Raw genomic sequence first — 576,716 nt, 5'->3', positions numbered from 1 at the left:
GTCGCGTCAGCAAACTAAATATAATAATTTTGTCTGCCAAAACTAATAAACAAATACTTAATGTACTTATGAAAAGTTTAAACAGTGTGTAATGGAAAGAATGACGAGTGGAACTCTTTTCTGCTTCGCGTTATGCTTGCTCTCCGACTCCTGCTGTTTGGCCGCAGTTTCATTTAATTCTCTTCTAAACGTTTCGGAGCGTGTTTCTGCTTTCCATTTAAGGTACGGCACACAAACTTCCATTTAATGCTCAGAAAGTGGACGCAGAAGTTGAACGCACCGCGTTTCTGCTATTTAAATTCAGTGCGTTCGCTGTTTCGCCCAACGTCTGTTTTTGTGCTTAAGGAAACGGGAGCGAGCTTGTTTTTAGCATTATACAGTAAACACGTTGCCGAAATAAAGATGCAGATTAGGAATCAGATTTCATGTCGAGAGTGCTGTGTTAACTACGGTACTCTATGGGCAAGCAGGTATAATATCTCACACAAAGGTCTAGAAAATTACTTTCAATACAATTCACAAATGAATTAATAGATGGAAATCAGCGAGTATTTACAAAATAGACAGAATTTATGGTTAACATGGTTTATATGCAGTTAAATAATAAGAAATGAAAGAAATTGTTCTTTCTGGATTAAACATTGTTAGACGCTTTGTTAGACGCTGACCTCAGGAAGAAATAAAACGAACTAGAACTAAACTTCGAGTAATAGCGCCAGTGAGAAAAAAGACAGGAGCAGCTTGGGGAAGGAAACATGCGCCTAAGTCTCGAGAAACTCGAAAAGTTTTCGTTGCACTTCCCATGAGAGTCACATAAAAATAAACACGCTTCGACGATTCTTCAACAAAAAGCGTTGATTCCTACGCAACTGGAGCCGTACTCAGAGTCACTAAGCAACTTGTGTGTTTGTGTGTGTGTGTGTGTGTGTGTGTGTGTGGACTGTGTTTTGTATGCGCGTGACTGTGCATATATGTCTGTGCGTATATGTGTGAGAAGTAACAACTTTTGGGAAACGTTTTGCATTATTTTATTAAAGAGTTTACACTTTTTGCTACTCGACACGACAAAAGTCATAAGATACTTCCTAATGTCGTGTCGGACCCCCTTTTATCCAGCGTAGTGAACCAACTCTACGTGGCATGGACTCAACAAGTCGTTAGACGTCTCCTGTAGAAATACTGAGCCATGCTTCCTCTATAGCCGTCCACAACTGCGAAAGTCTTGAAGGTGCAGGATTTTTTTGTACGAACTGACCTCTCGATTATGTCCCAAAAATGTTCGATTGGATTCATGTCTGGTGATCTGGCTGGCCAAATCATTCACTCGAATTCTCCACAATGTTCTTCAAATCAAGCGCGAACAATTGTGGCCTGGTGACACGGCGTATAGTCATCCATTACAATTCCATCGTTGACTGGGAACATAAATCCATGAGTAGCTGCGTACGATCTCCAGGTAGCTTAACATGACCATTTTCAGTCAATGATCGGTTCAGTTGAATCAGAGGACCCAGTCCAATCCATGCAAACACAGCTCACTCCGTTATGGAGCCACCACCGGCTTGAACTGTGTCTTGTTGACAACTTGGGTCCATAGCTTCGTGGGCTCTGCGCCAAACTCGAAACCTATCATCAGCTCTTACAAACTAAAATCGAGACTCATCTGATCAGGCCACGGTTTTCCAGTCGTCTAGGGTCCAACCGATATGGTCACGAGCCCAGGAGAGGCGCTGCAGGCGATGTACTGTTAGCACAGGCACTCGCTTGAATCGACTCCTGCCATAGCCCATTAACGCCACATTTCACCCAACTGTTCTAATGGGTACGTTCGTCGCACTTCCCACATTGACTTCTGCGGTTATTTAACACAGTGTTGCTTGTCTGTCACCACTAACAATTCTATGCAAACGCTGCTGCCTTCGGTCGTTAAGCGAAGGTTATCGACGACCCCGTGGTGAGAGGTAATGCCTAAAATTTTGTATTCCCGGCACGTTCTTGGCACTGCGAATTTCGGAATATTGAATTGCCTGACGATTTCCGAAACGGAATGTCTCATGCGTCTAGCTCCAACTACCTTTCTGCGTTCGAAAACTGTTAATTCCCGTTGTGCGGCCACAATCACACGGGAAGACTTTTCAGGTGAATGACCTGCCTACAAATGACAGCTCCACCAATACACTGCCCTTTTATACATTGTGTACTATACTACGGCTATCTGTATACGTGAACATCGCTATCCCATGACCTGTCACCTCAGTTAACAATATGCGAGCTAGTCGCTGGAAAATCTGCAAATCTAAAAACGACGCAATATACTATTAAAAATATCTGTCATTTCTTTTAATCCTAACGAATCGACTATCGCGAACAACAAAGGTTTGTACTGAAGATTATATGGTTAGATCGAATAAGTAATCAGCAGATACTATATCGAATTGAGGGAAAAAGAAATTTATGGCATAATTTAATTAAAAGAAGGAATTAGTTGACAGAACTCAGCGTGAGTCATCAAGAACTAATCAATTTGGTAATAGAGGGAAGTGTGGGCCGTGGAAACTGTCGAGGAAAATCTGGGCACGAACACAGTGAACAGGTTCTGAAAGATGTAGGGTGCAGTAGTTACTCACAGATTAATAGACTTCTGCAGGATAGTGGTTAGTGTTGCTGAACAACGATGTGAAAATTCGAGGCTCGGTTTATGTTACACTCGGAGTTTTCTTATGCTATGAAATGTTCTGTAATCGAGTCCATTCAGCATTTTAAAACCTACTGAAAAGTGACATGAGAAATAAACGGCGGAAATCGAAAGGCTTGTGCGAGGAAACAGAACAGTGGACAGCTTTCGGCAGGTACGAGTTAACACCCCCCCCCCCCCCCACACACACACACACACACACATACACATAGAGAGAGAGAGAGAGAGAGAGCGGCACTAACCCATACTTCCTTCATCTGGCACTACTAAATGATGAGTGCTAGTTACTGTCCGGGCGTATCGTCTTACTCTTCTGCAGCAGCCTACTAAATGAGAGTCTAAAATCAGTTATTTGTTATTGTTGTTGTTGTTGTGGTCTTCAGTCCTGAGACTGGTTTGATGCAGCTCTCCATGCTACTCTATCCTGTGCAAGCTTCTTCATCTCCCAGTACTTACTGCAACTTCATCCTTCTGAATTTGCTTAGTGTATTCATCTTTTGGTCTCTACGATTTTTACCCTCCACGCTGCCCTCCAATACTAAATTGGTGATCCCTTGTGGCACAAACTTCTCTTCTCCCCAATCCTATTCAGTACCTCCTCATTAGTTATATGATCTACCCATCTAATCTTCAGCATTCTTGTGTAGCACCACATTTCGAAAACTTCTATTCTCTTCTTGTCCAAACTATTTATCGTCCATGTTTCACTTCCATAGATGGCTACACTCCATACAAATACTTTTAGAAACGACTTCCTGACACTTAAATCTATACTCGATGTTAACAAATTTCTCTTCTTCAGAAACGCTTTCCTTGCTATTGCCAGTCTACATTTTATATCCTCTCTACTTCGACCATCATCAGTTCTTTTGCTCCCCAAATAGCAAAACTCCTTTACTGCTTTAAGTGTCTCATTTCCTAATCTTATTCCCTCAGCATCACCCGACTTAATTCGACTATATTCCATTATCCTCGTTTTGCTTTTGTTGATGTTCATCTTATATCCTCCTTTCAAGACACTGTCCATTCCGTTCAACTACTCTTCCAAGTCCTTTGCTGTCTCTGACAGAATTACAATGTCTTCGGCGAACCTCAAAGTTTTTATTTCTTCTCCATGGATTTTAATACCTACTCCAAATTTTTCTTTTGTTTCCTTTACTGCTTGCTCAATATACAGATTGAATAACATTGGGGAGACGCTACAACCCAGTCTCAGTCCCTTCCCAACCACTGCTTCCCTTTCATGTCCCTCGACTCTTATAACTGCCATCTGCTTTCTGTACAAATTGTAAATAGCCTTTCGCTCCCTGTATTTTACCCCTGCCACCTTCAGAATTTGAAAGAGAGTATTTCAGTCAACGTTGTCAAAAGCTTTCTGTAAGTCTGCAAATGCTAGAAACGTAGGTCTGCCTTTTCTTAATCTAGCTTGTAAAATAAGTCGTAGGGTCAGTATTGCCTCACGTGTCCCCATATTTCTATATTTCTACGGAATCCAATCTGATCTTCCCCGAGGTCGGCTTCTACCAGTTTTTCCATTCGTCTGTAAAGAATTCGGGTTAGTATTTTGCAGCCGTGACTTATTAAACTGATAGTTCGGTCATTTTCACATCTGTCAACGCCTGTTTTCTATGGGATTGGAATTATTATATTCTTCTTGAAGTTGAGGGTACTTCGCCTACCTCATACATTTTGCTCACCAGATGGTAGAGTTTTGTCGGGACGTCTCCCAAGGCTGTCAGTAGTTCTAATGGAATGTTGTCTACTCCCGGGGCCTTCTTCCGACTTAGGTCTTTCAGTGCTCTGCCATACTCTTCACGCAGTATCGTATCTCCCATTTCATTTTCATCTACATCCTCTTCCATTTCCATAATATTGTCCTCAAGTACATCACCCTTGTATAGACCCTCTATATACTCCTTCCACCTTTCTGCTTTCCCTTCTTTGCTTAGTACTGGGTTTCCATCTGAGCTCTCGATATTAATACAAGTTGTTCTCTTTTCTCCAAAGGTCTCTTTAATTTTCCTGTAGGCAGTATCTATCTTACTTAAGACGATTCAAAAACATGTAAATGTAATTAACCTAGTGCTTGAACCACCTCAGTTTGGCAGTTTCCTTGAAAAATCGGTCTTTTAAATTAGTTTTATGTCAAGACATATGAAGGTAAAAGTTGGAATGCACATGTATTTCAGTATAAAAACGTTCTGAACAAATTTCTGTAGAGTTAGGTTAAGTGTTTTACAAAGTATCGATGTTTTTCCCACATTTCACATCCGCTGAAATTTGAAGGTACAGCGTTGAAATTGTAATACTAAACTTTACTATAGCATAAAAACATGGTCATGACGGGAAAAAAAACAGTCAGCCGCCTGCCACAAATCAGGCCGCGTCCGCAGCAAAATGTTGCGCAACCTTTTCAACGCGTCCAAATAGAAAGCCTGGTTAACTGTCTGATCGTGCGAAACAAACTCTGATTGGAGGATTACTCTCACATCGAGAAAGGAAATCAGCATTTAAACTTCAAGTCTTCCACTGGCATGATTGTTGCCTTGATTCAGCATCGTAAGCATAAGACCAAGTTATGACACCTGTAATAATTTCTCAAAACAAGTTTTGATCATTTCAGGACTCTTCTTTCAAAGCACAGCATGCTTCCAGGCAATGTTGTTTTTGTTCAGCAGTCAGCAATTGTTGCAAAATTTTGGCAGCCACCCTTTTTATTCCCAATTCTGTCACAGTCCGTTTCACTGAATTCCAAGTCACTCCAGACAGCTTTATTTCTTCAATGGTCCGTCACCGATCTTCGTTGATGATTGCACGAATGTTTTCAACGTTTTCATGTGCTCGGTCTCTCCAAGTACAACCAGAACGATGTTTGTCTTCAACTGACATGTTACCATTTTTAACGGGAAAACCACTCAAACATTTAAGTTTTCCAAAACAGCATCGCTCATGTACGCCGTTTTTAACATTTCAAGAGTTTCTGTTCCAGTTTTTCCAAGAAAAAGCAGAATTTTACCGTCGCACGCCGTTCACGAAAAATCAGCCATTGCAAATACGATAATCATACGAAACAGTTGTATCAATATAAGTTCTGCGGAAACTAGTCCTCACCTTCAACGACGGCGCTTGGCTTATTGATTCTGGAATATTCCCTCTATGCGCTCCTAACGGCAAAACGCGATACTACATAAGCTTTTACCACCAAAAAATTAGTTCGGTTTCTTTTGTGTATCCTGTTCTATGTCCGAGACTTCCACGGCATTCTTGATTACATTTTTTCCGGCTTTAAAGCTGTGTCAATACCACGGGATTTCAGACAGCTGCTACTGCAGTAGACAGTAGGATCAAATCACAGGCGGACAGTAATTTGCCGCATTTCGACGATGCTGTGACAGCTGTCGAAAGCTCTAGCAAACTAGTAGAGTAGACGTGTCTCTAATGTTTTCATATATCTGCTAGGACAGCAGGAAAATAATTTTCTCTTGACAAGACAATCACAGCGGATAAGCACAAAAAGCTGCTCGGCGAACTTCGCCCAATAATATAAAAAAGGGTGACTGTTTGAGGAAACACATGTGACCCGTTAGATAATGCAAAAACTGAAGAATTTATAATAGAGCGTCTCTGTACTTAAAGTTGATTCGTGACAGTCAATGTCCTCTGGTCTCACAGCATTGAGATTGTATATTAAAGGTGGCACTACTAGGTCATAAAAAACGAAACAACGTTTATGGATGTTTTTGTTACTTCTTGATAGAATCATTCCATATTTAACGTTTAATAACAAGTATAATGTTTTTGTTCTACTGATTTTCGTTTATTTCAAACTAGTTTTCGGCTTATTAGGCCATCTTCAAAAAACAGCTGACTGTCGCTTGAACGGGCCACTAGTTCTTAGGTAACCAAATATTGTAGACAAAGAGAGAATCGTTTTTATAGAATTTTATGCATTAAATTGTTTCTTAACGTTGAAATTACACTTCAAAAATGGAGAATGTTAAGCACAATAAATAATTAATCTACACAGTATCACATGTTAAATGGCTATGATGCTATATCTTGACCCTGGGTGAGAAACTGTTAAACAGAGCACTCTTCATTTATTTTGTGCAACAAACATGTATAACGTTGTAAATGACATTTTTGTATGCAAACATAAGTTGCTAGTGCTCATTTGGATAGTTCTCTACCAATATCATGACCTCACAAACTAGGACAATGTTACCTATAACACTGTAAGTTTATATATTTTAATTGTTGTGTATAAGTGCTGTCCATTGTCTAAAGTTTAGTTTACAATGTTAGAAAACATATTTTATGCACAACATAAATGAGGACTGCTCAGATTAATAATATCACAGCCAATATCAAAATTTGGTACTGTTTTCTTTTAGCCTGTAATACTGTACAGATTAATTATTTATCGTGCTTAACATTGCCCGTTGAGTAAAGTGTAATTCCAACATTAAGAAACAAGTTTGCTGCACAATACCCTATGTAAGTGGTTTTATCTTTGCCTATAGTATTTGATTACCTAAGAACTGGTGTCCGTTTCAGACGCCAGTCAGTTGTTTCCGGAAGATGGCATAACAAGCCGTAAATTAGTTTAAAAAGTAAGAAAAACGAAACAACAGACTGTTTGGAGAAGGAGAGAGAAGCTACGATCGGACTCTGTTCCGAGATCGATATCACCCATCATATGACATAGTATGAAAACATAGGAATTTTAATTAGGATGGCGATGAAATATTTGGATCGCATGCGTTTTAAATAGTAATCAATGTCTTTACTAGTAATCACTGTGCCACTTCGCTTGGTAACGGTTGAGTCGCATGCACGACGAAAAAGGGATTAAATAATAAGTACCAGTATCTTCGTAAAGGCCATCGTCTTTTAATTACAATTAATAGTAACGTGATTATTTTAAAATGATGAACAGTCTTTTCTCGTTTTCAGACAGCTGGTACAAATTTGAGGTAAAAAGGTGAGACGAGCAGCCCTGCATAGTGTCGTTCGGAATTTCAGCTGCTTCATTTGAAAATTTCACATGTAGAACACCCCTTACAAAGGCACTGCCTAAGTCACTCCTGATGTGATTATGAATTGACAATACAGCTAAAATGTGTAGCACCACACGCACGCACACACACACACACACACACACACACACACACACATACACACATTGTGTTTCTTATTATCAATGTTAAAAAAACTCCGAGGCGAAGTAGATGACGCTGAGACAAGTAATTTAAGAAACATGTGGCGCAAATGTCGGGTAATACCCCAAAAGTGGAAAATATTGAACATGTAACTTCGCCAGATGACGTACGAAGCCGCTAGTGCGGCGGTTGAGGCTATCAGTCTGTCACATCTGACTATGCCAACCCTTGTGGCCTACTCACGTCGATGTGGCTCCCTGCCTATGTGCCCGAATTAACGGCGTAGACATCGGGTTAGAGTTTCGCGTCTGGCAGGCAGTATTTGTTTCATTGCGTTAGAGAGCTGTATGTTTACATTGATGTAAGGCTTAATATTATATTTACCGGTCTCGCGGTCTCCGTTGTTTTATTGCGAAGTACAGTACAACAAAAACCTACCGAATTGCGTCATAAGTAAACGAGTATACGCTTGCGAATTTCGCCGTTACCAGCAAATTATCTACATTTTCTTTACTGAACAATGTCTATGAATAAGCAAAGAAGGGACAAAATGGTTCAAATGGCTCTGAGCACTATGGGACTTAACTTCTGAGACCATCAGTCCCCTAGAACTTAGAACTACTTAAATCTAACTAACCTAAGGACATCACGCATATCCATGCCCGAGGCAGGATTCGAACCTGCGAACGTAGCGGTCGCGCGGTTCCAGACTGTAGCGCCTAGAACCGCCCGGCCATGCCGGCCGGCAAAGAAGGGACAAAAGGAAAGAAACACAAAATAAGAACGGCTTTTGATTGGTTACGGCGAGGACGGCAGTTTTGTAACTCCTACGGTTACAACAGATCACATTTTATAAAACACGTTCGAAAATTTCACCGCTGGGCAGCGACGAGTAGCACTACCCACTATCGGCGAGTGTAGGATCGACAAGCCCAGCCGCTGCATGTGCGGCGAGGTACGTCATCTGGTGACGTCACATGTTCAATGTTTGTCATCCACTTCATAGGTACCTCTAGACATTTGCCGCCCCATGTGTCGTGTATTAAATTAATTGTCGCAGCAGCGCCTACGTCACTTCGGGTGTTTTAAACATTAATAAGAATCACTCCGTATATATACATTGTTAAATGCTAACAAGGGAAACTCCCTGTAGCACCACCCAAGTAGATTTAATGGTACGAGGGCCCAGTGGACAGCCTGCCAAAAACTGAACACAGATCAGACACGAAAACAGGAAGAAGCTGAACTGAACTATGAACAAAAAGAAAAATAGAAACAGTGAACGGTCCAAGAAGAAAAATAACAAAAAAGAGCTGCTTGAAATACCAGCGGCGTCAAGGGTATAAGTATACGCTTGAATTTCAAGCAGGTGAACCATATCCAAAACCCACTCCTACCATTCTTTTTTCCGGAACATTATGTACTGTCCGTCCAGCTGCTGAAATATGTTAAGTGTTATTAGCAGTTGTCACTAGCTGTAGCATGCTAGTTAGTTACAAATCTATAGCAACTATAAACTTTTTGATTTAGACAGCATTTAATTTGCCTCAAATTCACCCATTCCCCATAGTTGGGAAAAGTGGTAGTTGCATGAAGAGGGGTCGGCAAATTTCGATGCCGGTGTAAGACGATATCTTACATACCGACATGGTTCAAAATGGAAGATGGTCTGCCGAAAAATAAGGCCTCTGAATTATTCATTTTGTTCTCAGTATCGGATGAGGTGTTATATGGCACGAATATTATTCTGCCGACTTTCCCGCTTCGTTCACGCAAGTTGCAAAAATCGAAATTTGTGATAAGGTTCAAATGGTTCAAATGGCTCTGAGCACTATGTGACTTAACTTCTGAGGTCATCAGTCGCCTAGAACTTAGAACTAATTAAACCTAACTAACCTAAGGACATCACACACATCCATGCCCGAGGCAGGATTTGAACCTGCGACCGTAGCGGTCGGTCCCTTCCAGACTGTAGCGCCTAGAACCGCACGGCCACTCCGGCCGGCTTGTGGTAGGGACTATGGGACGAAACTGCTGAGGTGACCAGTCCCTTGCTTATGCACTACGTAATCTAACTTAGACTAACTTATGCTACGGACAACAAACACACGCATGCCCGGGGGAGGCCTCGAACCTCCGACGGGGAGAGCTGCGCCAACCGTGACAAGACGCCTAAGACCGCACGGATAGCCCGCGCGTCTAACGCAAGTTCCAACTCTCCGCAGCTAGAGTACTCCAAATTGCAGCGTGTAACATGGCAGTGTTTAATGTAAGTACGTCAGTGCGTGAGATACAGCGCGCTGAAACCGAGTTGGTAACCGCAGTAAAAGTGCGTCCAGTGCAGATCCGCCGAAGAATGAAAGCTATGTAAGGTGATGATTGCATAGAGTCTGTGATGTGCGATGTTGGGTTGTTGGTGCTTATAATGATGGAAACAGTGTGTCTAACCTCAACTTGACCCCATCCGATTTTGATACGTTTCCAAAACTCAAAGAAGGCTTTCGATTACTTCACGTTCATAGTGATGAACCGTGCAAGCAGAGATGTTGTTGCTCCGTCAACAAAGTCAACCATTCTGCAGTGACGGTATCAACAAACTAGTCTCTCGTTGGGAGACGTGCGTTCGTCGCTACGGTGATATGTTGTGAAATAAATATGGAGACACTCAGGATAAAGACGCAGAATGTTAATATAATTTGTTTTATTTAAAAAGCTTGAAGAGTTTTCACATAAGAAATTCGGAGTCTTTGCTTTTCAGCACGCCCTGGTACCTTGGTCTTCAAGATCACCTGATCTCTGCATTTTTCTGTCTGGGGTCATCTCATAAGTGAAGCGTATACCACTTGATACGGTTGGAGAAAAGTGAACCGTACTTTGTCAAGTTTTAGGTGATGATAACAAACGATACGGCATTATGTGACAGAATTCGTAACTCACTGCAGAGACACTACACCTACTTTAACAGGTACAAGTATACAGTAAAGTACAACGAGTAGGTACTGAAGTAGTATCATACTTATTGCTAAGGAAGATGTCCGACGTGCTATCCGCGGTCTGCACCGCGACATCGAAGAAGTCAGAAACACCTCGGCAACATTGAATCTGGAAGAGATCTGGGCACCGTCATCTGCCTAAAGCCTCCTCATTTTAGGTCTATCCAAAAGAGATCTCTGTGTGTCGTGTACGACAGTGCTAATTGGTGTGAGCCTCTCATTTCGCTGGCATATACCAGACAATGACTACGCCTAGTACGAAGGACAGGGTCCGCATAAGGTAGAGCGTCACATGTCTCTGTGTGTGTGTGTGTGTGTGTGTGTGTCTGAGGCCTGGCGCGTCTACTGCGGATCCAATATTCTTTATATATATGAAGATCGTATCTGTTCATGTCCGAAAGAACAGATACCATCGGTGACCATGCAGCTCGTTAGAATAAAATTACAATGTCCGAAATAACAGGTACCATCTTCATATATGTATATATATATATATATATATATATATATATATAGTTGAGGCTCACCGGCCATTTGACCATCTTCTTCTGTGATCGGTAGTAAAGCCGCTAGTAATGAGTATAATGGGCAGGGGCACTGTGGGACAATAAGTTGCGAATATAGGTCTCACGGGAGGCGTGCCAGAGATACGACGCCGGCACGGTAGCTCAGCGTGTTCGGTCTGTAATAACAAAACTGAGTGAATGGAACGAGTGTCATCGGACGTCCGCCACGAACAAATTCAACGAACAGTATAGAGCAAAAAGAGATTTATGAAAAGTTAACAAAAGATGGTAGAGCACTTCTGTTTACTGTTTGGTATCATTTAATTTGTATATTTAGCTGCTATGAACCTCTATAAGATGCAACAAGTTTGCAACCCCTTCCGATGTAATATTCACTGAATGTGAATAAAGACCGCTCGCTTTAATTAAGCCGTAGGTGAAATTTGACGCCTGTTATATGGGGACTTTGTGCACCTCTGCAGCTGATCGGTCAGCGTGGCTGACTGCCATGCGGAGGAAAACGGTTCAATTCTCGATACTGCCAGTGACTTTCCCTGGATGGTATTACAGCTACGGGATGCGCTTAGTCTCTCGAAGCCATGTTAGTAGCTACTTGGCCGATTAGTAGAGGCGACAGGTCAAGAAAAGTGAGAACGGCCGGGAGATCAGTGTGCTGACCCCACGTCCCTCCACACAGCATCCTGTGGCTCCACTGGCTGAGCACGATACGGCGGTCGGTCGGTAACGATAGACCCGCCAGGGCCTGGGGACCAAGTTTACGTTTAAGTTTATATGGGGTCATTAACGAAAAGTTTACGTAAAATTGTACTGGCTACGACAATATTTTGCCAACGGCCTTGCCGCAGTGGTAACACCGGTTCCCGTCAGATAACCGAAGTTAAGCGATATCGGGCTGGGCTAGCACTTGGATGGGTGACCATCCGGTCTGCCGAGCGCTGTTGGCAGGCGGGGTGCACTCTGCCCTTGTGAGGGAAACTGAGCAGCTACTTGATTGAGAAGTAACGGCTCCGGTCTCGTAAACTGACATTCGGCCGGGAGAGCGGTGTGCTGACCACATGCCCCTCCATATCCGCATCCAGTGACGCCTGTGGGCTGAAGATGACATCGAGTATAGATCTAAAGGGCAGAAAGTCGTTTCTGAAAGCATTTGTATAGAATGTAGCCATCTATGGAGCTGGAACGTGGACGATAAATAGTGCAGACAAGAAGAGAATAGAAGCTTTCGAAATGAGCTGCTACAGAAGAATGCTGAAGATAAGGTGGGTAGATCACATAACTAATGGGGAGGTATTGAATAGAATTGGGAAGAAGAGAAATTTGTGGCACAACTTGACCAGGAGAAGGGATCGGTTGGTAGGGCATATTCTGAGGCATCAAGGGATCACCAATTTAGTATTGGAGGGCAGCGTGGAGGGTAAAAATCGTAGAGGGAGACCAAGAGATGAATACACTAAACAGACTCAGTAGGATGTAGGTGGCAGTAGGTACTGGGAGATGAAGAAACTTGCATAGGATGCATTAGCATGGAGAGCTGCATCAAACCAGTTTCTGGATTGAAGACCACAACAACAACAACAACAACAACATGTGGTCTCCGTTACAGATGAACCACAGATAGCTACAATTCTGCCAGTAAACGGAAGTCGACCATTCGGGTGCCCTTCCACAATCCTCACATTCTCGTTTCATTTCATATCGCTTCGCAGCATTGCACCCAGATATCTCAGCAAACCCGCAATTTTGTATCCGAAAATTACGGGTTTTTCCCACTCATCCCCATTAACTTACATTTTTCTACATTAAGAGCCAGCTGCCATTCATCATACCACCACAAATTTTGTCTAGGTCATCTCGTATCAATCTACAGTCACTTATCTTCGACACCTTCCTGTACACCACAACATTATCAGCGAACAACAGCATACTGCAGCCCACAATGTCTGCCAGATCTTTTATTTAGTTACCCTCGTCTCAGATGAACACTCTTCGTCGAGTACAACGTACTGGGTTCTATTACTTAAAAAGTCTTCTAGCCAGTTACATATCTAGGAGGCTGTTTTGTATGTATGTACCTTCATTAACAGTCTGCAGTGTGGTGCCGTATTGAAAGCTCTTTGGAAATCTAGAAATATGGAATTTGCCTCTAGCCCTCCATCTGTAGTTCAGTGTACATCATGTGAGAAAAGAGCAAGCTGGGTTTCGCACGAACTGTGTTTTCTAATGCCCTGTTGTTTCGTGAATCTGAGCTTTTCTGTTCAAATGGCTCTAAGCACTATGAGGCTTAACATCTGAGGTCATCAGTCGTCTAGACTTAGAACTACTTAAACCTAACTAACCTAAGGAAATCACACACATCCATGCCCGAAGCAGGATTCGAACCTGCGACCGTAGCAGCCGCGTGGTTCCGGACTGAAGCGCCTAGAAGCGCTCGGCCACAGCGGCCGGCGAGGTTTTCGGTCTCTAGGAAGGATATTATATTCGAAGTCAGAATATGCTCTAAAATTCTGCAGCAAACCGATGTAGGATATTGGTCTGTAATTTTACAGGTCCGTACTTTTACCATTTTCGTACACAGGACTCCCCTCAGCTTTTATTCAGTCGCCTGGCATGTTCACGTAGTTCACTGCCGTCATGATGCCTTCGATTACCACCACATATCCCACGGAAGCCCAACTCAGAGTACCCCATAGCATAATTCTGCCCGCACGCGCATCTGCGGCGCAGTGTATGTTTCGCGCAGCCATCCGTTTGGATGATTACGTGTATGGACCCAACCGACGACCTGGTGTAAAAATAAGTGGGATTCATTCGACAGGCGACACGTTTACCTTGATGCACAGCAAAAATTCGGTGATGGTGTGCCCACTGCAGTCATCTGCGTTCGTAACTGACGACATCGTAGGGGTCATCGTAGGGGTCCTGTGATGTGGAGCTCCAAGTTAAGCAATGGCTTTGAACGGTGTGCTTCGAAACACTTTGACCTGCACCCAGCATTGTACTGTATCGGATCTGCCACAGATCGCTGCCTGTCCTGGATTACACAGAGGTTGATCCCGTGACCTCTGCGTTTTGTGATGAGACGTGGTCGTCCAACATCATACGGCCTACTCGTTATTTCCCTATCCTTCAACCGCTGTCCACAGATGCTCGCGACCTGAGTACTCCGACAGGCGACCAGCTTCGCCGTTTCAGAGATTCTCGTTTTCAACTGCAGCTCCACAACTGTGTTCCCCCTGTCAGAACCGCTTATATCAGTAGATTTCCGCATTTGCGGTCCCTGTCTTCGCTATAATGACTGCCCATTCGTGTCTCTTCCGATTACATTCTTTCCTTATTGCGTCAATTGCCCGTAATACCACTATGAGGCATTCAACCTTGCGGTAGACGGTGGCGATAATGTTTTTGCTCATCAATGTACCAGGTGTTCAAAAAGTCAGTATAAATTTGAAAACTGAATAAATCACGGAACAGTGTAGATAGAGAGGTACAAATTGACACACATGCTTGGAATGACGTGGGGTTTTATTAGAACCAAAAAAATACAAAATTTCAAAAAATGTCCGACAGATGGCGCTTCATCTGATCAGAACAGCAATAATTAGCATAACAAAGTAAGACAAAGCAAAGATGATGTTCTTTAGAGGAAATGCCCAATATGTCCACCATCATTCCCCAACAATAGCTGTAGTCGAGGAATAATGTTGTGAACAGCACTGTAAAGCATGTGCGGAGTTACGGTGAGGCATTGGAGTCGGATGTTGTCTTTCAGCATCCCTAGAGATGTCGGTCGATCACGATACACTTGCGACTTCAGGTAACCCCAAAGCCAATAATCGCATGGACTGAGGTCTGGGGACCTGGGAGGTCAAGCATGATGAAAGTGGCGGCTGAGCACACGATCATCACCAAACGACGCTCGCAAGAGTTCTTTCACGCATCTAGTGCTACTTTTTTTTGTTCTAATAAAAACCCACGTCATTCCAAGCATGTGTGTCAATTTTTACCTCTCTATCTACATTATTCCGTGGTTTATTAAGTTTTCAAATTGATACTGACTTTTCGATCACTCGGTAAATTTCATACAGGCTGTCCATATTTACAGTTCCAGATTTAATACTCGGTAGAAAGAGAACCACTGCTCAGTATTATGTCAAATTTGAACAGCATATTATTAACGCAGGGGGAAACAATATGGAACAAAAAATTTAATGAAAATTTAAACAATAGATGGTGCTGCAAGCTTTAGAATTCGCATAGCAACAGACACACGGTGCACAGCTGTTCCTCAGTTTTCGTCCGAGACCCCAACATGTCTGTCCCCATGAAGGACCGCGCGTTGCTAGTAAAGCTGTTTTACAAGAACGGCGATTGCGCCAGTAGACCGCAGAGGTTTCTGACACTCAGAGGTATGAAAAAGGCAATAGTCCTATGTCTACTAAGGGTCTGGAGAAAATGGTTACAAAATTCGAAAAGACAGATTTTTTTCAAGTGCAATGTGGCATAGGGACAAAAGCAGTTGATCCGACGTCTGTTGAAGATGTGGCCACAGCACCGCAGGCGGGGTCGAGCGGTGGTGTGCAAATATTCAGCGCACGGGGAATTGCCCGAACGTTGGACATTCCTGCGAGCACGGCGCTCAAAACCCTACTAAACATGCTGCATTGCTATCCATACAAAATAATGCATGTTATTGGGTTGCTTCCTGCTGACCTGCCAGCAAGACAAACGTGTGCTCCGGAGTTTCTTGCTTGCGTAGAAGTGGACAAAGAATGGCCGTGGATCATTCTGTGGCCAGACGAAGCCCATTTCTACATCCAGGGACATGTCAATATGCAATATCGCATAATTTGGCCAACGGTAAATCCGCTCGCACATCAACCGTTACCACTTCGTTCTGCAAAGGTGACTGTGTGGTGCTGGTTGGAGGCATTGTTTATCGTAGGGCCGTATTTTTTTCGAGGAGATGACTCCTGCGGATCCTGTTACCTTTACCGTCTCTGGTAAATCCTATGAGGGTTTTTTGCCCGAAGACGTCATTCCAACCCTCCAATACCTTGGACGTGTGGGTAGGGTCATTTTTACGCAATATGTCGCTTCACTGCCTATTGCACAGCCAGTGAAGTGGATGCTCTTGAAGCGTTTCGGTAATGCTAGAATTATCAGTCGTTTATTCCCTACAGCCTGGCCGTCCAGATCATCTGATCTTAAACCGTGCGACGAGTTATCTGAAATGTGTTCAATGCTCCAATTACGAATGTAGCTGAACTGGAGGCACGGATTACGCAACGCTTTCTGAACGGACTGCCGAGGCACTCCGATTTGCTGTGGAACATGCTGTTTCTCTATTTCAGCTTGTGGCAGGAAACGGTGGACAACGTATAGAACGTGTCACACGCCAGTCTCGCGACAATTAGAAACTGATGACTGGTGTCATATTCCTTTTTATGGGGTTTTGGCTTCAGACAATTTTTTCCATCAATTGTGGCACGACCCTGCAGTGGTGTATGGGCTTACGTAACAAACAGTGCCAGAACTGTTGACTTCCGAACTTGTGCACACTGAACAGTACTGATCTGTAATGTGCAACTCAAATCATATCCGCCGTACTACGAGTCATCTGTTATTTGTAGCCCACTCCATTCACATTAAAAAGCTTACTGCGCCATATAATCGTAAAATTTCCGTTGTTTGACGTTTTTCCCTTCATCAAAAATAAACTGTTAAAATTTAACGTCATTCTGAACGGCGGTTCTTTCCCTACAGCTTTTTGAAACTGGAACTTCAGTTACGATCACCCAGTAGTATACTTTCACACATGTAGGTTTTCACTATTAATTATGATACGCTCAGTATAGACACAGTATTTCCAGGTGTATCACTTATAAAGAAATTAGAGTAATATGTATTTCGTCTAGTTAATAGGCTGCAGCTCTTAAATAACTCTGAGAACTACTCGGGCAATCCGCGTTTTGTTCAATTTTTTAATTTTAGTTGTAGTTCGTATTGCGAGAGTGCTTTCCCTCCGGAGAAGTTAAGCCAATTTCAGCTTACTGTGCGCTGCTGAATAGAGACCCGCTGTGGAGGCAGACGGCAGAAGTAGGTCAGCATTCCCGCCGTCGGAGACGATCGCCCTTTGTAAAACGACCAGCGTGTTCTCGCGTATCTCCAGAGCTAAGGGGCGTCCTGTAAAGAAATACCTGTACTCCTCCTCCACCTTTGTGAACGACCGAAGCAAACACTAAACACGAAAGGTAATATTATTCCATATAAACATAAACATCATTTAGTCCTCAATTTGTCATATTTTAATCTAAAAATAACTTCATGCACATACGTGTCTGCAGAGAGACATTAAATGTTAACCATGTGACAAACACACTCCGTATCACCAGCACTGTTCAAAGTAGCCAAAAAGTATTCAGATCCTCGAACTGGGAAAACACAGAAGTAATTTGCGTTAATGGTTCATATCTCAACCACGTTCGTTTTGCTGACGAGACCCGCAGTTCAAATGTTCAAATGGGTGTGAATCTTATGGGACTTAACTGCTAAGGGCATCAGTTCCTAACCTGACACACCACTTAACCTAAATTATCCTAAGGACAAACACACACACCCATGCCCGAGGGAGGACTCGAACCTCCGCCGCACAGTTACCCTGCAGTATATAAATTCAACAAATAATGGAAAAAGTTAATGAAACTACTTCGAAAGTTTCAAAATAATCTACACCTACAACAATATTCCGAAAGCCAGCTTACGCCGGGTGGCGGATGGTGCTTTGTGTACCAAACTCGCCCCTTTCCCCATCCAGTCACGAATGATTTGCGGTGGGGGGCTGTAGATAATTTCATGGGCATTTCTTTAGCATTTGGATGTCTCGAAAGCGTAAGCGCCTCTTTATGTATCATCAGAGACGATGTGTCGCCTGGAGGCTTACTTGGACCATCTGTGCTTTTCAAGGTGAGCGGGAGATGACGAGCACAACGCGGACCAAACTGGGTGCTGAGTGGTCGCAAAGGATGTTCACCGGTGAGGATAGTGACGAAAAATAAGAAGACGCCACCTGCAAGAGTCGCTGCAAAACTGAATGTCGCACACGCCAGTCGTGTCAGCACCAAAACAACACGAAGGAATCTCGAATAGCAGAGACAGCTGGAATTCCAAAACCACTCATCAGTGAGGCAAACGCGCGCAACAGGAAAACATGTGCCGCAGCCATGAAACATGGGCTATGGACGGTCACCTGGTTGGATCGGATTAGTCTTGTTGCACATTGTTTCCAACTTTACTTCCAAGAGTAAAACATGCAGGGGTTCAGTAATGATTTGGGCAGCCATATTGTGAATTCCATAGGCTCTTGGTTTCTCCGCAAGGTCGCATTATTGCCAATAATTACGTGACTATTTTGTTCTTTGTTCCCCAGTCTCACTATTATTAAACCTTTATGGAGCACTTTGACGAGAAGGGTGCCTGGTTGCATTGCACTCTCATCATCATCACCTGCATTTGTCACTGTTTTGGAGGAACTATGATCTAAGGTTCTCTTGAAAATCATACTGAACCATTATTTATCCAATCCAAGACAGATAGAAACTGTTTTGAATGCCAGCAGGTTTTCTACACCTTGTTAGGCGTAGTGATGTGTTGTGTTTTTGGTGTTTCAATATTTTTCCACGGCCCTGTTGATGTAGGTATAGAAGTTACTGCCTAATGGAGTATATACGATTCCTTTTTCGACCTCTGGAGCCGAAGATACACATCGAATGCCATCTTCAGTTAACTGTCCACTGTTTCAACCAAATCCATTGACTCCCTGAAATGAAAAGTCTCAGGATATTAGTTAAACATAGGCCCTATGTAGTCAATATTATCACAACTCCAGATGTCGCGGAATCAGCGTATTGCATTGCCAGTTTCACTAAACTTCTATGAGTCGACATGGCACAAGTCTTCTCCATCTTACTCATCGTAATAGAACCAAATGTGGGGCTGCATGAAAAATGTAACAAGCTTCTGACTAAACCTCAACTCTGCCCCTCCAGCATCCCCTTCGCTGTCGCTAAGATGGTCCGAAAGGGCAACTTCCCAATCTAAACTTCTTGGTTCGTCGTTAAGGGTTCCGTCTTCGACGAATTGAGCAAGTCAATAACGCACTGGTCCACCTCTGGCCCTTATGCAACAAGCAGTTATTCGACTTGGTATTGGTTGAAATAGCTGTTGGCTGTGCTCCTGAGGGATATCGTGTCAAATTAGGCCAATTACATCGTCAAAATCCCGAGCTGGCTGGAGGCTCCTGCACATAATGCTCCAAAAGTCCTCAGTTGGGATTAGATCCGGCGTCCTTGCTGGCCAAGGTAGGGCTTGGTAAGCAAGAAGACAAGCAGCAGAAACTCTCGTCTTGTGTTTGTGGGGGAGGGGAGGGGGATTATCTCGCTGAAATGTAAGCTCAGGATAGCTTGCAGTGAAGGACAACAAAACGGGGCGTAGAGTATCGTCGACGTACCGTTGCACTCTAAGGGTACCGCAGGTGACAACCAAAGGGGTATAGTACGTTTATGAAAGGTTAGCACCAAAAATTAGTCCCATCTCTGCGAGTGTTCTGTCTGTTTAAGCACCGGTCCACACCCTGAGCAAAGCTCCACGTCAGACTCTCCACGTCAGATTCCCGGATTCCTCTAACTCTGAGGTGATTCAGAAAGTCGTTCAACGTTTGACCTTACAGCCTACCGACACTGCAGTTCCTGAACGATTGGCTTTTAAAATAGTAGTGAATATTTTCATTGGTTGCGCCGTCTTTACGACTTATTACACTCCATTGTTTTGGCTTCACACAGCACGTTATTTTTCTCCCTTCACTCATATAAAAGTTGAAATTAACGCCATGGACATCCCTCCTATATTTATGGTAAGCTAGAAGCTTTCACAATAGCATACAGCGAGCAAAGGACTCCTACACAAAATCAACTGTATACGCATTAGGAAAAATCACTTTGTGGGTGATAGTAGAATACAGATGCTTCTTTCTAAACCAATTCCTTACAAATGGATGAATTGAGTTCCAAGCATTAAAAAAATTCGGCTGCAAATGCGAACGAGGCGGGATGGTCCTGTGCTTAAACAGACAGAACACTTGCACCGGCCGGCCGCTGTGGCCGATTGGTTTTAGGCGCTTCAGTCCGGAACCGCGCTGCTGCTACGGTCTCAGGATCGAATCCTGCCTCGGGCATGGATGTGTGTGATGCCATTACGTTAGTTAAGTTTAAATAGTTCTAAGTCTAGTGCACTGATGACCTCAGATGTTAAGTCCCATAGTGCTTAGAGCCATTTGAACCATTTGAACACTTGCACCTCGCAGAGATAGGGATAATTTGTTGTGATAATCTTCCATATAAGTACTATACCACATTGGTTGTTACCAGCGGCACTCTTAGAGTGGAACGGTACATCGACGATACTCTACGCCCCGTTTTGTTATCCTTCATGGCAAACCAAAGTCCCATAGTGCTTAGAGCCATTTGAACCATTTGAACACTTGCACCTCGCAGAGATAGGGATAATTTGTTGTGATAATCTTCCATATAAGTACTATACCACATTGGTTGTTACCAGCGGCACTCTTAGAGTGGAACGGTACATCGACGATACTCTACGCCCCGTTTTGTTATCCTTCATGGCAAACCATCCTGGGCTTACATTTCAGCGAGATAATGCCCCGCCCCCTACCCACAAGCCGAGAGTTTCTACTCTTTGTGTTCTCACTTGTCAAGCCCTACCTTGGCCAGCAAAGTCGTCGGATCTATCCCCAACTGGGGATGTTTGGAGCACTGTAGGCAGTGTGCTCCAGCCAGCTCGGGATTTTGACGATGTAACGGGCCGCGTTTGAAGCGATATCCCTCAAGAGGACAGTCAACAGCTCTCTCAACCAATACGAAGTCGAATAACTGCTTCTTGATTTTGGGCCAGAGGTGATGAACGCGTTATTTACTTGCCCTATTTGTTAATCTCTTTCTTCCGAATAAGTCATCAATTGTTTCTGAAATTGTAATAATTTGTTTGTCGGTACATTTACGTCACACCCACCGCTTTCCGTCCAATTCCTTCGTGCTGCATCGGTGCGCCGGCCGATGTGGCCGAGCGGTTCTAGGCGCTTCAGTCTGGAACCGCGCGACCGCTACGGTCGCAGGTTTGAATCCTTCCTCGGGCTTGGATGTGTGTGATGTCCTTAGCTTAATTAGGTTTAAGTAATTCTAAGTTATTGGAGACTGATGACCTCGTATGTTAAGTCTCATAGTGCTCAGAGCCATTTGAACCATTTTGCGTCGGTGCTTCTTTTTAGTGTATTTTATGATACGTCAATAAAAATTAATGAGATACGAAATTATCAGTCAATGAAGCATCTAAATAATATTAAAAGTTGTTGAGACGACGTAACATTTATGTGATAAACTATGTGTAGGAAATTGCTATTCTCGTCAGATTGTAATACAATGTGTTGTCACAAACGTAGCCTCGCGCCAGTCGACGGTTTCCAGAGTGCTGTTACAGATGTACTCTCCTCAGCTGCAGCACGTGGCAGTTCATTTGGCAGAGTCCCACACGCCCTGGTATCCAGCGACATGACAGCGGACTACGCGCATACTCTGGCTGCCACGGTGAGTGGGCCCGTGCCGATGCGCCTCCCGTCAGACAGACGAGCCAAGTCTGCGACGTACAACATAAGCGGCTTAAGACCGGCGGCCGGTTTTTGACGCGGCGACAGCTGCGTTTGAGGCGGCTGTCGATAGCAGCGGGGATTGCAGCCTCGCCGGCTGACAATGGGGCGTGGCCACTCGCCGAGTTAATTACGGTGCGTCGCGCTCGCAGGCTGGCGAACCAGCCGCGCGATGCGCTAGTTTTTCCCGGCGCTCTCTGCCCTGCCACGCTGCCGCCAGGGAAGGTCGATCAGAGTTCACTTCCCATTGTTTCATCGGTCTGTTCACTCAGTAGCAGAGGCAATACATTTAAAATTACACTGAGGTGATGAAAGTTGTGGAATAGCGATATGCACATATACAGATGGCTGTAGTATCACGTGTAACGTGTCAGGCAAATTCAACACCTTCCCTGAAAACCCTGACATTATAGCAAATCCGGCAATATGTCACATAGCTCCGAATAAATCCTGACATTAAATTAACCAAAGTAATACAACCAACGAGTGAGCAAATGGAATATCACAGACTAACACAAGAACGCCTAAGTGCATGTCATACCTTCCCACCATGAAACAGTCGCAGTTCCGAGGGGAGAAACGAGAACAGAAGCAGAGAGCAGAGCCGTGTAGGCTAGAAGACCCTACGATAAGGGACAGACACACACGTCGCCAGCTAACCACCAGGACCACCCCCCAGCCCATTTGAAAGCTAGAGCCCTCCAGAAGAACAGTATAGATCTTACGATAACACTAAAAGGGCCACACCACCGCAAGTTTTAGCGTGAGACTTTTTCGCGTCTCTGTTACGTTGCAAACTTTAAAAACATTGCCCCACCACGAAAAGTATAACGTTTCTCATTGGATAGACAGAAATTTTGTAGGCGGAGCTTAAGGTTAACATTGAGACGCTGATTGGTCAGTTAAAAACACAGCCAGATACCTTTTTCTTAAACCAACTTCGGTAAACAGTAGTAAGGATAAGTTCGAGAGAGTTGCTATGAAGACAGCGTGGTGTGTGGAACTGCGCCGCCTGCCGGCCCTGACGCTGCCTAACCACCGACAAGGTAATAAACAAACGCGATGCTGCATAACAGCGCATGAGGCTTCACTCAGAACTGCAGAAGTCTCATCTGTTACATTCCCTTTTTACGTAATACTAGTGTCGATCGTCAGTTAAACTTTGTGGTATTCACATTTGCTACTTGAATTTAAAATCTGAAACACGATGATTTTTCTGTTATATAATTATTGAGAAGCCACATCAGCCACTGTAATTTACGACAAGTTAAATAAGTAATTAAAGATAATTGAGGGTCACTGTAGACCATTTTAATAGTTTTCTCTTTTATGAAACTTAATTTAAACCTAGATTATAGATGTGATACGGCATAGGTCATCCTTCAAACCAATAGAGAACTTGGAAATCCATTCAGGGAATATTCGTTCACATTTTTGTTGAACGTAGTTGGTTTTTATCTTCCTGTATTAAAATATTTCCTTTTATCAATAGTACAATTTATAAACAATGTTTTGTGAGTAGAATAAAAATTCCAGTGGTAAACTTAACTGCTTTTTCGACGTTATTTTACCAGCTAACTAAAAATAGGAAAGCCTTGAACCCCTTCCACTAAATTTGGTTAGTATTAAGATTCTTTTACAGGGAGTGCAGTGGAGCTGACACTGAAATCATTAAGTATTTGATTATATCATCGCTAGTCTCACTGAACTCTTCTGAACTCTACATGTCATGTGTGGTCTGGCGTCTCCTTACCAGCAACAGGTCCCAGATGCAAACTAGTCAATTCCCTAAAAAACATGCTCAGAGCGTCATTGCGCGAAAGTGGTAGGGAGACGCGACTTAGAACAAACAGACACCACGCAGAATGTTAGATACGTACACAAGGTACAAAAGGGAAGAGCGTTTCTGGAGCTGTCATCTGTACTCAGGTGATTTACGTGAAAAGGTTCCAACGTTATAATGGCCGAACAACGGGAATTAACGGACTTTCAACGTGAAATGCTAGTTGGAGCTAGAAGCATGGCCTATTCCTTTTCGGAAATCCTCAGGGTATTTAATATTGCCAGATCCGCAGTGTCAAGAGGGTGTCGAGAATACCAAATTCAGGCAATTCCTCTCACCACGGGCAACGCAAAGGCCAACGACAATCACTTGAGGGGAGGTTTACTATATTTGGTTCAAAAAATCGATTTTTTTAATTGCATTGTTGAATACATAAAAGTGTTTAGAATCCACCCCTGAAACGGTTTTTCCGAATGCGGAACGGAAGCGTTTGTTATTCGTTGCTGAACAAAAAAATGCACCTGCCTGAAATCGGCCTTTTCACGCACCAGTTTTTTTCTTTCGGAGGACGAGTTATTATACCGGTGCTTGGGAGGAAACACAAAATTCAAACGAAAGTTTGAACGCGTGTGTTTGGTAGTTAGCCTCCAAGCATTTGAATTCTGGTGCGAAGACTGTGGAGATTAGGCTTTCCTGGCAGTGAGCAGCTTTAACGTAGGGTATTCAGCAATTCTGAAGACCATGACAACGATGGACATCACCCTGGGACTCTGTTCGACGCAGTTCGCCAAGCATTCGGACGACCACCGGATTCAATCGCTTGTCACCGGCCGTACGAGCGGCTCTGGAGCAGCGCAGGATGGCCCAGATCGAGCAGAACGCCCTCCATGAGGAAGAGGAAGGACTAGTTTATGGACCAGGAATGGGAGACTGAACGTAAATTGCATAATATTGCATTTATATGTAGTCAAAACTTCAAACGCGTTTTTCTCGAATTGTTTTTTCTTATTGCGCGGTATGGTAACTTCAACTCTACTGAACCGATTGGCATGATTCCTTGTTTCCGACGAAACTAACTAAATTGTCTAGAAATTGTACCACTTTTATCAGCGCAGGATGGCCCAGATCGAGCTGAACGCCCTCCATGAGGAAGAGGAAGGACTAGTTTATGGACCAGGAATAGGAGACTGAACGTAAATTGCATAATATTGCATTTATATGTAGTCAAAACTGCAAACGCGTTTTTCTCGAATTGTTTTTTCTTATCGCGCGGTATGGTAACTTCAACTCTACTGAACCGATTCGCATGATTCCTTGTTTCCGACGAAATTAACTAAATTGTCTAGAAATTGTACCACTTTTTACTTGGCCGACGAAGTCGAGAATTCGATGAAAAAAATCCTGTTTTTTTTCATTGGTCCAAATGCTCCAAATAACTTGAGAGAGGTACAACTCCTAAAGAATCTTATATACTTGGCTAACGTCAACTCAGTTTTGATTTCAGACGAGCCGGCTGCCCTGTGACATACCGCTCGTGAGGTCTACATTGAAATTTTGTTTCGTTCCGACGGCAATTTCGCCTTTGCTCTTCGACATTTCCACTTTGTAGAGGAAATATCAATAAAAATTTCGACCAAATTTGACAGTGATATCTATAACACATCCCGAGAAAAAATTCTCAAAGAACATGATTTTTTCTGGCCAAAGATAGTAAACCTCCTCTTAACGACAGAGAGCACCGGCATTCGGGGAGAATTGTCAGTGCTTTCAGACAAGCAACACTGCGATAAATAGCCGCAGAAATCAATGTGGGACGTACAACGAACGTATCCGTTAGGACAGTGCTGCGAAATTTGGCGTTAATGTGCTATGGCAACAGACGACCGACTCGTGTAGCTTAGCTAACAGCAGGACATCGCCTGCAGCTCCTCTCCAGGGCTCTTGACCGTATCGATTGGACCCTTACCATTTCAGTTGGTAAGAGCTGATGGTAGGGTTTGACTGTGGCGCAGACCAGACGAAGCCATCGATTCAAGTTGTCGAAAAAGCACTGTGCAAGCTCGTGGTGGCTCCACAATGGTGTGGGCTGTGATTGCATGGGACAGACTGGGTCCTCTGGTCCAACTGAACTGATCATTGACTGGAAATGGTTATGTTACGCTAATTGGAGACCACTGCAGCCAAATAACGACGGAATATTTATGGATGACAACGCGCCATGTCACCAGGCAGCAGTTGTTCACGATTGGTTTGAAGGACATTCTGGACAGTTCGAGCAAATGATTTCGCCACCCACATCGCACGACATGAATCTCATCAAATATTTATGGGAATTAATCGAGAAATCAATTCATGCACAAAATTCTGCACTAGCACCACTTTCATAATTATGGGCGGGTATAGAGGCAGCACGGCCCAATATTTCTGCAAGAGAATCGCATCGGCTTATTGAGTCCATGCCATGTCGAGTCGCTGCATTACGTCTGGAAAAAGGAGGTTCGACACGATATCTGGAGGTAGCCCATTAATTTTGCCACATCACTGCACATCGCAATGAAACATTCATTATACGAGGGTAAGTTCAAAAGTGCTCCAAACTGCGCATGCAAGACCTTTATGGTGACGTGGTCAAGTTGAAATTCATGTCATTTGTGAGATTTTAGGCGTGGTGGTCGTATATGTGTTTGCTGGTTCGCGTCGCTGTTTCATATTTCAGTTTTAAAATGGAAGCTGAAAACAAGTCAAGTTGGATTACGCGTAGTTACCAGCATTCCTACATCAAAATCGAATCCCTACGTGGGAAGAACACAACCCATGTTTACAACGCTTTCAGAAAGGTGTGTGGGAATGGTGTGGTGGATCATAACACAGTATCACAGTAGTCTGCTCGTTTCCGTGAAGGTCCAGTAACCACTGAGGACAACCCAAGAAGTGGAAGGCCATCTACTGCAACAGACTACACCTCTCCGGTTATTGTTAATGACTTTTGAGAGAGGATTGACGAAAACCATGTGAGGAAATTGTATATGAGACCAGAGTGTCTTTCATTTCAGTTTATAGAATGATAACTGAGAAATTAAATGTGAAAAGAGCTGCTACCAGATGGGTTCCGCATGATCTGAGTGAAGAGCAAAAAGCATGTATCAAAAGAATCACAGCAGAACTGCTTCAGCGTTGCCGAACAGCAGAAGAACAGCTTCTGAAAGGAATGAAAAAATGAAATAAGCGTATGGCATCGTTGGCCGAGAGGCCCAATCCAGGGAAGTTTCGCCGCCAAGTGCAAGTCTTATTTCAGTCGACGCGACATTGTGCGACTTGCGCTCCGGTGAATGTGGATGAAATGATGATGAGGACAACACAACACCCAGTCCCCGAGCGGAGAAAATCTCCAAGCCGGCCGGGAATCGAACCCGTGCAGGCTTGCATGGGAGGCGAGCACCTTACCACCCAGCAAAGCAGGTGGACCCTGAAAGGAATTGTTGCACTTGATGAAATCTCAATGCGAGATTCTGCTCCAGAACTGAAGTCTCAGTCATCACAGCAGAAAACCTCCGACTCTTCACACCCGAAAACTTCCACCGGCCACAATCAAAGCGGAAATCGATGATGGTATTTGCGTGTGACATGAATGGAGTCATAGCTAAAAATACACTATATGATCAAAAGTATCCGGACACCCCCAAAAACAAACTTTTACATATTAGGTGCATTGTGCTGCCATCTACTGCCAGGTACTCCATATCAGCGACCTCAATAGTCATTAGATTTCGTGAGAGAGCGGAATGGGGCGCACCGCGGAACTCACTGACTTCGAACGTGGTCAGGTGATTGGATGTCACTTGTGTCATACGTCTGTACGCGAGCTTTCCACCCTCCTAAACATCCCTAGGTCCACTGCTTCCGATGTTATATTGAAGTGGAAACGTGAATGGACGCGTACAGCACAAAAGCGTACAGGCTGATCTCGTCTGTTGACTGACAGAGACCGCCGACAGTTGAAGAGGGTCGTAATGTGTAATATGCAGACGTATCCAGACCATCATACAGGAATTCCAAACTGCATCAGGATCCAATGCAAGTACTTTGGCAGTTAGGCGGGAGGTGAGAAAAACTAGGATTTCATGGTCGAGCGGCTGCTCATAAGCCACACATCACGCCGGTAAATGACAAACGACGTCTCACTTTGTGTAAGGAGTGTAAAAATTGGACGAGTGAACAGTGGAAAAACGTTTGTGGAGTGACGAATCATGGTACACAATGTGGCGATCAGGTGGCAGGGCGTGAGTATGGCGAATGCCCGGTGAACGTCATCTGCCAGCTCGTGTAGTGCCAACAGTTAAATTCGGAGAAGGTGGTGTTATAGTGTGGTGGTGTTTTTCACGGAAAGGGCTTGCACCCCTTGTTGTCTTGCGTGGCATATCACAGCACAGGCTTACATTGATGTTTTAAGCACCTTCTTGCTTCCCGCTGTTGCAGAGCAATTCGGGGATGGCGATTCCATCTTTCAACACGATCGAGCACCTGTTCATAATGCACGGTCTGTGGCGGAGTGATTACACGACAATAAAATCCCTGTAATGGACAGGCCTGCACGTAGTCCTGACCTGGGATGTTTTGGAACGCCGACTTCGTGCCAGGCCTCACCGACCGACAGCGATACCTCTCCTCAGTGCAGCACTCCATGAAGAATGGTCTGCCATTCCCCAAGAAACCTTCCAGCACCTGATTGAACGTATACATGCGAGAGTGGAAGCTGTAACCAAGGCTAATGGTGGGCCAACACCATATTGAATTCCAGCGTTACCGATGGAGGGCGCCACGTACGTGTAGCTAAGTCATTTTCAGCCAGGTGTCCAAATACTTTTGATCACATAGTGTAATGTCCTAGGAGAAGTTTGTAAGAGGAGAGTACAACAAACTATTTCTGCAAAATGTTTTGCGCACGAAAATTCGTCAAAGAAGGCCTGACGTGCTTGTAGCTGGTGTCCTCATTTTGCACGTTACTGCAAGACCTGATATTGCACTACCAGTGAGAGAAATGCTCGAAAAGTATGTATGGGAAATACTTCCTTACCCACCATACAATCCTAATACGAGCCCATATGACTATGATTTGTTTGCCGAATTGAAGGGGTAACTCCGTGGAAAACGTTTTGAAACAACTATGCTTTCAGTGAGGTGACCCGAGAAATCACACAGTTCAATAATGAAAATGCGTTATCGGGATTACAAACTTACCAAAACGTTGGGGAGCTGTCATAAGAAATCATGGAGATTATATAGAAGATATGTAAAAGTATTTTGTAAAATAAATTATCTTCAGTTCTATTTTACAGTGTGCAGAACTTTTGAAATGACCCTAGTACATGCCACACCGGTGATAACTCAGAAACGAACAGTCAGAAGAAACGGTACACCACGCAGTTGAATACACATGTTGGTCACGCTGTAATGACGTTGGCGACATATGGCCATGCTCATTGTCAAACAGTGGCTGATGATCCTATCACCTCCGACCGGCAACGGCGTGGCAGCACTGCACTTGTCAAGCAGGTCTTGGGCTTTTCTGTGCATACACATACAGGGTGTTTCAAAAATGACCGGTATATTTGAAACGGCAATAAAAACTAAACGAGCAGCGATAGAAATACACCGTTTGTTGCAATATGCTTGGGACAACAGTACATTTTCAGGCAGACAAACTTTCGAAATTACAGTAGTTACAATTGTCAACAACAGATGGCGCTGCGGTCTGGGAAACTCTATAGTACGATATTTTCCACATATCCACCATGCGTAGCAATAATATGGCGTAGTCTCTGAATGAAATTACCCGAAACCTTTGACAACGTGTCTGGCGGAATGGCTTCACATGCAGATGAGATGTACTGCTTCAGCTGTTCAATTGGTTCTGGATTCTGGCGGTACACCTGGTCTTTCAAGTGTCCCCACAGAAAGAAGTCACAGGGGTTCATGTCTGGCGAATAGGGAGGCCAATCCACGCCGCCTCCTGTATGTTTCGGATAGCCCAAAGCAATCACACGATCATCGAAATATTCATTCAGGAAATTAAAGACGTCGGCCGTGCGATGTGGCCGGGCACCATCTTGCATAAACCACGAGGTGTTCGCAGTGTCGTCTAAGGCAGTTTGTACCGCCACAAATTCACGAAGAATGTCCAGATAGCGTGATGCAGTAATCGTTTCGGATCTCAAAAATGGGCCAATGATTCCTTTGGAAGAAATGGCGGCCCAGACCAGTACTTTTTGAGGATGCAGGGACGATGGGACTGCAACATGGGGCTTTTCGGTTCCCCATATGCGCCAGTTCTGTTTATTGACGAAGCCGTCCAGGTAAAAATAAGCTTCGTCAGTAAACCAAATGCTGCCCACATGCATATCGCCGTCATCAATCCTGTGCACTATATCGTTAGCGAATGTCTCTCGTGCAGCAATGGTAGCGGCGCTGAGGGGTTGCCGCATTTGAATTTTGTATGGATAGAGGTGTAAACTCTGGCGCACGAGACGATACGTGGACGTTGGCGTCATTTGGACCGCAGCTGCAACACGGCGAACGGAAACCCGAGGCCGCTGTTGGATCACCTGCTGCACTAGCTGCGCGTTGCCCTCTGTGGTTGCCGTACGCGGTCGCCCTACCTTTCTAGCATGTTCATCAGTCACGTTCCCAGTCCGTTGAAATTTTTCAAACAGATCCTTTATTGTATCGCTTTTCGGTCCTTTGGTTACATTAAACCTCCGTTGAAAACTTCATCTTGTTGCAACAACACTGTGTTCTAGGCGGTGGAATTCCAACACCAGAAAAATCCTCTGTTCTAAGGAATAAACCATGTTGTCTACAGCACACTTGCACGTTGTGAACAGCACACGCTTACAGCAGAAAGACGACGTACAGAATGGCGCACCCACAGACTGCGTTGTCTTCTATATCTTTCACATCACTTGCAGCGCCATCTGTTGTTGAAAATTGTAACTACTGTAATTTCGAAAGTTTGTCCGCCTGAAAATGTACTGTTGTCCCAAGCATATTGCAACAAACGGTGTATTTCTATCGCTGCTCGTTTAGTTTTTATTGCCGTTTCAAATATACCGGTCATTTTTGAAACAACCTGTGTAAACATCTAATCTCGTGAAGTACTGTAGGGATTTTGATTCAGTTTTCACTGCTGGGTAGAATGGTTCACGAGGAATATTTTCGTGCATATACTACGAACTGTGAATGAAAGGTACCAAGCAGATTCCATATTTCTAGATTACCGAAAAATACTTGACAAGGTACCCCGCTGCAGACTGCTAACGAAGGGACGAGCATATGGAATAGTTTTCCAGATATGTGAGAGGCTCTAAGATGGCGAGTGTTCATCAGACGCAAGAGTATCATCAGACTTCTACGAAAATATGGTTCATCTATAAGGGATACCGCATATACAGTGTGTTCAGAAATTCCCGTTACAAACTCCTAGCACTTGTAGAGGGAAGCGAGTATACAATATTTTGAACAGGAAACCATGTTCGGTAACGCATTGTTTCCGTTCAACGACAGTTCAGACGTTTAACAGTCCACTTCTGCTTGAAGAATTGAATTAGGTTTGACGCTGTAAATTATCAGGTAACAGCACGAAATGGAGCATAACGAAACATTCATTTATCACAGTTTATGCAGAGACACTTGTAGAGACAGAGGAAGATCAGCTGGCACGACTTCTGGTGGGATGGAGAAAGTGTACTAAAACATGCTTCGCAGATACAATGTCCGTAACAACGTTGGTGGTCGCCACAAGGAGCCGTTGTTGTAATGCATCAGTACTTATCTGTACATACACTATTCTGGGTCCCTTTTCTTTTGGAATAATGTAAATACGTAATGTTTAAGTGTTAATACAAACAAATGTGCTTACGTGATAAATGGATGTTTCGTTATGATTCGTTTGGAATTGTTGCCTAATAATTGTACTGAGTCACGTCTAATTCAATTCCGCAAACAGAAGTGGATGAGTTAAATATCTGAACTGAAACCGTCGTAGAACGGAAACGGTACGCTTCCGGACATGGGTCCCTATTCGAAATGTGCCCACTCCCCTCTACAAGTCCTAGAAGTTTGTAACGGAAATTTTCGAACACCGTGTAGAACGCTAGTGCGACCTATTCCTGAGAACTGCTCGAGTGTTAGGGATCTGCATCATGTCGGATTAAGGGAAGATATCGAAGCAGTTGAGAGGCGGGCTGCTAGATTTGCTACCGGCAGGTTCGACTAGCACGCAAGTATTAAGTATTGAGGAGATGTTTCGGAAACTCAAATTGGAGTGACGGTGACGTTTTTTTCGGGGAACAGTATTGAGAAAATTTAGAGAGCCAGCATTTCAAGTTGACAGCAAGACAATTTTACTGTCACCAACATACATTTTCCGTAAGCACTACGAAGATACGGGAAATTAGGGATCATACGGACGCATATAGATAGTCGTTTTTCTCTCGCTTTCATTTTCTCAGAAGGTGCTCATCTGTTCATTTGATTCCAGCTGTTTTTCTGCTTATTTTATCTTTCTGTAAACCTCTGAATTTCTGGATTTCTATCCTGAATTTGTCTGTGTTGAGTTAAATCACGTGTTCGGTCCTTTTTTGACTTGCAACTTCGACCATTTACTTTGTTTTCGTGTTTTGGAAGAACGCATGGATTTTCTTTGTTACTTTGTCTTCCCTCATTCTCTCTAGATGTCCTCACAGTGGCTCCAGACGTCCATAATGTGTAGTACCTCTTTTCCTTATCTCGTCTGTTATTTGAGGACTGAATGAGTACTTTTCTTTATTTGATATCAAAACCTAGTTGCCATCTGTAATCTTACCCTCCCACACATTACTATAAATTCTCTGTCTCTGTACAAGTTTTGAAAAGCTTCGAGGGGCGTAAGATATACAAAAGAAAAACTTTTTACTTATCTTCATTTTCTCTGCTTGTTGTTGTCTTCAATCCTTGCGGCTGAAATTTTGATTTATAGCTTTGTGTGCTCCTGATGACTAAATAACTGATGAAGATTTGCCTATGTTATTCTTGAATTTTATTCTTTGTAACATTTTTCAATATCACACCGTCTTTACAATTTCCATTTCTATCACACCACACAACAAATCAAAGGCATGCCCGCTACTACTACTTTCTGCAATACTCACAATATTCCAAAGAGTTTACAAAGCAAAAGAGTTTGCAAACTTTCTTGACAAAAGAGGAATCATCACCAAGTTATTTCATTATTTTATATATGAATGCAGAAACAAATTTAACGAATAGCGTCGGACAGTGCAATTAATAATATTAATTTTAAATATGCCAGATCTTCCGTAATTTCAAATATTTCTAAGAGAAGAACAACCTCAACCGTACATACTGAGTGTAACAAATTAATTTCGCCTTACACATTTCAGTGTGAAATGTAATACATCGCTTACAAAATCAAATGAAATTCTTTCAGTGAAACAGCTGAGAATGTTCATCTATACCAGGTTCGAGATTAATCCTGGTACCAGCTACTTCTATAAAAAAGGTTATGTTAGAAATGGGTGTCGCTTTACATATTTCTTTATTCTTGATTGGACCGAATATTTTTCGCAAAGTTCTTTCTTCTGTCTTTTCCACACTTTCTAATCCAATTTTACATCGAGATAAAAGTAGTGTTTCTGCCCCAGAGAAGCCTGTTATTTTACAACTGTATTATAATGCCTTAAATTTAACGTCTTTAGAAAACATTTTTCTATTTTACACATTTCTCACTTTCGTGTCCGATCTTTTCGTATTTTCATTTCTGATACTTACAGCTTTTTGTCACTTATTGTGTTTATATTTTCACCCAAATATTTAAAGTGGTTATTTTCTCATTGTTCCCATACTAGATTTCTAAAATTCTTGGTGAGTTACTCGCCTTGATCATGTATTCTGTCTTTTCAGATGACATCTGTAGATCTGTCATTTCAGCTATTTTCTTCAGAAGTTCTAATCTTTTCTATGCATTCCCTAAAGTTCCGTCTATTATTACGACATTGCCTGCAAGGGCCAACCGATTTATTGCTCCTTTCGCTCTTCCCAACTTTATGTTGCTATTAAGCTTTTATTTTTCTGCATCAGCCATTCTGTTATCACTTTTTCCACCACACAACTTAATAACAGTGGTAACAAACTGCCTCCTTGTGTAACTCCTGATGTAATTTGGAAGGCAGTAGAAGTTGTTGGAAGAAATTTAACTTCAGATATTACTTTTGTAAGACGTTGTTTAGTTACTTCCAAAGTTTTCCTACCTACTGTTAATTCCTTCAAGCTTTATTTCAATTTATTTTATTTAATAAACGTCACAAATTTATGATGAGAGCATTGGCTCTTGAAAAGCGTAATTGAATTGTATCAAGAACTATTATAATGATTGAATTGAAATAATTATTAGTGATAAAGTATGACAACCGCAACCTCACATCTGATAAATAAATAATACTAAAGAATACATAATAAAGTAGGGTGTCGACTTGGAGGATGTCAAAATGTTAAACCAGAGTAAAAGACCCAAGAAGAGGTGTACGAGTTTTGCTGTCAAAGAAGTAAAATTGATAAGTAAGGAAGATGCGAAAAGGATACAGCAAACACAGTAACAAGGATTTCAAAGGCCAAAGGGCGCTCTGCAAAAAGAAATGACTCTTCCTGACACTCAAAGACATGAACCTATAGACCAAAAAAGGATTCATGAAATACTAGGTTCGGAGAACAGATCTGTCTAGCTATGATGCATGTATATGCTTGTGAAATTTGGTGTTTCAGGAGACTTTTGATAAAAGCTGATACAACGCCGCCCTTTGGGGCAAGGGCTGCCATGCACACCATCATTACGCCCGCGGGCGGCAGCGGATAGCGATGATTGCCCGCCAGGCGGCCGTATTGCACATATTCCGCTCACGCGCCTCCTTGGCCTCTAGGGGCTCGGCCAGTGGAGCGCAACATACCTGCATACGGTGTGTCGAGCTGCACCACTGCCCGCACATCAGCCGCTCGCACACCCGTCTCGTGATCGCCCGACTGCTTCTGGCCGACACTTATGCTGGAACAGCCTAGGTTAAGGAATGTAGATATGCTCCAGCAAGTCAACGAGTCTAATAAAGAACATAACGAAATTATGAGAGCGAACGATTGAGTATACAAAGCGACAAAAGGCATTGGTAAAATCTGTTATGGAAAGGATGGCGGGAGGAAGGATTCGTGGGAGTGGGTCTAGATCTCAGTGCAGAGGGCACATCGTAGATGACGTCGTGTGCAGAAGCTACCCTGAAATGAAGACAGGAGTTGGCAAGCGAAAGGGATAAAGAGTTGGATCAAACCAACCTGAGGTTTGACTGTCGAAACAGCGACGTATCGTTGGTTATTAGTTTCTCCATGTTTGGAGAGTGCTGCTGATCCGCAGCTGTGTACTGAGCTGATAAATAAACTCCCCAGTTAGTAAAACGTTCTTTACCTTACTCCACGACTGACTTCAATTCTTATATTGAAGCCATTTTCTAGTAGAATCCGAAACTGACATTTTAAACGCGATCAATCATTGTGCATAATAATCCAATGAATACTTAAATAATTTATATTATAGGAATGAAGGCGTTCTAACACGAAAAAGATTTTATATTAACCATGTAAGTATAAGGGAAAAAACTGGCCAGGAGTGAGTAGGAGCCCGCATCTCGTGGTCGTGCGGTAGCGTTCTCGCTGCCCACGCCCGGGTTCCCGGGTTCGATTCCCGGCGGGGTCAGGGATTTTCTCTGCCTCATGATGGCTGGGTGTTGTGTGCTGTCCTTAGGTTAGTTAGGTTTAAGTAGTTCTAAGTTCTAGGGGACTGATGACCATAGATGTTAAGTCCCATAGTGCTCAGAGCCATTTGAACCATTTTTAGTGAGTAGGACTCGCGCTCTTCGTGTTTCGTACCAACTTAATTATGTGTATAGACAGTTCATCCGTCCCAGAAATCAAGAATATCGACGATTTTTACTTGTTATCGGAGCAACTACTGCCAAGATATCGGTCTCGGGAATTCAAAGACTTTCGAGAACGTTTTAATTTTAAGTAAGAAATTGCATATCAAACAACAAAAAGAATTATTTTTCGCGTGATATAATTACAAATCAACAATTTTCCAATTTTATTTCCTTTACTTGGACTGTAAGATATCGATTCTTGCCATATTTCGTGATTCTAGGTCAACGGGAAGAACTCTATAGACTTTAATGAGTGAATTTGCCAACATCAAAATATGTCACATGAATGGCCGTATCTTACGACTACACTGACAGAAGTTTAACGTTTTTACAACACCAAGGAACCATTGGCCTTTGCATGTGACATACTTTTAAACTTGATATGTCGATCCGTTCCTGAGAAAAAAGTGTTTTTAACAATCAGACAGACAGACCGAATAAGGTACGAAACCCAAAAAAAGAAAAATATAGCTTACATTGTACTGTGCAAAATCGAAATCAAATGATTAAGAAAGAAAAATCGGGTAGATAAAAGTAATGTACCCAGTGGTATACTGAGAAAAGTAGGCGTGTTATGATTACAAAAAAAAATTACATTTTGATAAATCAAAGGTATTGGTATGCTTTAGCATTAAAAGGGATTATACTTAGTCATATCAGAAATTTCAAGTTGAATAGTTTACCATGACGAACTGAAAGTAGTTGTTTAGATTTAATGACATTCTAAAATAGCTCCAGTGGCAAGGTAGATGTTAGAACGTGAGAAACTGTAGAGGCCCATGGCGAATCAGGAATGCCATGTGGACTGCTTACAGGATGAGAAAATATTTACTAACACTTTATCGCATCTTTGAAATTACGGAGTGCCTTTGAACGAAGCTATCGCTAACAGGGCGACATATATCCGGGTTATATGGTGTTTTCTTCGTTTGCGCTGTTCTTCCAGAGTCTTTTTTATGGCTTTTTGAGCTACGTATCATTTTCTATTTTTTCATACATCTCTCTTTTAATGTATGGAGAATTACGAGGTCGTTTTCGATGTAATGTACTGCTGACTATCTTGTATGAAGTGGGCTGCGAAGGCGGATTTACATCCCACGTTTTTCTTTCTTAGTTATGTGTCTTCTTCGTGTTTTAAAAGGCCCTCCCATTTGTCCGATATTCATTATGTGCAACATTTGTTTGCACGTACAATGTCAGTTTCAGATTCCACTAGGAAATGGCTTCAGTATAAAAGTCGGAACTAGAGTAGAATAAAACATCTTTTTAGCCACTGGAGAGATTCTTCACCAAATCAATGCAATGTGCAGAGTCATAATTACAGATCATACATGTGTACGCAGATTGTCCTAGACAATATTTTCGGTATTTTGTAGTCTCCTCTAGCTATGAAGTATCCCAACAATAGCGCATAGAACAAGGAAGGCGATTAGACTGCTTTCACACGAGCACAAGTGGTGATAGCGACAGGAATCTATTCAGCAAACCACATCAATGGTTATTGTTTACTAACAAAAATACAGGGATGAGATATCTTCTTCCACATACCACTCTTAGTTAGTGGTCGCGGCTAGAAATGTTGAACTGGAAGTGGTTGATTTCGAATTATTAGATAAGATAAGTAAATAAAAAGTTGAGTGGACGGGCGCAGCCCCGAATCCTCCCAAACCAGGTAAGTAAGCAGGTAAGAGGACTGAATCCTCCCAAACTGACACATTGTATGTTGTATTGTAGACAATAATATAATTATCTCTACCATGTTCCTTACCTCTTTTCCCTACTCCTCCCATGTTTTAAACAAAAAATATTCATTCTCTTATGCACGCTTTCCGCGTGACCTTGAGCAGGACTTAGTCGCTGGCGCTGTGCTGGCTGGACTTTATCTCAATAATATAAATGTTAAAACTTTTAAACACGCTCATAATACACGCTAAAATTTTTTACATCATCTAATATTACTTCATATGCTTTCCTTTGCCTGCTTGCAGTATTCATAAGGTTTAGAACTGCTACCTGGCCGGCCGCTGTGGCCGAGCGTTTCTAGGCGCTTCAGTCTGGAACCGCGTGAACTGTGACCGCTACGGTCGCAGGTTCGAATCCTGCCTCGGGCATGGATGTGTGTCATGTCCATAGGTTAGTTAGGTTTAAGTAGTTCTAAGTTCTAGGGGACTGATGACCTCAGATGTTAAATCCCATAGTGCTCAGAGCCATTTGAACCATTTGAACTGCTACCTGCTTCAAACGGGAGGCTTCGGTCCCATCATTTTCCAGACCCTTGCGGGCTTGGGAGGATTCGGTACCATTTTTCTGACCGCTGGAGGATTCGGGCCTGCGCCCGAAGTGGACACTGGATATATCCTGTTAACCAATTTCATGACCATCAAAGAACCGTTTCACTTTTTATCAATAACTGGAAGATGATTCGTATGCTTTCTGATTTTTTCGAATGCCTACAGCATGTGAAATAGGCCCACAGCGCAAGCTTACTGTGTTTTTTTCTCATTTTCATTCCGACACAGGAGGATACGCGTATGTGTCAGCGTAAAATGTTATTACCTTCTACAGGTCGCTTGAATTTTCGATGCTTTTCACTTCGGTATTTTGGTTTTTATCTCTCATTATCAATTCTTGCGAATCCACTATTCATTAATTTTTATGTGTATTTCACTTTACTACGGAACGGTTTTTCCAAAACTATCCCATATCATAATTAATATTACACTAGCCAAATTAGCGTATCAGATTGTTTCAAATTACTAGCGACACATGAAAATGCGAATGAAAACCAAACAGACAACAATGGTTGCAAATCTAGTACGTACTTCTCAGCTTCTTTCGGTGAAAGATGCATGTAATGTATTTCTGTAAATCGGGCAAGTTGGCAGACTGTGGGAAAGTGAAGGATGCAGGCGTCGAAAAGCAAGTCTGTAGTAAAAACTTTCCTAACTGAAATGCCAGCTCCTGCACCACGTTCCAGTAAGAGCCCTGAAGGTAGCATTCGCCAGGCTGCAAACTTCCACTGTCAGAAGTTGAGTAAAGAATGCTTTCGAAAAAGGTACGAATCTGCAAGCGGATCGGAAACGCAATGCACTCAGAGCGAGAAGATTCTGTTAGCCTCAAAGGAGGTAAGCAGATGTTAAACACTATATTTTGTGAGGCGTCCCTAATTTTTTTCGCAGTTCGGAGGAAGGCACATGAGTGCATGCATGTAGACCCTATCATTGGCTGAAACGTGAAACCACTCTCCATTCTGGGAGAGAAATTCTGCTTTCCACCCCATTCTAAGAGAGAAATGTGTTTTACTGATTCATCGCGGCCGATTCTTGAGGAGAAAGGAAACTGTTGTTAGTGGCCGAGCGGTTCTAGGCGTTATAGTCTGGAACCGCGCGACCGCTACGGTCGCAGATTGGAATCCTGCCTCGGGCGTGGATGTTTGTGATGCCCTTAGGTTAGTTAGGTTTAAGTAGTTCTAAGTTCTAGGGGACTGATGACCTCAGCAGTTAAGTCCCATACTGCTCAGAGCCATTTTCTTAAACTGTTGTTAGTATTATAAACTTTTCATCGGTTGCAACTCAGAAGGTCTACAGCACTTGGCTGGACAGAATCCAGTGCTGGGAGAACCAGGAAGATTTTTGAGCAGGATGGGAGACACTTCATCTCAGATCTTCATTGGGTGAGCATTTCTTCTTAGACCTGAAGAGAGATTACACGTAGTCTCAGATCTCCAGAGAACTTCATCTTAGAGCTTCAAAGAGGACTTTACCCTAGAGCTGAACATAGGCTCCAGTGCTGAACTTAAATCTCTCAGCTATCACTGCAGCCATCCTCTGCACTGAGTTTCGTAGCACTAGTAAGCATAAGGCGCATTTGCATGAGTTATGATGAGGGAAACCAGATGTGCTCTATTTTGAGTTGTTGTTGTTGTTGTTGTTGTGGTCTTCAGTCCAAAGAACGATTTAATGCAATTCTCCATGCTACTCTATCCTGTACAAGCCTTTTCATCTATGATGAGGGAAACCAGATGTGCTCTATTTTGAGTTGTTGTTGTTGTTGTGGTCTTCAGTGCAAAGAACGATTTAATGCAATTCTCCATGCTACTCTATCCAGTACAAGCCTTTTCATCTCCGAGTAACTAACTACTGCAACTACATGCTTCTGAATCTGCTTAGTGTGTTCATCTCTTGGTCTCCCTTTACGATTTTTTACCCTCCACGCTTCTCTCCAGTACTAAATTGGTGATTTCTTGATGCCTCAGAATGTGTCCTGCCTACCGATCCCTTCTTCTAGTCAAGTTGTGCCACAAATTCCTCTTCTCCACAATTCTATTCTTTCCCCCCCCCCCCCCCCCCCATTATTTACGCGATCTACCCATCTAACATTCAGCATTCTTCTGTAGCACCATACTTCAAAAGCTTCTATTCTCCTCTTGTCTTAACTGTTTATCGTCCATGTTTCACTTCCATACATGGCTACACTCCACACAAATACCTTCAGAAAAGTCTTCCTGACACTTAAATCTATACTCGATGTTAACAAATTTCTCTTCCTCAGAAACGCTTTCCTTGCCATCGCCAGTCTACATTTTATATCTTCTCTACTTCGACCACCCTCAGCTATTTTGCTCCACAAATAGCAAAACTCATCCACTACTTCAAGTGTCTCGTTTCCTAATCTAATTCCCTCAGAATCACCTGATTTAATTCGACTACGTTCCATTATCCGCTTTTTGGCTTTGTTGGTGTTCATCTTATGTCCTCCTTTCACGACACTGCCCATTCCGTTCAGTTGTTCTTCCAAGTGCTTTGCTGTCTCTGACAGGTTTACAATGCCATCAGCAAGTCTCAAGGTTTTTATTGCTTCTCCCTGGACTTTAATTCCTACTCTAAATTTTTCTTTTGTTTCCTTTACTGCTTGCTCAATATACAGATTAATAACATCGGGGATAGGCTACAATCCTGTCTCACTCCCTTCTCAACCATTGCTTTCCTCTCGTGCCCCTCGACTCTTACAACTGCCTTCTGGTTTCTATACAAATTGTAAATAGCCCTTCGCTCCCTATATCTTACTCCTGGCACTATCAGAATTTGGAAGAGAGTATTCCGGTCAACATCGTCAAAATCATTCTCTGAGTCTACAAATGCTATTAACGTAGGTTTGCCTTCCCTTAACCCAGCTTCTAAGATTATCCGTACGGTCAGTATTCCCTCCCGTGTTCCTCCATTTCTACGGAATCTAAACAGATCTTTCCCGGCGTCGGCTTTTATCAGTTTCTCCATTCCTCTGTAAAGAAGTCGTGTTAGTATTTTGCAACTGTGACTTATTAAACTTATGGTTCGGTAATTTTCGCACCTGTCAGCAGCTGCTTTCTTTGGGATTGGAATTATTACATTCTTCTTGAAGTCTGAGGGTATTTCGCCTGTCTCATACATCCTGCTCACCAGATGGTAGAGTTTTGTCAAGACTGGCTCTCCCAAGGTCATCAGTAGTTCTAACGGAATGTTTTCTACTCCCGGGGCCTTGTTTCTACTTTAAGTCTTTCTTCACGAAGTATCATATCTCCCATCTCATCTTCATTTACGTCCTCTCCCATTTCCATGACATTGGCCTCACGTACATCACCCTTGTATAGACCCTCAATATGCTAACAGTATTTTTATAATTTTTACTTTTTGGACCTTCTACTGAATGGACTACAACTGAATGAAACAGTTTTCGTCCCATACGCGTTTCGCCTTTATTGTGTGCAAGGCATCTTCAGTGGCCTGGAATATATACATATTTTTACTACTTAGTTCACATTTTGGCCAATGTATCAACAGGTTATAAACAGTTCTGGTGGTTGGTTTTTCCTATTATGGAGCAATATTTCGAACTGTACTTACAGGTTGCGTGGACAATTTTCTACATATTACGGTTCTGTTCCATTTTTCGAGCCGTTCCTCTTCTTATAAATGCCACTTGCGGTTTTTTTTCACATTTCACACCACTAGGAACTAAACACTTGTTTTGATGCACTGTTTTCGTTTGTGTTGCCGACTGTCGTATGTTATTACCAAAGATCGAATGTTTCTGCCAACTTTCGAGTGTACCTTTTGAAGTAACTGTGATCTGTTTGTGTATGCATTTGTGTGTGTGAGTATGTGTATTTGTATGTGTGTGTTTTGATGTGATATAACTTTTTTTGGACTTATTGTGTGTGTGTGTGTGTGTGTGTGTGTGTGTATATGTGTTTGTGTCCAGAAGGCGAAGGGGCTGAGATTTATTTTTTTTCTGCTTGTGTGAGCGGGACGATTTTTATATTATCACTTCTTTTATTAAGTGTAGAAGGCATCATGTACTCATGTGTGTTTGTTCATTTATCACATGTTTGTTTTCAGCGATGGTTTTCTGAATGTGGAAGTTTTCTCGAATTTGTATGAGATGTTTGTCATGGTTGCTTATTATCATTATTTTCATTTCTTGTTCCATGTTTGTAGAATGGTGGTTATGGTGTTTTAAATGGAACGGATTGTTTCATAGTTCCAGCACCTGGTATGTTCTTTGTATGGTGTTTCAAGATTCCTGCGTATCATGCCTATGTATACTGCATCAAAACTTTGACATTCAATTTATACACTCCTGGAAATGGAAAAAAGAACACATTGACACCGATGTGTCAGACCCACCATACTTGCTCCGGACACTGCGAGAGGGCTGTACAAGCAATGATCACACGCACGGCACAGCGGACACACCAGGAACCGCGGTGTTGGCCGTCGAATGGCGCTAGCTGCGCAGCATTTGTGCACCGCCGCCGTCAGTGTCAGCCAGTTTGCCGTGGCATACGGAGCTCCATCGCAGTCTTTAACACTGGTAGCATGCCGCGACAGCGTGGACGTGAACCGTATGTGCAGCTGACGGACTTTGAGCGAGGGCGTATAGTGGGCATGCGGGAGGCCGGGTGGACGTACCGCCGAATTGCTCAACACGTGGGGCGTGAGGTCTCCACAGTACATCGATGTTGTCGCCAGTGGTCGGCGGAAGGTGCACGTGCCCGTCGACCTGGGACCGGACCGCAGCGACGCACGGATGCACGCCAAGACCGTAGGATCCTACGCAGTGCCGTAGGGGACCGCACCGCCACTTCCCAGCAAATTAGGGACACTGTTGCTCCTGGGGTATCGGCGAGGACCATTCGCAACCGTCTCCATGAAGCTGGGCTACGGTCCCGCACACCGTTAGGCCGTCTTCCGCTCACGCCCCAACATCGTGCAGCCCGCCTCCAGTGGTGTCGCGACAGGCGTGAATGGAGGGACGAATGGAGACATGTCGTCTTCAGCGATGAGAGTCGCTTCTGCCTTGGTGCCAATGATGGTCGTATGCGTGTTTGGCGCCGTGCAGGTGAGCGCCACAATCAGGACAGCATACGACCGAGGCACACAGGGCCAACACCCGGCATCATGGTGTGGGGAGCGATCTCCTACACTGGCCGTACACCACTGGTGATTGTCGAGCGGACACTGAACAGTGCACGGTACATCCAAATCGTCATTGAACCCATCGTTCTACCATTCCTAGACCGGCAAGGGAACTTGCTGTTCCAACAGGACAATGCACGTCCGCACGTATCCCGTGCCACCCAACGTGCTCTAGAAGGTGTAAGTCAACTACCCTGGCCAGCAAGATCTCCGGATCTGTCCCCCATTGAGCATGTTTGGGACTGGATGAAGCGTCGTCTCACGCGGTCTGCACGTCCAGCACGAACGCTGGTCCAACTGAGGCGCCAGGTGGAAATGGCATGGCAAGCCGTTCCACAGGACTACATCCAGCATCTCTACGATCGTCTCCATGGGAGAATAGCAGCCTGCATTGCTGCGAAAGGTGGATATACACTGTACTAGTGCCGACATTGTGCATGCTCTGTTGCCTGTGTCTATGTGCCTGTGGTTCTGTCAGTGTGATCATGTGATGTATCTGACCCCAGGAATGTGTCAATAAAGTTTCCCCTTCCTGGGACAATGAATTCACGGTGTTCTTATTTCAATTTCCAGGAGTGTATATTCCTGGTTACTGGGATTTATCCGTGTTGGTAGCTGGTTGGCTAAAGTATGATTGGAGGGTTTGCCTAGTCTTGTATGCATTTTGGAAGTCCTTTCTTTTTAGGATGTTTGCAATTCTGTGTGTTAATTTGTGTGCGTAAGTCGTAGTGTACCATCTGTTTCTTTTCTGTGTGGTGTTGTCTTTGTGTGTGTTTGTTGAGTGTGTTTATAAATTTGCAGCTTGTGAGTTCTCCCGGATTCTTGGTGGTTCAGTTCTGAAGACTTGCAGAATACACAGCAGGCGCTAAAGCTACTTAGGCTATATCTTTTCGGTCAACCACTAACATTCCTCGGCAGCCATCGTATCGGCACATACACTTGTACTGCTGTAGTAGGTGTGGGCTTCGTGTCTACCTTGGCTTAAATAATGCCTTCAATATGCTGTTCGTATTAGCTCATCCGCTTTCCTATTTTTTATTTATTATTAAACTTAGTCCTGCATTACCCTATTTGATTTTGTATTTATAACCTTGTATTCACCTGACTAAAAGTTTTGTTCCTCCTGCCACAGAATTTCACTAATTCCCACTATATGTAACTTTAACCTATCCATTTCCCTTTTTAGATTTTCTAGCCTTCCTGCCCGATTAAGGGATCTGACATTCCAAGCTCCGATCCGTAGAACGCCAGTTTTGTTTCTCCTAATAACGACGTCTCCCTGAGTAGTCCCAGCCCGGAGATCCGAATGGGGGACTTTATTACCTCCGGAATATTTTACCCAAGAGGACGCCATCATCATTTAACCATACAGAAAAGCTGCGCGCCCACGGGAAAAATTACGGCTGCAGTTTCCCCTTGCTTTCGGCCGTTCGCAGAACTATCACAGCAATGCTGATTGGTAGATGTTACAAGTCAGTTCAGTCAATCATCCAGACTGTTGCCCCAGCAACTACTTCAAAGGCTGCTGCCCCTCTTCAGCAACCACGCGTTTTTCTGGCCTCTCAACAGACACCCCTCCACTGTGGTTGCACCTACGGTACGGCTACCTGCATCACCGAGGCACTCAAGCCCCCGCCACCAGCCGGCCGCTGTAGACGAATGGTTTTAGGCGCTTCAGTCCGGAACCACGCGGCTGCTACGATCGCAGGTTCGAATCCTGCCTCGGGCCTGGATGTGTATGATGTCCTTAGGTTAGTTAGGTTTACGTAGTTCTGAGTCTAGGGGACTGATGACCTCAGATGTTAAGTCCCATAGTGCTTACAGCCATTTTTTGAACCTCCCCACCAACGGCACGTCCATAGTTCATGGGGACGGTCTTGAGTTAGAGTCTTTCTTTTCTAAATTAATTCACACAGTCGGTTAGTTAAACTCAACATGTGGCAAGTGTGCTAATGCTTACATGTACTCTTCTGGAAGTCTTTCTGTTAGTCTGTGGACTAATTCCGCAATCACTGTGGGTTTACGTAGACGTAGCTAACTGTATCATTCCATTTCCAATTTTACTCTCCTGCGCCAAGGTCTTACTTTGTTCCTTTTACAATTCATTTGAAGCTTTGTTAATTTTATTATTATATGTGTTACCTACTGGATGACTGAATTCAGTGATTGGAAACAAGTTAATGTATCTTAGTAGTAAACAGGATTTCATTGCGACCTTTGATTCCATTTCGTAGTGCGATGAAACTCCTCTCTCATTATACCTATGTGAGCTACGGTACCCATATTTCATGTTAATTTAGCCACCCTTGTTTAATTGCAGATTTTTTTTCCGTTGTGAGACTGTTTTCTTAAGTTTCTAGTGCGGAGCAGCCTGTTCACCGTATAAGTCGCCAGGTTCAGATCTTGTTAGCATCACAAAAGAATGCGTGGCTCATAATTTCAAAAGCAACGACGTTATTGGCACAATAACGCATCCAGCAAGGTCGGTATATATCAGTTAAAACATGCAGTGCTGCTTGCAGATAATTTTTCCATAAGCAGTTGTATCGTACAGGGGCAACTGTCTATTTTAGTAAAGACATACAGGGACTCAACAGGACTCACTGTAAGTAGGCTGTTTAGGTTCTTATATTGGTAACGCCGCCGCCACGTAGCGCTCTCTGTATGAAAATCACTGGCTGTGCTGTGTGCAGTCTGTGGCTAGTTTGCATTGTTATCTGCCATTGTAGTGTTGGGCAGCGGCAGCTGGATGTGAACAGCGCGTAGCGTTGCGCAGTTGGAGGTGAGCCGCCAGCAGTGGTGGATGTGGGGAGAGAGATGGCGGAGTTTTGTAGTTTGTCATGAACTGCTATATATATTATGACTATTAAGGTAAATACATTGTTTGTTCTCTATTAATATCTTTCATTTGCTAAATATCCCTATCAGTAGTTAGTGCCTTCCGTAGTTTGAATCTTTTATGTAGTTGGCAGTAGTGGCGCTCGCTGTATTGCAGTAGTTCGAGTAATAAAGATTTTTGTGAGGTAAGTGATTTGGCTCCTTGTGCTTGCCAAACACATGGTACACAAAGTAAGCGTGTACCCCCCTGAGGATAAATGTAATTATATCCTCAAGTGTTACAGATTACAGCAATGGAATGAAATGTATCACGGAAAACTTTCTTTGTAATTCAAAAATCTTGAAAAATAAATGGTTTAAGTACAAAATTGATCACTCAAATGCGTGTCCTGTAGCGCTAAATGTGCGTCTTGCTGTAAGATAATTCTGTGGAAGTGTCGTAGTTATCGTCCTCTGTAAGCAAAGTTCTGCTGAAGTCAATGTACTCATCATAAACGAAAGTGAAATGCTTTGCGAATAGATATCGTAGTTATTATGTTTATTGGCGTGATGAAGAAAGTACTGTACAGTAACGTATTGTTGTGCCACGAAAAAGGCTGTCTCATTGTTGCTATACCACAAAAGTTACTACTAAAACATGTTTTACTTATGAAACGTCCCCTTAGAAAAATTTATACAAGACTGCGCTTAAACTGACACACAATATTTTTAGCGCAACGCAATCTGACTATCAAAGATCCCTGCAAAAGAATGGCCCTGAGTAACATTAAACTATACCTTTCAGAAATCACTTACCTCACAAAAATCTTTATTACTCGAACTACTGCAATACAGCGAGCGCCACTACTGCCAGCTAAATAAAAGATTCAAACTACGGAAGGCACTAACTACTGATAGGGATAGTTAGCAAATGAAAGATATTAATAGAGAACAAACAATGTATTTACCTTAATAGTCATAATATATATAGCAGTTCATGACAAATTACAAAACTCCGCCATCTCTCTCCCCACATCCACCACTGCTGGCGGCTCACCTCCAACTGTGCAACGCTAAGCGCTGTTCACATCCTGCTGCCGCTGCCCAACACTACAATGGCAGACAACAATGCAAACTAGCCACAGACTGCACACAGCACAGCCAGTGATTTTCATACAGAGAGCGCTACGTGGCGGCGGCGTTACCAATATAAGAACCTAAACAGCCTACTTACATAGCCCCCATGCTCCCCACAAAAAATTTTACAAATTGTTTTGGGCACTGGACAATACATATTTGTTAAAATTTTTCATAATCGTAATTACAATAACAAAGAAATTAAATGCACACACTTGTTGATACAATGTTGGTCAAAAGCTAAAATTTCCTCACAGTCCATAAAGATAGTCCTGATCATTCATCATAATAGTAATTACAGTTTTTTTTCACAAAGTCTCATTAGTAAAAGAAATTGCACACAGAAGTAGTGGATTTCCATGCAGTCTTGAAGAAGTAGTGTTGTCCTTCCAACGGAAAGACAGTGCTGACTCTTGACATGCTGACAGGTAATGGGCCACAACAGAGCAAACCCACAGCAGAGTCAGTCGAAGTTTTGAAGAATATTGGTAGGTAGGTCATCACAGAGTAGACCCACTGTAGTCCTGGTAGAGATTACGGTATTGGTGGGCCACCAGAGGTGCAGACCCACTGTAGTCCTTGTAGAAATTGTGGACAGGCCCACTGTAGTCCTGGTAGAGATTGTGGTATTGGTGGGCCATCAGAGATGCAGACCCACTGTAGTCCTTGTAGAGATGGCCAGAAGCCATCTGCTGTGACTGTGCAGGTGCACAATCACCATTGAAGAGTCTTGCGGATAATATAGGAAGTCCATAAACCACCACTTGTGGACTCACAAAGTTTTTGGAATTGTCCTTAGAACCAGCAATGCTGTTATCCAGTCCCTTGCTGAATTATTAACACACGTGCAAACACTAACAGTCCCAACTTCTCACATTTTGTGCATTACTGTGACCAACAGAAATGTGTGCAGTGAAATGAATGCTTACAAGTTACTTAATTTGATTAACTGGTGTCAATTACAATATTATAACATGAGAATACAATTACAAAGGTACAAAATACATCATTAAAGAACATAACAATACAGATAACATTTCTAGTACAGGATTTACAAAAGAATCGAAATAACATATACATCAGTGTTACAGGAATTATGACATGAGTACATACATAAAAGATCAGAATAACTTTTGAAACATCACCTTCACATATGAGCAACAAAACAGAATAAATAATGTCTCAACATCTTTACAAATTAAATAACATAGTATTAGAAAAATTCTACAACATAGCTCTCATCAGCTAAACACATAAAGACAGGAAAAACACAAATACACAAGGGTACACAGACATATAGAGGGATGACACAAAAGGAAAGGACAGGGTTTGTTTTACTGCAGTATTTTGCATGGAGATCTCCTTTTGTTCGTCATTATTCCCAAAAGTACTATCTAAGCCTGCTTTCTGTATTCTGTTCACATCCTCTTTCAAAATAGTTTTTCTCCACTGTACACTTTTTTTTTGGCCAAACCATTTTCTTATATCTTCTCAATGCATTTCTTCCAATTCATCATAGTTAGTTTCTTATATAGTCTACCCCCTCTTAAACTAACTTAAAACTACTGAGCTCAGATGCTAAACTAAGGGATGAGGCAATGCAGCAGCACAAAACAATTAACACGAACATCAAGTAAAAAAAATTCAAATTGGCAGCAGCAGTAAATCTAAATTAACAGAGAAAATGCAACATTACAACTAATATGAGCCAATGTGCAGCAACAAGAAAAATAAATCAGTAGTAAAACTAGCTTAACAGAGTAATACAAAGTGAAATTTAGTAGCACTATGCCTGGCAAACAGCAGCAGCAACTTATATCTAAACATGACATAGCTCAAGCAAAAAAAACATTACACTAAAGACAATCATGCAGACAAGGGAAATGTATATTCACATCTTAATGTCTATGTAATTAAAGTGGTGCACCACAACTATTTCTACAAAAGAAATTACCAAGTACTTGAAAAGAAAATGATATATGCAGTTACTGTTATTAGTCCCTTCTTATTGTTCTTTCCGTTCCAAGAGCTCCTTTTTCGAAGAATGTGGGTCATAAAATAATTATTTAATAGATCTGTTGACAGAAAGTGTTCACATTAGCAAATGCATTTAATTTTATTTTATGAAACCAATGCTGCAAGACAGCTGGAAACCAGATATCAAATGAAATAAGCAACTATGTACAAAGTAAAGCATAAGAACATCATTCAGTAGTCATGAGGCATTTCATAATCTCTCAACTAGAGAGACAGTAGTCATAATCAGGTGTATAGACATAAAAATATTTCTCGTCATTTCATTAGGCATTTCAGTAAATATCATAAATTAAGAGCTCCACAGTGTAATCATATGTTTTCAAGTTGGACCATGTCGTTTTTGCGATGCTTTCTACAAAGGAACGTCAATAGCAAGGATAATGCCCTCCCTTTTTTTTCTCCACCTGTACCTCTGAAAGGGGCACACGCTAATGGCTTTTTTCCAGGCGACTGTCTCCCAGCTGGGTGCCCACGACGCATTAGACGCATTACGTGCAGGTGGTCACTTAACTTTGTTACGGAAATATTTACGACACCAGTTTCCGCTACAGTGACAGTCTCATATGAAAATTTCACAGGTCGAAAATTTACGTTACAAATGTGTAGAAACAAAATCCTATGAATATAACAGTGTGCAAAAAATTTTTCGTCGGCATTGTAATACATTCACACATGTACACACATTTCATAATTCTAAAGTATGATTCTTGGTTTTCAACATTCTCTTCCACAAATCAGAGTCCCTAATCACTACTCATTATTCCTTGCTTTATAACACGTATACATATTCGTAGACACTTCTTCAATATTTCATCATAATAAATACGTAGCATAATCAAATTCCTCATACAGCATCAGCTTATTGATCATAAACATATCTCAGCAGCATAATACACATCGTCGTCGTAATAATATCATAAAACCTCAGTCAACTCTCAAAAATGTTGTAGCTTTTTGCAATAATTTCAAAACCTAAAAAAATTCTCTGCTCATGTCAAAAGTGTCATCTGCCTCAAATGCACTTTTAAAATCATGATCCCATACCAAATACATCATTCAAAGCTCTCATAGTATCACAATGGTTCCGAAAAATATGAGTGTTTCACAAAGTACAGACAAAATACAATTTCATAAGTGTGAAGTTATCCAACTGTGTAATTACGTAAACATCTGTCACTGATGTAGTAAAAAAATGTTTATCTCTCAGTTAAATGATCAGATAGCTGTGTAATTTATGTATTAGAGAAATATGGTACCGATGTGTAAAGTTGTATAAGCAAATACCATAGTAGCTAGGGCTCCTTGTGCTTGCCAAACACATGGTACACAAAGCAAGCGTGTACCCCCCCTGATTGTACTTCAAATATCTTTAAAAAATAAATGTTTTAAGTACAAAATTAATCACTCAAATACGTGTAATGTAGCGCTAAATGTGCATCTTGTTGTAAGATAATCTCTGTGGAAGTGTCGTAGTTATTTTCCTCCGAAAGCTAAGTTCTGCAGAAGTCAATGTACTTACCTCATCATAAACGAAAGTGAAAATCTTTGCGTATAGATATCGTAGTTATTACGTACCTGACCGTAATCAAGAAAGTACTATAATGTAACGTATTGTTGTGCTATGGAAAAGGCTGTCTCATTGTAGCTATACCACAAAAGTTGCTACTAAAACATGTTTTACTTTCCAGAAGAATTCAGAAAAACTGTGCAGATATGAAACAGAAACACCGCAAAATCAACATTGTAAATTGTCACTCATTAGTAGCGTCGTGATAAAATCGTGTAGCTGTCACACAAACTAACCACTGTGTCATCTGGTATCTCTCAGAAAGTACTTTAATTCAGAATGTATTTTCAAGTAAACCAAAATGTTGCATTAAAATCTCATTAGCAGTACCAGTATATGTTCTAAGTATGTAAGCCTGATAGTCGTTACGTAATCGTGCAACTAACAAGCAAGAATGTACACACACAATAACACTGTGACCTCTGTTCACTATAACAATGCATTCGTAATTTCTGTTTAAATAAGTTCTCTTGGTTCTTGACTGGATACTTAACTTCCAACATTGTTGCATTTTAACAGATTCTAAGTCTGACAATGCATACTAGCGATGTATAGTGAAAAGTCATATGGCAAAGACAAAGTTAAAAAGCAGATTCTCTCTCAATAAACGGTTTTACATGTGAAATGTGGTGCAATCCAGTCCAACAGGACTCACTATTAAACAATAATCGTTGAAAGACTACTGGACATTTAATATGCATTTAATTTTTATAGGATGTTGTTTCAGTTGAATGAATATCATGCATCAGGAAACGGGGATAGATATAAAAATACACCTTTAACTTTGCCTTACTTGGACAACTTAAAAAGGAAAGGAACTCTAAAAATAATGAAAATTATATTTTGATTCTGTTTATGGTGATAGGCCTGCAAATTACATTCACGACATGCAGTACATTCCATGTAGCTCATAATGACTTCGTTGAGGGAAGCGTACTTCCAGCTGGTAAACTCATTTATTCGTGAATGGTGGGACATACGGTATTACTTCTCACATTAAAAATAATTTGTAAGTGTTTGCTAATTTTCTCATGCAGCAGTGAATGGCCTACAGCGGACAAAAAGGAAAACCTCCAGTGTGTAAATTTTACAATGAAAATGTTAGATTTATGTACGATTCGTCATTTAATTACGAAACATAACAATTATGACGAATGGAGAAATGATAATCAGCTCGTCATGAAGTTACGAAATTTTGAAATGTGTTTGAATTCCTAAGGAACCAAACGGCTGAGGCCATCGGTTCCTAGACTTACACACTACTTAAAATAACTCAAACTAACTTATGCTAATATTTACACACAAACACCCATGCCCGAGGGAGGACTCGAACCTCCGGCGGGAGGGGCCGCGCAATCCGTGACATGGCGCCTCTAACTACGCAGCCACTCCGCACAGCATGCAGTTACGATGTAAGACTATAATACGTACGAAATTAAAGTTTTTTTAACTGAATAGTTTTTAAAAATAAGTCATTCAAAATTAAAAAATGCAGTGTTCAGTTCTTCATACAAAAACTAAGATACTAGGACCTGCTAAAAAGTAGTGCCTCCGAATTTTTTATGTGAAAACTCTTGAAGATTTTCTAATGAAATAAACGTTATTAACTTTCTATAGTTTTATTCTGCATATTTACATATTTATTTCTCAACATAGTTACGCTGGCGACGAACACATTTCTCCCAATGAGAGAACAGTGTGTTGATATGGTCACTGTAAACTGTTTGACTTTATTAACGGATCCACAAGCCTACCTCTACTTGCACCGCTTCATCATTATCAGTGTGAAGTCCTTGAAGATGTTCTTTAATTTTTTGAAGCAGATGAAAATCAAATGGCACCAAGTCGGTACTGTATGGAGGATGATCGATGACAGAGTTGCAGACGTCGCGGCGCTCGTGTGTGGTCAGGCACTGTCATACTGAAGAAGAGGGGTCTCGATTACAGCATGCTGTTTCTCAAAAAATTGTTCAAATGGCTCTGAGCTCTATGGGACTTAATTTCTCAGGTCATCAGTCCCCTAGAACTTAGAACTACTTAAACCTAACTAACCTAAGGACAGCACACACATCCATGCCCGAGGCAGAATTCGAACCTGCGACCGTAGCAGTCGCGCGGCTCCAGACTGTAACGCCTAGAACTGCTCGGCCACCTCGGCCGGCGCTGTTTCTCACTCACCGACGTAGTTACACTACACACCACCATCTTACATGCTACAATTTGGTGCCCTCTAGTGGTAGAGGACTGCAAATATTTAGACATGAGGAATAAAGATGCAAAACGTTTATAACGTTTGATTTATTTAAAAGCTTTCAGAGTTTTCACATAAAAAATTCGGAGTCGTTACTTTTCAGTACGCCCTCGTATGTTGTGAAATACTAACTTCATAAATGTATGTATTGTAGCAACATTATTTTATGCAACTTCATGCAGAACACGCTGCTGAGCATTAAAATCGGAGTGCCGTAAGATGCCACGCGGGAAACGTCAAAATAGTACGAAGTTTACTGCATGCTTGGATGTGCAAATGATCAGCATTTCAGCGCAACCTCACAAATTAGGTGAAAGTAGCGTCATATACATAATGTGTATGAGGGTAGATTATTGAGCGAGTTGTTCATCCATAAATCGCTTTAGAATGTTGGTTGTTTGAGAGAAGATTGTGTTACACTTTGTCGTAGAAGGACATATCGGAATTCGACAGTGGCAGGGTCGTGGCTTATCGAGTGTGTGGTTTACCAGGACCCCAAGACTCTCACGTTAATGTGGAGTAGGTGGCTTCAGGAGGGCCATACTCATCGCCAATCAGGATCTCAGCAGTCCTGCGCAGCTATCGCCCGAGAGGACAGATACAGTTTGCTTGGCTGTGCAGGATCATATAGCCACATCACGCCCACTGAGTCAGGAAATGGTCTTGTTTGCAACAACACAGTGCGATGATGCTTGGAGCATCATGCAGTGTCAGCTCGGCGACTGTTGCTGCAGGGTCTGTTGACGCACCAGCAGCGAGAGGCATGCCTCAGAGATGCACCCAATGACAGCACCGGACATAGTGACACCATGTCGTCTGTTTTGACAATTCTCAGTTCTGCGTAAAGCATCACGGAGAAGGGCTTCATGTGTGGAAGCTCATAAGAGATCTGTTGCACAGCAGGATAATTTTATTGGGCAGGCTTAAAATTTTGTTAAAGTTCCAATAGGCGAACTCGGAACAGAGCAAGTTAGCACTGGGTTGGTGTGCCAATCGTTATGTCAACATGGCATACCGCCGATGCAATAGACCTGGGAACATGTCAGACCGAAAATCAATCACCACTGTGCTACTAACAGGGCACGGCGAGCTAAAACTATGTAACTTCACCGGCGAAACGCCCCTCACCAGAAAAAACTGAGTTCAGCGACCCAGAATTATTGTTGAAATCACCAAGCGAGGGAAGCAGTGGTGACAGGTCCCATAAATGATGACAAATGGGCAAATACAACCGGAGATGTAGACTCGAATTGTTAAATAGGCTATTATATCTCAAGAAAACATTCTGCCCTGCTGTATGCTGTCTGTGTCGCTAGGACGAGCGAGAATGATAATCTGTTGACTTTCAGTGAAACCACAAAACGCTGGTCGATAATGCCCCGGCTACTACTTTCTTGCTGACTTCAAAACCGAGAGGCAGCCAACCTGATGCAATCCACAGGCATGGTCTACCACTGCTGCCTACTGAGACATCATGGTGAAGAAGACTGGTGAGGCCGGCCGGAGTGGCCGTGTGGTTCTAGGCGCTACAGTCTGGAACCGCGAGACTGCTACGGTCGCAGGTTCGAATACTGCCCCGGGCATGGATGTGTGTGATGTCCTTAGGTTAGTTAGGTTTAAGTAGTTCTAAGTTCTAGGGGACTGATGACCTCAGATGTTAAGTCCCATAGTGCTCAGACCCATTCGAACCATTTTTGAAGACTGGTGAGCAGCTAGCCCTCCTCCACCACTGGGTCATCACAGATTATCTGCAAGCCGTCAACTCACTGATCGGGATAGGTGCGTCCATCCCCTGCCCCCTCCCCCACACGCCTGACTTCCGAGTGTCTGCTGCAGTCTTGGTCGATCTATGATGGGTGACCAGGGCCTAGCCTTCACGACAACTGGCATCCTGAACCACAGTCTGCAGTCTCCACTTGAGCGCCCAATGGGCTGTTGAGAGCGCTGAGGTGGTAGTCGCACTGTCATCACAGAAGTCTGAGCAGGCCTCGCTTTCCTCGCCCCACTACCATCTCCAGTACTGCACGCAGCTATGGCACTGACCTTCAGAGGCGAGGTGAGGACCCGCTGATGAGGTACCAGTGTTCCTCTGCGGCACTTGTGCCTTCGCCTGGTCGCTGCCTGCGGCTCTGAAGACAGTTATACCTTTGTAAGCTCTACTCGGCCAGTAAACCGTATTACAGATAACGCTGTTTCGCTGGCATCTCTGGGCATCCCCTGAACCATTCACCCTCTCTAGTCACTCGACCTCCCGCTCATATTGTGGTCCCATCCCCAGGTCGCTACAGAACTAATGCCGTTAGATTAAATTTAGACAGCAGCCGTCACATACCTGACAGGCTAACGCCAGTGGCTCCGCCCTGTCTTCGACGTCTCTGTTACTTTTCTATCAAGACAATAACGTAAGATTACATGTCACGAGTGGTATTCTGACCTACCTCAACGCAGAGGGCGTTCCACTGCTGCACTGGCCAGCACATTCTGCAAGTCTCTCACACACTGAAAATACTTTGTCATGAGTTACCAACAGACTCGCATGCCACCACTCACCTCCAATTAAGATTGTCGACCTCTTTCATAGAGTAGCGTAGCAAACCTGTGTCTCTCATCCAAGCTCAGTTCGACTCTCCGCACAGCTACAGTGGTGGAAATATTTATTGCATCACCATGCATTACTTCGTCTTTTTGTCTTTTACAGCAGTTTGCTTCAGGTTATACCAGTCTCATTGTTGCTGAACTTTCTTGACATATTCTTGCCTTGATAATCTGACTTCTTCACGCATGTTTTCCAACAATATACAACTCTTTGTTGTTGTCGTTTGGTTTTACAATGAAACCACCGTTTATACTGCCATTTAGAGTCAGACTTGGCAGTGAGAAGATGGGCAGGTCAGTTGAATTAACGACAGAAAAGAAAGCTGCTACACTCGCTTATTCGTCTGTTGATCTCAGCACCAGAGAGATGGCCTCTAAGACAGGATTTAATCAGTCTACGGTATCGAGGTTACTGAAAAAACACAGGGAAAAAGGAAAAGTTGATCGTGAGAAAGGAAGAGGTCAGAAAAGGGCGTCTACTGCCAAACAGGACAGGGTATTGAAAAGACTTTCGCTTAACGATCGTCGCCTGTCGTCAACTGAACTAAAGCGAGCCTGGAAAGAAATGTGCGATATCTCAGTAACCAGTAGAACTGTAAGAAATAGACTACTGGAGGCTGGATTCTCAGCCCGTTGTCCTAGAAGGAAGCCTTTATTGACCAAGATAAGGCGACAACAGCGACTACAATGGGAAAAGGCACATGCACAACAGCGACTACAATGGGAAAAAGGCACATGCAACATGGACACCAGAGATGTGGAACAAAGTAATCTTTTCAGATGAGTCCAAATTTAATCTGCATGGCTCGGATGGAAAAATGTTCGTGCATCGAAGAAAAGGAAGAATTTTTGCCATGATGCATAACACATTCAGTCAAACGCCCACAAGGACAGATGGTCTGGGGGTGCGTTTCCAGTCACAGAGTAGGCTGTCTGGACTTCATCAATGGCACTGTCAACGCAGATATCTACATAAGCATCCCTGAAAGGAAGCTTATGCCAACCATTAGAGACCAGTTTGGAGACGTTTCCAAATGTATTTTTCAGGATGACTCCACTCCTTGCCTTAGAGCTTTGAAGGTGAGTCCTATGAATAATATTTGTACCAAACACGAAGAAGATTACTTTCTTGGTTAATTATCACATATTTCTACTTTTCAGGCAAAATCTTTCCTTCGACAAAATGTGGTTCGAGTATTAAAGTGACCTGGAAACAACCATGATCTCAATCCTATTGAGAACTGTTGGAAGGTTATGGGAAATGCTATCACCAAAAAGAAGCCACGGAATAAACGGGAACTGTTGGAGATCCTTGTGCCTGTGTGGTTTCATGAGAGAGTGAGGAGCACATTAAAAAGTTAATTCTTCCATTGCCTTCATGATTCCAAGCGGTGATGAAGGCGCGTGGTGGAGCAACAAAGTATTAAATGCAACAGTGTGTTCATATGAGGCAATACAAACACTAAAATCCATCAGTGTTATGTTGCAACATTAGTATGCAGAGTTTCCTTCAACATTAGTATTAATATTTCAGAATAGCTGACATATCCACTGACACTCATTTTTCAAGAAAGTGTTACATTATAAGAAACAACCATTTTTTTCATAGAAACAAAAATTAAAAATAAAAACAAATCGACAAAATTTATTGTGTATATTCATTTCTGATAGAAATCAAGAGAAATCAGCAAATTTAGCTCAGTTATTCAATGATTGTAACAAAAATGGTTAATTGTAAGAGGTGACACAATGAATATTTCCACCATTGTTGGTTGAAGCCATGGTAGCAGTCAGAGGAGGCAGCCAATATAACCCAAATCATCTACGGATTTAATTATGCGCAAAATAACCGTAACTTCGTTACTTTCTAACCTTCTTGGTGTTTCAGTTCTAAAGACCTGCAGCATTCACAGCATGCACTAAAGCTTCCTAGACTATATCGTTTCGGTCAATCACTAACATTGCTCGGCAGCCATCGTGTCGAAATTGGCCCATATAGACTACCTCAATGTACTTTCAGTAGCCGTCCAAACAAACCGCTCTCGCACAAAAGCGGACTAGGGGCGTAACGCCCCATTGATGGCAGATTCATTACGGAGATAGCACAAGCGTAGTGAATACGAGAGAGAAAGGAAATAGTGAGTTGCTTGCTTTGCTACAAAGTCAGCACGAACATAGGGAAAGCGAGTGAGGCAGGAAACAGTACGCTGCATGTTAAGAGGATAGTCCTCTTTGTAAATTTCAAAAAATCTATTGTTTTGTTTTCGGCTTAAATATTCTCTGGGATGTCTACTTTATTGTCGTGTTCATTCCAGGTTGGTCAGAAACTCTGTTATCTAGTTGTAAGGCTATTTGTGAAAACCGAACCAATCACAGTGGGAAAAAATAGTCGACATGTAATTTAAAAGGCGGCCTAACAGGCATTATGGAAATGATGAACGCACTCGAACTTGAGATCAGACTAGCCTGTTATATTCACTGCAAAAAAGTGGACTAAAAGCGTAACGAGTGAGCAGTGCAGTAGATGACAGGAACTGCCAAAGAGGCTGGCCGCACCACCATTGCCAAGAAAAGATGGAGGGGGATATCCTATTCGAACTGGAAGGAATGCTGTATGGTCCAGGTATCACTGACTAGAGGCGTGTTTAACTGCAAAATATACACCGAAGAGCCAAAGAATCTCGGATACCTGCTTAAGTTGCAAAAGTGCCGCAACACGACGTGGCATGGACTCGACTAATGTCTGAAGTAGTGCTGGTGGTAACTGACAGTGAATCTTGCAGGGCTGTCCATATGTCCGTAAGAGTACGATGGAGTCACGATCTCTTTTGAACAGCACGTTGTAAGGCACCCCAACTGATCATGTCTGGTGAGTTTGAGGGCCAGCGGAAGTGTTCCTGGAGCCACTCTGTAGCAATTCAGGACGTGTAGCGTGCTCCATTGTCCTACTGGAATTGCCCAAGTCCGTCGGAATGCACAATGGACATGAATGAATGCAGGTGATCAGACAGGATGCTTATGTACTGTCATCTGTCACAGTTGTATCTAGGGGTCCAGTATCACTCCAGCTGCACATGCCTCACATCATTACAGAACCTCCACCAGCTTGGACAGTCCCCTGCTGACATGCAGGGTCCATGGATTCATGACATTGTCTACATACCCGTACACATCCATCCGCTCGATACAATTTTAAACATGACCCGTCCGACCAGGCAACATGTTTCCAGTCATCAACAGTCCAATGTCGGTGTTGACGGGGCCGGCCGCTATGGCCGAGCAGTTCTAGGCGCTTCAGTCCGCTACGGTCGCAGGTTCGAATCCTGCCTCGGGCATGGATGTGTGTGATGCACTTAGGTTAGTTAGGTTTACGTAGTTCTAAATCTATGGGACTGATGACGTCAGATGTTAAATCCCAGAGTACTTAGAGCCATTTGAACCATTTTTCGGTGTTGACGGGCCCAGGCAAGACGCAAGGCTTTTGTCGTAAAGTAATCAAGGCTATACGAGTGGGTCTTCAGCTCCGAAAGCCCATATCGATGATATTTCGTTGAATGGTTCGCACGCTAACACTTGTTGATGGCCCAACGTTGAAATCTGCAGCAATTTTCGGAAGGGTTGCACTTCTGTCACGTAGAACGATTTTCCTCAGCCGTCGTTGGCCTTGTGCTTGCAGGATCTTTCTCAGGCCGCAGCGATGTGGGAGATTTGATGTTTTACCGGATTCCTGATATTCGCGGTCCACTAGTGAAATAATCGTAGGGGAAAATCAGCACTTCATCGCTACCTCGGGGACGCTGTGTCCCATAGCTCGTACGCCGACTATTACACCACGTTCAATCTCACTTAAATCTTGATAACCTGCCATTGTAGCAGCAGTAACCGATCAAACAACTGCGCCAGACACTTGTTGTCTTATGTAGGCGTTACCGACCGCAGCACCTTATTCTGCCTGTATACATATCTCATACTGAATGCGCATGCCTATACCAGTTTCTTTGTCGATTCAGTGTATAACTCAAAACTTTAAACGGGTTTTTCCCGAAACAGTAATTTTTTTAAAGCACGTTTCACTCCTTCTCCTGAGAGGAGAAGGCGGGCTGTTTTAAGGCTTATCTCAGTACCCTTCATCAGCCAGAGGTTTACATCTCTATATTATTCATTTTACATAACTTATATTTTTGAATACATACTTCACATAATATTGTTTTTTTTTAGGTTCACTAACATATAAATAAGTGATTGGTAACATTATAAAATAAAATAATTGAAATATAAATAAAAATAAATAAGTGATTGGTAACATTATAAATTAAAATAATTGAAATATAAATAAAAATAAAAAAGTGATTTACCATTAAGTAATGGTTTACATTGTTTAGGGTGCTTATATGAGGGATTAGGGTGGTTGCGATTTTTATCATAGTTTTAGTACTATAAGAGTGGTGCGTGTTTTTTTTCCTTTTTGTTCTGCTTACTTGTGCAGGAGTGTTATGTGTTGTGGTGTCGTGTTTGTTGTGATGTCTGTACTTTTGTGTCTTTACTTATTTCTAGGTTACAGGTTCTCCTATCCTGTTACTACAGTACTCGGAGTTGGGTACTACAATATTTTCCTTAGTCTACGATTCTATGATTGTTCTTGTTCTCTTTTGTTGTGTTTTATGTGCGTTAATGTTGTGTTTTTCTGTATGATACTTGTGTGTTTTGTGTGGTGTGGAGCCGTTGCAGTGTTTTGGATGTGGATTTTGGTGCGTTATACTTCATGTCATGGGCTTTTGCTATGGTCTTTCGTCTAGGTGAGGTGGGGTTGTTTCAAGATGAGTCAGTTGTGTAATTGTTGGTGCTAGGTCGGGGAATATTCTGGAGGTGTTTTGAGCTACTGTACGCGCTGAGTATATGTATTTCAATTTTGGTCGTCGTGTCTTTGGTGATTTGTTTGTCGGTATGTCTTCCATGTTTGGTCTTTTGTGGAGGATGTGGGACCCATATCTTGCTCTGAGTTTGACGAGTCTTGTCTGGAGCGGTGTCATGTCTGTGATCTCGTATACTTCGTTGCTTAGGGTGCGAGGCGATAGTTTTGCGATGCTGCGCAATAGTCGTCGCTCTGTTGCGTATATTTTTTTCGCTACTGTCTTGTGTATACCGCCTAGTGGCGCTGAGGCGTATTCGTAAATAGGTCTGATGTATGGTTTGTACGTGTGTATGGCTGTCCTGATGGAACATCCATACAGTCGGCCTTGGACATGTCTGATGAGGTTTTGTCTTTGTCTTGTTTTGTTTAGCAGGTGCTGAAGATGAGTCTTATAGTTTAAGTGTTTGTCAAGGAATACCCCGAGGTATCTTGCGGAGTCTGTGAGTTGTAGGGGTTGGTTCCAAAGTCTGAGGGTGATGTCGGTACGTTTTTGCTGCCGTTTTCGAGTCAGGTTTCGGTGCTGGAATAGCACTGTTTGTGTTTTTGTGGGGTTTGGTCTCATCCTCCATTTTGTCATCCAGTCTTCGAGTTTGGTCAAGTATCTTGGGCTTTTCGTTGTATGATGTCTGTCCGGAGACCTGTGCACCAGTAAGCGGTATCGTCCGCATATAGAGCCAATTTTTCGTTGGCGCCTCTTGGGGTCGGTACGTCATGCATGTACAGCGCGTACAGTAGCGGTGATAATATAGCTCCTTTTGGGACGCCTGCCTCTGGGGTGAATGGTTCTGATGCTGCGTCATTTACGTGGGCTCTGGAAATCCTTCCGGTGATCCGGATGCGTATGATGCGCACTAGTTTGGGTGGGATGCATAGTTTAATTAGCTTGTAAAGCAATCCGTTGTGCCATAATCGTTCGAAGGCACGTTCGATGTCTAAAAATATGGCTAGTGTGCAATGAGATCTGTTGAATCATTTGGTGATGTCACTAGTAAGTTTGAGGAGAGGATCGGAGCTGGAGTGGTGCTTTCGGAATCCGGAATGCTGAAAATATATTGAAAAATACTTATAAAAATTATTTTTTACAGTTCATTAGGCGACCTTCGGGAATTCCCCCCAACGCCCAATGTTCCGGCAGCAAGGGCTTCTTCCATCTAGTGTAGTGGTTACAGGGAGCGTCCGATGTGAATTCAAAAATGATTTCTTAAAGACAAAAGTGGAATACGAGGGTAATCCCAAAAGTTAGGTCTCCTATTTGTTATTAAGTTCATAGACCTGTTTATTTCTACAATGGTTTACATCAGTTTACAGCTTGAACATTTAGCTATTTTTAGACATAATCACCCCTTCTGTCGATGCATTTTTGTAGACGCTGTGGCAGTTTTTGTATGCTCATGTCATACCAGCTCGCCGCCATGCTGTTCAGAAAGTTATATTCTTTCACCTCTTCGTCGGAGCTGAATCGCTTTCCGGCCAAATGTTCTTTTAACCTAGGGAACAGGTGATAGTCATTGCGATGCAAGACAGTGAAGAAATGCGAGGGAAGCATCAACTCGTTGCCGCATGTGGTCCGCAGTTAACATGCGTGTCACCCCTCTTGCGCACACCTTCCGGTAGTTCAATGTTTCCATTAAAATTCTGTGAGCGGTGCTTCGGGAAACCTCAGGAACCAACGTGCAGACATCATCCAGGGAGATCCGCCGATCATCACGCATGTTTTGCTCAACCTTCAGCACTGTCTCCTCAGAAACTGACGGTCTCCCTCTCCTTTGGTCGTCGTGAATTTCGGTCCGACCAGCTGCAAACTCTCCACACCACTTGCGAACATTTTTGACATCCATGCACGACTCACCATACACTTCCGTCAATTGGCGATGGATTTCAATCGGCGCAGTGCCCTTTGCGTTCAAACACCGAGTAACTGCCGCAATTCGCACTTGGCGGTAACATCCAATGGGAGCTCCATTCCAAACGGCGGCCAAGCCAAGACTGAGCGCCACAGCGCGGCGTGCGCATGTTTACACACAGCGCGTGAAGCACCCTTCATAACAGTATGACCAACTGCCACACAGAATTCTGTACTTATAAAAAAATAAGAGATCTTACTTTTGGCATTACCCTCGTAACTATACCGTTAGATTTAGCCATATTTTTCATTTTATTTCAAAAAATCACGAAAATTACCTATTTTTCATGCGCTCTAAGTGGGCTGTCCCCTTAAGTGAAAGTGATTCATGGAAACTGCTGAGGCCCATATCTGGATTGCCGTCGATTTGAATTTTGCTCCTCCTGAGTCTAATGCTTTATTACTGTGCCTCCTCGGTATGTATAAAATTACTTCACTCAAAGAACTGATGCCAACATTTTCTCAGAAAACCCCGTTAACGCTTCTTCAGTAGCGCTACAGCCCTTGGTGAGCCTTGGCTTCTTCAACGACCTTCCTCCACACTTCTCGGTTATTTGCTGCTCTTTTCTTCCCCGAACTCCCATACTGGTGAGACCCATTATTACGTCGTCAATCCATTTTCTTCTAGGTCTCCCTTTTCGCCTAGCTAAATGGATCACATCTTTTATTATTTTCTTTGGAATTCTATTCTCTGCCATTCTCTCCAAGTGTCCTAGCCATCGTACTCGCTGTGATTTCACAAATTTTACTATGTACCTACCTTGTATTAACTCATGTAATTCGGCATTTTAGCGAATTCTCCAGCCTTCTTCCTTTCTCATTGGCCCATGATGCGTAAAATAACGGAAAGTTCGTCTTTCTCTGCCTTTTTAGAAAGGAAGTCTGAAACGGTCAAGCTGCATTACTGTATGTACCAGAAGGAAAGTTGTCTTCAACTGGGTGTTAGGTACCACGTTTGCTGATGTATTTATAAACAATAACATAAAAAGGGATTTTTATCAGTGTCTAACATCATGTGGAAACTCAGTTATGTCTGTCAATAACAATACATTAGGTCCTAAGATACTGTGCTGAGGAGCTCCTCTATTACATAGGATCTCATAAAAGTTTTACTGATACTTTCGCTTTATTTGTAGCCTGCGCTACCTCTGGTTTTTTTTATATACGCTGGAATCAAGGAATAAATTCCATGGTACTTCAGAAAGTTGCATAGATCAAAAACCAGTGTGGTCAAATACACTGACAGAAAAGACACTGCAACACCGAAAAATAATTAATATAGAGAAATGGAAAAGCCTTGTGGCTAGGGCCTCCCGGCAGGTAGACCTTTCGCCTGGTACAAGTATTTCGAGTTAACGCCACTTCGGCGACTTGCATGTCGATGGGGATGAAATGATGATGATAAGAACATCACAACACCCAGTACCTGAGCGGATAAAATCTCCGACCCAACCGGGAATCGAACCCGGGTCTTTTTTTTATCGTTGTGTTTGGCCGTTGCGGACGTCATTTGACATCCGTTAAAGTTCGTTTTGTTGATCCTTCCACTCAGTTTTTTTTTAATTATTACTATTACAGGGGTCAACCGCCTCTCTGACTGAACACGCTGAGCTACCGTGCTGGCTGGGTCGTTAGGTATGACATTCCGTCGCGCTGACCACTCAGCTACCAGAGGCGGACTAATGTAGAGAAATGATATTCTGGGAATACATTTGACTATGCAACATATTTAGGAATTCAAAAATGGAAGATCACAGGTTAATGTAAGCACGAGATAAGCCATTGAAAATTTGTAATGCTGGTACATTAATAACCGTGTAACGGCCAGAATGTTGAACGCAAGCATGCAAACGTCCAGGCTGTGTTACACAGGTGTCGGATGTCAGTTTGTGGTACGCAGCTCCATGCCTGTCGCACTTGGTCGGTCAATACAGGGACGGTTAATGCTGTTTGTGGATGGCGCTGGAGCTGTCGACTGATAGTGATATCTGCTCGACTGGAGACAGACCTGGCGATCGAATAGGCCAAGGCATTATGAGGACACTCTGTAGAGCATATTGGTTTACAACAGCGCTGTGTTGGCACGTGATACCCTGTTGTAAAACACTCCCTGGAATGCTGTTCATGAATGGTAGCGTAACAGGTCGAATCACCAGATAGACATACAAATTTGCGATCAGAGTGTACCTGCCTTTATACGAAATCGCACTCCAGACCATATCTCCAAGTGCAGGTCCAGTGCGTGTTGTGTACATACAGGGTGTTTCAAAAATGACCGGTATATTTGAAACGGTAATAAAAACTAAACGAGCAGCGATAGAAATACACCGTTTGTTGCAATATGCTTGGGACAACAGTACATTTTCAGGCAGACAAACTTTCGAAATTACAGTAGTTACAATTGTCAACAACAGATGGCGCTGCGGTCTGGGAAACTCTATAGTACGATATTTTCCACATATCCACCATGCGTAGCAATAATATGGCGTAGTCTCTGAATGAAATTACCCGAAACCTTTGACAACGTGTCTGGCGGAATGGCTTCACATGCAGATGAGATGTACTGCTTCAGCTGTTCAATTGGTTCTGGATTCTGGCGGTACACCTGGTCTTTCAAGTGTCCCCATAGAAAGAAGTCACAGGGGTTCATGTCTGGCGAATAGGGAGGCCAATCCACGCCGCCTCCTGTATGTTTCGGATAGCCCAAAGCAATCACACGATCATCGAAATATTCATTCAGGAAATTAAAGACGTCGGCCGTGCGATGTGGCCGGGCACCATCTTGCATAAACCACGAGGTGTTCGCAGTGTCGTCTAAGACAGTTTGTACCGCCACAAATTCACGAATAATGTCCAGATAGCGTGATGCAGTAATCTTTTCGGATCTGAAAAATGGGCCAATGATTCCTTTGGAAGAAATGGCGGCCCAGACCAGTACTTTTTGAGGATGCAGGGACGATGGGACTGCAACATGGGGCTTTTCGGTTCCCCATATGCGCCAGTTCTGTTTATTGACGAAGCCGTCCAGGTAAAAATAAGCTTCGTAAGTAAACCAAATGCTGCCCACAATGCATATCGCCGTCATGAATCCTGTGCACTATATCGTTAGCGAATGTCTCTCATGCAGCAATGGTAGCGGCGTTGAGGGGTTGCCGCGTTTGAATTTTGCATGGATAGAGGTGTAAACTCTGGCGCATGAGACGATACGTGGACGTTGGCGTCATTTGGACCGCAGCTCCAACACGGCGAACGGAAACCCGAGGCCGCTGTTGGATCACCTGCTGCACTAGCTGCGCGTTGCCCTCTGTGGTTGCCGTACGCAGTCGCCCTGCCTTTCCAGCACGTTCATCCGTCACGTTCCCAGTCCGTTGAAATTTTTCAAACAGATACTTCATTGTATCGCTTTTCGGTCCTTTGGTTACATTAAACCTCCGTTGAAAACTTCGTCTTGTTGCAACAACACTGTGTTCTAGGCGGTGGAATTCCAACACCAGAAAAATCCTCTGTTCTAAGGAATAAACCATGTTGTCCACAGCACACTTGCACGTTGTGAACAACACACGCTTACAGCAGAAAGACGACGTACAGAATGGCGCACCCACAGACTGCGTTGTCTTCTATATCTTGCACATCACTTGCAGCGCCATCTGTTGTTGAAAATTATAACTACTGTAATTTCGAAAGTTTGTCCGCCTGAAAATGTACTGTTGTCCCAAGCATATTGCAACAAACGGTGTATTTCTATCGCTGCTCGTTTAGTTTTTATTGCCGTTTCAAATATACCGGTCATTTTTGAAACACCCTGTAGTTCCGCGTAGCCAGCGCGTACACAACTTTCCCACTAGAGCGCGCCCCGCTAAGCACAACAGCGCAGGCGCAGCGCTAGTCCGTCTCCGCACTATGAAATGGCGCTGTCTTAGAGACGGCAAATTTTGCTTCCGCCGATCCACGTATTAATATGTAACGCAGCCAATGAGATTGCTGCTAACGTAGAACCTTTTCTCCTCGCGGATCACACTCGTGCAGTGATACCTGAACGCTCGAGGTATTATAACGAGTACACAGACCTCCGATTAGTCAGTCTGCATTAGTCTGTACCAGTCTATAGTCAAGTTTTAGTCTGCGCCTAATAAGATTATCATATTCCTGTACATAGCCATGAAGAGAAATGTATAGACACTTTGTCAAGTATCAGAGATATGTGAGAATAAGATTAACGTACCAAGACCAAAGGACCTTCAGATTGTCAATTGTAAATAGCATCCAGAATCAAGTTAAGTAAGGCTTATGATTTTTATTATTTTAATAAATCTGTGTGAAAATTAATCAAGTTCTGTTTAAAGTTGGTCACCGTCAATCTGCTACTCTAAGCGTGCAAGTGGCATTTCTATGGTCTGACCTAACGGCAGAAGATAAACACGCCACGATAAGACCACGAGACATATTCCTGACACTCGCTTACTTCGCTAAAGTGACAAGTCATGTAATCTGTTGATGTGTTTACCGAAGGTCTTACAGTACGCACACCACAGTGCGTCTAGCACTTGCTGGTCTTTGTGTAACCAACACATGCCTATTACTGGCATCGAGGTAAAACCAGCTTTCACCAGGATACGCAACAGACCGTCACCTTGTCTTCCAATGAGCTCTCACTTGACACTACTGAAGTCGCAAATGGCAGTGGTTTGGGGTCAGTGCAAAGCACAGTGCGTCTGGATCGGAACTGTCTTTGAAATACCAGATTTGGAACAATTCGTTGTGTCACTATGGTGTCAACTGCTGCTCAAATTGCTGCTGCAGACGCAGTAAAATGCGCCAAAGCCATACGCCGAACACGGTGGTCTTTCCTCTCGGTAGTGCCACATGGCCTTGCGGAGCCCTTTCTTCTTGCGACCGTACATTCTCGTGACCACCTCTGCCAGCGATCATGTAATGGCTACTTTCCTATCAAGTGTTTCTGCAGTGTCGCAAAGGAACATTCAGCTTCTGTGGCAGTTTTGCACGACCCCGTTCAAACTCAGTGTGGTGTTAACAATGGCGTCTTTGTCGCCTTAAAGGCATTCTTGACTAGCTTCCACTCTCCAATTCCAATTATCACGGGTTGCTTAAGACCTATTCCTGTGGACAAACTCCATTGCCTCGCTGGCATAGCTCCTCCTGAAATCAGACGTGAGGTAGCTACGAGACAGGAGAAAAGTAAGGCCACACCGAAGGAAGCCCATCCACTACATGGTCGTCAGCCAGCACATCCTAGGCTGGAATCAAGAAAGAGCTTCTTGACAACTACTGACGCTCTCATCGAGAATCCACATGTGGCAAGGATCTCGCGATGGTGGGAGAAATGTCGGTATTTGGGAGAAAGGATGGCTCCAAAGGAAGAACTTGCCCCTGGACATTCGGAGAAGTGGTCAATATGGTGGTCTCTCAATAGATTACGATCAAACACAACGAGATGCAAGACCAGTCTGCGGACTTGGGGGTTTCTCTGTGGACTGAGTTCTTTGCCAGTGTGGCGTTGAGCAGACTAACAGCCATTTCCTTCAGTGTTCTTCATCACCAAACACCTGCACCTTATGAGAGCTACACCAAATGCACTTGAAGTGTCCAATTTTTTCCTTCTTTTGTGTAAAATTATGTCAAAACTTATACACCGGGTGATCAAAAAGTCAGTATAAATTTGAAAACTTAAAAACCACGGAATAATGTAGATAGAGAGGTATAAATTGACACACATGCTTGGAATGACATGGGGTTTTATTAGAACAAAAAAAAGTTCACAAAATGTCCGACAGATGGCGCTAACTGCTAGCGTGACGGGTGAGAGGTACGCCGATATGTTACAGAATCGCATCATCCCCAGCCTGGCTGATAAACACCTGCTGGAACGTACGATGTTTAGGCAGGATGGCACTCCACGCCATATTGCTAGACGCGTGAAAGATCTCTTGCGCGCATCGCTTTGTGATGATCATATGCTTAGCCGTCACTTTCGTCATGCTTGGCCTCCCACGTCCCCGTGCGATTATTGGCTTTGGGGTTACCTGAAGTCGCAAGTGTATCGCGATCGACCGACATCTCTAGGGATGTTGAAAGGCAACATCCGACGCCAGTGTCTCACCATAACTCCGGACATGCTTTACAGTGCTGTTCACAACATTATTCCTCGACTACAGCTATTGGTGGAGAATGATGGTGGACATATTGAACATTCCAGAATGAGATTTTCACTCTGCAGCGGAGTGTGCGCTGATATGAAACTTCCTGGCAGATTAAAACTGTGTGCCCGACCGAGACTCGAACTCGGGACCTTTGCCTTTCGCGGGCAAGTGCTCTACCATCTGAGCTACCGAAGCACGACTCACGCCCGGTCTCACAGCTTTACTTCTGCCAGTATCTCGTCTCCTACCTTCCAAACTTTACAGAAGAAGAAGAAGAAGTTTGGAAGGTAGGAGACGAGATACTGCCAGAAGTAAAGCTGTGAGACCGGGCGTGAGTCGTGCTTCGGTAGCTCAGATGGTAGAGCACTTGCCCGCGAAAGGCAAAGGTCCCGATTTCAAGTCTCGGTCGGGCACACAGTTTTAATCTGCCAGGAAGTTTCATATTGAACATTTCCTGTAAAGAACATCGTCTTTGCTTTGTCTTACTTTGTCATGCTAATTATTGGTATTCAGATGAAGCACCATCTGTAGGACATTTTTTGAACTTTTGTATTTTTTTGGTTCTAATAAAACCCCATGTCATTCCAAGCATGTGTGTCAATTTGTACCTCTCTATCTACATTATTCCGTGATTTATTCAGTTTTCAAATTCATACTGACTTTTTGATCACCCAGTATATATATACTTTTGACACGACAAATAAATAAATTCCAATCTTAAAGATAACTAACACTCACGACCGTCACTGAGTGTACTTAATGCAAGCGTTATTTGCATCCTCACTGTGGCAATGCTAGCGCCACTCTTACGCGACTGGCGCGAAGTTTTACTAGACATCATCTTTCAGATGCAGGAACACGCCTACCAATTTTCGTTTATGTCGCACAATTCCTTCTTGGTGTGGCTATTTTTTTCCGTTAGTATATTTGAATATACGTATCTAACAGATAATTGAGAACATCGGGTGCAGGTGCTACTGAGAGAAGAAGACACTGGCACAGGGGAGGAATTTGATGCCGACCGTATCAAAGCACCGCAAAAAAAGCGATGAACATCGCCACAAAGTTTGATAATTTGTAACGCTTTCCATTCCCGTCAGTGTGTGTACAGGGTGAAAAGTATTTAACCGACAAACTCTGGGAGGTTGTAGGAGACAACAAAACAAATATTTTTCCCTAATGTCATTTTTTTGTATGATGATTATTTAAACCGGTGGAGGCCTTATTACGCTCTTCAGTTGTTAGACTGCGTATTACGCTCTTCAGTTGTACGCAACTGCTGTCCACCAGTGTAGTAGTGCATTGTCTCTGTTTACTAATGGAGCGATACACCTGGAGTGGTCATTACGTAGCGCACCACAACCGACGAGCAGCACAGCGGGTTTATCAACAACAGTATCCTAGTCGCCGTACCCCGCATCATACGACCTTTGCTGCTGTGTACCAACGTCTGCGTGAGACTGGGTCATTTAGCAGATTACCTGGACAAGGACGCCGTCGCACGGTAAGAACGCCGCAATTTGAGGAAGCTGTCTTGCAGCATGTGGAGCCGGATCCTTCAATCGGCACTCATGCAATTACACGTAACATGGGAACGAATCAGACGTATGTAAGAACAGACCTTCGAGAGCAATTGGTACGTCCATTTCACTTACAGCGTGTCCACAACCTGGAAACAGTTGGTTATCCACCCAGAGCACAGTTTTCGCAGTGGTACCTGGAACAGTGTGAAATGCATCCTACATTTCCATCCTCTGTGTGTGTTTATTGATGAAGCAATGTTCGAGCGTGATGGAGTCTTCAACATGTTGGAGTGAGGATAGACCACATGCCACAATTACTAGCGCTCATCAAGTTCGGTCTTTGTTATTGTGTGAGTCGGTGTTGTTGGGAACTGTTTAATTGGGCCGTATCTGCTACCTACGCCATTAAATAGCAGGTACTATTACAATTTTCTCACCAGAGCACTGCCAGATTGCTGGAAGACGTCCCGTGCCCTACAAGACAACGTATGTGGTTCCAACATGACGGGACGCCGGCACATTTCAGTCGTCGTGTGCGTCAATTTCTGGACCGACGGTTCCCAGAAATGTGGATTGGCAGAGGTGGTCCTGTACCATGGCATGCTCGATCCCCAGATATGTCCCCTCTGGAACGTTTTGTGTGGGGAGAGATGTGCAACCTTGTTTAAGCAACTCCTGTTGCATCAGAAGAGGATCTGGTTGCCCGTATAGTAGCAGCAACAGGAACAATTCAGGATACTCCTGGGGCTTTTGCCCGTGTCAGACAGAACATTGATCCGACGGTGTAACATTTGTTTAAGTGTCAATGGAGGCATTTTTGAAAATCTACTGTAACTGAAATTGGGTTCTGTTAATGTGTTGCCTCTTGGTCATAAAAAAATGACAAAGTGTTTGTTGTTGTTGTTGTGGTCTTCAGTCCTGAGACTGCTTTAATGCAGCTCTGCATGCTACTCTATCCTGTGCAAGCTTCTTCATCTTCCAGTAACTACTGCAACCTACATCCTTCTGAATCTGCTTAATGTATTCATCTCTTGGTCTCCCTCTACGATTTTTACCCTCCACACTGCCCTCCAATACTAAATTGGTGATCCCTCGATGTCTCAGAACATGTCCTACCAACTGTTCCCTTCTTCTAGTCAAGTTTTGCCACAAACTCCTCTTCTCCCCAATTCTATTCAATACCTCCTCATTAGTTATGTGATCTACCCATCTTATCTTCAGCATTCTTCTGTGGCACCACATTTCGAAAGCTTCTATTCTCTTCTTGTCCAAACTATTTATCGTCCATGTTTCACTTCCATACATGGCTACACTCCATACAAATACTTTCAGAAACGACTTCCTGACACTTAAATATATACTCGATGTTAACAAATTTCTCTTCTTCAGAAACGCTTTCCTTGCCATTGCCAGTTTACCTTTAATGTCCTCTCTACTTCGACCACCATCAATTACTTTTCTCCCCAAATAGCAAAATTCCTTTACTACTTTAAGTGTCTCATTTCCTAATGTAATTCCCTCAGCATCACCCGACTTAATTCGACTACATTCCATTATCCTCGTTTTGCTTTTGTTGATGTTCATCTTATATCCTCCTTTCAAGACATTATGCATTCCGTTCAACTGCTCTTCCAAGTCCTTTGCTGCCTCTGACAGAATTACAATGTCATCGGCAAACCTCAAAGTTTTTATTTCTTCTCCGTGGATTTTAATACCCACTGCGAATTTTTCTTTTGTTTCCTTTACTGCTTGCTCAATATACAGATTGAATAACATTGGGGAGAGTCTACAACCCTGTCTCACTCCCTTCCCAACCGCTGCTTCCCTCTCATGCCCCTCGACTCTTATAACTGCCATCTGGCTTCTGTAAAAATTGTAAATAGCCTTTCGCTCGCTGTATTTTACCCCTGCCACCCTCAGAATTTGAAAGAGAGTATTCCAGTCAACATTGTCAAAAACTTTCTCTAAGTCTACAAATGCTAGAAACGCAGCTTTGCCTTTCGTTAATCTAGCTTCTAAGGTAAGCCGTAAGGTCAGCATTGCCTCACGTGTTCCAATATTTCTACGGAATCCAAACTGATCTTCCCCGAGGTCGGCTTCTACTAGTTTTTCCATTCGTCTGTAAAGAATTCACGTTAGTATTTTTCAGTCGTAACTTATTAAACTGATTGTTCGGTAATTTTCACATCTTTCAACACCTGCTTTCTTTGAGATTGGAATTATTATATTCTTCTTGAAGTCTGAGGGTATTTCGCCTGTCTTATACATCTTGCTCACCAGATGGTGGAGTTTTGTCAGGACTGGCTCTCCCAAGGCTGTCAGTAGTTCTAATGGAATGTTGTCTACTCCCGGAGCCTTGTTTCGACTCAGATCTTTCAGTGCTAAGTGTTTGTTGATTTAATTAATTTGCCTCCAGAGTAATCTTCCTCTATTTCGCCTGTCTCATACATCTTGCTCACCAGATGGTGGAGTTTTGTCAGGACTGGCTCTCCCAAGGCTGTCAGTAGTTCTAATGGAATGTTGTCTACTCCCGGAGCCTTGTTTCGACTCAGATCTTTCAGTGCTAAGTGTTTGTTGATTTAATTAATTTGCCTCCAGAGTAATCTTCCTCTACCGGTTTAAATACTCCTCATAGGAAAAAATGACATTATGGAAAAATATTTCTTTTGATGTTCCCTACAATCTCCCAGTATTTGTCGGTTTAAATACTTTTCACCCTGTAGACGCAGAGTTGGTCGATGGCAAAACGGCGGGAGTGGACCGCGGCGCAGTGGTCACTGCTACGGTGTGCGCAGCCTAGCGTCCGTCCGTCTGGCGGGAGGTGGTCAGTCCCAGCCGGCGGTGGCGGTCCTCCCCCTCCCCCGCGGCCTGACAGATGAGGCATGCGACCGTCCACGCGACGGTCGCAGCAGCCGGCAGCCGCGGAAGGCTGTGCTGTGGGTCGGTGCGCCATCGATCGCGCAGCCGCCCCCGCCGCCGCCGCCGCCGCCGGCGACCACGTGGCTCACGGCCGCTGTGTGCCTTGGCAAGTTCCTCGGGCGCGGGCCAAGTTTAATCACACTCTCAATTATGCAGCCTCATCGGGCATTGATGGAGCCACTTCCTATTTGTCCTGCGGGATCCCTTTTCGCCATCCCGTCCCGCCCCCGCTTTCCCGAAGCCCGAGCTTCTATCTGCTTGCCGCAGCCTTCTGTCCCCATCTCTCTCTCTCTCTCTCTCTCTCTCTCTCTCTCTCTCTGTCTTCTGCCCCCCGAGCGGACCGTACCGATTTCTCCCGTCGGCCTCCCTCGACGGAGCCCCTTTTCTCTGTCTCTGCGGTTGGGAACACCTGAAGTTTAAAGCCCTTTAAAGGAGACAGGGCCCGCGGTACGGATCTGTGCCGTTCCCCGCGAATGTCCTGCCACCTTTAACTTGCAGGCACTGTCGTGGTAGCCGGTATCTTTCAGCATTCTATCACAGTACGCGCATGACATAATAGTGACAGTTACAGCACACTGTAAAAGGCGAACAAAATACTCTCACAATCTCGCTCGCTCCTCTACGGCCGATCCTGCTGTGAAAATGTATACACTTCCATGGGGTTCGACATGGTCAAGAACGTGAACACCGATCATGATTTTTAACATAACTTTTATGTATCTTCAACATTTCGCGGCCCTGTCAGCAACTGTATAAATATTAATTTTAATTATGAACAGCCTCAGTTGCACCGTTTACCTAGAATTTACCTAGGTTTCAGTTGGGATAACGAAACCATCTTCAGAATAACAGTATCTTCTGTTTGTCCACAGTGGACATCGTCAAGCTAAAACTACAAATCCATAAATTATCGTCAAACTGTAAAACTTGTCTTGCACTGCCTCGGCTCCACTTCGCGACCGCAGTTCCAGTACAGCACTCGTGGCTGCTGCATCGCGGTCGCGAATGTGGGGCCGAGGCAGTTCAAGATAAGTTTTACAGTTTGACGATAATTTATGGATTTGTAGTTTTAGCTTGACGATGTCCACTGTGGACAAACAGTAGATACTGTTATTCAGAAGAAGGTTTCGTTATCCCAACTGAAACCTAGGTAAATTCTAGGTAAACGGTGCAAGTGAGGCTGTTCGTAATTAAAATTTATAACTTTTCTGTGTATGGAACGCGAGTTTTTAAGGTATTAGCGGTTTCGTCTGCGCTAGCAATAATCTTCAGATCCAAAATAGACAAAAAAACTGGCCAGTTGCGAGTAGGACTCGCAAACTGAAGGTTCCCTACAAACTTAATTCTATATACAGGGCTATTACAAATGATTGAAGCGATTACATAAATTCACTGTAGCTCCATTCATTGACATATGGTCACGAAACACTGCAGATACGTAGAAAAACTCATAAAGTTATCTTCGGCTGAAGCCGCACTTCAGGTTTCTGCCGACAGAGTGCTCGAGAGCGCAGTGAGACAAAATGGCGACAGGAGCCGAGAAAGCGTATGTCGTGCTTGAAATGCACTCACATCAGTCAGTCATAACAGTGCAACGACACTTCAGGACGAAGTTCAGCAAAGATCCATCAACTGCCAACTCCATTCGGCGATGGTATGCGCAGTTTAAAGCTTCTGGATGCCTCTGTAAGGGGAAATCAACGGGTCGGCCTGCAGTGAGCGAAGAAACGGTTGAACGCGTGCGGGCAAGTTTCACGCGTAGCCCGCGGAAGTCGACGAATAAAGCAAGCAGGGAGCTAAACGTACCACACCCGACGGTTTTGAAAATCTTACGGAAAAGGCTAAAGCAGAAGCCTTACCGTTTACAATTGCTACAAGCCCTGACACCCGATGACAAAGTCAAACGCTTTGGATTTTCGGCGCGGTTGCAACAGCTCATGGAAGAGGATGCGTTTAGTGCGAAACTTGTTTTCAGTGATGAAGCAACATTTTTTCTTAATGGTGAAGTGAACAGACACAATGTGCGAATCTGGGCGGTAGAGAATCCTCACGCATTCGTGCAGCAAATTCGCAATTCACCAAAAGTTAACGTGTTTTGTGCAATCTCACGGTTTAAAGTTGACGGCCCCTTTTCCTTCTGTGAAAAAAAACGTTACAGGACACGTGTATCTGGACATGCTGGAAAATTGGCTCATGCCACAACTGGAGACCCACAGCGCCGACTTCATCTTTCAACAGGATGGTGCTCCACCACACTTCCATCATGATGTTCGTCATTTCTTAAGCAGGAGATTGGAAAACCGATGGATCAGTCGTGGTGGAGATCATGATCAGCAATTCATGTCATGGCCTCCACGCTCTCCCGACTTAACCCCATGCGATTTCTTTCTGTGGGGTTATGTGAAAGATTCAGTGTTTAAACCTCCTCTACCAAGAAACGCGCCAGAACTGCGAGCTCGCATCAACGATGCTTTCTAACTCATTGATGGGGACATGCTGCGCCGAGTGTGGGGGGAACTTGATTATCGGCTTGATGTCTGCCGAATCACTAAAGGGGCACATATCGAACATTTGTGAATGCCTAAAAAAACTTTTTGAGTTTTTGTATGTGTGTGCAAAGCATTGTGAAAATATCTCAAATAATAAAGTTATTGTAGAGGTGTGAAATCGCTTCAATCATTTGTAATAACCCTGTATATAGAGTTGATCCATTTCGAGAACGAGAATTTCGACCGTTTTTCCCTGTTACTAACTAATACTGGCAAGACACAGGGTCACAACTATTTAACTACTTATAAAAATAAAACGGAAATTAGTTACAAACTACATCGTGCACACACTTTATTCAACATGTAAACGTCACTACAGATATTCTGATTTATGTTATGACGTGTTCGATATGCGAGCCATCACTCGTGATTATGTGGCGCAGACGGATAGCGAAATTCTGCACGACCCGCGGAAGCGTCGGAACGCCTATGCTCTGCCGATGAACTCCTGAATGGCTTTTTTCAGCTCAGCAATGGTTTTGGGGTTATTGCTGTACACTTTTTCTTTAATACAGCCCCACAAAAGGAGTCGCATGTGTTCATATCCGGAGAATCTGGCGGCCAATCGAGGCCCATGCCAGTGGTTTCTCGGTATCCCAGAGCCAGAATGCGGTCCCCGAAGTTCTCGTCCAGGACATCAAATACTCTCTTACTTCGATGGGGTCGAGCTCCGTCTCGTATGAACCACATATTGTCGAAATCATGTTCAGTTTGGACAATGGGCGTGAAATCGTCTTTCAAAACCTTCACGTACCGTTCGGTAGTCACCGTACCATCAAGAATATAGCACCGATTATTCCGTGACTGGACACTGCACGCCACACAGTCACCCATTGAGGGTGAAGAGACTTCCCGATCGCGAAATGCAGATTCTCAGTCACCCAAATGCGCCAATTTTGCTTATTGTCAAACCCATCGAAATGAGAATGGGCTTCGTCGGTAAACCAAACCGTACTAATTCCCATCATGTCCCGCGCCCAACCGTGTAGTTTTAATGTCCCAATGCAAACCATTCAGAAGTTGTGACGATTTCATTTCATATAGTTCAGTAATCGTCACCCTCCATCAGTCCCAGGGATTCCAATAATTGCAACATAAAGTCATGCAGAAGGCAGGCAACCATTTTCATAACAATCAGTAGTTCTCCATATAGGTTGACCTGGTCGCAATGGTAAAAGTAAATCATCAGAGAAGGAATGACTTTATTGATTATATGACGCGTTTCAGAATTTATCCATCATCAGATATCTAGGAGCGATTTCCACACGCAGGTATGGCGTTTCAAGTTTTATGTGATACAGATGTTCGGAGACTAGTCTGTAAATGTTGGTTTCACATACAACTTAAAACGCCAGAGCAATAGATTCATTCCGTGCCTGATTCTTGACTTTCACCATTGCGGTTAAGTCAGCCTGAATGCAGAACAACTGACTGATTTAATTTCATGTTTGAAGTCGGATAATAAATGACAAAAGATATATCTTTTCACGTGGTATAATTACAAACTTTCGGACTTTTTTCCATTTACTTGTACTGAGAAACCAGATTTCTTGTCAAATTTCATTATTTCACATCAACGAGAAGTGCCCGGTAAGTTCTGATGAGCGAGTTTGCGAGTATCAAAATATGTGACATAAATGGCCATACTTTTTGATTGCAGTGACTTAGAAGCCAACGTTTATTACACTACTGACCATTAAAATTGCTACACCACGAAGGTGACGTGCTACAGACGCGAAATTTAACCGACAGAGAGAAGAAGCTGTGATATGCAAATGATTAGCTTTTCATAGCATTCACACAAGGTTGGCGCCAGTGGCGACACCTTCAACTTACTGACATGAGGAAAGTTTCCAACCCATTTCTCATACACAAACAGCAGTTGACCGGCTCTGCCTGGTGAAACGTTGTTGTGATGCCTCGTGTAAGGAGGAGAAATGCGTACCATCACGTTTCCGACTTTGATAAAGGACGGATTGTAGCCTATCGCGATTGAGGTTTATCGTATCGCGACATTGCTGCTCGCGTTGGTCGAGATCCAATGACTGTTAGCAGAATATGGAATCGGTGGGTTCAGGAGGATAATATGGAACGCCGTGCTGGATCCCAACGGCCTCGTATCACTCGCAGTCGAGATGACAGGCATCTTATCCGCATGGCTGTAACGGATCGTGCAGCCACGTCTCGATCCCTGAGTCAACAGATGGGGACGTTCGCAAGACAACAACCACCTGCACGAACAGTTCGGCAACGTTTGCAGCAGCATGGACTATCAGCTCGGAGACCATGACTGCGGTTACCCTTGACGCTGCATCACAGACAGGAGCGCCTGCGATGGTGTACTCGACGACGAACCTGGGTGCACGAATGGCAGAACGTCATTTTTTCGGATGAATCCAGATTCTGTTTACAGCATCACGATGGTCGCATCCGTGTTTGTCGACATCACGATGAACGCACATTGGAAGCGTGTATTCGTCAACGCCATACTGGCGTATCATCCGGCGTGATGGTATGGGATGCCATTGGTTACACGTCTCGGTCACCTCTTGTTCGTATTGACGGCACTTTGAACAGTGGACGTTACATTTCAGATGTATTACGACCCGTGGCTCTACCCTTCATTCGATCCCTGCGAAACCCTACATTTCAGCAGGATAATGCACGACCGCATGTTGCAGGTCCTGTACGGGCTTTTCTGGATACAGAAAATGTTCGACTGCTGCCCTGGCCAGCACATTCTCCAGATCTCTCACCAATTGAAAACGTCTGATCAATGGTGGCCGAGCAACTGGCTCGTCACAATACGCCAGTCACTACTCTTGATGAACTGTGGTATCGTGTTGAAGCTGCATGGGCAGTTGTACCTGTACACGCCATCCAAGCTCTGTTTGAGTCAATGCCTAGGCGTATCAAGGCTGTTATTTCGGCCAGAGGTGGTTGTTCTGGGTACTGATTTCTCAGGATCTATGCACCCAAATTGAGTGAAAATGTAATCACATGTCAGTTCTAGTATAACATATTTGTCCAATGAATACCCGTTTATCATCTGCATTTCTTCTTGGTGTAGCAGTTTTAATGGCCAGTATTGTATATTACCAAGGGACCATACATCTTAGTACACGACCAAAATTTCAATTTAATACGTCTACCCATTCCTGTGAGAAAATGGGGTTAACAGAAGGACGAAAGTGCAGACAGTCACATGAAAAATGAAAATAAAAATTGTTTGGTATAATTACAAATTAACAGTTTTCGCATTTTTTCCTGTGGTTGTACTTCTGCAAAATTTCATGATTCTAGGCCAATGGGAGTGCCCTATAGGTTCTGATTAGTGAGTTTGCGAGTGTCAAAATATGTGACGTAAGTGACCGTACCTTTTGACTACATTGACTTAGATGTTTCAGTTTGTTCAGTCGCTAGGAGACCTCAGTATATGACATTTCGACTTGAGACGTCGACTCATTCCTGAGAAAACGGGTTTTTAGCACTCGGACAAACAGACGGACAACAAAGGGATCCTATAAGGATTCTGTTTTTACCGACTGAGGCACGGAACACTAAAAAATTTTTCATAAAAAGGTCTATCTTCTTACAATAATTAGAAAGTGAAACAAAAGGAAAGTGACAACAAATATACCATAAAATATCGCTACAGAGTGTTTGAGGTCACACTTTGTACATTGAATTACTAAGTCATAAAACTACTTTGCGTTTCGTGATGCTATTAAGGTACAAAGAGGTGTAAATTTGTTAGAAGGTACCACTGTATGCACAACTGCTTAATAAAATTTATCATATTATAATAAAGTTAAAAATATAAAAAGGAATGTTGGCAGGTCAAATTATAGTACTAAAAGAGTTCAACAACTGAAAATAATAAAATGTGGGGAAAGTGAATAAGAAGATAAAACAATAATCTAATGGGCAGGCAGTTAACTGATGATGGAAGGAGCTCCTTAGTAAATTACGAAGAAATTTAAAAAATAAAATGCGGAGTTTATAAAAACAAAGCTGCACCGACAAAAAATTCATTCCAAGTAATTAAGTTACGAAATAATTTAACAAGTGAAATGCAAAACATAGAAGGCACATAGGGTTTAATAAGATAAATTTTATTCTGTAACTGAGCGTACAGTGGTACCCTCTTGGAAATGCACGCCTCTTTGTGTCTTAAACAGCAGCATCACAAAACTCAATAGTTTTATGGCTCAATACCGGAATGTACAACATGTGACGTGCTATACTCTGTAACGATATTTTGTAGTATGCTCTTTGTCATTTTCTTTTCGTATATATATATATATATATATATATATATATATATATATATATATATATATATAATTTTTACGAAATGCAGAAAGACTGGTGCAAAGATTGTCAGCTGGCTCTAAACATAAATAAATTTTAATGTTTTTGAATGGGCGAAAAGACGCGATATCATTCGAATACGCAATCGGCAGTCACTCAGCGGAAGCCGCACAGCCCTCAAGTAGAGGGACTTAGGGTGGAACGACTGTCAAAATCTAGTCTCGTGCAAGGAAGATATCAGACTCGGATTTATTGGAAGAATACCATAACAGTGTGAACCATGAACGGAAGAGATCAGTAAAGAACGTGTTGATAAATTTTTGTGTATATCTTAGACTGTTAGCAAATTGAATTAATGTAAGAGACAGGAAAGAGTCAGTGGTCAGCTGTCACAATTGTAGTCAGCGTGAGAGTGTCAGTGAATCTATACGCAGAGTTGAATTAATTGACTGTTCCGTCGCTTCGTGGTAGAATATTTTATTCATTATGAATGAAAACAAACATAAGACTGGTGTAACAGTCTACATTAATGTAGTGCTGTGTGCGGTGTCATTAAAAACATGTATCGAGTGCTCAGAAACAGCCTGGAAAGCTTTTAAGAATGTTGCAGGGTACGTTGTACTGAAAATTAATTGTTAAGAAAAATATTCGGTACGTTGCGCAATTTCCGAATTAATTTTCAATGAAGTTAGCCAATCAGGTCTTCGTGCACGCAAATTCAAGCAGTCCACCGGGGAAGGTGCCGCAAAACGTGTTCCTCGTTTGTGAGATGTGATGGTAGTATTGATCGAATACGAGTCAAACGCTGAGCAGTCCCGTGTGCTATCAGCTACGCTATGGAAACAACTGACACTAATTGTATCTGGAGGAGCCGCTTGAATCTGCGCGCGCAACTGCCTAATTGGCTAAATTTAATGGTAACTAAACATTTCGAATTTTTTTCTTAACAATTATTTTTTAGCACAAACTTCTCTGCATCACCTTTACAAACTTTTCGGACTGTTTCTGATCACACTTTATTTATACGAAGAATCATTGTGCGTATGTATGTAAAGATGCTCCAGTCTCCACTTAAACCACAGGATCGATTTTAACTAAACTTGGTAAATATATCACTTATCATCTGGAAAGGAGTGTTATGAAGATAAGAACCATCTTCCTCGCCTAGGGGTGGGAGTGAACGTGCAAATGAGTGGGCATGGAAGCATACGTCAGGAACGCCTTGAGCAATTTTAGGAAAATTTGCTATGTATACGACTCATTATTTCTATTAAGTACTGTGGGAGTAAAATATCCCTAATATTTCCTATGAATGGGGGTTTGAATGAAGTGCAAAAATGAGCGAAATATGTTAAATGTGTGTGTTTGTGTCAAGCATATGTGACTTATGTATACGCAGGCGCAACCTTGAATTGAAAGCACCTTACTTGATAAACGGCCGTGCGACTCGTAACACGAGACAGTGTACATTGCGAGGAGCTTTACTCACTAAAGGGGCTGTTCCAAAATGGCACCCTCGCCCTCCTCCCCCCCCCCTCCCAAGCCACGACCTACATGTATTATTGGCCACGACGCTAAAATGATAGAAAGTCTGGAACATATGAAGGTGTAATGATGATATATTAATGAATACAGTCTGTCTTATTACATAAACTGTAACATAATATATCAGTCATCTGCTTCAATAATTGCATTATAAATTCTTCATATGAAATTAAGTTAAAACTAACCACTTCTAATTTCCTATTTCTATTACACTCCGTGTCAAACAAGGATAGCGAGCAGCGAAAGAAAATTGTTTCTGAACTAAGAACATATTCAGGGAAGACAGGGATAAGGTAATAACTGAATAAACACACAGACTTTCCGCGAACGAGTTAGGACGTTTCTGAGGTTTTGCAGAAGAATCAGGACCAATGGGAACAGCTAGAATTCAAACAGAAAGACGAAAGTAAACCATAACACGAAAGGATACTTTGCAACATGTAAAGATGAAAAAATTGAAACGTACTTTAACAACTGACAGATACAAATAATAAATGAAAGTATTATGGTACAGTTGCTTCTTACTTGGAAAAATAGCTGACATAGGACACCTTTGTCCGTCTCTAACGACAAACATTTTTCGCGGTGCGAAGTGGACCGTGTCCTGTCGTTCTTCTTTTCATTTACTTGACTGATAGTCTTACTAAACATGAGAGTGTGATTAGTGAAACGTGTATTGATTCCACGAGAGCCTCCCTAACTGCACAGTCAGCGTGTCCGACTGCCAGGCTGAGGACCCTCGTTCGATCCTCTGTACTGTTCCGCTTGATAGGAGGACTGGAATGGTTCCACTTAGCGCCGTGAGGGCCGCTGAAGAGCCACTGCAAGGGGAAGCTTTGAAAGCGGCCGGTGACAGGTGACAGAGCGATGTGCTAATGACGTACGTACCTGTATTACACTCGATACTATCTTACCATACCGTCACGGAGTCGACGTACTGTCACTGTTTCGTTTCAGTTTAACGGAAAATGTTAATGGACTTGACCATTCGAGTACATACGTCATATTACTCTCAGTAATTAATGTGGAACTGTCGGCAGATTTTGTTGCTGAGTCGACGATGCACAACAAGTTGATAGGGAACTGCATTTAAGATTCTTTGAAAACTGTTTAACTCAGGAGCATTCTAGAAAGACACATGTAAGACAAGTACTTTGAAGAAGGGGACAAGCCCTTATTTTTGTCGGATTCTCATTCAATGTTCATGTTGCTAAAACATCTCATCATCATTCTCTTGAGGCCTTATTCCCACTGCAATGTGGGGTCGCCTTGTTACTATTGATTTGGCAGTGTGAGGTACAGAGGATGGCCGGATGCCCTTCCTGCCACCACCCCGAACCCCCCGGGATGGAATCAGTGTACCCCAGCTGTGTGCATCTAGTGTAAGCCATGGAATAGTGGGAACGTGTTTCAGATATCTGCGAACCGTGTAACTGAGGCGGAACGTGGGGACCAGCATGGTATTCACCTAGCAGGATGTGGAAAAGCGCCTAAAAACCAGATCCAGGCTGGCCGGCACACCGGCCCTAGTCGTTAATACGCCGGACGGATACGATCCGGGGCCGCCGCTCCTACCTGAGTCCAGGAAGCAGCGCATTAGCGCTCTCGGCTACCCTGGCGGGTCGTTAATAAAACATCTGGTAAATAATATAAAGACGGGACGTGTACACGCTGTGAGGATCCTACAACCAATTTCGAAATGAAAGTCATCATAAACTTATAAGACGAGCAATAAAATAAATAAAAAGTCAGAAAGAAACAAACTCACCATGTAGGGAGTCAGGAGTATAGATGACGATTATTTATTTAAAAATAGAGAAGTGTACCAGATTAAATTACGCAACATATTTAGAAACCACAGAAAAGGAGCCAAATGGAGCAACAAATGTGAATTACCACTATGTCTGGGATTCATGACTGTCAACTTAATTTTGACAAATTTTGTACAAACAGGCCATGATTAAAAAAAGATATTGATTCTATGTCACCACACTCAAGAATATATACGTCGATGCTACTACACACCATCGGACTACTGAGAAATTCATGACTGAAAGGGAATAAGGGAAGGAGAGGTATCAACAGGGGCCTACCATTCCCATAGTTAAAGAAAATGTTCCAGATTCTCAAACTGGGAAAACGCATGCGTATCAATGGAAGAAACTACTCCCATCCCGGTTTCTTTCGATACAATTTCGCTGTTTACCCGTAATGCAGGGCTAAAATAATGTGCAATCATCATATATGAAAAAAATTTCCTTAATAAAAATTGTACCACCAATCTGTGTCCTTATTTATGTACAGTGTGGGCTTTTTCTTCACCCAGATATTGTAAAACCTAAATTATTTTTCGCTTTCAGATAACCGGTCCTCTTGTGGCAGAACGCTCATAGAAAAAATATCCAAGTCCTCTTGGAATCTTCACAAGGTGTCACGAAAACAAATGAAAAAAAAAGAGATCTCGCGCGGCGGGAATCGGTTACCTTCCGATGCAGGCAGACGACTCCAGTTTCCACCATCAAAGACAAAGTCAAAATTTTTTTCCCGAGAATCATTGATGTTGATGACTGGTTTGCTTTCGCTCCGTTGCCAGTCTGTGCGAATACCACCGTTTGAAATGCACTGTACGATGACATTCCTCTCCATCTCGTCCAGTGAGAATCGATGTTTGTGTAACTGTTGTACGATTTTCGTGAAATCTGCTCGAAGTTCATGCGTGACCACGATCGCAAGAATGACTAAAATCAGACGAACAAGGTACACCGGAATCAGAGGAATAAGCTAATGAACCAAGTAATGGCGCTCTGTTCCAGTATAGAGGAGCTGAATAGAAATTCAAAATTTATGGTTTTTTTATGATGAACTTCATCAGCACTGTAATACTACAATTTTTCGTAATATTAAGTCATTTCAATGATTCTACCTAAATATAAATGTAGATATCGTAAGGTACTGTTGGTTGGGATATCCCACGGGATGAGTTCAGCTGCCTGTCGAAAAGGGTGTTCTTCCTCCGTGCATATAGGCCCCTTTCCTAGCGAATGTGTGAGAGTTGTGTTGTATGAGTATTTGTAGAGAGTAGGTGAGTTTAATGGATGCGTGGGTACTGTAGAGTTATGTTTGTGTTGTATGATGATATCGAGAGAAGGAGAAGGAGAAACTCGGTCCCTCGAGCTTAACATCTCTAACCGAAGAACAGATTACCATCAACAGTATCACATGTCCCCATTCCATTAGAGGTTGCGGAGAGGTTTGGAATTTCATGCAGGAAATGGATGCAAAGACTTGAGATAAGAAACTCCACACCACCACCTCTTCTCCTCTAAGCGCCTAAATACTGGCAATGAAAATTTCGTCCACGTTACATTACATGGGTCACACTTCAAGTGCTGGAGGGGTGTAACATCATATTATCTAGACTTATCCCATATAACTTCTTTGGATGCTTTTACTTAATGTGATATCTGTATAACCATGCTCTTCGATGTAACATTTACATACATTTTTTAAATGATGCTGCCGCCATCTGACTGTAATAATTTTTATTTTAATGTAATACAATCCATATTTCGGCCTTAGACGATTTTCAAGTCCAAAAACGTATTTACACATCAAAACAAATGAGACTGGTACAAGATACAAGTCCTTGTCGAAAAAGGACTTGTATTTCACACCAGTATCATGTCTTTTGACATATAAATATGCTCTTGTACTTGAAAATGGTCTAAGGTCGAAATATGGATCGTACTACAATCAACTAAAAATTATTACAGTCGAACGACTGCAGCATCATTCAAAAAAATTACCATGACTGTCACTCCAGCCAAAATAAAAATTATCTATGTAAACGTTTTATTCATTATTTATGTTCATTTATGCCAATATAATTAATCTCGATGTAATTTTAAAAGTAATGTTCTGTAAAAAAATGAAATTGTTAAAACGTGACTCGTAATATTGGTTCATGCATAGGGTACGTCGGTCTGCAATCATGTAAAACATGGAGTCCCTCTCACAGAAATCCGTATGGCGAGAATGGAAAAGCTGGCTTTGGCGGTCCAGCTGCAAGTCCTCTTTGTGGCAAGTCGGTGGCCAGAAGGCAAAGTATGTGGGGAACGAGGCGAGAAGAGCAGCAAGATTATAAAATATAGCCTCGGATGTAAAAGTACTTTGGCTTATTATTCGTGGCATATATTGGTTAGCTCTGTAGTACTGTGTTTGATGAAATGAGAAAAGGGAGAGGGTGAAACCCTGTACCGGCACATAGCATTCTCCTGGCGAGTGGTACCAAGGGAACCGCCGAGCTAAACGTCCCAACCCGACGGAGAGATCACCAACACAATGACTCTTGAAACACTGTGGAGTGGCTTGGAATTGAATGCACGATATGTCTGGTGATCAGGAAGTCTATGCAACAATTCCTCCTCCCCTTTCCCTGAAAAGCAAAGGGACAGAAGAGAGTGTGTTCAACGAGACGAGATCGTTGACATAGTGAAGCTATATTTGGAGGAGGGAGGGGTTTTAACAAACTGTGATCCTCCTCCTCCCCTCACCCTTAAATGGAACGCTACATCGGCGACTAGTTGCTTACTCAAAAAAATGGTTAAAATGGCTCTGAGCACTATGGGACTCAACTTCTGAGGTCATTAGTCCCCTAGAACTTAGAACTAGTTAAACCTACCTCACACACATCCTTGCCCGAGGCAGGATTCGAACCTGCGACCGTAGGGGTCTCGCGGTTCAGAGTTGCTTACTCACTCAGCCGGAGAATTTCCGCTTTTGCGTTGTTTTCACCCACTTTCGATATGCGATAATGTAACGAAACTGGGCTGGTAGTGTGAAGTGAGCAGAGGGAGCTGTCGTTAATGATTTCTCAATAATCTTGCTAGTGGTTCCTACCAATTAAGTGCAGAGTGTCCTTCTCATGCTCGGTGCTAAGATTCTACGCATGCTTGGTACTAAATCTCTAGGCATTCATCTGCAGACATTCTGCAACTATCATTTCAAGTGCATTTTGTACTATTTTGCCCCCAATGATAAACCACTCCTCTTGAAACACTCCATCTCCAGCTGGATTTACGTTCTTGGTACCTGGAATAGCTTCATTCAACTCATCTTGCATTACTTTCACAATTTCATTACTTTCGTTATTGACTGTGTATCTTACACGTCTCCTTAAATACGCAACATGTAAAGAAATCTTCGGACGCCAGCATAAACTGTGCCATTTTCCATCTTCACAGGCGAAGCGAGATCACTTGTCGAAAAAAGACCCAATTTTGTTTTCTTCATATTCGTAATTTTCATTACATCTTCTCGTATCATCTCGAAGTGGTTTCCAAATAATTTCATTGATTGCAACATAGTCTATCATGGTCCTACTATAATTTCCTTAAGACTCTTGGCTTCTCTTTAATAGTTTCCTTGTTGCAGTTGCAATTTTCTGTTCCTTCACTTTTTTCGTGCCTGAAACGCCTTTGTGGCTTGGATACGTAACCTTGTTTGGTAATTACCCCTTTTATCTCTGTGTAATCTCCTTTTTCTATGCCGGGCGGGGTAGCCGCGCGGTCTAGGGCGTCTTGTCGCGGTCCGCACAGCTCCCCCCGTTGGAGGTTTGAGTCCTCCCTCGGGCATGGGTGCGTGTGTGTTGTCCATAGCGTAAGTTAGTTTAAGTTAATTAAGTAGTGTTTAAGCTTAGGCACCGATGACCTAAGCAATTTGGTCCCATAAGACCTTACCACTAATTTACTTTTCTTTTTTCTATAATTCTGAGCTCGTTATTTTATTTAATCTGGTGTACCTCACTATTACCATTATCATTATCGACACGTCTATCCTCCTGCCTCTGGCCTGTTTCTTTCAGCCGTGTATCTAATACTATTCTGAATCTAAGATCCCTTTAAATTTTAAAGTATCTTAGGACCTCAATGATCTCTGCAGTTTCTTTACTGTTAGATAAAACAGAAATATATGTAACGGACTCTGTAGGGACCACATGAAATGCTTATTTTTATTAATAATGTATCTCTCTCTCTCCCTGTGTGTGTGTGTGTGTGTGTGTGTGTGTGTGTGTTTATAATGAAATATAAAATTATGGACGCCATTCATTAATGAGGAGAAGGAAATGGTATTGGTATTATTCATCAATGTCGCGCGCTTCGTCTAATTCAAGGCATCTTCAGATTGGCCGTGAATTAGGCGAAACATGCGTCAATGATGAATAAATAATCGGTCATTTCAGCACCGTAACCAATACTGTTTTCTTCTCCTCACTCTACATACTGATTGCTGTATCATCACACAGTGGAATGAAAACCTTTTGCCGGCCGAAGTGGCCGTGTGGTTAAAGGCGCTGCAGTCTGGAACCGCAAGACCGCTACGGTCGCAGGTTCGAATCCTGCCTCGGGCATGGATGTTTGTGATGTCCTTAGGTTAGTTAGGTTTAACTAGTTCTAAGTTCTAGGGGACTAATGACCTCAGCAGTTGAGTCCCATAGTGCTCAGAGCCATTTTTGAAAACCTTTTGTCATTCATTAAATAAGTTTTATTGAATAAGAATTGTGCACTATGCTCTCATTGCATAACGAACCGCAGTATAAACATATCTGGCGACATTTTGAATTTACACGCCGATTGTGGGTCTATTTTCAGTGCAGACAGCAGCGCTGCAACAGTGATTTCGTTAGTTGCGTTACGTCATGAAAATTATACAGAAACCGTTTCACCCAAAATGTAAGAAAATATAAAGTACTCTCCCTCTATCAGACTAACGTCTTTAATTCCTGCATAATTCTCTTAAAGACCTACTGCATCACACACGTCAATGTTTTTGATGTGGTACTTAGATTACTTTACAGTTCTTTCTCTGATTTCTGAAACCACTCCCAGTAAGTTTTAAAGTTCGAGAGATTTATGACAGACAACCCTCTTGAATACCTTACCCCAGTTGTTGACATCCATTAGGAATATATTAACATCGTCATATATCAACTACGAACGTCACGACAACTTCTCAGAGCTGCACGCATACGAAATTTATGCCGAACCGTAAAGTGATTCGTCATCCTCCGACGAAAACTAATATTTCACTCGATGTCGTATGTGAATTGCGGTAAGCAAAATGAATCATAGTAACGACTTTCGCCATGAGCTAGCAACATCATACTACCATCTGTTTTGAGTACCCAGAGTTTTAAACTAACGCTTACCTCGAAAAGAACGCATTACTTTGTCGTTAATAAAAGGCGTCATTGCGGGAATAAAACAAGGAGCTACACGTCGGGTACACATACGAATTTTCAAGGTCGACAATTTAAAATGAGAAAGAGAAGAACTGATTTAATAAAACCAAGACTGTAAATCATTTAAACGATGTTTTACGTTCTGTTACGTGAGTCTTTCTTTTCCGCGTTTTTATCAAAAATTGCCGTTTAACTGCCAAATATGTCTTACAAACAAATCGCAAATATTGGTCGTGTTATGGACGTCTGCATATCCTACGAAAGCCTCTACGTGAGCTGACCTCTACTAAACGATATTCAGGCCGACATAACACGAAGTGTTATACAGGTTTTCTCAAAAACTTACGATACAACTTTAATGTGTTACAGCATGCAAACTAATTAAGATATTCCAACCATGTCTGGCTTATATGACACACTATCTAATGAAGTTTTTATGCCATTCAACATGTGCGACTTTGGCGGTGCGCGTAACTTCCAGCTCTATCTACAGTCGGCGCAGCGTACCCGTGTTGCATGCCAACCTTATATAGGACAGTAAAATGGGTAAAATTGTCAAAGTCTCAGAGCGAAGGTATCTCGCTGCGTTACGGCAATGTTGACACGAGGCGGCCGCAATGAAAACATTTCGCCACTGAGACTGTGTCAGAGCAAAACACAACTTCGGCGTTTGTGGGGAGCCGGGTAGTAGACTGCAGTGGGTCAGAGCAACCAAACTGGATCTTGTCTCCTTCATTATGTGACGAAAGAAAGGCTAAGGCGAATTCAACAAACGACATCAAGAGCTTTAAAGAACCAGTTCTATACTATCACAAACTCGTTAAGCAAGCACGGCAAAAGGAAAACCGCGGATGCCCTCGTCAATTCAAGCCCTGTGCGATCATGACGAATGACTTAACATTAGCTGCTACTTCGTTCTATGAATACCCCAGCAGTTAAGCTCGTAAGGCAATCAGACAGACGGATCGACGGCGTACACGACGTTCGCACTTGAATCCCTGATTGCAGCGCAGTGACGTCTGGCACAAGTTTGTTGTACATTTCCTGCATACTACAGACAACAAAATACGCTACTGGAAGAGATGGATACCTCGCCATAACCCTGACATTCCGGTGGACCGAATATGGCCTCCCTGGACTGTAGGCCAATATCGTCGAACTTCACAGCTGTACTTCAACCGTCGTACCGGTACGACTGGATGACGAAGAAGTGTGGTGAGCGAAAGGGGACACAGCACCTCCCAAAGTCGGCGTGTGTACAGGGTGACAATTATTTAACTATGTTAAATAAAGTCGTCATATCTTCTGAATGTTTTGCGTTATGACGTTCAAACTGCACCGTTGGCCGCCGGGCTTAATGAAAGTTAGTATGCGCATGTGCATGGTTTGGTTTAGCGACGAATCCCACTTTCATTTTCATGGGCTCGTCAATAAACAAAATTGGCGCATTTGGGGCGCATTTCGCGATCCAGAAGTCTCTTCACCCTCAACGTGTGACTGTGTGGTATGCAGTGTCCAGTCACGGAATAATCAGTGCGATATTCCTTAATGGCCCGGTGACTACCGAACGGTACGTGAAGGTTATTGAAGATGACTTCATCCCCATTATCCAAAGTGATCCTGATTTCGACAAGACGTGGTTTATGCAAGACGGAGCTCGACTCCATCGAAGCAGGAGAGTGTTTAATGTCCTGGAGGAGCACTTTGGGGACGGAATTCTGGCTTTAGGGTACCCAGAGGTCACTGGCATGGGCCTCGATTGGCCGCCATATTCCGCGGATCTGAACTCATGTGATTCCTTTTTGTGGGACCATATTAATGAGAAAGTGTACAACAATTACCCCAAAACTATTGCTGAGCTGAAAACAGCCGTTCAGGTGGTCATCGACAGCATCGATGTTCCGACACTTCAGCGGGGCATACAGAATTTCGCTATTTATCCGCGCCTGCAACGATGCCAAATATATCGAACATGTCAAAACCTAAATCCCAATACCTGTAGTGACGTTTACATGTTGAATAAAGTGTATCTAATTTACGTTTTTTTTCATATAGTTCAATAATTGTCACCTTGTATGAAGATAAGCTTTATTCCAAATGATTTCCTGTAAGTTCAATACAGGCAACGGCCTTAACCGCAGTGGATACACCGGTTCCCGTCAGATCATCGAAGTTAACCGCTGTCGGGTGTGGCCCGCACTTGGATGGGTGACCATCTGGGCCGCCATGCGCTGTTGCCATTTTCCTGGGTGCACTCAGCCTCGTGATGCCAATTGAGGAGGTACTCGACCGAGTAGTAGCGGCTCCGGTCAAAGAAAACCATCGTAACGACCCGGAGAGCGGTGTGCTGACCTCACGCCCCTCCTATCCACATCCTCAGCTGAGGATGACACGGCGGTCGGATGGTCCCGATGGGCCGCTTGTGACCTGAAGACGGAGTGCTAAGTTAAATGCACGCACCGGCATCACTCACTGCCGCGGCGTCGCGGTACAGCCGGTGACGGTACCATAGCAAGCAGCAAACCATCAGTGCATCAGACGGCTGGTACGAAGTATACGATATCAGTTGCCTTGAGCGGGCTTAAGGCCGCTTACGACTTCTAGCGGTTCCTTAGCGGACATTGACAGACGATGCCAACCACTTGTCAAGGCGCAACCTTTATTTTTATTGGAAATAAATAATTCTGAATCTTCTTTCAAAAAAATGGTTCAAATGGCTCTGAGCACTATGGGACTTTACATCTATGGTCATCAGTCCCCTAGAACTTAGAACTACTTAAACCTAACTAACCTAAGGACATCACAAAACACCCAGTCATCACGAGGCAGGGAAAATCCCTGACCCCGCCAGGAATCGAACCCGGGAACCCGGGCGCGGGAAGCGAGAACGCTACCGCACGACCAGGAGCTGCGGACTGAATTTTCTTTCACTGTGCCTAGTGGCGAGCACGGGTCACTACCATCCTTCCAAGGAAAGCTGGCGAGGGGCCAACTGGGAGAGTGCCATGTCCAAGAACAACACTATATACGCCCTCCTAGTATTCGCCTCTTGCACCTGCGTCTGCTGTGGCAATGGCAGCAACTATTCGATTCCTTAAATTACTGATGTGGTGACAGGCGTTTGGTAGACTCTGTCCTTGACATACACCTACATAAAGGAGTTCACCGGTGTACTGTCAGGAGACCGAGGAGGCCAGGGAATTGGACGATTTCTGGTCTGGTGGTGAGACCCGACCCATCTCGTCGTGCTCTGCGGTCTTCCATGAACCATTCGGCATACACATGCTGGCCTGCCGAAACACTTAGTCCCACACGAGAAGCATTTCCCCAGATGAATGCTTCACATTCTCTCATCCCAATAATGCGCCCTCTTTCAAACTCCCTGATTTGACGACACAATTCACGTTTTCTCAAATCACATGGATCCATTACCTTCGGTTTATAGAGACAACGAGAACCGCAGGTACATTTTACTACTAGGTAATGTTGAGTCGCAATATCGATGTTGATCTTAAGCCCACGAGCCGCCATGGTTCAAACATCATCTCTGAAGAATATACTAACGTACATGTCCTGTGAATATGAACGTCCTATCTCTAATCGTTCAAGGTGTTCTGTCCTTATGAATATGAGTGTACCACGTAACACTACCTCTTGCCTTGATAAAAGCCTCAGTTCGGCCATGGACAGATTCCACAAGTTTCTTAGGTACACCACATCCAGCTTAAGGCATTTATTGGGGTACCCTAAAGTTCACAAGACTTTCTGCAAACATGACGTCATTTTGACGTTACGCGCATTTATCGAAGACCGCAGGATCTAGTGTCAACTTTCATCTACATTCGATTCTGGGTGGTTGCGAAACACCATACTGGATTCTGTAATTTCGTATACTAACTTACGTGTTATATACCATTTCAGGGTAGTCGCTCATTAAAGATTTATAAGAACACATCATTCTTGATACGATTTGCTATAATTAAACATACCATAATGGCATATTGGTGGTTAAAGTCTTCATCAGACCTAAGTTACAGTACTAAAGGTAAGCTTTCGCTAGTTCTCCGCGGTGTGATGTTTACAAGCGGAGTGTAATATATCTATAAAGTATGTTCGCTTTCTGCTGTATCTGAAGTTTTTTCCTCCTTCACGTTTCTCAATGTTCCTGGGCTACATTACAAAGTTAACAGAATTATGCTCCGTAACATTCGATGTTATGTTAATATAAGAGTGCTCTCTCTCTCTGCCAGGAATGAACTGACATTGTCAACAATTTAGAAATAAAGCATGTACACGCAAATGCGAATAAAGGTTCAAACCCCATCGATCATCTGATAAAACGAACTACCACTCAGAGTAAAAAAAACATAGAAAAGACTGACATATTTGCAAAAGAATTAAAAGGCGACTGAGTCTCAGCGATCTATATAGTACAAAAGAAAATTTACGAGCTAGTTTTTTTACAAACCTTCTTTGTCAGACAAAAATTTCTTCAATTAAAGTACATCTTTCACGACCGATATGACTTTTTCGTAATTATGCTATAACAAATTTTACCAATACCGACCCGTTTTCGAGAGATCCTCAATGTTTTGATACAGCATTTACTCATTAGACATAAGATATATGAGGTGCTGGTTTAATTCGACTGCTGGAATGGCTACCCATCTTTTCTAATTACAGACCATGAGACATATTCGCCTCATGTATTATGAACCGAACGCTCAGGAAAGTCGATAGCTCTTTTCGTCTTCGATACATCGTGTGTCAGACTGGCGTCATGTTTGCTCGAAGTGTTATGAACATTAGTTACGCCACTCGCTGACGATGAGGTCCTGTAGAGTTACAGGTGTGCAAGGATGTTGACTGCTGATCCAAATAGTCCCAGACAAGTTCTATGGGATTAAGATAATGTGATTTAGTGGACCAGTCGAAGTGCCATAGTGTGTCTCAGTGTTCATTAAGCCAGGAACGTATGAGTACACACGCCAGTTGTCACCTTGGATGATGTGAGCGTCCATAGCATATCCATCACGAAGGTGTAGAAGAAATGGTGACATTTGGCCGCCGATAATACCGAAACAAAAATCCTGGTTCATGTTCACAGAAACCTGAAGGAGTTGGACCAAGTCGTGGTGCTAAAAACACCCACAAAATGTTGCAGGATCACCTGCAATCTGAGCTACAACCTCCACGCACAACTGCGGGCTAACCTCCGCACTGGGCCGACGGTGCATCCGATGGTTTTTTTATCGTTTGAAAAGAGGCAGAATCGCAACCTCTCGAACTTCACTACACGTCAGCTGTTGTCCAGTTTCTGTTTTGTTTGAACCAATGAAAACGTGCTGCTTTATGTGTCGCTGTAAGCAAACGCCTTTTTTTCCTTTATTCTGATTTTAACACCTTTACAAAAGGTGGGCTGTCAGCAGCATCCTACGCCGCTCTTCATCCATAGGTTGACAATGAAAAACATAAAGAAGACACAGAAAAGACTGAACAAACTGGCGAGCAAAAGACGGTAGACACAGAATACAAAAAACACGAAGCCGTTCACACTCGACGAAAAACACACTAAAAACTGTCGGCACGGCGCACAAACACTGACGACTTCGACGGCACAGGTGAACATAGGAGCGTGACGGCGAACACTAAACACAAGCACGATGGCACAGACATGAGAAACTGATGGCGATGAGATCCGGCGCGCGAATGTCCACGTAACGTGTGCGAGTCCGGGGACCTGCCAAGAGGGGAAGAAGGGGAAGGGAGAGGGGAGAGCAAAGATACCAATGGCAGAGGAGATAGTAGGAGGAGCGGAGGTAAGGGGGTAGGGGAAGGCAGGGGGAGGAGTGGGGAGAAAGGGAGGAGGGAGGGAAAGGGGAGAGAAGGGAGAGAGGGTGCCCATAGGAACAAACACAGGAAGGGGGAGAGAGGATCAAAGGAGGGGTAGATGGAGGGGAGGAGGGCATCATCAGGGAGGGGGAGCTGGCGGAAGCCACCTTGGGAGATGGTATGGAGAGTGGAGAGATGGAGAGCAGATGGGACGTGGAAATACAAGTGCGGCAGCGGACGGGGGCGGGAGAGGATAGGAGAGACCAGCGGGTGAGGAGGATCGAGTTTACGGGAGGTGTATAGGATCTGTATCCGTTCGAGGAAAAGGAGGAGGTGGGGGAACGGAATAAGGTTGTACAGGATCCACGTGGGGGAGGGGAGATAGATGCGATAGGCGAGGCAAAGAGCATGGTGTTCTAGGATCTGAAGGGATTGTAAAAGGTAGGGTGAGTGGAGATCCAGGCAGGGTGGGTGTAGCAAAGGATAGGGTGAATGAGGCATTTATAGGTATGGAGGATGTGGAGGGGTCCAGACCCCATGTACGGCCGGAAACGAGCTTGAGGAGACAGAGTCGGGAGAGTGCCTTGACTTGGATCGTCCGGAGGTGGGGGGTCCAGGAGAGGCGATGGTCAAGGGTGACACCAAGGTACTTAAGGGTGGGGGTGAGGGCGATAGGACGGCCATAGATGGTGATGTAGAAATCGAGGAGGCGGAAGGAAGGGGTGGTTTTGCCTACAATGATCGCCTGGGTTTTGGAAAGATTGACCTTAAGCAACCACTGGTCGCACCAAGCAGTGAACCGGTCAAGATGGGATTGGAGAAGGTGTTGGGAGCGCTGTAGGGTGGAGGCAAGGGCAAGGATGGAGGTGTCAATGACGTACTGGAGAAGGTGGATGGGGGGTGAGGTCGGCGGCATGTCCGCCTTATACAAAAGGTACAGAAGAGGGGAGAGGACGGAACCTTGGGGCACACCAGCAGAGGGGAAAAAGGTATAGGAATGCTTGTTCTGGATGGTGACGTAGGAAGGACGTTGGGAAAGAAAGGAGCCGATCAGATGGACGTAGTTAATAGGAAGGGTGAAGGTTTGGAGCTTGAAAAGGAGACCGGAATGCCACATGCGGTCATAGGCTCGTTCAAGGTCAAGGGAGAGGAAGATAGCAGAGTGACGGGAATTAAGCTGTTCGAAGAGGATATGAGTGAGGTGAAGGAGAAGGTCATCGGAAGAGAAGGATGGCCGAAAGCCACACTGGGTAACAGGAAGGAGGTGGTGGTGGCAGAGATGCTGGTTGATGCGTCAGGTTAGGATGGATTCCAGGACCTTGCTGAAGACCGAGGTAAGGCTGATGGGATGGTAGGAGGAGACAGCGGACGGCGGTTTACTGGGTTTAAGGAACATCAGGATACAGGAGGTTTTCCACAGGTCGGGGTAGTAGCCGGTGGACAGGACTACATTGTAGAGCCTGGTCAGGGTGGAGAGGAAAGAGGTAGGAGCTTCACGTAGGTGGCGACAGGTGACACGATCGTGACCAGGAGCGGTGTTGCGTTTCGTGTAGAGCGTAGCGATGAGATCCTGTGTAGTGATAGGGGCATTGAGTTCAGTGTGTGCAATGTTGTCCAAATACTGGAAACCAGGTGCAAGGGGAGGGACAGAGGAGTCAGTTCGATTGCGGACATCTGGGAAGAGGGAGTAATTGAACTGGCGATTGTTGGGGATGGTAAAGACATTGGAGAGGTAGGAGGCAAAGTGATTGGCCTTACTAAGGTTGTCAGGGAAGGGTTGGTTATCATGAAGGAGAGGATAGTAGGGGGGGGGGGGGTTAGAACTGGTAAGGCGGCAGAAGGCTGACCAGTACTTGGATGAGTTGATAGGAAGGGTAGCGTTTAAACGGGTGCATTTCTATCACCAGTCCCGGCGTTTCTTAGCCGCGAGCAAGTTACAGATGTGTCTCTGGAGTTGCTGGTAGCGTCGTAATGTGTCCAGGTCATGTGTGCAAAGGAATGCACAGTAGAGACGGCGGGATTCACGGAGGAGGAGGACAGCCTGTGGGGGTGGATGGCGACAGAAGGGACGTGGGCCTACATGGCCTCAGACAAGGTCTGCTGGAGAAAGGAGTCGGCATGGGTAATATCATCAGGGTGGCGGTAGGTGAAGGGGTGGCCATTGACCTGGGTGGATAGGGTATCTCGGTAGGCATTCCAGTCGGCACGGGAATAATCATGGATGTACTTCAGGGGAGGTTCATGACGGGGGTTGGGGCGGGGGCGACGACCGTCTGAAACAGTGAGGAGGACAGGAAGATGGTCACTACTAATGGGGTCCAGGACATCCACCGTTATGCAGCCAAGGAGGTTAGGGGAAGAGAGGATGACATCAGGAATGGTGTTGGATTCGGGGCGGATGTGCTGGGGAATGGGGACAAGGTCGCCTTGGAGGGAGGAGAGGAACTGATGCCACCGCCATAACTGGGTGGCGGAATGACTATGGATGCTGAGGTCGGCAACTATCATGTAAGAGGAGAAGGTACGGTCAATGTGGGAGAGGAAGTCAAAAGGAATAGGGGCGTTAAGGCGGACATAGAAGGTGGTGCAGGTGATGGTAAGGCCAGGGAAGAAGAGACTAAGGATCAGGTGTTCAGTGGGGTCGGGAAGGAGAGGTTGGAGCCGAACTGGAATCTGGCTGTGGTGACCAATGGCAACTCCACCACGCACTATCGGGAAGGGATTATCGGAGTGGTAAAGGAGGTAGGGCGAGGTGTGTATGGTGTGGTGGGGCTGAAGAAAGGTTTCATTGAGGAGGAAAGCATCCACGCGGAGGTTGGCGAGGGTGTGCATGAAGAGGTTCTTGTTGGCAGGTAGGGAACGGATGTTGTTGAACAGGATACGGTGCTGTCGCACCATGACAGGGATTTAGAAGAGGGTGTCGAGATGTGAGAAGGTAAAATGGGCCTGGTTGTGGGAGTAGGTGGCATACATTTCAAGGTGGAAGATGGAACGGGCGGTGAGGGATATCTGCTGGAGGGTATGGGGGTGCTGGAAAGGGTGGACATTTTGGAGAACGATGGTGAGGAACCTGATGATGTCGTCAGTGGTGGGGGGGGGGGACAAAGGGGATTGCCCAGAGGGGTGTGGGCGTCCAGGGGTGGTGAGTTCAGGAGTGGTGGGAATGGGTCAGGCCTTACATTTTTGGGAGTACGTGGGATGGGGGACATTACAGGTGTAACAGGATGGAGGGGACTGAAGGTTGGGCCACTACCAGAGTAAATGCGCTTGCTTACAGTGCGGGCAGGTGTGGGCCTCGCGGCACTCAGATGTTGTATGTGCATTGTAATGCAGACACCTCTGGCAGCAGAGGGACTGAGGAGGGGAACGAGAAGTGTCGACTTTGTATTGTTGGTTGAAGAGGAGGGCACCCTCCTTCAGGGTGCAGTTAATGGAGGGGGCGTCTTCCGAAAAAACACGCATAAGGCAGGTGGGGCTGGCAGAGTCGAAAATGCGGCGGACCACCCGGACCTCCAATGAGGGATGCGCCTTGAGCTCCACCAACACCTCCTCCTCCGTGATCATCGGACTAAGCTGAGTAATCATGGCGGTGAGGGTCGGCGGGCTACGCGGGGTTGGGGTTGGCGGGTAGGGGACAGGAAAGGAGCAGGGGTGAGGGAGGCATTGGGGCCAAACTGGGTGATGGGGATGCGGGAAAGGATGTCAGTATGAAGGGAGGGGCTTGGGGAGGAGATGAGAATGGAGTCTCTTCGGGGAGTGAGGAGAGAGATGGGGGCTCCAGGAAAGTGTTGGCGGAGGAGGAGTGATAGGTTCCAGGCCTCGAGGAGGGAAGGATTGGGACGAGAGGGGAGATATTTGTAGGAAGAGGGGGGGAGGAGGAGGAGGCGGAGGGAGCAGGGCTAGGCAGGGAGACATCCATGGCATCCTGGGGGGGAAGGAGGATGGGGTGGGGCCTTTTTGGAAGCAGAGGAGGCAGTGGTGCCACTAGGGCGTTTAAGGGTGTCAGAAGGGTGAGAGGAGACGTGCAAGACAGGAGCAACAGGGAGGTGGCAGGAAGTGGCAGGTCCTGGCGTGGACGCTAGAGCTGGCGCCAGAGATAGGGATAGCGATGGTGAATGCGATGGCGACGACGGAGATGACGGTGATGGTGAAGGCAGGGGTGAGAGCTGGGCATGGGCAGTGGCCCGTCGAGCCACCACCCTAGTAGGAGCTGCAGTAACAGGCTGAGGGAGCAGAGGGAAAGGATCAGAGGTGGAGGTGCGGGGGGAAGAAGCTGGGGAGGGGGCGATAAAGAGCGAGGACGAAGGGAGCGTAAGAAGAGGAGGGATGGAATGAGGGGGGCGGGGGCGACTGGGCACACCATATAATGGTGGTGGTGGCGGCGGAGGGGGAAGTATAGACTATTGCGGTGGTTGTGGTAGTGGTACTGGTGGTGGTGGCTAACATGATGACAAGTAGGAACAAAGACAGGACAGGACGAAAAGTAAGACGGACGAAGACGAGTGGGACGCCAACTGGGGCCACAGCCCCACTCCACTGGCGTAGTTGGGAGGCGACCGCTGGTAGGAACGCTGGCTGGCTGGCAGGAACGCTGGCTGGCCGGCTGGGACGCTGGCTGGCTCGCTGGCTGGCTCGCTGGCTGGCTGGAACGCTGGCTGGCAGGAACGCTGCAGTTGCTGCTGCTGGCTGGACTGCCGCTGCTGCTGCTGCTGCTGCTGGCTGGACCGCTGCTGGCTGGACCGCTGCTGGCTGGCTGGACTGCTGCTGCTGCTGCTGGCTGGACTGCTGCTGGCTGGCTGGACCGCTGCTGCTGCTGCTACTGGCTGGCTGGCTGCCTGGCTGGCTGGCTGGCCAGTACCTGCAAAACCTAACGCTTCGACTAGTGACAGAAGCCACAATCGAAGGGCGGTATTCATGCCGAAGTACCGCCGGAGATGAAAACGCCTTTAGTGTGGTATCCATTATGTTGCTCGTCGGCATCCACAAATGGGTGGAAGGTGGCCCAGAGATTTGTCGCCGTGGGAGTCTGGATAGGCAAGCAAAAGATTTTTTTTTTTTTTTGGTCGTCAGTCTACTGACTGGTTTGATGCGGCCCGCCACGAATTCCTTTCCTGTGCTAACCTCTTCATCTCAGAGTAGCACTTGCAACCTACGTCCTCAATTATTTGCTTGAGGTATTCCAATCTCTGTCTTCCTCTACAGTTTTTGCCCTCTACAGCTCCCTCTAGTACCATGGAAGTCATTCCCTCATGTCTTAGCAGATGTCCTATCATCCTGTCCCTTCTCCTTATCAGTGTTTTCCACACATTCCTTTCCTCTCCGATTCTGCGCAAAACCTCCTCATTTCTTACCTTATCAGTCCACCTAATTTTCAACATTCGTCTATAGCACCACATCTCAAATGCTTCGATTCTCTTCTGTTCCGGTTTTCCCACAGTCCATGTTTCACTACCATACAATGCTGTACTCCAGACGTACATCCTCAGAAATTTCTTCCTCAAATTAAGGCTGGTATTTGATATTAGTAGACTTCTCTTGGCTAGAAATGCCTTTTTTGCCATAGCGAATCTGCTTTTGATGTCCTCCTTGCTCCGTCCGTCATTGGTTATTTTACTGCCTAGGTAGCAGAATTCCTTAACTTCATTGACTTCGTGACCATCAATCCTGATGTTAAGTTTCTCGCTGTTCTCATTTCCACTACTTCTCATTACCTTCGTCTTCTCCGATTTACTCTCAAACCATACTGTGTACTCATTAGACTGTTCATTCCGTTCAGCAGATCATTTAATTCTTCTTCACTTTCACTCAGGATAGCAATGTCATCAGTGAATCGTATCACTGATATCCTTTCACCTTGTATTTTAATGCCACTCCTAAACCTTTCTTTTATTTCCATCATTGCTTCCTCGATGTACAGATTGAAGAGTAGGGGCGAAAGGCTACAGCCTTGTCTTACACCCTTCTTAATACGAGCACTTCGTTTTTGATCGTCCACTCTTATTATTCCCTCTTGGTTGTTGTACATATTGTATACGACCCGTCTCTCGCTATAGCTCACCCCTACTTTTTTCAGAATCTCGAACAGCTTGCACCATTTTATATTGTCGAACGCTTTTTCCAGGTCGACAAATCCTATGAAAGTGTCTTGATTTTTCTTTAGCCTTGCTTCCATTATTAGCCGTAACGTCAGAATTGCCTCTCTCGTCCCTTTACTTTTCCTAAAGCCAAACTGACCGTCACCTAGCGCATTCTCAATTTTCTTTTCCATTCTTCTGTATATTATTCTTGTAAGCAGCTTCGATGCATGAGCTGTTAAGCTGATTGTGCAATAATTCTCGCACTTGTCAGCTCTTGCCGTCTTCGGAATTGTGTGGATGATGCTTTTCCGAAAGTCAGATGGTATATCGCCAGACTCTATATTCTACACACCGACGTGAATAGTCGTTTTGTTGCCACTTCCTCCAATGATTTTAGAAATTCTGATGGAATGTTATCTATCTCTTCTGCCTTATTTGACTGTAAGTCCTCCAAAGCTCTTTTAAATTCCGATTCTGATACTGGATCCCCTATCTCTTCTAAATCGACTCCTGTTTCTTCTTCTATCACATCAGACCAATCTTCATCCTCATAGAGGCTTTCAATGTATCCTTTCCACCTATCTGCTCTCTCCTCTGCATTTAACAGTGGAATTCCCGTTGCACTCTTAATGTTACCACCGTTGCTTTTAATGTCACCAAAGGTTGTTATGACTTTCCTGTATGCTGAGTCTGTCCTTCTGACAATCATATATTTTTCGATGTCTTCACATTTTTCCTGCAGCCATTTCGTCTTAGCTTCCCTGCACTTCCTATTTATTTCATTCCTCAGCGACGTGTATTTCTGTATTCCTGATTTTCCCGGAACATGTTTGTACTTCCTCCTTTCATCAATTAACTGAAGTATTTCTTCTGTTACCCATGGTTTCTTCGCAGCTACCTTCTTTGTACCTATGTTTTCCTTCCCAAATTCTGTGATGGCCCTTTTTAGAGATGTCCATTCCTCTTCAACTGTACTGCCTACTGCGCTATTGCTTATTGCTGTATCTATAGCGTTAGAGAACTTTAAACGTATCTCGTCATTCCTTAGTACTTCCGTATCCCACTTCTTTGCGTATTGATTCTTCCTGACTAATGTCTTGAACTTCAGCCTACTCTTCATCACTACTATATTGTGATCTGAATCTATATCTGCTCCTGGGTACGCCTTACAATCCAGTATCTGATTTCGGAATCTCTGTCTGACCATGATGTAATCTAATTGAAATCTTCCCGTATCTCCCGGCCTTTTCCAAGTATACCTCCTCCTCTTGTGATTCTTGAACAGGGTATTCGCTATTACTAGCTGAAACTTGTTACAGAACTCAATTAGTCTTTCTCTTCTTTCATTCCTTGTCCCAAGCCCATATTCTCCTGTAACCTTTTCTTCTACTCCTTCCCCTACAACTGCATTCCAGTCGCCCATGACTATTAGATTTTCGTCCCCCTTTACATACTGCATTACCCTTTCAATATCCTCATACACTTTCTCTATCTGTTCATCTTCAGCTTGCGACGTCGGCATGTATACCTGAACTATCGTTGTCGGTGTTGGTCTGCTGTCGATTCTGATCAGAACAACCCGGTCACTGAACTGTTCACAGTAACACACCCTCTGCCCTACCTTCCTATTCATAACGAATACTACATCTGTTATACCATTTTCTGCTGCTGTTGATATTACCTGATACTCATCTGACCAGAAATTCTTGTCTTCCTTCCATTTCACTTCACTGACCCCTACTATATCTAGATTGAGCCTTTGCATTTCCCTTTTCAGATTTTCTAGTTTCCCTACCACGTTCAAGCTTCTGACATTCCACACCCCGACTCGTAGAACGTTATCCTTTCGTTGATTATTCAATCTTTTTCTCATGGTAACCTCCCCCTTGGCAGTCCCCTCCCGGAGATCCGAATGGGGGACTATTCTGGAACCTTTTGCCAATGGAGAGATCATCATGACACTTCTTCAATTACAGGCCACATGTCCTGTGGATACACGTTACGTGTCTTTAATGCAGTGGTTTCCATTGCCTTCTGCATCCTCATGTCGTTGATCATTGCTGATTCTTCCGCCTTTAGGGGCAATTTCCCACCCCTAGGACAAGAGAGTGCCCTGAACCTCTATCCGCTCCTCCGCCCTCTTTGACAAGGCCGTTGGCAGAATGAGGCTGACTTCTTATGCCGGAAGTCTTCGGCCGCCAATGCTGATTACTTATCAAAATTTAGGCAGTGGCGGGGATCGAACGCGGGACCGAAAACGTTTTGATTATGAATCAAAGACGCTACCCCTAGACCACGGCAAAAGATTAGTTGACACAAATGCAGTTTAAATAAATACAGGGTGTATCAAAAAGAATTACCCGAGTTAAGAAAATTATAACTATTATGCTTTTTGAGATAAGTGCGTGAGCAACATACTGTAGGAAAGAGCAAACTCACGAGTTTCACATGACTCCCGCTAGATAGCAGCATTGTGCGACCACCTCAGTTCTAGTAAAAATGTCGGAACAACAGAAGGCGTTTTGTGTTCTACGTTTGGCGCAGTGAGCGTCAGTAATAACAGTTCAGCGTGACTTTCTTACTACAGCACAGAGCACTAGACGATGTCATGACTAATTCCAGAAACAGGTTGTTTGTGTAAAGGAAAATCGCCCGGCGGTCCTCGAGTGTCTGACAAATGGCTCTGAGCACTATGCGACTTAACTTCTGAGGTCATCAGTCACCTAGAACTTAGAACTAATTAAACCTAACTAACATAAGGACATCACACACATCCATGCCAGAGGCAGGATTCGAACCTGCGTCGCTCGGCTCCAGACTGTAGCGCCTAGAACCGCACGGCCACACCGGCCGGCAGTGTCTGACACTAATGTCGAACGCATCCGCGATAGTTTCACAACGACTCCGCAGAAATCCGTTCACCATGCAACTCTACAGCTCAACATGCCCCCGATGTCCGTATGGCGTGTGTTGCGTCGATGTTTACACATGAAACCATACAAAAATCAGCTACTGCAAGCTCTTCGTGAAGGCGACAAACAACAACGTGTGGAGTTTTTTAATTTCGTTCTTTGCTAGATGAGGGATGACAGTTTTCTTCCACGTTAGTGTTTAGTGACGAGGCAACATTCCATTTAATGGAAACGTTAACCTTCATAATGTTAGAATATGGCGTACGGAACAACCACATGAAGTTGTACATCATGAGAGGAACTCTCCAGAATTTAATGTGCTTCGTGCAATCTCACGGGAACAGGTGTATAGTCCACTTTTCTTTGCCGAGAAACTGTTACAGAAAGCACATATCTCGATATGCTTGAGAACTTTCTTTTCCACAGTTGGAGACTGATTCGAACGACTCCATGTACCAACAGAATGGGGCACCGCCACACTGGCATCTGGAAGTGCGGAATTTTTAAATCAAAGGATTACTGAACAATGGATCGGACACTGGAGCAAATGACTCAGCCTTACATTACTGGCCCCCAAGGTCACCAGATCTGACTGTATGCGATTATTTCTTGTGGGGGTTCATAAAAGTCTCTGTTAATGTGCCTCCATTACCAACAACAATGAACGAACTGAGTCATCGCATAACAGCAGCTGTGGAAGCTGTAACTCAAGACATGCTCGCTGCAGTGTGGGAACAATTTGAATACCGCATTGACATATACTGTGCATCTCAAGGGGATCATATTGAACACCTATGGAAACGTATGCAAAAAAAAAACCTTTGAGTTTCCTGTTTATCAAAAAACAAAATTCATTGTATACGTTTATTAGTTTCGGAAATACAGACACGACAAATCGGATGATTTTGATACACCATGTATATTGTGCGCAACTTATTCTGAAGAACTATTATTCTGTTGACAATTTATTACAGCAGTGGCTAGCAATAAACAGAGGCCAGAGGTGTCAGTGCGTCTACATACACTGAATGTTCGCCGGTAGAGCTAACTATCAACTTGGAGTAATGGTCGGCATCGACTATCAACACGGAACTCTCAACAGAAGCACGGAAATATAATCAGGAGTAGAAGACTGCTCCCCAGGTGACTGCCATTTATAACATCGTCCTGGTTGTCTTCATTGGTAGGCGGCCTGGATGTTTTTCATTGGCAGCGATATTCACAGCGCCGCTCGCGCCGCTGCAGGAATTCGAGACACTGGTCCTTGCAGCTTCGATTAGCTACGATACTACACATAGTATACAACGTTGACTCGAAATTGGGCTCAAAAGTGACCTGCATTCACTGATAGAAGCAAACCTGTCGGCTTTTAAACAGACTATCATGGACAAGGCGTGATATTCATCTCCAGTCTCTGTCGTTAGGATCTTTCTACGATCACTGTTCTTATGCCGCTTTCTATGGCTGCGGCTGGTGCTCTTTTCCCTGCAAAGACGGCACATTAGAGAGTTGAGACACCAACAAATCGGGATTTTCATTCACGGTGCGTCGTGGGCATGTCAAACACGATAGCTCCTTACTGTCATTGTCTCCACGTCGACTCATCTTATTACTTTAATTCCATAAAACAGTTTAAAACACACACCATGTCACTGCCATGACACATCAGCGTTGGAGAGTCCTTCGCACTACGACCTCGAACGAGTTCTACACAGTTTACAGTGTTCCGAAGCGACGAGCTCGTTTTTCTATGGAGTGACTAATATTTTGTCCGGTGAGCAGATTCTATGACGTAGGGTACGCCAAACTTCGTGCCGACATGTGGCGTCTCATCTGCTCCTCCATCCTGCGAGTTTTTTGCCGTGACAATGGCAGTTCCATTGTCCGACTGATGTTGCGCAGTGGAAAGGCACTCGAGAAGTATTCTGGACGACAGCGGTTTAAAATCCCCTTTAGGTTTTCTGTGATTTTCCTAAATCGTTAAGGCGAATGCCTGGATGGTTCCTTTTAAAAGGCTCTGCCAATTTCCTTCCCTGTCCTCAGCCATTCCACGTTTATACTGTAAGTAGGCTGTTTAGGTTTTTATGTTGGTAACGCCACGTAGCGCTCTGTATGAAAATCACTGACTGCGCTGTGTGCAGGCTGTGGCTGGTTGGCATTGTTGGAATATTCGCTATTGTAGTGTTGGTCTGTTGGATTTGAAGAGTGCGTAGCGTTGTGAAGTTGGAGGTGAGCCGCCAGCAGTGGTGGATGTGGGGGAAGAGATGCCAGAATTTTGAGCAGACGATCTGAACGTGTGTCCGTCAGAAAAAGGAAATTTGTTTAATTGGATGTCACAAAATTATGTGTATATTATGACTTTTGAACGCTTTTAGGCAAATACATTGTTTGTTCTCTATCAAAATCTTTCATTTGCTAAGTATGCCTATCAGTAGTTAGTTAGTGCCTTCAGTAGTTAGAATCTTTTATTTAGCTGGCAGTATTGGCGCTCGCTGTATTGCAGTAGTGCGAGTAACGAAGAATTTTGTGAGGTAAGTGATTCATGAAAGATTTTGGTTATTGCTAGTCAGGACCATTCTTTTGTAGGGATTATTCAAAGTCAGACTGCGTTGCGCTAAAAATATTGTATGTCAGTTTAGTGATGATCAGAATAAGTAAAGATAAAACTGAGTATGTTCAGTTTTGCTCAGCTGTTTGAAAATCAAATAACGTAGAAGTTTACCAGCACAGTCATGCTTAATTTTTCAAAGGGGACGTTTCAATGTTTGCCGTCGACGGAACGTTAAACCATACTCTTCTTTCCTTTTTCAGCTTCTTAAGGATCGAACAAACCATAACCTGCCACAAACATCGCAACAACACAGCTACGAAATTTTTATCAGTTAAAACATTAGTTTCTTTTCTTTACTAGTCTCGAAACATTGCAAACGGACTCAGGATGATTCAGTAACCAATGAACCTAATGGTTTATAATACACACGTTTCGTAACAGATTCGGCAATGCGTTACATTCTTTCTCTAATCAACGGAGTCAACGTGGCAATAAACTTAAAAACAAACTGATCCAGTGCGAAGCTTAAGGCTCCTGTTCTGATTTCAGTATGCTTATGCCAATATTCTCTTCCGAAAAAGCAATACGAAATCGTTCCTGTGTGTACAGCGTTCATTTCATCATATCTTTGAAACAGTACCGCAAAAGATTTTATACAAATTATTCAGTGTCGAACTTACACTGATTCACGATGTCTTTGTCATAATTCTTACCTATTTAGTCAGGCATAGGGCTATGACAATGACTCTCAATGTTGTGTTTCTACAGACGTAGGTAGCATTAAAATTAACAAGCTCTAGTGTATTGTTGGCTGAGGAGCTGGAATCATATCAGTGGAATCAAACTGCTACAACAAACGCGAGGAACGCGTGGATTAAAAAAAAAAAATAAATAAATAAAAATTTAAAAAAAGGAAATGTTTTGAAATAGAGCACTTTGACGAACTAATGTTACACAACATCAAGCTCTCATCAAGACAGGTACGCAATATCAGAATGCGACAAATGACTCCCGAAGCTACTTCCCAACCCGTACATATTACACAGCAACGGGAAAATGAACAAGCAATACCTTCCTAGAAGTTTGTAGGCTTATCATGTACCAGCAACCTAACTTAAAGAAAATCAAAAGATTCTTCGGTATAGTCTAACAGACACCATTTGTCACAGTCTACGGAAGATGAGGGGTTTTTCCCGAAATACGAACAGACTGTGACTTTTCGAGAATGCTTTAAGCGCGAAAGAGTCCTCAGTGTCAGTCACATAATGTCATGCAAAATTTTATCATAATTAATTTGTTAAATATGGTCACAATGACAGGGTTGTTATTAGCTATAGATTTGTCTGAACGAATGGCTGATTGGCCTAAATGATTTAGAAACTTCAGGAAGTGCTCTGAACTTGTGAAATCTGGGAGTCCATCGCGGACCCTGGTGGAACGAAGTCAAGCGGGACCTAAACGAGGAGCGTTATATACAGGGTGATTCAAAAAGAATACCACAAATTTAGGAATTTAAAACTCTGCAACGACAAAAGGCAGAGCTAAGCATTATCTGTCGGCGAATTAAGGGAGCTATAAAATTTCATTTAGTTGTACATTTGTTCGCTTGAGGCGCTGTTGACTAGGCGTCAGCGTCAGTTGATGCTAAGATGGCGACCGCTCAACAGAAAGCTTTTTGTGTTATTGAGTACGGCAGAAGTGAATCGACGACAGTTGTTCAGCGTGCATTTCGAACGAAGTATGGTGTTAAACCTCCTGATAGGTGGTGTATTAAACGTTGGTATAAACAGTTTACAGAGAATGGGTGTTTGTGCAAAGGGAAAAGTTCTGGACGGCCGAGAACGAGTGATGAAAATGTAGCACGCATCCAGCAAGCATTTGTTCGCAGCCCAGGAAAATCGACTCGCAGAGCTAGCAGAGAGCTGCAAATTCCACAATCAACTGTATGGAGAGTCCTACGAAAAAGGTTAGTTATGAAACATTATCGTCAACTACCCGAGGCGATGGATCGGCCGCCAGGCAGCCCGTGACAGAGCACTTCATCACTGGCCTCCAAGAAGCCCTGATCTTACCCCCTGCGATTTTTTCTTATGGGGGTATGTTAAGGATATGGTGTTTCGGCCACCTCTCCCAGCCACCATTGATGATTTGAAACGAGAAATAACAGCAGCTATCCAAACTGTTACGCCTGATATGCTACAGAGAGTGTGGAACGAGTTGGAGTATCGGGTTGATATTGCTCGAGTGTCTGGAGGGGGCCATATTGAACATCTCTGAACTTGTTTTTGAGTGAAAAAAAAACTCTTTAAATACTCTTTGTAATGATGTATAACAGAAGGTTATATTATGTTTCTTTCATTAAATACAAATTTTTAAAGTTGTGGTATTCTTTTTGAATCACCCTGTATATTCCTGGTTTTCACAGTCGGACGATTTCACCGTCTTGTGTTACTATCCTGAAAAGAGGATATGAGGTGAACATTAACAAAAGTAAAAAAAGAATAAAGCAGCGCAGTGAATTATGTCAGGTTACAGCACTACGACACATTACCTCATACCTGTCACATTATTTATTTTTGCAATCTCCATATTACTTCCGACTTTAAAGGGATGCAGTGGAAACGCAGGCAATGTCAGGGACCTTGCATTGCGTCGCATCCCAAGACATTGTTAAGAGCGCCTCACAATCACTGTAGACTTGTTCAAAACGTTCCAATGTGTGTGAAATCTTATGAGACTTAACTGCAAAGGTCATCAGTCCCTAAGCTTACACACTACTTAACCTAAATAATCCTAAGGACAAACACACACACCCATGCCCGAGGGAGGACTCGAACCTCGGCCGGAACCAGCCGCACAGTCTATGACTGCAGCGCCGAAGACCGTTCGGCTAATCCCGCGCGGCCACTGTAGACTTGCGAGGCCGAGCAGGCTGAGAGCAGAGTTGCAAGACGGACGTAAAGTGGCTGAGTTGGCGTGCACAGTATTAAGTGCTTTGTCGATGTGGTATCCGAAGTATGGCAACGTATTGTGAATTCCCGGGCATTTATATGGGCCATCGTACGATGAAAAATCGCGAAGAAATGACAAAATGGATTGGCGGAAGAAGGATACTGTGTGACCAAAATTAATACAAATTGTTCGTTGCTGGAAGAAGAGCATATTGCTAATTATTGTTGCCACAAAATCATTGCGTCGCGTCAACTGCAGCTTCACCGCAAAGTAAGACTGTTTCAATTAGCAGTTTAGTATTGTTAAAATCTCAATATTTGAGAACATTATAGTGCTTTCTGGTAAACCAAAAATAGCATTTAGTATTAATGATACTTCCAAGTTATCAAACAACAGTAAGATAAATTTCCTATCGTCATTATTAGCGAGTTCCAGATTGTTTAAGGACATATTATTTAACATACAAGAATTTAAATGCACTAGCTACTGAAACTTAATTTTTGCTATGTCATGAAAAGAGGAACAGTAATAAGTAACTGAAGTCTTTGATTCATTTAAATTCTGTAATTATCTGAGAAGGAAGTTAAGTGCATATTAAGTGACGAAAATATTGGCAGAGTGAAGTGATATATTGTGATTAACAAAAGTGATAACAATTTATGTGATTTATAAAAATGATGTGTGGTCTTGGTTCCCGTAATTTTGGCGTTGCCAGAACTGATTGGTGCTATTTTATGAAATCATGCAGAACTTAAGTGTTGTAAAAACTGGTATGGAATATTGATTAATCGTAGGCATTCCTTCACAAAATGACTGCCTCACGTCCTGCTAGTAACCAGTATTGGTTTACACTGGTTCTCCGAATACAAGTCAGTAATTGTTATGTAACATAATTTTCAAAACAACGTATGGAAGATCAAAACTTTTGCTCAGTCATAAGCTGGCGACCATACACACTCATTCAACAGTTAATATTCCAATCAGTATCAGTTACGTAATTAATTACAAGCTCCACTAACTACGCATAAATAATTAACTTCATTACACCTGCTTTCGATCGTTGTGCAGTATAATTATCTGTGCTCACCGGCATCCTTTGGTCAAATTATTTTTTCGGAACAGACGCCGTGACTTGAAGTTAAAGAACATTAGGTCACACGTGTCATTAATATACCGAAGGGTGTTGGTCGGGTCACAAAGTGATACTAATGACAAGAGATTACGAAATGACACACTAAAAGCAGTAGATGACATTTGTTCTTAGGGCCGAAAAATAACTGACGATGGCGGAAGTGATGGGGACATAAAATTCGAACTGGCAACAGTAAGAAGAGCTCTCCTGAAATAGTAATATAAGTTGGCATCTAATATAAATGTTTTAGGAAGTATTTTCCGAAGTGTTTGTTTGCCTTATCTGGAAGCGAAAGGTAGAGCACAAACAGTACAGACAAGAAGAGAGGAAAAGTTTTTTAATGTACTGCCAATGAAAATATTGAAGATTGTATGGGAAGATGGGATAACTAATGAAGAGGTGTCGAATGGAAACGAGGAGAAAAGAGCGCTATAATACAACTTGAGCAAACGAAGGAACAGTTTGATAGTATACATCTTGGAGTTTCAGGGAATAGTTAATTTGGTAATACAGGGAAATGTGTGAGGTAAACATTGGAGAGGGGCACCACGGCTTCAGCACAGTGAACATGTTCAAGCGGATGTAGGCAACTTCAATTTCTTCAGCATATCTGTGACCCTTTTCGAAGTGTCAAAAAGACCTGTGAATATCCGTGCTACCCCTCTCCGTAGATGTTCAGTATCCCCAGTTAATCATATCTGATACACACTTGACCATATTCTAGGATGGTTCGCACGGGTGTCTTGTAAGCAATCTCGCTTGAAGACTGACGTCATTTTCCTTCTATTCTTTCAGTGGGCCGAAGTCTTTCACCTGCTTCTCCTATCACTGATCCGGCGCTGTTATTCCATTTCACATCACTATAAAGTGTTACACCCAGTTATTTGTATCAGTTGACCGATTTCAACTATGACTATTTGACATTGTAGTCTACATCTACGTCTACAAGGATACTCTGCAAATCACATTCAAGTGCCTGACAGAGGGTTCATCGAACCACCTTCACAATTCTCTATTATTCCAATCTCGTATAGCGCGCGAAAAGAATGAACACCTATATCATTCCATACGTGCTCTGATTTCCTTATTTTATCGTGGTGATAAAATAAGGGAAATAAATCCCTATGTAGATCGGTGTCAACAAAATATTTTCACACTCGGAGGAGAAAGTTGGTGACTGGAATTTCGTGAGAAGATTTCGCCGCAACGAAAAACGGCTTTCTTTTAATGATTTCCAGCCCAAATCCTGTATCATTTCTGTGACACTCTCTCCCATATTTCGCGATATTACAAAAAGTGCTGCTTTTTTAAAACTTTTTCGATGTACTCCGTCAGTTCTATCTGGCAAGGATCCCAAACCGCGCAGCAGTATTCTAAAAGAGGACAGACAAGCGTAGTGTAGGCAGTCTCATAAGTAGGTCTGTTAAAAGTGTCCTGCCAATAAAACGCAGTCTTTGGTTAGCCTTCTCCACAACATTTTCTGAGTTCCTTCCAATTTAAGTTGTTCGTAATTGTAATACCTAGGTATGTAGTTGAATTTACAGCTTTTAGATCAGACTTATTTATCGTGTAACCGAAGTTTAACGTGTTCCTTTTAGCACTCATGTGGATGACCTCACACTTATCGTTATTTAGGGTCAACTGCCACTTTTCGCACCATTCAGATACCTTTTCTAAATCGTTTTGCAGTTTGTTTTGATCTTCTGATGACTTTATTAGTCGATAAACGACAGCGTCATCTGCAAACAACCGCAGACGGCTGCTCAGATTGTCTCCAAAATCGTTTATATACATATAAGGAACAGCAAAGGTCCTATAACACTACCTTGGGGAACGCCAGAAATCACTTCTGTTTTACTCGATGACTTTCCGTCAATTACTACTAACTGTGACCTCTCTGACAGGAAACCACAAATCCAGTCACATAACTGAGACGATATTCCACAAGCACGCAATTTTATTACGAGCCGCTTGTGTGGTACAGTGTCAAAAGCCTTCTGGAAATCCAGAAATACAGAATCGATCTGAAATCCCTTGTCAATAGCACTCAACACTTCAAGTGAATAAAGAGCTATTTGTGCTTCACAGGAACGATGTTTCCTAAACCCATATTGACTGTGTGTCAATAGACCATTTCTTTCGAGGTAATTCATAATGTTCGAACACAATATATATTCTAAAATCCTGCTGCCTATCGACGTTAACGAAATGGGCCTGTAATTTAGTGGATTACTCCTGCTACCTTTCTTGAATATTGGTGTGACCTGTGCAACTTTCCAGTCTTTGGGTACCGATATTTCGTCAAGCGAACGGTTGTATATGATTGTTAAGTATGGAGCTAATGCATCAGCATACTCCGAAAGGAACCTAATTGGTATACAGTCTGGACCAGAAGACTTGCTTTTATTGAGTGATTTAGGTTGCCTCACTACTCCGAGGATATTTACTTCTACGTTACTCATATTGGCAGCTGTTCTCGATTCGAATTCTGGAATATTTACTTCGTCTTCCTTTGTGAAGGCATTTTGGATTTCGAGCTTCTATAAAAGATAGGCAATCTTGGGGATTTTGAGTCTGTTTAAATTTGGCATGTTTGTTCCGTTGTTTCTGCAACAGTATTCTAACCCCTTTTGTGTACCAAGGAGTATCAGCTCCGTCGTTTGTTAATTTATTTCATATAAATCTCTCGGTTGCTGCCGATACTATTTCTTTGAATTTAAGCCACATCAGGTCTACCCTTATATTATTAATTTGGAATGAGTGGAGATTGTCTCTCAGGAAGGCGTCAAGTGAATTTTTATCTGCTTTTTTTGAATAGGTATATTTTTCGCTTATTGTTCGAGGATTTGGGGATTACAATATTCAATCTCGCTACGACAACTCTGTGTTCACTAATCCCTGAATCGGTTTTGATGATCGTTATTAACTCAGGGTTTTTTGTTGCTAAGAGGTCAAGTGTGGTTCCACAACGGTTTACTATTCGCGTGGGCTCATGAACTAACTGCTCGAAATAATTTTCAGAGAATTGTTTCAGCACAATTTCGGATGATATTTTATGCGTACCTCCGGAATTAAACATGTATTTTCCCCAACATATCGAGGGTAAATTTAAGTCACCACCAACTATTATCGTATGATTCTGGTACGTGTTTGAAATCAAACTCAAGTTTTCTTTCAACCTATCAGCAACTGTATCATCTGAATTGGAATATCAATTAAAAATATCAAGTATCAATTAAATTATCAATTAAAAATTAACTCTATGAACGGTTGTATCGACTGTAGGATACAACCGTATAACCAAATGTAGAATTATGCCCCTCAATCATCTTTTGAAGGAGACGGCACCTTTTTGTTTTAGAAGCAATCCGAGACAGACGTTTTTCTGTTATTACGGCAGATTTATACGGCACACCCCATTATCATTTATATTTTGGTTAATGTAAGTCTCATTGCAAATTTATTGTTTATGTGTGATAATTGAATATAGTGATGTTATTTAATATTTGTTTCATTTTATGTTAAAAGTCATCCTCCGCTACACTGCGTCTTGAGATGGCGAAAGGTTCCGTGTTCTTTAAATGCACATAAAAAGTCCAGTACGAATCATTTCTTCGCTGAGTAAATGTTTTCGAAGTCCAATAAAAGAAGTTTTCATTTGAAGAGATATCCACGGTCGAGTAAAGGAATCAGAACGGACCTTACACTCAAACCCGCTGTCAAGCGCGCCAAATAGAGAAGTGAATTTAAAAACATATATTTATTTAAGAAATTGCTTCATTATTTTAATAAGTGTGGCTCAATCCCTGGCATTTATCCAGGCACATCAGAATTAATAATAAAAGAAAATTTAAAGCCGCTAGAATGTGCCGAAATCTGTTTGCTTATATCTCGATGGGCAATTAATCCACAACCTTAAGTGTGGATGCACATTTACGTTGGACCACCAAAGGAAATCTAAAATTACCGTGCAAGAAGGACATGGACAAGGACTGCAGACAGCTGACACTACGTGAGGCTATTAACTCTGTGTCCAGATGGTGCAGTGGTTACCCCCCCCCCCCCCCCTTCCGTCCGCCCCCGGTAGCTGTGTGGTCAGCGCAACAGACTGTCAATTCTCAGGGCCTGGGTTCGATTCCCGGCTGTGTCGGAGATTTTCTCCGCTCAGGGACTGGGTGTTGTGTTGTCCTAATCATCACCATTTCATCCCCACCGACGCGCAAGTCGCCGAAGTGGCGTCAAATCGAAAGACTTGCACGAGGCGAGCGGTCTACCCGACGGGAGGCCCTCGTCGCACGCCATTATTATAGTGGTTACCCCGTCTGACTAGTAAGCAGGAGATGCTGGGTTCGAGTCCCGATTCGGCACACATTTTCACATCGTCGCCGCTAACTCCGCATAAAGTCCCGAGGCAACTGGTATCATTAGTTCCTCCCCTTTCCGTTTCTTTCTGCCCCTTCGATCTTCAATTAAATAACTAACATCACAGCGTCGATATATGCTCTTTATAGGAGCTAATCCTTGCTTTCAAGATTCCTAACCGACCCCGAATAATAAGTCACTGACGCACATGTATTTGACAAGCAGCACACATATAGCATCAACAATGTGCCACCATAAAAGCAAAAGTACGAGCAAATACGGTGATATGAAGAATTCTACAGATATTGAGAAAAATGTAAACTTACAGCAGAAACTGGACGCTCACAACCAGTAATAATGAATTATGTTTTCATACGAAAATGATACAGCTTTTAGAGTTCGGGCAACAGCTGTAAAGAATGAAAGCGGTGGTTTCGTTAAATTGACGTGACTAGCGAGAAACGCAGCCTCGTATTAGCTTCCGCCGTAATCTCGGAAGAGCGCGCCGTACCGCGACTGCACAGAAGCGGGCCGGACGAAGAACGACGTGGCAGTAGGGGCAGCGAAAATAAAATATTGACCGCGAGTTGTCTGGTGTGATTGCGGTTTGATGCGGACGTTGTTATTTGTTGGCCAAGCGGAGGGCGCGCCGCGCCGGACCTCAGTGGCATCCCCCACCCCCTCCCCCCCACCTCCGCGTCCCATGCCCTCCCACCCTGCCCCACGGCACGTCTGTTAGAGAGTTGGGGGAGGCAGAGAGAGAAACGCCGGGCCAGATTTAGCGCGGACACAGGTGAACGTGACAGTATTTTCAAGAGCACCCTCAGCGGGAGGCAGTCGCAGTGTCCGGCCAAGCAAACCTACCGACGCCGCAATCTCTCTCTCTCTCTCTCACACCCACACACACACACACACATACTCACATTTTCTTGCCCATTCGTTTCACTACGTCTCCGTAATTCTGTCTCCTCATGTGCTGACTTACCCCCTTTACCCGTCCTCCCCACCCCCTTCTCACCGCGCTGCTCCTCCTGGCTTCCACACATATTTCTCTTCTTTCTCTTTCTCCGCTTCCGCCCGGCTCCCTAGCCACTGTGGCACATCCTCGGGACCTTCCGCACGTGCTCTTCCTCGCTCTGTCTACACAGACGGCCACAAAGAGATGCGGATGTAGGGAGGGATGTGGAGCAGGATGGACAGACGGAGAGTGAGAGAGAGAACAGCACGGCCCCCACCTCTCCACGGCCGGGGAGTTACAAGCACTCAGTTACATGTTAAATATTCACCGGCTCGGAAAATACAGTCGGCGTGGCGTCTGTGTCGCCGCTGGCCGACCTCTACGGATATGTACGAAGGCACGGTGCAGCACTGCGGCACAGCGGCATTGCTCTACTAGGCCAGTGTCCGCGCCTGTTCCACATTTCACGCACATACGTAGACAGTACTCGACAAACGACCGATGTTTTATAGCTGCCTAATTAATCAACGGAGTTTTCCACAACGAAGATACCTGCTATATACATGGTGAAGGGAAACTGGTATTAAACAGCTCGTTCACTTCGCCGTACAGAATTGCTAGCAGTTGGCTGAAGTAATTGTATTGGACAAGATGAATACTACACTACTGGCCATTAAAATTGCTACAACGCCAAGATGACGTGCTACAGACGCTAAATTTAACCGACAGGAAGAAGATGCTGCGATATGCAAATGATTAGCTTTTCAGAGCGTTCACACAAGTTTGGCGCCGGTGGCGACACCTAGAACGTGCTGACATGAGGAAAGTTTCCAACCGATTTCTCATACACAAACAGCAGTTGACCGGCGTTGTCTGGTGAAACGTTATTGTAATGCCTCGTGTAAGGAGGAGAAATGCGTACCATCACGTTTCCGACTTTGATAAAGGTCGGATTGTAGACTATCGCGATTGCGCTTTATCGTATCGCGACATTGCTGCTCGCGTTGGTCGAGATCCAGTGACTGTTAGCCGAATATGGAATCGGTGCGTTCAGGAGGGTAATATGGAACGCCATGCTGGGTCCCAACGATCTCGTACCACTAGCAGTCGAGATGACAGGCATCTTATCCGCATGGCTGTAACGGATCGTGCAGCCACTCATCGATCCCAGAGTCAGCAGATGGGGACGTTTGCAAGGCAACAACCATCTGCACGAACAGTTCGACGACGTTTGCAGCAGCATGGACTATCAGCTCGGAGACCATGGCTGCGCTTACCCTTGACGCTGCATCACAGAAAGAAGCGCCTGCGATGGTCTACTTAACGACGAACCTGGGTGCACGAATGGAAAAACGTCATTTTTTCGGATGCATCCAGGTTCTGTTTACAGCATCATGATGTTCGCATCCGTGTTTGGCGACATCGCGGTGAACGCACATTGGAAGCGTGTATTCGTCATCGACATACTGGCGTATCACCTGGCGTGATGGTATGGGGTGCCATTGGTTACACGTCGCGGTCACCTCTTGTTCGTATTGACGGCACTTTGAACAGTGGACGTTACGTTTCAGATGTGTTACGACCCGTGGCTCTACCCTTCATTTGATCCCTACGAAACCCTACATTTCAGCAAGATAATGTACGACCGCATGTTGCAGGTCCTGTACGAGCCTTTCTGGATACAGAAAACGTTCGACTGCTGCCCTGGGCAGCACATTCTCCAGATCTCTCACCAATTGAAAACGTTTGGTCAATGGTGGCCGAGCGACTGGCTCGTCACAATACTCTGGTCACTACTCTTGATAAACTGTGGTATCGTGTTGAAGCTGAATGGGCAGCTGTACCTGTACACGCCATCCGAGCTCTGTTTGACTCAGTGCCCAGGCGTATCAAGGCCGTTATTACGGCCAGAGGTGGTTGTTCTGGGTACTGATTTCTCAGGATCTATGCACTCAAATTGCGTGAAAATGTAATCACATGTCAGTTCTAGTATAATATATTTGTCCAATGAATATCCGTTTATCATCTTCATTTTCTCTTGATGTAGCAATTTTAATGGCCAGTAGTGTATGTGCTGGGCAGAAATCAACTCAAAATTTCACATATTTTTTGTTGCAGAGGTGTGACTCAGCTCTGCATGCTACTCTATCCTGTGCACGTCTCTCTACCCCTGAATAACTACTGCAGCCTACATTCATTTGGACTAGCTTACTTCTTCTTCTTCTTCTTCTTCTTCTTCTTGCGTTACGGCCTCTGTAGGACGACGGGTAGCCCCTTCGTGGACTGCAGTTTCCTCTTCTTCTCCCGGAACCTCTTCATTCTTTCTCTTCTTCTCGCCCGCTCTTCTTCCGAGATCTTCAGTTTCCGTTTCTCCCGTCGGCTCCAATGGTGACACTCTAAATCTCTTCCTGTATTTTTCTCTGTAATTGATCTCCGGCATATTGGTCGGTGTATATTTGTTCCTCCAATTTTCTTTTCCTTCGACCTTGATCCCCAATTCCAACCAGTCCTTCCGAAGTTCAACAACCCACTTGGTTCCTGTCTTTCCCCTTGTTCTCCCTGTTGTTTCCCACACTCTCGTCGTCATTCTGTCCATACTCATCCTAACTACATGTCCAGCAAACCTTGCCTTTTGAGTCTGATTTCCCCGGATATTGTTCTCATGTTCTTCCCTAGGTCTGCGCATCCACCTCTCTCCACCTCTTTTGGGACCTAGTATTTTTCTCAGTATTTTTCTCTCTTCTTTCTCTAGTTGTTCTGCCCCATTTCTTCCTAGTGTCATCGTCTCAGCAGCATATAATACTGCATTCCTCGCCGTTTCCTTGTAGTGGCGTATCTTTGTGGATATATTCTTTTTATTGTATATGTCTCTCGTTATGCAGAAGGCTGACATCTTCTTTATCCTCTCTGTTATCCCTCCATGCTCCTGCTCCTTCCTGTTATAAATTCTCCCAGATATTTAAATTTGTCCACCATTTGCACAGTGCCTTCCGGTGTTTCCCAGTCTGCAGTGGTATTGAATGTCTTTGTCTTGTTATAGGCGATCCTCAGTCCCGCCTTTCTGGATACCTTACTCAAGTTGTCGAGTTGTGTCTTTGCGTCTTCTTCCGTCTCACTATTGCTATGTCGTCTGCAAAGGCTAGGCAGTCCACTTGAGCCCTGTAGTCCTTTTTGTCCCTCACATGGGTCTTTGGTATTCCCATTTAGTCGTTTATTGCTCTCCACAGCCTGATCACTTCGTCCAGTGCTATATTGAACAACAATGGTGACAATCCATCTCCCTGTTTAACACCAGTCTTGATCTAGCTTACTGTATTCATCCTATATCTCTATCTATAATTTTTACTGTCCATACTTCCTTCCATTACCAACTTGATTGTTCTGTGGTGTCTCAGTATGCGCCCTACTAACAGACATTTTCTCTTAGTTGCACCACAAATTTCTTTTTTCCCTCATTTTCATTCATTGCTGTTTCATTAGGTAGTTGATCTTCTGTAACACCGCATATAAAAAGTTTCTGTCGGGCTTAGTGGCATGTAGGTAAACTACATGCCTGGAAATCGAAAGCTCGTGGGATCGACTTTTGTACGGTATTGCAATGCCTGTGTTCAGAAGTACGATGAAATATTCCCTCGGCCGTGGTCGACGACATATGGAAGTTTGGGTCTGGCCGTGAAGCTGCTCGGACAGCCTAGAAAGGCGACGGCTCACTATAAGTGAAAAATCCAGGTTCTAACCCGGGTCTGGTACGAATTTTCATGGTCATCATTCCATTATACAGCTGACGGTTTTCCATATTCGTAATTGGGAACACATTTCGTGGATAAAATTCTGGTGAGACCTCGAAATTTTTCCTTCTGCCTTTACGCTAGATATGCCAGAAACGACACGCTATTCGGATTCCACATTCAACCGAAGGTTCTCTTTCCCAGATAGGCTTACTCGGATAGATTAGAGGCGCACAAGTCGCCGAAATGATTTCCAGTCGAAAGATTTACACCAGGCGCCTAAACATCCCAGGTGACGGACGTCCAACGAATCATGTGCGATGCTACCGCTTTGTTCCACCAAAGCGCCCTTTCCTTATTTGGAATGACATTATGCTAACCATGAGGCACTCGACTGAACCGATGGCAATACCATGTGGTAGCTGTTCGAAACTTAATCCTGCAGTATGCATCCAACGACAAGACAATGCATTGAAGCTACTACAGTTATAAGTTTGTACCAAAGCGTAATACTGGAGGAATAAACAAGTCACTACCCTTACTAAAACATGCACACTAATGACGAGATGGCTGGGTGATGGGAGGCGGGAGAGGGGAGAGGGAGAGGGATGAATACCATATGTGGTACACATAAATTTGAATAGCACTGCCTAATACCATATACACTCCTCCACAATATCAACCATACACAGCACAAAATATTTAACAAATGTTATATAAAAAGACACACAGTAAATTAATGTATGGATAACCTGCATTGTGACGAACGTGTAGCGTTCATGGTAGTGGTTGGTTGTACATGGTCCCCAGGACGAATGGTCAGTATTCAGCGGTATGACCGATCTTTTGAGACTAAAACTTCCTATGGGCGTTTTTGTTGTTGTTGTTGTTGTTGTGGTCTTCAGTCCAGAGACTGGTTTGATGCAGCTCTCCATGCTACCGTATCCTGTGCAAGCCTCTTCATCTCCACATAACTAATGCAACATACATTCTTCTCAATCTGCTTACTATACAGGGTTATTACAAATGATTGAAGCGATTTCACAGCTCTACAATAACTTTATTATTTGAGATATTTTCACAATGCTTTGCAGACACATACAAAAACTCAAAAAGTTTTTTTAGGCATTCACAAATGTTCGATATGTGCCCCTTTAGTGATTCGGCAGACATCAAGCCGATAATCAAGTTCCTCCCACACTCGGCGCAGCATGTCCCCATCAATGAGTTCAAAAGCTCGCAGTTCTGACACGTTTCTTGGTAGAGGAGGTTTAAACACTGAATCTTTCACATAACCCCACAGAAAGAAATCGCATGGGGTTAAATCGGGAGAGCGTGGAGACCATGACATGAATTGCTGATCATGATCTCCACCACGACCGATCCATCGGTTTTCCAATCTCCTGTTTAAGAAATACCGAACATCATGACGGAAGTGCGGTGGGGCACCATCCTGTTGAAAGATGAAGTCGGCGCTATCGGTCTCCAGTTGTGGCATGAGACAATTTTCCGCGGGCTACGCGTGGAACTTGCCCGCACGCGTTCAACCGTTTCTTCGCTCACTGCAGGCCGACCCGTTGATTTCCCCTTACAGAGGCATCCAGAAGCTTTAAACTGCGCATACCATCGCCGAATGGAGTTAGCAGTTGGTGGATCTTTGTTGAACTTCGTCCTGAAGTGTCGTTGCACTGTTATGACTGACTGATGTGAGTGCATTTCAAGCACGACATACGCTTTCTCGGCTCCTGTCGCCATTTTGTCTCACTGCGGTCTCGAGCGCTCTGACGGCAGAAACCTGAAGTGCGGCTTCAGCCGAACAAAACTTTATGAGTTTTTCTACGTACCTGTAGTGTGTCGTGACCATATGTCAATGAATGGAGCTACAGTGAATTTATGAAATCGCTTCAATCATTTGTAATAGCCCTGTATTGATCTCTTCGTCTCCCTCTACGATTCTTACCCTCCACGCTTCTGTTCTCTTCTTGTCTAAACTGTTTATTGTCCATGTTTCAGTTCCGTACATGGCTACACTCCATACAAATACTTTCAGGAAAGACTTTCTGACACTTAAATCTATTCTCGATGTTAAAAATGTCTCTTCTTCAGATACACTTTCCTTGCCATAGGCAGTCTACATTTTATATCCTCTCTACCTATTGGCGTATCTCCACTGGTTTCCGAGACAGAGCACGTTTCATGTATACTGTTATTTATTTTCCGTATTATACAATACGGGTTGCCAGGTTTACGCATGCATACGTGTACAACTGTTAGTAAACATTGTAACACGCATTTTGCAAGGCATCAATTCAAAGACAAGTATTTTTAAAACATTCACTCCTATGCATTATAATAGACATCGCTTTGTGGCTGTTGCACAGCTCAAAAGAAATGTTCAAATGTCCCACCTTCAATTTCAATAAACTTGTGCAGTCTTGGGGGAAATAGTTGCTTTTTCTTGTCCATAATGAGGACAGTAGTGTCCATGATGCGACCAAGCAGTTCATCTCACTATGTCTCCTTCCGTTTGCACACCTCAACCTTCAACCAACCCCATGAACAAAAATCTAGTGTCGAAAGGTCTGGCGATTTGGTGGCCAATTAATCATATTACCACGATCAATCCAGCGAGTTGAGTAAGTTCGGTTGAGATGTTCTCTCACACGTCTGATAAAATCCGGTCAGTCTTCGTCATGCTGGAAGTACATTGCAATCTGCGTGGCCAAAGTAACATATTCATGGTCCTCAACAAACGAATTTTCCAAGAAATGCAAGTCATTCTATCCCGTCATTCGATCTTGTAAAATGATTGGACCCATCAACAAAGTGTGCTTTTCGTAGGAAAACAAAGTAATTATGTTTGACATGTTACAGACTTCTGCATACCTATTGTGAACGTAGGTTAGCCACAGTTCATTTCAGAAGTGAGACATTTCTTTTTTGTGGTAGCATAAATGTAACTGAGAGCACTGACAAACTATTGGTCGACACGTTTATTATTCACAAATCAGAAAAAGTTTTGCATCGCCCCACACACTTCAAAAAAAGTTTTGCATCACTCCGGTACCCAGAACTCCTGAAGATAGACGTTCACTGTGAATATTGTATCACAGACCCAGTCCTTTTGACTGTTCAGAGCTGTCACTAAAACAGCCCAAAGATGTAAACAACCAAGCATGAGCAGCGTCTATTACACGGAGGGGTTCCGACAGCCGATCAGTTCCAGTCATTCCACCAGGAAGGAAGTACACGGCTCGTGTTGTCTGTAGTTAAACAATGGCTACACGGTCAATACCGCGGTCCGATCGCGTCCGCATTGTTTCGGGCCAGGGAAGGCTCTCAACAAGGGAAGTGTGCTTCGGACATGGAGGAGATACAGAGAGACAGGAACTGTCGATGACATTCTTCGCTCAGGCTGCCCAAGGGCTATTACTGCAGTGGATGACCGCTATCTACGGATGGTGGCTCGGAGGAACCTAGACAGCAACGCCACCATGTTGAATAATGCTCTTCCTGAAGCCACAGGACGTGGTGTTACGACTCAGACTGTGCGCAATAGGCTGCATGATGCGCAACTTCACTCCCGACGTCCATGACGAAGTCCACCTTTGTAACCATTACACCATGCAGTGCGGTTCAGATGGACCCAACAACATGCCGAATGGACCGTTCAGGATTGGCATTATGTTTTCTTCACCTATGAGTGTCACATATGTCTTCGACCAGAAAATCGTCATAGACGTGTTTGGGGGCAGCCCGGTAGGGATGAATGCCTTAGACAACACGCTATCCAGTGAGTGCAGCAACGTGGAGGTTCCCTGCTGTTTTGGGGTGGCATTATATGGGGCCGATGTAGGCTGCTGATGGTCATGGAAGGCGCTGTAACGGCTGTAAGATACGTGAATGCCATCCTCCGACCGATAATACAACCCTATCGGCAGCATATTGGCGAGGCATTTGTCTTCATGGACGACAGTTCGCGCCCCCATCGCGCACATCTTGTGAATGACTTCCTTCAGAATAACGACATCGCTCGACTAGAGTGGCCAGCATGTTCTCCAGACATGAACCCTATCGAACGTGCCTGGGATAAATTGAAAAGGGCTGTTTCTGGACGACATGACCCACAACCACTCGGAGGGATCTACGTCGAATCGCCGTTGAGGAGTGCGACAAGTCGGACCAACAGTGCCTTAATGAACTTGTGGATGACGAATACAGGCATGCACCAATGTAAAAGGACGTGCCACTGGGTATTAGAGTTATCGGTGTGTGCATGAATCTGGACCTCCACCTCTTAAGGTCTCGCTGTATGGTGGTACAGCATGCAATTTGTGGTTTTCATGAGCAATTAAAAGGAGATAAATGATGTTTATGTTGATCTCTATTCCAATTTTCTGTACAGTTTCCGGAACTCTTGAAATCAAAGTGATGCAAAACTTTTTTGATGTGTGTATTTTTGTTTGGAATTTCGATGTGTACCGTTGACTAACATAAATAAAATACATATCTTTACTGTCTTCTAAAGCAAGACAAAGTATTCATTATTGAAAAAGGTCATTTTGATTTTATTTCTGCTGAAGTCATTGTTATCTAGAGTTTACGCCACAAGCTGCTGATTTCTCGTAATTATTCCTCGCAGGTGTTACATCTACTCATACATATACATGATTACTCTGCAAATCACAATTAAGTGCCCGACAGAGGATTCATCTAATCAGCTTCAAGCTATTTCTGTGCCGTTCCACTCTCGAACGGCGGGCGGGTAAACGATCACTTAAATGTTTCTGTGCAAGCTCTGATTTCCCTTTAGTCACATCCGATACCAGTAGTGAGACTATTTCTTTTTTGGAGTAGTTTCCTATGACAGTCGTTAGTTGTGTTGAGCCAGCTTAAATTACGGCCTTCAATCTAAATAATGATGAAAGCAATATATTATTGATATTACTGCACTATTTCTGTCAAAGCCATCCCGGTTAAAATAGTGTAACGCGGTCAAATATTATTTTTTCAGTCGGGATGGCTTTGTCAGAAACAACTGTATGAGAGGATAAAAAATTTCACCTGGTTTTATCGTTCCCTGAGCTTTGCATTATGCCAGAGGCCAGCAATTAATAACATAAAAGACATAGTCTAAGCTGACTTTACACCATGGCAGCCAACCTAAACCTTAAAAAAAAAGAAAAATCTGGTTTGCATCGCTTGCACTCACAAATCACAATGAACTAACCGTCTTGTATACCATACTGCGATAGTCTTCAGCGCAACACAACACTAAGACAGTATTTTTTTAAGCGGTCCCTATACTGACAATGATATTGCACAGTAATATTGTCCAATACTATTGACGTTCTCCCTAGGTGGCTCAATAATATTGTCAATTACTCACATTGTCAGTAATATTGTGCAAGAATACTGTGTTGGAGAGGTGCTTTACTTTGTTGAAATCAGAAAAATAGGTGGATGAAAAACTCGTATTGATTCTAGGAGCATCAACGATCACACAAAAAATTTCTAGAAACAACTGAGGTTGAACGAAAAAAAAAAAATCATAAGTCTTTGTGTGTGAATGGTCCAACATTTCATACATTACTGGAAATAGTTTTCCTTATACACAGGCATTTTTCTCACCCCTTCCCTCACCCTCCTGGATCAATTTCTGCAGACGCTCGTATCCCCATCAAGGAAAAAAAAATGCAATGAGAGATGCAGTTCCATCAAGTCGCACTTATCTGTTACGCTACGATGCCCTGCTACTGACAACTTTTTCTAAGACTTGAAATCTACAAGTGCAGTTTCACCTTCCAGTAATTGAGAGGTAGATATGGATACGTGACATGCAATAATGAGTGTAATAAATCATTATATTTGGGTAGTAATGTACACACAGAGGTAAATAGCTACATATACTTGCATTAATTAATTTTTTAAATATCTTCCTTCGTGATTGTTCCCTGTATTTTCTGAACAAACAATCGTACGATTCACCCAACATTCTTAACGCTCTTGCTTTTGTATTCATCTGGCCTAATACCCCACAATGCCAGAAATGTTTTATACTTTGCGATGCACTCTAACATTAATATTCTTTCGTCTTGTCTTGAACTCATTTTACACATAACAACATCGTCTGTGTAGCGCGCGGAGCCGTGCGTGGCTCGTGTTCGTGCCATATCTCATTTGACACCCTGTCTTTACTGTACCATCACCTCGTTATATTAATTTCAATTACAGGTGTCACTTAGTCGCCACATTGCCTGCCCATGAGCGGCAGCAGCGGCGCTTGTCGATATAAGCTCTGGCGTATTATCTTTGCTGACTGCTATTATTTCCCGGTTGTCATGTGTTCAGAGTTAGTTCGGATCTGCCAGTGAGTTGGGAGGCGCTGGCAGTGTAATTCGGACCTCGCAGTGTTTGCGTTGGCACGTGGCACAAGTTCAGTCGGGGCGCAGCAGCAGTGAGATCCGGACCGCCATGACTCCCGACGGTTGCCGACACACGTGAGTGGAGTGGCAACGACTTTCATTGGTCATCAGTCGGTCGTCTTGCCAGACAACATGTATTTGGTTGGGTATCGCTTATGGACTGGCTGTTATTGTACAGTCACTGCTGTTAGCATTGTCTGGTTCTTCGTGGAAGTGTTCGTGAAACTGTGTAGTTTGTGTGATTTGATTGACAAGTTATTTTAAATATTGTTGGCATACTGGTTCTGAGGAGTCGACGGTTGGTGTGGATCAGCCAGGAAATATCCGCGCGGCGCAGTGGGCCACGCCCGCTGGCGGTCTCTACGCAATGTCGGAGTGTGTGGAGGCTGTTCCGATTGCTACGATTTCCGTGTCTCACCGACCCCGGACATCAGTGTTGAGTGGTGATTTAATTACCGAAGCCAGTCTGTTCACATTGTGCCGTTGGTTTTCTTGGCTGGCTGTTGGGGGTATTCCCATGAGCAACAGTGAGTGTTCGAGTTGGCGAAAGTTTGGCCACCATCTGGTGGACTTTAACTGTATTTTACTTATTTCTAGTCCAAGTGCACGAGCGGAATTTTCTGCCTTGTGGCCTTTACCGTTCCGGTTACCTGCCCTGACCGCTGACGTAAAATTCAGGCAGTGTCCTTCCCTCACTGTGTTGTCGCTGTCCAACACGTGTGTGTAGTTTTGACAGCTCATGCATACTCGGTTGTGCGCGGCTACGTCTTTTACGTTTTGGCATTGGAGTTCCTTGTGTACTAGTCGGGTGGAAAGCAAGTCATCTTGTCGGTGGGTCCGTTGACCGTCTTTTGGTTGGGTTTCCGGCGGATCGGATATACACTCCTGGAAATTGAAATAAGAACACCGTGAATTCATTGTCCCAGGAATGGGAAACTTTATTGACACATTCCTGGGGTCAGATACATCACATGATCACACTGACAGAACCACAGGCACATAGACACAGGCAACAGAGCATGCACAATGGCGGCACTAGTACAGTGTATATCCACCTTTCGCAGCAATGCAGGCTGCTATTCTCCCATGGAGACGATCGTAGAGATGCTGGATGTAGTCCTGTGGAACGGCTTGCCATGCCATTTCCACCTGGCGCCTCAGTTGGACCAGCGTTCGTGCTGGACATGCAGACCGCGTGAGACGACGCTTCATCCAGTCCCAAACATGCTCAATGGGGGACAGATCCGGAGATCTTGCTGGCCAGGGTAGTTGACTTACACCTTCTAGAGCACGTTGGGTGGCACGGGATACATGCGGACGTGCATTGTCCTGTTGGAACAGCAAGTTCCCTTGCCGGTCTAGGAATGGTAGAACGATGGGTTCGATGACGGTTTGGATGTACCGTGCACTATTCAGTGTCCCCTCGACGAGCACCAGTGGTGTACGGTCAGTGTAGGAGATCGCTCCCCACACCATGATGCCGGGTGTTGGCCCTGTGTGCCTCGGTCGTATGCAGTCCTGATTGTGGCGTTCACCTGCACGGCGCCAAACACGCATACGACCATCATTGGCACCAAGGCAGAAGCGACTCTCATCGCTGAAGACGACACGTCTCCATTCGTCCCTCCATTCACGCCTGTCGCGACACCACTGGAGGCGGGCTGCACGATGTTGGGGCGTGAGCGGAAGACGGCCTAACGGTGTGCGGGACCGTAGCCCAGCTTCATGGAGACGGTTGCGAATGGTCCTCGCCGATACCCCAGGAGCAAAAGTGTCCCTAATTTGCTGGGAAGTGGCGGTGCGGTCCCCTACGGCACTGCGTAGGATCCTACGGTCTTGGCGTGCATCCGTGCGTCGCTGCGGTCCGGTCCCAGGTCGACGGGCACGTACACCTTCCGCCGACCACTGGCGACAACATCGATGTACTGTGGAGACCTCACGCCCCACGTGTTGAGCAATTCGGCGGTACGTCCACCCGGCCTTCCGCATGCCCACTATACGCCCTCGCTCAAAGTCCGTCAACTGCACATACGGTTCACGTCCACGCTGTCGCGGCATGCTACCAGTGTTAAAGACTGCGATGGAGCTCCGTATGCCACGGCAAACTGGCTGACACTGACGGCGGCGGTGCACAAATGCTGCGCAGCTAGCGCCATTCGACGGCCAACACCGCGGTTCCTGGTGTGTCCGCTGTGCCGTGCGTGTGATCATTGCTTGTACAGCCCTCTCGCAGTGTCCGGAGCAAGTATGGTGGGTCTGACACACCGGTGTTAATGTGTTCTTTTTTCCATTTCCAGGAGTGTAGTTGGGCCAACTACATGTCTCCCCTAAGCGAACATTAGTATTTCAAGTGCAGACCGACCCCCGGAAACTTCTGACAGCCGCTGGCTGTGCTGCCTTTTCTTATTGGTGTTTGATTGTGTATTTTAATGGCTCATAGCCAATGGTTTGAATTTGTATGCTTTTAGTTGGGTTTTAAATAATGGGCCTTCAGCCGTTTTAAAATATTTTTTTCTGAATAAAGCTTTGGGCCTTCTGCCTTTTGAAAATTTATTATAGTAGTGTTTTTAAATCATGGGCCTTCAGCCATTTTAAAATTAAAATTCCTTACTTGTCAAGTCTTAGATTGTTTGGGCCTTCAGTATCATTGAAATATTATTTAAGGATAGAGCCTTGAGCTTTCTGCCTTTTGAAAATTTATTGTAGTTGTGTTTTAAATCATGGGCCTTCAGCCATTTTAAAAATTAAAGAGGTTGTGCCCTTAAGCATTGTGTGACATATTTAGTCGATAGTTAAGCTCAGAAATTTGCGCAAATTTTGGTAAATAAGTAAAGTTATATGTGCTGGAGTATAACTGACAGCCGTTCTCTTTTGGTCCCTTTCCACAATTCCAACTACCTGTTCTGTCCTGTGGATTTAACCGGGCATTCCACGTGAGGGAGACGCGTCAATGATACTGTCAATATTCCCCACAGATGGCACAATACGTCCAGGCAGCGCATTATACATCCGAAGTGTTTGATATTCTCAATATTACTATCCTATCTTTCAGTCTCACACCTAGACGATCAGTATTATTGTGCATCCGGGAAATATTGTCAGTATTAGTGACCGTCTATGTGCCTGTCAAAGAAAGCATATGAACTTTACGTGCTAATCAGAACAGCCGTATTACTAATATATCTCTTGACTTCTGCCCTCCAAGAAATAAAGATAAATTGTTTTATTTGCAACTAATTATCTACAGGGTGAGTCATAAATGAGGAAAAATATGTTGTGAAAATTGTCACACATTAAGCTACAAACATAAATTCGTTTTCTGCATATTCCTAAGTCAATAAATGACAATGCAATTGAATAGCAAAAATCTGGAAATATGAAGTGAACTTTTGGGTGTTACTGTGCGCCGACATTGGTCAAGGGGACCGATAGGCAACAGGACACAACAAGCAAGTGTTGTGGGTAGTCTAACCGCTCACGAGAAGGCATGGCATGTGGCGTCAAGCGACGGTCTGCGTGACAATGCTAGCAATGACAGCGCCCACATCTATCTCGTACCGGTTACGCTGGCCGGTATTATGTATCGTGGCTAGTTGGCATAGGGAAAGGAACGTGAGGAGGCGCTGCACTACTGTATATGCATGTTTTATAATTTGGTTTTTGTGTCCCAAACTTAGTTTCTAGAAACGAGTACATAGATGCTGGATACAAAATACAACTGCACAGGTATGTGGCAGTTAATACAAACGAATACACTACAGCTGTACAGATCGATACTGACATAGAAACACATGACCAGAAGCTGCAGTGGTGATTTATAAGTACTGTTCGAAATGACGGCCACGATATTTGTGGCAAAGTTGAACTCTTCGCAGGTAGGATTGCTGAACACGATCCAACATATCTGTATTTTTTGCGTAATATCACAGGCCTGTTGTATTCTGCGTTGAAGGGTGTTGACATCAACAACCTCTCCTTCATAAATCACAGAATTCATATGGCCCCACAAAAAGAAATCCAATGGATTCAGGTCTGGCGATTTTGCTGGCCATGCTACACGGCCTCCACGACCGATCCATTTCGAAGGCAAGGTATTGTCCAGGTGGCGTCGCACTGTGCCGCTGAAGTGAGCGGGGGCACCATCATGCATGTACCACAGGTTTATACGAGAGGCCAAACTAACGTCTTCCAACGATTCCGGTAATGTAGCATCCGGGAAACGCAGATACCGCTCTCCTGTAAGCCTTTGTGGTAGCACATGTGGCCCTCTGAGATGGTGATCAATAATACCACACCAGATATTGACACCGCATCGTTGTTGGTACCCTTGTATCACTGTGCTGTGGTGGTTTTCTTCCGCCCACTAGTGCCGATTATGGGAATTCACTGTACCCTCCTTCGTGAAATAGGCTTCGTCGGTGAACAGTATTGTTCGTGAAAAATGCTGGTCGTAGGTCTGACGCCGTAGGATAAAGTTGCAGAAGTCCATCCTCCTCTGGTACTCTTCCGGTAATTATTTCCGTACCTTCTGCATGCGAAAGGGATGATAATGGTTTCTATGGAGTATTCGCATAACAGTAGATTGTGACATTCCGACCGCAGTGGCGAGAGACCTGGTGCTTCTTGTTCGGTTCTCCGCAACAATTTGTAATACTTTTTCTTCGTCATCCGCACTGTACGTCGACGGTCGGCCACGACTACTAAATCCTGGAGGTGCTACACATGCACCATACTCCCTCAATCGCCTCTCCACAGAGTAAAACGTTTTAGTGAATGGAAGGCGCCGGCTGGGACACGGCGAGTATCGGGCAGAATGAGCAGCGCAGAGGTGACATACACGCCGCGGATTCACTTCCGCCGTTGACCACTCTTTCCGCTTACAGGACACACATTCCCTGACATGGAACTGTACACTCAGTTACCGCCGGCAACGTGTTATTCAGAAGTTCTCATACAATTTCACATAATTACGATGGGATTTGTTCTTTCTCATATCTTTCAAACGCTGGCAGATACACATCAGCTCATTGGTGTGTCATGTGTTGTATCTATGGGTGAATGACATGTCGTGATCGTGAGGCTCGTAGGTATCTTGTTCAATCGTTAACAGGTGTTTTTGTTTTACGCACACAGTATACCGGGGGGAACGAAATTAACAACGGTGGTCACGTGTTACGCATAGCAGCATGCGGTCCTCAACATATTTTTCCTCATTTATGACTCACCCTGTATATATGGGTGTTACTTTTTACAAAATCATACATGGCCAAAAAAACTTCGCAAAAAACTAAAAAACTAATTAGGTATGTTAGAAATTAAGTTACACATTCCAATGCAAATTCTATAACGGGGTGCTGGTAAATATCAGGTAGGAAACTAACACTCCCCACAGTCGCTCAAAAACAAAGTAAAACGATAACAGCTGGGCGTAATTCTTCTATAATTTATCAAAATGTTTAGACAGAGGAATGTTCCATTTAACTCTATTGTTCTTGCGAGTGTCGGCGTTCACGGTTGTTGTCATCTTCAACAAAACATTTTCCGGTTAGTGACCGCGTCATCCTGTTGTTCACAAAACCCTCGTTTCTATTACAGCATACACATTTTACCCTGACATACTTCATCGCAGCGCAGTAGCACTTTACTCTGGGCTAATGTTTGCAGTAAGCAGTCTTGTCTTTTCCAGTAGACAGTCAGCTAATAGTGTTCTGCATTAAGGTATATAAACTATTTGTTTGGATAAAAACGGCAGCAGACCATTAATGTAGCTTTTTTCCGAAGTACCGGTAGTTGCTTTTCTCGCACTCTACGTTTTCAGATATAAAGCAATCGAGAAATGAGTTCCATAATTATTAGCGTAAGTAGATTTGTAATAGTCTTCGTTATCTGTTACTATTAGGTTACAACTAGTCATAATTTTTTGTTACTATACTTTACAGAAGTAACCTGCAGTAGCTGCTTGTATCTGTCTCTTAATGTGCAACTTGAATCCTTCAACATTGCTGAAAGTTCTAGTTCATGAAGGGACGTACAGAACATGATGTGTGAATGAATGAATGAGAGCGTGCAAAGTCTTATTCGTCATCTGTATGAGGACTGATATGGAACATAAAAATACTCCTGTATCTGTCTGATCCGAAACTGTGTCGCATCCCTTTGGAGAAGTGTTATTCTGCAAAACGGAAAAACACTGTGTATCTATAATTTTTTCCTTCCCTGATTAACTGCGTTGCGTTGTTCGTTAGTAGTCAACATGCACCTCACGTAAAATTTGGCTTATGGCGAACTGTTACCTTTACGCGTGTCTGTGCTATGAAAGCAACTGCAAAACAGGCACACACACACATATTTGTCGGACTTGCCGTTAGTTAGGATTATTAACTGAAACTGACTGCTTAGGTCTTCCTTTGGACAAGATTGCAAATGGAGAATCAATAACATTGCTTAATGCCACGCAAAGTCTCTCTCTTCTCTCCCACCCCCAAAAATAAATAACATTTCAAAGCTACCTTGACTCATATGTGCACACGTAGTAGCATCAGTATTGAGAAACGAGTTGTAACAATCATAATGTAGGTTCTACAACGTAGCTCTGACGTCTCCTAGAAAGAAATCAAAATTTTGAATAACAATGAAAATTATACATTCAACCACGCTTTCGCAGCAAACACACACATTCAGCTTCATACATGTACAACAAACAGTATGTAATAAAAATGCAATGGAATTTACGATAATGTGTACGAACTGATCGAAAGATAAGGCAACATTAATGGGCACAAACAAATAAAATTACGCAGCTTACTTGTAATGAAGTTATTAAACGGCTCAAAATATTTTAGTTTTCATTGTCTGAATTGAACATATTTTGCTTGGAACGATGAAAGTTCCATGTACGAGTACACTTTAAAAACATAGTTTCATATACTCTCAAACTTAAATATGATTCTATGTGAGGGAACTGACTAGGTCCTATCTCCCAGTATTGATTAATGTTGTGGTGGTGATATACGGCAGTGTTGTCTTGAAGCTGCAGCTAGCGTATCTAGTATTAGAAAAAATAATTTAAGACGCTTACTTACTGCGTAGGCATGCATCTGTACTAGCTTGGACATCATTAACAAACCAACGAACATACAGTGCAGTCACAACAGTATATAATAATCGGTCCAGCAAAATTTGTTCATGGCTGTTCTGCTATACAGGGTGAGTCACTAACTACTGCCCCTAGAATAATTCCGAAAGCATGAGGAGCTGAAAATTTTGTGGGACAAATGTTGCATAGGACAACTGGGCCATAATATAACGTTGGTTTTTTGTTACTAGGTGGGGTCGCGTCAGAGATATGTAGGTCGACTTTTTTTTTAAGATGGGATGCTATAGTTTGGTATTTAATATCTGATAGCGGCTATCGAGACGAAACCAGTGTAACAGTAAGGTCTTCGAAGGTCAACGAAGGTCAAAAAGGTGGCATGAACGTCCATTTGCAGAAGGTGTTCGAAGTGATGACCATTGGTATCAATGCAGTGCTGAAATCTTCTTATCGTGGGTTGAGTGTATTCCTTATCACTTCGGCACTTATCGAAGCACATGCTCTGACAATTCTCTCTCGTATATCGTGCAAATAGTAAATATTCGCCGAATAGGACGTATCCATCTAACGTGCCATTGACATGTAAACACAATTCTATGGTTTCGCAATACAACACTTATAGGATCGGTAAGACTAGTATCATCAAATCAAGCGAATGTGAATTATGAATATGCTTCTCATTTACGGAGAATGCCAACGAAATTCAGTGAGAGTTAGAGCTTATACGCTGAAAGATATCCTAAACGTACTCACCCTACACATCGTACATTTAAATATGAGTATGATAAATTGAGAACAACTGGATCTTTAACGCATCGGAAACATACCCGGCAAAGGAAAGTTACTAACGAGGAAACGGAAATTGGTACTCTTGCCACTGTAGTTCGCGTCAAATGCCAAGGGAATCTGGCATGAGCCAGAGTAGTGTTGTTCGTATTCTGCATCGCCATAAATATCATCCTTACCATATCAGTCTCCATCAGGAATTAAATGGTACGGTTTGTATGGGACGCATTGAATTCAGCCGGTGGGTTCAACTTGAGATTCAGAGGGAAAACACGTTTATTAATTTGATTTTATTTACTGACGAGGCTACATTCGCGAACCATGTAAATGTAAATTTGTGTAACGTGCATTATTGGGCAACTGAAAATCCATGTTGGCTGCGGCAAGTTGCATACCAAAAACCGTGGTCGGTGAATGTATGGTGTGGGATTCTGGAGGACAGAATTATTGGCCACTATTTCATCGAAGGAAATCTTAATGGTAGGAAGTACATCACAGTCCTGCAAGAAACATTAGCTCTGTTATTCGAAGAAATACCTTTAGGAAGAAAGAACAGAATGTGGTATCAACATGACAGGTGTCCGGCACATTTTTCGCTGATGGCTAGAAATGAGTTGCAGAGACAATTCCCAAATCGTTGGATTGGACGCGGAGGAGATGTGTCATGACCTGCTCGTTCGCTAGATTTGACGCCTCTAGGTTCCTTCTAGTGCGGATTCGTAAAAGACATTATTTATAAAGACGTTCCAACTACACCTGAAGATATGCGAGAGAGAATTATCAGAGCATGTTCTTCGATAAGTGTCGATGTGATAAAGAATACCACTCAATCCATGATAAGAAGACTGCAGCACTGCATTGATATCAATAGTTCAAAGGCCTTACTGTTGCACATCACTGGATTCGTTTCGATAGCCCCTATCAGAAAATAAGTACCAAACTATAGAATCCCATTTAAAAAAACAAATTGACCTTCATATCTCTGAAGCGACCCCACCTAGCAACAAAAAACCAACGTCATATTATGGCCCCCGTTGTCCCATCCAACATTTGTCCTACAAACTTTTCAGCTCCCATCATACTTTCGCAGTTATTCTAGGTGGCAATAGTTAGTGACTCGCCCTGTGCAGAATCGTGAAGACTCACGAACAACTACCTAAACTCTACCTCTACTCGGCACTGCTGTTACTTACGCGGAACTAAAAAATGGAATTTATAACTTACCTATTCACTCCAAAGATATAATTTACATGTATGTTGATATATATTTATCTTTTTGTTTATAGAAAATTTATGAAAATAAATTTGAAAACTGATGTTTATCTGTGATTTAGTTGTGAAATAAACAAGTTAGGATAACAACGGGTCGCGCGGGATTAGCCGAGCGTTCTCAGGCGCTGCATTCATGGACTTTGCGGCTGGTCCCGGCGGAGGTTTGAGTCCTACCTCTGGCATGGGTGTGTGTGTTTGTCCTTAGAATAATTTAGGTTAAGTAGTGTGTAAGCTTAGGGACTGATGACCTTAGCAGTTAAGTCCCATAAGATTTCACACACATTTGAACATTTTTTATAACAACGGACTGTAGATAATGTATGAGAAAATCTGAAGACGAGTAAATAAATCCACATTACATGTGTCACTATTTGATTACTGACGTAATTCACCAAGTATGGATTTCTTCTGTATACATCGTGTCTGGCTTTTCTCGCTATCAAGGCTGTCTCTCTGAACCGAAGTTGTGGCCATTCCATAATAGTTCCTCCAGAATTTTTGTAGGAGAATAAAATAATATCCTAAGTTATTTATACAATGAGTCTCATGGTAGCAGTAGTTTGCCAGTCGTATTAAATATGTCGTTGTAAAGACGCGTCATAACAAATGGGACGAAACAATAGCAAATACTTAGCGGCTGAACTCGTTAGAATTTTTAAAACTTAAACTTAAATGCATTATCAATTAAAACATCTAACTGAAGACTTGTTCAGTAACAAACAGTTTGGATTTAATAAAAAGCTATCAACTGAACAGATGATATACAGGGTTAACAAGTCCATAAACCATACTATTGGGATTTGGTTACAGCTGTACACCATATAAAGTACGATATTCAGATTAAACAGTAAAAATATTACTGAATAACAGGCAAAGTATGTTGATGGTTTTTACCTATGAAATCTGCGTGACATGAACGCCAGGCCTACTGGTGGGTGGCTGCAAGCGCACTTGTGTGGCACTTGCGCCTAGTCACGCGTAGCGCTCTCTCTCTCTAACATTCGAAAATGGCAACTCTAACCGTCCACGTTTGCCTAGTTCAAGCGCCAGCAGAACGTCAGTAGCGAGCGTGTACATCTTCACGCAGTTCTTGTTTTTCATTACTTACTGAGATATTAATTTCGGCAGTTAGACTCGAACTTAAAAAGTGTATCGTCTGGCATTACTTGTGCAATTTATTTACCGACTGGAAGTGCTTGTGTAACTTGAAATCAAAGAAGAATGCAACAGAAGGAAGCAACTGAGTTTCAGCGGCGAACCAAATCCATAGAAATGGAAATGAGCGTTTGGCGTCATTGGCCGGGAGGCCCCTTACGGGACAGGTCCGGCCGCCTTGGTGCAGGTCTTATTACATTCGACGCCACATTCGGCGACCTGCGCTCCGGGTGGGGATGAAATGATGATGAAGACAACACAACACCCAGTCCCTGAGCGGAGAAAATCCCCGACCCAGCCGGGAATCGAACCCTGGTCCGTAGGACGGCAACGCTGACCACTCAGCTATCGGCGCGGACACCAAATCCTTAATCCACAGTGTCTATAAATGTTTAAAATATCTTAATGATAGTGAAGTGTTAACGTCTAGGAAAGATTTGTGGAAGGTAGACACAATCAATAGCGATGATATCAATAAATGCAGTGATATGTTACCGAAAAAACAATCATTGTAAAAAAAAAAAAAAAAAAGAAAAAAAAAACTTGCTACCGTACATGCTATTTGTGCAGCAACTTGTGGCGTTGGTCGCATGTGTCGTGAGAGAAAATCGCCAAAGTTAAATTCTTCAAGGAAAAATAGTAAACAACACAGCTCTTAACCAAACTAAACTGCTTTGATAAAGACATTGTCAGGTGGACAATTTACGAATTTATGACAATAGGGAGTACCTAACACCAGAAAATTTGAGAAAAAAGTTGATTGGATAATAAATTTTATTGGCTCTGCTGTAGCAATTAGACACATATTACATGATATAGGATTTTAATACAAGCGTCAGAAGACGGCAGAGAATATTTACTTTAACGCAGCGATATAGTGGTCTCCAGAATTAAATTTTTGCGGACGATGGATTTTCTGCATACTTCATGTGGCATGCGACCTATGTTCTATTGGGATGAAACTTGAATTACTCGAAACCATTGACTTAAGTATATATGGCAGAATTCGAGAGAAAGTAACGACCTTTAGGGAAAGAGGTCAGTCTGATTTTTGTTTATGTGGGTTCAGTGAAGACTGATTTTCTTCAAGAAAGGAAATTAGTTCACAGCTGTTACAAAACAAAAAAGTCAGAAGATTACCATTCGGAAATGAAGACAACTAAATTTCGTTTGGATGCTAATTTTCTTGAAATTCCAGACGTTATAATACTTTTAACACTGATATGCGTTTTTGTCGGGGATTTATACATATTCACACTTCATACAAATATATAATACCTAATGTTGCCTACAACAACTTCACACACTGTAAACTGCAAATAAGGAATTGAATAGCAAAGCTTTTAAAATGTTTTTAAATTCAGATAATTTATGTATCATTGCTTCAATAACGATATGACCGATATAGCCTAAATCAATGTTTCGCCGCAAAAACGTAATTATATGATTTTGACCAAAGGAGAAACGATTACAACGAGTAAGAGAGGTGCATCGACTATGAGGTGCTTGAGACTGACGGCCTGCAGCAGTGCACTAACAGCCACCCGCCAGTACACTTGACCAGAGCAACAGTAGAAGTTGCATGTTCATCACACGTTACTAGATACCCTAAGTTAAAAAAGCGAGGCATGGTTTACTATGGAGCTTTATTTCAATTTTTGTCGTTTGTAATATGATTAGATGAATCTCCACTTTCATTGTTAGAAGACTGAAACATTGTCCTTTTTGAAGATGATATAAGTATTTGAATAAAATTGGATAGCAGTCTTATTACTAATAATGTAGGTAATGAAATACTTAGAAAAATCAACCGATCGTTAAAAGCAAAGATTGGCAAAGTTTTTCAGAAGTTAGAAATATAGCGCGTGCTTCAATGCGAGATGTTTTTAATAATTTCCACAATGAAACTCTGTCTCGGAATCTGGCAGAAACCCCAAAGAGATTCTGGTCACATATAAAGCACACCAGTGGCAAGACCCAATCAGTATCTTCACTGCGCGATAACAACGGTAAAGTCACTAATGACAGTGCCACTAAAGCAGAGTAATTAAGCACGGTTTTCCGAAACTCCTTCGCCAAAGAAGACGAAGTAAATATTCCTGAATTCCAATCAAGAACAACTGCGAAGATGAGAAACATAGAAGTAGATATCCTCGGTGTAACAAAGCAGCTTAAATCACTTAAAAAAGACTAGGCCTCCGGTCCAGATTGTGTACCAGTCAGGTTCCTCTCAGAGTATGCTGATACAATAGCCTCTTTTTTATCAGTTATATACAACAGCTCGCTCAAAGAAAGATACGTACCTAAAGACTGGAATATTTCTCAAGTCACACCAATACCCAAAAAGGGAAGTAGGAGTAATCCGCTGAATTACAGGCCCATATCACTAACGTCGATTTGCAGTAGGATTTTGGAACATATACTGTATTTGAACATCATGAAGTACCTCGAAGAAAATGTTTTATTGACACATAGTCGGCACAGATTCAGAAAATATCGTTCTTGCGAAACACAACAAGCTCTTTATACTCATGAAGTAATGAGTACTATCGACATGGGCTGTCAAATTGGTTCGATATTTTTAGAATTCCCAGAAGGCTTCCGACACCGTTCCCCACGAGTGTCTTCTAACCAAACTGCGTGCCTATGGAATATCACCACAGCTTATAACACTAGCCTCGTTATAAACCACTCTTCCCTAAATACCGATCATTAAGTCCTGTCACGGTAAAAGCCACCTATAACACCAACCTGCTGTGTCATAAGCTGATGTTACCCTCTGAGAGGATTTGTAATTTTGACCGTGCGTGTAAGTCTAACGGATGAAGGTATCGGACAGTAATTTTGAATATAGTGCAATTACTAGAAAAAGTAAACAGTCTTTAAACATTGGGGTTTAATGAAAGTAGTAAATTTCGTATACGAATGATGAAAACATGAACGGCCGCCAGCCCAATCAGGCACAACAATTTGGAAATATGTTTAGGAAAATTAAATATTAATTATTGAAGTTACTTTCAGTAATATTTCCCTTTGAATAGTACACAGGATACAAACGGATACAGGGCACTCTGAACTGTCTGTAGCAGAAGTTATCAGTTATGCACATACTAGTAAACATAGAAAGCAAAATCGTACCAAACTCACACTAATAAGAGCTACACTCAGTATCGTTACATAGATCAGTACTGACATGTTCCTGCAAGAGATGCAGAACTAAAATTGGCCAGAAGGGAGTTCTGACTTAACTAATATATAAATACTACAAATAAAAACAAAATAATACCACAATTACACTGTTCATACTCCCATTTATAGAAATGTATCAGAATTACATAGTAGCAATAATATTCCAATTATCTTTCTAATATGAGAAGAATATGGTGGGGACCCATAAACTGATATTGTATCACTAGTATTTTAGTAGCAAAATTCAATTCAACTAAGTTTAATTCTTAGCTTCACTTGGAATAGTTTATGGTTTTACTCTTTTCAAGGAAAATTATTCAACACTGATGCTCAATTAACTTCAAAATTCGTTCATGATAGTAATCAAGGCTAAATTATGTTTCAAAAAAGTTTAACTTGCGTGCTTTTTTCATCACCTATGAAGCAGGTATTTTAGACAGTAACATTTACACAGTATTGCACTGAATATATGCCTAACGATACTTTAGCAACATTCTAACTAACTTCAACCTTTGCTAATCCTTGCACATTTGACAAACATGAATAAATCACTAGTTCATTTGACACAGATACTCGGTTTTATGAACACTTAGGAGGGGATCCTACATAGGTTCATGATCAGAATAAAAGTTATGGTTCTAAACAGATTTATAGCACTTGGATTGTCATTAAAATCACTCCCACAAATTAACTGGTCCATGACCAGATACATATCTGTATACCTGAAGTTGATGGAGCTGCATGCTTAACGTCAAATAATTAACGAGTTATCTCATTTCTAAGGTAATCAGACATTTGAAGTTGTTTTATATAAGAGAGTTCGATTGTTTAGGTGGGAAGTTTACTGACATTGCACTACAACAGTTAGGTCTATTGGTTGCGTAGCATTTTAAAGAAATCGAACTTTGCGTAAAATTAGCTACATGGCCGGTTACTCCTACCCAATACAGGAAAAACACACATCAAAAAAAGTTTTTGCATCGCCTCAGTTCTGAGAGTTCCGGAACATGTACAGAAAATTGGAACAGAGATCAACATAAACATCATTTCCGTCCTTTTTATTGCTCATGAAAACTACAAATTGCATGTTGTAGCACCATGCAGCCAGACCTTCACCGGCGGTGATCCAGATTGCTGTACACACCAGTATCTCTAATACCCAGTAGCACGTCCTCTTGCATTGATGCATGCCTGTATTCGTCGTGGCATAGTATCCATAAGTTCATCAAGGCACTGTTGGTCCAAATCGTCCCAGTCCTCAACGGCGATCCAGCGTAGATCCCTCAGAGTGGTTGGTGGGTCACGTCGCCCATAAACAGCCCTTTTCAATCTGTCCCAGGCATGTTCGATAGAATTCATGTCGGAGAACATGCCGGCCACTCTAGTCGAGCGATGTCGTTTATCCTGAAGGAAGTCATTGGCAAGATGTGCACTGTGGGGGCGCGAATTGTCGTCCATGAAGATGAATGCCTCGCCAATATGCTGCAGATATGGTTGCACTATCGGTCGGAGGGTGGCATTCAGGTATCGTACAGCCGTTACGGCGCCTTCCATGACCACCAACGGTGTACGTCGGCCCCACATAATGCCACCCCAAAACAGCAGGGAAGTTCCACCTTGCTGCACTCGCTGGACAGTGTGTCTAAGGCGTTCAGCCTGACCGGGTTGCTTCCAAACACGTCTCCGACGATTGTCTGGTTGAAGGCATTTGCGACACTCATCGGTGAAGAGAAGCTGATGGCCAATCCTGAGCGGTTCATTCGGCATGTTGTTGGGCCCATCTGTACAGCGCTGCTTGGTGTCGCGATTGCAAAGATCGACCTCACCATGGACGTATGGAGTGAAGTTGCGCTTTATGCAGCCTATTGCGCACAGTTTGAGTCGTAATACGACGTCCTGTGGCACGAAAAGCATTATTCAACATGGTGGCGCCGCTGTCAGCGTTCCTCCGAGCCATAATCCGTAGGTAGCCGTCATCCACTGCAGTCGTAGCCTTGGGCGGCCTGAGCGAGGCATGTCATCGACAGTTCCTGTCTCCTTGTATCTCCTCCATGTCCGAACAACATCGCTTTGGTTCACTCCGAGACACCTGGACACTTCCCTTGTTAAGAGCCCTTCCTGGCACAAAGTAACAATGCGGACGCTATCGAACCTCGGTATTGACCGTCTGGACATAGTTGAACTACAGACAACACGAGTAGTGTACCTCCTACCTGGTGGAATGACTAGAACTGATCGGCTGTCGGACCCCCTCCGTCTAATAGGCACTGCTCATACACGGTTGTTTACATATCTGGGCAGGTTTAGTGACGTCTACGAACAGTCAAAGGGACTGTGTCTGTGATATAACACCCACAGTCAACGTCTATCTTCAGGAGTTCTGGGAACTGGGGTGATGCAAAAATTCTTTTGATGTGTGTATATAATTTCCACCACATAAATTCTGAAAACTCCTTGTTTTGTACTGCATAAGCCACTAGCATTAAACCGTTAATGTTACATGTTTATAGTACTGCAACAATGAAATTAATTAATAAGACTGTGATACAGGTAACAGTTGGGATGAATATTCACACACTGCGACAATCAGATAGTCTTACAAGCTTACGTGGCAGACTAAAAGAATGACATGTTTTACATACGGTGCGAGCGCTATGTTCAGTTGTAAGGTAACACTTTTACGTATAGATTTTCAAAAATTGTTTGATGTATGCACTTGAAAAAGGGTTGGCCCTGATGACTACAATGTTGAGCGCCCTAAAGGTACAACAACAGCAACAACAGCAATCGAGAAAGAGATGCTCAGCAACAGAAGATGCTACTGCCATCCTGTGGCGAAAGATGAGAACTATCAAGGAAACCAGTGACTCACAACACGAGTGACATCTGTGAGTGAGTGAAAAACTTAAGAAAACATTTTTGTGTAATAAAAGATTATTTTGGAAACTATAAAAGGAGAAACGATCGAGACACACTTATTCGATATTTGTGTAAATGTGCACTATGATTTGATGGAGAAGGTAAGACCTTGTACGTAACTTAAAAGAACCAAATTTACCTTTCATTATCCATACTGCAGCCTGCTGCTTTTTAAAGACCTCTTTTACAGTTCTTAAGGAGAGATCTTTTCTGGAGTCTGCTCTGAAGACGAAGCTGTTGATTATATATCGGACCATCACGAAGCAATTACGTGGGGCCGATTACGACTTTCTACACAGAGAGCAAAGTAGCTTCACGTCCTGTCTTCAAGAAACCAAAAATAAAAAAGTCAATTTCATGAACTTTGACTGCATATGTAATGTAGTGCCAGGTGGAAACTCGTATACCGTATTGTGCACCCTGGGAGAAGTGTGGCCGTCACATTAGAGAACGAGATAACACCATATGTGGCGCCTAGAGGCCAAGGGGTTCAAAGGACATGTTTATCAGAATGGAGTTAAGTGTAGAAATGGATAGTAAAAAAATCATATCTGTTGACTGGAAAAGAGATCAAAGCTCATATCTTGACAGTTGCTGCTATCTAGTGTGATGCCCCTAAACCAACTCGGGACAGTAGTTAATCGTTTGGAGCGCTATGGGTCCAAGTTGTTACTTGGATTCCTGCACTAGGAAAATAAAGGAGAAAATTGTTGTTGTTAGGTGTTGTGGACTGACAAGGCAGCCCGTCCACAGTGACGGGTAGCCGATAGAAAGGCACGCGTACACACACGCCGACTGGCGTGATTTCTGGAACGGGATAATTAGTGAATGCGATAAAGAAAAGTACGTTGCTTTGGGAATACTTAACTTTAATCCATCCTTTTGGTATACATCGTTTATGGTGAATACAAGTAAGACTCTCTCCAGATATGGTTAACTGCGCCTTGCTAGGTCGTAGCTATGGACTTAGCTGAAGGCTATTCTAACTGTCTCTCGGCAAATGAGAGGAAGGCTTCGTACGTCTAGTCGCTAGCAATGTCGTCCGTACAACTGGGGCGAGTGCTAGTCCGTCTTTCTAGACCTGCCATGTGGTGGCGCTAGGTCTGCAAGTACTGACAGTGGCGACAGTCCGACATGTACTAATGGACCGCGGCCGATTTAAGCTACCACCTAGCAAGTGTGGTATCTGGCGGTGACACCACATTAGGTAACGAGCATTAGTGTCACATGTTTTTAGTCAAATTGATGTGTGTTATTCAGTTGGTTTTTAAAGTGCATTTGATGTTTACATTAAAACTACAGTTTCTCATTGTTTTGAACCAGTTCATTGTTTTTTAAACTGAAAGAGAATTGTTTAAAACATCGATAGTTAAATGTTCTCTGCATTATGAGTGACCAGCGTAAAGATTCATCTGAGTCAGGTTAGTAACATTTCTAGAAATTTATTTATTTGCTGACTAAAAAATATTTAAAAAACTCTTCGGCTAATCTAGTTTGAATTTCTTTAGATGCTGCTTTATTTGGAGATGGGCATGACAGTGATGCAGATCCCAATTTTGTTCTCAGAAGTGATGATGAAACTACAAGTGAAAGCATGAAAGTGGTTCACCGATATTGAGAGGTTAATTTTGTTTTATAGACCTTTGATATGAAAAGTTCATAACGAAAACGTATTTTATTTTACTAGCATATTTTGTTTTATTCATAGCACTACTCTAACCTAATGTAACTCCTTGCCTAACTTTGTCCAGACTTACTTTTCTATCCTTCTATTTTCATTTGTAGCTGGAATACCAGAAGCTACAGTGGCTGGAGAAATTATCGAGGATTTACCAGACAATGCATTACCACCACCCACACAACCTGAAGGAAAACGAGTTCGGAGATCGGGATCCTGGAAGCGAGAACAAATCAAGAAGTTACGAAACTTCGGCAAGGCTTATCGTGACCGCAAATCGAACTGTCATGCATCTCTGGAGGTCTGTGACTACAACCACAACTGTCGTTTTAAATTCGATGAAAATATTCCACAAGAGCAAAAGCAAGTCATAATTGAGGCATATTGGAACCTTGCTGATTGGGAACTGCAAACAGCCTACATGCACTGTGCTGTAAAACTGTATCCTATCAAAAGGCCAAAAGAATTAGCTGTAAGTAGAAAAGAAATGTCGGTTACGTACAACCTTAATGGCTACAGAGCTTGCAGAGCTTTTTTATTTTTTTGAGAACCCTTGATGTATCAAACGAAAGTGTAGGAAATATTATTCTAAAAACGAAAGAAGACCCACCAGGTGTGGCTCTGCGAGACAAAAGAGATAAAACCGAACCTGCAAACAAAATTTCAGCAGAAAGAATGGCAGTTACTGAAGAACACATTAGAAGCTTCCCTAAGTACTCAAGTCACTACAGCAGAGCGAAAGCTGTCAAAAAAAAGTTCCTTAATCCAGACTTAAACTTAACAATTACGTACAAGCTATACAAAGAGTTATGTCAAGGAAGATAAAACGCGCCTGAAGTAGAAAGCTTCTATCGAAAAATTTTCAACACAAAGTTTAATTTGGGTTTTCATAGGGCTCAGACAGATACCTGTGTCACTTGCGACAAGTTCCAAATAAAGATTTTGCTTGCCACAGAAGAAGGAAAAAAGTTGGCGAAGAAACAAAAAGAATTACAGCTGAGAAAAGCTGAATCTAAAAGAATTAAAAGAAAAAACCACCAAAAAACAAGGCAAAAGATACAACATCAAACTGTTTTGCCTTAAAAGAATTATGCCAACGCCAGCAGTTAAAAACTGCGACAACTATGGACATATAACTTAAATGTCCATAATCTCAAAGACGGTACCGGAAATATGTACACGTGACATTCGTCCACGAGACTCAGAGGGCCATAGACACGGGTTCACAGGTAGATGCCGTGTTTCTTGACTTCCGCAAGGCGTTCGATACAGTTCCCCACAGTCGTTTAATGAACAAAGTAAGAGCATATGGACTATCAGACCAATTGTGTGATTGGACTGAGGAGTTCCTAGATAACAGGACGCAGCATGTCATTCCCAATGGAGAGAAGTCTTCCGAAGTAAGAGTAATTTCAGGTGTGCCGCAGGGGAGTGTCATAGGACCGTTGCTATTCACAATATACATAAATGACCTGGTGGATGACATCGGAAGTTCACTGAGGCTTTTTGCAGATGATGCTGTGGTGTATCGAGAGGTTGTAACAAGTTTCAGTTGTACTGAAATGCAGGAGGATCTGCAGCGAATTGACGCATGGTGCAGGGAATGGCAATTGAATCTCAATGTAGACAAGTGTAATGTGCTGAGAATACACAGAAAGATAGATCCTTTATCATTTAGCTACAAAATAGCAGGTCAGCAACTGGAAGCAGTTAATACCATAAATTATCTGGGAGTACGCATTAGGAGTGATTTAAAATGGAATGATCGTATAATGTTGATCGTCGGTAAAGCAGATGCCAGACTGAGATTCATTGGAAGAATCCTAAGGAAATGCAATCCGAAAACAAAGGAAGTAGGTTACAGTACGCTTGTTCGCCCACTGCTTGAATACTGCTCAGCAGTGTGGGATCCGTACCAGATACGGTTGATAGAAGATATAGAGAAGATCGAACGGAGAGCAGCGCGCTTCGTTACAGGATCATTTAGTAATCGCGAAAGCGTTACGGAGATGATAGATAAACTCCAGTGGAAGACTCTGCAGGAGAGACGCTCAGTAGCTCGGTACGGGCTTTTGTCAAAGTTTCGAGAACATACCTTCACCGAAGAGTCAAGCAGTATATTGCTCCCTCCTACGTATATCTCGCGAAGAGACCATGAGGATAAAATCAGAGAGATTAGAGCCCACACAGAGGCATACCGACAATCCTTCTTTCCACGAACAATACGAGACTGGAATAGAAGGGAGAACCGATAGAGGTACTCAAGGTACCCTCCGCCACACACCGTCAGGTGGCTTGCGGAGTTTGGATGTAGATGTAGATGTAGATGTAGACATGAGAGGCAAGCCAACAGGGGCTGTCAGGAAATAATGAGTTGGCTTCTAAAATACATTAAGACCCTCCATAGCTACATCAAACAGACTGAGACATTTGCTGACAATTGTGGAAGCCAGAACAAGAGCCACTTGACGTCAAAATTGGTTGGACGTAGTAAGAAACGCAGGCATGGAGACAGTCACTCGGCATTACTTTGCACTGGTCACTCGTACAATGAATGTGACCGAGACTTTGGGCACAAAGAGATCAAACAAACAAAAAAAGAGACATGTACATTCCGGACGACTGGGTGAACCTAGTAGCATCAGCAAATCGGAAGTTTATTGTAACTAAAATGAGAGATGAAGACTTTGTTGATACTGATGCCCTGTGCAATGTTTTCCCCAAAAAGTTAAAAGGCATCAAAAACATGCAAATTCTTAAATTTAAGAAGAGTACTCCAGGCATCCTACACTACAAGTATTCGGCAGGATACCTAGAGTTATACAGTCAACTTAGCCTGAAACAAAACGCCACTGGAAAACTACCTGCAAAGCTCCCAACTATACATCCAACAACAACAAGCCTAAACTAAAACCATAAAAAGTAAAAGACCTGATTGAGCTTTTGGAAATTTGTGGTAAGTCCCTGTGGGAGCAAACCGCTGAGGTCATCGGTCCCCAGGACTACACACTACTTAATCTAACTTAAACTAACTTACGCTAAGGACAATACACACACCCATGCCCGAGGGAGGATTCGAACTTCCGACGGCTGGAGCCGCGCGAACCGTGACAAGGAGCCTTAAAGCACGCGGCTACCCCGCGTGGCCCTGATTGAGCTGCTCCAGTTTGTACCACCCAGCCATCATCCCTTTTATTTGGAGTTAGCTGAGAAAAAATAGTTTTTGTTTCTTATACCTTGTATCTGATCTTTCTGGCTCTGAGCACTAGCTCTGGGCAAAAACTGCAGATGTTTCGATCTGGATGTTTCCGAGTGACAAGTAGCAAGCAGCAAGTCGGCGTGATTAAGAGGCAGAACTAAGTGACGGAGATGAAGAAGATGAAGCTATGGATAATGTTTATGGAACGTATAAGGATGAATGAAAATGAAAATTTGCATTTTGTTCCACCTTTTAGATTGTATGTTTTTTGATTTATCGTAATTTTTTGTAATACCAATTTTTAGGTCTTAAAAATTAAGTAACTTGGTGGTCGGAAAGGTAAACTCGGAAACTACTTTTCATGTGTCAGCTAAAGAATTAAATGAATTCTTCTCTGCACCTCTGAATACCCGCACGGCTGATAATTACCGTCCACAAGAATCCCCAAATAGGATAACTAACAACGAAACCTTCCATCTAAAACATGTAACAACAAATACGGCAAGAATAGCAATAATGAGAATCTCTTCTGATGCAATAGGCAACGACAGTATCGGTATAACCATGATTAAGAATGTTGCCGATATCTTCGTAACTGTCTTAACGGGCATATTTAATTATTCCCTCGTGAACGGAATATACCCCACTGCATGGAAAAGAAACATAATTCGACCCATCCCTAAGATCGAAAACCCGCAACTGCCTAGTGATTACCGACCAATTAGCATACTGCCTGCTGTTTCCAAAGCACTTGAATATATTGTTCATGACCAAATCACTGAACACTTGCATGAATTTAGCCTATACAGGGTGTTACAAAAAGGTACGGCCAAACTTTCAGGAAACATTCCTCACACACAAAGAAAGAAAATATGTTATGTGGACATGTGTCCGGAAACGCATACTTTCCAAGTTAGAGCTCATTTCATTACTTCTCTTCAAATCATATTAATCATGGAATGGAAACACACAGCAACAGAACGTACCAGCGTGACTTCAAACACTTTGTTACAGGAAATGTTCAAAATGTCCTCCGTTAGCGAGGATACATGCATCCACCCTCCGTCGCATGGAATCCCTGATGCGCTGATGCAGTCCTGGAGAATGGCGTATTGTATCACAGCAGTCCACAATACGAGCACGAAGAGTCTCTACATTTGGTACCGGGCTTGCGTAGACAAGAGCTTTCAAATGCCCCCCGTAAATGAAAGTCAAGAGGGTTGAGGTCAGGAGAGCGTGGATGCTATGGAATTGGTCCGCCTTTACCAATCCATCGAATCTGTTGTTGAGAAGCGTACGAACGCTTCGACTGAAACGTGCAGGAGCTCCATCGTGCATGAACCACATGTTGTGTCGTACTTGTAAAGGCTCATGTTCTAGCAAAAAAATGGTTCAAATGGCTCTGAGCACTATGGGACTTAACATCTGTGGTCATCAGTCCCCTAGAACTTAGAACTACTTAAACCTAACTAACCTAAGGACATCACACACATCCATGCCCGAGGCAGGATTCGAACCTGCGACCGTAGCAGTCGCGCGGTTCCGGACTGAGCGCCTAGAACCGCTAGACCACCGCGGCCGGCCATGTCCTAGTAGCACAGGTAGAGTATCCCGTATGAAATCATGATAACGTGCTCCATTGAGCGTAGGTGGAAGAAACTAAAATGAGCTCTAACATGGAAATTAAGCGTTTCTGGACACATGTCCACATAACATATTTTCTTTATTTGTGTGTGAGGAATGTTTCCTGAAAGTTTGGCCGTACCTTTTTGTAAAACCCTGTATGACAAATTGCAATCCGGTTTCTGTAGACATCACGGCACAAACACTGCTCTAATTAAAGTAACTGATGACCTGAAATATGCCATCGACAGTCGAAAGGCAACGATATTGACGCTACTGGACTTCAGAAAAGCTTTTGACACTGTTAACCTTGACATATTGCTCAGAAAAATGCAACAGCTTAATTTCTCAGATAGTGCAATGAGATGGTTTGAAAGCTACTTAAAAGACAGACAGCAATGTGTTGTCTGCGTAAATGAAAAATCTTCCTGGAAACATGTTTCCTCGGGAGTGCCACAAGGATCAGTCTTAGGACCACTTTTGTTTTCTTTATATTTCAACGATATTTCGTCGGTTCTGTCCTCCTGTAAACATCATTTCTATGCCGACGACCTCCAGCTCTACCTAAGCGTCAGACCTAAAGATGTAAACACTGCAATCGCTCAGATGAATGATGATCTGTCTTCAGTAGTGACATGGGCGAAAAACCTGGGGCTTAAACTAAATGCAAAAAAGACGCAAGTAATCTTAATAGCCCATCAGAAATTAATAAGTTCAGATTTCCGCGAACGGCTGCCTCCTATTCTGCTCGACGGTACTCCCATACCATATCAAAAAACAGTTAAGAACTTGGGTGCAGCTTTGGATGAGCATCTCAACTGGGCAGAGAATACAGTCGCAGTGTGCCGAAAGAAGTCTGCTTGTCTCTACGCTCTCAAAAAGTTTCGGAACATATTTCCACAGGACTTGAAACGCCAGCTCGTGCAAGCACTCGTTCTACCGAATCTCCACTACTGTGATGTTATTCAACAAGGCATGAGTAGTGAAAACAAAAGACGGCTAGAACTAACCATGAATGCCTGTGTGCGTTACACCTGCAACATTCGCCGATATGATCATGTTAGTGCTTCATACTCCGAGCTAGGGTGGCTGCGGCCGGACAAATTGCGTGACTACCACACTCTATATCTACTTCACCGACTCCTCGTCGCGCAAGCACCCCAGTACCTTGCTTCAGAGATTAAAAACCTGTCATGTCATCATAATCGAAACACGAGGTCACTCTTATTTGGTATCCTAACTGTGCCCACTCACAAAACAAAACCTTTTGCAAACTCCTTCTCAGTTGCCGCAGTCCGCCTCTGGAGCAAACTGCCCCTTACTTTGCGCAAAATTTAATCTCCTGCTGCTTTTAAGAAGAAGTTGAAGCATTTCCTACTATCATCCTCATAACGTTCTCCACAAAATTAATGTACAAGGCCAATCCTCTCATCTGTCACACAGCAAAGCTAGCGTCTCCTAGCTTGCTCCTGAAATGCCTACCTCTTCATCTATCTCTATTAGCCACGCAATCTTATTTTCCTTTATATTTCCTTAACTATGTTTCATCATGTCTCTCTATTCTTCTCTTCCCTTCACCATGAGTCTCCCTCATACTCCCTGCTGCTAGCACTCCTATCTAAAATCTGTCGCTTCAATAATGTCTAATTATAACAGTACTTATGATCTACGAATATAAACTCTATATGTATGTATTTTTCCAGGTGTGCCTTTCTAATTGTTTGTTTCACTTTTTGTACTAGATGTAGTTTAACATGCCTACTAAAACATATGAATGTAAAATAAGTAGAATGCCTGGTTAGATGTAAGAGAGGGCCTGATGGCCCTAATCTTGCCAGGTTAAATAAATAAATAAATAAATAAGTGCTTTTCTATTTTCATAATAATTCCATTATTGACCTACGTTCAGAAGGCAAGACATCCAAGTGCAGTGTGCAAAACATGGTGAACTTTCAGTACATTATATCAAAATTTGTTTATATATAATTAAAATAATGTTTTAATATGCTTTTATGGTGAACTATATCCTTGAGATACATGGTCATGTAAACAAAACTACCTAACTCCAAATATGACCTTCTGGAATTTTTTTGAACTGTAACTTCAATTATCTCGAAATAATGGTTTTTGTTTTTTTTTATACTTGGACGCCTTGGCTTCTAGATGCCACGTAAGTCTTTGACTTTTCTCTCTTCCATGTAGCTCAGAAAAAAAATAGTTTTTGTTTCTTATAACTCGTATCTGACCTTTCCCGTTTTCAGCACTAACCCTGTGCAAAAACTTCAGACGTTTCGATTTGGATGTTTCCGAGCGACAAGTATTACTGATAGAAACTATTTATGTCTTGAGGCAGTGAATGTCGCGGCGCTTAAGCTACTCCGACCGTACTCACCAAGTATTTGAAAAGTACATCACTTAGCGACTGACCGGAACAAAATCGCAACACCAAAGAGCTCTGCGAGATTAACGAAAGTTGGTAGGCGCGTCTCTACCTCTGAAAGATTATGTTTATTCAAATTTCACGCCAATCGCAACAGAGTGGTGCTAGGAGCGCCGCTATGAGGATGCAAATGAGGTTTGCCTTAAACATACGCTGTAACGGTCACGAGCGTTAGTTGCCTTTGAGACTGGACGTGGTGAGTTGACGTTAGTCAAGAATGCCTTTGAGGAAGCAAACCCGCCATTGTCAGCATTGAACGAGGTCGTGTAATAGGGATACGAGAAGGTGCATTTTCCTTCTGTGATACTGCACAAAGACTTGAGAAGCATGTGGCCTCTGTACATGACTGCTGGCAGCGGTAGACACGAGAATGTACGATCACAAAAGGGCCGGGCTCCGGACGGCCACTTTGCACTACCGAGAGGGAAGACCATCGTGTTCGGCGTATGTCTCTGGCGAATCGTACTGCGTCTGCAGCAGCAATCTGAGCAGCGCCTACGACCACAGTGACGCAATGAACTTCAAGGACAGCTCCGAGCAAGGCACCCAGCAGTGTGCATTCCACTGACCATACCACTGCTGTTTCAAAACTTCAGTGGTGTCAAACGAGAGCTCGTTGCAGGGCAGGGTGGAGAGCTGCAGTGTTTTCTGGTGGAAGCTGGTTCTGCCTCGCTGCCAGCAATGGCCGTGTGTTAGTTACAAGGAGGCCAGTTGAGGGCGTACAACCAATCTCTCTGCGTGATAGACACGCACGTTGGATGGAGAGGTTCACACCATGTATTTTTAAGGAATTTGCTAAATCTATAACTAAGTGATGGGATGATTCAAAGAGGATTAATTTCACATTGTAAGTTATTTAGAATATGATGTGGCAGAGTGGGGAACTGCTCATGCCAAAGAACTTATGTCCTGGATCGATTTTCAAGAAGAATTTAAAAAGAACTCTTACATTCAAGAAAAATTGTCGCTTGCATGACCTGGTGCAAGGCTGGAAACTTACATTCAGCTAACAAGATTTTACAATTGTACTTATTTGTGTATGTGACTTTATTACCTTACTGTATAGAGAGGCAATATAGCCATGTTATTTGTTTCATTTTATTTTATGTGAGGAATGGTGTTCAGAAAAATTTTAATAACATTTCTGACAGAGTAAACCATAAATGTTCTGGAGCTGAGGACAGGAATGCAATATAGTCATGCTCAAAAGATATATTTCCTAAGAAATATGCCTCAGATAAATTCACATTCTGTGTGAATTTAGTGGATTGGCACCCATTAGGTTCTGAAAGTTTACAATAAATAATTTTGGTGCCATACGGAATATTATGACCTCTGTAGGAAAATGATAGATATGTTAATGTTGATCTCGTTTTGTCACATTATGATATCATTACGTTTTAGCATTGAATAGAGTTTGGGCAGAGGGGAGTCTGTCCGTTCATTATTTAATAATAACCATTCAAGTGAAGATATTGCTATACATAATTATTATTATTATTATCAAGTGGCACCTTTTACAGCACAGAAAGTGAAGGAGTTTAGTGGTTGTCTGAGGCTGTAAGAGGAGGTAAGTGAAAATTGATTAAATGTTACCTGGCTTTGACTGTGTCAAAATGGCTGCTTGAGTGGCATGTAAAAATTAAGAGAGTAATTCTCACTGTTTTCAAGAGCTTGCAGTATTCAACTTTCCAATTTCGTGGTCAAAACATAAAATGAATAATAGTTTTCTCCAGGTCTGCTCATCATAGAAGCCCGCTGCCTCCTGCATACCAATATAAAGTGAGACGGGTAATTTTTTTTTTTCTACATTGCACTAGGAAATAACCCATTTGTACCTCTCTCACTAATGTAAATCCTTTTTTTGTACTGCAGCTAATGATTCCTTCAAGAATTATCCTCAAATTGTGGGCGTATCTGATTTTCAAAATTATTAAATTATTTTTCTCTCAGTAAGCACTCAACAAGTCACACAGAAGGAGATTTTGCGCTAGCAACCATTTACATGATGTAAATATATACATATTTTTATATACATAAATACAAAACAACAATACTATTGTTACATAAATGTTTGTTTGTTTCATGCTATATGCAACCGAGTGCATGATGAAAAGAAAACTACAGTAATAAACATATAGTTTCCAAAATTCTGAGACAGTAAATCTAGAACAAAGAAATTTGGAAAAAAAGCTGATTCTGAAATATTTTCGCAATGGCAGCTAAACAGCACTTTGGGTAAAGAACATCAGTACTAATTTGCAGTGATTGTTGAAGTTAAATGTGGGAACAGAATTGATTTTTTACAAGATCCACTGTGTGCTATGCAAAGAATTTAGTTTCTTTGCTAGTAGTTCAAAAATTTGTTATTTTAGTATAATTTTTCATTACTTAAATGTTTCACAAGATGGCAGAAACAATCTTGCAGCAGCATGCAAACATGCTTAGGATGATGCAACTGTTTTGCAAAGAAATATTTTTCAATATCAGAGGTAAGTTACAGCTAAGAGTCATCTGTGAACTGTTTATGTAGATGAATAATAAGAAATTCTGGTTACTTAATTTCAGAAATTCATACATATTGTTGTGGTTAAAATTAAGTTTGAGACAACAACCATGGAAAGTTCAGAGGAGAAGAACACTTTAGATACTGTACCCAAGGCTAATGTTGAAAATGTTCAGGGTAAAGGTACTGATGGTGTCATGGCACCAAGCAATGCAACACCGCAGCGGGTGAGCAATACTAGTTCCGAAGTAGCAAACCTACATCTGACCCTTTTGTACAACTATAACAAAAGATAGAAGCTTTACTCAAACAAAAACTTGAAAAAGTTTTGACGAAAAATTAAAAACTTGGTAAAAGATTTGATGAAAATAATCAGACTTGACAATACTTCAGCAAAATTAGATACTTTGAGTACTGATGTTAGTAATCTTACTCAGATGCTGAACACTTTGAAAACTGATGTTGTGAACCCTGTCACTGTAGTGATACACAGTGACTTAGAAGGAATAGCTAATGACATTTCAACACTGAAATCCACAGTAACAGACATGCCAGGGCAGATTAAAATAGTGACAAATGATTTTGATACAACGTGATTAGAACAAACAACACTACAGTTCACAGTTCTACAGGAAATCACACAACTAAATGACACAGCAACACAACATGAAAGTAAGTTAATGATTTCTTTATGAAACAAGGAGACTTTAATTGGTAACAGCTAGAGACAGAGCTACAGAAGGCTGTTGAGCAAATGATTACCAAAGTAAACACAGAACAGATTACATCAGTATTAAACATACAAACTGAGTTATGTCAGATACAAAGAACACTCACACTGTGATCTACAAAGTGGAAGGATCATGTGCAAACACAAATAGGAACACAACTGAAGAAATTATAAGTAGTATGCAATAACATTAAGATGCAAGTAAGGAATGATAATAGCTATACAGACAAGAGTAATAAAGAATGTCATAGTCCACTTTCTCATTCAACTGTTTGTGTGCGAGGAACAGTAACTAGCACAATCATAGTACCACAACATGCTGTTACATGAAATATGACAGCAGACATCACACTTTCATCAGATATACTAGAAAAAAGTCTTCTAAAAATTTGACAATTCCAGTTTCTCATCCCAGAAAAGAAATCTTTCCATCCAATTATTTTCATAAAAGCTTTTAGATGCATATTGCCTGCAGCTTGATGTGAACAACAAAAGGTGCAGTATGTATTAGGTTGTATATAAGGTGAGGCCACATTCTGAGCATCTGAGACAGCAGAGAGCTGTCACACATCAGCACAATTTTTGAAAATACATTTCTTGTGAAGTATTGATCATGTTGTGTGCTGTAAAGGTTGAGAAAACAAGTATTTAGTCCAGAGCCATACAACATCAGGCAGGGGTTGTTAAGAAAATATTTCAAGAAGTAAATAAATAAGACTCATTGATGATATGAACCCATGGCTCTTAGTGATGTTATACACATTTTTTAAGGAAAACTTCCATTTCAAATTAGAGAAAACTGTTACAGGTCTCAGGAACTAATCTAGAATACTTTTAGTAGGTCCTCAATTCTATTCAGCTAATAAACAATGATATGAAGGCTCATAATTACCGTAGTAACTAGAATAGGTATCATAATGGTGGGGGCAGAGGACAGGCTATGCCCACCTGACAACAGCATAATGGCAACAATCACGAACGAGCAACTGATGCGTATCCCGTGTTTGTTGACACACAGCAGGCTGTGTCGATGTCAGTGCTTAGCCTGGCCTATGGCAGTTTCCTGAATTGTAAAAGGAGACATAAGAATGATGACAGGTATCACCCTTATTATTCAAACCATGGTAATGGCAACTCGAATGACCAGAATAATAGAAGTTAAGGAGGACCAGTACAGTATGAATAGGAATTTTCAGAATCCACAGTGGCAATACCACCAGGGAAATCAGCCACAATTTAATCAGGGGAGAAACACTTACCAGCAATCAAATCTGGCCTCAAAACTGCATGTGGAGCCACAATGGGGAAATCCAAATCCAGTGGTGAATACGATCAAGGTCACCAATAAAGCACATTCAGTGGCTACGAATACATCAAACTAGGTGTGTTAGAGCAAATCCTTAACAACATTCTGTTACATAATACGCCATATACATCTTCAGATCTAATACACAAAAACAAGGAAAAGAACAAGTGAGTTATACTGATTCCAAGCATGCCTAGGGAGGAAGTATCCATTGAAGAAAAGGTAAGATAAGTATTAATATCTAATAGAAAGTGCCATGGCATGAAAGATTCATTATGACAAGCAGCTGCATAGAGTTAATCAATTCTCTGCTGGGGAAAGTGTACTGCTCAAGACCCACTGTAGGCCATCATTGTTACAAAAGATAAATAAGAAATGGCAACTGATGTATACTGGTACTTTTCACATTGTGTGACTACCATACAATAGAAGCTTATTTCTTCACAAACCCACAGAGCTAAAAGATAAAAGGTTTCTACACATCGCAACCTGTTTCATTAGGGAAACATAAAGGAAACTAACAGCAGAGACAGTGCTTGTGAAGATAAATACTTAAATAAAAAAATAGTAAGAAGGAAGTAAAGCTATAGACTGGAGTGCAAGATCAAAGAACAAATCCACAACAACACAAACATAATGGTGCTATTCTATCTTTTACACAGTACTTAACTAAAAGAAAAAAATTAGAGGAATTGTAATTGTCAGGCAAGACAGTATATTGGCCATTGTAGATTAAGTTAAGTAATAGTGGAATCCGGATTCTATGGGCACGGACCTTGCAAAGTATTTTACTACAGGTTGATCAAAATGAGTGGAAAAAGAATGAGACAAAAAACTGACATCCTTAAGGGAATGGAATAGAGGAATGGATACAAGCAGATTTTTCTTTGTCTTTGCAGAAATGTAAATAATCCATGCAACTTTCAATGCTATTATTACTCTTGACACCTGTAAGGGCTAACTGCTAGAACATATAGAAAAGTATGAATACTATTCAGCAAAGCAGTTTGATTTTACATTTATTTTTAAGGGAAATAGATGAATGCCCAGATCGAAATTTTGGAACTGGAAGGAAAAATCACTTCTAACCTACATGAGAGTAGAAGTACAAACCACTTGAGAAGAACCAGCAAGGAACTTTGTTTTGTAGTGAGAGGCAGGACCCAAATGTTTATACATTTTTAGCATACACTGGTGCTTTGACAGAAGCATAGGAACGCATGAAGAGACATAAATATATGTAGCAGCATGACAAGAGCTCAGCTTTAGGACACACTATTTTTATTTAATAGATATGATCTACACAGCAAGCAGCAGAAGACAAGTTATCATAAAGGTACGTAAAAGACACAATGAAATGAACATGAACCATGAACAGGACTGACACAACAAGATCAATGGATATGGTGAACCTAGCAGGAGAATAACAAATAATACACACATAGATCAAAAGCTATATATGTGAAGATGTCACTAATTGAGAAGGAAAAAGGAAAGAAAAATTAAATAAACTTCTCTATTCTAGATTTGTCTATTGTACATATTTGTACTTTATTAGTGTTTGTGTTAAGATTTGGAACTATCAATTGTTAATTACAGCAAAGTTGTGTTCTGGATTTTAAGAAATGAACCCCCTCCCCCCTTCCCCATCCAAAGCAAATTTGCGGTCAAAACAGCAGTTCACATCTAAAATTTGAGATGGTTCTGAGCACTTGATGGTGCTCCAAAATTTTGATGCAAAAGTAAGCAAACAATTAAGAAAAGCACATTTAGAATCAGAAAATGAGTACTGTAAGGCATGCTTTTCTGATGACCTGTATATACACATGATTCGTGTTCCAGTATGCTAGAAGCATAAGGCAGCCTCATTTAATCTGTTTGTGCTTATGCCCTGAATAATAGCGAGAGGGAGCAGTACTTCAAATAATTGTATTGTAAAAAATAAACTGAATAAATGTGTATGTGGCTGGTGATGTTCTCACACAAGTAAGGATTGTGCTCATGAGTGAGGGAAGTATGAAGGAAGATTATTATGGAGTTAAATTTAATAAATGGCTTTAAACTGAGCAATTGCATTTGAGTAGTGCAAATATACTGAAGTAAAAAGAGTGGTTTAAGGAAGTCTTGTTCACATTGTGAAGGAAAAGTTGTCCCTGACTTGCAACAGTGGACAGTAAAAGTATCTAAAGTCAGCATGGTGCAGGAGTAACTGATTTTCAAAATTATGAAATTATTATTCTCTCATTAAACAATCAAAAATGTTTCTATCTCCATCAGTAAATGAAAGTCACACAGAAGGTAATTTTACAGTACTGAGTTGTCTGCTACATGTCTTCAGATTTAGATTTCCATAGAGCTGTATCTTAATTCTTTCCCTATGTAATTTAGAACTTTTAATCATGCTTAACCATACCATACTTCATGACTGACATAGTGTTCCATTACTATGTGTCAACCAATAGAAATTAACAAACTTTAGCCAGAAATTAGACTGCAGAACATAGCTGAGTTTTTTTGTTATTCTAAGTGGAGCTGAATGTTAGTACCATCACTTTTGGAAGGGAGAACGAAGAGGATATACCGTCAACTATGAAGCGTAACAATTTTGAGCTAACATCCAGGTTGTTGAGTCATATAATAGGAGGGCATTTGTTGAAATATTAATAGGAAGGCATTTGTTAAAACATATAATAAATAGGAGGGCATTCAGAGATTCAGTAATGAGTGATTGTGTACAGGGGAGTAAAATAAATACAGTATACAAGTCGGATTAAAAACCAGGTATGAATACAGGCTATGGTACAAATAGGTTATCTCAGTATGTATGTATAGAAGGAGAAGGTGGAGTTGTACAAGTTGTTAACAGAATATTGTACCCTAATCAGTATGTATCTATCTTTGGTTTGTTGGAAAGGATAGGTGGGTCTAGAGGAAAAGGATGACTTATACCTGAGAGAAAAAGGAAGACACATATAGAGACACTACCAGTCTGGTAAAGCAGGGTGCACTCAACTCCATGGTGCCAACTGAGATTGAGAAGTTGCAGCTTAAAGATTGAAACATTGTCAGCTGCCAGGAGTGCAGTGTGCTGACCCCACGCCCCTCCATACCACATCCGATAAAGAATGACTGAGGATGACACAGCAGTTAGTCAACTATTGCATGGTCTTCAGGCCCTGATTGTGGGATAAAAAAATCACTGTGAAAAATATTTTGAAGAATCAGTCTCTGTTGCACAAATTTTCTGGTCTTTACCAGGTTTTGGCTAAATTAATCTAGCCTTCTTCAGAAGCATAAAATTACTATAATATGCCAGAGTAAGGGACAGTCAACATGAAAATTTAAACCTATAGTACTGTGGTACCATGTCAAATTAAAACTACTTACCTGAAGTCCAGCCCCGGCATCTCTTCACCACATGGTCAGCTGGCAGCAGCAACTACGTTGGCACTGACCGATGCACACGGAATTGCACTGAGCTCAGTTTCTGAAACATTGTTCTGACATGTTTTGTGTACCACTGTTTTGCAATACTCTTCTTTTTGCGCCAGTTCAGTTTAGAATCTCCATAACTGTGACACAAATTACCCATCTAATATTCAGCAGTCTTCTGTGGCCCATTCCAAGAGCCTGATTCTATTCTCTTCTTGCCTAAACTGCACCCCAGACAAACAGCTCCACAAAAGACTTAGTAATACTTAATTTTATATTAGATTTCAACAATAAATTTTTTTCCTGGACATTCTTTTCTTACTCTGTCCAGTCTGCATCTTACATCCTCTCTACTTTTGCCATCATTAGTTATTTTGCTGTCCAAATAACAAACCACTCTACTTCTTTTAGTATCTCATTAGCTAATTAAATTCCCTTGGCATTGCCTGATTTAAGTCAATTATGTTTCATTAGCCTTGTTTTATTTTTGTCCATATTCATCTCATAACCTCTTTTCAAGATGATATTCATCCCATTCAACTGTCCTTCCAAGCAATTTTCTGTCTGACAGAATTACAGTGTCACTGGCAAACTTCAAAATTCTTTTTTTTTTATGTTCTCACTGAAATTTAAGTTCCTTTCCAAATTTCTGTTTAGTTTCCTTTTACGGCCTGCTCAATGTGCAGACGGAATAACATTGGGAACAGCCAACAACCCTGTCTAGACTCCCTTCTCAACTACCACTTCCTTTCCTTGTCCTTCGAATCTTATAAATGCAATTCGGTTTCTGAACAAGTGGAAAATAATCTCTGTTCACTGTATTTTATCCGTGCTGTCTTCAGAGTTTCAAAGAGTGTGTTCCAGGTCAAAAGCTTTTTCTAAGTCTATAAATGCTATAAACAAAGGTTTACCTTTCTTTTACCTATCTTTGAAGATAAGTCATAGGGTCAGTATTGTCCAATATGTTCCTATATTTCTCCAGAACTGAAACTGAGTTTCAAAAAGTTTGGCTTCTATTAATTTTTCCAATCTTCTGTAAGTAACTCATGTCAGTATCTCGCAAGCAGGGTTTATTAAAATTATAGTTTGGTAACATTCACACCTGTCAGTACCTGACAACTTTGGAATTGGGATTATAACATTCTTTTTTAAATCTGAGGGCATTCCACCTGTCTAATATGCCTTGCACAGCAGGTGGAATACTTTTGTCATGGCTGGTTCTCCAAGGGATCTCAGTAAATTTGAGGGGATCTCTTCTGCTCTGTGAGCCATGCCTTGACTTGGGTCTTTCAGTGCTCTGCTAAATTCTTCTTGTAATATCGTATCTCCCAATTCATCTTCATCTACTTCCTCTTCACTTTGAAAAACAATATTGCCTTCATTCCCTCTGTATAACCCCTCTAAATACTCCTCCCACCTTTCAGCTTTTCCATCTTTGCTTATTATCCATTTCATAATGATTGACTTCTTACTTTGAGCTCATATTTTGTCAGATTGCATTACAAACATCAATATGTTATACCTTGCTGGAATCATGGAAATGTCTACTTTAATTTAGTGTATGAATATTACATCTTAGTTGAAATGGGGGCGAGATCCTCATCATCAGTTTTCTGCTATATTAGCAGATCCTTTGCCTCTCCATTTTTTGCAATCCATTGCTTCCTTCTTAAGGCTGCTGTATGTTGTACCGTCCAACACATGACCCAGTATATGAAATCTCTTCCTGCCTCAATTCCTTTTCTCTTCTACATACCCTTCTAAAACTATTTGTATCAGTCCGTCATTCTTTCTTAATATATGCCCATCCAATTTTGTTTTCTTCTTTTTATTATGTCTAGTAACTGTCTTTTATCTCTCACTCCTCTCAGTACCTCTTCATTTTTTTACTTTGTCCATCCAACTTATTTTTTCCATCCTCCACCATGTCCACATCTCAAAAGCTTCCAGCCTTTCTCTGTCTTTCTTACACAGTACATGTTTCAGTGCCATACAGAAGTATACTCCATACAAAACATTTTATGAGCCTTTTCCTCAGTTCTCTGTCAACTGCTGCAGAAAATTCTCCTTATCTTATAAAATACCCCTTTTGCCATTGCTATCCTTTTTTTTAATTTCTGTGCTGCACTTCCAGTCGGTGTCTATCCTGCTTCTGAGATACTTAAAACTTTGTGCCTGTTCTAATATTTCTCCAGTCCGGTTAATTTTTATGTCTTTATTTCCTCCTAGTGGCAATCCTTTTGTTTTCTTTGTTTTAATTTTCATTCCGTAGTTGTTGTTTTTTTCTGTTAGCTTCAATGGTGTCCACTAAATCATGTAATTCTTTTTCCCTGTGGCTAGAAGGACCATATCATCAGCAAACCTCAAACACCCTACACTTCTTCCTCCAATTTCTACTCCTTTGTCATCTAATGAGCATTGGTCAATCATATTTTCCAAGTAGAGGTTGAAAAGGGTAGGTGATAGACAGCATCCTTGTCTTACTCCTTTTCCTAGTCCAATCCAGTTTTTACTTTCACCTCTCACTTTAAATGAGGATTTTTGATTCAGATATAATGAGTTTACAGGTCTTCTGGTTTTCCAGTCCACTCTCTTTTCCCTCATTATAGTCGCCACCTTATACCAAGCCGCAATGTCAAATGCCTTTTCTAGATCAATGAAGCACAAATAGAGGTCTCTTTCTTTTTCAGTAAACCCTTATCCCAAGATTCATAGGAGCCCTATTGCATCTCTGGTGCCCATATCCCATCTAATATACACGGGAATATACAAGGTAATATTTAAGAGAAACCACGTTACTTCTAGCTTTTTTTAGCATAAGGATGCATAAAAATTAGGTCATAACTAGGAGACTAAATTCCTTTTCACAGTTTAAACATACAACATTGTCCTATTTACAGGTGGATTTTCATTATTTTCTAATTACTCATTTCATCACTATAATTTCAAATGCAAGAAGCTGAGATTGAGCTTACTGTTGTAGCTATTGCAACAGAGAAGACACTGGTGTTGAACTTCCGAACGTTATGTCATATGCTATGTGATCAAAAGTATCCAGACACCCCCAAAAACATACATTTTTCATACTAGGTGCATTAGGCTGCCACTTGCTGCCAGGTACTCCATATCAGCGACCTCAGTAGTCATTAGACATCTGAAGGTAGGAGAATGGGGCATCCGTGGAACTCACAGACTTCAAACGTCATCAGGTAATTGGGTGTCACTTTTGTCATACATCTCTACATGAGATATCCACACTCCTAAACATCCCTAGGTGAAGTGAAAATGTGAAGAGACACGCACAGCACAAAAGCATACAAGCTAACCTTGTTTGTTGACTGACAGAGACTGCCGACAGTTGAAGAGGGTCGTAATGTGTAATGGGCAGACATCTGTCCAGACCATCACACAGGAATTCCAAACTGCACCAGGATCCACGGCAAGTACTATAACAGTTAGGCAGGAGGTGAGAAGACTTGGATTTCGTGGTCAAGCGGCTGTTCATAAGCCATACATCACGCCGGTAATTGCCAAACGACGCCTTGATTGGTATAAGAAGTGTAAACATTGGAGGATTGAATAGTGGAAAAAAGTTATGTGGAGTGACAAATCATGGTACGCAATGTGGTGATCCGATGGCAGGGTGTGGGTATGGCGAATGTCCGGTGAACATCATCTGCCAGCATGTGTAGTGCCAACAGTAAAGTTTGGAGGCGATGGTGTTGTGGTGTGGTCATCTTTCTCATGGAGAGGGCTTGCACCCCTTGTTGTTCTGCATGGCACTATCACAGCACAGGCCTACATTGATGTTTTAAGCACCTTCCTGCTTCCCACTGTTGAAGAGCAATTCGGGGATGGCGATTGCATCTTTCAACACGATTGAGCACCTGTTCATAATGCATGGCCTGTGGCGGGGTGGTTACACGACAATAACATCCCTGCAACAGAGCATCCTGCACAGAGTCCTGATCTGAATCCTACAGAACACCTTTGGGATGTTTTGGAATGCCGACTTCGTGTCAGGCCTCACCAACCAACATTGATACCTCTCCTCAGTACAGTACTCCATGAAGAATGGGCTGCCATTCTCCAAAAAACCTTCCAGCATCTAATTGAATGTATGCCTGCAAGAGTGGAAGCCATCATCAAGGCTAAGGATGGGCCAACACCATACTGAATTCCAGCATTACTGATGGAGGGCGCCATGAACTTGTAAGTCATTTTCAGCCAGGAGTCCTAATACTTTTGATAACATACTGTATGTCTTTACTAATGAATATTCCTCATGCTTGTTACTTAAGCATTTGTAAAAGCAATTCTGTTAGTAGCTGCATTACATGTGACACTGTGGTGGAGTGCAGTTGTCACACCAGCATGCCAGCACTGTTCTATTGAGCCATAAGCACCTTTCATCATCAAAGAAAGGCAACTGCATAGTCACATTCCAGTACAGCATTGCTGCATTCAGTTCTTGTTGCAAGTAGAGGGAAATAATGTGGAAAATTGCAAATAAATGCTTGATATGCAAGGGGCTCACAATAAATGAACATTTGTTGGTTGGTTGTTTCAGGGGAGTGGACCAAACAGTGAGGTCATTGGTCCGGTCAGATTAGGGATGGATAGGGAAGGAAGTCAGCTGTACCCTCTCACAGGAACCATCCCAACATTTACCTAAAGTGATTTAAGGAAATCACGGAAAATTTAAATGAGGATGGCCGGGTGGGGGTTTAAACCATTGTCCTCTCAAACACAAGCCCAGTGTGCTAACCACTGTACCACCACGTCCTGCATGAGCATTTGTATAGCAAATTTCAATAGTAAATGGAAAAGTTGCTCAGCTCAAATAAATTTTGTAGTAAGAATGATGAAAGAAATAAAACCAACCTTAATCGCTTTTGCTGCTGGCTGTGGTTCTATTGCTATATCAGGACAATGGGCTCTTTGTGCATAACCTTTTTCAGGTTTGTTTACATGACACAATGAAGTCATTGTTGAGTGGTCAGTGTGACAGATTGCCGTCCTACAGGCCCAGGTTTGATTTCCGGCTGGGTCGGGGATTTTCTCCGCTCAGGGACTGGGTGTTGTGTTGTCTTCATCATCATTTCATCTCCATCCGGCCTGCAGTCGCCCAATGTGGCATCGAATGTAATAAGACCTGCACCAAGATGGCCGGACCTGCCCCGTAAGGAGCCTCCTGGCCGATGACCCCAAACTCTCATTTCCATGACTCAATGAATACCTCCAGACCTTTTGGGAAACAATTTCCAGAGTGGAACAACACAACCGTAAAGTACCATTTATTTTAAAATTGTTCTCATTTGCTACATGGTTCTTGATAAATGCCCAAATAAGCCCAATGGCGTTCAATTTGCAGTGTGCTACAGCCAACAACAGATATTTAATTTCCTTGTCCACTGATTGTAATATACTTCCCAAAAGTTATTCCTGCTCCCTGAAGTGTGGTCACATGTATTCTAGTAGGCCGGGTTTAGTAAATTCCTCATATGATGTGGCATTAGATGGAAGCTCTACATTACTGCTGTCCATCCATTCAATAATAAAGTCTTTTCTCTATTTTGTAGATGGATTTAGTGACACTGGATGTATCATCATGTGATATGGAGCCTGATCTAAAACAATCACAGATCTGTTTGGTTATTTTTTGAGAATGTTCTTATACCACTCTTCGTAGTGTCTGGCATTCATTTCAGAATGATAATCTGCACCTCCTTAAACATAAGCCAGCAGTTGCATGAAACCATCTTTGTTCCCAATGTGGCACATTATAATACTTTATTCCAGAACCATATGGTGTTTGAGTTCCTTCTTTCCATCTGTTCCACTTCTGAACTCTTCCTCTGTGATAATTGTATACATTTTCTGATGCTTAAGGCATTTTTTTGTTTCTGCCATCCACACTTTCTGGAATGATTTGTATTACACCAACTCTCATCAGTGTAATGAATAGTCCATCCAGTGTTGTGCATATGTCTTATTTCCTGCAGGAATTTCTCTGTTTTTTTTCCTGCTACTTGGTTATTTTCCATCATCACAGGTTTTTTGTTGACCTTTTTGTATCTGAAACCCAATTTTTGAATACAGGGAATGCCAAAGGGTTGTTTCACTCATACAGGAAAACCTTCCAGTTCAGTCTTCAACTTTTCCAACACTGCTTTTCCACATAGTAGTCGTGGATTTTTCTTCTTATGACTCCCTATGTAAACTTGTCCAATATAGAACTCTTTTTTGGTGATACAAGACATGAAGTTTCTCTTGAAATTCACTTCACTGAAATTTCATTAATATCGACACACTCATAAGCCCTCTTTAATGATTGTGATATGGAACTGCTCACACCCTGTTCTTTATCGGCTTCAAAGTCAGCACATGAACTGATCACCATAGACTTTTCACAACTCTATAAATGAAGCATGGTTTCACACAAGCACAAGACAGCTAATTATTTTACAAGCAATGTCTCACACAAATACACAAAATAAATGGGAGTCTGGGTGTTTCCCATCTGACGAGATGCCGTGATGTAAGCACTGCAGCAATGAACAATGAAGTGGAAAACCTGTTCAGAGATATGGCAACATATTGCATATGAGCACGTGGTGCGTAGAAATGCAAAAGCAAATAAAGATGTGATATTAGCACTTTATGTAGATTAATGTGCATAAAAACATAACAGCAGTGTTAGGCAACAACACAGCTTGCATTCACACTTTTCATCTTGTTAATATTAATCAGCATTAGGCGAATTACAGCAATCCGTAATATTCATACACAAAATAAAAGTAGACATTTCAACAATTCCTGCATGGTTCATCGTGCAATGTGACCAGAATATGAGCTCGAAGTCAGAGGTCAATCATTATGAAATGGGATAATAGTACTGGTTTCTATCCGAAATCTTGATTTTCATACATCTCATTCTCTTTTCTTGAAAGGCCTCTCTGATTTTCTTTCTTATAGGCAGTACCTACCTTTCCTCTAGTCATACATACTTCTACAGTCTTCTATTTTATAGCCATTTTGCTCTTTCCTCTAGTATCATTTTGGAGTATTTCCTTTGCCTGCTCCATTTTCTACGTGTTTATATTTTCTTTTTTCGTCAATTAAATTCAGTATCTCATGAAGATTTCTGATAGGCCTTGCCTTGATACGGTCCATGGTTCATGAGGGGGGACCTCAATTTTTAGACATCTATATTCTCTTTTTCTGTTTCATTTGGCAATATTTTATATTTTCCGATTTAATGATTATAATTCAATAATTTTCCTTTTTTAAATTCTCTGACCTATGATCCCAGTTAAGGAATCTAATATTCCACATTCCAACTTGTAGGACACTATTTTTGTTTTTCTTAATGGTGACATCTTCCTTGGCATTCCCCACTTGGAAATCCAAAAGGGTGATTGTTTTAGCACAAGAATAGTTCATCCAAGAGGATGTCATCATCATTAAACTACATAGTATAACTGCAGTACTTCAGGAAAAAGTTAATGGGTGTAGTTTCCCCTAGCTTTAAGTAGTTTGCAGTACTAACATAGTACGACCATAATGGATGATGGTACAAGGCCAGATCAGTCATACAAAGACACTATTGCCCCTACAACTACCAAAAGGGCTGGCAGAATGAGATTTTCACTCTGCAGCGGAGTGTGTGCTGATATGAAACTTCCTGGCAGATTAAAACTGTGTGCCCGACCGAGACTCGAACTCGGGACCTTTGCATTTCGCAGGCAAGTGCTCCACCAACTGAGCTACCGAAGCACGACTCACACCCGGTACTCACAGCTTTACTTCTGCCAGTACTTCTGAGTACCGGGCGTGAGTCGTGCTTCGGTAGCTCAGTTGGTGGAGCACTTGCCCGCGAAATGCAAAGGTACGAAGTTCGAGTCTCGGTCGAGCACACAGTTTTAATCTGCCAGGAAATTTCATACCAAAAGGGCTGCTGCCACTCTTCAGAAACCACATTAGTCTGACCTCTCCAAAGATACCTGCTTGATTGGTTGCACCTACATCATGGCCATCTGAGTCACTGAGGTATCCAAGTCATCCAACCTCAACAAGGTTCATGGTTCACAGGGCTATTAAGCTTCATACACTGGAGTGCATAATGTAAATATGCAAGTAGTAAAAAGATTACTAAACTAAATCAATGCATTTTACTATTGACAATGTGGTGTAGCATACTTTTTATATTATTTGACACCACAGTAACAATGTTGTCATAATTTTATGATCAATGAATATGATCTGATGACCGAAACAGGTAGATAATAAATGTTTATTTATCAGAAGCTCATGGTACTACTGAAACAACATTTTTAACAGCAAATTTTAGTTAAACAGTGCAAATGTATTGTTAAGTCTACAACTGAGGCATTTTGAAGTGGTGTTGTCTGTACACATTACTACTTGTTTGCATTTCCTAATGTGTTGCAGCACTTCCCTGCATTTGTTATACATTCCTTCATTTTTCCAATCAGTAATGAAGTAATTGCACTTTCTTAAGCACTGAAGATACTGATGTGAAACATGAACCACGAAGTTAGCTTCTATCATTTAAAATTGAACAGAATGAAAGTAAAAGAAAAATGTATTTGCAGTATGCAACTAAATTTGTTAATTTTAAATACATTGTAAAATTTAGATTCGGTAACACAACTTAAGTTATCGCTATTACGCATTGATAAGACAAAAGTCATGGGATAGTTCTCAATATTGTCTTGAACCTCCCTTTGCCCGGTGTAGTGCAGCAACATGGCATGGACTCAACAAATCGCTGGAAGTCCCCTGCAGAAATATTGAGCCATACTGCCTCTATAGCCATCCATTATTGTGAAAGCGTTACCATTGCAGGAATTTGTGCATGAACTGACTCTCGACTATGTCCATCAGTGTTTAATGGGACTGATTTTGGACGATCTGGATAGACAAATCATTCACTCGAATTTTTCAGAATATTCTTCAAAGTAATTGTGAACAATTGTGGCCTGATGATGTGGCAAAGTGCCATCCATAAAAATTCGATCATTGTTTGGGAACATGAAGTCCATGAATGGCTGCAAATAGTCTCCAAGTAGCCAAACATAACTATTTCCAGTCAATGATCAATTCAGTTGGACCAGAGGACCCAGTCCATTCCATGCAAAGACAGTTCACACCATTATGAAGCCACCATCAGCTTGACAGTGCACTGTTGACAAGTTGGGACCATGGATTTGTGGGGTCTGCACCACACTTGAATCCTACTGTCAGCTCTTACAAGCTCAAATTAGAACTCATCTGACCATTCCACAGTTTTACTATCATCTAGGATCCAACCAATATGGTCATGAGCCCAGGAGAGGCACTGCAGGCAATGTCATGCTGTTAGCAATGGCATTTGCATCAGTCATCTAATGTCATACCCCATTAATGACAAATATCACTGCACTGTCGTAACAGTAAGTTTGTTGTACATCCCACAGTGATTTTTGTGGTTATTTCATGCAGTGTTACATGTCTGTTAGCACTGACAATTCTACACAAACACTACTGCTCTCTGTCATTAAGTGATGGCAGTTGGCCACTGCATTGTCCATGGTGAGAGGTTGTTGTTGTTGTTGTGGTCTTCAGTCCTGAGACTGATTTGATGCAGCTTTCCATGCTACTCTATCCTGTGCAAGCTTCTTCATCTCCCAGTATCTACTGCAACCTACATCCTTCTGAATCTGCTTAGTGTATTCATCTCTTGGTCTCCCTCTACGATTTTTACCCTCCACACTGCCCTCCAATGCTAAATTTGTGATCCCTTGATGCCTCAAAACATGTCCTACCAACCGATCCCTTCTTCTAGTCAAGTTGTGCCACAAACTTCTCTTCTCCCCAATCCTATTCAATACCTCCTCATTAGTTACGTGATCTACCCACCTTATCTTCAGCATTCTTCTGTAGCACCACATTTCGAAAGTTTCTATTCTCTTCTTGTCCAAACTAGTTATCGTCCATGTTTCACTTCCATACATGGCTACACTCCATACAAATACTTTCAGAAACGACTTCCTGACACTTAAATCTATACCCGATGTTAACAAATTCCTCTTCTTGAGAAACGCTTTCCTTGCCATTGCCAGTCTACATTTTATATCCTCTCTACTTCGACCATCATCGGTTATTTTACTCCCTAAATAGCAAAACTCCTTTACTACTTTAAGTGTCTCATTTCCTAATCTAATTCCCTCAGCATCACCCGACTTAATTTGACTACATTCCATTATCCTTGTTTTGCTTTTGTTGATGTTCATCTTATATCCTCCTTTCAAGACACTGTCCATTCCGTTCAACTGCTCTTCCAAGTCCTTTGCTGTTTCTGACAGAATTACAATGTCATCGGCGAACCTCAAAGTTTTTACTTCTTCTCCATGAATTTTAATACCTACTCCGCATTTTTCTTTTGTTTCCTTTACTGCTTGCTCAATATACAGATTGAATAACATCGGGGAGAGGCTACAACCCTGTCTTACACCTTTCCCAACCACTGCTTCCCTTTCATGTGTCTCGACTCTTATAACTGCCATCTGGTTTCTGTACAAACTGTAAATAGCCTTTCGCTCCCTGTATTTTACCCCTGCCACCTTCAGAATTTGAAAGAGAGTATTCCAGTTAACATTGTCAAAAGCTTTCTCTAAGTCTACAAATGCTAGAAACGTAGGTTTGCCTTTTCTTAATCTTTCTTCTAAGATAAGTCGTAAGGTCAGTATTGCCTCACGTGTTCCAACATTTCTACGGAATCCAAACTGATCTTCCCCGAGGTCGGCTTCTACCAGTTTTTCCATTCGTCTGTAAGGAATCCGCGTTAGTATTTTGCAGCTGTGACTTATTAAACTGATAGTTCGGTAATTTTCACATCTGTCAACACCTGCTTTCTTTGGGATTGGAATTATTATATTCTTCTTGAAGTCTGAGGGTATTTCGCCTGTCTCATACATCGTGCTCACCAGATGGTAGAGTTTTGTCATGACTGGCTCTCCCGAGGCCATCAGTAGTTCAAATGGAATGTTGTCTACCCCCGGGGCCTTGTTTCGACTCAGGTCTTTCAGTGCTCTGTCAAACTCTTCACGCAGTATCTTATCTCCCATTTCGTCTTCATCTACATCCTCTTCCATTTCCATAATATTGTCCTCAAGTACATCGCCCTTGTATAAACCCTCTATATACTCCTTCCACCTTTCTGCCTTCCCTTCTTTGCTTAGAACTGGGTTGCCATCTGAGCTCTTGATATTCATACAAGTGGTTCTCTTCTCTCCAAAGGTCTCTTTAATTTTCCTGTAGGCAGTATCTATCTTACCCCTAGTGAGACAAGCCTCTACATCCTTACATTTGTCCTCTAGCCATCCCTGCTTAGCCATTTTGCACTTCCTGTCGATATCATTTTTGAGACGTTTGTATTCCCTTTTGCCTGCTTCATTTACTGCATTTTTATATTTTCTCCTTTCATCAATTAAATTCAATATTTCTTCTGTTACCCAAGGATTTCTATTAGCCCTCGTCTTTTTACCTACTTGATCCTCTGCTGCCTTCACTACTTCATCCCTCAGAGCTACCCATTCTTCTTCTACTGTATTTCTTTCCCCCATTCCTGTCAATTGTTCCCTTATGCTCTCCCTGAAACTCTCTACAACCTCTGGTTCTTTCAGTTTATCCAGGTCCCATCTCCTTAAATTCCCACCTTTTTGCAGTTTCTTCAGTTTCAATCTGCAGTTCATAACCAATAGATTGTGGTCAGAATCCACATCTGCCCCAGCAAATGTCTTACAATTTAAAACCTGGTTCCTAAATCTCTGTCTTACCATTATATAATCTATCTGATACCTTTTAGTATCTCCAGGAGTCTTCCAGGTATACAACCTTCTTTTATGATTCTTGAGAGGTAGTGCCTGAAATTTGCTGTACTCGGCACACTCTTGACACTGTGGATCTTGGAATATTGAATTCCATATTTATTTCTGAAATTAAATGTCCCATGCATCTAGCTCCAACTACCATTCTGTGTTCAAAGTCTGTTAATTCCCACTGTGTAGTCACAATCACATTGGAAACCTTTTCACATGAAACACCTCAGTATATATGACAGCTCCACCATCTGTATATATGCATAGCACCACCCCACAACTTTTGAAACCTCAGTATATTTCACACATCTGTGAGGTATTATTTTTTCTGTGAAACCAGTTGAAGTGCACATAGAACAGTTTGATTTTATTCACTTTTCAGATGAATGTTCCAACATTACACCAAAGAGGTGTAAAATGTTGCTCTTGTGGTATTCAGTCGAAAGACTGGTTTGATGCAGCTCTCCATGTTACTCTATCCTGTGCAAGCCTCTACAACTCAGAGAAACTACTGCAACATACATCATTCTGCTTAGTGTATTCATCTCTTTGTCTACCTCTATGATTTTACCCCCCCCCCCCCCCCCAATTCCCTCCAATACCAAATTGGAGATGCCTTGATGCCTCAGAACGGTATCCTACCAACTGAGCCCCTCTTCTAGAAGTTGTGCTGCAATTTCCTCTTCTTCCCAATACTATTCAGTACCTCCTCATTAGTTACATGATCTACCCACCTAATCTTCAGCATTCTTCTGTAGCATCACATTTCAAAAGCTCCTATACTATTCTTGCCTACTCTGTTTATTGTCCCTGTCCGACTACCACATGTGGCTACACTCCATACAAATACTTTCAGAAAAGACTTCCGGACGCTTACATCTACACTTGACGTAAACAAATCTCTCTTATTCAGAAATGCATTCCTTGCCATCACCAGTCTAAATTTTATATCCTCTCTACTTCGACCATCATCAGTTATTTTGTTGCCCAAATAGCAAAACTCATCTACTACTGTAAGTTTCACATTTCCTAATCTAATTCCCTCAGCATCATGCGATTAAATTTGACTGCATTCCATTATCTTTGTTTTGCTTTTGTTGATGTTCATCTTATATCCTCCTTTCAAGACACTGTCGATTCCTTTCAACTGTTCTTCCAAGCTCTTTGCTGTCTCTGGTAGAATTACAATATCATCATAAAATCTCAAGGTTGTTTTTCTTCTTTCTGGATTTTAATTCCTACTCTAAATTTTTCTTTTCTTTCCTTTACTGCTTGCTCAATATACAGATTGAATAACATCAGGAGTGGCCTACAACCCTGTCTCATTCCCTTCTCAACCACTGCTTACCGTTTGTGCCCACTCAACTCTTATAGCTGCCATCTGGTTTCTATGCAAATTGTAAGTAGCCTTTCGCTCCCTGTACTTTAACGCTGTCAACTTCAGAAGTTGAAAGAGTATTCCAGTTAACATTGTCAAAAGCTTCCACTATGTCTACAAATGCTATAAACATAGGTTTGCCTTTCCTTAACCTATCTTCCAAGGTAAGTCATACAGTCATTATTGTCTCGCGTGTTCCTACATTTCTACGGAATCCAAACTGATCTTTCCTGAAATCAGCTTCTAGCAGTTTTTCCATTCATCTGTAAAGAATTCTTGTTAGTATTTTGCAACCGCATTATTAAACTAATGGAATGGAGATTATTACATTCCTTTTGAAGTTTGAGGGTATTTTGCCTGCCTCATACATCTTGCTCACCAGATGGAGGAGTTTTGTCATGAATGGCTCTCCCAAGGCCATCAGTAGTTTTAACGGAATATTGCCTAATCCTGGGGTCTTGTTTCGACTGAGGTCTTTCAGTGCTCTGTCACATTCTTCACACACTATCATATCTCCCTTCTCATCTTCATCTATGTCTTCTTCCAGTTCCATAATACTGCCATCAAGCACATCGCCCTTGTCTAGACCTTCTATACACTCCTTCCACCTTTCTGCTTTACCTTCCTTGCTTAGGACTGATTTTCCATCTGAGCTATTGATATTCCTACAGGTGGTTCTCTCTGCCTCCAAAGGTCTCCCAGTATCTTTCCCTTTTTAGATTTTCTAATCTACCTGCCCGATTAAGGGATCTGACATTCCATGCTCCAATCTGTAGAATACCAGTTTTGTTTCTCTTGATAACGACGTCCTCCTGAGTAGTCCCCACCCAGATTTCTGAATGGGGGACTATTTTACCTCTGATAATTTTATCCAAGACGACGTCGTCATCATTTAACCATACAGTGAAGCTGCATACCCTTGGGAAAAATTATGGCCGTAGTTTCCACTTGCTTTCAGACATTCACTGTACCAGCAAACTGATGCTGTTTTGGTTAATGTTACAAGGCCAGTTCGATCAACAATCCACACTGTTGCCCCTGAAACTACTGAAAAGGCTGCTGCCCCTCTTCAGGAACCACGTTTGTCTGCCCTCTCAACAGATATCTCTCCGTTGTGGTTGCACCTACGGTACGGCTATTTGTATCGCTGAGGCATGCAAGCCTCCCCACCAATGGCAAGGTCCATACTTCGTGGGGGGTGGGGAGAGGTGTAAAATAAGCAGAAATAATTTGTGCAGTGGAGAAATATTATGAAGGCAACTCACAATTTCAGGCAGTACTGCATAATCAAAAAATAAAGGAACTGCCAGCTAAAACATTCACGACTTTTTACTGTCAGGTACAGAATTCAGTGTTGGTCTGAAGTTAGTTGACACAATAGACAATGAACTTTCAGAGCTTTCAGTGATTCTGCAGCATTTGTACATAAGAGGACTTATTTAAATAACTTTCTAAAGTTCAAAGTCAAACAATGAGGTTATGTAATGAATATTTTTCAGAAACATTTCATTTAATGGTGAAAATGAGTGTCAAAGGTAAAATGTTTTCTTTGTGAGATACCACAGCACACAGCGTGCTCAGAAACAAAACTGATGTGTCTGAAGTAATTTCACACATTACAACATTTCCACATTATGGGAGGTGCTACTCTAGGAGCCCTGATGAGAAATATTACACCCTGACTCGAACACCAAAAGTAGTTACAATCTGTATGTTGAATGGTACATTGATAAAATTAAATAAAAAATAAGTACACCACAATGCCTTCACATGTACCTATAAAATTTTTGTAGTCATTCAGAGCAAAGAATGGTAACATGTTTATCTGAGTAAAACTGGAGGGGATCTAAGTGTATCACAATTGGCTACTTGTCTAGTAAAACATCTGGAAACGAATGCTACAGGTCAAGAAAGGCATATTTTGTATTTATATTGATGTGAAGGAAAAATTAAAAATCTTATGATGCCTGTTTTCTCATTAAGTATGTCAACACCTCAGGTAATAATATGCAAATTACTGGTAATAAATTTCTTGAATCTATACAGTCCTGTCTTCTTAATGATATCACACCAATCTTCATTTACTTGATATATGTTATGTATATCTTTCAAGTCTGTATTTCACAACTAATTCTTAAGACACTCTTTTTTTTGTTTATAGTCTTTGATATTGTCCATGTATTATCATTTTAATTAGGTCAAGCACAATGATACAGAACATGCTTATAATGATCTGGAAGACCACTAACTAAAGGATTTGCAATATGGTTTTGAAACATGGCTGTGTTATAAGTAGTAGTGCTCTTTGCTCTTGTAATTTTGTTTACAAATTGTACAAAAGCAGTAATGTTAGTTATGGTTGGTTGGTTTGTTGGGGGAAGGAGACCAGACAGCGAGGTCATCGGTCCCATCAGATTAGGGAAGGATGGGGAAGGAAGTCGGCCATGCCCTTTGAAAGGAACCATCCCGGCATTTGCCTGGAGCAATTTAGGGAAATCACGGAAAACCTAAATCAGGATGGCCGGACGCGGGATTGAACCGTCGTCCTCCCGAATGCGAGTCCAGTGTCTAACCACTGCGCCACCTCGCTCGGTGTTAGTTATGAAACAATACAATAATTTAATATCTTAACTTAATATTACTTCAGTCTCTTTTGGAGTTAATAAACTTCATGAAGTATTAAGTGGATTTGTGAACAGTTCTAATTCACCACACAAAGCTTTGTATATTATGACATGATTACATGAATTCCTACTTCTTTAGAGCAATTTATATTCTTCTCAGCCTAGATGTCTTTTAAGGAGACAGTATAATTATAATTTACAATTCCAAGTACAGTGCTAAGTTTGATTTCTTTTATTTTACAATAGGCCTATTTCAGCTGAACTGCCATTATCAGGTTATCTGTAAGCAAATGGCACATAATTTTGGTACATTATTTCTAATTTTAAAGGTAATTATTAAATGGATTTCACTATTACACATTTTTACATCTTTAGAGAAAGATACACTGCAAAATCTAAGATAAGAAAATTCCTGTTTTTGGAGAGCTGTTCTGAACCACAACTACTCAACCACTGCCCCCAGCACAACTCGTGGGCATTAGTTGCAGTTGGGCCCTAATAAAACTCATCTTGCTTGACTGCATTGGGATATGATAATTAGAAAGTGGAAAGGTGATCTGAAGGGTCACATAAGCTCCCGCCTTTATCTGCAGTGTTTCTCAAAGTGCAATATATCTTTTCTCCAAATCTGTTTTAGACAGATTATGCTAAGCAATAGCCATTTACAGCAGAACTAATGAAATAATTCACATGTGTAAGCATGCTACATGGTCACATCGATAAGTTGTAGGGCTGACCGTTGCTGATACTGATGCAATATCTTTTGGTAGTCACGAAAAATGGAAGTCTGTATCAATCCTTCAGTACCCTCGAGACAGAAGTACTGGAAATTTATAGTTTCTCCATGTCAACTTCAGCTCTGATAGCTCGCAAAACCACTTACAAGAGACTCTACTTACAAGAGACTCCCACCTTTTGGAACCACACAGACTATCCTCTTAAACTCTTTTCCATCTTCTTCATGCTCATACTTAAGATGCTACTTGATTAAACCACTTTATACTACATAAAGCTGTATGAAATTGTCTAGCACCACATAGCCACAAAGTTGATACATAAGTTGGATACATGGTCATCACTCTGTGTTCAGTCAGGGCATTAATCCATTCCTGGAGATTGAAGAGTATAACACATTGATCAGCTACTCTCTCCTCTCTAACACAAGAATGATAAATTTGAAAACCAAATCAAAAACTCACTGTTCCTGATTAGTGACAGCCATTCTCATTAATGAGAATACTAGTATTTGTTTGTTGAAGTTGTATTACTCTAGTATTTCGATTTCTATTGTCACATAGTGCATGACTGTTACCAAATAATAAGAGAGACCATTTACCATTTGTATGGAGACCACTATACACAAATATTGCAAGGTGTGACAATACAGAGTAGCTGTGTGTATAAAAGTATGTGTGGTGCAAGAGTATGCAAGCCTTCAGTCCCCTAAAGCACAAATCCACCATTCAAATACCAGGCAGGACACACATCATCCTTTCATAATTTATATTCTGGAGCCTCGTGACAGTCAGACACAGCTGGAGAAAATGAAGTAAGTGCTTTTGTACGTTTCTGATGTTAAGATTTTTATAGTTTTCATTGAGTATTAAATGAATCTGAATCTACTTAAAAAGTAGATAAATTCAGTAGCATAATTGGCAGCTATCAGTTTCCAGCATCCACCTTTACCTCCATGACTTTAGTTGTGTGTGTTATTTGTAGTTTTCCTAAAAACAAAACAGCAGAAAGGGGTAAAAGTATGCAGCTGTAATAGGGTAGAAGTTCACAGTGTGCACTTTTACCCCATCAGGAAACTATTTGCGTAATTTTATCCCATCAAGAAACTATTTGTGAACCCTGGTACTCTGTACTTTGACTAGTATAGCCCATTCTAGCTTATTCAAGCATATTTTGTTCATGTTTACTTTTTTGCTGAGAAAAAAAATACCTATCAGTCATAGAGTCCTTGTTGAAAAACAACTTACTGATAAAGACTTCACCCGTGAGTTCATGAAAAAAAATAAATTCTCCCTCAGAATGGCCCTCAAAACCAGCAGGGCATGCATTAAGGGGTTTCACACGACTTAATTAAACAAACATTTTGACAATCTGGAAGCAGCCTTCAAAAAATATGGGATTCTTCCCAATCATATTTACAACATGGACAAGACACGCATTCAAACTGTCCCTAATAAGCTTCCTAAACATGTTGTTCCAATAGGGAAGAGTGAAGTGGTGAAATCAGAGGGTGCATGGCAGCGACAGTCACTGCTGTCTGTTCCATGCCGTGTGACATCATGTCCCACCGTTCTTCATTTTTGCACAGAAGTGACATAATCCCTTCGTGATAAATGGAAGCCCAGCAGGATGTGATGTGGCTATATCTGATAAAAGGATAGATGAGGCAATAAAATTTATTACATGGCTTAATTATTTCAAAAAGTCTACAAATCCTACAGTCAACATACCAATTTCATTAATTCTGGATAACCACGTCTCCCACACAAGCCTAGAGGCTATTTTGTTTGCCAAAGATAGCCACATGCACATACTAAGTTTGCCACCTCATAGCAGCCATAAGACATGGCCATCTGATCACAGCTTTTTCATGCCTTTCAAGGCATTTTATGACATGGCAGTACATTCATGGGATGTGTGTCATCCTGGGCAGGTCTTGAGCTTGTGTAACATAGCTGAACTGGTGAAAGTGGCATTTGAAAAGGCAGCTGCTGTTGAAATTGCTGCTGCAGGTTTAAGAGGCAAAGGATTTTTCTTCTCAATCAAAACAAATTTTCAGATGTCGATTTTGCACCACAACAAGTGACTGATCAACATTTTGACAATGGCTCTTATGAGTTCACTGCTCGACACTTCACAGTCATTGGTGGAAATAAAGAGGTTGAATCACCAAGGACCAAGGAAATCATTGTAGAAGACAAGGAGAATATTGGCAGGATTCATGAGGAGCAAGTACCACAGTCTACTACTTCTGAAACAGGACTTCCAACGGTTACACCCATCATCACATGTCAGTCACCTATTCAACTTTCTTCATCAAACTCTCTACATTATAATTGCCATACTAGCTTCTCTCCCAGCACATCCCCCTTTTCCGCCAATCCTACATCCACTGTACACTTGGTATCACCAGAGGAAATAAAATTCCACTTCCAAAAATTCAAATGAAACAGAAACATAGGTGTTCATCAGAGTGGTTCACTTTGAGCCCTCATAAAGCAATCTCGGAGGTGGAATTTGCTGAAAAGAAGATGTTAGATGACAAGAAGAAAAAGAAAGTCATTACTAGACGTAGTGGAAAGAAAACATTTTCTACTGTAAAAATCCTTCAAAGAAGCAAAGTTTTCTCTCATTTTAGTCAGAATCAGAGACAAAGATGTGTCTGCATAACAATATTCTGGCTTGGACATGGATTTTTCAAAGACAAAGCTGATGTAGAAGAAAATTCTGTTATAAGGACAAAAGAATTCACAGCTGTAAAAGTCCACGGACAAACAAAAACTTCATTCCGCCTTTATCCGATGAAATTACCTCAGTCACAGTTATGATGAAGCTTTTTACAAGTGTCTCCCACAAACATCAAGATTTCAGGAAACAGATCATGAAAGCTTTGTCAAAAATAAAGACATTTGTAAAAAAAATTACCACAGTCAATTTGCAAATGCTCTGGGAGATTTGCGAATACAATTAGCTTTACGTACAATCTGCCCGGCTTACCAATTTACTGAAATTGTTGTTCAAATGCAAGTTTGGATAGGCAACCTCAAATCTTTCCAGTTCCCCCATTTCTACAACATCATGTTAAAAGTATCTTAATTGTTAAATGGCTCTTTTCTGTTACTTTCCACTGTTCTACAAGAGCAGTATGTATTTTGTTTCATTGTCTATTTTCGTAATGTCAGTATTCAAAGTTAGGTGCAGTAGCTCTCGCTAGTCAAGTAGTTTCAATTTTGAAATTGCAATGCATAACATGCTGTTCCTAATTATAATAACGTTCATGTGATTTTTTTAAAGAAAATAAAGAGTTCCTAATTTGTTTCTCTATGTATTTATTTGCAACACTTTTTATTTTTTGTAGTTGGGTGTAGAAGTCACATTGCACACCCTTACCACAGGCTTACGTACCCTTACCCCACTGCATGGAGTAAGAGTAGGCATAGTTTTTTTCTGTTTTTGAAAACTTTTATTACTCCTCTAATAATTGTTGGATGGCACTGAAACTTTTATGCAATATTTCCAAGATGTCAAACTAGATGTTGCATGTGTAATTAATATAATATTGTTGCACGTTTTTGCACGTTTCTCTTAAATATTTAGTAAAACCAAGCATGCTTTTACTCCCACATACCCTATGGATTATGGATGTCCAAAAAATATTTAGGGTGTACTAGTTTGTGAATGTTATACATCAAAGTCAAAATTTTAAAATACATTACATCCACATTAAAGAGCAGAGTGTAGGGAGATAAATGAAGCAATATAAATAACTTTAATACCATAGTCCATTTTTATTGGCTTTTTGTTCTTGCTGTTTTTAAAAATGGGGATATTTTAGACCAACTATGAAATTACAAACACAAACCTATGAAATTACAAACACAAACCAAAGCTCTAATTCAACATGGTCATGGGTTTAAAAACTATTTACAAGCACAAACCATCACAGCCTTGAGTACATAAAAAGATGTGCTTCTGTTGAAGATAGCTCCTTATTCTGACCTTCAAATTAAACTAAAACAAGTTACTGGTCCAAGCTAATAAAATTAAATGTAATCAGTGCTTTTGCTATTCCAAAGGAAAAAGAGGAAACAGCCACACAGCTTTACCAGGTGTACACAAAAGAATATTAGAATTACAAGTATTTTTCATGGCTAAGAAAGCTATTGAATGTCTTTGCAAACAAGAAATTATGCTAGAGCAGTTGTGGAAATTATGACTGATTAGACTGATGTGGCTGTTATACCACTCCACTGTGTAGCAGCACAACTTGCTAAGTTGGTGATGTGTGCACAGACACCTTTTCACCTGCTTCAGTTTGCGAAATCACATTTAGTGGTTACGGTCTAGCAACCATTTACATTTACAAGAATTAAGTGATCATCCAGTTGAAAACAAATTACAGGCAACTTTGAGGCAAAACTGACTTATTTTTTAAAATTATAACACACATTTATCACAAATTTAGATTCTACAGGGTAAAACAAATACCTTTTCATTCAGAACACATTTAAAAACACTGAAATTTTAAAAGCTTACATGGAGATTAATGCAAGCACATTTGTGCACTGTGTAGCATCATTTAAATGAACAATAATGAAATGTTTCCAAGCTGATGGTCAAAATTCTGAGCATTTGACTGAATGGTGAGAAGTAAGAGGAGTGACAGGAAATAAGCACCTCAAAAGTGAGAGACATAGACATGCAGTAGGATAAGAACTCTAATGGAAATAGAAAACTGCACCATTTAGTATTTGTATCTGGGTTAGGTTAAAAATCTGTCCTTCATGGTGAAGCAGGTTGGTAGATTGGTGTGTTATTAAGAAATGAATGACTGCACCTCTTTTCAGGCAACACAGTGTTTAGGATGAGGCTTGCTACACCACCAGTGTTTATGTGACTACTGGGATAAGTACTGATTTTCTGGGATATCCTCATCTTTCCACATGTGAGATAGAGAAAAGGTTCGAATTTACTAGTATTTGAAGCACAGATAGAGTGTAACTAATGTGTATAAATACTGGTGTCAGAAAACACAAATATCTTCTGATCTCCATGCTTGGATGCAGGATCCATATCATTCTGGTCTCATAGAGTGCTTACTTTTAGATTATATTCTTCCATGGAGAACTTAATGTATAGGTTCTGAGTTGGGAGTTCACTACTGCACAGTGTTTCATGGAAACCCTCTTTGTCAAGCTGTATCCTTGAATTAAGATGTACTGTTAATCTCAAGTTCTCTTTCTAGTGGTTTGAAAAAATTATAGCTTGTAGCTGTCATCACATTTCAAACCACAAGTTGGAAAAGCCCATGTCTACGTAAAAACCATCATCTGCTGTCACACAACAAAGTCTTCATCAGCAACTTCCCCACGATGTGAGATCTTAGGGCATTTAGCCCATGGTATCTGCATATTGAACAGCTGAGAAAATATTTAAGACAACAGTTTGTGTTTTATTTGTCACTGATCTTATTCCAGAATGAACACAGCAGTATACAATTCAATAAATCTACATAAATTTAGTTTTTGCTGGATCCAAAACCAATTATCAAGTATCAAAGAAAAGAAATTAAATGAACCCTATATATGTAGAAAGCATGATTTTAATTTTAAATCTGCCTGAAAATGAAGAAATAAATACAGTTACTTCCTGTTTCTCACCAATGCCAGCATCACATATGAAGAAACAGATACTGTCATCCTATGACCCAATTTGATACAAACAACTGTATTTGTGGACAACATTTTTACAAAATGCATATTTTTCAAAATATTTCAGCATCTAGAGCTGTCTTTGTCACTCACGTACAAAGATAAAAGCATAACACAACCACGTGTGTCACAAGCAAGAATCAAACATGTCTTAAAAAAGCAGATTTTTCACGTATTTTGACCAACAGGCATCAAACCACATGACAGATGCAACAAACATAGATGTCACACCAGACTAAATCGGACAAAAAATTTACTTTTGCTGATTACTGTCTAGATACAGGACACGGCATGAACAAAAGAGAGACAATTCTCTCGCTGCCTTCACCTATTGGGAATAATGATATACACCACTTTATTACATGTTTGAGTATTTTTGGGATTGTGTCACTACACTCCCTAGGCTTATGAGATGAATAGATGTTACCCCATGTGATTTCTTTTAGCTGGATTATGTGAAAGATCTTTTTTTAGTGTCTTTCCTTTCATGGAGTCCCTCTGACTTAAGAGGTAGGATTTCTTGCAAACTGTTGCAGGTTGGAGAATAGGAAATACTGTTTTGTCTCAAACGGTTCTTGTGCACAGAAGCTGGTAATGAATTGGAGTAAATGTTCTTTAGGATACACTTGGTTCATTTACATTATGTTTCAATGAGAAAGAAAAAAAACAGATCAAAGAGAGAGAGAGAGAGAGAGAGATTTCAGCATAGTTAACTGTACCGTTTCCACTGCAGCGAGTCCTCACTCAATCATTTCAAGAGATGAAGAACAGGTTTTTTTTTTTTTTTTTTATCTCACATCATGATACTTATTCATCCATGATGAATGCAACCTTAGTATCATATAAGTATTTACATAAATTGTAGCACAACAATTCTTGAGACTAGTTTCATTACCAGGTACAAGTAACAGAACTCCAACATCACATGTGCACACTCTCTTTACAAATTTCAAAAATCACATCTTGGCCCTATAACATTTGTGCAGCAGAACCACTAAGCACAGAAAAAAAGTAGCAATCTCTTGCATCAAAATAAGTTGTCACTTTCAAAACTGTCTCTCAGAGAGGCTGTGAAAATATTTAAGTAGCACTGAAGAAGTGCTACAACAGACAACATCAGGATGACAGGTCACCAGGACGATTAGTAATAAGTGGCAATGAAACAGAGGTTTTCATGGTCGGTGGTGGAGACCGCACTGTAGGTAGTTCAATATCAGACTTTGCAAGGGCTTCTTCCTTCTTTTTCAAAAACCGCCCACCAGTGTAACCTGAAGAAGAAGAAAAAAAGTTTGTATTATACTGTTTCGTATAGCTACACACTACTACAATATTGACGCTAAATTCAACAAATTTCTGTCAGACTTGCATTCTTTTTCTAATGTTCAACACTTTCTCGATGTCACCCATCACAATAATCTGTCAATACAATTACATATATATCATACTATGGAACAAGCCCACAGCTTAAAACATTATCAGGTACAACCGAGACTTCTGAGTGCTGTTGACTAAAGAAGCTGAGGGAAGTTGGTCAATGTATGTAAATATTCAACACAAGGGGAGGGGGGGGGGGGATTACTGACACATACACATACCTCATGTTTCATAAAAGGTGTGGAGGGAAAGAAGAGTTATGCCAAGGAGAATTATTGTAAATCTCTGTTTCTTCTCGTGTGAGCACGGAGAATGAATTCTGGTCACTACTTGCAAGACTTGAGCATTTTCCAGCAGCAACTGACTTCATTGATTCATTAAATGGTTGAAATCGTGTATTTTTGTAAAGCCGAGACCACACCAAAACAATGTTGAAGAACTTTGTTGTGGGGCTGCCCTGATTCAATGCCTCATATCTGTTCAGAGACAAGGCCACAGCAAAGAGTCTTGTCGACACTACATGGGGCAGCTTTGCTCAAAATCGCTTGGGAACTAGCCTACACACTTCTGTCTGTTTCGCTTTTACTTACAGAAAAACTACAGATTTTGGTTTCAGCACACAGCGGAAGTATATTTTCTAATTACAAGACATTCTTCAGCATTTTCTGATTGCTGTAGCTGATGCCAACTACAATTTCATATGTTTGGATGTGGGGTGTTAACGAAGAATTTCAATGACATAGTCTTTAAATATACAGTGTTCCATGAAAAATAAATAATGGAACACTGAGTTTGCTTCAGCCCACCCCATTGCCAGGGAGAGAAAACTCCGTGCCGTTCAAATTTGTAGCAGACGATGCATTCCATCTGTTACACACTGACAGAATATTCAATTATCACCTAAGTCGTGCATGCCGCATTATTGAAAATATTTTTGGGACATGGCTCACAAAATTTTGGATGCTACTGAAACCTATTGCACTACATCCCAGTAAAGTGGAAAATGTGATTATTGCAAGTGCCTATTTGGTTTTTTTTTTTTTCTGATGCCATTCAAAAATAACTTGCACTCCACATGGCATTTTTAACAAGGAAGATTCTGATGGCAACTTTATACATGTACTTGGAGATTAGAACTAAAAAAATCAAAACTTCTACGGCTACAAAGTGTACCAAGGAGTCTCTAAATGAAGTGGAGGGAATCAAAAATGAATTTAGAGATTGCTTTGTATCATCTGAAGGTTCATTGCCTTACCAGGATGAAATTATTTGAAAACTATTTATATAAGTTATCTTTTCCTAATCCTTCTTCTGTATTTGTAAAAAATTAAAATGTGATTTGCAGTTCACTGTTGTGTTGTTGTTGTGGTCTTCAGTCCTGAGACTGGTTTGATGCAGCCCTCCTTGCTACTATATCCTGTGCTAGCTTCTTCATCTCCCAGTAGCTACTGCAATCTACATCCTTCTGAATCTGCTTAGTGTATTCATCTCTTGGTCTCCCTCTACGATTTTTACCATCCACACTGCCCTCCGATACTAAATTGGTGATCCCTTGATGCCTCAGAACATGTCCTACCAACTGATCCCTTCTTCTAGTCAAGTTGTGCCACAAACTCCTCTTCTCCCCAGTTCTATTCAATACCTCCTCATTAGTTATTTGATCTACCCACCTAATCTTCAGCATTCTTCTGTAGCACCACATTTTGAAAGCTTCTACTCTCTTCTTCTCCAAATTATTTATCGTACATGTTTCACTTCCATACATGGCTACACTCCACAGAAATACTTTCAGATACGACTTCCTCATGCTTAAATCTATGCTCGACATTAACAAATTTCTCTTCTTCAGAAAGGCTTTCCTTGCCATTGCCAGTCTAAATTTTATAGCCTCTCTACTTCGACCACCATCAGTTATTTTGCTCCCCAAATAGCAAAACTCCTTTACCACTATAAGTGTCTCATTTCCTAATCTAATTCCCTCAACATCACCCGACTTCATTCGACTACATTCCATTATCTTCGTTTTGCTTTTGTTGATGTTCATCTTATATCCTCCTTTCAAGACAGTGTCCATTCCGTTCAACTGCTCTTCCAAGTCCTTTGCTGGCTCCGACAGAATTACAATGTCGTAGGCGAACCTCAAAGTTTTTATTTCTTCTCCATGGATTTTAATACCTGCTCCGAATTTTTCTTTTGTTTCCTTTACTGCTTGCTCGATATACAGACTGAATAACATCAGGGAGAGGCTACAAGCCTGTCACACACCCATCCCAACCACTGCTTCCCTTTCATGTGTCTCGACTCATAACTGCCATCTGGTTTCTGTACAAATTGTAAATAGCCTTTCGCTCCCTGTATTTTAACCCTGCTACCTTTGGAATTTGAAAAGGAGTATTTCAGTCAACATTGTCAAAATCTTTCTCAAAGTCTACAAATGCTAGAAACATAGGTTTGCTTTTCCTTAATCTATCTACTAAGATGAGTTGTAGGGTCAGTATTGCCTCACGTGTTCCAATATTTCTACGGAATCCAAACTGATCTTCCCCGAGGTCGGCTTCTATCAGTTTTTCCATTTGTCTGTAAATAATTCTCGTTTAGTATTTTGCAACCTTGACTTATTAAACTAATAGTTATGTAATTTTCACATCTGTCAACACCTGCTTTCTTTGGGACTGAAATTATTAAAGTCTTGAAGTCTGAGGGTATTTCGCCTGTCTCATACATCTTGCTCACCGGATGGTAGAGTTATGTCAGGACTGACTCTCCCAAGGCTGTCAGTAGTTCTAATGGAATGTTGTCTACTCCCAGGGACTTGTTTCGACTTAGGTCCTTCACTGCTCTGTCAAACTCTTCACGCAGTATCGTATCTCCCATTTCATCTTCATCTACATCCTCTTCCATTTCTATAATATTGTCCTCAAGTACACTGCCCTTGCATAGACCCTCTATATACTCCTTCCACCTGTCTGTTTTCCCCTCTTTGCTTAGAACTGGGTTTCCATCTAAGCTCTTGATATTCATACAGGTGGTTCTCTTATCTCCAAAGGTCTCTTTTAAGTTTCCTGTACGCAGTATATATATTACCCCTAGTGAGATAAGCCTCTACATCCTTACATTTGTCCTCTAGCCATCCCTGCTCAGCCATTTTGCACTTCCTATCGATCTCATTTTTGAGACGTTTGTATTCCTTTTTGCCTGCTTCATTTACTGCATTTTTATATTTCTCCTTGCATCAATTAAATTCAATATTTCTTCTGTTACCCAAGGATTTCTACTAGCCCTCGTCTTTTTACCTACTTGATCCTCTGCTGCCTCCACTACTTCATCCCTCAAAGCTATCCATTCTCCTTCTACTGTATTTCTTTCCCCCATTCCTGTCAATTGTTCCCTTATGCTCTGCCTGAAACTCTGTACAAGCTCTGGTTTAGTCAGTTTTTCCAGGTCCCAATACAACCTTCTCTCATGATTCTTGAACCAAGTGATAGCTATGGTTAAGTTATGCTCTGTGCAGAATTCTATCAGGAGGCTTCCTCTTTCATTTCTTATCCCCAATCCATATTCACCTACTACGTTTCCTTCTCTTCCTTTTCCTACACTCGAATTCCAGTCACCCATGACTATTAAATTTTCGTCTCCCTTCACTATCTGAATAATTTCTTTTATCTCATCATACATTTCATCAATTACTTCGTCATCTGCAGAGCTAGTTGGCATATAAACTTGTACTACTGTAGTAGGTGTGGGCTTCGTGTCTATCTTGGCCACAATAATGCGTTCACTATGCTGTTTGTAGTAGCTTACCCGCAATCATATTTTTTTATTCAATATTAAACCTACTCCTGCATTACCTCTATTTGATTTTGTATTTATAACCCTGTATTCACTTGACCAGAACTCTTGCTCCTCTTGCCACCAAAGTTCACTAATTCCCACTATATCTAAGTTTAACCTATTCATTTCCCTTTTTAAATTTTCTAACCTACCTGCCCGATTAAGGGATCTGACATTCCACGCTCCGACCCGTAGAACGCCAGTTTTCTTTCTTCATCATTTAACCATACAGTAAAGCCACATGCCCTGAGGAACAATTACAGCTGTAGTTTCCCCTTGCTTTCACCGTTCACAGTACCTGCACAGCAAGGCCGTTTTGGTTACTGTTACAAGACCAGATCAGTCAATCAACCAGACTGTTGCCCCTGCAACTACTGAAAAGGCTGCTGCCTCTCTTCAGGAACCACACATTCGTCTGGCCTCTCAACAGTTACCCCTCCGTTGAGATTGTACCTACGGTACGGCTATCTATATCGCTGAGGCACGCAAGCCTCCCCACCAATGGCAAGGTCCACGGTTCGTAGGAGGGTGCAGTTAGTAAAAAGGTAAGGGATTACAAAATGAATAATTGTGTTGCGGTTCATAACAATTATTAATTTTGTAATCCCTTACCTTACATTCTTCTACATCACTGTTACAAAATCCTCTTAAATAGTTGGCATGTAGGAAAAACACAGAGGTTCATATCTGAACCATAAATATTTTTCTGGAGAAGTCCCACTTTCCTCTAATTTCTTGTGTTTTTGCCAAAAGTGGTTTTTCAAAGTGTGAATTAAATTTTAATGGCTGTCCTCACTTATCACGCTTTTTGTATTCAATACGTATGATGACCCACATGCAGCTGCTCATCTGAAGATCTTCAATTAGTTTCAAAATAGTTTCAGTAGACTACATAGTGGAAAATATAAACTATAACAATGCTAAATGATAACAATAACACTGATGACTATGTGCTAGACTGAGCCAAACTGACCCCGAACACGTCCACATTAGCAACGCTGCACAACAATTTTATTGCTACAAAGTAATTTTCTGAAAAAAATAATGAACTCAACAGAACACAACAACTGTCTAGAAACACACTCTGCAATGGGAATTTGGAACTGCTTAGGGATTCTACTTAAAAGTTTTTGTAACCAAGTTGTAAGTGATGTAAACAGGTCACGATAATATTGTTCAAATTTGTTCGCAAATTTAATTCAGTAAAAAATAGGTTTTGTCACAGTACATTTTGCCTCATAGACAATGTATTCCCAAAATTTCATTACTCTATATTAATTATTTTTTGGTGATGCGATTTTTTCCTAACAATGTAGTTTCAACCAAGTAATAAAATGTGTAGAATGTAGAGAGATAATCTCAAGCTTTGGTGCTAAAATGAGTAAGTTAATGAACACATTTACTTGGTTGAAACTACATTGATGGGAAATAATCACAACAACAAAAAATAATGTAAAGTAATGAAATTTCAGGAATACATTTGTCTAGGTAACATATTTAAGTCATTAACACTACACACGGTTGGTCAATACAAGGCCAGTTAATGCTGTTTGCGGATGACACTACAGTTGTTGTCTCTGACTATGTCCCACACATGTGCATAATTGGAGACAGATATGATGATTGAGCAGACCAAGGCAACATGTTGACACACTGTAGAGCTTGCTGGGTCACAACAGTGTCATGTGGGTGGATGTTATCCTATTGGAAAACACCCCCTAGAATACTGTTCATGAATGGCAGCGCAACAGGTCTAATCACCACATAGGCATCCAAATTTACAGTCAGGGTGTGTGGAATAATCACCATGTACGATTATTTTGTTTGGAAGGGAGGTCTGTCTTGCTTTTTCTGGCCTTCCTGATTGTCCCTAACTTAATGTAAATAATGATACATTTATCCTACAAAAGACATTGACTATATGATTATAACGCTACATCAATACTCATATTACCACTTATTGTGAAATTTATTAAATGAAATGAAAAAATGTCCATCTTGAAATAAAGTATGTCAATCTCGAAATGAATAATTAACGCATCAACATGTAATGAAGAGTCTCTGTGGAAGTTTTCCTCTTTTTATATCACACCAACCCTTGCTGGTTCCAATGTGAACAGATGAAAGAAACAAAACGCAAAATCAACTTGTATACAACAGTCTTACTACACTTACAAAGTTATACAAAACAAAAAGAGATATTATTATTGATAAGTACTATTGTGGAAGCAATAGTAATGTAAGTCTACACTAAGTGCAGTAGGACTGATTTATGCTTTAATTTATACATGGTTATTACAAACGATTTAAGCGATTTCACAGCTCTACAATAACTTTATTATTTTCACAATGCTTTGCACACACATACAAAAACTCAAAAAGTTTTTTTAGGCATTCACAAATGTTCGATATGTGCCCCTTTAGTGGTTCGGCAGACATCAAGCCGATAATCAAGTTCCTCCCACACTCGGCGCAGCATGTTCCCATCAATGAGTTCGAAAGAATCGTTGATGCGAGCTCGCAGTTCTGGCACGTTTCTTGGTAGAGGAGGTTTAAACACTGAATCTTTCACATAACCCCACAGAAAGAAATTGCATGGGGTTAAGTCGGGAGAGCGTGGAGGCCATGACATGAATTGCTGATCATGATCTCCACCACGACCGATCCATCGGTTTTCCAATCTCCTGTTTAAGAAATGCCGAACATCATGATGGAAGTGCGGTGGAGCACCATCCTGTTGAAAGATGAAGTCGGCGCTGTCAGTCTCCAGTTGTGGCATGAGCCAATTTTCTAGGATGTCCAGATACACATTTTTTTCGCAGAAGAAAAAGGGGCCGTAAACTTTAAACTGTGAGATTGCACAAAACACGTTAACTTTTGGTGAACTGCGAATTTGCTGCACGAATGCGTGAGGATTCTCTACCGCCCAGATTCGCACATTGTGTCTGTTCACTTCACCATTAAGAAAAAATGTTGCTTCATCACTGAAAACAAGTTTCGCACTGAACGCATCCTCTTCCATGAGCTGTTGCAACCGCGCTGAAAATTCAAAGCGTTTGACTTTGTCATCGGGTGTCACGGCTTGTAGCAATTGTAAACGGTAAGGCTTCCGCTTTAGCCTTTTCCGTAAGATTTTCCAAACCGTCGGCTGTGGTACGTTGAGTTCCCTGCTTGTTTTATTCGTCGACTTCCGCGGGCTACGCGTGAAACTTGCCCGCACGCATTCAACCGTTTCTTCCCTCACTGCAGGCCGACCCGTTGATTTCCCCTTACAGAGGCATCCAGAAGCTTTAAACTGCGCATACCATCGCCGAATGGAGTTAGCAGTTGGTGGATCTTTGTTGAACTTCGTCCTGAAGTGTTGTTGCACTGTTATGACTGACTGATGTGTGTGCATTTCAAGCACGACATACGCTTTCTCGGCTCCTGTCGCCATTTTGTCTCACTGCGCTCTCGAGCGCTCTGGCGGCAGAAACCTGAAATGCGGCTTCAGCCGAACAAAACTTTATGAGTTTTTCTACGTATCTATAGTGTGTCGTGACCATATGTCCATGAATGGAGCTACAGTGAATTTATGAAATTGCTTCAATCATTTGTAATAGCCCTGTATGCACATACAGCTAATGATACACCTGAAACTATTTATATAAAAAGGAAAACCATCAATTTTCGACAAAATAAGATGTCTTTTTGATTACCTTACCTGAAACTATTTGTATTGTAAGTGTCTAACCACACCAAAAAGTGATAAGAGGAACCTGCTGTCAAAGAGAGAGACAACCTGTGCTAACTGATACTGATGAATCTAATATAATGCCATCAAAGGAACATTATACTATAAAACCATTCTTGAATAATCTGAGGTGTTTGCAGTTACTGAAAATACACCTTGATATTTATGACATTTATTTGAATGAATGACCGTTCTGAAGATTATTTTATAATAATAAAACTACTCACATTCCATGAAGAGTAACTACAACTCAAATATTTCCTAGTTGAAAAAATGGCTATTGTAATTTTAAAAACATGATTTTCCTGGTAATGTGTTGTGAGTGGAAGGCGTTGCTAGGTCATGTACATGACATTTATACAATAAACGAATACTTCTTACATTTTGAAGTGATTTACCTATGCTATTACACATGAATGCTATTAGATGAATTAGCAAAATATCAGAACTGATTTAAATTAGTAAAACATTTGGTTAGCACTTTATCTAATAAACTTTGCCTCCACATACTCAACATAAATCCCCAATACTAGAACAAAACATATATATGATAGTGTTTTGCCATTTATCTGTGCTACATAATATTATAATCACCTAAAACATTTCAAATTTAATTGTATGGTATTCATAACTGTAAACCTAAATCATGCACCAATCATCGGAAAATTTATACATTTTCTGTAGTTGTGTTACGACTGAACTCTTAGTAATGGAGACAGTGTGTCATTCAAGAGAAAGGCAAAGGATATGAATGGAACTGAGGAGAAGTGAGATACCTTATGATGACACTTCATATATGTGAGTTTGATTCAGCCTGTGAATTGATGGATTGGAGAAAGGACATGCTTCAGCATTTGTGAAAAATAAATAATCATGAATAATCTATGTCATGATATGTATGTATGTTAAAACTCTTCTTTATACAAGATATCTTGTAATACAGGCACTTCGATCATTTTGTATAACGCAACTCCTATCCTACGGTATGCATACTGAGTCAAAGTCTCACCGATAATTCTTATGTTGTGTGATACTTTGGAAAGGGAGGGGGGGGGGGGGTTATGACAATAAGTAAGTATTTGATACTAGGTCATGAAGTTACGTAAATGAAAGAGCTTGTATTCTAACATTATTGAATTGAAATTAAGTCAACCTGAGATGTATCAAGATCAATTAAGATGAAATACACTTAATTTATAAAGATATCAAACAACAAACTAAAAATATGTCAAAGTCAATGTCAACAAAAGTCCAATTTACCACTCAAAAATTCATGGCAGTAATTATAGTGCACCCAATTGTAAAGTCACAGGAACAAAAACCAAACTGTATTTATAAAACTACAAATGAAAATAATTAAAACATAATTACGAATATATATTTCACATAATTTGGTCATGTTGTTGTCGTTGTGGTCTTCAGTCCTGAGACTGGTTTGATGCAGCTCTCCATGCTACCCTATCCTGTTCAAGTTTCTTCATCTCCCAGTACCTACGGCAACCTACATCCTTTTGAATCTGCTTAGTGTATTCATTTCTTGGTCTCCCTCTACGATTTTTACCCTCCATGCTGCCCTCCAATGCTAAATTTGTGATCCCTTGATGCCTCAGAACATGTCCTCTCCCTTCTTCTCGTCAAGTTGTGCCACAAACTCCTCTTCTCCCCAATTCTATTCAATACCTCCTCATTAGTTATGCGATCTACCCACCTAATCTTCAGCAGTCTTCTGTAGCACCACATTTCAAAAGCTTCTATTCTCTGCGTGTCCAAACTATTTACTATCCATGTTTCACTTCCATAGATGGCTACACTCCATACAAATACTTTCAGAAACGACTAACTGACACTTAAATCTACACTCGATGTTAACAAATTTCTCTTCTTCAGAAATGCTTTCCTTGCCATTGCCAGTCTATATTTTATATCTTCTCTACTTCGACCATCATCAGTTATTTTGCTCCCCAAATAGCAAAACCCCTTTACTACTTTATGTGTCTCATTTCCTAATCTAATTCCCTCAGCATCACCCAACTTAATTCGACTACATTCCATTATCCTCATTTTGCTTTTGTTGATGTTCATCTTATATCCTCCTTTCAAGACACTGTCCATTCTGTTCAACTACTCTTCCAAGTCCTTTGCTGTCTCTGACAAAATTACAATGTCATCAGGGAACCTCAAAGTTTTTATTTCTTCTCCATGGATTTTAATACCTACTCCAAATTTTTCTTTTGTTTCCTTTACTGCTTGCTCAATATACAGATTGAATAACATTGGGGAGAGGCTACAACCCTGCCTCACTCCCTTCCCAACCGCTGCTTCCCTTTCATGCCCCTCGACTCTTATAACTGCCATCTGGTTTCTGTACAAATTGTAAATAGCCTTTCGCTCCCTGTATTTTACCCCTGCCACCTTTAGAATTTGAAAGAGAGTATTCCAGTCAACACTGTCAAAAACTTTCTCTAAGTCTACAAATGCTAGAAACATAGGTTTGCCTTTCCTTAATCTTTCTTCTAAGATAAGTCGTAAGGTCAGTATTGCCTCACGTGTTCCAGTATTTCTACAGAATCCAAACTGATCTTCCCCGAGGTCGGCTTCTACCAGTTTTTCCATTCGTCTGTAAAGAATTCGCGTTAGTATTTTGCAGCTGTGACTTATTAAACTGATAGTTCAGTAATTTTCACATTTGTCAACACCTGCTTTCTTTGGGATTGGAATTATTATATTCTTCCTGAAGTCTGAGGGTACTTCGCCTGTCTCATACATCTTGCTCACCAGATGGTAGAGTTTTGTCAGGACTGGCTCTCCCAAGGCTGTCAGTAGTTCTAATGGAATGTTGTCTACTCCCGGGGCCTTGTTTCGGCTCAGGTCTTTCAGTGCTCTGTCAAACTCTTCACGCAGTAGCGTATCTCCCATTTCATCTTCATCTACATTCTCTTCCATTTCTATAATATTGTCCTCAAGTACATCGCCCTTGTATAGACCCTCTATATACTCCTTCCACCTTTCTGCTTTCCCTTCTTTGGTTAGGACTGGGTTTCCATCTGAGCTCTTGATATTCATACAAGTGGTTCTCTTTTCTCCAAAGGTCTCTTTAGTTTTCCTGTAGGCAGTATCTATCTTACCCCTAGTGAGATAAGCCTCTACATCCTTACATTTGTCCTCTAGCCATCCCTGCTTAGCCATTTTGCACTTCCTGTCGATCTCATTTTTCAGACGTTTGTATTCCTTTTTTTCATTTACTGCATATTTTGTTTCCTCCTTTCATCAATTAAATTCAATATTTCTTCTGTTACCCAAGGATTTCTACTAGCCCTCATCTTTTAACCTACTTGTTCCTCTGCTGCCTTCACTACTTCATCCCTCAGAGCTACCCATTCTTCTTCTACTGTACTTCTTTCCCCCACTGCTGTCAATTGTTCCCTTATGCTCTCCCTGAAACTCTGCACAATCTCTGGTTTAGTCAGTTTATCCAGGTCCCATCTTCATAAATTCCCACCTTTTTGCAGTTTTTTCAATTTTAATCTGCAGTTCATAACCAATAGATTGTGGTCAGAGTCCACATCTGCCACTGGAAATGTCTTACAATTTAAAACCTGGTTCCTAAATCTCTGTCTTACCATTATATAATCTATCTAATACCTTTTAGTATCTCCGGGATTCTTCCATGTGTACAACCTTCCTTTATGATTCTTGAAACAAGTGTTAGCTATAATTAAGTTATGCTCTGTGCAAAATTCTAACAGACGGCTTCCTCTTTCATTTCTTACCCCCAATCCATATTCACCTACTATGTTTCCTTCTCTCCCTTTTCCTACACTCGAATTCCAGTCACCCATGACTATTAAATTTTCGTCTCCCTTCACTATCTGAATAATTTATTTTATCTCATCAAACATTTCATCAATTTCTTCATCATCTGCTGAGCTAGTTGGCATATAAACTTTTACTACTGTAGTAGGCGTGGGCTTCGTGTCTATCTTGGCCACAATAATGAGTTCACTATGCTGTTTGTAGTAGCTTACCTGCACTCCTATTTTTTTTATTCATTATTAAACCTACTCCTGCATTACCCCTATTTGATTTTGTATTTATAACCCTGTATTCACCTGACCAAAAGTCTTGTTCCTCCTGCCACCGAACTTCACTAATCCCCACTATATTTAACTTTAACCTATCCATTTCCCTTTTTAAATTTTCTAACCTACCTGTTCGATTAAGGGATCTGACATTCCACGCTCCGATCCGTAGAACGCCAGTTTTCTTTCTCACGATGACAACGTCCTCTTGAGTAGTCCCCGCCCGGAGATCCAAATGGGGGACTATTTTACCTCCGGAATATTTTACCCAAGAGGACGCCATCATCATTTAATCATACAGTAAAGCTGCATGCCCTCGGGAAAAATTACGGCTGTAGTTTCCCCTTGCTTTCATCCGTTTGCAGTACCAGCACAGCACGGCCGTTTTGGTTATTGTTACAAGGCCAGATCAGTCAATCATCCAGACTGCTGCCCCTGCAACTACTGAAAAGGCTGCTGCCCCTCTTCAGGAACCACATGTTTGTCTGGCCTCTCAACAGATACCCCTCCGTTGTGGTTGCACCTACGGTACTGCCATCTGTATCGCTGAGGCACTCAAGCCTCCCCACCAGCGGCAAGGTCCATGGTTCATAGGGGAGGGGGGGGGGGGGGGGGGGGCGGCGGAATTTGGTCATTACATTGTAATATTTCAACACAGTAACTGACTCAAAAACTTTGCAATGATCTGTAAAATCAAATTCCATAATCAGTTTTGTAAAAGCACTGAAATCTTAATTCTAAACTCCAGTAAGTGTGATTGAAACAATGTACAATATCATTTTGCTATTGGTGGAAGCTACATAAGGAGCAATGGCAACCGCCTTGGTACCATCAGTCCTATGTCATGTTTCAGGTCCTAAACTCATAACAGTCTCTGTCAGTTTGCAATGCAATAAACAAGCTTGTATTTTGACTGTTTCAGTTAGGTTATCTATTAGATTAACTCCACATATACAGTGTGACAAACATTAAGTTGACCGGAACATCATTTCAGATGGAGAAAATGCAATGAAGCTGAGTTACACAGCTCAATCAAGATCACTGATTATCCCCACAGCCTACCGATGCTGCAGCTGACAGCTACTATCTAGTCCTGCATGCTCCATCAGGCAGTGATAGGTCCTTTACCCCTCCCCACCTGTACCCTGCTATCCCTTCCCCTCGTTACCTGCCCACTCCATACTGCTGCTTCCGTATGATGTGACACCATTGCATTCTGACCAGAGTGACCGAAGGCAGCAGTTACGTGTGCCTGAGGTGTGCTTGCTTGTGTGAATGTGTGTGTGTATTTTCCTTTCTGAAAAAGGCTCAATGTGTAATAGTATTTTTGTTGTGCCCGTCTGCAACTTATTGTGTCATCTTTACAGTGAACAGCAACCTATGCTTTCATTATATTGTTGATATTCCAACCTGAACTTTCCTCTGTTTGATAGTAATTCTGTTACAGCCATTACTCCAATCATATTTAGTCATTCTTTACAAGATTTTTTTTTGGCTTGTTAAACATGGTGTAGATGCAATCAACATTCCTGGGAGAGAGAGAGGATGCACAGAAATACTTTTCCTCTTGGGTGGTTTGTATTTTTTAAAAAAAAACATTATATTTCCAGGAGAAAATTAGCTACCAATATCACTGCAGATGAAAACAAAACAAACAAAAAAAATACAAAACAGTATATCCTCTCTGCGGTTCATACAATTACACAACAGCATACAAGTAGATTCATAAAAGCTCTTAACATTCAATTGTCCAAGAATAGGACAGATGATGTAGTTCATGTAAGATACCATGAAAAAACACAAGTAGAAACATAAATTACTGATGAGGCAAAATGTTATGATCACCTGCTAACCAGGGTTTTATTCCACCTTCAGAACACAATATTGCAGTGATTCTTTGCGATATACATCCCACAAGGACTTGGAGGTTTCTGGAGGTATATGGCTAACATCTAACCATCTTTTGTGGCTGCAATTAAACTACTTAACTTGTGGGGAAGAAGAAAAGTAGAGGAGCAGAGATCTCTGCCCAAACTCTTTGCCTTTACAAATGTCTGCTTGTGTCTGTGTATATGCGGATGGATATGTGTTTGTGTGCGAGTGTATACCTGTCCTTTTTTCCCCCTAAGGTAAGTCTTTCCGCTCCTGGGATTGGAATGACTCCTTATCCTCTCCCTTAAAACCCATATCCTTTTGTCTTTCCCTCTCCTTCCCTCTTTCCTGACGAGGCAACCGTTGGTTGCGAAAGCTAGAATTCTGTGTGTATGTTTGTGTTTGTTTGTGTGTCTATCGACCTGCCAGCGCTTTTGTTTGGTAAGTCTCATCATCTTTCTTTTTAGAAATATTTTTCCCACGTGGAATGTTTCCCTCTATTTTATATATATATATATATATATATATATATATATATATATATATATATATATATATATAAAAAAAACAAAGATGATGTGACTTACCAAATGAAAGTGCTGGCAGGTCGACAGACAAACAAACGAACACAAACATACACACAAAATTCAAGCTTTCGCAACAAACTGTTGCCTCATCAGGAAAGAGGGAAGGAGAGGGAAAGACAAAAGGATGTGGGTTTTAAGGGAGAGGGTAAGGAGTCATTCCAGTCCCGGGAGCGGAAAGACTTACCTTAGGGGGAAAAAAGGATGGGTATACACTCACACACACACACACACACACACACACACACACACACACACACATATCCAGACACAAGCAGACATATTTAAATATGTCTGCTTGTGTCTGTATATGTGCGCTGGCAGGTCGATAGACACACAAACAAATACAAACATACACACAATTGTGTGTATGTTTGTGTGTCTATCGACCCGCCAGCGCTTTTGTTTGGTAAGTCTCATCATATATATATATATATATATATATATATATATATATATATATATACCTAAAAACAAAGATGATGTGACTTACCAAATGAAAGTGCTGGCAGGTCGACAGACACACAAACGAACACAAACATACACACAAAATCCAAGCTTTCGCAACAAACTGTTGCCTCATCAGGAAAGAGGGAAGGAGAGGGAGAGACGAAAGGATGTGGGTTTTAAGGAAGAGGGTAAGGAGTCATTCCAGTCCCGGGAGCGGAAAGACTTACCTTAGGGGGAAAAAAGGACGGGTATACACTCGCACACACACACATATCCATCCACACATAGCCATGGATACCAGAACTATAAACTACTATCTGCCCCCCCCCCCCCCACCCCCACATACACACACTTTCCATAAAAACATACAAGATTTTTGTTTACAGGCTGGGCAGGAGGTACAATATCAAATACGTTAAACAAAGGTTCCCCTTCAATCGCACAAACTTCTCCAGTCAATTCCATAGGATAGGCAGCAGACATTACTCAAATTGTTTGTGCAATTCAATATCAGAAGGTAATTTCAATCAACTATTTTTTTCTTGTGAACAATTATGTGATAACTAAGTCAGATTGCACAAAGGGAATAAGCAAGTTGAAACAGAAATTTCAAAATATGATTACTATGATCCTTGCTTCTAAAAATACAAGAGCTTACAGAATCATCATAGGGTCCTTATGAGTTTGTAATCTGAATACATATTTTAGTGTATTCCTATGGAAAAATCAATACATCCCATAAACTGTCAGATTATACAGATATATGTATCTACTGCTTATCTTCATGTTATGAAATCTGTTGCATAGCCAGAATTTTATGTTGCAATTTCACTTCATAACACATTAGTGTATTTGTGTTAATCTTTACCCACTTTTTTACCTCAATAGTCTAAAAGAATAATATCTGTTGTCACCATGGTGTGTTGTTATGATCTTTTGCGAGCTACTATATGCTTTGTATGTCCTTTCACAAACATGAGTTAATCATCAGAGTAGCAAGGTACTGGATGCAAGCTAAATACAGCAGACACCAATTGAAAAAAAGAAATGAAACTTTATCTCAACATAATATTCAGCGCAGGTACAGGGCACCTGAAAATGAATACAGCTTTAAGTAGTTAGCGTGCAGTGATACAATCATAAGAATTACAGGGAATGTAAAACAAAGTTCAAAATTTCAATCACTATGTAAGTGCAGTGAACTGGGACCTGGTGCATGCATGGTGACGCATGAATAAAAAGTTCTGTGACTTAAGTGAAACTGGTGAATCGCATACTGAAGGCATTCTGCATCGTAGAATTAAACAACTGTTGTTCTGTCATACCAGTGAAGAGAAGATTTTGTCAGAAACTTGATCAACTACTTCCAAAAGCTAATGATACACACAGATGGCATCTCCAGTTTCAAAAAACAGGATGTTTGTACAAAGCAAAATGCACTAGTTGATCACATGTATCAGAGCAAAATGTTACAAAATTCATCTTTAGTTTGAACGCAGTTCAAGGAAACCGACACACAAAGCAAATAGGGAACTACAAATGCTACAAACAATAGTTTGCTATATTCTCAAAACGAGGCTGAAAATGAAACATATGTATTTCACATTTTACAGAAACTGAAACAGGAAGATTATGTCAACTGTACAAATTGTACGATAGCAATGCTGGAAGCCAATGAGGAAGAAATTCTTGTTATGTAGTAACCTTCCGCATAAGTGAGAAGGTTAACTGGGACAACATTTGAATATTAGATATAGAAAAGTCTTTGCGTACAACTGAACATCAGCATGACACACTATTAGTTCATACATTTCATAGATGCCAACATAAAAATTGCACAGTCCATTTTTGTTCGTTGCGCTAAGTGTTTCAGCAAATATTTACCTGGCATGCTTGAGCAATGACTGATACCACAGCTTGATGCAGATTCCAACGAAAGACAGAGAACCTCCATAATGGGGTACAGAGGTCTGCACATTGTTTAAATCAGTATTTTCCAAATCACTGGATCAGTTGTACTGGACATGATGCCCCTGGGTTTCCCTCTTGGCCGTCCAGGTGTGCAGATCTGACACCAACAGATTTCTTTTTATGGGGCTATGTGAAAGACCTAGTATATGTGCCTTCTATGCCAAAAACAATTCCAGAACTCAAAATGCGCACTTCTAACACACTTGTGTTGTTGATTCCACAAGTTCTACAGAACATACAGTGGGAAACAAGTTACTGCTTAAATGTTGTCTGTGTGGCCAAGGGGGCTCATATAGAACATCTATTAGGTAGGTTTAAGAAAACTGAACTTTTTAAATATTCTCTATAATTCTAATTGATGTATCACTATAACTTAAATAGTTATAGCCGTTTATAATCGCTATATCTATTTTGAACTGCTCTTTATTATATTTATTGCTCCAGCTTTCAGGCAAGTAACATATATAAATTTTCAAACACAAAATTAAATACAATCTTACCAATTGCACCACAACCAATAGCAGCTAATCCTCCAAATTTGAGCCCAGCAACAAGACCCACTGGTCCACCTAAACAAGTCCCAATCAATGCTCCTGCAACTGGATACATAGCTGCTTTATAGCGAGCTGCTCTTGCCAAGAACTTTGTTCCTTCTTTAACATTTTTGTCTGTAGTTTCAACATTCTTCTCAACTTCCTCCACATCTTCTCCCTGTTCCTAAAGAAAAACAATTATGATTTACTATATTATGGCTCAGCTTGTCACAAAAAGTGTTTCAAGTAATTACAAAATCAAGACAGCAACAAATTTCAGCATCTGAAAGCATCCTCCTTAAAGTTGATTTCAGTCTCCAAAAAAGTGATTAAGAATTACTGGGTAAGAAAATGCAGTTAGCTAAGCATAATTTTCATTCAAAAAGTATACACAAGGCTGCAATGGAAAAAGACTGCAGAGAGACCTGACAATGCTGCCCCCTGCTGGGAACACCAGTACCACTAAATGAACATGATTATCTAAAATACTTACACAGACTTCACCATGTACTTTTCCTTTCAGTTTTCACAAAACTCAAGCTTATTTAAATCCACCTGTGATAAAGAAAAGCTGCCAGTAACAAAATTTTAAGATCAACTGATCCATATATAGTGCATTCACAACAAGACTGAACAAAGTTTCTGAAGACTGTAGTTTGTTAACTAAATATTCTCCTCAGTTTAACAGACAAATATTTCAAAAAATTTATTTGTCCTTTTAGAGATTACTGAGACAGGCAACCACGGATCAGGAATCTTGATCATTCTTAATATAATATCTCACAGTTTTCAGAGCTGTGGCCGTATTTTCAGCCATTTGCACAACCCTCTGTTAACTGCTGGTAGTCAATAAGATTCATTCTCTTTCTGAGCAGCTAGCCATGAGTTACTGCTACATGGCAAGACTCCCTCTTCCATAAGCTGTGCAATTTGTGGTAAGAGCCTACGGGACCAAACTGCTAAGGTCATCGGTCCCTAAGCTTACACACTACTTAACCTCACTTACCAAGCTGTGCAGTTGGTGTACTTCGCAACAATGCGGTTTCATTCATAGAGCAACTGAATTATTCATTAACTGTCAGTCTTATTTTCTTGTAGCAGTATAGCTGTGGATTTGTATCTATACATGCATTAATGTGATATCCAAATAAATATGTCACGTGACAGGTATAATGTGATGTGCTTCACAATGAAGCTCGAGATTATTTACTAGGTTTATAACATTTTCAAACATGAATCTGAGAATTGGACTCTATCGTTAACATTCTGAAGACACAAGTATGGGCTGCAGGAGCGTGGTGTTGGTAAGAGAACTGTACAGTGCACTGTAAACGAAAGGGTCACAGCTGTATAAAGGTCAGGACAAATTGATTTTGTGTCACATGGAAAACATCAAAATCGCAACAAATCTGTAACGCACATGGATGGTACTGACAAGGATGTTTTAAGGTACTTCGGGTTTGCAAAGTATATAAAGAGTGACTATCTGATGTAAAAAAAAAAACTTGTTACAATTATGCTACAGGAAAGTGTCTTCAAAGGTACCACTTTGTAAATGCAAAGGCTTTTATAAGACATCAGTTTAAATATGTTAAAAGTAATGATGGAAGAAAGTTTTTAATGGAAAGAAGTGACACAGCTGCAGTACGAGCCACATTCCTGAGAAACATGGAAAAAACATGAGAAGAAGGTAGTTCAACAGTACATTACTGTAATTGAACATGGGTGAATCAGATTCATTCCAAGAAAACCTGCTGAAAACGAGCAATGGTAGTGGCAGTTTAAAAGTTCGCAGATAATTATTCTGCACGTTGGCTCCTCTTCTGGGTTTATTCCTGGGAGCAAGGTCTTATTTAGGTGTACAAAGAACAGCAGTGATTAACATTTGGAAATGAATGATGTCAATTTCAGGAAGTGCTTGCTGTACCTTGCTCCAAAATCATTGTAATGGACAATGAGCGTCATTATTCACTTGCTAAAGAGAAAACACCAAATATAAACACCAGGGAAGCCCCAAAAATAAAAATATTATGCACAGCATAAACCAAATGCATGCTAAAGTCCTGTAGCTCATTAATTTGATTCATTAAAGAATTATACATTTAAAGAAAATGTATTTTGGAATATAAGGAGTTGTCCAGCAAATGTAACGATTAAATTTAGTTAATTCCATTGTGCATTACATTTTTCTTACAATACAATCCAAATTGCACTAAAATGACAAATATTTTAACCAGTATCAATGACTTTGTCATTAGACAATTGTCTTTTATGAAAAATTATACTTCACGTCTTCACCAATCAATGTCATCTGTTCTTGTCTTATAATGTAACATGGACTACTGCACTGGGACAGCAGACGCAACATTGTCAGCACATCTCTCATGCAGATGATGGACTGAAATCACTGTTAAAAACTGTTATTCTCCTCTTAGAGTTGAATATATATAATCTGATGTACTGAAGGCAAATGAAGCAGACTGTCATCTGAAGCAACACGGTTTCTCAATGTAACTTTGTTTGACCATTATCTACCACCATACTTCCACAAACTTCATTCTCTCCATGCTCTGTCTCTGCACAGAAGTGCCTCTCTACATTATGTATACTGTACGAACAATTGGACCCTACTAGAGCATGCAAAGCTATTACGTTTCAGTCTTCAGAGCTTCCAAACAGCTCTCTATTATTTTCCACTGTGGAACTTTGTCACTGTTCTGGTGTTGGTTCCATTCTCTGGAAGTATGTTCCATTAATCCTGTGTGTGTGTGTGTGGGGGGGGGGGGGGGTTGCAGGGGAGCATGTGCACGTTGGGTCTTTTTCTTTGGCTTTCCTGAAGTCAAAATGACAGTTAATAACTCACAATTACTGAACTCTTAAAGGTCAGTTCACTAATCTTAACAAAGAAATATTTCAATACAGTTGAATTCACTGACACAAAACACCTGGAGTCAATGGCATTGAAAACATTTCAGGTGCAATAACATGACATGACATCAGTAAAAACGACAAACGAAAATTTATGCCAAATCGGGACGCGAATCCATACTCTCAGTTTATTGGGAACAGTAATAGTTGTTGTTTCCCTAAATTATTTCCAAACTCTACAAGAGTTTGTCCAAAGAGACTTGTTAGAGCTTGTATTAACCTTATGACCCTCTCAAGATCTTATGTTTGAAATATATGGAGCTTCTCATTGCACCTATTTGGTGTCAGATAATAGAGATGTCAACTTGGATGATAAATCAGAAATCCTAAAATTTCTGAGTTACCAACATATGATCCTCCTTGTACACAGCACTCACACTGCCCTGCCTCAGCTGGTCACATGGTGTTTCCGGCTGACTCTATTAAACAACTGAGCATAAAAGCTTGAAAGTGACTCTCCAGTGTTGTTAATCTTCTTTGATATAATTGATGTTTTTGAGCACTAGGTTGCAGAAACATATTCATTGGGAGCCTTAAAGCCAGCAACCATATAGTGATCAGCGTCTTGGAACCGACCCACCTATGTCTCACGGTCGTGTTTTAAATTTGTTCTTTGGCTGATGATGACTTTGTGTCATACCAATTAGCATACCACTGCCTTTACATGGTTCTGCATTCTCCTGTACATGGTTCCACAGCAATATCCAGTGGTCTGTCTGCTTGCAGCCACGCAGCTTCCATTTGCAACCATTTCCGTATGACACTATCTTGTAAGGTAGTATAACCTGAACTGCCTTACCACACTTTCTAGCTTCTCTGAAAGGCACATAACACCATTCTTTCTAATCACAATCACTCAGATGCAACCCATGCACACGACTGTCATCAGTGGCTGCTGAGTCAACAGTCTCAGAAAATCATATCCAAACAAATCGCTCCTCATGCCTTCCTGCCTCTCTTCCGCAGTTATTAGGTTAGCAGCAAGATGTGGTGGCAACACTGACTGCAAACTGAGGGGAGTGGTAGAAAGAGAAGAAGCAGTAAAAATTGAGGGAGTAGGGAAGTTGTGAACGTTCCCAGCTGGCACAGCCAGCGACAATGCATGACATCTTACTAAACAAACCACTTCATCTACTGAGACAAAAATGAGATTTTTCCAGAGTTTTCTTTTTTTTTTTAATTTCCCTGATATTTCCCCAACATGTTTGAAATTCCCTGATTTCCAGAACTAGTGGTAACCCTGACCACACACCTACAGCAGACTAATGCATAGAGCACAGAATCATGTAACAGAAAACATTAACACTAGCTTTAGAGCACTAGTTCTTCTCTAGCTAAAGTAAACACATTTACATACACAAACACTGACACAGGTATCCAACTGTACAGTCCTGTGGGCGCAGCAAGACTTTTTTAAAAGAATAAATGTAGTATGTAAAGTAAAATCTTTTACAAATTCGCTACAACATCATAAATAACATGTGTTGTTTTCCTTCTAGATGCAACTGTGAATAAATTCTTGGGTGAACCAATATTGAACAAGCAACATAATACCGAATACATCTGTCATTGTCAGAATAGGAGAAAGTGATCATAAGCAGATAATCGATTGAACAGCTATAAAAATTTTAAAAACTTTACATAAAACTTTTTGACGCTTTCAGTTTTTTCAATATATTGTCTCAATCACATTTAACATTAAAAAATTATTTACAAAGGGATGATCAGTTTTGGTAGCTTAACTACCTTTTTCAGATTGCAAATAGTATTAAAAAGGCACTCACAGTTTACAAGACATTGCACTGTTACTTTAAATCTCCAGGTGAAATGTGCAATGTACGGCCACACATTAACTATGACACAATTGAAACAAAATGCCAGTACAACACCGTAATTTTGTTTGTAAAAAAAAAAACACACACACACACACACACACACACACACACACACACACACACACACAGAGAGAGAGAGAGAGAGAGAGAGAGAGAGAGAGAGAGAGAGAGAGAGATATATATATATACACACACACATTTAAGCAGCCATGTAATTATTTCCATTACAGTCAGTAACTTGAAGACAATAGTAAAATATATATACATCAATCATCACATTGATTAATTTGTCCAAACAGCAATGATATATGTAAAATGGGTGACACATGATCCCCACCTACTCAATGTATATACAAGGTCTATTCAAAAAATTCCAGAACTTTGGCCACAAAATTTTTCTACGCTTACCTTTTAGCTATTGTGCATGGTCTCCTTTGAAATACTCTTCTCCAAAAAATTGATACACTACTCCCAACACCTTTTGTACTTTCGGAAGCAGTCATGGTACACCTCTTGCTGGATTGCATGAAATGCCTTCTGCAAATTTTCTTTTATCTCAGTTATTGTTGCAAATCTTTGTCCTTTCAATGGGGTTTCTGAATTTGGAGATAGAAAAAAGCCCACAGGGGACAGGTCTGTAGAGTATAGAGGATGAGGCAGCACAGTGATTTCATTTTTGAGCAAGTCACACACATCAACGGTTTGAACACTATGTACTCATATATCTCTCAAAAGAAAAACCACACGATACCCGTAAAATAATAGACATAACACAGTCAGTAAGAACCAACAATAACAAACATAGTTGAACCAACATTTGTTTGGCAGTCACTTAATAGTGTCGGTTTACACTATTCTTTCCTGCAGTACACCCTTCTTTCAACAGGCCTACTTTTTTCGGAGGCTATTTCTGAAATCAGTTAAGGTATTTTAAATCTGTCTTGTGACTCCAAGGAAATGTATATTTTTGTCACCAGATGTGTTTCATTTTACTGAAATAAAATAACAACACTGGTCTTAATGAAACACATGTACCATTTGGCTTGCTTCTCCATCTAAAAACAGTTCTTTACAAAAGATGTTGATGTTAGTACTTAATATATTTGCTTACACAGGGGAGAAATACAGAAGTCCATAAATTTTTGTCAACTTATGTCTTCACTTACCCTTAAGATCACAAAATTATTAGGAAATTTCACTTTGGGAAAATTGTGGCAACCACTGGTGGTTGCCTTTCCCTTATTTTATGTGCTGCTCCATCCAGCAATTTGCGTCATTGTTAAATGAATTTAGTTTGTTTTCACAGTGTTTTTCCTATCTAATTAAAATTGGGGTTAATAAGTAACTGCACAATGCAAGATAACCTACCAGTACTTTAATAAATCTGAATTCGGTCCATTCACATTGCTTATTCGAAGATTTTTATTTTCATTTGCATTTCAGATATGTTTATTTTGCAAAAATATGGATGATTTAGCTGGTATAACTCATTAACAAGCTGCAAAGTTAGTCCATCAAATAGCTGTACACGTGCAGGACTAGGAAATGTTAAGGGGAGAACAATTTTTCCTGTGACACTGGCTGTGACAATATGGATCTCACGTTAGGGGAATGGCATAAAGATTGATATAGGCCTATGCCTGGATGTTGTTCAGTTTAAGGAGATGAACTCATGTTCTGAAGGATTTATGGAGAAAAAGGCAAAAGTTTGGTCTAATTTCCAAGTGTAACTTGTGAAACTCATAACCACAGCAGAGGAAATAGTGTGTTTGCGACCGAGATAATATTGTATCATAAAAAGTATGAACATTTGTTGTGCCTTAACTGAGTTTGTAGTTTCGTAGCTGTCCGTAGTGACACTAGAAATATTGTTAAGGCTGTGGTGATGCTGACTGTGTAAAGTGTTCCAAGTCCTTATCAAGATGCATATATTTATCTTGTAAGTGAATATTCCGAGGAGGGAAATGTTTTATTTAGGAAGAATAGCAACGGTTGAGGTGCAACAACTGTTTATTGTCGTTGAACGTAGTAAGTACTCAAGTGCGCTGTTGTCTTTAGTGAGTGGGAGTCAGCATTAAAGATTTTGTGAAAAACCAGGTGAATTTGTGAAGTGAAAATAAATTCAGGCGTCCTAGGAAATGTCTTCAATATACTGAAAGCACATGAGACGTGATACTGCCTGACATTAAGAAACAGGCTAGCATGAGAAGGAGCTTTTTGCTTCCTGTGGCACTATCTTATGATCTTTCTGTTTGTCTGTCCCTGAGTGACTTAACAATTATTTGAGGGTATGACACTGAATAAGGTACGGGAGGGGGGGGGGGGGGATATAGAGGCACCTGCAGAGCAAATGTTAATAACCAATAAGTTTTTATTTCAAATAACACAAAATTGTTAATTTTCTTCGACATAATTGATGTTTTTGAGCACTAGGTTGCAGAAACATATTTAGTGGGAGCCTTAAAGCCAGCAACCTTACAGTGATTAGAAAGAATGGTGTTGTGTGTCTTTCAGAGAAGTTATAAAGTGTGGTAAAGCAGTTCAGCTTATGCTACCTGACAAGATAGTGTCATACAGAAGTGGTTGCAAATGGAAGCTGCTTGGCTGCAAGCAGACGGACCACTGGATGTTGCTGTGGAACCACGTATAGGAAAATGCAGAGCCACGCAAAGGCAGTGATACATTAATTGGTATGACACACAAGTCATCATCAGACAAAGAAAAAATATCCAAAGAGCAAATTTAAAACAAGACCGTGAGACATAGGTGGGTCAGTTCCAAGATACTAAATGGTGCTTGACATACAATACTGGCGAGTCAGTTCGATGCTGATATGCTCAGTTGTTTAATGGTGTCAGCCAGAAATGCCATGTGATCAGCTGAGGCAGGGCAGTGTGAGCACTAGTTTATAGAAGCTTTAGCAAGTCTGTTTGGACAATGAGGACACAATCATTGTGGCAATATGTTGTTGTAGATTTTCCAGTGTATGTTGCATCTTCTTCTTTTCCTATACATAAATTTCTACTGTGTCACCATTGTCTCATTACCATAAGTACATTTTTTACTGAAGTCCTAAATATTTTTGTAATCCCAAGTTTTTTTTAATTTCTTTTCCCAGGTGAAGGAACCTCAGATTCTATAGTTCAGCAGATTTCTCTGAATCACACCAGATGCTAGGGTGGGTCAGGACCCTGTCAATTTCCTCTGTCCTTCCGCAGTCTGACCTTGTGCTTCTTCTCTACTGACCTCATCATCAGTGGGACTTTAAAAACCAGTCTTTCCCCCTTGTAGAATTTGGAAGTAATTTAGGGAAACAACAACTATTACTGTTCCCAATAAACTGGGAGTATGGATTCACATCCCAATTTGGCATAAATTTTTGTTTGCCATGTCTTTACTGACGTCATGTCATGTTATTACACCTGAAATGATTTCAATGCCGTTCACTCCAGGTGTTTTGCTTCAGTGAATTCAACTGTACTGAAATATTTCTTTGTTAAGATTAGTGAACTGATCTTTAAAGAATTTGGTGATTGTGAGTTATTACCTGTCTTTTTTTGCAGCTATTGGAAACATTAAAGAAAATTTAATATGTCATTTTGACTTCAGGAAAGCCAAAGAAAAAGACCAAACGTGCACATGCTCCCCTCCAACCACTAACACACACACACACACACACACACACACACACACACACACAGGCTTAATGGAACATACTACCAGAGAATGAAACCAACACCAGAACAGTGGCAAAGCTCCACAGTGGAAAATATTAGAGATCTGCTTGGACCTTTGAAGATTGAAACATAATAGCTTTGCATGCTCTAGTAGGGTCCAATTGTTTGTACAGTCCACATCACATAGAGAGGCACTTCTGTGCAGCGCCAGAGCATGGAGAGAATGAAGTTTGTGGAAGTATGGCACCAGATAGTGGGCAAACAAAGTTACATCGAGTAACTGTGTTGCTTCAGACAACAATCTGGTTCATTTGCCTTCAGTCCATCATATTATATATTTAAATTTAAGAGAAGAGTAACAGTTTAGGCACTGATTTCAGTCCATCATCTACATGAGAGATGTGCTGACAATGTTGTGTCTGCTGTCCCAGAGCAATAGTCCGTGTTACATCATAAGGCAAGAACAGCTGACACTGCTTTGCTTTAATCATCATCTTTAGATGCAATCTTGTGCCACTGCAACATTCTGATATATATATATACTGCATGGTAAAATAATTAAAGATTCAGTTTGAAGTGAAATATGTTTTAGTGGCAACTTAAATGGGTCAAGCAAGTTTAGGAACTCTAGTGGAAAACTGATGGACTTATACGCAATGACTATACCTTGGAATACGGCAAATATGTGAGTCTGTGTTTCACTGAGGTCTTCAGAATGGTCCCCCTTTGCAATCAGTTCAAACTGCAATAGTGTTGTAAACCAGCAAGATAGAGTGCATCTATTAACTTCACAATGAACATCTCCAGGTTACAATAATTGGACAAAATCTTATCTCATGATATGTACTTGCAAATCTTTTCTTGAGCACTCTCATGTCTCAAATGTGCTCTTATCTGCTCGTTCAAACTAAGTTTTCACACATGTTTTCTCAAAAATGTATGCTTCAAACAATGTACAGACTCCACTGGCTGATGCTGACTTAGACATGATGGGCAGAGTCTGACAAAGGCCTCCACAGAGAAGCACCAGACCTCCTCTCATGTGACTGTTACTTCCTCTCAGTGTGATGTCGAGGACCCCCAAGAGCTTTCTCATGAATTATGGCACAGTTATTCCATGTGGTTAATTTGCATGTCTTGAGCATCTCTTCCTGTCCACTTGCCTTGCTTATGTTGCATGCAGGATTTTCTGTCCAGTAATGTCAAGTGGTAACTTAAGTGCAGAAGGGGCCAGCCTCCTCCTTCCATTAACACAGCTGCAAATCCTGAAGAGGGGATAGCAAGAACTATTTAACCTTGGGCTCTAATTTTAACTACAATCAATTTATTTAAAAACATTTTCCCTGTTCCCTTGGACGCATCAAGAATAATCACACCATTTTACTGTTTTCGCACTTGAGCCCCAATAATTTGGCAGGGTTTTTTCCTGGTTTTTATTTAAAGTGGTATGCTGTGAACTTAAATCTGCACTATCAGATTCTCAACATTAATTACTTTTCTGAATGTCCTCTAGGAAAAAAAGGGCAGACTTTTGCTGGTCTCTTAAACAGACATTCACAGCATGTCTTGTTTTGTTGCTATTCTGTTTGATTTTATGTTCTTTTTCCTTACATCACTTTGTTTCTTTTTAGTAAAAAATAGAAGTCCTCCACCACAGTTTCTGTCTGTATGTTCAGGCTAATTTTAAGACCTACCATTGTGATTTTGATGCAGTTTTCACTGATAGATAGAATGGTATGAGGAAGGTTTGTATATATTATTTATTATGCTAAGTAATTATGAGTGTAGTATATGTATTGTTATCTGTTCCATATATAACTGGCATTTGGAGAGACACCTTGTGGCAATGATGGGAGCTATGATCTGCTCAGTTGCAGGGGAGGCATTATCTTCTGTGAAGAAACAGCCTTCACAACTCTAGAGAACAGCAGAGCTTGACCTGAATCTGTGTTGGGCATGGTGGTCTAGTTGTCAAGTGTGTACATGATGGAAACTGATAGGTTGTAGGATCAAATGTCAAACAGATGGCAGATTTTTTTTAGTATGCCTTTTAACCTAGCATTCACCTCTCAGTGATTTGGACATGCACCAGAAACAACAAGTGGTTTGAATTCAACGTTACACTGTAGGTTCCCTTGCCCCTGTTGGATAACTGTGTAGGTTAGGAACACACAAGTCACTGAAGTGGTGTCCAACTGGAGACTTCTACAGGTATCTGAGCCACACAAAATTATTATTACCAGAGTCTATACACCTATGCACACCTTCTCTCTATATACATATTATAAAGTAAAGTGTACCTCTTGAGTTTTCCATCTGTATGCGAAGGCTATTTTCATTAACTACTGTAGGGATTTTGATATGTTTTCCACTAACACAGAACTGATTTACAAGGAAAGTTCATGTATGCCATTATAAACAAGTCGCTTGTCCATACAAGCACAGATGAAATGGGGTACTAGTTCTGATTGTCCAATGATGGGAAAGGAATTTAGTTGCGTACTTCTGAAAGGAATTCTAATGGTATTCATTGTAATCAATTCAGTGAAATCCAAATGTAAGTGGCTGGACAAGGATTTAAATGCAGCTGCACCTGGACATGAGTTCAGTGTCTTAACCATCTAACCAATTGTGCCAACTTGCTTTATCATGCAAACTGGAGGAAGCTCAATGTAAAGCACCTTTACTGACATTTTATCAACAAAATATTTTCATCCTCATAGCCCACCTTTCCCCCATCTGTCATTAGATATGTGCAACATTTGCACTTAAGAGATTTTAATGTGTAAGCCACTTCAGAACCTTGCACATTTCTTATCCTGTATAAACATTATTAACATTCATTTCTACATACACATCAATACTCTGCAAACCACTCCATCGACTGTAAAATGCATGACGGAAGGTATGTCCCAATATACTAGTTATCAGGGCTTTTTCTATTTCCTGAAGCACGCGAGGAATGACTGTCACTATGCTTCTGTGTGTGCTGTAATTAATCTAATCTCATCCTCATGATCCCTGTGGGAGTGATACACAGAGGATATGGTATATTCCTAGTCATCATTAAGGCCATTTCTTGAAACTTCCGTAGTCGACTTTCGTAGGATAGTTTACATATATCTTCAACTGTCTGGCAATTCAGTTTCTTCGACATCTCTGTGACACCCTCCCACGTGTCAAACAATTTGTGCTGCCTTTCTCTGTATACATTTAACATCCCCTGGTAATCCTATCTGGCATGGGTTCCACACACTGGAGCAAAATTCAAGAACAGGTTGCACGAGTGATTTGTGAGCTATCTCCTTTGTAGACTGTTGCATTTCCCTAGTATTCTACGAATAAACCGAAGTCTGCCACCTGTGTTACATGCAACTAAGCCTGTGTGATCATTTCATTTCATATCCTGACAAAGTGTTACACCCAGGTATTTGTATGAGTTGACTGATTTACAGCTGTGACTCACTAATATTATAGTCATAACAGCACAATTTTATATTTTGAACATTTAAGGCAAGTTACCAATTTTGCATCAGTTTTAAATATATTACCAAGATTTGACTGAATATTTGTACAGCTACTTTCAGCCAGTAGTTCATTATATCTGTGATAAGTCCACAACTATACAACATTAACGGTAAAGGTCCCAACACACTTCCCTGGGGCACACCCAAAGCTACTTCTATCTCTCTCCATGACTCTCCATTGAAGAAAATTAATCTGCTGTTTCCTCCTTACCAAAAAATTTTCAGTCCTGTCACAAATTTCGTTTGATGCCGTATATTATTGTAGTTTTGATAGTAAGCATAGATGCAGTACTGAGTCAAATGCTTTTTGGAAGGTGAGTAATACTGCATGTACCTGACTGCCTTGAGTCTAGGCTAAGTCATACGAGTTAGGTTTCACATGATCAATGTTTTCAGAACGCTTGGTTGGTATGAAGGAGGTCATTCTGTTCGAGGTACCTCATTCTGTTTGAGCTAAGAATATCTTCTAAGATTCTACAAAAAACTGATGTCAGGGATATTGGTTGGTAGTTTTGTGAATCCCTTCTGCTACCTTTCTTGTAGACAAATGTAGCATGTACTTTCTACCAACTGCTGGCATAGCTTCTTGTCTGTGGGATCTATGATGGATTATAGCATAGTTAAAAATAGAGTCAAACTTAGATGCAATGTCATTAGAGAATCTGTTATGGATTCCACTGGCCTCTGCAGCTTTGTTCAATTTTAATGATTTGAGCTGGTTCTCAAGACCACTGACATTAATATGTACTTCATTCAATTTTTAGTGGTACAAGGATGCAATTGTGACAACTCTCCTTGTTTCTTTTTGTAAAGAAATATCAAAAAATGGAGGTAAGCATTTCTGCTTTTGCTTTCTTATCCTCAGTCTGACTTTCTGTCTCAGTCATGAAGGACTGGATGCTAACTTTCGTGCCACTAACATCCTTTACAATATTTACCCTCTTTTTCTTAAGACATGTAAAAGAAATGCATTACATATTGGTTTTGTTTAGTATGATACACAATCAGATGATCTACTGTCTTAATGACTATGAACACACTAACTGTCGTCAAATATAACAGATGATGTTGAATAATGCAAGCTTTTCAGTCAACAAAAAAAAATGAAAATCCTGCACAAGGTTTACAGATTATTTTTAAAATTCCTACCTTAACTAGTTCTGAAAAGTCTTGAAACAACTCATGAATATTCTTCACTTCTGATTGAAGAGCATCATACGATGCAAGGCACTCTCTTTTCTTCTCTAATTCTTCTTCTGCAATACTGACTTCAAATTCTGCAGTACCACTGAACACATCCTGAACATTGGTCTCCTCCTCTGGTGAAGTATCAAGACTAGAAAATCTCCTTGGTGAACACGCAATAGGCGAAAGTTTTTTGTCTACAAATATGCAAAAAGAACATTATATTAGTGCTTGAATCATATGTAACAGTACATAAAGAACAGACAACTTTCACCCAGGCATACCTGTATAGTCTTCTATAGCACTCAAAGCATTTTGCCGCGCAACAGCTACAGAACGATCAAACTTCTGAATATCTTCATCTCGTACTTGTAAACGCAAAGCATCTATTTCAGACAGTAGAGCTTTCAGTTGCTTTACCAGCCTTGTAGCATTAATCTGTTCTTGATTCACTCTATCCCAGTCACCAGCCTGATGGAACTGAATAAAAAACTAGAATTAGCTGAAAGTACAAAATATTAAAAAAAGAATCAAGTTACATTCTCTTAGTGCAAATACATACTCTATAAAAGATTGTCTTGAACAGAATTAATGCAGAATGATTTCCATTTCGTTATCAAATGTATATGGGTTTGATGATGGTCAGGGGGACATTTTGCTGAAAGTTTTAAACTGGTAAATTTATTGTTAATTTATTTTTACACTGTTGTGTACATTATAAACTCCTTGTTAACAACGAAATTTTTTTGTGGGAAATGATTCTGTATACGGTTTTGGCTCAAAGAAGGCTGTGGTACTCCTAATGGTGTTTTCAAGGTAGGTATTTAACACTATAAATGGTAGTATATTAAATAAACTGTGTACAAATTATTTTGCTTATAATTTGAACTACGAAATAAAATAAGAAGTATGTATTATGGCTCTAATGGTGTCAAACTACACAAACGTTATAAAGAAGATATTTACTTGGAATGCGAGTGAGATTTTTTTTAAAAAAAAAAAAAAGATTGGATTCTTCAAAAAAAAATATCTAGCAGTTCTTAGAACTTATGATACACATTACTTACATAGAGTTTTAGCCTTCTAAAATAGTTACTGAATGATATACAGCAAATTACAATTATGTAATATATGTGACACTATATTAACAATAGGGAAACAAACATTATTAGTTATGTTTTTGTTGAAGTTCTATTGCAAAATTTGATAAAATTTGATAAGAAAAGAACATTAAACAACTATTTTCTCTCCTCAGCTAGCAAGATGTCATCAATTTCTGCTTCCACTGCAAGAATGAGAAAAATGAGGCAGCAACTTAAAGATGAAGAAATGAAAAACAACAATAATAATAAAACAACAACGATAATAATAATAAAACAACAACAATAATATTCTTATAAGAATGCAAATCCTGTTGAGAAAGCCACAGCCCATGCACAAAAAGCTCTACCATATTCACCAAGAAAGGAGGTCGATGTTGTTAAGAAACTGTTTGGAGGTATGTTGGAGATGTTTCACTCACTGGTAGTAAACGAAAAGAATTAATCACTACTTCCAACAATTTGATGGCACTAATGTCTCAATGGTACAAACGTTTTATCCAAGAGATGATGTAAATCACCAAGGATCAGGAATGAAGGCTGTAAAATCTATTCATACTCCAGATGGTTCAAAAAAGAAACTGCAAGTCAAACTTATTTATAGTCTTCTCTGAGTGAAACATGTACTATTTTTGTTTCTGAATATGGCAGAATTGTTGTGAAGAGCAGATTTGCTAAACTTAGACCTAAACATGTGCTTCTGGGTTCTGAAGTACCACATAACATATGTTGATGTAAACACCACGAAAATTTTATTTGACATTTTAAGCAAAATTGTTCCAACATTTCCTACATACTCAAACTCTTATTTAAACGCATTTTTATGTGAGTCACCTAAAGAAGACTGTTTGACTATGAAATGCAATGAATGTAATGATCGTCAGCACAATGTGATGGAGAAATGTGTTATAAATGATGAGGGATGTAACATCAACTGTTCCTGGCAGATAGGGAAAGAAGAAGGCGTCTTATCAGAGTGCAGGAGAAGGTACTGCAACTAAACTGGCACAATATACAAACATCAAAAAAAGTTTTGCATCAGCCCGGTTCCCAGAACTCCTGAAGACTGACATTGACTGTGGATATTGTATCATAGACACAGTCCATTTAACAGTTTAGAGATGTCACTTAACCAACTCAAATATGCAAACAACTATGCACGAGCAGTGCCTATTAGACAGATGGGATCCAACAGCCGATAAGTTCCAGTCATTCCACCAGGAAGGAGGTACACGGCTCGTGTTGTCTGTAGTTCAACCACGCCTAGACAGTCAGTACCACGGGTTCGATCGCGTCCACGGGAAGTGTCCACGCATCTCAGAGTGAACCAAAGTAATGTTGTTCGGGCCTGGAAGAGATACAGGGAGATAGGAACTGTCGATAAAATGCCTCGCTCAGGTCACCCATACTGCAGTGGATGACTGCTACCTACGGATTATGGCTCGGAGGAACCCTGACAGCAATGCCACCATGTTCAATAACGCTTTTCATGCAGCCACAGGACGTCGCATTACGACTCAAACTGTGCGCAATAGGCTGCATGATGTACAACTTCACTCCTGACAGCCATGATGAGGTCCATCTTTGCAACCACACCATGCAGCGCGGTACAGATGGGCCCAACAACATGCCGAATGGACCGCTCACGATTAGCATCACATTCTCTTCACCGATGTGTGTCGCATATGCCTTCCACAAAACAATCATCGGAGACGTGTTTGGAGACAACCTGGTCAGGGTGAATGCCTTCGACACACTGTCCAGCAAGTGTAGCAAGGTGGAGGTTCCCTGCTGTTTTGGGGTGGCATTGTGTGTGGCCAACATACGCCGCTGGTGGTCATGAAAGACACCATAGCAGCTGTACAATACGTGAATGCCACTCTCCGACCGATAGTGCAACTTTATCAGCAGCATATTGGTGAGGCATTCGTCTTCATGGACGACAATTCGCACCCTCATCGTGCACATCTTGTGAATGACTTCCTTCAGGATAATAACATTACTCGACTAGAGTGGCCAGCATGTTCTCCAAACATGAACCCTATCGACAATGCCTGGGATACATTGAAAAGGGCTGTTTATGGACGACGTGATTCACCATCCACTCTGAGGGATCTACACCGAAACGCTGTTAAGGTTTGGGACAATCTGGACCAACAGTGCCTTGATGAACTTGTGGATAATATGCCACGACGAATACAGGCATGCATCAATGCAACAGGATATGCTACTGGGTATTAGAAGGTACCAGTGTTTACAGCAATCTGGACCACCACCTCTGAAGGTCTCACTGTATGGTGGTACAACATGCAATGTGTGGTTCTTATGAGCAATAAAACTGGGAGAAATTATGTTTATGTTGATCTCTATTCTAATTTTCTGTACAGGTTCTGGAATTCTCGGAACCGAGGTGATGCAAAACTTTTTTTGACGTGTCTACAATTTCTTTGTTTCCATTTTTCTGGAACATTGTTTTGTGAAAAAAGAGCAAACAAAACTGTATGCCAAAGAAAGCAATGGTTTTATCTTCCATTGCTAAATCTGACACTTTTGCATGTGGATTTTTCTGAAAATTTTACTTTCTCTGTACAGAACAAAATACAGAATTCTCATTGAGCACAACCCAACCACAAGTCAGTCACAAGTCTGTTGAACGCCTTTCCATAGTGATACTGTCTGATAACTTTAGCCACACAAAGAAGACTTTGACTGCTTACAAGAAAGGCTGCTTGGAGAAATCCATTTGAGGCCAGTAAAATCAGTACTTGATCAGAGGGTCCCGGACACAGTTCATGAATAGATACATGGCAGCTAGTCACAAAGCACTTCAAAATAAATATAATTTGAAGGAAATAATGTGGAATTATTTTGCCACTTCACAAGGGAAAGGTCCTGTAGATGGCACTGGCAGTGCAGTGAAGAGGCAAGTTAGAGCTCAAATTCTGGCAAGAAAATGTCAAGTTTTTAATGCAAGACAATTTGCAGAAACAGCCAACAAAATGCCATTTAGAAAAGTGACTGAAATGTCTTAAAATGATGTAGAAAAAAAAGAAACAAAATTGTGAATTTAGAACCTGTTACTAAAAAAGCACCAATGACCAAAGGAATTAAAAAAATGCCCTTGTTCTAAAAAATACACTGAAAACTTATACCTTGTCAAAGCATAGTGATATGGAAAAATAGTTACCAGTCAGAAAAGGCAAGGATTTCCAAAAAATAGTTATTAATGTAAAATTTATCGTTCTGGAGCTACAAGAAAAGCATAGTATCTACTGTTATGCTGGAATCTGTCAGTCTTCAGTTGATACTCTAAGACCACATTTCTATAAAGTTTCTATAAAGGGTAGAGAAGAGTAGATCACACGTCACTGTCAATGATGGAGATACATCATTTGTACACAATGAGCACATTTGGTGCGTCTTTAGAGATCCTGAATGGGAATGCTGGGGCAATAGAATTTATAATAGGCTTGATGTCGAAGTTGATGCCATTTAATTTGGTTGCTGCAGGATTTGATATGTTTATAGGTCGAAATACTAAGTATTAATGTTTATTCTCTTGGTTATTTTTATTATATTGCTCGTAATAGCATATAATGCCTGCATTGCCCTTAGTTCTGTTGATTATGTGATGTGAGTGACACATATTAAACAATTTTGCACATTTCACATGGGCTGAATAAACCTTCATTTAATTCAACTGTGTTTCATGGTGACTGTGGAAGAAAAAATAACTATATATCTAATGTTATTCATGGTGGGAAATATCTGATTAGGTTCAAGAAAGATTTTTTGCTGTAAAGTGAGCGACAATTCTATTTTTAATATCTTTCACAATGACGTACGCGTAAATTAGACAAAATACCAAACCTACGTAAATTATATAAGTAATAATAAATGTCACCTGACATTTACTTTAAGTTCATTTACATTTAAGAAAACTACCCAGCCTGTAATGCGAGTGACAGTGGAATGATCCATAAACTTATTTAAGTCTCACCTTCTGAATATTCAACTTATGTTTTTTGAGTAGATCAACATGATGAGGTATTGCGACTTCGTTGAATCTGTTTAGGTGTATTTCCACTCGTTTAAATGTCTGTTTCGAAGTGACAGGCGAAGTGTCACCCATCACAAAAATGTTATTTTAATTGCTTCACTTAGTTGCAATGCAATATTTTGTTTTTCTATAGATGCACGCTCAAGAAAACATAATTAATGTCGAACAGATTGATCAATTACGAGCTTTAAGCAAACACGTACACGTAAACACGACACTAAAATGCGCAGAAAACAATGACTACTGGGCTTTTGTTGTTCAAACAAATTTTTGTTTTGTACCTGGTAACAAATGAACAATTCCGTATTTCGTCGCACAATGTCTACGGCGAAGTCAGCCAATGAGACTCGTTATGCAATCAGCCAATGAGCGTCGAAACTGTACAGCTGAGTGTTTCATCTTTGGTATCAGAGATCATCAGGTTTCTGTACCATATACGGTTGTGCTGCAGCTAAGCTGTTTGAGGAAACAGACACTTAATAATCAGTAATTAAAGTGAAATTAGTACAACCATTTGAATGTCTTGTCGAAGTGCTTAACGTCATGTTAGGAGGTGGTCTTATCAGTGCATTTTTAAGGTTACAATCAGCTATTTACTATAACAGTTTCCAGAAACATGTAGTACAGCGCATGGCTCTAAAAGATGTATCCGAATTATACATATTTATTTTCTTTTACTGTTCGCTGATGAATTATATATTTTCTTACAGGTTGTCCGTGTCCAGCGTCGCAGCGAGGACCCATTTATCAAGAAATATAACTACGCTAGCAAACCCGCTGTTCATCAAAGCTACGCCTTGTTTGTTGTAAGTATGGTATTTCATCATTTTAAAATACATATGCATCCTCATTTAAGTTTCAGAAATTCCAGGTACCTAATCTATTATTTCGACGTTCACGTATTTTCAGAGGGGTGTTCTAAGTCTACTCAAGTGTCAGAGCTTTTTACTGTAAAGTACTACAGTCAGATAACAGCAATGGAGACAAAAGCCGACGATGAAAAACCAAAATCTTATGCAGGCATACCTGAAGCATCTTTCGTTGATGATGTTAGTGCCTATATGGCGCTGGAAGAAAACAGTGGTAATGTAGATAAAGTTCTACATAAACTGGAAGAACAACACAGCAAATACAAGCTGATGGAATGCAATCTTTTAACAAAGAAGCGTCGCCTCAAGGCACAAATTCCAGATCTGGAGAATTCCCTCCAGATGATAAAGTTATTGGAACGCCAACAGGAAGCAGATTCAGAAACTATAACACAATTCCTTTTGGGAGAACAAGTTTATGTCAAAGCAAGAGTTCCACCCACAAAGCAAGTATCATTGTGGTTGGGAGCTAATGTGATGTTAGAGTATCCCCTGGAAGAGGCACGCCAGTTATTGAGCAAGAATCTCGAGGCAGCACGCTCAAACCTAAATTGTGTTAATCATGATCTAGACTTCTTGCGTGACCAGTTTACCACAACAGAAGTCAACATGGCCCGTGTTTATAATTGGGATGTGAAGCGACGGCAGGCAGCTAAAGGAGTCAGTGCATAATTTTAATGAATAGAGATTGAAGCATTTACTTTTTGCATATTGGTAACAGCTCTCCGCTTGTAACATATATTAAAAAAATTCTAATACTGTACAGATTCTTAAAGTTGGTTACAATTGTGTTTTGTCTTATTGTAGAGTTATCTGCCCAAATTTGCATTTCAAAATAGTCAATGTTTCGTTATCAAGCTGTCCACATTATTGAAATCAGTGTTACACTGTACACCCCAGACATTTGACCCTCAAATAAAGTCTTTAAGTGAAGTGTGAGAACTTCCTCAGTATTATAAAAATGTTTTAAAGTTTTTAAAATATAAAACTGCTGCTTATTCTTGTCATCTGCTACAGATAGTATGAGAAGTCTGTAACGTTTACCTTTGAAAGTTAATGTTTTGCCATTTAATTTTATTAAATAGTCTGATAGACTTAGTTTCTTGTTTTTTATCTTGAAACCATTGCGTGCATCTTTCTTGTGATATTTTGCGTAGAAAATATGTCGTGGATTTCTTCTCTCCACTAAATTATTTCATTTATTGGTAACCACAATAAAAATATATTTATAGGTACTTTACTGTGATGTCTTTTATTCTGTTATTGTTTACAATATTTCTTTTAATAGAACGTAATTTATTAATGACTGGAATGTTTTAGTATTCTTTCCATTATATGCTTTTGTCAGTGCCAGTGCATATTTGGTTTCAGCCTAAATTGCTTGGCTGTTTTAAAAGATGGCTAAAATTTTTAACTGCATAGAGAAACACCACCAAATGAATTTTACTACGTCTCGTACTGTGTTTGAAATTTTGTCTTCAGTTTTGTTCAAAGTTTTCATCTCATTCCACAACCACCCCCGCCTTGTAATATTGAGAGCAGATTTAGATATTTTCACATGTTCCTATTTGTGGTGTACTAATTAGAGAAGCATATCCCTGCTCTTATGCTCACATATCTTTTCTAGTCCCTTTCTGTTGCCACACTCCCTTTCACATTTCAGTAATTTAGATTCTCTCACTGCAGTGAAACTGTTGTATTTTGCTGTACGTAATGTCTGGCACCTTCTAACATGTTGAATGTGCGTGTTAATTAAATGTTTCCTGTATTTTTCATATTAGTGAATTTTGAAAGCTGCCAGCCTAAAGATAAAATTGATATAAATAAAATCGGAATTTACAGAATGTACCCTACAGTTTTTGTTTTCTGGAAATGTTTGTTTTTCAGTGACTACATATTTTATAATGAAAACTCTTTGTGTGAAATAGTGTTGCCAGCTCCATTATAGAGATTAAATGATTTGTAGTGTTTTGTTAATGTGGTGTAATTTTGTCTGAAAAACATTAAGTGTGTTATGCACAATATGGTCCTTTGCAAAGGACGAGGATAGGCAAAGATCCAGAATGCTTCTAAATCTGCTGTTAATTACTTTTACACTAATAGTATTTATTTGAAACTAACTTAAATTTTTGTTCATGCTGTGCTCTCCAGGTGTCTGCTTAAAAACATGACTACAAAGAGAGGCAACTGACAGAAATAATAATCACACAGTAGTCTACATATTTGTGTTGTGGAAGTCCTTATCAGTTGCACACTTGTAGTTAGACTACACATCTCGATCACTCAGGGATGTCTTTATATGTATAAAATGAAGTAAAACTAAATATGTACTGCCAAATATTTTACAAGCAGTAGGATAAAAACGAGAGTGTGTACATTGTTTGGAGTAGACAAGATAGGTTGCTGATGCGACTACTTACATAAATACTGTAAAATTTCTCTTTTTTCTACTTATTGTAAAATATTTGTTGGTACATATTTAGTTTTACATTTATTTACATCTGAAGATGATTGAGTGACCAAAACAATCTAATTAAAAATGTGTTGCAGAGATAGAGCAATAAATAATCCCTTAAATAGAAATAATATTAATTTGCATGCTTGCACCAAAATTATTATACCTAGCAAGGTTATGCAGTGGTTACCACACTGGACTTGTGCTTGAAATCCCTGTCCAGCCTCCCTGATTTAATTATCCTGTGGTGTTCTTAAATCACTTAAGACAAATGCTGGGATGGTTCATTTGCAAAGGACATCAGCGATTTTCTTCACCCTTGCCCTATCTGAGCTCATGCTCCATCTGCAATGGTCTTGTCATCAATGAGATGTTAATCTTTCTTGTTTCTATCCTACAAAGAATTAGAACAATCATCCAGGTTCAGATTTTTTGTGGTATAGCTAATTTACCTCAGACATATATTAGTAATTGGAGGACTGTCTCGTCAAATATCTCTTACATATTTTTTCTATGTGACTGAGAAATCTGGAAACATCTTGAAGCATTTCTACAAACATAGGAAGTAAAAAACTAGTAAGATAAAAGAATTGCTTAGGGTCATTCCATGTCAGTTCAACCAGGGCTCCAGCTCATAGTCTCAGATTTGACTGAAATTCAGTACACTAATTCTACCATGTGTGGGACACTCATGTACAAAGTATTAGTTTCCCCTGCCAATTAGTTCCAGAATTATGACTTATGAAAGGTCTTAATAACTTTGGAACTATTCTGCACAGTCCAATGTAATTTCTACAACCCAGTAACATCCATTTAGAGAACACACTCAATGAATCAAAACACCAACAACATATTTGAGGGAAAATAAAAAACAAGATCTGATTAAAAAATGTAATGTGTTAAAAGGTACGTATTGTAGGTGCCCTCTATGCCAAATATAATACACTCAAAAAGGGTAGAAATTTTTTTGTGGTGAGCTTAATGTGGCCTAAACACACACAGAACTCATCATGCCCATATCAGTCACAAAAACTGAGTTACATGCACATGAAAATAAAAAAATTGAAAAATTACCTGAAGAACATGGATTTTCGAAGTGTGGTGGCACAAAAGGGACTAGTGGTATCCAAGCCAAATTTCACACACTGCATAAATAGACCATAATGATATATATCTAAAAATTTCAGCATGTTATTGCAAGACATTTGTGTACAATGGAAGTTGACAGATGTATTTGGTGAAGTGGCCATTTTTCCACAACACAATTTTGTAAAAACATATCATAAACTGTTCTGCCTCTTCTTATCCTCTCCCACAACTGTTTAATCACCAAGTAACAACATATAGACAGATTAACACAACCTATCATTAATGTTTACTGCACCTTAACTGCTAAAAACTAGTAGATTGTCCTTCGATCAGAAGTTCTCCCACATTTTAGCTACTTTACTCTGTACATTGAGTGGCAAATTGTACTGTCTTCCTGACACCATGGTACGAACTGGAAATGTCATAAGAATATGTTCAAAAGGAATCCAACACCTGTCTGCCAAAAGTGACCAGTGAAATGATCTTGCTGGTGCCATGAAGTTCACAAATACATCACCTTTTGCTTCACAGCACTCTGCAATACATCCTAAGTACCATTTGTCATCATAAACAGCAATAACATAGCAACCTAATTGTATGTGGCTGCTTTTGCTTCTGAATCGTGAGACACACACACTGTGAAGAGACATGTTGTGCGTGAACCTATAGTTATAACTGGACAGTCTGCACACTGTCAGAGTCCGCTGGAGAGAAGTGATGATGGCTTCTTGTGCCTGCAACAGTTTTAACGTGTTCTAGTCTGCTTTTTAGCAACTCTTCGACTGATTTCACCTCATCATTCGTAGCATAGAATGATGTATGCCAGAGATATTTTTCTGTACCCAGGTAAATAATTGGTGTTAGAATGTGACCTTCTGTAGGGTGCTGCAGACTAGCTCATGATGCCATGCGCTTAATGGTAGCACCAATACCATCACATACATTTTTACCATGACTTCTTGTGAAAAAATTCCATTCTGCGTGAATCTGAAAATCATGGTAACGCATGCATAAATTTTTGAAATTTGTACAGTTTTTGTACTGACTAGCTGCCCCATCACTGAAGTATTTTGCAAAATGTATGTGAGGCAGCTTGTTATTCACATACGCCATGACAGTGCGAATGTGGACATGAACTGCAATGACATCATGAATTAAACAGTCACTAAAAACGCACAGATTCATGACAGGCACGTCACCTGATTCAAAGTAAATCTCAAATGGCTGGAGAGTTGCTTGACTGTTGTCCTTGGATGGCATCTTGAACTATAAATGCATAATTTTCAGAAAAGTCTAATATTACTGTAATTTCATCTTGTTTCAAATTATCCTTACAAAACTGGAGATAAGCCAATTGTGCTGTTGCTGTGTGTGGTAAGTTTGTCCATTTTTTGACAACACATTTCAACAAAATCTTCCACTGTACTTTGCTTTGTTTCAAGACGTGTGTCCATTGTTTTTAAGAAACAAGTTCGTCATCATCCATAAGTAGTTCACCATACAATTTGTTGTTCATATGTTCTGCAAGATTTGCCTTACCAGGGTACTTTTCACACCTGTGTATCATGCACTGGTAGGAACTGATGTCACACACTAGCAGATTGATTGATTTTTATTGTTGTAGAGACCTCAGATATCATCTGAGGCATTACAAAAGTCAATATTACATATTATAAATGTTACACAAATAATTACAAAAACAAGAGAAATATTACACAAATAATTATGGTACCTTCACACAAAAACAAAACAGAGAAACTTCTGGTACAAATTGATATTGCATAGTAAATTTAGCCAATTACAGACTTACTCATATATAGAAGCATATAAAAACTGATCACAAAGTGTAGTCATACCATATTCTTTGCCTCCCTTAAAAATTCATCAGTTTCATAAATGCTGAGCTCAAGAAGAAATTCTTTTACTTTCTTTGGTAGATCCCTGATATGTTGGGGTATGGCATTAAAAAATTTTATGGACTTGTATAAGAAGCACTTTTGTGTTTTTTTTTTATAATTACATCAGAAAGAAACTAGGTCCTGCTTGTTTCTTGTGTTATAATTATGTCGCATGTCATACTGTTGATAACTCGGGATAGTTTTCCTTAATATGCATTACACACTGTAGTATAAATATTGATGGCAGGGTCATAATGTGTAATTTTTTAAAGCTTGGCCTACAGTGAGCTCTGGTGTCAAGCTACATATCTGTCTTATTGCCTTCTTTTGTACTTTGAAGACGTGAGCTGCCTTGCTTTGATGTCACCACAGTATTGTAACATAGGAAATGTGACTGTGTATTAAAGCAAAATAAACCACTTTAAGTACTGGCACGTTTAGACAAAGACGCAGCTTCCTTAGAGCAAATATTCCTTTGCTTTTCTGAAATGAAGCAATAGTAATAGTTCATCATAGGAAGTCTTTCATAAGGGTTGAAAATTAAGTTTCATCTGTGCTCTTACTTGAGCTAAAAGCAAATAACTTCTAGCAATCATTAACCTTAAAAAATTTTTGAGGTATACCTAATTTACCTCAGACATATATTAGTAGTTGGGGGACTGTCTCAAATATCTGATACATGTTTTTTCTACGTGACATTTTTTCAAGAGATCTCAGTCCTCGTCTCTCAATGATCATCTTAATGATATGTTAAAACTCGGCCCATAATTTTGTTTGTGTGCATCAATTATTCTGTAGTTAATCCTATATGAGATGCTTAAAATGAAACAATGGTGTGGGGGGGGGGGGGGGGGTGTTTTTTTTGACAAACGCCTTGTTGGCCAAAAGCTAATTTCCTGTCAGTCTTTTTGTTGTGCCTTTCTGCAACTCAACATCTCCCTTTCATGGTGAGTTGCAGCTCCTCTGATTATCTTCTTATTGTTTGACTTTAAGTGCATTCCAAACTTGGTTTTGATCTCAAATGCCCTTCCTCCCACCCACTCTCTCTCTCTCTCTCTCTCTCTCTCTCTCTCTCTCTCTCTCTCTCTCTCTCTCTCTCTCTCTCTCTCTCTCCCCCCCCCCTCCCCCCCCCTCTGCCCCCCCCCTCTCCCCTCTCCCTCCAGTCCAAAAGTATTGGAATTCCACCCCTGCTTTGGTGTAGAAAATGGCACGGTACTTGCCATCACGCTCACCAGTGACCCCCTCCCCCCCTTTTCTTTTAAGTATGAAAAAGTCAACCCGCAGGTACTTTGTTTCCATTTTAAACCACAGGTTGTTGTGATCATATAGGCTGATTTTCAAGTTGGAGAAAAGTGATTTCATACCACATCTCCTAAAATGTACTGTATTGCTAAAATCAGTCTTGATGTTAATGACTGCTACATTCTTATTTTTACAAATTTGTTAGGTTTTTATGAAATCAATAGATTACCAGATCATTTAGGGGCAGCTGTTAATTTACTAATACGATATAGTCAATCCTTCGGAAGAATTGTATGGAAACGAGCTCAGCCTGTGGAAGCCTTCGCGCATGTGCCCATAGGGTGAAAGAGATTACGTGCTTCCAGCTGGTGTCGAGAATAATGTCAATTATTCTTCTTCTGCCAGATATTTAATAAACTTAGTGTTGAGCAACTGTAACACATGACATATGACATCCGTAACTGCTCATTATAAAATGTGGTTTTACGTGTAGCTGAGGTTATTTAGTACTCATATCAATTACATTATTTCTGCTCCTGTTATAAGTTGGAGGAGCACAAAAATCTCTGCTGGCACATTTATCTTCTCCAGTACCCCTCAAATATTTTTGTTCCAGCAAATAAATGACGTTACAAGCCGATGTAAAATTGACCTTCAGTGATGGTAGGAAAATCACTGAGCTATTGCTTGCCAGTAGTGTATTAACTATAATTCTCTAAAGATAACCTTATGTCTGCAGTCTGACAATTGAAAAATTTGAAGGGCTGTGCCCTGTCATTACTGTTTATGCTCATTACCCAGGTTCTTTTCAGGCAAATGACTTTTCCATTTGTAACATTCAGCTTAATGTCTTTGGAAACTTGGAACATAATCTTCAGCTGGTAATAATGATCATCCAGTGTCATGAAAAAAGGTGGTCCAGAATCTGTAAGTACCTGGAGAACATGATAATTGCAGATCAGATTTCGTGACATCTTGGCAACTGTCACCCAAGGAAGATTTTCATCTGCAACAGTCTCACCTCTGTGGATTTTTGACTTCTTTAATTTTCCTGATATCTGTAGCTGGAACTTCTTAATGGCAGTGGAGAACAACTGTGGCACTTAGGAGAGCAACCTCAATCAGAGAACAGTGATGGCCTCCATCCCATGGCTGGCTGTTCTGCAGTTCTGTAGTGTGCTTAGGACTGCCATTTTCTGTGTTATCTTTGGGCATAACAGCTATGGAACACACTTCTTTCATTACAGTAATGTATTACATGCTCAAGGCATCGACAATATTCATTACTGGCATGTACTATTCAATATGCTGTATATAATTCTTCTGGAACAGCATTCTAATTGTCGATGGAGCTTTTTGTGTCTGCAAGAATCTTTGATATTGTGTCATGATTGTGACATACGTCTGTGGTTTCCAGCTGCATCATTGTTGGTTTGCCGTATAGAGACTGGTGCCAATGATGGATGAACCTCTCTGTGACGGAGTTCTACATTCAGTGCTGCTATTTCTTGTCTGTTTTTGTGATGAACAGATATCATAAAGCCTCATCTCTCTTCTGCCACCATTTGCCATATCATGATGGTCTTCCTCGTTGCCATTGGCACCACATTTGGAAGCCTGTCGAATGTCTCTCGGCATATTGGTTTCTGGTGCATGATGTTGAGGTGCTGGCACTTCTTGATTAAGTAATCTGCTGTGTGACATCCTCCAAAAGGAGCATTCCTGTCGCTCATGCCATTCATAAGGTATGATACTTTGACAGCTTTTGTCATATTTGATCTCGCTGTGCGATATAGCATCAGAGCGCTGTGTATACCACTGTATGGTCTCCCTGGTGTTAACCTCTATTCTTCTGCTATGTAGGCCTGCTGCTGGTGTTTGCCAAATGGTTTCTTAATTTCAGCCTGAAATTTGCCCCAGCACTTGAGCTTTCCCAAATTCTCCTGAAATCACTGCTGGGCTATAACACCAGAGTAAAAGTAGTTGTTGGCAAGACTCATTCCACCTATTGTATTCAGCAATGTGGTCGAATCTATTGTAGCCATCATATTAGATCCTGGTCTCTCTTCCAAAAACTTTTCTGGATACTTGAAGTGCATCTGATTCATTGATTCTTCTATGTCCATTGACAGCTTGACGTCGTTGTTATCTTTTTGATGGTGGTGGTTGTTTTATTCTCCCAAGAATATTTGGCATTCATTGTGTTACATTTAAATATGGAAAGGGAGCCAAAAATTTCGAATGACCATTGAAACTAAAGCATGAGCTGTCACCTTATTAACCATCATATTCCAGAATCAGATTACACTTTTTGTTCTTAGAAGGGTAATTGGTGATGTGATCAGCACTGATGTCCATTTGATTTGGTGTGAGCTGCTTAGAATTTTCCCCCCTGCGGGTTCGGGGGTTAGAATAGGCCCGCGGTGTTCCTGCCTGTCGTAAGAGGCGACTAAAAGGAGTCCATTCCCCTCACGGGGGTAGTTAGCGCCTGCGTCCGGAGACGGACGGTTCCACGACCTATAATTGTGGTCTTTTTGGTTTTTCACTTCTCGTTTCTTCCTTCCTTTTGTTGGTTCCTTTCTTTGCTCTTCTCCACCTCACTGTCTTCCTTACTCTTTCCCTTGACTTCTCCTTGCCTTCTCATTGCCTTCTTCTCCTTGCCTTCTCATTGCCTTCTTCTCCTTGCCTTCTCATTGCCTTCGTCTCCTTGCCTTCTCTGGTCTCCGCCTCGGCGTTTGAGACAGTCTGTCCTCTTTCTCCCTCTCTCTCTTCTTTTTCCTCTTCTTCCTTCCTCCCTGTGCGTGCCTGAAGGCCGACCCACGCGTTCGCACGCGTAGCCGGTGACGGGGTAACGCGTAATTCCCCGCCCTGGGTAGACATGTAAGGCACGCGCGTACCCCCTGGTAAAGGCCAGGCCCGGGGAGGGGTGATTGCCTGAGCTGATACCTTCTGACCATGCCGTCTGTTTCTCGGGAGGTGTGACCTGAGGTGTAAACATTCACCTAAGGCGGGAGTGCCCTCTGAGAGGGTCCCCACAAGGAAGGAGCGCGCCATCGAAGACGCTGGCAATCATGGGGGATTCCTCCGCAATGGATTCTACTCCATCTCTCTCGACTTCTGCCCAAAAACGGAAACGTGACCAGCCACCAGTGACAAAAGTACTACCGCCTGCCCCACAGTTCCTCGTCGTTTCTCGATCTGAGGACGGAAAGGATTTTTCCTCTGTCAACCCTTTCGTTATCCAGAAGGGCGTAGATGCCATAGCCGGATCTGTCAAATCTTGTACCAGGTTGCGTAACGGTACCTTATTACTAGAAACTGAGAGTGCCTTTCAGGCACAAAAACTGCTTCGGGCCACACTCCTGTACACGTTCCCTGTCCGGGTGGAGGCCCACCGAACTTTGAATTCTTCTCGTGGTGTAGTCTATACTAGCTCCCTCGACGGATTGACTGACGAGGAGATTCAATCTTTCCTCGCTGAGCAGGGCGTGACGGCTGTCCATAGGGTCATGAAAAAGGTCAACAATGACCTTGTACCGACCCGGACACTTTTCTTGACCTTCGATAGTGTTAAGCTGCCATCGCGCATCAAGGCGGGCTACGAGGTTATTTCTGTTCGCCCCTATGTCCCGACACCTACGCGCTGCTACCAGTGTCAGCGTTTCAATCACACTCGACAGTCTTGTTCCAATGCGGCTAAATGTGTCACTTGTGGCAGGGATGCCCATGAGGGTGACTGTCCACCTCCGTCTCCTCGTTGTGTGAACTGTCAGGGTGACCATGCCGCATCCTCCCGCGACTGTCCTGTCTATAAGGAAGAACGCTGTATCCAAGAAATTCGGGTCAAAGAGAAAGTGTCCACCTCGGCTGCTCGCAAGCTATTGGCTAGTAGGAAGCCCGCGCTGCTCCCAGCGGGGAAATACAGTACTGTCCTCGCCTCTCCTCGGACTACCAGGGAGGTAGCAACCCAGACATGCGATCTGACCTTCAGCACCACGGTCGTCCGTTCGGCCAGTGCTAAGATCGCGCGGTCGACGTCTCCTCTTCCTCCCATCACCCCACAGACACCAGCCCCTTCATCAGCTTCTGCTAAGACGAAGACCCCGAAGTCAGATGCACGGGCCTTCAAGAAGGAACCATCCCGTGCAGACTTCCTACGTACCTCGACCTCCCAGCCTTCGACCGGTACTTCCACCAAACATCCTTCCAAAAAGGCTCATAGGAAGCACAGTTCTCCTTCTCTGCCACGGCGCATTTCTTCTCCTGCGCCACCCAGCGGTTGCCACCCCAGGCCGTCATCCGTTTCGCCTGGCCGCACCGCTGGTAGCCGTACATCTGGCCGTTCACCGGCGGAGGAAGCTCCCCCTCCCGGCCATCCTCCTGAGATGGCCGATGAACCTATAGACCCAATGGACGATGACTGTCCACCTACTGATAGCGGCGGCAGTGCTCGCTCGAAGCCAGGCCCTCAGCGGCCTTCAAGGTGACCCCTTCTTTCATCTTCCTTTTCTTACGATGGCACTTATTCACTGGAATATTCGCAGCATTCGCTCCAACCGAGAGGACTTGAAGTTGCTGCTCCGCTTGCACCGTCCGCTCGTCGTAGCCCTCCAGGAAACGAAGCTACGCCCATTCGATCAAATTGCCTTGGCACACTACACCTCTGTGCGTTTTGACCTACCCCCTGTGGTAGGTATCCCAGCTCATGGAGGGGTTATGTTGCTGGTCCGGGATGATATTTACTACGATCCCATCACGTTGCACACCGGCCTGCAGGCAGTTGCCATCCGCATTACTCTCCCCACTTTTACGTTTTCCTTTTGTACCGTTTACACTCCATCGTCATCTGCCGTTACCAGGGCAGACATGATGCAACTTATTGCTCAGCTACCTGCACCATTTTTGTTAACTGGAGACTTCAATGCCCACCATCCCCTTTGGGGCTCTCCAGCATCCTGCCCGAGGGGCTCCTTGTTAGCAGACCTTTTCAACCAGCTCAATCTTGTCTGCCTCAATACTGGCGCCCCTACTTTTCTTTCGTACACATCTCACACCTATTCCCATTTAGACCTCTCTATATGTACACCCCAACTTGCACACCGGTTTGAGTGGTATGCACTTTCTGATACATATTCGAGCGACCACTTCCCGTGTGTTATCCATCTCCTGCAGCATACCCCCTCTCCGTGCTCCTCTAGTTGGACCATCTCCAAGGCAGACTGGGGGCTCTTCTCTTCCAGGGCGACCTTTCAGGATCAAACCTTCACAAGCTGCGATCGTCAGGTCGCACACCTCACGGAAGTCATTCTCGCTGCTGCTGAATATTCCATCCCTCACCCTACTTCTTCTCCATGTCGCGTACCGGTCTCCTGGTGGACCGCAGCATGTAGAGACGCTTTACGTGCTCATCGACGTGCTTTACGCACATTTAAATGCCACCGTACAGTGGCGAATTGTATCAATTATAAACGATTACGTGCTCAGTGTCGCGTATTATCAAAGAAAGCCAGCTGGGCTGCTTTCACAAGCACCTTCAACAGTTTTACTCCTTCTTCTGTTGTCTGGGGTAGCCTGTGCCGGCTATCTGGCACTAAGGTCAACTCACCAGTTTCTGGCTTGAAGGTCGCGAATGACGTCCTTGTGGCCCCTGAGGCTGTCTCCAATGCCTTCGGCCGCTTTTTCGCAGAGGTTTCGAGCTCCGCTCATTACCACCCTGCCTTCCTCCCCCGCAAACAGGCAGAGGAGGCTAGGCCACCTAACTTCCGCTCCTCGAATTGTGAAAGTTATAATGCCCCATTCACCATGCGGGAACTCGAAAACGCACTTGGCCGATCACGGTCCTCCGCTCCAGGGCCTGATTCTATTCATATTCAGATGCTGAAGAACCTTTCTCCTGCGGGGAAAGGTTTTCTTCTTCGTACATACAATCGCATCTGGATTGAGGGACATGTTCCCGCATGCTGGCGCGAGTCTATTGTTGTTCCGATTCCTAAGCCGGGGAAGGACCAGCACTTGCCTTCCAGTTATCGACCTAGCTCGCTTACCAGCTGTGTCTGTGAAGTGATGGAGCGAATGGTTAACTCTCGATTGGTTTGGCTGCTCGAGTCTCGACGCCTACTTACCAATGTACAATGTGGATTTCGTAGGCGCCGCTCTGCTGTTGACCATCTGGTTACCTTGTCGACCTTCATTATGAATAACTTCTTGCGGAAGCGCCCAACCGCGGCTCTGTTCTTTGATTTGGAAAAGGCTTACGACACCTGTTGGAGGGCGGGCATTCTCCGCACCATGCATACATGGGGCCTTCGCGGTCGCCTCCCTCTTTTTATTCGTTCCTTTTTAATGGATCGACAGTTCAGGGTACGTGTGGGTTCTGTCCTGTCCGACACCTTTCGCCAGGAGAATGGGGTGCCACAGGGCTCAATTTTGAGCATCGCTCTCTTCGCCATCGCGATCAATCCAATAATGGATTGCCTCCCAGCTGATGTATCAGGCTCCCTTTTCGTGGACGATTTTACCATCTATTGCAGTGCGCAGTGTACACGTGTCCTGGAGCGCTGTCTTCAGCGTTCTCTTGACCGTCATTACTCCTGGAGTGTCGCCAATGGCTTCCGTTTTTCTGCCGAGAAGACGGTCTGTATTAACTTCTGGCGCTACAAAGAGTTTCTCCCACCGTCCTTACGACTCGGTCCCGTTGCTCTCCCAATCGTGGAGACTACCAAATTTTTAGGCCTTACATTTGACAGGAAACTTAGCTGGTCTCCACATGTGTCATATTTGGCCACCCGTTGTACCCGTTCTTTAAATGTCCTCCGTGTTCTCAGTGGTATGTCGTGGGGAGCGGATCGAACCGTCCTACTTCGTCTATATCGGTCGATCGTCCGCTCCAAGCTGGATTATGGGAGCTTCGTATACTCCTCTGCACGGCCATCCATCTTACGCCGCCTCAACTCCATACAACATCGGGGTTTACGACTTGCGATCGGAGCATTTTATACTAGTCCCGTAGAGAGTCTTCATGCTGACGCTGGCGAATTGCCACTCACCTACCTGCGCGATATACTGCTTTGTCGGTATGCCTGTCGGCTACTGTCAATGCCCGACCATCCGTCTTATCGTTCCTTTTTTGACGACTCTCTCGACCGTCAATACGGGTTGTATGTCTCTGCCCTGCTACCCCCTGGAGTTCGCTTTCGTCGCCTCCTTCAACACCTTAATTTTTCACTCCCTGCAACCTTTCGAGTGGGTGAGAGCCACACGCCACCTTGGCTCCAGGCTCAGGTCCGCGTTCACCTTGACCTCAGCTCGCTCCCAAAAGAGGTTACCCCTGGTTCGGTCTACCACTCCCGTTTTTTGGAACTTCGTTCGAAGTTCATCAACATGACTTTCATTTATACAGATGGCTCTAAGACCAATGACGGGGTCGGGTGTTCCTTTATTGTCAGGGCACAAAGTTTCAAATACCGGCTCCATGGCCATTGTTCGGTCTTCACAGCTGAGCTCTTTGCCCTCTACCAGGCTGTTCTTTACATCTGCCGCCACCGACATTCTGCTTATGTCATCTGCTCCGACTCCCTGAGCGCCATCCAGAGCCTCAGTGATCCGTACCCGGTTCACCCTTTCGTACACCGGATCCAACGCTCTCTTCAGCAGCTGGTGGATGTCGGTTCTCCGGTTAGCTTTATGTGGGTTCCTGGCCATGTCGGTATCCCTGGGAACGAAGCTGCAGATGCCGCGGCCAAGGCTGTGGTCCTCCAGCCTCGGACAGCTTCTTGTTGTGTCCCTTCGTCCGATTTTAGCAGGGTCATTTGTCGGCGCATTTTATCGCTGTGGCATGCCGATTGGGCTGCACTTACAGACAACAAGCTTCGGGCCTTAAAACCTCTTCCCGTGGCTTGGACGTCCTCCTCACGCCCTTCTCGGCGGGAGGAGGTAGTTTTGGCCCGGTTAAGAATCGGACACTGCCGGTTCAGCCATCGCCATCTGCTGACGGCTGCGCCGGCGCCGTTCTGCCCATGTGGGCACTTGCTGACGGTTCGACACATTTTAATGTCCTGTCCAGATTTTAACACACTGCGTCTAGATCTTAACCTCCCAAGTACTTTCGATGCCATTTTAGCGGATGACCCACGAGCAGCTGCTCGTGTTCTTCGTTTTATCAATTTGACAAACCTCTCTAAGGACATTTGATAATGCTGTTTTTTAATCCTATGCCTGTCAGTCTGTCTTTTATCGTGTTTTCCCTTTTAGTTGTTGTTGTCAACTTGTGCCTCGCGGTGCATTCTTAGAGTAGTCAGGGCGCTAATGACCATTGAAGTTGTGAAAAAAAAAAAAAAAAAAAAAAAAGCTTAAAATTTTAAAAATATTTTTCTTTATTTTATACTTCTTTCTCGTGTCTTTCATACATTTTTAGATTCTCATCTTTCTGCTTTCATTATTTTGCTACAACCATTTCATTCATACTTACTAAAATTAATTTCTACATTCTTTTTTTGCTTCATATGTTGTGCATCCAGTTGTCTCAGTAGTAACTGCGATATTGCCATACCATTTAAGAGCAGCCCCAGATGGTTTGAACTGCTATCATGAGAAAATGCTTCAGCCTTTAAATGGTCGTACTTTTATTTTTCATTCATTCATTCAGCACGTTGATTAGATCACATTTTGAAGTGTGTGCAATCTGAAATGAATCAGGATATGTATTAAAGAAGGAGAGAGGCTATAGTAATTAACTATTGTTAAACTGCTATAAACAACTTTTGTTTTCTGAGGCTAAATTTAACATGTACTGGGAATGCTGCTACTTCGAGAAAAAGCTGATGCTTCCTCAGTTACATTCAATATATGGTGGTTATCTCCTGCTGACAACTAAAGCTCTACATGATTGCACTAATATGTGTAATAGAGCAAGAGTCATCAATGTTTTGAAAGAATAGAGATTTGTTTGCAGTGAAAAATTTTTCTTGCCATTCACCTAACAGTATTTTCAGTTACTAAGTGTAAACAATCATTTGTAGGAGTCACTAATGAAGTATGTTTCAAATTTGTTTTCAATTTTTAGTGATTCCTCATATCTCTCTTTATCTCTCATGGAAGCTGCTTCAGGATTTTAGCATAAGAATAAAGAACCCTACCCCATTCCCCACCCTACTCTTTTGTGAACAGCATGAAATAATGTCAAAATGTTTGAAGCGACACCTGTAAGATTTGCTGGTATCTAGTTTGCACGATATTGTTGCTAGTCACTTTTACTGAATAAATACAATGATTTATGTACTTATTACCCATTATCTATGGATGGTGGTGTTCGTCATTGAGAATTATCTTCAATTGCATTTTCTGTGCTGTTATAGACTTATCTGAATAGCAGATACTTTTTTTTTTAATTGCCATTGCTGTATTAATCAATCCCACTATATTTTTTTAAAAAAATTCTGATAGTTTCTTAATGACAAGGGTAATGGGGAAATTAACATATTGTGAAGTATTTGTTAGAATACCTGCTTACTTAAACAGTTCGTTACGTGAGGCTTAAGGAAAGGCACATACAGTGCTTATTGGACATTTTCGAGCGACGGCTGCTTTGTGATTAAGTAGTCCTATGGAATTTCTATATAGCCTTATTCTAGAAAGACAACTGTAATGAAGCAACATATGAAAAACTGGCAGACTTAGTCCAATAGATAAATAATATTTAGCAGTTTTTTTTTTTTTTTTCCAATGTGCCTGTTTGTCACTCATTGCACTTTTCATATTGTCATTAAACATGTAATGAGATATATGATACGAAGTTCTTATCACTCTCTTCTTCACTTGATTGCTTCATACAGGACTATGTTTAAATTATGCTCCATTTACTAAATCAATTACGATTCTAGTGAAATTTCGTGGACTGTTACCTTTTTGGCCCCTCTTCTTTGAAGAACTTATATATGATGCTTGCAGGGCATGATACGAAAGGGCAGCCTCTGAAATTTTAAATCTGTGTCTAACGTTTAGTCTCCTAATTATTGAGACATCATCTGAGCCTTTTTAGCCTCTGATAATATCTCCAGCATCACAAGATGAAATGCTACAGACATGAGCACACCTTAGACCACGGCCTAATGCCCATTTAACAAGTATTGTGAAGGATGCAAATTCTGAGTGTAGAAGCCTGCATTATGTAACTATGACAGAGCATATTTATTAAACTTAAAGCACTGTACTTTATTTGTGATGAAGAGAAAAAAAAAAAGAAAACACACGTGCGCGCCCACACGAACACACACACACACACACATCCTCGTCCTGGGCTCTTAAGTGGCTCACCTTTCCTCTTTATCCTTTCCCCTTTCTATCCTTCTCTCCTTCTCAAGGCAGGGAACAAGTAGTTCTGGAAGCTAGAATTATGTCATCACTCTTTTATGTATGTGTCTTTCGACGTTTTACAATTTAATCATTAGTGAACTGAACTTTTGCAGTCACCACCAACACCTCAATAATCCATATTTCCTTTGAACATATTATTACCACACAAACTTGACTGAAAGCAAGGGGAAACTATAGCCATTGTATTTCCTGAGGTTATGCAGCTGTACTGTATGGTTTTTATGATTATGCCATAGTCTTCAGTAAAATATTCTGGAGGGATGGGGACTATTCAGGAGGATGGTGTCATTAAAAAAATCTTGTGTAGGGTGGTGGAGCCCTTAGTCATTTAAGGTTGTTAAGATAATTCGAAAAGTGAAATAGATGGGTTGGAAGTTAGATATAGTGGAAGTTAGTGAAGTGCGGTGGCAAGAGGAACAAGATTTCTAGTCAGGTGAGTACATGGCTGTCAACAAAATATCTAATAGGGGTTATGCTTGAGTGAATCAAATAAGAAAATATGAATGTGTTTGAATTACTTCATACAACATAGTGAACACATTATCATAGCTAACACAGGGACTAAGCCAAGACCCACCCATGCAGATTTCCTCCAAAGATGATGAGACTGAAAAAAAATGCATTAAGAATAAAAGAAATTATTCAGTACATCAAGGGAGACAAAAAAAATAGTGTTTGTGATGAATAGGCTCTTGTGGATTAGCATATTCTTCTGCCTACCACTTTAGTTTAATCATTGCAAATTTTTGGTTTAGCATCGTGACTGTCATGAGGCTGCTGCCAACCACAGCAGAGGTTTTAAGGTTCATACGTGATGCTGGCTGACACATTCTACTCTTCATTTAACACTATATGCAATGTAGTACTGAACATTAATTTGTTAATTTGCACTTCTTGATTGAGTTTATGCTGGTGTACAGGAAATCATGAACAATATCTTGTTCAGCATTATACTGGGAGAGATCTGCAGACAGGAGAAGGCTTCCAATAGATTTATATTATGTGTCAATTCTGTCTCGTAATTTCATATAATTCTAAGAAGTATTTCAAAACCAGATTTTGAACTGCAAAAAATTTCCGGGGGCAGTAGTAGGCTCTGTAATTTATTCGTTATTAACCACAGATTAAAAGTGAAGAAATTGCAGAAAGACAGGAAATTACAAAGAAAGGACATGGATAAGTTGAAAGAACCAGAGGTTATTGAGTATTTAAAAGGGAACATTATGCAACCATTGCCTCTAGCAGTGGAAAGGAATAAAATAGAAAACAAGAGGTTGGCCTAGAAAGACAAAATAGTGAAGGCAGCAGAACAACTACTAGACAAAAATACAAGACACCGTAGATATCCTTATGTAATGCACTGTATATTGAATTTAATTATTGAAAGGAGATAATACAAAAATAAAACAGTCAAAATGGAAAACAGTTGCCCAAAAAATTGACACTGGCAGAAAGAGCAAAATGTGGAAGCAGGAATGGTTCAGAAGAAATATAAAAGCCGTAGAAGCATTCGTGACTGGGACAGTTAAAGAAAATTTTGGGCTAAAGAGAGGCAGCCGTATGAATAACAAGAGCTCGAATCCAACCCAATATTAACAAAAGAAGGGAAGGCTGAAAGGGAGGAGGAATATATCGAAGGCATATACCTAGGAAAGGAACTTGAAGACAATATTATGGAAGGGGAACTAAGGTAGGTGGCTTGATAATACTAGAAAAGTTCGATAAAACAGTGAAAGATGTTTGCTGAATAATGGCATCTAGAGTAGATGACATGCACTAACAATTATTGAGATCATTGTGAAAGCCAGCCATGATAAAACTATTTGACCTGGTATGCAAGATAATTATGTAGGACAGCTGAAATGCCTTCAGATTTCAATAATAATGCAAGAATTCTATTTCTAAAGAACACAGGTGTTGACTGGTGGAAATATTACTGAAATATCAGTTTAATAAGTCATGGTTGCAAAACACTAAAATAAAATATTAACAGAAAAATGGAAAGACTGGTAGAACCTGACATTGGGGCAGATCAATATGGTTTCTGTAGAAATGTTAGTGCACTTGAGGCTATGCTCACCCCCACAACTTCTCAGAAAATGGACTGGAAAAAGGGCAAACCTATCTTTATAGAGAAAACTTTTCACAGTGTTGATGATAATACATTCTTCAAAATTCTGAAGGTGGTAGGGATAGAATACTAGATATGAAAAGTTATCTACAAGTTGTACAAAAGCATGCTGCAATAATAAGAGTAGAAGGAAGTCCAAGGGAGGCAGTAACTGAGATAAGAGTGGGATATCATTGTAGTTTCTACCCCACCCCCCCACCCACATTGTAATCCTGCCAGAGGTGGAAAGTTTGAAGACCTGTTGAACAGGATGGATATTATCTTGAAAATAGGTTATAAGATGAACCTCAACAAAAGTAAATCAAGGGTAATGGAATTCAGTCAAATCAGGTGATGTTGAGGGAATTAGATTAGGAAATGAGATACTCAAAGCAATAGATAGTTATTTGAGCTGTAAAATCACTGATAGGGCAGAAATGTAAAGCTTATAACATGTATACGTGATTTAACAAGAAATTTTTCTGAAAAAGAAAAATATAGTAAATTTAAGTGTTAGGAATATAGGGAGTGAAAATATATCTACAACTAATACAGAATCTAGACTGCAGTTGTAAGAGCAGAAAGACATGAAAGGTAAGCAGTAGTTGAGTAGGTTGTGGGACAGGGTTGTAACCTCTCTCAAAGTTATTCAATCTGCTTACTGAGCAAACAGCAGTAAAGGAACTCAATGAGAAACTTACAAAGGAAACTGAAGTTCAGGAGAAAAAAGAAGAAGAAGAAAACTTTGTGGGTTGCCATTGAGATTTTAATTCTGTCAAAGACAGCAAAGAACTTGGAAGAGCAGCTGAACAGAATGGATAGCGTCTTAAAAAGAGATTATGAGATGAACATCAACAAAAATAGAACAAGGGTACTGGAATGTAGTCGAATTAAATCAGGTGATAGCGAAAAAGTTAGATTAGGAAACAATGAAATTGTAGTAGATAAGCTTTTCCATTTGGGCAGCAAAGTAACTGATAATGGCCAAGGTAGAGAGGAAATATAATGCCGACTGCAAATATGAAGGAAATCTCTCCTGAAAAAGAGAAGTTTGGAAATATAAATTTGTTACGAAGTCTCTTCTGAAAGTATTTGAAGCATAGCTTTGTACGGATGTGAAATGTAGACAATGAACTGTTCTGACAAAAATATAGTAGAAGTATTGGATGTGTGATATCACAGAAGAATGCTGAAGATTTGATTGGTTGATCAGATAAATAATGACTGTAAGCTCTGTATGTACTGCAGGATCTACCATTAGCTGTTACAGTGGTACATTCTCTATTTAAGATAGTTGGGATTTTGGTTGACCAGTAGGATTGTGAGGACAGTCGTCACCTCTATCACTGTCTGTTGTTACTGACTGTATAGCTACTTATCAAGAGTAAGTCATATAGGCACAGTACGTATACAGTCTGATAACAGTAGCGCTTTCAACATTTTTTCGCAGAACATCTATGGTATTGAGACACTCAGTAGCCATACTCACACTTAAATTATAGATGACAGAGAGAAAAGTCAAAATACTGAATTTGGTCTTCTGATATTGTTTCATTGTGGCAGACTGTAATATGGTTCCCCCTTTCAGTCTTCACATGAATGTCAGAATGTAAGATATTGAGCTGAATGATTATGGAATAGAAAATTAACTGAAATCACTGAAGAGTGGACGGGATGCCTTTGTAGAGATTATGTGAATGACCTTGCTCTCCTTCTAGCAGCAGTTTATTGCTAGTCATCGGCGAGAGAAATTGTACCAAGCATTTTAGAAAGAGTACAGGCAATTCCCATTCATTGGAAAAATGCAATATATATATATAAAAAATAGAGGGAAACATTCCACGTGGGAAAAATATATCTAAAAACAAAGATGATGTAACTTACCAAACGAAAGCATTGGTATGTTGATAGAGAAACAAACACACACACACACACAAAATTCAAGCTTTCGCAACCCACGGTTGTTTTGCCAGGAAAGAGGGAAGGAGAGGGAAAGATGAAAGGATGTGGGTTTTAAGGAAGAGGGTAAGGAGTCATTCCAATCCCGGGAGCGGAAAGACTTACCTTGGAGGAAAAAGGGACAGGCGCGCGCGCGCACGCGACACCCCCCCCCCCTCCCCCCCCCCCCCCCCCCCCCCCCCGCCCACACACACACACACACACACACACACACACACACGTAAAGGCAAACTCTTTGCCCCCACACATATCCGCCTGCCCAATCTCCATGTTAGAGCTCATTTTAGTTTCATCAGTATGTACTGTACTTCCTCGATTCACCGCCAGTTATTATGATTTCATATGGGATACTCTACTTGTGCTGCTAGATATAACTTGGAGATTGGGCGTTTCCCGACGCATGTCCACATAACATCTTTTTTGGTGGAGGCAGTAACAAGCACACACACGGGTTTCAGGCTTTCGCGGCCCACGGTTTCTTCGTCAAGGGCGGGGGGGGCTTGGGGGAGGGGGGGGGAGTCGATCCAGTCCCGGGGGCGGGGGGGCTTGCATTGGGGGGGGGGGGGTTGCACTTGCACGCGTGTGTCCATCCACGCATGGCAGAGTGGCAGACGCAGGCGTATGTGTGTGGCGGCAAAGAGTTTGCCTTTACATGTGTCTGCTTGTGTCTGTTGTCCTGTTGTGTGCGGATGGATGTGTGTGTGTATGCATGGGTCTGTGCCTGTCCCTTTTTCCCCCCAAGGTAAGTCTTTCCGCTCCCGGGGTTGGCATGACTCCTTACCCTCTCCCTTAAAACCCACATCCTTTCGTCTTTCCCTCTCCTTCCCTCTTTCCTGGTGAAGCAACCGTGGGTTGCGAAAGCTTGAATTTTGTGTGCGTGTTTGTGTTTGTTTGTCTATCAACATACCAACGCTTTCGTATGGTAAGTTACATCATCTTTGTTTTTAGATATATTTTTCCCACGTGGAATGATTTCAATCCATTGTAGAGTTACAGAGCGTGTTTCATGGTTAAGCATTATGATGCTTTTAGTGAATTAAAATCTCCTCTATAAAAATCAATATGGATGTTGTAAACAGAGATCTTGTGAAACTGACCGTGCTCTGTTCGTCCATGAGATTCAGAGTGCTGTATACAACAGCATCCAGGTTGAATTGTGTCAATCTGTATGCCATATTCCTTGAACTCCAGAATACATTTAATAATTTCCATGTAGTTATTCACTGTACAAAATATGACCTTACCGAATATCACTGGACTCGCATTCGGGAGGACGACGGTTCAATCCCGTCTCCGGCCATCCTGATTTAGGTTTTCCGTGATTTCCCTAAATCGTTTCAGGCAAATGCCGGGATGGTTCCTTTCAAAGGGCACGGCCGATTTCCTTCCCAATCCTTCCCTAACCCGAGCTTGCGCTCCGTCTCTAATGACCTCGTTGTCGACGAGACGTTAAACACTAACCACCACCACCGAATATCAGACCAGATGGTTTACTTGATTCAGAGTTCTTAGCAGATTGAACTTAACATGTTCTTAACATGTCAAAATCAAGTGTAAAGGTAATTTAGGGAGTACCCCAAAAGGAGTGTTGTATGACCGTTACTGTTTACAGTTTATGAAAATGATCTGGTGGATAAGGTTGCAAGCTTTGTAAGATTGTTTACAGACACTATCATTGTCTATAGGAAGGTTGATACACCAGAAGACTGAACAAGAATGCTTGAAAACCTGCAGAGTGCTTCCATTTGGTGCAGGAAATGGCATTTGACTATCATTGTGCTTAAAAGTAATGTATTGTGCACAAATAAATGGGAAGGCTCATTTACATTTTATTACACTAGAAGCAATAAATCAATGCCTAAGAATAACCATCAGGAGTGAACTTAAGTGGAATGACCACATAAATATAACTGTAGGAAAAGCGGGTGACAGGCTGTGATTTATTGGAAGAATCTTAAGGAATTGTAATTTATCTACAAAATCTAGTGTCATATAAAACACTTGTTCAACTAATTTGATTGTTGCTCATCCCTCTGGGATTCTTACCAGGTTGGATTACTTAAAGAGAGAAGAAATACTGAATGAAGAGCAGCGTGTTATGCCACAGGATCGTTTAGGAAGCACGAGAGCATTATGGTGATGTTGTATAAACTCCAGCAGCAAATGTTAAAAGAGATGTGTTGTGCATTGCAGAGAGGTTAACTGTTGAAATTCCAATGTTACGTCCTCCCACAGACATCTTGTGAAATGACATTAGAGATATTAGCACTCACATGGAGGTTTACAATCAATCATTTTTCCCATGGATCATTTGCAAATGGAACAAAAAAGAAGAAGAAAAGAGGGAAATGATAGTAGGACCAGAAATACCCTCAACTACACACCATGAAGTGGCTTATGGTGTATAGATACATATGTACAAGCTTTCTTTTCATATATAGCCAATTATTATGCATACATTTTCACCATTTTACACTCTACAAACCGCATCATGTTGTACATTAAATTATACCGTGTTGTGATTCTTCAGTTTCTCCTGGCGTATTTGTTGCTCGAACAGTCCACGGGTATACTGCCAGTGGACACTATGAACTGGCAGTATACCCATAGACTGTTCGAGTATACCATGTTATTCACTCCCTGCCTGTTTCTGTAAGGAATGGCACGTGGTAAAAAAGTACACCTTCTTCTTTTTTTTTCTCGAAATTTGGTACAAAATCCGAAGAAATTCTGATTGTATGTAAAGTCCACAAGCGGCAAGACGCAGCCAATACCTTCGCTGCACAGTGCCGACGGTACTGTTACCGACGACTGTGCCACTAAAGCAGAGTTACTGAACCCAGTTTTCCGAAGTTCCTTCATCAGGGAAGATGAATGGAATATTCCAGAATTTGAAACACGAACAGCTGCTAGCATGAGTTTCTTAGAAGTAGATACCTTAGGGGTTGCGAAGCAACTCAAATCGCTTGATACGGGCAAGTCTTCAGGTCCAGATTGTATACCGATTAGGTTCCTTTCAGATTACACTGATACAATAGCTCCCTAATTAGCAATCATATACAACTGCTCACTCACCGATAGATCTGTACCTACAGAGTGGAAAATTGTGCAGATCGCACCAGTGTTTAAGAACGGTAGTAGGAGTAATCCATCGAACTACAGACCCATATCATTGACTTCGGTTTTCAGTAGGGTTTTGGAGCATATATTGTATTCAAACATTATGAATCACCTTGAAGGGAACGATCTATTGATACGTAATCAGCATGGTTTCAGAAAACATCATTCTTGTGCAACGCAGCTGCCTCTTTATTCGCTCGAAGTAATGGCCGCTATCGACAGGGGATCTCAAGTTGATTCCGTATTTCTAGATTTCCGGAAAGCTTTTGACACCGTTCCTCACAAGCGACTTCTAATCAAGCTGCGGGCCTATGGGGTATCGTCTCAGTTGTGCGACTGGATTCGTGATTTCCTGTCAGGAAGGTCACAGTTCGTAGTAATAGATGGCAAATCATCGAGTAAAATTGAAGTGATATCAGGTGTTCCCCAGGGAAGCATCCTGGGACCTCTGCTGTTCCTGATCTGTATAAATGACCTGGGTGACAATCTGAGCAGTTCTCATAGGCTGTTCACAGATGATGCTGTAATTTACTGTCTAGTAAGGTCATCCGAAGACCAGTTTCAGTTGCAAAGCGATTTAGAAAAGATTGCTGTATGGTGTGGCAGGTGGCAGTTGACGTTAAATAACGAAAAGTGTGAGGTGATCCACATAGTTCCAAAAGAAATCCGTTGGAATTCGATTACTCGATAAATAGTACAATTCTCAAGGCTGTCAATTCAACTAAGTACCTGGGTGTTAAAATTACGAACAACTTCAGTTGGAAAGACCACATAGATAATATTATGGGGAAGGCGAGCCTGTGTTTCATTGGCAAGACACTTAGAAGATGCAACAAGTCCACTAAAGAGACAGCTTACACTACACTCGTTTGTCCTCTGTTAGAATATTGCTGCGCAGTGTGGGATCCTTACCAGGTGAGATTGACGGAGGACATCAAAAGAGTGCAAAAAAGGGCAGCTCGTTTTGTATTATCATGTAATAGGGGAGAGAGTGTGGCAGATATGATACGCGAGTTGGGATGGAAGTCATAAAAGCAAAGACGTTTTTCGTCACGGCGAGATCTATTCACGAAATTTCAATCACCATCTTTCTCTTCCGAATGCGAAAATATTTTGTCGAGCCCAACCTACATAGGTAGGAATGATCATCAAAATAAAATAAGAGAAATCAGAGATTGAACAGAAAGATTTAGGTGTTCATTTTTCCCGCACGCTGTTTGGGAGTGGGAGTGGAATGGTAGAGAGATAGTATGATTGTGGTTCGATGAACCCTCTGCCAAGCACTTAAATGTGAATTGCAGAGTAATCATGTAGATGTATATAATCCCATAGGTCTCAGAGTTCTTATGATCAAGAGAGTTGATGAGCTTCTGGGAGGTACTGACATGGATGTGGAGCTATGCTAACTCCAGTGCCATGGCAGCCTGAACGAGATGTTCCCATAGATTCTTGATTGGGTTTAAATCTATAGAGGTTGGTGGCCAGGGGAGTTGAGTAAACTCATCCTGGAGCTCATCTAAACATTCACATACAATGTGAGCCGTGTGACATGTTGCAATGTCCTGCTGTTAGATGCCATTGTGCCATTGTGCCTTCCAGAATGACATGGTCACCCAAACAATACCATGAAAACATTCCTCAGACCAAGATGCTCCCTCCTCTGGCCTGAACCCTTCCAATGACTGTTGCAGGTTGTTTGCTTTCGGGTGTTTCACAGTGATGGAACACAAAATGTGATTCATCGAAGAAGGCCACCTGTCACCTCTTGGTGGATGTCCAGTTATGGCATTGGCATGCAAATTCAAGTCTGCATTGCTGATGAAAAGGAGTGAGCATTGGTGCATTAACCAGGCACCTGCAATGGAGGATCATACACAACAATGTTTGCTGAATGTTCATTGAGCATACGCTGTTGGTAGCCCCTTGGTTTATCTGGGTGGTCATTTGCATATCTGGTTCCCCATACACATCTCCACAGCTGACATGTATGCCATCATCAATGGCCCATGATCCATCACAGGTGCCTTGGTGCCAGTTGGATAGCACCATTTTTCCATATATGGTACACTCTAACCATGACAGCACACAAACAGTTTATAAACGTAGCTGTTTCAGAAATCCATCCACCCTTCCCCCAAAAGCCAATGACCAAGCACTTTTGTATGTCAGATAAATTACTGTTTCCACACTGCTAGGGCTGCTACCTGCTGTTTGTGAGTGGTGATTGATTGCAAGTTGACATCGAACATAGGCAATGGTCCCATCAATGTGACTAGACTGTGTATACTAGAGACTTGTTTTTGGCTTGTTTGTCCATCAACAGGTAACCAAATGCAATGGTTGTTCTGTTATAAAGGGATGGAAAAATCTTAACAAAATCCACATAAATCACACAATATCTCTTTCAGCCTTCTTAGCCATTTGCACTTCTTTGTATGATGCAACCCACTGTTAAGTTATTTATTTATTTATCCTGTGAATCTAGGACTGTACAGTGTATGAAAGATATTGGACCATTCATTAATTACAATACACATTCCTTGATTTTTTCTTTTTTTCCAGACATAATTTTAACAAAAGATGAAATTATACAATATTTTCTTACTGTACACATTTTATAAAAACAGTCGTCGGTGATGCTCAGACTGCCGCTGTTTAATTTTTCTTTTATAATATTTACATTTTCAAGTATTTGAATATGTGGAAGTGGTAGTATTTTATTTTTCCTAAATAGTGGCTTGCATGATGATGTTTGATCTAACCATTCCATTAATCTAATGATCTTTTTCTGCAATCTAAATGATTTCTGACTAGCTCCACAATTTCCCCAAAACACTACACCATATTTCAACATTGAATGAGCATAAGCAAAGCAAAATATATGGTCCTGAGATTATCATGTGATAAACAGTTTCTTATTACTCTGATTACAAAACATGTTTTACTCAGTTTTTTGTTCACATAGTCCACGTGTGTATCCCATTTCATATTTTGTTGAATCCATATATCGAGAAATTTTGTACTCCCTGTTTTTTTCAATTTTTTGTTCACTTATTTATAGAGGAGGATTAGCTGGTGTCCTTTTCTGGGTGGTGAAAATATCCATTGCAACAGCTTTTTCCAGATTTATAATCAAACTGTTTGCATCAAAGTACTGTACTATCTTCTCTGTGATGGCCTTAATGTCATTTTCAAAGTTTTCTTTTCTGCTTTCTGTTATTAAGACGCTGGTGTCATCTGCAAATTGATATATCTTACTGTTTTTACTTCTCTGTAAATCGTTAACATATAGCAAGAACAGAATTGGACCCAATAGGGAACCTTGTGGAACTCCATGTTTGACCACTAATAACTCTGATGAGTTTTGACTGTCCCATTTACTTCATGAGTTATCTCTATGAGCTGTTCTCTTTCATGGAGGTATGATTTAATCCAGTTATGTGCTGCTCCCCAGTTCTGAATCTTACCTAGTAATTTATCATGATTGATGGTATCAAATGCTTTTGACAACTCTAGGAATATACTTGAGGTATGTTCCTGCATATCTAGGGCCAGTAGAGTTTCACACAGAAAAGAAAAGATTGCTGTTTCAGTAGAGTGATTTCTCGTAAAACCATGTTGAGTTGCTGTGAGTATATTATATTTATTTATGAAATCTGACAGTCTTTTATAAAAGAGTTTCCCTAGAATTTTAGGAAACACACAATAAAGAAACTGGTGTATAGTTTGACACCTCTTCCTGGCTTCCTTTTTTGTGTAGTTGTTTAACTTTAGCAATTTTTAAACATGTTGGAAAGCTGCCAGTTGAGAAGGACAGGTTTACAGGATACATCAGTGGTTCAGAAATTAAGTCGACAAATTTTTTTTACAACAAAATCTGGTATGTTGTCTATTTCTCATGAATGTTTTGATTTTAGAAGCTTTATTTCTTGCTGTACTTCTTGTGTATTTGTTGTTATGAGAAATATTGTTTTTTTTTCTGCCTGTTCAATTTTGATGTTATTTGTGAGGGATGTTTATGGGTGACCTTTTGCTCAATAAGTTTTTCTGTTACATTTACAAAATAACTGTTAAATGTTTTAGCTACTTCCTTTGGTTTGCAGATAGTGTGAAAATTTTCATTCAACTGTATATTATTAGCTTTTGTTTTGTTACTTCATGTTTCTTTCTTTACAATATTCCAAACAGCCTTCATTTTATTGGATGCATTTCTTATATATCTTCCATTTTCCATCCTTTTGGCACTTTTTATTATTTTCCTCGGAACTGTTGTATAGTTTGTAAAATACCTATCAAATTCTGGTCTTGTGTGACATGTTTTCGTAACTCCGTAGAGGAATCGTTTCTCTGCACATGATTTTCTGATACCTGTAGCGATCCATTTGTTTGTGTGAGTGAGTTTTGGCCTCCTAATTTTAAGTGGAAATGCTACATCAAAATGATATTGAAGCACTCCATCTAGAGGCCACATGATCGGGACCATCTGACCGCCGTGTCATCCTCAGTTGAGGATGCGGATAGGAGGGGTGTGTGGTCACCACACCGCTCTCCCGGTCGTTATGATGGTTTTCTTTGACTGGAGCCGATACTATTCGGTTGAGTAGCTCCTCAATTGCATCACAGGGCTGAGTGCACCCCGAAAAATGGCAACAGCACATGGCAGCTGGATGGTCACCCTCCAAGTGCCGGCCACACCCGACAGCGCTTAACTTTGGTGATCTCACGGGAACTGGTGTATCCACTTGTGGTAAGGCCGTTGCTCAAAATGATATTTAATTGTATCCATAAAGCTATTAAATTTGTCAGATATATTTCCAGCACGATAAATTTGTTCCCATGATTCTTTCTTTAAATGATTTCTAAAGATTTCAATATTCTGATCATTGTAAGATCTGCTCTCATATGTACTTGTCAGTTGGCCTTCTCACATTCAGTATTGGTTTGTCCATAGTTGTCTCCAAGTGCAGTCTTTATTATCTCTGCTTTGTAATATTGTTGATTAGAGGTAATTATTATTTGGTCTATTGTGGATTTTGTAGAGCAAGTTTCTCATGTTGAGGAATGTATTGTGATTTTCAAGTTACAAAATACTAAGAGATTCAATAGTTCTGTTCTTATTTTATGGGGTTTGCTAAAGTCTGTGTTGAAATCCCTGCGTGTGAGGGTGTTTGTTTATTTTTTTACAGTTAGAATTAATGTGTTGAACAAAGTTTTTTGAGTCTCCATCAGGAGATCTGTAAAGGCATACTACAGTTATTTTATGTGATGGTAATTCTGTGGATGATATTTCAAAATCTCTTTCACTGTTTAGTGTCTTTAGTTGTTCTGTATTTTTGTAAGCTATTCCTTTTTTGACAAAGATGCAATTTCAACCACATTGAAGTTGCTTTCAAACACAAGTATAGGCTGCCAGTTCATAGTTTGTTATGTTCACTGTGTGCAATATATCCTCTCTTAACCAGTGCTCATTAAGACATAGTACAGAAACACCATTTAATTCATTTGAAAGCATTATTTCCAGTTCTATTAATTTATTGCAGAGAGACTGAAGATTCTGATTACTACAGTATATACTGCATGAGAGTTTTACAAATGATAAGTGACTATATTTGTAAATGAACAATACCCAGAGTAAGCATCTCTTTGAACCTAAGTGTCACACTGCATTTTCTATTAATAAATTTACAAAGACCAATTGAACTTTGCATAGATCATGGACTTATTCTCGAAACTACAAGATTTAAGACGAGACCACACAAGTTAATGACACGGAAATGCCCTAATGTTAAAATGGGGGGAGTGTCAAATAGATCATTTTGCAATGGATAAAAAGTACCACAAGGATATCTGTAACGTCCAAGTCCTTCATGGGGTGAACATCAATTCAAATCATTACATTTCAAAGATAAAAATTAAGTTAACCCCAAGAAAGAAAAACAAACCATCAAAATCCACTAGGAGGAGAAAGTATGACCCCAGCTATTTAATAAATAATGAGTTGTATTCAGAGAGATCCAAAACATTTCCAAGCAATGAACTGGGAACGATTACTGATAAACTGAAAAACATTGCCAAAGAGATTGCCCCTGTCAGAAGAAGAGAGAAACGTGCTTGGTGGAATGAAGAATGTGATAAAGCAATACAGAAAAGGCACAAAGCATCGCTGAATGAGCAGCAAAAGAAAACGAAAATCTCAAGAAGAGCTAACTCTTGCCAGAAGACAAATGGCCAAGGAAGTCGGAAGAATCAAAAGAGACCATCAAAAAGAAATACTAAACTTCATAGAGGAATAATTCAAAAAACAAGGGACTGTTATAGGACATTCAGAAAATATCAGTCAAAGTATACTCCACCAACACTCGTGACAGAAATAAAAATGGGAAACTAGCGCATAATAATCAAGACAATGCAAACATTCTAGCTGATCACTTCAAAGAATTACTGAATGTCGAGGAACCAAAAGAATACCTAGATTTCGAACCAAATCCAAAAAACAAAACACATCCCGAGAAGATTACACCACCAGATCTCATTGAAGTGATTGAAGCAACTACATGGCTCAAGAACTACAAAGCAGCAGGGAAGAATCAAATGGTTACAGAGTTGTGGAAGAACACAAATAAACAAACACGTCAGAACCTCCATAAGCACATAGTAGACATTTGGAATTCTGAAAAAAATGCCAAAAGATTGGAATACAGCTATAATCCACCCAATACTCAAAAATGGTGATAGATCAGATCCAAACAAATGTTGGCGGATATCACTGCTTGATGTCACATACAAGAACTTGTCTAGAATTATCTTTACAAGAATGCGGGAACAACTCAACCAAGAACTTGGAGAATATCAAGGATGATTTGATCCTGGAATAAGCTGTCCAGATCAAATTATTAGCCTTAACTGGATCATGAAACATCAAAGAGTGAGAAACAAGAGGTTGGTCACCACTTTTGTTGACTTCAAGAAAACATATGACAGTATCCGTCATGAGTCATTACTTAAAATCCTTGCAGAATTTGGATTGCACCTTAAACTCGTTAATCTTATTGGACTCATCCTTAAGAATACTAAATCAAAAGGTAAATTCAGAGGGAAACTATCTGAATCATTTGAAATCCGGACGGGACTTCGATAGGGGGTTGATCTCTCACCACTACTATTTAACTGCACACTGGAGAAAGTCATGTGAGAGTGGAATAAGAAATGCCAACCAAACATAAAGATTGGCAGAAATATCAAATTCAGTTGCCTGGCCTTTTCTGATGATCTAGCACTGCTTGCAAATAGTGTGGAAGTGGCTAAACACCAAATTGAAGAACTTGAAAAAATAGCAGCAAAGGTCTGACTACAGATCTCATTTGAAAAGACAGAAATGATGCCATCCTTCAAGGTTGAAACACAAACCATTACACTGAATGATAACAAACAGATTAAAATTGTAAATAAATTCAAATATCTTGGGGAGGTTATAAGTTGGAATTCAAATGAGAAAATGTCAGTAGAAAGCTGAAAAACTAAGCTAATACAAGTGCAATGCATCACCTGGCCAACGTACAAGAAGATGTCTCTCAATAAATGCAAAACTCAGACACTACCACTTTTCTATTAAATCTGAAGCAACCTATGCTAGTGAAACACTGTTCAGGATGAACACCAAATCAACCACAGACAAAATACAGAAGGCAGACAGAAGAATCCTTAGAACAATTATAAACAAAAAATACCAAGTAGAGGGACAGTGGTGACTATTACCTATTGAAGTTGTATACCAAGAAACTGAGTGAATAATTGACACAATACGGAAAAGGAGAGTTGCTTTTTTTTTTTTTTTTTTTTTTTTTTTTTTTTTTTTGCCACATTTCCAAACTACCAAAACCAGGCTACTGAAACAACTGTTCACTTACTTTTGGAAAAGTAAGACCAAGAACAACTGGTTCAAATACGTTCAAGATTATTTAGGTGAATTAGTCTTAACAATGTAACAAATTGAAGGCAGGGAAGAGAAGAAGATCCTGAAACACAGCGACACGAGATTTAAACTAAAGACATTTACACGCAAAAAATACACCATAACTGACTTAGAAATGGCAGCCAGGATGGAAAGGATGAAGTTTTGGGAGCAGAAGAGGAAAGCCAAATCTACAACTAGCATTAAGACTTAAATGTATATGGATTGAACAAAGTGCTCAAATTTTGGTGTAAAATATGTAAATAAATAAATATATTTACATTAGTATGTACTCCATTTTCTCTCTGTTCATTTGATTATCCTTTAAATATTCGTTGACTGAACTGGCTGGTTGATGAGGTCATTTTCAAATAATTTTAGGACTTGCAGATTGCATATTCATTACAGTGTATTCAACTGAAACTATTTCTTCTGCCATTTGAAATGTGCACTTTGGTACTTTTCTGACGTTAGCAAAATCACTTCAGGCTGTTATCAAAATTGTTGTTGTGCATAATGAGAAAGAAGCATTGTCATTATACATACAAACAAATTGTTCTATAATTGTAAGAGAATTTTTGTGAACATGAAGCGAGTTCACTTAAGTGAACCCCAAGAATTCATAATTGTGTTGGCATTCATTTTAAGGATGCTTAAGTAAAAATAGGCCACGATTTTAGGCACATTACAGCAGGTACAAGTGACGAAGCAACACATTTACAATTGAATGACAATTCTAAAAAAAAAAAAAAAAATAGTTGGTTTTTACTTTGGTGTTGACAGTGAAGCAACATTTCATCTAAGTGACTAAGATAATCGTAGCACAGTCTGTGTATCAGATATTGAGAATATTCATGCTATGCAGAGCATAAGTAAGATTCTCCTTTACTGTTATGTGTGGTCCTTTAGTTTTACAAGATAAACACTGCAGTGGAAGAAAGTTTTGAGCTTTGGATAGGTATCATTGCAGACCAAGATAAAATGCTATGCTCTTAAACACCCGCATCTGTGGACATCACACTCCAACATCTTTTTGTAGTCATGGCAACAGAAGGAATTTTTGTGTGAATATTGATAGAGTTATCTATGCTTAGAAAAAAAGTGCCAATAAACTGATGAAAAAAGAACACAGTGTGCCTTGTATAATGGCTCTGAGCACTATGGGACTTAACTTCTGAGGTCATCAGTCCTCTAGAACTTAGAACTACTTAAACCTAACTAACCTAAGGACATCACACACACACCCATACCCGAGGCAGGATTCGAACCTGCGACCGTAGCGGTCGCGCGGTTCCAGACTGTAGCGCCTACAACCGCTCAGCCACCCCAGACGGCTGTGCCTTGTATAGGACAGACTGCACTTGCAGTCCAATGAAATGTAAACAAATGTAAAATCCATCCACATAGCCCCTTCTTATTTCCTAGGAGCCAGTAAAAAGATTCCTTGGTCCATCTGCCATCAATTTAATTTTCGTTATTGTCATTATTATGTCTTCCTCTGTAGTCTGTTCCATTTCAACTAGATATGTACCCTGTTGCTCACTCAGTAACTCTCAGTTTTTCAATGCTTTTCACTTTAAAAGTTTATCTATCACTGGAGTTAAATTAAAACTTGTAAAACACATTTATAGGTGACTTGCTGCTTTAGAGATATTTGAATGTAATAAATGAAAAGCACCAGTTTGCTTTTGTTCTACAATATTATTTTTATTGCTAACCGGTTTTCGGCTTACAAGGCCATCTTCAGGCATTTACTGAGTATTATCACCAAAGAAGTTAAATGTTAGCAGACAACATTGGAAGAGAAGTAACACATCTAGTGTGAAGTAGAAACATACAGTGAGTAACATCTTTGCAATGAAATAGTAAAAACTGAACAGTACATAAATAACAATGGAGTTGACAGGAAAACCTTTAGCACAAAATAAGAATAGCATGCCTACATAACAGTTTCTATTGATAAACCAAGCTATTGAAGTAAGATAAAATTAGTACTAGGCAAGGCTGCATCAAGAGGTATGAAACATGGAGAGTGATACACAATCAATTAAAAAAGAAGAGACAGTTGTCAATAGATCCAGTTATTAGCCAGCAGTGGGGTATACAAAATCACCTGTTCTGATTGTGAAAAATTTTACATTGGTCAGTCAGGCAGAGACATATCAACTAGGCTGGCTGAACATGAACGCAGCTGGAGGTTGCAGAATTCAGACTCTGCATTTGCTGAGCATGTACTGAGTGAGGGTCACAACTACCAGCCAGTGTCCCATGTACTTCACTTAGCAAACAAAGGCCATAAACTCAACCTTCTGGAAGCCCTGGAAATTAACAAACATCTTGCTCACAGTCCAGATCTCATCCTAAATGACCAGACACAACTCAACACTTCCCCTCTCCTAAACTTCATATAATCATCTTTGTTGTTCATTACTTCCCACACTCTCTCTTCCTACATATTCCCATTTTCCTGTAGTCATTAAGTTGTTTTATTTGTTGCAGTTGTCTTTGTATTCCACATATGCTGTAGTTTCAATAGTTAAGGGTTTGCTTTTAACTTGTACTTGTATTACTGTCCATGTTTAACTCCCCTTGTAGTTGTCTCATCAAATACTGTTCATATTTTACTTTGCTCATTTATGTAATGTAAACTGGTATACAGCCACTGCTTTGATTATAATGTTAATGTTAAAATGCAGTACCACCACACTCTCAAACTGTAGGTTCCCTCAAACACCTCAATTTTCCTGCATTTATTAATTTCTGTTTATCGTATTGATATGGCTTAAGTTCCTCGTGTAATCTGTATTTACATTGACAACTGTCTCTTCTTTTTTAATTGGTTGTGTATCACTCTCCATGTTTCATACCTCTTGATGCAGCCTTGCCTAGTACTAGTTTTATCTTATTTCAATAGTTTTGTTTATCAATAGAAACTGTTATGTAGGCATGCTATTCTTATTTTGTGCTAAAGGTTTTTCTGTCAGCTCCATTGTTATTTATGTACTGTTCAGTTTTTACTATTTCATTGCAAAAATGTTACTCACTGTATGTTTCTACTTCACACTAGATGTGTTACTTCTCTTCCAATGTTGTCTGCTAACATTTAACTTCTTTGGTGATAATACTCACAAGGGAACATCCCCATCGCACCCCCCTCAGATTTAGTTATAAGTTGGCACAGTGGATAGGCCTTGAAAAACTGAACACAGATCGATCGAGAAAACAGGAAGAAGTTGTGTGGAACTATGAAAAAATAAGCAAAATATACAAACTGGGTCGTCCATGCGTAAGATAGGCAATATTAAGGGCAATGTGAGGCGAGGAGCTCCGTGGTCCCGTGGTTAGCGTGAACAGCTGCGGAACGAGAGGTCCTTGGTTCAAATCTTCCCTCGACCGAAAATTTTAACTTTTTATTTTCAGTTTATGTGAAAAACTCTTATGTTTTCATCACTTTTTTTGGAGTGATTATTACATCCACAAGAAAACCTAAATCGGGCAAGGTAGAAGAAACTTTTCACCCATTCGCCAAGTGTACTAGTTAGGTGTGTCGACAACATAGTCCTGTCATGTGGAGCACATGCCGTCACCAGTGTCGTATAGAATATATCAGACGTGTTTTCCTGTGGAGGAATCGGTTGACCTATGACCTTGCGATCAAATGTTTTCGGTTCCCATTGGAGAGGCATGTCCTTTCGTCAACTAATCACACGGTTTTGCGGTGCGGTCGCAAAACACAGACACTAAACTTATTACAGTGAACAGAGACGTCAATGAACGAACGGACAGATCATAACTTTGCGAAAATAAAGAAAGCAAAATTTTCAGTGGGGGGCAGATTTGAACCAAGGACCTCTCGTTCCGCAGCTGCTCACGCTAACCACGGGACCACGGCGCTCGTCGCCTCACATTGCCCTTAATATTGCCTATCTTACGCATGGACGACCCAGTTTGTATATTTTGCTTATTTTTTCATAGTTCCACACAACTTCTTCCTGTTTTCTCGATTGATCTGTGTTCAGTTTTTCAAGGCCTATCCATTGTGCCAACTTATAACTAAATCTGAGGGGGGTGCGATGGGGATGTTCCCTTGTCAGTAAATGCCTGAAGATGGCCTTGTAAGCCGAAAACCGGTTAGCAATAAAAATAATATTGTAGAACAAAGGCAAACTGATGCTTTTCATTTATTATTATAATGTTGTTCTACCAAGAACCGACGGAAGATTCTGTTAATATGATATTTGAATGTCTTGGAAACTATTTACTTTACAAAAATCACTCCAGGTCAACTTTATTTTTGATTCTTTTTCTCTCCATCCAGTCACTGCCTTCAACTACTCTATATAAGAATGCATTGACCAGTTTTAAGATTTATTTATCAATTTGCACTGTTATAATTCCAGTGTGTTGATTGCATATTATTTAATCTTATTAAAACTGAATTTCAGATCTACTTTCATACTGTATGTGTTAATAATCTGTTAACTTGCATTCCTTCTTTCTTTTCCTAGTTTAAGGATCTGAATACTTCCTCTAGGGCTGCTGAGAATACTTCTGTAGCTATGTAATCTCCTTGCCATACTCCTCTTTCAGTTCTGAACTTTCCACTATCCTTATGAAGTCTATTCCCACTGTCCTGATAAAGTGTAATAGAATCTATATGATTGAGAAATGCATTCTTCAGGAAAAACTAATACGTGTTGAACCAATATCCTGTCTTCCAAGGATTATTGGAACTGATCAGATTTTTTCTGTATTATTAACAACTAATAGGTAATGTTACATTCAGTGAGACAATTAAACTAGTATTTGGTGGAGAAAATATGGCAGCATCATTTCTGAAATTTTAACTGGATTTGAAAGTTTTTGATAATTTTACTTACCATACAAACTACATTACTTGACCCAAAGCTCTAAAGAAGAATTTTTATAACAGTCAGCTACATTGTCTATTTCTATAAATAATGAACAGTGCTTTCTATCCTCATATTTTTTATGTAAATTCTTTTGTCAGTTTCTCTCTTATCAGTTATAAATGTGTTTCAGATGCATAACAATCACCCTCCCATGAACCATGAACTGTTGCAGGGGCAGCAATCTGGATGGTTGACTGATCTGGCCTTGTAACATTAACCAAAACAGCCTTGCTGTGCTGGTACTGTAAATGGCTGAAAGTAAGAGGAAACTACAGCCATAATTTTTTTCTGAGGGCATGCAGCTTTACTGTATGGTTAAATAATGATGGCATCCCCTTGGGTAAAATATTCTAGAGGTAAAAGAGTCCCCCATTCAGATCTCTGGGTGGGGACTACTCAGCATGTCATCGTTATCAGGAGAAAGAAAACTTGTGTTCTACAGATCGGAGCGTAGAATTCCAGATCCCTTAATTGGGCAGATAGGTTAGAAAATTTAAAAAGGGAAATATATAGGTTAAAGCTAGATATAGTGGGAATTAGTGAAGTTTGGCGGCAGGAGGAACAAGACTTCTGGTCAGGTGAATACAGAGCTATGAGCTATAAACACAAAATCTAGTACCTTCCACCGCGGAAGTCGAACACGCGCCAGAACAAATGGATGTGGTCAGCCCATAGAGGGCTCCGCTTCCGCGGTGGCTATTCTGCGCAGCGAGGGCGCCACCACTACGCCACGTGCAGACAGCAGCCAATAGCCGCTCCCTCCGGTTTCGTGTATACGGACCTGCTCTGCCCTAGTCCAGTCAGTCTGGTACTCGCTCTGGATTGCGTTTCTATCTCGAAGGTTTCAGATGGATTATATAATGGTAAGACAGAGATTTAGGAACCAGGTTTTAGATTGTAAGACATTTCCAGGGGCAGATATGAACTCTGACCACAATCTATTGGTTATGAACTGTCAACTAAAACTGAAGAAACTGCAAAAAGCAGGGAATTTAAGGAGATGGGACCTGGATAAACTGAAAATACCAGAGAGAAATTCAGAGAGAGCATTAGGGAACGATTGACAAGAACGGGGGAAAGAAATACAGTAGAAGAAGAACGGGTAGCTTCAAGAGATGAAATATTAAATGCAGCAGAGGTTCATGTAGGTAAAAAGATGAGGGCTAGTAGAAATCCTTGAGTAACTGAAGAGATACTGAATTTCATTAATGAAAAGAGAAAATATAAAAATACAGTAAATGAAGCAGGCAAAAAGGAATACAAACGTCTCAAAAATGAGATCGACAGGAAGTGGAAAATGCCTAAGTAGGGATGGCTAGAGGACAAATGTAAGGATGTAGAGGCATATATCACTAGGGGTAAGATAGATACTGCCTACAGGAAAATTAAAAAGGACCTTTGGAGAAAAGAGAACCACTTGTATGAATATCGAAAGCTCAGATGAAAAACCAGTTCTAAGAGAAGAAGGGAAAACAGAAAGGTGGAAGGGGTGCATAGAGGGTCTATACAAGGACGATGTAGCTGAGAGCAATATTATGGAAATGGAAGAGGACGTAACTGAAGATGAAATGGGTGATATAATACTGTGTGAAGTGTTTGACAGAGCACTGAAAGACCTAAGTCAAAACAAGGCCCCGGGATTAGACAACATTCCATTATAACTACTGATAACAAAACTCTGCCATCTGGTGAGCAAGATGTATGGGACATGCGAAATACCTTCAGACATCAAGAAGAATATAATAATTCCAATCCCAAAGGAAGCAAGTGTTGACAGGTGTGAAAATTACCAAACTATCAGTTTAATAAGGCACAGTTGCAAAATACTAAAAAGAATTCTATACATACGATTGGAGAAACTGGTAGAAACCAGCCTCAAGGAAGATCCGTTTGGATTCCACAGAAATGTTGGAACACGTCAGGCAATACTGACCCTACGACTTATCTAAGAAGATAGATTAAGAAAAGACAAACCTACATTTGTAGCATTGTAGACTTAGAGAAAGCTTTTGACAGTGTTGACTGGAATACCCTCTTTCAAATTCTGAAAGTGGCAGGGATCAAATACATGGAGCAAAAGGCTACTTACAATTTGTACAGAAACCAGATGGCAGTTATAAGAGCTGAGGGGCACGAAAGGGAAGCAGTTGTGGAGAACTGAGGTTTGCTGACAACATTGCATTTCTGTCAGAGACAGCGAAGGACCTGGAAGAGCAGTTGAAAGGAATGGACAAAGTCTTGAAGGGAGGTGAACATCAGCAAAAGCAAAACCAGGATAATGGAATGTAATCAAACTAAATCAGGTGATGCTGAGGGAATTTGATTAGGAAATGAGACACTTATAGTAGTTGATGAGTTTTTCTGTTTGAGAAGCAAAATAACTGATGATGGTCGAAGCAGAGAGGATATAAAATGTAGACTGGCAATGGCAAGGAAAGTGTTTCTGAAGGAGAGAAATTTGTTAACATCAAGTATAGATTTAAGTGTCAGGAAGTCTTCTTTGAAAGTATTTGTATTGAGTGTGGCCATGTATGGAAGTGAAACATGGATGATAAATAGTTTGGACAAGAAGAAAATAGAAGATTTTGAAACGTGGTTTTACAGAAGAATGGTGAAGATTAAATGGGTAAATCACATAACTAAGGAGGTACTGAATAGAAGTGGGGAGAAGAGGAATTTGTGGCACAACTTGATTAGAAGAAGGGATTGGTTGATAGGACATGTTCTGAGACATCAAGGGATCATCAATTTAATATTGGACGGAAGTGCAGAGGGCAAAAATCATAGAAGGAGACCAAGGCATGAATACACTAAATAGATTCAGAAGGATGTAGGTTGCAGTTGTTACTCGAAGATGAAGAAGCATGAACAGGTCAGAGTAGCATGGAGAGCTCCATCAAACCAGTCTCTTGACTGAAGACCACCGCAACAACAACAACAACAACAACAATCACTTTTGTTAACTGTGCCACTTAAGTTTTTGTTTAATGCACATCACTTGTTTTACTTTGAAATCACATTAAAAATTTGGTTAATATAATTACCAAGATACTATAACTTTTTTCCAGTGGTGAACCGCTGAAAAAGAAGAAACGATTAGATCCTGCTATAATAAAGCACCGAGAAGAACGTAGAAAGAAGAAATTAGAGAAACAAATCAGAAGGTTGGAGAAACATGCTCGACAACTTAAACCAATTGATGAAGTTGAGGTTCCACTGAAATTGGTTGATCAGAAAGAGTAAGTATTAGCAGACAGATGCCTTTGACATGCACATACTTTGTATTCATGTCGCTTTCAACTCCATTATTATGTACTGTTCAGTCACAGGATGCTTAGAATTTACATTTATAAAATTCATGTTGTACTTACAAATATTATGAAATAAATGACATATGCACATATTCATATGCCAAATTATTTGACTTATTTCTGTATGAAAAATAACTAGTAAGATTATGAATTCAGTAAATATAGCTTCTGTGATATTACAAACATGTATATTCATTTGTCACAGGTTGTATGCTCGCCCACCTCCTGAATTGACTACAGAGGAAATTGACCGGAGATCTTTACTAATGAAAGATTGGGCTCGATACAAATACAAGCAATCATTGTATGATTTACAACAGATTGATCGGCAGTTATTTTCACAACAACAGGCCTTGGATGAGCTGCGTAAGGAATCAGAGGAACTGTATCAAGAAGCCATTCAGGTTAGATTGAAGCATATTATTTTGAGCCAATGTGGTTAAGTTTAAAGAACTATTTATTTTATGGGAGTACTATGGTCAAGTTTTAGCACACACTATTTTAATTTTTATTATAACATTTATTCATCTTAATCACAACTTTATATAATAATGACTGGATTTGATTGATCAGACAATTATTTTCAGATTATTAAAGCTTCATTACCGTGAGTTACTTCTCAAAAGTAGCTTAAAAACATTTTTACTTGTACTACATGTTTACTTATACTATTTTAGACAAGTTACCCATTGCAACATGTTTGTAATGACCTGAATATGATTTGATTACTAGGCCATTCAAAACCAGTCATTCTTGTATCAATCTTACGCTAGAGATGTATGCAGCAAGAATATTATCTAAAGTTGATGATGCTTCACAGACTTCTTGCCATGTCAGATTTGTATTCAGTCTCAGGCTTTTGAAGACTTCTTCTGTCATCATTGCTAGGAGAATGTAGTTGGCTATTAGCTACTTTATTTAGTTTGACAAATTATGTCATAGAGATGTCATGAAGTTACAGAACTATAGAACTTCTTACACTGCCAGGGATTATGTCTATGTCTATAACTGAAGAACATTGATACCGATACTGAAGCATTTATTGAAAAATATCATAGCAAAAAGAAGCTTCGTAAGGGATCTTTGGATTCTTGCACCAAGATGCCATGACATTTACTCCCTAATGGTATTAAAGGTTAATAAATGAGTGAATTTAGGCTGAAGTGTGCAATTCACAATTACAATCCTAAAAGTAAAAATAATTTCCATTTAGGTTTTGTGCCCCTGCCTAGGATTCAAAATAGTGTTTAGCATTCTGGTGCAAAAGCCATAGCAGTGTCATAAGAATGTTAACTCATGTCAGTAGGCTAAATGTTCTTAAACCTTGGGCTTCAAGTGGCATCAATTTATCAAGGAAACTAAGAGAGGACTTTATTTAGCTCAAAGAATGTTCATTAATTTATTCATTCATGCACTACTAGCTTGTGAGCTATCACCTTTTTCCTTGGTTTTGCTGCAGCTGAAGGTGTATGTTTTTAGACATCTCTGTGCAAGTGTGTAATGCAAGAGATTGTGTACTTCACTGAAAAAACAGTGGTAGGTCAGAAGTTCCTGGAATGTTTTCAGCTGTTACGTGTGTCTATAAGCTACAAAATAATCAACAACAGGAGACTAGTTCTCATCCTCATTTTTGTTCATCATCAATGTTTTTTTCAGTTGTACTACTTTGTCAAGTAAGTGGCAATGTCTTGTTTCTCTGCTTTTAATCTGCAATAACTGGATAGTGAACTAAATGCAATCATATCCAGCATTTCTCATTTAACTATTTAATGATTTTCAGAAATACATTCTATATCTACACGATTCATTGGCAGTAGTTCTTCTAAGCAAATCTTAAATTCATTTTAATTCTTTAATAAGTCAAAGTAACAAAATTATTTTAATCCTCTATTATTTTGACTAGTTCTGGACTTAAATTTTGAATGACACAAACTACCCTTTATATTTTAGTCTTAACTCAAGAGTTCACCCTAAAACAGGTGTTGCCACCAAACACTTCCCTTTTCCAGTGATCTACTGGAAATGGCTAGTAAATCCTCACCTGCTGATAGGAGCAGCAGAAATCAAACCTAAGCTTGATTCAGTAACTGATAGAATCAGTTGTTCTAACTCACCAGCAACCTGCTTCATAAGTATTTTCAGTTTTGGCATATTGCATAATTTTCGTTTTCAGATATATTGCTTTTGATATTATACTTCCTTGTCCCTTCTGAACTATTTACACCAATTTAATCATCTATTCTGATTAAAACAATAGCAATTACAAACATTTGCCACACTTTCAATGCATTCTTACAGTACTTACATTCTCTTCTTCTCTGTTTCTAGTGGCATCATCTGTACTTTCTTTCTGTGCTATTCTTTTAACAACATCCCATATTTCTTTTAATTTATTCTATGACCTGCCAGTTTCATATATGCACACTGCTCAAATTTCTTGTATAGCATTTATTTTAAACCTATGAAAATGGTAGGTTGCTATTCACCTTAAATATGATATGTTGAGTTACATACGGGCACAAGACTGAGCTGTTGACCAATGTGTTGTCATTTATTAGATCCCCTTTGTGTTCAAATCACTTTGATACATGCTGCGCTCCAATGTTTCCATGATGTTTCATGGTATCATAAATTATTATCTTTTTGATAAAAAGTTTTCGGAAACAATTACAAATTAATTGATAAATGTGATGAATTTAGCATGTAAGAAAAGATCACACTGTAATGAATAAGTCATGACAAGTGGGAATTTGTGCCAGACTGGGACTTGAGCCAGGCTTTCGTGCTTTTTGCGAGCAGTTGCTGTACCCATTAGAATATTTGCACCTCCATGCCTGATTCAAAATTTCATTGTCACAGATGCTTCCACCTATGATTGCTAAACATTACGACCAACAGGTTCTCCAACATTGTATGTGGAAATACCTAGGAGCACTGGAGGAAAAGAATTTGTGGATGACCATCTCTCCCTGGTTTCACTTCAAGTAATTACATCTTCATTTATTTCATCACTATTGACATACTTTTTTCACTTAATTCAATTCATAAATTCCCCAAGGGGCAGGATGAACCATGTTACTCTACTGGCTCTGTTCTCCAAGAGATGTTTTTCTCTAGTATCCCGTGGGAGAAACTCTAGTAGTAATGTACAGAAATCATTGGTGGAAATGTCTGAATCAATGAGAGTTTGAGTCAGGCTCAGATAAAGTAATAGGTAAGGGGCCTCCTTGTAAACAGCAGGAAATCATGGTCTGAGTATCAGTCTGGCACAAATTTTAAGTAGTAGTGACATATTCATTACACTGTAGGTTGATCATTTCTGTATTTTGTCAATGATATCATTCCATCATTAATTTCATCACTATCAACCTATTTTGTTGCATGTAAGAGCTGTGATATGTTGTGGTAGTATCATCTTGAGCTAGTCAAGTGCGAAAATTTGTGTAGCAGTTGGCACATCGTTAGTTACTTCTTTACATAACATGTTTTAAAGTGATGCTAAACCAGGAAGACTCCTTTTTTGTTTGACAGTTGGAACATTTTTTTATATATAAATATGAAAGTTCCTCCCTTCAGTTTATTGGGTCTACATGAATATACAGACAGTTGAAAATCTCCTGCATTAAGATTTTCTAGTGTTATATTACCTCAGCTAGGTCAAGACAACATTGAACATTCATTACTATTGCAATTCCTTGTATTAAAATATAGACAAGTGTGTCTTTTTTAGTCCTCTCAGTTTGTGGGACTGCATTTTTTATGTAATAAATCTGTAGTACAACTGTCTGGAACTCTTGCGTTTGTAATAGCGTCTCCCTCAGCACAATGATTTTTTGAAGTACAGAGAATTGATCTTTTCATGCTGGCTCTCATTGCTCAAATTTTTTTCTGTGTTCTGGCTCTTTCAGAAAATTTCTTATTCAGGTTTGCATTTATGGAAAGTAAGAGAATGCTGTTGTCATCCACAACCTGAGAGAACCAGATATAAGTTCTTCAGTAACTGCAATACTTCACAATTTTATTAAGTTATGGCCTAAATTTCAAAAAATACCTCTGCATTCATCTGTGTGTTGTTACCAGAAAGTGCTCATTTGTTCACTGTCTTTGTTACATGAAAAATGATGTGGTAGCAAATAAAGTATTATGTGACCAACCATTAGAAATAAAAAATTTACGAGATATGACAGGGAAAATCTTCAAATTAAGGCCAGTTGCTACACTAAAATTATTTTCCTTGAAGCTGAACAAAGAGAAAGTGGATATAGTGTAATTAAAAATCACTACATTATTCCTGAAACATAACAGAAAAAAATACACCCAAAATGTCATTGTAAATATCGGAACCTTATGTTTTCAAATTCCCTATGTTTGAGCCTGAATATTACTCACAATTTGCAGTTGTTGTGGTAACATCACAACAACATAGTAATTGTTGCTACACAATGAAATATACTCAAAATTTCAATCTGGATGTCCCAACTATTTATGATAGTGTTTACAGAGGCAGTGTATTTTAATATGCTGCACTTTACATTCATTGGCTAATTTGTGATGAGCTGTAAATTGATGTCTGTAAACATCAAGCTTAGAGGAAAATTGTTTTCTGTTAGTTCATTTTATATGAATTATTCTTCTGATAATGAAAATTCTAAGAAAGAAACAGCAAAGATGAAGAAAGGCAACCAGTTACCTCTAATGGAATATTGGATGATGTGACTAAATCAAAGAAAAATGAAAATATTTAGGAGTAACAGAAATGAGATTAGTGACAAATTTGCTATCGAAATTGGGGACTGTATGATAGAGGAAGTGGCACTTTAAAACTAAAGTTATAATGATGGATGAGCAGGAAGGATGTAAGAATCAGAGCAGCACATCAAAAAGAACATGTATCACCATAGGAAGTTTACTAGTATGAACATAGACCTTAATTTGAGAAAGTAATTTCTGAGAATGTATGCCTGAAGCACAGCATTGTACAGAAGTGAATCATGGACTATGGGAAAACTGAAAAATAAGAGAGCCAAAGGTTTGCATTGTTGTGTTACAGAAAATGCTGAAAATAATGTAGATGGTGAAATGAGAAATCAGGAAGGCATCTGAAGAATGGCAAATACAGAGTAGAAGAAGGATAATACTATGAAAAGGATAGACTACCAAATAGATGAGATGTTCAGTTGCAGACAGGCACAACAAAAAAGCAGCTATACATTTGAGCTTTCAGTCAAAAGGCCTTCTTTTAAAGTAGAAAGCACACACACATTCTTGCAAGCACTACTAACACTCACATGACCACTGTGTCTAGCCTCTGAGGCCAGACTGTGAGTGACTGTCCCTGCTGGGGGAAGCAATTCATGGGTGAGGGGGAGGGGGGGGACATGATGACTAAGGAGGAGGCTGGGGTAACTAGGGGAAGGGCTTTTAGGGTTGGGATGAAGGAGGGTGTATTGCTGCTTGTGGGAAGAACAGAGTAGGGCTGCTAGGTGCAGTCAGGAGGTTTGAGTTGGGGGGGGGGGGGGGGGGGAGTTGTACCTTTTACAGAAACAGATCTTGCATGCCTCGTTGCCTAGTCTCGCTGTTCATCTACAACCTCTCACATTCCCACTGTTCAGCCAAAAAGAAGGAGCATTCCTCTCATTAGTCAGTGCCACCCAAGACTGGAACAACTCAATCACATTCTCTACAAGCATTTTGACTACCTGTTGTCATGTCCAGAAATGAAGAATATCATACGCATCCTTCTTCCCAACCCTCCCACAGTGGCATTCCACTGTCAACCAAACCTATGGAATACCATTGTCTGCCCCTTGTTCATTCCTGTTCCCAGTCCATTGCCTTGTGGCATATATCCCTGCAATAGACCTAAATGTGTGACAGGTCTCATACATTCTTCCACCAATCTGGTCACAGGCATCGCTTATCCATTCAAAGGCTGGGCCACCTGTGAAAGACATCAAGTGATCTACAAACTAAGCTGTAACCACTGTGCTGCTTTCCCATGAGCATGACAACCAACAAACTGTCTTTCAGCATGAATGACCATTGACGAACTGTGGCAACAAGAAAGCTGAACCATACGGTTGCGGACACAACATGCTTCACTTCAATGACTGCTTCAAAGCATACACCATCTGGATCCTTCCTACCAACACCAGTTTTTATGAATTGCCCAGTTGGGAATTTTCTCTGCAGTGTATCATATACCACATTCCTGTAACCCCTTTGGCCTCAGCATTCACTAATCTGTATTCTCTACCCCTTTCCCTGCTCCCACTCCAGCACTACACAGCCTTTTATTCCACCTGCACACCAACTAGTCCTTTCCCCCTCTTCCACTTCTTTCATTTTTCACTCCACCTACCCTCCCTCCCCTTCGCCCTGCCTCCCCCATACCTTTCAGCTACAAATAGCAGCCCTACCTTGTTCCCTCTATTTCCCTGCAAGCTCACAAAAGCAGCACTAAACTCTTCCCCACCCCTACCCTGCTGTCCCTCCCCCTCCCCACCACAGTCTCCTCCTTGCCCCCAGCACCCACAGATCGCTTCCCCCATCAGATGCAGTTGCTTGCAGTCCACCTCCGTGGCCAGAGACAGTGATCATGCGGGCGTGGGTTGTTCTTGCATGAACGTGTCTGTGCTTTGTACTTTAGGAAAATGCCTTTTGGCTAAAAACTCAACTTTTCATTGTGCTTATCTGCAACTCAGCATCTCTTCTATATGGTGAGAAGCCATCTATCCTTTTCATAACATTGTCATTATTCCACACTGGATTTTCCATTATTTTAATAGAAGGGACAGAACAATAGAATTTGGGTTAAGAAATCAGGAATAAATTCCATGGTGCCACAGGATGAGAGGCTAAAAATGTAGAGGAAAACAGAGAATATATCCAATAAATGAAGCAGGTTGCTATGTATAAGTGCTACACAGAGCTGAAAATATTGGCATCTCCCACCAATTTGCTGCAGGTAGATGCTCCCTTTCCTCCTTGTCTATCTCTCTCTCTCTCTCTCTCTCTCTCTCTCTCTCTCTCTCTCTTTTTTTTTTAACTGAGGAACGAAAAGGTATTTATTCTCATAACTTACTGCTACCATCCCATGGCTTAGCATTTCTCTATTTCACAACCCAGTTTCCTCCATGAAACACTCCAGTTCAGCAAAATTCGTGAAAATTTCTTTTCATTGTTCTTTTTTAATGTACTTTATGTTTTTATTTAATTGTGTAGAAGGGAAACTAAAAACTATGAGTTTTATGCACTGTTTTTCAAATTTGTTGTGAAATATGCACATTTGTTGCTATTCATGCCTCCAACCACACATTTTAATTATATTTTTGTTGCAGATTGACCCAGCATTGCTTCCTTTCACTAAGAAAGGCCCAGTGCTTACTCCGCCAATTAAAGATTATGAAAGTCCTGATGGAGAGTATATTGATACATCAAAGAAATGGGGGAAAACATAAACAGTGTCATGGATTACTTGACTGATGGACATTTAGTTTGGTGCAAATGACTGCCGTGGTCAATAGAATCTGTTATTGTAACTCTGTTAGGCAGCATGTTCTTATTTTCTGAAGAATTTGGACCTGCAGTGTATTTTCCATGGGGATTTTTAAGGTTTTGTTAAGTTCATGTTATTTAATGTTGCAAAATATCTTGGTGAAACTGAAATTTATAATTTTATGAAAAATTTTAAAACTACCAATCTCATTTATAACTTTACTAAATGTGAAGACTCACTTTTGTTTGGAACAAAGAGGAACTTACCATATTATGGAAGATGCATAGTCTGTCATAAGCAGAAAATGTAGTTCTAAATTCTGTCATTCCCATTTGCATAATAAATTTCAACATGAAATTGAATTTGTGTTTTAGCTGCATTAAGGTGTGATATAGAGTAGTCAATATAATGGAACAAAGAAAATAAAAATAATGTATTTATTAAACATTAGTTATAAAATAATGCATATAAAAAATAATACAAGTTTTGTTACACAAAGTAAATGAATGATCTGCCATCTCAGGTTTGCTTATTATTTAAACAAAATGAAGTTTGCAATAATGTGTTTTGTGCTAAAGTTGAATATTTCAGTTTTTGTTACTACATTTTCTACTAAGTATAGCTATTGTTTGTAGTGCTAGTAAGTACAAAGTTCACTCTATCACAGTCTTTAAGCTATCTATGCAAGTGCATATACAGACACACAGGATTCATTTTAATTCCCAATGTTGTATAACAAGCTCCTTCAAACTTACTTATTGAAATTTGAAAATAGAATGCCATGTAATAGGCTTATATGTGGAAGCACCATAAATTGAGTGGACATGAAGCTCATTTTGGTATGCTGCTCAAGGCAATATGATCTACATACCACTGAGACTAGCTTATCCTTTATAGAAATCTACATGTGAGAATGAGATAATTCAGTATGATTTTCTACAGCCTATCTGTTAATATATTACTATTTATTTTATTGTAAAATCTTATAGCTTACTTATTCCATTACTGGTAACCCTTAAACTAATCTGGTACATCTCATAACATATTATGCACTCTCTGAAAACAATGAAAATATTTTGTAGGTAAAATGCACTGGCACAGTAGCTGTCAGATTAGTACATGTGGAAATTTGAACATTGCATTAGTAGCTAACATTTTACAAAATAAGGACAGCATTAGCAGAATATAAAAACAGTGTAGTTTATATATGGCAAATATGCACACGAAATGGTTATCACACTGTTTAAAGGTGGCAGGCAAATTTAAACTTGAAGCTAAACCACAACTCATACTTCTCATGTGTATCACCCTTCAGTGTTCCAAAACTCTCTCTCAAACACACTTAGAATTACACATTTCAAATTTGCTTTTGCTAATGCAGTTTAGATTTCTGTTCCTCCTTGTTGTATTGTACTGATTGTATTGTTAATGAAATAAATGAACTTGCATGAAAACTTTTAGTGGCAATTTCCAGATTGATAAATGTAACAGTAAAATGTCCCTTCATATTTCCCTTCCCAGTTGTTAAAGCAGATTTCAAGAAGGCATTTGTGCCTGTGCTTAGCTTTATACAGGATGTAGGTAAACGATAATTGTTTACAATGCTCCACAGTGGTGTAGGTGGAGTTGAAATGAGGAAATTGATATAGGACATTTTTGATCCATCAAGCCAGGAAACAGCCTCAAATTGGTCCGCAGTAGCCACCTAAGCCACAGGGCATGCGCATTGCTTGAAATTTTGGCAGAAATCATTCTTTAATACTAAAAACCCCATGTTCTTGCACTTATACAATGTAAGGTTGACATAGGGGTAAATTTTACCCCATAACATTGTGAATTTTAACAGCATATAATTAACAATTAAATTATTTTGATTGTTCGGCCTTCTTACTATGAAACCACTGTGCTAGTAATAGTTACATTTTGATTGAATTGTAAATGTAATTAGCTTTATTTCTTTCGTTAAACCCATGGGAAAGACAATCATATATTTTGTAAGCACATGGACAAGGGGTATAACATATTCTAGGACAATTAGGCAGAAGATCATGTGAGCCAAAAGATCATGACGTGCACACATGTTTGAGCAGAGGTGGTTCAAAAGTGGTTCAAATGGCTCTGAGCACTATGGGACTTAACACCTGAGGTCATTAGTCCTCTAGAACTTAGAACTACTTAAACCTAACTAACCTAAGGACATCACTCACATCCATGCCCGAGGTAGGATTCGAACCTGCGATTGTAGGGGTCGCGCGGTTCCAGACTGTAGCGCCTAGAACCGCTCGGCCACTCCAGCCGGCTAGCAGAGTTGGGTTTTCTAGGTTAATTTAAGGTTGTTTCTCAGATTGATAGACCACAAATGTGCTATATAATTTTGTTCGTCTCAACTTCACCTACACCACTGCGATGTGTTCGAAACAATTATCATCTATACCCTGCATGTTACAACCTAATATTTCTTTAACATATGAATGATTTTGATTATTGCCACAAACAATTTGAGACCCACGGGCCAACATGTCATCTTGAGATACTATTACAGCATTCAGACTGGTAGTTCTTTCATCATTATTACATCAAAAATTCTAAAATTAGTTTATTGCACACACAGAGCTCTTCATGAGATGCATTTCCTGTGTGGGAAAAAACACTTCAGTTGGAAGTGGCTATTCTTTAAAATTACTCACTACTTACATTAATTAAGGAAACTTTTTCCAAAATTTGATGAAAATGTCACTGAATTTCTTTTGTATTAATATTAGGAGTATCTGGTCCCACAAAAAGATATTGATACCAAGTTTTTGTACTTGTGTAGAATTATGACTGCAATCACAAAAGATAGTTGCATTAATGATGGACATGAAGAGTCTTAACCCAATGACTGTTTCTAATTTAGATTCAGCATCTATATCCATTACAATGCTACATCCTCAATACATTAAACAGAAATTGCTTGTGTGTTAAACTACCCTGCAGTGACCAGTAATAGCTATACTAAATGAGTATATAGGCTACACAGTTTTAATTCTGCAGAATACCTCTTCTGTGTCAATGCTCTGTATCTAGAAATAACAGTATCACAACAAATTCCATATTAATAATCATATTTAATATACAAACTTAGGTACATATTAGAAATTTTCTGAAATTTACATATTAAAATGTGCTCCTCTATTGATTAATACTTTTTGTGCAGTATGTGTAATACTGCACAACATATTTTGTACATTTGTTCATTGTACACTTTAGGCCAGTGACCCACTTACTCAGGACACCTGCTTATTCAGTGCAAAATGTAATCATTAACACATCAGCTGATAATTTACTTGAACCCACCTTGAAAGCTTAATACAACTGAATACAGAAAAACATAAAAACAATTACCTCAATTCTCCCATCTACCCTTACTAGGAATTTCAGCACTGGTAGCATTCATGTATCAAATGATATCTCCTTTCAAGAAATATATATGAATATAAATAATTGGTTTTATTACCACTAACTACTTCTGCTCTGAAGTTGTGTCACTGAACACTTTATAACATCCAGACCAATCTAATTCACAGATCACACTTTCAACTTGTTTCAAATTCCACTCATTGCAGCAGCAGTGTCAGTATCAGCAGAATGTGTACTCTCGTTTGCAGATAGGACAATTATCAGAGGTCTTGAGGCACAGTCGTAAGCACTCTGCGTGGAACATGTGCTGGCAGGGTGTAACACGTGCTCTGCGTGGCATAGGACTGAGGCAGACAGCACACACATCATCATGTGCAGCCAGCTCTTCTGGTAAAGCAGGCCTGAAACGCATCAGAACTGCCTGTTCAGCACGCAGCTGCCGCAGTGGACCCAGCCAGAGCTCCCGAAGTCGCAGGTGCACGTTGAAGTACAATGCAAATACGACCAACCGTACCCAGCCTGTAAAAGATGGGATGTTCAGATAACTGGGTACTCTCTCTCTCTCTCTCTCTCACACACACACACACACAAGGAAAACAATTGCAAAATGTCAGTTTGCCAAAAGAATTTATCAGGTCACAACTGGCACATTCCACTTACATCAAAGTACACAGAATGCTAGAAAGATTGTTATTCTAAAGAATAGGGGAATAATATGCTGAAATACTCAAGGGAAAAAAAAACGAATTTCATACAAATGACCCAAAATACACACATTATAATATGCACCTACAGTAGCACTGTCTTGGAAAAGGCACTTTACTTTTTTGTCCACAAAAATATAACTTATGTTAAAGTACAATCAAATGTCCACAGTTTCACATGTGCTTAAGATGTTATTTCATTTTCCAGTCATAGTACATGATAATAGTCACCTCAACTCATCTGTAAGGTGATCCTTTCCAGCTTACATCCTTAGTCACCGTAGTCACAAACATAAAATACTTAATTTTTAATTAGTTCAAGGTCTGCTAAGAAACCAAAAGTTATTGCCTGAATGATCACAGACTTGATTTTTAGGTACAACATGTTGCAGCAAAAATTTCAGTAAAAAGACAGTTTATTAAAAAGTTTTTTGATTACTTTTCTTTTCTCCGTTCTTAATAGTATTCCAGTGAAGAAGCCACATCACAGAAATACAGTTAAAAATTATATAACATAAACACAAAGATCGGTACAAGAATGCAACAAATGGTATATTTATTGAGAACACTGTAAGAGTTTTATACAGAAGTTTATTGATTCTTGCATGAAAAGGACCAACAACATGTCTGCTGCAAATTGCAGCCCAAACAGTAACTTTGGGAGAATGAAGTGGTTTCACTTCACATAAATGAGGATTTTCAGAACCCTACAATCACTAGTTTTGGTTATTGATGAATGCATTCTGGTGAAAGTGTGCATCATCTGTGAACCAGATCAAACTGATCATTGCCAGAATATGGTTCACAAAGTCGTATCTATTACACGGCAGGTGTGGCTATGATCTAGCAACTTTGGATTTTGGATGGAAACATGTAGATTGTTTCTCAGTATTGCATGCATGCTAGAACTTTCCGACCAGTTTCTGCTGCAACTCTTCTGATGGATTTCCTTTGATGTTGCTGAACAAGCCTAGGAACTAGGGCAACATTTTCAGAAGTAATTACAATTGTCCTGGGGCTTACATTCCCAATTAGATCATCAGCCATGCTGCCTGTCTGTTCAATTTGGGGAAGAGCTTGTGACGGAACTTACCTGGATTTTGTAGTCTTATTCTCAGTAGCACAAATCTTGATCATCACAAAGTTAAAAATCTACTTCATTGTGGAATGACGTTTGTTCATTGATGTACGTGGCACCATATTTTGGATGTCATTTACGCACACATTTTATTCACTTCAGAGATGAGTTATTAATAATGGTGACCAGTTTTTACACTATGAACAGTAAGTAACAAAGTCTTCAGCCAGCATGCATGATCATGTTGCTGAAGTTTTTAAATTGTGGCACAAAATGAACAGTTCACAGTTATCTAAAAACAACACAATTCTAAACTACCACAGTTCTTTAGCAATTTGTTAAAGACAGTTATACTTCGGTGATTCATTTAAGTGAGTCAATCACACAAATTACTGAATCCCACAATAGTTCATTTCACTGACAATTACAGTTCACACTTTTGGTAATTATAACACAGTTCATTTCAAATGTTCGTTAATTTAGGTTACAAAAATCTCTCTTGAGTAATTAAGTATTAAAGTTCTTTAGTTTTGTGGTTTCAAGTATGCATATTCTCATGTACAAGATACAGGTAATTGTGGTGTGAATCAAGCAGTGAGGACACATTCAACATAGATATTACTCATTAGATTTCAAACTACTGATTGATTGTTTCATGACTGGATGGTCTTATAAAGATTGTTATTTTGAAAATTACACAATGCTTTAAAATTTTGCTACATTGAAATTTGCTGTTTTTGATGAGCTATAAGAACTAACAGAATTTTGAATTTAAAAAAAATGTTGCTGGTTACTAATTTAGAAAAGTGCATGGGTACTACGGTTCTTCTGCAATGTGAATCCCCCTAATGTAGATGTATTAGTGCCATACTGCCAGTCATTGTAAATTACACTGATGTGCAAAAGTGATGGGATAGCGATATGCACATACACAGACAGTACTAGTATCATACACACAAGGCATAAAAAGGTAGCGCATTGGCAAAGGTGTCATTTGTACTCAGGCAATTTCTGTGAACAGGTTTCCAGCAGATTATGTCCTCATGATGGGAATTAATGGACTTCAAAGTGGAATGGGAGTTGGAGCTACATGCATGGGACATTCTGTTTCTGAAATCATTAGGGAAGTCAATATTCTGAGATCCACAGCATCAAGAGTATGCTAGGAATATCAAATTTCAGGCATTGCCTCTCACCATCGACAATGCAGTAGTCGACGGCCCTCACTCAATGACTGAGAGCAGTGCCATTGCATAGAGTTGTTAGTGCTAACAGACAAGCAACACTACATTAAATAACAGCTCAAATCAATGTGGGATATATGACAAATGTATCCATTATGATAGAGGAGTGAAATTTGGCAGTAATGGAGTGTGGCAGCAGACAACCAACACAAGTGCCTTTTCTAACAGCATGACATTGCCTGCAGCCCCTCTTCTGGGCTCATGACCACATCAGTTGGGCCCTAAATACTGGAAACCCATAGCGTGGTTAGATGTCTCCCAATTTCTGTTGGTAAGAGCTGACAGTAGGGTTTGAGTGTGACACAGACCCCACAAAGCTGTGGACCAAAGTTGTCAACAAGGCAGTGTGCAAGCTGGTGGTGGCTCCATGATGATGTGGGCTGTGTTTACATTGAATGGACTGGATCACCTGGTCCATCAGAACCAGTCCTTGACTCAAAATGGTAATGTTTGGCTACATGGAAACAATCTGCAGCCATTCATGGGGCCTTCACGTTCCCGAACAATGATGTAGTACTCCCAATTATTCATAATAGCTTTGAAGAACATTTTGGACAGTTAGAGTTAAAGATTTGGTCCTACAGATCACCCAACATGAATCCCATAGAACATTTATGGGACATAATGAGGAGGTCAATTCAGGCACAAAATCCTGCACCAGCAACACTTTCACAAGTGCAGATAGCTGTGGTTCAATATTTCTGCAGGGGACCTCCAGCAACTTGTTGAATCTATGCCACATCGAGCTGCTGCACTAAACCAAGCAAAAGGAGGTCCATCATGGCATTAGGAGCTATCACATGGCTTTTGTCATCTCAATGTACATGGAATTATTAATTAGTGACTTAATTAATGTTGGATGTCAAACTGTGCAGAAAAATTAAGGTAACAAAAGTAAGCAGTCGAAGTCCAGAATCTGACAGTGATTTTGATGAAATCTGCAAAGAAAAGTGGTACTAGTTCAGAACTTCAAGTTTAATTACTGTAGAAGATAATTAGTTTTAGGTAATTTAAAGTACTTTACAGGAAAGTGGGAATGATTAAGGTTCAAATGGCGTTTGTTACTTTCCTCAAATCTAAGTATTAGCTCATAGGTTTTTTTGTGCATGTAATGAACTGTAATGCTAACTACAATTAACTGTAACTTTGAATTGAAAGTGTTGTAATGAAAACTAATTGCACAAATGGTACCAGAACATGTATAACAATAATCTGAATAATGAATTGCAGTGAAATCTAGTCTAATTAAGAACTTAAAGATTTTTAAGCGAGTGCTGCATATTACTAGGGAAATACTGAAATTAGGATAAAAGTTTGTGAAAAATTTGGTTATTTTTTGGATTAGAAAAACAAAATTGGTGGGAAGAATCCACATTGCTATGCCACAAATTTCTGAATGGTTTTCACATCAGATGTTTTTGGAACATTAAGTCGTGTTTTTAAACTGCACCTTGTTGTCATAATACTGTTTTCTAACCTGTGATACTCCAGTGCCAGAAACACATCTTGTTCAATGGAATTCATGATTTCAACCTGTTTTTTTTTCAGTATACTAACCTTCTTTGACATTTTAACAGGTGAACTGATCACTCTGAGCTTCAGAGTACTATTTTTAGGCACAATGTATTGAAATTACAGTGCCGTCTGTTAGTAGAAACTACTGTGTAAGATTCTTTCACCTTTTGCAATAAACATACCGTTTGCATTTTTCTTTCAGTCTTACTTACTTTTAACATCAGGAAGCACTTTGTTGGACATCCTCTATTTTCAAGCACATAAAAGAAAGTATAGTCTATGCTATTTTGGTTTCTACTGACCGTAACAGAAATGAACTGGGATCTATAGCACGTATTTATGCTTTTCATGACCAATCATCTTAGCCATAAGGCTGTTATGAGCATACCTCCAGGCCAGTCTCTAACATCCACTGTCACTGCTTATGTGGAAAAATCAGTGACAGTTTCTGGAAATCAATGATGATGCAACAATATGAAATGCTGCCAATGAAAGCTGGTCAGAAATGCTGCAACTGCAATTCAATGAACATCTCATGACTAATGAAACTTTGTGCTGGACTGGGATTCAAACACAGATATTCTGCTTGTTGGAAGCAGTTTATAAAAATGAGTTACTTTGATTCTGTTTGGTTAATTGCAGTGAATTTAAGTCAAATGATATATATACACCAGCCCTCCACATAATCGATTCCCTAGAGATGCTACTCCCGCACACCTGGTAGGAGAACATCTAGTTACAGTATTCGGAAATCATTGGTGGAAACATCAGTGGCAAAGACAGTTAACGTCCGGTCTGTGAGCATGTTCAAAATGGATAATGGTTAAGATTACTGCTTGTGAAAAGTTAGGAAACCTGAGTTTGAGTCCTAGTCTCTCACAAATTTTTGTTTCTCACAATTTATTCATTATATTCCAGCTTCAACATTTCTGTCTTGTTTTCAATGATACAATTTCATGTCATTTTACCTTTATTCATTTCATATGCATTGATTCATTCATTTAAATTTAGTGAGTTTAATTCATTTGATATAGGAAATGCTTTTATTTAGGAATGAACAAATATCATAAATACTGAACGGTTTGTTATCACATGCTTACCGGAGAGACTTTCAAACTGATTTTCCATAATAAATCACTATATTATGTTAGTGAATTCTAAATATTAAAACAGAGCTACTATTTATCTGCCTGCCCGTGTTGGAAATCAGCTAGTATGGAAATTCCTACTTCATTTATAAACAGAGCAATGCCCTGTAATAGGATTCATGCATTCTCATGAAGACAAATGAGGAGCTTTCTTCACTTATATTATCAATGTGCTCATGTGTCATTCACTAGTCTGATGTCAAAATAGTTGCACGATGTTGTGAGAAAGATCTCAGAATAGCTGTGAACTATTAGAAATTTTCTCTTTCCATTTTGGTAATTCATCTTGTTATTGAATTGACAGATAATATGCAGCACATAGTTAAATGAAGTAAGTAGGAACATGGCTATTTTCAGAGCTTTAATTTTAATGCATATTTCTAGTTTTTTATTCATTTGAACTTATTTTTTATTGTATTTCTTCCAATGTACACTATGTTTCTTTTTCTGTTCTTCTATTCATTCAATATTGTTCCAATTGGGCATCGCACTGCTTCTGTGTTTGAGAATTTGTATTAGTGATTCACAAAACTTTATGCATACATTTATTATACCCATCTTAATCTCTTTTATGTTGTATTTCCTGTTGTATAGTCATTGCTTCTTTCAGGTCACCTTTTACCTTTGCATTTCATTTTATGGTCTCAATTTGAGCTTTAGTGAAATTTTTTTGGAGTACCGCAACTTATTTAGATAGTTTTGTTGGCTCTATTCTTTTAAAATGCTTCTGTTTTAAGGAACGAACCAATAACAAAAATACTTTTTTTTTCATAACCTAATACTTAAGAAGTATACTTCTGAATTTCCTTGTATGCTCTAATCTATACATTCCTCCTTCAGCATATTTTGGCCTAAAAGTTTCCTGGTACATTTTTCTTCTGTCTTTTGGATTTCTTCAGTGCTTGTCTTTCTCTTTAAAATGAATGTGTCAGCCACATAAATATACTGCAGTTTTATGATCATGCTTTAGTGTCCCAGTTTTGTCTATTTTTAGATGTATTTTGTGTTCTAAATATCTCTTGCAAGTATGGGATCTGTTTCTGGTTTGCACCAACATATTTTGTAACCAGTCTTTCCTATACCAGTATCTTAAATCGTTGCACCCGAATACTCAAACTGATGAGAAACACTAAATTTTGTATGACCTGGCAGATTCAGGCAACAGAGACATAGTGATATGTATTATTTATCATAAATTATAATCATCTTGATCACAAAACAAAGTAACAGCTAGATGTAACCAGTTTCTGCTGACTAGCTACCATTCTCATATCAAGCATACACTGTAATTATCAATGAAAATAATTAATTTTTGAAACTATAATGTAGTTAGATAGATAAAAAATCTATTCACCAAGTGGTGGCAGGAGAACACGTGTATAAAAGGTATTACAATTTCCAAGCTTTTAGAGTCAGTGGCTCCTTCTTTTAGCAGAAAAGTTGAAGGGGAAGGAATAGCGGTGAAGGGAAAGTACCAGTGAGGTTTAGTCTTATTAACTCATGTACAATGTTTTGCATATTACCCCACCTTCCACCTTTAAGCTCTCAGATTTTCAAAACTCTCTGACAGGTCTTCCCTGACCTGGGGTTGTGGGTGATTTTTACCAAGCTCTACCCCTTTTCCTAAACCTCACCAGTCATTTTCCTTCACCCCTCTTCCTTCCCCTTCAACCCTACTGCCAAAAGAAGGAGCCACTGGCTCCAAAAGCTTGCAAACTGTAGTATCTTTTAGGTGTGTGTTCTCCTGCTGCCACTACTTTATATACTATATTAGTAACCAAGCACAGTGTCAACCATGACAAAATCTGTATTAAGCATAACTTGTCATAGACTGTTAGTCTACAAAACATACTGGGTTTATATGCTAAAAGGCATGCGTTGACCCCCTTTTAATACTAACAAGTCACATGTAGTAACAATATTGTTGTGGTTAGTGCTGTAATTAGATACTATAATGCAAGCATAGCTATTCAGCCGAAACTGTTTATTGTCTAGTTGTTACATTACATTGCAATCAAGACCATTACAATTCATCATAAATCTCTAGATTTTTCCATATTTATTTTCTAGAATTTTGGGTCCCAAATTCTAGCTATACATATACGTACTTTGTCCTCTTGAAATGAGATTTGGAGAACTAATCTTTCTGCTGTTTCTTCAACAATTTATATTTGTTTTTGTGCTGTTTAGATGTCACAGAGAACTGAAAATTTATCCACAAAAGCTAAGCAGTCTATCCTAATATTAGTTCTTCCTAACTTTATTCGTTCACCAATTTTAAGCTTGAATTTTAGTTTTTGCCACTCTTGGATTATTTTTCCTTAGCTGCAGTTGAAAAATATGCAGAAAGCCCATCACCTCTACTCACTTATTTAAACTTTTTGATGTGCAAAAATTAGTCCCAGAACTAAAATATGCTCTAGGGAAGTTATGTCCGTATTTTGTTATTCTGTAGTTTTGTCTAGCTGTTGACAGAAAACAATAATATTTCCTTCATTCAGTGTATCTCAATCTGATCTGTACATCATTTTGCTGTCATCATTTGTTATTCCACTATTGAGCAGGTATGGTTTCCATGAGGCAAATGTCTGTAGGCCTCTACAGAAGTTTAATTTTACCTTTACGTGAAAAACATGAACTATTCAGTGAAGCTATCTTAGTCAATCTGTAACACACAGCATAGTATCAGATCACATGGATCAAATAAATAATAACTTCATCCTTATTTCTAACTGAGTGAAGTGACATGGTGGTAACTATAATGAAGGAAATTCATGTGCAGTATGTTGCTTCGTGTAGTGTAACCCTTTACATATTCATCTATATAACTGGCAAGTCAAATGTAAGGCAAAATTTTTGAACTCTTGAGATGCTGTTTTATTATGGTGTACCAAGTTCCTTAACATCCAGCTACATATGCACCAAATTTTGCACATCATTTGTGCAAGATGAAACTTCCATTGAAACAATGGAAAATCCAGGATGGAATGTAACAAAATTATGGAAAGGAAAGTTGGTGCTCACCATATAGCGGAGGCACTGAGTTGCAGACTCACAAGACTCTCACAAATAAGGCCTTCATCAAAAATAGAACACACACACACAAATGCAACTTACACACATGACTGCTGTATCAGGCAACTGAAGCCACATCCAGACTTATTGAAGTATTTACCAATCAGGTCTCTTATACAGTCTTGAATTGATAAGTGAATAAATTTGCACATTAGTTGAGTTATCTGCTTTAATTTGTAATCACCCTGATGGGAAACACTGTTTTATCTTTTGAGACTGAGTTTTAGGACACCACAAATGTGTATATTTTGCAAATGTGACACAACATAAATATAAGGATGAATTATGGTGAGAGAGGCAGTTTCCCAAGAGAAATATGGCAAGTCATGACATAAACGAAAGTCAAATAGAGAAAAAGATCCAAAATATTACAAACCGTGGCTTCCATTACGTGCATATTGCAGCATGGCAACTGCGAGTGCTGCCAGTAGTGAAATTCCTGCAGTGCCCGCACGCAGTAGCACTGGTGCCCACAGGGCTTCCAGAGACTCCAGGACATCCAGCCGCAGGAATGACAGCAATGTTGGGAACATGTCTACAAACACCTGTTGGGAAAAACATACCCACAAAGAAGCTTTATTATTCTGTATCTCCACATTTGCCCTGCAGTTACAAAGAAATCTGTCCAGTTTCATTATCCCCACAAAATTTTATTTGTCAGTCATTAGAGTGGCATCATTACACATAAAAAAGTAATTTTTGTACATAATTTTATTCATGAATAATTTGGCAGTTCATGGGAATATCTTCCACAGAAGGAGAATAGCAAACGTTTGAGGGACAATTCCTGATATTTAAGTATGTCAATAAGTGATCCAGTATACCTCTGCAAATGTATGTTTATGTCCCCTCCTTCTTAGATTTTCGATTATCATATTATTTTGATATATCATAGTAGAGAGTGCAATATCTAGAAGGCTGTTCTGCAATAAATGTACAATTATATATTGTACTGCAGGACTTCTAGGCAATGATTTACATCACATTTTATGAAATTTAGTGATTTACAACTGCAAACCAATGAATTATAATACACACCAGAGAACATGAGAAAAATGAGTGTGACTCAAGAATTGCCCATACATTGTGCAACTGAAGAGGAAAATGAGTTAGAGCAATACCACCTGATCATGTCACTGTGTGTTGGTATAATAGAAAGCTAATGATTATGCAGTTAGTATTGCATGAACTTGAAAATTTTCTCCTTTTTGTCATCGCATATTCAGATGTGGATTTTCAAAGCCTATCATTTATGTAAATCAACTAATCAAATAATATGTTTTCCAGACTGGCACTGTGTTCATATAAATGTTGAATAAAGCATTAAAATGTTGTATTATTTGTAAGCATTGCTGATATATTCACAAACCAACTCAAAGAAAAAACACTAGTCGTTCTCATTATGCCTATTCCCTATACAAAAAAATGTGTTCCACGATTCTAGCAAAAAATGCATGTTTTTGAGGTTGGAGTAATAGGAGACATGTTTATATATGGTAATAGTCTCCCATAAAGACATTTATTCAGAGAAATTTAAATAAATAAACAATTTTTCATTTGATACATGACTTACTTCTCAATGAAACTTCCATCGAAGTTTATCGAGTGTCTCTCTAATACCCTTGTGCTAATCAAATTAAAACCATAAAAACTCACAGAGGCTTCCTTTAACATCATTGGTTTGAGAGAGGCCCCACTCTGTCCTCCCTTTTCCCCTCCCACCCTTATTGCTCCACAATCTAAATCGTGGTGATAGTCTGATCTGTAGCGCAGCAGTCAAATGAGGATGAAATAAAGATTGATCTGCCACCTACCATACTGAAACCCAAGGTAACTGCAACAAGCAGTCATATAGTACCAACGTAGTGTTGAACGTGAGAGCCGAATTGTGATGTATAATATTTGCATCTAAACTTCTATAATGAAGAATGTTAACTTGTACTGACAACATCAGAGTGACATTGAAGCTTAGGTGTTACCACAAATGAAGTTAGTGAAATGATATTCATAAGAAACAATCTTCCAAAATGAATCTTTCACTCTGCAACAGAGTGCACATTGTTTTTGAGACGCCCTGCCAGTTTAGGACTGTGTGCTAGAATGGGACTCACATCTGGAATCAGGCATGGGTCACAACCTCCCCTCCCCCCCCCCCACCCTCACTGCTTTATTTCTACTCCATCTCCCACATTCCTAGCTTCACAGAGGTTCTCCGGCATACCTGGAAGATCTAGTACTCCTGGGAGGAAGGACTTTGTGGAGCATTGACCTATTTACCATTCCTAACAGAAGTTGAATGAAGTGAGGAAGTGTATGAAGTTAAGTGCTGGTGGAAGTATAGCTGTGAGGGTTGGTCATGACACATGCCTAGATACCACAATCAGTAAGAACATTACCCATGAAAGGCAAGATCCCAGTTTTGAATTTGTCGAGTTCTTATAACATTGTTATTCTTTTCAGGGGAGACACTGCACTGGGAGAACAGCTAATAACTAATCTGCTGAAAGAAATCACTGAAGAATTTGAGATTCAGTGGACAGTCCTTGTTGAACAAGTACACAGCCATCAGAAGGCCTACTGCTGGTACTTTATGGAAATGAAGAAGAATAAGAAGTGCACAGGTGCATGTTAGTGAGTGTGCCCGGGTTTTGCATCATGCTGACTTTTGCAGTGTTCCCAGGGACTTGTGCTATGTGTTTCATTGAGAAACGACAAGGGCCGGGCTAAACATCACCACACACTTACAAATACTACTCAAAGTGGGGAAGCCCTGCGTGTTGATGATGTCCTGAAAACTCCACAAAAACAGCATCAGGAAAATCTTCCAAATGTTTTGATTGTACAATTCAAAATCCATAGTTATGCATAGGTAGCTCAGATGGCAGAGCATGTTCCCGCAAATGGTGAGGGCTTCAGGTTCAGGTCCTAGTCTAGTGTACAGTTTTAATCTGTCAGCAAGTTTCAAATCTGAGATGGTTTGTGAATCCACAGGTAAAACCAGCAAACCACAGGAATAAATAAAGTTTGCTTTTGTTCTACATTGTTACTAACTGGTTTTTGGCTTACAAGACCATCTTCAGATATTTTACAAATCTAAAATTACTGATAACAAATGTGGAGTGCCTCAAGGTTCTGTCTTGGGACCCCATCTTTTCTTGATTTATGTTAATGATATACAGTATTGTTCTCCTAACTGTACAAAAATATTGTATGCAGATGACACATCAATAGTGTGTAAGCACAATGACTATGAGAGTCTGGAGGTGCTGTGCAACAGTGTAACTAATGAAATAGTCAAGTATTTTAATGAAAGCCATCTAAATGCGCTTCAAAGACTGCAGTGATGGAATTTAACACAAGGAAATAAACAGAATTTGACATGGAATTATCCATAGGAAATGACATTTTAAAAAAGGAAAAATGGACAAAGTTCTTGGGAATTACAATCCAGAACAGCCTCAAATGGGACATGCATATCGATTCCTTAGGGTATAAGCTGTTGAAGAATGTGTTTGCTATAAATATGATTACCATGATAGATGTATACATACCGGTATTGAAAGTTATATTGCTTGTGAAAGCAATAAATCCAAATTTCAACTGTGACCTGCACCAGTACGATACAAGGCAAAAGTTCAGATACTATGTAAATAGCCACAGAACAGCTTTATATTAAAAAAAATGAACTTCATGCTGGGCTGAAGCTAGCCAATGCCCTACCAAAAAGACTCACAACCCTTCCTACTAACAAATTAAAAGATCAGCTGAAAAGAATTCTAATTGAAAACCCTTTTTATTCCCTAGACGAATATTATATCTGTATGTAAAGTGCTTCATAAGTATGTCAAGCTCATAGTTTTAAGTGACCTACAACTAATATAATGTTGATAAAAACAATATTTGTAATATTGTGATTGTATACTACCAAATGTAAAATGCATCAAAATGTAAAATTTATTAATACAAACAAATCTTTAGTTTATAATTTATAAACTGACGTATTCAGAAGAATAATCTGTATGATGTCCTGAAACTGTATTATTTCTAGGGATTGTATTTGATTATTCGATGTTGAATAAACATTATTATTATTATTATTATTATTATTAAGTTCAATAAGGAAGACAGAGAAGATAGGGACTCATCAATAAAAAATAATGTACTTCCTAAACATTGTCAGAATGACTGAAAGAAACAGCAGTCACTTTATTTGCATGCTTGTGTAGCTACAGTTTGCAGATCAGTGTTTAGAGTTAGTACTTAGTGAATTATTGATAGCTAGGAGTGCATTCTTCAATTTTAAGTTGTGTAAATTATGACTTAACCAAAGTTGTGAGAGTTTGCTGCTATTACAGAATGTAAATTACGAGGGGTGTTCAATTAGTAATGCAACATTCTTTTTTTCTCAGACAATTTCGGTTGAAAAAAATATGAAATTTGTTGTGCAATACCCCGGAATATTCACACTTCAGCCACTGTAGTTTCATAATGCTCCCATAGGTGGCGGCACTAAACGTACCCTTCAAAATGGCGTTTGTAATGGAGGTACTTTCTAAGCAGAGAGCTGTCATTGAATTTCAATTGGCGCAAAACGAGACCATCATACATATTCATAAGCGCTTGTAGAATGTCCTGGGAGACCTGGCAGTGAACAAAAGCACAGTGAGTCTTTGGGCGAGGTATCTGTCCTCATCACAACAAGGTCACGCAAACCTGTCCGATCTCCCACATACCGGCCGGCTGAAAACAGCTGCGGCTCATGCAATTTTGGAACGTGGGGACACACCCATTCAAAGTGATCGACGGATCACAATGAAACACCTAACTGCAAAACTGGATGTCTCTGTTGGTTGTGTTGACACAATCCTCCACCAGTTGAAGTACTCTACAGTGTGTGCCCACTTGATAGGGACAAGAAAAACCAGGCGGTTAAAACCGATACCATTATTTTAATTTTGAATAACCTGCATTTTTTGGTATTTGTATGGTCTCGGCTATAACAGCTTTCTTTCATTTCATATTAATACCAAGATATAAAAACACACACACACACACACAAATCAATTTGTCATAGCAGCAGTGCTAAAATTTTTGGTTTTTAAATAAAACTTTCAAAAGCGAGTAAGGTTTAATTCTAAAATTGCCATTAATGGGAAAAGCGATTATTGCCTTTTTAAAAACTCTGCCAGTGAGAAACAAGCAACAATGACATGGCATGTGAATTGGCATGGCACTGCTGAGATGATGTATGTACTGTAGTGTGGCTTGGCTTGTTACACAGTACACGAGTACGTGTAGGCTGCAACACTTGCTCGCAGCTGCTGGCCTATACTGCAACTTTTCGTTGTCGTCCTAAGACATCAGTTATATTGTAGAAAGGCACCATCTCTAGGTTGGAAGTATTTTACGAAGTGCGGTAGCAATGATTTAGAATATTCCATTTGCTTTAAATGATTAAAAACGGGTGGAGACACAACAAACTAGCAACGTCACATGCTCAGTGTTTCTTGGAAGAGAAGGTAGATTTGATCGACATAAGTATAGTTTTATTGAAATAAAATAAACTTGGAATAATAACTGAACCCTTAATTTTCTGATTGCTTCATGGCGAAAAACTGATGCCATCCAAAAGTGACGATGCAGGTAAGTCATCGCCATTTAACATTTCGCTCTCGCCGTCTACTTCACCTTCGCCATCTTTGCTGGAGACATTGAGATCGATTTCTGACATAGCCCAATCTCATGGCGTACACCTTCGCCAGCAGACCGATCGGCAATAGGAAACATTGTATAGCAGGTGCCGAACTAAGCTCACCTATGACAAGAGAACAAGAGAAGACCAAGACACGCCCCCAGGCTACGCGCCGCTAACGTACCCTGGGTGGCGTGCACATAGTCCGCCGCCGCCGACTGGAGATTATGCTGAAAGACAGGGTTATGCAACCAAAAGTGTGACAGTAATATGCATGGGCGTACCCAGCGAGGGTCAGGGAGGGGGGGGGGGGTAGGGGGCAGCTGCCCCCCCTCCCCGCCTCCCCAGTAGATATTCGCAGTTTTTCACTAGTTTGCTGTTTTATTTAATAAGAAATGCTGCATGTTTTCTCGGATTGTACAAGTGAATTCTTGTATTTAAAATGTTTATTAAAAGCAGTTTTTCACTGGTTTACTGTTTTATTTAATAAGAAGTGCTGTATGTTGTCTCGAGTCCTTGTTCCCTGAGACTACTATGGCCTGCCCCCCACCCCCTAGTTCAGATCATGGGTACGCACTTGGTAATATGCTGTATTGGAATCCTGGATAGAACCAAGCTGCTTTCAGGAAACAAAAATGTGCTGCATTATTTACCGAACGTCCATTGTAATTGTGTGATTTATGTACTACCCAAATTTTCGGACTATACTTTACAGTGGCTATATTTTTCTGAATTGCAGTTTCTTAGACATTATGCTTAATCAGTGTACTATTGAATGACATAAACAAATCATTACAATATGTTACATGTTTTATTATTATCGCACAAATTATTATTATTGTTGTATATTGACAAAATTTATATATTTTATTGCTGTTATTATTATTAAATTCACGGACAATCGTGGCACGTTAAGAACTGGGGATGACGGCAAGTAAGTTACACTGGGTGTTCGTGTGGAGGGGGGCGGGAGGAGGAGGGGGGGGAGCAGAAACAGTAAGAAACTGTAAACCCACAGAACCAAAACCTAGGACCGCGGCTGGATGAGTTTAAAGCAGAATACTTTTCACTTGTTTGTCGGAGGGGCAGCCCATGTGGCTGAGATTGTGGCCTGATCGGCTGCAGAGAAAATTCCAGCCTGATGAAGGTGCTCGTTCAAACAATGGTTTCTCCACACTAAGAGGGGAAAAAGGCGAACGTAGCCGGAAACTACTGAAAGAAACATAATTCCTAACCCCTCTCTTCGACCACATACACATTCGCTTAGCCATAGCATGCGTTAAAGACTGTAGGTCTAAGTAAAATAATGAGTGCGCAGACCGTGCAAATTACGACGTTGTCGAAATTTTTCAAGTTTGTTGCTGTCGCAGCTCTTAAATGTATTGAGTGACAGATATATTCCTAAAATTTTCGGACAAAACCTTTTGAAATGGCGCTCGGTATTTCTCTGAACTGCAATTTCCCTAGAAGATGTGGTTGAGTGCTGTATGTACCAATTCTAAGCACTGATGTAAACAAATTATTATTGTTCTATTGGGACAGTTTACAGAGGTGTAAATACAGTTATTGGGGCCGTGGGACCAAGCTCTCAAAATGCCCATCCCCTCTCCACCTCATTCTCAAGTCAACGAAACTTCGCCCACACATCGTATTTCACTGCAAGTCTTGTCAGATGTTCGTTGCTTCGAGTTCTGCCTTTTAAGATTTTTGAACATTTCTGTTACGTTCGTTCTCCGTGCAAACAGTCTTGTGACTATACGATCTTCCATTTTCCTATTCAGGAAACTGTTACACTGTTTAGACCGATAGTATTTTTCACATTTTTGAAGGATATCATCTTTTCGGCGTTGATTGAATTGGAAGTTAAATTATTACAGACAACAGCGGAAAGACGATGCTCTTCAAGAAATACATTTTGGCTGTGGGCCTGTAAGTATTTTTTTTTTTTTTTTTTTTAAATCTTAGCTTGGAAAGAGAACGTTCAGACTTTGGGACAGCTGTGGGTTCTGTTAAACGGTTGTGCATGCATCACGGTAGGTCAATGTTAGTGCTGGACGGTTTCCTTGATTAGGCGGTAGTTTCCGCAGTTCTAAACAACACAGTGGTCTCTGCTGCGACCCACGCCGTTGCTTAGCAGTTGGAGACGAGACGATTAGCGAACAGCACGAATGTGTCCGTCCCTAGTCAACAAAATCTCAAGAAAACCGTGAAATGCAGTGAGTGTACAGGACAAGATAGTAATCTGAAGTTAAAGCCAACAACTGACAGCTGGGCTCTGTCATTCTGTGGCTCTCAAAAGACAAGCGTAAAATCGACTGCACCTTCCTGCGAAAGCTCAACACAAATCATCACAGGCGTATATGTGTAATGAGTATGCCTGTTTTCGACAAGACATTCACGGTAATATGATTTTGCAAACCAGTCATTTAAAGTGTTTATTACGGCTTGTCTGAAGCAGTTTGTCTTGGCGAAACCTCAATTTTATAAATCTTTTAACTACAGGAAAATCAGACTACTACAATTATCCACTTACCTACGACGTTTCCGTACCAAGCGCACATACGTATAGGCTTGTAGAGATAATGTTCGAACAGCCAGTGTCTCACTTTGATATCTTCAAACACTCGTTTTCCGTGCACATACTCGTATAAGAAATAATTCAGTTTTGTGAGAACTTATAACGAAGTATAGATGGATTTCACGCCTTACGATGTATTTTTCTCTGAAAACTAATTAACCTTTGAAATCACAAACGTATTGAAAATTTTGGGTATTAATGGAGTGAAATGTGATTTCGAATTCTTGCTTCTGCTGACAAGTAATTAAACCTTTCTTCTTTGTGTCATCGCAGTTCGTATCCTCAATCCTAGTCCAGTGCGCTCACATTTTGTAGGCTTCTCGTCTCTCTAGTACAGAATCGGTAATAGCAAGAACGTAGCCATAGTGGCGATGGGGGCGGGGGGAGGGGGGTATAGCAGTTTAATGTTAGAACTGTAGTATTTACTTGGTGGTTGCAAATATTTCACTATTCCACAACGCAGCGGAGCGATAAACATCAGAAGAAATAACACTAAATTAATATCAGTGCATCAACAATGTAGGAAAAGATAGACTGCTACTTGCTATACAGGACACGCGTTAAGTTGCAGACAGCCACAATTAAAACACACTTACATAAGGCTATCGACCACAGCCATCAGCAAAAGAGAAACATACACCATTCACACACACAAGCAAGCACACGTCATTCGCACATGTCAGCCAACTCCAGCATCTCGAGCAGGGCAGCTACAAAACGCGTCGTCTGCCACAGTTCATTGCGATACTTTGAAAGGGCAGAGCATATTGTATTTCCATCACACCCCGCGGCGACCGCTTCCAACATGGCTCCACGTGTTACATTAACAACATTTGTGAAAAGATCCGTCGTGTTTGTGTGACACCTAGTAATTTTAATCGGACTATAATGTTTCCAACTCTTCATTTTATTTAATCCTTATTCTTTTGTTTTTTCATTTCTTTCCTATGGGCGCCAGAAGGCCCCTTGTCCTCGATGGTGAGTGTTCATCGGAGGTGAGGGTATCATCTGGAGTGCCCCAGGGAAGTGTGGTAGGTCCGCTGTTGTTTTCTATCTACATAAATGATCTTTTGGATAGGGTGGATAGCAATATTAGGCTGTTTGCTGATGATGCTGTGGTGTACGGAAAGGTGTCGTCGTTGAGTGACTGTAGGATACAAGATGACTTGGACAGGATTTGTGATTGGTGTAAAGAATGGCAGCTAACTCTAAATATAGGTAAATGGAAATTAATGCAGATGAATAGGAAAAAGAATCCCGTAATGTTTGAATACTCCATTAGTAGTGTAGCGCTTGACACAGTCACGTCGATTAAATATTTGGGCGTAACATTGTAGAGCGATATGAAGTGGGACAAGCATGTAATGGCAGTTGTGGGGAAGGCGGATAGTCGTCTTCGGTTCATTGGTAGAATTTTGGGAAGATGTGGTTCATCTGTAAAGGAGACCGCTTATAAAACACTAATATGACCTATTCTTGAGTACTGCTCGAGCGTTTGGGATCCCTATCAGGTCGTTCGTGAATCGCTACTGAGGAAATTTAGAGAACCAGCATTTGAGGCTGACTGCAGTACAATTTTACTGCCGCCAACTTATATTTCGCGGAAAAACCACAAAGATAAGATAAGAGAGATTAGGGCTCGTCCGCAGCTCGTGGTCGTGCGGTAGCGTTCTCGTTTCCCGCGCCCGGGTTCCCGGGTTAGATTCCCGGCGGGGTCAGAGATTTTCTCTGCCTCGTGATGACTGGGTGTTGTGTGATATCCTTAAGTTGGTTAGGTTTAAGTAGTTCTAAGTTCTAGGGGACAGCCGGCACGGTAGCTCAGCGTGTTCGGTCAGAGAGCCGGTTGGCCTCTATAATAAAAAACTGAGTGGAAGGATCAACCACCGAACTTGAACAGGATGTCTTGCAACGACCAAACACAACGATCAATAACGAACAAAATGAAAAAAAAGGGGGACTGATGACCATAGATGTTAAGTCCCATAGTGCTCAGAGCCATTTTAACCTTTTTTTTTTTTTTTTTGATTAGGGCTCTTACAGAGTGGAACAGAGAGAGAAGATGCTAGTGGTACGAGGTACCCTCCGCCACGCACCGTATGGTGGATTGCGGAGTATGTATGTAGATGTAGATGTAGATGTAGTCGCAAACGTGTCGAGTTCGGGTGCAGAGCGAGCTTTCTGTGTGTTGGATTTCGACAATAACAAGTGTGCTGCAGCCGTTCAACGGATGTTTAGAGCCACGTACGGTAAGAAGCCACCAAAACAGAAGGCCATTTACCAGTGGCACAACAAGAATGTGGAGCGTGTACGAGAGACAGTCATCAAGAGTCCAAAGAAATCGATGCGTTGTGAATCCCGCGAACTCGGAATGGCTCCAGTGACAGTCTGGAAAGCCCTGCGACAGAAGATGTCTATGAAACTATTCAAATTGGAGCTAGTGCAGAAGCTCAATGACGACGAAAAAGACAGGCGTTTTGAGTTCACCGTTGCAACAACTGAATGAGGATGGGGATGGCATTGTTGACCACTTAGTTTTTAGCGACGAAGCCACTTTTCACACTAATGGGAAAGTGAACGTGCATAATTGTCGAATCTGGTGTATAAAGCATCCACACGAATACACTGAATTTGAGCGTGATTCCCCAAAGGTAAATGTTTTTGTGCCTTGTCACGTCGAAAACTGTACTGCCCATTCTTCTTCGCCGAGAGCACTGTCACTGGATATTCCTACTTGCAGCAGTGGCTGATGTCTTAAATGCAATCGGACTCTCCGTTCATTTTTCAGCAGGATGGGGCCCCACCGCATTTTCATCGTGAAGTTCGTGTGTACCTGAACACGGAGCTGCCGCATCGATGGATCGGCCGTGCTACAGAAGGGGACAGCTGTTTAATGAAATGGCCCCCCGATCACCAGATCTCACTTCCATCTGACATTTTTCTGTGGGGACACATTAAAGACCTGGTATATGTACCGTCTCTACCACATGATGTAGCAGAGCTCCGAGAGAGAATAAGGGAAGCGACTGCCACAGACGCCGGCTGGAGTGGCCGAGCGGTTCTAGGCGTTACAGTCTGGAATCCTGCCTCGGGCCACAGGCGACGTTGCCTTGCTGCGATGGTTATTGCAAGAATTCGATTACCGTACTGACGTTTGCCGGGTCTCTCATGGTTCACATATCGAATGTTTGAAAAAAAAAAATCAGAGTTTCTTTTCAAAGTGCAATATGTATGAGATGTGTACAATGTTTAGTTCTCGTGCAATAAATAATTTAAAATGTTCCCTGACTTTATGTACATCCTGTACATACCGCACACCACATTTGCAAATCACTTCATATTAACAGAATCACTACCCTACTGGCATAAGACGCCAGTAATGAGTAACAATAGTTTGTAGCAACTAATGAAAGCTTACCACAAAGAAAAAAAAATCAGTACAGTAGCTATAAGCATATAAGAAACGCCACCCTTTTTATTTAAACAAATTGTTTTTCGAAGTTATAATCTATGCTCAAAATTTCCAGTAAAGATTTTGCCTGTTTGAAGTTTCGAATAAACCTGCGATTTCAACCCATATATTTCGAACTATATCCCGATTGTGATATTTTCATCCTCAGGATGCCACAAACTCACTCTTTCTTGGACTTAAGTTATCAGTTTCTTTCTTTTAAGAGAATGTCGGTTAATTTGACCGAAGAAAACAAACTGATCTGAATTTCACCTACTGTCGTCCGAAGTCTGCACGTTCGGAGATAAGATCGGCTATAGTGTGACCGCGCACGTAGTGATGTACGGATTTGAAAAGATCGGCCATCTCCGGCCGATGTCGGTCGTCGGCGGAATCCACCGATATCGGAGCCACTGTGACCGCAGCCTGAGTGGGCTACACCTGCAGTATAGACTAACCGTTTTGCGTACACGTGCTCACATTTCAACACCTGACGTGCCGCCCAGCGAAAGATAAGCGTTAATGACTTGTTCTTGCCACATGTATTTAGAGGCGCTAAGCAACCTGAAAATATAATACTTTTAAGAGCTATAATAATTATCAGCAAATGAAGTAAATACTGATGTAATGCTGTCTAGTACACTGTCATCAGTCACCAATAAAAATATCTGCACTTATAATCGTTACAACCTGTATATTCGCAGTTGGAGGTCAAAGTGGATGATAGAAGTTTCTGAAAAGATCTCACTGCAACGGATAACGCCTTCGCAACTCGTATATAATGTCCGTGTCATCTCTCCCTTATTTTCCGATAATAAAAAATAAGTTGCCCTTCTTTGAACTTTTTCTATGTGCTATGTCAGCCTTATTTGGTATGGTTTCTACACCGCACAGCAACTCCGGAAAAGGACGGACAAGTGTAGTTAAGGGAGTCTCTTTAGTAGATCTCTTGCATCTTCTAAGTGTTCTGCCCATAAAACGTAGTCCTTTCTTCGCCTTCCGCACACCTTTATCCGTATGACCATCTCAAATGGCTCAAATGGCTCTGAGCACTATGCGACTTAACTTCTGAGGTCATCAGTCGCCTAGAACTTAGAACTAATTAAACCTAACTAACCTAAGGACATCACACACATCCATGACCGAGGCAGGATTCAAACCTGCGACCGTAGCGGTCGCTCGGCTCCAGACTGTAGCGCCTAGAACCGCACGGCCATTCCGACTGGCATGACCATCTCAATTCAGGTTGTTAATAATTGTAATCCGTAGTTAATTAGTTGTATTGATAACCTTTTAAATTGCTGAGATTTAACACTTAACCGAAACTGTACGGATTCCTTTTAGTACTCACGTGCATGACCTCACACGCTTTATTGCTTAGAGTCAATTGTCAATTTTTCCTCGCACCATACAGATACTTAATAATTTTGCATTTTGTTCTGATTTTGTAATGGTTTCACTAGACGGTACACGACAGCATTATCAGCAGTAAACTGAAGATGGCTGCTCTGATTGTTTTCCAAATCATTTACATAGATTAAGAACAGCAGATGGCCTACAACAGTCTTTGGGGAACGCCAAATACCACATCGAGTGAGTTGGTTAGCACACTAGACGTACATTCGGGAGTACAGCCGTTCAAGTCCGCGTGCGACCATGGTGTTTTAGATTTCCCGCGGTTCCCCTAAAAGGCTCCACGGAAATGCTGGGATGGTTCCCTTGAGAGGACGCGGCTGATTTCCTTCCCCATCCTTGTGCTCCATCTCTAGTGGCATTGATGTCGATGGGACGTTAAACATTAATCTTTCTTTCTTTCTTTCTTCCTTCCTTCCAGATATCATTTCTATTTTACTCGATGACTTCCTATCAATTACTACGAACTGTGGCCTCTCTGACAGTAAATTAAGACTCCAGTCGCACAAATGAGACGATAATTCTTGGGCACGCATTTGATTAGATGCTACATGTGAAAATCAGTGTCAAACGTAGTGTGGAAATCTAGATTAAATGAGTAAATTTGAGATCACCTGTCGATAACACTCAAAAAAATGGTTCAAATGGCTCTGAGCACTATGGGACTTAACATCTGTGGTCATCAGTCCCCTAGAACTTAGAACTACTTAAACCTAAGGACATCACACACATCCATGCCCGAGGCAGGATTCGAACCTGCGACCGTAGCGGTCACGCGGTTCCAGACTGAAGCGCCTGGAACCGCACGGCCACACCGGCCGGCGATAACACTCGTTACACCGTGCGAATGAAGAGCCAGTTCTGTCTCACAAGTACGAGATCCCCTGAATCCGCGCTATAAATAAATAGATCGTCTTCTTCAATGTCATTAATGATCTCGAGCATGGTATACGTTCCTGCGAACCGACGACGGCGTTGGATCTGTAATTCAGCGGATTGCTCCTGGTTCGTTTCTTGAGTACTGTTTTGTTCTGTGCAGCTTTTCAGCCCTCAGGTACAGTTTTACTGTCGAGTGAGCGGTTTTATGGGGCTTTTACATCTACATATTCTAAGTGGAACCAAATTGGTATGCAATCTGTACCGAAAGACTTGCCTTTATTAAGTGATATAAGTTGTTTCGCTGTGTAGATTGTATCTACTTCTAAGTAATTCATGTTGGCAGCTGTTCTTGATTCGAGTTCAAGAATACCGGTACTTATTTCGCCTTCTTTGGTGAAGGAATGTCATGTCGATTGTATCTACTTCTAAGTAATTCGTGTTGGCAGCTGTTCTTGACTCGAGTTCAAGAATACTTATTTCGCCTTCTTTGGTGAAGGAAAGTCGGAAAACTGTGGTCTGTAACTGTGATCGGTTATATTACCATCGGTATCGAGCAGTGAAGATAGTAATTTGTCTTACCGCTGTGGTACCTTACATACAAGAATCTCTCTGGATTTTCGAAGACAGAGTTTCGTTGTGAGAACTATTAAAAGCATCTCACATTGAAGTCCGCGCTAAATTTAGAGCTTCTGTAAAATTTCGCCTATCTTGGAGATTGTGTTCTTTTGAATTTGGCGTGCCTTTTTAAGTAGCTTGTGCAACAGTGTCCTGACCGTTTTGTGTGTCACGGGGGGATCAGTAGCATCTTTTATTAATTTATTTGTTGTAACTCTCTCAATCGCCGCCGACACTATTTCTGTAAATTTAAGCCAATCTGACCTACACTTAAAGAGTCAGTTTGGACGGAGTGGAAACTGTCTGTTAGGAATACGTCAGGCAAATTGTCATGTTTTTTTTTTTTTAATTTTAAAGGTATGTTATGCGTTTATGTTTGGTGGATTTAGATGTTTCGGTGCTCAGTCTCACTACAACGACCTTGTGTCTCCGTCGTGGTGTTCCTTATTTGCTCGGGATCATTTATCGCTAAGAGATCAAGTACTGCATGTTTTCGCAACCATTCACACTTCGAGTGGGCTCCTGAACTAACTGTTCAAAATAATTTCTGGAGAAAACGTTTAGATTGATTTAGGACGATGTTTTATGTCTACCAAAACTTTGAACATGTCTTTTCGCCAATATATCGAGCGCAGATTGAAGTCACCACCAGGTATAACTGTGTGAGTGGGGTAACTATTTGAAATGGGACCCAAGTTTTCTTTGAGCTGTTCAGCAACTACATCATCTGAGTGGGGGGGGGGGGGGGGGGAGGTAAGATGAACCAATTATTAATTTATTCCGATTGTCAAATATAGCCTCTACTCATACTAGCTCACACGAACTATTTATTTCAATTTCACTACGAAATAAAATGTTTCTTTTTTTGGTCATCAGTCTACTGACTGGTTTGATGCGGCCCGCCACGAATTCCTTTCCTGTGCTAACCTCTTCATCTCAGAGTAGCACTTGCAACCTACGTCCTCAATTATTTGCTTCACGTATTCCAATCTCTGTCTTCCTCTGCAGTTTTTGCCCTCTACAGCTCCCTCTAGTACCATGGAAGTCATTCCCTCATGTCTTAGCAGATGTCCCATCATCCTGTCCCTTTTCATATCAGTGTTTTCCACATATTCCTTTCCTCTCCGATTCTGCGTAGAACCTCCTCATTCCTTACCTTATCAGTCCACCTAATTTTCAACATTCGTCTATAGCACCACATCTCAAATGCTTCGATTCTCTTCTGTTCCGGTTTTCCCACAGTCCATGTTTCACTACCATACAATGCTGTACTCCAGACGTACATCCTCAGAAATTTCTTCCTCAAATTAAGGCCGGTATTTGATATTAGTAGACTTCTCTTGGCCAGAAATGCCTTTTTTGCCATGGCGAGTCTGCTTTTGATGTCCTCCTTGCTCCGTCCGTCATTGGTTATTTTACTGCCTATGTAGCAGAATTCCTTAACTTCACTGACTTCGTGACCATCAATCCTGATGTTAAGTTTCTCGCTGTCCTCATTTCTACTATTTCTCATTACCTCCGTCTTTCTCCGATTTATTCTCAAACCATACTGTGTACTCATTAGACTGTTCATTCCGTTCAGCAGATCATTTAATTCTTCTTCAATTTCACTCAGGATAGCAATGTCATCAGCGAATCGTATCATTGATATCCTTTCACCTTGTATTTTAATTCCACTCCTGAACCTTTCTTTTATTTCCATCAATGCTTCCTCGATGTACAGATTGAAGAGTAGGGGCGAAAGGCTACAGCCTTGTCTTACACCCTTCTTAATACGAGCACTTCGTTCTTGATTGTCCTCTTGGTTGTTGTACATATTTTACATGACCCGTCTCTCCCTAAAGCTTACCCCTACTTTTTTCAGAATCTCGAACAGCTCGCATCATTTTATATTGTCGAACGCTTTTTCCAAGTCGACAAATCCTATGAAATTGTCTTGATTTTTCTTTAGTCTTGCTTCCATTATTAGCCGTAACGTCAGAATTGCCTCTCTCGTCCCTTTACTTTTCCTAAAGCCAAACTGATCGTCACCTAGCGCATTCTCAATTTTCTTTTCCATTCTTCTGTATATTATTCTTGTAAGCAGCTTCGATGCATGAGCTGTTCAGCTGATTGTGCGATAATTCTCGCACTTGTCAGCTCTTGCCGTCTTCGGAATTGTGTGGATGATGCTTTTCCGAAAGTCAGATGGTATATCACCAGACTCATAAATTCTACACACCAACGTGAATAGTCGTTTTGTTGCCACTCCCCCCAATGATTTTAGAAATTCTGATGGAATGTTATCTATCCCTTCTGCCTTATTTGACCGTAAGTCCTCCAAAGCTCTTTTAAATTCCGATTCTAATACTGGATCCCCTATCTCTTCTAAATCGACTCCTGTTTCTTCTTCTATCACATCAGATAAATCTTCACCCTCATAGAGGCTTTCAATGTATCCTTTCCGCCTATCTGCTCTCTCCTCTGCATTTAACAGTGGAATTCCCGTTGCACTCTTAATGTTACCACCGTTGCTTTTAATGTCACCAAAGGTTGTTTTGACTTTCCTGTACTTTCCTGTATGCTGAGTCTGTCCTTCCGACAATCATATCTTTTTCGACATCTTCACATTTTTCCTGCAGCCATTTCGTCTTAGCTTCCCTGCACTTCCTATTTATTTCATTCCTCAGCGACGTGTATTTCTGTATTCCTGATTTTCCCGGAACATGTTTGTACTTCCTCCTTTCATCAATCAACTGAAGTATTTCTTCTGTTACCCATGGTTTCTTTGCAGCTACCTTCTTTGTACCTATGTTTTCCTTCCCAACTTCTGTGATGGCCCTTTTTAGAGATGTCCATTCCTCTTCAACTGTACTGCCTACTGCGCTGTTCCTTATTGCTGTATCTGTAGCGTTAGAGAACTTCAAACGTATCTCGTCATTCCTTAGTACTTCCGTATCCCACTTCTTTGCGTATTGATTCTTCCTGACTAATGTCTTGAACTTCAGCCTACTCTTCATCACTACTATATTGTGATGTGAGTCTATATCTGCTCCTGGGTACGCCTTACAATCCAGTATCTGATTTCGGAATCTCTGTCCGACCGTGACGTAATCCAATTGAAATCTTTCCGTATCTCCCGGCCTTTTCCACGTATACCTCCTCCTCTTGTGATTCTTGAACAGGGTATTCGCTATTACTAGCTGAAACTTGTTACAGAACTCAATTAGTCTTTCTCCTCTTTCATTCCTTGTCCCAAGCCCATATTCTCCTGTAACCTTTTCTTCTACTCCTTCCCCTACAACTGCATTCGGAGGACAAGGCCGTTGGCAGAATGAGGCTGACTTCTTATGCCGGAAGTCTTCGGCCGCCAATGCTGATTATTTATCAAAATTTGAGGCAGTGGCGGGGATCGAACCCAGGACCGAAGACGCTTTGATTATCAATCAAAGACGCTACCCCTAGACCACGGGTGCAACAACTAATGTTTCTAACAGCAACAAACAAGCCACCATCAACTATATATAATCTAAAACGTTTGTTTGCGTGGCCGTCTTCCGCAGCAGCTGTTAACATCTGTTACTATACGATATCCGTCTTGAGTTGACTGCAGTCTAATTAAAAAGAATTTAAGTAGTTTGCAGTCAGCTCAGGACAGATAACCTATAGTAACGGATATATTTAATCTATTATTTCTTAACACGGTTAGGTGCTCTGTAAAAATTTCGGTATATAAGTCCGGCTTTAGCCAGCTTTCGGTACCTTTAAGGATTTGAGCTTCATTGCTTTTTATTAGCGCTTGAAGCTCTGGTTTTTTTCCAACACAGCTACGACAATTTAGAACTACAACACCGATTGTTGCTCTGCAGGTCTGCTGCATTTCGCCACAGTCTTCTGACGTCGCTGCCTTCCTATGGATTACATCATCGTTCCCGGATACCCTCACGGAGCTACCAACGTTAACCACTAGCTCATTAATATAAAATGTAAAATTAACGGCCCTATCACACTGCCTTGAGGTGCATCTGAAATTGCCTTCACGTATGGGATTTTGTTCCGTTCAGAACGACGTGTTGTGTTCTGGCTGCAAAGAAGTCCTCAGTCCAGTCATAAATCTGATTCGATACTCCATAAGCTCGTATTTTGTCCACTAGACGCCAGTGAGGAACTGTATGGAAAACGTTTCTGAAGTCAAAGAACACGGCATCAACCTGAGCGCCACAGCTGCTCTTCCTGGAATTTGCTCTAAAACAAGAAACTAAAGTTTCTCCGGGCGTATAAAATGTTTAAACAACTTACAGAAATACAGATGGGTGCATATCCTGCCATTTTCAAGGCACAAAAACAGCGAGAGATGACTGTGGAAGGAAGTTTAAAACCGTGTACAGAGCATGTACCGAAAGATAACACGGAGAAAACGTAAACACTAGCGCCACCACAAAACCAATGATGACCAACGTCAGAAGTTACCGACAGTGAATACTAATTACCAATGGGTGAAGTAGCATTGACACTGTCGCTCTATTATTTTACCACGGAGAGGGCAGGATTCCGCGCAGAATTTAAGGAAAAGTCTCCACCTTTGTTTATGATGTCACTTGCCGATTTAATCTCAACTGTTTCGTCAATAACACTATCGCAATAAACCATAATATCCGAGTTGCTATATTCCATAGGACGTGCCATAGCAGATTTGCTCGGCTGTTGTAAGCGTGTGTGACGCTTGTGTTCAATAGACCAGTCTTCTATGGACCTGAAGGTCTGATCAACGTAAGACATGCCACAGCTGCAAGGGATACGATAGACAGGCGCCTTACGTAAACCAAGATTATCCTTAACAGACACTTAAAGGGCCGTGATCTTAATGCGCTCCGTCTTTAGGCCACAAGTGGCCCATCGGGACCATCCGACCACCGTGTCATCCTTGGCTGAGGATAGGAGGGGCGTGTGGCCAGCACAACGCTCTCCCGGTCGTTATGATGGTTTTCTTTGACCGGAGCCGCTACTATTCGGTCGAGTAGCTCCTCAGTTGGCATCTTGAGGCTGAGTGCACCCCGAAAAATGGCAACAGCGCATGGCTGCCTGGATGGTCACCCATCCAAGTGCCGGCCGCGCCCGACAGCGCTTAGCTGATCTGACGGGAACCAGTGTATCCACTGCGGCAAGGCCGTTGCCTACCGTTATCTTAGATGGTGTCTAAAACCACATTTCACTTCATGTTTCCACAGAATACGGCCATTCTTGTTGGAAATGCTACCTGCGTAAGGCCAGTATGCCGTGCACTTCGGTGCCACGTCGTTTCGACACTCACCGATTGAAAGTTGGTTGTTAGCACATCACACGTTTGATATGTCTTTCACTACGAAGTGCATTCAAGTTTTAAGGCTTCCGATTTTTTTTCTAATTAACTACTCACCCGAAATCGATGAAACTGGCGTTACGTCTCGACGTAATCGCCCTGCCGACGTACACATTTTTCACTACGCTGCCGCCATGATTCCATGGCAGCGGCGAAGGCTTCTTTAGGAGTCTGTTTTGACCACTGGAAAATCGCTGAGGCAATAGCAGCACGGCTGGTGATTGTGCGGCCACGGAGAGTGTCTTTCTTTGTTGGAAAAAGCCAAAAGTCACTAGGAGCCAGGTCAGGTGAGTAGGGAGCATGAGGAATAACTTCAAAGTTGTTATCACGAAGAAACTGTTGCGTAACGTTAGCTCGATGTGCGGGTGCGTTGTCTTGGTGAAACAGCATACGCGCAGCCCTTCCCGGACGTTTTTGTTGCAGTGCAGGAAGGAATTTGTTCTTCAAAACATTTTCGTAGGATGCACCTGTTACCGTAGTGCCCTTTGGAACGCAATGGGTAAGGATTACGCCCTCGCTGTCCCAGAACATGGACACCATCATTTTTTCAGCACTGGCGTTTACCCGAAATTTTTTTGGTGGCGGTGAATCTGTGTGTTTCCATTGAGGTGACTGGCGCTTTGTTTCTGGATTGAAAAATGGCATCCACATCTCATCCATTGTCACAACCGACGAAAAGAAAGTCCCATTCATGCTGTCGTTGTGCGTCAACATTGCTTGGCAACATGCCACACGGGCAGCCATGTGGTCGTCCGTCAGCATTCGTGGCACCCACCTGGATGACACTTTTCGCATTTTCCGGTCGTCATGCAAGATTGTGTGCACAGAACCCACAGAAAAGCCAACTCTGGAGGCGATCTGTTCAACAGTCATTCGGCGATCCCCCAAAACAATTCTCTCCACTTTCTCGATCGTGTCGTCAGACCAGCTTGTGTGAGCCCGAGGTTGTTTCGGTTTGTTGTCACACGATGTTCTGCCTTCATTAAACTGTCCCACCCATGAACGCACTTCCGACACATCCATAACTCCATGACCACATGTCTCCTTCAACTGTCGATGAATTTCAATTCGTTTCACACCACGCAAATTCAGAAAACGAATGATTGCACGCTGTTCAAGTAAGGAAAACGACGCCATTTTAAGTATTTAAAACAGTTCTCATTCTCGCCGCTGGCGGTAAAATTCCATCTGCCGTACGGTGCTGCCATCTCTGGGACGTATTGACAATGAACGCGGCCTCATTTTAAAACAATGTGCATGTTTCTATCCCTTTCCAGTCCGGAGAAAAGAAATCGGAGGCCTTAGAACTTGAATGCACCTCGTATAATAACTATTCTGACGAAAGGTGACTTCGAGGTGAGCTAACTTAGTTGTAAACATTCAGGGTCGAAGATAACATGGGGCATACTAACCAAGGTACGAAGTACACTTTCGCGCTGAGCCGGATGGTAACAGCTGTCAGCCTGAAGATACAAATAACTGTGTGTTGGTTTTCTATAAACGGAATGTGTCAAAGACCTATATAGGTCTAGTGAAGAATAGGAAACTAGGATTCAAAAAAGCAATATACTTAATATTGTGTTCGAAATATGAATGTACATGATATGTTTTCTCCATCCCGCACTCTTTTGTTTCTAAACATTGGTCTTTGCTGTTAAATCTGTTCAACACATCATCTGTGATAACTTCTGACGTCATTGGTCAAAGGAGGACTGCTTATATACCATTATTTAGTAATTATTATTATTTAGTAATCTCTAAAATTATTTAGTAATCTCAATTTCACTAGCGTTTGTCCATTGCTTAAAGGCAAATATACGACACATTAACTCATTTGTAAAGTAATCAGACGTCTGAACCTGTTTTATATGTGTGAGTTCAGTTCTTTAAGGAATTGGAGGTGGGCAGGATGACTGGTTAATAATATGTAGTACGCTGTGGTTTCACTTGTTGTTTGGACTTCGGTGTGTAATAATGGATCCAGGTTTCATCAACAGTCACAAGTCGATGAAAAAAATCTTGCGGACTGCGATTAAACAACCAGTCATTGTGCTCAAATATTGTGCCGGATACGCTTTTGGTCGACTGTGAGAAATCGCCATATCCATCTGTCACATTGATTTTTCATAGCCAATTCTCCGTGCAGCATATTATGCACCCGCTCATTTGAGATGCCTACAGCCTCAGTAGTCAAACGAATTTTTATTCGATGTCTTGCATTGCCATACCACAGGTTTTGGCAACGGGTTCATTAATACAAAAGTGAATGATATTCGCAGATAGTGCAGAGTCGGTGTGAATTACATCCAATTATGTTTTGATTTGTGCAGCACTTCGATCCTTCAAACGAAAATGTTTAACAACGGTACGAAACTCGGTGTTCTCCATTTTCAATCGCAGTCGACACACTGACTATTTGAGACTGCTGTCAACGATTAACTGTGCATTGAACAATGTTGAAAGCATTTATATGATCCTTGGAGTAATCAAGCTTAGCAACGATGAAGGTGCAACGAAAATGGTCCATTCCTTCATAGAAATTGACCAGACTTACCGAACAACCCTAGTACTGGTAGGCGGTGTGTTTCCTAGTACCCTCCGGGCAGACGAACGATAACGTCATTAGCCATTAGTTTGAGGCAGACAGTGCGGTGTTACCTTCTCGGTGGCCATGTAGTAGATCCAGGTGACGACGGTGTAGAGGACCGTGGGCTGGTAGTGCTGCAGGCCCTGCTCCAGTCCGAACACGAGCAGCATGAAGACCACCGTGATGACGAACGTGACCGCCTTGGTCCACTCGAGCACGATCTTGGTGGCGGACATGGCCAGGTGCTTGATGTTGGAGTGCTCGGCCATCGTCACGTACGGCGACCAGTCCTCCTTCTCGATGAGCTCCTTGATGTAGGAGGCGCAGTACGCCACCACGTTGTAGAACATGAGCGAGTACAGGCACGTGAGCCGCTGGCCCGGCATCAGCAGCCGGTCGCACAGCGTGAAGAACGTCAGCTGCAACACAGACGCAGGCTCAAGAGCGATCCCAGGACCTGCTACTAACCAATAGCCGTTACTTCCTCATATCAGCTATGCAAGACATATTAAGTATTATATCGTCTTGTACACTCTACTCTGCTGGCACGTCTGATAGATCTGTAGTTGGAAATGACCACTTAGGATAATCAAAATATCCACGGGTGTACTGCCGGTCTACAGTGTCCAACGGGCACAATATTTCGGCGATCGTGCATGTCGCCATCATCAGGTGAACTGACGGACTGAGCTCCTGTGAACGTGCCGGTACGGAGATCCGTACGCTATGGCTGCTCCGCGGACGGCGGAGGGAGTGCGCCGCGGCGGAGGGTATTTAAATCGGCCGCCGCCGCGACCGAACCCAGTTCCCCCTGAGAAGCCATAGCGTACGGATCTCCGTACCGGCACGTTCACAGGAGCTCAGTCCGTCAGTTCACCTGATGATGGCGACATGTATGATAGCCGAAATATTGTGCCCGTTGGACACTGTAGACCGGCAGTACAGTGGATATTTTGATTATAAAATACGCCGGGAGAAACTCACGACCACTTAGGATGTTGGCCTGTTTCTCGCGTAGATGTAGCGTAGGCGTACTAATCTGTAGAACTCCAACACTAGGCGAACAGAGATAGACGATTGAACTGAAACCGATGAATTATATCAGTTAATATAACAATTTAAAAAATGGATTTCGGCTCAACTTTTTTATCAGTACATTGGTCTCAATGGCCAGGATTGTTAGAGATTGGTACATTGTTCGTACATCCACTGATAAGCAAACCATTGTGACTACTACCTACGGCAAGATTGAATGGCACTTGCAGTGTTGCTGGCACGGATACGACAAGGAAAGTACAGGACAACTCCATAATGATGTTCCGCCGACACTATTTCTTTAAATTTAAACCAATATGATCTACACTTAAAGAGTCAGTTTGGACGAAGTGGAAACTGCGTGTTAGGAAGACGTCAGGCGAATTATAATGTTTTTAAAAAAATTTTAAAGGTATGTTATGCGTTTATGTTTGGTGGATTTAAATGTTTCGGTGCTAAGTCTCACTACAACGACCTTGTGTCTCCGTCGTGATGTTCATTATTTTCTCGGGATTATACAGAATAGAATAGATAATAGAGAAGGGCAAATGTATCAAATTGAAGTAAGTGGCCCTGGTCCAGAAACGACCAATTCGAAAGTTATAAGCGAAAATCGTTCTAATACTTCTGACAGTGGAGTACATGTGCCGGTAGTGCTATTGCTGAGATTGTGGGGTAGGCGGGTTTCAGAGGCGGAGAAAAATGTGGAGCAAACTTGAGCTATAAAATGCGTACCTTATTCGCAATGAGCACTCGTTCATTTTCGACACTGCGAAACACATCTCTTCTAGTGAACAAGTCTGGAACCGCGTGACCGCTACGCTCGCAGGTTCGAGTCCTGCCTCGGGCATGGATGTGTGTGATGTCCTTAAGTTACTTAGGTTTAAGTAGTTCTAAGTTGGCTCTGAGCACTATGGGACTTAACATCTTAGTTCATCAGTCCCCTATAGCCTAGAACTACTTAAACCTAACTAACCTAAGGACATCACACACATCCATGCCCGAGGCAGGATTCTAACCTGCGACCGTAGCAGTCCCGCGGTTCCGGACTGCAGCGCCTAGAACCGCACGGCCACCGCGGCCGACGTAGTTCTAAGTTCTAGGGGACTGATGACCTCAGATGTTAAGTCCCATAGTGCTCAGAGCCATTTGAACCATTTTTGTTTTTATTTTCGCAGTGAGTATGATGTGTTTAGGTGAAATTTGCTCCAAAACGCAGAAAATCAGGTATCCTCATGCACGCATGACATCGACGTGATATCTGTGTGATAACAAGATAGCAAAGAAAATCGCCACTGTGGATACTTCGGAAATAAGAAGCGAAGGAAAAGAAACACGTATGGCATGTTGGGTGTTCTTCCGAACGCTGTCATGCTACTTTTAGTCTCGATACTTTTCTCTTTTGTTATCTGTCAATACCCTGTAGATGGCTACCGTGATGTTCCAGCTTCTAGCTTTGTTTTCTCTGTACACCATGACGAATTTCTTACAGTGTTTAATTTTACAGCGCTCTTCACGTGAATAGGATGGCCATAGTCGTTCCCTATATTACTATTTTATTCGTCACTAAGAGATGCTGGTAGATGTATCAGGAACCCCAGATTATCCCACGTAACCACACTCCAGGAGAACACCTCCGCCCTTCAGTATCTGCTTCTACGGCGCACTATTTGATGACAGGGATGCGTCGCTTCGTGGAGTAAAAAATGTAAATGTAGTGTGGCATTGTTAGCTGGGATACCCGGTGTGTGGGTTCAGCTTTCTATCAGAAATGGTGTTCTTGCTCCACGCACACTGGCCTTTTTCCTTGCGGATATGTGTGAGTCGCGTCGCATATGTATTGTAGAGTGTAGGTGAACGTAATGGTTGTGTGCATAGTGTAGTGTTGTGTTTGTGTTGTACGATGATGATGAGAGAAGGGAGAGGGTGAGATCTGGTGCCGGTACATAGCCCACGCCTCTGGAATAACACCAAAACAGACGCTGAGCTTAACGTCCCCAACCGGTACAAGAAAGATCGGGAGAATGAGGACAGACAAAAGTTGTAGAGATTCGTGCTGCTGTAAAAAGAGCGATGCGCGAAGCATACAACCACCACCACCGTCATACCTTAGCAAAAGATCTTGCTGAAAACCAAAGAAAATTGTGGTCTTACGTAAAATCAGTAAGCGGGTCGAAGGCTTCCCCATCCAGTCACTCACTGATCAGTCTGGCCTGGCAACGGAAGACAGCAAAACGAAAGCTGAAATTTTAAATTTAGCATTTGAGAAATCTTTTATGCAGGAGGATCGTACAAACATACCGCCGTTTGAGTCTCGTACAGATTCCCGTACGGAGGACATAGTGATAGATATCCCTGGGGGTGTGAAGCAGCTGAATGGGTTGAAAATAAATAAATCGCCAGGTCCTGATGGGACTCCGATTCGGTTTTACAGAGAGTACTCTACTGCATTGGCTCCTTACTTAGCTTGCATTTATCGCGAATCTCTTGCCCAACGTACAGTCCCGAGCGACTGGAAAAATGCGCAGGTGACGCCTGTATATAAGAAGGGTAGAAGGACGGATCCTCAAAATTACAGAAAGAGGAAAGGCCGCTGGACCTGATGGGATACCAGTTCAATTTTACACAGAGTACGCGAAGGAACTTGCCCCCCTTCTTGCAGCGGTGTACCGTAGGTCTCTAGAAGAGCGTAGCGTTCCAAAGGATTGGAAAAGGGCACAGGTCATCCCCGTTTTCAAGAAGGGACGTCGAACAGATGTGCAGAACTATAGACCTATATCTCTAACGTCGATCAGTTGTAGAATTTTGGAACACGTATTGTGTTCGAGTATAATGACTTTTCTGGAGACTAGAAATCTACTCTGTAGGAATCAGCATGGGTTTCGAAAAAGACGGTCATGTGAAACCCAGCTCGCGCTATTCGTCCACGAGACTCAGAGGGCCATAGACACGGGTTCACAGGTAGATGCCGTGTTTCTTGACTTCCGCAAGGCGTTCGATACAGTTCCCCACAGTCGTTTAATGAACAAAGTAAGAGCATATGGACTATCAGACCAATTGTGTGATTGGATTGAGGAGTTCCTAGATAACAGGACGCAGCATGTTATTCTCAATGGAGAGAAGTCTTCCGAAGTAAGGGTGATTTCAGGTGTGCCGCAGGGGAGTGTCATAGGACCGTTGCTATTCACAATATACATAAATGACCTGGTGGATGACATCGGAAGTTCACAGAGGCTTTTTGCAGATGATGCTGTGGTGTATCGAGAGGTTGTAACAATGGAAAATTGTACTGAAATGCAGGAGGATCTGCAGCGAATTGACGCATGGTGCAGGGAATGACAATTGAATCTCAATGTAGACAAGTGTAATGTGCTGCGAATACATAGAAAGATAGATCCTTTATCATTTAGCTACAAAATAGCAGGTCAGCAACTGGAAGCAGTTAATACCATAAATTATCTGGGAGTACGCATTAGGAGTGATTTAAAATGGAATGATCATATAATGTTGATCGTCGGTAAAGCAGATGCCAGACTGAGATTCATTGGAAGAATCCTAAGGAAATGCAATCCGAAAACAAAGGAAGTAGGTTACAGTACGCTTGTTCGCCCACTGCTTGAATACTGCTCAGCAGTGTGGGATCCCTACCAGACAGGGTTGATAGAAGATATAGAGAAGATCCAACGGAGAGCAGCGCGCTTCGTTACAGGATCATTTAGTAATCGCGAAAGCGTTACGGGGATGATAGATAAACTCCAGTGGAAGACTCTGCAGGAGAGACGCTCAGTAGCTCGGTACGGGCTTTTGTCAAAGTTTCGAGAACATACCTTCACCGAAGAGTCAAGCAGTATATTGCTCCCTCCTACGTATATCTCGCGAAGAGACCATGAGGATAAAATCAGAGAGATTAGAGCCCACACAGAGGCATACCGACAATCCTTCTTTCCACGAACAATACGAGACTGGAATAGAAGGGAGAACCGATAGAGGTACTCAAGGTACCCTCCGCCACACACCGTCAGGTGGCTTGCGGAGTATGGATGTAGATGTAGATGTAGATATAGACATGCATGCGTTAGCGATCTCTTGCCATGTAGGGGTTTGTATTCTGGGATTTTCGACGTAACCGTACCCTGCGATCGGCGTGTACCAAAGTTACATGCTAGTCTGCATGACTGCTTTGTAATTCACACTTAAGTACTTGGGAGCATTGTTCGGCCATGGTTCACGCACTCCTGGCAACATCGTTGAATGGTGATATCGATTCTTTTCAAATGTCGACCTATTCGCTGATTACTCCAACCGTTGTCTTTGAGCACCAATACATGTTCTCTCTCAAAGACCGCTATCAAACGTGACGATTTCACGTGTGTGACTTATCATGCGCTCGATTATCAAGTCAGCGGCTGGTGCAAGGACAGAAGACGTATTAGTCACGAACGCGTCAAACAGTTCTCCATGTCGTGGCCAGAGGAGTGCACACTCTCCAGCTCATGAGATATCTCTAATACAATTAACTGTAAGCTCATTTTTAATAATAAATATTTAATTTCATTCACTTTGTGAACATGAAGACCGTCACACATTTCGCAGCAATCGAGTCAAAATCTCGTTATTGTGAGTAAATCTGTGGCACGAACAGTCGTCTTTATCTATTAATTACTGGCTTATGCAGGAAAAATGCTCTATTAGAAAAAGGCAAGTTTTAAGCTTCTTGGACCCACAAGTTGATTGCATATATTTCTAACTACGATTTATAATGGAACTATTAGGATGTATGTTTCTCTAGTTTATTAGTTGTCGTGTAATGAAATCAGTGCCAAATGATATGCCAGAAAGAATGAATATCATCCCAAAAGGAATGGTCACTGCATTTATAAAGCTTTGGGCTGGCATTCGTAACCTGGGGGTATTGTATTGTATAGAACTGGGGACCTAGAAACGACGGAGAGGCTTCGTCCGCCGTGTAGCCCTCAGTGGTTCAGAACCCTACAACAGGCTACAGCAGTCCACTCACCCCACTGCCGCCCCACACCGAATCCAGGGTTATTGGTTATTGTGCGGTTGGGTCTCCAGTGGACACGTAGCCCACATTTTTCACAGTGTCTTCGATTACTACCATAGGACCCGTGGAAGCCTAGGTGAATATCCTCCATTGCATAATAATGCCCCTACTCGCTTGCATCCATGCCGCGGTGCCTTTTACGAGCAGCCTACCGCCTGCCTGGTAGACGGCGTATCTGCTTACTATTATGGACCTTGTATAACAAAAAACGGGCGTCATCCGACCAGGGAACACGTTTTGATTCTGCGTCTGCATATCCTTCGGCAGCTGTGGTCTTAACGCGCCGGATAAACACATGAATCCAAAATTGTGTTCAACACGTAATGAATAGTGCTAGCTCTGTGTGGTAAATAGTGTAGCTTGTAAGGGGTGAGAGAAAGAAAGTGGGATAAGGATGTAGCATCTTATTAGTGATAGACGCCGGAAATTCCTCTTTCAGTATGTGATACTAGATTTATAATGACAAGGATTAAGCAAAAACCGTGCTTCTCGATTCTGTGTTTCCCAGAGACGATAGCAAGACAGGAATTACGTATTATCCTTCCCTTTGAACAGAATTAATTTTAGACCATGTTAATTTTAACATAAAGCCCTTTCATCTGTTATCATTGTCTCCAAAATGGTGATGAAGGTTAGAGAAGAACGTCAGTAGCGCAGAGATACCTTCCTGAGAGGTAAATGGCGTTTAGGGCCAGCCAGGTAATGGAAACCTATCACATCCGGAGAGTTCCCTCAGAACTCGTTTGTAAGAAGGATATAGCATTTCCTAGGAACCGCTGTTTAGAGTGACAAAACGAAATTATCCCTATCCTGACAGTCTGCTATTTCCTCGCTGCTACCAAGGTATTAAAAACGGCCCAGTTGCGCCACACTGCCTCACTTCTGCAGTAAACACGTAGCGCCTGCATGGTCAAAATCCATCACAGAGGACTTCCTGGTAGGCGCCATGTTGGCTTCATGCATTTATGGCTTCATGCATTTATAGGAGTAGCGAAAGCCCTTGAAATTCGAATATGATATGAAGTATTCATCAGAGGTAAGTGAGCTATGTGATTGTCGCGATCAGAAGACAACTACCGTCTGCATAACACGGCGAGATGCTAGGTCTACAGGCTAGGCCGCGCTATCATGCTCCGCTATTGCTCCTCGTTGCTAGTACACTACTGGCCATTACAATTGCTACACCAAGAAGAAATGCAGATGATAAACGGGTATTCATTGGACAAATATATTATACTAGAACTGACATTTGATTACATTTTCACGCAATTTGGGTGCATAGATCCTGAGAAATCAGTACCCAGAACAACCACCTCTGGCCGTAATAACGACCTTGGTACGCCTGGGCATTGAGTCAAACAGAGCTTGGATGGCGTGTACAGGTACAGCTGCCCATGCAGCTTCAACACGATACCACAGTTCATCAACAGTAGTGACTGGCGTATTGTCACGAGCCTGTTGCTCGGCCACCATTGACCAGACGTTTTCAATTGGTGAGAGATCTGGAGAATGTGCTGGCCAGGGCAGCAGGCGAAAATTTTCTGTATCCGGAAAGGCCCGTACAGGACCTGCAACATGCGGTCGTGCATTATCCTGCAAAAATGTAGGATTTCACAGAGATCGAATGTAGGGTAGAACCACGGGTCGTAACACATCTGAAATATAACGTCCACTGTTCAAAGTGCCGTCAATGCGAACAAGAGGTGACCGAGACGTCTAATCAGTGACACCTCATACCATCACGCCGGGTGATACGCCAGTATGGCGATGACGAATACACGCTTCCAATGTGCGTTCACTGGGATGTCGCCAAACACGGATGTGACCATCATGATGCAGTAAACAGAACCTGGATTCATCGGAAAAAATGACGTTTCGCCATTTATGCACCCAGGTTCCTCGTTGAGTACACCATAGCAGGCGCTCCTGTTTGTGATGCAGCATCAAGGGTAACCGTAGCCATGGTCTCCGAGTTGATAGTCCATGCTGCTGCAAACGTCGTCGAACTGTTCGTGCAGATGATTGTTGTCTTGCAAACGTCCCCATCTGTTGACTCAGGGATCGAGACGTGGCTGCACGAACCGTTACAGCCATGCGGATAAGATGCCTGTCATCTCGACTGCTAGTGATACGAGGCTGTTGGTATCCAGCACGGCGTTCCGTATTACCGTCCTGAACCCACCGCTTCCAAATTCTGCTAACAGTTATTGGAATTCGACCAACGCGAGCAGCAATGTCGCCATACGATAAACCGCAATCGCGATAGGCTACAATCCGACCTTAATCAAAGTCGGAAACGATGGTACGCATTTCTCCTCCTTACACGAGGCATCACAACAACGTTTCACCAGGCAACGCCGGTCAACTGCTGTTTGTGTATGAGAAATCTGTTGGAAACTTTCCTCATGTCAGCACGTTGTAGGTGTCGCCACCGGCGCCAACCTTGTGTGGATGCTCTGAAAAGCTAATCATTTGCATATCACAGCATCTTCATCCTGTCGGTTAAATTTCGCGTCTGTAGCACGTCATCTTCGTGGTGTAGCAATTTTAATGGCCAGTAGTGTATTTATCCTCCCTCCCTCCCTCCCCCTCCCCCTCCCCCCTCCCCACCTCTCTCTCTTGTCTCAACCCTATATTGGCTTCCTTGACATCACTTTGTAACTTCTATTTTTAACTGATGCTCGATCACACGTGAGACCTGATATCCAATATAATTGTGTTCTTCCCTCCCAATTTCAGTATTCAGTATTCGTCTTCCTGTTTGTACGTATATGTTAAATAAATTATACATCTCATATAATGAAGAAATTGGCGCTCGAACCGTCCGGATAGCCGTGAGCGTTAAAGCGCCGCTTCTGGGGCGGGGAGGTGCGCCGACACCGGATCGAATTCGCCCGGCGGATTACCGACGAGGGTCGGTGTGCCGACCACCTTGGTTGTGGCTTTTAGGCGGTTTCCCACGTCCGACGAGCTGAGTACCTGGCGGTACCCAAGTCGCGCCACAGTTACGCGATTCGCGAGCATTTAGAAAACTTTCACTCACTTTCACATGTATAAGACTGTGCGCAGACAGAATACACCTATTCCTGCCCCGGTAGTACGCGGGTGGCTACAGGAAGCGAATGCGGCCACCCATTAAACTAACGATATGCCACGTCCGTTAATAACCATGCCGACACTGCCCAGATGTGGGACAAAGGCACACGAAAAGAAGAATGAAATTGGTGCTACCCGCTTTGTTATGTCTATGATACTGCCTTCTCGTTCACCTACTTTGATTAATCGGTGATCAAACTGTTTGTTTCAGGACTGTAAGAAGAATCGAGTAAGATGTTTGCATGGCCACAGGCTACGGTATCACCTTCTCTGGGTTCCACTCGTTAGAGGAAGTGTGTGTGTGTGTGTGTGTGTGTGTAAGGGGGGGGGGGGCGGCAGATGGGGCATGTGAGGTGTGCCGCCACCAGTACTCACCTGGTTGATCATGGAGAGGATGTTGGCCATCTTCATGATACATCGCTCCACGCGTTCAAGTGGGGCGTACACCTTCCACAGGAAGTTGGTGACAGGTTCCACTGCCACTGCCCACCATCCAGCAAGGCCCGATAATGCTGCAAACAGAATTAACGCCATTCGTGATTTCAGTAGTAGCTTGTAAAGGAAAACAGGTGTAAATTTTACCCAATAATAATAGTAATAATAACGAAATGAAATGATCGTATGGCATTGTTGTCCGGGAGGCCCCATGCGGGGAAGTTCGGCCGCCGCATTGCAACTCCTTTTTAGTTGACGCCACTTCGGCGACATGCGAATCAATGATGATGAAGAACACACAACACCCAGCCATCACGAGGCAGAGAAAATCCCTGACCCTCGACGGGAACCGAACCCGGAACCCCGTGCGCCGGAAGCGAGAACGCTACCGAAAGACCACGAGCTGCAGACATAATAATAATAATTTAATAAGTTTCATTTGAAAAATACCGACACGAGTTACGAGGGGACTTCAAAAATTAAGTTACACAAGAGTGGCACAGCGTCAAAAGAGAGTGTATCCTCCGGGTTTCCTGCGTACACAGTTCTGCCGCTGTACGGTTCAAATGGGTTCAAATGGCTCTGAGCACTATGGGACTGAGGTCATCAGTCCCCTAGAACTTAGAACTACTTAAACCTAACTAACCTAAGGACATCACACACATCCATGCCCGACGCAGGATTCGAACCTGCGACCGTAGCGGTCACGCGGTTCCAGACTGAAGCGCCTAGAACCGCTCGGCCACAGCGGCCGGCCGCGCCGTACGGTTAACAGGTGTCTTAACAGTATGGGAGGCAAAACGTCTAAATTACACGCAGATTTCATCGTAAAATTCTGGTGGCATGTGGACAGTCTGCGATGCCGCGCCCAGCGGTAGTGAAATGGTGCCTATAACCTGACCAATGCCGCAGATACGTACGTGTTAACGATCATAAGGCAAGGCCATCATTATCGTTCACAAACGACAATGTGCAGGCAATCGGGGAACTAATTTCGCAGCAATCGCAGATTGTCTGGGAATGAGGACGTTCACACAAGCGTTTCTCAAATGGTTTGGTGATCATCGTCTATCATCGAGGAACCGAACGATTTATAGGAAGTTCCGTCCGCTCTTTACAGAGACTTGGTGACTATGTTGGGAAATAGTATCACGTATCTGTTTCGCTTTGAAGTTTTGTGTAGCATTCAATAAAAATTACTTTTCGTCCCATAATAATGTGTAACTTACTTTCCGAAGTCCCCTCGTATTTTGCAGAAGAATGGAGAAATTGGTTGAAGCCGATCTCGGGGAAGATCAGTTTGGTTTCCGGAGAGATATAGAACCCTCTAATACTTATCTTAGAAATGTAGCATTTGTACAATTAGAGAACGCTTCTGACAATGTTGACAGCAATGTACTATTTTATATTCTGAAAGTAGTAAGGTTAAAATAGAGGGAGAATAAGGTTTGCTACGACTTCAGGGAAGCAAGGCTGCTGTTATAAGAGTCGAAGGGCATGAAGGGCAGTTGAGAAGAGAGTGAGATCGGATTGTAGCCTTTACATTGAGCAAACAGTAAAGGAAACCAAGGAGAAATTAAAATTCAGGGAGAAGAAACGAAAACTATGAGGGTTGCCGATGACATTGCAATTCTACGAGGCATAGGGCTTAGAAAGGTAATTTGAACGTAATGGGTAGTGTCTTGAAAACAGATAATAACATGAACACTAACGAGACGAACAAAGTAAAACAAGAGTAAGGGAATGCAGGCGAATTAAATCAGGTGATACTGAGGAAATTACATTAAAAAAATGAGACGCAAAAGTAGTGGATGAGTTTCGCTATCTGGGCAGCAAACTAACTGCCATTGATCGAACATGAGAGAATATAAAATGCAGACTGGCAGTAGCAAGAGAAGCGATTCTGGGAAATAAAAATTTGTTAACATCGAATGTAATTAGTTTTAGGAAGAAGTTTTCTTAAAGTATCTGGAGTGTAACGTTGAAGGAAGTGAAACATAGACGATTATCAGTTCAGACAAGAAGAGAATTGAGGTTTCTGAATCGGTACACTAGAGAAGAATGTTGAAAATAGTGGGGGTTGCTCGAATAACTAATAAGGAGCCACTGAATCGAAATAGGGGGGAAAAATTTACGACACAACTTGAGGAAAAGAAAGGGTCAGTTGATAGGACATACCCTGAAGGATCAAGGAATCATCAGTTTGATGATGGAGGTGTAGAGGATAAAAACTGCAGAGGGAGACTAAGGCTTGAGTCCAGTATACTGGTTCACATTGCTGTAGGTTGCAGTAGTTACATAGAGATGCGGAGAGCGGCACCAAACCAGTCATCGGCCTGAAGATTACAACAAAATTTTCTTCTGAAAAACGTGTTTTCTTTTTAGTCGTTCTTGAGAAATCACATGTCCAATAGGAAGGCTTAAAAGCAGGTTACGGAATTACGAAAGCTAATCAAGAATGAATGTATGTGAAGCGTTTTTTTAACTTATTCATTGCCATGGTGAGATGTTGATTATTTCCTAAATAATTTTGTCAGAATAGTCAAGACATGGGGGCAGAATACTCTTTATAGACACACAGAGAGTTCAGCAATAAGCCTGCAATAAGGAGTATATATTTACCCTTGTCATAAGCTTTTAGTTAAATACATGTTTTAAAACGCTATTTTTGCGGATTAATTACCGTAAAATTTCCCCTGCCATGGCCCGCATCACAGATTCAGGGAAGTATCTATAGACTGTAAACATTGCACTGCTGTAGACCAATTATTACATGTAGCATATAATTTTCTTTGGCAAATTTACAAGTGTTTCACTAGCATTATTTGAAGCATATAAAGAATAACATGTTTAATATTGTTGATTAATTAATTTTTGTTATTAACTAAGCCATTGCAGTATGTAGTGTAACGTAAAGCAGGCTCCTTAGCGGCTGATGGTGATCCGTGCATCGGATGGGGCAGTAACATGGGTGGTAATCAACAGGAGCAGGCTATCAGCCGGCACCAGGTTTCACGCTTCACCTTCTCTCTCCCATCGTCACAAACTACACAGACATGACACGAACTCAACAAGTGCTTTTCGCAGCCACATACAGTGGAGCGGTACACCTAAAAATCAACTTTCATATTTCGCGAAGAAAAGGTATCACACTCGCGCGAAGGGGTCTCCCAGGCAATAGTGTAATAAGACTCCAGTATGTAGTCACACAGACATAGAAGCCCTGCCTCTACATACATAAAATTCACGTCCATATGATTTCTTTTAGTTCATTTATTACTTGTTCCGTAAGACCATATTCGCCGGCCGCGGTGGTCTCGCGGTTCTAGGCGCGCAGTCCGGAACTGCGCGACTGCTACGGTCGCAGGTTCGAATCCTGCCTCGGGCATGGATGTGTGTGATGTCCTTAGGTTAGTTAGGTTTAAGTAGTTCTAAGTTCTAGGAGACTGATGACCACAGCTGTTAAGTCCCATAGTGCTCAGAGCCTTTTGAACCATTTTTAGACCATATTCGCGATAAATGTTATGACGCGGAACGTATGAAACACACACACACACACACACACACACACACACACACACACACGAAAACGCAACTCACACACACATAACTGTAGTCATGTGTGTGTGTCTATTTTTGAGGAAGACCTTACGAGCCGAAAGCTTTATGTATGACAGTCTTTTTGTTGTGCCTATTTGCGGTTCAGCTTCTCCGCTATATGGTGAGTGGCAACTTTCGTTTTCATAATATTGTCTTTTTTTTTTAGACGTAGTTTCAGTGTTCAGTGGAAGATGTACTTCCCTAGCTCTGTAGAGGAAATAAACAATAATTTTAGGTGGCACGGTATGAAGACCTGCTATTATTCAATATTCAACCATCGGACATTGTACATAACTATAGCGGTTATAAGAAAATAAATATTATACGGCGCATGTATAGATAAATATCAGCCCAAAGCGACTGTGGAGCTACAGGTTCCTACACAGTGCATGTTCCGACTGATTCTTCTGGCGAGCAAAAGAAATGCCCCCGCTTGTTGACACTGGCTGTCAGCTGCCTGTGGCGCCAATCGCAGCTCTTTAATCTTACCCGCGTCACTGCCACACGCGGTTGGAGTGACATCAAAGGCCGCTTTCATCGCACAATTAAAATAGGCTTTATAAACGTCTTCTTCAATCCGCAGGCACCTCTCTCCAGAGGCGCAAATCGGATTCAGAAATATTTTCGTCGGCGACGAAACGTTATATTTGGATAGCAATGTTCGGTGGCTGGGATGTCTGATAAGGAGAGCGAGATTATAGGAAAATGGAGTCAGTGCAACTGTGGGTCAATACGCCGCTATTTATGATGCCTACAGCACCCAAAACTTCACCAGCTGTTCCAACGGTATTTAGATCACTTTTTCCTTTGCAAATAATATGAGATTTATTCCCGCGCCGGTCGAAGTGGCCGAGCGGTTCTAGGCGATACAGTCGCGAACCGCGCGACCGCTATACGGTCGCAGGTTCGAATCCTACCTCGGGCATGGATGTGTGTGATGTCCTTAGGTTAGTTAGGTTTAGGTAGTTCTAAGTTCTAGGGGACTGATGACTTCAGAAATTAAGTCCCATAGTGCTCAGAGCCATTTTCTTATTGCCGCTTTTGCGTGTGTATAAAGCCTTACTCGAACGAGATGCGTGTCAATACATTTAAAGCATATTCAGTGACTGCAATAACCATTGTAATTTTGTATACAAACCAGATTAACGAGATCATAAACAATTCTCATTTTTAAAATAACTTTTAGTATTCATGTTTTTTGACTCCTGTAATATTTCCAGGCGTTCTTCTGTACATAGGCGTTCTTTCTTATCACACTACATTGCACTGACAAAAATATTTCTTCGTTTACATGTTTTTATGTATTCACATTCACTCGACTAGTTTATTTCGATCACTCGCAATGCAATCGTCTTTTGTATTGTTTTATGGCTGTGAGAGCGTCTGCCATCAACACCACCTGGTGCTATTCCGCTGCATGTTTCTATGTAGCGGAAAAGCAGAACGCCACAGCCACAAAAACAAAAGACGATCGTACTCCACTCGATTAAAACAATGTACTGTGCTTAAATTACACGAGGTGGATGTGGAAGTATAAAAACATATAAAAAAAATACTGTGTATCGGTACATTACAGTTTGCAAAGAATCGAACGTATATGTGTAGAAGAACGATCGGAAATAATGTAGGAGGCAAAAAAACGTGAGTAACAAAAGTAATTTGAAAAACTAGAACTGTTTATCGTCTTGTTAAATCGATGTGTAAACAAAACCACAATACTGTTATAGTGATCACTGGAGATGCTTCAAATAAAGCGACATGAGTCTGCTCTATAAAAGACCTTATACAGTTGTAGAAATGGAATAACTGCAATATTACTTGTAAAACCGGGATTGCGGAAGAGAGAAAAAAATATTTAAAAATGCTTTTGTCTTTATTTCACAGAATTTTATTTGATACGACCCAGGTTTCAGATTTCAAAGCCAGTTTTAGTGTTATGCTGTCCCAGAAGAGTTGTTACTGCATCGAATCGATCCGCTGTATACGATGTCGCTTGCTCGGTTGCTCGCCTTGATCGCGCCACACACGAGCGATTTGCCGAGCAATTTCAGCCAGCATTACGACCGCCACTGTGTCGATGAGTTCTGCTATGGAAAATAGACTGCTATGGTTAGTAGCAGCATTTGGAGTTTTGCAGAAAATAACGCTTTTCTTGGGAACTGTAGGTTGCGTTACAGAATACATTACATTTTTCACATACGTCAAGTAGGCTGTGTGAATCTTTCTAGTGTGCGAACACAGTTTGTTCTTCATTTATTGGTCCTCAATTTCTTTTTCATTATTTTCGTAGCTTAGCTTCAAGTATTTACACAATTTGTTTTGCAGTCTTTTTGTGTCTATAGCAGCTCTGCTGATTATCTTAACTCTTGTTATAAATTGTGTGAAGGAGAGTCGGATTATATTAAATGGCTAGCTACTTGAGTATAGCTGTATAACAGATTTGCCCTGAACATTTCAGTTAAAACTTTCACTTAATATTACGGTACGTCATTCCGTTTAGAGGTTGAATAATGCCTGTGATTATTTCTTAAATAACTCAAAAATCATCGGATGGAGCCGAGTGTACCTTTACTATTGCTATGAACTTTCCATCATTTCTACAGCACAAACATAAAAAATGCTAATCACTGCAAAATAGGATGTGTATTTTGTATTAGTTCTTAATATAAGTGGCAACTATGGCCTCCACTTCACTTCTGAGAGTAGTTCGGGGATAACGAGAGATACGAATAGCAGCCGGATTGCTAATCAGAAAGGCAGTTATGCTGCAAGCAAGAATCACGTGCGATCCACCGGATTCCCTGGGATTTCAATGCGACGAACGATGAGCCACCGATTGCTGCGATTTGCCTACATACGTGGTGATCTATGACGCGATCGCTCTCTCATCTTGCAGAGTGTCAGTCTTTTTTGTCAATCGGAGAAGAATCAGATTACAAATTATAAAAAAAGATCTCGATGGTGTATGACTGTTATCGATATCGATACTGGTAAAATATTGCTCTCAAGAATTCCAAGACTTTAGAGAATGTTTAAATTTTATGTTTTAAGGCTACCATTCACCGGTAGATGACAACGGCGTCGTTTTCAGCGAACCAATTGAGTGATTCTTCATAGTTCAGCCAATTTTCCACGAAGTATTTATAAAGAATATACGCAAAGTTTCCTCGTAAATCAGCCTGCTGTTAAGAAAAGCAGTATCGAAATCTGTACTGCAGTCCCAGGGACTAGCCCAGACATACAAAAAGACGCGAGCAGGGGCCTTTAGTTTACATACCTAGAGAGAAAAATTAATATTTCATTAGCTACTAAAACATAACTACAACTTATGGTACATTTTATGTTTGTATGCAATAATATTCTCCTTTAATGCTTTTGACGGATAATGAACTCAGTGTAAGTGCTAATGGCAAAAAGATATTTTTATGTGACATAATTACAAATTAACGATTTTCGGATTTTTTCCCGTTTACTTGCACAGTGAAACCTTGACCTTGCCAAAATTTCATGATTCTAGGTCAGCGGAAATTACATAAACGGCCGTATCTTTTGATTGATTGCCGTAGAAGCTTAAATATTTTATGCCCCCAAGAGGCCATAAACCTTAGGATATGATATAAACTTCAATTTGATACGTCTACCCGCTCCTGAAAAAAAAGGGTCTTAACAGTCAGACAGACAGACATATAATGATGGTGTTTGGTTTGTGAGGCGTTCAACGACGCGATTATCAGCGCCCCTACAAATTCCTATCACTGTCTGAACTATTTACTGTCCATGTTTCACTTCCATGCATGGCTACAATCCATACAAATACTTTCGGAAACGACTTCCTGACGCTTAAATGTATACTCGACGTTAACAAATTTCTCTTCTTCAGAAACGCTTTTCTTGCCATTGCCAGTCTACATTTTATATCCTCTCTACTTCGAACATCTTCAGTTATTTCGCTCCCCATATAGCAAAACTCCTTTACTACTTTAAATGTCTCATTTCCTAATCTAATTCCCTCAGCATCACCCGACTTAATTCGACTACATTCCATTATCCTCATTTTGATTTGTTGATGTCCGTCTTATATCCTCCTTTCAAGACACTGTCCATTCCGTACAACTGCTCTTCCAAGTCCTTTGCTGTCTCTGACAGAATTACAATGTCATCGGCGAACCTCAAAGTTTTTATTTCTTCTCCAAGGATTTTAACACCTACTCCGAAGTTTTCTTTTGTTTCCCTTACTGCTTGCTCAATATACAGATTGAATAGCATCGGGGAGAGGCTACAACCCTGTCTCACTCCCTTCCCAACCACTGCTTCCCTTTCATGTCCCTCGAGGAAATACAGAAGCGTCCGATCTTACCCGTCGGCTTTGACCCATGACGTCACAAATGTAGCGGAAACGACCATAAACAACAATTCCAATATGGCGGATATAAAAACATCGCATACGTATTATAAACACTGAAATACACAAGTTTCACAAAAAGCCTAATGACTCTAACGGGACAAGCGTGGGAAATTAGGGGTTTTTGGGTGGGGACAAACTAAATATACACAAATGTAGCCACCGACCGCCATACAAAACCACGCAATACAACGAAATAAATCAACATTACAAAACTGACCAAATACAAAAAAACACATTCCTATCCAGAATCGGACACTTCCCTTGACCTATATAGCTCAACATAACCTACCGATCACATCCCCCAATACAAAACTAAAAAACCAACACTTTCCTTACACCTACATACATCTACAACAGCTCCCGATCACATAAATTACGATCGAACACTTCCGTTGACCTATGTAGCGCAACACAACCTACCGATCACATCCCCCAATACAAAACTTAAAAACCAACACTTCCCTTACACCTACATACATCTACAACAGCTCCCGATCACATAAATTACGATCGAACACTTCCATTGACCTATATAGCTCAACAGAACCTACCGATCACATCCCCCAACACCAACCTAAAAAACCAACACTTCCCTTACACCTACATACATCTACAACAGCTTGCGATCACATAAATTACGATCGAACAATTCCGTTGACCTGACCATAAACGACACAAAGGTTTCACAAGAACAATCTGCTAACATTGATAGCAAACAAAGATAATAATAAACAAGTGGTACTCGAGGCCAGGCAGGGGGGGGCTGCGCCCCCCCCCCCCTGACCCCCCCCCCCCCCGCCAAAAAAAAAAAACTCCCAACCTAACCTCGTATTCAGTGCTACGCTACAGATCAATGTGTAGGTCCCTAACGTCACGGGTCAAAGCCGACGCGTGAGATCAGATATTTCTGTTGACACAAAACATACATCAAAAACAAAAAAAACGGAACTTACCTCAAAAATGTTCCAGCCCCAGAAACTAGATTGGCCACCACAATCACACACAAATGCACCCTAACTAACCACTTTCGGCCTATACATTTTACCCACAGCCCTTAAAAAAACCCGAAAAATGCAATAGGCCTCTGGGACACTCTTCCGCCAACAGTACTCATCTAAATGAGACTGAAGGTTGGAAGAGCGCCTATTCCCCCTCCCAAGAACTGACTTAACCGCCCCCCACATCCCCTCAATTGTGTTAGTGCAAGCCCCAGTATCATAATTCTTAAATTCTAGACTGTGGTTCACTACTAAATGATTAAATCCCCTGTCACCCAACCCCCTATAAGAAGAAAAAGCATCAGAAACTATTGTGGACCCGGGCTCTACATACTCCTCAATTAACCCCACTAATTCAGCCTTCGACCTCCCCTCCACAACCCTAAAAACACATTCAGTACCCCCACCCCCGTGAACAACAGCCCCCCACACCCAAAGACCAGCCACAGACTTCCCCCTCCCATACTTCCTTTTACCAAACTGCGACTCGTCCACCTCCACAAGCACCCCATGCCCACCCAACTTACCCCTGTACTTAATAAATTCCGAACACACTTCACGACAAAAGGAATACCAGTCTAAAACAGTCCTCTCACTCACACCAGTCTCAAACGCGCAAAAACTCTGTGGGCATCTATAACAAAAATAATATGTAATAAGCACAATCTCACGCATGCCCAATCTAGACTTCTCGAACCAGGTACCACGCCTTATAGAACGCCATACGCCATCTTTCCGGCAACACCACATGTATCCGTCGCTGGTCCGAGAGGCCGGAACTTTAACCAATTTCATCGCCTCAAGGCAAAGAGAACACTTAACAACTTCGGCGATTAAACCGAATAGTTGTAAGAACTTGATAAGTTCTAACGCTGTGTCGCCCATCATCGCCCTCAACCGAACACTATTAAGGCGGTCTTTCATATCCATTCCTAAACAAAAAACCACAACCAAATACACTCAATAACAAACTCACCCGACGTACAGCAATGAACATTAAATTAAAACAAACGAAAACCATGAACACACCACCAGAGAGCACCACAAACAAAAACAAGACATCTACAAATACGCCACAATCGCAAAACAAACTCCGCGCCGTAATGACGTCACACACCACAACACGCTTACGTCACGGGTCAAAGCCGACGAGTAAGATCGAAGGTTTCTGTTGACCCTCCCTCGACTCTTATAAGTGCCAACTGGTTTCTTTACAAATTGTAAATAGCCTTTCGCTCCCTGTATTTTACCCCTGCCACCTTCAGAATTTGAAAGAGAGTATTCCAGTCAACGTAGTCAAAATCTTTCTCTAAGTCTACAAATGCTAGAAACGTAGGTTTGCCTTTCCTTAATCTATGTTCTAATATAAGTCGTAGGGTCAGTATTGCCTCACGTGTTCCAGTATTTCTACGGAATCCAAACTGATCTTCCCCGAGGTCGGCTTCTACCAGTTTTTCCGTTCGTCTGTAAAGAATTCGCGTTAGTATTTTGCAGCCGAGATTTATTAAACTAATAGTTCGGTAATTTTCACATCTGTCAACACCTGAGGGATATGATGCCAAATTCTGTCCAATTGACGCGTTAGATCATGAAACTCCCGAGCTGGTTGTAGGGACCTGTCCATAATGCTCCAAGCTTTTTCAATCGAGGCGAGATCCAGCGATCTCGCTGACCAAGGAAGGATTTGGCGAGCACGAAGATAAACAGAAGAAATTCTCACCGAGGGCTCAAATGTAAGCCCAGGATGGCTCGCCATGAAGGGCAAAAAACAAGGCGTACAATGTCGTCGACGTACCGCTGTGCTGTAAGGGTGCCGCGGATCGCAACAAAAGGGGTGCTGCTGTGAAATTAAGTGGCACCCCAGACCATCATTCCTGGTTGTCGGGCCATATGGTGGGTGATGGTGAGATTGGTATCCCACCGCTGTCCGGAGCGTCTCCAGACACATCTCCGTGGCTCAATGCGTCTTCGCTGCTCGTCAGGGGTCAACCAATGAAGACAGCTCCACTCCATCCAAAAAGATTCCAGGCCGAATGTACCTGACACCACTGCAAACGGGATTGTTGGTGTACAAAGGCAAAGGCTAGTCGGCGCAAGGGGCGCCATGAGCTAGCCCCTTTTCTGTGAGCTGTCTATTAGGTCCTTGTGCTCACTGCAATATCAGTTGCACGTCCGATCGATGATGATGATGAATCCGGGACTCGAAGTGCCTCTCTGACGACTGTCCTATCCTCACGTTCTGTCGTCTCTCTAAGTCAACCACTTCTTTCTTGACACTATGCTCAACCGTGGGTCACCCTTTCCTGCCAACATCACCGAATAGTGGTATATCTTCTATTCAAATGTCGAACGATTCACCGATTACCCCACCCAGCTTCCTTCGCCCAACTACACGTCCTCTCTCAAATGCTGACATCTGCGTGTATCGTTTACGGTGAGTGCATGGAATGACATTCGCAAAGGCTTTATGCCCTGGTATCGACATGTCCTGTGTTTACTATCCTTGGCAGCTGCGCGGTGACATTGAGCTGGAGCATCATTCATTCATCCATCAGCCGCCAATACTACAATTTTGTATTTTCCAACGATACCTGCATTAATATACTTTTGTGACCAATTTGCATAGCTCGTCCTGTGCCCCCCCTCCTAGAGTATACTGTATACTACATTGGCATACTCAGAGTTTGTAAATACTTGCCGTATGCTTAAACGATGCAAGGAAATTGGCCAACAAATCACAATCAGACCCAGAGTTGAAAAATTCAGTAAGTAAACTCATACACAACTTGAAAATGACACTCGATAAACAAAACCATATCAAGTGGAATACCAACACTCAAAACGAAAAATTATCTCTGCAACCAACAAAACTGGCCACATGCAAAATGAGGATAATGGAATGTAGTCGAATTAAGTCGGGTGATGCTGAGGGAATTAGATTAGGAAATGAGACACTTAAAGTAGTAAAGGAGTTTTGCTATATGGGGAGCGAAATAACTGAAGATGTTCGAAGTAGAGAGGATATAAAATGTAGACTGGCAATGGCAAGAAAAGCGTTTCTGAAGAAGAGAAATTTGTTAACGTCGAGTATAGATTTAAGCGTCAGGAAGTCGTTTCCGAAAGTATTTGTATGGAGTGTAGCCATGCATGGAAGTGAAACATGGACAGTAAATAGTTCAGACAGTGATAGGACTTTGTAGGGGCGCTGATAACCGCGTCGTTGAGCGCCTCACAAACCAAACACCATCATTATATGTCTGTCTGTCTGACTGTTAAGACCCTTTTTTTCAGGAGCGGGTAGACGTATCAAATTGAGGTTTATATCATATCCTAAGGTTTATGGCCTCTTGGGGGCATAAAATATTTAAGCTTCTACGGCAACCAATCAAAAGATACGGCCATTTATGTAATTTCCGCTGACCTATAACATGTGTGAGCTGACGGGAATCCGCACGCAATTGCGCAATCACGTCATCAACACAGATTTTCTGTGAACGTTTGGGCAGGCATTGCTGGTGATTTCTTGATTGGGCCCCATGTTCTTCCACCTACGCTCGATGGAGCACGTTATCATGATTTCATACGGGATGCTCTACCTGTGCTGCTAGAACATGTGCCTTTACAAGTACGACACAACATGTGATTCATGCACGATGGAGCTCCTGCACATTTCAGTCGAAGTGTTCGTACGCTTCTCAACAACAGATTCGGTGACCGGTGGATTGGTAGAGGCAGACCAATTCCATGGCCTCCACGCTCTCCTGACCTCAACCCTCTTGACTTTCATTTATGGGGGCATTTGAAAGCTCTTGTCTACGCAACCCCGGTACCAAATGTAGAGACTCTTCATGCTCGTATTGTGGACGGCTGTGATACAATACGCCATTCTTCAGGGCTGCATCAGCGCGTCAGGGATTCCATGCGACGGAGGATGGATGCATGTATCCTCGCTAACGGAGGACATTTTGAACATTTCCTGTAACAAAGTGTTTGAAGTCACGCTGGTACGTTCTGTTGCTGTGTGTTTCCATTCCATGATTAATGTGATTTGAAGAGAAGTAATAAAATGAGCTCTAACATGGAAAGTAAGCATTTCCGGACACATGTCCACATAACATATTTTCTTTCTTTGTGTGTGAGGAATGTTTCCTGAAAGTTTGGCCGTACCTTTTTGTAACACCCTGTATATCTACATCTACATGGCTACCCTGCAATCCACAAGGTTCATCGAACTACCCCCAAGCGCGCGAGGAAAACAAACACCTAAATCTTTTTGCACGAGCCCTGCTTTCTCTTGTTTTGTTACGATAGTCATTTCTCTCTATGTAGGTGGAGGCCAACAAAATATTTTAAAACTCGAGGGAGAAAATTACTGATTGAAATTTCATGAGAAAAAAATGATATGATCGAGTGGCATTGTTGGCCGGGAGGCCCCATCCGGGGAAGTTCAGCCGCCGAGTGTAAGTCTTATTTCAGTCGACGCCACATTGGTCGACTTGCGTGCCGGTGATGAGGATGAAATGATGATGAGGACAACACAACACCCAGTCCACGAGCGGAGAAAATCTCCAACCCAGCCAGGAATCGAACCTGGGTCCGCTGCATGGTAGGCAAGCACGTTACCACTTAAAAAAAAAATCACATATTTTTTATTATTATTCCACAAAACAGCAACAACAATGGCTAGCTTACAATAAAATGACATAAATAAGGTGTCAGACAATTGCAGTCATAAATGACAGCCCGCATCTCGTGGTCGTGCGGTAGCGTTCTCGCTTCCCACGCCCGGGTTCCCGGGTTCGATTCCCGGCGGGGTCAGGGATTTTCTCTGCCTCGTGATGGCTGGGTGTTGTGTGCTGTCCTTAGGTTAGTTAGGTTTAAGTAGTTCTAAGTTCTAGGGGACTGATGACCATAGATGTTAAGTCCCATAGTGCTCAGAGCCATTTGAACCATTTGAACCATAAATGACAGCATTCATAGTATGAAGAATGATATTCAGTCTTTAGCAATAGCACACATTTAGCAACTTCACCGTCACCTTCAACTGGTGGCAGTTCACTCAGCTAAGCAGGCGGACATTTCATGAGAAGACCCTGTCAGAACGAAAAAGTCCTTTGTTTAAATTACTGCCGCCCAGATTCGCGTATCGTATCCGTGCCACTGTCTTCTCTATTTCGCGATAGTATAACATCAGCTGCCCTTCTTTGAACAATCCTATCTGATGCGGATCCCACACAGTACAGCCGTACTCCAGAAGAGGGCCGCCGAATGTGGTGTAAGCAGTCTCTTCAGTAGTCTTTGGTTTGCTTTCCCCCCACTACATCTATGTGATGGTTCCAATTAAAGTTATTCTAACTGTAATCTCTAAGAATTTAGTTGAATTTACAACCTTTAGACTTGTGTCATTTATCATGTAACCGAAATTTAGTGGATTCCTTTTAGTACTCTTGTGGATGACTTCAAACTTTCCATTAATTGGGGTCAATTGCCACTTTTCGCACCATACAGATATAAACTGTAGTTCGTTATCAAATATAAATACTTAATACAATTCTTAACGCAGATCTTTTGTTCCTTCAAGTCAGTTATTTACAAATTATCAGATACAGTAGAACACGTTGTAATGAAATCAGGACAACGTGTACACCGATGCACTCCGGGGCTCACGAGAAATACAGGCCCTGCAACGAACTAGTCGGCTTGTCTGACGCACTTCGCGAACGCTTGGTTTCACGAAAGGTCCACAGGAAATGAATATGGAATTGAAAGGTATCCGTTTAAGGCCTTAACTTTGTCATGTGCTATCGAGAGCTTGCATGCGTTTAAACCCCAGTCAAGAATTATTGAATTCGTCTGAAATAGTTACTCGTCCCGTGCCGGAAACGGTTCTGGCGCACATAAGAACTGCAAAAAAATGGCTCTGAGCACTATGGGACTCAACTGCTGTGGTCATAAGTCCCCTAGAACTTAGAACTACTTAAACCTAACTAACCTAAGGACAGCACACAACACCCAGCCACCACGAGGCAGAGAAAATCCCTGGCCCCGCCGGGAATCGAACCCGGGAACCCGGGCGTGGGAAGCGAGAACACTACCGCACGACCACGAGATGCGGGCTAAGACCTGCAGTGTCCCATGCTATGACGTACACGCCCCGGCCTTCCCTTCTCGTGGGCCTCGGATGCACTCATACTGACGTCACGTGACAGGCTGGTGTCGAAGGACACAACTAGAGGTGTCTAGCGACGGAAGTTTGTGCTGCTGATTGTTTGGACACTATATTCAAATTCCAGGAATTGTTGAGTAGCGCTTGTGTATTGAAGGGTAGGGTAATCGGACCAGGAAAGATGCCAAAAAGCAGAGAGTGGGCACGCAGGCGCTGCATGTGTTGCGAAATATCACTCCAGGTCGAGCTACAGATTTCAGATTAAACCGGCATTGACCCAGACTGGTGAGTCGAGGCCTATAACCCGGCTGCAGGAAAGTTATCGCCTACCGAGGCGTAATCATGAGATGTCTGCTCGGCAACTGACTTCAACTTGCAGCTGGACCGTGACCATTCTGCAGACTGTCTACAAGAAGCACTCGGCTTATCTCGTTCACTCGCTGCCTAGAGGTTAAGTGAGAGGACTGACACGTACTTTCGCGAACACTGGGGTTGCGGCACTCTCTGCTGCTGCGCGGTATTTAGAGGGTTAATACGGCTTGTATTTGCGCCAAATGTCCTCAGCCCGCTGGCGCGATTGTTTGCCAAATTTCTGTTTACTGCTGCTTTGTGGGGGCCGGGTCACGGGGTCGCGGGAACGCGCCGGACTTGGATCGCGCGTGGCCGCCCCGCCGGCGGCATCTTCTCTCTGTTTACATCTTCTGCGGCGCCGAACCCGCCGCCTTAACTGCTGACCCGCGGAGTCAATTAGCAACTATTTATTTGGTGCTTTGACACGCCCTTATCTCGTGCCCGAGTGACTCAAACGTGTCAAAGTAATAAATATAACTGAGACAAATAGAAGACACTTGATATATTCCACAGTCGATGTCATTGCGATGATCGTCGTTTCCAACCAAGGATCCAGAGATGGAGTTCTGCATTCATCCACCTCGATATGGTCCAACTGGAGGTCTTCTCCTATACTACTCCGCAAGTCACCTTAAGGTACGTGGTGGAGGATATATCTGGTACCACTTTCTTATACCCTTCCCCTTCCTTGTTCCATTCTCGTACGCATTGGTTCAAATGACTCTGAGCACTATAACTTAACTTCTGAGGTCATCAGTCTCCTAGAACTTAGAACTACTTAAACCTAAGTAACCTAAGGACATCACACACATCCATGCCCGAGGCAGGATTCGAGCCTGCGACCGTAGCGGTCGCGCGGTTCCAGACTGTAGCGCCTAGAACCGCTCGGCCATCCCGGCCGGCCCCGTACGCATTGTGGGAAGGGTTATTGCCGATGAACTTCCGTAGGGTCTCTCTTTTCTCTGATTTTCTCGTCGTACTTATTTCGCGAGACGTTTTTGAGGGAAAGTAATATGTTGAAGAATGAAATTTTCACTCCGCAGCGGAGTGTGCGCTGACATGAAACTTACTGGCAGATTAAAACTGTGTGCCGGACCGAGACCCGAACTCGGGACCTTTGCATTTCGCGGGCAAGTGCTAGTTGTGCAAGTTTCGCAAGAGAGCTTCTGTGAAATTTGTGGGGTAGGAGACGAGGTATTGACGGAATTAAAGCTGTGAGGAGCGGTTGTGAGTCGTGCTTGTGTAGCTCAGTCGATAGAGCACTTACCTATGAAACGCAAAGATCCCGAGTTCGAGTCCCGGTCAGGCACACAATTTTAAGCTGCCACGAATTGGCATGTTGCCCGACTGAGGCGTAAGGTCTTCTTGAGAAGTGGAAAATGATTTATGTAAGTTTGCTGAAGTTTTTAGTTACAACTCGACGAAATATAAACAGTTTAGATGAGTGGTGTAACTCAGGTATGCTACTTAACTTTTTTTCCTTAGTGGCCTGGAATTCTTCACATCAACTAGATTTTCATGTATAATCTGTTCAGCGTGCTAAGTGAGTTGAGTAACAGGTAAGCCTTTATACTTTTCATAACACTGTATTACTCAAAGCGACACTGATGGTCCATCGCAAACATCAGATCAACAAGCCCCACAAGTGACGGGGCCACTACATTGTGAGTAACACAGCTGCACAGATTACCCTATCCAATGCTCTCCCCAACACAAACTTTAATTGACACCTCAGCCCAACTTGACTTTCCCTTCTTAAATCCTCAGTATTGCTGACACTTTATGGTACTGAAGCAGCACCCCAGCTTTGCACATAATGGGGGTAACACTGCCTGTACTTCGGGCACAGCTGATCTATTTATCTGATGGGATTAGATTTTCGTGTATGTAATGAGGAAGTCCAGCCTGTTCCTCAGGTATAGGTGATCTTTCGATCTGATGGACCATAACTTCAGCTTCTGTCCACCGAAGATAAATTTCAGACTTAATATGTCTCCAGGAAAACGTAATTCCATCAAATTTGACATATGTACAGGAATGTTACAATTTCTGTTATCTGTTTCATGCATACAATCTGGCCAGGAAACAATGTTACCACATAGATCCACATTAAATAAGCAGAATGCACACCAATTTTATAACTTCATTAATTACTTTATGACGAAATTAAGTACAGTATTACTACCTAGTTTTCGATATACATATGATTCTAACTTTTTATTGGTATTAATATTCGTTTTATCTTTTACGCGAAAAGCGTCTTTTGATAATTCGTTTACATATATTGTTTCATTATTTCGCAACGTCTCACAATTTTTCGAAAATTAGTGATTTTAGTTAAATACTTAAGTTAGACAGAAGAATAACAGCAGTACATATGTTAACCCAAACTTTGTTTCTTCTATTTTTGGCTTACAAACGAAAATGAGTAACATGGTGTAACATGATTTTATTATGTGCTAATTAGAACAGAGACTAATAATTTCAGACGTTCCTACCAACTGACTGAATTCTGTAGGTTTAATATGTTATTATTTCATAATTATTTACGTCTTATGTTAATCACAATGTTGAGGTTACTGGTTCTGACGTAATAATTATCTTGTTAATTGAAATTTGGGGCTGGCCGTTGTGACCGAGCGGTTCTAGGCGCTACAGTCTGGAATCGCGCGACCGCTACGGTCGCAGGTTCGAATCCTGCCTCGGGCATGGATGTGTGTGATGTCCTTAGTTTAGTTAGGTTTAAGTAGTTGTAAGTCTAGGGGACTGATGACCTCAGATTTTAAGTCCCATAGTGCTTAGAGCCATTTGAACCATTTTCTTTTATTTTTTTTAATTTGGGCGATCACTTACCATTAATGAACTGAGAACAGTGGGACTGGACTGTACAATAATCCTTCCATACTGGTATGTTATGTATCATGACTCTTTCTTGAACGTACGTCCTCGGAATTTTAACTAGTAAACCTCGCTTTATCATCTGCCACGGAAATTTATTAAGGATCTCCGTAACTCTCTCTCGACCATTAAACGATTTCGTGACGAAACGCGCTACTCTTCGTTGAATCTTCTCTTTCTTGTCCGTTAATCCAACCTGATTAGGTTTCCAGGCTGATGACCAATAGTCAAGAATTGTTCTAATCGGTGTTTTGTGGATGAATTTTTTTTTTCGTTAAGATTCTTCTCGCCTATTTACGCGCTACAGCTTACATTTATTCACGTTCGGGTTCAACCGGCAGTCCCTGCATCAGTCACGGTTTGTATCATGATCACTAACTCCACTTTCATCTTTCATGCTACTAGATAAGTCCACAGATACGAATGGCTGGCTGCTCTCTCTAGTACATTTTAGGGAATACCGCATAAATTTTCTTTCCATGTATGGAATCCCTTCGTATATTTGAACGTCGGTAGCATAACACCTTGCATGTTTTACAAAATAGGATGCACAGTGGCAAAATACGAAGGCTAGCCAGAAAGTGCCCTCCGTTTGGATGTAAATAAAACACTTGAATAACTGAAACAAACTTAGTTGAAGAAATTTAAAACTATTGGTTTTTATTACGTCTCTACACAATTACCAATCATATTTAGGCATTTAGAATATCTCTTAACATGTTGACGAATTGCCTCTGCACAAATTTTTTCTGAGTGAGAGTTTTGGAGCCCAACAAACACAGAACGTGGGGTACCCTAATCTTCACGATCTCGTGTAAAACTTTCCGAGAAATCTGGGGGAGATGTCGCACGCATTTAAGATATTGTTAAATTCCATTTTACACGAATCGTTTCGTCAATTTTCTGTACTAATTCTTTATTGGCTGCAAACTAATGGCCACTTCTATCATTATCATTATCATGAGAATTCGTCCTTCCATTCTTCAACAAACGACGTTGTAGACGCACAACACGCTTAATCATCACATTCGATCCTTATACAGCACAAATTTCGTTATGAATGTAAACGACTTTGAAATATTTTACCGCTAAAAACCATATTGCAGAACGGATTTTACTTATTGTTGGCTAGATTACCAACGATCTTTCTGAACGGCTATTGTAGGTGAACGAGAAGTAATGCGGCTTTGTCGCTATCGCTATCGCAGCGCTGAGCACACTTTACTTCGTGAGACATTTGAGCGACTGGTTGCCCCCCCCCCCCCCCCCAATCCCCAGCTTCTCGTCCCCTCTACTCTTATCCAAAAATGGCTCTGAGCACTATGGGACTTAACATCTATGGTCATCAGTCCCCTAGAACTTAGAACTACTTAAACCTAACTAACCTAAGGACAGCACACAACACCCAGCCATCACGAGGCAGAGAAAATCTCTGACCCCGCCGGGAATCGAACCCGGGAACCCGGGCGTGGGAAGCGAGAACGCTACCGCACGACCGCGAGATGCGGGCTTACTCTTATCCATTAGACATGAAAACGCAGGTTCTTTTTTCTTTCGGAAGCCATCGTATAATGTTTTCATACACGATTTTGGCAGCTGAAGGAACTCCTAGTATTATCAATTTTCTAACATCTCCATTTTAAGTAAACCCACATACAATTCTGCCATCTTTCCTTTTTACACGGCGTCCCGAACTTGTCTCCGAGGTTTCTGCATAGAGTAGGCAGACTCTCTCTTGGGCTGTTGCCTCTTGCTCTGTATTCGGACGGGAGGGAGGGAGCAGGGAGCAAGTAAATAAGTTAAGGTTTAACTTCTGTCGAAACGTAGTGTACCGTGGTCCTCCGGCATTCGCCTAAGACGTTTAAGGGAAGTTCATTGAAACTTATTAAATAGCACGCAGTACAGAGCCAGAGATTATTTATAAAACTCAGAATAGGGACTTGTAAAAAATTAACATAAATTAGTAGTAGGTATCCCAACTATCACTTTACAATATACAGTCAGAATATAGCGAAACTTTCTCTATCGTCTTATGTCAAACATTTGTGATGAATATTAGACCCACTTCCATTAATATTTATGTGGTCAATATGAAGTTCAAGTTTGGAGGAATACTACTGCAGCTTTTCAGACAGACAGATGGGAAGACATGAGCAACCTAACACAAAAGTGAAAGAGAGAGAGAGAGGGAGAGAGAGAGAGAGAGAGAGAGAGAGAGAGAGGGCACACGTGGGTGTCTGTATCAGCACTGAGACGGGATATTATGTGAAACACAGCTTGCTTTATCCACACACTGTTTGTTGCAAATAGATTCTGCCTCACCAATTTCCGAAAGGTGTTCAGGAAAGTACTAGGTGAGCAAAAGCTACGTCTGTTTGGACTGAGGACACCAAACGAAGATCGCGTTTGGCGACTGTCTCTCTCTGGCAGCCTGCTTGAATTTGCGCGCGCAACGACGTTATTGGCTAACTTCAACGCTAAATAACTCGCAAACGACGGAACGAATCAAATTTTTTCTTAGCAGTTATTTCTCAGCACATTCTCGACGCAACACAAAGGAATTATCCGAATGGGGTGGGAGTTGGTTTATGTGATGTACATGTAGAGACAAATAAATGATTACAGTTTCAGAAAAACTGAATTCAAGAGAAGGGGCTGCACAAATTGAGCAAGTCAGTAACGCATTAGTCCACTTCTGGACCTTATGCAAGCAGTTATTGCTGTAGTTGTGTCATGTCCTTCTGAGGGATGACGTGCCCACTTCTGTCCAACTGGCGCGTTAGACCGTCAAAATCCCGAGCTGTTTGGAGGGTCCTGCCCATAATGGTCTAAATGTTCTCAAGTGGGGACAGATCTGGTAAACTTGCTGTTCAAGGTAGGGTTTGGAAAGCATGAAGAAAAGCAGTAGAAAGTCCCGCCATGTGAGGGGATGCCATGAACGGCAAGAGACGGGACGTAGAATACCGTCGACATACTGCTGTTCTGTAAGAATGCTGCGGATGATCACCAAAGGGTTCCTGCTATGAAAAGAAGTGGCACCACAACACATCACACCTGGTTGTCGGGCAGTATGGGGGAGACAGTCACGTTGCAGTCCCACTACTGTCTGCGGCGTCTCGATATACGTCTTCACGGGTCCTCGACGCTCAGTTCGAAGCGGGACTCATCACTGGAGACAGTTCTACTCCAGTCAATGAGATTCCAGGTCGAAGACGTGTCTGGAGAAGTCACGAAAGGCGGTGGGGGTTCCAACCTGACTGTCGCCTACCATATGATGCCAGGAATGATAGTCTGGGGAGCCGCCTTTGGTTGCCATACGCGGCATTCTTACAACACAAGGCAAAGTCGACGATATTTTACGCCCCGTTTTGTTGCTTTTCGTGGCAAGCCATCCTGGTCTTACATTTCAGCAAGATAATGACCGCCGGCACACGGCAAGTGCTTCTATTGCTTGTCTTCAGGCTTGCCAAACTGTGCCTTGGCTAACAAGATAGCCATATCTCTCCACAATCGAGAAAGTCTGGAGCATTATCGGCGAGATCCTCCACCATCTCTGGATTTTGACGACGCCAACTGGACAGAATATGGCGTGATATCCCCAATAACTCTATCAATCGATGCTAAGCCAAATAACTGCTTACATGGCAACCAGAGTGGACCAACGCGTTATCGACTTGCTCAGTTCGTGAATCTCATTCTCATGAATAAATCATCCAATCTTTCTGAAATTGTAATCATTTGTTTGCCTGTACATGAACATCAGATACACCTGTTTCCGCCCTGTTCGGATAATTCCTTCATGTTGTGTCGTTTTTTTCTTAGAGTGTATGTTATTGTTGTAGAAAAGAATTGCAGACGACACTCAAGCATTCGGTTGACGATATCACCATATTTCTCGAGCAAAGTAAAACTGATGAAGCTTTTTCACAGGGAAAAGAATTATAATCAGGAAGATATGGAAGGAAGATACATACATGTATAGATAAGTGGAGGTATAATTCCACCTCAGTGCCAGAAAAGTTGAAGCTCGAGGTAAAAATGCCGGAAAGACTGGGCTAGGTAGTGGTACCAGGTGTTTACAGTGCCAGCCGTATTACAGAATGCAACTGTAAGGTTGGAAAGGATAGCACCTCAGCTGTAGATCGCAGACGTGTGTGAGCTCTCTGTCAGTGGCGAGGCATATACGAGGTGCATTCAAGTTCTAAGGCCTCCGATTTTTTTTCTAATTAACTACTCACCCGAAATCGATGAAACTGGCGTTACGTCTCGACGTAATCGCCCTGCCGACGTACACATTTTTCACTACGCTGACGCCATGATTCCATGGCAGCGGCGAAGGCTTCTTTAGGAGCCTGTTTTGACCACTGGAAAATCGCTGAGGCAATAGCAGCATGGCTGGTGAATGTGCGGCCACAGAGAGTGTCTTTCATTGTTGGAAAAACCCAAAAGTCACTAGGAGCCAGGTCAGGTGAGTAGGGAGCATGAGGAATCACTTCAAAGTTGTTATCACGAAGAAACTGTAGCGTAACTTTAGCTCTATGTGCGGGTGCGTTGTCTTGGTGAAACAGCACACGCGCAGCCTTTCCCGGACGTTTTTGTTGCAGTGCAGGAAGGAATTTGTTCTTCAAAACATTTTCGTAGTATGCACCTGTTACCGTAGTGCCCTTTGGAACGCAATGGGTAAGGATTACACCCTCGCTGTCCCAGAACATGGACACCATCATTTTTTCAGCACTGGCGGTTACCCGAAATTTTTTTGGTGGTGGTGAATCTGTGTGCTTCCATTGAGGTGACTGGCGCTTTGTTTCTGGATTGAGAAATGGCATCCACGTCTCATCCATTGTCACAAACGACGAAAAGAAAGTCCCATTCATGCTGTCGTTGCGCGTCGACATTGCTTGGCAACATGCCACACGGGCAGCCATGTGGTCGTCCATCAGCATTCGTGGCACCCACCTGGATGGCACTTTTCGCATTTTCAGGTCGTCATGCAGGATTTTGTGTACAGAACCCACAAAAATGCCAACTCTGGAGGCGATCTGTTCAACAGTCATTCGGCGATCCCCCAAAAAAATTCTCTCCACTTTCTCGATCATGTTCTCAGACCGGCTTGTGTGAGCCCGAGGTTGTTTCGGTTTGTTGTCACACGATGCTCTGCCTTCATTAAACTGTCGCACCCACGAACACACTTTCGACACATCCATAACTCCATCACAACAGGCCTCCTTCAACTGTCGATGAATTTCAATTGGTTTCACACCACACAAATTCAGAAAACGAATGATTGCACGCTGTTCAAGTAAGGAAAACGTCGCCATTTTAAGTATTTAAAACAGTTCTCATTCTCACCGCTGGCGGTAAAATTCCATCTGCCATACAGTGCTGCCATCTGTGGGACGTATTGACAATGAACGCAGCCTCATTTTAAAACAATGCGCATGTTTCTATCTCTTTCCAGTCCGGAGAAAAAAAATCGGAGGCCTTAGAACTTGAATGCACCTCGTATAGCGCAAGCTCCCGATCTAGCTAGTAAACAGTGGCCGCATCAGGGCGAGACAGGCGAGGGGAAATGGAGTGGGTGGGCGGAGTGGGGAGGAAGGGGGAGGGGGGGTGCTGTCAGTCGCGTCGAAGTGTTGCCAAGGCTGCTGCAGCTTCCACTAGGTTCTCTTCTGACGGCGAGCTAATTCTATTCGAATCCCATTTCTTTCTAATGTCATTTGTATAATACGGCCAACCGGTTGCAACAAGATTTAATCTGATCCGGTTTCAAAACAGACTGTAGGCGTCTTCATAAGAAAAAATCAAGACCGATTACTTATAAAAGATTACAAAACCATTAATGTAGAGGAAAAACCAAGAATAAGAGGTTATTATACTGAGTAAATATATGAGGTGACTACAGGGTGAAAAGTATTTAAACTGACAAACTCTGGGAGGTTGTAGGTGACATCAAAACAAATATTTTTCCCTAATGTCATTTTTTCCTATGAGGATTATTTCAGCCGGTGGAGGCCATATTACGCTCTTCAGTTTTTAGAGGCCGTATTACACTCTTCAGTTGTAGGCAACTGCCGTCCACCAGTGTAGTAGTTCATTGTCTGTGTTTACTAATGGAGCGATACACGCGGAGTGAGTACACTGACATGGCTGGTGCATACTATGTAGCGCACCACAACGGACGAGCTGCACAGCGGGTTTATCAACAACAATATCCTAATCGCCATATCCCGCATCATACGACCTTTGCTGCTGTGTACCAACATCTGCGTGAGACCGGGTCATAGCAGATTACCTGGACAGAGACGCCGCCGCACGGTAAGAACGCTGCAATTTAAAGAAGATGTCTTGCAGCATGTGGAGCGGGATCCTTCAATCAGCATTCGTGCAATTGCACGTAACATGGGGACGAATCAGACGAATGTAACAACAGTTCTTCGAGAGCAATTGTTACGTACTTTTCACTTACAGCGTGTCCACAACCTGGAACCAGTTCATTATCCATCCAGAGCACAGTTTTCGCGGTGGTACCTGGAACAGTGTGAAATGTATCCTATATTTCCATCCTCTGTGTGTGTTTATTGATGAAGCAATGTTCGAGCGTGATGGAGTCTTCAACATGCACAATTCGGGTGTTTGGAGTGAGGATAACCCACATGCCACAGTTACTAGCGCTCATCAAGTGCGGTTCTTCGTTAATGTGCGGGTCGGTGTTGTTGAGGACTGTTTAATTGGGCCGTATCTGATACCTAGGTCATTAAATGGCAGGCACTATTACAATTTTCTCGCCAGAGCATTGCCAGAATTGCTGGAATACGTCCCGCTCTCTACAATACAATGCATGTGGTTCCAACATGACGGGGCGCCGGCACATTTCAGTCGTCGTGTGCGTCGATTCCTGGACCGATGGTTTCCAGAAAAGTGGATTGGCAGAGGTGGTCCTGTACCATGGCCTGCTCGATCCCCAGATATTTCCCCTCTGGACTTTTTTGTGTGGGGAGAGATGCACAACCTTGTTTATGCAACTCCTGTTGCATCAGAAGAGGATCTGGTTGCCCGGATAGTAGCAGCAGCAGGAACAATTCAAGATACTCCTGGGGTTTTTGCCCGTGTCAGGCAGAACGTGATCCGACTCTTTAACCTTTGATTACGTGCCAGTGGAGGCATTTTTGAAAATCTACTGTAATTGAAATTGGGTTGTGTTAACGTGTTGACTCTTGGTCATAAAAAAATGGAAAAGTGTTTGTTGGTTTAGTTAATTTGCCACCAGAGAAATCTTCCTATACCGGTTTAAATATTCCTCATAGGAAAAAATGATATTGGGGAAAAATATTTGTTTTGATGTCCCCTACAACCTCCCAGAGTTTGTCGGTTTAAATACTTTTCACCCTGTATATTAAAACGTAGTGACAGATGAAAACAGTTACGAGCAAAATTCTCTCGTCATATACAATAATTTCTTAAAAACATATTTAAAACCATATAAAGATTACAGGTATTGGGACTGACATAACAATGGGCTGTACGAGGAAAGGGGCACTGGAGGCGGCATCAGACTAAACGACCCACAGACCGAGGTTGCCACAACGTGGACACCAAACAAGTCGCGCCATCTATTAATAATCGAAGGAATCAGTTGCCTGCATTAACAAAAATATTTTAAATAGCATATATATATTCACCTCGTAGGTGAACAACAAGTATCATGCAACAAAATTTTTTACACAAGACAATGCAATGCAATGTTTAACGTGCTGTCGGTGTGCATCAGTTCCTCTAGCCTCTGGCTAGTGGTAAAAAACAAAAAAAAAACAATCGTCCGAATTAGTTATCGCCAAGAGTGTTGAAAAACCGGGCTAAACCAGATACATGCAAGCTATCTATAATGATATACACGAACGGCTAATCATGTACGAATTATATAGCGTAAGATCTCCTCTTGCATAACTGCTCGTTTGTTGGGTCTCGTTTCGTACCTCACTGAGTATTCTACATTACCAATAATGTCTGGATTAAGTCCATACCTAAGGGGGAGTTGGGGGAGGGGGGGGGGGGCATGACTACCATGACCCTCCTCCAGCCCATGCAGAGAACATTTTAGTAGAAGCGTTTTTATTTTTACATATCACTTTTCAAATTTCACAACTAACTTTAGGAGAATAAAATAGCATGAAAGTCTGGAAAGCAGCAAGGAATTCTGGAAATCAGAGCTGCCTTTGACACGAGATTCTTTCCAGTTGCTTGCATGACAGCCTGCCCCTTTGGACAGGCTTACAGGCTGACCGGTATCATTCCAGCTAGCTGAAGGCCTGCTGCCAACAACAAATCACAAATCACAAATGTGCCTTACGATGAAGCCACCAGAGCTTTGAAATCGACTGTAATAAATGAACAGAATCAAACACAGCTATTTGGAATTAATACAAAAATAAAGAGAATACATAATTATTATATGAAACGAGTTACACACTATTCGTGAGTTCACAGGTAGAATTTGGAACGCATAGGAAGCTGAGTAAAGGAAGGAAAAAGGGAAAGACCCTCCAATTAGACAAAAACACAATAACCGAACGTAGGCAGAAACGACTCGAAGAACGGCATGCGCCTGATATACGTGCTTTCAGAGTCATAATCTGCAGACGTGCGTTAACAATCATAATGCCTGATAAAATAATGATTATGGTGAGACCACACCTCGAGTTGTTATTTTGTAAATTATAAAATTATGAAAGTTGCGAGAAGTTGTTTTGCTATTTTAGTTCATAAATCAACTGCACTGCACAAGTACTTCTCAAATTTTTGGGAAGAAAGCTTTTCAAAAGATTTATTTCTCTGTATCCACTTTCTTGGACGTCATACTAAAGTCATGTGCTAAATACTAATATAAACAAATTACTATTATTGCTATTAAAAGCTGAAATACACAGCATTAGTGTTCCACAATATTTATTTAATATTACACTGTGAACCGGCTTGCTAGGCCATCAGGCTAAACAGACATTCCATACAACATCAGAGACAGATTCCATCTGGGACTTCAAAATCGCTGTGATATCCGTACAACAACCAGGCGAAGCTCAACACCAGCAGAAGACATCACGGGACATCGATTTTTGGCCACTTACTGCCTACCCCCCCGCCCCACCCCCCTCACTCCAAAAACCCCAGCAGTCATTCCAGTAGCAGAACAAGTGATCAAGACAGTTCTGGGTTAAATTTAGCTTGAAATAACATTTGTATGCATGAACAGCTGATGGTGAGGAAAACGTGGTTGGAAAGCGTTTCAGTGTGTTAAATTAAGGACAAAATAAATAAGGTAGCGGGAAAACACAAATAATTAAAGTTTCTATATGTACAAAGTTTTTTGTTTCTAAAGGTATGTGAACATTTTATGACTATATATCTATACGAAAAACAGAAAATGCAATGCTCAGTTTTACATGGCACAAAACAAGAAATAGTCTGTAATGATGTACTGAATGTTTTAGACTGTAAACATATGAGTATAAATCCCGGAACCCATTGGGTGACTAACTTAAATATGTTGTAATAAACAAGTTACACAGTTATTGGTTAAGTTCTCTCAACTATAAACAAAATGATAAACTGTTATTAAGCATATTGAAATAGACGCAAAGAAGGAATGTACAAGTAACCCTTACATTACTTTCAGTGACCTAAAGTATAAGAATATGAGGGTAAAACAATACATCAAGTGAATACTGATATACACTACTGCGTTATGTGAACAAATTACATTGAAAAATTGATTCATGGGCAAAAGGGAGAGGGGCAGAAGGAAGGAAGGAGTCAATGTTTTGTGAGGAATATACTATTTACAACAAGCGTATTATCTGACGATGAAGAAAAAAATATTAACTGGCTGCTGCTGCTTCAGCAAGGGTGAATAGCGGAATTGTATTTGATTATTAAGGCTGAAGTCGAGATTCAGTGATTCGTATTTATTGCTATAGCATGTTCATCATTATTTAGTTCATATCTATCGAATTTTTAACACGGCAGCAGCCTTTTAAGAGTATTGTGTGTCTTGTAAAGCCGGCCGGAGTGGCCAAGCGGTTCTAGACGCTACAGCCTGGAACCGCGCGACCGCTAAGGTCGCAGGTTCGATCCTGCCTCGGGCATGGATGTGTGTGATGTTCTTAGGTTAGTTAGGTTTAAGTAGTTCTAAGTTCTAGGGGACTGATGACCTCAGAAGTTAAGTCCCATAGTGCTCAGAGCCATTTGAACCATTTTTTGTCTTGTAAATCGTTGTTTCACATTTGTATTCAGAGCTCACAGGTGGTACACTGATGCAGCAAAGTGTTTTCCATGTGGCCTAAATGCTTTTTCTTCTATTGATGTAAACAAATACAAGCATTTGCACTTCAGTTCTGTCGCTGTATGTTAAGCAATTGCTTTGTCGTGGGGAAAAATAACAGAATTTAGTGAACCACACACACACGCACGCACACACACACACACACACACACACACACACACACACACACACACACATACACAGAGAGAGAGAGAGAGAGAGAGAGGGAGAGAGAGAGAGAGAGAGAGAGAGAGAGAAAGTAACAAATTAGGAAGACAGAAGAAAAGGAGAACAACACACTATTAGAAGTACGAGTTTTCCATTAGCGAAGAAATAACACAGTACTAAATGACCTCTTTGTTTTGCAACGGATACTCCAAAGGTGCGCCAACATTCCCTCAATTATCATGGATAAAGTTTGCCGATACCCCTGTGCAAATAAGCTTGCGACTAAAGGTATATCCAAAATTTGCTCAGTTTTCCTCAACTTCGCTTTTTCAAGCAACCAGCGCACTGTAACTGCTAAGGTGGTAAATAGTGATACATAGTTAAGGAAACTCCTTCTATCTAAAGTGGATTTGTACAGAAAAAAACTTTATTACCATAACTTACGTATGAAAAAATAGGCTCATCTTAAAGCAAAAGAATTTAATTACCACATTACGTTTGTACAAACTGCAACAATCCGAAACAAAGTCGCGAATGAATCCTTCCTTGGAGAATATATAGTAGAGTGTACTAGCATACTTACATTACAGAGATTCATTTGTCTGCATGGCTATCTTTCGCAGCAGCTGTTATTTATCTTTTTTCTTCATCTTAAGTATACTGGAATTTAACAGTGTCTTTAGCAGACGCGATTCGCGTTTGTTTGCAAAGCATCTTCCTTTCTACATTTTGTTATTCATAGATTAAAAAGTCTTTCTTTATAAATTTGGCATGAAATCTACTTACGATTTTTTTCTCTCTTGCTTACATGTTCTGAAGTCAACTGCTCTTATCCTACTCTCCCCCCCCCCTCCCCGTCCCCCTTTGTTGAACCTCTAACGTGTCTAGTTTACCTCTACTAGTGGTTACGTAGTCTTGTACTAGCTTTTACTTTTTTGGAGCCTATCTTACACTGAATATAATATTGCGAATTTAATCTCATATCTGAGGAGTTGCAAGTTTTATTGGTTTCTTCACTTGTACTCTTACCGTTGTGCTGCACGCAATCTTTCGGCGAGTTACTATGTAACGTATTAAAGTACAGGTACAGTTTAGAAATTGGTTTGAGTGTGTAATTTAGTTTTAGTATTTTACCGTTCTCCTTTCTTGTTTTTATTTCAAACGGTTCATCTGATAATGACTCTATAAGAAATCAGACCGTTAATGATGCCATGTTTGTGAGTAGCAGTTGAGAGAACAGACTAAAAGAATTTTGTTAACTGCCTTACATCTTCCTGAGCTTAACTTCTAACTTGATTAGGAAGGAAAGCTGACACAGTTTCTCAGACAGGCAAAAAGCAAAGCACAAAGAATGTAATCGAGAAGTAGGGACGTCTTCATAGTCCTGATATTAGGCGTACGAATGTGTTTGTAGTATATGTAGTGGTGAGATGTGAATAAGTAGTTCAGCATTAGTTTATGAATTTACTAGATCAATAAGTAATTACAGTGTACAACACACATTTTGCTCTGTGCATGAAAATAGGTCATCATGATTAATTTTCGTATGCTGAATTCAGACCTTGTTTTAGTTTTTCTCCATCACGTACAGTTTCTTCTGGATATCAAATTTATCTCAGGTAGGGAAAAGCCCTTTAATTTAATTGAAGTATGTTTAGTTCACATGCAACAGGGAAATTTTCTTCTCTTTGTTTAATTTGATCTCTGTGTTTGTCCATCTAGTGTTAGCTATTATAAACGGAAGTCATAATTCTGCACGGCGAGTTTTCACGCTATTTCGAAGGGGGACATCGGTGTTACACTGTAGTGGTAGATACTAGTGTATTGAGTGTCGTGCTTATCTGAAGTTTGTGGTATACGAGTATATTCTGTCAGAAACTTCTGTATGAAATGGCTAGACAATGTGCAAATAACCCCAATACGCTTCGTTACACATGTGAAGAATATACAGTGAAAATTTAGAGACATAATCTTAGTCCTGTAGCTAAAGAGGCATACCAGTTTTATTTTGGTTGCAGAGTTGGGGATCAAGCTAAGCCTTTTGCTCCTCATTTTTGTTGTGGCACATGCGCAAGTAACTTGCTTAAATGACTGCAAAACATTCTTTTCACTATCCAAACTGCCCTCCGCCATGCGGCCAGCTCCCCATGAAATTCTCCACCTCCTACGCCATCAAGTGAGTGGACCATTGATGAACAGTTTATAGGGATGCTATCTGACAGCAGTGGTAACGAAACAGAACAGCACTTGTTGGTCCAGATCCGGAATAATTGCCACCACAGTCAACGTCACCGCATCGCATTACGCAGGGAGAAGCTAGTGACCACCAGATGAGCCCTCTGGACAGCCTCAAGTCGGGAGTCAAAGCTTCAGTTGTCAGCAGTCTTGAGTGGTCGAGACAATAGGGCGATTTCTGCAGTTCACAAATTTATATTTCGCTTTGCGCCCAGCACACGGCTGTAATGCGCCACGAAGTCCGTGGCTGTGTCCATTTCTACAGTAGAGAAACGAGTAATTCTGAAAATCCTTCCTTGGGTGTGGCGAAATCAATATCTGGAGTACACATTTTTCCTGGGACCGCTAGTCGAATAAGCTATGTAGGAAGTCGCCTATAGGATCTTCAAAAGTTGCAGGCTGCTACCCACAAATGGTATGGCCGGACGACGATGGAGCATTTCCATTTAAGTGTTAAGTTATAGATCGACTCACAGGACAACAAGCTGTTATCTCTGCTCGTAGTCGCAGGCTTCTTACTGAAACGTGTATTCTGGAAATATCGGTTACTTACAATGGACGCTGCTGATCAGTAATAAATGACGATCGTGAGAACGCAGTTGCGGTCAGTCACTATACTATTCATGATATGCGGCACAGCCTTTAAATAGGCACCCTCTGGACCGCCGTTAATATATGGACCGAGAAAATTAAAATTTTGCGTTTGGAAAATATCCGCTACGCACTCAAGTGTCTAGGCGAATGAATCGTTAACAATGCCTATTTATACGTCTCCCATTTATACATCTCTCACGGGACACGACGTCACTTGTTCATTTCACGCTGTTGTCCCATCAACTGTCCTATTCTAGAATGCATAATTCAGGCACAAGGTAAGCTGATTTATTCAGGGCGTCTTACAATTAGTCTTATACACTTTTTCAGGTTATTAAGTGGTCTTGGTAGGTTATATTTTACATAGTAAAATTTTTCCAGTAATGGTTGGTTGTCACGTAACAGTGAAGACGAAATAGAGTCGCATCTTTAACTATTTTTTGGAAAAATCAACGTACTGTCAAAAAAAGAAGGTTATGAGTGACATAATGTCCTAAAAATTTCGGTAGCAGCAGCCATCACTTTCTTGTATTCATAACTGTTCGGCTTTCCTAACTCTATGCATCTTGAGAAGTTTAAAAATGATAAATGGTACGGCGCATAATGTTTCAATACATAAGATGCCTTAGTATGCTGTTTGACATACAAGGTTCTGCCGTATTCAGTACCAGTCAGTTATGAATATGTCAGTTATGAATATGTAAATAAAACAGTTAAATCAAATTTTAAACCGAACGAGGTAGCACAGTATTTAGCACACTGGACTCGCATTTGGGAGGAGGACGGTTCAATCCCGCATCCGGCCATCCTGATTTAGGTTTTCCGTGATTTCCCTAAATCGCTCCAGGACAATGCCGGGATGGTCCCTTTGAAAGGACACTGCCGACTTCCTTCCCTGTCCTTCCCTAATCCGATGAGACCGATGACCTCGCTGTCTGATCTCCTCCCCCAAACAGCCCAACCCAAGCCTCAAATTTTAACTTACACACGAAGATAAATATTTTTTACGGAGATAATTATGACGAATAGCTTGTTTCTTGGAATTAGTTGTGTGCAACGGCCAAAGCTGCCTTGGTGAATCATTTTCGTTGCATCCGTAACACATGAAACCAGGCATCCCTCTCATAAACAAGATTCCTCACACAGGGCCTCAAGAAACAAATTTAAAGGAGGCTACGATCAGTCTTATGGAGCGTCTGACTTTATCCACTTGTTCATGTATGTATATTGTAAGCAGTAACGGCCCTGTCGCGTTTCATTGGAGTACTACTGAAATTGGTTTTTGCGTTTCGAATTGAACACATTGCAATGGTTCAAATACTCATTTCCCATAACTGGTTTAATATTTCAAAGTAATCAGTTGGATACTTTGCCATCTGTAGTTTTGACTTCAAAGATTTGGACAAACCTGTGTACGAGTATTCTGGCGCAGCATGAACTGGTTCCGCGTACCTAGGAACACATGCCTTTAGTTGCTCATTATCTGTCGTGTTTTTCCAATTACTACAGACTTTTTCTGTGACAAAATGTAATTTTTAAGGGCCATAGATAGCTGGTGAGACGAGAAATGCTATTGGTTTTGGAACAACATAAGTGAAGACGTCAGAGATATATTTTGTACTAAGGATGTGCTTTTTCATAAGCTGCTGAATTTACTTTCCCTCAGATCCTCACTTAATAAGTGTTTCAGAATTCTCTAGCAGTTGTGTCTGCATGGCATGTTAGCGAGGTGAGGCAGTGTAAACTCCGCAGTGTTTTGGCAAAAGAAGCAAATCTTTCCTTGGAAATCAGAGAAATGTGTAAGTCTTACTCAAAATTCGCCACTCAGGACGCTTCTCTGAAAGTTACAAATGGTTAACAAGCCAGGCGAAAATAAATCGCTACATTTTCGGCGGAATTCTTTTTAGATACTAACGAAGGCAGAGATGGCAGCAGATCTTTCTGAATGGTCACCATGCAAGTGTGGGCGTGGAGGAACCCACTTAATATTTACAATAAATGTGAGCGTAGGTTTCAGTTTAGTACGGCACTTCCCCTGCAGCGGTACACATTTCCCCTACAGCGCTCTGAGCGACCCCCCCCCCCCCCACCAACGACTCCCCCCCCCCACCCACTACCACCACCACCACTGCCGCTCTCCCCACGCTTCCCCAGCTGACCGCGCATCTAGCGGCCACGGCATTTTGCGCGTAAGTCACTACTGGATTGAAACTCCGTTCCTCTTTCTCACCGTGGGCTTACAGGCAGTCCTCTATACGTCGAAAGTTTCCCCTGGCATTGGGTTATCAGCGCCCATTCACACTGCATAGTTACTCAGCCCAGATGAGGCGAAGAGTGGCAGAGGGAAGCTTCCAGAGGTAAAAAAGAGACGAGCAGTTAGCAGGGCGGGGCGAGGTGCGCGTTGCTCCCGAGTCCAGCGACCGGTCGCCTGCACTCGGGTGCAACAACAGTGCCTTTATCTGGCTTCCGGGGCTATTAATACGGACCCAGGCTCCAAATATAACGGCGCGGATCAACGGCACGGCCGCTAGCGTGGCCTGTAAACAGCAGCCAAGGTCCCGCCCTATCTGCCGGCACGCGAGGCGCTGCCCAGCGGCACGTAGCGAGCCGCACGTGCGACAATGCTCCAGCAGCCAAACAGGCTGCCTGCTTCTTACTTCCATACTAGGAACGCATTTGCCACAGAGCAGGGCCGTGCTGCTGGCGAGGCTCAACGGGAGTGTTCTTGAGGCGGGCGGCTGACGCGAAACGTGCACCGTAGCTCTTTAAACGATAAGCGCATACACAGCCAGTTGCACAGTGACAGAATTTTCTTACGTGTTTATTTATACATAGTTATCTTTCTTTTCTTTTAATTTTATCTGTTTTACCTAAGAAACTGGTACACCTGCCTAATATCGTGTAGGGCCCCCGCGAGCACTCAGAAGGGCCGCAACACGATGTGGCATAGACTCGACTAATGTCTGAAATAGTGCTGCAGGGAATTGACACCATGAATTCTGCAGGGCTGCCCATAAATCGTAAGACCATGAGCGGTTGGAGATCTCTTCTGAACAGCTCGTTGCAAGGCCTTACAGATATGCTCAATAATGTTCATGTTTGGAGGGGTTTGGTGGACAGCAGAAGTGTTTAAACTCAGAAGAGTGTTCCTGGAGCCACTCTGTAGCAATACTGGACGTGTGGGGTGTCGCATTGTCCTGCTGGAACTGCCCATGTCCGTCGGAATGCACAATGGACATGAATGGATGTAGGTCATCAGACAGGATGCTTACGTACGTGTCACCTGTCAGAATCGTATCTAGGCGTATCAGGGATCCTATATCACTCCAACTGCACACGCCTCACACCATTACAAAACGTTCACCAGCTTGAACAGTCCCCTGCTGTCATACAGGGTCTATGGGTTCATGAGGTTGTCTCCATATACGTCCATCCGCTGGATATTATTTGAAACGAGACTCGTCCGACCAGGGAACAGGTTTCCAGTTATCAACAGTTCACTGTCGGTGTTGACGGGCCCAGGCGAGACGTAAAGCTTTGTGTCGTACAGTCACCAAATGTACACGAGAGGGCCTTCGGCTCCGAAAGCCCATGTCGATGATGATTCGTTGAATGATTCGCACGCTGACACTTGTCGATAACCAAGCACTGAAATCTACAGCAATCTGCGAAAGAGTTGCACCTGTCACGTTGAACGATTCTCTTCAGTTGTCAAAATGGTTCAAATGGCCCTAAGCACTAAGGGACTTAAAATCTGAGGTCATCAGTCCCCTAGACTTAGAACTACTTAAACCTAACTAACCTAAGGACATCACACACATCCATGCCCGAGGCAGGATTCGAACCTGCGACCGTATCGTCTGGCAAATAGTTGTGCTACCAATCCAGTGAGACTATCCATGTATAGGTCTGCGTATGTAGTTTCACTGCAGCTCATTTATCACAACGATGGCAGCAGCAAGATGAACAAATCAAACTGAAAGAAGACGGAGGAGAAATTAAAAATAGGGGAATATACACGAGTCATGAAACGGAGCGCAATTCCAGCAGGGCAAAAGTTTTCGTGTGTTTATGAGGCAGCTTCAAATAAATCTATGGAATTTGTATGAAACGTTACTGCACACTCATTCTGGAACCTCAAGCGTGTTAAAAATTTTGCAGATTTGACGAGGACTTTAGTCACTCCATAAATATTTTGAAAGAAGGCAAAGACTTAATGGCTGACAAGTACTTGACACCAATTAACAATATATAGGCTCTGTAAAGTTAGGGCAATCATTGACTGAGACATGAAGAAAGATATGTCTCAGGGGATATTAAAAACCACATTCTGTTAGTATCCAAGGTATTACGAAGAAAAGTTTGTGTGAAAAAAAAACTACTTCTTTCCCATATGTACTTTTTAGATTAACATAATATGGATAACGAACTTCGTCTTTGCTAAAATGCATTTGGGGAATTTATAACAAACTATTTTGCCCAATTAGAATGAATTCGGCGAATCCGAGACACACATCCTGGAAAAAATAATTAAAATTGGCAGAACTGGTGTTATATTTGGCTGGAACACACTAGACTAACAAAACCTTACTTTAGTTGCCGCTGCAGTATAACAGACATCTTCAGGTTCTCAGGTGCAGACGATCTCGACTTTCAGAGATGGTTCCGCTTGCTACAGAAGACAAGTATTAGAGGTGACCTGATGATGGTCCAAATCGAGAATTGCCATTACTTGTCGAAAGAAGGTGAAGTTGCAGAGAAGGCCGTTCATGTCTTAATACATAAATAAGACCGAAATACGCCGAAAAGGCAAGTAAGGGAATATAAGATCCATCATTTTCTGATCTACAATGACCCAAAAAGAATATATATTTCATCTACATCATACTCCGCAAGCCACCTAATGGTGTGTTGCGGAAGGTACTTTCGATACCTCAATCTGATCTCTCCAACCCTGTTCCACTCGGGAATATTGCGTGGGAAGAAGGACTGTCGGTAAGCCTCTGTATTGGGTTTAATTTCTCGAATCTTCTCCCCGTGGTCAATACGCGAGATGTACGTGGGGGGAAGCAGTATGTTGTCCGACTCCTCCTGAAAAGTGCCGTCCCGACACTTCAATAGTAAATCTCTCCACGATGCACAACGCCTCTCCTGTAACGTTTGCCAGTGGAGTATTTTAGCATCTCCGTAACGCTCTCTCGCCAACTAAACGATCCCGTGGCGAAACGCACCGCTCTTTGTTGGATCTTGTCTATCTCCTCTATCAGTACTACCTGATAGGGATCCCAGATAGATGAACAATTCTCAATATTTCATTGCGATTCGTCTTGTGATACTCAAGTAAAAAAAAGATTTTTCATCAACTTCCGAACGTAGTCATAAGACTGCAATGAACGTGTACAGAATAAATTGCTACGCAGCGCAGCATCGCGGGAAGACGGACAGGCAAGCAAGACTCCTTAGCCTGCCTAGGATGGGTGTAGCTTGGCTTGGATGGGAGTAAAACAACCTGTTCATTCTGCTGATAATGTGCGGAGGCTTGCTTGCCGGGTTAACAGGCAAGCATGGGCAGATTAAAAGGGTAATGTGTACATCTGTAGTCGAATCCCGGTTGGACTAGTGAAATTTTCGGTGTGGATCTAATCTAGCCGTCACTTCTCAACCATGCGCAGAGTCGCCAAGAACGGCACGTGGTTCGGATTCCACGTTAAACTGTAGGTCCCCCTTTTCAGTTTGGATAACTGGGGCAGATTAGGGACACACAATCCGTCTATTTGGAGCAGAACTGAAGCCTCACGTAAGCAGGCAGGATTAGCATGTAGATTGTAGCGGGACCCATGCCTCCCCAATAAGTCTTAAGGCTTCATGGTGCGCACGTCCTCCGACGATGTTGTAGTTTCTGTGAATAGAACGGGAAAGAAAGTGCTACTTTATAAAGATTATGCTTTCGGATTCCAAAAACTGATTCCAACATTAAGAATTGCAAAATTTTTACTAAAACTGTCTCCATTGAAGAGAGCGATGTGCTCGAGAATCAAGACGACCACAAACACGCAGAAATACACTCCTGGAAATTGAAATAAGAACACCGTGAATTCATTGTCCCAGGAAGGGGAAACTTTATTGACACATTCCTGGGGTCAGATACATCACATGATCACACTGACAGAACCACAGGCACATAGACACAGGCAACAGAGCATGCACAATGTCGGCACTAGTACAGTGTATATCCACCTTTCGCAGCAATGCAGGCTGCTATTCTCCCATGGAGACGATCGTAGAGATGCTGGATGTAGTCCTGTGGAACGGCTTGCCATGCCATTTCCACCTGGCGCCTCAGTTGGACCAGCGTTAGTGCTGGACGTGCAGACCGCGTGAGACGACGCTTCATCCAGTCCCAAACATGCTCAATGGGGGACAGATCCGAAGATCTTGCTGGCCAGGGTAGTTGACTTACACCTTCTAGAGCACGTTGGGTGACACGGGATACATGCGGACGTGCATTGTCCTGTTGGAACAGCAAGTTCCCTTGCCGGTCTAGGAATGGTAGAACGATGGGTTCGATGACGGTTTGGATGTACCGTGCACTATTCAGTGTCCCCTCGACGATCACCAGTGGTGTACGGCCAGTGTAGGAGATCGCTCCCCACACCATGATGCCGGGTGTTGGCCCTGTGTGCCTCGGTCGTATGCAGTCCTGATTGTGGCGCTCACCTGCACGGCGCCAAACACGCAAACGCCCATCATTGGCACCAAGGCAGAAGCGACTCTCATCGCTGAAGACGACACGTCTCCATTCGTCCCTCCATTCACGCCTGTCGCGACACCACTGGAGGCGGGCTGCACGATGTTGGGGCGTGAGCGGAAGACGGCCTAACGGTGTGCGGGACCGTAGCCCAGCTTCATGGAGACGGTTGCGAATGGTCCTCGCCGATACCCCAGGAGCAACAGTGTCCCTAATTTGCTGGGAAGTGGCGGTGCGGTCCCCTACGGCACTGTGTAGGATCCTACGGTCTTGGCGTGCATCCGTGCGTCGCTGCGGTCCGGTCCCAGGTCGACGGGCACGTGCACCTTCCGCCGACCACTGGCGACAACATCGATGTACTGTGGAGACCTCACGCCCCACGTGTTGAGCAATTCGGCGGTACGTCCACCCGGCCTCCCGCATGCCCACTATACGCCCTCGCTCAAAGTCCGTCAACTGCACATACGGTTCACGTCCACGCTGTCGCGGCATGCTACCAGTGTTAAAGACTGCGATGGAGCTCCGTATGCCACGGCAAACTGGCTGACACTGACGGCGGCGGTGCACAAATGCTGCGCAGCTAGCGCCATTCGACGACCAACACCGCGGTTCCTGGTGTGTCCGCTGTGCCGTGCGTGTGATCATTGCTTGTACAGCCCTCTCGCAGTGTCCGGAGTAAGTATGGTGGGTCTGACACACCGGTGTCAATGTGTTCTTTTTTCCATTTCCAGGAGTGTAGATAGAGGCAGAAAAAAGTTTATGATCTGAAGAGGAAGGATACAGAAGATGAGACACCGTCAAAAGTTATATACAATCAACAGAAAGGAGGACACACGGAAGACATAACCATTAAAGATGTCGACAGCTTTCGTAAATTTATTCAAAAAGCTAGGCGGAAAGTCCTACTGAAGTTACCTGCAAGTATTTAGTAGATTCCTGTTGATCTGACCACATTAAGTGCGAAAACTACAGGTGACGGATTTGTTGTTAGATAACGATGCGGACAGGATGTTATAATATTTGGTGTAAGTGGAAACTTCAAAACACTTACTGTGAAGCAATATTTGTTTATGGAACTTTTAAGTATTGCATAAACTTTTTTTGTAAGCCATTTGCAATAAATGGGCTTGTTAATGGATACTGGTTACTTCTTATCAGTATGTCTTTTAAACAGTTGTTGATAAATGTGATGATCTTATCTCCGTCAACAATGTTTTCAGACTTGGAAGAAGCATTATGAAAGCTGGAAGCGATGTGTAAAGTGATGAAAGAATCCAAGGTTGTAAATTGCATCTTACACAGAGCAGGTGGCGAAAGATACAAACGTTGCGACTTGCACATTGCCACTATTCCAAATGTGAAGTCACGAGGTTTCTGTCTCATAGATTTAGTTTTACAGTGCTCAGTCCTGGTATGGTTGGTGACTTTTGTTGAGGATATAATAGCAGCAATACCTCTGTGTGAAAAACAACAAACGTTCTACGACTACTTATTGGATATTTATACAGACGCACTCTTTCCTCCATCCATGTGAGAAGAACTAAATTGCAATAGATAGCGAAATACCAACGATTGCGACAATTTCCACAAGCAGTACAATAGTTCTACTTCTGCAGCCTATATACTGTACTTGAGATACAGAAGCAAATGCAACTCGACGCCGGTATTGCAGTCAGTTCCTCGAAGAAAAGGAAAGGTCTTCTCCCGATTTAAATTCATGAAGCAACAGCTGGTAATTACAAGAATGAAATTTATGAAATTATTTTTCTATAAAGCAAAATCTAAAAGCATAAACTAAAATGAAAAATATTGCCGATCGTAATGGTGGGCATACATTGGAGGCTATCACGCCTGTGAACATGTCAATATATAACAAAAAAATTTAATTTGTAAATACGTTTCGAGTGTGAGACAATGTGCCTCATCGTGGTGCACCATTGTTACAAAACAACTAATTTACACACATCAAAAAAAGTATTGCGTCTCCTAGGTTCCGAGAGTTCCGGAAGCTGTACAGAAAATTGGTATAGAGATCAACATAAACATCATTTCCGCCCTTTTTATTGCTCATGAAAACCACTCATTGCATGTTGTACCATAATACAGCGAGACCTTCAGAGGTGGTGGTCCAGATTGCTGTACACACCGGTAACTCTAATACCCAGTAGCAAGTCATCTTGCATTGATGCATGCCTGTATTCGTCGTAGCATACTATCCACAAATTCATCAACGCACTGTTGGTCCAGATTGTCCCACTCCTCAACGACGATTCGGCGTAGATCCCTTAGAGTGGTAGGTGGGTCACGTCGTCCATAAACAGCCCTGTCCATAAACAGGCATGTTCGATCGGGTTCATGTCTGGAGAACATGCTGACCACTCTAATCGAGCGACGTCGTTATCCCGAAGGAAGCCATTCACAATATGCTCATGACGGGGCGCGAATTGTCGCCCATGAAGACGAATGCCTCGCCCATATGCTGCAGATATGGTTGCACTATCGGTTGTAGGATGGCATTGACGTATCGTACAGCCGTTACGGCGCCTTCCGTGACCACCAGCGTACGTCGGCCCCCACATAATGCCACTCCAAAACAGCAGGGAACCTCCACCTTGGTGCACTCGTTGGACAGTGTGGCTAAGGTGTTCAGTCTGACCGGTTTGCCTCCAAACACGTATCCGACGATTGTCTGGTTGAAGGCATATGAGACACTCATCGATGAAGAGAAGGTGATGCCAATCCTGAGCGGTCCATTCGGCATGTTGCTGGGCCCATCTGTACAGCGCTATATGGTATCGTGGTTGCAAAGATGGACCTCGCCATGGACGTCGGGAGTGAAGTTGTGCATCATGCAGCCTATTGCGCACAGTTTGAGTCGTAACAAGACGTCCTGTGGCTGCACGAAAAGCATTATTCAACATGGTGGCGTTGCTGTCAGGGTTCCTCCGGGCCATAATCCGTAGGTAGCGGTCATCCATTGCAGTAGTAGCCCTGGGGCGGCCTCAGCGAGGCATGTCTTCGACAGTTCCTGTCGCTCTGTATCTGCTCAATGTCCAAACAACATCGCTTTGGTTCACTCCGAGACGCCTGGACACTTCCCTTATTGAGAGACCTTCCTGGCACAAAGTAACAAAGCGGACCCGATCGAACCGCGGTATTGACCGTCTAGGCATGGTCGAACTACAGACAACACGAGCCGTGTACCTCCTTCCCGGTGGAATGACGAACTGATCGGTTGTCGGACCCCCTCCGTCTAAGAGGCGTTGCTCATGCATGGTCGTTTACATCTTTGGGCGGATTTAGTGACATCTCTGAACAATCAAAGGAACTGTGTCTGTGACACAATATCCACAGTCAACGTCTATCTTCTGGACTTCTGGGAACTGGGGAGATGCAATTTTTTGTTTTGATGTGTGTATATTTAAGCAGCAGAAGCTCATTTTCCTTTTATCCCGACAAGCAGGATAATGAGAGTCGTTCTTCCTTATTTCTTACGACAGAAAAATGTTTTGCAGCTTCGACTAGTAGTGTGTGGTATCATCTGCTTTGAACGGGAATACTTGGTTCCTTCCCTGAACGCGGAAATCTTGGGTCCTATGTTCTGGCAGATCCTTAACGGTCTGGCAGGCATGGGTCCTATTTTTCTGTCCGCGGGAGGCGCCCGAATTGGCCTCTGGCTTGTAGTCGGCCATTTTGCTATTTTCTGTTGAATGAGTACTACGCCCAGAGAGATTAACAGCTGTATAAAATAAGAGGAACGGACAGTTGAAGGACAGTGAGAAGAGGCCCTGAGGTTTTCCGGGTGCTGAATGTGTAAAAAATGAGGATTTCAACGACTCAGGGACTAACAGTTAGTCAAAAATGTTTATCACGGTGTAGTGCAGAATGTGTGGCGTGTTTTATATGCGGGTTTGAGGGAAGATTTCAGTTTCCCACCAGACCTACCCTCTTTTTTAACTAATAATGAGGCGAGTGTCGCTAGAGTTTTACGTTTTTGTGTGATGTCTGGCCTTCTTCCCAAAATATTGGGATTTAAGTCTTAATGTGCTGTCCAGTGGTTTGGTCACCCATTATTTGTAAGTGGTCACTCAGTCACCGTTAATTAATTATTTTTACCTGTTTGTACTGCTATTTTATTTTTAGTTTTATCTCCCTGTTTTGATGTGCCTTGTCCAATCTTGCAATTTGAACAATACCAATTCTCTCACAATTCGGCTCTGGATTGAACTTTTGGGAACGGGCGCTGATAATCTCGCTGTTGTGCGCCCTATACCACTAATAATAATCATCATCATCATCCAAGATATTAAAGCTATTGAGATTCTGCAGTCGATGAACAGGGGTTGGAGAAAAATATGGAAACAGCGCGAGACATGTATACCTGGCCAAAGATGCAGATGCTAACCAAGCCTGCAAGTTACGTTGTTGTGTATGACGACGAACAGCTCCTGTGCGATGTCCACAATATGTAACAAGTGTCAGTCGCCGTCATAACAGTGTTCTGTGTAGTTGTGAGTGCGTTGTGTCGGAGCCAAGTGAAATCGAACATGGGAAAATTGTTGGTGCTCATATGGTGGGTGCTTCCGTAACAAAAGTAGCGAAAGTATTTGGTGTTTCAAGCGATATCGTATGGAATATTTATACCGCACACAGGGAAAACGGAAAAGATATCCGCTAAGCCACAACGAGGACGAAAGTGTGTGCTGAGCGATCGTGACAGACGTTCGTTGAAGAGTATTGTGACGAAAAATGAGCTGACGTCAGCTGCAAAAGTCATCACCGAAATGAATGTTGGACTCGCGAAGCGAGTTGGAATTCCGAAACCGCTCATCAGTGATGCAATTGCTCGTAAATGGAAAATGCGGTGAAGTCATAAGACATCAACTATGGGGGGCAACGGAAAAGAGTTATTTGAGTCTTGTTACATACAGTTTCCAGCTTCCGGCCGATTTTACGTCCGAAGAGTGAAACATGGCGGGGTGCGGCGATGGTTTCTGGGCAGCCATATCGTTGTATTCCATGGGGTCTACGGTTACTCTTCAAGTTCGCATTGCTGCTGAGGAATATGTGACCTTTAGAGTCATCCCGTGATACAAGTTTTGTTCCTCAATGATGATTCGGTGTTCCAAAACGATAGGGCGTCTTGCTACATCGCTTGCATCGCCAAGGCTGGTTTCGTGAGTACGAGGATGAATTGTCGAGTCCCCTCTGGCCACCATAGGTACCAGACCTCAACATTATTGAGGGTTGTGACCTACTTAGGAGAGAAGGTTGTGTAACGGTTACCATCCTCTCTCATCGTTACCTGAATCAGCCACTCTTTTGCAGGAAGAATGGTATAAGATTCTCTTAAAAACCATACAGGACCTGTATCTGCCCATTACGAGGCGTTTGTTGCTGTTTTGAACATCAACGGTTTTCCTGCACTGTATTATGCATAGTAATTTGTTGTGTCTGTGGTGTTTCCATATTTTGCGCGACTCCCCATATGAGCATAGAGAAGCTGATGTATGAGTTATAATTTGATCTTCTGCTGAATTACGTTGAGGGAAGAGTGATTATTTAATAACGTCTTTGTGAAGGCGCTGCACATGTAATTGCTTTATGTGTATTTTCTGTTTCGTAAAGGGAAGTGCCCATGCGATCAAATATGACGGAAAATTGGCGACTGTGAGTAAAATGAAAATATTTGTCCCACCTGGACGTTCCTCCACGTGCTGCTAGGGTTTATTTGTGTTTTTCAGAACTGCCGTTTGATTGAGGCCAATTTGTCGTTCAAGAGCGTCAACAATCATTTTAGTGTATGTTCGCTACACTCAAGAAAGGCGCCACGCCTTCTTAGTAAAATTAGCAGAGATTGAAGGATCACAAGGCGGCCTCATACGCCACGACGTAGGAGAGACTTGTTTGCATATATCTTTAGGCTTCGAAAAACACTGACTGCAGAAATCACTTGTACATAGGAAGAACCAACATACAGTTTAAAGATCTCGTTATCTTACGTAGCAGAAACAAAATTACTTATTTAGAAGTAAAATCGCAGGTGAAATCAACTGGGCATTTCATGTATTCGTTGGGCTGTGATGGGTAGTAGGTGTGTTATTTCTAACAATGAACTGATCATGTGCACGAATCTTTGTATACAGCAATACAAAGAAAGTAAAGTATTTTTTGTGCAATACAGGGTGCTCGTTAAGTCTTGATACAGTTCTAAGAAATAATACAAACTATAATCTGTTTCTGTTACAATAAGTAGACCGCGTCAAAATCAATTATTTTGAAATATTTGCACATTATGCTAAAGAAAAAAGCGTACCACATTCAGGTGCTTCACAAATTACACCACAAAAATTATGTTTCTCGTCAAGCTGCGTGCTACGATTTGATGGCATACAACGAACACCGCGCGGCCGCTACGGTCGCAGGTTCGAATCCTGCCTCGGGCATGGATGTGTGTGATGTCCTTAGGTTAGTTAGGTTTAAGTAGTTCTAAGTTCTAGGGGACTTATGACCACAGCAGTTGAGTCCCATAGTGCTCAGAGCCATTTGAACCATTTGAACAACGAACACATCATGGATCACATTTTTTTTTTTTTTTTTTTCAGAATGAGATTTGTCCCCAGGCTGTGGCTAAGCTATGTCTCCGCAATATCCTTTCTTTCAGGAGTGCTAGTCCTGCAAGGTTCGCAGGAGAGCTTCTGTAAAGTTTGGAAGGTAGGAGACGAGGTACTGGCGGAAGTCAAGCTGTGAGGAGGGGGCGTGAGTCGTGCTTGGGTAGCTCAGATGGTAGAGCACTTGCCCGCGAAAGGCAAAGATCCCGAGTTCGAGTCTCGGTTCGGCACACTGTTTTAATTTGCCAGGAAGTTTAACTATTTTTTTTTTTTTTGCTGTTGAGGCCACATTCCACATCTCCGAAAAAACGAAAAAATTAACGAACATCTTTGCCGTGTATGGGGTGACGAACTATCTCAGGCTAACGCTATATGGCACCTTACGCTATCACTGAATGGCAAAGAGACATACCAGAAATGAAATGAATATGTGGCTTGGTTTCACAACGACTATCGTTTGTGGATCCTTCATTTCTGCTGAAGAGACATTTACAGGAAATATTTACCTCCATATGCTGGAGCGACTCCTGGAATCACAGATTGAGCAAGAAGACGTTTCTGACACTTTTGTATTCCAACAGGGTGAAAAAAAAAGTTTGGGAGTTCTCCTACTTCTCCTGTTTTTGTTATCTGCCTACTAAATGCACCCTTTCCCTCGCTCGCTGTTGTAAAAGTGTGCTGTTGTCAAAGTAGCATTTCGTGCAAGTGGATTCATAAAGAAACGACTACTATCAAACATTTGTATCTACCGCGGCTAACGTGGCTACCAGTGCTGTATTTAGGATCGATAGAGACAAAGGAGAACCTGTAGTGCGAAGCCCCATTCGAGAAGTTTTCTGGTAACTAAATTTTCTAATTGAAGTCTATAACGGCGAATTTCTGATTTGATCATTTAATTCAATAAAATTTTGCTATTCAATCAACGACTTAATGAATTTATGAACTTTAATAATTTAAATAACTGAATTCGATAACGTAGTCGATACCGATCGCTATGAACGCCTAAGTTTGTAAGAAAAACCTAAAAATAGGGATTCATATTCCTGTAAAAACCAGTATTTTAATTTTAACAATGACGTTGTAAGTATAAAAAAATGTGTTTGTTAGGTAAATATGACACAACGAAAGGAATGTGTCAAATAAGCAAATTTTACCTGTACTTCAAAAATCAAATGTGTGTGAAATCTTATGGAACTTAGCTGTTAAGGTCATCAGTCCCTAAGCTTACACACTACTTATCCTATGGACAAACAATCATACCCATGCCCGAGGGAGGACTCGAACCTCCGCCGGGACCAGCCGCACAGTCCATGACTGCAACGCCCCAGACCGCTCGGCTAATCCCGCGCGGCATTATCTGTACTGAATTCAGACGCAAGGAGCAGTCAAATGAAAAGAGATATGGGAAAAAGTAAGTAAACAGTTTATTACTTTAAAAGTAACCGTCATAACTGTTAATACATTTAACCTACTGTAAGCCATGACTGTCAGTGCCTTCATGAAAAAATGTTTACTGTTGTATACGAAATCATGACTGTGCCTAGGCGTGCACCTCGTCGTCCGAAGCAAACCGGTGGCCACGAATGTCTTTCTTCAGTATTCCAAAAATACTGAAATTGCATGGAAACAGATCGAGACTGTATGGAGCATGTGTAAGGGCTTCGCACCGAAATTTCTGCAGCGTAGTCGAAATAACCTTGGAAAGATGTGGGTGGGCATTATCCTGAACAGAACTGTATCACCTGTCAGCATTTCTGAGCGTTTGGATTTGATAGTGGGCTTCAATTTTTGCAAAGTGTCCATGTACTGCTGTGCGTTAATTGTGGCGCCATATTCCAGAAAATCAATGAGCAGCTGACCCTTGTAGTCAAAGAAAAACGTCATCATGACTTTCGCGGAGCTGGCGTACCTGTTGTTTCGTCTACGCTGCTACAGTTTCGCTGGGAAGCCCTTTAAACGTCCTTCACACAGCCCCGATCTCTCCCCATACGATTTCCATGTTTATGGATGGTTCAAATGGCTCTGAGCGCTATGGAACTTAACCTCTGAGGTCATCAGTCCTCTAGGCTTACTTTTGAAATAATAAAAAGTTTATTTCTTTTTTTTTTAAATGTCTCATTTTCATTTGACTGTCCCTAATACAATACTTTCCCAAATACCCAGTTTCAAAATAAAAATTGTAAATAATCTTTTTGGCTAATCGATTTGCAGCTATACTTCATACTCAAGAAGCTACTTTTCAATATCGTCATAACTTAGTTTTTTCAGAATAACGACTTCAATACTGAGCGAAGCCAAAACGTTGGGACTGCTGTCTAAAGTGGAGCTTAGAAGCTTGTTTTCTTATCAACTTACGTTTTGAAAATGGGCTTTTTTCATTACTTGTTGTGATCACTAGTGACAACTATATTCTTAGAGCGATGTCGGTATTACGAAATAAATCTCTGACATTTCCATGGGTCCTGGTTTGGATGAAATGAGCTATGGAAGAAATTGGCATTCCACAGAACTGGACTCATTTCAGACTGCCGACATTCCAGTAAACATTCTTTTAAATGTCTTGGCGGTTTTGTCAACTGAAGTGCCATGTGATTGACAGGGTGGCACTTGGAATTTGACATGAGGTTTGAGGGGTGAGTATTGGTGAAATTCATGTCAGCTGTCCACTAATAAATTCAGACGAATATGGACTCTAAGACAAAAACAAACTTGACACACCACGGAAGAATTATCCGAATGGGCCGCAAATCGATAAATGTGATGTACGTGTACAGACAAATAAAATATTACAGTCAGAAAAATTGGGTGGTTCATTCAGGAGAAAAAGCTTCACAAGTTGGGCAGGTCAATAACGCATTGGTCCGTCTCTGGCCACATGCAAGCAGTTATTCGGATTGGCATTGATTGATAGAGTTGGTAGAGCCCTCCTGAGAGATTTCGTGCCAAATTCTATCCGATTGGCGCGTTAGATTGTCAAAATCTCGAGCCGGCGGGAGGGCGCTGTCCACAATGCCGCTGATGCTCTCGATTGGAGAGAGATCCGGCGATCTTGCTGGCCAAGGCTGGGTTTGGCAAGAACAAAGAAAAGCAGTAGAAACTCTCGTCGTGCACGGATGGGGAATATCTTGTTAAAATATAAGCCGAAGGTGGCTTACCGTGGAGGGCAATAAAACGGAGCGTAAAATATCGTCGACGTACCGCTAATCTACAAGGTTGACGCGGATGACGACCAAAGAAGTCCTCCGATGAAAAGAAATGGTACCTCAGATCATCAGTCCTGGTTGTCGGGCAGTCTAGCAGGCGACAGTCAAGTTGGAATCCCACTCTTGTTCGAGGCGTCTCGATACATGTCTTCACAGGTCATCGGGGCTTAGTTCGAAGCGGGCCTCAGCACTGAAGGCAGTTCTACTTTATTTAGTGAGATTCTCCAGTTGAGAACTTCTTAGAACATTACGGTTAGGACCCACAAACTAGCTCTGGATCTTGACGAGCTAACGTGCCAAATGGACAGAATTTAGCACAATATCCTTTAGGGGAATATCGAACGATTCTATCAATCAATGCAAATCCTCCTGACTGCTTGCACATAAGGGACCAGCATGTTATTGACTTGCTCAGTTTGTGAGGCTCCTTCTCTTGATTAAATCATCCGATTTTCAAATGGTTCAAATGGCTCTGAGCACTATGGAACACCATCTGAGGTCATCAGTATCCCAAGAACTTAGAACTACTTAAACCTAACTAACCTAAGGACATCACACACATCCATTCCCGAGGCAGGAGTCGAACCTGCAACCGTAGCGGTCGCGAGGTTCCAGACTGTAGCGCCTAGACCCGCTCGGCCACCCCGGCCGGCCCATTCGGATTATTCCTTCGTGGTGAGTTATTTTTTCTCTTAGAGTGTATTATTTCATTCAGAATAATCAAGACCACGCGTTTTATAGTTATAAGGTGACCTGCACCACGGTATTAAAACAACTACAATTTTAATTTCACATGTATGTGGTGTCAGCCCCCCAGACGGCGGCTCTGCATAGCCTGTTACACAATTCCGGCTACAAGTGCCCAACGACTCGCAATTCACGAAGGGATGGTGATACAGGTCCCCACCAAGGGCACAGAGACAGATGTGGCACAAAAACTGACCGAAAAAATGCAAGAGAGAAAGACTTTTAAGAATTAAAGGGGAGAAGTACGTTAGTTCTCCTACACGAATCATTCCTGTCTGCTGCCTAAGAGCAGAAACCCACATCTGCGTAAGCACGTTGTTGCTACAGAGCCGCTTCTGCAGTACCATTTAGTTCATGTAGCATCTTACAGAAACGGTCACTACCGAACAGGCGCCTATCGCTAACATGGTTTGTGTGGTAATAGCGCGCTTGGTTCACACAGCTGCTGCCTAATCAGCCCGCTCATATTCAACAGTGGAATTCTTGATGCTTTATCACTAAAGTATTATGTGACACCAAAGATCTGCAAACGGATGCTGAAGCAAATACGCTATTTGTCCAAAGGCTTCCAGTTTTTGCCGTTATTGCCTAAGGGCACCATACCAATGGGTGAGAGGGTTCCACCCCCCCCCCACCCCCCTTAGCTCTCTGAAAAGGAAAAAAAATGTGCGAATTCACATGTTTTTCTTTCAAGAATCGCCGCGAGGGATTAGCCGAGCGGTCTAAGGCGCTGCAGTCATGGACTGTGCGGCTGGTCCCGGTGGAGGTTCGAGTCCTGCCTCGGGCATGGGTGTGTGTGTTTGTCCTTAGGATAATTTAGGTTAAGTAGTGTGTAAGCTTAGGGACTGATGACCTTAGCAGTTAAGTCCCATAAGATTTCACACACATTTCTTTCACGAATACGCTTTAAAAGTCAGTGTTACACGGGTTTTTTAACATGGTGCAATCTGAAAAATTTTCATGGTTCCTTACAAGTCGCCATTAGTTTTCGAAAATATTAATAAGAGAGGGTGTTCCAAAAAGAATGACCCAATTTTAAATAGAATATTTATTAGGAAGAAGGGCTTAACACCAATAAATTGCATACTAAATTACTCAGAAAAGATATAAGTTTATAAAAATCCATCATAAATGTTCAATATGCCCTCCATTGGCTGCACGGACGACATCTAGCCGATAGCCGAATTCATTCGGGAGGACGACGGTTCAATCCCGCGTCTGGCCATCCTGATTTAGGTTTTCCGTGATTTCCCTAAATCGCTCCAGGGAAATGCCGGTATGGTTCCTTTGAAAGATCACGGCCGACTTCTTTCCCCGTCCTTCCCTAATCCGATGACACCGATGACCTCGCTGTTTGGTCTCTTCCCCCAAACAATCCAGCCAACCTGAATTCATTCCAAACTGAGCGTAAGGTGTCTTCTGTCACCGAAGCTACAGCAGCTGATATTCTGGTTTTTAGTTCATCAATGTCACATGGTAAGGGAGGAATGTAAACACATTGTTAAACATATCCCCACATGAAGAAATCACATAGTGTTAAGTCAGGGGAGCTAGGAGGCAAAGAATGTAAAGCCTTGTCTCGCGGTCCTGTACGCCCTATCCAACGTTGAGGAACGTTGGCATTGAGGAAACTGTGCACGTTGTTGTGCCAGTGTGGTGGTGCTCCATCTTGCTGATAGATGAAATTTTCAGAGTCAAGTTGTGGGAATAACCAGTTATCATTGCAAGATATGATTGTCCTGTTACGGTTTCTTCCTCAAAACAGTTGCTTTGCGCAACAGCACAAAAAACATTCACTTCTGGTGAACCACGTTCGTGTTCAATTGCTTTATGAGGACTTTCGAGCCCCCATATACGCACATTATGACGGTGAACGTTACTGCTAATATGGAAAGTTGCCTCATCGATGAATATCAACTGTGACATAAAAGAGTCATCTTCCATGTCCTCTAGAATAGCATTGCTAAAGTCCACTCGCTTCACTTTGTCAGTATCTCGAAGAGCTTGTACCATTTGTAATCGGTATGGTGTGAGGGCTAAATGACACCGTAACACACGCCACACTGTCATGCGCCCGCATCTCGTGGTCGTGCGGTAGCGTTCTCGCTTCCCACGCCCGGGTTCCCGGGTTCGAATCCCGGCGGGGTCAGGGATTTTCTCTGCCTCGTGATGGCTGGGTGTTGTGTGATGTCCTTAGGTTAGTTAGGTTTAAGTAGTTCTAAGTTCTAGGGGACTGATGACCATAGATGTTAAGTCCCATAGTGCTCAGAGCCATTTGAACCATTTGAACTGTCATGCGCGGTAACACAAGTTCTCGGCTAGCACGACGCGTAGACTTGAGGGTGTCCCGCTCAAATGCTTGTCGGAATTGTTCCACTGTTTGTTCAGGAACGCGTGACCGGCCAGGATTTTTGCCTTTACTGAGGCCCCCTGTTTCTTCAAACTGTTTATATCACGGTTGAATGTTCTATGGTGATGGTGGTTTAGCACGAAATCGAATATGAAACGCCCACTGAACTGCGATCACTGATTGAGTACGACTAAATTCAATAACACAATACGCCTTCTGTTGCGCTAGACTGGCTGCACGCTCCGGGTCAGCGCTCGTAGCGACATCTAGCGCATTTTTTTCTGAAACTCTATACCATGCCGATTACATCTAGAGCTGTTTCAGTTACCTAGTGACATTTGTCTCAATATTATTAAAAGTTAAAATCGGGTCATTCTTTTTGGGACACCCTGTGCACCACACCCTCAGGCATAGCTCTCCCCCCCCCCCACCCCTCCCTTACGAACTATCGTATGGGAGGGCGTTCTTGTATCTGTCTACTGAGGACTGGAGCGAGACATGGCGATGGAAGAAGGAAGCAAAGAAAGGTGGAGGGGATAATAGAGTAAAGGAATGGCGAGTTTTGTAAGACAGACTAGCGCAACTTAGAATAAGTCACTCTTCTACGTAAACAGGCTATAAAAATGAGATTTCGAGCCAATAATACATCTTGTTTGTAATTGAGAATAAGTTGCTGATGCGTGATCTAGTTACGCAATGTATAATACCTATTGACTACAACAAAAACCACGGACGTTAATACAGTTAATGCAGCGTGTGCGTATCGTGTAATAATATTTGCAGTTGCAGATCAACTTTATCTGACGACACTATTTTCACGTAAAATGATCAAAAATATGAAAAGGAAATTGCTCTATTGTATTCTTCACTTTATTTTCTTCTTTTTACTAATTAAGAAGCCCATTGGAACGGAATACGAGAGACTAGGGGCCATTGCCAAATATTTTAAGCCAAAATAATGAGCGGCTACCTTTGGTAGCCATTCTAAGGAAGACACACATCCCCTGAAAATGAACACAGAACACTACAATAACTATTTTTCATAGGAGAAAGTACGAATATCCCTTAGAGATGGTACGGATAAAAATATCAAGATAATAGCATGGCAGCATGAAGTAGACGCTCCTCGCACACTTCATCCATGAATGGAACTGGAGATAAGCCTTGATATACGGTTCAATAAGAATTACCCACTACCAGACACTTCACAATGATTTCGCCAAACATTAAAAAGTGTCATTTGGAATATGACGCGTATTTTCTTCTTATATTTTCAACGTTATCGGCCAGTTCAGCGCTGTTACTGACTTCTAGACGTCGAAATTGACATCTCAGACTATGGTCCAAAGTTATTGGTGTAATCCATTATTACTACCCCCGTGGAGTTTTCTCTGAATCATTGCAACGTTTATTTGTGTTCGAATATTTTCGAACTACAAATAATGTTTCATATTAGCAATAACAGGCCCGAGGTCGCGTTAGGCCAAATCAACAAGTAGTAAGTGGCACATCTTTTCTTGAAGTCCGTGATTACGAGGAAAACCCAAGGACCAGTGTCTTGACCCCGCCCTGTGGTACAACGGGTGCGGTTGACGTCTGTTGCCAGGGCGTGTTTGAATGTGATATCCGGCAAAGATGTCTGCAATCTTAGTCGGTTACTGAAAGAGTTTGAACGGTTTTCGCGTAACTCAAAAAGTATCACGAAGAGGTTGCATGCCAAACTTCATATTCTAACGAGTAATATTCTAGCGAGTAATATTAAATTTGCTTTCTCAGTGCCGTTGCTGTCATTTCACAATTTTTATGTTGTATTGTAGCTTTGACGCAAGCACAGCTTCTGCATGCGTACAAGACACTATGAAAGCCACTCATTTTCCATGTTTTTTCGAGTCATCAGATATCTGGTGAAGGGCTCGCGGTAAACGTAGATAAACGAAGGACATATATTTTAAACGTTGTGATAATTAAAAATTTGTTCCATGAAATGTCTGAGGTATTCCCCGGGTTTCGGTATGTTGCCATCACGATATTTTGGAGCAGAGGGTTCTGGCCATCTTCAGGAGTTGTTACTGTGATCATTAATTCGAAGATTGGTTTAATGCAGCTCTCATGCTAATATATCCCGTACAAACCTCTTCGCCTGTGCATGATTATTGCAACCTACGTGCACCTGAAACCGCTTACAGGACTTCGATCTTGCTCTACAGATTTACCCCACAGACCTCCGTCAGCTGCCAAACTGACTATTCTTTGATGCCTTCGTGTACGTCCTGTGAACCGATCCCTTGTTTTAGTGTACTATAGTCTGATTTAAACTAGTTGTCACTTGACGTTTGCGCTGCGAAGTTGCGGCGTTGTCACGTCAAGCACTGGCTGGAGGCAGCCGTTTCAGCGCATAGTTACCCCCGGCGATAGAAAATCGTTTTAAAGCCTGTATCTCCTACAAAAAGTAAGTAAAAAATTTCAAACCCACATATGATGTATATCTCTACAATGTCTCTCAATCTGTCAAATTTCTATTCTTAATTTTAATTTGGACAAGAGTTACGTTAATTTGTTTGAAACCATTTAAATTCTCGAATTCGCAAACAGCTTCTAACTTATCACGTCATTACTGAAAAAGTATTAGTGTCACAGCAAAATATTTTTTTCCATTCATTACCAAAATAATGCACTCGGCAAAGAATCCTTCAAAGTTTTCGTAGTGCATTACGTTTCCTGTATACAAATTTCTGAAAACAGCGTTTTTAAGCAACCCTATCAGTACTGAACTCGAAACAAGTATGACGTTTAAAATCTCTATCTCCTACAAATATTATATGAACATTTTGAAATTTACGTACAGTATCTGTCTCAGTGGTATCTATAAGCATATCAAATATCTTTTCTTAAATTTAATTAGGGCCGTTGTCACATTAACTATTGTAGTGTGAGAAATTTTCGCGTCCGGAAAATTTTTCTTCTTAGATTGCCAATCTCGAAAACTATTACACACATTGAATAACATGTTGGTGTATAAACAAAATGAAATAGAATTAAAATTCAGTCTAACTTACCGTAAGGAGATGACGGCAGCTGGCCAAACAGTATTTCTTAGTCTCACAACAAGAATAAGAATTAATCGAAATAAATTCACAAACACAATATTTAATGGCAGTAAGTACACTACACACTAATTAGACAATGCGAAAACACCGCTGAATTCAGACTCAGAGTCAGTGGAACTATCCGTGTCGCTGCTCGTATTGACAGATATAATCAAGTCTTCGACACTTTGTTGTAAGATACCTTCATTGTTCCATGCGTCCTGTATCACTCCTTTCACGTGATGCATTACCTTCTGCCAGTCTTCCGATGTCACAATTTCAACTGCCTCTTTCAAAAGGCGTTCCACCTCGGTTAATGTGAATTTCTTATTTTCTGCAGCAATATGCCGTTTAACCTGAGCCCAAATCAGTTCTATTGCGTTGAAATGGAATCAGCTCTATTGCGTTGAAATGGCCATGGTAAGGAGGCAATCTGAGCACTTTATGCCCGTATTTTTTTGCTACTTCATCCACAATGTAAGTCGGGTTCTTTGGCTTGTGTTGCGATACAAGTTCTAATAATTCTGCCCTTGTCAAATTACTGTCGAACTGTACCTTATGTTTCTGTAACCAGCTAACAATGTCGTTTTTCCTCGTTGCCTTTGTGGGTGCTTTATCTTGTATTACTGAGTGATAAGGAGCGTTATACATAACAATGATAGAGTTTTTTGTTAAGTTCTGGAGCACACCGTCTTCAAACCACTTCACAAAAGTATTGTGGTTCATCTCTTCGTGGTAGTCGGAGGTCTTATTTGAACTGAATAGCAGCAGACAATTTGGAATGAATCGTTTTGAATTTCCGGCATGTGCTACAATTATCCTTTTCCCTCTGCTGATCGGAGCTGCCATACTACCGCTGATGGTACCGTCTGTCCAGCCTTTTTTTAAACTGTGTCCTGCATTCACCCGCGTTTCATCAAGCCAAACGATATCATCAAAATATGTCCCCACTAATTCTCTAAGAAAGCGGCATCGCCAGGCTGCAATATCTTGGCGTTCCATTAGTAACTTTCTGCCAGAGATGGATTTATAGCGGAATCCTAAGATTTTCACGACTCGTAACAAAGACGATTTACTACCCTGAAACAGGTCAGCCGCTGTGAGGGTAGCATGTAGTTTTTTGAGTGTTGGATACTCCTTGCTCGAATAAAATGCATATATTTGACGACCAATGGCATCTTCCTGAAAAAGAGTCAAGTTTTGTGACCCTCTTCTCTAGTCGCCTCTTTTTCCCAGGTGTCTCCAATTTAGATGATTCACTTGAGCCTTATTTCGTGAATCTCTCCTTGCAGATTCTTATTACTGATCGTTCGCTAACTTGCAGAGCAGCTGCAGTTCGCTCCACTACCTTATCCAAAGGAACGAGAGGCCCTCCTGCATCCCTCTCTTTCTCTCAAAATACTCCCTTAAGAACACACGTATTCACACGCCTGACTGCGTATGACGACGCCATGTCCGCCACTTTTTGGAGGTTTCCGAGGAGTGTGCAGCCTCGGCCTCCCTCTCTTGCGACTGCTTTCATGAGACATCGTAAACACGCGAAGCTACAAGTCACTCAAATCTCTCACCCGCACGTCTACAACGGCTCGCTGACGACTGGCTGGCACAATGCCTTAGTCAGCTCAGCAGAGCGAAGTGGCAACGCAGTGGCAGCCGACAGCGCCGGCTGCCATTGGTTTATTGGTGGCGGGAGCCCTGCAGCCCGTTGCCTGTCAAGTGACAACTACTTTAAATCAGACTATAATGCCGTTAAGTTCTTTCCTTCCCAGTCCTATCTATCAATCTAATCTTCAGCACTCTTCTGTAGCACAACGTTTCAAAAGCTTCATTTCACTTCTTGTCTGGACTGCTTATTGTTCACGTTTCACTTTTGTGTAAGGATATACTCCAGACAAGGACGCGCTTACGATAATTTATCGGTGGGGGGAGGGGGGTAGACCTGGGGGTATGGAGTATTTTTAATATTTTGAAAGACGAGTGGCGGCTTGTAAGCAGCCATATGAAAAGTTCCAATTCCGATCCTGTCAAAAACCTATATAATACCGACGTTTAAATCATTATCTTGAAAGAAAAATTCTAACTTCACTATATTTTTTCTTTCCCTGAACAATAGCAGGGGAGAAGGACGCGGCCGCCTCTTGCCACCTAGTGTAGGCGCCCTTGACTCTAGACAAATGCCTTCAGCGAAGTCGTCCTAACGCTTAAACGCTTAAATTAGTTGCAGACAAATTTCTTTGAGTACAAGGAACCTACTTTCATTGCTTTTGCTAGATGTATCTGATGAAGTGATTTGAAGAAGTTATTGACTTTCGGAATTTGTCGATACAACCGTTTTACAGTTAGTTTTGTTGTTCATTTGTTATTAACGCTTCAAAATTATGAAATATTCCAATGGACACTAAAGACGGAGGTTCTATAAATTTATCGAAGAAGAAATTTTCACATACAGCATTTAAGATAAGGGGTGGTTCAAATGGTTCAAATGATTCTGAGCACTATGGGACTTAACATCTGAGGTCATCAGTCCCCTAGAACTCAGAACTACTCAAACCTAACTAACCTAAGCACATCACACACATCCATGACCGAGGCAGGATTCGAACCTGCGACCGTAGCGGTCGCTCGGTTCCAGACTGAAGCGCCTAGAACCGCTCGGCGACATCGGCCGGCGATAAGGGGTGGATAAGATGGAGTATATAGGATGCATGGAGTTCTGATAAACTCTCTTTTTGTACTGCATATAATTTTTCCATCTCATTGTACGTTAAACTTATACTAAGCCTACTTCTAATTACAGTTTCAAATATTTTGATTCTCTACCTGAAAGTATTACAAATGTTAAAGAGGTAGCATAAGTTTTAGCTCACTTTTCTTTAGTGGTACGTCTATATTGGTTACAAACTAACTCAGTGTTTAAGGCACTAGATTAGTGTTGGAGGGAGTCCTAGAAGCGTGGAAACCACTCAAATTTATGAACGATTCAGGACACCGAAACAAGGTTTTCGACAAGTGATAATGAGGAAGCGGACGTTTACTTTACTACAAGGTCAATCCGTAACTCTGTTATGTATCGTCACATTGATACGTCTTTCTTTTCAGTATGCCGATACGTATTTCAACAGTATTCGATAGCTCTTGAAAGCAAGGAAACTACGTCTTAACGCTTATTGAGTGTTGGGATGAAAGCTTTTTGGCAAAAAAAAAAGAAAAGTTGAATGAAATCTTTTTGGCAAAAAAAGAAAAATTTGAAACTCTACTAGGAAAAGTATGCAATACTTGAGATCCCAGCACGGGCATTCCCGTTTAGGTTTTCACTGTTTACGCCAGATGACTTCAGGGGAAGTCTGGAACAGTCCTTCAACAACGCTACTGACCGTATTTTGCCCCTTCTCCGCTTAGCTGAGCTAGTAAGTGTTCCTATGCTATGGGCCTCTATATTGACGAGAAGTTTGCTCTTACACGCTATCGAAGTGAATCTGATCAAAAATATTTGAAAAAGTGCATCAGAATGAGCCGATTAGTCTGATTTGTAGCTATTTAAAGTCTTCCATTGTCTTCGCGCTTGGCCAGCTCATACAACAGTAAACATCGGGTCGTTACGCTATATTTAGACAGACGAGACACACGCGATTAACGCCTGTCTAAACATGTCATGTTATGCTTCGAGGTGCCTACAAAATTCAGTTTACAGTAAATTTATTATTGTTTTCAGTGTACACAGACTCCATTGTGATTCATCCTGCCGTCTATTTCTAATATATTTTTACTAGTACTATCAATAAATAACGAGGTATTCAAACTACTTTATGAGTCTCTACGGCCGTGCGAGCAAAACAGGCAAGCTGGAATTAAATGAGCTTCGTCTGTGAAACCCGAGAAATGAAACAGCGACCTATTGATCAGTTACGACGTTCTTTCAATAAGTAACGCAACACTTTTTTCTGAAAGCACGTTGGATTTTATTCAGGATTTCAATACACAATATTATTCCCCACTATTTTCATTACAAAACCCTATTTTTCAAAAAATGTGTGAAATCTTATGGGACTTGACTGCTAAGGTCATCAGTCCCTAAGCTTACACACAACTTAACCGAAATTATCCTAAGGTCAAACACACACACCCATGCCCGAGGGAGGACTCGAACCTCCGCCGTGACCAGCCGCACAGGCCATGACTGCAGCGCCTCAGTCCGCTCGGCTGATCCTGCGCGTCCCCTTTTTTCAATGTATCTCCGTTCAATGCGACGGCCTTACGCCACCCTACTGGGACGGCCTGATTGCCCGCATGGCACCACTCTACTGGTTGACGTCGGAGCCAACGTCTTGCTGCATCAGTAACCTCTACGACATCCACCTACTGCTTCCCCAGGCAGTGCACCCAATGGACGTTTGAAGGTGCGAGATTCGGGCTGAAGGGTCGATGAGGAAGAACAGTCCAATGAAGTTTCGTGACCTCCCCTCGGGTGGGCAGAGTTGTGTGTGCCCTTGCGTTGTCATGATGAAGAAGTTCGTTGGCATTTTGTGGTGACGAACACGCTGAAGTCTTCAGTTTCCTGAGGGTAGAACAATGCCGCGCGGAATTAGCCGAGCGGTCTAGGGCGCTGCAATCATGGACTGTGCGGCTGGTCCCGGCGGAGGTTCGAGTCCTCCCTCGGGATGGGTATGTATGTTTGTCCATAGGATAATTTAGGTTAAGTAGTGTGTAAGCTTAGGGACTAATGACCTCAGCAGTTAAGTCCCATAAGATTTCACACACATTTTTTTTGGTAGAACAATACACTTCAAAGTTGATCGTTGCACCATGAGGGCGGACATCAAACAGAATGACCCCTTCATGGTCCCAGAGCCGGCCGGAGTGGCCTTGCGGTTCTAGGCACTACAGTCTGGAGCCGAGCGACCGCTCACGTCGCAAGTTCGAATACTGCCTCGGGCATGGATGTGTGTGATGTCCTTAGGTTAGTTAGGTTTAATTAGTTCTAAGTTCTAGGCGACTGATGACCTCAGAAGTTAAGTCGCATAATGCTCAGAGCCATTTGAACCAGGGTCCTAGAAGACTAACGCCATGACCTTATTGGCTGAGGGCACGGCTTTGCACTTTTTCCTCGGAGAAGAAATTATGTTGCGCACAGTCCATTGATGACAGATAGCGATAAATCCGCAAACTATATATATGTTTTTGTTATGGTCTTCAGTCCAGAGACTGGTTTGATGCAGTTCTCCATGCTACCCTATCCTGTGCAAGGTTCCTCATCTCTGAGTAACTATTTCAACATAGATCCTTTTGAATCTGCTTAGTGTACTTAGTGTACTCATCCCTCTACGATTTTTACACTCCACGCTTCCCTCCAATACTAAATTGGTGATCCCTTGATGCCTCAGAACGTGTTATACCAACTGATCCCTTCTTCTAGTCAAGTTGTGCCACAAATTGGTATTTGGAAACTCCGCAAAACACGATTGCTCTTTCATGTTCTTTCGATTCGCGACAAAATCGCAATTCTTGTCACGTACACAGTTCACTACATTTAGCAATTCCACATCCAAAACTAGCTGAAAATGTCGTTTCTTGTGAGTATTTCACAAATAACAAATCTATGTTCCTTGTTCTATCTTTCTTCTGTTGAGGGCGATTCGAAAAGTAAGTTCCGATCGGTTACGAACTGGAAACCACTACGAAAATGAAGCTTTGCACATTAGGTTTGGGCACTGTCTGTAGTACGCCCGTCGATCACGTCATGTCGCTCTTTCCGGTTCTGGGCGTATGGTGAGCACGCAATGATGCATCGAAAATACTGTCTCCCGCCTGGTGAGAGATTTCGCCTGATGCCATGCAGTCCACATAATATAACTGTCATACGGTTTCCTCTTCGGGATACTTCTCGGCCACACTCTGCGGGGGCAATGAAGATGCTATTTCAGCGGTTTCGATGCGAAGTGTTTGATTACCCACAATACAGCCTGTAACTGGCTCCCACTGAGTTCCATCTCTGCTCACGTAAACTGCTGGGTATGAAGACAACGTTTTGGCACAGACAACGAGCTGTATATCAGCGTAGAGAATTGGCAGGAAGCACAGGCAGCTGCATTCTATGACGAGGGCATTGGGAAGTCGGTAAGACGCTACGACAAATGTCTAATTCGGAGCAGACACTTTGTAGAGAAATGGATGGAGGATGCAGCTAACTGTCGCAAATAAACATTTTTGATTTTCACAGTGTTTTCATTTTCGCGACCGACCGGAACTTACTTTCCGAATTGTCCTCAACAGAAGAAAGATAGAACAAGGAACATAGATTTGTTATTTGTGAAATACTCACAAGAAACGACATTTTCAGCTGGTTTTGGATGTGGAATTTCTAAATGTAGTGAACTGTGTACGTGACAAGAATTGCGATTTTGTCGCGAATCGAAAGAACATGAAAGAGCAATCGTGTTTTGCGGAGTTTCCAAATACCGTCTTTATTCAAGAAACAACATGATGACCTCGGATAAAGTACGCGCTTAAAGAACGAGCACGACTCCTCCCATACGCTACAGCCTGTTTCAGCCCTCCGCGCCCCCTTTCACTGCGAAAGCCGTGGGTAACTGCGTAAGGGCTGCAGTACTTCAGCAATCTCTTGTGTGTTCAATCAAATCTGAGTCTAGTGCGCGAGGTGGCTATGTTAACTCATGTTTGTTGCTTGTTCTGCTCCATCAGGCTAATCCTCTGTGGTCGGACATTGTTAAGTAACCGATGGAACGCTGTTTATATGCACCGTGAAGGAGATACATTTACTGTTGCAGGATATCTCCATACACAGGAGTTGTCACAATAGGTGTACGATACAAATGCAGTGCCGTTCGCAGATTAAACCTAGGCTACTGATCCTCATAGATCCAGCAGCAGGACAGGTCTCTTCTTACACTACATACCAGTGATCTCAATCGATTTATCCATTCGTTTTAAGGGACTTCAGTTCTCAATCAAGGTATCGTTGGCAACAACAATAAACAAGGTTAAAGGTCAGAGAGACGGCGGGAGATGAACAGAGAGCAGGGAGAGGGAGGAGGAAATGGACACAGAGAGGGGGAGGGAGGTGGATAGAGAGCGGGAGGAGAATGAGATTAGCACGTACACTATGTGATAAAAAGTATCCGGACACCCCAAAGACATATGTTTTTCATATTAGGTGCATTGTGTTGCCACCTACTGCCAGGTACCCCATATCACCGACCTCAGAAGTCAGTGGACATCGTGAGAGAGAAGAATGGGGCGCTCCGCGGAACTCACGGACTTCGAGCGTGGTCAAGTGACTGGGTGTCACTTGTGTCATACGTCTGTACGCGAGATTTCCACACTTCTAAACATCATTGGGTCCACTGTTTCCAATGTGATAGTGAAGTGGAAACGTGAAGGGACACGCACAGCACGAAAGTGTACAGACTGACCTCGTCTGCTGACTGCCACAGATTGCCGACAGTTGAAGACGGTCGTTATGTGTAATAGGCAGACATGTATCCAGACCATCACACAGGAATTCCAAACTGCATCAGGATCCACTGCCAGTACTATGACAGTTACGCGGGAGGTGAGAAAACTTGGATTTCATGGTGGAACGGTTGCTCATAAGCCATACATCACGCCGGTAAATGCCAAACGATGCGTCCCTTGGTGTAAGGAGTGTAAACATTGGATGATTGAACAGCGGAAAAACGTTGTGTGGAGTGACGAATCATGGTACACAATGTGGCGATCCGATGGCAGGGTGTGGGTATGGCGAATGCCCTTTGGACGTCATCTGTCAGCGTGTGTAGTGCCAACAGTAAAATTCGGAGGCGGTGATGTTGTGGTGTGGTCGTGTATTTCATGGAGGGGGCACTATCACAGCAGAAGCCACATTGATGTTTTAAGCTCCTTCTTGCTTCCCACTGTTCAAGCGCAATTTGGGGATGGCGATTGCATCTTTCAACACGATCGAGCACCTGTTCATAAAGCACGGCCTGTGCCGGAGTGGTTACACGACAATATCATCCCTGTAATGAACTGGCCTGCACAAAGTCCCGACCTGAATCCTACAGAACACCTTTGGGATGTTTTGGAATGCCGACTTTATGCCAGGCCTCACCGACCGACATCGGCACCTCTCCTTAGTGCAGCACTCCGTGAAGAATGGTCTGCCATTCCCCAGCACCTGATTGAACGTATGTCTCAGAGAGTGGAAGCTGTCATCAAGGCTAAGGAGCCGGCCGCGGTGGCCGAACGGTTCTACGCGCTTCAGTCCGGAACCGGGCGACTGCTCGGTCGCAGGTTCGAATCCTGCCTCGGGCATGGATGTGTGTGATGTCCTTAGGTTAGTTAGGTTTACGTAGTTCTAAGTTCTAGGGGACTGATGATCAAACACAAGCGGAAATTTTTGAGAGACTCCCAATGTCATTAGGATGGACTGAATTATCTGTATAACTGGCCATGAGCATAGCTTAAAATTACAATAAATTTGAGTTTCAGTTCTGACGTAGGGCTTGCCTGACGTCATGGTAATGGCCTGACGAGCCTGCAGAATAAAAGCAGCAGCTTCAGTTGAATGTGAACACCAACGGCAGTTGTGGTGAAAGCTTTGACACGATATCGGGTGGGGGGTGTATCAAAAAAAAAAAAAAAAAAAAAAAAAAAAGCTCTCTGAGCACTATGGGACTAACTTCTGAGGTCATCAGTCCCATAGAACTTAGAACTACTTAAACCTAACTAACCTAAGGACATCACACACATCCATGCGGAGGCAGGATTCGAACCTGCGACCGCACCGGTCGCGCGGTTCCAGACTGTACCGTCTAGAACCGCTCGGCCACTCCTGCCGGCCGGGGTGTAGCAAACAGGCGCTTTGACAGCCATAGATGTGCGTAATTTTCAAGATTGCACTGTATTGCTTTACCTAGCGTGAAGGTGGCATCTCCGTTGCAGTCACATTTTCCAGTGCAGCGCAATTGTGTTTTTGTTTCTGTACTTGACAACACTAAGCATACATTACTGAAAGTTTTTGCTTTTGTTACTTATAATGTTAAGATTACTTCAAAAGATAGTAGTACCGTGGACCTGCAATCCTGCACAAGCGACGACTACAAGGTAAAAAGAAAGTACAGGAATTGTGGAACTGGGGTTTTACGGTATTAGTGCGGTCTCGTTTAAATGCTATTTCTAGCAAACTATAGGTATATATCAGTAGGATGCGAATTCGGGCTGTGAAGAGCGTTTTATTTTCTTGTGGAGGTTATCTGGCAAATGATGTGTGCCGACTGCACATATTCTAAACAGTGATGAGAAGTATTGCACAGGGAAATCTGCGACTCCCACGTGAACGGGACCACTGCCCCACTTCCTTAGTCACGCTCACATTGGGTAAGACACCGCATTCTCCGAACCCCCAGGTGTCGTGGTGTGAGGGGAATGCATCTGGCGAGTTGCCGAGTGGACACAGTAGCGTCTTGAAGCTGACGACGCAGCGTCTGACCGGAGGCGTGTGACTCAGAAGCTGACGCGAGGTCCCTTGCCAAGCACGGCCTGTATCGTGCCGGTAGGCAATATGTGGACTCTTACGGGAAAGTAACTGGCCTGGCGTTCGGTTTCCCGCTCTGCCGTTGAACCTTCCCTCCCTCACGCAGTCTTATGCAAGACGTTCAACGACTACTATCTAAACACGAAACAATACTCTTTGTGAATGACAACTAGATTGATATCTATATGTACACCCAATATCAAAAAATCAATAAACTTATATATAATTTCACATCTCTCCTAAATCACTAGATCGATTTCAGACAAATTTGGTACACACATCACTCGCTATGTGGAAAGAAGAACTAAGGGGATAAGAACCACATACCTCCCTTATGGGTGGGCGTAGATGGAAAGCGGGTGACAAAGAACTTAGGTACGTCTAGAGCAATTTCAAACAAATTTTGTACATACGAGATGTGGCTATAAAGTAAAGTAACGGGACTGATGCCATAGAGCAAATACGCATGATGAACGACCAATAGCTGTGAATCCTTTTCGGTCGAATGTGGCATCTCTGGTGTCTGAACACTCAGTGTGCTCGTAGCCTTCGTTTGTGTGAGATCTGTAATTTTTTTTTTTTTGCCGAAAAATTAAAAGTGTAATAATAGAGTAACGAATTATTGTGAAGTTTTACATAAAACTTGGAAAAACTGCTACTGAGACCTATATATTACTAAAAAAAAAGTGTATGGCGAAGTCTGTTTATCACATACGCTAGTTTCTGAGTGGTTCAAGTGTTTTCAAGATGGCCGAGAAGACATTGAAGATGACTCACACCCGGGACGTCCTTCAACATCAACAAAGGATGAAAATATGGAAATAGTAGTTAATCTGATTCAATTTGACCGTCGGTTGAGTATTCGATCGATTGCTGAAACTGTGGGAATTGACAAAGAATGCAAAGGGCAAATTTAAAACAACCAATTTCAAATTCAAAAGTGTGTCTGAAACTGGTGACGAAATTTCTCACGATCATACGAAAAGTATCTCGTGAAAATATTTGATACTTTGAATACCATTGAAAATGATCATAATATGTTGAAATGGTGATAACACGTGACAAATCTTATTTTTTCATTTATGGTCCAGAAACCAAGCGCCAACAATGTGCTCGAAGGGCACAAAAAGAGAGCGAAAAAAGCTCGAATTAGCAAATCAAGATCCAAAGCGATAATGATTGTTTTTCCATATTCATGGAACTGCATATCTTCACTGGGTTCCTGCGGGTCAAACTATTAATCAACATTACTACCTTGAGGTTCTTGCTCGACTCCATTAGAAAATAAAAGAAAGCCGATCCGAATTGTAGGAGAACAAGTCCTGGGTTCTGCATCAAGACAAAGCACCGGCTCATACATTACTGTCTCAAGAGCTTTCTAACAAAGTACAGCGTCCCAGTGTTAGACGAGCAGACTTCTTCGCCTGGCCTAGCACCATGTGACATTTACCTGTTGCCCAATGTCAAATCTGCATTAAAAGGAACAAGACTTCATTTCGCTGAAGCAGAAAAATCGGCACGCGTTATCAAGGAGCTCGCAGAGGAAGACTTCCAGCATTGTTTCCAATAAAAATTAGCATTGAGCGTTGTAGGGATAGGGGAGGGGAGTATACTGAGGTTGACAATAACTAAATATGTATATTTTTGAAGTAAAATATTTTACAGCAATACTCTCGTTATTTTATATCCACACTTCGTACATCACTCATTATTTGATTCATTTATATAAATATACTGTGCGGGTAAGGATCCAGGAATAACGGGAAATATTTAGGGATATGACACAATGATCATTTAAAAGAAAAAAGTTCATATGGAGAAATGGCCTCTTTCGAATGATTTCCTATACAGAATGCATTTAATTTAGATTGTTATTTATTTTTCGTATCACTCACTCAATTTCATGCTTACACATGTAGATTTACAAACGTACATGTTAGTAAACGTTACAACATGCATTTTACAAAGTACCAGCTGCAAAATGACAGCTGTATGCTGGTAGTAGGACTAGACCGCACCATTTTAACTGGACAGTTTGTTGAATTACACATTCAGAAGAAAAATGGGAACTTGGAAGAATACCTGTTTCATGCAAAGTGCCTAAAACTATGGTAAACATTCTACAATCAGGAATTCGACGCGTCGGAAGTGCCGACAGTATTCTTGTACCGCAACAGGAGCCCTACCAATAAAAGTTCAAATAAAACAATGTATCTGTGTCAGTCACTTTTTATTTTCTCCCATGACGCGTTTAGAGAGTTTATACTCTTATCTTCAGGTGGAAAACAGCACTATCTTGTTACATGTGTACCAGTTGGAGGCTGCTAGTTGTTTGCTTTGGTTTCATCTTGCTACAAAACGCGTAACAGACAATTAATATCGTCATATGACACTAAGATTATACATTTGAAATGGTGATGGAGTTATTAACAATCTGTTCCAAAGTACAGAACCCTGATTTTTCACACAGAAACACGAACCAGTAATATAAACACACCAACGATTGTAGCGATGTATAGATATGGTACTTTGCCTCAGAGATCATTCATAGCTAGTTTACATTGTGGATCAGAGATACATGTAGCATCTATAAAATTTCTTTCTTTACAAAAAACTTGTTAAAAGTATTACACTGCAAATATGACAGGAGCATAAAATAATATAAGTAAACTAAGTATATGCACACACACACATTATGTATATAATTGTTTGTTTCGATCTTGTGTTTTGCTTAGTGGCGGTGTCACCACGATTACTGCTGGCCCTCCTCCTTTCTCTCTCTCTCTCTCTCTCTCTCTCTCTCTCTCTATCTGTGTGTGTGTGTGTGTGTGTGTGTGTGTGTGTGTGTGTGTGTGTGCGCGCGCGCGCGCGTGTACGTATTTTTAACCTGTGTGGAAGTTTGGCAAGGGGGTGAATATGTATTAACTAGAGCGGTTGGTATGTAATTACTTACCTGTGTGAGTCAGGTATGTGAATTAGTTACTGCTGCTCATTAAGGGCCTCAAGAAACCAAACACCTAAGGTCATGAGTTTCCTGTTTACTCCCCAGGACGGAATCAATGTAGTCACACGCAAGTGTGAGGAAACTTTTCTAAATGTTTGCCTAGCGTGTAACTGAGACGGGACTAGGGAACCAGCACGTTATTTACACAGTGGTCGCTGTGAAGGATACGGAGATGCCGCGTATTCGCGTGAGAAAGCGTTATCAGTATCTGACAGAGATTTAAAGGTGCCTCACTGTGGGTCTCCATTTGGCCCGTTCGTCGAATCGTCCAATATCCAGACTTGTGGGGCATTCGGATCTGACAGTGGTCAAATGCTAGACTTGATGAAAACGTGAAAGCAGGAACACTCATGTTATGTCGACAACGTCTGACCACAACAATGGAGAATCACCGTATTGTTCACCAGACACATCGTAACGTCTTCATACCTGCGGCTGCCATCTAAATGGACCCCCTGCCAAATCCTGTGTCATACGGCACCATTGGTGGGAGACTACCAAGAGCTGGGCTAGGAATTAGCGTACTATGCGTAAGCTGCTATTAACACCACAATACAAACGGCTACGGCTACGGCTGACGAATGGTGAAGCATTGTGTTCAGCGATGAATCGCGGTGATGCGCTACTGCGGATGACCGTTGTTTGCGAGTATAACGGAGACGTGGAGAGAGGTCCAGTTCTTCCAATGTTTTGGAGAGGCACAGCGGTGTTACTCTTGACGTCATGCTCCAAGGGGCCATCGGGTATGACTTCACGTCACGGCTGGTGGTGACTGAGGAACCTCTGACAGCGAAACAGTACGCCACGGACACCCTTCGTTGTCATAACCACTTTTGATACGGCAGTATCGCAGTGTCAATTTTCGTGTTCGTCCTCACTTGGCACATGTCTCTATGCCTGCGTGATGTTGAGGTATTCCAGAAAGACCCCCAGATTTGCCCCGATAGGACACGTCTGGAACTAGCTCGACTGTCAAGCCCTTCTCAGTGCGATTATCGAGGGTATCAAGGATCAGTTACAACAGCGTGGGCCGTCTTGCCGCAGGAGAGGATACAGTGGCCTTGTGATGCCCTCCTCAAATGAACCAGAGCATGCATCCAGGGAAGAGTGGGCTCAACGTTATACTTTTAACTGGGCTCATACTGTCACGTTCTTTATAAATGTGACTCGAATTTGTCAGGCAGTTGCATTATACCTCACCTCCCCCCCCCCCCTTCCCCGCCGCCACTTGTCAGTTCCTGGATGCTCTGGTACGCTGAATTTACCTGTTTATGACAGCATGAATGTGACAGGGAAGCCCTCAACGGTTTCAGGTACTGTGAGCAGAGAGTAAGGCCTTTTGTTGACGAAGCAGAGCGGCCTTCCAGCATTCCAGCAGGTCAGTGCCGCCGGCATGTCGCAATAGGCTCGGACCTCGCGCCCGGCAACCGCTGTCCGGACAGTTGTTTGCCTGACCCCAGGGCGGCCACCTTCTAAGCAGGTCGCTTATCACACGCTCAGTCCCGTCGGGTGAGTGCCACTTTGCTGTTGACGACTATAAACTCTCCATCTCTCCCTCTTGTCGAGCAACATTCGCATTAATTCATTCCTTTCAAAGATTTGTGCACACACACTGCGCCTGTCAAGAGATACTCAAGCACGCACTAAGTCCTCATCCTTTAGTCTAGGATATCTTGTCCTACGATTAACTTAAGATTATTGCTAATCCTCGGTACTGGCCAAGGCTTTTGGGAGGCTCCCTTCGGCGATATATATGGGCAAAAAGGCTCGTAATTGATTGAGCCACCATTTCTGAACAATCATTAGAAACAGTGGCATCCATTAAATAGCTGGGGATATAAGTACGGGGCGATATAATGTAGAACGCCCGCATAAAATCGCATGAAAGGTATACGCCAGACTGAGATTTATTGGAAGAACCTCAGATCTTGGAGTCCACTCACGAAGGAGGTTCGGTTACAAAACCTTCGTCCGATATATAATTGAGTACTACTCCTCAGTCTGGAATCCTTTACATATCTGAGTCAGAGAAAATAGAGAGGTTCAAAGAATACCAGTGCGAAGCTGGCTTCCGACTGCGTCCCATTTGTATTTCTTTGGTGTCAGATCAGGCGAATCTGGTGGTCTGGAAATGAATGCGAGTTCACTATCATACACTCCAAACCACTGTAGCACGATTCTGGCATTCTGACACGGACTGTTATCCCCGTGCCGGCCGCGGTGGTCTAGCGGTTCTAGGCGCTCAGTCCGGAACCGCGGGACTGCTACGGTCGCAGGTTCGAATCCTGCCTCGGGCATGGATGTGTGTGATGTCCTTAGGTTAGTTAGGTTTAAGTAGTTCTAAGTTCTAGGGGACTGATGGCCACAGATGTTAAGTCCCATAGTGCTCAGAGCCATTTAAACCATCAGTCCGGAACCGCGCGACTCCTACGGTCGCATGGGTGTGTGTGATGTCCTTAGGTTAGTTAGGTTTAAGTAGTTCTAAGTTCTAGGGGACTGATCACCTCAGATGTTAAGTCCCATAGTGCTCAGAGCCATTTTGTTATCCCCGTGGAAGATGCTATTGCCGTCAGGGGATGCCATGAAGGATGAAGGGATGCAGATGGCCTGTAATAATGTTCACGTTGTCCCCAGTTGTCTTGATGCCATCGATTACTACCACAGGTCCCACGGAAGCCCAGTTGAATGTCCTCCATAGCATAATACTGTCTCTGTGGCGCAGTGCATTTCGACTGGCTGGATGGCGGCGTACTCGGAGTCGACCATCTCCCTGGTGTAACAAGAAATGTAATTAATTCGGACAGCCAACATATCAACCTATGGTCCAATTTCTGTGATCCAGTGCCCACTGAAGTCGTAACTGAAAATGTTGTTGGGTCAACATGGGAACATGTGTGGGTCATTACTGTGGAGCACCATTTTCAGTAACGAGCGCTGGATATGTGCCTAGAAACAGCTGTGCCTACACCATCATTCTACTCCGTCATCAAATCTACCACAGATCGCCGCCTATCCTGTTTTACGGAGATGGCGATCCTGTTTCACAGAGATTGCATTCCTTCGACCTCTACGTTCTCTGATAAGGTGCAGGTGACCAAAATTTTGTTGCTTACTCATGTCTTCACCGCTCTTCAACTACTTTCCATAAATGCTCACAACAGTAGCAATCGATAGACGACCAGCTTCGCTATTTACAAGATGCTCTTTCCCCAGTGTCTGGCCACACCAATCTGCCTTTTGTCAAAGTCGTTTATGTCACTGGATTTCCCCCTTTGCGGCCCATAAGATTCCCTATTCGTCTCTCTTCCGCTTATATACTTCCCTTATCGCGCTCCGAACCCGCAACATTACCAATCTCGCGGTGGTTATAATATTTGACTCATTTGTGTATGCCAAATAGGTAGTAGACTTCTCTCTGTAGCACACAGTAACAGACAAACACGATAAACGTACAGAAATCGTTCCAGAAACTAGTTAAAATATCTCAAATCACACGATTCGGCCAAGGCCCCTGCCGAGGCTACTCTTGGTTGTACAGAAAATGCCTCGTCTGTTATTCTTCACTCGCAGCTCGTGGGCTAGTGGGTAGCGTTACTACCTGTGGATCACGGGGTCTCTGGCTCGATTCCCGGCCGGGTCGGGGATTTTCTCCGCTCGGGGGCTGGGTGTTTGTGTCGTCCTCAACATTTCATCATCATTCGGGAAAACTGCAGCAGTGGAAAGTGAAAAGATTGGGAATTCGTACGGGTACTGATAACCACGCTGTTGAGGGACCCACAAACCAATAATCATCATCATTTTACTCTCCACCCAAATATTTACGGCTCGAGAGCACCCGCCTCCCTACTCCGTCCCTCTTCCTCACTCAGTAACCAGCTTGAATTTATCGGAAAATAACAGAGTTCTGCAGAGTGTTTCAAAATACTTTTAAGAACTTTGGGAACAGCTTTGTTACACCAAATGAAGTAAAATAGTACATATAAACATTTGTGCGGAAATCCTTCATTTTCGGATGTTTATTCAAATGGTTCAAATGGCTCTGAGCACTATGGGACTTAACATCTATGGTCATCAGTCCCCTAGAACTTAGAACTACTTAAACCTAACTAACCTAAGGACATCACACAACACCTAGCCATCACGAGGCAGAGAAAATCTCTGACCCCGCCGGGAATCGAACCCGGGAACCCGGGCGTGGGAAGCGAGAACGCTACCGCACGACCACGAGATGCGGGCTCGGATGTTTATTAACGAAGGCTTACAAGTTATGTTATTAGAGCTCATCAGGACATACTCTTCTAATAAATGTACTCCTCATGGTTCTAAACACGCAAGTACTCGACGAATCACGAACTCTTGCACCCTTTCAAACATTCCCTAACGCTTTAGAATGGTTTTGGTGGCTACCACGACACGTCGATGAAGGGTTTCTGCATCCGGCGGTCTCCTGCATTGATCAGTTGCTTAAGATGTCCCCAGAGATAGTAATCGAAACGATTCAGGTCGGGGGAAAATAAAGGCCATGGAACTGATCTTCCTCTGTCAATCAATCCCTCGTGGTAGATACTAGACAGTGCAGCTCGAACACTGAGACTGAAATATTCTAGAGTTCCATCATCCATAAACCACATGTTTCTTGTTACTTGCACGGGTAAATCATCTAATAGATCTTCGAGAGTGTTCTGAATAATGTTCCTGTAGACAAAACCTGCAAGAAGTGTTGGGAGAACCTATGGCCCTACCAGACAGTCATCTACAATTCCAGCCCACCCTTTAATTTTAACTGATGATGATGTCTAGCCTGTACTGCAGCACCTGAATTTTACGATCGGCCATCATGTGTTGGTTGTGGAAATTTATTATGACATCATCTGTAAACTAAACTGAGGAGACAAACAACGAATTGGCAGTTTGTGCAACTAACTATCAGTGAAAGTTCTCCCGTTGTGGGTGATCGGCGGGTGTAAGACCCTGCAATACTTGAGTTGCTCGTGAAGTATCCCCCGCGCTGAACTTGGCGATGTACCACACGGCGGGGCCATATCTCTTGCGCTGATATCTAGCTCTTCTTTGACAGCTCTTAGAACATACTCTTCCTGGTCAGATGTACGACCAGCACATGGCCTTCCTCGCTCAATAGTCTGGGATGCATCGGATCCTACCCCAGCAATGTGACGATACACAGCACAAAACATTCGATGACTCAGCCGCCTTTGGTCTGGAAACGGGCCAGGAAAGCAGTGCAGCCTCGTGACCATTACCATTTGCGCGGCCGTACATAAAAATTCTGTCTGCCTGCTCACGAAATGAATATCTTGCTCGTTTGAACGAAACACTTCCAGTTAACGCACTACCAGTAGTAGAAATGCACAATGGGTAGGTTGAAGATAAACGAATGAGGAACATAAACAAGCCTCCCTGGCAACCCAAGGCCATCCAGTATACAATAAATCAAACGGGGTGGATAGATAATTGAGGTTCTTGGGTTGTACCTGGATACCCGTTGAACGTCATCTTTCATTAATAATTCGAAAACAAAAGATATTAGGACATACGAGGGCGTTCGACAAATAATACAACACTTTTTTGTCGGCCAATTTCAATTGTAAAAATGCAGTATTTGGCGTGGGGCGTCGTGTAATACTCCCGCTTCAGCCCCTACAGTTACATGAAGATTCGATAGGTGGCCGCGCCATACGTAGCCTTCAAATGGCTCGAAGCACTATGGGACTTAACATCTGAGGTCATCAGTCCCATAGACTTAGAACTACTTAAACCTATCACACACACCCATGCCCGAGGCAGAATTCGAACCTGCGACCGTAGCAGCAGCGCGGTTCTGGACTGAAGTGCCTAGAACCGAACGGTCACAGCGGCCGGCTACGTAGCCTTCAAAATAGCTTTTTTAACCGAGGTACGTTCCAAGCGAGCATTGTAGATACTTACAAGCACTTTTAGAGTGTCTACAGAGAGCCGGCAGTGAACAAAAGCACGGCGAGCCGTTGGGCGAGGCGTTTGCTATCATCGCAACAAACCTGTCCGATCTCCAGCGTTCCGGCCGGCCGCACGCAGCTATGACTGCTGCAATGTTGGAATATAAGGACGCTCTCTTTCGTGTGATCGATGGATCGCAGTCAACACTTCGCTGCACAACTGGACGTCTCTGTTCTGACACATACGTCCACTAGTTGAGGTATTCAAAGGTGGGTACCCGCTGAGTTCCTCGCCGTCTAACAGCAGACCATAAAGGACAATGGAAGACCATCTATGCGGAATTGCTTGCGCGTTACGACGCTGATAGTGAGAATTTTTTGTCTAATATTGTCACAGGCGATGAAACATGCGTTCATCACTCCGAACCGGAAGCAAAATGGTAATTCCTGGAGTAGCGCTACACTAACTCTCCTCCGAAGAAAATGTTCAAAGCCACACCGTCAGACGGTAGCCATGGTGACGGTCTTCTGGGACTCTGCTGTTTGATGTCCTCACCGGCCGATGTGGCCGAGCGGTTCTAGGCGCTTCAGTCCGGAACCGTGCTGCTGCTACGGTCGCAGGTTCAAATCCTGCCTCGGGCATGGATGTGTTGATGTCCCATAGTCCCATAGTGCTCAGAGCCATTTGAACCATTTTTATTATCCTCCCTCAAGGTGCAACCATCAGCTGTGAAGTGTATTGTGCTTCCCTCACGAAACTGAAGAAACTACTTCAGCGTGTTCGTGGCCACAAAAATGCAAACGAAGTTCTCCTTCTCCATGACAACGCAAGTCTATGAGCCTGAGAGGAACTCACAAAACGTCAATGAACTGTTCCTCATGCGCCCTAAATCCTGGATCTCGTACCTTGTGACTTCCATCTGTTGTACCCAGTATAGGACGCACTCCGCGGGATGATGGGAATGTTATTTATTCAGCAAGACGTTGGTTCCGACTTCGACCATTAGAGTGGCACCATGTGGAGATACAACCCCGCCCAGTAAAATGACGTACGGCCACCACATTGAACGGAGATTATGTTGAAAATAGAATTTCGTAGTCAAAATAGTGGAGAATAATGTGGTGTAATGGAATCCTGAATAAAACTGAACTGCTTTCAGAAAAAAATCTGTTGCCCTGGTAGTATCCTTACCATCTACTTTAGGCCGTGTGAACAGCTCTTATCGCTCATTATTTTATTCAAGAACGCTAAATGCAAAGCTGTTAAGTGTTCATGTCCACATAAATTCAAATATGGATTCATCCAATCATACATTTAACGGACAAAGAAATTGGCAAAAATTAGCACTGATTTATTTGAAGGAATCACATCAGCATTCTCCTGGGGCAGTGGAGATCCAGATTTTTACGATTTCACAACTGATTTTAGGAGATAAAATGTTTGGCTCGAAAAATCACAGAATCTAGAAATAACGGATAACCACGAGGTATCCAGTTCGAGATAGTCAAATAGAGACTTGAATCTCAAATTTTTCAGCAATTTCACCATTTCGCATAGTCGCATTGGTACTAACTCGCAGTTTACGATCCGTATCACCGCTTCTAGAACGAGGCAGCTAAGGGACGACCTCAAACATCGGGTGAAAGCACCCAATTAACAATGTCAAGAGCATTACATTCAGAGCGTATCACCTTGTTTACGAGTCCAAACCACAGCAATATTTACTCCATTCTGAGGACACAGATAACAGGGTTTTAACCTGAATTCTGTCTTGTGTTTGTCGTAAATGCTACGGACGTCGTGCAGTGAATGTTCCAATACTTTCAATGACAGTCTACTGCACGCGATGGTGTGGTGAGCAGTGAAATGGACTCACATTCGCGAGGACTGGGTTTCGAATCCCGTTTACATTTCCTGATCTACGTTTTCCTTGTTTTCCGTAAACCGCTTCAGGTGATTGCCGGGATGTTGTCTTAAAAAAAAAAATGACTGCTAATTTCCTTAGCCATCCCTTTTGCAGTCTGAGCCACCGCTCTGTCTCTAATGACATCGATGTCGACGGCGCGTTATTGTTTGCCTTCCTCCTTCAGCCCGTCTTCAGGTTTAAATAATTAATTCGCCTGACGCAAATAGTCCTAAGGCGTATGACATTTCTGGCTGGGAGACCGAATGGGTGAGTTCTTCCTCTAATCGGTGAAAGCATATCAAAGTGCTAACAACGTATATCCAAATCAAACAAAGGTCATAGGCATCCCAAGAGCTACAAACCAGTCAGTCCCTTGTCGTCTATTTGGATTACACTTCTTCTAAATCTGTAGGTGCATCTGCACCTGCATCTGGAAGACTTTTTGCAGTTGACATACTCAATAATTCTCTTGCATATCCTGTTTTCACTCATCTGAACCACATGACAGTGAAACATCATTCTATTACGTTTTCTCATCATCAGATTTAGTTGTCCAATTTCCTTGTACGGATCTCCATTTCCTATTCCTGTATTCACCATTGTGTTTTATTGGTTCCTATGTACCTCTTGGGATTTTCCTCTCTTTGTTTTCCACGATTTCTATCTCTCCTAGCTTAGTTAAATCCACGCATTTGGCTGAGTATAAAAATTCTGCTTTTATTATGTATGTGTTGTGACTTTGCTTGAGAGGAGATAGATCTCTTTTTGTTCACATTTTTATTCAAGTGAAAGACCATTTCCATCTTCCTTGCCTTGAGTTAACCTCCCTGTCACGACGTTCTTCTGTATTACCTGACAGAGGTATTAAAATTTACTGGCTCTCTTAATTTTTCTGAAAGCTGTGTTTATGAAATTTAGAGAAGATTTTATACTTGTTGGTTGCAGAAATACAGATGGTTACAGAGATAAGTTTTCATTTGACGTGTTAGTACACTGCTTTTTATGGTTTTATGTGTAGGCTATAATTTTTGTTTTTAAGTTGAACTGAAGGTGCGCTTAAGTTCACGTAATTCAAAGTTTCCACTATAACTGTAATCGTGACGTGCTGATCACTTCTGTTGTATTGTTTAAGCATGCCACACGTATTTACAAATGCTGAGTATACCGATATGGTATCAGGGCACGAGTTTTATAGCGGATAAGTTGCTAACGATTTTAGACTATGAGATTGAAGTTTATTCGTAGTCCGCCTCGGTAGCTGAGCGGTCAGCCCGGCAGATTGCGCGGGGTGCGAAGGGTGCGCGGGTTCGATTCCCGGCCGGCTAGGAGATTTTTTTCTGCTCGGAGAGTGTGTGTTGCGCTTTACTTATATTCGTATCGTAATAACTGACATTACGTTTTAGATGGACGACTGGGCGTGTCCTCAAAGCCATTAAATTGAAAAAAAATAATATTTGCACAAAACTGTGTGAGATTGCTGCGGAGCCCAGGAGTTATCTCACCCAAAAACTCAAATAAACAAAGTACTTTGTATGGATCACAGTATTCAGCTGGTGAAAAGGAGCCCTTCAACAATCACACACACTTTTCTACACGTATTTTCTATACCTATCAATAACACACACACAAAACATGGCGTGCACTACGTATACACGGACTCTATCCTTATCATTTACAACGGATTCTACGTTTTGGTGAAGGAGATGAAGCTAGACGCTTGGACTACTGTCATTGGTTAATCGACAACCAGCGAGTATTCCCGTTAATATTGCTTACTGATGAAGTCACCGGCGAGTATTCCCGTTAATATTGTTTACTAATGAAGTCACTTTCAGCAATGACGGTTTCAATAACAGTCGTTACACCAAGCCGCGTGAATTAGCCGCGCGGCCTTAGGCATATTGTCACGGTTCGTGCGGCTCCCCCTTTCGGAGTTTCGAGTCTTTCCTCGGGCATGGGTGTGTGTATTGTCTTTAACGTAAGTCAGTTGAAGTTAGATTGAGTAGTGTGTAAGCTTAGGGACCGATGACCTCAGCAGTTTGGTCCCATAAGATCTCATCACAAATTTACATTTTCGTTACATCAGTGGTGAGACAATAACCGAAATGGGTTTTTGGACACACATTTTCGAGAACGCTTCTCTTTAAGTGTGCTGCCTTGGCCTTTGTGTTGTTGACTCGTCTTACAGGACACCGATACGTAGATTTTCTTGAAAACGAGGTTCCGGCATTATTGGTAGACGTTCCTTTGATTGCAAGGACGGCTGTGTTTTTCCACCATGACGGGATTCGTGCACATTCTAGTCGTCAGGTGACAACGTAACATAAATATAGCGTTCCCCAGAAGATGGATCGGCAGAAATGGTCGGGGTGGTTGAAAGGCGAAGTCTACTATAAGAATGTAAACACAAAAGACGAATTGTTCGTATTATAAACAGTGCTGCTCTGATCAAAAAAATAAAACTAAAAAGTAACAAAAAACCAGAAGACCTCAGAAAAGCTACGTGCTATTTTCAAGAGAACTCGAAAAGTGCATTGAAGTCGGAGGGCCGGCCGGGTGGCTGAGCGGTTCTAGGCGCTGCAGTCTGGAACCGCGCGACCGCTACGGTCGCAGGTTCGAATCCTGCCTCGGGCATGGATGTCTGTGATGTCCTTAGGTTAATTAGGGGACTGATGACCTCAGATGTCAAGTCCCATAGTGCTCAGAGCCATTTGAACCATTTGAAGTCGGAGGAGGAATTTATGAAAATCGACCGTTGCTTAAAACCTTCTATGAGTATTTATTTGGATTACTTTCTGACAGGTATATCTCTTCAGTTAAACTTCAGTTAAAACTTCGGTGCTCAAGGGCCGTGGCCGATATACAGGGTGGTCAGAAACAGTCTCAGAAGCTTGTAAGGGTATTGCAGGACGGGTTGTGCTGATTAATGACTGTTAAGAAAAAAATTAGATACATTTCACCGTTTCCGAGTTATTTAGCACTGAAGTTAGCCAGCCAGGCCTCCTCGCGCGCAAATTCTAGGAGACCGCAAGACACAATTAGTGTCAGTTGTTTCATAGAGTAGATGATACCGCACGAGATTCCTCAGCCTTCCGCCCGCGATTCTTAGCGCCGTCCCATGTTCCATGTCCTGTGTTTGTATCGTCCTCTAGTTCGGTTTTAGAAAATCAAACGAAGAACACTACTGACGACACCGTCTCTGGCGGGCCACTTGACTTTTCATGTGCAACGGCCCAATTGGTTAACTTCAATTCCAATAAGTCGGAAGAGGCGCACCCTATCGAATTTGTTTTCTTAACAATTATTTCTCAGCACAGTGTACCCTGAAACATCCTTACAAGGTTTACAGACTGTTTCTGACCATCCCGGATAAATTTATTCCCTGACGTTTCGTATGCCATTGCGGGAGACACTTCCAGAGTTAAATGGCATTTGCACCAAGGGCTCGAGGAGCCACATATTTATAGATCTGGGTAGAGGGGACCACTATTTGTCACGTTTTGCCGACTGTGTGATTCTCTTTGGCTGAAGCCATTGTTCTCGATTAAAATTAATCGAGTGTCATTCTGTGCGAAGTCGACATCCTGATTTTATTCAACTTAAAACATTTTTCTTTTCTTTGAGAATTATTATGACGGTTGTGAATTCCTGTGGCCCCTTCATACATGCGTAAATGATAATGTGTTTTTGCCGGCCGAAGTGGCCGAGCGGTTCTAGGCGCTTCAGTCCGGAACCGCGTGACCGCTACGGTCGCAGGTTCGAATCCTGCCTCGGACATGGATATGTGTGTTGTCCATTGTTTAGTTAGGTTTAAGTAGTTCTAAGTTCTAGGGGACTGATGACCTCCGATGTTAAGTCCCATAGTGCTCAGAGCCATTTGAACAATTTTTTTGATAATGTGTTTGTAAAACACTCCTCTTACTTTGTAAAATGTGTTCAGCTACGGCCGATTCGTAAGTGTGACTCGAATGGCATTTCTTCTGGTGTTGGGTTCACCAGATGTTAACATACCTTTTTATGATTCGAATGTGTACTTGTCCACAACTACATGGAATTTTACGCGCCCCAAGTGTCACTAATGGGTGCTGTACATGTTTTGACGTTCTCAAACATTCTTTAATCTTCTTGCTGGTACTAAAAATCGTTTCAACTCCATGCTAAGCCAATTCTTTCGCGGTTTGATCCGTAATTCTGTTAATAAACGGTAGGAGAACTTTCCCATTTGGTGTCCTCCTTTCTTGTAGGGAATGTCGATCCATCTTCTGGAGTAACTATTTATCATTTGAAGCTATGTAGTCTGAAACATCTATGATACAGATATACAGACTGAAGTGACAAATGAAAATTTGTACCAGGCTGGGGTTCGACATCGGGTCCCCTGCTCACTGAGCAGATACGTTAAGCCATTACACCGCCCTAGCACAGTGTCTTTGCACAACTACACGGACTATTCTAGCACGCCTCCCTCTAAATCCAAATTCCCATTCACACGGGACTGCCGGGGCTCTCCAACTGTATTGGAATAGCACCTCAGCATCGAATAAAGCATGCGAACCTCCCTGAAAACCAGTCCAGGGTGCTTTACATCAATTGAAACTATGATTCCAGAGACCTTTCCAAGTCTTAAACATTTATTACGTATATATGCGGACTGAATCAACTAATGAAAATTTGTACAAAGACCAGGATTCGAACCAGGATCTCCTGTTCACTAGGCAGATGCACTAACCACTACACCGTCCTGACACCGTGTCTATGCACAACTGCACGGACCACCTTAGCACGCCTCTCTCCTCTATCCAAGCTCCCATTTGTCTTGAAATCCAGCCATAAGTGATTGACTCATCTTCTAACCAAACTGGCTCAGAAAGCTATATCTCTGTAAGCAAAAGAAATTCGACGCATGTTTTATGGAAGGTTTTATTCGCATTAGTCTCGACTACCACCTCCTAAAATATGTACTACTCTACTTGAAAAGGCAATCGAGCGCGGAGTACGTTGTTAATTGGCACGCGTTTGTCTGGTGTTATACCATTGGCACCGTGTAAACGGGGTTGGTAAGCGGAAGCAGGCAGCTGACTTGTCGCGTGAGCTCGCGAGCCTAGGAGGACGTGAGACGGGCGCCGCACGTGTCCAGGTCGCTGGCACGGCCGGTCTAAATGCGCCTGCATGGCGCGTGGCCGTGATTTGGGGGCGGAATGGCAAGCGATGCGGGCGCGATGGTGAGCCAGTTCCCAACTCAGGCACGGTCACCAGCTGTCTAGCCGCCGCTTAGGGGCTATACAAGCACCGTGGCATCCCATCGCCGTCGACATCTACATCTGTAAACAGCTCACACGTGGCGACCGTGACAGGACCGTATAAACTCTCTACAAGTTTAATTTATTTACGGCAAACGGAATGTTTAACTGCTAGCAGAGCTCATATACGTTGGCTGCATTAGCTTATTACGATGACGACAGTGTGCTATCCAACAGGACTATTGTTGAAGTTATTACTATGAATATGTATTAGAGCAGATAGAAAATAATAAAAAAATGATGGTTTATTAACACATTTAAACCAATATTACTGAATCTACATTTCTAAATGGATAACCCAGTTCATGGTTTATGATTCATGATTCATGGTGCACATTCTAGTTGCAGGTTGCCTATCAAATGACTTACAGGGGCAACAAAAACTTTGGTTTCAAATATTTCATGTAATTATTGACCTAATTTAAAAATTTTAAATGCTGTCATGATACACACAATAAGTAAATTAAAGTTAGACGATGTGTAGATATATCTTGAGGCAAGTAACGCACTATGCGCTAATACCCAGACTACGTTAACCAGTGTGTGAGAGCACTTAGCGACTTCCCACAAACTTGACACTTAATTTAAAACCTTTTCGAGACCTTTGTTCTCCGACGCCACTATAAAATAATAAAAGGAAAAAATGTTTTTTGGTCACTATATTTTCATATTTTCGCTGTTCGTGCAATAAAACTTCAGCATCAGGCGTGACATTTTAGTTTAATACTCCCTACTACTACCTCTATTCCCAATATATTCTGCAGACAGTATCCACACGTAGTTCGGAAGATATGACGTTTAATACATGGAAGTTCGATTCCTTAAAGAATCTGTGTGGCTGGCCGGTGTGGCCGAGCGGTTCTAGGCGCTTCAGTCTGGAACCGCGCGACTGCTACGGTCGCAGGTTCGAATCTTGCCTCGAGTATGGATGTGTGTGATGTCCTTAGGTTAGTTAGGTTTAAGTAGTTCTAAGTTCTAGGGGGCTGATGACCTCAGATGTTAAGTCCCATAGTGCTCAGAGCCATTTGAACCATCTGAGAATCTGTGGGTTTAGGTGAAAGTGTGGGGGTGGGGGGCGGAGGGAGGGAAGGAGTTTACTTGAATGTGGTTGACTGGAATTTAGCATTAATTATTTCTTAACATGAGGAAGGAGATAAAACTGATGCTGTTACTACAGAGGTATTTCACTGTCACCAGTTACATAAAAGATCATTTGAAAACGCTACATAATAGGCGTGCGAAGCAGGTAGATGACAAAATCGTGGAATATCAAGGTGGAGTTCTGAAGAGAAGTCATGCATCGAGCAGTTCCTGAGTCAAATGGCTCTGAGCACTATGGGACTTAACATCTGTGGTCATTAGTCCCCTAGAACTTAGAACTACTTAAACCTAACTAACCTAAGGACATCACACACATCCATGCCCGAGGCAGGATTCGAACCTGCTACCGGAGCGGTCACGCGGTTCCAGACTGAAGCGCCTAGACCGCACGGCCACACCGGCCGGCAGTTCCTGAGTCTTACGTTCAAAATCCAAGACAGAATAGTAAGACGTATGCCACATGTATCTGTCTGTGTACATGGACGTCGAACAAATCTGTTGGCAGAACATCTCTGTTTCGTATACTGGAAGACTTTGGTGTACACGATGAAACAAGAAACATACCTCGGTAAACACTAATAAAAACAAACACGCAGCCTGTAAAAAATTAGTACACTTGGAAACACGACGTCGATTCTGATCCGATGATGGCATATGCCACCTGGGGGACAATAGATGTTCTGATAACGGTTTCAACGTCGTCCGCCAGCAGATAGTGTAATGGCATAGCTATCAGACCGCCATCTGTGTCTACCCTTTAATAGTGAATGCTCACAGCCAGAAGGCTCAGTCTGGTGCAAAAGTGTGAAGCAAGCAGGCAACCACGCCAAGGAGACGCAGTCGTGCTTCCTACAGGCAACTCAGCGAGTTTGGAACGGGTCAAATTGTGGCCTTCCGAGTGGAAAGTCATTCTTTCGTATAACTGCCACACAAGTTGGACGTGGTGCGTCAGTTGCACAACGATTCTGGTACCAGTGGTCACGTGACCGTTTCACACTTGTTGACGAGGTTCTGGACATCCACGCAGCACAGGCGACCGCTAGGATCGTCAGATTGTATGAGCTGCAGTGGTAGATCGTACAGCTACCACAGCACAGACAAGACGGCTTCTCAACTCAGACGTGTCAACACCGACTGTTGCGAACTGGTTATTATCAGTGAGACTAAGGGCACGCAAACCTCCTGCCCGTTTTCCACTCACGCCACAGCATCGACGTGCACAGCCTGACTAGTGTCGTCAGAGGATCACTTGGAAGATGGAATGGCGAGCCGTGGTCTTACGATGGAATCAGATTCTGCCTACACACAAGTGATGGTCGATTGCTCGTACAGTTTAGACCCGGTGAGCGCTGTCTCGTTCAGTGTATTCGTCCAAGACACACTGTCCCCATCCTAGTCCTTAAGATCTGAAGTGCGGTAAGCTACAACTCTCGTTTACCTCTGGTGATTCTGGAGGGGACGCTAACCAGCACTCGGTACGTGCAAAATGTTGTTAGACGCTTTCTTTTGCCGTAATTGCAACAGGAAGGTGTTGTGTTCTTCCAACAGGATAATGCTTGTTCACGCACAGCCCGTGAAACTCAACATGCTATGCTAGACGTGCAGAAGCAATATATCCGCACTTGTCTCCAGTCGAGCACGTGTGGGTTATGATGGGACGAGAAGTGAATCGTGCGACTCGTCAGCCAACTGTTCTTACAGAACTACAAGAACAGATCGAGCAGGCGTATCCTAATATATCTCAGGTGAGTGTTCGTTATCTGTACAATTGACTGAATGCCAGAGTTAGCGTCTGCACTGCCGCCTGTGGAGACTACACCATGTACTAATATGGGTGTTCCAGCATGGGACGATACCTGATACCTCAGAATCGGTTGTGCTGTTGATCTGTAAACGTAATCGTGTCATGCACTCCATATGCACTGTTGCAACAATAAATCTCGAGTGAACTGGAAATCTCTAAAAGGGTGCACTATTTTTTCCGGCAGTGTGTCTACAGCTAATTTTTTAGAAGAGATATATGAAGGTTTCGAAGTGCGAACAGTTGTTAGACAAGGAAATGGCGTATCTCCTTCTTTTTTTTTTTTTTTTGCTCTATTTTGTTCTTGAAGAAGTTATCCGAGAATGGAGAGAACTCAGAAAAACTAGAGAAATACCTAAACGAACTAAACTCCATCCGAAGAGGTCTTGGAAAGCGCAACGGTACCAACCGACCGCCGTGTCATCCTCAGACCACAGGCGTCACTGGATGCGGATATGGAGGGGCATGTGGTCAGCACACCGCTCTCCCGGCCGTAAGTCAGTTTACGAGGCCGGAGCCGCTACTTCTCAATCAAGTAGCTCCTCAGTTTGCCTAACTGTGGCTGAATGCACCCCATTCGCCAACGGCGCTCGGCAGACCGGATGGTCACCCATCCAAGTGTTAGCCCAGCACGATAGCGCTTAACTTCGGTGATCTGACGGGAACCGGTGATGCCACTGCGGCAAGGCCGTTTGCAAAAGTAGATATATGACCAGATGAAAGGCAGCCGCTGTGGCCGAGCGGTTCTACGTGCTTCAGTCCCGAACGGTGCTGTTGCTACGGTCGCAGGTTCGAATTGTGTCTCGGGCATGGATGTTTGTGATGTCGTTGGGTTAGTTAGGTTTAAGTAGTCCTAAGTCTAGTGCCGATGGCATCAGATGTTAAGTCCCACAGTGCTTAGATGGTTCAAATGGCTCTGAGCACTATGGGACTTAACATCTATGGTCATCAGTCCCCTGGAACTTAGAACTACTTAAACCTAACTAACCTAAGGACATCGCACAACACCCAGTCATCACGAGGCGGAGAAGATCCCTGACCCCGCCGGGAATCTAACCCGGGAACTCGGGCGCGGGAAGCGAGAACGCTACCGCACGACCCCGAGCTGCGGACCTCAGTGCTTAGAGCCATTTGATTTGACCAGATGAAATTGGGATGTGAAAACAAGAATCTTAGAATTCAGTGGTCAGAATTTGCCCACGTTCTTGCAGCATTCCCCGAAGACACAGAAATGGCAACAAGGAAGTCAACAATATGAAAAGAATTGTGGGATAAACTGTTATCCAAATATTTACCCAACTACATAACGTAGGGCAAGTATAAAATATCTTCTAAATTTCATAAACACAGCTTTTTGAAAAATTAGGAGAGTCTATAAATTTAAATACCTCTTGAGGACTTAATTGGACACGTGTTGTACGCAATGTTTTATTCGAATCCGACTGTACTAGCAACTCCTAAAATATTTACCGTTCCTCGTGAAACAGCCTCTACAGTGAGACAGTGACTGTACTGGCAGCAAAACGGAGGACACATATACCGCGGAAATCTTAATTTTGTCTTACAGAATTATATCACTCTGAAAGGCCGTACTATGATCCCCCTCTCAGTAGTTGCGCACACCAGTATCGTTTGCAGGATGGGTCGTCGAACAGATGCACTCATCTGTAGGCCAGTATCGCTGATCTTAGTCTTTTGTAGAATTTTAGCAGATAAATTGTACGATGTAACCGATCATGACTTCAAATCGCACATCAAAGAAGCTTGTAGCTCCGTAGTCCCGGCAACTTTACATATCGTCCGGAGATAATTTAGCAGTGCATTCAGAAAAATGGGCACTCACTCAGAAGAACGTTCCGCCTCGAGAATATCCATGTGAAAAAAAGCAGATTACGTAAAGAATGTTGCATCCAGCCTTAGAACCCTGAACGTTTCTGATTCAGTAACCAAAATTGATAGAAATTTGAAATAATTTGATTTGTACACAGCTGGTGTAAATACATCAGGTAGATGATGGAAAAATAATACTGTAGATAAAAACTATAATACGCTGCTGTAATTATCTGGAAAATAACTGAATTAACTATGCTTATAAATCCACAGAAATAGTATCGTTTCTTACATGTACCTGTCATAGTAAGCATTCCTTACACTTATTAATTTGTACAAGGAATTTAATTTGTACATTGCACCACTTACGAAGTAAGAATACAGATTTGCATTTTGTGCCAGCTTTGCTGCTGTCATCAGTGTTTTCTTTTTTTTGTTTTTTGTTTTTTTTGTCTTTCGTTTCGTGCCCATGCAGCTATCTCAGTAGTGGAAAGACGATACGACAGTGTGTTTGAGGCGACTTTCATGTCAGTAATGACTAAAAGAATGCAAAGACAACACAACACCCAGTCCCCGAGTGGAGAAAATATACGATATGGGCGAGAATCGAACCCGGGCCCTTTAGGGTAGCTGTCTGCTGCGGTTGCCCCGCAGCTGGCGAGGCGGAGTTAAGAGTTTTTTCCAGACCCGCGCTGTTAACAGCGTGCGTTAGCTCCTGGGATTCTGGGAGTTGTGCCGGCCCCGGATCGAATCTTTCCTGCGGATGGACAAACGACGAGGGTCAGTGTGCCTACCAGCCAGGATATGGGTTTTACGCGGTTACCCACAACCGACTAGGTGTATACCGTGCTAGTACCCAGTGCCACCTGAGCTACACGATTCGCCAACTTTCACACACTGTCATATAGGATAACAATGGTCGTCCCGCGTCCGGCCATCCTGATTTAGGTTTTCCGTGATTTCCCTAAATCGCTCCAGGCAAATACCGGGATGGTTCCTTTGAAAGGGCACGGCCGACTTCTTCCCTTTCCTTCCCTAATCCGATGAGACCGATGACCTCGCTGTCTGGTCTCCTTCCTCAAACAACCCAACCAACCCCAACCCAACAATGGTCGCAAATAGATGGGGTCTACAAATTCCTTCCCAGGGTAGGGGTCTGGGGAGGGGGTGAGATGGAGAGTTGACGGGAAGGGCATCCACCGACCATCTACCACTAACACAGCCAAAACCAGATTAACATGCCGAACATGTGCAGATACAGGATAAGGCCAGCAAAATGAGCATTGTCAGTTGTTTGCTACCCAAACAGCAAAACTTGTCTCCTGCTTTTAGTGTTTCATTTCCTAACGTAATTCCATCACTGTAGCCCGACTAAACTCGACTATACTCCATAACTATTGTTACCGTTGGTTCATTTTATAACCTCTTTTTAAGAGACTATTTTTCTGTTCGGTCGATCTTCGAGGTCTCTGACAGGATTACAACTTAAAATTTTTGTTGCTCACTGGGCATTAATTCTTTTTCCAAATTTCTCCTTTGTTTTACTATTTTCTCCTACTTGTGTTAGGAATCTTCAGTGATACATAAAGGCAATAAAAAATAATTGTTTCCTTCATTATGAATATCTTGTTTTTAACTATGCTGTGTTTCGTAGCAGGTTAATTTTATATTCACTCTATTTACAGTGAAATTATCTACACTGCACAACAGAATTAAAGGATAAGTTTTTCGGAGCTACGTACCTGCGATGTAGGGTAGAACTGCGACTCCCTACGTTGAAATCACCAGACTTTTTTATGAGTGGCCGAGGAAAACATTCCAGGCACACCGACGCTCAGAATCGGAACGAAAAGACCTCACGGAATGGCATAAAGATCGCCAATGAAACCATCCCCTCTCCGTAATGTGCTGATTCCTACACATATCTCGGTCGAAGACGGCAGTTCACAGTGCGCTGAGCAGCAGGAAGACATTCTTCACAACGGTTGACACTGCTGTCACCGTCTGACGTTTCAACCCTTCTCCAAGGGCACTGCGGGGCTGCATCCCCAATGGCAGGAAAGGGTACTTACACATTTTCGTTCCTCCTTTTCGTGCACTTCTATGAGGTGGTCACATGGGGTGCGACATTACGATATGTGTTACAAATGGTATTCAAGGTTACAAATGTACTCGTACCTGCCTGATACTTCGACACACATTAAGCCTCGTAGCTGCTGTAGCGCCTGAGAGAGTGAACTAACAATACAGAGAAAAAAAGTAGCCCCTGAAGGAAGGCAAACCGCCTGTGTGCTGTCAAAGTTTCAGACAGGTACGAGCACATTTGTTATTCCGCCTCAGTTACACATGTCGGCGATTGCATTCCACGTACGCGTACACCATAATAACTATACCACGCGACTGAACGACGCCTGTCGGGGGGGGGGGGGGGGGGGGGGTCCTCTGGGGCTGAACCGCGCACATTAACCCTGGGTTCAGTGTGGGGCGGCGGTAGGGTGGGTGGAAATGGCTCTGAGCACTATGGGACTTAACTGCTGAGGTCATCAGTCCCGTAGAAGTTAGAACTACTTAAACCTAACTAACCTAAGGACGTCACACACATCTATGCCCGAGGCAGGATTCGAACCTGCGACCGTAGCGGTCGCGCCGTTCCAGACTGTAGCGCCTAGAACCGCTCGGCCACCCCGGCCGGCAGGGTGGGTGGACTGCTGTGGCCTGTCGTGGAGTTGTGAACCACTGAGGGCTACGGTGGGACGAAGCCTCTCCGTCGTTTCTAGGTCCCCGGTTCAATACACAATACGCACACATTTGTAACGTGCTGGGGGGACTTAGAGGGGTCTTTGGCGTTGCAACCCGCCCCCTCCCCTCTCAACCACCTCCCCTGACCACAAAATTGGAGGGCGCGAAAAAGGAGAGATGAAAATGCATATGTATCCTTTCCTGCCACGCATTACATTCAGATATCGTCGAATGGTTTTAAACCATCACTAGGCGTTGCAACCTGAACACAAGAGCAAAAACTGTGGTAGCAGAGTCAAACGTTGTCAAAAATGCTCATCGCACTGTGAACTGTTGTTTTCGACAGTGAAATGTGTTGTAACTAGTGCGCCAGGGAAAGTGGAGGTTTCATTGACGGCCTTTATGACAACCTCTCAAGCCTTTTCGTGTCTGTTCTGAGCGGCGGTGTCTCTGGAATGTTTTCTTCGGCCACCCATTAGAAAACGTCATTTGAACGTTGGGCTTCACGGTTCTGAACTTCATTACAGACGCGTGAAAAGAGGCGGTGAAAGGTGGGTGGGGAGAGGGAGGGGTAGGGGGGTGGCAACCTTCCCATAGGGTTTGCCACCCTGGTCTACGGTGGCGCTGGTTCCAATGTGACATCAGTAACCCACCATACAAGTAACATGAACTTCTGAGCTGTCTGCTGTTTTTTGCATGTGACATCTTGTTGTTTGAAGAGCCATTGAGCCAGAAGGTGACGTCACAGAGCGCCACTTTTTTGCACCATTAGGGAGGAACGTTGTACGTACCATTGAAGCAAATTTCAAACTTAGGCGTTGCAATGGATGGGAACTACAGGGTTTCGAAAAAGTGATTCTTTAATTAATTTGTTGCAGAGTATGGATTGACTATTTACATTTGTGTCTGATATGTTTCACGAATGTCCATTTGTTGTTCTGTTTTTATGTAGGCACACTGCTATGTCTGTAACTTCCTCTTTGAGAAATAATTTTCTTAAAATGTGTATCTACAGCTCCAAAGAGTTTGTTAAAAGTCAAAATTCATGGCTCCACCAGGATAAAACGTTTATGTCGAAATTAAAAATTAATTTTGTATTTCAAGCTGTCGGAGTAGATTGCGGGCACACTAATAAAGATCTTTCTGAAATTTGGCTGAGTTACTCCTCAGCCACGTCCACAAGGAGTTTATACGTTAGTTTCCTTATTTTAATTTAGTCATTAGTTACTGCAGTTAACGTGATCAGAAACACAAGACAAAATTATTTTACATCATTGTTTCAAACGTCCTCCAATTTATTATTTTTTTCAAATTAAGAAGAAACCTCTGATTCTACTCCGTGCGCAATATCCCGTAGATCAAAAAAATTGTTTGTTTTTTTATTTCAAATGAGAACTGCAGATTGTAGGACTTCCATCATGGACACGCCTCATTTTGGATAGAGCAACTTTATCTCCTCAGATGCGGAGCGTAATAGTGACTAAATTTCTTTTAAAAAATCAGAAAATGTTGTGCACGAATAAACAGATAATATACAAAAGGTTTCCATTAATTGTTCTATATGATTAAAAAAAACAGAAGGCTGGTTGAGGGGAATAGACCCTTAACAGAAGTGTTATAGAAGATCCAAAGAAGAGCGGCGCGTTTCGCCCCTGATTCATATAATTGGCACAAGAAGTTTACGAAGAAACTAAACAACATCAGACGCTACAAGAGAGTCGTAGTGCAACAGGGAGACGTTTACTGTTGAATTTCCGAGTGCACCCGTCCCTGGCACAGTCGGACATCATATTACATCCTCCCACATATGTATCGCGAAATGACCGCGACGGGAAGATCAAAGAAATGAGAGGTCATGCGGACATTTAAGGACAAACATTCTTGCCACACGCCATACCCGAACAGGGATGTTGGGATACCATCAAAGTAGCAAGCAATACCGTCCCATATGTGATCCCGCGACGCCCTTACATGAGCACTCCAAAAATATCTATACCTACTTATATCTACCCTTTTAAATCTTTTATGCAAATGAAGTAATGCTGAGAATATATTACATTTTACTTATATATTTTATGTAGTGCAATAAAAGGCATTAAATACTCATATTTCTTCATTAATGAGAATCCTTAATGAAAAATGCGTCTTTCGAAAATTTTCGCAAAAGATCAATTGCTGCGACTATTTAAAAGACAACTTATTTATATTCTGAGTCATAGTTGCACCAGCTTTCGAAAGTAAACACTCACTACATGTCTGCAACGACGATAAGAGGGAATCAACAGCTCTCCATGCCCTAAAGATATAAAAAGCTCTTCCCTCCTGACCTGAAAAATAAACTTAATACAAATACTTATACTTCTAATTATTGACTACAGCGATGTTATCCTGCAAGGCGTTTCTCAGTACAGCTCATGGAGCCTGGAACTGGATATAAATGCCTGTGTTCGTTATAACTGTCATGTTCGACTCTTTGATAGTATTTCACAATCATACGCACAGCTATACTTGCTGCGTGCAGACAAGCACAGAGATTTCCATAGCCTCTGTCTTCTCTACTGTCTTATCGACTTATAACGTCCCCCATATCTCTCCTCGTCGTTAAATCTCTTGTCTGAACAACATGACAGAAACACTCGTTCCCATCAGAGCAAACTCCTTTCTGTCCTACTCCATCTTTCAACCGATTTCTTCAAGTATTTTTGGGTAGCAGGAACTCGACTCTAGAATTACCTCCTGCATTATATTAGAAAAGCGAATAACATCTCCAGCTCCAGAGGACAGTTAGTGACTTACCTATTAAAGCAACAATCATGATTACCGTTGTCCCTACACGCATCTGTTACCCTTGTACATCCTTCTTTCCAGCCAGATATTCCTCATTTTCCTGTATTCTTACCTGGTTCAGTCTCCTTAAATATCCTTTCCCCAGAACTCGCTTTATCAGGAAACATCTATTTTGTACAAGGAAGGGTTGAAACTTTAATAGAAGCAACTACTTATTTACAGCTCGCAAAAAATAGATACGTGTTTCAAAGTTCTACTGACCTTCAAAGTAGTTACCAGCATTGTATATAACCCGTTGCCAGCGACGTGGAATTCGTAGGATACTCTTAGCAGTGCCAGTTGTGTTGACAGTTCGAGAGGCGCGGTCTATTGCCCGACAAATTTGTAGCAGTTCTAAAGCGAATGTCGTGAACTGTTTCCTTCAGTTTAGAAATCGAGTTGAACTCACGAGGGCTTAAGTGAGGGGAGTGCAGTAGGTGGTATAGCACTTAGCAGCCCCATAGTCAAACAAATCTATAACAGCTTGCACTGTACGCGCTTGAGCATTTTCCTGCAAAATGATGGTCAGGTCCTGCAGAAAGTGTCATCACTTCTGTCTCTCAGCTGGTCGTAGGTTGTGTTCCAAAACTGAACAGCACAGAGACAGAACTGATGACACTTTGTGCAGGACCTGACCATTTTGCAGGACAATGCTGAAGCACGTACAGAGCAAGCTGTTACTGATTTGTATGACCGATGGGGCTGCTAAGTGCTATACCACCTACTGCACTCCCCTGACTAAAGCCTCGATTTCTAAACTGAAGGAAACACTTCAAGGCATTCGCTTCAGGACTGCTACAAATTCGTCGGGCAATAGACCGCGCCGCTCGAACTGTCAACACAACTGGCACTGATAAGAGTATCCTATGACTTCCACATCGCTGGCAACGGATTGTACACAATGCTGGTGACTACTTTGAAGGTCATTAAAACTTTGGAACACGTATCTATTTTGCACGAGCTGTAAATAAATAGTTGCCACTATTAAAGTTACAACCCTCGTATATAAATTTTTTTATATCTACCACTGCCATTATTGTTTTTATTGTCATTATTATTATTATTATTATTATTATCAGTATTAGTAGCAGCTGCAATAATAAAAGTACTGCCAATATTAACTTTATTAGTTCATACTATTACTTACACTGTCGCTATAGACACTGAAATCATTTTCTTAGGTAACTACGGTTAAAAAAAAGAAAAAACTGCATGTGTCAAAGCCTGGTCCAATATAAGAGATGGACTGGTGGCCGTAAGCATATCAAGTTAAAGAAACGAATAAATAAATAAATAAGCATTGGTGAGCATATTTGAACAGACACGTAAAAATCACTTTCACGTCTTCTCATTCCGTAAATGGGTTGTTTTTTAAAGATATTACACGGTTTCACATATGAAGATGATATTTTGTTTCCTTTTTCTATTTGCAGCCTTGCACTAGGTTTTTATGATGTTTCCAAACATCATTTTACTATATTACAATACACGAAGTAGCATCTTCCTCGGGTTCACTTGGGCTGCAGTGTTGCTGATAAACCATAATTATTAGATTTTGTGGTGCTCGCCAGCATGCTTCTGGATCCAGAAAATGCAGGTTTTTGATCCCTGGATCCAGCAGAGTAGCAATGGCTGCATGGTCATGGTCATTTAATTCAAATGACCCATTCATAGTTCTGTCAATAAAATTCCGTTGCACTTCGTTGTGATGTCGTATATTTTAGTAAAATATGTCCATACTTTAGATTTTAGCGGCACCTTGACACAATAAAAGCTAACAAACCTTTGACAGAAAGCACGCGCTGGACACTTACAAACCACAACAAACAGTATGGGCGACGAACGGATGAATGGGCATAGCAGACGAAGGCCAGTGTGGCGGCGGGAGGGGTGGGGGGCGAAGGCAGTACCATAGATACAAGCAAACAGGCACTCACGCACTCACTCACCACTCGGATACGGGCGCAAAATAGATTCGCTGAAAGTGCGTTTTCTTCAATACCGAGTAAGTACTGATAGAATGGATGGATTCGAAAAGTACCCGGGATCGAAACAAAAGTATCGAATACTTACTTGTATTTAGGAGAGAACCGGCAAAGTGGCCACGGCGAGCAAAGTAACCATTGGGGTCCTGAGTGCTATAAGGTGCTGGCAGGGCGCGGGAAATGCTTTAATTTATTCTACCTGGAAGCCCCAGTCACCCAACGAAGTCTAACCTGTTTGTTGTGCTGATCCTCAGAGTAATAATAATTTTTGAGGATTTTAGTTTTCCTGATGTAAGGTAAGCGGTCAGTTTGTGTATTTATTACGGAGACGGAATGTGAACTGCGTCTCTTTAATGAAATTGTGTTGAAAGTGATCATTCTAGACTCCATAAACATACTTTATTTACAGAAAGTTCGGTCGTGCTATTAAAGGGTATGCAGTTTTTGTGTAAAGGCGTCACTGCGTGCAAAGTGACTATCTTGGCGATGGATTCTGGCCTCTTTGTGTAGGGGAAAACGTAATGGCAGGGCTCCGTGGACATACTTAAAGCAAATCCTGATTACACTGACCTAGAAGCGGCAAGTAAACAAAGAGAAGAAAAAGAAAAAACGAGAAAAAACGAGAAGCAACCAAAGAGAAGAAATAAAGCTTACTTCAAGTGGTTATCTATAGCCGATAAATATTTGAAAAAAAAAAGAACACTTTTTGTGCCAACAGCTGTACAATTTTATACATTCTTATCACACATATGAAATGGAACAGATATTGGCACAAATATGATTTTTTTCCCAAAGAGAAGAAAGGTAGTAAAAGAAGAGTGTGAAGAGCAGCAATCCCAATCCTAGAAGACCTCTTTTCAACGACAACAGTGGAGACATAGTGTGCATGTACTGGGAAAAAAAAATTTCCAATTCAAGGGCAGCAGAGCAGTGGATTTAGTGCCCATTGTACTCCCTCTGGTCCCACGAACTTTGTACAGAAGTTAATGAACACAGTTTGGCTTTTATTTGTGAAAAATATAGTTCGAATAATGCTACACAATAAAATATATTTAGTTCTTTGTTGAATCAGTTTTTTTGTCCTTATTTTTGTATTTAAAGATAAGTTGGCCATGTTGGGCACAGTGCTCATTTTGCCTCTTTGTGAAGATTGAATTGTTTAAAGTACTTAATTTGATCCTGAGGTAGTTAAACTATTTCATATTGTATTCCAATAGTTGCAAATTATAATTACTCCGTTCTATGCACTTCCGTCTATGTCCGACCCCGGTAGCTGAGTGGTCAGCGCGACAGACTGTCAATCCTAAGGGCCCAGGTTAGATTCCCGGATGGGTCGGAGATTTTCTCCGCTCAGGGATTGGGTGTTGTGTTGTCCTAATCATCATCATTTCATCCCCATCGACGCGCAAGTCGCCGCAGTGGCGTCAAATCGAAAGACTTGCACCAGGCGAGCGGTCTACCCGATGGGAGGCCCTCGTCACACGACATTATTATTACTTCCGTCTATTGCTACTTAGCTTAGAAAATATGAATACGTTAGCCCGGTCACTTTTCCCGCCTCTCCCCCACTTGTATCGAAACATCCATATCACCGAACGGAACAAAGGTACTGGAATCGGAAGTACCCTTCGCCTCTCACCGTATGATAGCTTGTGAAGTTAGAGTGTAGTGGTAGAAAAACAGTCGTGACAGGAAACGGCAGAGAGGAATGGTCGGTGGCGTCGTTACGGCTGATTACGGCAAGGTATCGTTATGCTATCATCTGGAGAGACCACTCATTGAAGTCCGTTGCCACACACAGCAGCGACCACACTCGGCACAACCAACATCTCCAGGAAGTGCGATAACATTTCGACTCGCATCCTCTCCGCCGTGCGTTCTTGCAGCCTGGCCGTGGCGTTTATCGCTTGTTTTGTTTAGTACTCCATCTCAAATTAGCCGTCGTCTTGTTTTGAATAAACATACAAACGTCAAGCGCAATTTGAGGAAGTCAACAACTGTGGGAATTTGTTTTCTCGCTCTAGGTGCAGTGTCTGCTGCGCTGGATGTATTTTCGCGACTTTTAAATCAGTGATGCACTTTGGTTTTGACGCGCGTTTATGAGGAATTCGCTAATAAGCTCTTTAGCCGACTGTGACCCGCTGATAAACTCATAACGTTCCCGGAAAATGTGATCCATACTCACGGAATCTTTTCATAATTCTAGGAAGAGTGAGCAATAATACGAGATATGTGACTACCTTGTGCATCTTATCTGGAGTAGTGTATGAAGGCGTGGCAATTCTGGCAACAGTAAATGCTACTGTGGATAAATACGCCACGTTTTGCTCCTGTTGTTATATTTCAAGGAGCTTATTTCAATAGCTTATCCAACTATCGGCCTTTAATCGGCTTTATAATATTCCAAATTTTAACACTTATTTCAGTTTTACTGTATTTAACGCCTAGAAAAAATATGGACTGTAAAGAAAAATTTCTACGTGAAATATTTTTTCAACAACATTTTCAATTTCACTATGAAAGAAATATTTTTTCAACAACATTTTCAATTTCACTATGAAAAACGAACCTCTGTCTGATTACAGTTAATGACATAACGTAACGCCTTCCCTTTGGCGAGTAGAAACTCCTCGCGCAGATGCGAGTGTCAATTTCTTAGATTTCAACAGTAAGCAGAATCTCTGACAATGAAGCTGTATTTTGATATGTATATTGATAGTGAATAAACGTGTCCTTTTTCTTAGACAGTCGTAGAAATTTTTTATTTGACATTTCATAGCATTAAAAACCCCAAAGTACGTTTATCTCATCTTGGAATACGCTATTCGCAATGCCACAACTGGAAATAACAATAGATGACATAAATACAGCAGTAGGATTCAAAATGAAACTACATTACGTACGAGGTGGCTTTTCTCTTGCAAAGAAAAGAGAACATTATGTTACCATAAAAACATTTGGCTGTTTCTCCTTTTGACTATGGTTGCTGAGAGACTATTAAAATTGTTATTAAACTAAAATAATTTTCCCTGACAAAGTCATCAGCTTTGCAGAAATTTTTAGACGTGTAATGAGTTTATGTTTTATTAGTTAAGGAGAATTAACTCACATGCAATTTAAATATAAAGAAAAGTCATGTAAGTTGTCAATATGCAATCGCATACTCAATGATATATTTAAGTTTATAAACGAACTGATATCGAGAACATGTTCCATGGAATGTAAAAATAACTGAGTAGCTAATGAATGATGTTCTGTGCCAAAAGGCATTCACTATTCAGTATAGATTTCGCGCTTGGAGTAACTAATGAATTCCAGGACAACCATAACGATTTTGTATTTCTTAATGGCTTCCTAAAACTGCAAGTGCTATGATAGGTGAGAGGTGAAAAAACTTGGATTTCATGGTCAAGCAGCTGCTCATAAACCACAAGTGACGCTGGTAAATGCCAAACGCTTGGTGTAAGGAGCGTGGACATTGGACGATTGAACAGTGGAAAAACGTTGTGTGGAGTGACGAATCACGGTACAAAATGTGGCGATCCGATGGCAGGGTGTGGCTTTGGCAAATGCCCTGTGAAAGTCATCTGCCAGCGTGTGCGGTGCCAACAGTAAAATTCGGAGGCGGTGGTGTTATGGTGTGGTCGTGTTTTTCATGGAGGGGGCACTATCACAGCACAAGCCTACATTGATGTTTTAAGCTCCTTCTTGCTTCCTACTGTTGAAGAGCAATTTAGGAGTGGCGATTGCATCTTTCAACACGATCAAGCACCTGTTCATAATGCACGGCCTGTGGCGGAGTGGTTATGCGACAGTAAAATCCCTGCAGCGGACTGGCCTGCGCAGAGTCCTGACCTGAATCCAATAGCACACCTTTGCGATGTTTTGAAACGCCGACTTCTTACAGGCCTCACCGACCGACATCTATACATCTCCTCAGTACAGCACTCCGTGAATGGACAGGCCTGCACATAGTCCTGACCTGGGATGTTTTGGAACGCCGACTTCGTGCCAGGCCTCACCGACCGACAGCGATACTCTCCTCAGTGCAGCACTCCATGAAGAATGGTCTGCCATTCCCCAAGAAACCTTCCAGCATCTGATTGAATGTACGCCTGCGAGAGTGGAAGCTATCATCAAGGCTAAGGGTGGGCCAACACCATATTGAATTCCAGCATTACCGATGGAGCGCACCACGAACTTGTAAGTCATTTTCAGCCAGGTGTCTGAATACTTTTGATCGCATAGTGTATCTGTCAGCCATCAAAGTTACTAAGTTGCAAAGAAGCTGTGTCTTCCGGCTTGCTAGTAGGTGGTTGGTACACTGGGGGCAGAAGAACATTTCGCCTGAGAAGGAAGCACAGAGATTGGTTTAAACTTTATACGATGCTCCATAGATTTAGGACATGGAACACAGTGAACGGTTGGGCTTATGGGCGTGTGGCCATCATTAGGCCCCATAGCGCTTTCGAAGAAGGTTACGCAAACTACCAGCACCCTCACTCTTATTTCATTTCTCTGTTTACCCATGAAATAACTGGCAGAGATTTAGTATGACATGCATCTCGTCACCGTGGTTCTAAACATGCAGTTGTTTATCTAAAACATCATATACTGCTTGTAAGTGTGAAATGCCAAACTACTTCCAGCGGTGATCGTTGTGAATGGGGGAGACGATGAGTTAGTGCTCCATCCAGTCAGTCGAGATGGGGCTTCACTTTTCTTCCATGAAATTCATCTTCTTGTTGGTCACATGCATGAAAGAATAAAGGGACTCGAGACTGCACTGAATACGCAGATTTGATATTTGACATCCTTATACGATGAAGTAGGTTAAGTACTGTTCAGGATCATTGTGACAGGAAGGGTATAAGAGGGGAAAGCCGTGAACGACCTAGACGTGGCATCGGAGCTGGTGAGGGGAATTTAGATAACTGATCATTTTTCGAGACAGGAAAGCATAAGAAAACTAAAGAAAGATCGGAAGAGCTATGGAAATCGTCATTAACGTCAGTAGTATATGATACAGATAAATTTTAGTTTGGTTATATCTACGTGTGTTATCTATCTTATTTACACTCAAACTTATTGCTCGGTAATATTTAAAACTGGACGATTTAAAAAAGAATGATAGCATGTATGAAGTTAGACATATTTTAACAACAGTTTCGTAATGTACATATTTCTCACGAAATTTTCTGAGATAAAAAGTATTAAAAACATAGTATTTTTTGCTATATCTAATGCTTTGTGTAAATATAAATCATGCCATGAGGAAATCAGCTATTAACAAGAAGTAAAAATAAACAGTGTTAATTCAGTATTGCAGGGTTACTTTGAAATATCATGGTATTTGTATAAACCTGACATTGTTAAATTTAAATAATCGTAGCCAGAAGCGCTCTTCACAGCCAATTAATGCATAATCACAAGCGTGAGAGCTCGTAAGAAGGTGGGAACACAACTGAAATACTAACTAGAAACCACAGAGGTAACAAAATAACAAAATTGTTACTTTTAGTTCAAAATAATGATAACATGTGGAGTAGCATCCATTTGAGAGAAAAGTAGAAGATGATAAACATAACCTGTCTGGTAAAAAGTTACTCTGACTGACTGTAGTAAATCTATGATATACGTAAAAGGTACACTCTACCATTTCCCGTGCAGTAGCATGCTGAGTATAGATGCAGAAGTAAATAAATTGGATGATGAAGCCTGTAACATTCTAATGATTTTCTGACTGCTACTTCCGAGTGAAATCATTTTAGATCACCTCTCCGTTGCAGCCTGATGTTGAGAGTGATTCCAGGTGATTAAGTATTACTATAATTAGTTAGATACACGTTCCGAAGAACATTTGAACGATTTTTTCATCGGAACGATGTGGAAGGGATCACTTTACAGCATATGTAAGTATAATTAGTTTTGACATTCATGAAAACATTATTTTTCAGTCCTACTTTTGCAAAAACAGTTAAACTAGGTTTTTTTTATCAGGCTACCAGTTTAAATTGAAATTTGTCTGTGGTATAGTAGGAGATCTATAGGAAATAATGTTAGGTTACACTTAAAATTTGGTTTGTTACCTGCCAGAAATTTTATGTTACTGAGCAAATGATGAAAACCATATTTTTTGATGAAAACTTAATTCTCTTCTGACCCACTCACAGTTTTAATAACGATAATAAATGTCATTGTTTCTTCTAGTGTTGCAAGTGCCGATATCACTATACTTCTGAAGTTATGATGGATTATTTACGACGTGTTTCTTTGCCGAATATATAAAGTACTGTTACAATGCATAGTTCCATTCTGGGTGAACACCAAAATTATTGACATGTGTAACAATCGGGTCTACTGCCGGATGTTTGTGTCGCTCTGGCACAATATTTCGGCCACGTAACTCGTTGCCTTCTTCAGGTGCTACCTGAGACTCACATGTCACACATGTCAAGATCTCGCCGGGAAAGCCTGAAGAGTCACCAAAATTATTCTTACTGATCGTTTTTGTAAAACCATTAATTTTGTTTTTACGTGATAAGTTATCACAGAAAATTGTTTCACAAGACATTATTGAGTGGAAATACACTAATATGTTAGGAGGTTGATTCATTAGTTTACAAGACTAGCAATTATACGAAGGGATATAGTAGCTGAACTTATTGTTTGAGCGTTTCTTTCAGTTGAAGAGTTCATCATTACCTACAGCCACCAAGTTTGGAACATTCTATTCTTGTTACTGACTCCTGTTTACGTGTTACATCTGTCATTGGTATTACTCCACTTCTTGCACAAAACCAAATACAGCGTGTTTGTTCAAAATTAAGGGAGAGCCAATTTTCGGAGGACCACTTAATACTTGAAAAACATGTGTGACGAATTATTCTGTTGCTTTGTCACAAATGGGATGTATTGTAACGCTAGTGTCGCCTGCAAAAAGTACCATATCTGCCTGAAGAATGTTAAGTCGAAGGCCGATCACATAGATAAGGAATATTCGTGGATCGAATACTGAACCCTGTGGATTCAACAACAATAAAGCACTAGACGTTTATAAAATATGTAGGGTGAGACTTCCTCAAACACATGGATGGCATCACCCATCATTTGCTTCCGCAAATGCACGCTCCGGCGACTGAATCGGTGTCCCCACCTGCTGTCCGTCGAAATGCCCATTTAAGGGAGGCCACGTAGCAACAGGACCGGCAGATGGCGTTGGGCCGTGCGCCCAGCTGAACTACGGACCCTGACCCGCTATTATAAATAGTGAACCGCAGGGCGACCTAGCTTCCAGTTGTCAGCAGGACAGGCCATAAGCGTCTTCGTGCCACCGATCTCTGTAAGTCTTCTGTGACACTTCCACCTCACCCACTCGCAAAGCAGCTCACCTGTGTTACCAAACGCGTAGGTTAGCGTATCGAGGTAGAAACTAGAGGATTTGTCTCATTTCCGATGCTGCGGGCAGCACATCGAATGTGATCGTCCGTATTGTAAAATCGGAAGTCTGCACAACATTACACGGAACTCGTCACATCTCTGAATGCAGCTCATGTCCGGTGCTTCGCTGAAGGAATTACAGCTAGGTACTTTGTGCCGCCGCACCAGGTTTGCCAGCCACCGTCGAGTGCCATTCTGTGGACTACCCGTGACACTGACAAGTTTAAATTAAAAGGCAGACTTGTGTTACCGACAAAAACAGGTGATGAGTTCTAACATTTACATACTATTCAGAAATCTCATTTGTTTCCACTTCGATGCAATAAGAACTCAGCATATTACTTTCATGAATAATTCTTTACTTACTATTTTCAATTATTTCTCACAGAGGTCGGTCCTTAAATTGTATTTCAAAAGTTTCATCGCCTATGCGTTTATTATTTATTTATTCCTTCTTTCAATGGCCTAACGACCTAATATCGATACTCATCGGCATCATAGATATAATAGAGCTAGACATATTCACAGAGACAATTGATTAGAACAGTGCATTGCAGTTGTCACATGTGAAAGACTTCAAAAGGCATTCCCGCTTTCGTGAGACTCTAGTGTTGTTGTAGTACTCCGGTATTTAACAAATCTCCACGAGATGCATCAGTTATGCATTTTACTTTTTATTACTCTGCCGCTGTTGGTGCCACGGATTTCCAATCGTTGGAATGCGAGTTGCCACACCTCTCATAAATGTGCTGCAGAAATGAAGTTAATATTCGGTTTTACATTCATAGATTCACGTGTGCAGGGAAGGCTGTATTTTAAGTAGCGTTATCTTGTCATCATGTTAAAAATAAATAATAGAATCTGTGTTTACATTGCGTTTAGGTGGCCTTAAGTGACCTTGACTGACAAAATAAATCAGAATAAATTAAGATAAGCCATTAGTTAGCTAAGCAGAAGTATGAAAAATGTAAAATAAGTTCATAATGCTGCAATTTTTTTAGCTAGGTATTCTTTACGTTATAAATTGCATTCGTGTTAAATCACGACTGTCATTTGCATTCTATTAAAGATTTGTGTTGACATACAACTAAAGTTCGTAACTTGTGTCGTTATTCGGTTTTGTTGGTGTATTTTTATTCGTTCGAGCACAGCATTTTCCAAATAAATTTTATTATGTATCAACAAAATTTATTATTACAGATCTGCGTAACAATGTGGTTGATAAATAAATTAGAAAAGAAAAATATGTAAAGAGTTGCATTAGAAAACATGATTTTTTTTTCTGCTGGTGTGTAGTCTTTAATCTCTGAGCCATACGTGGATTTATCATAGTCAATAAATTTTCAGTAAATCGCTGACGAACTTTTTTTGCGTACAGCATAAAGGCTACATACAGACTAAGTTTTGTGATCCCGTTATAATCAGCAATATTACAGATTTTTTGTTAAATCTTGGTAACTGCCTCATAAGCATTCATAGTGATTTCAGAATTTGTCTTGTACAAAAATTCGGCATAACGTAAGCAAATGACTGGCGAGTTTCTCATACTACGACTTAGCGAAAAGACCAAGAAGATTTCGTAATCAAGCTACGTGCTCCTAGCTTGGTCAGAAAGATAAAGCGATCTGGAATTAATATAGATGGCAATTCACAGCTTTCATACTGTTTCATTTTCCTGGTCTTCAAGCGACCATTTTCAACCAAACACTGTTCTAGTCCCCATTACTCACTGAAGAGAGGTACCTTTATTGCAATGATGTTTGTATGGGTATGTATGGTCGTCAAGGCTGATTAGAGTACTTTCAATTGATATCTAAATTGACAGTAAGCACACTTAGATAAATTATAGCATGGTGAAGTCTTATACAGGCAAAAATGTGCATTTTTGATATGTGTTTATACTAAACATTTTAAAACAATATCAGAGTTTCCCGTCGCATTTAGAGCAGTATTACGGGTTCTAAACATTGTAGATCAATAAAACACCGTGACTTGCGCGTGGTAATGAAGTGTTTTCTGTGGAATAATGATTTCGAGCTACTATGAATGAACATTTTAGAAGTAAGCAGTATACTCATACCCTTCTCAGGCGGCTACCTGCTGTTGTGTTAGATGGTTCTCTTAGATAATTTTAATGTATATTAAATTAATTTTAAATCTACATATAACTGAGTACACTTTATTATATGATCAAGTCATCAACCGACAATTTACATCTCACATATACACATATGCACCAGATTACACCTGTAGTCTTCATTTCTGCTTAATTATTTATTCGCACTGTTTTGACCGAGATATGAAAATAAAAACAGCAAAAACCTGTGCCATCCACTTTCAACAACCCGCGCCCCCTCCTCCCACCTCCTAGTGACAAAAGTTTGTGCGAGTTTTTACTGAATTGGGTGGTACATTACCCAACAGAAAATCCCCTAACATGGATTTTTTTGTTGTTTTGTTTCAACGATCTTCTTTCGAGCCAAAAGAGCTATGATCTGGATACAAAGAACTGCAGTTCTCTAACACCACATCTTGTCCCGTTCAGAAGAGAATGAAAATAAAAATTAAAAAAGAAAATAAAAGCTTCAACCACCCACTTGGTCTATCAGCCGCACGCCCTCAACCCGTTTTGCACCTTCCCTCTCCACATGTCTCCAACAACGAGCATACGAAAAGGCACTACGCACGTTCCTGTTGAATCTAATCCTCCGACATAAACAAATTCCTTGAGCTCTTCATAATTATTTACTTTTATTTCATGCGTACATCTTTCAGGACCTTGTCTTGTACCTCTTGTACCTTACTGGTTACATTGCCTTACACAAAAATAGCTTCCGCGTTGTGCAATGCCTACAGTTAACCACTGAACGTTTAACCAGTTATGTAATGCCCAAATGTTATGAGCAAACAGGGGGAGACGGTGGAAATCCATGACGAACCGTAAAGCATTAAATCAAAAGTAACATATCTTTTAGTTCGTGGAACGATTCATGATATCGAAACGAGGCTTTCGGCGAATTATGGGTAGCCAGAGGGACAGGTAATTTTGTTGTATATGATAAATCTCTCAATTCTTGTATCAACAGAGATACTAGTGTTGGTATACCTTTTTTTGATGGAACGCTATACTTTTTTAACACCATTCAAAATCTCTCGAAAATCCGACTATAGAGACATAACGCTTGTTACTGCTGATGTTGAAACTTTTTACAAAAATATCCGAGAAATGTGCACAAACTGAATGGCAAGATGGTTGGAATCGGTTATTGCAGTGTAAACTCTGCTAAATGGAGTACTCATGCCATGCTTCGTTGTTACATGCAGCAAGAATATGGACTTGCGCTGCAAAGATAAAACTGGTTTTATCTTGGCTCTACTTTATATGGCATATAGTACATAATATGTTTCAAAGTCTTTGCATCAAACGTCTAGAGGTGATCAAGGAGAACAACTTCTGTTAGAAACAAAATGTTAGCTCGCACTTGCAGGCGATCCTAGGCGTCTTTTTATAGAACTTTCCGGCACTGGGACGACGAGATTTCGTTGAACTAGCAGAGCCTACTAACCACATGTGCTTCATCTGCATAATAACCAGCCCAGTGAATTAATAGAATGATTTTCAAGAAGAAAACCTTAATGGAGAAAGATATTTTAGAAGCTGGACCTATCCCATTTCACAGGGAGCAGATGACTGCATTATATGCAACACACATTGCATACAAATGCAGCAGACTGCCTACGGGCTGCCGCCTCTCCTGTGCATAACCAATTATAAAAGTCACCTAGCATCGCCAGGGTGGGTCAGCGAATACTCCATCTCTAACGAAAGCTGTTCGCCATGGGGTGGTTCGTCACCCTAGAAGTCTGATGCGAAGACTTTGGAGCACCCTGTAGTAAGAGTCAGCTATGATTTTCAGAAATGGAAGAATATGCGAACTTCTAGCCTATCAGAAGCCTCTTATGAAAACTATTTCAAATGTGTGTATATACGTGTAAGTGAACATCTTTTGTAGAAACAAGTAAACAATCATAAAGCTTGGTACGACGGCAGAACCATTCACGAAACAAAAGTAGTGTTGAGCGACTCTCCCCGTATACTCTGTAACACTGTGAGCGTAATATAGGGTGTTTCAGAAGTGATGGTCAATATTCAGGGAGATGGCAGGAAAGATCATTCAAAATAAAAATCAAGTAAACATGTGGTTTAAAACGCATGCCTTAAGAGCTATGATTAATTCTTAATCTTCGATACTGTGAAACAAATCTCTTCTACTGCAAGCTCTTTGCTTTCCATATTTTGGGAAGTGGCAGTATGGACTAAAACAAGAAAAAAATGTCCAGTAAACATCTGCTCTAAAATGCATACCTTAAACGTTATGAGCAATTATTCATTAGAAGAGTTGTGTTTCAAAGTAGCGAAGGTGAACAAGTGCTCATAGCTCTTAAGGTATGCATTTTAGAGAACCATGTTTACTGGACTTTTTTTTTTTGTCCATACTACCACTTCGCAAAATATGGAAAGCAAAGAGCTTGCACTAGAAGAGATTTGTTTCACAGTATCGAAGATCGAGAATTGATCATAGCTCCTAAGGAATGCGTTTTAAACTCCGTATTTACTTGACTTTTTTGTTTCGAATCATCATTCCTGTTATATCAAAAATGGCTCTGAGCACTATGGGACTTAACTTCTGACGTCATCAGTCCCCTAGAACTTAGAACTACTTAAACATAACTAACCTAAGGACATCACACTCATCCATGCCCGAGGCAGGATTCGAACCTGCGACCGTAGCGGTCGCGCATTTCCAGACTATAGCGCCTTGAACCGCTCGGCCACACCGGCCGGCCCCTGTTATATCCCTGAATATTGACCATCACTTCTGAAACACCCTGTACTATTGCAAATAGTATACAGAGCGACCACGAACTCTACCAAAAAATTTTTGAGAGGTTCTTCAGGGATATTTCCTTAGAATTTTCGCTATAAAATGCCCGTCATCTCCGGTGCCTTGTTACAGAATAATTACATTCGTTTGTTTTCTTACCACTTTACCTTTGCATCTTTCCTGCACTGAAAATACCTGCACAACAGTGCAAATGTCGACAATACGTGACGTGTGCACTTGCTCTTGACAGCAGTAAAGACCTGTTTACTCTTCGCTCTCAAGTTTGTATTCAGTGCTGCTCGTTTCTGTTTTGGGTTTGTTCTTCCAGCGGTGTTCGTTTTACGGTAACAGTGATGCACAGCAGTGTGATATGTTTGCAGCTGAAGTATTGGTCAATATGCACCTCGCGTGTGGGTTGGCTAAATGCATTGGAAGAGTGACGCAGGGACATTACACTGGGCTATTCTCGTAGCAGCGACAACCACATCACAGAACTTGGTCATCTGCCTGAGACCTGTTTCATTGTTCCGTGTTTTTTTTTTTTACGGTAAGGTTTTTGACTGCTGTGAAGATATTTTTATAGAAACGAAATAAGTTGGGGTGATTAAATAAACTGTGTTTACATTATTACTGCATAACAAGCTACCGTAAACGACGAACACCAAACTAACTCAGCAAATATTCCTGAAGAATCTCAGAAATTTTGTGGGCGGAGTTGGGGCTCACCCCATATGAGGCGGCACTGTTGCTGTTGAGGCAACTGTGGACAAAAATAAATTACTGCACTACATGAGTAATTCAGCAATTATAAGAGATACTTTGATTAGGAAAAACGGAAACCTAAAGAGGAACAAAATCCAGTGAATGACTGTTTCAGTTCCAGACAAGTTCTCTTTGTCTGATATACACTGAATGAAATTTACAGTCACATTTATTTGCATCAGCCAGTGAATGGCGTAACATTTGTTATTATCATCGTATAGTAGTTCTGTGCATTCCACATATGATATTATTGCTTGTTAACAACAAATTAAGAATGACAAGCATGTCAGTTAAGTCCAACTGGTAACTCAAACAGTGCTCCTACCTCTGCGACCTGCCTCACTCGCTATTCTCCACGCCATAAGCAACTTATTTCAGAAAAAAATAATTGTCTGTTTTTCGGCGCCCTTTCTTCTGTCGGACACTAGATATGTCGTACATCAGCAACTCCTTCTACAATCAGGGAAGATAATCTGAATGTGTCATTTCCTGTTGGCAGCAGATTCACACATGCATACATTTCCGTTTCTATTCTGCCCTTTCTTCTCCTTTTACTTTCCGTTAATCCTGTCTAGGTCGGTTGTACTCAGGGATTGGCAAATTTATTTCATACAACTTTTCGGCCGGATGCCTTCCTGTCGTCGCAGTCGTCATATCCCTAGAGGGATGGAAGTCGTGTGCGACAGAGAGAAAAGATCTAGTCCAAAAGTCATGACGAAGGATCCGTTTCGGACGGCATGTAGCCTTTAAAACTCCAGAAAATAGGGAAAATACATTTGTACGCCTCATGTCTGCAGCTTAATAGTTTCCGACAAATCGAAGAATTAGTGATTTCGAACCGTTACTCTCTCGAGGAGTAAAGCTCTTAGTGACTGGACCGCTATCCAAATAGCACAGGTCTACGTTCAGTTCAGTCAGCTCCCGTGAATAAGCATTACTCCACACACTTATTTCATTAACAATATGTGGTGCAAGTCAACATGGTTTATAGTCACACACTTTATGAGCAAAAGAACAGGTGATCAAACACATGTCGTAAAGTTCGTAGGTTGATTGCTTTTCTCGTTATTCACAACAAACTTTATGACTTTACGAAACGTTAGCAACAGCTTTCATTCTCTTGCCAAAGGGTGAAAAAAAAGGTTAAAGAATTAAGATTCAAACCCATGAGCTTGAAATTTGACTGATATGAAGACAGACTTCATAGCATTATTGCCTCAACAGTGCTGGTAATTGGAGATGTCAGCTGTTAAATATTTTATTATGAAAAATAATGGCTATTCTCATACTACTTTGTCTCCTTTGCGTCGTATGTTACTGGTTATTTGTTTAACTGCCATCAGTTTCCATGTGCTTCGGCTTCATATTCAGGCACCAATGCCCTGTGATCAATATGATACACCACCACAAGAATGTCGGGAAAATATACTCAATCAACTTTTCGTGTAGACTGTAACTCAGTCTTATCGTTACCACATCAGAAGATGCTGGCGTACATTATTCAAATATACCTGAGCTGGTACATCATTTCGGTCATAGAGCTCTGTTGACTGAACATGAAACCTTGTTGGTCTTAAAAAATAAATGAAAAACAAATTATGCAGATGAGAGGAGAAGAAATAGTTTGAAAATGTCTTTATTCTCGATAATAAAATTATAACATTCGGTCATGTCCTTATTTTGCAAGGCTTTTCCTCCTTTAATATGTCTACAATGGATTAAAATCAACAGATTTATAAATTCTTTTAAAAGACTTCATTGTCGCCTATGACTGTTAAAGCTATTTGTTCGCAAAATCCGCTGTGGCAGTTTCGATCGCAAATCCTTTTCAGATTGCAGCACATGGATAAACGACAAAAACCGTTGTAGCGGATTTTATGAATAAATTGTTTTAATAGACTAAGGCGACGATGAAGTCTCAAAAATCTAATACTTGAGCTTCTCAAAAGGCGTTAGACTTGGTACATGATATCGATCAATTACATTTCCTTATTTTCAAGTGTTCTAAAGATGACATCTAGTTCGAAAGGGGTTTTATAGGTACGACAATATGACGAAGCCTACTGAAGTCAATGAGCCCCAGGGTCTGGCTCGTCCCTGTTAGATAAGTTCGATGAGCAGTTGTCAGTCGTACCCTAGCCGTCGTTCTCCGAAGAAGGAATATACATCCATCACCACCTGTGGCCGCGCAGTGTCCTACTGAAATATGGCATGTGTTGTTTGAAGGAGGAGCAATGCCCCGCATCTTAAAAATTCTACAACGTTGTAGCAGCTGCTGTTCAGATGGCCTCCATTGCATTGGAGCAGACATGGCTTGTTGTACCTTATAACACCCCAAATTATCACACCTCGTTTTTCTCTCCTTCACCGCTCAGTAATGCAGGGTGCCGTACTGCGGTCACTACAGTAGTGTTTAATATGAACATTGTCCGATCAAAAGTATCCGAATGTTAATAAGGAATGCCAAGATGACGGTTGGAACTGTACTGGGGTGGAGGTGTTTGAACCTCTGTGGAGGAATGGCAGTCAGTTCTTCCTCAAGAGCCGAACCGGAGAAGGAAGTGACGCTGGATGCTGGCGTCTGATGCGAAGTAGGTTTTCCAACTCGTCCCAGAGCTGTTTACTGGGTTCAGATCGGGACTCTGGGCAGGCCAGCCCGTCTCAGAATTGTTGTTGTTCACAAACCGCTGTCAAACAGATCGTGCTATATGATGGGGTGCATCGTCAGCCTGAAACAAACGAATACCGTCTCCGAACTGTTTCCCTACTGTACGCAGTACAAAACGCACTAAACTGTGTTCATATCTTTCGGCATTCAGCGTTTTCTTAAGTGCAATAAGGGCATAGCACCGAAAAACTCCCTCTTACCTTAACACCATCTCCTCTGTACTTAACTGTTGTCACTATACATGACGGCAGGTAACATTCCATAGGCATTCGGCAAATCCCAAACCCATCTATCAGATTACCGCAGAGTACAGCGTGATTCGTCGTTGCAAATCACTAGTTTCCAGTCATTCACTTTCTGGTAGCGTCGCTCTTTTCGCCACATCGTGGGTTACGTAGCACTGACTATAGAAATGTGTGACTTATAAGGAGCTGATCGATCGTTATACCCCAAGCTTTTTTTTCTCCCTACGCGCAATCGTTCTGCTAGCTGGACTTTGGGACTATCGAGTAATTCCATACACTGGTTTCATACCATTTCTTAGAACCACCCAGAAATGCTCGACTGTTGGTGACCCTCAGTACATAAGGACTGCCTGGTCTTGGTTTAGCTGTTATTATTTCTTCACTTTTCCACTTCACATTTCCATGCCCAGTAGTTGACTTGAGCAGCTTTGGAATGGTTGGAATGTCCTTGCTGAGTTTGTTACTCCCATGACATACAATGCCTAGTCCACATTCGAAGACACTGAGCGCTTACGACCGACCCATTCGGATGTTACCGTTACTCTATTGAAAATGCTGCCTCTGGATCACGGGGTCCCATGTTAGATTCCCGGCCGGGTTGGGGATCTTCTCTGCCTGGGGACTCGGTGTTTGTGTTGTCCTCATCATTTCATCATCATCATCATCATCATAATCATCATTCGTGACAGTGGATATATAGGAATGTGCAAAAAATTGGACTGTGTAAAAATTGGGACTTTGTACGGGCGCTGATGACCGCGCAGTTGAGCTCCCCACAAACTAAACATCATCATCATCTACTAACAACATAATCCTCCACGCCACCTTTTATACTGGCGAGTCCACCTCTCCTGACATCTAGCGGTCAATTATGAATTATAGAGTGGTTTCCGGATTCTTTTGGTCGGGTAGTGTATGTAGCCAACACTATAGGACACACTTAAGCGGAATTATTCCTAGCGCAGAAACGCTAGCAACGCCGTGCATTTGCTCACTGCCGAGTGTGGATTTGAAGTTTAAAACAATGTGAGACGATGCAGTGGCATGTGTGCTCCCAGGCCGTGCAGCGAAAAACTGTGTCGAACCCTTCGCGCATGGAAGATCACATCCAGTGCAATATTTCAGCGCTGATCCAACATTCTAGACGATTTGTACGGAAGTTAAGGTGAAGTAGACGAGATCGGGATTATGTCGACTGCATGGTCTAGTGGCGTGAAAGCCTCTTCTATCCACTAGTACCCATACTTCTCGTTGTCTCATCCAAACCACAGTATGTACCAACCGAAATGTCACGATACGATGTACTCGTACTCATTTCTCCACAACTGATCATTACTCTTCGGTCGAGGTTTCTCATCCGCTGACATTGCGTGCTCTTACGTCGACGAGTCATATTTTTTACTTGATATCACTTGATGGGGATCTTCACGCACTGAACTTTGTGCGACACACAACCCAGAACACTCCTGGCCATTCTTAATTCCTCTCCGTAACACCCGAACCTCCAGATGTCAGACACTCAAATCGGTGCCAAACGATGTATGTAAGTAGATTATCAAACGAAACACCGGTTTAGTTCCTGCTCTGTGCTGTCATCCAGTAGAACATGCGTAAACGGTAATTAAAAGTAACACCAGAACTACGGAGCACAGGAAAGGCGTATCTATGAATGATAGTTTTGTAGATCTCGCGTGGGTGAGTTGGTAAAGTGAGTCGTCGTGCCAAAGGTCCCGCTTTCAAACCATACTAATGACAATTTGTTCTAACTGTTTACGCGTGAAACTGTTATACGGGAGAGCATTTTCCAGAGATTTAGAAGGATTTTTTGGAGATTGTAGCAAGGTTCTTTTGGCAGTCTGCTTTCAGTTCGTTAGTAGCAAACCTGTAGAGCACATGTGTATAGACAGGTGTAGTGTTCTGTCGGACATGTGCAACAGAACAGACACCACTTTTATGAAACAGCTAGCGCATTTGTAGTGTCACAGAATAAACATAAACAATCGGAGCAGGAGAATAAAGAAACAATTGCATCACGCGTGCTGAAGTTTTAATAGTCCTATATAACACTTTCACTCATAACACAGTAAAAAAAATTATCATCTTTTGGATATGAATCCAGGAACCTGGTACGACGATCTAACGCTCTACCAACTTCCACACGGAAGTGATACTTATTAGTTACTCATACTTACGCTTTTCCTGTGATCCGTTGATATGGTGTTTATTTGAATTAACTTTTACACCCGTTCTGCTTGACGACAGCATATAGTACGAAGTTTTGGTTGATACTCTGTCTACATACAACGTTTGGTATCGATCTGAGCGTCTGACATCTGGAAGTTTGGGTGTAATCAATATTGGTCACGTTAACTAATCCTGTCGCCTCTTGGTAGAATAACTCCATAACTATTAATGAAAAGCTCGAAACGAGGATGTTTTGCAGTATTAATTCACTTCTATAACGGGTTATCGGCTTACAAGGTTATCAGCAGACTTTAACTATCGTCGTCAAACAGGATATAATAGTGCTGAAAGATATTACACATGGAGTGCAAATCACAGATATATGTTCCTAGACTGGCAAAGGCGGATCTGTTACTAACGCCTGACGTTTGGTGAGGTAAGATGGCGGCATCATGAAGTTTGTGTATGCTACTACGATTTTTTGAAACGAAATGATGTTGTAAGATTTACGAGACCGTCTAAAAAAATTCTACAGTTGAGCATGTATTTACGTACTAGTTGATTTTAAGATGTACATTGTAGAGTAGTGTTACGGGAAGAACACCAGGTCACATTTACACGCGTTTAAAGCAGACTGCAGTTATCGTAAGAACACCAAAATGAATAAAGACTCTTGTTGTCAATGACAAACAGCACGATCTACTTATAAGAGCACTTTCACAACAAGCATACTACCCGAAGTTGATCAAAAATAGTTAAAAACACAAAAGTAAGCTACATCTGTTAATACTAGAGTTATTGAACCCCTTAAAATAAACACAAACTATTTAAATGCTGATTGTATTTCAGGTAAGACAAACTGTAATTATTTAGGCTTACATATAGTACAAAAACCAAAATACGTGATATGTTTCTTACGTTTGCATTGAGACATGTTCCTTTCCTTGTATTTTCTGTATGCTGTACGAAAAATTGCAATCAAAAACGTCGCTTGTATTGACCATTATCTCAAAACTCTAAAGGTAACGTAGATATATCAGTTTATCGCCATTTTTACAACTGTTTTATCAGAAAGTAAACAGCTGTTTTACACGTCCTTTCGCAAGCCGCCATATTGCGACTGACACCAGTGATACTGTATATGATATTGCCGATCTAATAATGTATGTCTGTGGTGAAAATACAGAGTAAATGTTATCTTTGACAGACACAGAGTGAAATAAATCTTTGACAATATAATGGTAACGTAATTGAAAAAGTTTTTTGTTTTTAAATTCAATTAACGATCAGAATAAAATGGAATAAAATAAGATACTGGTTCTGATGATGACTTATAAGATTTTAAACTGTCAAATCACAAACATAAAATTTTATTTTATTGTGATTATTAGTTTAATTCAAGTAGTTATATAGTCCATTAGGTTGTTTTTGCGAGTTCACTGTTTTTTCGATGTTTAGTGTTAGTTTTTTCTGGTTTGATCGCATTTTATTTATTTACTGTTTAACTTTAACATTATGAACTGCGATACCATTAAGCTGTCAAAGATGACATTTGCTTTGTGTTTGCATCTCTCCTTTGCAATATTGTTCATAAGTATTGTCCCCTCTTTGTCGACGACAGTCAGTTAAATTCTGACGATGGTGTTGTAAGTAAAAATCGGATTGACGAATTGAATCAATACTGTAGAATATCCGCAATTTTGTGCTTTTCATTTACAGAGCTAGTCATTTAATAGTGGTAAGGCAGTCAGTTTATAGTGACCACGATGAGCGCTAGATGACCACTTAACGTGTCACTTTCGTAACAAGATACTGGCTCTGATGTTAACCCATAAGATTTGAAACTGTCAAAATTTCACCAATAACGATCACAACAACTGCGAATAAAAAAAGTATTTGTCAAAATAATAAATAAACCCGCTCCAGTTAGTATTGATAAATCCTTTATTTGAAGAAAATCGTACACTCGATCTGGGTTTCAGGATGTAAATTCCACCTTCAGGTGCTACAAGAAACAAGGAAATCTAAGAGGAATTGTTCATAAAATTAATTAACGTCAAAAGGGCCCATAGGAATGTGAACATCAGGTTAACTCTTGATTGCGTACGAGAAAGTCGAACAAGTCATGTAAAAGATCCAGCAAATTTATAAAGTAGCATGCGAGATCTCGTGCGGGTGTGACATGAAAAGGTATTCCTAGTCAACCATTACTGCACCTGGTAAACGGGGTCTAACCGAAAGAACATGAATGCAACAGGAAATAAATACACATTACCAGCCTAATGTGCTCTATGGACCAACTGCGAACGACTATACATGTGGCATGGGCTTAAGAAATACAATTGAAGACATAAAAGCCGTAGAAGGGCTGGGCACTTACATGGTAAGCTACTTTTGAGGTTTACAAATTGGCATTTTACGGCATTTATGCGTTCATTTCACATTCTTAAGCCGGCCGGAGTGGCCGTGCGGTTCTAGGCGCTGCAGTCTGGAGCCGAGTGACCGCTACGGTCGCAGGTTCGAATCCTGCCTCGGGCATGGATGTGTGTGATGTCCTTAGGTTTATTAGGCTTAATTAGTTCTAAGTTCTAGGCGACTGATGACCTCAGAAGTTAAGTCGCATAGTGCTCAGAGCCATTTGAACCCACATTCTTAAGCCCATGCCACATGTCTAGTCTTTCACAGTTAGGCTGGCAATGAGTGTTTACTTGCTGTTACTTTCATTGTTTTTTTCGGATATGCACCGTTTACCAGGTGTGGTACTGCTTGACTGACAGTACCTTTTCGTGCCATATCAGCAGGGGATCTCGCATGCTATTTAACACATTTGCTGGATCTTTTACTTGACTGGTACGACTTTCTCGTACGCACCCAAGGATAATTTGATGTTCACATTCGTATGGGCCCTTTTAACGTTAATTAATGTTACGAAGGATCACTCTTATTTTTCTTTGATTTTTATAGCGACTGAAGGTTCAAATGGTTCAAATGGCTCTGAGCACTATGGGACTTAACTTCTAAGGTCATCAGTCTCCTAGAACTTAGAACTACTTAAACCTAACTAACCTAAGGACATCACACACATCCATGCCCGAGGAAGGATTCGAACCTGCGACCGTAGCGGTCGCACGGTTCCAGACTGTAGCGCCTAGAACCCTCGGCCAGAGACTGAAGGGGGATTTACATCCTGAAAGCCGTATCTTTTGTTAGATTTTACGCAAATAAAACATTGGTCGAGTACAACTGGAGGGAATTTATTAATCATGGAAATGTTTAGCAACAGCTGTGTCCCACGAAATGTATTATTATGTCAAAATAGATCGCTCGCTCCAGTGTGAAAATGGAAAATTTCGGTTTGGTTTAAGTTATTGTATTGTTGTTTGTGAAAAGTTGTAGCCCATGAGCAGATGATGTTCATCCCTTCACCTCACCAGAATTCCTCGAAGGTCGGCAGCACCCTTCCGACCCAGCCGCCCACACGACAGCGTCTCTTCCAGACGCTGGTCGCGGAAGCTGAAGCGACGTGTTGATGGGTAATTTTTTTGCATCAGGTCGCGTGATGAGCGTCCGCCAGTAATTACGAGGAGCGTTGTTTACCGCGGCTCCGTCATGGGCGCGCACGGGCTCAGCGCCTGACGGGCACCGCTCGGGGGTTGACAGCAGCCGGCCGTGACGTAACGCCGCCGCCGCTGCCGCCGCCGGCCGCGTATATATTGGCGCCGGGACGCCACACCGCCGCCGCAGACCTCCGCCGCCAGCCGTTACCACCACATCGCCCACCAACAGGTGAGTGGCTGGCCTCCAGCAGCCTCAGCGCGCCGCCGACCCCGTCCTGCCGCCCTCCGGCTTCGCCCTCCAGCATCGAGCTCGTACAATAAAGTCACAGTACTCCCTACGGAACGCGTAAGGCGTCCAACCGAAAGCTTCACATATTGGCGTACATGCTAAGACAATGCCCGTAGCTAGCCATTGGACAGCTTTCGGAAGCCCCATACTGTTGGCGTAGCCTATACACTGCTGCTTACATTACAGACTTTGCTGCTCATTCTTCGGCACCACAGATTGCCACACAAAGTTGTTATTGTACTGCCACGGACTTAAAAACTGTCCACAGCGACATGGCTAGCCTACATCAGATGCACATGACTCCTCCAGTCTTCTTATTGGACATGAAACGAAAGCTCTGAGGTTAACGATTTGAATATGACGTGGTACCCAAGGCTGTCGATGTCAGTTGGTTCAGTCCCCAAGCGGAGCACTTACACGCAGAAGAGTTGAAGAAGCTGGTTCACTATTACGAAAAGTGCATAAAATGAGTAAAGATTGTGAAGAAAATCCTCGTGAAATTTCCGACCTTAACCACTAGTCCCTTTATCATGCAATGAAGGCTTTCACGTAGTTGCTAATGAGTCTTCGGGCCTGCATGGCCATTGCCGAAGAAACTTTTTGGTTCCTGACGTTTCATCCAGAGCTGTGCTGGCCACCTTCAGAGGTGCTCCTAGCGCCGCTGAGTCTTGCTGACTATTCGGTGAAGCAGCTCTTCAATTGGCATCACCAGGCTGAGTGCACCCCCTACCAATCCTCCCACTAAGGAAAAACCCTTGGCAGTGCCAAGAATCGAACCCGTGTCTTACGCCTATACCGTATAGCCTACTGATTCTGCTTTGGCCAGCTGTACTGATAAGTTTTATCAACATCAAGCAGGAAAGTTACTACGTCGAAAAACACGATAGTAAAGGTCACTTGTTCAGAACTACAATCTTCATCGAGTCCAATAATGAGCTCAAAGTGCTTACTTCTCAGTTAGTTGTGTCCGAGAACCTTGATTGCAAGATAAGTAATTTAGTGAAAGTACAGGATGAAACATCCCCTTAGAAAAATTTATAAATGACAGTGCTGGAAAACCTCTACGTTATTTGATTTTCAAACTGCTGAGCAAAACTGAACGTACTCAGACATTCCTCTCTTTACTTATTCTGATCAACACTAAACTGACACAAGTTCTTTTTTTATTTTATTTTTATTTTTTTAGCGCAACGCAAGCTGACTTTCAATAATAACTACAAAAGAATGGCCCTGACTAACAATAACCTATACCTTTCATGAATCACTACCTCAAAAAAATTCTTCGTTACTCGAACTATTGCAATTCAGCGAGCGCCAATACTGCCAGCTAAATGAAAGAGTCTAACTACTGAGGGCAGTAACTACTGATAGGCATAGTTAGCAAATGAAAGAGTTTGATGCAGAACAATGTATTTACCTTAATAGCGTTCAATAGTCATTATATATACATATCAGTTCATGACATCCAGTCTTACAAATTTCCTTCTTCTGACGGACAGACATTCAGATCGCCCGCTCTCAAAACTCTGCCATCTCTCTCCCCACATCCACCAATGCTGGCGACTCAGATTCAACTGCTCAGGGCTACGCGTTGTTCACATCCAACTGCCCAACACTACACTAGCGAATATTCCATCAATGCCAACCAGCCACAGACTGCACACAGCACAGTCAGTGATTTTCATACAGCCTACTTACAAGGAAAATTATGAACTCTAAAGGTAACGTATGACACACACACACACACACACACACACACACACACACACACACACACAAAGCTTTCGTCGTTGTTTACCGTATAGCTTGGTACTTTTCATTGGCCAGCTGTGCGGAAAGATATTGGCAGCATCAAGTAGGAAAGTTAACTGCACTAAGTCGAAAAATACGATAGTAAGGGTTCGGAGCACCTAACCCCGCACCAACTTCTATCTATAAAAAACGACCACAGCTCGGACTCGCACGCTACCATCGCGGGTTGCTAACTGGAGCCCGACTTTGCTCCGTCACCCGGCTGACTAAACACACGCAGGGAGATAACCAGCTGCTCGCGTTCTTTTTGCGAGATCGTCCGGCTATGTCAGTCTGCTACGTTTAACAGACAAATAGCGATAAGTAAATCTTGTTTACATAATATTCACGACCTTGATGCCCGTCCCGCTAATCTCAATAAAATTACAAGAACAGGAATGTGGGACACAGTAATGGGGCGAGCACTGCTCTTATGATGTAATTTTCACGTCAACTGCATGTCACAACAGGATTGTAGTATAAGTTCATATAGCTACATGGTTTTTGGCGATGTGAAGAAAAATCGGGAGAATGTCTAAAGTACGGGATTCACAAACGGTGCGGTACACATACGCCATATCTCTGGTTTTCTGACTTTCATTCGTTCATGTAATTTCTTAAATCAGTGTCAACTGTTTAATTTCCACACGATGGAATAATTAATATTCACATGACATTCGCATCTGTAAATGATCATTGTCTACAGATTCTGTTTTCCAGAGCAAAAATTATTTCTCAGTAGGAACGCAGTCTGCCCCTAATTAAGGATTCTAATGCACAATAAAAGAGTAGCGCTAAGCTTCAAGGCTGCCGGTTCGAATCCGGATAGTGCAAGTAAAGGTCAACACCAGTATTTGACTAGGAAGGAGGGGGCTGCTCCTGGAAGTACACAGCACACTCAAGTCCTGGATTCGACCTCAGGTCATACCGCAATGTCTCGTGGAGTGAGTGCATGAGGACTACTGATGATAATCAGTCCGTCGAATAGAGACATTAAAATTCGGTAACACCTAAGATGCTTTTCAAGACAAAAAATCTATTTCCAGAATGAATTATTCACTCTTCAGTGCACTGTGCCCTGATATGAAACTTCCTGGCAGATCAAAACTGTGTGCCGGAATTTTACTCGAAGACGGAACTTTGCCTTTTGCGGGCAAGTGCTCTACTGCCTGAGCTACCCAAACACCACTCAGGACCCGTCCTCACAGCTTTACTTCCTCCAGTACGTCGTCTCCTACCTTCCAAACGTCGCAAGAGCTCTTTTGCTAAACTTGCCAGACTAGGACTCCTGGAAGAAAGCTTACCGCAGAGACATCACTTAGCCAAAGCCTGCGGGTTATTTCCAGAATGAATTATTCACTCTGCAGCGTATAGTGTGCGCTGGTATGTAACGTCCTGGCAGATTACAACTGTGTGTCGGATCGAGACTCGAACTCTGGAAATTCGCCTTTCGCGGGCAAGTGCTCTGCCTACTAAGATACCCAAGCACGAGTCATGAGCCGAACTTACAGTTTTACGTCCACCAGAAGAGCACTTTCCCGTGAAAGACAAAGATCTCGACTTCGAGTCTCGCTGAGACCAGCAGTTTTGATCTGCCAGGAAGTTTATTGGTCTATTTGCTTGTATATATATATATGCTTACTCTTTCTTCGTTTAACATTCAGTATGAACAGAATATTATCCAAGACTGTGCAAGCACTTATCAATGTCATCCAAAAGATACAGTTACACATATGACTCTTCAAAGTAGATTGGATAATGGAAATGGCAAAACTGATCTATTAATACACTCTCAAGAAAACAATGAGGAATGTTCCACTATGCATTCATTCTTAGTAATCAACACAAAAAAATGGTCGTATGGAATGATTGGCTGGAGTCCATCAAGAGTGATTTTTGCCCGGCTGGTGCAAGTCTTACAACTGGGCTCTACTTCGGCGACTTTTGTGCCCCTAACCTATTTCAGTTACCCAACCGGGGAAAGAGGATGTATAGTTTAACATAGAATCTGAACCACGTGTCTTTCCTGACATATCTTCACATCACTGAGAGATGTAGGCTAGGGTAAAGGCAGACAAACACATTGAGTTTCGAGTGGGACTCGATCCCACGACCTTTCTATTTCCGGCCATGCACTTTGCCGCTCCAAGCACGACAGTAATCAGCGCAACAATTTAGTCAGTGCCCTTCATCTCTCCTACTGATAACACGTCAGGCGATTGGAATGTCGTCAGAACTGGTACTGGCTGACAGCAGTTAACAGACGCACGATAGCGGATACGCTGTCTGATGAAAGGTATCCTGACGGCCCGCTGTAATGCCGAATTAACCACCCGATGTGACGAGAGGCCAGTATAATAGCAAGCGAGGAGTATTGTGTTGTCAGTAGAGGAGTAGAAGCAGCAGACTCTGGCTCTGAGCACTATGGGACTTAACTTCTGAGGCCATCAGTCCCATTGAACTTAGAACTACTTAAACCTAACTAACCTAAGGACATCACACACATACATGCCCGAGGCAGGATTCGAACCTGCGACCGTAGCGGTCGCGCGGTTCCAGACTGTAGCGCCTAGAACCGCTCGGCCACAGAAGCAGCAGAATGGGTCGGTCAGGTAGACTCAGTGACTTCGAATGTGAACTAGTCTTTGGATGTCACCTGAGTAACAAATCCATTTCAACTCTTCTTAACCTGCCTAAGACGCTTGTTGGTGATCTGTCTATGAAATGGAAACGCGAAGGAATAACTATAGCTAAACCAAGACCATGCAGACCTCATGTACTGACGTAAAGGAACCGTCTAGCATTGAGGAGGGTGGCTGTAAAAAGCCGCATGTAATCAGTGGAAGTAATCACTCGTGAGTTCCAAATATCCACCAGCAATCTTGTTAACACAATGACTGTGCATAGGGAGCTAAAAGGAACGTAGTACATTGGTCGATCATCTCCCCATAAGCTATACATTCGTGTATTCATTGCCAAGCGACGCTTGAGGAGTAAGGAGAAACGTCACTGGACATTGGATGACTGGAAAATGATTTAGAGTAATCTCTATATGCATAAATGATTTGGAGGACAGGGTGGGGAGCAGTCTGCGGTTGCTTGCTGGACGACCTAGACAAGATCTCCAGTTGATGAGATGATTGGCAGCTAGCATGTTCGGGTACTGTGTTACTAGTATCCAGCTTGACACAGTCAAGTCGTTTAAATATCTGGGCGTAACGTTGCAAAGCAATATGAGGTGGAACGAGCATGTGAGAACTGTGGCAGGTCGACTTCGGGTTGCTGGGAGAATTTTGGGATGGAGAGTAAAAGGGACCGCATATAGGACGCTGGTGCGACCTATTCTTGAGTACTGCTCGAATGTTTGAAATCCGTACGAGGTCGGATTGAAAGAAGACATCGAAGCAATTTAGAGGAGAGCTGCTAGATTTGTTACCGGTAGGTTCGATCAAAACTTAAGTGTTACGGAGATGTTTCGGGAACCCAAATGGAAATCCCTGAAGGGAAGGCGGCGTTCTTTTCGGGGCACGCTATTGAGGAAATTTAGTGAACCGGCATTTGAAGCTGACTGCCAAACGATTCTGCTCCCGCCAACATACATCGCGAGTATGTACCGCGAAAATAAGATACAAACAATTAGGGCTCATGGGGAGGCGTACAGACAGTCATTTTTTCCTCGCTCTACTTGCAAGTGGAACAGGAGGGAAAATGACAAGTAATGGTACAGTGTACCCTCCACCACGCACCATACCGTGGCTTGCGGAGTATCTATGTAGACGTAAATGTAGATGAGTGAATCACATTGTATCCTATGGTAATCCTATGGAAGGGTTTGGGTTTGGCGAATGCCTGTAGAACGGTACACCTCATGTATAGTGCCAAGAATGGAGTACGGAGGAGGTGGTGCTATGACAAGTGCGTGTTTTTCGTGGTTAGGCTGTGGTTCCCTTAATCAAGCTTAAGGAAACGCTAAATGTAGATGGGTACGAGCTCGGAGACGATGATTGTATCAGCACGATAATCCACCCTGTCATAAAGCAGCATCTGTGAGGCAATGATTTGTGGACAGTAACATTCCCGTGAAGGAAAATGGTTCAAATGGCTGTAAGCACTATGGGACTTAACATCTGAGGTCATCACTCCCCTAGAAATTAGAACTACTTAAACCTGAGTAACCTAAGGACATCAACACATCCATGCCCGAGGCAGGATTCGAACCTGCGACCGTACCAGCAGCGCGCCCGTAAAGGAATCGTCTGTCCAAAGTACAGACTTCAGCCCAGTGGTACATCGTTGGCATGAGTTAGAACTTCTATTTCGTTCCAGACAACAGCGTCCATCATCATTACCTTCTTTGGTTCCGGCTCTTTAAGAAGAATGGGCTGCCATTCCTCCGCAGACATTCAAATACTTCACTGAAAGAGGTTCCCAGTAGAGTTCGAGCCGCCATAAAGACAAAGGGTGGACACACGCTGCATTAATGTCCACTAATTGGTGTCCGGAAACTTTTGGTCAGATAGTGTATTTTCTTCGGGTTATGTCGTGGGTACCTAATGCATAGGACATTGTAGTTATATGATCATGTAGATACTGCGCTTTCTACTTACTGCCCCTCAAGCGCTGGAGCTGAATACCTCGAATCGGTTAATATCGCCGCTGTCAAGCGAAGTGCTGTGGGCAACAAAGCGTTGATGATAAGCGTCTCCGTTAACCATTGAGCATTGTAGCAACGGATAGGCGTGTCACAGTGCAGAAAATCACTTGTTAATTCAATCCTAAACAAGAACGACGAGCGAAGAACTATATCGTCAATAATCATCTAACTGATATTGGATACAAGTCCCCCTCCCCAGCTCAGAGCTGATATCACAGGACTCAGTGTTCACCACGAGATAAAAAACACCGCTATTGAACGTTTCCATAATGTAATAACGCTACCTTAACTGATGAGTCACGAAAAATGTGGTTCACGCCGATGGCAGACAACTGTTACGCCAAAACCACATGAGGGGCTGTATCCACTAGCCAACACGTCGCCGTTCAGGAAAAAGTAGGTATTGTTTCCGTGGGATTAAATAATGCCTTTAATATGTCTCGCACTGGCAGTGGGTGCGTGAAGACACTGTACGACGCTTTGATTTTTTGATCAGAAAGGCCCTGTTGTTCTTAAATTGTGGAAAAAGTTTTGAGGAAGACACCACAGACGAGAGGGTGTTTGAGGTCAGCCAAATCTTCCGAGTCTGATCTATTCAACCCTTGTGGAACAGCTCTGCATACTTTAAACCCAGTTCCAACCGATCCCTGTGAATTCTGGGCAGGATTTGAGCTACCATTAACGAGGATGCCATCCAAGCGGTTTCGGTGTCTTGTACAGACTTTACCGCGTCACTGCAGTTATCATGGCCAAAGGGCTTCTACATGCTGCTGCACATGTGTTTTTTTATTGGTTGCTCCTAAGTGTATTTAAGTGTAGGTTCTTATCCAAAATTTTGTAATTTTTGCGTGCAATGACAGTCCCAGACAGGAAGCTAGGGCAACTAAACTGAACGTTTGTGAGATGCACAGTTCCACTCCTTGTCAGCAGATTTGTATTTTTTCACAAGGCAATCTCTGATACCAACAGTATGATGCGTATATCGAGTTAGTAGTTGCTTGTTTCCATAAAGTCAGTAAGTTATCCAAACTGTCTTCTTTATTGAAGATACAGCTGCTCACTCAAGATATGGATACCCTCTACAAGCAAGAGATGGTCATGGTCTCTTTTGCTAGGGTTCAGTAGCCCACTGGAAACGATGCTACTGTTATCTTGCAGAACAAGAGAGATGTGTCTCGAATAAAAAGGATATAAGGCAAGGATGCAGTCCTTCTCCTCAACTATTTAACTTTTTCCCTGGCGGAAGGGAAAGGAACGTTAAGAAGTAGGATTAAAATTCAGTTTGAGAGGATATCAGTGATAATATTCGCTGATATTGCTATATTACAGGACCTGTTGCGTAGGATGAGTGGTCTATGGAGCGCAGAATCTGTACTGACAAGAAGAAAGCCACAGTTTCTGCCATCTGATTTGGCTAATATTTGGTAAGTAGCTTCAGTACAATCTAAAATGAAAGACGAAAATATTTTGAGTCAACACTTTCCCCCTGCCCTTTTTTTGAGAATACAACCCCTAAAGTTCATGACACGCATTAGATTAAAAATTGACACGGTCTATACATAACCGAAAACTGCGCATGTTTCGTCGTCGTATGTGAGGCTCACAAACGCATATTTTCGTAGAAATTAAAGAAAGAAACTGATACAACTGCTGCTTATGTACCCATATGGTAAACGCTGCTCAAGGAAAGTGCCGCTGGTGTAGCGACCAAGGCATCTGGCTGTGGAGTAGAGGACCTATGTTCGATTCCGAGATGTATTCTGCAGATTCTTTATTTGTATTCTGAATTGGTAGGAATAGGAAGTTTAATAATAACAAAGCATGGAAATAAATTTTTCAAACGACGAGGATTAGGACAGAATTAAAATTTTGATCCTGGTTGCCTTACAATTGCTGTTTTATTAACTCTGTTGTATGTCCTTACTTTCTTTCGAAAAGCAACTTGGACGGTACTAGTCATATGAACATTCGATGTAAATATACTCGCGGCACCAAAAACATCTAATAAATGCAATCTTCGCGCAACTACACCGTTTCTTCCGAAGATTTAGTGGAAAACAGACTTGATTTATGTTTACAAATATTTCTCTTCTGGAACTAATTTTGTTGCTTTCCTTGCGTAAGATAACACCACCTGAAAAATCGGTGCTGAAAGCTGATCACGAATTGTGCTATGAAAATTTGTTGCATCGGTGCTGTTGTGCAATTCCCGCTCGGTTTCAAAATGGCTCTGAGCACTATGCGACTTAACTTCTGAGGTCACCAGTCGCTTAAAACTTAGAACTAATTAAACCTAACCAACCTAAGGACATCACACACATCTATGCCCGAGGCAGGATTAGAACCTGCAACCGTAGCGGTCGCTCGGCTCCAGACTATAGCGCCTAGAACCCCACGGCCACTCCGGCCGGCCTGTTCGGTTTCCAAAAGCGCAGTCAGTTTTGAAACCTCTCAATAAGGTTCTATACCGAGAAGGCTGAGAAATTTACTTGCCTCTCAGTTACTATTTCTTATTTATTACGTTATTAAATCTCTTATTCCTACCAACCCCGATAGTGAAAAAACTGCAAAACGCATCTGAGAAGCAAACACAGTTTCTCTGCTCCCAAGCCAGATGCCTTGGTCACTATACCAGTGGTGCTTTTCTAAAACAGCGTTTACCTTATGGGCACACCGGTAGCAGTCGTAACAGTTTCTTTCCTCGGTTTCCAGGAAAATACCCGTTTGCGTTCCTCATATATGATGATGAAAAATGCTCAACTTTCAATTATCTATCGATCCTGTCAATTTTGAGTCTACTACCCGTCATGAAATTCAGAGGTGTTTTTTTTTTCAAAACAAAAGGGTGTTGACCCACAATATCTCAGCTTTTCATTTCAGAGTGTACGTAAGCGACCTACCAAATATGACGCCAATGGGTTGTCCCGGTCTGAAGCCTTCCCCTTGTGAGAATAAATGAAAGAAAGTAATCAGGAGAAGCAGAAATGAAATGAACAATTAACTTGGAATCAAAACTGGGGACACCGTAACAGACGAAGTGCAGCGGTTCTGCTGCCCTGTAATGAAAGTAATGCATGCCGAACTAAGCAAGGAGGATATAGGAAGCATTAAACATTCCTTGCTAAAAGAAGTCAACCAGTATCAAAAGTAGACCTCGATTTGAGGAACAAATTTCTGAGAATTTACGTCTAAAGTGTAACATAGCCTGAAGTGGACAATGAGCTGTGGTAAATAGCAGAAAGAGAACAGAAGTGGTTGAATTGTGATAAAAGAGGAAGATTAAGTGGACTGATAAAATAAAATATGAGAAAGTTCTCTGCGAAATCGGCGAGGAAAGGAATATGTGAAAACACTATTTAGCAGAAGGCAAAGGCTGATAGGAAACGTGTTTAGACACCAGGAAATAACTTACATAATGCTAGACGGAGTCGTAGACGGCAAAAACTGTAGGAGAAGAGAAATAATATAATATACCTAACAAATAAAGGAAGAAATTCTGTGTAATGGCCACTTTTAGATGAAGAGATTAGTACAACAGAGGAAACGTCAAAAATGTCTGGAAACTAACGAAAACAGGATTTACACCTCTTACCATCCAGTTATTCACAGCGTACAAAATGGAGATTTTGTTTTGCCTTTTCTTGATGCTACAACAGCATGCATAAAATATGCTTGCATTCACATGATATGTGTCACAACTGCATTCCCTCAGCTAGCTCTATTTCCAGATATGCAACTGTTGCTGAGTTGACTTATTCAGCGAAACAACATACCTGTCGAAATTCTAAAATTGGTACCAGTAGACACATTCATTTATATCTTAAATATCAACGAACATCTCTGAAACAATAGCAGTCTGAGCAGTTGGTTCAAATGGCTCTGAGCAGTATGGGACTTAACATCTGAGGTCATCAGTCCTCTAGAACTTAGAACTACTTAAACCTAACTAACCTAAGGACATCACACACATCCATGCCCGAGGCAGGATTCGAACCTGCGACCGTAGCGGTCGCGCGGCTCCAGACGGTAGCGCCTAGAACCGCTCGGCCACTCCGGCCGGCAGTCTGAGCAGTCAGTGGTCAAGATGCTCTATCTAAAACCGACGCCACCAGGCTACCCGAGAGAGAAGCATAAGAACTTAGCACGTGACTTAAGCTGGAAGGCTTTGACGGTCACCTTTATCCGCTCCGTGCAAAGGATTTAAATAACTAAAATGATTCTGTGCCATTGAGAAGTTCCCTAGACCTCGTCCATCACTGTAGTGTTACTGATTCCGGTCAGTAATATGGGGTGAGACTGCGCATTGGTTGAGGAGCTGTACTGCTTTTCGTAGGAATGGTGCTAAATTCGAGGCAGCTAAATTAGGGTATTCTGCGGTTCCCTGTGACCACTTCACATGAAAGGCCAGAGGATACATACACAACGTTAGTCGTTTCTGGCACACTCTCTTGCAAATGAGCTCTGTTTTTAAAAATTTATTACTTTAGACACATCAACAGTGAAAATAGCAGAAATTCGCTTAATAGTCCATTGGATTACTGGAGTCTTGATTAACAATTCCAGTCAAAGGGCCCCGCTTTTACATATTCTTGAATGACGGTAACTAATAGTAACCTTGCCTTTTAACTGGAATCTTAATCTGTATTCTACGTATTTAATGAGGTTAACATTAAGGAAAAATAGTGTTTCTCAAAGTTTAACAAGTAAAACCCAATCCAAGATCGCCCGGCGGTTGAGGCAAATTACTCATTTTCTGGTGGAAAGAAGTTAAAATCTCCACTCAAGCATCACAATTTAGATATCCTGTCATTTTGCTAAACACTTTAAGGCAAGCGTAGTGGAGCAGTCTCTGTCCGGACTATATGGGGCTGTTGGTCACCCGGATAATTGAAAATCCGGAAAATATTGAACTTTAAAGAAAATTAGTTGACACGGGTCCAGTGCTATAAACACACATTTATTGTCACATAAAGATAAAAATTTACATTATTTTCACACAAATGTTAATCAGATATAGAGAAAAAAAGTGATTTGTATACATTGAAATACTTATCAAGTTTCCCTTGAGACAGATTCGTAGTTAGTTTGTGTACAGCATGATCACCTGGGTATTTCACCAGCCATAATTCGGCTGAAGCAGTTCCATCCTGACGTTCCAAATAAATCTTTATTTTGTTGCCCTTGTGAGTGTCACAAAGTGCAAATTTCGTCAGATAATCCATCATCACTATCGTCACTGCAGACGAACAAACGGCGTTAATTTCGTCATTGGAAATAGTACTTCCAGCGTCACCTTCTTTTCGCAGTCAATCATTTACGTCATTAACACCAATTTCTGAGCTTCCTGGCATGCTGTTGTTCCAGTCTGACATTGCTGGAGTGCCAACACCGGATTCAGCAGCAATGTTTGTCAAAAATCCTTTTTTTTATCAATTCTGTACATCACATCCAACCTTTCGACGAAGGCCATTACCAGCTTCTTTCTCCGTGATATCAGTCTACACTCTTACCAAACGGAGCAGTACAGTACAGTGCACCTCAATGTCAACTTGGTCACTGACATCTGGCGAGGATTTGTGTAGAGCGGTTGATCGAATTTAATGATTCTCGCCGTAGATTGTTGCCGCTATTACATGCAGAATATAGAATACTGGCACTAATTGTACTAAAAGAAAGAAAGAAAGCCCGGCCTGGATAAAGTCGGATAAACGAGATTCGACTGCGCCGGAATTTCGGCTTTGAAAAGAATATGGCCGACTTCCATGTATATCGTTGAGCTTTCCTAACCCTTGCTCTGTATCTAATGAAATCCTCATCGGGGCATTAGATATTAATATTTTTCTTTAAAATTCCCTATTGAACCTGTAGACGCTGCTAAGTAAGGACATTCGGTACTAATATTGCAATTACAATACACAAAAATTACCTCACGTATAGCCCTGATCTGAGCGGGTATCTCGAGTAGTGGAAGAATGTCCATACATTTCTTCGCAGTAAGATCGGCTGTCTGGAAACGATACTACGATCGAATTTCGATGAGGCTGTTCCCCCTGACTTCATTTTCATGAGCAAGTGCTCTTATTCTCAAGGAACCGCTCAAGTTGTTGAGATTCGGAGAGCGAGACTGTCAAACAGATGGAGTACCTAGGTTATCTGACGTACACGAGCCCGCACAGAAAACATGAGCGTCCACGAGAGATGTGTTGCTCAGAGAACGCCCCCAGTTTGGTTTCGGCAGTATAGGGAATTCTCATGAAGAAGGAGGGTCACTATCTACAGACAGAATTTTTACTATGGTCACACTGAATGAGATTTTTACTCTGCAGCGGAGTGTGCGCTGATATGAAACTTCCTGGCAGATCAAAACTGTGTGCCCGACCGAGACTCGAACTCGGGACCTTTGCCTTTCGCGGGCAAGTGCTCTACCATCTGAGCAACCGAAGCACGACTCACCGGGCGTGAGTCGTGCTTGGGTAACTCAGTCGGTAGAGCACTTGCCCGCGAAAGGCAAAGGTCCCGAGTTCGAGTCTCGGTCGGGCACACAGTTTTAATCTGCCAGGAAGTTTTATGGTCACACTGTTTACTTACCTGATACCTCCCTGTGTATAATGTTCATAAACTCGGTGTACCCTCTGGCTTTTCAGAGAATCCTTAAATGCCCCAGTGGGTACGGAAACATTAATAAAGCAAATTCCTATGACATGATTGACTGGGAGTCCTTCAAGAGGCACGTTCAGCCGCCTGTTGAAAAGTTCTTTCAATTGGAGGCCACTTCGACGGCTTGCGCGCCTCTAAACTGTCCCAGTAATTCTATTGGGTAGCGAGGACCTACTGTTTAACGTGGAATCTGAACCACTTGTCGTTCCTGGCAACTAGTCACATCACTGAGAGATGAATGTTAGCATAAAGACAGACCGAAAAATTCCGGTGTCTTATTGGGATTCGATCCCGCGACCTTACGGTCTCCTGGCACGTATATTACTACTTTCTTTTAATCTCATTTTGTTCGTTGACGTGCCATGACGCTTATTCAAGTTCATCGTTGTTCCATTGACTCAGTTTTCTTTTTTTCTTTTCTTTTTTTTTTTTTTTTTTTTTTTTTACTACAGAGGGCACCTAAGCCTCTGACCCCTCTGACTGAACATGCTGAGCTACCGTGCCGGCTGCCACTACACCACCAGACCCGACGGCAAAATAAATATAACTCAGTTTACAGTATTTCCTCAACACTTACACAACTCTTAAAATTTTTCTCATATTATTTCTTTATTATTTCTTAATAATAAGTCTCCTAGAATCAATTTGTAATGCTGATTCTGAAAAGTTCTTTCATTTTGTTGTATCACGTCAGCGTTTCTCACGACACAGACCACGTATTTCAAAGACTTAAGTAATTGAATCACAAATATTAAAATAAAAATCCAGTCAAGGTCTATATTTTTATAATTATTGTTTTTTCACTCACACTAAAAATATTACAAACAATTGTGTTTGCAACATTTTAAGCCATACGTAGCATTTAATTTTCAAACATTCTCTTTGTTTTCTTCCTCACAGAAATTCGCTTTAGGGTCCATCTTTAACATGCAGCAATAATCACCCACCATACTTTCATTCTGTCTCTCTTCGTACCTCTTCTCCACCTCCTTACCGTAGTAGTGGAAACGTTATCCTTGCTCATCACTACAATGTTCCAAATTTTCTGGAGAGCTGTTAATAAGTGAGTGTCAGAAGCAGATTTTAGCACTCATGTTAATCTCAGCTTCTTGAAATTTGTGAACATAATTCTGACAATGTTCTTGTAATTCGGATGCTTTTTGTTCCCTAGAAAATTTTCAGTAATATATCTGACAGAAGTCCATGCGTATTTTTCTCTAACTTTCATTGCATTCTCAAACTCGTGATCCTTTATCGATTTGTGAGATTTGAGAACCGACAAAAATTCCAGCTTACAATGTATCTTGACTGATAAATGGGAAGTTTGAGGGAAAGGGTGTTGTGTGATGTCCTTAGGTTAGTTAGGTTTAAGTAGTTCTAAGTTCTAGGGGACTGATGACCATTGATGTTAAGTCCCATAGTGCTCAGAGCCATTTGAACCATTTTTTTGAGAGAAAGGTACTTAAAGCATGATCCACATCGAGGAAGAATCCTTACCAACTACTTCCTCAAGCCCAGTTTCATATGATGTGGTGGAAGCAATAATGTGGCCTACATGCGGTTGTTACAAGATGTCTGTAGTCCGTGACACAATATGTTTCCGGTTTGGCCAAACCTTTACACGACAAGCATGGCTACCCAATTCCCACAACAAGTAAGGCTATTTAATGAACCTATCTTGCTGTCCTAATGAAATCCCTATAACTAAAACTGAGACAAACTTTACTGCATTATGAAAAAACAATACGTGATGAAAGGAAACTAATAACAGCTTCGAAATCTGCATGAAAATTTAATTAAGAACAAGTTTATTTTCAGTCATCTGCATGCAGATCGGTGTTGTCAACTGCTGTAGTAGTGGCGAAGTTACACGAAGTGAATTGTTGCATCGAGAGGTGGTGGACACAAGTCAGGAGATGCTACCGGGAAGGCACAGCAGAGGAGTCTGTAGCAGGTGTGTGCCGCGGCGCTGCTGGTTCATGCCCCCCCCCCCCCCCCCCCCGTCGCGGTCAAAGAGACATGGCGCTGGCTGCATTTCAGCAGCTCGTGGTGTGCTGCTGACCTTTGTCATCAGTCCACGCCTCAAGTAACTCCCCTAGGCACCTGCCACTCACGTGTTCTTAAACGAAACTACAGCTATACACGCCTAATAACATTGATTTAAGTCCAGCTCCGTAGTTAAGCAGTCAGCATTTCTGACTGTCATGTAGAGGATGCGGGTTCGATTCTCAGTGCTGTCAGAGGGTGTTTCGTTATAGAAGACTGGTACAAAGAGCACTAAGACATGTGGGACCGTTTAAAGAGATACTTGAACGACTCATAACGGTTCCAGAGTCTGTAAACAAGGGTCAAAGTTCCAAATTTGTGTGTGTACATGTGGAAACTTGACCTGGAAGAAACATCTTACCGAACTGCTTAAACAATTCAGTTCAGCTATTTTTGGTCTTCATATAAAAGCTGGTTTTGGAAATAAGCGAATCAATCGCCTAACATATTTTGCATTTTTACATTCAATATTGTCAGTGGTTCATAAAGGAATTCAATAGAATTTTTTTGTCATTTTCGCAATAACTTGAAAGTCTCACTGATGGTAAAGCAAGTTTTAAATCTGACCTAAAATCATTTCGCCTGGTTCACTACTTCTAGTCCACAGCCGAATTTTTATTTAAAAAGTGGTAACCTGTACAAAACTAGTAGTTGCATGCTTGGAACTGAAAAATAATATGTTCATTAATGTTAAATTTAGGTCAATGTGCCATTTAGAAACTTTTAGATGGCCCTGAAACTAATCATGCATACATATCCTGTAAAGTAACTCGTTCCACATCGTTTCGATAAAATATCGTTCAAATTATCTATGAAACCTCTAACTGACTAAGTAACTATCATATTTTGAGAGAGCCATGTGTCGACCACTTGCCCCTTCATGACACATTCAGTGTCACCACTGGCAGAGGATGGCACGGCAGGAGCTCAGCATCGCGCCAGGAGTACCTGATCACAGAGACAGTTTCGATCGTTCAGTGGATGGATCGCAACGTCGATCACTGAAGACGTTTAAGGAGAGATATGACGCACGGTAACGATTCAGAAGATTTTACCATCAAATTGAAAACAGTTCCAATAACCCATTTCGGGACAAGTTTTTCGGGACGCTTTCCTTGGTTGTAAGGCATTGGCAATAGCCGGCTCCGATCCATTGTCAATTGGGAACTCCTCTGTCGCATTACTAGCTGGTCTGGTATTTGGCAGTAACGAGCCGAGACACTATAACGTGCCGGATCTCGAACAATAACATTCTATCTCTCGTATCGTGCTCATATTATTGAAATCTGATATCTGTTGTTTCCTATATGTCATTCACTAGCTATTTTCGAGCATATTGTAGCCGAATGCACTCACTGTATCGACGTCAGATACTCTCACATTCAGATGTAATTTCAACACAATGTACACCCCAACAAATCTCCCTCCCCCTTCCCCCACCTCAGGTCGTTATGACTAATAAATTATTTAGGAAACAAGGCTTATATGAGTTTCCGTATCTGTGTGGAATATCATATAATGGCCAGAAACTTGCCACGGTGCAATTCTGTTGCGGTAAACACCATTGATAGACACGTCTGGGCCAAGTGGTAAAATCTGCTGTAGCAGATTATTGTCTTAATACAGGACATAGCATGCTCCACGAGAAGACCAAGATTATCACCATAGTTTAATCCTTTTTACCATATATCTGTCATTTACATTTCCCCTAATACACTGCCCTTCATCTGTTCATTAAAATAATTAAAAATACTTTGAGGAAGAATGAAAACGGTTAAGAGTAATGACATGGTGATGTGTGTGGTCTTGCTACTGTAAGGCGTTTGTAGGCTCCTAGTACTATTTTCTAGACAAAGGATTTGGATCCAGAAGGGACAAAAAACGAAAGCATTCGGGTTGAATACTGGAAGGGTCTAGAGACTCTATAGTTGAAGGGGGGTTGGTTGCAATTATGCTGGGAAAAAAAGCATTCATTTGAAAGTTGTTTCTTTCTTTCTTTTGGGATTGGATCTTAAAGGGCGCAATACCTATTCGGAAGCCAGGTAATCGTACTTACAGAGATTCAACATTTTGACGTTTTACGGTCTAGACCACTGCGATTACTGCTAATAAGACGCAACGAGGAAAGCAACAATTTCCCGTGACAGACCCATTGCGGCGCACTGCAGGATTTAGGGAACTGTTTATTTTGGTTCATCTCGCGGTTATACTGCGACCATGCTGGGATACTGATGACCCTGCGCTAGCCGTGTTTCCCGTAGGTCTTTCTGGACAGATTACAGTCATTCGCCTGAAAGAAACTCCGTCACGCATGAGCGCTACTTGCTAGCAGCAAGAAGTTATTTGGACCGTTGACACCAGCAGTTCACGACTTTCTGACTGACAGTTTTCAAGTGAGCAAATCTGATTTTTGAGGTCACCATATTGGTGACTGGAACAAATGGAACGTCGTCTCTCATGATACGAAAAAAAATATCTAGTACTGTGTCGTCTGACCAACCGTGGCCATTTAGGGTGTGTCAACGTCCATCTGGGATGAAAGAAACGACAAAAATTTTACAATATACTGTTTTTATTAAACAATTATACCAATTAATTACACAGTGTAAATAAAAAAAATTAAAGATAATTTTGACTAATTTACGGTTTTGGATCACTAATGCAGGACGGTGACACGAAAAACATGACATACGTCTAAAAGTTGATATGATGATGTAACTAGTCAGTATAAGATCTAGACAAGTTCCACCGAGCATTGTTTATACACGGTTAAACATGCAGTCCCAGTTGATGTTTATCAGCGTATTCTCACCTTAGTTCAAAAGTGTGCGTGTTTAATTTGTGTATGCCATTTCCTTTGAAATCGTTTTAGCTTCGTTCCAAGTTAGCGGAACAAACTTAATGTTTTGCATTCTTTTACCATAAGCTTTCTACTATTCAGTAGATGGCAAAACAATCTTACTAAGGGTAATTGTGATTAGGGTGAATAGCATTTGATGTCCTTAGTACTCTTCATGTTATGTAACAAATATTGATAAAACTGTATACTTTCAAACTATGAAATAACGAAATGTACGTAACACAGCCCGTTACATCGTCTACTTTGAAATTATAAAATACTTATGTCTAACCTATACGTTAGCGCCTTCATTTGTTTTGGCGTGTTTGTGTGAAATAACCGAATGTTGGTGTGTTAATTCTCAGACGTATAGTTCATCTCCTTTCGTAGTAAAATGGTATAGAAACATTGTACGTCTCACATGTAGTTTGCCAGAAATAACCAAGGATAGGCAAAGTAATTTTCGTAATGCAAATTTTTCAGACTTGCATGCTCTGGTGTGAGCAAAGAGTAACAAATAGTAGGGATCAAAATGGAATGATTGCATTTACTCAGCCGTAAGTAAGGCAGTTGGCAGTTTATTGGTATGATGCTAGACAAATGCAGAAAGTCTACAAGGGAAATTGTTTCAAAAACACTCATGCGACTCATCGTACAATATTGCTCTAGTCTGTGAGACCCATACCAAATAAGACTAACAGCGGATATTGAACGCACGTAAAAAATGGGCAGCACGAATGATCAGAGGTTTATTTGACTCAGTGGAGAGCATCACGGAAGTGCTTATAGGTCGGAACTGACAGAAAACAGATGCCAATTATCTTGCAAATTCCTGCACATAAACTTTCAAGAACCATTATTAAGTTACGTCCAGGATCATACTACAGCCTCATATATATCAGTCGCGTACGAATCCCGAAGACAAGATTAAACCAATTACACTGCCCATTCATGCATTTAAACTGTCTTCGTCCCTGGTCTCCATACACGGACGGAATGAGAAGCCCTAGTTGTGCCATGGAGTTCACACTCGTTTGTGAAGTGTGGATGTAGCTATGAAAGTGCTTAAAAATCCTGAAATGAAGGATTTTGCAGTAACACTGTTATTGGCCTCACTTTATGTTTATCATGTTTAAAACACACCACGAAACCAGATGTAGACGTTTGGAGATGAAAGTACATTAACTCACTGCAAAAAAATCGTTCTTTCAAGTAGAGAATGGATGGCCACTTTTTGTTTTTCATTGTACGGTGGTAACTGATAGGCATTATTTTAAGAAATACAACAATACTGATTTACGTATTTTCATTGATTTCAATACGTTTTCGGGCATTCACCCGTCTTCAGTTGGCATATGCGTATTGGCAGAAACAACAATATATGAAAAAGTGGCTGGTTGCTGTATTTCTTAAAATAATCCACAGCCACGGAGCTCAACAGCCAATAGAATGGGTGAACTATTCAGAGAACGCTGTTTTTACTCCCTATTACTGAGAAGTGACAAGGAAATGGCCTGTCTCATCCCAGAGAAGTGAGTAAAACGGGTCATCTTGCCACGTGTGACTTGGTATTGCATCTACAAGTGAAATAGGCGAATTTCTATGGGCAAAGGCGTCCTGTAGGCCTAGGACAACGAAAATGTTCAGATGCCAGTAGGGAGAACTGGCATATTTACTCGAGAATAACTTTATGAGGCAATCACAAATCGACTAATATTTTTATGTTGTTATGTTTATAAGTACCTAAGCTTATTGTATGACACGATTTACCACCTTCCCCACCATTTGCCGCAACTGCCATCTATTGCAAAAATGGTCAAAATGATTCTGAGCACTATGGGACTTAACATCTGAGGTCATCAGTCCCCTAGAACTTAGAATTACTTAAACCTAACTAACCTAAGGACATCACACACATCCATGCCCGAGGCAGGATTTAAACTTGCGACCGTAGCGGTCGCGCGGTTCTAGACTGAAGCTCCTAGAACCGCTCGGCCACGCCGGCCGGCCATCTATTGCAAAACGATGGTTGGTTGATTTGGGGGAGGGGACCAAACAACGAGGTGATCGGTCCCATCTGGTTACTGAAGGATGGGGGAGAAAATCGGCAGTGCCCTTTGAAAGGAACCCTCTCGGCACTTGCTTGAAGCGATTTACGGAAATCACGGAAAACGTAAATCAGAATGGCCGAACGTGAGTCTGATCCGTCGTCCTCCCGAATGTGAGTCCAGTGTGCTAACCGCTGTGCCATCTCACTCGGTGAAAACGACGGAGGCAAAGTTGTAGACCTAATAAATAAGTTGATAAGAGGTTGAAATCATCTGACAGAGCTAAATCAATAAAGTGTTTTAATAATTTTGTACAGTCTTTGGGTGCCAGTTGTAAGATGAGTTTCGAAAGATGAGGAGCTGCACTGGAAGTAATAGAAATTGTTTTGAAAACGAACAATATGTCGAACTATATAGCAAAATAAAAAGTACCTTTTGCATGTAGTCCTCCTTCCCAAGATATATCCATGAACAGATCTCGAAAAACTGCATAATGTACATTTTACTTTGCAGTTCACTGCCAGTTTGCAGAACACAGTCGACAACTTTGTATGCAGCAATGTTGACCCCGGTTGACAGATGCGTCGTCATGTTAGACTTCTCGGCGCCGCTGACTGCTGTTTGTACGTTGCTGCTGCTGCATCAGAACAGATAAGACAACAGAGGCATGTTAGCTCGTTAGCTGATTGCTGTGCCGCCTTGGGCAGCTACATTCTTGAGAACCACTTCTCCGTGGCGGATCTACTCCGACTCTTGTTGTTCGGTCCTAAATTCTGAATCACAACAGACTTTAGGAATTATCGAAGAGACTTATTTTCGATCTCTAATTCTTCACTTAGAAGCAGTACCAAGTTGTGCTCGACTCCTCTGCAAGTGCAAGACAAGAGTCTGAACTGTATTTTGGGCAGTTCCTCCGATACATTACAGCCATATACTTCGATGATATCAGAATGATGACACAACCCTTTGGTCTCTGGCATAGTAGGATTGCAGGCCGTTGCCTTCCTTACGTCAATCCGAGCGTGATCCGCATGTTGGTCTCTTATAAAGGACTGTGAGGTACGCTTTCTCATAGTTGTGAGGAAGTTACCCGCTTCTAGCGATCAGGGGATCAATAAGATAATCCAAGCTCGTCACTGTTTACTTTTCCTGTGCTTTTGCTATACAGCTACACGCGAATGCTGCAAAATTATCTTCAACAGATAAAAGTCTACCATCTCTCCAATAGTTCTCTAATATTGTGCTCAGAGTCCAATGGAGACGTTGGAAAGAGACATTAGTTGTTAACGTTGCTTAAGCTCATCAGTTGCCTAATTTTTCTTTCTTTGTTTGCTGTAATTTTGCAAAACTTAAAATGAGTTCTTTTTCTTTTTTCAGTCTAGCATCCATTCCATTTTTAGATTATGATGATGTTTTACCGAATTCTTCCTTCATATTTTTATTTCATATTTACTGTATTGTACGTGTGTGCGCTACGTTCTATTTAACATCTTCATTTAATGTAGAACTCAGACATAATGGAATAATAATGTTTGAGAGAAGCTTCTGGCTATGATTTTTGGGAGAAATATGCGAAAATATTATATTGCGGTAGGTGCAAGCAGTTATCTAGATTACACACTGGTCTTGTTAGTTGCCAAGAATGAACCCAAGTAGCGAGTAATAGAATTAAACTCTGCTGCGAGGTTAGACTGTAGTTTTCTTGCAGTTTCCACAGTAGTGGAAGACGTGGTGATGTCAACTGCTAAAATTTTCTTGGTGAAATATGAATCTATTTACTTCCGATTTATTTCTGTATCCGAACACCTATATTTTTTGCACTCAACTTTACCCGCAAAACCATAAAGACGTAGTCTCGCGATCAATAAAAATTAAAGTGGTAAGCAATAAACGCATCTGTTTGACTACGGAAAAGATAAGGGTAAAATAGTATTTCCTTTTCGTCGTGAAAATACGATATTGTAACTAGTCTCATAGATAAATTATGAATGTGGGAGCTGTAAAGTGTCATAATGCTCGTTCACAGACGTGCTACGCGTCTCGAGCACGTAGTCGACTATAGTTTCTCACATGCACTAACGGATAAACACGAACTGAAGGGAATGTCATATCACTGTGGTTCAAATGGTTCAAATGGCTCTGAGCACTATGGGACTTAACTGCTACGGTCATCAGTCCCCTAGAACTTAGAACTACTTAAACCTAACTAACCTAAGGACAGCACACAACACCCAGCCATCACGAGGCAGATAAAATCCCTGACCCCGACGGGAATCGAACCCGGGAACCCGGGCGTGGGAAGCGAGAACGCTACCGCACGACCACGAGATGCGGGCCATATCACTGTGTAGGACGCTATGTTCGGAGATAGAAATGCCGGAGATAGAAATCCTCTACCAAATATTTCCAGTTGGGAACACACGCACGTCTATTCTACGGGATTTTATGGAAAAATTGTAAGGTCTATAATCGGCCGACTGTCAGATAGACAGTATATCTTAGCTATTCAGCCAGGGAATCGAAAAAAAAGAAACCTATCAGATGGACTAACTGGCAGCCGTATACACTAAATACATACCGTGTGTATCGTCGGCATGAAATTGTGAACCTGCCGATAACATGCGCCTAAATTTATCCTTGACGTCATCAATGTGGCGTACATAAGAGATTCATGAAAACCCAGTATGCGTAAAATATACGCCATAACAAGAATTAAAGTCATTCGCATGACATCACTTTCGTTAGCTTCGCCAACTCACAACCAGTCACCCTTCAAACACACGCAGATCTCATCGTACGCCACAGATCACACTATCGCCACAACTTGCAGTGAAAAAATAATAATAATTACGCACAACGACTATTGTCAGTGCTTCGTTCTACGCATGATGGCAAATGAATGGCACCACACGCCACAGCATAATTACTTCGCAGGTCAAAGCCAACGTTCAGTATCGACAGACCTTATTATTTGACTCATACGAACAACTAGATGCACAAACCCTACGTTTTGATGTTTCTCACTAGTAAAATGATGTTTCACCAACAAATTTCGGTTGCACGTAAGTTTTGGTGACTGTTCTCTTGTTTGTAAAGTAAAATAAGTAGTTGCCAGTATATTGTCACGTATTTCCAATTGGGATATTTACCGAGCTCGCTGAGATCCTGCTGAAATTATCTGAGGTAAACAGTGGGCCGAGTGTCAACACACCCATCGTGACCAGTTGGGCAGGGAATGCAATCAGTAAAATGATAGAAATAAATAAATATATATACGAAGACAGTAACTTGTTCTCGATAGAACAGTTGCTGCTGATGACCGTGCAGCTGTTTCCCTGGAGTAAATGATGACTAACTGACAACCTCAGCTGCCGACAGGTGTTGTTGATATACCTCGATGTGGACAGCTGAAAATGTGTGCCCCGACCGGGACTCGAACCCGGGCTGGCTCAGATGGATAGAGCGTCGGCCATGTAAGCAAGAGATCCCGGGTTCGAGTCCCGGTCGGGGCTCACATTTTCAGCTGTTCACATCGAGGTATATCAACAACACCTGTCGGCAGCTGAGGTTGTCAGTTAGTCATCATTTACTCGAGGGAAACAGCTGCACAGTCATCAGCAGTAACTGTTCTTTCGAGAACAAGTTACTGTCTTCGTATATATAGTTAAAGGCTACCCAGCCATTGACCTTCGTCTGTGTCAATGCGCACAGGTTGCCCAAACTCTTACGGGAATCGCCAAAGCGTGCGCGAGTAATGAGTGGGTGGGCAAATGTCTATAAGGTACAATGCATATATAGAATTGTGGACAGCTGGGAATGTGAGTCTCACGGGAAGCGTGCAAGGGATAAGTCCCTGCAGTCGCGCTATTCATCTGTGTTCTCGGTAGCTCAGATGGACAGAGCATCTGCCATGTAAGCAGGAGATCCCGGGTTCGAGTCCCGGTCGGGGCACACATTTTCAGCTGTCCACATCGAGGTATATCAACAACACCTGTCGGCAGCTGAGGTTGTCAGTTAGTCATCATAAATAAATATGTTGCAGATAGGTTCTGCATCACACGACAAGTGCGATGGCACTATTGCAATCGTGTTTAAAATCACACCATAAAGTGGTGGCACAACACCCCTTATGATTTAGGCATTTACATCTACATGGATACTCTACAAATCACATTTAAGTGCCTGGCAGAGGGTTCAACGAACCACCTTCACAATTCTCTGTTATTCCAATTTCTTTCCGTACGAGCTCTGATTTCCCTTTTTTATCGTGGTGATCTTTCCTACCTATGTAGGTCGGTGTCAACAAAATATTTTCTAATTCGGAGGAGGAAGTTGGTGATTGGAATTTCGTGAGAAGATACCGCCGCAACGAAAAACGTCTTTCTTTTAATGATGTCCAGCCCAAATCTTGTATCATTTCTGTGACACTCTCTCCCATATTTCGCGACAATACAAAACGTGCTGACCTTCTTTGAACTTTTTCGATGTATTCCGTCAGTCCTATTTGGTAAGGATCCCACATAGCGCAGCACTACTCTAAAAGAGGACGGACAAGCATAGTGTAGACAGTCTCCTTAGGAGATCTGTTAATTTTCTCCGTTAACAAGTCAACTGCGTATCCGTAACTTACCGTATTGGTTGTCTGTTAACGCTGCAGAACTCACTGCACTGTTTTGTTTTGACTGTGGATGCACTGAGAAGGTACTGTATGGCGAGTAGGTCGGTGTACTCGTATCCAGTCCTGCAGTACTTGCCTCGGTTACAGTGGCTACACGGAGTAATAAAGCAATTGTCTTAGAACTGTGCCAAAAATATCGACGATGTCATTCCGGTGGTTTATCCGCTTGCTGGTCATGCGGACAACCAATAATGTATCAAACGTTGGACCATTAATATACAGAGAGTTATGATAATCTTTTTTTTTTTCGGTCAAGCTCACTTCTCTCAACAAGTTTTCGCGACTGATCCTTTTACGCTCCTTGACCAATTTCTTATCCACCTTTCTTTGTACTTGCAACGTAGTAGATGGTTCAAATGGTTCAAATGGCTCTGAGCACTATGGGACTTAACTTCTAAGGTCATCAGTCCCCTAGAACTTAGAGCTACTTAAACCTAACTAACCTAAGGACATCACACACACCCATGCCCGAGGCAGGATTTGAACCTGCGACCGTAGCGGTCGCGCGGTTCCAGACTGTAGCGCTTAGAACCGCTCAGTCACCCCGGCCGGCTCAGCGTAGTAGAGCAATTATTACAGCCGCAGCATCTTTATCGCCAACATTCCCAACCGCAGTATTATTATGCAATATACTGAGGTTAGAAAAGCCGTGGGTTAGCGATTTGCACATATACCTATTGCAGTAGTACCGCGTACATGAGGTAGAAAAGGGCAGTGCAATGGCAAAGCTGTCATGTGAAAAGATCTCTGAAGTGATTATGGCTGCACAAAGGGAATTAACAGATATTGAACGTGAAATGGTAGCTGCAGCTAGACGCATGGGACACAGTTTCCGAAATCGTTAAAGAATTCGGTATTCACAGGTGCCAAGAGTGTGCTGAGAATACCAAATTTCAGGGGTTATCTAGCACCACGGACAACACTGAGGCCAGCGACCATCATTTCAGGACCGAGAGCAGCTGCGTCTTCGAAGAGTCCTATGACCGACACAAGAGGCTTTCCTAGCAGCGCGACATCAGTTGCAGCGTCTCTCCTGGGCTCGTGACCATGTTGGTTGCACCGTAGGCGGCTGGAAAACCGTGGCCCAGTCAGATGAGTCCCAATTTCTGTTGGTAAAAGCTGATGGTAGGGTTAGAGTGTGGCACAGACCCCACGAAGCCATGGGACCGAACCGTCAACAAGACAGTATGCAAGCTGGTGGGGGCTCCATAATGGTGTGGTTTGCGTTTACATGGAATGGACTGGCTGCTCTGGTCAAAACGAACCGTTCATTGACTGGAAATGGCTATGTTCGGCTACTTGGAGACCATTTGCAGCCGTTCATCGACCTCATGTTCTCTAAGGTGATGATGACGAGGTCCCATACTCCGAGGAGAGTAGGGAACGATGCGGGAGACCAGCACCGCCGACTAGGCAAGGTCCTAGCGGAGGTGGTTTGCCATTGCCTTCCTCCGACCGTAATGAGGATGAATGACGATGATGATGATGATGAAGAAGACACAACAACACCCAGTCATCTCGAGACAGGAAAAATCCGTTACCCCGCCGGGACTCTAGCCCAGGACCCCATGCGCGGGAAGCGAGAACGCTACCGCAAGAGCACGAGCTGCGGACTGTTCTCTAAGAAGGATGGAATTTTTGTGGACTGGACCTCAGTAGTTCGTAATTGGTTTGAAAAACATTTTGGACAAGCGAATGATTTGGCTACCCAGATCAGTCTACATAAATCCCATCGAATGCCTATGGGACATAATTGAGAGGTCAATCCGTGTACAAGATCCTGCACTGGCAAGTCTCGCACTGATGGACCGGTATAGAGACAACGTGTCTCAATATTTCTGCAGAGGGCTTGCAACGACTTGTTGAGTCCATGCCATGTCGAGTTCCTTTACTACGCCGGGCAAAAAGATGTCCAAAACGACATTTGGAGGTATGGCACTGAGCACTATGGGACTCAACTTCTGAGATCATCAGTCCCTTAGAACTTAGAACTACTTAAACCTAACTAACCTAAGGACATCACACACATCCATGTCCAAGGCAGGATTCGAACCTGCGACCGTAGCGGTCTCGAAGTTCCAGACTGTAGCGCCTAGAACCGCACGGCCACTCCGGCCGGCATTAGGAGGTATCCCATGACTTTTGTCACATCAGTTTATTATTGACCACCTAGGGAGAACCGTAGCTGTTCTCGCACACGTTGTTAGTGGTGGGGAACGTCTGCGTAAGCGCGTTGGTTGGCCAGTACTCACCATATAGCGCGGAGAGCAGCGGCCTGACGGGGTACTTGTAGCTGGCCGAGATGACCATGGGCAGCACCAGGCACGAGTAGGCCAGCCCCACGCCGCCGAACAGCAGCGACGCGTGGCTGGCGCGAGCCAGGTACGGCAGCAGCAGCACAGCCGACAGCAGCCACACTGCAACACACCACCACATCTCTCCTGTGTACCAGACAGTCGGAGCAAATATGTGTCGGGGTTCAATACTGTCTAACACATAGAGCTCAGTACATTACTCTTAATGAGTAATTTCTAGAGTACCCCAAGAGAGTTTTGTACGCTCATTACCGTTTACAGTACAGTGTGTAACAGGTAGAAGTGCGGATATTTTTACATGCCTCAATATGTACACACGCAAGTTGCTTTTTTTTTCACTACATTGAACAGTCTTCCTGCAAACAAGTGACATAATTTACTGCCTGATATTTTCTGTGCAGTCGTAGCTGCACCAATAAGCGGACTACCTCAGTCAGTATAGACTAACCATTTTGCGTCCATGTGCCCACACTTCAACACCTAACCTTCTAGGCAAATGCCGGGATGGTTCCTCTGAAAGGGCACGGCCGACTTCCTTCCCAATCCTTCCCTAATCCGATGAGGCCGATGACCACGCTGTCTGGTCTCCTTCCCCAAACCAACCAACCAACCTAACCTTCTACCCATGGGAGTGATCTTGCCACGTTACTTGGAGGTACTACCCAACCCAAAAGCATATGACTTGTAATAGCTATAATTATTAAAATGCAAATGACGTAAACACTCGTGTAATGATGTTCAGTACACCCTCCTCATTCTCCAACAAAAGTATCTGCACTTAAACCCCTTATACCCCGTGCATCTGATGTCCCTCATAAGATACTTGTAATTTCCGTTTTTCAATGTATAGCTTGAGTCTATCTAAACACATACTGCTCATCAGGTCTTCATACGGTGGCCAGTGTTGACAGAAAGCGTCCGCTTGTTTCCCTTCACAAATGGTTGTGTGTGTGTGTGTGTGTGTGTGAAATCTTATGGGACTTAACTGCTAAGGTCATCAGTCCCTAAATTATCCTAAGGACAAACACACACAACCATGCCCGAGGGAGGACTCGAACCTCCGCCGGGATCAGCCACAAAGTTCACGACTGCAGCGCCTGAGACAGCTCGGCTAATCCCGCGCGGCCCTTCACAAATAAAATCACTTTTAAAGCGGAATTTTACATGCCCATTCTATTTAATGGCCCGAAATTAGTCTATTGCGACTTTCTTTTTATAGATACGGGGTAATAACCAGTACTCCAGGAGCGACTGAACAGCGTTGCCGCAAGGCGATAGCAGTCATCGTAGGCTAGTGCTGTGCTTCGGTGCTGGAGTAGCTGGCACAAATGGCTCTGAGCACTATGGGACTTAACATCTGAGGTCATCAGTCCCCTAGAACTTAAATCTACTTAAACCTAACTAACCTAAGGACATCACACACATCCATGCCCGAGGCAGGATTCGAACCTGCGACCGTTACGGTCGCGCGGTCCCAGACTGTAGCGCCTAGAAGCGCTCGGCCACATCGGCCGGCCTGGAGTAGCGGTTATTCTTCGTGTATTTCAATGTTCCTCTTAATATTTATAGATGAAACAAATATCGCATTGGACTAATTTCGGACCGCTCTGTCGTGTGGGAACGAAAATTCCTGTTTCACAATCATTTTATCTGTAGCGAGAAACAAGCTGACGCTTTCCGTCGACATTGGGCGTCGTATGAAAGACGTGATGAGCAGTATTTGTGTGGGCCTACTCTAGCTACAAAACTAAATTGCAAATCTGCCTAAAGACAAGAGTAAACGTGCCTCAAGAATCTTAGGAGGGACACCTCGTACATGCGATTTAAAGGATAATTTCAGAAGTTCTATAAGGCCTTTTGCAGACGACGCTGTTGTCTGCAGGAAGTTTGCAACGCCAGGAGACAGTAACGAAATGAAGAAACGCCAGCAGAGGATGGATGATTGGTACAATCACTGGCAGCTGATCCTGAACGTAAATGAATGTAACATATTGCACGTAAATAGGAGGGTTCGGTTTCGTTATTGGTGGAAAATCACTGGAATTAGTAACAACCGTACACACCCGGAGCGACCCGCAGTTGAATGACGACATAAAACAAATTGCAGGCTTAGCAGAGCCAGGCAGAGATTCATTCGAAGAATGAACTGGCTTACATGAAAACTGTTCGACCGTTTCTTCGGTATTGTTGATCAGTCTAGGACCCTTACATTTTAGGTTTAACAGAAGTGACAGAGAAGATACACTGAAGAGCGGCACGTTTCGTCACTGTATCGTTCAGCAGGCGGCAGAATGTTTCGGCAATACTGAACAGAGCCTATGACAGGTGCTACAAGAATTGCGTTGTGTATCTCGAAGCAGTTAGAATTCTGAGGGCGTACATTGGAAGAAGAGTTGGCCAACATATTACTTTCTCCTGCATACGTTTACAAAATGGCCACGATGAAAATATCAGAGACTCTAGAGTTCATACGGAAGTCATTGTTCCAACGCACCATTCGCGAATGGAACACAGAAAGGGGAATACGATAGTGATGCCAAAGGTGTCCTCAGCCACACACCGTAAGATGGCTTGTGGAGTGTAAATGGAGATGTAGATGTAAAAGGTCAGCAGCTTCTACTGAAAAAGAACCGACTAAAGGGAAAAATTTGCTCCCATTCGTAAAAACAGTCATACGTTGCAACAGCATAGTGCTAAGAACACACACCACTGACACTGCGTTTCGAACAACAAGGAAGGTGCGTGAATACTTGTACACCACAAAAGTCCAACATCACACGCAGCGTTGTAAAGTGTACATTGGAACTACGAATAGACGCATTAACACACGGCTTAAGGAGCACAGGAGCAATTGTCTTCTGGGAAAGACGGATAAAATGGCAGTAGCATATCATGCACTGGGACCACGGAACCACCAAATTTGTTTCTCCAATGCTATCGTTTTATCAAGCCCCATTCGTTACTACACAACAGAAAAGTCATATAAATTCACATGCTGAAAAACAAACTTTTACGGAAAAGAATTTTCCCGCTTACTAAATGACCCTGTAACAAAATACGCTGCTCATTCTTCGCATCTACTGTGTTTCCTATACGATAGGGATTACGGGCTGACGAGCAACATTCAGGCATTTATGTGACCTGCTTGGGTGGACAACACTTTCTGAGGATCTTTCGAGTGGATCTGCCTTACCTGTAATTAGTTTTATTTGGTAGTTCTACTTTAAATATCCTAGCTATTTAACAGACGTGACTCCTTCCAGTGTTTGTCCTACCATCACGCGATCATAGAATAATCTATTTATACTCAATGCTCTTCACTTGTTTGTGTTGAGGATCAACTGATTATCCCTGCAGTAAGCGTCGTGCCTCTGCAGGTATTCCCGGAATTCGCTGCAATGTTTCCATGAAAGTCATTTTTCAGACAGCTTCTGGGTTACGTTAGCACGTTGCAGCTCAGGATATCTAGTTGATATATTAGACTGTTGTTCTTTCTCATCTAACGTTTTCATCGACTGCTTGTTCTGTATGTGTGCGGTACACCAACATCTCTCAAAAGATCTCTTCTTTCTCTAACGACATTTCACAATTCTTGTGTTCTCTTGATTTTTGTGTTATTAATGGATTTTTGCGTCGATACGATTCATGATGATTTGATGTAGCACCACATATCGAGACGCTACACTAATTTTTTTTTCAATCCATCTCAAGTTTACACGCAGAAGTACTCGCTTCCTGCTTTAACAGTATCAATCTCGTCTTTTGTAAATTGCTCATTTTGACTGATATATCTGTCGTACATTATATGTCCCATTTTGCCTACTACATGCAATATCCCTTCTCATCTGGTATGTTCATTCAACAACATGTCACACCTGATATTTTATTTGCTTCAGATCCGAAACTTGATTTGTATATCATTTAATTTAATATAGCTGTATCTGAAAGTAACTGCTAATATTTCTGAAATGCGTTTCAGTCTTTCTTCATGTTCATCCATGGACACCATCTTTGATGCAGCTCATGAGCTTAGATAGAGCCAAACTTGTTAATTATATGAAAAATCAGTTATGTAAATAGGCTTTGATTTTAAAGAGCTCCTTCCTAGAAACAGGCCAATCTACACAGTCCGCAGTGCCATGCTAAGAAAACAATAGCATATGGTGACTTTAAGAACAAATTCGCGGTTTGTAGTTTCAGCAGCAACGCAAAAAAGCGCCATCTTATTGATGCATCCTATTGGAAACTAGGCAAATAAACGATCTTCCACGTCGTTCCAGTATTTGAAGATTTTGCTAAGATATCACAATTAAAACACCAACTACTGCACTCTGTGGTAGCTGTGCATGATATATAATGACCTGAACAGCAATTTCGGATAAGATTCTCTAACACACTAACATGCAGCTTGATGCCTTGTCTGGTCTTGCAAGCAGTACAGCGCTGTAGTACAGCCATCTATATATCAGCTTGCGCTACGACCGCCAGGTGAAGTATAATTACTCCATTACGGCATGAGGATTTTCGTTGAGTAGTGCAGGCAACGCTGAGGACACAGGAGTTACTCATTTAATGGCACATCCGCGTTCCAGCCCTGACGGATTGTCATCCTCTGACAATGGCACCATTTGGATACGGTGTGGGGGGCAAGGTATCAGCACAGCCCTCTCCCTGCCGTTTTTAGTTTCCCAGGTCTTGAAGCCTCTGCTTCTCACAATCAGTCAAGTAGCTTTCAGGTGGCATCACGAGGCTGAGTGCAGCCCGTTCGTGTGCCAATGTCTCGACTAGTGGAACTCTCATTTGTGAAGTTATAATGAATGTAATACACAGTTTGAAGCAGCCAGTCACCAAATTATGTCAGTTTCTGCAGCCGATATTTCAAACCCTCAAATAAGACGACTGTTCAATATATTAGCCAATGCAGTGATTTTTATGAAGGAAGACATTTATTTATTTCTTTATAATTATCGTTTTGTAAGACCACCAGCTGCAAAGCCTGTGGTCATCGAACGAATCATTGGAGTCTATTCATAGAAACCATTATAACTGTGGTCCCATGTAGCGCATATATTTTCCTTACTTTCCAGTGTGTTATTTCACTTACAAGGAAACATCATCAGTTTGAACTCATATCCCTTTCTTTTTTTTTTTTTAAAAAAAAAGCACAGTCGATCCCACGCGGAAATTTGGGCCATAATTTTGATAGTATGCAGTTATGACATCCAGAAATAGAGCTTTTTAAACTTCCTCGCATACCAGTTGTTTGTTACTCGCTCCACCCCACTGCAGCCGCTTAATTCCCGAACTGGAAGTACTACACAGCGGATTGGCAACTAGAGCCCTCCTGCTTGCGGTATGTTGTAAGTAAGGGAAAAGGAAATGAGCGGTGGAGACAACTGCCAAATGCGTTTAGAAAACATGCTCGAAGACACGTTATTCTACGCGAAAAACACAATACATAATATGACAGCCTCAAGCACTCACATATTCAATATTATTTTAACTGTATTATAGTACTGATATTCTGTAGCTTTATATACGACTCAAATTGCAAGTGATTAAACTTGAGTAACTGAAGAACTGTTATGAGGCGAAGCAAAATTACTTTCGTTTTTCAATTTAATCATGCCATTCGCGGTGAGGGATCTGCAAAAACGCTCCTCATTAACAGTTTCAGCTTCAAAATCAAAGAAAATAAAACGTAACAGCAATTTTAGTAATTAAATACCGCGATGCTAGTTCTTTAATCACACGCTAATTCGTATCATTACTTTACACTGCAGTTGTCGATCGGAACATAAAATTGTTCAAAGCAAACAGATATCTCGCACCGTCTACCGAGAGCTCACTTTGATACAATCAAAAATGGCTCTGAGCACTGTGGGACTGAACATCTGTGGTCATCAGTCCCCTAGAACTTAGAACTACTTAAACCTAACTAACCTAAGGACATCACACGCATCCATGCCCGAGGCAGGATTCGAACCTGCGACCGTAGCAGTCGCGCGGTTCCGGACTGAGCGCCTAGAACGACGAGACCACCGCGGCCGGCTGATACAATGAATAAAGCATGTTACCAATGCAAGACAGTAATTCACAAACCTCTTACTCAACTGTACAGCACTTTGCGTTCGGGCATTATGCGAGTGCAGTGGGGCGGAGCGAGTGTCAAACTACCTTTCCGCGCGAAAGTTTAAAAACTCTCCTTCCCGAAGCTCATCAGTCCGTACTATCAGAATTATTATCCAAATTTTCGCGTGCGATCAATTTCTGGGGATGAAATCGTGGATCTCGCACGTACCAGATCGGGTTGACGGAGGAGATAGAGAAGATCCAAAGAAGAGCGGCGCGTTTCGTCACAGGGTTATTTGGTAACCGTGATAGCGTAACGGAGATGTTTAACAAACTCAAGTGGCAGACTCTGCAAGAGAGGCGCTCTGCATCGCGGTGTAGCTTGCTCGCCAGGTTTCGAGAGGGTGCGTTTCTGGATGATGTATCGAATATATTGCTTCCCCCTACTTATACCTCCCGAGGAGATCACGAATGTAAAATTAGAGAAATTAGAGCGCGCACGGAGGCTTTCAGACAGTCGTTCTTCCCGCGAACCATACGCGACTGGAACAGGAAAGGGAGGTAATGACAGTGGCACGTGAAGTGCCCTCCGCCACACACCGTTGGGTGGCTTGCGGAGTATAAATGTAGATTAAGCGTACTTTTTTCTTCTTAAAATACGAGGTCAAGTTGGTGATGTTTCCTTGTTTGTCTTACATTGTGCAGAAGTCTCGCACGTTAGATTTGATTTATGACTAAAACACCAATGAATCTAACTTACACAAGTGAGAGATTGTGACTATTAATAGAAGCATTCGCATCGGAACCTTACGATATCAATCTTTAATGCTTAAAACACGTACCCTGTGTGCGTGTACGTGTGTGTGTGTGTGTGTGTGTGTGTGTGTGTGTGTGTGTGTCTCAGCAAGTAAAGCTACACATTGTTAGCTATGAAGACTTATGGGTATATCCGAGTTCGATACACTTTGGATTGCGTTTACATTGTGATTGCACTATTTTCCCCCGGTTCTGAGCTTGCTCTACCGCCGGAGAACACTACTATAGAAATTTGGACTACAAATTGAGGAGCTACTTCGCCGAGCAGTAGCGGTTCCAGGTATCGAAAACTGACGACGGCCTGGAGAGCGGTGTGCTGCCCCTAAACACCTCCATACCGAATCCAATGACACCTTCGGCAAAGAACGACACGGCGGTCGGTCGGTTCCTCGGTTCCGCGGATACCGCCAGGACCTGTGCACGGCGTCCCGTTATTCGTAACAGTTTTCTCGTCAATTTGCGTTTAAATTTTTGCAGAAATATACGAAGACTTTGGTACAGGTGCTTTATAAGTACCTTTCCGAACTATGTCTTAGGATAATACAACAGCGAAACTGATTTCGTGGCGAACAATCTCCACCGTACAAAATAATAGCAGTTATTTTAGCTGTTTCTGGTTATTGGTGACGCAGTGCTCGTTTTGCCACGCGCGTCTACCGGGAAGACCGTTGGCCGTCTGCGCGACGCGTGGCGACGCAACATATATCCGGGTGGGCAGCGGGCATATTCCGTGTCGCGGCTATTTCGGTAAACAGGTCGTCGGCCGCCCCGCCTTATTTCGGTCTCGCTTCTTTTGTTTACCGCGCTACGTCACGGTCGCCGCTCACGCCAAGTGACGTCACGTGGCGCAGAGCACATCCGTTGTAAGTCGTCTGCATATTTGTGATCAGTGCCACACAAAATCAAAGTGGTTCCATACCCAGGGAATAAGTGCAGCAGAGTAGATGCAGGAATCACGCATCGGTGTTCTACGCAAGATCATAGTGGAGGTGGCTTGCCGTTGCTTTCCTCCGATCTCTTACGTGTGTACCTGTGTCGTGTGTATGACTGTGACGAGTGCTTACGCAGCGTTGCGTTGGTCAGTGTTGTTATGAATGAAGAGAAGGGAGAGGTTGACACCCTATGGCGATACGTAGCCCATTCCTCCTGAATAGCACTGAGTGGGCCACCGAGGTGAAGATCCGTATCCGACAGACGGATCACCATCAATAGTTTCACATGACCTCATTTCATGAGACAGTGTGCACTGGTCTGGAGTTTAATCCAGTACATTGGGGTAAAGACTGGTGATCAGGAACTTTATGTGATCACCTCTCCTCCTCTGACCGGCCAAATACAGGCAGTGAAAACCTTCCAACAGCAAGATTCGAAACGTTTCAGCCTAAGAATCGAGCGCCACCACACGATAGTGCAGTAACGACTTCGGCTACGGTGACGGAAAAGTGCTATGCGAGATCAGTGGCTGAGATTCATTAGAGAAGAGACATTGGGTAGGACGGAGTGACCGAAGGCTAGTTGAGGAACTATTCCAGCATTGATCGGAAGTGATGAGAACCCTGAATCATCAGTTGCTTTCCCTGACAGTGTTCCCAGAATTCGCCTATCAACCGAATTTGACGGTCTGTGGTGCAGAGCTGTATAAGATCCTTTAGGCACTGGAGTTACTGAGGTGTGAAGAATTTCCTCATCTGCTCCGATTCCCACAGTGCCCTACAGGCTATTTCACAGATGTACCCGGCGGAGAAAACGCTCCAGTTGATTCAAAACTCCCAGTGCATCCTCATGACCGGAGAAAGTAAGTTCGCTATGATGCGAAGGCTTCCAGCAATTTTCACAAAAACAAATGTCTCTACAATCTCTCATTTCCGCAAGTTAGATTTGTTGAGGTTTTTAATGAAAAATGAAATTTAACGTACTAGATTTCTGCACACTGTAAGACTAAGTCAAGTAACACTCGGGAAAGAACTGTAATGGGACCAGAGCTACAGTGGTCGCTATGAATACACACCAAAGACTCAGCCAATCACCACAGACTTTGAGGCTGGTGGTTTTACAATAAATAACTGTAACAAAAGTAAATGAAATTTTCCTTCATAGAAAATCTCTATTTCTGTCAAATTACTTCACAGCCGTCTTATTCGAGAATTGGAAATATCTGCAGACGCTGCAGAAACTATTGGGTTTATGGCGATGATCTCGCAACTCATAAAATATACATTACTGTTGACATAAGCTGTTACGCCTTACATGCCATTTTTAAGTGTATTAAAACAGAAATGGGCCAATAGTGCGTAAATTAACTCAATTTACATAACATTTACGTCCTCTACATCGATATTCTGTACGGATAAATGTGAAGTGTGTGGATCGGGGTATATGTTAAAATTTATTCACGTTCCACGTTAGCGGAAGGAGTGTCGGCAGATTGACTACTTCTATGCTTCCGTACGAGTCGTTAAATTTTATATGAACGATTTCTACGGATACGTACGTAGCTTTTTATGCAAATTGGCTTTCTTCGAGTGTCAGTCAGTAAAAATTTTCAACATTTCAGTTCCACATTTCGCCAGCCAAACAAATATGACCTGACGAAGGTCCTGTACCTCCTTTTGAGTAAATGTGAAAATTTTTGTTTGCAGCCTCTCTTGTAAGAAAATAGTAGGTTCCAGTATGCGACCAATGATTCGTAATCTTGGAGGAAAGTGATGATGTCTTTCAAGAAAGTTACCAAGATTTGAGACTCATGCAGTAATACGATTTAAAGAATTTAGACTGTCGTAACATAAATAGTGAGGCTGTCTAAAGATACCATACGTATTTGATCCTAATATCTCTCTTGTACAGTCATCTTCTACGAGGAGTGTAACCATTGTTTTACAGTCTATCCTTTTTGTTCCACTACACTTATTACTTTCTGTTCCATAGTCGAGTTCTATAAGAATATCATAGCGTTGTCCAAGGACACGCACGTTCTTCTCGATCAGGTTTTTCCAATGCGTCTTGTCTCACTTATTCTATTAAACAGTTCTTCGGTTCCTGCGTACGAGGTGTGTGACTAAAGTAATGAGACTGATATTTTTGACTATCAAAGGTTTTATTTTACATATTTATTTATTTTCAGACACCAATATTGTCCCATTCGGCAGCCATACATCGGCGAGGACTTTGTTCCTTGTCTTGGTAGCATTGCTGAAAGGCTTCAACTGGTAGGGCCTTTAACATGTCGGTCACATTCTTTTGAACGTTCTCCAAAGTCCCAAAATTGCTTCCATTTAAGTCATTTTTCAATTTGGGGAACAGAAAAAGGAAATAAGCATTGTTTACATCTTTGATTTGCTCATTCGAGCTTTCTTCGGTCGAGAAGATGTCTCAGTGAACCACTCCTCACTTTGCCGCTTTGTCTCAGGATTGTAATAAAAATTCCAGCATTCATCATCTGTGATCACATGACTGAACCATTCGTGGTCACTGGCAACCCTTTTAAGAATATCAATGTATACGTTTCTTCGCTTGTCCTTCTGCTTAGTGTTGAAGTTTTTCGGAACGATTTTGGCTCAGACCTTTCACATATGCAAACTTTCGGTCAAAATTTTATCTATGGTCAAAATGGTCAACAGGTCGTCCATCATCCTTATTATTAAACGTCGGTCTGATCTCACAAGAGCACGCACAAGATCGACGTTTTCGTCGGTTTTTGAAGTCGAAAGTCCCCCTGAGCAAGGTCCATCTTCAACCTGTGCTCGCCCTTCCAAAACTGATTTGTGTCAGCAAATAACTTGTGGTTTCGATAGGGAATGTTCCCCATAGATGCGTTTCAACGTTTCAAAGGTCACACTCCCGGATTCCCCAAGTTTAAGAGAAAACTTGATTGCATAATGTTGCTCTGAATTCCACTGTTCCATTTTCGTAACAACAAAACACAACTTCACTGATAACGCTCTCAAAAATCGAATACACCGGTCTACACTGGTAGAACTACACAGCGTTGCCAGTTCGTTCACAGTGTTGTCAGTCTCATTACTTTTCTCACACACCTCGAAGTTTAATTACTTGATGTATCATCTTTCCTTAGTGTTATATGTGAATTGGTTCAAATATCCTCAAACGTTTTATCATCAGCTGTCTTTCATACTGTACCACATTAAAAGTTGGATTCAGAGGCTTCCTTTTTAATCTTAACTCAGTATTTGACATCAGCTGATTTCCTATTTACGAAGGGTAGCAAACTAGTAGATTGATATACGTGTGTAATAAGAAAAAGCTTCTGATAAAATGGACTGGAATACACTCTGTTCAATTCCGCAGGTATCACAGATAAAACACAGGAAGTGAAAGGTTATTTAGAACTTGTACAAAAACTACAGTTGTAAGAGGCGAATGTCATAAAAGAGAGGCAATAGTGAAGATGGGAGTGAGATGGAGTTGTAGCTTATCCCCTATGTTATTCAGTAAGTACATCAAGCAGTGAAGGGACTCAAGGGGAAATCTGGGGGAAAGGTTGAAATTCGGAAAGAATAAGTAAAAGCCTAAATTTCCGATGACATTGTAATTCTGCCAGAGACCACAAAGGTGTAATAAGATCAGTCTTAAAATAAAGAGGAAATAAGGTGAATACCAACAAAAGTTAAACAAGGTATTCCAATTAAAGCAGACAATGCTGAGAGAATTAGCTTAGGGAGTAAGGTGATAAACGTGGTGGACTAGTGATGCTATTTAGGCATCAAAATATCTGGAGATAACAGAAGTAAAGAAGATGCCGGCGGTTTTTGAAATAAAATATCGGGTTTTTAAGGCTTTGCATCAAGTATTACATTCAACTTATAATTATAAATAATTAATCAAATGAAAGAACAATCGAACAATTTTGTTGGTATACCTGTGCGCAGCTGTTACATCTCTAAAGTCTACAGGCTACGGTTTGCGTGCCAAATTTGCGAACGAAATATTGCTACATGACGAAGATTTTCTGGGTCGTGTCGTCCTCAGTTATGAATCGACATTCCACCCAAGAGGAAATGTGAACACAAACAATCTGAGCATCTGGCGGTCAGCATATCCTCACGGGATGGTACAGCCGCAACGACTCTCCTCTCAACTGGATGTTTTTTGCATCACATTCCGGCGGAAAGTTTATGGGCCTTTCCTTTTAGGTCAAGCAACTATAACTGATGTTTCTTGCCGTGATGCGCTAGAACTACGGCTCTTTCCTCTGTTGGAATAAACTAAATCACAGTATTTTATTTGGCAGCAAGATGGTGCGCCACCTCAGTGGCGTAGCTCAACATGCGACTGGTTAAACGACGTTGTAATCCTGCGTTGTATGGGCTGCGAGGGTCCAGATGACAGAGCTTGTCTGGCTTGGCCCCCACGTTCAGACGAGCTGGCACCAATCGATTTTTACCATTGGATAAAGTATCATGTGTATGTGTCTCCGCTACCAGCTGATCTACCGAGCGGGGTGGCGCAGTGGTTAGACACTGGACTCGCATTCGGGAGGACGACGGTTCAATCCCGCGTCCGGCCATCCTGATTTAGGTTTTCCGTGATTTCCCTAAATCACTCCAGGCAAATGCCGGGATGGTTCCTCTGAAAGGGCACGGCCGACTTCCTTCCCAATCCTTCCCTAATCCGATGAGACCGATGACCACGCTGTCTGGTCTCCTCCCCCAAACTAACCAACCAGCTGATCTACCCGATTTAAGGAACGGGACTAAAGCAGTTGTTGCAACAATTACACCAGACACATTGATCAAGGTTTGGAAAGAAATCGCCAACTCCCCTATCGCTTCGATGTGTGCCGTTTGACGAATGGTACTCACCCTGTACACTTGTAAGAAGAACTTTTTGAATTGGTCTTTCATTTGACGTGTTATTTGTAATAGTGGTAACCATAGTAGAATAGGTGAGAGAGGCTCGAAGTGTTTACAAAAGTCCTCTTACTTGGAATAGCCAAGGTAAGAGACCTCTTTTATCATCTAAATCTTCCCTTTAGTGGATTAATTTCTTCCTAATAATATAGCAAAATTTATTTGCCTTTTCCTAAATGTACTTTCTGTATCACATCTACTTTTAAAAATTAACAATGTAATTCTGGAAAAGTCAAAATAACAGTACTCAGAGAAGCTGTAGAAAACGACGAAGAAACTGTCTCTGCAGCTTTTTACTATTTTTTTAGTAGCAAACGACCCACCATAGTTACCAAGGCGATGGGTCACTCTACAATGTTAATAAATAAATAATATAAATAAATTTATATTTGTAAGTTGAATGTAATAAATGTTGCAAAGCTTTAAAACCCCGGTATTCATTCTGAAACACCTGTTGTAAGACAAAGATTGGAAATATTATGAAAAGCGATTCTGAAGAAGAAAAATACGTAAACACCAAACGCTCATTTAATTACATATAGTTGATGCTCCTGAGACAGTCTGAGTCTCACATTTATCGACGATAATCATGTAGGCTGAAGCAATGAATTAAAATTAGTACCAATGCCTGGATTCAAACCCAGGTGTCCTATTTACTAGGCAGATGCGCTGGCCATTACACCGCACTGACACTCTTATTATAAGCGCGGTATCAGTGTGGGGTAACTGCTAGCGCATCTGCCTAGTAGGCAGCACACCTTGGTTTGAATCCCAGCATTGGTACTAATTTTAATTCATTTCTTTGTCCGACATTATTATCGTTGGTAAATTTAATTGTTAGAAATTACTCTCTGAAAGTCTTTGTCTGATTTATCCTTATATGAAAATGATCTGTGGACGATAAAGCGTAAAGACAAAGATAAAAAGCGCTTTTGAGATGTGGTGTTTGAGTTGAACGCTGAAGAAGAGATGGGTGTATTGCGTAACTAGTGAATATATACAGATTCTAACCTCGGCTGAAAGAAGGGATTGGTTGATAGGACACTTTCTAGGGTATCGAGAAATTGTCAGTTAAGCAGTGGAGGCATGTGTATGATGATAACAATTGTAGAGGGAGACCAAGGCTTGACAACAGCAAACAGGTTCAAATGTTTATGGGTGGCAGTGGTTATACAGATATTGAGGGGAGCGAATTGCACTGAGTAGTTTAGTGTGGAAAGCTGCATCAAAAGTCTTGAGACTGAAGAATATAATAGAAAACTACCAGTTACTCTAGTGCTCGCGACATGCCCGGCGCTACGTCGGCTAACTGGCGTGTAGGAACGCCATTTAAACGTTCGCTTTCTTCCGCAGGTACGCAATATGCGCACTGTACACGTCAGGTAGCGATACGTGGGAGCCACAGAGGTTGTCGGGTCAGTCGGTGCAGGCGCCGACGCCGGCGGACCTATTTTTAATCAGTTGACGCAGGTGCAGTGTTGACACTGTGCAGCGGATATGGGGCAGCGCCAGTGGCGCACACACGGACCTTGTTGCTATCAGCCAGGTGAACCGTGCTGGAGTGCAAGGGTGCTTCCTTACTGGCATCTTGGGACCGGACTCTCGGACCTCCGTACTGCAGCAATGTGCGAAGGAAAGAAGACTAGGGCTCAACTTCCTGTTCGACTACGAGGTGTTAGAGAGTACAAGCTCGGCTTGCGGAAGGATAGGGAGGAAATGTCTGTGTACACTCAGTAGCAAAAGTATTCGGACAGCACGTAACGGCGCATAATTTTGCGGTTTGCCGCATGAACAAACACAGAAATTGCACTTAGTAATGTATTTGAGACTCTGGGTACGATGTCACAACGTGAAACACGCGTCAAATACGAAGAATTGCTGTTGGACATGTGTCTATTACGTAATATTTTCTGAAAACGGCATGGGAAGATGCAACAAAAGTATTCGGACAAAGGCGGACAACGTGAGAGAATAGTTCATTCCGAGACGCACAGAGGGTGAAACGACTGCAGTGTGTTCGACATTTCCGCGAGACGATAGTAATGATTAGTAAACACGTGTCGCGAGCCTGTGCAGGTCGACGATGGGACGCAGAGGGAAGTGTTCTACGTTCGAGCAAAGGCAACTTGTCGTTTATCATCACGTGAAGAGGAAAACCTGCAGGGAAATTGCCGCAATAGTGAACATGAAAAAAAAGTACAGTTCACGACATTACTAAACGGTTCGAGAAAGAAGACCGATTGGAATTCCGTTGCAGTATAGGACAGCCACGGAAATTTCACAGAGAGATAAACGTGTGATTATGCGAAAGGTACAACAGAATCCGAAAACATCTGCCACACAAATTGCAAATGATATGGAGGGAGTCCTTGGTATAAAAGTTCATCCCGAAACCGTGCGGAGAGTACTACGACGATCGCAGTACCATGGTCGAGTGGCACGGCGAAAGCCATTCATAAATGCAGTGAACCAGAAGAAACGCATGCAGTTTGCGAGGGAATACGCCGAATACCATCAGGCTTGGTGGAATCGGGTGATACTTTGCGACGAATGTAAATTTACATTATGGCAAAGCGACGGAAAGGCAAACGTGTGGCGAAAGACCAATGAAGAGTTGAATCCCAGGAATTTCAAGCCAACAGTAAAGTTTGGAGGTGGGAGCATCATGGTGTGGGGATGCATGTCCGGCAATGGTGTGGGTGATTTAGTGTTCATTGATGATACGATGAACAAGGAAGCGTATTTGAATATACTGCGAGGACATTTGAAGCAGAGTGCACGACATCTAGGTACTGCGAACAACTTTCATTTTTATCGGGATAATGATCCCAAGCATACCGCGCATATTGTACAAATGTGGTTGCTCTTCAACTGCCCGAAAGTATTGCACCCCCCTCCCCAATCACCAGACCTTAACCCAATCGAGCATTTGTGGGATAAATTGAAACGGACCGTACGCGCGGACATCTATACGAAGGAGACCTTGAAAGAGAAACTGCGCCAAGAATGGGCAAATATAGGCCCAGATTTCACGAAGAAACTCGTGGAAAGTATGCCTAGTAGATTGGAGGAGGTATTGAAAATGAAAGGTGGACCCACAAGGTATTGACATTTTCGTCGTACAACTTATGAACATTTATTGGACAGTGTCCGAATACTTTTGTAGCAGCAGGGTGTGCAGGATGTTTCATTTTTGTTGTTAATTTTTCTATTATTTATGTTTTGGGAACGAAATAATACAATAATTATTTTGTAATTAATGTTGTTACGCATATATATTGCTAATAAATATGTTTGGGTTTCATAGTCAGTGTTTCTCGAGTACTCATTGTGAAACTTCCCACTGTCCGAATACTTTTGCGATTGAGTGTGTGTGTGAACTCCTAAGGGACCAAACTGCTGAAATCACACTGCTTAAACTAACTTATGCTAAGAACGACACACACACCCATGCCCGAGGGAGGACTCGAACCTCCGGCGGGAGTGGCCGCACAATCCGTGACATGGAGCGGCTAGGGAGGAAATCAGCCATGTTCTTCCCAAAGCAACAGTCCCGGCGTTTGCCTCAAATCATTCAGGAAAATCAGGGGAAACCTAAATGAAGATGGCAGGACAAAGATCTGAACAGCCGTCCGTCCGAGTGCGAGTACATTGTCTTACCAATGAGAAGTCGGCTCTGCAATGTCTGCAGTTACTGGAGCAAGTCTGAACGAATTCTTCCTGTAGGAGCCGTGAGATTCGACCAGAAATGCCCTCATCCAAATACGATCTCTAACTTGCGTGCTCTTCGCCGAAATTTCCCAGCACATTTAATGTTCTTCTTCTAAATCTACATTCACATACATACTCCGCAAGCCACCGTACGATACATGGCGGAGGGTTCGCTGTATCACTTCTAGTCATTTCATCTCATATTCCATTCGCAAACAGTGCGAGGAGAAACGACTGTCTCCGTATGAGCTCTAATTTCTCGTATCTTATCTTTATGGTCCTTACACGAAATGTATGTTGGCGGCAATAGAATCGTTCTGCAGTCAGCTTCAAATGCTGGTTCTCTAAATTTTCTCAATAGCGTTTCTCTGAAATGACGTCGCTTTCCCTCCCATTTGAGTTCCTGAAGCATCTAAACAAATCTAGCCACGCGCCTCTGAACTGCTTCGTTGTCTTCCTTCAATCCGGCCTAGTACGGATCCCAAACACTCGAGCAGTACTCGAGAGTTGAGTGCACTAGAGTCCTATGTGTGGTCTCCCTTACAGAAGAACCACGCTTTACCAATATTCTCTCAATAAACCGAAGTTAGCCCTTCGCCGTCCCTTCCACAATCCTCACACCGTCCTTCCATTTCATATCGCACTGCAACATTGCCCAGATATTTAAACTACGTAACTGTGTCAAGCAGGACACTACTAATGCTGTATCCGAACATTACGGGTTTGTTTTTCCTTTTCATCCGCATTACCTTACATTTTTCTACATTTAGAGCTAGCCACCATTCATCACACCAACTAGAGATTTAATCTCTGTTGATCCATTATGGACTGTGGGACAACGGCTGGCACGTATTTCTTGATGCAATAGGTTACCAACAGCCGTGTGTATTGTAGAAATTTATTTTATGAACTTCTTATGTGCTAACAGTTTCGGCATTACATTGATGCCATCTTCAGGTCCCACACGCCATAGTCGTAAAATCGCTACATACGGAAGGAGCCATATAACTGGATCCGTGAATCAAATCGCTATGCAACAGCTCTTGGTGGCCAGGCGACACAGACTGGGGCGGTTTGCAAGAAACTAGAGATTTTGTCTAAGTCATCTTGTCATATCCTCCTACAGTCACTAAACTTCGACACCTTGCCGTACGCCGCAGCATCATCAGCAAACAACCGCAGATTGCTGCCTACCTTGGCCGCCAGATCATTTGTGTACATAAAAAATAATAATGGTCCTACCACACTTCCCTGGGGCACACCTGACGCTACCTTTGTCTCTGATGAACAGTCGCCGTCGAGGACAGCATAGTGGGACAGGACATTTACTTAAGAAGTGTTCGAGTCACTCAGGTATCTGGGGACCTATTCCCTACGCTCGTACGTTCGTTAACAGTCTGCACTGGGGGAACCGTGTCAAATGCTTTTCGGTAATCTAGAATTATGGAGTCTGCCTGTTTCCCTTCATCCATACTTCACAGTATATTATGTGAGAAAAGGGCTAATTGAGTTTCGCACCAGCGATGCTTTCTAAAATCGTGTTGATTTGTGGACGTAAGCCTCGCGGTCTCAAGAAAATGTGCAGTATTCGAACTGAGAATATGCTCAAGGATTCTGTAGCAAACAGATGTTAGAGATACTGGTCTGTAACTTTGGGGGCTCATTATTTTATATATAGGAGCCACCTGCGACCTGGCGACTTATTTGTTTTCTACTTCTTCTTCTTCTTCCGCCATTATCTGTCCACTGATGATCTGAAGCCTCTTGCATATTCTTCGACCTCACACGAGTCAGTGCCAGCAAGCAGCACGGGCTTCTAGCAGTCCTCATCCAGCCTTCCCTACTCGGACACTGCATTGCCTCTTTTGAGTCTCCAAGGTCTCCAACGAACGAACGATTTTATTGTTTCATCTCTGGGAGCTTTGACTCGCTACATTGTCAGCACATTGCCATTTCAAACAGAGAGAGTTGTTCAAAATGGTTCAAATGGCTCTGAGCACTGCTGTGATCATCAGTCCCCTAGAACTTAGAACTGCTTAAACCTAACTAACCTAAGGACATCACAGACATCCATGCCCGAGGCAGAATTCGAACCTGCGACCGTAGTGGTCTCGCGGTTCCAGACTGAAGCGCCTAGAACCGCTCGGCCACCAGCGGCTGGCCGGAGCTCTCTCATTCGTAGGTACAACAACATTCTGATCGACTAATGCAAGGCAACTCGGAGTACACAAACAAATGAGGTTGGTGTTTATGTCACCGAACCTACATACCCCGTGACTTCAAACATCATATCGACGAAGCTTGTCTCTCCGTGACAACAAGCTTTATATCTCGTCCGCAGGTCACCTAGAAGGGGCATCGGGTTGAGCATTCAAAAAAATGGACACTCGTCTGAACACCTCACTTAAATGAACATTCCGTTACCAGAACACTCAGCAGAAGACAAACAATTACGTAGAGAATTTAGTATCGCTCCCTAAAGCTTCGAACGTTTCTCGCTCCCTAACTAAAATTGGTTGAATTTTAAACAAAATAGGTTTGTACACAGACGGCTTAACATCAGCTACTTGATAGAAAAATTTAAAATTTAATTTAAAAAATATGTAATTCGTTGTTGTAAATGTCTGGACAATAACTATATAATTCTGATCGTAATTCCGCAGAGAGAGTACCATTTCTTACGTTTAGCGATCGAAACAAGTATTCCTTTCACTTATTATTTTGGGTACTATCTGATCAAAACTACCTGGACACCTATTAGTGGACATTAATATGGGTTTCTAGCATTTGTAGGCTTAGCGAAAACTTTTGACAATGTTGACTGGAATACACTCTTTCAAATTTTGAAGGTGGCAGGGGTAAAATACAGGGAGCGAAAGGCTATTTACAATATCTACAGAAACCAGATGGCAGTTATAAGAGTCGAGGGGCATGAAAGGGAAGCAGTGGTCGGTAAGGGAGTGAGACAGGGTTGTAGCCTATCCCCGATGTTATTCAATCTGTATATTGAGTAAGCAGTAAAGGAAACAAAAAAAAATCGGAGTAGCAATTAAAATCTATGGAGAAGAAATAAAAACTTTGACGTTCGCTGCTGACATTGTAATTCTGTCAGACACAGCGAAGGACCTAGAAGAGCAGCTGAACAGAATGGACAGTGTCCTGAAAGGAGGATATAAGATGAACATCAACAAAAGCAAAACGAGGATAATGGAATCTAGTCAAATTAAATCAGGTGATGCTGAGGGAATTGGATTAGGAAATGAGAAAATTAAAGTAGTAGATGAGTTTTGCTATTTGGGGAGCAAAATAACTGATGATGATCGAAGTAGAGAGGATATAAAATGTAGACTGGCAATGGCAAGAAAAGCGTTTCTGAAGAAGAGAAATTTGTTAACATCGAGTATAGATTTAAGCGTCAGGAAGTCGTTTCTGAAAGTATTTGTATGGAGTGTAGCCATGTATGGAGGTGAAACGTGGACGATAAATAGCTTAGACAAGAAGAGAATAGAAGCTTTCGAAATGTTGTGCTACAGAAGAATGCAGAAGATTAGGTGGGTAGATCACATAACTAATCAGGAGGTATTGAATAGAATTGGGGAGTATAGAAATTTGTGGAACAACTTGAAAAGAAGAAGGGATCGCTTGGTAGGACATATTCTGAGGCATCAAGGGATCACCAATTTAGTATTGGAGGGCAGCGTGGAGAATAAAAATCATATAGGGATACCAAGAGATGAATACACTAAACAGATTCAGAAGGATTTAGGTTGCAGTAGGTACTGGGAGATGAAGAAGCTTGAACAGGATAGAGTAACATGGAGATCTGCATCAAACCAGTTTCAGGACTGAAGACCACAACAGCAACAATATGGGTTGCGTCCACCTTTCGCCTTTATAACGGCTTGAACGCTGCTCGGGACACTTGTAGTGAGGTGTCTGAATGTCTGTCGAGGAATGGCTGTTCATTAGTCCTCAAGAGGTGACACAAGACGAGGTAGTGATTTGAACGCTGGTGTCTGGAGCGAAGCCGACATTCTGACGCTTCCCAATGCTGTTCCATTGGATTCGGGTCGGGACTCTGCGCAAGCCTATCCATTTCAGATATGTAATTGTCCAGAAAGCATTGCCACACAGACGCTACTTTATGACAAGGTTCATTGTCGTGCTAGTACAAACAATCGTTTTCTCCGAAATGTTGTTCTGCCGTATGCAGTTTACAATGCTTTAAAATGTGTCCATAGCCTTCCGCATGAGCGTTTTCTTAAGTGCTTTAAGTGGACCACAGCCTTACCATGAGAAACACTTCCATGCTGTAATACCTCTTATTCAGTACTTCACTGTTGGTACTACACATAATGGCAGGTAACGCTCTCCAGGCATTCGTCAAACCCATATCATTCCATCAAACTGCCACAGCGTACAGCGTGATTCATTACTCCAAATCACTTGTTTCCAGTTATCCTTTGTCCAGTGGTATCGCTCTATGCACCACCTCGACTGCTACTTAGCACAGGCTACAGAAATGAGTCGCTTATAAGGAACTGTTCGACCATTGTTCCACATTCGTTTTGACTTCTTACACAAAGTCATTGTGCAAGATGGACTGCTGGCACAACTTTGGAACTGGTGAGTGATTCCTTCCGCCGATTTCATGCGACTTTTTACAGCCACCTTCCGCAACCCTCGATGGTCTGGTCTTAGTTGACTGTGGTTGTACCTCCCTGCTTCCACTTCACAATCACATGACCAAGAGACGACTGGGGCAGCTTTAGAAGGGTTGAAATATCCCTTGTGGGTGTGTTACTATGGTGACAATCCAGTGACTAGTCCACGTTCGAAGCTACTGGGTATCCTGACCGACCCAGTCTGCTGTTACTGCTAGTCGTCAATTCCACAACGGATAGGGGTGTCCCGATACTTTTGGTCCGCAGCTCGTGGTCTAGTGGCTGGCATCGCTGCCTCAGGATCACGGGGTGCCGGGTTCGATTCTCGGCCGGGCTGTGGATGTTCTCTGCCCAGAGACTGGGTGTTTGTGTTGTCCTCATCATCTCATCATCATCATCATCATCATTTGTCAAAGTGGCTAAAATTGGACTGTATGAAGATTAGGACTTAGCACGGGCGCTGACGACCGCGCAGTTGAGCGCCCCACAAACCTACCATCATCACAAACCAACCGATACTTTGGATCAGCTAGTCTAAGCAACAGAGGAAAAGTTATTGTCTGAAACACCCTGTACACGGAAACGTTAAATGTACACTGATGAGCCAAAACATAATGATCATCTGCTTAATAGCACCTTTGTCCGTCTTTGGAACAAAATATATCACTGATTCTGCGTATCGGAGATCCGACAATTTGTTGGTAGGTCTGTGGAGGCATTTGGCATTAGATGTCTACGGACAGGTCATGTAATTCGCGTAAATAATAGTCCGCTGATTTGTGTATGCGGTATTTGCATCCAACTGCGACCCAGATGGGTTCGATGGGATTTACATCAGGTGAATTTTGTCGCTGACTCACCAACGTGAGGTAGCTATAATGCTCCTCAAACCACTGTAGCACGGTTCTAGCCCCGAGACACGGAGAATTGTACTGCTGAAAGATGACGTCGCTGTCGGGAAAGACATGACGCATGAAGGGATGCAAGCGGTTCGCAGCAAACAACGTGTCTTCCATTACTACCACAGGTCCCATACAAGCGTAGGAGAATGTTTCCCATAGCATAATACTGCTCCCACCAGCCTGCGTCCTGGTGCGCTGCACGTTTAGAGCCGCTGTTCACCTCGATCATGGTGTTTGTGGAGTCGACCTAATGTAGCAAAAATGTCTCACCCGAAGAGCTGACACATTTCCATAGATCGACTATCGAATCCCATTAGTTCCGTGCCCACTGCAATCGTAATTGACAATGTCGTTGGATCAACACGTGTACACGTAGGTGTAGTGTGCTGTGGATCTTCATGTTCAAAAGTGTACGATGAACGGCGTCCTGCTAAACACTTGTGCGGGCACCAGCTCTTTCGGCAGAGATACCACAGATCACCATCTATCCTACTTTACAAAGCAGAGAAGCCTCCAAGCCCCACGTTGTTCAAATGTTCAAATATCTTAACTGCTAAGGTCATCAGCCCCTAAGCTTACACACTACTTAACCTAAATTATGCTAAGGACAAACACACACACCCATGCCCGAGGGAGGACTCGAACCTACGCCGGAACCAGCCCCCACGTTGAGTGAAGAGTCGTGGACGTCCAACCATTTAGCGTCTAGTTTCACTGTCCTTCTACGTCTTTCCGTAGATACTCATGACAGTATCATGTGAACATTCGACCAGTTTCTCGGGATACTCGTTCACAGGCTCTACGTAATAATAACCTACCTTTATCCAAATTGGTTATCTAAATGAATTTCCCCATTTGCAGTCCGCATCTTCGCTAGAGTGATACCCCGCCTGTGTCTTCTCCGCTTACATCCGTTACCTACCGCGTCACGCCACCAGGCAGCATCCAATGCCGTGGTGGGCAGTGGTCATGTTTTCGCTGATCAATGTACATGAGGAGTGCGAAAAGAATGAATAACTTTCTGCTGGCCTGGATTTGGACATTTTTATTCTCCTCGACTCGAGGCCGTTGCGCAGTGGTTAGCACACTGGCCCCGCATTCGGGAGGACGACGGTTCAATCCCGCGTCCGGCCATCCTGATTTAGGTTTTCCGTGATTTCCCTAAATCGCTTCAGACAAATGCCAGGACGGTTCCTTTGACAGGGCACGGCCCTTCCCCATCCTTCCCTAATCCAATGCGACCGACGACCTCGCAGTTTGGTCTCTTCCCCCAAACAACCCGACCCACCGCAACCCTCGAGGCCGTTCCTGCTGGCGCCACCTGTCCTCTACCCGACTTTCTGGTATAGCACCGCGAGTGAGGGGCAGCCTCGTGGCGGCAGTGATCAGGTGATGTCAAGGAGACGGCGGCTGGCACTCGTCGGCCGTCTGAAGGCGCCGTGCAAGGGCGGGGTGGCCAGGACTGGTATTTCTGAGCGCCTCCTGGCCGCCGGCCAGCTGCGGCACGGCATCGCTTCCCGTGACGCACGCCACGCCGCGGCTAGCTCGGGTAGCCATCCTCGCGGTAAACAAGCGGGGTATACAATACGAGAGATGCTGCTACCAACTCACGCAACTCGTCCGTAAGGGCGGTTTCGCGCCGTCAGCAAATCATCGGCCACCCGTCTGTGCGTGTATAACACTTTTTCGACCTGGGCCAATCTTCGGTTTATTTATCAGGCTTCGTCCCTCTTCGTCGCGTGCCGCGGCGTCGCCGGATGGCGCAGTAAATATTTTCGATGTGCAGGCGACGGGATAATATTGGAACTGTGGCGATCTAGGCGCCACGACCCGGATTTCGCGCGGAGGTGCTCGTTGCGCCACCGAGCGAGTTCTTCTGTCTGCTTCACTCTCTATTTGTAACTGTGTGTTCCGCCTTCTTGTCGGGGGGACAGCGTTCTGCTACGACCTTCTTTCTCTTTTTTCTTCTTTCTCTCGGGTCTGGGTTGTGGCGGAATTACGGCCAGCTGTCTTCTCCACTCGACCTAATTTCTCACGATTTATCGCAGGATTCGCCCGTGCTAAATGTGCCAAAAAGTGAGCGCTCTACTTTCTAAGAAAGGCCTACGGTACGGAAAATTAAAAATTCTCTCTCCCCACCACTCAGAGAACCGAAGACATGTCTTGAATCCTTGGACTCGAATTTCACCTAGATAATTACGACAGCGTTCAGTAAGTTACGCAACACATTTTTTCTCGGCCAGTTTCGGTTGAAAAAATACGGAATTTGTTGTGGGGCAACGTGTAATAATCCCGCTTCAGCCTCTATAGACTCATGAAGGTCCGATAAGTATCGGCGCTATGCATAGCCTGTAAATTGGCGTCTGTAAAGAAGGTCTTATCAAGTTGTGACTGAGTTTGTTTGGTCAGAAAACCAGAGTATCGCAGATATTCATAGGAGCTTGCAAAATGTCTACAAAGAGCTGGCAGTGAACAAAAGCGCGGTGAGTTGTGCGGCTAGGCGTCTGTCATCATCGCAACAAGGTCGTGCAGACTTGTCCTATCTCTCGCGTTCCATCCGGTCGTATACAGCGGTGATTCCTGCAATGTTGGGACGTGCGGACACTCTCATTCGAGGTAATCCATGGATTACAATTAAATACTGTGCACACATCTAGACGTCTACGTTGGTAGTTCTGATGTCCTCGTCTATCAGTTGCTATTCTCAAAGCTTTATGCCCGATGGGTTCTTCGCCGTCTAACAGAAGCCCATAAAAAGCAACGAATGACCATCTGTGCGGAACGCACTCCGCGGGAAGCACCACGTGGATGATAGTAAGATTTCTGATGCTGCAAGACCTTGCCTCCTACGTCGACCATTAGAGTCGTACCGTGCTGGCACAAAGGCCCTCCTAGTGAGGTAATGCTATCGCTTTCAATGGAGATTAGAAAAATAGGCTTTTTTAGCCAAGAGAGTGGGGAATAATATCATTTCTTGGAATCCTGAATACAACCAACCTGCTTTCAGAAAAAAAGTTGTTGCATTACTTATTTAATGCTCCTCGTATTATCTGTAATGGCTACTTCTGCAATTATTAGCTGCATAATTATTCCTTTTTTAAAAATTTCCGTATTATCAATTGGAAGTATGTGATCTCTGTAAATATTTGTATTATAATTTATTACTTCATGGTCACTTAAATATATACAAAATATTCACATTACAAGTTTCAGCAAATAGCTGCCGCTATGAGACGTGATAACATCCACTATAAAGCCGTGTATAACAAGAATAGTTAGGTACGTGGAACATCATGAAATAAACTAAAATATTTCAATGAATGTACAGCGCAACGCCATTTGGTAAAAGATACTGAAATTAAAATATCGCCCTTTGCATTATATACACTGTATAGGGGAGATGTAAAATATGGAAGGGAAAACAGGCGAAATGGAGCAGATACAGCGTACAATCTGAACTATTTAAAATTTATATTTTAAAAGCATAAACAGCAGCACAGATAATTATACGCATGTAATTAATCTCCTTTTCTCCGTATTGCTTTTATGTGTCTTTCTGTCAAACAAATATTTGGCTCCTTGCATAAGTTTTTAAGCCTTTTAAAATATATTTCATAATACATCATGTTGTCCGTGTTTTATTGACTATCTAGAATAATTATAATAAGCTGATTCCTGCGAAGGGAAATTTCGATACCGCACTCCGATGCCAACTCATGTCTAAATTAAAAATTTTTTTTGTAAATGTTGGAAAGACTAAAACTCAGAATCTTATTTCTTCGCCTGCCTATCTCTTCCGTTTATTTTCGATTTTTATCTCCTATCCGCAGAGAGTAGAATGGTGATTTTTGCTTTGACGAATCTACAGCCTTAATTTCGGTGGTTTTCGGCTCGGTTTATGCTTCTCGTTATATCGCTACATTCCAATAGCGGAAGGCTGTAATATCATTCGCATGAAGCTATGGAGTGATAAGAGATTACTACGAATATCAGTATCCTTTACGAGATAAAAAGGAACAGCTCACTTGATGGTCTGATCAAAGTAACTCGTAACTCTGCGATGGCAAGAGGTGGACTGCACTCTGTTGGCAGATCTTTATGCTCTCCTCTACCAAAGGCGTCATTAGACTTAAGTAGCCGGGCGGAGTGGCCGTGCGGTTAAAGGCGCTACAGTCTGGAACCGCGTGACCGCTACGGTCGCAGGTTCGAATCCTGCCTCGGGCATGGATGTGTGTGATGTCCTTAGGTTAGTTAGGTTTAAGTAGTTCTAAGTTCTAGGGGACGGAGACCACAGTAGTTAAGTCCCATAGTGCTCAGAGCCATTTGAACCATTTTGAACCATTAGACTTAAGTAGGGAAACGGATGCACATAAAACAGCAATTTTATCTTCCTCAAATCAAAGCAGCTATTTTATCTTCAAGTAACTCCTTAATTTATTGTCTTCATGAAGCTTAGTGCACTCATTTCGAGTCCTGTCAAGTGCAAGGCGGAGACTGTAACTCGATTCTCTTGCGCGACAGTCATTCCCTACCCAGATACGGGGTGGGAGATCTACGTTGTACATTCTACTGAACATAATGTTTTTCCATGACTTTTGTATGAGGTTTTGAACGATATGAATAGCACAATGCCTCATTTTGAAAACGAGAGTTCTGTTTCAGTAAATATTCTCATTGTAAACTGTAAATATATTTTTGTCGTGCAAGTTTGGTAAGGCTCGTAGATATGGACACTAAGCGTGAGTTCCACATAATGGGACTTTCTGGTCTGTTAATGGCTATGACTCCCATGACAGAGTGTACGTTTCTTAAACATATCATAATCTTAATCTATAACTAGGTAGAAGAAATTGGGATGTAAAGAAAGTTTAGTTGCAAGTCAACTGAGAAATCAATAAAGAAAGTAACCAATAGCAAATGTCTAAAGGGAAGATATCCAACGATTTTGCAGGGCACTGTCTTTTTTCTCCTCTGATACCTTCACTACTTGATCTCTCAGCGCAGTTATTCAGTCAACCGTCATTCCCCATAGCTGAGTAACATTTCTCTTCGTTGCTGTAGATTGTACTCATACAAGCCTTCAGCCGAAGACTGTTGATTGAATGAACGGTGTCCACTTTCCTCTTGTTTCCATTTGTCTAGCGTCAGCATTAGGAAGTGGACACTGTACAGGACAGTCAAAGTCATGTGCGCCTTAAGGTTTTAAGAACGTCATTTTCATACACTGTCATACATTTTTGAATAGGCCTTGAGGAGAAAAAAATAAGGGTACTATTTAAAAAGACCTTCTGTTCATATCTTCGTAACGAACGAAATTACAAAACGGCAATCATGGTCGGTAAACAACATTTGGTTGATATATTTTTTTGTATTGCTTCTGGAGTAAAAGTTCTTTTAAGGTGGTCAAGGTAAATGAGATACCATGTAAATGAGATATAATGAGATGCAACTCGGTACAGCGGGAATCTTACAGCCAACCAGTTGCACGTCAAAAGTTCATCACTCGTCCGAGCTATATACTGGAGAAAAGTTAACATTCATGTTGCAGGCGGCATTCCTCCTTGCTGTGTTTTGGATCAATTACCGTCACTTCCGTCACTAATGGCCCTGCCATCGACGGGACGCTAATGCCTAAACTAGCTGTCTTACAGCCATTATGAGAGTGGTACCTACCTGACTGTGCAGTCTTCTCTTCCTGTAGACGCGAATCCATCTTGGCCAACAAGTGCAGCGTCTGCAGACGCTTCCTGACGCGAGTTATCATGCCCATCTGGAACATAAGTGTCCTAGTTCACAGAAAATGGTACAGAATCTGAGGCAGTATTCATACAATAGCTAATGCAGCACCTTAGCCATAGTTGCTTACGCATTATAAAACAGAGACCCATACGAAGTATTTATAAGAGATTTTGTTTAAACATACAAGAAAAAGAACCTACGGAAAGCGAAATGGTCGACTGGCCGTTCTGCGGCAGTGAGCGAGCGCTGAAATCACATAACCTTGATGCGATTTACAATAGACCATCTACAAACAGCTGACCGCACATTAGGTGGCTATGTGCTGTTACCACCGCTTTGCGGCCGTAGGGGGAAATTCGGATAGAGCACAACTCAACGTCGAGAGGTCACCGGCAATTTTTGCGATTTATCGTGAATTTCAATATAAAATTCGGATCTGCAAAGCTCTTTTAACTCACTTGTTTCATTGGAGATATTTTTCGACGTGACTGACACAATCATCACGATTTTACGTTCTTAGTAAGAAAGAAAACCCGCTTCCGCTTGTTGCATCATAGTGTGAAAATGTCTTACCGTTCCCAGCTGTCTTCGTACTGTGACAGTCGGTCACAATTCCAGCGGGTTTGTCACGTCACGATGTTCTGAAGCTGTCCAGTGTCTTTCACAAGTCGTATCTCAGTGCAATTTTCTAAAGGATACTGTAACATAGTTGCTGAAAGTAACAGCATGTTACTGCCTTCATTAATATTTAAAGATTTTCAAAGACAACCTAAAAAGAATTTGTATGAGCTGTGCTAAAATTATTTTATAGTTTTTAAGAACGTTACTTCAATTTCGTATCACAATTGAAACAAAAATAGCTAAAATGGTGACACAAGGATTAGAAGGACACATTCCCCTAGACGCGGCTCAGTACTACAAGGTACGTTGTGGAGCTACATGGTACTGAAAGGGAGAACGTCCCATTGTAGTACGTTCCCGGTCACTATAACTGAATGGATGACGTGGGACTCCCGACACCTCATGGCCGGCTCTTGATTGGCTGTGGCGACCGACACGCAGCATGCCTTTCTGAGTCTGCTGTTAGTTGGTGGGGGAAAAGAGCTGCAAGCTGACGCGCTGTCAGAAACGTGAAACACGTGTAATTCCGTCAGAGTGAGCACATCAAACTGCTTTTGAGACGCGTGAGCTAAATAACCAGTCCACAAAAAGAGTGAAGTCCGTGGCGTATCAAGAGTAAACGACTGTTGTTTTGCATTTACTTGCATCTCCGTATCCTTTCAAACAAAGTAGTAACACTGGAGTGCTCGAAGACGAACATTTTAGCATGAAAAGCAAAAAACATTAATTCTCAAGAACGAAAGTCTGTGATTCCAGTAGGATCAAAAATCATTCACACTGCAGCATTTCGTTACAGAGACAATGTGATGAAATTCGATCACCTACCATAAACATCTCACGACTGCCATTGTGGTTATTTAATGACAGATGTTATATGTTGCTGAAAAATCTAGAATACATTTTTATATTGCTGAAAAATTGAAACACGCTGTCACCTGGAGGTGCAAATCTTATTTATCGTAGCGATGATGGACTGTATATTACGACACTCTACGGTTTCTAAATCACCACAACTTTTATTAGTCCTCCGCATAAACAGTTGTATAGCTAAAATATTGAAATTTGAAATATTAAGGAGGGGGTTATGTGGAGTATTTCCTTCTTTCAGTGGCAAGCAAAGGCGTGCAACAAGTGAATGCCTTACCTGAAATCCATTGACTCCATTCACATTATGAGTGACATTAACGAGCGTAGTCGACTTTACGTGTCGAGCAATAGGCTGAAGGCGGTCATAAAGAGTGGACAATATCCAGACGCGTTTAACGAAATGCTGTCTCTCAGTTCTTTACTGAAAATAAAGCAGCGACGACCGTTCACGCGCAATAGATGTGTTTGCTCGTATTGCTACAGCGACGGCCCCCACATCGGAGCAAACACTGGCAGGTTCGGCCCGTGTTGTAAACAACCCAGTCATTGCCGAGAATTGCACCATGGGAGCCTTCAACAAGTAGTGCCGCCACTCCACATTGGGCAACTCACGGCGCACTCGGGGAAGACATTGTCGCAACCCACAGACGTGCGCACTTCGCCAAGAGCTGCACTACAAGTACTTGTGATTGTGACTGCTATGCTACTTCGAGATTCCGCTGCTCTGAAATCACTAAAACAATTATGAATTTCATTTAGCGTACTGCAGCAATATATTAATTACATAATTCCTCAAAGACAGAAATATCTTTCACCGTACAATAACTGTAAACTGGTTTGTCGAGTCGATGTGAAGTTCTATTTAGTCCACATAAGCGAACGCCCACAGTAGTAAAAATGCTCATAACAAAGAGATGTGCAACTTCATGACGCAGTGGAGGTGAGAAGGTCAGCAATAAATTAGAACGTGGTTAAGAGAACTATTGAACAGCGAACTATTACATAATATTCGACATTCGAGTAGTTAGACATAAACATAGGATATAGAACATTTCGTGTTATAAGAAGTATCTATAGGATATAGAACTTTCTGTGCTATAAGAACTATCTACGTTCACACTGCTGTAACAAAACACATTTCACAGCTCACTTTTTTTAGCGCCCACGTACCGCCGTTAGTATCCCACCCACTTTTTATAAACTCTTTTGCTGCGATCGTTTTTACATGCAAGTTCTACTTCTGCAGAGGGAGTGGCAGACGACTTGCCAACATGCACAGTGCAATAATGACTACCAAAACGAAAATTTTAAGGTATTCTGATGCAAGTATAGTACAAAGTGGTACTAATGGTACCAACCAGAAAATTTTCAGGTAAATAAGTTACTGAAGAAAGATATTATGAAACGTGATAAAAAATATTTCTGGCCCTTTAACGTTCGTGAGGAAAGTACGCCAGTAATTACATTAAACTATACACAGCATTTCGTCTGATGCAAGAAAGGAAAACAAAACGTGTCGTAGAATTCTTGACCTTTGTCATCCATCAAAATTTATTTCACTGAAGAAAAAAAAATTCTAATTTCAAACCGATGTCGAGCCTTCAGTTTGAGTCCTTCGCTATAGTAAACAAGATACGACTGAATTTTAAAATTTAAAATAACACGTCACTTTTCCTATATGGTAAGAACGAGAGCTCCAGTCGTTATATTTCTGTATCTGTCACGGAAAATAATCTATAGCATAGAAAAGGGACAAGAGCGTGATCTTTTTCATTTAACAAGTGGTTATCGACCTAGCCGGTATACATCGTTAAATTTGCAAATCCACAAAGTGTGCCATAAATGATCTCAAAATCGCTATGGAATGGCGACACCAACCTTCATTATGTCGGACACAACACCACAGTTAGTACTCACCTGTAATCTGTGAAAGACTCGATCTATTAACTCCAGCAGTAAGAATGCGAGCAGTTTTTGCTAGCGTAGGCAACGACGGTCATTCAGAGACTGGCGGCGCGCGGAGTTGGCGTCGGACGTGCCACGTCGACACCGGCGCCCGACGGGGGAAGAGGAGTCGGGAAGGGCTCGGGCGTCGCGACGCCGCGCGGGCCTCTGCGTCCGCTCCCCTCCCAGCTGCCAACTCAGCTTCCGGCGTGGACGCAGCAGCACGCGTGGTCGGCGATGTTGCGTCGTCCCCAGACCTGAATACCGCGCAGACCTGGCCAGCGGGGGAGGCCGGCGGGGGGGCGTGTCCACTGCGCGACGGTGACCGTGCTAAGCCTTATCCGGCCTCTTGAGTGCACGAGCCACATAAGCACACGGGACGAAAAGATAGTCACCCGCATGAGACATCGCGCTCTTACCGTCTAACAATTCCTCTTGCCCTGAAAATGGCCTTAATTCGACGTAGAAGACAGTCCACAAGATGAAGCTACGCAGTGATTCTTATTAGACCCTGTAGAGCTTCAAAAGTACAGGTATGTGGATTGCTACGTTCCACCCGGTGTCCAAATACGAGGTGCATTCAAGTTCTAAGGCCTCCGATTTTTTTTCTAATTAACTACTCACCCGAAATCGATGAAACTGGCGTTACTTCTCGACGTAATCGCCCTGCCGACGTACACATTTTTCACAACGCTGACGCCATGATTCCATGGCATCGGCGAAGGCTTCTTTAGGAGTCTGTTTTGACCACTGGAAAATCGCTGAGGCAATAGCAGTACGACTGGTGAATGTGCAGCCACGGAGAGTGTCTTTCATTGTTGGAAAAAGCCAAAAGTCACTAGGAGCCAGGTCAGGTGAGTAGGGGGCATGAGGAATCACTTCAAAGTTGTTATCACGAAGAAACTGTTGCGTAACGTTAGCTCGATGTGCGGGTGCGTTGTCTTGGTGAAACAGCACACGCACAGCCCTTCCCGGACGTTTTTATTGCAGTACAGGAAGGAATTTGTTCTTCAAAACATTTTCGTAGGATGCACCTGTTACCGTAGTGCCCTTTGGAACGCAATGGGTAAGGATTACGCCCTCGCTGTCCCAGAACATGGACACCATCATTTTTTCAGCACTGGTGGTTACCCGAAATTTTTTTGGTGGCGATGAATCTGTGTGCTTCCATTGAGCTGACTGGGGTTTTGTTTCTGGATTGAAAAATGGCATCCACGTCTCATCCATTGTCACAAGCGACGAAAAGAAAGTCCCATTCATGCTGTCGTTGCGCGTCAACATTGCTTGGCAACATGCCACACGGGCAGCCATGTGGTCGTTCGTCAGCATTCGTGGCACCCACCTGGATGACACTTTTCGCATTTTCAGGTCGTCATGCAGGATTGTGTGCACAGAACCCACAGAAATGCCAACTCTGGAGGCGATCTGTTCCACAGTCATTCGGCGATCCCCCAAAACAATTCTCTTCACTTCCTCGATCATGTCGTCAGACCGGCTTGTGCGAGCCCGAGGTTGTTTCGGTTTGTTGTCACACGATGTTCTGCCTTCATTAAACTGTCGCAGCCACGAACGCACTTTCGACACATCCATAATTCCATCACCACATGTCTCCTTCAACTGTCGATGAATGTTTCACACCACGCAAATTCAGAAAACGAATGATTGCACGCTGTTCAAGTAAGGAAAACGTCGCCATTTTAAGTATTTAAAACAGTTCTCGTTCTCGCTGCTGGTGGTAAAATTCCATCTGCCGTACAGTGCTGCCATCTCTGGGACGCATTGACAATGAACGCGGCCTCATTTTAAAACAATGCAAATGTTTCTATCTCTTTCCAGTCCGAAGAAAAAAAATCGGAGGCCTTAGAACTTGAATGCACCTCGTACATTGCCCGACAAAGAAAGTGAAACACGCCGAAGAGGGAGGAGGGAAAGAAATGAAACTTAGGTTTGTGAGGGTGTGTAGTGTTCAGCTATGACGAAAATCGAGTCACTTTTACAAATAACTTGGCAGCATGAGTTCACTTACCAGAACTCCATCTGGCCTGGATGCAGGCACTGATTCGGCTAGGAAAGGTGTTATAAAGTCGTCGTTTCCTCTCCTAAGGCTAGCTGACCACTGCTGTTGTAACTGATTTTTGCCGCACGGGATTAGCCGAGCGGTCTCAGGCGCTGCAGTCATGGACTGTGCGGCTGGTCCCGGCGGAGGTTCGAGTCCTCCCTCGGGCATGGGTGTGTGTTTTTGTCTTTAGGGTAATTTAGGTTAAGTAGTGTGTAAGCTTAGGGACTCATGACCTCAGCAGTTAAGTCCCATAAGATTTCACACACATTTGAACATTTTGAACTGATTTTTGATATCCTGGGTACTGGGTTTGGAACCGAGTTGACATCCAAGCTCCGGGTATCTTACTGGCCATAGGTGTAACTCAACATCATGCAGACACGTGCTGCGTGCGGATTAACATTGTCTTGTAGAAAACTGGCATCACGGTACTGTTGGATTGAAGGTAACACATATGGACGTATACCGTTGTGCCGTCACAGTCCCTACACTAAATACTAGCTGGGACCGAAAGTCATACCCGGTTATTCCCCACATGAGGACATAAGGAGTAACACCACTGTGTCTCTCCGAACTACTGGAAGAATGGAACCTCTGCGCCGAAGACGGTCATCCAAGGTAGTACAGAACTACGAGTTATCACTGAACACAATGCGACGCCATTCAGCACCATTCTATGCTTTGTGGTCACAGCAGTTTGTGTTGTGGTGTAACGGCAGGATACGAGGACGAAATTACAATCGTCGGGCAATTACTGTGGGTACTTTGACTGCTGTGGGAAACAGCTCACTGGAACTACAACATATAAAATATTAGTTCAATTTATGACATAAATGAATAAAAAGGTTTTATTAATTTTATTTAATTAACTCGATAGATTCCTTTGCCACAGGAGTGCTCGAATATTTAGAACTGGCATTGACTATTAAAGCATCCCTTGATGCATAGAATCACAAACAATTCTCTTGAAGTAAACTGTGCATCATTTACAAAAGTACATTTCCACCTGTTACTTGAATAACTCTTTTGTCCAACTCGATGATGTTGACTGCTTCAGCTGAGGTCACAAACTGAGTAGAACGCTTCTGTGTTCGGCTCTATGTTGACCTCAGTGCGAGGGCGCTGCTGTGCTGAAAGAGGATGTGTCTTCTTCGGCCTTCCTTTTCGCCACTGCGGATTACAGCGAGAACACGCTAATGTCTCTGCAATCGATGTGTGTTGTCAACTTCGGTACGGCACCGCTATCGTTGGACCATGCCACATACGCATAGGACAGCAATTCTCTAGTTTGGCTGCCGCTAGTCTACGATTAATGCTGGGGGATCGCAGAGAAATTTGCAGGGAGTCCATTACTTGCTCTCAGACGGCAGCCGCAGATGTGATCGTGAGACGATGTGCTTTGTTCACGGTATGGCGATCCTCCCTTATGGTGGTCAGATACAGTGTACTGGAATCTTGACGACGAGCGTGCAGCCCAACATCGGACCACTGGCACGTTTGAATGCCCCACAAATTTGGATATTGCCCGATACGCCCATCGGGTCAAATGGAGACCCTCAAGGAGAACACTGCCAAGTGTCGACCATGCCCTCTCACACGAGCACACGGCATCTCCGTGTCCTTCAGAGTGATGACATCTGACGCTGTTCAGGCTCGTTGTACATCCTACCAAGTACAGTAGCACTTAACACCAACAGTGCACTCTGGTGGCCGTTCTACGAGTTACAGAGAATTGCAACTCTGATCATTTACGTAACCGCCGATGGCCTTTACGTGTACGAAGTTACAGTGACATTTTACCGTGCATTCTGAGCACTTCACTCTTTTCGCCAGGCAGTTTAGTCCCAGACATTTCCTGTAGGATACAGATCTAGCGATTTAGCGGGCAGGTCAAGGTCGTACAGGGTTGACAGAGTGTTCGTCAAACCAATACTATACGTCTGGATCCTGTGAACACGACTGTTGTCATGTTCCCCAAGTGTTAGCGGATTTTGCGAATGTGCGTTTTCGTGCAGTAGCGCTGGGACGATTTTATCGCTGCTTAATAGACACTGTGATTACAATGATCTGTGTATGACTTGTTAATGTGTAAAGTTTTTAAATTCTATGAGAAAGGAACTGGATGCCTATGTCTTTCCTGTCGTTTCGCCAGGTTCCGGCAGGATCGCACGTGAATGGGAAGGCAAATTACATTCCTGGCAAAGCTAAAACAGGCTTCAGCTCAAACGAATGAAATGATGAAAAAAAAAGGACAACCTAAAGACTAAAACTTAATGAAGCGATGTAAATTTTTAAAACTTTTTACAAAGACTTGATAGACTTTTAAAAATTTAGGGAGCTGTGTAATGTTCCCCAAGTGTTAGCGGATTTCGTTAATGTGTGTTTTCGCGCAGTAGCGTTGAGTCGATTTTATCGCTGCTTAGTAGACACTGCGATTACAATAAAACATCTCTATAATAAGACGATCTGTGTAATTTGAAATTAACCGGACCGGCGACCTTTTTGTTCTCTCTTCTTGATCAATCATTGTACTCATTTTGCGTAATAATAATTATTATTATTTTATTTAATTGTGTTTGTAATTAAAAATAACCATACCTTTTTTCTTCAGCATTTTTTTCATGAATTTGAAAAGTAAATGTGACGTACTTTGTGTGGGAGTGTCTGTTGGTGAATGATCGCGTATTAATGGCACCAATCAGTGTAATACGTTCGGTCTGCTTTCAAAATAGAACCTGCATCTAAAATTTCACCATTTGCAAAACGAAGTCCGATAGCTTTTAGGCGTAAATCACGTCCCAAAATTTTACTCGCCAACAGACAATCCCGGTAGAGAAGCCTAGCCAAAAAACATTTGGTGGTAATTAAATTCCAAAATTTCAATATTTAAAAAATAAATAATAATTTCAAAACAAAATAATAATAATAATAAAACCGCCAGCATAGACGGGTGTATGTGCACCATACTCATCGTCAAGGTGTAGAGGAAACAACAACCCGTGGTCTCCAAGAATGTTGAAATAAACATCCTGATTCGTGTTCATAGTAATCTGAATGAGCATTCCCAAGTTACACTGAAAAGTAGAACCACCTCTCTCCTGATTTACAGCCTTCGCAAAATCTGGATTAAACGATTCACTGGGCCGTCTGTGCTCTCGATACCTCGTTTCATTTGATAAGAGGCGAAATCACAACTAGGCGGACGACAAACACGTCTCCATAAGTGTGGATGCTATCTCCAACAAAATACTGAAAAGTTGTTGCCCTGTAATATTTAATGTTCTTACAAAGCGACTGTGCTTACTCGCCATCACCGCTTTAGTCCAAATTTACAGGTATGGTTTATGCAGTTCTTGGCCGAAACGAAACTGACAGTAGCGGGATCTCCAGATGGCCAAGCGTTTAGAGAAAAAAATAGCGTTTCTTTGCTTGTGCCGGGCAAGGCATGAGCCTTCTACGTCAGCCTAATTCCCAGGCAGCGGTTGTCGCAGTGGAAGGAATACAGAACGGCAATCCTAGGATAGCAGGGTCGAGTTCCTGTGTAGCAACGTTACTTACACTGCATATAAACCGAAATAATGCCCAGTATATTGTATTTATAAATATTTTCGTAAAAGAAATAAGAACGAAAGGCAAAAGAAAATTTGGGATTGCAAATAAATTTCCATGAGGCGATGGTAAGACGTGCGCGAGAATTTCACATATAAAATTAGATACCATTATTATTTTGCAGTTGGTATTTCACACCTGCTGGAGTGATATTCATCCTAAAAACACGAGAAGCAGTAATTTTGTCGGAAACTTGCACATTTTATAAACGCTGCAATTTACATCGTTATTTTAAAGTTTGTACAGAAAACAACATTCTCACTGTATTCTCACAATAATTTAGAATAATTCGAGTTACTCTATCGAAAGCTAGCAAGCGAATGAGCTCCGTGGCTGGAATTATCGGTGTCCCCAACGGCCGATGGGCCGATTTTACCTGTTCAGGAAACCTGTTGTTAGAGTGCTGATGGCTGCTTGCAGGTCAAAATGAAACGAATTCCTGTGAGCATTAATTAAATCTCCTCCTCGTTGACGCCGTGAAGACAATCTATTTTTGGAAATTTATTTGCAATCTCAAAGTTCCCTTTGCCTTGCTTTGCATATATTTTATGAATATATTAACAAAACCAGCATTATTTCCGTTTATTTGCAGTAACTTAAAAAATTGAAAATGAAAAATAAAAAAGATTCCACATAGATATCGACTGCACAACCCTCGGATTACCGTTCTGCTTTCCTCTGCGCAAGCCGCCTCCTGGGAACTACGTTAACATAATGTGTCGTGAGTCCTCCGACCCGCGCAAAACAAGCTATTTTTTAAAACTCTTTCCCATCTGGAGCTCCCAGTTTGCCACTTCCGTTTCTGGCAAAGCCCTGTATATATCACAAATTTGGACGAGATCGGCGAGGACAAGCAGTTGCGGTCCGCTTGTTAGTCACTTTTCTAATGTGTCATTGACTCAATGAGTTTTCCCACAAAATATGCCCTGTACAAATAGAGTGACTCCACAGATGTCAATAACCACCACCCATTTTCACTCCTTATTTCATTTTCTAAAATTTTTGTGAAGATAATGTACTCCACGGTTGTCACATCCTTGTGTAGTAATGGAATACTTAGCTATTCATATTCTGGATTTCAAAAGTACCAACCTGGTGCGTCAGCTATTTACACATTTACTGAACACGTAGCAAAATCTTTGAACGGTAAAACATCACCAATTGGGATCGTCTGAGACTTATCGAAGGCGTTTGACTGTGGCTATTTTAATATTCTTTAAGAGAAGTTAAGGTTTTATCGAATACGCAGTTCAGTTCTCATTTAGTTCTTGTTTAAGTTCTTTTTTAAGAAACAGAATGCAGAAAGCTGCCTTAGGCTGCTAGATTAATATAAAGAAGGACGCCATATTATCTGAATGGAGATAAATTACAATGGTCAACTCACAGGGATCGGTTCTTGCTTTATGTTAATGAACTGCCATTTTATCTGAATCAAGAGGCAGAATAGTCATGTTTTACGTGATACTAACAATGTTACGAAACCGAGCAAAGAAGCATCGACAGGGGAAATAGTAAATGATATTTTAGTGAAAGTTACTGGATGCTTTTGCACAAATGAGCTAGCTTTAAACTTTTTTAAAAAAGTTCACCTAGATTTTTAATCTATTCTCCCAACGAGATATAATAAACAGGGTAGAAAATTGTAAGTCCTTAGGTGTGCATGTTCTTGAAAACTTCAACTGGAAAAACCATGTAGCAGACATGCTAAAGAATTTAGGTTCGGCTACTTTTGCCATAAGAATAACTGGCAGCTATAGGGATACAGAAGTCAGTAAGTTAACACATTCTGTATATTTTCATTCATTTGTGTCTTGTGTGATAATATTCGGTCTAACTCCTCGGTTAGGTGAAAAGTACTCATTGTACAAAAGAAAGTAATTAGAATTACGTATGTTGTTCACACGCATACATCTTGCAGATGCCTTTTTAAGGTGGGAATAATAGTAACATATTCAAAATACCTCTATTCAGTTATGAAATTTGTCATCAGCAATCCATCTAAGTTTGAGAGAGAGAGAGAGAGAGCGCGCGCGCGAAAGAGAGAGAGAGAGAGAGAGAGAGAGAGAGAGAGAGAGAGAGAGAGAGAGAGAGATATTCACAAGTACAGCAGTAAAAGGAAAAATGATTTGCATTACCCTATAATGAATCTAACTTTGCCAGATGAAGGGGTGAAATATACGGCCATAAAACTCTTTGACAAGGTACCTATAGATATAAAATGTCTGACACACAGCAGAAATGTTTTCAAAAACTGATTAAAGAACTTTCTCTGTAACAATTCCTTGTAGAAGAATGAATAATTCTTGTGTAGAAATAATTAATCACTAAAATTACATGTAAATGGCCAGCATGCAGCCGCAAGTGTTCTACGTTTATCCTGTTGACACGTCCCACATCATTACGTTTATGTTGAATTTGATCTATTAAAAAAGTAACTAACTAACACCTTTTCGCCCTTACTCATTAGAAATAAATAATTAACTTCTCTATTCTGTAGGTGAAGAATTATAGGTTTAAGAAACGTTCATGAGTAGGCGGAAAAGAGCAAAATTGTTTCACTATACCAACGACCGTCAACCACAGTACTTTAATGTGGAAAAATCCTATAAATATTGTTGCAGCAGGAAAATTCTGGAGTGAATTCGCTACTAATGCGTAACACAGAAACAAAGATTGCAACTTACAAAATCATGGTCCGACTATTTCCTGGACATTGTTGATCAGACTGTGATAATTACAAAGCGGGAGTAAATGAAGAGAGAACAGACAAAGAAGAATTTTGCGTTTCGTTATGGATTTATTTAGTCAGCACGACAGTTTCACTGTCAGTGGGAGACTAGGAGAAATGCGTTGCAGACCACAGAAGTTTGGAACCACGAGCGCAAATTCTAATAGGGTTCAAGCTCTCCAGCCTATAGACAAACGTTATGAAAAAACAATGGCCGTAAAGTTAGATTAAATCTTATAAGGAGACTACTGATTGTGAGTCTTCTAGGTCACCATTCGTGAATCGAACGGACAGTGAAAAATCGTACCATTTTGCTCAGACATGCAGCCTATGGTACGTGTTGCCTGAGACACCAATTAAGATTTTGTAGCAGTGCATTCTCTTAAAATGGATATGATCTGGGAATTCGCCCTTCTCGTTTTATCTCAACAACGTATACAGGGTGTTACAAAAAGGTACGGCCAAACTTTCAGGAAACATTCCTCACACACAAATAAAGAAAAGATGTTATGTGGACATGTGTCCGGAAACGCTTAATTTCCATGTTAGAGCTCATTTTAGTTTCTTCGTCCACCTACGCTCAATGGAGCACGTTATCATGATTTCATACGGGATACTCTACCTGTGCTGCTAGAACATGTGCCTTTACAAGTACGACACAACATGTGGTTCATGCACGATGGAGCTCCTGCACATTTCAGTCGAAGTGTTCGTACGCTTCTCAACAACAGATTCGGTGACCGATGGATTGGTAGAGGCGGACCAATTCCATGGCCTCTACGCTCTCCTGACCTCAACCCTCTTGACTTTCATTTATGGGGGCATTTGAAAGCTCTTGTCTACGCAACCCGGTACCAAATGTAGAGACTCTTCGTGCTCGTATTGTGGACGGCTGTGATACAATACGCCATTCTCCAGAGCTGCATCAGCGCATCAGAAATTCCATGTGACGGAGGGTGGTTGCATGTATCCTCGCTAACGGAGGACATTTTGAACATTTCCTGTAACAAAGTGTTTGAAGTCACGCTGGTACGTTCTGTTGCTGTGTGTTTCCATTCCATGATTAATGTGATTTGAAGAGAAGTAATAAAATGAGCTCTAACATGGAAAGTAAGCGTTTCCGGACACATGTCCACATAACATATTTTCTTTCTTTGTGTGTGAGGAATGTTTCCTGAAAGTTTGGCCGTACCTTTTTGTAACACCCTGTATATTCCATTGTTGTGGTATATGTGTTGTTGTCATGGTCCTGTCCGAGCTTTAGTTTGATCCAGCTCTCGGTCTATTTTGTTGAGGCCTGTGTACCTTGCACAACTACTGTAGCCTACATCCATTTGAATTTCTCTACTGTGATGAAGCCTCGGTCTCTCTACACTGTTTTTACACTCGCTACCGAACTGACGAGTCCTTAATGGCTCAGGAGGTGTCCCATCAATTGATTCCTTGTTTTAGGTAAGTCGTGCCACACATGTCTTAAGCTTTCTGTTATGACCAGACGAAACTACGCTGATGAGCCGAAACATTATGAACACCTGCTTAATAGCTTGATGATCAGTCTGTGGTACTACATACATTACTGATTCTGCGTATCAGACATCCACAGGTTTGTTGGTAGCCTTGCGGAGGTATGTGGCATTTTATGTCTACGCACAGATCATATAATTGGCGTAAATGACGTGCCGTTGATTTGTGTTCGTGCGTCGCGTGCCCTCAGCGCCAGCAGCTGATATCCAACGTCGCGGTGGGCAATGCACATAATGTTTTGGCTTATCAGTGTACAACTGTACGGCATTGTGTGTTCTTTGATCACTCTGAGAGATGGCTCAAATGTAGCAGGAATTACTTAATTTCGTACAGTCCTTTGCCATAGGAATGCTTCATAGTTTACAACTATCATTGACTATTAAAGCTTCGCTTGATGAATACAATCACAAATTCTTCCTCTAAAGTACAATGTCCAACATTTTTTACCAAAGTGTTTATCCGTCTGAGACTTGAATAATTCTTTAGTCCTACTCGATGATGTTGATTGCTCCAGCTGATGTCAAGAAATACTTTCACACTCGGCTTTATATTGACCTCCATGTGAGGGCGCTGCTGCGTTGAGAGAGGGGGCGTGTCTTCTTCGGCCTCTCCCATTCGTCGTTACTGACTGCAGCGAGACATTGCTAATATCTGTGGTATCAACGTGTGTTGCCGACTCTGGTGTGGCGCCGTTCTCCTTGGACGATACCACATTTACCAGTTCGATTCAGTACCTCTACATTAGTGGTTCGATGTAATCTGCATCTTCTTCTGCAGCTCCACATTTCAAAATTTTCGATTCTCTTCCTGTATGAACTGTTTATCGTCCACGTTTCACTTCCATTGAAGGTTTCACTGCAGACACATTCCAGTATATAATCATTTGTTTGTGTTGTTATTCGCAGTCCATAAACACCACAAATAAAGCACTCAGCAATTACAAACCTTGTTTTAAAACACATTGTTCTTATAGGCATTGCCTTAGTGGTACAGTATGTTCTTCCCTTTCTGCAAGTCGCGACTCAACCTCCTCTGCCAGTAACAGAATAACCTTGAGTTCGGCGAAGACTCTGTTTTACGACTTGTCATTTTTGCAAACTGACGGGTTCCCGAGGGCGTAATCCACGTTACATTTCGGACATGGTTCAACAGTCACTAGCTTAAAAATCGGGAGACTCGGTTGCTATATAACATGTAGGTTACCGAACCACTAAGGTAACAACATAAATGTGCCCCTTAATATACTTTGACCTGAGTACCTTAAACATACACTGTACTGAAAATGTCCTGTGTGTTAGGTTGAAGCCCCCTGGTATGTGCAGAAAAAATTATAACATAGAACTAGATATTTCTGAGACATTGGCGTCTCTGGCGGCGCATGTGTGACGATGTATTTTTGAGATGTTGCCAAAGCACCGCCAGGCGAGTCACGGAAAGAGAGATGGCTTTGTTGCCCGGTCGCCATTGAGTGCGCGCACAGTGCCAAAGAAACTGCTCACAGTCAGATGAAGATGACGTATCCTCAACGATTGCGCATGTATCCATAATCTACGTGGCTATCTACAGATTAGTCGCATTTCTTTGTCAGTGCTGTTATTTGCTACATGTTTCAATGGTTTTACAATTTTCACTAATATTTGAGAATAGGGACGTAGCTACTGCGAAGTAAGGGCTTTTAGATTGCTTTTATTTATTGAGCTCACAGCATTAATTAAATCGAAAGACTTGCACCAGGCGAACGGTCTACCCAACGGGAGGCCCTCGTCACACGACATTTCATTTCATACTTGCTCAAAACCGTCAGAGACATGCACTGTAGTTTCAATAGGAATTATGCAACTTTCGTGGTGCATTTAACACGATTTGTGCAACTTCCGCGGATGTGTCAAGAATCATGCCTGAGAAGTGGAGGAAAATACCGAAGCAGCTGTTATTTGAGAAAATAGTAGTTAACTGTAGCTGACCCCATTAACAAGCTAAATATGTTGCTGTTCCGAGTGTGGCATGAATTCATGTTGTTATGAATTTATAAATCGTCACAGTTCTTTTCTACTACATTCACAGTATAAATGTCCTCTTCTTCCACAAATGACGTAAATGAGCGGCCAGGCTTAATTGTTTTTACTTTTATAGAAGATATAGTTAGTGTTTTAGCTTTGTTTGACTTTTCTTGGCCTTTGGAAATGTACTCGTATTACACGTTACTTGGAATTCAGTTCATAAGATTTCACGTTCCGTTAGTCTTTCTGGGAATTGTGGGTGCCGTGCCTGGCAATAATAACCATGCCTTGGGTAATGCCTTCTAGCGAACTTGGGTTCATTACTAATCAGTTTCCTCGCACACGGCAAGAAATAGTTTTCGAAGAACTAACAAGAGGCAATAGATTCTAAAACTGAATGAATGTCATAGCAAAGCCTGATAAAACAATGAGCGTTACCCGGTTCACCGCAGAAATTCAGGAACATATACACACTTTTCTATAAATCAGTGCCTGTTTCTGCAAACGTCAACACGAAGGTCTCCCGAACACTATACCGACAGCAAGAGACGTAAATAGTCACATACCCGCAAGAAGTATGCGAGAAGAGTAAGTTTTATCATGCCAAACAAAGGCATTAATCGTATATAAGAATCTGTGCTTCTTATATATGATTTATCCATAAGTTTACCTGCACTACTTGTCCCTTGTTAAATCAAAAGAACTGTGTGCTTTTTTTCTGTAATCGAAAACTGAGCTAGCGTACCGACTTAGCAGTCTTTAAAGACTAGGTTATTTTCCGTCATAAGCCAGCAAACTGCTTCTGGGGTTAAGTGAGTCTCAAATGAGAATGTGAAGAAAGTGAGTTCCAAGTACCTTGTTCGTTTCAACCAAGACAGATATCCCAAATAACCTCGGTCAAAAACCCCAGAATGAGGTTTTTTTATGTTGCCACGGCAATACTGTCTCAGTGAAAGATGTATAGGTAAGTGTATCTACCATGAGTTAGTGTATGTAATCAATTTTCACTCTGCAGCAAACTGTGCGTTGATTTGAAACTTTCTAGGAGATTAAACCAGCGTACTGGACGGTGACGCGAAGCAGGAATCTTTGACTTTTGCACGCAATGAACTATCCAGGCACGACGGTCGATTCGCCCTCACTTCTGCCAGGAATGCTTGACCTGGGGCAGTGCCCCATAATCTGAAGAGCATTCTGTTTACAATCTCAGGATATAGTAATAACAGTAAAACACGCGATATAGTAATTTCTGAAACTGTCCGTATTTTGTGTTAAGTGTTCTGAAATTACATAAGGCGCCAGGCCTACTCGTGAGGAAATTGCAAGTGATCTGGAGTAGACTTGAGTCCAACAATGTCATTTCTGTTGTAAGAAAGAGAGATAACAGTAATAATGGACAAAGCAACCTGGAAGATATAAGGAGGAAAACACGGAAAACTATCATGAGAAATGGCATCCATCATCCTGAATCAGCTATTGAAAAGCTAACTATACCACATCAGAAAGTAGTTAGGCGTCTAACAGATATTGTGCAGCCGCACGAAAAGCAACTCTGGAACCTGAAACGTGTTCTTAGAGCAGCAGGTCTTCAATCAAAAAAGCATACCAGCCGCAGACGTTATTACATATGACTCCATCTAACAGAAACTTCCGAGACTGCCCCAAACTCTAAGACTGAAATAATTGATACCAAGATGCTTACAAAAGAACTGCACTAAGAAACACCTGAACGACACCAATCACGGCAATGTCGATTTTCAAATATTGAACCAGTGATTCACGTACGCAAGTGTGACTGTACAAACTAAGAAATCGATGAGAGGGGTACTAAATCAGGTTACATCGACTAGTAACTGCCGGAAGTGTATCCTGAAAGATCAAGGAATAGATTATGCCTATATGAAGCGTAGGTATCACGAGGAGAGTATATCACACACCAGACATGGAAGTAAGACCTTGGCGTCAACGAATTTGAACAGACCAGTGTACCCTCCACCACACACCGTCAGGTGGCTTGCGGAGTATGGATGTAGATGTAGATGTAGAATCCACCAGAAGATGGGCCAGCAGTATCAGTTAGTGAAAGACTTTTCTCCATACTGCAGATACGATCCCCTCTCTATTGCAGAAAATGAAAATTTCCAAAATTTACTGTGACTGCAGCATAATAACCGATAAAACCACCCGTTGTAATCGACTTGACATAACAGTGGTCAATAACAGTGGGCAAGTCGCCTTTCTCAACGCCGTATGAAACGCCCATAATTTGAAAACCGTCAACAACGACAGGATGACCAAAAGCAAGTATCTGGCAGACGATGTGGAAGCCATGCACGAACAGCTATAGAAGCATGTACGAGAAAAGGAAAGATAGATACTGCATATAAGAAAATTAAAGAGGTCTTTGGAGAAAAGAGAAGCGGTTCCGTGCATATCAAGAGCTCAGACGGCAAGCGAGTACTAAGCAACGAAGGGAAGCTGAAAGATGGAAGGAATATTCGTATATAGTAGGGCTACACAAGGGGAAATGAGTTTAGTAGCCAGTTATAGAAAGGGAAGAGAAAGTAAATGAAGATGAGATGGGAGAAATAATACTGCGAAAAGAAATACTGAAAGACCTTGGACTAAACAAGTTCCTTGAAGTAGACGACACTGCCTCAGAATTTTTGAGATCCTTCGGAGAGCCAGTTCGCACAGAATGGAATATAAGTTTTTGAAATTTGGTGCAACAGAATAACCAATAGATCGAATATCTAATGATGAGGTACTGAATCGAATCAGAGAAGGACCTGGCAGGAAAGACAGAGTGAAGTATCGCAGTGGTTAGCACAGTGGACTCCCATTCTGGAGGACGACGGCTCAAGCCAACGTCCGGCCATCCTGATTTAGATTTTCCGTGGTTTCCCTAAATCGCTTAAGCAAAATGCCTGGATGGTTCCTTCGAAAGGGCACGGCCGCTTTCCTTCTCCATCCTTCCGTAATCCGAACTTGTGCTCTGTCCCTAATGACCTCGTTGTCGACGGGATGTTAAGCAGTAGTCTCCTCTTACTCTTCCTCCTCCTCCTTCTCCTCCTCCTCCTCCTCCTTCTCCTCCTCCTCCTCCTCCTCCTCCAGAAAAAGGTGGAAACGAGATAAAACTTCATGAGTTGAGAGGGTATGTGATGTTATTTCAGCTATTACAAAGTAGAATCTAGTTCCCAAAAAACCTAGCAGTATGAACATACTTATAAGAATGTTGTTGCACCTCCTCTGGCCTGGATGCACGCTTAGAAAGGGTGTCATCAAGCCGTTACATCTTCTCCTGACGCAGGCTGGTGCACTACTGTTGTAGCTGCTCCTTGATATCCTGGATATTACCCCTGTGATGGAGCCCATGCCCAAACTGCCCCACACGTGTTCTACTGGGGTCAGATCTGAGGAACCTGCTAGCCACTTGTGTATCTCAAGGTCGAACACGTGGTTTATACAGACATGCGACGAGTGGAAAAACATTGTCCTGTTGGAAAATAGTACCACGATACTATTGCATGAGAGGTAACACAAGATGTGAAGTACAGTTGGGCCGTATGTCTTCAAATGGCTCTGAGCACTATGGGACTCAACATCTTAGGTCGTAAGTCCCCTAGAACTTAGAACTACTTAAACCTAACTAACCTAAGGACATCACACACACCCATGCCCGAGGCAGGATTCGAACCTGCGACCGTAGCAGTCCCGCGGTTCCGGACTGCAGCGCCAGAACCGCTAGACCACCGCGGCCGGCGTATGTCTTCAAGTCATACACGATGGCTCCCCACACCATGGCGCTAGGAATAACAGCGCTGTTCGTATTTAAAAAAATTGAAAGACTGGGACCTCTCCCCAAGCTGTGTCCATACTCATTGGCAATGGTCTTCCGGGGTACTAATATCCGCAGTTCATCGCTGAACACACCGCAGTGCTTTTAAACAGCAATCCGTGCTTCCTGGTCTTGGTAGCGCTGCAGTCGCAGCCGACTGTGTTGTGATGTTAATGGAAGACAATGCATGGGACAGTAATTCCCTTGTCCGGCTGCTGCTGGTCTTGGATCTATGTTGCGGCATAAAACAGCTTGTTGAATGATGTCACCGGCTTGTTCTCGGATGGCTGGCACAGCTGTGAAGGGATTACGATGTGCTTCTCGCATAATATGGAGCTCCTCTCCTCTGGTGGTCAGACATGGTCGACCAGAACCTTGATGACGAGTGTGCCTGCACTTCCCTGCAGTCCAAGATTGGGCCACCGTCACTTCCAAATGCTTCACAAACCTCGATATTGCGCGATTCGACCATCTGGTCAAATGGAGACCCACAATGAGGTGCCTTTCCAGATCTGTCTGGTGCTGATAACATTGTCTCACACAGATACATAGCATCTCCATGTACGCCACACAGACCACTTAACATCTGACAATGCTCACACCCCTTAAATACCCTACCACACGTGGAATAACACTAAACACAAACAAAGCTAATGTACTCTGGTGCTCGTTGTGCTTCTCGCAGAGAGTTTTAGCTCGATTCGTTTACATACGCACCGAGGGTGGTTCGAAGTTACACTGCCTTCCGAGCATGACTTCTAGGTTTTCCGCTTTTTCTGTCAGGGAGCGTAAGCTTATGAATAAACTCGATAAAGAAAGGAATCAGTTGTTAGGATATATCCTGAGGCATCAAGAAATAGTGAATTTCATAATGGAGGGAAGTGTAGACCTTAAAGTTGAAGAGAGAGATCACAGTTTGAATCAAGTAAGCATGTTCAGAGGAATGTGTCTTGCAATAGCTATGCAGAGATGAAGAGGCTTCCACAGGATAGACTAGAGTTGGGATCTGCGTCAAACCAGTCTTTGGACTGAAGACCACAACGAAAAAAAAGAATAAGAGGAATTCTATGTAGAAAGAAATGCCACTGTCTCGTTCTGTAACTGCTACTGGCGCAGAAGTATGCCTCGGTGCTCCTCGTTGCTGGTACCGAGCTACACACATGATGTGAGTAGGATGTGGTGCTAAGCCCCTGGGACGCGGCCCTATCCGCCTCCGCACGGCTGTGGGCGCGCGCATCACGCGACTCGTCGTCCCGTTTTACTCTCGAGCGCCACCGCGGCGCACTTCTGGACCGCAAATAGGCGCCTGACTCTACGCACCTCGTGACGTCACGCCGCCACGCCGGGAGGTGTGGTTCGCCTCCCTCTCCTCCTCCCCACTGCTCAGGGGGGGAAAGTCCTTCCGGTACGTTGTCAACGTGTGCCAAAATATACAGTCTTCTACGCATTTGGTTACAGCTCTTCAAAATTGCTATATTTGAAACGAGAAATTAGTTGGAGAGGATACCACACAATTTTATACATCTCTGTGTAGCTATACAGGGGGATTCAGCTGCCCCTAGCTCTAGGTTTTACGCAACCTATAATCCCTTCAAATACCACGCGCAAAATTTTTATATTCTCTCGCTCGCTACGCGAAAAGTTTTATTCCTAGAGAAAAAAATCTATGGGACCTTTTTGTAGGATATTTAGTGTAGTTAAATTTTGTACTGGGATACGTTTTCGCTAGTGGGCGTAGTTTTCGAATTATTTAAGATAAATTTACAAAAGTGACTTTCAAATGCGTTTTTCTTGAATAACTCCAAACCCGTACCTCCAGCGCATACACATCCCAAAACAAAATTTGTAGGACTAATACACTACTGGCCATTAAAATTCCTACACCAAGAAGAAATGCAGATGATAAACGGATGTTCGTTGGACAAATATATTATACTAGAACTGACATGTGATTACATTTTCACGCAATTTGGGTGCATAGATCCTGAGAAATCAGTACCCAGAATTACCACCTCTGGCCGTAATAACGGCCTTGATACGCCTGGGCATTGTTTCAAACAGAGCTTGGATGGCGTGTACAGGTACAGCTGCCCATGCAGCTTCAACACGATACCACAGTTTATCAAGGGTAGTGACTGGCTTATTGTGACGAGCCAGTTGCTCGACCACCATTGACCAGACGTTTTCAATTGGTGAGAGACCTGGAGAATGTGCTGGCTAGGGCAGCAGTCAAACATTTACTGTATCCAGAGAGGCCCGTACAGGACCTGCAACATGCAGTCGTGCAGTATCCTGCTGAAATGTAGGGTTTCGCAGGGCACCCCTTACCATCACGCCGGGTGATACGCCTGTATGGCGATGACGAATACACGCTTCCAATGTGCGTTCACCGCGATGTCGCCAAACACGGATGCGACCATCATGATGCTGTAAAGAGAACCTGGATTCATCCGAAAAAATGACGTTTTGCCATTCGTGCATTCAGGTTCGTCGTTGACTACCCCATCGCAGGCGCTCCTGTCTGTGGCGCAGCGTCAAGGGTAACCGCAGCCACGGTCTCCGAGCTCATAGTCCATGCCGCTGCAAACGTCGTCGAACTGTTCGTGCAGATGGTTGTTGTCTTGCAAACGTCCCCATCTGTTGACTCAGCGATCAAGACGTGGCTGCACGATCCGTTACAGCCATGCGGATAAGATGCCTGTCATCTCGACTGCTAGTGATACGAGGCCGTTGGGATCCAGCACGGCGTTCCGTATTACCCTCCTGAACCCACCGATTCCATATTTTGCTAACAGTCATAGGATCTCGACCAACGCGAACAACAACGTCGCGATACGATAAACCGCAATTGCGATAGGCTACAATCCGACCTTTATCAAAGTCGGATACGTGATTTTACGCATTTCTCCTCCTTACACTAGGCATCACAACAACGTTTCACCAGGCAACGCCGGTCAACTGCTGTTTGTGTATGAGAAATCGGTTGGAAACGTTCCTCATGTCAGCACGTTGTAGGTGTTGCATCTTCTTCCTGTCGATTAAATTTCACGTCTGTAGCACCTCATCTTCGTGGTGTAGCAATTTTAATGTGCAGTATTGTAGTTCTCTTTCAGAGACGCTTTATTGCGATTGCCATTCTGTATTCTATGTTCTCTCTGTCTCAACGATCGTCAGTTATTTCGCTGCCCAAATAACTAAACTCATGTGCAACTATTAGTGTTTCATTTCGTAGCCCTTAGCATCGACTGATTTAATTCGTCTACTTTCCATTACCCTAGTATCTTTCTTGTTGACATTCATCTTTTAACCTTTGTTCAATTTATCTTCAAAGTCTTTTACCGCCCCTGACAGAACTACAGTGTCATCAGGAACCTTCGAAGTTTTTATGTCTCCATCTGAGCAATAATTCCCTTTCAAAATATCTCCTTGGTTTTCATCACAGCGTGCCCAATGTGCAGGTTGAATAACATCGTGGTTAGGCAACAGCCAAGCCTTGTTCCCTTCGCAAATACTGCTTCTATGTCATTCGACTGTTGTAGTTGCAGTATAGCTTCAGCACAAATTGTGGAAAACCCATCGCTCCTTGTATTTTTTTCATAATGGCTTCATAATTTCACAGAGTATAGCCAGGTTGACAGTGCAAAACGATTTCTTCAAATGCACGGTTGTTATCAATCTATTTTGCCTTTCTTCAACCCATTTTCTGAGATAAAACGTTGGTTCAGTATTGTCCTACGTGTACCTAAATCTCCGGAATCCGAACTGATATTCCCTGATATTGGCTGAGACAAGATTTTTCATTCTTCTGTAAATAATTTGTGTAAGTAGTTTTCTACCTTTGCCTTTTATAGGAAATCATGTAAAAAAATATATAAGTAAGAGGACATCATTAGTAAACTAGGAAAATCAACAGCAGAAATCGGCAGTAAAATAATTGCATGTGTCAGACAAAAATAAGTGCTTCAGGAATAGGAATGATAACGTTTGTCTAGTTTTCTATTCTTAAAGACAGGCAGCAGGAATACCGAATAAGGTGTTCGTCTACATATGGATTTGATGTAGGCCACATCAGTTTTCGTGGGGATGTAAACAAGGTACGAATACGGAAAAAAATGTGGAGGATATCTCGAGGATAGGGAGGCCTATGATTAGTATTAGAGAATATTTGTTTAGTTAGCATTTTCTTCACCGTCCAGTTTCGAGGAAACCATCGGATAAAACATGTATACAGTGGCTGAGTCCTACAGCCTATCAGAGTCAGCACCTGGCAACGCAGTAATGTGGCTAAGGGGGTATTCCATGAAGCAATGGCGGTACAATCATTTCGGTATTACTTCCGCAATTAGCTTCTAAGCCTTTATGAACGATACCACACAGCGTTCGAAACATAGTTTTGCAATCTTTCTGTTGAAGACCGTAAAATATGACTGTGCTGGGAAAGCTTTACCTAACATTCATTCATAAACCATCATTACGTTACTTCCAATTTATCAATATACCTCAAATGATGTCGGTACCTAGTCCTACCGAGCACATACATCTATTCGCTGCAGAACTAGTTCTGCATATTGGGACCCGTATTGGGATCCACACAAGTCCTCTCTACTTTGGTAGTACTTTACAAGTAATAACTCAAATTGCGATGTACACGAACGGACAGAAAACCCAAGAAAACATGCAGAATGAAGAACTTCCGTGAGTGTCGGGGAGTTACTATATCACTCTCTTAATTACATTCCACAAATTTTCATCCAACTCTCGTTCAATTATGCAAACCGTAGTGTGCCGTGAGATTCTATGCTCAATTCCACCACTTCTAGTTTCATCAAAGTATGGGGAGTGTTTAGCACTATGTAAAGTGTTTGTAAAGAATATTAATCTATGTACTTCCAGATCAAGTCATTCACCGAAATTTTTTTATCTCGAAGTCAAATATCTTACCAGTAATATCTCTCATGCAAGTTCTGCAAGTAGTCGTGAACAACTTTCTTTCAAGAAGCTTATAGTAACTTGTAATGAAAATAGAGTTTAAAAAAATGTTTTCAGTTTTTCTTCTATCATTTGTAACAAAAATCGCTCTTTCGCCAGAAATGTAAGGTCTTTCCAATCGCAGTTGATTTTCCACATCCAGTTTACAAAGATGGAGCTGAAAAACATACAATTATATTGTTATATGACAGTTGCTTCCGGAAATAGCTCCAATGTCGTGAAACTATTTAGGCACTCTCTTTAAACGACACACAGTCTGCTTACGGAATAATGCTGAATATTTCTAATTTGTTTTCATGTCATCACTGAGGTATAACTTTCTGAACCTGGCCTGGCCCAATTATTTCACTAAGAACTACGGATTTCGTTTACTGATAATGAGCTACATAGACACTTTTTCAGTTTTCTGAAACACCTTCCACCGCAACACTCAAGGATTTAGTGTCATGAGATGACATCACGAGATGTGTCTTTCATTTTTCAGTAAGAGCTGGTCAACAACGAAATAGCCTGTTATTAAATCACATTTTTCTTCCTGGAGCTAATGATATGTGTCATTTATTGAACAGAAATTAAAATTAGAGAGCAGAAAATTAGGACAAGAATAAACTAACAGCTTTGGAATTATGTTGCGGAAAAAAGTTGAAAACCAAGGGACAGGCAAGATATAGCAGACGTGAGAGTAGGTTGCTAGGCTTTGGCGTCAGTTTACTTCATGTGAAATCAATGAGTCAGTGAACAGCAAAAACTGCAGGAACTGACGAAGACTGGAATACACAAAACAGAGTATTGAGGGTTTTAGATGTGGCTGGGACACGGAAATTATCTCGGAGTACAAAAAGAAACGCGTGACAGCACGAAAAGAGTTGAAATACTAAGAAAAAATCGGCTATTAGCCACTCATCTTAGTTTAAAAATCAGTATAGATATCATGGATGACATTCGAAATGAATTGCTTGTCTCCAATGTAACGCGTGATCCAAAATACACAAAAAAGGAAAAATTATACGCAACACGCAGATACGAACGATACGACAGGAGATTTATATATAGTAATAGAAGAATTTACGTGAAAATACATTTTTATGGAGAGGGCTGCGTACTGATGGCAAAACAGCTGTCCATCGTCAGTAAACAAACTTTCTGGTTGATGTAAACGGAAAAAAAATGCAGAATGCGTGTTAAACCGCCTGTGACCTGCTAGGGTGCACGTTTTACTAATGAAAGTGTAAATGCACATGCTTAAGATAAAGTTATAAGTTAACTGAAACACCAATTTTCGTGGTTATGTAAATTTCTCATAGCTGTTTCTAAATTTTTATGAATACCACGTTGTGGTACAGAGAACAATTTTAGATTTATTGCTTTCTCACTGGATATAAGAATTCGGTATGTCGTTGGCTGCTGCTTTAACTGTGTCTTTTTCGGTTTCCAGCGATATCAATATCTGTAGTGGTCTAAAAACAAAAATTAGTTTTAGAGTAGCCTAGAGTCTCTTGTTTTCCTGGGGTCATGTTTTTCTTCGCCTAGTATTTGTAACGTATCGAACCACGTCTTCACTGAACCAATATGTTGCATCAGCTCCGTAATAAGATGTTTGCTAGCCGCACGGTGTACCTGTAAACAAGATAATTACAGTCTCCTCCACTACACGTGTGTCTGGGGGGAGAGAGTTCAAGGACCTTAGGGATTCATAACATTTCCTCTGTCAGCATACTTTATTACACAAGGACACCCACATGGGTAAGACGTTGTAAACATCTTTGTTAGACACAAAATCCTATGTTTCTTTGTAAAAATCCAAGAATTACAGCTGCTGGTGTTCGTGGGAGGATAATGTGTAGATGTTATCAGTGTACCTCTTTTCCAAGTATGATGTAGCTTGAGGGTAGTTCACTGGAGCTACATACTTGATTTCCCACAATACTGGTAGTGGGAACCCGGCCAAACGCTGTCGGCAAACCTTGCCCCTGAATGCAGATAGCCTGGTGGTACATGTGCAAGCCTGCGGAAGCGGTCTACCGTAAAAAAAGTGACTGCAGGGTAGGATCTTTAGTTGTACATGTGAAATCAGCTTTTTGTTCTGTGTCTTTGCCGTCGATTTCAGGTTGTGAGACCAGTTATCGCCGGCTGCTTATTTACAGAACAGAGGGACAAACAATCTCCTGCCGACGACATCCTAGACAAACACTCGCTCTGTTAGTGTTCTAAGTTTACACGTCGTAAGGCACCGAGAATGCGATGGCCGCCGCTTTGGTGACCTCTCGTCTGATAAGAATGTATCATTTTCAATGCCATGATTTCGATTAGCCTCTGTCTTCACTATCTCCGTTTGCTGCATGCTTGATGTAACCAATAAATTACAGCACATGTGCTCTGTCAGGAAATGGAAACAGCACGAAAATGCAAACTGCGATTGAGGCGGCACAGTGATAACACACAGGGCTCGCATTCTGGAAAAGGCGGTTCAGACTCCATTTCGACCATTTCAGATTTAGATTTTCCGTGCTTTTCTTAAAATTCTTACCAACTCCCAGGATATCTCTTTTGAAAGGAAGCAGATGATTTCCTTCCTCATCATTGCCCTTGTGGGGCTTGTGTACTGTCTCTATTAATCTCGTTATCGATGGGGCGTTTGACACTAATCTTGCTTTCTGCCATTTGTCTCCCATGTAGAAACACTACTACCTCCCTTACTCTTTATGTGCACCATTTCTGTCAACTGCTAAGGAACGACACTATGGGTCTAATTCACTTTTTGCTGTGAAGTTATCGTATTCATTATGTCGTATAAAAAGTAAGGTGTAATAAGCTTTAATAGAAAAACACTGTTTTCGTCATCTCCAACTTCAATAGAAGGAATTATTTGTTTCCGAGTTTAGCACACATTATTTCTATTGAATTACTAGCACCTGCATTCCATAAAAGCAACACCATTTGCAAGAACCAACGCTTACACTAAGAAGGTTATTTGATATGGGGAACAAGCTAGAACTGTAGTAGTATGGGCAAGGAAAATGAGTGTGTCGTTTTAAAAATAAATCTATCGCTATTCCTCGTAAACCAATCTGGAGAAGTATGAAAAACGTACAACTGGATGGAATTCTACTCCTTTCGAAAGTCGTAGCCACTGCACCAGTTTAGTGGGTAATATTACATAATTTTATCGAATTTATGTAATTTCTCGCCTTTATGTTAAGGAACTTAACTGCTTTGTTCTATGGAAAACAATAAGGAACAGCATGGAATGTTTTTGAATGTGTAAAGTCATTGGTACATTAAAATCTAGATGCTACGCATATTCTCCAACAATTACATTACCTTTCACTCACTTCTCCATTAAAATATAAATGTTGTTAAAACTGTTCTCCATCCAGAAACACACCCTTCAATATTTTGTTTTTAGTGTAGTGAAGCTCTCAATCGACTTTATGTGAGATGCATAGTCTCTTATTTTTGTATATGTAACGACCCACTAAAACGCACAATATCGCAAAAAACACGCACATGCAAGCAAATAAAAAATTGACGTATTTCTCATTGCAGCATCCAGTTAAGTAAATGAGTAAGAAAGGAACTGAATTTCTGTATTTAAAAAATTGACCAATGTAAACATTATACGGGTATCGAATGAAACAACAGGTTTACTGTAACCAATCATTGTCTATTTTATTTCCACGACGTGTTTCGAAGGGTTAAACCTTCAACATTAGGTGGATTTATGTGGTTTAATATGGCATGTATGTTGTGTTACGGCACTGGAGTAACCTGTGGCACTGCCTAGTTACTCTAGTGTCATAACATAACGGATATATACAGTGTTAATCCACAAACATAATTCCACCTGAGGTTTAAACTTTCTAAGCGCAGTGTGGAAATAAATATGCAGTGACTGGTAACAGTAAAACGTGTAGTTTCATTCGATACCAATAACAGTCACGGTAAAGCCTAACCAAAAATGTTCGTATCTCAAAGTATCAAGGGTGTATCATACTATTTGACTCATTTTCGTGTGAGAGTTTAAATTTACTGAGTATTCAGTGGTACATGCAGTTCTGAACAGTACTAGCGTCTCTTAGATGAAGCTAATTCTCTAGTTTTAAGGGTCTCAAATGGAACATTCTGTAACACAATGAAAATTATGTGTATTGTTTATTAGCACAATAAGAACAATAAAACAAAACACAAGGCCCAAAGTGCAAGAGCGTCACACTTTAATGGCAAATTCAGAACAATGCACTGGACACCAAATTAAAAGACATACTATGAGGAATCATATTTCTACGCAGGGTTTTTCAAAGTTCTACCTAACGTCGGTTTCAAGTCATTGTTTCTCTCAGTTCCATACTAACTGGGCAAGGTGCCGTTATTAATGCATTAGCAATATCATAATGCAGGAGCCGGATTTATATCTCTGTCCAGCCATAGAGATTTAGTCTCCTCTAAGTCGATTAACGTAAATTATGCGACGGTTCCTTTGAAAAGGACGCGATCTCTACCAGCAGACCCAGTGACATCGTTGTCGTGAGACCGTTAAACGTTAATCATCATTCCTTCCTTACAGGCCACAAGTAATATTTACAGTACAAATCTAGCGAGCTGCGTCCTCTGCTCGAGACGCAAAGAATATACCACCTCTCACTTCACGTAGAACAAAAATTCTATCTGGAAACCACGGTCAAGGAGAACATAAACGTTCTGAATCTATTGTTTCCAGCTTGAACGCCATTGTACCGAGTTTAATTTAGAAATGAACCACAATGTACATGACGGAAGAACAGATGTAAGTTACTGTTGTTACAGATTTGTGCATCGCATAGGAGCTTTTTAACGTCGGTGGCACATTTGGTGTTCTCAAACTGGAGTAATTATATTTGTACTAAATAAAAATGACGTGTGGCTAGGGCCTCCCGTCGGGTAGACCGTTCGCCGTGTGCAAGTCTTTCAATTTGACGCCACTTTGGTGATTTGCGCGTCGAAGGGGATGAAATGATGATAATGAGGACAACACAACACCCAGTCCCTGAGCGGAGAAATTTCCGACCTAGTCGGGAATCGAACCCGGGTCCGTGGGATTGACATTCTGTCACGCTGACCACTCAGCTACAGGGGGAGGACATATTTGTACTGACGAAATTAGAAAAGGAACTAAGAAGTGTGGTAGGTTGATGATGAATGACCCGTCGACTTCGGGATAGTTACAGTCGAAGAGCGAGATCGAATTACACAAGGATGGACGATAGAATTTTGCGTGATTATACGAGAGGAAGATGTCGAATCCAACTCAAGTGTTGTATAGAACTCGCGGCAACTCTAAATCAAGACTGTCACTCTGCGATTTTAATGTCAGTCCTAAAAAAAGCCGAATTAGAGAGGAGTAGATTATGTACCGAAATCGACTTTCATTCTGTCCCTCACTATTAAGTTTCTCTTAACAAAATGAACACAATACAACAGTGCATGTAAATTCATCAGTCACTCAAAAGTTACTATTATATTCGCATCAAACTATTGTCCGTCGCTGGAAGGTGAAAGTAAATGACTGCTGGACTTACCAAGACAGCGTTATTACACCACAAAAAGCTGGATTCGAGAACTGAGTAGCAATGTTCGTATTATTTCTAAACCGGTGAGGCAGTTATATTTGTCGTATTACACGTAACCTGTTGATCCACTAAAGAGACTGCCTACACTACGGTTGTTCGTCCTCTTCTGGGATCCTTACGAGATATGACTAACAGAGTACATCGAAAAGGTTCCGAAAAGGGCAGCTCGTCTTTTATCATCGCAAAGTAGCGGAGAGAGTATCGCGGAAATGATAAGAGAGTTGGGGTGGTAGTCATTAAAACAATGGCGCTTGTTTCGTTGCGACGAAATCTTTTCAGGAAATTTCAGTCACTAACTTTCTCCTCATAATGCGAACAAATTTTTTTGACTCCTATCTACGTAGGGAGAAATGACCATCGTAATAAAAAAAGGAAGGAAATATTTAGGTGTTCATTTTTCTTACTTACCACATATTACCGGAATCGCCGATAAATAGTGTGAAAGTGGTTGTATGATGTGTCTGCCAAATGACTAAGCGAGAATTGTGGCGTAATGATGTAGATGCAGGCAGATGTGGTTCCCTAAGAAGTGGCTCTGATAGCGCATTACATCCCCTATCTATTGTCCTTCCAACTGAAGCTTTGAGTTTTCACGGAAGTGTTGTGAATCAACTTACATGACAGTATCAGTCTGAAGTACAAAAATCTTGTAACACAGATTTTTTTTTTACCTAGATTAAGTAGCGTATCGACCCTCAGAAATCAACTAAGTAATTGGGAGCATCTCTGATCAAAGTCAATTTATTAACCTGGACGATGCAGGAACGACAACGTTGTGATCGTCGTGATGAGGTTTCAGGATAATCGCAATGTCTAAGTGATTGGATAATCGATTAAGAAAAAAACTCAAAATTAGATATTCCACTTTTAAATCTCGGAAGTTTCAGTTGTCGAAAGCTTCACCAGCCCTCTAAAGAGTGTATTGTTCAGAACTCACGCATGTTTCAGACATTTGATTTGAGACAAGATGTGATGGGTCAGTACAAAAAGGAAAAAAAAACTCAGAGCAATTATAATGCAGCCGGGTATCTTGAAAGCTTCATATTGCTGTAGTCATGATCCTGAAGACTGGTTTGATTCAGTTATTCACTCTAGGCTGTCCTGTGCAAGTCTCTTCATCTCCGCCTAACTATAGCAAAATGGTTCAAATAGCTCTGAGCACTATGGAACTTAACTTATGAGGTCATCAGTCCCCTTGAACTTAGAAGTACTTAAACCTAACTAACCTAAGGACATCACACACATCCATGCCCGAGGCAGGATTCGAACCTGCGACCATAGCGGTCGCGCGGTTCCAGACTGTAGCGCCTAGAACCGCTCGGCCTCTAGGGCCGGCAACTATAGCAACTTAAATCAATTAGAATCTGCTTATTATATTCAACAATTGGTCTCCCTTTATAGTTTTGTCACTCACTATCAGATTTATTCCTTGAAGCCTTAAGATGTTCCCTATCAGACGATCCCGTCTTTTAGTCATGTTGTGTCGTAACTTTCTTTTCTCTGTGTTTCGACTCAATGTATCTTTATTAACTATCCGAGTCAGTATTCAGCCTTCAGTATTCGTCTGTGGAACCTCATATAATCTTACGTCTGAGACCCAGCTGCATGCGGCACGGTTACCTATATTGCTGAGTCACGCACATCACCCTACCATGGCAAGCATAACAAATACAATTTACATTGAGGTGACAAAAGACATGAGATACCTCTTAATATCGGTCGGACTTCGTTTTTCCGGGGGTAGTGCATCAACTCGACCTGGTATGGACTCAAGTCGTTGGAAGTCCCCTGCAGAAATGTTGAGCCATTCTGCCTCTCTAGCCGTCCATAATTACGAAAGTGTCTCCAGTACAGGATTTTGTGCACAAAGTGAGGTCTCGACCCATAAACGTTCGATGGGATTCATGTCATTCAATTTGCGATGCCAAATAATTCGTTTGAATTATCCAGAATGTTCTTCAAACCAAACGCGAACAACTGTGGCCCGATGACGGCGCACTGCCATGCATAAAAATTCCATCGTTGTTTGGGTGTATGAAGTCCATGAGTGGCTGCAAATGGTCTCCAAGCAGACGAAAGTAACCATTTTCAGGCAACGATCAGTTCAGTTGGACTGGAGCACTCCTTCCATTCCATGTAAACACAGCCACACCATTATGGAGACACCACCAACTTGCACAGCGTCTTGTTAACAACTATGGCCCACAGTCGAACCATACCATCAGCTCTTACCAATTGAAAACTTGACTCATCTGACCAGGCCATAGTTTTCCAGTCGTCTTGGGTCCAACTGATAAGGTTACAAGCCCAGGAGAAGAGCTGTAGGCGATGTCATGCTGTTGGCAAAGGCACACTTGTCGGTCGTCTGCTGCACTAGCCCTAATGGATACTTCCGTCGTACGTCCTACATTCAATTCTGCAGTTATTTCATGCAGTGTTGCTTGTCTGTTAGTACTGACAACTTTATGCAAACGACGCTGCTCTCGATCGTCAAGTAAAGGCTGTTGGTCACTGCGTTGTACGTGGTATTCTCGGCACACTCTTGACACATTTGATCACCGAATAATGAATTCCCTAACGATTTCTTAAATGGTATTTACCAACCGTATAGTTCCAACTTCCATTCCGTGTTCAGAGTCTATTAATCCCCGCCCTGCAGCCATAATCACGTTGAGCATTTTTTCACTTGGATCAACTGAGTACGAATGGCAGCTCCGCCAATGCGCTGCCCTTTTATGCCTTGTGTACGTCATACCGTACTTTTGTCACCTCAGTGAATAAGATGAGGCTAACTGTGTCGTTTAGTGAAACACACAATCCCACCCTACCAAGCTCCAGAGTTCATCCAGAGTATGGATGAAGCATCATTCTACTATTTACAACGTATATCTAAATTCGGATGGGTAATTTCGATAGAAATAACATTATATTTCTCTCATCTTTCTTCTTTCTAATTCATAGCCTCGCATCTTCGTGACTTTTAAGATACACAACTGGATCGTAGATTCAATTTTAACGAGTACCCTCTTTAAGACCATGCTTACATCATTCCGATAAAGTAATTAGTCTCTCGGAGGTAATCCCATATAGGAAATGTGTGGAAGCCCTAAAGTTAAAAATCTTGAATTCATATTCGTCATGCGTTGTTCACGACATCCTACAACTACGAATTTAAGAGTGATAAAAGCTTTGATACTCATCCTTTCTTTTTGCTAAAAGATCAAGTTGTCGTAGTCCAGATACTGTCAGTGGTTATTACGTCGCAAATGGGCACGATTATTTTTCCCGCTCAATCTTTTAAGTAATCTCCACTTCAAAAATTTAAAAAAATATTAGTGCTGTCACTGTTCCTCTCATTCCTCGCTTATGTAGAGTTTCAAATAAACTTGAGGAAGAATGGAGGGAGCGTGGGAAAAAGATGTCCAATACGTTTATGTCCGACCACGAGTCTTCGGTACTTGCCCTCAGACTTCTTATACGAAATGAACGTTGGAGGCGTTAGAACCTTTCTCTGGGCTGTCGCTGGAGTTCTGAACTTCCTAAATGGCATTTTGCGAAAAGATTGTCTTCCTTCTTCTAAGAACTCGTGTCTAAGCTCCCCGAGCATTTCTGTATTGCTCTTCTACTGACCAAATCGACTGGTGATAAACTCACGCTTCTGAATTCCGTCGATATTCTCCTATAATCCTACCTGACGATGATTCTTAACACTCTAAAATGCTTAGAAACGGATAGCACAGGCGTTCTGTACATGGTCTCCTTTACACACTAACTCATAAAAATTGTCCGGACACTCGTATGTAACGCGGAATCGACCACTGGATGTCACTAGAGGCGGACTCGCCAGTAAAAAAGCAGGTGGAGAGTATCGTGTTGTCAGTAGAGAAGCAATAAGAGTAGAATAGGTCGATCAGCAGATGACAGTGACTTCAAACGTGGACTAGTCACTGGATGTCACTTTCGTAATAAATCCGACAGCGACATTTCAATCCTTATAAAGCTGCCTAATTCGGATGTTGGTGATGTGAATGTGATGCAGAAACGCGAAGGGGCAATCAGATCTAAACCAAGATCAGCCAGGTCTCACTTACTATCGGACAGGGACAGTCGAACATTTCTGGGTAATTGTAAAAAATCTCACGAAGGCGGAATCACTTGTGAGTTCCGAAGTGCGAACAGTAGTCCAGCCAACATAATGACCGCGCTTAGGGAATTAAAAAGACTTGGCTACGACGGTCAAGCCACACAGTTATGTGAGCTATAATGAGTGACGCTTGAGACAGTGTAAATAGCGATGCTGCTGTGTCCAGTGGATGCCTGGAAATGACTGATTTGGATTGATAAATCACTCTATATCCTGTGACAGTCCGTTGGAAGGATTTAGGTTTGTTGAATGCCTGGAGAACATTATCTGCCATCATGTATGGTAGTAATAGTGAAGTACAGAGGTGGTGCTATGGCATGGGCGTTTTTTTAGAGGTTATGAATTTGTTCCATTATTATGTCTAAGAAGAAACTAAATGCCGAAGAAGATCACTACGTTTTACAGGCTTGTGTAGTATCAACAGCATCGGTAGAGGATTCGTCCGATGAGTGACTGAGTAAGACGATACAGCCTGCCATAAAGCAGCATCTGAGAGGCAATGGTCCTTAGACAGTAACATGGACGGGCCTGCCCAGAGTCCCGACCTGAAATCAACGGAACACCTTTCTAATGGGTCAGTTCACGATTTTGCTCCAGACCCTAGCATCTAACCTTACTATCTTCTCTGGTTTCAGCTCTGGGGGGAAAAAATAGGCCGCTATTCGTCTACAGATTTACAGCCACCTCATTGAAAGCGTCCCGAGCAGAGTTCAAGCCATCACAATGGCGAAGGGTGGACCGCTTTATGCTAATATCCACTAAAAGGTGTCCGAATACTTTTATCAGGCGCTGTAGATGCGACAGTCTTTATGACTCTCCTAGTAAAACGTAGTAAGCCATTCAGTTTCCTTGCAACACAATTTGTGTGTTCGTTCCGGTGCACGCAGTTGCGCAATGTTATGTCTAGACAGATTACCCTATCACGTGATGGAAGATGCGACACAGAGATACAGCAACGGATGAGGCAGGGAAGGACGGCTATCCAAAAATTAGACGCTGTTCTTTAGTTCACAAAAATGATTTGAAAGGTTAAAATTCATTTACACAAATTAATCGTTGAACCAGTAACAAGCTATGGTAGTGAGTGCCTGGATCCCACAGAAGGAAATAGAAAGAGACTTAGAATTTTAGAAATGGATCACTTGAAAAGAGCCTGTAGAATTTTCCGACTTCATCACGTAAGAAATGAGAAAATAAGAGAAAGGAAAAAGACTCATTATAGCATTACTGATAAAATAGAAGAAAGACAGTTAGAATGGTTTGAGCATGTAAAATGAATGGATGAAGTCAGATGACCCAACAACGTAACTTCATGACAACCTACTGGAAGGAGAAGAAGAAGACGACGAAAAGTGCGGCCAAGTGTTATCCAGGAAGCGGTGGAGAGAAGAGGAATGGAAGAGGATGAGGAAGAATAGCGAGATCATGACATATGGCGACAGAGATGCGACAGTTGTAGGACCCCCGCAACGAGAAGAGTAGATTAAATTCTTCTTTCTGAATTATGCTGGATAGCATAAAATAATATATATTCGCACATTACAGGCATATTCCTCTTTCCCATCCGCATTTACTTACAACTATCGACGTTCAAAATAAGTTACCATTCATTGAACCAAATGTGTGCAAGTCATCTTGCCCCCCCCCCCCCCTACAGTCACTTAACGAAGACACTTTACTGTACACAGTAACGTTGCCAGCAAACAACCTCAGATTGCCGTCGACAGACTGCTGCCTACCGTGTGATTATAACTACTTACAGAAGTCCAGTGTGGGCTGCAATTATCGAATGACAGCCAAACTTGGGAGATACGTTAATGTGCAATTTACGATGGAAAAAAATAATTCCAATTTGGCCACCAGTTGCAAATCTGGCTCTGTGGATGATAGAAAGACGGATAGAAACATTTCTATATGTAATGTTTAGGAACGGGACGTGGCGGAAAAGATTAAAAAAAGTGAGGAAGAATAATGTCGATATTTATTATTACCTGGCGTTTTCATAATTCGTTCAGTGTGCGCACCAGAAACATCGACGAGATGCTGCACCCGTAAAATACGTGATCAACAGTTGCTCGCAGCAGTTCCGGTCAATTCTGAACAATGTGTTCCTGTATATTGGCCTTCAGATCAGGTAGAGATCGAACGTGTCCCTGGTAAACGAGTTCTTTTAGATATTCCCAGGGCAAAATGTCACATGGATTCATATCAAGGTATCTTGCAGGCCATGCGTCTGGAAAACCTCTTGAGATAACACGTTCATGGAATTTTGCATTAAGCAGATCTTTCATTGGGCGGGCGTCATGAGGTGTTGCCCCATCTAGGATTAAAATCATGGTTTCCACATAGTTGCGCTCCTGTAAAGCAGAAATCACATGCTGGAAAACGAGAACTCGGTAAAAGGGCATCACGGTACACCTGATAGGCTCTCTGGTTGTATTCTCTTCAAAGAAGAACGGGCCGACAGTAAAGGTGCTTGTGAATCCACACCACACAGTCACATACGGCGAGTGCAGTGGATCGTCGTGTACATCATGCGGTTTAGCAATGCCCCTAATTCTACAGTTCTGTATATTCACTGCAACCTGAAGTACAAAATGTGCCTCGTCACTCCATAGAATATCGCCCAGCCAAGTGTTTTGAAAGGAGGATATAAGATGAACACAAACAGAAGCAAAACGAGGATAATGGAATGTAGTCGAATTAAATCGGGTGATGCTGAGGGAATTAGATTAGGAAATGAGACACTTAAAGTAGTAAAGGAGTTTTGCTATTTGGGGAGCAAAATAACTGATAATGGTCGAAGTAGAGGAGATATAAAATGTAGACTGGCAATGGCGAGGAAAGCGTTTCTGAAGAAGAGAAATTTGTTAACATCGAATATAGATTTAAGTGTCAGGAAGTCATTTCTGAAAGTATTTGTATGCAGTGTGGCCATGTATGGAAGTGAAACATGGACGATAAATAGTTTGGACAAGAAGAGAATAGAAGCTTTCGAAATGTGGTGCTACAGAAGAATGCAGAAGATTAGGTGGGTATATCACATAACTAATCAGGAGGTATTGAATAGAATTGGGGAGTATAGAAATTTGTGGAACAACTTGAAAAGAAGAGGGGATCGCTTGGTAGGACATATTCTGAGGCATCAAGGGATCACCAATTTAGTATTGGAGGGCAGCGTGGAGGGTAAAAATCGTAGAGGAAGACCAAGAGATGAATACACTAAGCAGATTCAGAAGGATGTAGGTTGCCGTAGGTACTGGGAGATGAAGAAGCTTGCACAGGATATAGTAGCATGGAGAGCTGCATCAAACCAGTCTCAGGACTGAAGACCACAACAACAACAACATGTCATTAGCTTCGATCCGTGCCAGGCATATTCAGAACGTTTCTGCGGATGATAAGGTTCCGTTGCTGCACCGTTTGGAACTTGTACTAGTACCAGTCCTAAATAGATAGCAAAATGTTCAGTACCGTTCACCATGGGACGGACAGTTCTCGTGACACTGCACGAACACTAACACTACCCGTGCTTCACTGTCAATTACAGCAACAGTAACCTCGTCAATAACTTCCACTGGAATAATATGCTTTCCTCTTCCAGGTGCCACACAAGCTCGCCCGTGTATTCAAATCTTCTTTAAACCATTTAATGACGTCGGTCGTCTCCTCATAACATTTAGGTGGCGATACGCTCTCAATGCAGCACTGTAATTGTTTCGGTTCATATGAAACAATTTCACAAACAGCGCACGGTTTCTCTTCTCGACAGCCATACTGTTCACTCACGTTAAAGCTCTTCAGATGACAGCGAGGATGTCACACCATCATACAAATGGCGTAAAGCGCCAGATTGCCACCTGGCGGCCAAACTTGGAACTAATTTTTTTCCAGCATAAATCGGTTCCGCGTTAATGCATTAGTATATGTACCAAGTTCCACTGTCATACAATAATTACGGCCCACACTGGACCTCTTCGAGTAACTGTACTTTAATTATAACCACCCTGACATGGAGAGCAGGAATATCACAACTCTTTCCTTGGGCATTCCGAACGTTACCTTTCTCCCTGACGCGCGCTCGCCGTCCAGGACAATGTATTTGGTTCTATTAGTCAACAAGACTTCGAGCCAGTCACTTATCTGAGAGCGGTTCTGCTTCTTAGCGTGCGTCCATGGCTCACAGGACATTGTACGTAAAAGGGGCGAGTAATGTAGAGCACGAGCGTTGCTTCTAAATCACTCTCACTTTTGGATAGCATCTTTCCTCTCTAGGGTATTAGCCATAATTGTTCTTGTAATGTGCTTAACTGGTGTCGAATAGCTGTAATATGTAACAAGAATTTTTTTACATTTATTTCTCTTTATTAATAATTCATCACTTAATTAACTAAATGAATCGTTTCTTTACACATTACAAGTGAAAATTAAGTTACACAAAGAAAAAAAACGCATACATTTTGTTAGCATTTTTAATGTACCTAATATACACTGGCGTGTACCTAAAATACCCTGGTGTGTGAAAATTAAGGACGAAATTAACCTTCGCCTCTCCATTCTATAGCACTTGGCTTACCAAACGATCATGTTTGATTATATTCCTGGGTGGATCACGTGTTCCCATCTCTCACTATATGTGGGTACGTTCATCATTGTTGCATATGATACTTCTATTGGACCAGATGTTATGATATGTGGAGGCATAATGTTGCATGGGCGTACTGACATCCAAATCTTTGAACACGGTGCAGTTACCAAACAACGTTATTGTGACGCTGTTCTCCTTCCCCACGTGAGTCTTTTCAGAGCTGAATTCTGTCGTGACTTCATTTTTATGGATGCAACCGCATCGTGTAGAGTAGGTGGAGATGCTTTTGGTACATCTACATACACATACATTCTCTGCAACCCACCATAGGGTGAGTGGCGGAGAGTACCTTGCACCACTACTAGTCATTTCCTTTCCTGTTCCACTCGTAAATAGAGTGTATGAGAAACGACTGTCTGTATGCCTAGGTATGAGCACTAATCTCTCTAATCTTATCTTCTTGGTCCTTACGCGAAATGTACGTTGGCGACAGTAGAATCGTTCCGAAGTCAGCCTTAAATGCCGGTCCTCTAAATTTTTCTCAGTAGTGCTCTTCGAAAAGGAAGTCGTCTTCGCTCCAGTGATTCCCATTTGAGTTCCCAAAGCGTCTTCTTAGCTCTTGCGTGTTGTTCGAACATACCGGTAATAAATCTAGCAGCCCGACCCTGAATAGCTTCGATGTCTTCCTTTACTAGGACCTGGTTGGATTGCAAAACACATGCAGCACTCAAGAATAGTTCGCACTAGTGTCCAATATGCGGCCTCCTTTGCAGATGAGCCATACTTTCCTAAAACTCTCTCAATAAACCGAAGTCGATCTTTCGCCTACCCTTCTACAGCCCTTACAAGCTCGTTCCATTTCATATCGCTTTGCCGCGTTACGCTTATATACTTAAACGAGAGGATACTCAGCGAATGGACTGGCCTGCTCGTCCCCCGACTTAAATCCCATGGAGCGCATTTGGGATGCTTTGGGGAGCTGTATTACAGCACATCCAAGTGCACCAACAACCATCGAAAGTTGTCAGTCGCGCTGGTGGAGGAATGGCGCGCCATGCCCTACCACAATAACTGTTTAGCAACCTTATGGTCAACATGGCAGCACGTTGCAGAACATGTATTGCCGCCCGTGATGGTAAAAGACCCCATAAAGAACCACGTCCCGTCTTTTTTAATGTCCAGGGAACCATCATAAATCGCGGTGCCTTCAGTAAAATTGTTATCTTTGAGTAGAAGTGTCATTTCAGTTAGTCTTACTGCGTTTTTCTTTCAGTTATCGTACGTTCAAAATCGTTCAAATGGCTCTGAGCACTATGGGACTTAACATCTGAGGTCATCAGTCCCTTAGAACTACTTATACCTGACTAATCTAAGGACATCACACACATCCATGCCCGAGGCAGGATTCGAACCTGCGACCGTAGCGGTCGCGCGGTTCCAGACTGAGGCACCTAGAACCGCTCGGCCACCCCGGTCGGCAATTGGCATATGTACTGCACTGTAGCAGTTCTTTCTAAGTATGGTGCGAGTTTCATCGAGCTATGGTACTTGACAGTGACACATCATGCGGGACTTACTTTCGTCCTTAACTTTTGCTCACAAGTATTTGGTAATGACACCTTTATCTGCTGGAAGCACAAAGAAATCGAAATATAGAACCGAACTTAACAAGATGTCCGTATTGTGTTTGCAGACGCCGCCGCCATGAAGCCCGCAGCAGCACTTGTCGCCGCCACCCTTCTCATCGCCGTCATCCTGTTCCACAGGTAAGGACTTCACTTCTGCGTAGAATATGCCTTACGGATTGTTATAGTACCTCTCTTCTGAATATTTTGCTTCATCGTTCTCATATCGTGGGCGAGTCCCTTGATTATTACTTTTAGAATCGGTAAGGGCATCAATAAACTATAATCTTGAGGCCTTCCAGAAGTGCTAGACACATGATATTCGGTCTGTTTTGCAGGTCACACGTAGAAGAAATCGCGAATTTACGAAGAATTAGTTTTCTTCTTTATTTGGCCAGTTGGTTCTGTCAGGTTTTACTGGGATATAACTGACATACCTCGGGTACTCCCACTGCTTGTTTAAGAGTGAAAGAAAGAAAAACGTTGTAGTCTCTTTCGTGGCGTATCCAATCCGGTATGAACTGCTATCATGTTTTACAAACCAAACGTAAAATACTCCGTAACGATGTAAGCTGCCGGTGTCCAGTACCGTTTCTGTCTGTCGCAGCTTAAGGTGACGTATTCCTCCTGTCGAAAATTTCTCCAGAATAGTTTTCGAAAGATTTTTTTCTATTGTTTGCATGCGAGAGAACGTGATAAGGTATATATCGAAGTTTTAAGTCTTTAAGACGTGTTTCATTCTAACAGAATACAGCGGCGTGAGAAGTTAGCGTAATCCTTTGGAGTAGTTTTCGATCACCACGCTATGTTCAAAACTCGGCATCAGTCTATGATACGTGATTCTGTGGCAAGAATGGAAGACACGATTTGCGAAAAGCTAGTTTCTGATGATACGACTCCAGATCTTGGAAACAGTTGATAAACACGACGAATACTCCTGCAAGGAGCTATGCGAACAGCGTGTGTTGCGAATACCGTAATATCTCGAGTGTATGGTATGAGAAACAGGACCGCATACTTGACAACGAGAATGATGGGTGCAAGTAAAGCATATAGGCGCACGCAACACGTCTCGAAATTCAGATGAACTCACGTTTTTTTGAGTCTTCAGTTTCTGGGAAACTTTATTCCTCTTGGAGAGGACGAGTATTCCCACTAAGCTGGTCACTATACTCCTCAGGCAAACTTGGAGTACTTACACTTCATTATGTTTTGGTATCACTCTTTGTATAAGGATACTGGAACTCAGAATTCAGTGTTGCGTAAATACATCGACGGAAGTACTCACTGACTTATAGCCGTAGCAAATATCCAAAGACGAATGCCAGACTGCAGTATCTTGCAACGAGCGATCATTTCAAGAACTTCGTAAATTTGCGGCTAAAACTTCAGAAGTAAGGTGTTCAGTTTCAGCTACCTATGAATACTATCCGTATGACAAATTCTTGTAAATGAAAGCTCGATACATATGGATCATGTGAGCTTTCAGGGATCAGTTTTCTACAAAGATCAGGCGCTTATCATGGCGTTATGGTTTAGCTAGAGATCACAAAAAAAGTAAGATAATCTCGAGAAATAGCCGTTAGTCGTTATAAAGGAGTTTTACGATAGTATTCTACCATCCCGAGACTTCCAGGAACAGCCTTATACTATTCATGTCTTTAGAGTGGAAAATTATAGACTCTAGAGGATACTTGGGTACAGGAAGAAATGATTGGAAGCAAATATTTCAGCGGTGTGAGGTCTCAAATGAGCAATGTGCTTGCGACACCCTTCTGCAAACTTCTTACTTTTCATTAAAAAAGAAATTCTTGCCGCATCGATACTGGTAGCAATACTTTGAAAAGTAATAGACAGTGGTTTACGATGTGACCACTGCCTGTATTTACAGTTCGTGACTGGATTTTTTAGACACGGCTTACTCGTTACAAGAAGCTAGAGACATATTTGATGACGCTGTATTTGATTCCCAGAAGTCCGATTGAAGTACAGGGTAGCGTTTTCCAGTAGGCGTCATACTAGTTGAAAGGAAGAGTAATTGTTTCATACGAGCCACTGAGGGCTGGCCAAAGTCCTCAAGAAGGAATTGTTCGTAAAGTGAACTGAAGCAGGTGGGGTCTTATCGCGTGCGACAAGATTCATTCATATCATTCGTCAGCTCGTCGTTGAAGGCGATACAGCCACCTCTCAGCGTTTTAGGAATTTTTTAGGATTTTGCAGCATATGGTTGCATTTACTTAATAGTTTCATAATTAAATTAATGTATTAAGAAGAACTGCTGTTTTAGTAATACTTGATGATATCTGATTGACTGTTGTATGAAATCAATTTGCTGGTTTGCGCATAGTTTAAATAATATATGACTGAAATCACTTACTGTTAGGAATTTTCTTTGAAGGTGGCTGGAGAATGAATCATAATTAAATCACATACGAATTACGGAAGTTACAAACTTTTTATTTGTCTTAATTATGAGGAACCAGAACTTCGAGGGCATGTGTGCCAATATTTTCCCATAATATTACTCTTTACTGCGCCGATGGTGATAATAAGATATTTTTAAATGCGTCGTTTTCAGCGGTAGTCTTCACTAAGTCATCGACTGATCGATTGTGCCATTATATTTAACATTAGCGTGTCCCTTAATCTACATAAATTGTACCCTCTTCCTTGTTGGCTTTCATAAAGTCCCTTAGCAGTGCAATAGTTTCCTTGCGAAGGGCGGGTGGGCGGTTGTCTGCATATCTTGAAGCAAGCTTCTACTATCTGTTAAAATGAAAATGTTTTTTACTGTGAGGTACTGCAATTAATGTAAAGCTGCAAGATAAACTAGAATATTTACTGAGGGTATACCAGGGTAGAAATTTTTAGTCAAATTTTTTTATTGGCTTAAACTGTTGCTTAGAGAACCTATTTTTAAGAGTTACACATGTAAAGTGTGTCGTAAATGTCAATAAGCTTTGAAACCGCGATTTACTGCATGGGGGTCTGGAGCATCCGAGCGATCGAATGCAATCGATGTAATACTATAATAGTTTCCAACGGAACAGGGGTCCGACAGTATCAAAGAGGGCATTAGTATCAACTAAAATATAATTCTCAGTAACATTTCTCCTCGTAAAATATTTCGTCTATGGTAAACAGTCTAAAGCATTTGCTTGTCTCGCACCTGCTTAACTTGTTATTTCGGTTGTTTGAAAAAGACAAACAAACGTATTTATACTGGTAGATGTTCGCAGAGTAATCCAGATAGTGCAAAAACGTTTTGATTGGTAAGCGAAACCCAGTTAATGGATATCATTTTGTTAAAATGAGAGAGTTTCGACATCGGCTCAAAAAAGACGAACTGCACTGTGCTGGCATTGCCGATTAAAGGTTTGTTCAGTTTCAGTGTTAGAAAACCCAAGTTAAAACGCTAGTTTTCTCGAAACAACATTTTTCACGTTTGCTATAACTCATGAAATATACATGCATTTACATTATTCCTTTATGGTAACTTGTGAGTCGACGTTTTTTGTATTGTAGTACGAAGTTCTTTCGCGATATATTTTAATTTCGATTTTTGGTGCATGTTTTTATAACGAATTTTTTGTCGAAAAAAATTCATTGTTAGTTCAGAGTACCACCATTCTGTTAAAAACCATTCTTTGAAATGTCCATACGTACTACATTTTTGAAGTTTTGTTCTAGATTGAAAATTGTGACGTTCAGAGCTCCCACCTACCGCGCTCGCATTCCACGAAGGCCTTTCGTCGATGTCGTTTAGTGTCTTCATGGTGCAAGTTTTTTACTCAAAAAAAGCGTAATACGATCTTAAGGGTGTGCAATAGAGGTATAAAGTCAGTTTTGTAATTTTTTTGTTACTTTATTGAAAAATCATGAAAGTCGGTTCGAAAGTCGAGCCTCACCCTGGTCTAGTCCCTTAAAAACACAACCCACTGGGACACTGCCTGGGGTTTGGGAACTGTCAGTATATATCCCGAAATACCCCTGGAAAATATCAGCAATACGTATTTTCAGAATGAGATTTTCTCTCTGCAGCGTGTGTGCGCTGATATGAAACTTCCTGGGAGATTAAAACTGTGTGCCGGACTGAGACGCAAACTCGGGATGTTTGCCTTTTACAGGCAAGTGCTGCCAGGAAGTTTCAATGCGTATTTTTACTGTTGTGGTACGGCAAATGTTACTGTTCCCCCTAGAAGAAAAATAAGTAAAAACCTGAATTGTTGATAATTTCCCAGTATATTTCCAAGAATAGGGTGTAGAGAGAGCCGGTGGAGCAATAATTACACCCGTATCATGAACAACGCGTACAAGCAATGGAGAACACAGAAAGCAGTTTTGTCGAGGATTATATAATAACGTAAACGATGATACTGGAAGACCCTACTTTGAACAGCTCCCAAAGCTTGAGTTGTTGGTATAAGATGTGTGTTGTGTAGCTCATTAAAAAAACTAAATATTCATTACTATCATCAGTCCTCGGTTTAGGATTCTCTGCTCTATGCATAATTTTGATCATATAGGTTTGGGACATCTTGTACGATACAAGATACTAGTATTGGAATTCACGAGGGACGTTCAATAAGTAATGCAACACAGTTTTTTCTCGAACATTACCGGTTGTAAAACGCGGAAATTTGATGCGGGACGTCGTGGAATAATACCGCTCCAACATCTGTAGTTTCATAAAGTTCTGATTGGTGGTGGTGCTATACGTAGCCTTCAAAGTGGCGTCTGCTAAGTAGACGCACTCCAAGGAGAGAGATGTCACTGAGTTTCTTTTGGCGAAAAACCAGAGCATCGCTGATTTTCGATGGTGACTGCAGAATGTCTGCTATTTCTGTTCCACAAACGACGTCTTACAATTACTTAAGTCGATAACAACATAGCAGCTGATGAACATGCGAGCACTTTTGAAAACTGTATATATTTTAGAAAGTGTGAAACACAAAAGTTTGATCTTTAGTTCGAAGATTAGTTTAATGCAGCTTTGCGTAATATTGTATTCTGTGCAAACAACTTCATCTCTGCATAACTACTACAACCTATATCCATTTGAACCTGCTTATATGTTCAAGCCATTGTCTCTCTCTGAAACTTACAGCCCCCCCCCCCCCCGCCCCTGCCACCCCCCCACACACGCTTCCTTTCATTTCCAAAGTGACGATTCCTTGCTGGCTCACAATGTGTCCTGTCAACCGATCTCTTAGCTCGAGTCAACATATGCGACAACTTTATTTTTTCTCCAATTCGATTCAGTACCTCACTCATTAGTTATTCTAGATAGCCACCTAACTTTTTCAACATTCTTCTGTAGCGCTGCATTTTGAAAGCGTCCATGATCCGCTTTTGTAAATTGCTTATTGTCCACTTTTCACTCCCGTACTAGGCTACCTTCATAAAAGATTTCCTAACATGCTATTGCCAGTCTGCATTTTATATCCTCTGTATTTTGGCCATCAACGTTATTTTGTTGCACAAAATGCAGAACTGATCAACTACTTTTAATGTTCTATTTTTTTTAAACTAATTCCCTCAGTATCACCTGATTTAAGTCGACTACATTCCATTACTCTTGTTTTGTTGGTATTCATGTTATAACGCGGATATTTCACAAATTTTTCTTTCTGTCAGAGCGGAAGCCAACCCAATATCCCGGTCTTGCGAAGGGGCTAACTGTGTCGTCGATCTGACACGTTGCGAATACGGTGAAGTGACGGACTTCTTCGGACGCAAAGTCTGCGCCAAGGTATGTATGGCTTGATAGTCTAGTTGTTATCTCAAGTGTCAAATTCTCTGTGCTGAGTTTTCATGTAGATCGTAGTCCATGTAGGTAACGGAAATAGCCCTATATGGCTGGCACATTTTTCATTTACATCTGCAAAATCGTTCACCATGGCAGGGCTTAAAATGCCTCTTTTTGCTTTCAAGATATCGTGCCAGTAGTTATTAGACATATATTTCAGGCGTTTTCTTTATTTCAGGATCAGCTGAGGTTACGAGGAGTTCCATCACTATAATTTTAATTATTGTCACATTAATCATTTGCCTTTCTACTTATTTTTCAGAGCTGGTGCTACTAGGTGTGTGAAGACTAAGCAGTATCATTTATTTTCTTTTCCTTTGCAGTTAGTAAGGTGTACGTGCTATTTGGACCTTGGAAACATTTTTCGTCAATAACATTGTATGTCACCTTCGCTCTCTCTTTGTGTTTTCGCAGGTGAATTGCATGCAGTTTAAGATGAACTTCTGAACAAGGCGGAAGGTACACAGCAGCTGGCATAAGATCACTAATAAAAATTTATTATTTTTTATTTGGCATGATTTAATTCAGCAACAGCCTAAACGATAAATTCTAAAAGCTTGCCATTCCTTGCAGAAAAATAGTCACAGTTCATTAAGAGATTTCGTTGGGGCGGGTGGGTGTGGCGGTATGCTAGGGGGTGGGGTGGGAGGACGTCATTGTATCCTTCATTGTATTTTACCACGCAGGTGATTACTGTGTCTCGACAATATCCAAAGCTTGAAATTTAGGAGGGCTCGAAAGACAATTTATTTCACTTCTGTTCTCAACAAAGTAACGTTTGTCAGTCGTTCATGCGGGCAAATTTTCGACTTGGAAGATACAGGGCACGATTCCTATGTTATAGATAGAACATAGTAGTCTAAAATGATTCTTTGCACCACACTATGACTTGAGAATGACCGTAGAACCCCCTGTAGACTACAGTATGTCAGCCTGAATCATTAAACAGCATCCCATATTTCGTGATTCGCTTTATACGATAAGAGAGTGTGTTTTCCTCCATATTTCGTGATTCGCTTTATACGATAAGAGAGTGTGTTTTCCTCCATACATAAATACAGCTCATGGAAGTGAACAATGTATAGTTTACCTGTCGCAGCACTGTTCATGGTTCCAAAGAGCAGTATCCCAAGTTTAGTTGTCATTAGACTCAGTGAAGCTCCGGGCTTTTCTTTACCATAATCTTGACGCAGTCCAAGTAGCTTTTCCTGTTACCGCCTTCGCCTATACTGTCTTCAAACCAGACGATGCCGAGCTTAGTGTCTGATCAACAGTCGCTGAAGCTATACGGATACTATTTCTCTAAAATTACTCCTCTTGTTATATTGACATGGGTTACTAGAGGTTTTACAGTAACAGCTCTGCTACGAGTAATTCATACTTGCAGCTACCGTCTCACTTTATTCGTTGAAACTATGCTCTCTAGGCAAAAACTGAATTCAGCATGAACTTTACTTTTACTTACACTACCACACTAATTTTTACATGAAATCAGTACAGTGCTCCGGGCGGGTATGTGAACTGCAGATATTCGTAACAGGTTTGTGACATTTGTCACGGGTACGCCAACTATGCAATTGGTGACAATTTGCCTTCGTTGTGATTCAAGTAACCCCTACATGATAGTAATTTGCAGTCATATTGGTAGGTTAGAATGCTAGCGAAGGGGCTGTAGTACATGAATTAAGTGAATGAGGAAGTAACTGCGGTGCAGAACAGTCAGAAAACTTTACTTTGTTCCTTTTACATTATCAAAACTGTGTTATGTACAACTGAAGTTTGATTTACGTATTTCATTTTTAGTTGCGGATGAGCAGTGAACCATTGAGCCTGAGCGGATAGCAGTTACATTGCAGAGCAGCGGATAAATGTTCTGATGGTGTTGCAGGGGCCCGGAGACAACTGCAATGTTTTTGCATCGTGCGGAATCGGCATGGACTGCCGGGACAAAAAATGTTCCGGTTGCTCTTTGAAGACTCTAGAATGCTATTTCGAGAGTTTTCCCTTGTCAGAAGAGGAATGATGCTGGCATAATAAGGGGACGTCTGAATATTTGCTAAGACGTCCCTACTTTCAACTGACACATACTCGTCTAGTTCTTTTGAAGAATCTTGCATCGTCTTTATGTTGTTATCATAATACTATGGAGGGCCTTACGTGCGTTAATATAGACACAAATGAATAATTTTCTCTCTTCTTGTTCTGTCTCTCTATATTTAGTTTCTTTCACAATAAACTTAATGGCAGCATCTTGTTATTTTCTTTTGTTTTATTTTTCTCCTATTCCTTTTTCCGTCTTCTTTCGACACTTCCTTTCGACTGCCAGCAGTCTACATCTTGTAGCAGCCGTCTCCTCTTGTACTGTTGTTTACTGAACTAACTCACTCTATGCGGCTTCCATGACGATGCACCTCTTTCTGGTGTCTTGAATTTTCCAGCAAATATATTTTAATGGTCTCATGTCTTTCCTAGTAAGTTTACTTTTTCTTACATTTTGTGCTTAGGTATTGCGTGAAATCTCAACTATCCTTGTCGCCGCAAGTAGCGTAACAAAAATTCGATTATCACCTGGCAGACAGTGACGCGGTGAACGTTGGAGCAAATAAAAGTTCCAAGGTGTCGGCAGTTACTCTATTAAAGTGGTGAACAGCTGGTTAAAAACAGGATTCTAATTACAGAAATACCGAAAGAGAGAAAACTGTAAGACAAGCAACAGTCAAACATTGTGTTTAATGGCTCGGTCTGAAGGCTTCAAGCGATGAGAGCCAAGTGGCTGTCCGCGTTGGGTTCTTCTAAATAGTTTTTGTGTGTCCATCCTTCTGACTGGAGATTTGAGGCACTTCGCCCGCTCACTTATGTGGTAAAATGGAACACCTTCTGCTGTCCTTACGAAGTTATTTATTATATGGTTGCCAGATTCGGTGCTTCAGTATACCATCTTCAGGCCCTAACTGACACTGAGAGGGTTATCTCCTATCGTATACACGATTCCATTAGTGGCCAAAATCTATGAACTGGTTTTCGCAGACTGCCTGTAACAACGATGTTGTGTCTCCGACCATCACCCACCAACTCCAATGTCGTAGCTGATGGTTGGTGACACAACATCATTGTTACAGGTAGTCTGCGAAAGCCAGTTCATAGATGTTGGCCACAGATGGAATTGTGTATACGATTGGAGTTAACCCCCTCAGCGTCAGTTAAGTCCTGAAGATGGTATACTGAAGTACCGAAACTGGCAGCTATATAATAAATAATATCGTAAGGACGACTGTAGGTGTTCCATTTTATTACGTCTTCTGAATAGGTTCAACCTACATGGCCTTAGGGTGCAGTATTTCACCCGAAAGTATTGCCTGCTATTTCAGGTGATGGTCCTATCTCCAAACGGCAGTACGTGACTGAGAGCGCTATTCACGCGCAGAACTCCTTCAGAGGGCGCCCATTGTACCCTCTGCTTGTGGCCCGATGTATTCAGCTCGCAAAAAGGAATATATTCCCGTTGATCGTCTTTGCTGTACTAAACCCGCCAGGATAGCCGAGAGCGCTAACGCGCTGCTTCCTGGACTTGGGTAGGCGCGCCGGCCCCGGATCGATCCGCCCGGCGGATTAATGACGGGGGCCGGTGTGCCGGCCAGCCTGGATGTGGATTTTAGGCGGTTTTCCACATCCCGCTAGGTGAATACCGGGCTGGTCGCCACGTTCCGCCTCAGTTACACGACTCGCCGACATCTGAACACGTTCGCACTATTCCATGAATTACACTAGGTGCAGACAGCTGGGGTACACTAATTCCGTCCCAGGGGGGACGGGGTGGCGGTAGGAAGGGCATCTGGCCACCCCTTCATACTAACCTTGCCAATTCTGTTGCTAACAATGCCGACCCTGCGTCAGTGCGGGACATGGCACCAGTGAAAGAAAGAAAGATCGTCTTTGCTGTACTCGTACCTTCGACAACTTTGGAGACGCCATGCATTTTATTTCTGCCCGTTTCACTTGCAGCAATTTAAACTGTCCTTTTATGTTCCTGCAGGAGCACACACATGGAAAGCGCCACATATTTGGAAGCAAAGAGCCAAATATTTATTTCGTCTTTCTTTCTCTAATCAAACGGAAATATAAATAACATCTAATATTTAAGAATAAGTCATATTTGTATTCGTAAGAAAGACCAAGAATGTGTTGAAAAGGCTAAGACGAAAGAAATAGCGTTTAGCTCGACGTGAAGCTAGTTTCTTTGAGTATATAATCCACGTCTGCATCCACTACGCTACAGTGAAGACTTGTGATTTTCGTTTTTTGTATTGGCTATCACAGTAGCTCTTGAATGCTTATATCGTTGATGCGTCATTAACTGACATTTAATTTTTGTGATAAATCTTCAACGTGTCGTTGCCCTCAGAGTGCATAACACTAGACGCTGGATCCTTTGAAGCAGCACACTGCTATGACACGCAAGTCAATATGGCATCTCCAAAGTTGTTGAAGATAGTAGTACATCAAGGGCCAACAGCAAAAATGTACCCATCTTTGTGAGAGGAATGCATCAGACAACAATGTGCACCAATTGTGTCTACTTGTCAGCCGCAGTATCTCAGACTGCAGCCTGGCGGGGAATCCAAATCACTGTGTGATGTAAAAACATCTGCCTACTGCTCTGGGATGGAATACGGTATCCCTAACAGGTTTGTGATCTTTATTGTGTGTACCACAACTATACAGGTACTGACAATATGCCTTCATTGTTGAGACCGAGATATTAGACACGCTGATGAATATTAGACACGCTGTAGTACAAGAAGAATATAAACAAACACCACTGAAGTATGGATATATCGGGCAACACTACTTGGTCCCTTTTCCCTCATACAGGAAGTGAGCTGTGTAGCTGAAGTAACATCTAAATATTTTTGTATTTACTTAGGAACGACCAGGAAACCTGCGAACCTGAGAAAATGGCGCCACCTTGCAGAACAGAGGTTAAATATTCTACTGGTGTTTCAGGGACCGGGAGAGAGATGCAGCGATTATGAGAGCTGCGGGGAAGGTTTGAGTTGTGCACAAAAGTTATGCGTCGGCTGCTCCCTGGCGACTATCCAGTGCTTCAGTATCGTTAGTCTTCCCCTGTCAGAAGAGGAATGAATGTGTCATATAGTAGCGACACGAATACATATTTATCTAAGATATATCTCCATTTAAGTGAGACAGCTTCCACACTCGACATACGGCTCTGTGAACTCGACCAGTTTGTTGAAGAAACATGACTCACTTTTATGTTGTCATCACAATACTTACATGTATTGATATAGACACAAGTGAGTAAATTTCTCTCTTCTTATTCTGTCTCTTTGTTCTTTTCTTTCACAATAAATACATTATCAGTATTCTTGTTATTTTCTATTGTTTTTATTTCTTTCTCCTATTCCTTTTTCCTTATTCTTGTCACACTGTCTTTCAGTTAACGACATTCTACATTTTGCTGCAAGCTTTTCCTTTACGTTACTGAACTAATTCGCTCTCTGCTCTTTACAAGTCTGCGGAAACACTCTCAACAATTTCTTGTCACTTCTCTTTCATGAATTAATACTAATAAACGGCTTTTATCGCACATCTGCATCTTTCCAGGAGAAACAGACTGATGATAGAGACTTCCAGATCTGTAATGGAACTTTCTGTGAACTAAACTTTCTGCCAATTCAGTTGCCTCCTTACCGAAAAAAAATAAGCGAAGTAATCAAACCGGTTTTTCAATAGAGCACTGAACAGCAGGCAGTGAGTTCCTGTTGCTAACATTTGGACAAATTTTCTTAAAGAGTTAACTCTGGATCTAAATAGTGTATAATTGAAAGGAAACAGCCCTCGGTCATTATTTTTAACGAATTAACCGGGTTTCAACACTGCTAGGAGTGTCTTCCACAGAATTAAAATCAAAGAATGGTCTATAACATGGTCACAGAATTATGACTAAAAAAGTATGATACAGAGTATAAGTACAGAATCATCGTGAAAGACTGGCAGTACTTATATGTAATGTATAGAATAATAAATATGCTAACAGGGCATTAGTCACAAATATATATAAGATAAAAAATTGTGATGGCGAGCCACTAAGGGCTGCTCGTTACTTACGCGGTTGCAGTCCGTTTGCGACCTTTGATTTAAATTCTGAGGAAGACACTCCTAGCAGTGTTGAAACCCGGTTAATTCGTTAGAAATAGTGACCGAGGGCTATTTTCTTTCAATTTTAACTATTCACGGTCTCTGAACGTGCAGCCATGTCTTTATATTTGCTTACAGGTAACATAGGGCCAAAGGCGTTACGAAACACAAGAAGAAATTTTGACTATAAACGGAACAAAATAAATCTGTAACTTCTGTAAACACGTAGAGTCACTCGGGAGATTGAAAAAACAACGAAGGTCTCAGTGAATTCTGTAATGGTTTTTCACTGGTAACACGGAGAGAAAATGACCGTCGAAGAACATGCTGCTCACAGCTGGTCACTGGATTCTGTAAAATGGCTGACGCCGAAGGGCAAACAATCAGCGGTGCTCTTGCTTAAACGAACTCCACGATATTTGGCTGGTGTTCTTTTGGGAAAGCTTTAGAGCTGGATTCTCGCTCCTTTTGAATTTGAGACCAGTGTCGTAATCGTCTCGACCTGTGGTAAGTACGCCAAACTCATGACAGATATAGGACTCACACTTTGTGGTTCAAATGGCTCTGAGCACTATGCAACTCAACTTCTGAGGTCATCAGTCGCCTAGAACTTAGAACTAATTAAACCTAACTAACCTAAGGACATCACACACATCCATGCCCAAGGCAGGATTCGAACCTGCGACCATAGCGGTCACGCGGTTCCAGACTGAAGCGCCTTTAACCGCACGGCCACACCGGCCGGCTTCACACTTTGTGAAAAGAGGTTCAGTTTCCACTCCGGATGTCCGGAGAATATGCAGTGCGCTAAAAATTAAAACGGGAAACATTCCGTGGGTGTACGGGGTGGAAGCGACCATTCATCCTCGTACTCACAGAACCAGTCATGGAGAATGCGAGCTGTGTGGTCTGCGGCCGTGTCCGCTTGCAACACAGCGTCACCATTGGAGAACAAACATTGTACCGTGGGATGGACCTGATCGTCCACAATGATCGCATGATTCTTGGCAGTAATGCGACCTTGCAGGGTAGTCATGGGACCAATGGAAAATCACCATATTATCGCCCAAATCATCACCGAACCCCCGACACGCTTCACTCTTGTCCAGAAGTAGGAAATTGTGTGCAACCAGACCCACCGGACTAAATGACATTCTCCCACTGCTCCTTAGTCGAGGTTTTTATGGCTTCGGCACAACGTTTTCCCGAGTGGCCGGCCGCTGCAGCCGAGCGGTTCTAGGCGCTTCAGTGTGGAATCGCGCGACCGGTACTGTCACAGGTTCGAATCATGCCTTGGGCATGGATGTGTTTGATGTCCGTAGGTTAGTTAGGTTTAAGTAGTTCTAAGTTCTAGGGGACTGATGACCTCAGATGTTAAGTCCCATAGTGCTCAGAGCCATTTGAACCAACCTGTTTCGAGTATTTACATCACCGCTGACTGGTTTTGGACTTCCACCTCGCCCTGCAAGTCCCTGCTTCGTGTTGTCTCGGTGCTGACAGTGTCCTACAGTGCGGCCTTTAGTTCGGTTGGTTTGTTGGTTGGTTCATTCGGGGGAGGGGAACAAACAGGGAGGTCATCGGTCTCATTGACTTAGGAAACGATGGGGAAGGAAATCGGCCGTGTCCCTTCAAAGGAACCATCCCGGCATTTGCCTGAAGCGATTTAGGGAAATCGTGGGAAACCTAAATCAGGATGGCCGGACGCGGGTTTCAACCGTCGTCCTCCCGAAAGCCAGTCCAGTGTGCTGATCACTGCGCCACCTCGCTCGGTATTTAGTTCGGCAGTGACCTTTACAGCTGTCCTCTCCTCATTTTTCGTCACAGTTCTCTCCAATGACCATCTGTCACGATCGGTCAACACATACTCCCGTCGGCGTTGTGACTTACCAGATGATGTTCCTTTGCTTTTCCTTTATGCAGTACAAGTCTTGCATATGATACCACTTGCAACGCCAGACACTTCTGCTCTCTTCGTTACGGAAGCACCCACCATACGTTCAACAATTCAGAGTGTTTCAAAAAGGATTTACAACTTTAAAAATCCATAAAAATTTATTGAAAGAAGGTGTAGAGCTGGGCTTAGTGTTATTCTGTAGGGAAACACATCAAGTTTTTTTTACCTTAAACTAAATGTTGTATCTCGCTTCCGTTTGTTATCCTGCACACATCCCATCGGAAGTCAGTTTCTTCCCCAAACTCGCTATAGCACTGCAGGTGGAACTTGTTCAGTGGTGGCGTAAATTCTTGCTCTAAGTCCAGGCAGAGAAGCCGACACAAGAGGTACAAACACGATATCGTTGATGAATCCCCATAAAAAATCAAGTGGTGTCAGATCTCGGGAATGTGGGAGCCATGCACTTGGCGCATCACGGGCAATCCATTGACCTGGAAAGTGGTCACTGAGAAAATCCTGGACGTCAGCCAGGTAATTGGGTGGTGCATCATCTTGCATGAAGTAACCATTTCGTTCTTGTTCATCTTCATTGATGGTTCTATGTCGAAAAAAAGGGGCCGTACACTTTGTTCTTGCTCAATGGACAAAAAACGTTCAGTTTAGGGCTACCATGAACATTTTGCAATGTTTGATGTGGATTTTCACTGCTCCAAATCCTACAGTTATGTGTGTTCTTCAAATCATTCTTCAAACCAAAACACACAGCTAGAACGCTCAGGTCCAGTGACCACAATTAACACTTGCAACGTAGCTGGCTTGGTTAGCATCTGCATTCATGTTCAAGCATGTATTTCTCAAAGTGTTTCCATATTTTTGCCCAACAGCTGTAGTTGTTTAGATAGAAGCTTTGCAATAGTGTGGCTAAAACTTTTTACGAAGACGTGCGTGCTAATGGCCCCAAGGAATTTGAAGCTGATTGCAGAACGATTTTACTGCTGCCAACATATATTTAGCTTAAGGGCCACGATGATAATATACTAGAAATTAAGGGACATATGGAGATATGTAGGCAGAAATTAAGGGTCATATGGAGGTATGTAGGCAGTCGCTGTATTTTCGAATGGAACAGGAAAGGAAGTGATTAGCGCAACCTCCACTACGTACCGTACGGTGGTTTCAGGAATATGTATGTAGATGAAGAAGTAGAAAAGATATAGACCTATAGCAAAATGACAGTGGGTGGGGAGAAACTGAAAACTGTAGAAAGTTATAAGTGCCTGGGTAGTGTGATACAGGAAAATGGCAAGAATCACCAAGAGATAAGTAAACGTGCAAGGCAAGGCGACTGCTTTGCGGGAATTGGGAGAAAATGATTGGGAACAAAGAACGCCCTCAGAGAAAAAAGGAGGTGATAACCGAACATATTGTATACGAGCTCTTTCGTACGCTGCAGAAACATGGGTTATGAATGAGAGGAGAAAAGGTAAAGGAGTGTAAAGCAGTTTTTGAGGAGTCAGATGGGCATAACAAAACTGGAAAAAATGAGAAATTGGAAGGGTTGGAGTGATAACATTTGAGGATTCTCTACGATAGAAGATTGAAGGTAAAAGGTAAAATGATATCAGCATTTGCAGATTAACTCAGTTAAGATGGGTGGCAAGGACAAGTGACTGGAAGGAGTGGAAAAAAACTGGAAAAAAGGAGCAGATTTAACCAGAGTAGCGACTGAGAGATGCTGTGAATACCGGAGGAAATGGAGAGATTGCTCTTCAAAGCAGACCCTGATAGTGAAGGAAGCCGTGCAAGATGATGATGACTGGTGCGTTATCATATTAATTTAGGATTTTATACAAAGCACACAGTGTATAGAAGTCTTACCCCGCTACACTCTTGATGAGAGTATCCGTGTTCACTGTAGGAGGCATGACCCATTATTAAGGAATACAAGGAACCAGTCAGCGATTGCATGAAGTAGAAAAGCGGCAGCATACTTGTATGAAGAAATTCGTTTCTTGAAGATACAGTTCATTGTTTCGTTTCACCGATCGAAATGCCCAACTCATTGCCACATTAGAGTCGTATTCGGGAGTCGCGAAAGTCAAATTCCCTTACGTCCATCAAGAGTTAAGTTTTCTGTGGTACCTGTAAACTATTCCAGATAAATTCCGTGGTAGTTCCATTGATGAGTCGAATTTCCCCATCCACGTGCAACTGAGCAATAGCTTCCTCTCTGATCACAACGCCATTGATGGTAACTTAAACAGTAACCTACCGTATTTTTCTTTCATTTCAACACTTTTTTCCCTTTTTTAACATGATGAGTGGATCTATTAATTCAGATCTGTTGATCTCTGCAAGTTGTAACATCCCTATTTGTCTGCCGGGAAATATGGTGTGGATTACATACTGTTCAAAGTATAAACAGTACATTCTAAAGCTTCTAAAGTAGATCTAATGCACTTTGTACAGCAGGTTAACCATTTCTGCTCTTCAAAAATACTATTATTAATATTCGACTTCCACAATTTTACCCTTGTACAGAGACTTTGTTCCATGGCTTATCAGATATTGGAATACGTGGCAAAAATATCGTTAGAGGTACTACTACCAGTTTATAGCGAAGGCGATATCATGACACTTACTACCAAGTAAGTATGTAGGATCACAAATTTATAGAGTGAAGGCAAGCAAGTGAACACATGAAAACTAAATGTATGCCAGGCCTCAAATTACCAGAAATGATCACGAAGAGATGAGCAGTTGGCCTGTATGTTCGCTTTATCGCTCTAGAGAAATCCTTTTGATTTTTATCAGTAGAGTCAATTAAAAGAATTAGTCTGTGCAAATGACACGGAGACATTTCCAACGTTACCTGAACCTTGTGTGCAGTTTGGAGATATTTAAAAGCGTAACGCAATTTATGTCCTCATGAGTTAATGTGTGACTCTGTGCAGAGGCAAGAGGCTAATTTGGTCGTTTGAGTTTGAGTTCACGACTTGTGGAAGAGTCCCATTAGGCGACGATTGCAAACAGAAAATATGCAACCTTACAGTATTGTATCAGTAACAACTCCAGATGAATCGTTTCCCGATATTTGTTCCTTTATTTTCGTCTAAGGAAACCGATCCTGAAATTTGTCCAATTTTGTAAAATTTTTGTTTAACTACAATGCTATAAATTCCTCGGAGAAACTTATATGATCATGTTGTATGTATGCGTCGTGTTTCGCCTCTGTGTCTGCCGTATAATTACCAGAGTTTATTTTGCGATAACGTACTAGGTTCATGACCTACGAAGCTGCTGTTAATTCACAGAAAATTAGTGGCCCAAACTTCGTGTCTGCAGCTCGTAGCGCGAAATCGTACTTCACTCGTTCGATAGCACAAGAAGTGTACATCTCTCGACAAAGTCGCTAGGGATTTGTCCTGTCTGTCTTGAGACTAATTAAGCCTGCAGCATTTGCACAATGAGGGGTAGCGTGCTGGGATGGAATAGAACAAGCAACAGGAAAAAATTGGGAATATAGCACAGCAGCAAAACTCACTGTAACTATAAAAGACTTAGTCACCCTTGCATGGAATGTTTGTGAGCAAAATTATTGATCACTGTTCTTTTTCTGTGTAGAAATTTAGATGCCCTTTGTTGATGAGTCTCTCTTAAGGAATTAATAGGTGACTCGCATATTACATAACAGTGTTGTACGTTTTTCAATTAGCGCCCCTACAACACTAAACTACCAGTATGAAGTTGTTTGGCATTATCAGCATCAGTTTTTTTTTTCATGACATACAGATTTCGTACCTGATTTTATTATTTTCAGTTTCTGAAGAAAATTAAGGATACCCTCAAACTGAAGATTGGTTTTAACACCGTAGTGTTTCACTAAGCTTAGGTGAATTGGAGATGATAGGTCCTTTCAGTCTTCTGGAATTTGCACTGACTTACTCAGCGAGTTATAGAGAGACGTACTGCTTCACGTCTTCTCCGAACCAGGGCACAACGTAACATTTTCAACATTACTAAAACATTTCCGCATGTGAAATAAGTGATAAGTGACGCGAAAAATATTTTGGGCTTATTATACACTTTTTAAAGGGTTGGTATTTACTTTCCTATTCTTACACGTCTACGCGTAAGCCACTTCTCAGGTCTTGATTTTAGAAACATGTGAAACAGCTCTTATTTGAACAAGTGTATTTAGTTACAGGAATACAAATAAATGCGAGCTGTAAGGAATGAATAGTAATGAATGTTAACGTAACTTCATACTTAATTATCAATTGTCCATTTATGTCTGCAATGAAGCATTTGGTAGAAGAGGCTTTCCAGGATATTTAAGAATCTGAACACCGTAGTTCGGAATGTACTGAATAACAGGAGAGTTAACAGAGTATCAGAGGTTTCAAGAGGTCTATCATGTAGATCCTCCTTTGATACCAGCTATATGGAAGCTCTATGCCTAAATATCGGGACATTGCTCGGAGAAAACGAGTCGTACTTGTGAGGTTTGTCAACGGAGACTACACTATTAGAACACCCTCCTTAAAAGCAACGAAAGAAAATTCTATTTTCCATCCTGGATGTCATAAAATCACTGTTATGTAGCCAGGTGAGCATTTCCAGTACATACTCCTATATTCGTCAGTTCGTACCGTCACCCTTTACTGATGTATACGTATCTTCGTCTGTCATTTTAATACGTAACAGTCGTAGTAAACACGAGCGAGAACAACGTGCCATACTTGTCAAAGCTTCAAAGTAACAATTCTGTTGCAGTGGCAGACGTACACAAACTTAAAACACGTAATATATCGAACAGAACATTGTTCTACCCGGGTTCATTTGACACCGTCCAGTTTACAGTAAGCTGTTCAGAGATATACTGGCAAACTGTCTCCCGTGCTCAGCTGCTCGCAACTATCGATATGTGCTGGAATCACAGTGCATTACTGTGCCTTTTGTCGATGTGATTAAAATTATCATCGTACATGTATTCCACCTTGTACTCTCTGAAACGGTAATGCTTGCGTCAAGTCAAAACTAAAAAATAAAAAATTTCACTTAATGAGATGTAAAATTTCCACAAACTTGACGCGGTTGTAACTGTCATGTGATAAAACACATGTAATTTAAGACTGTCTGGGAGCTTACTTGCACCCTATAAACCACTTTATTTCATCGAATACTCGGCCAAATTTCCGTAAAAATTTCATGTTACTTAATACCGTTTTTGGGGTTCTGTACCTCAATCGATAGTAGCAGAACCCTTACAGGATCACTTTTTTTCTCCTTTCGTCTGTCTGTCCGTCCGACTGTTAATAACCCTTTTCCTCAGGAACAAGCAGTCGTATCAAGTCCAAGTTAATGTCACACAATAAAGTCTACAGTCCTTTGATGATGTAGGGAACGGAAGCTTCTAAGTCAAAGCTATAAAAAGATACGGCGGTTTATTGATACTCGGATACTCATCAAAACCTATAGGTTACTTTCGGTTGACCTGGAATCATGAAATTTGGGTAGAAGCAAGATTTCACAGTGCAAGTAAAGCGAAAAATCCAAAAATTGTAAATTTTTATTGTAATACAAAAATTGTCATTTGCTATCTGTCTGTCCGTCCGTTTATCTGTTAAGACCCTATTTTTTCATTAACGGGTTGAGGTATCACATAGAAATTCAGGTCACATATTAAGGTCTATATTCCCTTGACGATGTAACAAATGTAAGCTTCTACGTGAATGTAAACAAAAGATACTTTCATTTCTGTCACGTATTTTGATACTCGGAGACTCACTCATCAAAAACTGCAGGCGAGTCGTTCACCTATAACAATAAAATTTGGCAACAAGCGGAGTTACGCAGTGAAAGTAAAGGAAATAACACGTAAATTTCTAATTTTAATTACATAACACGAAAAAAAATTTTTTTGTATTTTGTTGTCTGACTCTGTCCATCTGTTAAAACCCGTTTTCCTCAGGAACGGGTAAGTGAATCAAGTTTAAATATATATCACGTACTAAGTTCTACGGTCCCTTGGCAGTTCAAACAATTTAACCCTCAAAACCTATAGGGAACTTACCGTTGACGTAGGATCATAAAATTTGGCAAGAAGTGAGGTTTCGCAGTACAAGTAAAGGAAAAATCCGAAAATTGTTAATTTGTAATTATATCTTACGGAAATAAGATTTTTTGTCATTTGTTATTCGACTGCCTGCTAAGACCCCATTCTCTCAGGAAAGGGTAGATGTACATCTTGCCCTTATCGATATCGATAAAGGGAAGAAATCGAGATACTTTGGACACATGAACTATCTATGTATATTCAATTTTTGTGTGTGTGTGTAACTGCCCTGCTCTCTTTTAGCATGCGTTAAATTTCCATTTGCTCGCATGCACTCATAAGTCTTCTTTTCTTGGTTGTATGTGATATTTGTAGGGCTTTGGTGACCTCTTCTTCTTCTTTTACATATTTGAGAGCTGAATACCGTAAACTTTTCTACAGTGTGAACAAACACCAATAAAAATGTTGACTCAGTTCACTACCATGAGAATGCACTAGAGAAATTACGTAAGAGTAATAGAAAAAAATAAAAAAGAAACACTGAGCTTTGTAGGGACGCGCTGTCCAGTTGTGAAAATTTTACACTTTCCATGGCTTTACAAAATCTTGTTGAAAGGAAAGAGAAGACGATTATTTGAGTCCTCACACTGGCATCCGAGTCGTAGAAATATCTTGTTGACACAGACTTATAATGTTTCAGTCTGCCATAAAAAATCCGTAATTACCGTATTGTTAATGCTCGTAGACTGAATAATTTTTTAGTCTTTGGTATGAGACAATTACGCTTTCGCTCATGTTTGATACTTACCCTGCCCATTCCTATAGGACACTATGTATCAAGAGCGATGAAAACCAGGCGATTTTGATAAGCCCATGTACAATGCTACGTTATTGTATTCGATGAGGCGAGGAGGTTGGTTAAAATTCCATGCTGGCACATAGACTGTTTTCCTCGATTTCAATAAATAAGCTCGCCGTTAATTCTCATGAGTTTTTACTGTTCTTTCGAAGGGTATATATAAACTGCAGGATGGCTTTCCTTTCTTCGCACTAGAGTTCCCTAAGCGAAATTTTTCATTCATAGGATTCGAATCGGAAGCTGCTTCACCGCGACTGATGGAGCTCAGTCACAGAGTAGGATAGCTACTGGACTCATAAATTTGTATATTCCTTCATGTTAGTCTGATGTCGATATTTGGGGAGGTATAAGTTAAAATGATATAATCTGATTGTAACAGAAAAAACAGGTTGTACAGAAATGGCACGAATCATATCCTTTGTGGGAAAAAATATTGTGATAGGCTATGGACATTATGCTCACAGTGAGGTGTACTGAGGTGACAGAAGCCACGGGATGCCTCTTAATATCGTGTCGAACCTCCTTTTGCCCGGCTTACTGCAGCAACTAGACGTGGCACGGACTCAACAGGTCATTGGAAGTCCCCTGCAGAAATACTGAGCCATCCTGCCTTTATAGACGTTCATAATTGCGAAAGTATTGCCAGTGCACAATTTTGTACACGAACTGACCTATCGATTATGTCCCATAAATGTTCGATGGGATTTATATCGGGAGGTATGGGTCGCCAAATTATTCGCTCGAACTGTCCAGAATGTTCTTCAAACCAGTCGCGAATGATTGTGAGCCGGTGACATGGCACATTGTTAAAAAAAAATTGACCCGTTGTTTGGAAACATGAAGTGCATGCATGGCTGGAAATGGTCTCCAAGTAGCCAAACGTAACCATTTGTAGTCGCTGAACAATGTCTTGAAAAGAGGATATAAGATGAACATCAAAAAAAGCAAAACGAGGATCATGGAATGTAGTCGAATTAAATCGGGTGATGCTGCCGAAATTAGATTAGGAAATGAGACACTTAAAGTAGTAAAGGAGTTTTGCTATTTGAGGGGCAAAATAACTGATGATGGTCTAATTAGAGAGGATATAAAATGTAGACTGGCAATGGCAAGGAAAGCGTTTCTGAAGAAGAGAAATTTGTTAACATCGAGTTTAGAGTTAAATGTCAGGAAGTCGTTTCTGAAAGTATTTATATGGAGTGTAACCATGTATGGAAGTGAAACATGGACGATAAATAGTTTAGACAAGAAGAGAATAGAAGCTTTCGAAATGTGGTGCTACAGAAGAATGCTGTAGATGGGTAGATCACATAACTAATGAGGAGGTATTGAATAGAGTTGGAGAGAAGAGAAATTTGTGGCACAACTTGACTAGAAGAAGGGATCGGTTGGTAGGGCATATTCTGAGGCATCAAGGGATCACCAATTTAGTATTGGAGGGCAGCGTGGAGGGTAAAAATCGTAGAGGGAGACCAAGGGATGAGTACACTAAACAGATTCAGAAGGATGTAGGTTGCAGTAGGTACTGGGAGATGAAGACGCTTGAACAGGATAGAGTAGCACGGAGAGCTGCATCAAACCAGTCTCTGGACTGAAGACCACAACAACAACAGTCGATGATCGGTGCAGTGTGGCCAGAGGATCCGTTCCATTTCATGTAAACGCAGCCCACACCATTATGGAGCCACAGTGCCTTGTTGACAACTTGGGTCCACGGCTTCGTCGGGTCTGCTCCACATTCGAACCTTACCAACAGCTCTTACCAATTGAAATCTGGACTTATCCGACCAGACCAAGGAGAGGCGCTGCAGGCGATGATGAGCTGTTAGCAAAGGCACTATTGTCAGTCGTCTGGCTTTTAATGCCAAATTTCGCCACACTGTCGTAACGGATACGTTCATCGTACGTCCCACATTGACTTCTGCGGTTACTTCACACAATAGTTATTGTCTGTTAGAGCTGACAACTGTACGCAAACGCCGCTGTCCTCGGTCGTTAAGTGAAGGACGTCGGCCACTGTGTTGTCCATGGTGAGAGGTAATGCCTGAAATTTGGTATTCTCGGTACACTCTTGACACTGCAGATGGAATGTCCCATGCGTCTAGTTCAAACCACCACCCCGCGTACGAAGTCTATTAATTCCAGTCGTGCTGCCGTAAGCAAGTGGGACACCTTTTCGTATGAGTCACCTGGGTACAAATGACAACTCTGTCAAAGCACTGCCCTTTTATACCTTGTGTACGCAATACCACCGTCATCTGTATATGTGCATATCGCTATCCCATGACTATATCACCTCACTGCAGTTGCTGACCCGTTTCTAAAACGAATTCGTAATTGCAGTGTTGCCATCACCACAGTTACTTAGCTGAATACGATGATGATTTAGTATTTGTACACAACCAGTTTCAGTCGACGCAAAAAGCAATAGTACAATGACCACAACAGAAAGCCAAATTAGTGGAAACCACAGCACAGTGTAGTTCGCATTCAAACGTGTTTACTCGGGTTGGCAAGTAACTGTTAAAGTCCCAATACGGTAAACGTTTACAATTTGGCGTTTAAATGTTTTGTAGTGATTATCACTCTGTCGTTGCTCTAAGACGAATGTGTTGAGAGGTTCTCAAAAGCTGACAGAATGTTAGCAGTGCCCTGTAGCGATGACGAGACCCCTCAACTTGAATCGCGAACAAATGCACCTCATACGAAATTTGAACTTGTTATCTTACGACAGATGTGGCCTATTTTCCCAACGACGGCCTTTGGATCTTTGCAACACTGAAAAGTGGTAGCTACTCTGACTTCGATTTTCAAGCGTGTTTTCGTGCTTGTCAGTGCTAGATTGCAATGTAATGCTTGAAGGTGCCTTATCTAAACACAGAGACAATGAACTTCTGCGGCTGTGTTGTTCACTAGATCCAGACTATTTCTTTTCTGTTCTGATGTTTTTTCCTGAAGTCTTCTGTCGCATTTGACATTGTAAAGATTACCGTATCATTCATTTTTGACCATCTTTAAATCAGTTAAAACAAATAAGAACATGATAAGTTTGTTGGTACAGAACTGATGTGGAACACACACGATAAATGTAACAGTTTATACGATGCCCACTTTACTTCCGGAGCAACTCAGCTCTTTTACGTGTGGTTCACAGCCTCCATGAATCACTAGTGCGCAGGGGTTGGATAAAAATATAAACACTCCGCGAGACATACATGCTTGTACTTAAATGCACGCCTGAAGATTGCGTTGTTGTGTTTGGCCGCGAACGACGCCCGTGCAGTGCCCTCAAAATGTCGCTAGGGTCAGTCGTGGCCAGAACTGTGTTCTGTGTAGTTGTAAGTGCATTATGTTGGAGTTAAGTGAAGTCGAAAGTAGGCAGATACTTAGTGCCTGTATAGTAGGTGCTTGGGTAATCAAGGTAGCCGAAGTGTTTGCTGTTTCAAGAGGCGCCCTATCGGAAATTTATGCCGCATGCAGGCAAAGCGGGAAAACACCATGAGCTAAGTCACGATGCGGATGAAGGGTTGTGTTGGGTGATCGTGACAGACGGTCATTGAAGAAGTCTGTGGCAAAAAATCTACACTGTTCTGTTTAGGAACTACGGTGATATTGCCGTCTCTTACTTCCCATCCTCAAGACGTTTATGTGGTCTCATAGCGATTCATTTTGCTGTTTAATACACCCTAACGTAACATTGTCCCCTGCTTCGCGAAACTGGCGAGTGAGATGTTTCATAGATATTGAACTAGATAATATCCTATTTTCATTAGCTAGGAAAAGTGAGGGCTAAATAATAGAGGAGGAGAAAATTTGTTAGGTACACCTGCTTCGTCACTGTCATCAGTGATGTGATGATTTTACTCATCAACTTCCTTAATAAAGCCGCCGGAGTGGCCGTGCGGTTCTAGGAGCTACAGTCTGGAGCCGAGCGACTGCTACAGTCGCAGGTTCGAATCCTGCCTCGGGCATGGATGTGTGTGATGTCCTTAGGTTAGTTAGGTTTAATTAGTTCTAAGTTCTAGGCGACTGATGACCTCAGAAGTTAAGTCGCATAGTGCTCAGAGCCATTTGAAACATTTTTTTGTTAAGTCCCATAGTGCTCAGAGCCATTTGAACCATTTTTTCCTTAATAAACATCTCTTTTGTTTCATACTCTAGAATACTTTACAAGAGACAGTAAACTGAGCGGGAGATTCAGTTCTGAATAGTTATCACAGAAGCTATCAGAAAATCGTAGCTTAATTTACAACTTGATCGGAACACAATATTGTGACTAAAATTTACAAACAGTACGTTTATATTGCCTCTTTCTTACTCCTCGATATATATCGTCGTTACTTGGGATATGATGTTTGTATAACGCTCATTGTAATGTGTCATGAAGTAACAGAAGTATCAAAATTGTGCCTCTAATTGGTATTGGAAATGAAAGGATAGTGACAGATCTGAGAAAGTAAATGATCACAAAGTCAATACTTCGGCTTGATTCGGCTGTAGCTCCATAACTTTGTCCTGTCTGTTAAGCATCACGTGGAAGCTGAGTTAAAAAGAATAGGCACCTTGTCCATGGATTCTGGTAGCCCTCTCTTAGTGTATGATACAGGCGTGACTTTATACAAAAGCCTTTTCCGGAGGCCCGTGTGTTCTTAGAAGAGGTATAGAGAGTTTCCATTGTAGTTGTCTGGATATGCATTTCCTCTAAATGTTTTTCTCCGTTTATTTCAAAAGATTCTTTCGTGTCTAATTTAAATTCAGGCTGTAACCAATGCAAAATCTGTATCTCTTCACACCAAAACACTACAACTTCATTTATCTGTTTAGGAACTAGCAGATTATAAACAGTTTTCTATTAACAGGGATATATTAGAAACTAACGATGGCATACAAAGACAAAAGTTCATATAGGGAAGAAGTTTCAGTATTTACAGATATTGATGTGTGTCACTGGACACAAAGGAAAACACAGTGGTCATTTTCCTGCGTGCTTTAGTTAACAGTTCGTCCCCATCCTAGGCGCCACGAAATCAGATACTCTCAGTGAAAGATCATGCACTTAACAGAGTGCACTGATAAAATGAAACTGAAACTCTTCAAAAACTAACAGACTAACGGCGAGACAGTTTTGATGGTACTTCCAACAGTTAAGCGACATGTCTGTCATTCGCAGAACGATTGTGTACGCCTGAACAATAAAATTATTTGATATCTCTCAGAAGCATCGTAGCAGTTGCGCGGTTCCAGACTGTAGCGCCTAGAACCGCTCGGCCACTCTGGCCGGCTATCAAGGACACATTCTTTCTGACAAAACGTACTTCAAAAGGATTGTATATTAGGAAGTCTCAATCAAAATTTAAGTTTTGCATAGTTGCTTAAGGTGAATTCGGAATGTTTATTCTGATTTTTTCCATTGTACAGGGTGGTCAAAACAGTGTGAAAAGCTTTTAAGGGTGTTGCAGTGTAGGTTCTGTTGAGGAATAAATGTTAAGGAAAAAAACTGATACATTGCACCGCTTCCGAGCTAATTTGCATTGAAGGTAGCCAGTCAGGGATGGTGCGAGCACATTCAAGCAGCCCACAAGATACCGTTAGTGTCAGTTGTTCTCATACCGTAGGTGACAGCGCACGAGACCGCTCCGTCTTTGGCTCGAGTTCGATCCTTACTACCGTCACAGGTCCAGTTTTTGTCTCGCTCTCTTATTCGGTTTTAGAAAACCAAACGATAAGCATGTTTAGCGACACCGTCTCCGGCGAGCAGCTTGAATTTGCACGCGAAGCGGCCTAGTAGGCAAACATCAAAGCTAATTAACCCGGAAACGGCGCAACGTTTCGAATTTTATAAAAAAAAATGGTTCAAATGGTTCTGAGCACTATGGGACTCAACTGCTGTGGTCATAAGTCCCCTAGAACTTAGAACTACTTAAACCTAACTAACCTAAGGACATCACACACATCCATGCCCGAGGCAGGATTCGAACCTGCGACCGTAGCGGTCGTGCGGTTCGAGACTGTAGCGCCTTTAACCGCTCGGCCACTCCGGCCGGCCGAATTTTATCCCCAGTAATTATTTCTTAGCACAACCTACCGGGAAATAACCTTACAAGATTCTCACACTGTTTCTGACCATCCTGTTTCAGCTGAGCTGTTGTTTGTGAGTTTACTGTTGTCATTATTATGTGTGTGTGTGTGTGTGTGTGTGTGTGTGTGTGTGTGTGTGTGTGTTGGGTGGGCGAGAGGGGAGAAACAAGTTCTACACACTGATCCACAGGTTGTCAGAGCGCGAGGCCCTGTGCCAAATCAACTTATAGTTCTGAAATACTAAGAAAAGAATGAAAGAAAATTCAGCTGATCTCCATATCCAAGTCCAAACAGTGAAGTTACATTATGATGGTTGTATGATGAGGCACAACACGTTTTGTTTACCACTGAACAACAAAATATATTTTTATTACTTTGAGATCACAGAATACCAAATAAAGTTTGCCCCTGCGATTATCCTAATCCATTCATACTTACTCACATGCTACTCCTATATCTAAACATCTTTAGTGGCAAGTACTTTCTATAAGTAACTCACTTGCTAATAAACGTCAACACGGTGTTTATCTATTTCGGAATAATCCCTCTTGCTCTTATACAGCATCCATCTCGCAAACGCTATGGTCTTGTGTTCCAGTCCAATTTCATTTTCCATAGCACTGTCGTCCCATTTCATCTTCCAGAGCATTTCACTGAGTCCCCAACAGAAACTGTCTGTCGTAAGATTAAACGGCTGTGCAAGATCACGATAAGCTAAAACTCATGCATTGCCTAAGTCCTCCTTGATCCTATGAAACTCCTGTTCAATAGCTCTATCCACTTACAAGAAACGTTCTTCCTGGAGAGGGCTGATAATCTGCCTGTAGAATCCCACTATTCCCATAAAATAACATACCCGAAGTACATTGATGGTTACTGACATGTAGCATATTGCACGGAACTTGTGGGGATCGGACATTATTCCCTCTCAACAGATTATATCACCGCAAACTTTTATACGCCTTCGCCCAGATAGAAACTGTTGTTAGTCCACAGTCACTCCTCTATCTTCCATTTCTTGTGATACCTGTCCTAGCAGTGTTCCCACCAAATTTTGCGTGCCATTAGTTAGGTCCTATATTTAGGCGATGACCTTACTTTCTAGGCTGAGACCCAACACATCTTCCGGAACTCTTACAAGTGGCGCAGGTGGGAACCTCGTAAACTGGTAAGACCTGCCTCCTCCAGAAAAGCTGTGTGTTGTCAGCAAGCCTGTGTTAACTTAATCTTCCAATACCCAGATGTAATATCAAGACTAATGAGCATCTGTCCCCTGTGAAATCTCTTAAGACTTCATCTATTAATTCTGGCCGGTTTCTGTTGGTTGATTCAGGTTCCGAAATTCGCGCGCTAACCGCATTGTTACATAGTTCTTGAAAGTAGTCACCATCAGCTTACTGTAGCGGCTTATTGTTAGCTCTGTGACGCATCCACACAGCATGCACTGGACTTCCTTAGCCACCACCCCCCTCTTCTAGGGCGGGATTGGATATCGTTTAATGGAGAAAGTCAAGTTAAGTTTCACATTATATTCATAATAAAATTGTCTTATTTCACCCAGATGTGGTGAAAACATGTCGGTAACCGTACAGCAAATTGCTTAATCATTCTTTCTCCTCGTGTAATATCTTCATTAGTTCTGCCACCTTTGCTTCCATTACATACATTGCCCGTAGGGTCGGAAACACACCTTCTATCCCAAGCACCTTGGCTGTTACGCAAATGGTACAGAAGTCTAAGGGAGAAACTTGGTGTCCCTGCAAATTCTGCATGACCATTCGTGTAGGGTACTGATACAGAGTGGCATGCGATAGAACGGTAACAGGGTGAGGATGGAGGGAGAAGTGTGGAGGCACTTCCCTACTGAACGTGGAATATTCAACAGACCCGCAAACTTTGCCCTCAGATTGCTTTTATCGGCTATCTGAATCAAAACTACCAATGGGCAACAAGAGCCTGGAATATTATGTCCAAAACAAGCCTCAATCAGTCGCCTCGGTAGACTGGTCCTGGTATCCTTAAATCGAACAGGGAATTCTGCTACTATGCATTCATTGGCTGAGCCTACAAGACAATGCGAAGTGGGAATGCATATTACTGAACTGCCCACGAGTCTGAGAGACTCAAGGAGCAAGGTTATCTTTAGAAATCTACGACAACGGGCTGATTTGTCTAGTGGAATGTAAAATGTTGTCAGAGTGCGAGGAAGAGTGCAGGCTGCAGATGGGACACGTTATGAGACATGTTCGTGACCATCCTGTCGCTCTTCTGCATGATTTTAAGTTGCACTAGAAGTGCCTGTAAATTATACTGAGGTGACAAATGTCATGGACACCTCCCAATAGCGTATCGAACCTCCTTTTGCCGGCATAGTGCAGCAACTCGACGTGGCATGGACTCAACAAGTTGGAAGTCCACTGCAGAAATATTGAGCCATGCTGTATATACGTCCATAATTCCGGAAGTGTGGCAGTGCATGAATTTTAGCAGAATTGACCTCGCAATGTCTCATGTCTGGCGATCTGGGTGGCTAAATCATTCGCTCAAACTGTTCAGAATGTTCTTCAAACCAAAGAATTGTAGCCCAGTGACATGGTGCACTACCATCCGTAGAAATTCCATCTTTGTTCGGGGAATGGCCTCTAAGTAGCCGAACATAATGATTTCCAGTTCATGATCGGTTCACTTGGGCCAAAGGACCCAGTTCATTTCATGTCAACACAGCCCACATCATTATGGAGCCACCACTGGTTTGAACAGTGTTGACAACGGCTTTGTGGGATATGCGCCACCCTCGATCTCCACTATCACTTCTCACCAACTGAAGCCGACCGGTGTGGCCGAGCGGTTCTAGGCGCTTCAGTCTGGAACCGCGCGTCCGCTACGGTCGCACGTTCGAATCCTGCCTCGGGCATGGATGTGTGTGATGTCCTTAGGTTAGTTAGGTTTAAGTAGTTCTAAGTTCTAGGGGACTGATGACCTCAGATGTTAAGTCCCATAGTGCTCAGAGCCATTTGAACCATCACCAACTGAAATCGGTGCTCATCTGACGAGGCCACGGTTTCCCAGTTGTCCAGGATCCAAACGGTGTGGCCACGAGCCCAGGACAGGCGCGTCGATCGACTGCTGCCATAGATAGTTGCTGACATATTTCGCCCCACTACCCTAACGGATACGTTCTTCGTACGTCCTACATTGATTCTGCAGTTATTTCGCTCAGTGTTGCTTGTCTGTTAGCACTGACAACTCTCGATCGTTAAATAAGGCAAAAGAAATCACTGTGCTGCCCGTGGTGAGAGGTAATACTTAAAATTTGGTATTCTCGGCACGCTCTTGATCTCGGAATACTGACTTTCCTAACAATTTCAGAAATGAAATGTCCCATGCATCTACCGCCAACTACTGTTGTGTGTTCAGAGTCTGTTAATTCCCGAAGTGCGGATATAACGCCGTCAGAAACCTTTTCACATGAATCACCTGAGTACAAATGACAGCTCCACAATACATTATCCTATTATACATTCTGTACATGACGGCATCATCATCTGTGTAAATGCTTAACGCTATCCCATTACTCAGTGTACAATGCGGCTTAATCACCCAATAATGTTATTCGTTGTTGTGGTCTTCAGTCCTGAGACTGATTTAATGCAGCTCTCCATGCTACTCTACCCTGTGCAAGCTTCTTCGTCTCCCAGTACTTACTGCAACCTACATCCTTCTGAATCTGCTTAGTGTATTCATCTCTTCGTCTCCCTCTACGATTTTTCCCTCCACGCTGCCCTCCAATGCTAAATATGTGACGCCTTGATGCCTCAGAACATGTCCTACCAACCGGTCTCTTCTTCTTGTCAAGTTGTGCCACAAACTTCTCTTCTCCCCAATTCTATTCAATACCTCCTCATTAGTTATGTGATCTAGCCATCTAATCTTCAGCCTTCTTCCGTAGCACCATATTTCGAAAGCTTCTATTCTCTTCTTGTCGAAACCATTTATCGTCCGTGTTTCACTTCCATACATGGCTACACTCCATACAAATACTTTCAGAAACGACTTCCTGACACTTAAATCTATATTCTATGTTAACAAATTTCTCTTCTTCAGAAACGTTTTTCTTGTCATTGCCAGTCCGCATTTTATATCCTCTCTACTTCGACCATCATCAGTTATTTTGCTCCCCAAATAGCAAAACTCCTTTACTACTTTAAGTGTCTCATTTCCTAATCTAATTCCCTCAGCATCACCTGGCTTAATTCGACTCCATTCCATTATCCTCGTTTTGCTTTTGTTGATGTTCATCTTATATCCTCCTTTCAAGACACTGTCCATTCCGTTCAACTGCTCTTCCAAGTCCCTTGCTGTCTCTGACAGAATTACAATGTCAGCGGCGAACCTCAAAGTTTTTATTTCTTCTCCATGGATTTTAATACCTACTCTGAATTTTTCTTTTGTTTCCTCTACTGCTTGCTCAATATACAGGTTGAATAACATCGGGGAGAGGCTACAACTCTGTCACACTCCCTTCCCAACGACTGCTTCGCTTTGGTGTCCCTAGATTCTTATAACTGCCATCTGGTTTCTGTACAAATTGTAAATAGCCTTTCGCTCCCTGTATTTTACCCCTGCCACCTTTAGAATTTGAAAGAGAGTATTCCAGTCAACATTATCAAAAGCTTTCTCTAAGTCTACAAATGCTAGAAATGTAGGTTTGCCTTTCCTTAATCTTTCTTCTAAGATAAGTCGTGAAGTTAGTATTGCCTCACGTGTTGCAACAGTTATTTATGTTATTTAGGTCTGAGAACTTGTATTCTGTGTTAACACCAAGCTTCTTGTATGCTTAAACTCCTCACGCTCGCCTTAGCTAATTTACAGGTGGGGTAACGTGTTCGCAAGGTGCTGGTAACCGGGCGAGTGTGTTCCACTGAGCAGGTGCATACCTCACCAGCCTACACCTCACGTGACCGACGGCGTTGGGTTTCAGGGTCCTAGCGAGCATTGCAACGACTTCGTCAAGTGCGGGGACGGCCTGCGGTGCAACTGCGGCCGCTGCACCGGCTGCTCGATGCACACCCTCCAGTGCTACTCCGACTTCAGCACTCCGACCACCTGTCCCTAGGCGGCGCTGCGCGGCGCGGCGTCTTCTCCGGCTGGCATCAGTATTACAGGGGGCGCCGGCGGTGACACAGCCCACCCCTCGCCGACGCCCCTGCTTCGTTCCTGTTTTGTCACGCGATCTCAATCTAGTCTATTTATTTTGTACAGTGCCGTTTGTGTTCTACGAAGTAGACTTGCGTTTGGTCTTTCCCATTTGTTTTAAGTTTCAGTAAAAGTGCTGTTTATTTGGTTGCGTCATGTAACTGTCCTGCTGTGTGTATCACATTGATACCCGACTGCCTTTGAATCACTGACTGAATAAAAAATTATATTTTGAAGCAACGAAATCTCCTGCCTTTTTCTTTGCTTCTGGCCTTCTGTTTCTCGTCTTAAAATTCCCCACATCCAGTTTCCTCTATAGATGTTTCCCACTTGTAATATACTGTATCTTATTCTCCCCATGTGGGTACGCTTTCACCCAAAATTCAAGAATGACAGCCTACAGATTCACAATTCTTAAAATGTTCTAGTCTATTATGCCACGGCCGAATGGATTTCACATTTAAACCCAATGTTTCGTCCTCATCTGTGGAGGTCACTTTCAAGGGGGCTCGTAGCTTTTTCGAGTGTCCGATGCAAACCCTGGCTCACTACTGACTGCAACAATATTCTGTTTACGCGTGCTTCCGCACAGTGACGTGGCGTTACAGGTTTTGAATACCCGAGCGCAATTGGCCAATGTCGATTGCTGACGTTTGCTGTTGCTATCACCCCATGGTGATGGTACACATCTTCTTCAGCACCGGGATCTAAAAGAAGAAAAAGGTGTGTACCAGCCTTCGACTACAGATGATGGCAACAGCGAACGACGGCAATCGACAACGTCCAATTGCGCTGGGTTACTCGCAACAAGTGACGTCATGCCACTGCTCGGATCCGGCCGCTGTGGCCAAGCGGTTCTAGGCACTTCAATCCGGAACCGCGCTGCTGCTACGGTCGCAGGTTCGAATCCTGCCTTGGGCATGGATGTGTCTGATGTCCTTAGGTTAGTTAGGTTTAAGTAGTTCTAAGTCTAGGGGACTGATGACCTCAGATGTTAAGTCCCATAATGCTCAGAGCCATTTCAACCACTGAGCATAAACGGAATTTTACTGCAGTCAGTAGCGAGCTAGGGTGTGAGTCGAACACTCAAAGAAGCTACGATCCCCCTTGCAAACGTCTTCCACAGATGGGGACAAAACCTTGGGTTTAAATGTGAAATCCATTCGGCCACGGCATAATAGCCCGGAACATTTTAGTAATTGTGACATTTCCGGCAGAGGAACTTTACATTTTACAGCCTACATATTATTATCACAATGTAAAACAAATTTCTTCTGAGCAAACGCCTAGGAATACCACATGCCCATGGTTAATACACCAGATTATACCACGGTATTACACACGAGAGGTAGTCATAAAATTTAAATTATACCTCGAAAAATAAAGTTACATGATCAATTTTTTTGTTTTCTGTAGGTATACGTCTGCTCCCATAGTATATTTTTAATTTCCCCCGGTACAGTACCGTAGTGTGCCACTAGAGAAGCCATAGCACAGTACCAGTAGAGTCAGAGTGGAGTATCGTGTCACAATTCGTTTTCTCCAACAGCGGAAATGTTGCAGTTATGTCAGGCCAGGCTAGACGGTTCAGAAGTCTTTTTAATTGTCCGACAAAGATGAAAGAGTCCGTTGCTGCCGAAAACTAACTATGGCAGCATACTCTAGTTTATCAATGGGCTGCACACTTCGTTTTGGCTCCTGAAGCGGCATGCTATGGTGCTATAGCGGGGGTATTTCAGTGTGCTCGAGAACTACAGACATGCACCTGCAAACAAGCACACAAATAATTAAGTAACTACAAATTTCTGGGCGATAAATAAAAGCTTATGATTAGACCTGGTAAGTTCTAAGTAAATCATATCCGTAGACATAAAAACTTATACTACTAGTTTTTCCTTAGCTCTTGGCGAAGGCCGTGCCAACATCCGCAGTAAAGAAATAATATTAAAACACTGTACTTGATAGTTCCTAAATTCTTCGCACACACACAATTATATTTTAAAAAAACATGAGGTTTTGGCAGTAGAACTAGACTGCGTTTGACACATTGCTCTTACACGATAATTTTCTCGGATGTAGACAATCAAGCATCGAAGTGTATAAGTTCAACGCATGAACGTCTACTTCCACATCGCCCGATGTCCTTACATCATAATTTTGTGGTACACACTACCCATTTTCCCGACAATGCATCAGACTCCAACACTGATACTTGCCTGACCTGGTCACAGTTTTTTTACACGCACCACTTAGAAATCTAAATTAATATCTCCATCAGTAATGTAGGAAGTGAGTTAAACAGCTCCCCCCCCCCCCCTGTACAACAATTAACCAACAAGAACAATGGCAGAAGGAATCTGACTCCTACCTGATCAAGAGTTTCTCCCTTCCACATTATATAGAGTGCCTTCTCCATTACCTTTTGACGAACAATCAGCTGAGGCCAGTCTCGAATCGAGCAAGGTAGCATAGTGATTCAGACACAGGTAGGGGGTTTCAATATAGATTTAGTTTTTCCATGATTTCCCTGAATCAGTTAAGGTGAATATCAAGATGGTTTCTTTGTAAATGACACAGTCGGTTGCCTACCCCATTCCTTGTCCATTCAAAACCTGTCCTCCATACCTAATAAACTCCTCTTCGATGCGACGTTAAATCCTAATCCCCCTACTCCTCTGCCTTGGCGATTCTTCGTCATCTGCCACGGTCACTAATAGATTCAGAAACATTTCTAATCCAGCTGACTTTCTTCAGCCAGAAGCTGCCACCTAAGTGCAGGCAGATCCAGACGATAACGGAAGAGAAATTTTTCGAAGTTTCCTGCTGTATGTGCACCATCAGCTGAGAACGCTGTTATAATTTTTTTTTAATTGCCATAATTTACAGGAGATACTCGAGAGGCGCGAAAGATGCTGGAGGAGAGATGTGATATCATCAGATCATCTCAGGAACTCTCAGAAGGATGACTCAGCACAGATAATTTGTCATCTAGGTTAACAGATCACTGCTTGATGGAACCAAGAGACTTTACAGCCAATTTCCATTAACTTTCGCAATGTTACAGACACTGGCTTCTACGTACTGGCCTCCGACTGCAGAGTGTACTTATGCAAGAGATCAGCACGCCAGCTAAGAAGGTGCAGTGCTGTTGACTAATTTAGTCGTTGTCCTAGATAAATCAGCAGCTGAGCAGTGACCTCTGGATGCCGACTGAAGATTCCGACATTTTTGTAATTATGTGCTCATGAAATGACTAACGATGTGTGTCCCTCGAATGATCATGCCCATATTAATCATGTGTTGACTATAATACACAGAAATAATACAGGAACTTCAAAATATTTCTAAGAAAAGAAACATTTTCATCCGCCAACATTGTAGTCAAGTGAAATTATTATAAAATCTATTGTGGAGTGTTGTTTTACCATAGGAGCTCTAATATGCAGACTCATACTGTCAGACCAATGTCTTCAGTAGCAGCCAACACCACAGTATTGACAAGTTTACCCGGCAATGTAGACCAAGAGACTGCAGAAACTCTCTCGTGTGATAAGAAGTGAGCGTTACGTACGTTGCTGATCAGTTACATACCACCTGCGTGATACTTTCAGAGCACGCTATAACATTTCTTCTGATGGCAGATTGACTGTGTTGATGTTCCCTTTCTTTGATTGCATGATTGCAAATGTCGGCCGGCCGTAGTGGCCCAGCGGTTCTAGGCGCTACAGTCTGGACCGCGCGACCGCTATGCCTCGGGCATGGATGTGTGTGATATTCTTAGGTTAGTTAGGTTTAAGTAGTTCTAAGTCTAGGGGACTGATGACCTGAGAAGTTAAGTCCCATAGTTCTCAGAGACATTTTTTGCAAATGTCGGTAGTGTGAGTGCGTAACAGACCTTGGTCTTCCTCGGGCGATCTTCTTACTGGAAAAAATATTGGCGTAGTCTAGGAACAACATAAGAACAAAATTTTAATCGCCTTGTCACCACCATCTGAGTTTATGAAGCAAGATGGTTTTACCCTTAAGACTTACAACTCTTATTCTGGAGGAGCAAGATTGGACTCTCCATTCAGTCATCTAGATTAATGTTTTTAGTCATGTCTGATGAATCAATTAAAGCGAAAGCTGGGATGTTTCCTTAAAAATTGCTACGGTTAGTTTCCTGCCTCGTTCTTGCCTAACTTGAGCTTGCACTCTATCAGTAACGTAACGATCGTATGGCATTGACGGCCGGGAGTTCCCACCTGGAGATGTTTGGCCACCGAGTTGCAAGTCTTCTCAGCCGATGTCACATTAGACGACGTGCCGGTCGGTGATGATGAAATGATAATGAGGACACCACAACAGACAGTTCCCGAATGGAGAAAAACCGCAATGCGGCCGGGAATCGAACCCTGGGCCCACTGCATTACAGTCAGATGCCCTGACCACTCAGCTAAGGAGGAATGTCCAAGGGAGAGAATTGTTGGAGCGTTCGGTGCGAAACAGAGAGGAGACTGGTGGAGCCTCGAAGTATTCTCTTTGGCACTCTATAGAACGCAACACGTAACTGCTTTCTATCTCTCTCTGCATCCAAATTTCTCTCCGCGACTTTTGGAATATTAGATTCGTGAATCAGAGGATCTGTAGGTTCTTCTCGAGGAGTAGTTTTCTCAGGCCTCATGCAGATTGATGGCGGAGTGATGAGAACATGAGGGCACATCATGCAACCGCCGTCTTTCACAATATTCTTGTCCCGTCGAACTGTCTATTCGAGACAATAGTACAATATGCTCAATCTAGTCTTGCTAGTAGATAGTATGAGTGGCTGACGAGAATTTGAGGACCCGTCATGCACCCACCTTCTTTTAAGCACTCTAGCACAATCCAGGTGCCTCTCCGGCATTTAGGGATCTCAGACACATTGGTCAGAGAAGAAATAGGTACTGCTGGAAGATTTTACAGTACCACGGATTGATCAGTTCTTGTGTCTTACAAGTGTACAGGATGGTGGCAGGCTAATGAGAACTTCAGGATGGGCCGCGCAGCCGCCTTCTAACGTCCAGTTACATCCTCGAGAGTTTTACATCTCAGACAGTCTGGTTCGAAGAGAAGTAGATGCTCCTGAAGCGCTGTACAGGAATACAGTATGCTCAGTCTTCTACCCTCCTAGTGTACAAGTTGATGATAGGATGATGAGAACTTGAAGGACATTCACACAGCCAACTTCTGACTTTGGCAACACTCTATCCTCCTCCAACTGTCTCTCCGAGATTTTGGGACTTTGAACTCATGAGTCAGAGGAGAATTAGGCGCTTCTGGATGATTGTCCGGTAGTAAAACAGTAATCTGCTTCGTATGTTCCAAATATACATGTTGAGGTGAGAACTTGGAGACGTAGCATGAAGCTGCCTTCTCCTCTAGCCCTGTCCAGCTACCTCTCTGAGATTTTGGGACAGCGTACAGATGGATTAGAAGTGAAATACGTGCTCCTGAAGTATTCTGCGGTACCACAGAATGTTCAGCCCTTGTATTTTCCATTTTCCAAGTGTTCAGGTTTGAGGCCTGACGGGCGCCTGTTTGTGTGGTGCGCAGGGTCCTGGAGACAAGTGCGGCGGGCCCTACGAGCTGCACGGCAAGTGCGGCGACGGCATGGACTGCCGGTGCGGCGTGTGCAGCGGCTGCTCCATGCAGAGCCTCGAGTGCTTCTTCTTCGAGGGCGCAGCGCCCAACTCCTGCTAGTCGGCCGCCGTCCCGGACACCGCTCCCAGTATTACGCGTCGGACCTCACACGGACACGTCACCACGCTGCACGCCTCTATTTATTCGTTTCGCCTACGTGTCACTAATTGTACCTGTACTGAACAAATATGTTTGTGTCGTATTATTTGACTACCTCCGTAAGAAAAATATTTAATTTTTCTTTGCTTTCCTGGCAATGCAATCTTATTTTACATTCATTCCGTCTTGTTTATATTTTGTTAAAAGACTTATGTATCACATTGATACTTTCGGTCTCTTCTGTGATATATTTGCACAATAAAAATTATTTGCTCCACGTTCATTAATGAGTCTTTTTTGTTGAGATTAATACATCTCTTTCTGTCTACCTACTTCCCTTAATCACCGGAGGAAACACTTCCTGATGAACACAATACTCATGGATGAGACAAGGCACACAAATCTGCTGTAATCTGACTATGAAACAGCCAGTGTTGTTACGATGCCCTGGTGTGTATGATGCACGATAGAGCCATGACCTGGTAACTTTGATCAATTAAGAGCGCAAATAGCACTTAAATTAAGGACAGTCGAATTATATACAAAAAGTCGGGCAAGTACGTGTACGACTCGCGTGCTCTGAGGTTTCTGCACAAACTTATTCTTTAATCTTTATACACTACTGCCCATTAAAATTGCTACACCAAGAAGAAATGCAGATGATAAACGGGTATTCATTGGACAAATATATTATACTAGAACTGACATGTGATTACATTTTCACGCAATTGGGGTGCATAGAAGCTGAGAAATCAGTACCCAGAGCAACCATCTCTGGCCGAAATAACGGCCTTGATACGCCTGGGCATTAAGTCAAACAGAGCTTGGATGGCGTGTACAGGTACAGCAGCCCATGCAGCTTCAACACGATACTACAGTTCATCAAGAGTAGTGACTGGCGTATTGTGACGAGCCAGTTGCTCGGGCACCATTGACCAGGCGTTTTCAGTTGGTGAGAGATCTGGAGAATGTGCTGGCCAGGGCAGCAGTCGAACATTTTCTGTATCCAACAGATAGGCCCGTACAGGACCTGCAACATGCGTTCGTGCACTATCCTGCTGAAATGTAGAGTTTCGCAGGGATCGAATGAAGGGTAGAGACACGGGTCGTAACAAATCTGAAATGTAACGTCCACTGTTGAAAGTGCCGTCAATGCGAGCAAGAGGTGACCAAAACGTGTAACCAATGGCATCCCATACCATCACGCTGGGTGATACGCCAGTATGGCGATGACGAATACACGCTTCCAATGTGCGCTCACCGCGATGTCGCGAAATACGGATGCGACCATCATGATGCTGTAAAGAGAACCTGGATTAATCCGAAAAAATGACGTTTTGCCATTCGTGCATCCAGGTTCGTCGTTGAGTACACAATCGCAAGCGCTCCTGCCTGTGGTGCAACGTCAAGGGTAACCGCAGCCACGGTCTCCGAGCTGATAGTCCAAGCTGCTGCAAACGTCGTCGTACTGTTCGTGCAGATGGTTGTTGTCTTGCAAACGTCCCCATCTGTTGACTCAGAGATCGAGACGTGGCTGCACTATCCGTTACAGCCATGCGGATAAGATGCTTGTCAACTCGACTGCTAGTGATACGAGGCTGTTGGAATCCAGCACGGCGTTCCGTATTACCCTCCTGAACCCACCGATTCCATATTCTGCTAAAAGTCATGGGATCTCGACCAACGGGAGCAGCAATGTCGCGATACGATAAACCGTAATCGCTATAGGCTACAATCCGAACTTTATCAAAGTTAGAAACGTGATGATACGCATCACAACAACGTTTCACCAGGCAATGCCGGTCAACTGCTGTTTGTGTATGAGAAATCGGTTGGAAACTTTCCTCATGTCAGCACGTTGTAGGTCTCGCCACCGGCGCCAACCTTGTGTGAATGCTCTGGAAAGCTAATCATTTGCATATCACAGCATCTTCTTCTTGTCAGTTAAATTTCGCGTCTGTAGTACGTCATCTTCGTCGTGTGGCAATTTTAATGGCCAGTAGTGTATATAGAAGGTAATGTCCCGACTGAGCGACTCACTCACTGACTCATCATGGCACATCCCAAACCACTAAGGATAGAAACTTGAAATTTGCGGAAGGTGTTCATTTCATACTGTGGGCGTCATTTAAGTAGGGATTTTTTGATTCAATCCCTATGGGAGTGAACAGGGGATGAAAGGCTTTGTGAAGGTACGTTGCCACTAAGGCAGTTTTGAATACAGAACTACGAAAATTGGTATTTGGCTTTTCGGTCAGAAATAAAAAGGTCTACGTACTTCAGCATTTTTGGAAATTCGCCCCCTAAGGAAGTTCAATAGATGATGACAAGTTTTATGAAAATCATTCATTACGAAATTATTTTTAAGGGTAAATCTATGAAAATGCGAATTTGGTTTCTCGATTAGAAATGTAGAAAATGCTGTTTCATTGTTTTTGGAAATTCAACTCTAATGGGCGTGAAATAGGGAATGAAAGTCTTCATGAAAATATTTTATTATGAAAACTTCATGGTTCCCTGTTTTTGGAAATTTAACCCTTAAGTGGGTGAAATAGGGCGAGGGTGTATCATCGCCCAGTCTAAACCGCTAAGGATAGAAACTTGAAATTTCGAAAGGGTGTGCAGTTTATAGTGGCATCGTTTACGGGGGGGGAGGGGGGGAGAATTGCTCGAAATTTAATTCAAAAGGTGGTGAAACAAGAGATGAAACATATCTGGAAACATATCGCTACTACGGGAATTTTGAAGCTAGAACTACGGAAACCGGCATTTGGTTGCTCAGTTGGAAATAATAAAAATACTTATTAAAGCATTTTTGGAAATTCAAGCACTAAGGGGATAAAATGGTGGCTGAAATTTTTAAAAAATAAACTATTATCAAAGAACTACTGAAGCATTTCTAAATTACATCAATGAAAATTGGTATTTGTCTTCTCGATTATAAATAAAAAAATATGTATTTCAGCGTTTTTGGCACTTCAACCCCCAAAAGGAATGAAACAGGGGATGAAATGTTTTAAGAAATTATTTCATTATGAATCATTTTCTAAGATAAATTTATGAAAATTTGCATTCTGTTTCTCTGTTAGAAATACTTGTTTCACTCTTCCTGGAATTTCAACCCCTAAGATGTGAAGTAGAGGATGAAGATTTTTAAGGAAAGATCTCGTTATATCAAAAAAAAAAAAAGTTAACTCTACGAGAATTGGTGTTTCAGTTCTAGGTTAAATATAAACAAACATGTGTTAGGAGATGAAAGTTTCTTTGGAAATATCACCACAAGAACGAAAGCTGCATGCTTAACATAAGCCTTGGACTCCAACAATTGAAACCTCCCCTCAGAAAATTTTTTGAATGATTGTGCTGATAAACCCCTTACGTTATTTGATTTTCAAACAGCTGAGCAAAACTGAACGTACTCAGACATTTCTCTCTTTACTTATTCTGATCATCACTAAACTGACACACAATATTTTTAGCGCAACGCAATCTGACTTTCAATAATCCCTACAAAAGAATGGCCCTGACTAACAATACCTTTCATGAATCACTTACCTCACAAAATCTTCGTTACTCGAACTACTGCAATACAGCGAGCGCCAACACTGCCAGCTAAATAAAAGATTCTTACTGAAGGCACTAACTACTGATAGGCAAAGTTAGCAAATAGAGAACAAACAATGTATTTACCTTAATAGTGTTCAAAAGTAATTTATATATATATATATATATATATATATATATATATATATATATATATATATATCAGTTCATGACATTCAGTCTTACAAATTTAGTCTGTGACTGACACACGTCCAGATCATCCGCTCTCAAAACTCTGCCATCTCTCTCCCCACATCCACCACTGCTGGCGGCTCACCTACAACTGCGCAACGCAAGGCGCTGTTTACATCCAACTGCCCAGCACTACAGTAGCGAATATTACAACATAGCCAACTAGCCACAGTCTGCACACAGCACAGTCAGTGCTTTTCATAAAGAGCGCTACGTGGCGTTACCAACATAAAAATCTAAACAGCCTACTTACACAATCAAAATCACTTTTTGCTCACAAATACATTCGGGAAAGACCGTGCTTCTGTGACCTTAATTAGCATGAAAAGTTTATGTTGCAATTTGTGACTAACATAAAAAAATCGATTAAAGAAAGACAAAAAGAAATCTGTGTAAACAATACAATCTACGACATCGAAGTTACGGGCAGTAAGGGATCATACACCTTAGTATTTGACACAAATTTCAACCCGATACTTCCACCAATTTCTGACAAAAAGGGGTCTTAAATGATGGACAGACAGACAGGCTGACAGACAGAAGAAGAACGGGGACCCGTTTCTACCGACTGAGGCACGGAATCCTAAGAGCGAAGTGATGCCAAAGGAGCAAGTGCATATTGTGTCAATAGCTATGCAATGTAAGAAGTAACGTGTATCAACGAAGAGGAGTTTCATTATCACCACAAAACAGAAACAAGAGTAACTTCAGGTGTGCCCCAGGGCAGCGTAATAGGTCCTCTGCTTTTTACGATTTACATAAACGATCTGGTTGATGGTATTGACAGCGGCGTTAGACTGTTTGCCGATGATGCTGTAGTCTACAGGAAAGTAGTATCACACGAAAGTTGTTTACAAATCAATGAGGATTTGCAGAAAATAAATGCGTGGTGTAATTACTGGCAATTATCTCTCAATATTAGTAAGTCTAACCTACTGCGTATAACAAGGCGAAAATTCCCATTAATGTATGAGTACAAAATAAATGATCAGTCTTTGAAAGCGGCAACATCAGTCAAATAGCTGGGTGTGACTGTTGGAAATGATCTCAAATGGAATGATCAGATTATAAAAATAACGGGTAAGGCGAACTCTAGATTGTTGTTTATTGGTAGAATCCTGAAGCGATGCAGTCCTTCAACAAAGGAAATAGCTTACAATACGTTAGTTCGTCCATTATTAGAGTATTGTTCGTCTGAATGGGACCCTTACCAGTTGGGTCTGATTCAAGAGATTGAGAAGGTCCAAAGAAAAGCGGCAAGATTCGTGACTGGTACTTTTAGCCATCGCGAGAGCGTTACAAATCTCATAGAAAGTATGAAGTTGGACACACTTGCAGATAGACGACGCGCTAAACAGAAGGGGCTGCTCACTAAATTCCCAAATCCAATCTTCGTCGAGGATGTAGAGCATATATTATTGCCACCAACTTTCAAATCGCGTAATGATCATCATTCAAAGATAAGGGAAATAAGAGCTCGTACTGAGGCGTTCCGACAGTCGTTTTTCCCTCGTGCGATCCGCCAATGGAACAGAGGGGGGAAATATGACTTTGGCGCGAATTGTGCCCTCCGCCACAGACCGCTTAGTGGATAGCGGAGTATATATGTAGATGTAGATGTAGAAACATTGGAAATGTCATCGACACGATGTTTTTAGAGAAAGAAAATGATAGCTATAAATTTTACAGAAGGTGGGTCAGGAGAATCAAGGTGGACAGGCCCAATGACGACAGTAGTAGCAGGAAAATCCTACCTTTTCCATAGACAACCATGTGGAGGAGCAGTCATACGTACTAAAGAATAGATGCCATGTTATGTTATGTTACGTTAACCGGGGACCTAGAAACGACGGAGAGGCTCCGTCCCCGCCGCAGCCGCAGTGGTCCGCCACCCCACGACGACTACCGCAGTCCACTTCACCCTTCCGCCACCACACACCGAACCACGGGTTATTGTGCGATTAGGCCCCTCGTGGACCCCCCTGGGAACGTCTCACACCAGACGAGTGTAACCCCGTGGTAGAGTAATGGTGGGTCACGCTTACCTGGAGAACTTGTTTTCGCAGCAATCGCCGACATAGTGTAGCTGAGGCGGAATAAGGGGAACCAGCCCGCATTCGCCGAGGCAGATGGAAAACCGCCTAAAAACCATCCACAGACTGGCCGGCTCATCGGATTTCGACAGAAATCCGCCGAGCGGATTCGTGCCCGGGACCGGCGCTCCTTCCAGCCCGAAAAGCCGTGTAAGAATAGATAGTCACTTAAATAAGAGGAAAATCGAAGTCATGATTCGCCAGAGAAACGTAGTCAACAAAATACACTCATGTAGAGGGTGAAAACAAAAATTCCTCACTTTCTGACTTCACTGTGTGATTGCCTGCATAGCAGTAATATAAACAATTTTGTCACGATATTTCGTTCGGTGCGTATTTTCAGTATGAAAAGTCAATTTGGCAATTGTAACCACAACTACGACAAGCGTCTTCATTCAACTATTATCAGAATCTGGGATCCAAAACAATGGATTAAGTGGTGTGAAACAATGCACCTGAATGATTGTGTCTGTATGATGCTTATCGTTGAAGGCAACTTACCTACCAGAAGTATGAATTTAACAGCAGAGAATAAGCTAAGCAAAAGTATATCAAAATGAGCATGGATGGAGTTGATGTATTCAGTTTGAGAGAAGGAGTAACTCAAAAATAGGGAAGCAATGTTGACAACTGACCGCAATGCATGGAGGAGTGTAGTGTGTGTTATAAAACAAGAGTGAATGGGAAAATACCTCTTTAAAATGCAGTATTAGAAACTGTCGTGTACGACTTCGTTCACAGTGGTAAGTAGAGATGGGCTTCAGAGTGGTGCGGCAACTGTCGTCGTACGAAAACTGGACAGGAGCAGAAATGATAGCGAACAAGTTGTCACAACAAACAGAAGATTTACTTAAATTGTATTACTTCAAGCGTACGAAGACCCACTACTAATAACGCAGCAAGAAACAGAGTCCAGCTATCACAAGGATCACAAGGATCACTGTGTTAAAAGATGAATGGTGGAGTCAGAGGTGCGACTAGGCGGCGTCTGTATAGTACCCCGTAGCGAAGATGTTCCAAGTGTAAGTGGGCTGCTTGGCTGACGCCTATCTTCCTTTACTACAAGAGGCCGCTTCTGGTATGGACCTGCTGGAGGCGTGGCCCGATGGGTGAACACAACTGAGTCTGTCAGATGCTACGCGGCTGCTATTGGTGTCTGACTAAACTTGCAATTCTGTTTCCAACTGCGCGACGCCCATGGGGTATCAACACGTGATATCACAGAAACAACTATACTCTTGTCTCTGTCTCAGTGTTGAAAAATTGCGCGTTTTGTCTACAAAATCTGCTAAAATTACTATACAACATTTAAGAGGCCGTATACCTCATCATACAGACTATGGTTGGCCAAAGAAAACAAATGTGCTGACCCCCACAAGCGAACCCTCCATCTCGAGTGTTCCAACCGATTGCTCCACCCATCCTGCTAACATGTAATCGTACCTGATACTGTGATATGGATAATTGTAAGCTACATAAACTACCTATTGTAAACAGATACAGTCAAGACAACATAATCACACTTCAAGTTTACATGGTTGAAACCTATTGCCGAATGAAGCGATATCCAAACCTCAGAAATAGTTTCGCAAACATGCCGACAATTATAACTGAAAAAGTGGAAATGGATAAAATTTGTGTGTGTGCGTTTGTATCTGTGTTTTTTTCCCTCTAACGACAGGATTTTGGTTTTGGACATTCTTTAAAAGATAGTTGACCAATGCATTAAGTACTATTGCCAGCCCAAAACTTGAATCCTGGAATTTGATTGAGTGGATAGCTGTACATTGTACAGTTTTGATTTTGACATCCTCCACCGGAGTAGAAATCATTGGACAGACATTTTGAATTTATATTTGGGTGTTCAAAATGTGATCAATATTTTCCTCCATCGTTTGGCATGCGATGAATGAAACGTTTACCAGTACTGTAATAATTGCTGAGTATTGCATATTGTGTATGTAATGTACGTGAAACAATGTAGCAAAAAGTTGGTGGTCAGTTTAGGAGAAAAAAAAAGAAAAGAAAAGTGGGCAACACGTCAGACTGCAATTCTGGGCATCCAGGTTCGACTTCCAGTTGGGTCGAAGATTTTATCGGCTCGCGGACTGGGTATTGTGTTGGCTTATTATCATTTCATCATCGACGCGCAAATCGCCGATGTGGCGATCGAACAACCCCAGAAGGCGTCGCCTGCCCAAAAATGACATACGGTTCTTCTGGTTTTGTGTATTTAATGAATTTTTTTGGCATTTTTGGTAAGATCCTATGGGACTAAACTGCTGAGGTCATCGCTCCCTAGGCTTCCATACTATTACTTAATCAACACACACACACCCATGTCCGAGGGAGGACTCGAACCTCCGACAAACATTGTTATCACGAGATAAGTAAATTATTTAGATATTTAAGGAAGACGAAAATTTAATTGTGATGGGGTGCTAATATTCGACTGCCCGAAAAGGAAAGAAAGAAAAATAGTAGCTGAACATGGACTGCGAGAAAGGAAGAAAAGAGAGCTGCTTAATTTCGACGCCAGATTTTGAACTAAAAAATATTTACAAGGTCAGACGAGAACCCTGACCATTGGTTATTAACTAAATATTAAAACAATAAATTACAGTAAAGTAGAAAATTAATGAGAAGGATCTTGGATCATTGAAACAACTCTTATGTTGTTGTCATTTTCAAAGGCATTATTGCGCAACGATTGACTTCAATTGGTTAAAGGCATACAACCGAAGACCAATGTGCGGCTTTTCATATGAAATAAGGAAGACAGATGATCAAACAGGTGAAAAGAGTCAGCCCAGTACAAATCCTTGGTGAAACACAAGGTACTGAATTTAACTGAGGAAAAGAGAAATACAAAACTGCAGTAAATCCAGCAGGCAAAAAGAATATTGACGTTCAGATAATGAAACAGACAGTATGCGCAAAATGGCAAAGGAGGAATGTCTAGAGGGGAAATGAAGAACTGTAGTAGCGTTCTTGTCTGAAAGACAATTACTACCTACACGAAAAGTAAAGAGACTTTTAGCGAAAAGAGAAGTACTTGTACGAAAACTAAGAGATCAAATGGCAAGCCATTACTAAACGAAAAAGGAAATACCAAAAGGTAGAAGAAATGTACAGAAGGGCTATACAAAGGAAAAGGACTTGAAGACAATATTCTAGAAAGGAAAGAGGAGGTAGCTAAAGATGAGAGGGGAGGCGTGATACTGGGAGGCGAATGTGACAGAGCACTGAAAGACCTAATTCGAATAAAGGCACTCACACAATTATTGAAATCCTTGGAACAGCCAGGCATGACAGAACTGTTCCATTTGATATACAATATCTCTGAGACATGTAAGATACTTTTACACACCAAGAAGAATGTAATCACTCCAAGTTTAGAGAAAGTAGTTACTGACAGGTAGGAATACTACAGAACCATCAATTTAACACATCATGGTTTCAAGACAGTGACATGAATTACTTGCAGAAGAATGGAAAAAACTAGTAGAAGCTGACTTCAGGGACGATCAGTCAGGGCCTCAGAGAACTGTAGGAACAGAAGAAATATAGAGACTTGAACCAGTACTGAAGCTACGACTTAACTGGTCTTGCAGAAGCTACGACTTATCTGGTCTTGCAGTTTTTGTACATGGTACACAGTTCGGATTACAGTCGAAGTATTAGTCCTACAGATGAAATGAAGAGTATCTTTCTGTAGGAAATTTCATGTAGTCAAGTTTTTACCGAGGTACGAGGGTCAGTCCAAAAGAAATACACATTTTTTTTTTAAATCCATCTTTTATTCTACATGTTTGAAAGTTTTACAGTGTCTAGATACATCCTTTAGGAACAATATTTTCAGTTCTTTGCATAATTTCCATCCCTCTCAACTGCCTTACGCCATCTTGGAACCAGCGCCTTGTATGGAAGCAGCATACTCACGCCTTATAAAATTCACATCAGTCTTTCCATTGTGTGCCAGCCTAGTCCGCAATAACTAGCTCTGACATCATAAATATTGCGCAATATTTTAAAATGAAGTAAATAACCTGAAACGTTTCTAGCATGTCAGGAGTAATACAAAATCAGTATGTGTTGGATATCAGTTCAATAACTTTAACCATTTTCGAAATTTGGACATTTTTCTGTAAAAATCATTGGCGCAACAGAAAAGAGCTAGATACTTAAAAATTTATATTTAGATTCCTTTTGCATAATAATTTAGTAGAAACAGTATTCTGGATCTCACAAATTAAAATTTTAGTTAAAATTCTTGATTTTCTGGTTTTTATCTTAAAAATTAAGGAAACAAGATAGATTAAGTAGGCGAATAAATAAAGCTAGGATGTTTAAATTTAAGTAGAAGGGAGATCCGCTATAATCATAAAAATGTGAGAAGTTTCAACTGAATAACCATAAAACTATAGCGATAGCGTATCTCCAAAGGGCAAGTTCAGAGCTCGTCTACTGCGTGTAGTGTAATGAAACTAATTCTCTCGCCCAAAATATTTGACTTAGCCACGTCAGACTTTTATTATGATTACTTACTTGTGTGCTGATTGCACAATTAAATTGAAAGCTTCATCGGCCATCAGCAAAGGATGCAATGATTTATTCGTTAACTTAAAGTGGTGCATTACTAGCCCAGCGGCTAGTCGGGAGAGCAGATTTTATCAGGCATTCCCTTAGCCGTCCGCACCGCAGCTTTATATGTAAGAACGCTGCACGAGAAAAGGAAGGCCCCAGTTCTCTCCAGACGCTGAGTAGCGCACCACCTGTGCCGGGAGTCGCGTCGCGTCGGTATCGTTGATATAAACAGCCTCGGATGCAGTAATAAGTTACTCGGGATACGTGTAACCATGAAATCGTTTTCGAGTGAAGTGTTAATTTTGGGATGACTGTAATGATCTTTCTTCAGTTTGCGTATGTCGTATTTTCACGTGCCGCCGCAGGGCAGACATTCTATCATTATTTAGCGTGGCATTTGATGAACATTATCATCAAATTATGGCGATCATTCACTTAAACATTTAATTTGAACAGTTATAGTTGCATCAGCGCATTAGACTCTGAACTGATCTGGTAGTTGGATTGTGTGGATTCTTTTTGGTCTGTGACTTTCAGAATATAATGAACATTTTAGAGAGAATGGTTTTTGATTATGAATCCCAGACAATCTCCTAATTCCTCAGAGCTATAAGCTGTAGCTATAAATGTATTTCTCAGATGAAGTGGGCACTAGGAATACTAATTACAGGCTTCACGTTTTGCTAATCACTTTCTGGTTGCCAATATTGTAGTTAGAGAGCCAGTGTTGAGAACGGCAAACAATAGCATTAAATAAATAATAGGAACATTAACAATTATTCCACCCGCCAGCCCACATATGGTGCATCGGCCGGGAAGGAAACTGAGTAAAAGTGAAAGTGATTTTTAATATTCGGATTCGGGAGTGAAATGCGACAGGCAACTGAGTAATAGAACAATGATAGTGTTACGTGTGCATGTGGACGACGCTATTGGATTAACAACGCATCTGGATTGACGGAGCTGGCACTGAGTCTAGCGGCGCTGTCGGCATCGTGAGAAGCCAGTTTCGCCTCACCGCAGTCGTCCGCCGGAGCAACCGGAGCAACCGGAGCTGCGCCTGCAGTTGCGGGCCACGCAAACACACAGCAGCCGTCGAAGTGCCGTCTGCAGTTCAACGCGCCGCGTCGCATCAGTAATCCTGGTACACCGTGCCGGCAACGCCATACGTCGTGCAGAAGGAACTAAGTTAAGTGAAAAGCTGTTAAAATTTTTACTAACCTGCACTAAAAGACTGTCGGTGATGGAACCGCCAGAAGAAACTGAGGTTAAACTTAGAACAGAACCTATGTCTGTTGAGGGAACTGTAAATCCAGACAACGGTTCAAGTGTAAATATGCATGAAAATAGTAATGTTAAAGTGAAATATGAAGTATTGTCTCCTGACAGTAGTGTGAAAAGGGGCAATGATTCAATAATAGAGACCCCTGTAGTAAAGCAGAAATCATAAATTTTTAATTTATTGGATGATAGTTTATCTGATGAGTTAAAAACGAAACAGTCATCAAAGGTGGTAGGGTTTAAAAAGGATAAGTTAGATATGACTGATCAATCATATGTTTCATTTCATTTTGATGATTCTGGTATTGGATCTAGTTTTTCGTCACCTGAGTGTGATAAAAAACCAGCTAGTGAGCAACCCAAAGATACTGTGGCTATTGATTTAAATGTTGTATTACAAGCAATAGCTACCAGTAATGCTAAAATGACAGCTGAATTAAAGTATGAGATTGTGGCCAGCCAACCTAATTTTAATAAACGATTGAAGGTAATGGACAATACCTTCAAGGCTGGTTGCAATAAGTTGAAAGAGGATCTGGACAGTTTGAATTATAAAATTGATTACAACCATGAGGATATTAAGAAAAAGGTTGCTCAACAGTTATCTGAGATGTATAAAACAGTAAAATCCGAAGTTGCTGAGGTTCGCAAAGACTTCCAAATGGAAGATGCGAAGCTGGAGCACAAGTTAACAGAAAAGATCGAGGCGGAATCTGAACTGTGCTCAGATAGGTTTAAAGATGTTAAAATAAAAGTAAACATATGTCAAGCAGAAGTAGACGCAATCAAAACTGATAATTCTCATATTGTGCAAAGAGTAGCTAATGTTGAAATGAGAGTAGAAAATATTAGTACTAACATTGCTAACATTGAGAGTAAAGTAGCTTCAGTAACTTCTGGCAATGGTAGTATGCAACAAGTTGTAGCTGCAAACGCCGCTTTTATTGGGTGTCGGCAGTTCTTGCGGTTCGGTCCAGATAAAAATATCCACCTGCTAAATTTCTGGAACGATTTTCAAGATGTGATTCCACCAACTTGGTCTGAACGAGAGAAAATCTCATTTATTAGAAGCCATTTAGCGGGTGACGCCATGCGTTGGTCAGCTGATGTTATGTTGAAGTGTAAAACATTAGCAGAATTTAAAACAGCTTTCATTAATGAGTATTGGTCTAGCAATAAGCAAAATGAAGTGTTGAGAGAATTTTGGAGTGGAAAACACTTCAATGCAGGCAAGCAATCTATTAAAGAGTTTGCCAGGTCATGGATCTCACGTTTGTCACATTTGGTCGAAAAGCTAAAACCTGAAATGATAATACTAGGTCTTGAAGCCAAACTGCCGTGGTATTGGCAAACTAGAATTATATCTGCCCCTAGAGACAATCTGGATCGTTTCATTGAATATTTGGAACGTGTAGAGCGTGTGGCTGCCAATGAGGAGCAAGCACGTAATAACAGAAATGTTAACAACACTAGTAGTAATTTTAAGAACGAGCAGAATGGCAATGTAAACATCAGAACAGTAGGTGTTCGCCATCCTAAGAAAGATAGGAATTGGAGAAATAATTACCAGAACCAACAATGGCATCCAAATGATAGTAATTTTGTTCCTAACAAAAATGTGCAAGTAAACAACAGTGTTGAAAGCAATGCTGTGCCAGTTAACTATAATGCAAATAAAGGTAACAGTAGTAGGCAGAGGCTGGAAAATTAGTTCCCGTCTATGAGGACACTGGCGCTCACCATGCGGTTGCTTTTCCTAAGCCAGTAATTACAGTAATTAGTATGACAGATCAGAATACTCAAACTGAGGATTCGGATGATGAGTCGGTAGCATCCAATGATAATGCAGAAATATTAAACCCCTCACGGTATTTGATAGATACCGTGTTAGAGACGCTTTCTAAGTGGGAAGAGAAAGAGAAGGCGCAGCAGTGTAACGATAGGGAAGAGCTACAAAATACTGAATTGTCAGGTGAAGAAGCAGAAGAAATTCATGCTTATATTTACGATGAGGATGATGTGCTCTTATCTAAAGTGCCTGTGCAGTATGTTGATACTGTACTAATAGATTTAGGACAGGGGGTAAGCCTTAAGGTAAACGGGTCCTGCAGCGAACGACCGTCGCAGGTAGCAAGAGGAGAAGCCCTCGGACGTTGGCGCGCCAGGTACATATAGTGTGCGGCCGCGAGCTCGGCTCCAGTTCCCCACCGGCAATGGAGGGTGAAGCTTTGACAATGCCAGCCACTCGTGCTGGCGAAACGTCAGAAAAATCATTAGATGAACGTCGGCCGAAGAACCCGAGACAGAAAAAAATGGTTCAAATGGCTCTGAACACTATGGGACTTAACTTCTTAGGTCATCAGTCCCCTAGAACTTAGAACTACTTAAACCTAACTAACCTAAGGACATCACACACATCCATGCCCGAGGCAGGATTCGAACCTGCGACCGTAGCGGTCACGCGGTTCCAGACTGTAGCGCCTTTAACCGCTTGGCCACACCGGCCGGCCCGAGACAGAAGCCAATAGGCAATTTGTCAACAAGTGGCCACGAAAGCCTTAACAATTTTGTAAAAATTTTACTGTTTATTTGGAAACGATTATAAATCGTGATCCATGTCCGCGCACCGGCCAACAACAATGTTTGCAGAGCTGCCATTCATTGTGGTGTATTTGGCACCAGACGTTCGAGAAATGTATATTTTTTTCGGAGTTCTTGAGAGACATGCTATAAATCAAGAGCTCTCTGTAAAAAGATCTGAATACTTCAGCAGAATTTCGCGAAGAAAACAGCACTACTAGGTAAAATTTTAACCTTGTAAAATAATTATTTCCCAATTTGCGAAAATAGTTGTGATCACAAATCTGAATAGCTCCCCGAGAGTTTGGCAGAAAATTAAATGAAATTGTTTCGCAGATAATAGTTTATGAGAAAATTGCAACAATGAGGGACACGCTTTTACTTCATAAAAAAATAATTTTGTACAACAGTTCTGATCGAAGTTGTGGATAGCACCCCAAGACTTCTATCGAAACGTGTCAGCTAAACCCTTACTCAGACTCGTAGAGCTTTGCCTTTACATTGCAGGGCGGTCCGACCACCAACTGGTTAGCCATCTCCACAAGATTGCATCATATTTCCTTGCTTAATTTAAGTAAGCCACTTAGAGTAAAAGTGTGGTAGGAGTAGATTTTGCAGCATTTTTAATGATAATGGTAACGGAAATTTAATTTGCAACGCGAAGCGTTGTGAAAACTGAAGTACTGTGGAGATGGTACGGTAAGAATTCACGGTGTTCGTTGAATTTATTTATTGGAGGCAGCGAAAACTTATTTTCACTTTCGGAAGATGATCAAGATCACACACCACCTCTAGAATATTTATTAACAGAAGAATATCATGGAATTCTATTAAAACAAAAGGCGAAGGTGCAGATGACATATTTTCAAAGCTTATTCGTAAAGAAGTAGGTATCGATCACAGAACGTGTTCTTAGTTAAGTAAGAAGGATGTAAGGAGTATAGGCAACAATACTACTCAAGCTCGTTTACTTTTTGCGAAATTCTGCTGTACTATCTATATTTTGTACAGAGAACACTATTACTATAGCAAATCTATCAAGAACACTGAAAGAAATGTGTATTATTCGAAATTCGGGTGCCAACTTTACCAGTATTGAAAATGGGGCCCACACTATTGATATTATATCCGAAATGATACTGAGGGGAAAAAATTGCAACACCATAAAAATAATTAATGTAGAATACTGAACTTTCGGAATGCATTTGTCTAGGTAACATATTTAAGTGACTAACGTACCAAGATCACAGGTTAATGCAAGAGCGAGATAAGCCATTATAAATGTGCAATTCTGGGACATCAATAACCGGTGTAGCCGCCAGAATGATGAATGCAAGCACGCAAGCGTGCATGCATTGTGTTGTACAGGTATCAGATGTCAGTTTGTGCGATGGAGTTCCATGTGCCTGTTTAATCGGTCAGTCAGTAGAGGGACGGTTAATGCTGGTTGCGGACGACGCTTAGAGTTGTCGTAAGATGATGTTCCATATGTGCTCGATTGGAGACAGATTTGGTGATAGAGGAGACGAAGGCAACATGCCGATACTCTGCAAAGCACTTTAGGTTACAACAGCGGTATGTGGGTGCGCGTTATCCTGTTGGAAAACACCCTCTGAAATGTTGTTCATGAATGGCAGCGCAAATAAATGAATCACCAGATTGGGGTACGAATTTGCAATCAGGGTGCGCTGGATGGCTGCGAGAGTGCTCCTACTGTCCTAGGAAGTCGCACCTTAGACCAGCGTCCAGCTGTACGTCCAGTGTGTCTAGCACGCAGCCAGGTTGGCTGTTCTCAACTGACCTCCCCCTAGCCGACATTGCCATCACTGGCACAGAGGCAGGACCAGGTTTCGTCAGAAAGCACAACACACCTCCACCCTGCCTTCCAGTGAGCTCTCGCTTGACAACACTGAAGTCGCAAGTGGCGGCAGTGTGTGGTCAATTGAATGCATGCTACAAGGTGCCTGACTCGGAGTTGTCCTTGAAGAAACCGATTTGCAACAGTTTGTTGTGTCACTGTGGTGCGAAGCGCTGCTCAGATTGCTGCTGCGGATGCAGTACCATGCGCCGGAACCATACGCCGAACACGATGGTCTTCCCTCTCCGTAATACCACGTGGTCGAGCCGGCCGCTGTGGCCGAGTGGTTCTAGGCGCTTCAGTCCTGAAGAAACGCGCTGCTGCTACGGTCGCAGATTCGAATCCTGCCTCGGGCATGGATGTGTGTGATGTCCTTAGGTTAGTTAGTTTTAAGTAGTTCTAAGTCTAGGAGACTGATGACCTCAGATGTTAAGTCCCATAGTGCTTAGAGCCATTTGAACAATTTGAGCCACGTGGTCGTCAGGAGCCCGACCTGCTTGCGACCGTACATTCTCGGGACCACCGCTGCCAGCAGTCATGTATAGTGGATACATTCCTGCCAAATCTTCCTGCAATATAGCAGAAGGAACATTCAGCTTCTCACAGTCCTATTACATGACCTTGTTGAAACTCAGTGAGGTGTTCATAATGACGTCTTTGCCGCTCTAAAGGTTTTCTTGACTAACATCAACTCACAAGGTACAATTTCAAGGGTAACTGATGCTCACGACCGTTACAACGTTTATTTAAAGTAAACTTGATTTGCATCCGTATACTGGCTCTGCTAGGGCCACTCGTATACGACTGCTGCGTAATTGTAGTAGACATCATCTTTCAGAGGTAGAAATACACCTAAAAACTTTAGTTTATGTCTTGCAATTCCTTGATGTTTCGATTTTTTTAGGTCAGTGTATTTTCTGTACAAAAAATTTCATTAGAGTTTTCTGTACAACTGCTGGGCAGCTATTCATAATTATCATAATAATTCTTTTCGTAAACTGACAGACAATGTGTATCACAAGGTTAAAATTTTCCCGAGTATTGCTATTTCCTTCGCGAAAATCTGCAGAACTATTCAAGTTTTGTTCAGAGAACTCTAGAACTACAACATATTTATCAAGAACTCTAAAAATGTATATTCCTCGAAAGTCGGGTGCTATCTTCACATGACCCTGCTTTCCTCCCATTGTTATACCAAGACATGCTACTGTCAGTACATACCGAAACACTCACTCTCGCAGAATAGTACTACAATTAAATCTTATTAAACGATTTCAATTTGAACTTATACAAATGATTTTAAGGTTAAATATAAATATTGGAGAAACAGTAAGTAAAACAAAATGTAACACATTCAGTATCTGGCAGTTAGAGGATACACAAGCTGTGATGCATTATACTTTACACAAATATTAGTACACGAGTTAAATATACAGGGTGAAGAAAAAACGCTGCACTTGGAAATCGGCATGAGAATTCTCATGCGGAATGAAGATAGAGGTTTATCTAGCAAAATCAGATAGGATGCATTTTAAAAACACATGTATGAAAACGAGGAGTTGGCGATACTGCCATATCGTGCAGTGCATCGGTATGTGCACAGAAACGTGTATAGCCGACACCACCGTGCCAGCCCTCGTAACTCACCGAGTAGATTGGTGGGATGTCAAACCCACATCCACAATGGAGCTTTGGTTCGAATCGTCATGGGGTTTCCTTTTTTTTTTTTTTTTTTTTTTTTTTTTTTTTTTTTTTTTTTTTTGACGTCGTTCCCTAGTTGTCGTCGTTTATAACTTCATCATTTTGTCAAATGGAAACAGCCTATCATATGACAATGGGATTCCTTAAGCTGCATGCACGTGTCTATTAACCGCGCACAGCACAATGCATGGGGGCTTAATTAAAATGCAATAATTTTAGTAGCTATGTATCCGGTTACGAAGTCTCGTAACCAGTTGGCCCTGAGTAGTATTAGTATGCAATCTGACTGCATAAAATAACAATAAAGAGTGGAAGGAAATTTCTGTTAACAC

The 576,716-nt window shown here is 41.9% G+C and overlaps 4 protein-coding genes, 1 non-coding gene and 1 pseudogene across 7 annotated transcripts; 4 read left to right on the top strand and 2 right to left on the bottom strand.

Annotated features, from left to right (window-relative positions):
• The first annotated feature begins 12,203 nt into the window (after positions 1-12,203).
• On the top strand, positions 12,204-12,321 carry LOC126189411 (5S ribosomal RNA; annotated as a pseudogene).
• Positions 12,322-179,460: 167,139 nt separating this feature from the next.
• On the bottom strand, positions 179,461-218,477 carry LOC126187430 (syntaxin-17). Its single transcript, XM_049928504.1, has 5 exons — positions 218,082-218,477; positions 213,266-213,461; positions 212,946-213,178; positions 199,797-200,013; positions 179,461-182,670 (listed from the first exon to the last, which is right to left on the bottom strand). Exons 1-5 carry the CDS (start codon positions 218,211-218,213, stop codon positions 182,519-182,521), a joined length of 930 nt encoding a protein of 309 aa, XP_049784461.1. The 5' UTR covers positions 218,214-218,477; the 3' UTR covers positions 179,461-182,518.
• Positions 218,478-218,546: 69 nt separating this feature from the next.
• LOC126187428 (prefoldin subunit 3-like) lies at positions 218,547-267,289 on the top strand. Of its 2 annotated transcripts, XM_049928500.1 has the most exons (5): positions 218,547-218,719; positions 218,852-218,947; positions 259,187-259,357; positions 259,635-259,833; positions 266,770-267,289. In XM_049928500.1, the coding sequence occupies exons 1-5, from the start codon at positions 218,685-218,687 to the stop codon at positions 266,887-266,889; spliced, it is 621 nt and encodes a 206-aa protein (XP_049784457.1). In that variant the 5' UTR covers positions 218,547-218,684; the 3' UTR covers positions 266,890-267,289. The 2 variants fall into 2 exon arrangements, with proteins under 2 accessions (XP_049784457.1, XP_049784458.1); XM_049928501.1 differs by lacking the exons at positions 259,187-259,357; positions 259,635-259,833; positions 266,770-267,289 and adding an exon at positions 219,051-220,858 and having other exon boundaries at positions 218,676-218,719.
• Positions 267,290-267,350: 61 nt separating this feature from the next.
• LOC126187427 (uncharacterized) lies at positions 267,351-484,068 on the bottom strand. Its single transcript, XM_049928499.1, has 7 exons — positions 483,940-484,068; positions 480,469-480,565; positions 452,701-452,865; positions 311,212-311,348; positions 301,712-302,059; positions 279,467-279,635; positions 267,351-270,845 (listed from the first exon to the last, which is right to left on the bottom strand). Exons 2-7 carry the CDS (start codon positions 480,563-480,565, stop codon positions 270,547-270,549), a joined length of 1,215 nt encoding a protein of 404 aa, XP_049784456.1. The 5' UTR covers positions 483,940-484,068; the 3' UTR covers positions 267,351-270,546.
• On the top strand, positions 410,948-558,772 carry LOC126187429 (neuroparsin-A). Of its 2 annotated transcripts, XM_049928502.1 has the most exons (5): positions 410,948-411,046; positions 425,441-425,675; positions 520,745-520,817; positions 526,314-526,428; positions 558,304-558,772. In XM_049928502.1, the coding sequence occupies exons 3-5, from the start codon at positions 520,756-520,758 to the stop codon at positions 558,448-558,450; spliced, it is 324 nt and encodes a 107-aa protein (XP_049784459.1). In that variant the 5' UTR covers positions 410,948-411,046; positions 425,441-425,675; positions 520,745-520,755; the 3' UTR covers positions 558,451-558,772. The 2 variants fall into 2 exon arrangements, with proteins under 2 accessions (XP_049784459.1, XP_049784460.1); XM_049928503.1 differs by lacking the exons at positions 410,948-411,046; positions 558,304-558,772 and adding an exon at positions 531,490-531,869 and having other exon boundaries at positions 425,470-425,675.
• On the top strand, positions 449,647-449,721 carry Trnat-ugu (transfer RNA threonine (anticodon UGU)). Its single transcript has one exon. It is a non-coding gene; the product is annotated as a tRNA-Thr (tRNA).
• Positions 558,773-576,716: the final 17,944 nt, after the last annotated feature.

The sequence above is a fragment of the Schistocerca cancellata genome, chromosome 5, assembly GCF_023864275.1.
Source record: "Schistocerca cancellata isolate TAMUIC-IGC-003103 chromosome 5, iqSchCanc2.1, whole genome shotgun sequence".
In the NCBI taxonomy this organism is placed as follows: Eukaryota; Metazoa; Arthropoda; class Insecta; order Orthoptera; family Acrididae; genus Schistocerca; species Schistocerca cancellata.
Note: the sequence above shows the minus strand (reverse complement) of the source record. Positions and strands in the feature narration are given on the sequence as shown.

What these genes read in the sequence shown, in the direction of transcription:
- LOC126187430 (XM_049928504.1), bottom strand. Translation starts at nt 218,213, where the DNA reads ATGGGTGACACTTCGCCTGTCACTTCGAAACAGACATTTAAACGAGTG. An exon ending in ATAAGTTGAATATTCAGAAG is followed by an intron (nt 213,462 to 218,081) that starts GTGAGACTTAAA and finishes TTTTTTATTCAG; the next exon opens with TTCCATCAGGCTGGTGACTG. An exon ending in TATTGGTTGTGGTGCAATTG is followed by an intron (nt 182,671 to 199,796) that starts GTAAGATTGTAT and finishes CTTCTTCTTCAG; the next exon opens with GTTACACTGGTGGGCGGTTT.
- LOC126187428 (XM_049928500.1), top strand. Translation starts at nt 218,685, where the DNA reads ATGTTAGGAGGTGGTCTTATCAGTGCATTTTTAAG. An exon ending in CTTATCAGTGCATTTTTAAG is followed by an intron (nt 218,720 to 218,851) that starts GTTACAATCAGC and finishes ATTTTCTTACAG; the next exon opens with GTTGTCCGTGTCCAGCGTCG. An exon ending in AAAGCTACGCCTTGTTTGTT is followed by an intron (nt 218,948 to 259,186) that starts GTAAGTATGGTA and finishes ACTTTTTTCCAG; the next exon opens with TGGTGAACCGCTGAAAAAGA.
- LOC126187427 (XM_049928499.1), bottom strand. Translation starts at nt 480,565, where the DNA reads ATGGGCATGATAACTCGCGTCAGGAAGCGTCTGCAGACGCTGCACTTG. An exon ending in GCTGCTCTCCGCGCTATATG is followed by an intron (nt 311,349 to 452,700) that starts GTGAGTACTGGC and finishes TTCTGTTTGCAG; the next exon opens with CATTATCGGGCCTTGCTGGA. An exon ending in ACTACATGGCCACCGAGAAG is followed by an intron (nt 279,636 to 301,711) that starts GTAACACCGCAC and finishes TTTTCCCAACAG; the next exon opens with GTGTTTGTAGACATGTTCCC.
- LOC126187429 (XM_049928502.1), top strand. Translation starts at nt 520,756, where the DNA reads ATGAAGCCCGCAGCAGCACTTGTCGCCGCCACCCTTCTCATCGCCGTC. An exon ending in GCCGTCATCCTGTTCCACAG is followed by an intron (nt 520,818 to 526,313) that starts GTAAGGACTTCA and finishes TCTTTCTGTCAG; the next exon opens with AGCGGAAGCCAACCCAATAT. An exon ending in GACGCAAAGTCTGCGCCAAG is followed by an intron (nt 526,429 to 558,303) that starts GTATGTATGGCT and finishes TGTGGTGCGCAG; the next exon opens with GGTCCTGGAGACAAGTGCGG.